Raw genomic sequence first — 576,716 nt, 5'->3', positions numbered from 1 at the left:
AATCCATAGCAGTGTTAATTCGCGACGCGTATAATTAGTGTGGGCATCTTGAAGCTTAATCTGTGCATTTGTTGGTTAGAATATCGTATTTGTTTAAATTTGTCGGCAGAGTTTAAAGAGAGCATTTTGAGAAGCCAGTCAACTGGAATAAACCAGGTGTTTCATGTAACTGCCAAGCGAACTTGGGGACGAGAGGCCTCAGCTGTGATAACGGGACAGGCGTGGAATTGAGATTGTACTCTATTCTCGGCCGGGGAAAAACGTTAAAATGCTGGATTTAGTTGAAATTCATAGCCGGTAATGATCTGAGTATTGCGAAATACTGTAAAATTTGTTTAATTGGGGACGTAATGAACATTTGAAACCATGAACTTCGAGTATAAGGAACAGAGTAACCAAATTCAGGGTTGTCCAAAATATAGAGCGATGGTCGTGATGATTGGTTTGTCTGTGAGGGGTGTGCAAAATTCATAAATGGTATGACGAGAGATATGACATCGTAATTATATGGCGAGTTATTTGGTTTGTACGTAGATTCTTAGGATATCCAAGTGTTGATAACGGTTAGGACTAGATTAGATTTTAAAGTGTGAAATCATGAGACAAGATATATAACTGGACATGAATTATGTAACAATTCTTTTCCAGCCAGATAAATATCACTAGATTGAATTCACATCACAGCTGCGTAGAAATTTGTGAAGAAACCAGAGTCCGCGGAGATAAAATTTGTTGTTCGTTAACATTTCGTCAAATCATTTAAATTTATTTAATTATTAAATTCAGTGAAACCGCATTTTGAAATAACTTTAATCAAGCGAATAACTTGGAGATGCATTCTGGAAATTTTAGTTTGTTTTCTGGGGAATATTAAAAAAATAAAGTAACGATTAAGGGGACATATCCGAAGGAAATGGATTTTACAGCCACAAAGTTTGTGAGCATTGCTATTGTTGTAACTATTGAACTTTGATTGATTGAGCAGTGAATGTGCTGGGGATAGTAAAGTGGAAACTTTGGTCATCAACCGATGTAACTTAATTGTGTTTAGCCTTCAGCCTAGAAACTTGGATGGTCAGGGGGTCATCAACCTCAGTGACTTAGATTAGGGCCATATGCCATTGTAGCATCATTTTCCTTGCGGTCATCATCCACAATGACTTTAAAGTAACTTAGAAGTTTAGATGTCGGTCCATGACATAGACGCAGGTCACATCGATTCAATTAAGGGTCCATGCCGTAGAACCACTGTGTGGCACACACCAATTGGACTGCCTTAATTATACCCAGAGTCCAGAGTGCGTGTTACGAGGGCTGGACCATAACGAATCACTATGATGGTACATGTGGTCTCACATGGAAGCCGAATTTAAGGATTTCCAGACTTTCCTTTCTTAAATGATTAATAATTGAGACAATGGTTTCTAGTAAGAATGCCCATCAGGCAGTTACGTCAAAGTCTCACACCAGTGTTCTGACCTTTATGTTAAAATGATTGTGGTGTCCAGTGGACACAGTTGACTTCTATGATACCGTTGACATATCAGATTGCTTCAGAATTTTCCTGAATAAATAGGAATCTTTTAAATAGACCTTTCATTCCAGTAGATAGATTAGAATTACTGAACCCTACCTTTACCTCAGCAAGTGACGAAGAACCCGATACGACCCAAGAGACAGATCTCATGAACTTTGCTGATAGGTAAGAAAGGTAGGTATCCCTCAAAATGGACCAAAGGGTTCGATATGTATAAGAAATCGTGGAAGTCTCAGCAGACTAAATTCACATTGTCAATTTCTTTTTCAATTAGCTTTACGTCGCACCGACACAGATAGGTCTTATGGCGACGATGGGATAGGAAAGGGCTAGGAGTAGGCAGGAAGCGGCCGTGGACTTAATTAGGTACAGCCCCAGCATTTGTCTGGTGTAAAAACTGGAAACTACAGAAATCCATCTTCAGGGATGCCGACAGTAGCTTTCGAACCAACTATCTCCCGAATGCAAGGTTACAACTGCGCGCCCCTAAGCGCACGGTCAATTCGCTCGGTATAATAATAATATTAATAATCATATGCAAGCCCGAAGGCTAGTTGAATCCCAAAAATCTCCAGTCAGTTTCCATCAATAGCCTTGGCTTTAGTGAAGATGCGTACTAAGGAAATTAGGACTGGTATAGTACCCACATTGCTTTCCTTATCCAGATAGGGGGTGCTATAACACATCAGTTTACCAAGCCCACTGACACTAGCCGACCTATGAGCAACAATTTCACACTGTTCATAACAGGGACTGGCTGCGTACCATTACTCATACCTCAGTCATTTTCATGTCCGACTCGTTGGCTGAACGGTCAGCGTACTGGCCTTCGGTTCAGAGGGTCCCGGGTTCGATTCCCGGCCGGGTCGGGGTTTTTAACCTTAATTGGTTTATTCCAATGGCACGGGGGCTGGGTGTGTGTGTTGTCTTCATCATCATTTCATCCTCAACACGACGCGCAGGTCGCCTACGGGTGTCAAGTAGAAAGACCTGCACCTGGCGAGCCGAACCCGTCCTGGGATATCCCGGCACTAAAAGCCATACGACATTTCATTTCAGTCATTTTCATATTGTGAAAGCCAAGGGTGAGACTCAGACAAGTCAGTGAAAGTTCTTTTTCTTTAGCCCATACCAGAAAACGCAGTATATTGTAAACACTCTTTCAAAAATTGAATCTGGGCGTACTACTACTACTACTACTACTACTAACTCTTCTACTACTATTACTATTACCATTACCACTAACTGGGCTGAAGAGCAGCGTAGAGCGTGGAAGCCAAGTTGGAATATTCGAGCTCAGCCAAGTCCGGTAGTATTTGAAGGCGCTCAAATACGTCAACATCGTATCGGTAAATCTAAGACACGAAGGAAATCTTCTACGGTACAAAAATCCGGTATCATGGCGCCTCGGAAAATCGTGAAAGTTGTTAGCGGAACGTAAAGCCAATAACAGTATTCGCTTACAAAAATTTCGGAAAGCCTACGGTAGGGTTCACAACATATACAATAAAAAGTGCTTCTCCCGCCATGTAAATATCAGACACTATAATACAGTAATCAAGCCCGAAGTCTTATATGCCAGCGAGATCCTTACACTAAATGGGAAATGTGACCTAGAAAACATTTTAAAAGAAGAAAGAAGAATTCTGAGGAAAATTCTCGGCCCCCGAAAAACAGAAGATGGATATAGACTGAGGTCATGCAAAGTGACAGAAGAGCTTTCCAACATTGCAGCAGACATCCGCAAAAGACGTCTGAAATTTTATGGGCACGTTCGCAGCCTGCCGGCAAGTAGACTAACACACAAGATTCTCACCTACATAGAACATCTAAAAAATATTCCATGGGTACCGGAAGTGAAGAAGGATCTGGAAAAAGCCCAAATGAACTCAACTCACACCGCGGAAAGAAACCTCTACAGGAAAATATTAATGGATGGAAAGTGCAACCAGAGAACGAAGTGAAAAAGAAGACTGGAGCAAAGTGGACAGAAGAACGAAAAAGGATCCACGGAGAATGGATGAGAGCTGTTTGGCAACTCAGAAAACAGAATCGTTAGTGCTTTGCGTGATCCATTGGGTCCGTACGCACATAATAATAATAATAATAATAATAATAATAATAATAATAATAATAATAATAATAATAATAATAATAATAATAATAATAATAATTGTACCGGGTGGTACACCCCCACGCCGCTAATTCGAACTTTGCGCCAGTTGAAACTCCTCTTCTGGAGGAAGTCTGAACTTTATCTACTGGGTTAATTTTCTAGTTTCTCAGAAGATGTCACTACTTGTAAATTTTGAAGTTTCTGAACTGGGTCGTTTTCGATGTATTTTTGTTTTGCCTGTAGTAAGAAGTGTGGACATTCTCTTCCAGATGGCACTACTGAAGAAATACAATTATGCACCCTAGTGCGAAGTGAAAGAACTATGTTTTGAAGAAATTTTGTGTTCATAAGTTTGTTCTTGGTTAAATTTCTTTCAGTTATTGTTTATGTTGGCAATATTAACCCCTTCCTTCCGCCTGGTTTGAATTTAGCCAATCCCGAATTTCTTTAATTAATTTATGACCAATCTGGTGTATCTTCTTCAACTTGGATATGTTGCTTAAGCCTAGCCAATAAAATTCTTGTGGGAGGGTGTTCTCATTCCTGAAACGCCTCGAACTTTCCGCGAGAGTATATAAACTGCTGATTTTCGGGTCTCCGCGCCACTTCAGTAACATCTTTCAGTGTGTAAAGTACGTAGCAGGGGGCGGGAAGCGCCTCTTTCTTCGGGCAGAAATTCATCCACAAGGTAATGGCCGTTTAATAACTTCTTTTCTTGCTAGCTCAGCAGTTTAACTCTCGGGGCAGGTCCGAAGCCTTTTACCATGTAACTTTCCCTTAAAATGTAAAGACACTTGGTATCAATTCTATCTGTTTAAACTATAAATTGGGATAGAGAGTGCTTAACCCTCTCGAGCTCCCACTCATATTGCTTTGAGGTGAACTTATTTTCTCAACCGTTTCTTCCATTCTAGCGTAATGTAAATTGTCTTCTCATATAAGTCACCTCTTTAGTATGGGATTCCTTGCGTGTCGCGAAAGAACCCCCTCCTTCTTTTAGTAATCCTCGGCCTCCACCTCGCCGACCAGTCACACCCCGTAAATGTTACGCTTGCGGGTCGCCTGACCATCTTCGCAATAAATGTCCATTGGTCAAATCTAGTAGGGCAAATAATGGAGCTGGTTCATCACAAGGTTGTTTTAAATGTGGGGCTTTCTCACATATCGCCAAGAATTGCCCAAATTCTAATAGCACCCCCTCCGGCTCAACTTCTGGTGCAACTTCCACCAATGCCAATAATAATAAGTGACTAGTGGCGTCGGCTGAGTCGACTAACCCATCTTCCCGAGGCTCAGCCCCTGGTAAACAGGTCGAAAATTCAGGGAAGACTCAGTCTTCAAATTTATATTTTGAATGCCCCAGAGAATATCTTAGGATTGCGGCGGATCTCCCCGCACCTGTGCCCTTTCTCAAAATTGAGTTAAATAATGAACCTGTAACAGCTCTTTTAGATTCAGGCAGTGTTTGTTCAATTATTTCGGCTCAATGGTATTCGAAATTGAAATCTATTTGTAAACTTCCTGACTATTGCTCATCTCCTGTTCAATATGTTTCGGCTAATTCTTCTCCATTAGAAATTTTAGGTTCCTTAAAAGCCAAAATTCGTATTTTTAAATTTACTTGGAAAGTTAAATTCTTTGTGGCCAAGCACTTGTCTTGCCCCATTATATTGGGAGCTGACTTCATTTCTCACACTGGTCTTGTGCTCGATCTTCAGAGTAGGTCGTGCACTTTCAAATTTGCGTCTAATTGTAAAATCCCCTTATTGAAATGTAATTCTGCATCATGTTCATCTATTTCGCCTACCCAGGATGAGATGTTGTTAGACCTTAGACATCTACCTGAGGAGCAGGCTGATAGTATTCGTAAGTTGTGTCAGTCGTTTCCAGAGGTGTTCTCTGATACTCTTGGTGTTACTGACCTTATTGAATACAAGATTGAGGTCACGGATTCGGTTCCTGTCCGTTTTCCACCCTATAGGCTATCTCCGCCCAAAATGAAGGCATTGAAGGAAATCATCGACCAAATGTTAAAGGATGGTATTATTAGGCCCTCTAAGTCGGCGTATTCTTCGCCTATTTTTCTAGTCCCGAAACCACAAGGTGGCTTCAGGCCTGTCATTGATTATAGGGCTCTCAGTCGGAAGGTGGTGTTACAATCTGTGCCCCTTCCTGACCTTCATTCTTGTTTTTCATGGTTTCGTAAAGCTAAATTTTTTATCATCTCTGACCTGAATCAGGCTTATAATCAAATTCCCCTAGCCGAAGAGTCTAAACACCTTACAGCGTTTGCCACGGATTGGAATTTGTATGAATACAACCGCGTGCCTTTCGGGCTCCCCACGGGAGCAGCTGTACTCACTAGACTGCTAGATAGGGTCTTCTCCGACATCAAATTCGAGTACTTGTATCACTATCTTGATGATGACGTCGTGTTTTCGGAAACTTTTGAAGAACACCTAGATCATCTGCGAGAAGTTCTCAATCGCCTTCGTAAGGCTGGGTTAACTGTTAAGTTGTCCAAGGTTGCCTTTGCTAAGCCCTCCATGTCATTCCTAGGGCATATTGTGTCACCTGATGGTGTTGCAGTCGATCATTCTAGAACACAGGCCATCCGTGATTTTAAACCTCCTAAGGACATCAAAGGTATCGCCAGGTTCATTGGTATGGTGAATTTCTTCAGGAAGTTTATTCCTAACTTCGCTAATAGAGCGGCGCCCTTGAACCTTCTTCGTAGGAAAGGCATCAAATTTGAGTGTGGACCTTCTCAACAAGCCGCTTTTGAAGATCTTAAATTAGCTCTCTGTAATGCCCCTGTCCTTGCTATGCCCGATTTCTCGAAGAAATTCATCGTCCAAACCGACGCGTCGTCGTCGGCGGTAGCTGCAGTCCTTCTTCAAGAGACTGAACTAGGGAGGCGACCCATCGCCTATGCATCTAGGACTCTGTCGGCTCAAGAAGCCAAGTATTCTATCTATGAGCTCGAAGGTTTGGCAGTCTTATTTGCCTTAGAAAAGTTCCGTCTCTATCTGTAACACGTCAAATTCGACCTGGAGACAGATAATCAAGCCTTAAGCTGGGTCTTAGGTAGGCCGCGTCGTACTGGTCGTATAGCCCGTTGGGCCATCCGAATTTCTGCCTTCCAATTCGATGTCAGGCATATCAGAGGTACCGAAAATGTTGTCGCAGACGGACTCAGCCGTATGTTTTCCAACGACGTCGAGATCCATGAACCGGTCGATAGTTCATCACCTCCCGAGTCCATACTATCTGAGGTTAATGCCATCTTAACAGATGCTCCCATGCTCTTTAGGGACATTGAGAAATACCAACGTGAAGATCCGACGCTGGCTCCGATAATGGAAACCCTTTCTTCTGGGGAACACGTCGTCCCTTATGTACTGAGGAATGGTGTTTTATGTTGCCCTTCGAGGCATGATAAGATGATGAAAGTTGTCGTTCCAGCTGTTCTTGTACCTATGATCTTTAAGTACTATCATGAGACCCCATTAGGGGGGCATCTAGGCATCTTTAAAACTCGTGAAAAGATTCGTGAAAGGTTCATCTGGAAGGGTATGGACGGTGAAATCCGTGAACTAGTAAAGGCTTGTAAATCCTGCTTGTTAGTAAACCAACCATGTCCACCAAGGTAGGCCTGTTGTCGTCTCACCAAGCGTCGCGCCCTATGGAACGCCTGTATATTGATTATGTAGGACCCTTCCCCCAGTCGAAGGGAAATGCCAACAAGTTCATCTTTGTATGTGTAGATGGTTTTACAAGATTTTCCTGGTTATTTCCGACTAAGCTGGCTACCGCTCAGTCCACCATTACTTGTCTAAATTCAATCTTTGCTTCTTTTGGTCCGTGTCAATATATTGTGTCTGATAATGCTAAGGATTTTACATCTAATTTATTTCGTAAATTTTGCTTTGACCTGTCCATCTCTCATGTGACAACATCTGCTTTTTACCCTCAACCATCTCTGGCTGAACGGGTTAATCGTAATCTCAGGACCGCGCTTATTGCCTATCATTACGAAGATCATTCTAGGTGGGACACGTCCCTGCATTCGTTAGCCTTTGCTTTGAACTCGGCGGTTCATGAATCACATAAATTTACTCCAGCTTCGTTGATGTTCAAGTTTGTTCCCAACACGCCGCTCTCTAACCTCTGGTCTCTGAGTGACATTCTACCTGAGACAATAGATCCCGATAACATTAAAGATCTTTGAAAGAAGGCTAAAGCCAATCTTAAAGTGTCTCATGAAAAGGTTAGGGAAAGATATGATCGTGACGGAGACCCACCAATTTGAAGGTAGGCGACCAGGTGATGGTCAAGAATTTTGTTCCCGCGGGCAAGCTTGCCCCCAGATTTCATGGGCCATGTACTATTCTCGATTTCCTTACACCCGTTACTTTATTGCTAAGCAATCCAGCCACCGAGAGGATATTTAGGGTTCACCTGTCACAGGTGAAACCGGTGTAATTTCTGTGTTAACTTGCTTCATATAATTTTGAAAGAAATATGAAGGTTATATTTTGTTTGAGGGGTTTCACTTTTAAGGCCTTCTGCCCTTGGAATCTGTTTCCTTTGTGTGTAATTATTTATTGTAAACCTCCCCCGATCAGTTAAACTGCCATCCTGTCCTTACCATGGCCATTACCACACTCCCGTCCCCTGCTAACATAACACACAGTGGCTTGTATATGAAATTAATATCTTCACGCCGCTGGCCCCTCAACCTCTCCACAAAGCCTGTGCCCTCATAAAATGATGATGGTCCAACAAATTCTGCCGCCGAGCTTTAATGTTTCAGTGCCCCCGCAGCAGCGCGGCGCCGTACCGTTACTGAGGCAGGGTACGGGCCCGCCCTTCACCAGTGAGGCCAACCAGTGTACGGTGAGCCGGAGTCCTCATCCCGGCCAAGGCTGATGTGCGGCGCACAACCTGTAACTGGCCCGCGACCTGCATGTTCGCAGCGGGCGCGGCGTGCTTCAACTCCACTACTACTACTACTACTACTACTACTACTACTACTACTACTACTACTACTACTACTCCTCCTCTCATAGTGCGGGCGAGCGGTATCTCAGGGTACTTGAGGGGTCCGAGCGGCCTCCTCTGGATACAAGCAGCAGCGGCCAGTCTGGCCGTCTAACTTAATCAACCTTGGATATATGTAATCAGCTACATGGACATTTAACATCAACAATTACTACAGTTTTGAATCCAACTGCAATATCTGGTGGACTTAGAAAATTTTTCCTCAACTTTAAAAACTAAAGGTTTCCTTCTGAATTCAACTTCTACTAGCATAAAGACATTACATCAATAGTAATCAAAGAATTTTAAAACTGGATCCAATCATTTTAAGAAAATTTGTTGGTAAATACTTCTGCAATTAACTTCAATATCAACATCATAACTTGAACCTTGTTTTCAAACAAATTTGATGTGTCACCCCTTGGAGGAACTTTTTTTTGGGGGGGGGGAGGTCTGTACCGGGTGGTACACCCCCACGCCGCTAATTCGAACTTTGCGCCAGCTGAAACTCCTCTTCTGGAGGAAGTCTGAACTTTATCTACTGGGTTAATTTTCTAGTTTCTCAGAAGATGTCACTACTTGTATATTTTGAAGTTTCTGAACTGGGTCGTTTTCGATGTATTTTTGTTTTGCCTGTAGTAAGAAGTGTGGACATTCTCTTCCAGATGGCACTACTGAAGAAATACAATTATGCACCCTAGTGCGAAGTGAAAGAATTAAGTTTTGAAGAAATTTTGTGTTCATAAGTTTGTTCTTGGTTAAATTTCTTTCAGTTATTGTTTATGTTGGCAATATTAACCCCTTCCTTCCGCCTGGTTTGAATTTAGCCAATCCCGAATTTCTTTAATTAATTTATGACCAATCTGGTGTATCTTCTTCAACTTGGATATGTTGCTTAAGCCTAGCCAATAAAATTCTTGTGGGAGGGTGTTCTCATTCCTGAAACGCCTCGAACTTTCCGCGAGAGTATATAAACTGCTGATTTTCGGGTCTCCGCGCCACTTCAGTAACATCTTTCAGTGTGTAAAGTACGTAGCAGGGGGCGGGAAGCGCCTCTTTCTTCGGGCAGCAATTCATCTACAAGGTAATGGCCGTTTAATAACTTCTTTTCTTGCTAGCTCAGCAGTTTAACTCTCGGGGCAGGTCCGAAGCCTTTTACCATGTAACTTTCCCTTAAAACGTAAAGACACTTGGTATCAATTCTATCTGTTTAAACTATAAATTGGGATAGAGAGTGCTTAACCCTCTCGAGCTCCCACTCATATTGCTTTGAGGTGAACTTATTTTCTCAACCGTTTCTTCCATTCTAGCGTAATGTAAATTGTCTTCTCATATAAGTCACGTCTTTAGTATGGGATTAGCCCTTGCATTAACGGCCTAGTGCCAAGTAGGTTAAACAAAATGTATTAGGAGTGCAGCTTCGCCTCCTCTCAAGTTGGTGTTTTAGAGGCCAGGTAATTATCCTGTTTCCTTACTTAGTAGGCCTCAGTAGGTTGGGTATTTTACCCCTGTTTTCATGTCCTGGGAGGACAACTTGAAAGTGGAGTTTGGTGTGGCCTTTGATAGGCTGGAACTTAAGAGCGGGTTGCTCTTTCTAAAATTGTGTTTTCTGCGCGCCTCGAGGAGGCTTTACGGTGTAATTGGGAGCAAGTGCTCCTGGGCATGATTGGGGTCTTCTGCCCCTTTGTTGAACTGTGTGTATTGTAAAGTTGGGCTTATAGCTCAAGAACTGTGTGTCTGGCTCCCGGAGCCCAAATCCTGTAATCATTGTAATTGTACATTTTCGAATTGTGATTCGGCTACTGAGTACCTGTTCCATTTGTTATTTCTTAACCTTTAAAAGAAAATATAACCTTGTTAAATTTTATCTTAACTTTAATTTCGTATTTTGGGACCTGTTCACCCCCGCACCTTCTTTCACCTCTGCACATCCACGAAACTCCGTAACAATAATAATAATAATAATAATAATAATAATAATAATAATAATAATAATAATAATAATAATAATAATAATAATAATAATAATAATAATAATAATAATAATAATAATAATAATGTGTAAGTCTGTGTATGCGTTATACCACTGTTCATTCAATTACTATGGATTTAAAAGTCGTTGGAACGTAAGATTTTTGCCCTGAAGAGGGGTTCCATATTGTGCCAGTAAATCTCACACATTGAAGCACTACCAAGCGAATTGGCTACGCAGTTTTTGTCACGAAGCTGTAGGCTTGCATTATGAAATATTGGGTTCGAACTCCACTGTCGGCAGCCCTGAAGATGGTTTCCCGTGGATTCCCATTTTCACCCAGACAAATGCGTACGTTAACTAAGGCCACGGTCACTTCTTTCCCATTCGTAGCCCTGTCCTATCCCATCGCCGCCATAAGACCTGTCTGCGTCGGTGCGATGAAAATCAAACAGCTAAAATAAAAATACATTTATGCACTCTTAAATGTCAACCAAGTGTGATGTCGATGTCGCCACCTGCACGTAAAGGCAAGCGTCTCACCAACTGCACTATGCAGGAACATTAAATGTATGCTATTCCTTTCAATAATAATGATGCACTGAAAATACAGAGCGAGTGGCTCCGAGGTTTGGATCGTCCCGTAGCTGTCAGCTTATATCGGGATACAGTGGGTTGGAACCCCAATGTCGGCAGACCTGATTATGGTTTTCAGTGGTTTCCAAGTTTTACACCAGCTGGGGGCTGTACCTCAATCGAGGCCACGACCGCTTCCTTCCCACTCCTAGGCCTTTCCTATCCCATCGCCGCCATAAGAACTATCTGTGTCGGTGCGATGTAAAGGAACTGAAAACAGTTGGTGCTATATTTATATCAGCAGTGCCGTGTTACTTCTGTGGTTTCCAATTACATACTGGAGTAAATAAAATAACTGAACTTCCTCTCACCAGAATTCCCACTAGCCACCAGATACAAACATTTCCTGCCATACAGGTATCGAAAACTATCTAATTTAGTGTGAAAACCACTAAATTGGCAGCACTGTCGAGAGTCGCAGTTGAGGTATGACGGCACCAGTTTCTTACCTTTTGGTCATTCTCCAGTTGGAGACGGTGAGGTTAGTACTAAGACCAGGCCCAAGGAGGAGTCCAAAAGTTAACACATTACTGGACAAAAATGTTCTCTCCATTTCATATTGGGCTTCTGGTGGATTTCGTATGTATTTTGGTGGTAAACTGGTGGTTTTATATTTTCTATTGTAATCATTTAAAATATCATGGAATGTTTGGTTTCATAACATCTAATAACGCACTTTTAATTATAAGGACTTAACATTTAATACATATGATGTGTCCTTTATTTCCATATTCCCATATGTATATAAATTAAGACTTAGAAAAGCATTTAGATTCCAAACCGTATCTCGGAGATGAATTCGAGTAAAAAGTTGAACATTTGAGAAAATCTCAGTTACAGCGAGAATAAGGTAATGTTCTGTGCCAGAGATGTATCCAATTTGAATAAAGCGGTTTGCAGCAAAGGCTTGCTTCCGAACCATAGGAATTTTTATGAGAGAATCAATTCTTTCAGTGTCAGATTCACTAAAGAATCACTGATTCTCCATCTTGAATCATGTATCCTAAGTCGGCCGCTACTTGTGGTGAGAGGAAGGTAACGTGTTTGCTCTCCGTGTGTGTGTAGAGTTCTCGGCGTGTGTTGTGTTGAACAATATAACAGCACTGTAAACAATTCTAATAATTTTGATAGTTAACATTAATTCAAGCGATTTCATTGTGTGACTACTCAGAAGACAAACATGGCAACAAAATTCACACGTAAAAATACCTTGAAATGTACCTTTGAAGGAGACTACAGATCTTTGGCATGGGAAACTTATGAATGGATCCAACACTTATCGAAACTGAATGTGGAACAGATAGAAATGAATCAGCTGGACAACCGAGAAAAATGCCGCTTTCATCAAAGTAATATCAACTACTCTCTTTGAAAGACTGATTTATAACTATATGACAAGACAGGATGGTCGGATAGGGAAGGTTAAATCAGTGATGCGGAAACAGTAAAGAAAACGGTTCGAGTGTTAAATGTACAATTGCGATCACAAGAATTCCGGGTGGAAAATGAAACCAGTAACGTTTGGGCAAAGATTTTGGCCAACCCTGAGGATGAAAGAGAAGTAACCAAGGCTACGTCACATTTGTTCGTCTTCCAGGAAGTGTGGCTTGCCACGTTGCGCACTCAGAGGCTACTCCCAACCCCATTTTTTGGGGAACTGTTTAAGATGTTTCTATGGTTAAACAATCTGGCTACACTACCTTTTCCTAATCAAGGAAAACAATTAATTAACTGTAATTTAATTGCGATGAAGTGTGCATGATGTAATCCCACCCCAATATATGGCATTTAATTGTTTGATCAGCGCTGACAATAACTTCATAGGAACGGTTTTCCAAACTCACTTGCGTCTCTGATAATCATAATTCTTTAATGCCAGGTTACTTTTACTTTGTTCTTTGTGGATAAAAGTTATTATTATTATTATTATTATTATTATTATTATTATTATTAGTAGTAGTAGTAGTAGTAGTAGTAGTAGTAGTAGTAGTAGTAGTATTTAACAGGGCCTATATTGACGAAAATAAGGTTCATTCTTTCTTACAGTGGTTGAGCGCGATGCCATTTGAAAATGAAGTCATAGTCGAGACCGCTAACATTTCAGCCAGACTTCGCACACAAGAATTACGAAGAAACTGGGAAATTTGACCGTCAATGAGTTGACATACACATTACGTCTGTTGCCTTGAAGGAACCGTGTGGTTCAGCCCTTCATTCCCCTCTCCCTTCATTGGAAAGTCAGTGGGACGTGTGGGCAGGCGGGGAAGCAAGTACCATCAACCTCCACGCGCGTTTCGTTCATGCTAGATATCCTCGTTTTCTCCACCTTCCCTCACTCTTCAGATGCGTGCATGTGTTAACGCTCAAATGGTTGTGACTAATAAGGGAGAGTGTGTAAGCAGGTACTGGGTGGTTCTGAGAGCTGTACTGATTTCTTGCCTGAAATGAATATTTTTGGCCACGTGATACTAAAGATTTCGAGTGTACTACCAGAAGTCCCGATGGAATCTTTTAACTCGGTGCTTAGTAAATACGGCAAAATTATCGATCTCAGGAGAGAAGAATGGTCTCAGCAATATCCCTTCAGAGTGCATATTGGTATACGTGCTTTAAGAATGGAAATGAAAAGATCTATCACATCCTTCATTTATATTGAATGATACCGTGCCCAAATTATTTATAATGGACAAGTGCGTACATGCCTAGCCTGTAATTCCACAACTCATTTGCAACCAGAATGTCAGACTAGGTTAGTCGAGAGGAGGTTTGTAAACACTGCAGCTGACATTGGTGAATCAGGAAGGTTAGCATCTATACTGAAAGTCAACTCAAGAGCTGAAGGAAAGTATCCTTCCGCGTGTGAGCAATTGCCCTGTTTGCCCTTCCATCTCAGTTCTCCTTCTACGCCAAAACTGACTTATTATTAACGTCGAGCATCTAACTGACAAACACTTCATTCTCAAATAGTGTAGCTTCCTTTCACATCGTTGTACTTTGATTACGTACCGTAGCTATTTATTCCTTTATTGATCAAGGTACAACCTACGTATTACTGACGAATACCGAGACGAGAGAAGCAAGGTTTATTTTTATTTCATAATGCAATTGGCGTGAGGCACATGGGGACTTGTAACGAAAAGTATGACGACATAAGTATACGATTCCGCTCTCATGCAACGACTGTCAGTGGCATTTTCTCACAGTTCAACAAGCTGAAAACACACGTGCGAGTGAGAATGCAAAAGACAGTGTTTCCAGCAGGAATGTTGTAAATATTGTCTCGCCATTCGGAAGGTAGAAACGAACTCATGATCTCCTCATGACAACATTCCTGGAGGTAGAGGACAGTTACGAATATAAAGTAGGGTACAATTTTTTTATTATTATAATTATTATTTCGAGTACACTAATGATCCTATACCTATACCTATACCGTGTTAAGTACGTTCCTGTTTTACTTACAGTGAGTGCAAAGCTCGAACTGAGCTGACACATAGGCCTATTGACGAAACGCCTGGCGAACAAACGTTTTCTGTCACATAAATCTGGCATGCAGCTTAGTTGAGTTACTTTTTGTTTCACTTTTCTTATCGCCTTGATTTCTTGTTTACATGATTCGGACACTTTCTTATAACTAAAACTAAATTTTCAGCGACTTTAGGGAGACGTGTCATCAGAAACACTCACGAAATATGTAAACAACTACAGGGCAACATATACGATATAGTACCACAAGAAAACATACGAATTCATTTAATTTTAGCGGAGGCCGAGTAGACATTGTACGTAGAAACACCGGTCAGCTGGGCGGTTTCTTCACCACATCTTCCACAGTCTACAGCGGATCCTCATCTCGTAGACTACTGTAAACGTTCAGAACAATTTGTTTAGACTTCTTACTTAATTCCACCCCTCCCCCTATCCCACTTTTATTATCTTTAAAGTATTTCGGTGGTGACTCAAGCGTCACAGCACCAACCACGTGCTGCTCACAGCTGGCAGCCATTTTGAATACTGAGCATGCTATTACAGCCAGTATTCCCAACAGTTTTCTTGCATAAATCTCCACGTCGTAAATATTATGCGAACAAAACAGCATTGCTATGAACTCGAACAAAGCTTAGTAAGTACACAATGCAATAAGATATCAAGCTCATGTTAAATAATTATATATTTTGCTACAAACACCATCAAGAACAATGGCTATTCACAGCCATTTGCGTATGAAAGATAAGAGTTGGTAACGAACCCGAGTAACAGACAACTTGTGAAATATTTTCCATTTTTTACAAGGCAAAAATTTGTAATTGATCAACTCAGTTCACCAGAATATCTAACCAAACTCAGGGAATCTCCTGGAGTCAGAAGAACACAACAAACCTTGGAACTTTTTACCGCTGCGGAAGCCTCTTCACTGACCAGAAGTCTGGCTAACATCAAAGGGACCGCTTAGTTCTTGAGTTGACTCTCAGTATAGGTAACCGCACCCTACGCCAGTGACCTTGCCTGACAACACAGCGAAACCAACTCAGCGCGTCGAAGAGCGGAACGTAAACAACGCACAAGTTCGTACGGATGACCCCGCAGAGTTTCCTACACTTCAAGAAACAACAACTAAAGAGATGATAATAAACAGTAGTCTATCCTACTCACAAAATTCCTTTTTGTCATCGACAAATGAACTCACCGGTGACCCTGCACCTTCTTCTCTGAATAGTTCCATCCCATCCTCTAAGCAAGATATGGGAATGTCTCAATTGCTTGTTTATACGGAATCAACTTCTGGTCCTCTTCACTCTAGTGATGATGTCAATTAAAGCAACAATCTTCCTGTGTGAACTCCCACCACACCTATATCCAAAGGGAATAATACACATATTTATGACCTGATGGACACTTAACAAGTAGTAGAACAGCAAGACATAACTTGAATTCAGAACAGGTGCAAGGTGAGGTGGTCTCCTGCGAGGAGCGACCATATTTGACAGTGAAAAGTAGTAGAGATCCTCGCTTGCGTTCGCCTCGCAAAAGTGTTGAGCGGAAGGAAGACCACCCCAAGTCACATAAATAATAGTTCGGGAGAAGGTCATTTTCGAAGTCGAACAAAATGTTTATACATTTCTTGTTCCTATCGTTACTCTGTCTTCTCTTTATGCCTTCAGTTCTAGCGACCTCTGTCATTCTTAACATAAATGGTGTGAGAAGTGACACAACGTTAGGTCTGTTGGGACGTTTCTTAAAGGAGTATGATATTGATGTTCTTTTGTTACAAGAAGTGAACAACAGTCATGTAGGCTATTTATTTCATTATGATTATGTAGTGAACATGGGCGATAGTGCTCGAGGAACTGCTATTACGTATTGGAAAGGGATTAACCTAACGGGCATTACAATGGACCTCACAGGAATATTACCAGCCTCCTTTAATAATATCAAGATGATTAACGTGTACAGTCCATCTGGTTCTCTGTTTAAATAGGAAAGGAATTCATTTTTCACTCAGGACATTCTACCAAATATAACGACACCGGATGCTGTTCTTCTGATGGGCGACTTCAATTGCATTTTACACCCACGTGACTCAACAGGTTTTTTAAACTTTGCCCACGCCTGCAAATGCTAGTACAAAGAATGCAGTTGGCTGATGTATGGGAGACACCTTTTGCTCCTCGTGTTGAAAATACATTTTGCTGCCGTGATACAAAATCGAGGATAGACAGAGCGTATATCTCTGCAACAAAGGCAAATATTCTAGAATACTGCAGAGTCGTACCAGTCGCTTTCAGCGATCATCATAGCGTAATCTTCGCGTTAAACTTTGCCAGATTACCCATTTCTCAGCCAGGAAGGGGATTTGGAAAACGAATAAACATGTTTTAGGAAAGAGGAAGATTAGCGATTTAGTGTTACGTATCATTAGTGCAAAAGCAGTCTTTCGCGTTATAGAAATGTTATGGACTGGTGGATGGATAAATTGAAACCGGTTATGATCTCAGTTGCAAGGAATATAAATTACGAACACCGGTTGGAACTTAATTGTAGTTTAGAATTATTTGAGCGGGTAATGTACGCTTTACATTTCAAAGAAAAACGTGGAGAAAATGTGTCCAGTGAAATGAAAACGATTAAACAGACCATCTTACGACTAAAAGAACAAAATTTACAACGTCTTCAGCAGCACGTTAAAAGATCTTTCCTCTTGGACAAGGATAGGATGTCGTTACACCACATAACAAGGATGCGTATATCTGCTAACCGACAATTTGTACACCAGTGGATAGACTCTCAAGGGAACGTTCTTAACTCCAAAGATGAGTTGTTACGCGAGGGTGAACGATATGTCCACGAAATGTTTGCAGAAGATGACGTGTCTAACGTAGGTGAGGAAAACATGCTTTTCCTTGTAGAAACATGCGTCGATGAAGGAGATTATTACTTCCTCACGAGACCTATCACCAAGGAGTAATTAGAAGAGGTTCTCAAGAAACGTGCTCCTAATAAGACGCCAGGAATGGATGGCTTCCCTTATGAATGGTACAAATGTTTCTGGTCTGTGATTGGAGATGACCTTACCCAAGTCCTTAACTACGCATTCCGTGAAGGATTTACGCCCGCATTTACGGAAGGCATTATTATAATGATTCCGAAGAAAGTAACCTGCCATGTGTCGGATTATAGACCAATAACGATACTAAATACTTATTATAAATTATTTGCTAAAGTGATAGTTAATAGAATAAACAGGTTATCCCTACACTGATTGGAACTGGGCAAACGTTGGGGTTCCAGGTAGGACAATTATGCATAATTTGTTGGCAGTCCGTGACTTAATTCTTTATTATTCTGTTTTTCCTGAAGAGCCTGCTGCAATTGCAAACATTGATTTCAGCAAAGCCTTTGACAGAATTTCGCATAATTACCTTTGGAGAATCCTACGTCATCTCCGGTTTCGTGAACAACTTGTAACGGCCTTGAAGCGCATGTTCCTTTCGGCTACATCACGGTTGCTGATTAACGGCCATTTGTCACGTCGAATCCCAATTAATAGGTCTGAACGTCAAGGATGTCCACTGTCAGTGTTTCTTTTTATCTTAACAATGGAACCACTTATCCGGAGACTGGAAAGCACTCTGAATGGCCTTCTTTTAAACGCTGAACTCTTTATGTAGTGTGCTTATGCAGATGATTTGACGTTACTCCTTACCAATAGCGATGACTTATCAGGCGTGCGCCGTGTGTTGATGCAATTTTCAACTGCGTCAGGGGCAAATGTAAACTTTGAAGAGTCACCCATGCTCCTACTAGTATCTGAGCGACTCACTATTTGTGCAGAAGAGATCGGTATTCCCCCAACTGACAAGTGAAAAATCTTGCGAATCACATTCTGCAAGAACATACACGAGACAATAGAACTAAACTGGAATGCTCTATTGAATGGGACTCGCTTCCAGTTTGCAGAAAATCTCGCACGAAGGCTAAATTTATTACAAAAACTTGGTTTAATGACACTTACGCCTTATCTAAAATGCGACACATCGCACAAAACTACCTGATCCGCGTGTTATCCGTCAACGCATAGAAATGTCAGTTGGCTACTTATCCTCGGAAAGGCCTTTGGTACAGAGTGCGAAGACAACAGTTAAATTTAAATGGCCATCTTGGCGGATTGAGACTGTATCCAGTTGATCTGAAATGTAGTTCCCACTTCGTCAAACACGCCATCAAGGCAATGCATATGAGGGGAGAATCCTTTGATAGTAAATTCAGTCGACTAAGAGAAGATCCCAATTTCCGAAGAGCACGTGAATTCAAATATGGTTACAAGAAAGCACTATCAATTATTGAACATCTTCCGCGTAGCCAAGTTTTAGACGGCTCTTTTGATCAAGTTAAAAAGCTCTAAAAATTCATGCTTCAAAATAGAAACCTCGAGCCGAACGTTAAACTAAAACACCCCACCAGGAACTGGCAACTAATCTGGAAAAATTCATGCAATCAGTGGTTACCCATAGAATGGCGTGTGTCGGTATACAGCTGTCTAAATGAGATCATCCCTACTGGTGAAAAACTTAAAGGACATGAGCAGCTAGTGGATGACAGATGATATCTATGCGATTCTACAGACATTTTGGTTCACCGGATTACTACCCGCCTAAACGATGCTGTAATATGGAAATTGACGTTGAATGTTATAAAAATATACAAGGTACAGAGTCTGATAAATTTACAACAAGAGATTCTGCAATTTTACGTTCCACAATGATCGAACAAGAAAAGGAACGCAGTCGTTTGGTTTGTAGCCTCTGCCATTCATTATAACCTTTATGGCTATACGCAACCAATGTTCCTCACCCTCACTGGCTTCGTGGATCATCTGAGGAAGTAACGATGGAGACTTTCCCGACATCCACAGCTTGATGCAACCTTTGGTGGCCATCTTTTTCACTTTTGATCTTCATCAACATAAGGGATGTCCTGCAGTCGTGGTATATTTGGTACATATGTGTCAGTGGCTAACTAGGATGCTAGAGACTTAGAAAGTCACTTCAGTGAGGGAACATCACAGATATATAGAGACCACATTCCTGAGAACAAGTGTCTCTTCTTTTTGCCACTGAACTGATGAGTACTAATGAGTGTTTTAGATATGTTTAGATATGTTTGTAAGTTCTTGTTTCCAAAGTATTTGGTTGAAATTATGTTTATCAATATCTAATCCAATTATGTAAAAGTAAAGTTCTTAAAACGAAAATAGAAATATATTTGCTACTTTTTTATTATTACTATTTTTATTTTCATTTAATATGAATATTACCATTTTGTACATTATACTCATAGTGGTTTATTATTATTATTATTATTACTATCTCTATTTTTTCTTTTAATTTGTATTATTCTCATTTCCTCATCGGATACATTATTGTATTTGTAGCAGTTTGTTGTTAGTTATTCGTATTATCATGTTAATTTCTTATTTGTATGTTGTACATTGTAAATAAAGTAGTTTTTTTAAAAATAGTAATTTTTCAGGAGAGTGTCAATACTTTCAATGTCGGATTCTGTAAAGAATCACTGATTCCCCATCTTGAATCATGTAATCATAACACCAGCTTAGTCACAAAATGATCTGCCAATGGAAAAATTTGGCCCTTGTAAAATGGTCCCAAACCATGGTCACCTTTAATTTGTGGTATGAAGTGATGAAATATTGAACCCTTGAACTTACCATTCCATCGTTGGTTGGCAACAGCTGCTGCAGTAGAGCAAAATCGAACTCTTAAATCTTGGGGTCGTAGCGGGAATATTTCGGTCATGATCTTAACCGTACGATGGGGTTCAGAAGAGAGCCTAACTACTTGAAATGAGGAGCAAATATGTGCTTACAAACTTTCTTTGAATTAATTAAACGCAAAAATTTATTTTTTGAAAATCATTCATCAAGAAAATTAATTATTTAATGTTTCAACGCAGTTACATTGCATTGCGTGTTTTATCAGTTACATTTATCGAAGAACTTTCTTCGGAGAAAAGTAGAAATATCACAGATTAGTGGACAGCGAAAACTAGAAAAATGAAAAGAAAACCTTAAAATCGGGCATCTATTGATCCAAACGATAACTGAGAATTAATCCACACGATCCGTGGAAAATCTGACCTTCAACAAGTAGAATTCCAGATTTACATTTAATTAAGGTTATCCACCAGTCAAATACCCTGCCGGATATGGGAACATCCACCGAATGGACCCTTAATCGAATCAAATTGACTATCAGGTGCTTTGGATAGGTTGCGAAATACTACTGGAAAGCATGGTGATCACTACAAGTTAACAGCAGCAGTCATAATTAAAAAATAAAAAGTTCCACCATGTATTGTCACCTCGTGACACCCTTAACTTATGGAATAATACCGATGCTGAAACATGCATCACCCAAACAGCTGATCAGAAGGAACCAACAAGAACTCAATCAGAAAGGATCTTACGTTACGTCGTTCTGAAGGAACAAAACTGCGAAATCCAGGAAAAACTTATTCATCATGCATTTAGAAGAAATACTAAAACACTGAATTTAAAGAAAAAGTGGTAAATCACTTGAAAAAGTAATCTTATAAAACCAACTTTCAGGTTATAAACGGTTACGTTAAGTTTAATAAACTTACAAGTCCAAATGGTAAAAGAAAATCCAAAATACCAAAACAATCTAGGGAATTCTTTCCTTTACAACTATGACTACCATTACAGATCCATCTACTCATTGTTTGTCCCAACAAACTAACTACAAGTTATTGATAGACCACAGTCAACTATTATAAAAATGAAAGAACGAAAAGTGAAAATAAAATATATTCCCAGCTGACGAATCGAACCCGCATTCGTAACTCAAGTCTCATATAAATAAGCTAAGTGTCAACACGCACACTAACAAAGCAATCGGACGTCTGAACGACAAAATAATTAAGTCCGTAAATAAATTAAAATATTAAAGTTCAATGAACTCAAACGCGCGTGGCGAACAGCAGTAAATATCAATCACCGTTATCTCAGTATCCAATGTTGGACAACCCTCACGTTCATGCCGCTAGTGGTTCCATAATCTTATGTAAACACCTTCCAGCTGGTAAGGGCTGTGCCAAAACATGGCCTCAATATTACTTTGATAACGCTCTTCGCATTGCATACACTACTGCAGACACTACCATCGTTCAAGTCACTTCGCAAAGAAACACCTAACCTAAGACTTGAATATATATAGACGACACCCTAAATTTATCGTCGAGTCTACATAATGTCTACACACCCTAACAATAACATCTATATATACACACACACACCTTCCTAAACCTATCGTTACCGGGCGAGTTGGCCGTGCGCGTAGAGGCGTGCTGCTGTGAGCTTGCATCCGGGAGATAGTAGGTTCGAATCCCACTATCGGCAGCCCTGAAAATGGTTTTCCGTGGTTTCCCATTTTCACACCAGGCAAATGCTGGGGCTGTACTTTAATTAAGGCCACGGCCGCTTCCTTCCAACTCCTTGGCCTTTCCCATCCCATCGTCACCATAAGACCTATCTGTGTCGGTGCGACGTAAAGCCCCTAGCAAAAAAAAAAAACTATCGTTGAACGTAAATGGGGATGTCCACTCTTCGCTACACTCCTATGATACGCGTAACGTCCTAAATCTATCGTCGAGCGGAAACTGGGATGTCTACGCATCCTCTAAAATGACAGGCGAAATCGTAACTTCAAACAGACTCTTTGATATTTAGCTGGAAACACGAATATATAGCAAGTTATTTTGAGAAATAAAGCCCGCACTTTCTTGTAGACGAGCGACGTGGATTCCACCGTCAAGACTTTCAGATAGAGTGTGTTAAGATAGGTGGAGGGGATTTCTTTTATACCTTCTGAGAGGACGCCACCCTCACCATGAAGCTTGGAGGTGCAATCTGCTAACTCCACATCCACTGGACCAACCTTCTTGAAATTTATTCCACAAATTCAGACAAAATTATAATTCATTATGGTGTTAATTTTATATTTTTCCTATACTTGCAACGGGTATAATAAATTTATTTCAGACATGTAATTTCGCGGTCTTTCTTCAGAGATGACCTCGACACGTGTCGCAAATCCGCGAGCATGACGCAAACTTTCCTCCAGGCTTAACTGCATTTAAATTCACTCTAGGGATTCTATCTTCATGTAAGGTTTATTAATAATTTAGATTCTTTATTCCTGGATTAACCAGGTCGCCAAAATCTCTCGTTATGAAGGATTTTCCAAAATTGATAAATTATTCAGTACTCGATGTCAACCGAAGTATCCCGGCATTTCACCAGATGGTAGCTCGCTTGACACGGTGAGTTCTGTTCCTACGAGAGAGCGAGACTCTTGAAATAAAGCATGGCTACTCTCAAAAAAGTTATTTGTAGCTGAAATAAATATCTGGAATTTTTTTCATCGTAGAATTATGGGTTCAATATTGCATCATCCCATATCAGAACTTGACAAAATTTGCATTGTCACGCCTGGCATTGTCAAAGTGAAGATACATTTTAGTCAGTTGAACATTATTAAAACTATAGCCGAAAATAAAATGAGCCCGAAATTATAAATTCGCCTTAATCGGCTCGAGAGTTCTCGGAACAAATAAACAACGCTGCCGCAATTATGGACTACCAAAGGGAGTATTATAAGAAATGGGGCTTGCAAAATGAAACAAGGCATCTGTTTCTTCTCCTACCCCGTCCTCTGTGGTCTCTTTGGAAGTGTTTGAAGTAAACATTGTTGATCCTGTGCTATTAAATATTTCACTGGATTGTTAGATAAGCTCACTGGTCCGACTCTTTGGCTGAATGGTTGGCGTCGAGGCCTTCAGTTCAGAGGGTCCGGGTTCGATTCCCAGCCCAGTCGGGAAATTTAATCGCGTCTGATTAATTCTTCTGGCTCGGGGACTGAGTATTTGTGTTTGGCCCAACACTCTCCTCTTCATATTCAGACAACATCCCACTACCAATGACCACGGAAACACACCATTTGAGTGATTACATCCCTACACATGGCGATGGCGTCAGGAAGGTCATCCGGCAGTAAAACAGAACCAGATCCATATTGTAACACCTTTCGCAGCCGCGACCTCAAACGTGTGGAGAACGCGTTAGAGAAAGAAGTTAAATAAGCTCACTCTGAAACATTTCTTCGAATAGTTTGAACATTAGAACGACAGGGCTAAACTTACTGTTCGCGGTGATATTCTTTACTAAACACTGCGGAAGTGGGGGAGGGATCCTAGTTGTTTTCAAAAAGCTATTTAGTGGGTAATCAGTTTTCAGTGCTGGTAACACTGCTCACGAAGTCTCGTCATTGCAAAGTGCTGTAAACATGATACAACCGGCGCTGATGCAAAGGCGGCGTTAATCACTCCAGCTTACCAGCTAATTCAAAGAAGGGATGACAAAAATAATTATCGAGCTCTTTTGTTCTATGCACCACACAAAGTGGAGCGAGAGGAAATATCGTACGATAACCAGCGAGGTTTAGTGTGAACAGTAAAACGCGAAGGGATGTATGGGCCTATGACAAGACGACATGTGATCATATGATTTAATACTTTGGTAAGAGATGGTCTTGTTGATGAGAGGGGAACTAACAACGTCACATGACGAGGATATCCAGCTCTATGGCTGACTGGTCAGTGTCTTGGCTCCGAACATCGGGGTCCTGCGTTCGATTCTTGGCGGTGACATGGGACTCAGTCAGGAAAGGTTAATTCCTTCGGTTAGGGGAGTGGGTGTTTGTGCTCTCCCACACCACACGCAACACTCGTCGGATGATCTACGCTACATGGATTGCATCACGCTAATAATTGTCATACGGAATTAGAATTATTACAAGTATGTAAGTCTGTCTTCGAAATAGCTATGCCAAACGGAACTGAAACTTTGAATTGTACGTGTTAATGTATCTTGTAGATAAGTATTTTGCAGTGTTGACAGGAATTATTACTATGTAATGAGCATAGGAAAGGCCTAGGAGTTGGAAGGAAGCGGCTGTAGTCTTAATTAAGGTAAAGCCCCAGCATTTTCCTGGTGTGAAAATGGGAAACCACGGAAAACCATCTTCAGGGCTGCTGACAATGGGATTCGAACCCACCATCTCCTGAATGCAAGCTCACAGCTACGCAACCCTAACCGCACGGCCAAGTCGCTGGGTTCTTTACATATTTTGGCCACATTCCTCTAATACTATTACACAGTTCTGTTGTTCTCCTCATAACTCAGAATCCCATATGCCAGACTGAGTTGCTCATCCAGAGCCCAAATTGGTGGTTTCGATTCTGACTCAGTTGAGTGGTATTTGAAGGTGCTAAAATACACCAGCCTCATGTCGGTAAGTTTACCGCTACATAAAAGAACTCTTGCGGGACACAGTTCCGGCACCTTGGAATCTCCAAAAATGTTAAAAAGTAGCTAGTGGATCATTAAGTAACATTATTATTATTGCTATTATTATTATTATTATTATTATCATCCCGCATTCCTCACATATAGCCTACATTGTATTTTAAAGAACAGAACTGTAATACGAAGAATAATTGAATTGAAGTTCGCACACGTTCAAACAGCTTGCATTGCGTTTACAAATATTTTCGCTATATTTCCTAGCCTTCTATCAAGTATGATGAGAGTAGCAAAGGAAATCTGTCACATTTGTACGGGATATGTAGGGGTATACCCGGCCATCTTTACCCCGAAGAATGAACGCGATACTCAACTCTGTTGTAGGCTAAGTGATCATGTGAGTCATATGTCTCTTGAGAGATGATAGTCCCTTTTCTAAATTTCTCTGCTTGTTGACGGGGACCCGAGTCCTACCAGATTAACCAAACACACTATCTTAATATGGCACTTTCTTTTCGACAACAAGTAAATCTAATTATTCGAAACTATAACCTCCATCAAAAGGGCCTTAACAGTGTCCCCTTCAAAAGTGGTAATAATTTAGCAAAGGAGAATGATTTATTTCATCAGCGAGTTGGAACATTATTTAATCGCCAGGAGGGTGAGATTTTGTATTTCCGTGCTAGTGCGAGCCAGCCACTTGCGAACCGGTTTTCCCGACCTACCAAGAGAACGAGGAAGCAGGGTGGAATTCCTGTTAGGTGGCCTTCAAACACATGTGTGTGTACCACGTGACCCGGCGAGCAGCGTGATCTCAATCGATCAATAAATGCAAAGTCAAGTGACGTAAAACTGGAGCAGCCAATAAAAATGACAACCTTCACAGGAATGCAACAGATCCACCAATTAGATGTAATTAAGAGGCACACCTACGTCTTAAGACAGGGAATTAATGGTAATTCCAGAGGAAATTTTATAGAGGGTTCTTACTTCTGAACACTTGATTTGAGCGTTACTCTAATTGCAGCTACGGTAGAGACTGGACGTCGTTTGCTTCACTGGGAGACTTTACATTAGAGAAGGCATTGAGGACTGAATAAACTGCAATTCAGACACTTGGAAAAATTATCTACGATTTGTTTAGGGTTGTCATAAGATAAGTGTCCATCTACAAATTATAAAACATCGCGTGTGTATCCTGGACTATTGCTAAGACTTTTGTTAGTTTCAGCTTTCTACAAGAACTCGGAAGAAGGAAGGTCGTTGGTTCGAGCTCACTTCAAGATGGCTATCCAGTTCCGTGATGAATACTACAGTTTCCTGTGTACCTTCAGCTCCTCCATGAGTCACTAATCATGTAAGGCGTCGGACATGGGCAAGACTTTGTTCGATGGAAGGTGATGTGACCACGTACTAGGTCATCAGCCAGAATCCAGTTCACACCAGCCACATGAGTATTCTTTAAGAATTCACTTTCTTTCTATTTCTGTAAAATGTTTGTAAAACGTAGCCTTACCTTATTCATTTAGATTTCTATTAGTTTTGCAGTAGTTTGACTTTTCATTCTTCTTTCTTTGGTGGGAGGTAGTTTGTGCTCTGGAATGAATGCGTATTTGTTCTATTAATTAGAGATGAGTGTATGTCATCGAGAGAGACCTCAACTGTCCTAAGAATTTAGAAGGCAGGAGAGATAAATTTAAATGAACCCCGCGTTAATTTTGAATGATTTTGAAATAATTTGAAAATTAATTGAGATAAATTAGGACAGTGTTCTAGTGTTTTCCTAAGTGTAAAATTTCATTCTACGATTGTACGACATGTTTGTGGGCTTGAGTTCGTTTAGAGTCATCCGAATAACTTCGTACGATAGCTTTGTAAGTGAGATTATGCACGGTTATAAATATAATAATAATGATGAGTAAAAATAATTAAACCTAATTACGGGCTAAAATTTGAATAAGGTCATGGGTTTAATGTTAGTTTATTCTTGGAAAGAATTATCGTGTGCTCACTTTAGGTAAAGTAAGCCTGGAACATGGCAATCCTCCGGACGGAGTAATGACGAATTATATGTATATTTTCTGCGCTATTAATTTGAGTATGACTTGCAGATGGACATTATATTTGAGTGATAATTTATGCGTCCATTAGAGTCATTTTTGGGAAGAGATGTGTCACTGGACATGATTTCTTTGAGCTTCAGTGCAGATTAATCGACAGCCACGACATTATAGGTGAATAAAATAAATGCCGCAACTCATGTACCGTAAGCGCGTATTCTAATATTTTGACCTGTGTTGTAGTTATTTTACTTGCTTAATTTGGATGATTTCTGTTTAAAATATTCCTTGAACATCGTTGTACAATTAATTTCTACACTCAAGTGATAACCTCAATTCTATCACATTCTAAATCGATACTTGGGATATACGTGATATTGTCATCTAGAGAATGATTTCCCTAATTTGCAATAAATCCTAAATTTAATAATAATGGGTTAGTGTTCGTGTAAATAATATTATAAAAGTGTCGTGTACCTATGTGTGAATGTGTGATGTGTGATTTGATCATATTCTGTGTTTTATGAATATTTCTTGAATGATTTTGTGATGATATTCTCCACTGTGCGCGTCAAATTTTTGACCGATTTATATTATTTCGCGTGTCCGTGATTGGATAAATTATGAGTCTTTAGAAGATTTTATTGTAATTTAAGGTAGATTAGGGCCTAATTCACTAAGTTAAAGTGAATAAGAGAAGGCAACGTCCGTGGACTGATGTCACGAAACTGAATTATTAGATATTGTACAGTCACTTTCAGCATAAAAAACGAGTAAAATTTAGGTTGATATGAGTTCAAGTAAAAATTTATTATAAGAAGTTTAGTCACTTAATAATTATAAAAATGAAGTAATTGTAAAAGGGAAAGTCTAAGGAAGACTTATTAACCATATTTTTTGAATTAAATAATTTTCAATAATTTAAATAAGGAAGAGAAAATGATCATTTTCTTGTGAAATAAAAGCGAAATCCGGATGGAATATTTTAATTTAAACAATTTGATTATCATTATAGGAGAGTGATATCAGATATTAATTTTGATTTTCGATTCATTTTACAGTAAATTAATGATCCCTATATTTGTTATTACAGACACGAACAGTCGTTGAACTTTAATTTGATCAAGATCCCTCATAAATGATAGCACGAGGAGAAGATATTTCCAAGAATCAAACCCAGATTTTGTGAATTTAATTGTTTTATTTGAAAGAGTGTCAGTTTTTAATAAATGTATAAACCTATTTTAGTCTCCTTTCATTTGTCGCTAGTCCTTCATCTATCCCTGCCTTTAAAAATTTCTGCACAGCCGATAGCGAACGGTCCACCTCTGAGACCCTCGCTCTCCGGCGAGCTGAGCCCGGCATGATGGGGGCAACAGGTAAGACAAAGATAGGAACATTTGCAGTATGCAACATATATACAGAGATTGCTAGATTTCTTAAACTCTAGGGGATTCAGTTACTCAACATACCATAAATATTTTGTAACGATATTGTTAATGGCATATTTTTCGATATTTCTTTGAAATTTAGAGACAATCCGTTTTCATACAAAATATTACACATATACAATTTTTAATACAAGTAAAAATCAAACATTTTCAATTGATCCTTTCTGTTTTCTGTCATATTGTTGAAGAAATCATTATTACATTACAGAAAAACAGTACACTTATTTTTTAAAATTTTTTTATTACATTATGTGGGTAATAAATGTAAGAGCCAAAGGGAAAATTTCGACATGCACATAACGAGATCAAAATTATGCCATAGGCCTAACTGCTTGAATATTTGGCCTATATGCATGTCCGTCACGTTTTCAGAAATCCCCTTCTGATCTTTCGTTAGCACCACTGATAGCCTACACACAATAATTGTCGTTACAGAAAGACAATATTTACTTTGGATGTAACTCAGGTTATCTTGTATTGTCTTATGGTTTATTGGAACCATTCCAGAATATGCTTCCTTTACTGATAATACAGTCAATTTTAGGGAGCACTTTAATTCAAAGCAAATGTTAATTTGGATGATCCTCCAATAAATGTAGCGTGTTAGCTTCACCAGGGATGAGCTTTTGTAAGTACAGGAGTTAATACATGACGCTTGAAAGTGGTATTTCTCATTTCTTTTTTTTCCATACGGCCACTTTAATAGTACCGCTATCTAGTAAAGCTGTGGCCATCAGTTTTCCCGGTTTAGTTGGAAAACAAGTCAACTTCCGGACATGTCATGACTTCGAACCAAAGGGAGATTTTATGGCTCAGTGTTCTCTATACTAGTGGAGGGAGATGACTTGTTTTGAGTCCAAGTGATCAGTAGCGGCGAATGGATATTGGAAGTAGGGGGGCAAAAAATGTACATACAACAAGAAGTAGACCTACCCGAATATGTGGGATATAGGGGAAGGGGTATATACTACAAAACAAAAAAAATCTACAAAATGGTAAGTTTTCTGATGCTCTCCGAGCGAATTTAGTCACAGATATAAAGGTTGACCGATTACTAACTCAAGTGCGGCAATAGTAGTTTATTTTGAGATTTTGATTCAATACTATATAATAAAACTTTCTCCGAAGTAACAATATTTTATGTGCATTACGGTTAAATAGAAATACGGTGTGATTATAGAATTAAAAACCATTTAGTATTTGACTACACACTAGAAACTATGTATGTATGTATGTATGTATGTATGTATGTATGTATGTATGTATGTATATATGTATCTATGTATGTATGTATGTATGTATGTATCTATGTATGTATGTATGTATGCATGTATGTATGTATGTATGTATGTATGTATGTATGTATGTATGTATTGTGCCCTTTTAAGGCACCAACTGCGGTGATCTCTTCTTTCTTCTTTGCGCCGGCTGCTCCTGTAATAAATGACATATAAATCATACTCACCGCTGCATGTAGACTCTTCTTCTCAGTCGTGCCCGTTCGATATCCCCGGAGAGGCCACCCGCTGATTGAGGAGTGTGGGAGTGAAAAGAAGGGGGGTAAACTAACTAAAATGACGGTACCCAAGACTGAATTAAAATTTAAATAAAAGACTAATTTATTCAAGTAAAATGCAAAATTCTGAAATGAACGTAAATTGAACTAGTGAAATGTAAACAAATAAAATAGATGAGACTAATAAAATATTAAAAATTGAAGGTCTGCCTTCCAAAACAAACATAAAACTGCTTAAATAAACTGACTGAAGGTCAAACACCTAAATTAAAATATGCCAGACTATCTTGACATTGTCTACAAGTTAAGTAAAATGACTCTGTATAAAAACTCTGGTCAGAAAAACCACCTTCTTGAAAAACAGAAATATATAACAGAGAAACTGTCTCTCAAATATTCAAATTAATAAATTTAAAATAGTTGACTCACAATAAAGTAAATTAAATTCTGTTACGTTGATCAATCCACTGACTTATCAGAGTTATTAAATGTTTATAACAGGTTGCTCATTTGGGAAAAAATACCCAAAATTTAAATCTTGGACTGCACTAAGCAAGTGTATCACTTAAGGAAATAATTCTTAGAAAACAGAACGAAACAACCATGAACATCTCTTTCATTTCCTACATAACCGTTGTCTTATACAACACCTCATGATTAAACAAATCAATTATCGAAACATCACTCTGAGTGTATCCAACCACTCATCTACGTTAGACTCCACTTGCTTGCCTGTGATAGACTGGACTCTTAAAATAAAACAAAATTAGGCCCAGTGCCTGATGTTAACATTATCGAATGACAGCGATCTTTGTACATTAAAATTTCTATTGACTTTGCCGCCAACTGCATTTCATTATAAATTCATATTTGTGGTATCACCACTAGATGGAGGCAGATACCATCTTATTTACCATTTCTTGCGGCAGTTTTTTACAATTGGTTTATTTAAAGATCGCTTCATTTCAAAATAAAAATGTAGTGGAGTTTAAAAGAAAGTTTGGTAATTACTTGGATGCCTGGTATGAGCATACCACTACTATTTCGACTGTGACAGAATCGATGACCCAATAAACCTAACATCTAGCATCTAATTTACATCATTACGTTAACTAACGGAGAAACACTGCTCCGATCAAAACATACAGACATCAAAACAAAACTAGCCTAGCTACACTTATCTATTTACAACAAATCAAATATAAATAATTCACATACGCTTGCGTCCCACAAATACGGTAACAGTGCACTCAGAAAGAAAACAAAATAAACAAACTGGATCCCACCATCGCGGCCTACTGGAAATTAATAAGGATAGAAAAGCGCAAAACAAACTCGGAGTTACCAGAAACATATACCCCGCTGCGAGTAGCAAAATATTGCGAATTTGACGGCAATCTCAAGTTTCAGACGACAAATGTCTGGACATAATATTATCTAACCTTGATGGAAAAATTTACTGTTCTTTCACGTTATCCGTGACTCTACATAAATATTCAAAACACATTGACTCGTCGCTCTGTCCACATTGTACACTGGCTAGCATTATTTGTCGAGCATCTATTCTCCCTGGAATTATTTAACAAATACAGGCTCCTGCCTGTAGTATCATACCCAATGTCGTAACACATTTAACGCACGTGGTTAAATTCTTCATTTCACACTTCTATTTCCTCATTAATTCGCGACGTCATTACTATTCATTATTCCCACAATACAGCCTCGCTCGTATCCGGCGGGCAAAATATCTGTCGTGCACATTACGACTTCTTATATCAATTCAAGACATGGTTCAAATATCATATTTCCATCATCAACGTAGATCATCAGGGATATTAATCATCTAGCTCGATCTCTCGATCATTCACTGTTAACACATCACAAAAATCACAGAGCTGACTCATCAATGGCGCTCATTGTTACTATATAAACAAAACAAGTGACGAGATTGCCTCTCAAAACACAAATGTTGAAACGTGCGCAACCGCAACTACAGAAATGAAATATACGCGTCTACCCAAAAATCGTCGCAAAAATACGCGGGATAAATACCAACAAAACCGGTCATCTGAAGGATGATTCCGCAACATAAGACAAACTGAAATGCGCAAAATAGTGAAAATAAACCTTGAAAACATCGCGGTAGTGTCCATAACGTCAAAACTCCAACAAAAGAAAATATAACTCAAAAAACCATCGATCTAAAATCCAGATGAAATAATAATAATAAACTGACATTACACTCGTAGATCAAAAATCAAAAGCTGCCTAACTGTCAAAATGACATACTACCAAAATCAACCATAAAAACACGCAAACAAACATCTACCTAAACAAAGTGCACAAAATAAGCCTATCTGAAAGTGCAACATAAACATTATTATTATTATTATTATTATTATTATTATTATTATTATTATTATTATTGTTATTATTATTATATTTACTGTGAATTATTTACAACCCTACCTAGTACTCTAAACTACACTGATCATCGATTTTGCCACGGTCCTACATATTATTTACATGATTTTATGATGCTCATACCTGTATGGTGGAAGCAGGTCAGTTCACCCACCGGTCCCGGTCATGGTGGAAATTAGAATTCCATCTTCAAGTTGATGTGGTATTCCAGATTTTTATTACACACGCAAATTTGACACATTCTTGCCATGCCGTGACACACGATTATATTAGCACAAAAACACTCGCATTTCTCTCACTCCAGTGAAAGTTTAGAAGATGCCACTGCAGCCTCCTGCCTGTTGCGTAGATGAAGGTCGCCTCGCTCTTTACCTGCAAACACCTGCTGGCCTTCCGACGATCCCTCAGCTCTGTTTACACTACAGCTTATAGTACATTAACCCTACTGGGGCATAACTGTTCCCTCAAGGTCTGCTGTTGCGGCCTCCATTGAATAAAGTCAATCACCTTCCCGTTTGTCTTACTAGTTTCTGCCTGTAAACATCTAGCTTGCCAAACAGTTTGTAGAATGGTAGAAACAAGCTAAATACCGTTTATGTTTGTGGAGAAAATTTATATACTGATCTCACATGTAACACTCCCCACTGGTTAGAAATGTTTTTATGTAAATCTGCTGGAACATGAATTTGTTTCCCTCGACTAGTAATGTGAGTTCATTTAAATTGAAAGTGTAATTCTTGCCTACACTCCCTGCATTTACAGTAAAAGTCTGTGAAAGTGTTCATATTCTGAAATGCATATTCTCCCAAGTAAATAATACAAGGCTTTCTAAGATGCCTACAAGTGTCTAATCGCTTTCGTACCAGCCAAAATAAAGTTGACTAAAATGCATTTTGCTGACACACTCTGTCACTCTGTCAAAACGTAGATTCACTGTGAATACTGAAATAACACTAAAGTACTCAAGACAATAACTGAGAGTATTCAAAACAACTGTGAACTGAGAACTTTAGACACACTGAGAGTTGATTCACACTGAGAACTCCAAACACTGATAACTGATAACTGAGTAAGACTCAAAACACTGAGTGCGAAGAACTGACTGAGAACTTGATTCACACTGAGAATTGACTGAGAATAACTGAGAGTTCGACCCTGTGGTCGCTGGGTTTTATAAAATTTCCTCCCACCACCTGGAAAATAGTTCCGTGGAAGGGATGTGGCGTAATAATCCAGTCCTCAGGAGCGCTTTCTCGTACATCCGTAGGTTATGGTTTTCAAAATTTATACTCAAAACTTCCTAAATTCTGTCCGACTCACATGTGATATTACGCCGCGGGAAATTATCATAGGATAATCCACACGATGATGCGCGTCACTGGTGTTATTTTCTTCCGGTGGATGGCCTCGTTCAGCCATGATGGCTCCTTATTCTGGGTTCTATTACTCCTCCGTTCGAAGTTGAATTTTATTAATTAGGCACTGATTAACCACAGATTGGCACTGATAATTCACCAAATATTATAAAGAAGTTAGGACACTGTTTTTCACTACCACATCGGGCTTCAGATCGCGAGATACTGATTATAGATCTCCCGGTATGACAGCTCATTCAAATTTAGAATATTCTGATTGGTTGAGACTTTCGCGCTCTTCCAAAACATAGTGCATCCGCTTCCTCCCACGAATTGGCGGTTACTGTCGTTGGTCCTCTATTGTCCTAGCTAAATAGGTCAGGCTTCACCGCGTGCTTTTCTCATGAGAACGAACAGCAAGTGACCACTCCCCGGCGGTGTCATAAAATTTATTGGATGGGTGGTTTACAATCTGGTCGTGTCTAGAGAAGAGTTTCATGGATTCTCTCGCCGTCAGACTGGCGCCAGAAAGTTCCTTTGTGACTGCTAGTTTCACAGCCTCACTGTGGTATCTCATATGTGAAATATACAATTTTATTATGAATTAAATTAGGCAAATTCGCTTATGGGTGCAGTGTGTATGTATGTATGTATGTTGGGTATTCAGGCCGAAGGCTGGTTGGATCATCAATAGGTCCACCATTAGCTGTCATAGATGGCCTAGGTGTCGCTGAAGAGGCGTACTAGGGAAATGAGGAGTGAGGTAGTTTCCCGTTGCTTTCCTCACTGAGCCAGAAGTTGCCATTGCATATCAGTCTGCCAAGCCCATTGAAATGCGTGCATCAACCGACCCTATGAGCGACATTTTCACACCATTCATAACAGAGACTGGCTATATAAGGAATGGTATTACTAGCATCACTCATACCTCAGCCACTTTCATATTGTCAAAGCCAAGGATAAGACTGAGACAGGTCAATGAAAGTAACACATTTATTCTAGCCCATACCAGAAGACATAGTGCACTGTAAACACTACATCTTGCCTGCAAAGGCAAGCACTAGAAACTAAGAGACACTAAAGAGGCTGCCAGAATGATGAATGCGCGGCAAGCGGGTGAATCGGCAAGCGGGTGAATCATTCCTCAGTGTCCATGAACTTGGAAAAAAAAACCTTGTTACCCTTCCTCACGGCGAGCGGAAAGTCTCGACTACTTGCCATGGCGCTATACAAATCGGTTAGCAGGGACAAACGACATTTTGTGCGTCTTTCCGCTAATGATTTAAGAATTAAAGAAAATAAAAGAATTAGCTGATAATACGGCAGGGCTTGTACAAATTGCTTCTTTTTGTACTAATTCCTAGTTTCAGCCGAGTAAAATGGAATAAAAACGTAATGTTCTCTCCACAGAAACCAAGACAAAGTATTGTTAGTTACCGGCATAAAGTTGCAGGATTTGGACGGGTTATCTTTTCGCCGAGAATTGTCCCGTGGAATTTTCACGAGCTTCCGCCGTTTTGAAGAGAAGTACTTCGTCTCTAACCGCAGCTACTGCAAGTGATGTATCTAACTTGGAAGACTAGGAAACCAAAGGAAAGTAGACATTGGAGAAAGTGGGGATGACTGGCTTTCGAACTCGTCGATTCACTTCCAAAAGAGAGCAATTTTTTAACTGTTGTTGAGATTGACATATTCTGAGAATGACGTAGGTGTAGACCGATGCTGTGGGAGGATGCTTGCCGAGGAATGTGGTGTATAGGGCTGTGAACTCTCCGCTACGTCATTCTGAAGGCCACATAAGAGCTTGCATGGAATGAGGCGTGTTCTTGACGCAACGCCGCACTTCCGCTACTGCCACACCTCCACATGAATCCATTCTGGTCACGTAGCACGAATGTCTAGAAACCTTTCATCTCACTAGTCTGTCACATACCAGTTTACAGAAAATACCAGTCTGTCAGATGCCAGTTTACAGAAATACCAGTTTACAGAAAATCTAATAATAATATTCCAAGCGAGTGGCTGGGCAGTTTGAGTCACGTAGCTGTCAGCTTACAATCGAGAGGTAGTGGGTTCGAATCTCGCTGTCGGCAGCCCTGGAAACTGTTTTCTGTGGTTTCCCATTTTCACACCAGGCACCTTATTAAAGACCACGGTCGCTTCCTTCCCACTCCTAACCCTTTCTTATCCCATCGTCGCCATAAGACCTAACTGTGCCGGTGCGACGTAAATCAAATTGTAAAAATAATAATATTAATATTTTATAAGGAAAAGCAAGCTTGTAGTTTTACGTGGCTGTTGATGTGATCTTACCCTCCGGACCTCATGTTTTTCGTGGAATTCGGACGACAAGGGTATAGTTTTTCAATTCAAATATCCCACATACTTTGGGTGGGATTCGAACCATGGCCAACATTGTGAGAAGCCAGAATACTATTTGGCTGTCACGTCCCTCAATAATAATAATGAGCCGAACTGAGTGACTGAGACAGTTGATCTCAAGTTGGCTCAGTCCGCTGGTATTTGGAGGTGCTTAAATACTCCAGCCTCCTCTCGGTAGATTTACAGGCACGTAAAAGGACTCCTTTTTAAAAACATACACGGAAGATGCCACCCACCCTCGGCGAAGGGTCTGCCTTACAAGAGCTGAACCAGACTAGCAATAGCCACACGAAAGTATTACACTGCTAATAACAACCTTAGACATCCATTACATGTTGTAACTTTCAAACATATCGTATGACAAAATGGTCTCTATGGGGTCTTGATGTTATATACAGTAAAAGCATAGGTACCCCCTCGAAGTGCCTAGTTATTAGTTTTTAGTGGCATGTGGTCTCCGGAGGGGCCTGGAGCAGGTCTTTCGAGTTGACCCCTGACAGGAGACCTGCGCGTCTGTGAGAATGGGGCCCTACCTATGACGAATTCTAATGATGGAGACGGCACACGCACACACCCAGCCCTGAACCATCGGAATCAAACAATGTAGGTTAAAATCCCGATCCAGCCGGAAATTGAACCCGAGGCACTTGGACCAAAGGCCATCACGCTAACCATTTAGACATGGAACCGGATGGTTATTATTGTGAGAATTAGCCTCGAAACCCTAAATGTACAGCCTCTGTGAATAGGAAAATGTGTACGGTGTGCTTCGGATACACACTCCGCACCTGCAGGACCATACTCCACAGTATGCTGGGTTGCCGTACCAGGTGGGCACATTTACATGGGAAGGAAATTGAAAACAAAATCACAATATGTATGATTATTGTTGCAATTTTCATAACAACAATTGTTCAAAATTTCCCTCCTCCTGTACCGCACACAATGCTACTCTTCTCATTATGTTCTCCCTCACTGTTTTTAACATTGCCGGTGTGACAGTTATGGCTACAAAAACATTATGTACAAGGTCAGCCTTGTTTTCAGGCAATGCTGCAAGAATCTGATCGCGCGAACAGCCCAAAATAATTCAATTGGGGGTTGAAATCGGACAGTCTTGGAGGCAATTCGTACGCCGTGGTACGCATACTATACCCGTATATTTTGGAGCTGAGTTGAATGAAGTCCACATCATCGTAGGATAACATTTTAACTATGTGAGTGGCTGAGTGGGATAGCGCATTAGACGTTACGAAGGTCAGGTATGTGTAACCTTGGGCGAGCAGGCTAATAGATAGACATTTATCGATCAGCGCTTGGACACTTCTCTTTTTCTTATTGGCTGAGAGCCAAACATTTGACCACAGTGAGGAGAAAACATTTCTAGGCCTGCGGGACTCTGCGAGTGTTCTCGACGTCTCTAGTGCGCGAGGACATGGACATAGAGAAATACAGATTTCAAAAAATTAGGGGAACATGTTTGTAACGTCTGGTATGTGAACGTTAATTTGGAAGATAGTGTTCCAATGGCAGTACAGCGTACCTTGAGATTTTAGCTACTCATGGTATGTCAAATCAAAGTTATACACCATCTCTAGGCTTAGTCATGCATTTAACTGTCAGGTGACCCCTCAAAACTAAGCGAATAGCTGTGCGTCCGTCTGTCGTCGTTGTGAGGTACACAGACTACTGCGGTCATTTGAGCACGTTGTACGTCAACCAGTATATCTCATGAGCCATCTTAACGAGGGTCAAGTCGCAATGGCCGTCACTTTAATCCAGGAAGGATGGACTTTGCGCCATGTTGCTGTGGATCTCAATGTCTCTCCGTCAGTTATTCAACGCTTGTGGAATCGCTACAGTGAGACAGGCCAGTTCACAAGGAGGGTTAGACAAGATCGTGGACGCATGACAACCGCACAGTATGACCGATATCTGACCACCTGTGCGTTGCGTCGTCGTTCAGCAACTGCCAGAGAACAGCAACAAGACCTCAGGAGGGTCACTGGAGTCACGGTGTCTGACCAGACAGTAATGAACAGCTTAAGAGAAGTGTCCTTACGACCCAGACGTCCTGTTCGAGTGCCGCGCTTAACGCAGCAACATCGCGCAGCTCGCATTCTGTTTGCCCGTACCCACGTCAACTGGCAACTTCTCCAATGGAGATCTGTGTTCCTTACAGATGAGTCCAGATTTCCCCTGACACAGAATGATGGACGTCAACGTATATGGAGACGCTGTGGTGAGCAGGAAGCCGACTGATTCGGACAAGGTTCTGTGATGGTGTGAGGTGGCATCAGTATCGATGGCCGTACAGATCTTGTCGTCGTCCGTGGTAATCTTACCGTTGCGGGTTACATCGGAGCAGATACTGCTACAGCATGTGTTGGTTGCTGCATACGGTGTTGGCCCTGAATTCGCACTCATGCACTACAATGCCAGGGCTCATGTAGCGCGCATCACCAGAGCTGTCTTGCGAGAACTGATCATTCAAGATATGGAATTGCCAGCAGTGAGTTCCGACCTCAATTCCACCGAGCATGCGTGGGATAGGCTTGACAGAAGTGTTCGTTGGCGTCCTGTTCCACCACATACTCTCCAGGAAACCGAGGAGGCTCTCATTGAAGAATGGGACCTGATATCGCAACGTGACCTCCATCGACTTATACGGAACATACCACGTAGGTGCCAAGCTGTGATAAATGCTCGTGGAGGACACACACCATACTGAAGCTCTCCAACTGAGATAAAAATCCATCCTGGAGGACTGTTATCTCTTTGTTTTCGCCCCTATTTGGACATTTCCGTTTGTGTTCTGAAAATGAACGCGAATCCATCGATGTTCTTTTGTATACTTCAATGGTAAAGAATAAAAGTTTAGTTGGTAATATACCTTGGTGTGAGGTATTGTTTTTGGAGCATGGTATACGCTCAAAAATATGTTCCCCTAATATTTTTTAACTGTGTAGTACGATTGGTTTCTTAGCGGATCGCATCTCCCGGACAATGAACTGATAAATCGTGTGTGACCGACACTCGTTATGATTTACTCTGCTGTACTGCTTTACTCGTATACGGTCTCAGCTACTTAACAATCTGCACACACTGCAGTTAACTGTACGCAACTCGGCAACGACTCGACGCGAGCTATATGACAGCTAATCATCACAACGCTGCTTTGGAGATGCCTATCTGTAACCACATTGAGGACACTTCAAGTTATTCCTTCTACACAAAATGCAGATATTTCCAGTACTAGTCTCATTATTGGTGTGTTGTGCATAAAACGATCTACACGTGCAAGTTAAGTATTTTTCGTGCTGCCTAACAATCAGTCACAGGCCTGGTTGGAGCACATGATAATGTGTTATTATAGTTTCAGCTCGAGAAGAGGACCTACACCAACGAGGAGACCACACTTACAGGAATTACGGGAACCCATCCTGTCACATTCAAGAGGAACTGATTTGTTGACAAAGGGGCTTCCGACGTTGGAGACCCCAGCAGCAATATGCTGTGATATATCTAAATAACAATTAATAGCAATTGCTCTACTGTTGGTTGGGAGTTGTGATTTTAAATACATACATGACTGAAATAAAATAAAATATAATACTCCCCTCGCGTTTGGGTGTCATTTGTAACATATATAAGATATCTGAATAAATGAAATAAGTAAAAAACTTAATAAAATTATTAACCGTGTTGTCCGTAATATGGGTGCCAGAGTTAACCTTAATGGTTCCCTCGAATTTTAATAGAGCATGATAATTTTCTCTTCCAGGGCGTGTACATAAAGCTGCGTACTGGTACATCTGCTTTAGGCCTCACCTAACCTTCTAAAACGACTAAACATGTAGGAACTGCACCTAGGTTCATCAATAACTCCACTTATTCTAAAATAACTAACTGTATTCTGAATAATATCCGTGCATGAGCACCTCATCAACACACCAAAATATACATAAAATGCACTCACAAAATACTGACGGAAGACTCCACATTTACACAACTATCCAACAACGGCAAAAACAGTGGGAAACCAAAAGCGAGGTCCAAGCTACCAACTGTAGTCAGCCGGATGAACATTAATTACAAAGCATATATATGTAGATAAATCAACATAAATCAACATAACTTGTAGATTCTCGATATCGGAACTTGTTATAACACACTGACACTGTACCTTTTGTAAATATATCTTTCCTTTCTATTTCTATTTTCTATTATTTTTTTGTAGTTCGAGATTTTTCACTTCAAACTTCTTATAGGTAATGGTAGATTTTGTGGTTGACGGTAGTGATTTTGATTCTTGGATTACTAAGAATTCATGTACAACGTTGTGTGTTCATAATCATGTTTAAGAAATCAGAGAAAACACAAACGCCATGGCGCAAAAGCCCCAAAGTGCCATGGCCTACCAAGCGACCGCTGCTCAGCCCGAAGGCCTGCAGAATATAAGGTGTCGTATGATGAGCACGACGAATCCTCTCGGCCGTTATTCTTGGCTTCCTAGACCTGAAAAAAACCACAGTCATCGCCGATAATTACAGAACCTAATAATTTAAATCGGGAATAAGATGATATTTTATCTGCGACGTTTATGTGGAATATGATTCGATTATTTGGCTAAATTTCATCAAGATTTAGATTTGTCATCCTTTACTGTTCATAATAATTAGGGATTAAACTAGAAACATAATCATTATTTATGTTAAACTAATGTCGGCACCGGGTTAAATGATAGTAACGTGAACGAGAATTTAAATGCTTTGATAATTGTGGATATTGTATTTAAGAAAGGCGAATAGTGCTCAATTGCGATGACATAGGCGATAAAATAGAGAGGATGGGAAGAAGAGATGAGACGAGGATTTCGAAAATGCTTGGTTTATTTACATAGGATTGATGAATGGAATAACAGCCTATAATCAATATGTATGTACTGTATTTATTTATTTATTTATTTATTTATTTATTTATTTATTTATTTATTTATTTATTTATTGAAAATAATACTTTATATTCAACACTGAACTTAGCTGATTACGAACTAGTCCACCATTCTATTGAATACATTTCGAACAACGTTAATACGCCGTTTTATGGGAACTGCATTGTCATTTGTCTAGAAGGGAACACAACATAAAAAAATTTCACGGGCTCAAAGATATTGAAGGTTAACGACTTTACAGTCCGGCCCCGTGGTGTAGGGGACAACGCGTCCGCTTGTCACCCGGCGGCCCCGGGTTCCATTCGCGGCCGGGTCAGGGGTTTTTAATTGAAAATGATTAATATCCCTGGCCTGGGGACTGGGTGTTTGTGTCGTCCTTAACGTTCCTTTCCTCACATTCAACACTTTACACTTTGCAATTACAATTACGTGCAGTTTCAAATCATAAGGTGCAAGTAGTGGCAAAATATCTACAGAGGTCGACACCACGAACAAGTATCATTAAAAAAAATAACGACTTTACAACTTTTGGTGAATAACTGTATGTTATCCCTATATACCCGCGAGTATGTTCTTGCACATCCTTAATGTATTTGTTTACATACATACATACATACATACATACACACATCTGTCAGTTTCCGTTCGGGAGGGGATTCGCATCCCATTGTCGGTAGCCCTGATGATGCTTTTTCCGTTCTTTCCCATTTTCACACCGGTCATATGCTGAGGCTGTACCTTAAATATAGCCCCGGCCGATTCCTAGCCCTTTCCTGCTCCATCGTCGCCATAAGACCTATGTGTGTCGGAGGGACGTAAAGTGAATTGTAAACTTACATGCATACATACATACATACATACATACATACATACATACATACATACATACATACATACATACATACATACATACATACATACATACATACATACATACATACATACATACATACATACATACATACATACTGAACCCTTGGTGGTCCATAAAGATACCTACCTTCCTTACCTATAAGCAAACAGCATGATATCTGTCTCTTGGGTCGTTTCGGGCTCTTCGTCACTTGCTGAGGTAAAGTGGGGTTTTATATTATTGAATCTATCTACTCGAATGAAAGGTCCATTCAAGAAATATTTGTTTTTATTAAAAGAAATAACCAGGAAGAATTTTAAAACTCGATATAATTTGGACTTATCTTGTCCAATCGACGCCACAATAATTACAACACAGAGGAGCAGAATACCGGTTTGAGCCTTTGACTTAACTGCCTGATGGGCATTTATACTAGGAACCATTGGGACAATTTATCAATGAAGAAAAGAATGTCTGGAAATCTTTACATTCGGCTTCCATGTGAGACTGCATGTACCATCATAATGATTCGTGACGGTCCAGTCCTCGTAACACTAACTCTGGACTCTGGGTATAATTAAGGCAGTCCAATCGGTGTGTGCCACACAGTGGTTGTACGGCATGGACCCTTAATTGAATCGATGTGACCTGCGACTATGTCATGGACCGACATCTAAACTTCTAATTTACTTTAAAGTCATTGTAGATGATGACCGCAAGAAAAATGATGCTACAGTGGCATATGGCCTTAATCTAAGTCACTGAGGTTGATGACCCCATGACCATCCCAGTTTCTAAGCAGAAGGCTAAACACAATTAAGTTACATCGGTTGATGACTAAAGTTTCCACTTTCCTAATCCCAGCACATTTAATGCTCAATTAATCAAAGTCAAATAATACAACAACAACAACGCTCACAATACCTTGTGGCAGTAAAATCCCTTACCTTCGGATATGTCCCCGTAAGCGTTACGTTAATATTTGAACTTTCCCAGAAAAATAAACTAAGATTTCCAGAATGCACCTTCAAGTTGTTCACTTGGGTTTAAGTTATTTCACAAATACGGTTTCCACTGAGTTTAGTAATTTAATAAATTTAAATGATTTTATGAATCTTAATTAACAACAAATTCCATCTCCGCGGACGAATGGTTTCTTTCACAAGTCCCTACCGAAATTCTGACCTAATTAATTTTAATTAAAGTATCATGTTTACCGTCATTTGTTATCGTGCAGCTGGAAGAAAATTTACATCATTTATTTCCAGTATGATATCTTGTTTCATGACATCACATTTTAAGTTTAATCTAATACTAGCAATTATTAATACTTGGATAACCCTAATTGCAACACCCTCAAACAATGATGATGAATGACGTTCGGAAGAGAACGTCATAGGGAAGTGTGCACACAAGACAAATTTAAAAAAAGAGCAAATAAATTAGAATAAATCAGATAATAACACATCAAATACACAAGGAAGCAAGGAAGAGAACTGGAACCTACCCATAAAAAAGGGTAGAGGTGGGGATTCCTAGGAATTGCGAAGGAATTCGCCAAAAACGACACCAAGATTTTCAAAAAAATAGAAATAAAAATATTATTATTAGGTAAATAATAAATACATTAAAATTAGATTTCAAAAATCAATGTTTGGTAAATACTGAATACTGAAGAAAAATTTGCAACGAACAGAAAAATAAGTAGCATAATTAATTTTTAGTAAATAAACAATTTAACTTGTAAATAATATATTCTTATAGTAAATGGCACCATTTTAACGAATAGTAAATGTTCTGGTGCACCAACCTTTTCATAACATAACAAATAATTAGACTACAGATACGTTAAATAGAATATAAAATTTTAAAAGAAAGCAAAAATGGGTTGGATGGCAAATCGAGGGCATTTTGACTGGTCCAGTGGAGGATAGATCCCAACGAAACCCACATAATCGAAGGCCCTACAACATTGCAAACTAACACAGAACACAATAAATACCGACCATAATGTCATCACACCAGGCCCACCCAGAACAAGAAATATAGCCCAAATTAAAATTAATTTTAAATCGCCAAAACCATGGTAAGCAAGGGCAACAAATTAAACACCGGAACATATTTAAAAGGAACGAGCCAGTTCACATCACATCACCGAGACCGAAAAACGAACACGGTTTTAGAAGAAAACCATTCATTGCAGTATTCACGGAGCAATACACAAGATGCAGTTATAGCGGCCGAGACAATCTACAATAATAATCAGGTTACGTAACTGCCAAGCACAAGAGATAACCATCAATTGGCAGAAGAGATAACAACAGAACCCCATATCTTATGCACTAGGGCTGTCCAAGAGCTCGATTTAACCAACGTTACCAGTACATTGTTTAAAAGTTAAATCAATATTAATTTAGGGTTACACGAATAATATATAAAATATTACATTAAACGCCCGCAATGGAAATGAAAATAACGCATTCCAACCCCAAAAATATACCCTAAGAGATATAACAATTTAAAGATTTACGATATTAATAATAATAATAATAATAATAATAATAATAATAATAATAATAATAATAATAATAATGAAATTAAAAAATTAGAGACTAGGTCAATTACGGGCATGCGCAAGCCACAACACACGACAAGAAGCACGAATTACACACAAGAGAGGACCACAAATATGAACATGAATATGTGCCCACAACACATCAACGATAGATGTGATATATAATAAATTTCCAAGGGTAACGCCACACGCATAAAGACATATCACTGAAAATTACCCCCAGATAAGCAGAAAAATAAAGCCAGACGAAGAGAACAACAAATTAAAAAAAACAAGGCAACAGAGATTTTCGAAGATTATCTAAACACAATAATGGCCATCGGTTACATGCGACACACACACTCGAAGCCAGAACTCCATACCACCAAACTGAGATACCTATCACATTCATATAAAACACTAAATATATAAATCATACCCCAATAAAATAATTTTAACAGAAATAATTCATTAGACGTATTTACAAGGAAGCCATATGCCTAGATAATTTACCTCGTATTTGACCCAACTCTACCACTTCACAAGTAAAAAAATAAAACCAAACTACATATCTACATTATATTAAGATGATAAAAAGGTTAAACACAACACTATCCCCTTTCAGGGATACATATATATCCTCTAACCCACACCAGACGGGATGTCCATTATTCTAGGAGCCGCTAAGCACTCCATTTTCTGCAGCAGCGCCCGCTTCCAACCAGATACAAGCGCAGACAGACACACTTCACTATCCACCGCTAGAAGCGACACAGTCTAGTCTCGGTACTCGCCCTGACGGGCAATGTCCAAACACACACCGCAGTAGCAATGTACTCTCATAGATGGCGTAGGAGACCGTGTAGCTGTCCACAATACGATTATACCCTGTAGAGGTGCTAACATACATAATAACTATGTGACGAAAAGTCACAATTGACACATACAGACTGAGTAGACGACCAGTAGTATAACTGTTCTGAGCGCCCATGCATTAAAATTAGCCAACTCCACCAGATACAAAGTTTAGTCATCCAATTCTTCAAACAGTGTTGGGTTCCAGTCTCAGCTCAGTATACAAGCACTAGGCCGCGAATACAAGGTCCACTAGTAGAATGCAATAATTTACCAAAGATTACTAGTGCCGATAAGAGACAATTTAATTATATGTCGCGTAGACAGTTGATTGTCCAAATTATAACACCTTATTAATGTATTTTGCATTAAAACGCCTCATAATAATTAACTACAAATCAAAACTCTGCATAAGTAACTCGTCGTAAAATGTATGCCAATTACTATGTCATATCCCACCATGACGTTTCCATAAAGCTTTGTCCACCCCTCATTTATAAATCAATCACCACAACCATCACTCTACTTTGGGCACCATGGAATTGGCTAACTTCGCTCATTATAGTCTAACTTCGTGGTTTCAAATATACATTCAGATCTCGGTAAAACAAATTAATATTATCTAATAACCTACACGTTACTCCCGGATGAAAATTTCAACTAGTATTCGTAAATTACGATCTCCATTCTAAAGAATACTATCTCATTTCAACATGTAACAGACAGGACAAATACGGCTATCTTCGAGCTGTAACCCTCGATCAGCTGGCGGCATCGGAAACAAGCAACCCTCCTTGTCAGCTCTTTGAAACACAACACCTGTCCTATGTTCACGCTTAACTGGTCTCACAAAAATGAAATCTTCGACTTCGCAAATAGAATATTAATGCAACATTCCTGACCCAAACAGATATGCATATAGATTTACTTTTAAGATGTCATTCAATAATTATACACCTCGCAAATTAACACGGGAATTTTCTCACACTTTCCATCCCAAGCATTATACAAATATCCTCCTCGGGTTCACGCAGAAGTCCCGGTGTCATTTACAGGCTTCCAATCACTTAATTCACAAATCCTACCTCAATTCATACGACAAATCTAACCCCTTGTCTCAAACTCGACGATTCTCACTGACAAAAGAATGGAATAATAATCCCTAGAATCCACGACGCATAATTACGCTCAAGTACTTTAATAACGAACAAATTCGCATAACAAGATCTCGTAATTTTAAAAAAAACTGGATTTTCATAAAAATGACTGTCAAACTTATTTATTGTCAATCAGACACAGTTTAAACGGACACAGAATAGCATTACCCTTCGTGAAAAACATTCACCGGTCTGTATCTCTCAACACGACAGAGCTTACACCTGATTGAAACTGAGTAACCACGGATATCTGGTACCACCTCCATCAATTCAAACAGAAAAATTTTACGTCAGATGAAACATCTTAACTTGATACCACAAAAATACAGGCAATAACTTCACGGAAATGACGATCTACTTTGGACGTTATATCACTTCGTAACTCTCATTAATGACTATTTACAACACGTTATACTGCACTCGTAACAATTTATACAATTTATCCAAGAAGGAAAAGAAAACAAATGACCTTTCGTCATATTTCTGACATTCACGAAACAAATGGGTGACCAAACTGCGTCATAAATACCCATTACAAATCCATATAAGTTTGATATAAAACAAGTTATAATAGTCGTTGAGATTGCATTCCACCTACCCTAACTGCACGTCAGCTTCCATTTTTGGCTCACCAGCAACCCCCTGGCATTTTATTTAGCCATTTTAATATTTCTGGCTTCACATTTGGTTTTATTCATGTTTCTTTCCTGAAAAACAAAGCATAAAAAGGAAATGCTCTTCACTCGGTGTCCTGGCAGATCGAACCCGAATTATTGGATTTGTTGCCCGCACACGAAATACTTTTCTTGACAACACAATAATTATATTTTCACCAATATTACTCCGGTATCTTGACCGTCTTTACATCAGATTAATTTTGTGATAAACAACTATCTCCACTTGGAGTCAAGACCCCGGCCACATCGGCCAAAAATTTGTATTTGTTGGACTTAGTCTCTTTCTCGACGATCGATTTACTCAATACTATAACCCTCTCTCGCGAGCTTCAGTGATACAGTGTAGGGGATTTCAAGAAGGCGTCACCTTATATTTATAGATTCTGCCCCCCCCCCTTCTGGCATTTTTCTTGCTGCCAAGAAAATCTGCGTACTTTTTCCGACTTTGTGGAAATGTATTTATAACATTTTTTTCTGTAACCGAGTACTTGCTAGCTAGTGACATTGTTCATGATCATTTAAATTCATGTCGTACCAAATTAACTGGTTAATTAACCTCATTTGATAGGCACTATATTCTGACGACTCAGCGTGAGTAAAATAGACACGCGGGTCCTTCATGAATAAACCACAGAAATGGCTTAGCAATCTCAAATTTGTCTTAGTAAAGACCGATTGTCTTACAGATAATTACAGGACACTCATTATACTACCTTCATTGCTGATTCCTTGATTTAAATATACTTACTTAACCAAAACTATCTTCTGTATCAATCCACCTTCGACACGTGCGGATGACGTCATATCTCATAGCGTGGGAAAGAAAGCAGCCATTTTCCTGCCTCGTGTCGCCTCTGCGATATAAATATATATTCAAGCTTCTCATAACGACTGACATGGGGCCTCATGGTGGTATCTTTAAGACTCAAAATTCTTGGGACACAAAGGTCATGGGTTCAATACATACATACATACATACATACATACATACATACATACATACATACATACATACATACAGCTTCATTATAGACTGTTATGCCTTTCAGCGTTCAGTCTGAATTTCCCTGTGAATTAACTAAGCCCGGCTACAATTTTCTATTTGCAACCAGCTCCGTGGCAATGTTAAGTTCTATATCCCTTATTTTGAAATATACAAGACTGAGTGTAACCATGGCCGCCTTGGTCTCCTTCTATTTCTCATAACCTCCATGGTCCCTCCGTCCTTCTCACATGACCCCACCCCCTAATTCATACAGCTTCTGCTCAGCTACTACTACTCAGAGGGCAGAAATAAGTGTGGGTCTATATAAAAAAGAAGTTGATCTCATTATACCGGTGACTGGAAACGTAGTAGAAAAATAAATATCGATGTGTCAAACGGATTTGAAGTAACGTAAGGTGAAAACTGAGTAAATATTGATATAACGTGTGTATTTTTTATTGTGTGGCTGAAAGTCGGTAATGCACCTATAGATACAACTATCACATTCATCTTCCAGGTTGCAACTCATAATGAAGACCACGTCATGCAGGAAGAGATAAATTCGTACTTGATGTGTCCCAGACGTAGCCTATTAGTTATTGGTAATGACCACCTTCAGTTCAATTTAACACTCCATGGACAGGTAGTAGAGTGGTGGCCATAGGATCCCACCATCGGAGGTTCAAATCCACTTCGTACGATGTCGGTCTCATGAAAGATCTCTTGCGACACATTTGGAGTTTACCTGACAAAATTAATTAAAACACAGCCACAGATGGGCTAAGAGAGTATCAGTTTCTCTCCCTCTGGTAAAGTAGAACAGAACTCAACAACTAAATAATTAAATATATTATACGAATAAAATGTAATTATTATTTACCTTAGGACCAGCAACGTTTGAATTCATACCGAAAGGGAAAGAAACGGAGGAAAATGATTAACCTAAAGTAATGCAATGATACTGCAGTCTCCTTAGCACAAGGGAAGTGAGTGCATATATTTAATATCTCACGTACAGAACAATGCAATCTCTTGTTCGTTAGAACAAGAAAGTGGGTTCAAGGAAAGAAAACAGAGGGCTGGGGAAGCAGGCAAATGAAAGGCTACAAAGTCGAAAAACAAAAGCATATTTTTAGGGAGAAGATAGCTTGTTTACCCATGGATAGAATTACTCAAAGGCAATTGGTGAATTAAAAATGGACGAATAAGAAGCAGTGATGTGACAACAGTTCACTACCTTATAACTTCATTTAAGATAATTGAAAACGGAAACGATTTCTCTTCCCACCATTTGGTTATTTTTAAACAATCTCTTTCTGCTTCGTTTTCTTAGCATGTATACTGCTTCAATCTGAAGTTGTGTATAGTCTTTGCTTGATCCAACTTTCCACCTGTAATTTCTGTTTCTGGACGTTGTTGTAGAATGTATAGGGCATTTCAAAAGCAGCATTGAAATGGATCTTTTTGTTTGGGGTTTGCTATTACACACCATTTTAGCGTTGCACTATCAAATAAATCTCCTCTTTAGTACAATGCTTTAATGATGTGAGACAGAAATAGTACTGTGCATTTCTTTTCGTCTGCAATTAGGCGCAAACCACCGTCCTGTTCAGTCAGGTGAAGGTGGTCTCTCTTTATTCTATATTTGTTGCCTTTCCGCAGTTAAAATCCAATTGCCATTTCAACACGTTGGCAAAAGACATGTGAGGCTGGAAGAATTTGAGCAAGGTACCAGAGCTTCGATAGCACAAAGGTATTAATATGCCATGTTTTTAGAAGAATTTTAATTGCAGTGACAGTTCCTCCTATAGCTGAAACCGTAGAGTGTTTAGGGCAGATGTCCAATTAGACTCCACCGACTCTGAAATATCCCTACTACATCTAATGCCTAATATCTTGCAGTGGTGTTCAATTGGAATCCTGGAGTTTTCATACATTTGTCGGTTATCATATGACCCCAATCGCAAAAAAGAGGTTTTATTATAATTATTCACCTTTGCCACTGACACCCGAAAGAAGGCTTCTCGTGTCCGTTGCACATTAGTAGCAAGCTCGTTACAGGTCAGCAGTAGCGTGACGCCGTTTGCGTATGCTCGAACAGTGAAGCAATCTTTGTTAATAGTTAGTCCGTACAAAAAATTGTTCAAACCTTGCATGAGGGATTTTATTACTAAGATAAAATGTGCCAGGGATAATGGGCATCCTTGTATAATTGATTTGTTCATTGACAATTTTCATGAGAGGAAGCCATTAATTCTAACTCGTGATGATGCCATGTGGTACATACGCTTTGTATTTGCTATGACGCTGTTTGGAATCCGAAGATATTTAAATACTTTCCAAAGATAAGAGTGTGCTCTCCTATGCAATGCTTTACTGAGATAAATCCTTGCCAATGTTCATGAAGCTTTGTCAAAAATTGAATGTTAATTAATGATTTCATCTCGAATCGCCAGTATGAAATATGACTTTCCCAGGTAGGCTAAAGAGCAAACCTGTCCACTATTAATTATGAAGGGAGGATGGTCATAATTGCTCACCAATTTCTTGGCCAGTAGGTTATGGTCCGTTTTAATATTATAATTGGTCTATAGTCACTGACATACGGGCAACTGGAGAGCTTGGAACTTATCTGTAGTCTTTACAGATGATGTTCCAGAATGTCTTGTACCATTCATACGGGATCTCACCATAGCCTGGCGTCTTGTTGGGCGCAGTTATGGTCTAAATCTTGCTTCACTTCTTCTAAAATATTACTTGTAAGATGTGGGATGTCATCTTCCTCTAGATGATTCTGGAGATGCTAAAGGTGCCTGGAAATATCCAACTCTGAGATGCTTTCTTCTGCAATCATTTCACGGAAATATCTCTCACTCTTCGCAAGGAGTTATTTCCTTGTATTGAAAATAATCCCTTTTCCATTATCCCATAGATTTATAAAATTTTGCTGATTACCTGATCCTCGCAATGTGATAGAGTGAGATTTTCTCTCTTTCCAAGAGGGAAGTGCCTTTCACGTGCCGATGGAGTTGTCCTAAGCTGCTTTCTTTAATCTCTAAAATAATTCTTCTTATAGAGTTTAATTCAGAAGAGACAATTTGGACTTGCTGTTCCTTGCGATGTCGATCATACATAACTCTGTCATAAAATTATATTTTCCTACTTGTATCCTTGTTGTGCTCGTACGCTATTGTTCTTGCTAGCGACATAATTGCTGGTTTAAGTTTACGCGTCCACCAGACCATACCGCTACTGTATCGATTTTGCTCTAATTTGCACTGGTGATAACACTCTCCGAAACGTTTGACATTCTTTTTGAAAGCAGACCTATTCATCTTCCTTATTCCTTTACCAAAGAACTATCTTTCACTCCTTGTTGTCTTTATGATTTCGAAGATATCACCTTGCAGATATCGAGGTTCTATACTTACGTACATCCTATCTTTCCTGGATTTAGACTTTCTACAGCAATAGGTAAATTCCACTTGTGAACCATGTAGCTGCTGCCAAACATCCTTGAGCTGCATGGACTGAGTGAGAATCTGAAGGCCTGGACAAAACTTTAAAGTACCTGTTTGGTCTCGTGGGTGAATAGTACAGTTGAAATAGCCTGTTAAAACTATTGGACAAGGTGTCACTAAATTGGCACTATTCCATTTGTAAATAAGACGTTTCGTCCCTGTTTGTATTGTGACCCGCATGGGCTATATATGTTTATCAGTACGTATTGTATTATTATAGGTGGTTGACAGAAACATTCTCGCAGTGTCAATGATGGCATTCGTAAGCGGAATTCCTTTCCTGCATACTATTGCAGTTCCTCGAAGATTATCGCCTGCGTTCGTTATATAGCCACAGTTATATAAGAAGTTGAAGTTTGTTTCATTCACTTCCTGGAGGAATGATATAACAATATCGTATTATTTTAAGAACCGACTAAGCAGGGCTTGAATTGTAACATTCGTAGCTCCGTTAATATGAAGTGCGGGGTAAGTTGTGAAAGACTCGCCATAAAAGGACAGAGTAGCACAGCCGAAAATCAAGATGCTGCATTTATCTTTCCGTATGCAATTATTTACAGGTACGGGACTTAGTGCTTGGTGCAGTGTCAGTTAGGTATAGATGATTTAGCGTAAGTCCCTTTCCGCTCGGCACTATTCTCCCTTGTGTGTGTATGTGGGTCCCTAAGGCTCAAGGAAGTGTGTGATAGTTGACTGTCCTTGAAGTTTTTGGCATCCGTGGATGACGTACTGTGTGTTTTATTTCTCTTTTTGATTCTAGGTGAAGGCACCATGCTCTGTTTTCCTGTTTCATAACAATCTTCGTTTTCCATACATTTCTCTGCCATTTCAGTATATATTACTTCCCGGACGGACGTATCTGCGCTGTCTAGACATTCATTTTCCGTCAGAGAGGGAAGGGATACCTTGGTCAGTGTCTGGATAAGATCAAGGATTAAGGGGATGCTTGGTGTATCTAGCACGGAAATCATGGTCTCCTGGGAGGGTGTGGAGCTTGCACTGTTTACGTGTATTGTAGGGACATCTTTGGTTTCACTGATATGTTTACAGTTTTCGTGAGGCAGGGATTTGGAAATGAGAGGTTCCAACTCAGTCTTCACACATTTATTCTAACCCTCCGTGGCCGAAGGAATTTCATTCCTATCAGGAGCTGGGATGTGTGGAGTGTTTTCCTCATTGTATATATCTGCCCATGAGCCCTGTTTACGTACTGTGTTGTACAACTCCCTTAGCGAGATTGAGACTGGTCTAGTGGAGCCTTTGCTTACTGATCGTAGGGTTCACAGGTGTGCCTCTAATAGCGTTTGCATTCCTCCTCTCTATAAGCGGTTCTGGCGTAGCGGACAGTCCGGCTTTATTTGACTGGACGAATTATTACCATGGCATGTTCTAGTCTGGACGTCATAAAATCCTGTACGCGAAATCCTTCAATATATACGAATGAATGTGTTGGAACTTTTAATTCCAAACTTATAGCACGTTTACCATTGCGTACTTTAAATGGGTACTGCTGTAACCATTCCTTTTCCCTTAGTTCTACCACTTTCCCGTATTTATCTAACGCTAACGAATAGGATTCAATAGGCACTCCCGATTAAACGTATACTATTCGGGCAGTTTTTGTATCCTGTCAGCAGGTATTATAGTAACTTTTCCTATTCGACCATTACTTAACGTAATTGTCTGTATCCCTCAATTGTTCGTAATTCACTGTTTAAATTGCCTTAATGTAGTCTGCGGATTCCAAATTGTCAAGATGGATCATGTCGATTTGGTCTGACGTAGGTTTCAGAAGTAACCGGATCCAGTTATGTACATCCCACGCCGATGGCTTGTTCTCACGATCAAAGACACATTATAGAGTATTTCTGTTTACAAATTTGTTGTCATGATAGTTACTTATTATTAAATGTTTCATTAAATATAATTCATACGAATTCACACACGGAGAACTCAGACAACTTCACTGTTTACTTTACAAATACACTCCGCGGAACAAGCGCGACGAGCAGGAGAATGCAGAGCGGAGAACATTTTGTCACCGCTAACAGCGGCCAACTTCCTCTGGGCTTATTGCTGTACTGTTTATAAACTGGCCGGGTGTAGAATTATTCAATATTAGCGAGGACTCTTGTGTGGTTAGAATCTGGTTTTGTAGCCGTAGCTGTTTTTCCTGTGTTGAGGTATGTGTTGTAGCAGACCGTTCATCCCTGCTTTATTGGTGTTCAGCTTCCAAGGTATGTATAGGCGACTCTGCTTTTTGATTGGAGTTCATACTGGAGTCTGGGGTCGCTAACTACTCAGCGAAGAAAGGTCTGCTTATGTTTCTGTCGCTCTTCTATTGTGTGACCCGGTTTCGGGTTGTGGGTTATCGGATTAGATGTTCGGACGTATTCCAAACGCATCATAGGTTGCACACGGCGCGGGAATGTGCTACGCAAGTGGCCATTTGCATTACGGATTTCACACGTTTTCTTGTCCATCATAAATTACCTGGCCTCAGTATCCTTCTATCACAACAAAGGACGCGATTTGTTGTCTTAGTTCGATAGAAATTTGCCTTGTTCCATTGGTTACGGGGAATTGGTACATCTGTGACCAATATTCACTCGTTACAGTTTTTATCTAGCCATATTTAGAAAAGTAATTTTGTACGTAGGCAAGTCAATAAGAACTTGCAATTTTGCTCTAATTTTCTTTAGGTTGGCTCAATGGCGTTGTGTACTCACCAGCCGCTAGATGGTACCGTTGTCTGCGCATGTGACGGATTTCAGCGTTATCAGATCAGTACAGCTTGAGCTGTTGCGACGTAAATACGGCCGCGTCACTCTCTGTTTTCACCAAGGAAGAACAGCGTTCCGTAATCCGTTTTTTGTGGTCAGATTTTTTTTGATTGAACAGTTCAAAAGGGGTCACAAGAGCGTGCAGGATGAGGAAAGATCCGGCAGCCGTAACTGATGCCAATATTGAACAAGTGCGTGATATGATCCTGAATAACGGACGAGTGACTGTTGATGACGTGGCAAACCATACGCATATTAGCCATGGTTCTGCATATGAAATGGTGCATAACGGGCTTAACTTTCACAAAGTCTGTTCAAGATGGGTTCCAAAACAACTCAATGAAGAGCAGAAGCGCAATCGTGTGAGAATCTCTCAGCACCTACTGGACCGTCACGCTAACGAAGGTGAAACGTTTCTGAAACTGGTGATGAAACATGGGTTCACCACTTCGAACCAGAGAGCAAACATCAGAGTATGGAAAAGAAGCATCCGCTCTGGAAAAATATTGTCCCCGTATTGTGCTCAAAGTATTCTATGGATTTCCGCTCCTGGTACACCCTCAGACCACAAAAACGGATTACGGAACGCAGTTCTTCCTTGGTGCAAACGGAGAGTGGCGTGGCCATATTTATGTCGCAACAGTGCAAGCTGTACTGATCTGGTAGTGCTGAAACCTACCACAGACGTAGACAATTGTGCCAAGTAGCGGCTGGTGAACACACAACGCCATAGAGCCAACCTAAAGACAATTAGATTAAAATTACAGATACTTAGTGATCTGCCCTCGTATATTACCGTTCCGTATTCTCCAGGGGGATATTAGGTAGTCGTACTCTTGTCACTTCGATTCCATCTGTTATTATTTATACTGGGACCGTTTCACTGAAACACAAGGTAACATTGTTTGCCCTTCAAAATTGTCCAATATTTTATCCAAAATTTTTAAGGTATGAATTTTATAAAAACGGTGTTGGCGGTCGAATCTAGTTTAAGTGCTTCCAGTTGGTCCATGTTGATCCTGAATGTTTCCGCCACCCATAAATGTATTTCGTCTGCAGAGGGACGAGTGAAATTTCGTTGAAAAGAGCAGTTCAGGTTATTCTCCTGATTTTCTGCTTTTTTGTTTGTAGCTCATCACTTATTTTCTAAAACACCATTCACACCACTTTCAATAATGCACTTAACTGTCATTATATTCACTTATATGTCTTTAAATACTTCACACTGGGCGTGATGGCCATGCGGTTAGGGGCGCGCAGTTGTAAGCTTCTATCCGGGAGATAGTGGGTTCGAACCCCACTGTCGGCAGCCCTGAAGATGGTTTTCCGTAGTTTCCCATTTTAACACCAGGCAAATGCTGGGGCTGTACCTTAATTAAGGCCACGGCCATTTCTTCCCAGTCCTAGCCCTTTCCTGACCCATCGTCGCCATAAGACTTACCTGTGTCGGTGCGACGTAAAGCAACTAGCAAAGAAAACTTCACAAAGCGGTATCAACACGACCTTCTCCGACTGTTCTCGGACAGAACTATTTGTAAGAGCGCAGAGTGTCACTCTCCGGCTGAAGCTGGCTAACGACACGCCACGCATAATTTTCGTAGGTTGTTTTAACTATCTCCAATATTTAATGATTCAGAAAGCAATTTCTAATACCCCAGTTTGCCCCCTCAGTATATTTAGGAATTTTATAATTTTTTCTAGGCATTGTGGGATTACAACGTTGTATGGTACCATGTTTAAGTTTCCAGGATGGATGGAAATTACTCATTGATTCATGTCTCCTGTTTTGTGATGTTTGTATCTACCATCATAGAACGCTAATCTTCGATTCCTTTCATTAGTGTACCGTAGGCATATGTGTGTAATGGATTCCTTTGATCGGGTTACTGGCACGTTAAGGACTCCATTTGATGAGGAAATAGAGGCTTCAAGATTATCATTTACAACATTAACCACTGAGAGTTGTTCCTGACCCCTTTACAAAATTTTAAAAATATATAAAATGTGAATTAAAATGAAAAATGTGAAAATAAATATTTATTAAATAAAATATTCAATCGTTGGACCTTGTACTCACACTTACTTCTTACCTGATTACTTTCACATATGTTATTTGATGGGCGCCAGCTACAACTCAGTGCAGCAATAATAGAATGAGAATCTTGAATATATCTAGGGTGTGGGGTAATAAGCTTACTTTTGACAGCATACCATATAGTTTCTGGGAAAAGGAGATTGTTGTTCTGTTTCCCCATTAAATTTGAGGTTATGTAATTCTACCCATGAAATAAAACGATAAATTAATTCGATAGAACAAAATATATTCTTTAAATTGTATAGAAAAAATAGTAACTCTTGCTGAGATAAAACAGATGAGAATAAGAAATTATGACATTGCAACTGAATTTCAATTCTTCTTGATCGGACATTTATCAATTATACTCGAAATTTATCCCTCAATAGTTCACTTGACTGTACCTTTAACACTTTGAGTGTAATTACGACGTATTCCTTTGAGTTGGTGTTTTGCTGTAGGTGTTTCAAACCTAATTTGGTGATGTATCCTTTTTGTTTCACTGACGACTAAGTATCCATGTGACTGCTTCTTCTCCATCCAGATGCCTTCTTGGTAAGTCTGTTCTTTATGACTTAATGGCAAGTGTATTCTTCTATACTTCATGGCAAGCCCTTCCTTCCATCAGCATTGACCGACCAACTGTGGACTCACTCTCTCAATGACCAATGACTAATGACTCACTGAGGCCTCTCCATCCTTTCGACTCACTCACTGTTCACTTTCCGTTTGACTGACGCTACAAGATACGATGAGCTTATATAGCCATTGGCTGACGCACCTACGCAATTTCCAGAAATAACTATGATCTACTCCCACCCAGCGACAAACGTTACATACAATGGTGAAACCACCGGCGGCACCCTAGGTATCTCCAAGAACATGAGCTCACTGCTAAATGCTCACGATGACGTAGCAATGACTCGGCAGTTACGCCAGCAGTATTGCAATATGTGCGTTGCAATGTCAAAACTTATTATAAAGCAGATCCATATATTATATACAGCAACTCCTACTGTACATGTTTTTAGTGTTAATCTTCACACACGTATATATACATACATTTAACTACAATCACGCAAGCGATCATCATTGCATAATTGAATTGAACAATAGTAATAATTACAATAATACTAATCTCACAGTCAAAATAATAATACGGATATAATAATAATATCAGAGATAAAATAATAATAATAATAATAATAATAATAACAATAATAATATCACAGATGAAGTAATAATAATAAAAATACATATATCTCCTTGTAACGAGATTTGAACCGATACATTTCGCCTCCCTCAAAAATAAATCGAAGAACAAAGAATCGATTGATTTAAGAACAAAATGATATATATAACACTGACACATATAAACACTTTAAGTGAGTATACAACAATAATTTTCTTCTTCAACAACCATACATTTTTTAAAATATCACAGATATGAGATTTTTTCCCTAGTTGTTTTACGTCGCACCGACACAGATAGGTCTTACGGCGACGATGGGACAGGAAAGGGCTAGGAGTGGGAAGGAAGCGGCCGTGGCCTTAATTAAGGTACAGCCCCAGCATTTGCCTGGTGTGAAAATGGGAAACCACGGAAAACCATTTTCAGGCCTGCCGACAGTGGGGTTCGAACCTACTATCTCCCGAATACTGGACACTGGGCGCACTTAAGCGACTGCAGCTATCGAGCTCGGTGATATGAGAATTTTTCTCGCACATTGTCATCATAGATAACTGTCCGTTGTCCCGTTCTCTGCTTCTCATACAATTCAGAAGAGTATAACACTTAATTTAAGACATACAAATAATTTTAAATTAACATACGTTTTTTAACATATCAAAACTTTTTATGAAATATCACTTACATGAGAACTTTTCTCGCATATTGTCATCACAGATATTTGTCCCATGTCTTGTTCTCTCTTTGTCATACAATACATGACAATGTAGCACTTATTCTTCCACTGCACCAATACGGCACTTGGTTCACACGCAAATTCACAAATGTTAGTTTTATTTTGCCGGTCTCTTACAAAAATTAATAATCTTAATCTCATCTCAAAAAATCTCACGTGAATTATTTCTTCAAATTTTAATACAATAAATACCGACAATCCTCCCTTCCTGATCTTTTAGAGAATTTGCACACTCCCCGATACGGCTTACAATAGTGAAATACCCCTGATACAAAAGAAAGAATTTAGACATATATCCGCATCTGCAGATGATGGGAATGGAACACTGAGTAGCACCTTGTCACTCAAACTGAATCAAATTTTGCCCTTTTTAACTTACATATCTCAATAAATCCATCCTCCTTGGCAACAATCATTAAAGGATTGATATTATGGCTACAAGATGGTTCAGTTATTCCGTAATCCAGCATAATATTTATCTGTTCTACGACGGCACTAGCATATATAAGTGGAATGTGGTACTTGCCTCCCACAAATGATGAATGGTCATGTACAACGAATTCATGTTCATATACGTGTTCTTCCTGGCTTATCACTAAATACCTCCCGTGCTCAACCAACACCGAACACAATTACTCCTCCTGTAATTCACTCAAATTACCTCTCGTCACTGCCTCATACAGACTATCCTTCGAATCCTGGTCGTATAGACTCGTGACACACATCAAAACATTTCCTCTCACTAAGAACACCTCCACTTACCTCTCATCTCTTTAATAGAACACCTCGTTACAAACACTTACCTCAGACCATCATAATTATCAGGTACATTTTTGCTAGTTTTCTCCCAGAACAGACACACAGTACCTAAATTAAAATCCATTCTACTTCCATGATTTGCAACCCAGTCAGCTCCTAGAATAACTGAATAAACAAGATTTTGTACAAGGCATAGCTGAAACATACAATTATCTTTAATCGTGATTGGTACCGCTATCATCTTATTTACTTATTGTGACTTATTACGAACGGCTGTTATAATATCCAATAGTATCTTCACTTTTATTCTCCATATCATAATTTCTATCGTCGGAGTTACTACCTCACTACTTACATTATATCCTCAGATTATAAGTACTTACATCACTTAACAAATCACTTCTTATGTCTAACTTTCTACTACTATTAATTACTTCATTGTCTACGACTACGTCATTACTTAAATATCTCACTTAACATTACTTAGGTCACAATCACACTATACTCTTAAATTTACTTTCACTATAAAACTACTTATACTACATACCTGTTCAACTACTACCTTCGGCCTGTCCACTTAACTTACCCGATTCCTTGTGAATCTGAAATACTCTGGCTCGATAACGACACCTTGATAACCTTCATATTCGGCCTGTCATAATCCCTCTGATAACTCAAATCCATACGCCTCCCATCTTCCTATTCTCTCTGGTTACTCCTCTGACCCCTATTACCATCGACATAACTATCAATCCTCTGCGGATCATGATCACTACATGTCCTCTGATACTCGGCTAACATTTTCCCCCTCACTCTACTATACTACTTTCACCAGACACCATGCGCTCTCTCTCGCGCCCTTGTACACATTCCTCCCAAAGCCTGTCAACGAACTTCTCTTTGAATTCTCCTAAATCTGACATATTATTCCAGTATCCTCGAAACCATACTTTATTTTCACCGATAAAACATTAGACAAAATTTCCAGCACGTATTCCCATTCAATAATATTTTTCCTCAACTTACTTGCAAATCTTTTCTCAACTAGTTTTACAAATTCCATAGGATTAAACTGCTTTTCAGAAAGCCTAGATAAATCACGATCACTACTGAACAAGCCACTCTCTACTATCACCTCTCCCACCGTCTCACCTCTAAATTCCTGCCGTATCACTCCCTGGCAGTTCAAAATCTCTTCTTCCGCTACTCTCTCAGCATTCCATTCCACTATTCTCACTTCTTCCTGCAATTCTTCCTCTCTCTCTCTCTCTCACCTGCTGTGATAGCGTGTCTTGTTCGTTCCGTAGTTCAGTGACCTCCACAAGTTTGCTTTCAATTTGTTCATTTCTACTAATCTGTTCCCTCGTATCTTCCCCAACTGTATTGCAAATCTTGTCCAAACTTCTCTCGACCAACTCATGAATTTCTTCCTGATTACTAGAATTTTTATTACTTAAAGGTCCGATATTGTTACTGTCCCCTGTACATATATCCTTGACTTGCTCGGTCTGAATAGGGAGATTGCTCCGATTCAACTTCATTTCACCTTCAATTTCAACATACTAATCTTTTGACTTACTTTCTAACTTAGATGTATGATCATTTACTTCTAATATCTTAGTATCTATTGTACTAATGGTCACATTAAAATTTTAGTTATTACTGCTAATTAATTCTTCCATCTGTTTCTTATTATTTTCATTACTTTTACCATTTGTTCCATTTTATTACTTATTTCTTTCTTACTGTTTTCTTTATTACTCATCATTTGTTCCATCCGTTTCTTACAGTCTTCACTGAGCTCGGTTATTTCGGCCAAAAGCAAGATAAGAAGTTGTCGTTCCCTCACTCCTGGGACTTCCTTTTGAGTTTCAACGTGCTTCTCAATTTCTGCACTTTCCTGAATTATCACAGAATCTTCCTTCGTATTCACCTGCTTCCTACTCTCAATTTCACCTTGGATGTCCACAGAAGCAAAAGTCCCCTCATCCCATGACTTACTATTGCCTTCCTTGTCCATCTTTGGTTCACTAGTAATAGTACGCGATCTCAAATTAATTTCTCTTTTCAAATCCCTTGACATACCCCCAAAATACAAATATATATCACAAAATTACACTCCTGAAATTTACCGGTAATAATTCCGTTGGCTTAGATGTGCATACTCTTCCCAAAATGAACCGATGATATGCTGCCATTCAGCACAAGTCCTGAATTTATTCGAGCCCCACGTTGAGCGCCACAATGAGAGTTGTTCATGACTCCTTTACTAACTTTAAAAACATACAAAATCTGAATTAAAAATGAAAAATATAAAAATTAATATTTATTAAATAAAATATTCAATCGTCGGACCTTGTACTCACACTTAGTTCTTACCAGATTACTTACACATACGTTATTTGATGGGCGTCATATACAACTCAGTGCAGCAATAATAGAATGAGAATCTTGAATATATCTAGGGTGTGGGGTAATAGGCTTACTTTTGACAGTATACCATATAGGTTCTGGGAAAAGGAGATTGTTGTTCTGTTTCCCCATTAAATTTGAGGTTATGTAATTCTACCCATGAAATAAAACGATAAATTAATTCGATAGAACAAAATATATTCTTTAAATTGTATAGAAAAAATAGTAACTCTTGCTGCGATAAAACAGATGAGAATATGAAATTATGACATTGCAACTGAATTTCAATTCTTCTTGAACGAACATTTAACAATTATACTCGAAATTTATCCCTCACTGGTTCACTTGACTGTACCTTAAACACTTTGAGTGTAATTACGACGTATTCCTTTGAGTTGGTGTTTTGCTGTAGGTGCCTCAAGCCTAATTTGGTGATGTATCCTTTTTGTTTCACTGACGACTAAGTATCCATGTGACTGCTTCTTCTCCATCCAGATGATTTCTTGGTAAGTCTGTTCTGTATGTCTTCATGGCAGGCCTTTCCTTCCAACAGCACTGACCGACCAACTTTGGCCTCACTCTCTCAATGACCAATGACTAATAACTCACTGAGGCCTCTCCATCCTTTCGACTCATTCACTGTTCACTTTCCGTTTGACTGACGCTACAAGATACGATGAGCTTATATAGCCATTGGCTGACACACCTACGCAATCTCCAGAAATAACTATGATCTACTCCCACCCAGCGACAAATGTTACATACAATGGTGAAACCACCGGCGGCACGCTAGGTATCTTCAAGAACATGAGCTCACTGCTAAATGCTCACGATGACGTAGCAATGACTCGGCAGTTACGCCAGCAGTATTGCAATATGTGCGTTGCAATGTCAAAACTTATTACATAGCAGATCCATATATGATATACAGCAACTCTTAGGCCCGGTTTCATCAACACATGTTAGTACTTAACAAGGTGTTAAATCATTTTAACATACGATTTAAGAAAATTTGCGTTTCATCAACAAATGTTAACATTAACAAATGTTAAACTGCGTATTAAAGTTAACATCAGCCATTTCCAATGTTAAATGGCTAACATTAGCATTTAGCAACCTGTTCCAAAATGGCTGCTGTGAATCTCGCTTTCGAGGCGGAATTGCTCTATTTAGATCTTTTACAGAACAGTCCTGATCGAAGAAGAGTTCAGCGACGTAATGACTTTGAAAATTTGACGGATCAGAAATTTCTTCATAGATACAGGTTATCGAAAACAGTCCTTGCTAAGGTTGTTGACGAAATTCAAGTGAGGTTAGAATATCCTACGAAGAGAAACCTACCTCTTTCTCCAATGTTGCAGGTACTGATAATATTACGAGTTTTTGCTACTGGTTATTTTCACATAATGGCCGGAGACAATGCTGGAATTTCTAAAGCCACTGTTAATAGAGTTGTTTGTCGTGTGTCTGCAGCCATAGCATCCATGAGAAGGAGGTATATAACATTCCCTTCAGTAGAAGAGCGTCAGTAAATTATCCGCGACTTCTATGAAATAAGAAGTTTTCCTGGTGTTTGTTCTACATGCAATAGATTGCACACATGTAAGAATCCAATCACCTGGTAGGCAATTGGGCCGAAATATATCGTAATCGAAAGGGATATTTCTCTGTTAATGTTAATGTTCAGGCGATTAGTGAGCCTAACCTCCAAATCAGGGATATACTTGCTAGGTTGTCTGGTTCTGCACACGACAATACAATATTTAATAACTCCCATATCGGAGCACAGTTTGAAGTGGGACAATTAACGAATTGATTTTGTTAGGTGACAGCGGATACCCGCTAAAAAAAAGTATCTGTTTACCCCATTGAAAACCTCGCGGACTTTTCCCGCGCCTCGTCCTTTTCTTTTATCGTCAAGCCATCTGTGCGCTTGCACTCAATAACTTATATATATATTTACTAACTAATTCAATTAACAACTCTTCTTCGAAGGAGGAAAAATTAGAACTACGATTCCGTTTCACTTCACGCGCCATATTTTACAGCTGTGCTCAAACAAAAGCGCATCGGAGCGCGCTGTAAAACAGCATGTTCGTACCACTGCCTCCTTGATTCGCATCATTCGCAATATTAGGAGAGTTAACAGTCGATTAGTTAACATTTCACAAGAAAAGTTTGATGAAACGCAAGAAACCTAACAAGATGTTAAATTTCTAACTCCGTATTAACTAACTACTTGTTAGTATATATTTAACATGTGTTGATGAAACCGGGCCTTACTGTACATGTTTTAATGTTAATCTTCACACAAGTATATATACATACATTTAACTAAAATCACGCAAGCGATCATCATTGCATAATTGAATTGAACAATAATAATTACAATAATATTAATCTCAAAACAACAATAATAATAATAATAATAATAATAATAATAATAATAATAATAATAATAATAATAATATCACAGATGAAATAATACTAAAAATACAGATATCACCTTGTAACGAGATTTGAACCGTTACACCACCTAGCATTGTTTTCTTCTCCTGTCTCGTGGCTGGTACAAAATAATGAAGGATTGAAGATGAGCACAACCATTCCTATTACATGCTAGTACTACCGAATCATCCAGTTATTGGTTATACCAACATGTGAATGTGATTAGACATCTATTGGGCAGTAACTTAGTGCGTCTATCCTCGTTCTTACTCTTGGACACCGTGATGATCACCTACATCTGAATAATTGTGCATCTCTAGGAAGGCTTCGTGTGCTTGGAGAAGTGAAGGAAGAGTTCCAAAAATGCTAAGAATAGGGATATATAGACGGATATTACCTTATGTGCAAGTGAACCTAAACTAGCCTAGTTGCGATAGATTTGGTCTAGCAAGTGTTCTAGACATAGTGCGTGACGTAAAGCAAATTCGAAAAACAAAAAGGCATAGTGCAAAGAATTGTAATAACGCATAGTGCTGTGTGTGCGCAAAGGCCAATGTTCCTTTAATTTTCTTGCTCGGAAGTAAGCTGAAAAATCTGAATTGAGAACACATGTCTTTGGATTTGTAATTTCCACTTGCTAGTAATAAAATCACCCCTGGCTATTTAAAAAGTACTGTTAAATAATACTCAATAATACTCAATAATACTCAATAATACTCAATACTCATATATTTATGGCCTATTCTATTAAAAGTCCCAATTTCAAACCGAAAATAATTTCATGTTGACATCTACGAAGAACTGATAAGAATAAACTTTCACAAGACGCAGTTGCAGTGCCATTGCATGACATATTTAAACCTAAAGTCATAAATGACAAAGTGGCGCGTTTCAATCAATATATGACTGAGCTCTACGATAGACATGCCCCTGAAAAGACGGCTCGAGTTTCGCAGAAGCCAGATCCCTGGCTCTCAGATGAGATTAGAGCACTTACGGCTGAACGCGATGCTGCTTATAGACGAGTTAGAAAACATTGCACGCGTGACAATCTACGTAATTACTGTATAAGAGACCGAGAAACGCTACGAACCAACAGTTTAGAATCGCGAAATTACGACAAGATCACAGTTTAATTCAACCAAATGTTTCAACAGCTGTGTTGTGGAAATCCATAAAGAGCTTTGGCATTACGAAAGGATGGGACGACGACCAAATAAATATATCCTTGGAAAAACTGAACAATTATTTTTTTCTAACTGCACATTAAATGCAACCCTGAAACAGGAAGTTCTTGACGGGAATTATGCAAAGACGCGAACAGATAGAGAAAACTTCTACTTCCGTCCAGATATCCACTCACAAGTCAGGTTTGCTATAAATCGGATAACATCAACAGCGAAAGGAAATTACAATATAGGAATAAAGATGATAAAAAATTATTCTGGATGTGATATTACCTGCACTATTTAACATATTTAACTCTTCCCTTGTAGACAGCACATTTCCCGAAACATGGGAAGCGGGCATTATACGACCTCTAAAAAAATTACCTTCCCCTTCTGAACCATCTAACTATAGAGCCATCTGCATACTTTCTGCTTTATCCAAAGCGCTCATGGAAAAATAACAGACTACATGACGACTTACAACTTACTTGACCCACTACAATCTGGATTTCGTCAAGCACACAGTACTACAACGGCACTACAGAAGATCACAGAAGACATTCGAGAATGAATGGACAAAAAAGAAGTGACAGTTTTAATACTTCTAGACTTAAGGAAAGCTTTTGACTCTGTTGACATTGACATTTTGCTCTCGAAATTGCATTCCCTCCATTTCTCGGACAGTGCCCTGCTTTGGTTGTATTCCTACCTGCAGTGTGTTACAGATAGGATAAACAAATCAACTTGGCGGTCCGTGCAGTGTGGTGTGCCCCAAAGGTCGGTGTTGGGACCCCTTCCCTTTTTTTACATTAACGGTGTCTCCCCAAACCTAACGCACTGCAAATAAAATATTTACGCTGATGATGTACAAATGTACATCCATACTTCTCCAGAACTAATATTTCGGGCCATAGAAAAATCAATCAGGATCTGACAGTTTTTCTTGGTCCTTGAGATGTGGTCTTACGTTAAACCCAGCAGATACGCAAGCCAACATCCTTGGATACCCGAAACTACTCGCGAAGTTCGATCGACCAGAGATTCCATCTATAAGGTTATTTATTACTAACATACCATTCACGTGATACGGCCTTGTAATAATACTCAACATGGCTTAGCTGTGTTGATACTGCTACACGGCTGAAAGCAACGAAAAACTACAGCCGCAACTAACTCTCGAGGACATGCAGCTCTCTCTGTATGAATGATGTACTGATGATGGCTTCCCCCGGGTAAAATAATCCGGAGGTAAGCTAGTCCCCCATTCGGATCTCCGGGTGGGGACTACACGAGAGGGGGCGATCATCAGGAATACTGACATTCTGCGAGTCGGAGCGTGGAATGTTAGAAGTTTGAATCGTTGTGGTAGGTTAGAGAATCTGAAAAAGGAGTTGGATAGGCTAAACTTAGATGTAGTTGGTATACGTGAAGTACGTTGGCAGGAAGAACAAGATTTTTGGTCAGGCGACTACCGAATTATCAACACAAAATCAAACAGGAAAAATGCACGAGTTGGTTTAATAATGAATAAGAAAATAGGGCAGCGGGTAAGCTACTACGACCAGCATAGTGAAAGAATTATTGTCGTTAAGATAGACACCAAACCAATGCCCACCACAATAGTGCAGGTCTATATGCCTCCTAGTTCAGCGGATGATGAAGAAATCGAAAGAACATATGAGGAGATAGAAGATTTAATACAATATGTAAAAGTTGACGAGAATCTAATTGTGATGGGAGACTGGAATGCAGTGGTAGGCCAAGGAAGAGAAGGTAGTACAGTAGGAGAATTTGGATTGGGACAAAGGAACGAAATAGGAAGTCGGCTGGTTGAATTCTGCACTGATCATAATTTAGTCCTTGCCAATACTTGGTTCAAACACCACAAACGACGGTTGTATACGTGGACGAGACCTGGAGACACAGGAAGGTATCAAATAGACTTCGTTATGATTAGGTGGAGATTCAGAAACCAGGTGTTGGATTGCAAAACTTCCCCAGGAGCAGACGTGGGCTCTGACCACAACTTGTTGGTCATGAAATGTCGTTCGAAGTTGAAGAAATTGGAGAAAGTAAAGAATGCAAAAAGATGGGATCTAGACAAGTTGAAAGAAAAGAGTGTGAGGAATTGTTTCAAGGAACATGTTGCACAAGGACTAAATCGAAAAGCTGAAGGAAACACTATAGAGGAAGAGTGGAGAGTCATGAAGAAATGTTAGGAAGAAAAGATCAACTAAGAATCAGTGGATAACTCAGGAGATACTAGACCTGATTGATGAACGACGAAAATACAAGAATGCTAGAAATGAAGAGTGCAGGAAAGAATAAATGCGATTAAAGAATCAAGTGGATAGAAAGTGAAAGGTAGCTAAGGAAGAATGGCTGAAGGAGATGTGCAAGGATGTCGAAGGTTGTATGGTCCTGGAAAAGGTAGATGCTGCATACAGGAAAATCAAGGAAACCTTTGGAGAAAGGAAATCTAGGTGTATGATTATTAAGAGCTCAGATGGAAAGCCACATCTAGGGAAAGAAGACAAAGCAGAAAGGTGGCAGGAGCGTATCCAACAGTTGTATCAAGGTAAAGATGGAGATAATTTGGTTCTGGAACATGAAGAGGCTGTTGATGCTGATGAAATGGGAGACCAAATTCTGAGGTCAGAGTTTGACAGAGCTGTGAGTGACCTCAATAGCAACAAGGCACCTGGAATTGATTACATTCCCTCTGAATTACTGACTGCCTTAGGAGAAACCGGCATGGCAAGGTTATTTCATTTAGTGTGTAAGATGTATGAGACAGGAGAAGTCCCATCCGATTTTCGGAAGAATGTTGTTATACCTATTCCCAAGAAAGCCGGTGCTGACAAGTGTGAAAACTACCGCACCATTAGTTTAGTATCTCATGCCTGCAAAATGTAAACACTTATTATTTACAGAAGAATGGAAAAACAAGTTGAAGCTGAGTTGGGAGGAGATCAATTTGGCTTCAGAAGAAATGTAGGAACACGTGAAGCAATCCTGACTTTACTTCTGATCTTAGAGGATCGAATCAAGAAGGACAAGCTCACGTACATGACATTCGTAGATCTAGAAAAGGCATTCGATAATGTTGATTGGACCAAGCTATTTATGATTCTGAAGATGATAGGGATCAGATACCGAGAACGAAGAATGGTCTACAATCTGTATAAAAATCAGTCTGCAGTGATAAGAATCGAGGGCTTTGAAAAAGAAGCAGCAATCCAGAAAGGAGTGAGGCAAGGCTGCAGTTTGTCCCCTCTCATTTTCAATGTTTACCTAGAACAGGCAGTAAAGGAAATCAAAGAGAAGTTTGGAAAGGGAATCACAGTCCAAGGAGAGGAATTAAAAACCTTGAGATTTGCCGATGATATTGTTATTTTATCTGAGACTGCAGAAGATCTCGAGAAGTTGCTGAATGGTATGGATGAAGTCTTGGGTAAGGAGTACAAGATGAAAATAAATAAGTCCAAAACAAAAGTAATGGAGTGCTGTCGAACGAAGGCAGGTGATGCAGGAAATATTAGATTAGGAAATGAAGTGTTAAAGGAAGTAGATTAATATTGTTACTTGGGTAGTAAAATAACTAACGATGGCAGAAGTAAGGAGGGCATAAAATGCAGACTAGCACAAGCAAGGAAGAGCTTTCAAAGAAAATAAATTTGCTCACTTCAAACATTGATATCGGAATTAGAATGATGTTTTTGAAGACTTTCGTGAGGAGCGTGGCATTGTATGGAAGTGAAACATGGACGATAACTAGCTCAGAAAGAAAGATAATAGAAGCTTTTGAAATGTGGTGTTACAGAAGAATGCTGAAGGTGAGATGGATAGATCGAATCACGAATGAAGAGATACTGAATCGAATTGGTGAGAGGAGTTCGATTTGGCTAAATTTGACGAGAAGAAGAGATAGAATGATAGGACACATCTTAAGACACCCAGGACTTGTTCAGTTGGTATTTGAAGGAAGTGTAGGTGGTAAGAACGGTAGGGGTAGACCGAGGTATGAATATGACAAGCAGATTAGTGCAGATATAGGATGCAATAGTTACGTAGAAATGAAAATGTCAGCACAGGATAGGGTGGCATGGAGAAGCTGCATCAAACCAGTCTATGGACTGATGACTCAAACAACAACCATTCACGTCATCAGTAAAAGTCGTAGGCGTTACTTTCGATGATGACATGTCATGGAAAACGCATATTACGAACATCACTCAGAAAGCATTCTTAGCATTGCACATGCTGCGCGGGTATAAATACTTATTTCCTGAAAAACTCAAAAATGCTGGTAGAAGCTCTGGTTTTCCCTCATTTCCACTATTGTGACGTGATTTATAGAGACGCTGGGTGCAAGTTATTGAGCAAATGCATGTGTGAGATACGTCTGTAACCTACGGTACTATGACGATGTAACTCCTTCATGTAACCACCTATCTTGGCCCCGACTAGAAATCCGTCGCACTGTTCCTACCCTATGCCATCTCCATAAAATCCTTCATTCTTCACAGCCATTTTACCTTACTTCATATTTCAAATACCTATCTTCTTATCACAGTCTTAACACCAGATCTACTAATAATTCCATCCTTGATTTATCTACCCATAGATCTGCCATCTACAACAAATCATTCGCGGTAATTACCTGCCGAGAGTGGAACCTTCTTCCCGAAAGTATCAGAGGGTTAAGCGCTAATCGCACTTTCAAGGAAGTACTGTGGAGACATTTTATGCACCAGTAAGGATCATCTGTAAACTTAATGCTACTACTCACAACCATTCTATTGTCATGGATGTTCTGGTAGAAGATTAGTCTAAAATTCTTACCCGATCTGTTTTTCAAATGTTACTAAATTTTATGTACTACCTCCTTTTATATGTAGGATATTAGTTTTAAGAATTTATCCTTTTAATATATCTAATTTATTTCATTTTAATTTAATCTTACCACTCATCATTCTTGTGAAAATGAAAACCTACAACATGTTTTCCAGTCATTGACCGGGTCATGGATGGAATGAATGAAGCAGACATAGGCTATTAGTACGATGGGGTCGCCACTCTCAAAGTGATTTATTAATGACTGATAGATGCTATGAAATGAGAATGGAGAGTGTTGCTGGAATGAATGATGGCAGGTAAAACCGGAGTACCCGGAGAAAAACCTGTCCCGACTCCGCTTTGTCCAGCACAAATCTCACGTGGAGTGACCGGGATTTGAACCACGGTATCCAGTGGTGAGAGGCCGACGCGCTGCCGTCTGAGCCACGGAGGCTCTCATCATTCTTGCATTACTATTAATTGAATTAGTATTAAATATATTATTGTAAAGTGATACAATGTAATATACGTATATTTCAGTGCCTGGTTAGATGGAAGAGAAGGCCTGAAGGCCTTAATCTTGCCAGGTAAAATAAAACATTACTAACTAACTAACTAATATTAAACAGAGTCCACAAATATCTCTATTTTGAATATTCCTCAACTCCCAATTCGCGTGTCCTGCCACTTATGGAGAGATTTTCACTAAGAAGAGCGTAACGGATAAGACTTAAAAACCTGGCCAAGTCTCAGATTGAGCCAGGGTACTTCGTCCATTCCACATTAACCTAGGACGGTGGCTTCTTAACATATCCTTGTTCTGCAACACTTAACGCCCGATAGTGGCTGCCACTGTTTATTCAATGTATTCATCCTTCGAAATCATTAGAAATTATTCTCGAATATTTCTGCACAGGCTTTATATATTTCAGAATTCGTTTAACCAAAATTAATAGGAAGTTTTAAAAGAGAGTGGGCACAAAGTGACTGGCTATCAAGGTAGGGTACTGATTTTGTGCTTCAGTATGGTCGTTCTTAATGACGTGCCTCTTGATTTCTACTCTTCAAGGAAAATTACCATCTTCCGACTGTCCAATGTTTCTTACCTGTTGAGCGTCACACTAACGTCTCTTTCCTTATAACCTGCTTTACGTTGCGCCGACACAGACAGGTCTTATTGCGTCGATGGAACAGGAAAGGGCAAGGAGAGGGAAGAAAGTGGCCGTGGCATTAATAATGGCTTTGTGTGAAAATGGAAAACCACGGAAAACCATCTTCAGGGCTACCGACAGTGAGGTTCTAACCCACTATATCCCGAATATTGGATAATGGCTGCACTTAAGTGACTGCAGCCATCGAGCTCAATACACATTAATGTCATATGGTCGGTGATGATGGAAAAGAAGACGGCCAGTATGAAAATCACGTAAACTCATCTCCTCGCCTGCCGACACTGGGGCTCGAACCAATCCTCTCCTGAACACAAACTTACAGCAACACGATCCGTAAGGCGTAGCCACGATTCTCCAAAGTGTACAGTATAAATCGTCAGTAGTAATCATGCATTCTTCGAAGAGATCTGCAAGTATCACAGAGGACTTTGGGATTATTAAAATAATCATTCTTACTACCTGTATACGTCATACATACTGCTATACACTCGTGTTCATAAAGCCAGAACACTTTGGAAGACTAGAGATAGGAAGTTCATATTCACAGTACATGTGCATTAGTATGTTTTGAAGAATTGATTAGCATTTGAACCATGTCGACCCTCAGGTTCAAGGGCCACATCGATAACCTGGTGCACCACCACCGACTGGTAAAATATGCCTGCGGCTCTCGATGTCGTTGTAATGGATCAGTGTGACATGAGCAGACGTACAGGATGCCTCGCAGACGTATGGGAGAACCGTACCGTCAAATGAGTGAGTTTGAAAGAGGGCACATTATTGGCACGAGACAACGTGATGCATCCATCCGGGAAATTGCTGCTCGTGTGGGACGAAGTGTGTCGGTAGGGCAACGGGTGTGTACAGAATGGTTCACAGAAGGTCGTAGAACATGACGAGATGGGTCTGGTCAAATCACCCAGACCACCCCCCGAGAAGATCGACATGTTATCCGAATGGCATTGCAGGACAGACATGCGTCCTCCTGGGCTCTGGCGCAACAGTGGAACAGTGTAACACATCGTACACTATCAGGAGTGACAGTCCGTCGCCGTCTATTACGGTCGCGGTTACCGGCGCGTCGTCCACTTCTCCGCCTACCTTTGACTGATGTCCGTAAACATGCTAGACTGCAATGGTGTATGGAATGACGTCACTGGGGTTAGGAGATGGCTGTAGATAGTGTTTTCGGACGAATCCAGGTTCTGTTTGATTGAAAATGATGGCCGCATTTTGGTTCGCCGCAGACAGGGGGGCAGGCATCACATTGACTGCGTTCGCATAAGACATTGCACCATGCTAATATAGCATGTTCGTTGAGATTTTGTTTCCCGTATTACAAAGAACTTGTATCGGCCTCGCCTCAATTCACTTAAGTGTTTCCATGTTTGTATCAGAGAGGGCAGTTCCCTCGGTCGTGAGCACGGGAAATCATTCTTTCGGCGAGAGAGTAGTTTTATCTCTTTGGAGCCCTTCCTTGCATTGTTGCGTGTGTGAAATGAAAAACATGGACCCCATGCAAATTGGAGTGGCGTTTTTGTGCCACAAATGGATCTTTAACAGATTTAAACTTCATCCGTACTACTTTTCTTCTTGATGTCTTGAGTATTGATATGGCAGGTACGGTAAATCTTGTATTTATATTACTACTATGCATAAATTATGCCCTTGGCCTATACTAATGATGGCCGATTGATATGCATCCTTGTGCTCTACTGCATGAATGGGTCGTGCGTCTGTGGTTGATGTGATTGCGATGTACTAATAACTGGGTCTCTGATTGATTATTTTCGTGCACTTCATGGTATTGTGTCTAGCCGTCAATAAATGCACACCCTGCGTGTCGACGCGGAGATCCATTCGAGTCGTACGCAGCGCGTGAGATGACGGTTTTATGTGTGACTACTGAGTCTGTATTATCCTGCTGGTAATTGTGCGCGCTATGGACGCTGCTCTGTCACACGCGAGACCCTAGTTTGTGACCGTGTGAGTCATACTACTTGTGACTGAGTTCGACTTATTTATGAGAGCTAATGCTCAGATTGTTTGCCGTTGCGGCGATGTCTGAATGTTTGGGAGTGTGCTTGCGAGTGAATGGGGAGAAGGGATGACATATCGATCTGCTTATTTTATATTTTAACCTTGTTTCTGTGCCTCATGTTTGTTTCCGGCACGATAATATTTGTTTTGCCTTGGTTTTTATCGCGGCCGTTGTTTGCCTAGGAGGCCGCCATTTTCTTTTCTTATTCAGGCCATGTGCTTGCCTGTGAAGCTCCTTGAGTTTAAATTTTACTTCCGTGGTCCAGAGATGTTTCTCTATTGCTATGTCGCGATCTCTCGCATCTTTTTCTCTGTGCTTTTGCCCTCCATGCTGCGTTGAAGCTTTGATCGGTGTTGTAAATGTTGTGGATTTGCAAGTTAAACAGACGGGTTCAATCTCGCGGAAAGAATGACCGAAATAACCCGTACGTATTGTATTTGCATTGCCAGATTATGCTGTGAGATTGGGAATATAACGGCGAGCCCGTGTTATGAATAATTTGAGGTTGGTATTTGATAAGTTGGTGTTCACGCATTAGTGTCATGACTTCAATTGGATGGGCTGTGTACATGTACGTATTATTTATTTACTTTATTTAATTGCTGGCTTCATTTCTTGTTTCCTCTTGATTTTATTATTATAATAAACCCTCATTTAAATTTTCTTGGCATTTTATTGCTTGTAGCTGTAGTGTTATTCCTGCTATTAATTTGATATAAGCACCGTTTCCAGTTCAGGGCTGTGTTTGGCTTTTCCTAGTCGAGGTCCACGCCTCGAATCTCCGACGTGTACGTTTTATGCGTAGGTGTGTTGTCGGTAAGGGTGGGGGTGTGGCTCAACATACATCGCAAAATCAAGGCCTAATAATGTGGGGTGCTATTGAGTACAACCACAAATCACAGTTGGTGTGTGTCCAAGGCACTGTGACCAGTTTGGCGTACGTGAATGACATCCTGCGACCCGTAGCCATACCCTTTCTGCACGACACGCTAGACGCCATATTTCAGCAGGACAATGCGCGACCACATGTTGCTGCACGGACACGTGCCTTCTTCTTGTCATAGGATGTCAGACTGTTGCCCTGGTCCGCCCGATCACGGGACTTGACACCAATCGAAAATGTGTCGGATATGGTGAAACGACGGGTGCGGCGCTGTGACCCAGTGCCAACCACCAAAGATGAACTGCGGAACCAGGTGAATGCAGCATGGATAGCTATACCTCAGGACGCCATTCGCGTCTTATACCCGTCGATGCCATCGCGCATGGAACAAGTTATCAGTGCCCACGGAGGACCTAGTGGTTACTAGGCAATATGACACGTGCTGAACCTAGGTGACTGAAATGCTAATCGTTTCTGAAGAACATACTAATGAACATGTCCTGTGAATATGAACTTCCTGTCTCTAGTCTTTCAAGTGTTCTGTTTTTTATGAACATGAGTGTAGTATGTTCTCAAATGTTAGTGTCCGGCTCCGTGGCTAAATGATTAGCTTGGTGGTCTTTGGTCACAAGGGTGCACGGTTCGATTCCAGGCAGGGTCGGGAATTTTAACTACGATTGGTTAATTTCACTGGCACGATGACTGGGTGTATGCGTCGTCTTCGTCATCATTTCATTCTCATCACGGCACGCAGGTCGCCTACGGGGGTCAAATCGAAAGACCTGCATCTGGCGAGCCGAACTTGTCCTCGGACACTCCCGGCACTAAAACCCATACGCCATTTCATTTTTTACTAATGTTAGTATCTCAGAATGCATAATGGCTGATGTTTTTACCACGAATATTAAAACTAACGAAGAGGAAGTAATTTGAGGCAAAGTGTGGGCGGGGGTTGCGTGTAGTAATGCTTCTCATTCTAGACTGCCATTTGAAGTAAGGAAAGCCGATGTTCGTTTCTCAAAGTGACACCATTCAAAATTTGGAAAAATGGACCTTGAGTTAATAAATTTGGTGTGGTGATGTGATTACGATTCAATTTTTCAAAATGCGACTTTTCCAGAAAGTCACTTATATATTCTCAGTTGATGATAAAACATACCAACCTGATTCTCTTTCCCATCGCAGTACGACCCGTTCCGTGGTTCACACCCTGGTCACGGTGGCTCTGTCGGTTTTTCCCGCGGATTTTCCACACTTATTTCAGGAAAATCCTGGAATATTAATTTTCATCATTTGTTGCTTGCGGTTTATTGTCGCACTAGCACATTCAGGTTATTGCGGCGCGGGGATGACAAAGAGCTGGGATTGGGAAGGAAGCGACCGTGGCCCTAATTAACATACAACCCCAGGATTTGCCTGGTGTGAAAATGGAGAACAACGAAAAACAATCTTCAGGGCTGTCTTAAGTGGGGTTCAAACCCACTATCTCCCGAATTCAAGTTCACAGCTACACGACCTTAAACACATAGACAAATAGCTCGGTAATTTATATTATACCTTGTGACATCTGCTCTAATTCTAGGACTAGAGAATTACTACTCCACATACGTAAGTATAACATAGATGGGTTCAAACATCCGTACCGGGGACTGCAGACAAAAGATGTCCGTAACCTAAGGCGAGAATTAAGGGTAATAAGAACACCGTTCCAGCAGTTAACGTGCTTCGTCACTGAGGCAGAGGTCTTTAAGGAGAGATCCGGCAGCACAGGGGCATTCCCCCTTTGTCCACAATGACTAGACCAATTTCTTGTTAGAGGAACAAGCAGCAGACTGTCAACTTATTACACTCACCGAGGTCACTTGTCATGGCAGGAGGAAGTTACGTGGAGTGCAGTTTTTGCAGGACCAGTGCCCAGGGAAGCTTCAGATAGTTTCGTGTCCTCGCCGGACAGCAATCCTCGTTCGCCCTAAGTGAATCAATTGTAATTTAAAGTGAGTGAAATAACAAGAAATCCTGAGGCTTGTCTCTCTGCACACCGGTCCTAATTACTGTCCATGTGTCTCGAAGAGTAAACATTAATACAAAATTCCGCGACAGATCAGTTTTTAATTAAAGTACACCCAGGAATAGAAGCGATCTCAGTAACTCTTGAACATAGGCTATACTTCAGCTACATGAAGCTTTGAAGATATGTGACAGGTTTCATTCACTACAACTTCACTACGAAAAAAGCCTATCCATGACCTCCGAAGTTCATTAAAGTTGGAAATATGAAAATAAATTTTTGACATGTTTATAATTTTATTCCACAAAATAATTTGAAGTTTCATAACTAGATTGACCGTCACATGCTCAGAAACTCGTTCTACGAATAATAATGTTGACAATTGCCAGGTTATGCTTTAATTATTATTATTATTATTCTTTCTTAATCTGTTTACCCTCCAGGGTTGGTCTTTTCCTTGGACTCAGCGAGTGATCCCAACTCTACCGCCTCAAGGACAGTGTCCTGGAGAGAGTGACTTTGGATCTTGGGGATATAACTGGATAGGAGTAGCAGTACCTCGCCCTGGCTGCCTCACATGTTATGATGAACAGAGGCCTTGTAGGGGATGGGAAGATTGGAAGGGATAGATAAGTAAGAGGGAAGGAAGTGGCCGTGGCCTTAAGTTAGGTACTATCCCGGCATTTGCCTGGAGGAGAAGTGAGAAACCACGGAAAACCACTTCGAGGATGGATGAGGGGGGAATCGAACCCCCGTCTACTAAGTTGACCTCCCGAGGCTGAGTGGACCCCATTCCAGCCCTCGGACAACTTTTCAAATTTCGTGGCAGAGCCGGAAATCGAGACCGGGCCTCTGGGGGTGGCAGCTAATCACGCTAACAACTACACCACAGAGGCGGATTATTATTATTATTATTATTATTATTATTATTATTATTATTATTATTATTATTATTATTTAATCCGTTTACCCTCCAATGTTGAACATTATCTCGGACTAAGTGGGGGACCCCACCTGTACCACCTCAATGGAAGTGTCCTGGAGTGTTAGACACATTTGGTCGGGTTACAACTGGGGAGGAGGACCAGTATCTCGCCCACGTGGCCTCACCAGCAATGTATAATGTTTGGAAGAGAGGACCTGAATGAAAATAAATTTGCCGGGATGAGTGGCCCAGACGGTTGAGGCGCTGGCCTTCGGACCCCAACTTGGCAGGTTCGATCCTGGCTAAGTCCGGTGGTACTTGAAGGTGCTCAAACACGTCAGCCTCGTCTCGGTAGATTTACTGGCACGTTAAAGAACTCCTGCGGGACTAAATTCCTGCACTTCGGCGTCTTCGAAAACAGTAAAAGTGGTTAGCGGGATGTAAAGCCCAAAACATTATTATTATTGTAATTATTATTATCAATATTGTCCGACTCGTTGGCTGAATGGTCAGCGTACTGGCCTTCGGTTCAGAGGGTCCCGAGTTCGATTCCCGGCCGGGGCGGGGATTTTGACCTTCATTGGTTCATTCCAATGGCCCGGGGATTGGGTGTTTGTGCTGTTCCCAACATCCCTGCAACTCACACAGCACACATAACACTATCCTCCACCACAATAAAACGCAGTTACCTACACATGGCAGATGCCGCCCACCCTCATCGGAGGGTCTGCCTTACAAGGACTGCACTCGGCTAGAAATAGCCACACGAAATTATTATTCTCATTATTAAATACATTTGCATGACAACGTCCGTCACGAACGTAGGTACCGATGGATAAAGACACATTCTTGTGATAATTCATGGGCTCATTGTACTCTTACTGAACTGCAGAGATAGATAAATATAACTAATTTTGATCATTCTTGGGTTCACCTCACTGAACTGCAGAGGTCCTCGGAACTAAAATACACCTTATTCTTACTTCACATAGGTTCTCTAGTCCTTCATTATCCTCGAGAGGACTAAGTAACCAAAATGTGCGGCCCCGCGATGTAGGGGGCAACACGTCCGCCTGTCAACTGGCGACCCCGGGTTCGATTCCCTGCCGGGTCAGAGGTTTTTAATTGTAAATGTTTAATATCCCTGGCCTGGGTACTGGGTGTTTGTGTCGCCCTTAACGTTCCTTTCCTCACATTCAACACTCTACACTTCATCAATTCTAATTCCACGCAGGTTCCTATCATATGGTGCAAGTAGGGGCAAAATTCAACCAAAACACATTTTATCTCTCCAAGTATTTACAGACTGACCTGACAGATTTATGAAACTATGATTTGTCGCGATTCGAGGCCTCAATGATTTTCGTCATTTTACCTAAGTGTGTCCCCTGCAGGTTAGTAACGGTGCCTGCACGGGTATACACTGGAACGGTATTCCTTGTCACACTTTAGGTGCAGTTTCGTCAGCCGGATCTTTTATACATTAATACATCAAAAGCACGTCCAAGTCCATGGATAAATATTTTGGTCCAAGGGGTTCGGGGTTCGATTCCCAGCCGGTCGGTGGTTTTTAACGTTAATAAATTAATTCCACTGTCTTTGGGGCTAGTTTCTTGTGTCGTCTTGAGCATTATGATTCATCTTCACAGACGAGTAAGTCTAACACCACCGGGCGAGTTGGCCGTGCGCGTAGAGGCGCGCGGCTGTGAGCTTGCATCCGAATCCCACTGTCGGCAGTCCTGAAGATGGTTTTCCGTGGTTTCCCATTTTCACACCAAGCAAATGCTGGGGCTGTACTTTAATTAAGGCCATGGCCGCTTCCTTCCAACTCCTAGGCCTTTCCTCTCCCATCGTCGCCATAAGACCTATCTGTGTCGGTGCGACGTAAAGCCAGTAGCTAAAAAAAGTCTAGCACCAGGCCTCTCCGGAGCCACGTACCATTATAACATCAATAGCACAGAGGATATAAGCACGAGAGCATGAAGATTGGCCATTGCTCCTAATGAAGGAAAGTAACGACCTTCTTAACCAAGCGGGTATCGTCTCTTTCATGAGCTCAGTGGTTTCACGTTTAAGTTGCGTGCGTAACACTATAGCGGTCACCGGATGAATTAAATGTGGGGTTGCCACTTCCTTTAGTTAAATGGAATCATGAATGTGGGGTGTAAGAAAATACAGAAAGAAAAGAGAAGGGGAAGTTGTGTACTGTGTTCCAATAGGTACAGAAATACTACTGATGTGATATTCTATTCTTTTTCTAAGGTGATCATTGAGGCAGAATGACAGCAAAAATTGATTCAAGCAGCGAATCGTAAAAAGAATTTTTGTTCTTTTCACTCATTGACAGTATAAATATTTTAAGACAGAAATTACATATCTATACAAAAATGTATTTTCTTCTTTCTTTTAGCCCAGATGGTTCGTGTTGGGAACGAACACCACATTCAAGAATTTCCAGTGTACATTTCAGTCTCGTCATCCTGAAAGTCCTGCATATGTCCCTATGAACTTTTCAAAAAGGAAAGGAATATTTCAAATGATCTGGCTGCTGAGCGCTTCAAAATGCTGTTAAATAGAACAGAAAGAGTAGGAAGAGAAGAGGATGAGATGTTTTTTTAATTACAAGTGGCTTTACGTCACACAACACACGGATACCGATAGGTTTTATGGTGAGGATGGGATAGAACAGAGCGAGGAGTGGGAAGGAAGCGGCTGTGACATTAATCAAGATACAGCCCCACCATTTTCCTGGTGTGAAAATGGAAAACCACGAAAAACAATCTTCAGAGCTGCTGACAGTGGAGTTCGAATCCACTATCTCCCGAATACAAGCTGACGGCTACGTGAACTAGTGTCATGCAAAACACTCTCTATGCTCGGTTTATTTTTTGTCGAGTGTGGTCAGAGGCGAGGCGAGCTACTCGTAGGTTCGTTCGACCTTGCCCCTTGATACTTTTTTTTTTTAATAATCATTTATTTTTCACAAATAACAAGATACAGTATCAACATACAAAAGTAACACATCAAGCAAAGCACTGAATCTCTTATTACAGTATAATGTGCACTAGTCACAAGTCCTTCTGTCCTGATTGTTCTAGAGAGTAGTCATTTCAACTGAGAGGGGAAAAAAAAAAACCCACTGCACTATCCACTACACGACCATTCGACTGTTATAATGAAACACTCTCGAGTTCCTTAACTTGATGTTTCTCTCTCGATGGCACACGTTTCAGTAATGTTCGTTTGGCATCTTTTAGAAGACGAATGAACGTGTTAAGGGAGCACTGTTCGTTTGTCTGGACAAAATAAAGATACCCCATGACAAGCCAGGTTTGCGCAAATTTCAAGTGCTGCGTACCGAAATCGAGCTCTAAGGCTGCTCTGTAAGCTGCATTAGGATTTGTCGATCCTGTCATCTGTCTTATCACAGAACAAAACCATTTCCAGATAACTTTGACATTTCCACAGGTAGTAAGTTTATGCCTCTGTGTGTCCACCTCCAGACATTTTTTACAAAGTGGGGATTGGGTGATGTTGTGACGGAATTTTTTATCTTCTGTGGGAATAATTTCGTTTATAGCTTTATATGCGGCTACTTTCCAGTCAGTTGGTATAAGAGGATCTTTGAAATTTCTCCAGATTTCATTCCATTTCCGATTTGGGTACTTCTCCATAATCTGGTGTTGTGCTTCGGTCTTCTCTAATAGATGGCCGTATATTTCTCTTGTAGAAGGTACGTTGTTTCCTGACACTCTTATCGTCTCTATCGCTTCCAGCGCTCTTCTAAAATCTCTTGTCGGCACTGAATAATTTGGGTTTTTCTTATTTGTATTCCAGAAATACGTATCATGATCAGCTCCTAATCCTGTCTTAGCACTCATTAACTGTCGCACTAAGAGCGCTTGGCATTTTTCGCCGACTGCTATGAGACCCAGTCCTCCTTGCGCTACGGATTTTCTCACTTGTGACCTTGCTACACGAAACATATATCCGCGCCATAAATAATAACTAATACAGAGTTCAACTCGCTGGCTTATTTTTACCGGCATGGGTAGAATTTGTGCCACATACCACAATTTAGACAAGGCATACAAGTTTATATGCCACACCTTTTGGATGATGTTCAGGTTTCGACTCAAACTGATTGACAATGTGGCGCGTACCCTCGAAACTATGGTTGACCAGTTTATGTCAATATTTTGGGACATATTAGGGGTAAACACTAATCCCAAAATCTTAATTCTATCTTTAATTGGTATGGACGCAATTGTCATCTCTTGTGACCAGCTACCAAGCGGTAGTATCTCGGATTTTTGATAACTGACTTGGGCATTAGAGGCTTTCTCGTAAGTTGTTATTATACTCTTCAACTGTGGGGCAACGGTTGGTGTCTGCAGTAATATGGTGACGTCGTCAGCATAGGCTGCAACCGTGAACAGGCTCTGGGGGTTGGGAATCGTGCACAGTACAAAGTGGACTGCCCGAATAAAGGGCTCAATACTTAAAGCAAAAAGAGTCATTGAGAGGGGACATCCTTGTCGTACCGATGTCTTAATTGGAATTGGTCTGGAAAAGAGTCCATTAAGAAGGATTCGAGAATGCGCCGAACTATACAGGTTTCGAATAAGATTGCATATTGCGGTTGGGAGACCCAAGCGTTTCAGCACTGCTAACAAGTACCCATGATGCACTCTGTCGAAAGCTTTTCGGAAGTCCAGGTTTAGAATCGCGCCCATTTCAGTTGGTTCTGCTTCAAAGTGTAACACTGCATTCCTTACTGCCTGTAGGATGTGGGTAATTTTCCTTTCGGGTATAGCACATGTTTGCCCTTCTTTGATGATGTTATTAAGGTAGGGACGTATTCTTTTCGCCAGTATTTTCATGAAGATTTTGTAATCGGTGTTGAGGAGTGTTATCGGGCGGAAATCCGATACAGTTCGTGGTGCGGCGACTTTGGGCATAAGGATTATAATGCCTTCATTAACGCCTGTGCAATCTTGTAGATTGGCGAACAATAGTTGCATTAGCGTTAAAAGGGGTGTTTTCAGGATGTTCCAGTACTTTTTGTAGAAAAGGTAAGTCAGACCATCAGGGCCGGGAGCTGATCTCTTACTGGCCGATCGTAGGGCCTCGAATAGTTCACTTTCTTCAATTGGACGGAGGAACTGTTGCCTATCATTATCATTGAGTTGTTGATCGACGAAAGACAGAATGTTCGTTTGATCTAGCGGGGAATTCTCACAGTCCCGGAACGTTTCGCGGAAGTATTTCTCAGTTTCATTGAGACAGTCTTTAGTAGATAAGAGCCGTCTGTTGTCGTCTGTATGAAGAGTAGATATTACTTTGCTCTTCCCGTTCCTTTTTTCATTGGCTACATGATAAAGCTGAGCTTTTTCTTCTACTAAGGGTGAATTAGAACAAGAACGAACTAAGGAACCCTGTAGAATGTTCTCCTGAATGGCTGTTATTCTTCGTTTAACTGCGGCTATGTGACTGTTTATACGTTGTAACCTGCTTGTTGACGCACAAGAAGGTCAGTTAGTATAGTGTAGTAAGAGTGCAGAGTGTTCCGTCTGTTACGTGCTTTTTCTGCTCCATGTTTCTTAAAGAAGGATTGAATCGCCGGTTTAACCTTATGCAACCACTTGTGTACAGTTAAAGGTCCCTGTTGGGTGAGACGACTGAGCATATTTGACCACATCTGTTGAAAGCTCTCTTTCACTTGCTCGTCATCAAGCAACGCATTATTTAGTTTCCAATATCCCTTCCCGATAACAGGTATTCTCCTAGTGGTACGAATCTTCAGTAGGACAGCGTGATGATCACTGAAGGGTAATATATTAACACTGATGTCATGTACATGCGGTGCTAGGTCTCTGTTAACGTAAAATCTATCAATTCTAGAAGCCGCTGTTCCTCGGAAAAATGTAAATTGTACGAAATTGCCATGTTTACTTTCCCATCCATCACGAAGCTCTAAGGCCTGACATATCCTTTCAAGTGCAGGAGAAGGGTTGAATTCTCCTCTCTGGTCTTTGGCGTGTAAAACACAATTAAAATCCCCACCGAAAATTAAGTCTTTGTAGTTATGTCGTAAATAGAATGGTAAGTGTGTGGTCAGAAATTCCTCTCGCTCGTGACGACGATGTATTCCAGAGTGCAGGTAGATGTTTATATACAGTGTGTTATCTTCTGTTAATATCGACGTGATCCTCCCACTAGGGTGTGTTTCACAAAGTTTAATGTGTAATCCAGATCGGTATATAATTGCAGTACCTCTCGAGTCTTCCCCAGGATTGGCAATATACTGGTAATTATTCCCCAGGTAAGGCAAAGTAAAGACGTTAACTTCTTGTAGGAAGAGGATATCGATGTCATAATCTCTAATAAATTCTTGTAAGAGGACCTGTTTGCTGCGACTTCTCAGGCAATTTACATTAAGTGATGCTACAGTATGAAGAAGTAGAATGCTAAAGGAAAAGAACACAGCGCCAATCATAATGATGTGTTTGAAGATGGGGACGAGTGCTTAAGTTATTTATTCGGAACATGTTTGATAATTTTAGTGACTTTCTTTTTGCCAGTGTCATCTACCGGCCGCTTTAACCTAGGATCCCGTTGGCTAACTGGAGGTAGTTTTGTTTCCGTAATTTCCATTTCTTCCACCGACGGGGGTCCCTCATGTTCGAAGGTCGGTGATATATTATGCTCTTCCCTACTTTGCATAGTACTGTCTTTGACGGATGTTGGCGGTGGCAATATATCTCCGCCCTCTGTTTCCATATCCGGAGTTATTGGAGGGGGTAACTGGTTATGATTTGTTTCTTGGGGTAGCTGTGCTGGCCGTACGGCATCTGACTCGAGCGTAGTTAGCCTTTCCGGTTGCGGTATTTGATGACTATTATCAGAATTGTCGTTCTCAGTTATCTGATCCCCCACCTGTTGACCTAATAACTCTGTCTCCCTGTGCGTCACAGAAGTGGCCGGCATAGTGTTCTGGTGATCATGTTGTGTTTCCTGTGTAGCTTCATGTAAGTCACTAGGTGATGAACTGTGTAAGTTGTCTTCAGGAGTCAACTGCGTAGCTTGCAGCGGACTGCGCTGTGTCGGCAGTTTCCCACTGGCCAAGGTCGCCCAGGTGGGACTAGCAGGCTGTTCGCTTAGCTGGACAGGTTGTTTACGTCGTGGGCATTGACCCCGTAAGTGTCCCACTGCATTACAAGACGAGCACGTAGTAGGCTGATTTTCGTAACTGATCAGGGCTTTATGCCCACCAATATCTAAGTAAGACGGTATATGTTGCTTTAACATTAGTCGAATTGCTCGTACACCATTATGAACCTTGTACCGGAAACCTGAGCTCCATGTTTCATCCTGAATCGAAAAAATTGTCCCATATTTACTAATTTGTTCCACAATTATTCTATGAGGTACCTCCATCGGAAGATTAAAGATTCTCACCAACTTTGTACCAAGACCCGCAGAATCAATAGTCACTTTGCTACGGAACCCATTACTGTGTAAGAAGGAGTGCTCACCTGCATAATCCTGTAGCAGTTTTTCAGTTGTTTCCTGCTTCTTGCATTTTATGTACACTTGCCGCGATATACCATTAAGCTGGATCATCTCGATGTCACTTTCTTCTAGGTGCAAGGTGTCAAAAATCCAGTCATGCACTTCGTATGGGGCTGGTCGTGGCGTGTCTCTGTCGGTGAAGTTGATCACAATCGTATTCTTCCTTTCCACTATCATGATGATCTTTTAACTATGAACACATAGATATCTTGAACAACCCTATCTGTCACCACTGTCAAGAGTTTATCAGATAGTCACTTATACACAAGTAAAAACAGACTCGTTAGACCGTACACTCAGTTCGAGAGCTCACTAGCTGCCCTGACTTGCACGCACGCTGGTCCAAGCAGAACTGATACTCGCTCCTTCACGTACTATCTCGGTCACAGGTATAGATGGGAGCTCAAGAGAAGAGTTTCGCTAGGAATGTGGCCGGGAATGCGTTAGCCCTCGCTTCTCCCCTCGCCCCTGGCTTCTCGTCACCAAGCTTGTGTACGTACTTGAGTTTCTGAAAACGTTCGCCCTCGCAGTCGCAGTGTCCTCATGTGGTCTCTTCCTGCAAGGCACTCGATGTATTTTTGTGTAACATTATTCATCTATTAACAGACTACATCTGACCAGCGAAATATTAAGACAAGGCAGTTTCCAACTAACAATAATCTAGGTTATTTTCCACTGACACTGGGAATTTATGCCATCTTCAACATTAGATTTTTATCACGGGCAGAGTCCATCCTCAAGGTGCAAATCGAAAGAGCTTCTGTTATTATTTTAATTTTAATATATATACTGTATTCATTATTATAATATTTTTTACATATTTTTACAAAATGATCGCCAACGTCCGATGACGGTTACAGTACTAGAAGAAGACGATATTTATTTCCTATATTTCAAATGTAGTAAGTTACACGAAGCGAGCTACAGGCAGGTCAGTTTCGTTCGTCAGTGTGCCGAGTTACGAATTCATTCTCTCTCACACACATGTCCCGATGTGTTCGTTACGTGAAGAAAATAATAATAATAATAATAATAATAATAATAATAATAATAATAATAATAATAATAATAATAATAATGAACCAGATTGAATATGTGCGCGTATAACAATTTAAGATTACGATCCAATCATGCAACTCATCCAGATATGCAGTCGTTCACTCATTCAGCCATTCTGTTAATTTATAATGTCTATTGTAAGCTAAGGAGAAATCTGGTCGGACTCTTAAAAAAACTTACACTAATTACTAATAGGAGTACCGGTAAGATACATGTTGTCCTAGACAATATAACACTGTAAATGTCTAGGACAAAAAGAAATAAAATTAAAAACTGTAATTTAGAGATTGGGTGTAAATAGTGATTAGGAGTAATTATAATGTTTAATGTAGTAATAGATACAAGAAAACATTCATATCAAAAATAGCAATAAATGATTACTCTGTCCACAGTTCCAGGCGATCCGGAACTCGGGGATGGGAGTATTCTATTCTACTATTTTGTATAACAATGTTCTCGCTTGTACGTCACGAATTCTGTGCCGCAAGGGTTATTTTCCGTGTCGATAAATCTGTCGACACGACGCTGACGTAGTTCAGCACCATCAAATACTATTGCACTTAGCCGAGATTGAACCCACCAACTTAAGCTCAGAAAGCCAGTGCTGTACCGTCTGAAAAGGGTGAGAGAGGAGGGAATTTATTCATTATTTGACGAGTTAGTTTACTGAAGAACTCAATTTTATAGAATTTTATTTAATCACAAAATATTTAAAAATGCCGTAGGCATAAATTAGCTTCATCTATCCTTGTGTCTCTATGTCACTTTTCTTGATACACAAAACTATGAAATAAAATAACATTTAAAACAATAGACTGTAGGCCTAAATTAGCTTCCATAATCCTTGTCTCTATGTCACTTTTTATACACAAAACTATGAAATAAAATAAAATTTAAAACAATACACTGTAGGCCTAAATTAGCTTCAATAATCCTTGTCTCTATGTCACTTTTTATACACAAAACTATGAAATAAAGTAACATTTAAAACAATACACTTTGGGCCTAAATTAGCTTTATCAATCCTTGTGTCCCTATGTCACTTTTTATACACAAAACTATGAAATAAATTAACATTTAAAACAATAGGCTATAGGCCTAAATTAGCTTCATTAATTCTTGTCTCTCTATGTCACTTTTTATACACAAAACTATGAAATAAAATAACATTTAAAACAATAGACTGTAGGCCTAAATTAGCTTTATCAATCATTGTGTTCCCATAACACTTTTTATACACAAAACTATGAAATAAATTAACATTTAAAACAACAGACTGTAGGCCTAAATTAGCTTTATCAATCCTTGTGTTCCTATGTCACTTTTCTTGATACACAAACTATGAAACAATGTAACATCTAAAGCAATAGACTGTAGGCCGAAATTAGCTTCATTAATTCTTGTGTCCCTTTATCACTTTTCTTGATACACACAACTATGAAATAAAATAACATTTAAAACAATAGACTTTAGGCCCCACGGAAATTCGATTTTCTCCTTGATGGCACTCAAAAGCTTGGGGCATGTTGGCACTTTCTTCTGGACTACATCAAAGTCTTGAATTACTTCTCTTATTACCCCTCTGTTAAACCCATCACACCGCACTTTTCTTTCTTCGGGCTGTGGGCGATGCTTCCCTGGTGTTGATAGTGACGTATAGCCAGCTGTTGTACTTTCCTTGCGAATTCTACTCACTGTGCTGACCGAAATGCCTGTGTAATTAGATACACGCAAATTACTTTGCCTCAGTAAGTGTTTCAGTTGCACTTCTCGTGCCTCTTCATCACATTCTGGGATAGCATGTCTGATAACCTCCCTAGCTTCGCTTTGGATAGTCTTTCATTTCTTCCGGCAGGGTACAAAGTAGCACTATAATAACATAAATGTTTTATAACACAGTTATGTAAGCCTCAATATATAAATCGCTGTTCAACACTTACAACACTCAGATAAGATCAACACTACCGAACTGTTCGACTGGCCACTTGTATCATCAAAGGCAGACTGGCTGCTGGCTGGCTGACTGGTTGGCTGGCTGACGATACTTTTAGGAAGAGCCATAGCCGAGACGACAGAGAGAGAAAGCTGCTCCCCCGTGTCCCACCTCACGTCCCGCTAGTCTTCTCTTCAGCTCGCATCTATAGGAGTGCTCGCCTCCCTCCGTACTTGCTTAGCCGTACTCGACTAAGTTTGTCTCGCGCACCAGTAGTAGTAGTAGTTGTTGTTGAGTTAAGCATTACAAGTTCACCATACCACATGAATCGACTTACAGCATTATGACTAAAATTGAATGCAGTGAGTATAAACTAATCAATAGAGATGGGCTCAGTTCCTCCTCCTCCTCCTCCTCCTCCTACTACTACTACTACTACTACTACTAAATATCTTAATTCCTCGCTAGAGAGAGTAACGCCGTCTCTCAGGCCGGGAGATTTGTATCGCAGAAGGAGATGTGCGGAGAAGGTGAGAGGGTTGGCGGACGTGGCCTGAACTAGGAACTGTCCCGGCATTCACTTTAGTGCAGGAGAATGGAAAACCACGGAAAACCATTCTCAGGACAGCCGAGGGTGTGGACCAGCCCCTCTCCATCTCCCGAATACAGAGGCGTTCAGGCACGGTAGAGCACCCCTGCTCTAATCGGTTGGCCGATTGGAGTGAAGAGCTGTCGGATCACGAACAGCCGTGGCCACTTGTGGGACGAGATCCACTCTGCATCCGCTGAATCAACCATTCCGTCACCCTTCTGTACCTTCGAATTCCCGGCCTGTAAACAAGGGCTTGCTCATATCTGGATGAAACACATTGCTTGCAACGTCAATAAAGCAAGGAAGGTAATCAGCCACCTTCACTTCGAACATGCCATGTCGAACGAATTGGAGCTTACACATTCCACTCATGCGTGATAGCGGTTGCATATGCAGCAGGGCACACATTGCTTCGTCTTCGTTACCCGTCTCAAGTTCGAACAATGCACGCCACCAATGTGAACCAAATCGCGCAGCCATTCACTCGAAAATGATTACTCTAGAGAGTACTGAGGCCAGAAGTATCACACAATGAGATGATGGAAAAATTCAAAATAACAATGGGAAATTGAGTATCATCGTTTTACTATACGAGAAGTTCTAAGACGCAATACTACTACTACTACTACTAATAATAATAATAATAATAATAATAATAATAATAATTTACTCAGATATATCTCAGGTGAGAGGTAGTACAGTACCGGTCAACTGTTTAGGACCACATAAAGAAATCACGAAATGTCATCTAGAACCAAAAATTGTGCCACTAGACCTCTGTAATTTTCTTTCTGATATCTCACATATAATAGGATATATGTCGCCTGATTTCATTGAGTTAGTTCAAGTACTGTAGAAGTTATGAATTTTTAACTCTTGGAAGGTCACAACAAAAAAATCAAAAATTTTGGTTATATAATGTACTGAATACTCTAATTGGTTGCAAGGATCACCAACAACATTTTTTTGTAGACTTAGGGTGAGGGCCATTTTAGTATAAATATAAACATTCCGAAAATATGCGGCACCGGAATTTTTTGTGTTTTATTTTTTTTAAACCAGGGCCAAAATTGTTTATTTTTCTTTGCCTTTTTCATGTATGGCCCAAGGTCTCAGTGTGAGCTATCGGCGTCAAACTTATCTGCCCTGATAGTTTCATTTGCACTCTGTGGATGGCATTCAAGGATACGTTTCTGATGTCGATAGTTCACACTGAGACCTATGACAAGAACAAGGAAAATTGACTATTTTAGCACTGGTTTGAAAAAAATAAAATAAACCCACAAAAAGGGTGCCGCATTTTTTCGGGACTTTCATATTTATACTAAAATGTCCCCTAACTATTGCTAAGTCTCTACAAGAATCTTGGTGGTGATACTTGAAACCAATTAGAGGATACAGTACATAATATTTCCAAAAATGTTGACTTTCTGATGTGACCTTATAACATTTAAAAGTGTATAACTTATACAATACTTGGCGTAAATCACTGAAATCAGGCGATGTATATCATATAAGATGAAATAGCTCAGGAAAAATGATACAGAGGTCTAGTAGCAAAATTGTAGATTCTAGATGGAACTTCATGACTTTTCAACGTGGTCCTAAACTTTTGACCGGTACTGTATATACAATCGTCTATATCTTCCGCACGGGGTAGAAGGTTGTAACCTTAATTGATCTGTCTCAGGATTATCTTCTTTTGCTAGTGACTTTATGTCGCGCGGACACATAGGTCTTATGGCGACGATGGGATAGGAAAGGCTTAGGAGTCGGAAGGAAACGGCCGTGGCCATAATTGATGTACAGCCCCAGCATTTGCCTGGTGTGAAAATTAGAAACCACGGAAAACCATCTTCATGGCTGCCGACAGTGGGATTCGAACCCACTATCTCCCGGATGCAAGCTCACAGCCGCGCGCTCCTAACCGCACGGCCAACTCGCCCGGTAGGTTTATCTTCGTCTTCAGCAACAGCACCATTCAAACATTTAAAGCTTCATTCGAATACCGTGAAAAATCAACCAAGAGCTAAACTTCTTCTCTATAATCTCCGTGATTATTTATCTGAACGCTTACATCAAAATGCATACATTCACTGGATTTAATTCACTTTGGCCAGGTAATATTGGAGTTATGAATGTCTAAATATTAGAAACCACAGCAAATTATCGCCACCTTAAGAGGAATTATGCATTTTACTGTTGTAATTCGTTGTAAGTATTGCCATCAACATTTTCTTGTCAGCTGCAAAATTAGATGAGCCTCTCTATGAGATTAAAAAAATGGGGTATCGATTTTTTTGCGCCTTAAATATGTTTCCTAGTATACCTGAAATGGAGCACTTTGTCTCGTTATTATTACATTAATCATGTGGTCACTGAGTGAATTGCCGGGGTCATCTTCTTCTCCATGGGTAGTTATAATTTCACTATGAATATAGTAAAGAATTCATTTCTGTAGTGTTCGAAATTGGTTGTTACAAGGCATGACAACAAGAAAATCGTTTCGTTGTGTGTACTTAGGAGAAAAGTGTGTGTCAGTGTTGAATCCTCGCCGAGAACAAGAAGTGCAATAATAGAGCAATAACACAGCAGTGGGATGCGAATAAATTATTTGTAGTGACATAAAGAGAAAGTAAAGTGCTATTAATAACATATCCCCACAAGTCTCGTGGGGGCTGAATATCCACTCCAAGTTTGAATCATTTATTTATAGACATAAGTTGTTGAGAAATTACTGTCCCAAGTACTGTATAAATAGCATTTCTGCCATTTTAGACTCCTGACCGGTACTGTATAATCAGTCCTGAACGAAATTTTGGCCAAAAATGTGTTCTTTTACGTCCTAGTACTTTATTAATTTATTTATTAAGTGTCTTATTTTCCACGCCGGGACTCAGGCCATGAAGATTGCTGCTTAGTCCGACCATACATTCATCTGCATTAAATTTAATCCCTTGATTTACTTACAATCATGCGTACTTTCAACCGGAATCATACTAATTGATTTTATCTTAGTGCATAAAGTCGGTCTGTTTAGTTGTTTTACAAAATCTATTTCGCACTGAGCTCACGCACCAAAGATGAAATATGATGTTCCAATGTCCTTATGACCAGTTGAGAAAAGTAATTATTGCGGTAAGATGGCTGAGGTTGTTGGCGGTGAACTGAAAATTTATTTAGGGATTTTTTTTGCAAGTTGCTCTAGGTCGCACCGACACACATGGGTCTTATTGCGACAATGGGAGAGGAAATGGCTAGACGTGGAAAGGAAGCGGCCGGGGCCTTATTTAAGGCACAGCCCCAGCATTTGCCTGGTGTGAAAGTGGGAAACCACGGAAAACCATCTTCAGGGCTGCCGATAATGGGGCTCGAACCCACTATCTTCCGAATACTAAATACTGGCCGCACTTAAGCGACTGCAGCTATCGAGCTCGGTAATTTATTTAGGAGAATGTTCTCTTCTACCAGGCTTTATAGTCAGTAATGATATCAGACTGCAATTCTGAAGGAGTAGGATGTCTACTTAAACCAAACCAAACCCCACGGCACTTAACGTCCTTGAAAGGGCTCTGACCTGCCCAGCGACCGCTGCTCAGCCCGAAGGCCTGCAGATTACGAGGGGCCGTGTGGTCAGCACGACGCATCCTCTCAGCCGTTATTCTGGGCTTTCGAGGGATGTCTAGTAAGGCTTAAAATTTTCCGTCTTTATTTATAGCTTTAAAGTCTATTAATTTAATTATCATAAAGCCTTACAACATGGGGTAAACTGTGGATTTGAAAGGTAATCTCGGAATTGATACACCAGTTAGGGTGAGCACTACAGGAAAGAGAGATGTATTGGTGGAATTAAGGAGAGTTCATTTGAGCACGGCGTAGGAGAATATAAAGGCAAGATATGTTAGTCGGAGGAAATAGAATAGGATTACAACGGTCATGAATACTATAATAATTACAATGAATTGATCGTTTATTTAAGTTAGAAATTTAATGATCAGTCATTTAGGGAAGAAATCGAGGAAAGGAGTAGAAGGGCAAAGTATGTTCTAAACCAATGGGTGCTGAGTCAGCATTTTCCCACGAGGTTATTGAACCCTAGTTGAGTAGTAAGGCTATGTAGATTCTAGAACGATGTTATTTGACCCCTAGTTGAGTAGTAAGGCTATGTAGGTTGCAGACTGTTGAACGCGGAATAACGTCATAACCTTGCGTACGAGAGTAAGCCAAACCTCACAGACTCCATTGGAGAGGCCTAATTGGTCAGGGAATGATTTGGAATGCTCTTGACCTCTAGGTGAGGTTATGACATCATACGCATTCGCACGTGGGCAATGCTAAATTCAATGGCCAACCTGGAGTATTTTTGACCACTAGGTGAGGTTGGGATACTATACCCTTACATTCGAGGGCAATGCTAACCTCCCGGGCCACTTTGGAGGAATCGAATCGGACGGGCCCCTATTGGAGGACGAGTCGCAAGGGTCACGGACCCCTTTGGAGGAGCCGAATCGATCGGGTGCACATCGAGGGCCACAAATCTGTTAGGTGACCTGCAGATGAGGTTAAGACGTCATTATGAAAAGTTAACCTAACCTTGAGCACGAACACTAACCTAACCTCACACAGGCTCTTTATCGGCTCCCCTTGGAGGAGTCCAATCGGTTAGGTGACTGGTAGTTGAGGTTATGACGTGTTAACCTAACCTCGCTACCAGGAACACCAACCTAACCTCAGACAAGGTATTCACGGGCTCCCCTTGGAGGAGCTGAACTGGTGAGGTGGAGTTCCGAAACGAATAAATCTAGAAATATCTCTTAAGTCTCGACAAGGCCTGTATACCAGGCTCATTTTTGATGATACAGACTGGAAGTAACTATCAAATTCATTGTTTAAATGTCTCCTGTGATTTTCGTCATTCCTAGAAACTAGCAGATATTGAAGGGTTTGTAGCTTGGCGTCATCTTCACGTACTTGGAATCTGACTGAGTGCGGAGGTGTGGTCAGCGTAAGGTAATAATAATGGCGTTTAGCCTCCGGAGAGGCCTGGCGCAGGTCTTTTGCTAGTAGACGGCCTATTAGGCGACCTGCATGGCTGTGAAGATGAGGGCTAGGATGATTTCTAATGTTAAATACGCCTCACACACCCAGCCCCCGAGCCATTGGAATTAACCAATTAAGGTTAAAATCCCCGACCCGGCCGGGAATCGAACCCGGGACGCTCTGAACCGAAGGCCAGTAGGCTGACCATTCAACCAACGAGTCGGACAGCGTAAGGTGATTTGTTTCCTACGAGGTTGGGAAGCCAATATCTAACTGTTAAGTTCTTGGCAGAGTCAGAGAGATAAATCCCATCCCGTGTGACGTAGAAATAATTCATAATGCACGAAGACAGTGAATTCAGGGCGAGATTAACTCCAATGTTCTTGGAGTGTCCCCAGCTGATGTCTCATTAGTCGTAAGGAAACAGCAACTTCAAGTGGGCGGCCAAAGAAACGGGATGAACTGCTTTTCTAATGAAAAAGGATTTAATACAGTAGGCAGCAAGTCCACTCAGTGTGACGTCAATGATGGTTTTGTAACTGATTATGTTTTATTTTGTAAATATGATTGTTTTCTCTTCTGCTTGTAACAGTGGAACAGCTTCATTGATGACACTCCCGTCGAAGTCTTCTCTTCACTGGTCACGTTCAGTATCGATACTCGATTAATTATTTGTATGTGAACTCCTCAATCCACGTTCTTCACATTATATATCCATATCTGTCAGTGATCTAGAGGGAAGCCCGATTATCCTGAGCTCGATTCGCGCTTTTATGGCTAGTTTTGAGAGTCTGGAGCGGGTTGGTCTCGCCTTGGAAATGTATCTCCAAAGCCTTTGGCCATCTTACAGGGGGTTTCCACTTCAGCTCCAGGTGAACCACAGATAGTGGGGCACCTAACATTCAGACTACAACCCCACCTGCTGCTATTTCCTGATGCATGCCGTACGTTTGCATGTCTCTTGGCACAGGCCAGAACCAAGTGTAGCTTCCACCGAAGTCCCAGTCTCGTCCATGGCTGTGACCATATGGAAGCTGGTAGGGTATTGGTGGTGTTGAGTAATGATCTTCAGAGCGTGACTAGCGCTTTTGATTGTTAAAAAAGATATTGCCTCTAGGGTCAGTTGTGCTTCAACGGTACTTTCTGGCCCAGTGAGGAAGGCAATGGCAAAGTATGTCACTCCTCATCTTGCCTAGTACGCCTCATTTTGGTGCCGCCATCGGGCTCTACAGTTGCCCTACAACTGCATAACATTTGGTAGTGCTGTTTGAGAACACAGACGCTACAACCACAGATACTCAATTAGAGATTACTTCTAAAGCAAGCAACAACATCGAAATTTCATAAATGTAAATCATTTTACTGGGCTGGATAGAAAGACTGCCTGAACACGCACATTGTTTACACTTGGAAACTATTTCTTTCGACAACATTTTACACACAGACGTAGCTCACATGGTAAAAGAGCGGAAATGGGAGCTGAGAGATTCAAGGTTTGATTTCCGGCGCTAATAGTGACTGTTAGAGTAGCAATTTCTCCCCAGGCAATTGCATATAAACTGCAGTTGCGATTACACATATTATTACAGTTATCACAATAGCAGCAGCCAGAACTCAAACTTCACAATCACTAAATCCATGCAATTGATGACAATTTTACCCCTAGCACATGAAAGAAACAACTTTATTTGATTGTGTTCTAAATGTTCGACTACTTCAATACATGTCTGTAATAACGCTACCCATCGATATCTCGGGGGATCTTCTTAGTGGTGCAATCGGTTAGCCGTTGTCCCACAATAAAAAACGCGTGGCATTAAAATCTCGGGATTCTTTTTGCTAGTAGTTCAACGTCATTTTAGACGACGCAAGGATGGCACAGGACTACGATTGGAATGGTAGCAGCCATGGCTTTAAGTAAAGCATATCCTCATAACTTTCCTGGTGTGAAAATGAGTAACCAGGGAGAACCATCTTTAGTGATCGCCACGGTGGGATTCAAACCCTCCGTCTCCCGAATGCAAGCGCACTGCTACATGATCCGAACTGAGTTTTCAGCTCACTCGGTCCAGAGATCTACTTTAGACAATAATTATCGAACAATTTTTTCGTTCAGAATAACAGAAATTGCCGTGAAAATATTTGCGAAGACTTCTCATTGGACTGGATTATGTATTTCGTTTCGTTAAGAGTATTTTCGAGCGGAATCTGGATTTCTTTCGATCTAATGTCCAGATGTAAAATTTTAAAACCCCATTCTTCATTGAGAGCAGGTAGGTTGTAATTGAAGTGAAAATGTGCAAGGAAGGAAGAAAGACTCTCTATATAATTTTCTTACAAACTGTTTACGTCGCACGGACACGGATAGGTCTTATGGCGACGATGAGATAGGAAAGGCCTAGGAATGGGAAGAAACCGGCTGTGGCCTTAATTAAGGTACAGCCCCAGCATTTTCCTGGTGTGAAAATGGGAAACCACGGAAAACTATCTTCAGGGCTGCCGACTGTGGGGTTCGAACCCACTATCTCCCGGATACAAGCTCACAGCTGCGCGCCCCTAACCGCACGGCTAACTCGCCTGGTATATAATTTCTTAAACTTGACATTAATAATGTGATGTTATTGGTTGTACGTCCAACTAACTACTCTTACGGTTTCTGGACACGCCGAAATGCCGAACGTTTGTTGTGCAGGAGTCCATTTACGTGCCGGTGAACCTACAGATACAAGGCTGTCGTATACGAACAACTTCGAGTACTTCCGGATTGATTCGGGATTGAACCCGCCAACTTCGACTAAGAATGCCAGCGTCTTGCCATCGGAGCCACTCATCCCTGCTGAAAATGACACTGTCTTCACTGGAAGATAAATATATGTTGTGTATCAGGTTCTCTGGGCAGTGAAATGGAACCTAGCCGCAAAGATAATAGGAAAGTAGTGATTGCACTGAAGGTCGGGGAAGTAAGTGACAACAGTCCATTTCAACTCACAGAAACATCATAGGCTGCACACACCACTTCATTAAATAAGAATGACGTACACGGGACGGTCACTCCGCCCTTCGTCTCCGGAATTGCACGACCATTTACAAATTCACAGCACCGTTCATATTCATTCTAAACCCGGACTGAGTCTGTTTGGATGTCTACAAGTTCGGTGATCTCTTCCCTCAGAAACAGAATGCCTGTTGCAACTTGCCAAACCCACCGCACGTTTCCTACAGTTACTGCAGAAGCGTGACTGTTACACGAGCTTCTTTAGTTGTATGCCACCTACACTGTATTGCTTACGTACTAATGGCGTATCACCATGAGAATAACCCAGTAACATGGAGAAGTACCTGGAGATATCCCATTAGACTGTATGAGTTCATGGTGAATCTCTAAATCGCTGGTCAAGGAGAGTGCTCTAGCCGACTCACACTGGCCGCAGTAGAACCCATCAACTATAACGAATGAAGTAATAAACTTAATTTTTTTTTGCTAGGGGCTTTACGTCGCACCGACACAGATAGGTCTTATGGCGACGATGGGATAGGAAAGGCCTAGGAGTTGGAAGGAAGCGGCCGTGGCCTTAATTAAGGTACAGCCCCAGCATTTGCCTGGTGTGAAAATGGGAAACCACGGAAAACCATCTTCAGGGCTGCCGATAGTGGGATTCGAACCTACTATCTCCCGGATGCAAGCTCACAGCCGCGCGCCAATAAACTTAAAAGAAGGGCTGCAGAGAAGTTTTGTGGCACCAGATATATTCGGATTTACCCTCTGCAATGCCTCCTCTGATTGTTTTCCAAATGCCACTAGGAATGTCATTGCCGATTTCCTAAATTGTGTGATGGTTACTGTTGTACAATATGTTTTTCACTTAACCTACAATTTATAATAAAAAGATGATAGGAAGAGAATTCATGATGACTGATTATTTTTAATCGAGTTGAGGGATGAGTACTTTTTTTTTTTTGAGACGTCACGGAAGTTAACAACACTGAGTTTTACAAAGGATTCTCGCTGTGATACGGGCTTCTCTACCACGCCACATTCTAGTTTTGTCACTTTAAATACTGCATATCGCTCATAGGAAATATCTAATAATAATAATAATGTTATTTGTTTTACGTCCCACTAACTACTCTTTTACGGTTTTCGGAGACGCCGAGGTGCCGGAATTTAGTCCCGCAGGAGTTCTTTTACGTGCCAGTAAATCTACCGACACGAGGCTGACGTATTTGAGCACCTTCAAAATACCACCGGACTGAGCCAGAATCGAACCTGCCAAGTTGGGGTCAGAAGGCCAGCGCCTTAACTGTCTGAGCCACTCAGCCCGGCTGGAAAATATCTAATCTCGCAACATTCCACTCCACTCTCATCTGTAGCCACAAGAGTCCATACTTCACTTTATCCCCTGCCTTACGCAGTCATTCGCTACAAACTCTCCCTCAGCTTATCCTGTGCTCCAGACTGCAAGATACGCTCGCGTTTGGAGTCATGAGCTGGAGACTTTTCGTCTCAAATCTCGGGACAGACATATTATCATCCATTATAACTAACGTTTCCATGCTCAGACTATTTCATTCATTACATAATATCCTCTCCGCCTCTGTGGTGTAGTGGTTAGTGTGATTAGCTGCCACCCCCGGAGGCTCGGGTTCGATCCCGGCTCTGCCACGAATTTTGAAAAGTGGTGCGACGGCTGGAATGGGGTACACTCAGCCTCGGGAGGACAACTGAGTAGAGGTGGGTTTGATTCCCACCTCAGCCATCCTGGAAGTGGTTTTCTGTTGTTTCCCCACTTCCCCTCCAGCCAAATGCTGGGATGGTACCTAACTTATGGCCACGGCCGCTTCCTTCCCCCTTCCTTGTCTTTCCCTTCCGATCTTCCCATCTTCACCAAGGCCCCTGTTCAGCACAGCAGGTGAGGCCGCTTGGGCGAGGTACTGGTCATCCTCCCCAGTTTTATCCCCCGACCCAATATCTCACGCTCCAGGACACTGTCCATGAGGCGGTAGAGGTGCGATCCCTAGCTGACTCCGAGGGAAAAACCAACCCTGGAGGGTAAGCAGATTAAGAAAGAAAGAAAGAAAGACATCCGAAAATTTTACTTCAACACTACATTATTATTTCGAAACATTTAATTAATTGTTGTTTAATGAGAAACATCATGTTATTATTTCAATGTTTGATCCTTCTTTACGTCAACGGAGCACTGATTTTTATAATTATTGACATGCACAATTATTATTATTATTATTATTATTATTATTATTATTATTATTATTATTATTATTATTATTATTATTATTGTACCGGGCGGTACACCTCCGCTCCGCTAATCCAAATATTGCGCCGGTTGAAACTCCTCTACTGGAGGAAGCCTGAACTTTAACTACAGTGTTAATTCTCAAGTTTCTCAGAAGATGTCCCTACTTGTAAATTTTGAAGTTTTCTGAACTGTCGTTTTCGATGTAATTTTGTTTTGCCTGTAGTAAGAAGTGTGGACATTCTCTTCTAGATGGCACTACTGAAGGACTACAATTATGCACCCTAGTGCGAAGTGAATGAACTGTGTTTTTGGAGAAATTTTGGGTTCATAAGTTTGTTCTTTGTTAAATTTCTTTCAGTCATTGTTTAAGTTGGCAATATTAACCCTTTCTTTCCGCCAGTTTTGAATTTGACCAATAAGGAATTTCTGTAATTAATTTTCCACCAATAAGGGGTTTCTTCTTCGTCTAGTGTAGTAGTTTTTGCCATTATCCAATAAAAGGCTTGTGGGCGGGTGTTCTCATTCATGAAAGGTCTCGAATGTTCCTCGAGGGTATATAAACTGCTGATTTTCGGGTCTCTGCGCCACTTCAGTAACATCTATCAGTGTGTAAAGTACGTAGCAGGGGGCGGGAAGCACCTCTTTCTTCGGGCAGCAGTTCAACCAACAGGTAATGGCCGTTTTATAACTTATTTTCTTGCCAGCTCAGCAGTTTAACCCTCGGGGCGGGTTCGAAACCTTTTACCATGTAACTTTCCTCTAAAATGTAATAGACTCTTGGTATGAATTCTATCTCCTTAAACTACAAATTGGGATAGAGAGTGCCTAACCCTCTCGAGCTCCCTTTCATATTGTTTTTGAGGTGACTACGTTTTCTCAACCATTTTTCTTCGTTTCGTAATGTAATAAGTTTTCCTATCGTGTCACCTCTTAAGTATGGGATTAGCCCTTGCATAAGCGGCCTAGTGCCAAATAGGTTTTTAAAGAAATGTATTAGGAGTGCAGTTTCGCCTCCTCTCAAGTTGGTATTTTGGAGGCCATGTAATTGACCTGTTTCTTTACTTAATAGGCCTCAGTAGGTTGGGTATTTTTACCCCTGTTTTCATGTACTTGGAGGACAGCTTGAAAGTAGAGTTTGGTGTGGCCTTTGATAGGCTTGAACTTTAAGAGCGGGTTGCTCTTTCTTAAAATTTTGATTTCTGCGTGCCTCGAGGAGGCTTTACTGTGTAATTGGGAGCAAGAGCTCCTGGGCATGATTGGGGTCTTCTGCCCCTTTGTTGAATCTCGTATATGTGTCAAGTTGGGCTTATAGCTCAAGAAGTGTGTATCTGGCTCTCGGAGCCCAAATCCTGTAATCACTGTAATTGTACATTTTCGATTTGTTGCTAGGCTACTAAGTACCTGTTATATTTATTATTTCTTGATCTTAAAAAGAAAATATAACCTTGTCAAATTTTAAATTAACTTTAATTTCGTAGATTGAGACCTGTTCATCCCAGCACCTTCTTTCACCTCTGCTAATCCACCAAACCACGGTAACAATTATTATTATTATTATTATTATTATTATTATTATTATGCCGAAAATATCAATCAACTTTGTTCTACAAATGCAACGATTTGAAATCGTAAATTAAATACCGCACTGTACTCGTAAAACTCTCCACTTCCAATTAACTCACTTTTTTTTAAATTTCGTGTGGCTATTTCTAGCCGAGTGCAGCCCTTTGTAAGGCAGATCCCCCGAAGAGGGCGGGCGGCATCTGCCATGTTTAGGTAACTGCGTGTTATGTGTGAGTTGCAGGGATGTTGGGGACAGCACAAACACCCAGCCTCGGGCCACTGGAATTAACCAATGAAGGTTAAAATACCCGACCCGGTCGGGAATCGAATCCGGGACCCTCTGAACCGAAGGCTAGTACGCTGACCATTCAGCCAACGAGTCGAACAATTAATTAATTAACTAATCGATTAATAATCATAATTTTAATGTTTACTTCCCAATCGGCTATATCCTGAGCTGGTCAAAATATCACCAAATAAAAATATGACGACGAGAACTTCATCTTAGCCAAATCCTATACATTTTACAACAACAAACACTAATAATTATATACGATGGACAGCTGATGTGGGTCATAATTCCAAAATAACTTTTACATGTTGGGCAGGTTCACATATTCCACTCAGGTAGAGAGAAAGATCATAGTCTCTCGTAATTGCCGTGACACCTCCTGGAAAACTTTAAACAATGGTGATTACTTTTTTACTTAACGTTTTATACATCACACTTACAACAGTTTTCACACACCCACTGAAAACATAATGCATATTAATCACACACTTATAAATTACACAATGTTTGATTATTATGGGATTACTGCCAGAATCAAAGCGACGGCTGGGAAGGTAGCAGTGGTCTGATATAGGCAACCCGAGCGGTATTCTGCCCCCCCCCCCCTCCCCCCACCTACCCCCACGTCATAAATATTTTCTTTCATTAGTTCACTGGGTTACAGCTCGCCTAACAACCAGCTGTTTTACGGATGCTGCAATGTCTGCTAAGCATACTTCTGCCCCACTTGTGAAGCTATTTGAGAAGTCTCTACTTCTTGTATCACTCGGCAAATATTCGTCTTGAATATTCCCTCTTCATTCATGTATACGGCTAAATCTCGGTTCCATCAATTACTACAATTGGTTCTCTCCACCATTCGCTTTTGTGTAGCTAAGTTCACAAGTTGCTGTCCATCCACAATCTAACTATTGTTTCTGCTTCGTCATTGTCTAAGGTTTTGCAGTAAAACGAACGATATCTTGACCTCATTTATATTACCACTAGTAGTACTAATTCACTCTCGACTGAGCTCGATAGCTGCAGTCGCTTAAGTGCGGCCAGTATCCAGTATTCGGGAGATAGCATGTTCGAACCCCACTGTCGGCAGCCCTGAAAATGGTTTTCCGTGGTTTCCCATTTTCACACCAGGCAAATGCTGGGGCTGTACCTTAATTAAGGCCACGGCCGCTTCCTTCCCACTCCTAGCCCTTTCCTGTCCCATCGTCGCCATAAGACCTATCTGTGTCGGTGCGACGTAAAGCAAATAGCCAAAAAAAAAAAAAGTTCACTCTCGACTAATGCTGGTGACTAGCACTATACAGTGCAAGCTAATATACAACGCAATCACTATCTGGTACAAACTGGACACGACATGAAAACACGACCTAAACAGTTGATGACTTGGAGAAGATTGCCTGTGGAAGTGACGCTCTCATGGGTTTGGTTAAAATACGAAGGCACGCGTTCGAAGTCTAATAATTGCCACCACGCTACCCAGAATGCGGCATTTCAATATCCTGAAAGTGTCACTCCGCGAGGTTATTATCACAGTATTCTCAGTTCTCAGTTCTACACAGGTTTTACACCCCACAGATGTCTAAAATGTCACTCGGAGATATACACTAGTGTCCGAAAGTTAAGCATAAGTTACGAGTAAGCAGGGCAACAGGAAATAGACCGCAAATCGCACGACATATGCACCTAACCAACCTTACGTGTTCGCTCTGTATAGGAAAGGAGTGTTCCCTGCTTTGACTAGCGGCGTAACCGCAAGGTAAACACAACCAGTGCCTGCGCCCCATATTCCCTCAGTCGTGTTTGCCCTGTTATAGTGTACGGAGTGTAGCCTCGTGGTGAACGTGACAACATAGCCTAATGGCACAATGGCGCCATTTGGATCCCGTTTTGCAGGGTAGAACACTCGGCCGCCTGGAAGCAGGCCAGACACAGACCGAAGTCGCCGTATCCTTGAATGTGCCACAAAGTGTCATTTCCAGGCTTTGGAGACGATTTCGAGATAAAAGAGACGTTAGTCGTAGGCCAGTACCAGGTCGACCAAGGGTAACCACCCCACAGCAGAATCGATATCTGTCCTTAACCGCCCGACGAAATCGGAGTGTACCTGCAAGACAATTGTCGGCGGAGCTTGCAGTCGTCTCAGGGGTTGCTTTCCCGGCAAACTGTGTACCGGAGGCTCAGAACAGCAGGGCTGTTTGCCCGATGTCTAGCGGTGTGCGTCCCGCTAACTCCAGCACAGAGACGGGCCCGTTTACTGTGGAGCCGCCAACATCGAAATTGGACCATGAATGAATGGAGGCTTGTGCTCTTCACAGATGAATCCCGCTTTAGTTTTCAGAACGATTCCCGTCGCACATTAATCTGGAGAGAACCAGGTAGCCGATACAACCACAGGAACATCGTAGAACGGGACCAGTAATGTGGTGATGGCGTCATGATGTGGAGCGGCATCATGTTGAATGGCCGTACGGACCTGCACATCTTCATGGGTTGTCCGAGGACCACTGTTAACGCTCGGAGATACAGGGATGAGGTACTGAGACCACATGTTCGACTCTTCAGAGGTACTGTTGATCCATACTTGCTCTTAATGGACGATAATGCTCGACCGCACCGCGCTGCTCTTGTGGATGAATTTCTGGCTGGGGAAGAAATTCATCGCATGGGCTGACCAGCGAGGTCTGTGGATCAGAATCCTATAAAACATGCCTGGGATGCATTGGGGAGGCGAATTGCATCCCGTCAGCGTCCACCAAGGACCCTCCAAGACCTTCGCATTGCCCTTTCGGAGGAATGGGATCGACTGCCACAAGAGCTCTTGGACCATCTGATAGAGAGCATGCCACGTCGCTGCGAAGCATGTGTGGCCGTTATGGGTAACCATACACCCTATTAACAGCATATTTTGTTGTGGAAGACATTGCCAAGTTTTGTTAGTTGCTGTCAAAGGTGTACCTCAGCTATCAGAACCTTTCTGACACTGTTTTTTTTTTACAAGTTGTGTGACATATGGCGTGTGAGTCAGCTTCCGTTTGTTCAGCAATCCGCCTGATATTCCTATCAGGCAGTATGGCCTCGTTTAGTGATTATGCTTCACTTTTGGACACTAGTGTAATAGTCTGCAGATGCACTCGATGATTATTAATTAAATGCCAGGCGTGAACTAAGCTACACTTCCTTGCGTAGGAACATCATGCCGACCAGATAACCTTGACACGTGATTTTCATTGTCTCACGGAGGTGGTATTGCGTATTGGTGGATATTAATTAATCCGTACTACCAGTGATTATCTTTGGTAGCGAGCAAATTCCCTAAATTAGATGCACTTTGCACGCAATTGTAACAACTAACAACGTAAGCCGGCTGTCAAAAATATGTAAATGCCTTTCAACTAAATCGTAGGACATCGAAATTGGTGGAAACTTGACATTTTAGGACCAGTTCATTTTCTGTAGGGGAGGACATATTTGTGTCTCTCTTGCAAATTATCGTCTCTTCGTCTCATCTACTACGCATTAAAGTTTCCCCGTGTACATCTGGTTTCGTTCCTCCTAGCTAGAACGAATGTTCTAGTTACATACTCTCTTGCTATCTCCCCATGAATAGCAAAGAGATCGTGCTCAAAAATGTTATTGGTGGATTACTACTTCCTGTCGAGGAAACAAAGTCACCTATGCGGAATACTAAGGTTTTGCTCAAATGAAGGAATGTACAGTAGTAAGCAGTTTAGCCTATGCCGACGACTTGGTATTAATGGCAGATTTTGCTGAAAGCCTGCAGTCTAATATCTTGGTACCTGATAATTGGTACAATGAGTACCGTATGATATGAAAATTATCCTTTACAAGACTAAAGTGATGTCACTAGATAAGACATCTACGAGAATTGGATGTCGGGTTGGGAATACAAACCCGGAACAGGAAGATATTTTCAAGTGTTTAATACGTGGGGTGTGTGTTCATCCAGGACCGTAGTAAGATTGAATCAACGTGTTGTAAAGCTAATGTAATGAGCTCGTAGTTGCGATCAACAGTATTCTGTAGGAAGGTAGTCCGCTCCCGGACGAAACTATCAATACATTGGTCTGTTTTCAGACCAACTTTGCTTAACGGGAGTGAGTTAGGTGGACTCATGATATCTTATTCATAAGTTAGAAGTAACAGATATGAAAGTAGCGAAAATGGTTGCTGTTACAGACCCTAAAGATCCCCTTTTAGTCGCCCTCATATGACAGGCAGTGGATACAGTGGATGTTATTCTACCACCCCAACCCACAGGGGAACATAATGAGACAGAGTAGTATAAGTTATTATTATTATTATTATTATTATTATTATTATTATTATTATTATCATTATTATTATTATTATTATTAAAATTCTTTGTTGTGATCTTAGAGCTAATGTAATGCATTTTCTCCCTTTGACACAAAATTGTTGTTTGAGTCATCAGTTCATAGACTGATTTGATGCAGATCTCCACGTTACCCTATCCTGTGCTAACCTTTCATGTCTATGTAACTGCTACATCCTACATCTGCTCTAATCTGCTTGTCGTATTCATACCTTGGTCTACTTCCCTCAAAAACCAACTGCACAAGTCCTGGGTGACTTAAGATGTGCCCTATCAATCTATCTCCCCTTCTGGTCGGATTCTCCTACTGTATTACCTTCTCTTCCTTGGCCTAACACTGCATTCCAGTCTCCCATCACAATTAGATTCTCGCACCTTTTACATATTGTATTAAATCTTTGATATCTTCATATATTCCTTCGATTTCGTATTCATCTGCTGAACTAGTAGGCATAGAGTCCTGTACTATTGTGGTGGGCATTGGTTTAGTGTCTATCTTGTCAACGATAATGCTTTCACTATGCTGGTCGTAGTAGCTTACCCGCTGCCCTATTGTCCCATTCATTATTAAACCAACTCTTGCATTTCTCCTGTTTGATTTTGTGTTGATAATTCTGTAGTCACCTGACCAAAAATCCTGCTCTTCCTGCCAATGTACCTCACTTATTCTCTAATCTACCACAACGTTTCAAACTTATAACATTCCAGGCTCCGACTCGCAGAATGTCGGTATCCATCTATCTGACGACTGCCTTCTTCCGTATAGTCCCCACTCGCAGATCGGAATTGGGGACAATTTTCCTCCGGAATATTTTACCCGGGAGGAAGCCATAATCTGTACATCATTCATACAGAGTGAGCTGTATGTCCTCGGGAGTCAGATACGGCTGTAGTTTCCCGTTGCTTTCGGCCGTGTAGCAGTTTCAAAAGAGCTAAGCCATGCTGAGTATTATTACGAGGCCATATCAGTCAATCATCTAGACTGCCGCCCTTGCAACTTCCGAAAGGCTGCTACCGCCCCCTCCCAATTTCGATGAACCATTCCTTTGTCTGGTCTCTCGACAGATACCCATCCGATATTGTTGCACATGCGGCTCGGCTATCTGCTTCATTAGGACACGCAAGTCTCCCCACTGCGGGAAGGTCACATGGTTTGCACGGGCGGGACATAAAATTAAAGGAGGTATATTGCCTGCTGCTAGTTAAAATACATTTTTAGTTGGTAGTGCTGGGGCTTAGTTGCATTATGTGGTACGAAGACAGCATTTGCTTAAATAAGGAACTTAATTTTACATATATTCAAGATTAAGACAGCACATTCACTCATTTAGTTGCAATGTTTGAAGATTTATTTCTCGTAAGCGTTCATCTATTCGCTTATTTCAATGGATTATCCATCCGACACACTTAATTCGGAAACTTTATTCCCGACGTATCCGATCATTCTATACGATACAACCGAATGATACTGCAAACTAATCCCATTGCTTATTCGATTATTAAAAGTAATCGATTATACCACCTCTACGTGGTACGTTCCATATACGTGTAAAGGCACTTGAAAGAAGTCTGGTGAAGGTAAGTTAGGTACATCAGCGTTTAGGAAGTGATTTACGGAATATTCATGCTCTATGGCTTACTCCAACACAATGAGACGATCGATTCGGTTGTTTACTGCAGTTGATTGTCGAAGTTACGCAGAACTAACAAACAAGAAGTGTGGTGTGCTCTATCAAGAAAACGCGAAGTCTTCCTGGGAAGTTCCACTAGAGGACTGACTGACTGCTGTAGGGTCTCTTTCATTTTAATGATTGATTTAGTGATTTATTTATCCCGACAAAATTAAGACCAAGCGGCCTTCTGTAACATCTAACCAGATTGATATACTACTTACACTAGTTTGTTTACAATTAAATATGAGTGTTTATATATACCTCACTGTTTGATAATATATAAGTGAAATATTTTACACAGTTCAAAAAAATTAGGGGAACATATCTTAGAATGTATAAGTCGACGTTGCATATCAGGTTCCATTCTTCAATGAGAGCCTTGTCGAGGTCTTGGAGAGTCTGTGGTAGAACAGGACGCCCACGAACACTTCTGTCAAGCCTATCCCACACACGCTCGATGGGATCAACGTCGGGACTCACTGCTCTTGAATATCCTGCTCTTGCAACACAGCTCTGGTGGTGCGCGCTACATGAGCCCTGGCATTGTCGTGCACGAGTACGAATTCAGGGCCAATACCGTATGCAACAGCCAACACATGCTGTAGCAGTATCTGATCGATGTACCCCGCAGCGGTAAGATTACCATGGACGACGACAAGATCCGTACGGCCATCAGTAATCATGCCACCCTATATCACCACAGAACCTTGTCCGAATCGGTCGCCTTCTTGGACAACGTTTGGCATATACTGCTCACCACGGCGTCTCCATACACGTTGACGTCCATCACGCTGTGTCAGGGGAAATCTGAACTCGTCTGTGAACAACACAGGTCTCCATTGGCGAAGTTGCCAATTGACGTGGGTACGGGCAAACAGAAGGCGAACTGCGGGATGTTGCTGCGCTAAACTGGGCACTCGAACAGGACGTCTGGGTCGTAAGGACACTTCTCTTAACCTGTTCCTTATTGTCTGGTCTGACACCGTGACTACAGTGACTTTCATGCGGTCTAGTTGCAGTTCTCTGGCAACTGCTGAACGACGCCGCAACGCACAGATGGTCAAATATCGGTCATCCTGTGGGGTTGTCATGCGTCCACGACCTTGTCCAACTCTCCTTGTGAACTGGCCTGTGTCATTGTAGCGATTCCACAAGTGGTGAATAACTGACGGAGAGACATTGAGATCCAAAGCAACACGACGAAAAGTCGTGGATCAAAGTGACGGCCCTTGCGACTAACCTTGTTAAGATATCCCATGGGATGTGCTGGTTGACGTACAACGTGCTCAAATGACCGCAGTAGTCTGTGTACCTCACAACGACACACGGACGCACCGATATTCATTTAGTTTTGAGGGGTCACCTGACATTTTAATGCATGGCTACGCCTACAGATGGAGTATAACTTCAATTTGACATACCCTGAGTAGCTATGGTCTAAAGGTATGCTGTACGACCAATGGAACCCCATCTACCAATTTAACTTTCACATACCAGACGTTAAAAGAACATGTTCCCCTAATTTTTTGAGCTGTGATTATAGTATGAACAAGACACGAATACTGTGATTTTTATGCTAAACATGATAACTTGTTTAAAAGAATACAAACAGTATCAAAATAAGTAATTATTTATAACTAACTAAACGAAAATGACAACAAAGATAAAACTGTTCGAATCATGTTTATATGAATTTCACACGAGTCAGCGAGGTGCGTTGGAAGGGTATCAAGAGAACACAATTTAATTAGTAAAATGAAGGAACTCTCACACAGCTGCTTTGAACACGTTTTCGCTTTGTATATTCCTAATATTCTCAGGAATTTTGTTCCATTCACGAGATGCGAAATGAGCAAAGGAGTTAGTGAACGTGCTAGTTGTGTGAGTGGTGTTACGTGCACGGGTATTTCCGTCATGTTTGAGGAGAATTCATTGATGGAAAATAATTTGGTGATATCAACGCTGTTGAAAGGTACTTATACGTTATTTCCACACTCTTCTGCGGCGATGGACTTTAAAATGGCGGAAAAGAAGGCCTAAGGGCATCTAAAAGGATACTTTAATAAGTACCTATTTCTCACTCACATTCATTTCTTATTGACAGCTCACCATGTATGCGTATCTTAATAAAATGGGGAACACTAGCATTCACTTGTAGAATAAAATATACGGGATTATTGGAAAACAATAATGATGGGCAACCTCGGAACTCGAACCCATATACTTAAGATCCACTACGCCATCCCTCCAACACGACGGCCCGCCTTCCCTACTCTCGAGGGAGTTACTGTGTCTGGAGCACAGACCAGAACTAGATGAGAAGATAGTTAGAAATGGCTCAGAAGATGTATCTGTACCTGTAGTTCTGAGCGGATCACAGTGAGTAGATAAAGGTAAGAGAACTGTTGCCATGCACATTTTGTACTTATTAAAGTTCATTTAGATGTTAGTAAATTGAATTTATATGTTAGATTGTTTGCAGCTTTTGACTGATAGTGGAGAAGATTGTCAATGGCTCGGTGGGAAATTAAACATATGATTTCACCTGTCTGTTGAGTATTCAGCCGTGAGGCTGGCTGGATCCTCAAAATCCCCCACCAAAGGTTAAGCGGTTATACGGAAAGCACAAAAGCCGATGGCGATGCAGTCATAAGGCGTACAAGACATGATGAGGAGTGAGGAGGCTCGCCAGATAGTTCTGCCTTTCATTACATTCACACGAACACCGAGCGAGCTGGCCGTGCTGTGAGCTTGCATTCGGGAGATTATGGGTTCGAATGCCACCGTCGGCATTACCTCAAGATGGTTTTCCCTGGTTTCCCATTTTCACCCCCGGCAAATGCTCGTTCAATTTGCCCACGGCCGCTTCCTTCCCAATCCTATTCCTTTCTCATCTTTGCGCAGTCAAAAACCTTCAATGTCTTAGTGCGACGTTAAAAACACTAGCAGAAAAGCATGCTCCGAACATCATTATTGAGCATCACCCATATATCATCTGCTTTTATACAGTCACAATGTGACTCAGACTTAGGTAGAAGTTACATTTTGCTCTGGCCTATGCAAAAATATTGCTTCTTTCAATAAATAGCAGCAGGCTAAACTAGCATACATATACTATATTTCCTTTAAAATTACAGGCGACGTTGAATATACATGTCATTAAATAGTACAATTCAGTTCACGTCATATTAGTGACAGGGAATTTGTGGTAAAGGGAGAAATGTTTCTAGTATTGGCCTCAGAACTTATTGCCCAGGACAATAGGCAACCAACAGCGTAGAATAAGAATAACCTTCTGATTTTTCATTTCCAAGGTATTGGAGTCTCGTGTAAGCAAGTCAATTGTTAACAGTGCTCCTCCTGTACAACAGGTCTCTCACCCTTATCCTCCAGTTATTAAAACTCCCACGATGCGCGCATGGGTTCTGCAACGACACCCTTCCCCTTAAGACATAACCAAAAGAGTCTTATTAACCAATGATATACCGGCATCCCGCGTGACGTCACTCTAGAGGGTTGAATGGAAGTTCTGATCGCCCTCGTGTGGGAGTTGGGGGGGAGGTGGCGTCGCGCACCGAGCCGACTTGTGAGGTCCAGCCTGTAAGACGGGTAGTCGTGGTATCAGGGCACGGCGCGAGAACACTTCACCCCTGCGGAGCTCCGCCACAGATAGCAACAGGTAAGTGGCAGCTGACACAACAATCTGCTGATAGGACTTGAATATGTCACAAGGAGCTTACCCTATTAACGAAATATAGAAATAGTGAATTTTAAAGTAGGTTAAAATTCAAGAGATTAAATACTTTCGCCGCGAAGATGTTAAAGAGCTAATGTATTTGACACATTCACAAGCATTGCATACAAGTCGAAATTAATTCCATTATTTTTCTGTGTGGAAATGCAAGTGTGATAAATAATTTTCTTTAGTCATACGAAGCATTTATACATCGTAACATAACAATTGTGTTTGCAAAGGCTGATTTTACCTTTCTAAAGTATGAGCTATTTTAAATAACAATGAGATATTCGTTAAAGTTTGATGCTGTAGTTCAGTACACTGCGCTGATGGAAGAATATACTGGGTTAAACGCAGTGTGTTCCAGTGTGGTTCAATCAAAATAAAAGAAAGAGAATCTTCAATTACTTGGTGTGTGTTTTAAGACCACCAGACTTTACCACATGATTACCTATCCTTAAGTAATAGAAATTAAATAACTTTCCGTATTTATGAACACACATCAGAAAATACTTGATATATTGATAGAGAATACTTTTATTGTTATAATCAGACAATGTTAGGTTTCTAATTATCGGAGTTTCCTATAATTTCCATATATTTTTTTCAATATTCTTATAAATATTATGTACCTTTTCTTACAAAATTATTGATTCGAAGTGGTTGATGCATGTCATGCAGTTAGGGAAAGACCTCTCGATGTATTTTAATATCTAGATTAGTCATTTAAAACTAACAATAATATCGTAAGAATATCTGATATAAATGATTTTGCAATCCTTGATAATATAATTTTTCCCTTCCTAATCCAATCATAACGTCAATATAACCATTATTACATGATTTGTGTGTTATCGTCCCTTTTAAATTACTGTCAACACTTCATTAGAAACTGCAAACCAAGATCTTACATCATCTGATTACGGCATTACTGATATCATTTAATATTCTTTACAAGAACTAAGAACTAATAAGATGAACCATTTTTAGGCGGAGCATTGTCCCTGTACTAACCAACTGGGTTCTTTCTTGCTCTGGCACGCACATAATTTATTTGCCTTTGTTTTGAAACACAGGAAATATAATAGAGACTTCTACTCGTAAATAACTCTTCCTGCCTAAAAGACAAACTTCAGTGTTATTACAGAAGTATTACACCAACCATACGTAGTTTCTTTGGAAATACTGCTCAAGGTACGGCGAGTGATATTCTGAGACAGCTTTACACTGTGTTTCATGATGAAGTAACAGTTAAATATTTTATTTTCGTATACATATCATATACAGTAAGCACATATTCTGGAGATTCATGTTAGGCCCTTTTATACGTGGTACAATTGTAAAAGGCCTTGTTAGCTAAGTGACGATGTCACTGGTATCTTATCAAGATGACAGTAGTTCGAATTTCCGACAATGTGAGAAAGATTTTCAAAGCGTTCAAATTTTACATACATCTGTAGGACACATAGGTTATGACTTACGCTTAACAGCCACGTAAATCTTCATGGTTTTGATTCATAATAGACGTTACGGTGGCTATTCAGTGCATACCAATCTTAGTGTTCAGGAGGAATTAATTAATTAATTAATTTAATTATTTTCGTGTCTCTTGCTCATCACTGATCACTGTAAAAAGGAAGAGTTCTGGTGGATTAACTACAGCTGTATTGTCCTCACTATTCCTATCAACGTGGTAGTTCCTTAGCGACTTGCAGGAAATGAGGAACACACGAAGTTTTCCAGCGAAATACTGTGGTGGGCGTGGTGACTACCTCACGGGGCAACATAAATTATGTTATCAGGTTCTCTTCAAGGAAGCACAATCTAAAGTATCAATAAATTCTACATTTTGCAGAATCTGTCTCCTATTTACCACAGAAATGGAAACAGATAAGAGATGTATTTTTGAAACTGTATCGTGTAGGAGCATTTTCGACCGAGAGGAGCTGGAAACACAAGAAGTAGATCCTTAGGATTGTCAGCGCTACCCTATTTATGGCCATTTCACTCAGAATTCTTGTACACGGACGTGGAGGTTGTCGAAAACAATCGATGTCGGACAGATGTGCACTTGCGACGTCAGCAGGCAGGCAGCAGACTCCGAGGCTGCAAGTCATGTCATCTTCAAGACATGCGTACGAAGCTTGTTTTAGCACGAAGGCATCCTAACGAAACAAACGCCTCATTCTTATTCCCACACGAAAGAAATTTTTATGTGAATCTTAAAGTAATAAGCATTTCTAGACTTTGTTCGCCAACCTCTTTTTTAATTTCCTTCGTGTTTCGTTCATTTATCTTCAAAACTTGATCATACCAGAAGATCAGAATATTAAAAGAGAGTCCCTTTCATTATGGAAACACGTAACTCGTAATTGTGACGTCGATTAACACCATCAGCGGTTAAATGGACATTCTTCTCCTCCTCCTTCTTCTTCTTCTTCTTCTACTTCGTCCTCGTCTTATTATTATTATTATTATTATTATTATTATTATTATTATTATTATTATTATTATTCAACATATTTCCGTAAGTGTGATACTTAAATACGTCTGAGGTGTGGGTCTCCCCAGCCCAGGTTCCACTACACATGTTGTGGGATGGTACAATTTTTCAAGTTCGGGAGCATTTCTTTCACTTCTAACAGTGAATATATTTTTAGAGACTCTTGTAACTTTAAGCGTTCTGTTTTTAACTCCCTATAACAAACAAAACGACTTTTCTTACTAGTATTACAGCCCTCTCGGGAAGTCATTAATCACAAGGGCTATTCATCTACCCATGAAACTGCCAGTTAATGTTATCACCTCCGAAAAGAATGAATTATAAGTTGGCCTTCATTAATGAATTATTTCCATCCTTTACTCCTTTCCCCAAGGACTATATCAACAGATTCTTCTTCTATTTCATCCTACTCATGTAAGAGACCTACAAAATCCTTTGACAAAGTCAATCTGGAATACATCTGATCCTGAAAAGTACACTGATCTATTATTTGAAATGATCGACTAATTTAAATATATATTTTTTTCTAACTCCTTGGTCCTCATCGACGTAATTTGGAGGGCGTAATAGCCGATTGTCTTAGTCACTGTCTTCTCTCAAAGATAGCCACGATTGAAATACCAGCCAATGTATGTAGGATTCTTGATATGAAAAGGGCCAAATGCTTCCGATTCCACATAAAACTGAAGATTCCGTGGCTATCATCACTATATCAACAGTGACGTAAAACATAAGGTTTGGTTTTTTTTTTGTTGGCGTAAGTTTTGCCCTCATAACTCATTTATATATATTTCTGTAAAATTTCTGAAATTATGGCCAGTACCTAAACTCGTGTCGTCATCCCGAGGTGGTGCAGCTCTTTTAAGCCACACCCCCAATGGAGTTGATCTGCATGTACAATTTTAACCACATACCAGCCCTCCTGCCATTATTAAGTCTCTGGCAGCACTGAGAATCGAACCCGGCACACACAGGAGATAATAATGCTAACCGTTAGGCTACGGACGTAGACATGGCCAGTAAGATTACAAGTATATATCATCTATGATGTTCAACAGGAAAGACATTCAAATTGGAGCTTGAAAATAGGTGCAATGGGTATTGTACTGGGGGTACACATTCTCCGTTAAAATGCTGCGATGAGTGTTTTACCAAGGGGAATTCGTTCTTGAGTCATCTATAGTGTCAAAGATCATTGGCAGGATGTTGTTACGGCAGTTGGTAAAATGCTTTATCTCTGATCTTTTACTTGTTAAGGAAGGTAATGTCGAAAATTTCCCGCATGGTCTTCACTTAAATGAATATTACTGTTAGAGAACAAATAATGTTCTGCACCACACGTGTGTGTCATTTAAGTGCATTGCTACCATGTCCTTTTTCCATTCAGACCGGAATGATAACTCTTAGGGTGTTTTCACGTACTCACAACTGCACATATCCCACCCCACAGGCAGAAGGCCACGTTTATATGGGGGGCACTACTCCAGATGAAGTTGTAGCATTAGTGTGGAAGCATTTGAAGTGTGCTCAGTGTAGCAGGCGTCTAGGATGGCACAATGTGAACGTGTAAGCATTATCACATTATTTAAAGACGGATGGTCAACTAGGGCAGTTGCTCGACTTGTGGGCCGTAATCAAACTGATGTGGTTCGAACATGGAAGTGGTACAGAGAGATACAGGAACAGTTAGCAACTTCCATCATAAGGTCACCCGAGGAACACGACTGCAGTCGATGACCGTTACTTTCGAATTTCATCTCGGAGGAACCCTGATCGCAAAGCCACCATACCGAATAATGTTCCTCGTGCGCCGTGATTCAGCTCAAACTGTGAGAAACAGGTTGCACGAGGCACAACTTCACTCTGGACGCCCATGGTGAGGGACAGCTCAGAAACCTAGTTATGGAGCACGGTACAAATGAGCCCAACATTATGCTGAATGTCTCTTCAGAATTGGCGTAACAACATTTCCACCGATGAGTGTCGTATAAGCCTTGTTCTTGACGATCGTCGGCAGCGTGTTTTGAGCCAATCTGGTCAGGCTTCACGCCTCAGACACATTGTCCAGCACGTGCAGTAAGGTCAGGCTTCACGTCCCAGACACACTGTCCATTACGTGCAGTAAGGTCAGACTTCACGTCTCAGACACACTGTCAGCACGTGCAGTAAGATCAGACTTCACGTCTCAGACACACTGTCCAGCACGTGCAGTATGGTCAGGCTTCACGTCTCAGACACACTGTCCAGCACGTGCAGTATGGTCAGGCTTCACGTCTCAGACACACTGTCCATTACGTGCAGTAAGGTCAGGCTTCACGTCTCAGACACACTGTCCAGCACGTGCAGCAAGGTGGTGGCTCCCTGATGCTTTGAGATGGCATTGTGTGGAGCCAGAGTACGCCACTCGTAGTCATGCAGGGCAATGTCACGGCCGTACGATACATGGACGACATTCTCCGACATATAGTGACACTGTATTGCCAGAATTTTAGAGTACAATGTGCTTTAATGGATGATAATGCGTGCATCCATCTTGCGGTTCTCGTTAATTCTTTTCTGATCACAATATCACGCGACTAGAGTGGCCGCATTGTTACCCGGACATGAACCCTATCAAATATGCCTAGGAAAAAATTACGGAAGGCTGTTTTTGGGTGTCATGACCCACCAACCACTCTGTGAGATATACGCCAAATCATCATTGAGGAATGGAATATTTGGACCAGCATTACCTTGATGAACCAGTGGACAATATGCCAAGACGTATTCAGGCATGAATCAATGCAAGGGGTCTTATTGCCTGATGTTAAAGGTACTGGCGCGTGCTGTATTCACATTGGGGTACAAAAGCTGTATTGCTGAAGTGACTCTCGTTTGTGGTTTTCTGGGGCAATAAATAACTCTAATTTGGTACCTCTGTATGTCTCTCTCATTTTTTGTGAATGTAAGGAGCGTTTTGGCCCGATATGACGCATATCTCTTTTGATACGTGTAAGATGTTTTAAAGCCATGTAATAGCTGTCGCTTTGAGATAGTGGGACACTTTTAAGCGCATATTCTCTCAAGGAGGCAGTCATGTTAGAAATTCACAACGGTTATGGAGCAACAGCTGTGATATACTGTATTTTGAAAGAAGGAAGCTTCTTCAAAGATCAGGCCGATTGTCCTGTATAAATACGAAAGAATAGTGACCGAGGGTGTATTTTCACAAGCTGGAAGAAAAAGGACGGACGTGAAAGGAGGAAACATAAGTGTTGGTTTGAGAAGTGATGGGGATGATTAAAGAATGAATATATTGAATTAAGTTGTGGATGTGTATGGAATAAAGTGTTGAAGTTATGTGATGACGATGGTATGAGAATGAAAACATAGATGGCTTCTGAACTTAGTTGTTGAGAGGGAAAGAAGTTGAGGAGAAGTACCGTATACACTTATAACAATTTCGTGTGGCTATTGTTAGCTTGCTAATGCTACCCTTGTAAGACAGACCCTGCGACGAGGGTGAGCGGCGTCTGTCATGTATAATAATAATAATAATAATAATAATAATAATAATAATAATAATAATAATAATAATAATAATAATAATAATAATAATAATAATAATAATATTATTTGTTTTACGTTCCACTAACTACTTTCTAAGGTCTTCGGAGACGCCGAGGTGCCGGAATTTAGTCCCGCAGGAGTTCTTTTAAGTGCCAGTAAATCTACCGACACGGGGCTGTCGTATTTGAGCACCTTCAAATACCACCGGACTGAGCCAGGATCGAACCTGCCAAGTTGGGGTTAGAAGGCCAGCGCCTTAACCGTCTGAGCCACTCAGCCCGGCCCCTGTCACGTATAGGAAAGTAAGTGTGGTGTATGAATTGCAGGTATGTTGGGGACCGGCGTAAGGGACATGAGAAGCAACAAGTATCCCAGCCAAGGTGATTAAATATTCACGATTAAAATCCCTCGCCCTGGCTGGGAAACGAACACGAGGCCCCGAGTACCGATGGACAAGACGCTAACCACTCAACCATGGAGCCGGATAACTATTTAATGCGTTAGAATTTGCTATGAACAGAATCATCCTACTACGTCACAATTATGGGCAACCATTGGAGCAAGGGCAATAATCACGTCTTTTAGACGACAGCCACTTAAGAAACACTTCCACATGATTGATCTCAATTGTTACAGTACGTATTTCACAGGTGGAATGTTGAATTTGTCCGCAATAATAGGTAGCTTAACAGGCATGTCAGAGCTGGGCGACTCCAGGTCAGATGGAACGACAGGGTGTTTGAAATTGATTGAAATACCGTATTTATTTATCGTGGATACATTTTGTATGCTCTCCTGTTCAGGTTCCAACTTTTACTGTTCAGAAATGTGAAACTACATCAAATACTGAAAGAAGATGGTCATACCAAAGTGGGTTCCTGCGACGAGGGATTTGTCTCCTGATGAAGTGTAATGTCTGTCTGTCGGTCGGTGAGTATGAAATGCAGAAAGAAAACATACGCCACGAGACTTCGTAAAGACAACGTCGTGGTGTTAGTTTTCAACAAGCAGAACAGTACTGAAATCTACCACTACAGGGGTCGACATTATAGAAAACTATTCTCTAATCCAAGAAGCGTTATTGTTACTAATTCATATGAGAGCTTGGCACATATTCGGTCGTCAGTATCACCCAAAAGACGGCTGATAACCTAAATCACTTTGGGTTCTCTGGTGGTCTGTTGAGTGTAGATATAAGGTCTAAATTTCACATACTGCACGGGAAGTCGAAATAATGTGCTTTTCCAGTATTTTCTTAGAGTTACTACGGAAACACGCGGAGAAGAAGCGCGTTCAGGATAACAGCTGTACAAAGAGTGGGCCCTCAAATATTTCACCTTCTCAGTCCTAGTGTGGAGTGCAATAGCACTAGTTTTGATACATTTGAACCGAAGAAGAAACTATTTTAAGCGTGTGGTACATAAAATAATAATAATATTAATGTATTTACCACAAATCGTACAGACTTTATGGATAGTCTAGTGAAAATAGAGCGAGCCCCATGCACATTATGTGCTTCACAGACCCACTAAGCTAATATTTACAATAATTACATTATTCACATATTTACACTCATACAGTGATCCACTCACTCGAAAACACTAATATTTTCGCGCCCGTTCATGAACACACAGAGTTTGACAACATCTTTTTGACATGTACTGTAAACTGCGTTAGAAGCAAGGATTTTACTTCTTTCCACCCTTCTCCCCTTTAATTGGACTTTCCGAAAACAATAAATACGTGTTTATTTTTAAAGGAGATTCAAAATACGTCTGTAACATCTTCAGTTTCTGGGAATAAGTATCCTCATAAACAGAATTCAACTCCTTTCCTTATTTCCTCCCCCCTCCCCAGTCGATTTTTCTAAAACAAAGATGATACGTGTTTCTTTATCTTTAAAGGAGATTCTAAATAAAAGTTTTCACGTCTGTAACATCTTAATTTTTATGTAAGTATCCTCATACAAATAATTCAACCCATTTTTTAATTCTTTCATCCCATTCAGTAATTTTCCGGAAATAAAGGAATGCGTGTTTCTTTATTTTCAATGGAGATTCCAAATATCAATTTGCATGTCTGTAACATCTTTAGTTTTTGAGATATAAGTATCTTCATACAAATAATTCAACTAATGGTTCAATTCATTCAACACTTTAAGTGGATTATCCGGGAAAAGAAAGAATGCGTGTTTCATTTACATTGAAAAAATCCGAATACAAATTTCCATGTCTCAGTTTTTGAGATATAAGTATCCTCATAAAACGAATTCAGCTCCTCTTTCAGCTCCCAACCCCTGTTAAATTGATTTCTGTATTTTTAAAGTAGATTCTAAATACCAATCTTCACAGAAGCAGTTTTTGAGATATAAGTATCGCCATAAAAAGAATTCAATTTCTTTCACTTTCTTCAACCTCCCCTTAAGTGAATTTTCGGAAAACAAAAAATACGTGTTTCTTTAATTTTAAAAGAGATTCCAAATATCGACTTTTACGTCTTCAAAATCTTTAGTTTTTGAGATGTAAGTATCCGCATACAAAGAATTCAACTATTTTTTCAATTCCAAACCCCTCCCCCGTTAAGTGAATTTTTCGAAAACGAAGAAGTACGTATGTCTTTATTTTTAAAGGAGTCTCCAAATACCACTCTTAACCTCTGAAACATCTTGAGTTTTTGAGATATCACTACCATAATGAAAGGAATTCAAACCCCTTCTCAGGCCAATTTATCCCCCTTTAGTGGTGTTTTCGAAAACAAAATAAATACATGATTCTTTATTTTTAAAAGAGATTAAAAACACCAGTTTTCACGTCTGTAACATGTTAAGTTTTGAGATGTTCTGTAGATATTCTCACTTTAAAAATTCACCCCCTTTTCAGTTCCACTTAGTGAATTTTCCGAAAATAAATGATCTATGCTTCTTTACTTTTACAGGAGATTACAAATACCAATTTTCTCGTCTGTAACAATTTACGTTTCAGAGATATACTGTAGATACAGTGTGTAACAAGAATTTACTGCACAAATTGCAGCACACATTCCTCAACATAAACGAAGAAATTATGCTATATGAACATGGGTCCGGAAACGCTTTGTTTCCATGTTACACCTCATTGCCTCCAACTCATTAATCATCGGAAACACACAAGAACAGAACGTACCAGCATATCGCATGCAACTATTTCTCACGGGAGAAAATTAAAAATTCACACGCTTTGTCACTCCTTAAGTGGATTTTTGAAAAACAAAAATACGCGTTTCTTTATTTTTAAAGGAGATTCCAAACACCAATTTTCATGTCTGCAACACCTTCAGCTTCATAGACATAAATGTCCTCATAAAACGTATTCAACCCCTTTTTACCATTTTCACCCCTCTTCCCCAAGGGGATTTTCCGAAAACAAAAATGTACGTGTCACTATTTTTAAAGGAGATTCTAAATAGCAATTTTTACATCTGTAAACGTTTACGTTTTTGAGATATAGATATACTCATTTAAACAATTCACCCCTCTTTTCACATTTCATTTATTTAATTCAGTCAGTCAATCAGTCAGTCAGTCAGCAGTTAGTCAGGTCATGTTATTTTATATATACGGATTTATGTTTAGCTCATTCACGAACACCACACAGATAAAATTTGTAAGTATGATTGCAGTTTTCTACTATCTGCAATGTTCGTTATACTTGTATATATGACAGTGTAATCTGCATATTGTGCCATGTGTGCGGTTACAAACCCGGGAAGATCGAATACAAATACGAGGTACCGCAGGGGAACGATCACAGAACCTTGAACTACTCCTCATGTCACTTTGATGGGTTGTGAATAGCATAATATACAGTGGAAAACTTTCAGGAGTTATCAGGTATTTTTGAACGAAAGTATGAATTACCAATTACAAATTTTAACTGAAGAAATGTGTAGTTTAGGAAAGTCGAATCTTAAAATGTTAGCTTGGAATGAATGAGCAGATTAATTCATGATGGTTAGTAGTTGCAGCGTCGCAGTTGTAATGCTTTATCACTGAGTTGTTGCGTATAGAACTGTTTTAAAGAGGTAACTAGAGGAATGAATGTCCTGTCTTACGATTTTCGTTTTTTCGTTCCACGAACTGCGGGAATTATGAGAATTAAGTGCAGCCTGCCGCTCACGGAAAAAAAATACTCTCAAAGGAAAGTGTTATAGCGTGGTCAGTTCTATCAAATTAGATGTTATGTTTAACGTCTCCCTGTTTTGGCGAAGATCGTATAGTAATGTTTTCATCTACCTAAGATGATACAATCCTTGATACGGCTCCAATTAACGTCATATATTGGATCTTACCTCTTTGTGAAGCCAGTCTCATAACTTCGGGCTGATCATAAATGATTAGCGATCATTATTAGAGTGAAATAGCAGGGTAAATCATAAATATTTATAGAATGAGTCCCACATCTGCTTAGCGCGCTTGTCGCTTGCATCCTCTGGATTGAACTCAGGATTCAGCAATGGAAATCCGACCACAAAGACCAAGGACGAGATGGTCCTCGAATACAAGCCAGTATAAAGTTGTCCCTCAGGAATGCGGCGAGGCGACATTCTGCCTCCATGGCACGTCACGGTCAATACCAGCAAGAGAGGAAAACACTGGTAAAATGAATGAAAAGTTTTAGAATATTTCTCTCCATGGAGAGATGTTTCTTCAGGTCGTATATCAAAAGTTATTTTTTTTCGAAGTGTTCTCCAATTTACGGCAGTTTCTTAAGTGTGTAGGATAGATGCCACATGTATACTGATGATTTAATTATGTATTTACTCCAATGAACTTCCCTCTTCTTTAGATCGACTTGTGTCTTCGGATACAGTCTACCTAGTATGCCAAATCTCAGACTATCCTTCTCATATATCGCAAGTTTGTTGAGAACTCAAGCAGCCATACTATTCCCTTGCATTCGTCTTTAACATTTTCTTCTGTAACAAAATACCATGTCCGCCTCTGTGGTGTAGTGGTTAGTGTGATTAGCTGCCACCCCCGGGGGCTCGGGTTGATTCCCGGCTCTGCCACGAAATTTGAAATGTGGTACGAGGGCTTGAACGGGGTGCACTCAGCCTCGGGAGGTCAAATGAGTAGAGGTGGGTTCGATTCCCACCTCAGCCACCCTGGAAGTGGTTTTCCGTGGTTTCCCACGTCTCCTCCAGGCAAATGCAGGATGGTAGCTAAATTAAGGCGACGGCCACTTCCTTGTCTATCCTTTGAAATCTCAACCCCCCCCCCCCCACAAGGTCCCTGTTCAGCATAGCAGGTGAGGCCGCCTGGGCGAGGTACTGGTCATTCTCCCCAGTGGTATCCCCCGACTCAATGTCTCATGCTCCAGGACACTGCCCTTGAGGTGGTAGAGGTGGGATCCCTCGCTGAGTCCGAGGGAATAACCAACACTGGAGTGTAAACAGATTAAAAAGAAAAATAAAATACCATGTTGTCGTGGATTATCCGTGTTTCGAATATAAAACACCTGATTACTCTAATTGAATTATGTGTTATTGGTAACAGTAAGGGGCTACGATTTCAGGAGTACTGTAGTCAGTTCTCATTTCAGTCCACTTCCATCGTGTGAAGTAGTGTTTATGGACAAGTCTTCGTTCATATGTGTGTATATTTTCTACTAACTTCTGATCAACTGAGTATTTATTTATTAATTATTGTCTTCATTATTTTAAACATCATTGTTATCAACTACATATAATGAAAAGAACATGTGTTAAATATGGAGTAATAAATAATAAAACAATACCGAAATTAATGCCTAAAGAATGCCTAAGTTAATGCTACAGCATCTTGAAACTAAATTAAGTACATTAAAATTCATTAAACAATGAATATAAATCATACAGAAATTACTGAATGTTACTTTGTTACTGCGTTTATATATTAATTTAATATTTAACAACCATTTATAATATTTAATTTACATTTAATACACGAACGTTGGCGATCTCGTTCCGGTTCGTTACTCGAAGTAGCACAACTCAGGATTCCACCTGTCACTGTATCAATACAGAATTTAATTCACGGACTTCAGTGGCGTCAGTCTGAGAAGTTCCTCCTAACATGTTTCACATTATCCCGAATAATGTCGACAACTGTTCAATCAATTTTATTTAAGGTAGTAGCATAATACTCATATTTAAAAGAGAGAAAAACATTCTCAATTGGTTTCTCCATACGGACGCACCGAATTATCGGAGAGTAGACTCTATATACTTGACCTCCACAAATAGTACCCCTACAAGGCCAGAAACTTGTACCCAGGTCGGGGTTCCGATTGGTAACACAACCTGTTGCAATTCGTTCATACTTGAAACTATACGTTCCCTATTGGCTGTAATAAGATAGTTTAACGAGTAAATATACGTGAAAGGTGCCATAAACTGACCCAGTCGGTTATGTTATGCGGGTTATGTACGTGCTAAGCTTGCATTCGGTAGATGGAGGGACCTAATCCCACCGTCAGCTGTGCTGAGGATTGTTTCTCCGTGGGTTAAATAAAGTTGCAGTTGCCTCGTTCTTGGTCCTAATATCCTTCCTGCCCCAGCATATAGAAAACCATGCTAGTACGATGTTAAATAGATCTAGCCTCGTTTTACGGCCAGACTCTCTTACTGAAGCCAACCCTGTACGGAGGGTGTGTTTCTGTGTGGCTTATGTGGTGTGTTGTATGCAGACTAAGAGAACACCCAGTCCCCGTCTCACAGGAATTAATCATGCGCAGTTATAATTTTCAGTCCACCCGATACCTAGCACCCTCTGAACCAAAGGCAAGTCCCCTAACCATTAAGCCAAAGATCCGAATAATAATAATAATAATAATAATAATAATAATAATAATAATAATAATAATAATAATAATAATAATAATAATAATAATAATAACATGTTATTGGATTTATGTCTCACTTATTACTTTCCCAGATTCCGGAGAGGCATAGGTGCCGCAAATTCGTCCCTTAGGAGTTCTTTTACATGACAGTAAATTAATAATAATAATTTCGTGTGAATATTTCTAGCCGAGTGCAGCCCTTGTAAGGCAGACCCTCCGATGAAGGTGGACGGCATCTGCCATGTGTAGGTAACTGCGTGTTATTGTGGTGGAGGATAGTGTTATGTGCGGTGTGTGAGTTGCAAGGATGTTGGGGCAGCTCGAACACCCAGCACCGGGCCATTGGAATTAACCAATGAATGTTAAAATCCCCGACCCGGCCGGGAATCGAACCCAGGACCCTCTGAACCGAAGGCCAGTACTCTGACCATTCAGCAAACGAGTCGGACATGGTAAATTTACTGACACGAGGCTGGCGTATTTGAGCACCTTCAAATGTATGTATTGAACCCATATCCTACACGGTCGAAAGTCGAAGTGTTTATGTAAGCTGAAGAGCGACACACCAATGTTATTTTAGAGCGAGCAAGAAAATCGATATTTTAGATCCATGAATGTTGATTTTCTTGGCTGCGTGCCACGTGACTCGAATCATCGACGAAGGCGGGAGAGCTTCGAAACGTATACGGGTGTCACATAATAGTGAATCAATGGTAACTGATACCATTGACATATTTTGGCCTGCACTATAAAGGAAATTACTAGAAGAAATTCACTCAGAAGTTGCAAACATTGTTAGCTCAACGGGGCGTATATATGTTAAAATATTAATAAAGGAGCTTCATCGGTCAAGCGCCAGGAGGTGATCAGCGCGTGGCCTGATTGCATAATGAAGTGACGCTTTGGCAATTACGTCCCAGAGAGGAATAATAAAATTATGAGACTATCCCCTCTGTAAAGGTCACCTTTTAAGGAATCAAATGAGATAAAAATGCCTGCTAAAATCCCAGTGGCATAGAAAGTAATTAGATGGTGCAATCATTACATCTCAGTTAGCGTTACCTCTGAATTCATAATACCCCTCTCACATTGGCTGCTCACTCATTCTTGCTTTGTCGTCCGAAGACTGAATTTACGTTTGGCTATACAAAATAAACGCGTATTCGGGAACTTAAATATTTCTGTATGAAATGTGACGGGAACTTAAATATTTTCTGTATGAAATGTGAAAGACTTAGACGGAATCTCGGAGGTGAACTTTCGATATTGGTTCTTATAAATCTCAAGCAGAGGATCGGAACTTTAAATGAGAACTGAAGGAACTCACAAGAATTGTGTAAATTCTGTAATATAAAAGTGTTAAAACTGAATTTCAGTGTGACAATGCTTTAAATAATTTTCAAGTAACAGACTACGTTGTGTAAGCAGCTACTGTAGTGTTAGTACAGCTCATAAAATTTTGTAGGAAGCGGTGAATGTTAATTTTGGTTCGATTGGAGAGAAGTCTTGATCCAGGTTTTACTTGGCACTTCAATATCTGTCAGTTTCATTAGCTGCGAACCAAAAAGCGGTGTTATCCCAGGTCAGCTCGCTGAGACGACCATATGTGACTGATTAGGGTTATCTTGCAGGGAAGTCTTTTGTAAAGTTATTTCGAGTGTGGACGTGAATTGTTCGTGTGGAAAATTATTATTGATTGTTGTGTCGATACAACTTAGTGAATACATGTAAAATTGTGCAAGTATGTAATTTAAATAAGCTAATAAGAGAATCCGGAGGGGAACCATGGCAGAAAGATGTATTTTGGAAACTGTGGTAAACATTATGATGGCGTGAGCTATGACACCGCTGATTTTGTAATTTGGCGAGGGATAATTCAATGGCAATATACAAAGTCCGTAAAATGACTTCTATTATGTGAGATTAACATGCACAAATTTATCTTCTTACATGCTTAAAAAGGCCAGTGTCGCCATCGTCTACATGTGTTAGTTTGTAAGGAAGTATAATAGTAGATGTTTCATCCGCGTGTGGAAAGTTTTATCGTATTCTCATGTATAATTCACGTTAGATTGTCTATGTTCACGTTTCGTGATAAACACGTTTATTTAGAACTCATTTTTATGAACTTATGAGCAACGGTAAATTTTCTGCATATTATCTGCACTAACTCAATCCTTATAGTAAGTACAGTATAATCATAAATTTAACTAATATTAACAGTCAAAAAAGTATTATAACAATGCTAGTAATCATCACCAGAGATTATTTTTTGCTAGGGGATTTACGTCGCACCGACACAGACAGGTCTTATGGCGAGGATGGGATAGGAAAGGCCTAGGAGTTGGAAGGAATCGGCCGTGGCCTTAATTAAGGTACAGCCCCAGCATTTGCCTGGTGTGAAAATGGGAAACCACGGAAAACCATCTTCAGGGCTGCCGATAGTGGGATTCGAACCTACTATCTCCCGGATGCAAGTTCACAGCCGCACGCCTCTACGCGTACGGCCAACTCGCCCGGTACCAGAGAATTAATTCATTACGTAACGAAATATAACACTGAGGAAGTAAAACTGGATTTTTATAAACATTTCTGTTATGGAACAACGTGTGGTAGAAAGAAGTGTCTATGTCATCTTCTTGAGGTCAGAAATTATATGTTTTGTTATTGAAAGTGTTATATTGGAAAATTAGTTTTGGGACATGTTATGAAATCACTGAAATATCTGATAAGCCAGGTCATTTAGAAGCAAGTGATGTCATTGCCTAAATTATGTTAAGTGGGACTGTCGGTCTATGTAATGTTACGTCCATCCGACATCTTTTAGTAGAGGATATAAGAAGCAGTTTGTTAATCGACCTTAAGTAATTGAATAGTGTATCCATCGCAGTGATAGTGACATTGGTTGCAATTAGCAATAATTCTTTCGTTTCAACTTCACGTTAGTTCTAAAATTTTAAGATAGCAAATATGATATGCCATTGCGTAGGCTTGAGTGAGTTGAGTGAACGACTGGAGACGATGCTTCATACGTCTGCGAAATAACATGATTCAATCTGATGACTAGTTGAGTTGTCGCTTGGTTGTTGTGACATGAGAGGTATCTCAGATCCTCAATGTTTCGCTTTTTGGCTATTTGAACTTCGAGTGTGATAATTACGTTTTTCGTTTCTTATGTTGAGGCCACAAATAAATTTGATACTATTATTTCACTGTGTTGACATAGAATTATTGTAACACTGAATCGTCAGTTTAGGATAAATATTCATATTGTGTTTATTTTTTCAATGTTAGGTTACGGCACGCCTCAAGCTAGGACTAAGCCAGTATTATGTTGTATGGATTTAAGATCGGATTCAAGATATCTTATGTACTTCTATTGACGGTTATTTATTTCGCTATATAATTTCGAATGCAGTTTCGATTCGTCAACTATTAGTTGCTGAATATTTTATTTTCTCCGCACGCGAGTTTATTTTATATCGATTTGATTTTGATTTTAGTATATTAAAGAGACAAATTTATTTATACAGACCAGTAGTAGAATGGGAGGAAATAAAATACACATACTTTATTTGTTCTTCGATAATATCGTTTGGTTATTTTAAGTGATTTCATTGGTAGTCTAATAATTCTACATAATCTGAAAGTTGATCCAGAAATTGACTGACAGTCCCCCCTATCAAGAGCGAGAAATAAATAAACATGCCTAAGCTCAGATAACTCCTCCTTGACTATTAAGCATCTTAATGTAGCAGTCATCATCATAACGAACCAAAGTGAAAGAGCAATGAATTGCTAATTGATTAAGTAAAATAAATAGGCAGATAGCAGGTACAGTCGATCAATAGCGGACCAGGGATGTTTCGTTTCCCCCTTTTCACCGTCAAAGAGGGCTTACATGTTTAATTGTAGCTCTTAAGCGCGAGATAATTGGACGGAGAAGTTCAGAAGTTTTTCCTCTCAGCATTATCACCAAGGTTCTAGCGATGGCACAAGCCTTCCGTACAATAGGAAGTTACCAGCTAGTATTAATCAACTGTGTTTTGTATTTAAAACTTAACTCCACAGGCAGAATTTGATACGTATCAGGCAAGTCTAGATGTAAGGAAAACATTGTAAACAAGGAAAGAATGATGATGAAAAATAACGAAAGTATACAAACCTTATTTCATCACCAAAGTTTTACATGTGGTGTGATTCATTATTATATAAGTATAATCAATCTACGGGTGATATAGCCTACTTAATATTAGTATCCTAGAACCCATGTCTGTCATTTAAAACCGGTGCAAATACTCACTTGTTAGAAAAGGCAGGTAAAATATACTCTAAAAATAGCTTTGTGGTAATATGTTTTTCAAATTAAAGTTTGGATATTCGTTACACTATACAAAAGAGTGACTGATTTTTATTCTGTGATACTTTCTCATACTAATATTTTGATTGCTTTTATGGCCATTTCTAAAGATCTCTTAGTAAGCAATTATAATTCAATGTGTTAAACCTCCCTTCAATGTCTGTAGATTGTTGGAATTTTACTCGAAATATGATTTCCAAACGTATTAGTAAATCTACTCACATGGCACATGGACCCCGTCATGTGCACCTCATTGGACTCGGAAAAATGACAGGAAAACAATAACAACATCAATTTTAACAGAGGAAAGGCTGCATGACATTGGTGAGAATCTTGAACGGTCACCGAATAAAGCACTCAGAAAATTAGCACAACAAGTACGGGGTCTTGTTTCTTCTGCACACAGAGCTACAAAGCTGTTACACATCACATCGTACAGGTTTACACGGGCCCATTGAACCTGCTGATCCAGCCACAAGAGTGAGATATTGTGAGTTGAATGATCCTTTATTCGACCCACAGCTTGTTTTTTTTCGGATGAGGCCTGGCTTCATCTTAATGGTCGTGTGAGCAGTCAATTATTCCTCGATCATTTCCATTCCTTTAGCATATTTTTAAAACTACAGTATAATGTTGATCATGATTTTCGAACTTTTCACACGTAAGAAAAAAAGGACCGGATCTTGTACGGCAATTGGGTCCTTTAGAAGGAATACATTATCACCTTCTGTTTACAGTACATCATTTATGGGCAAAACATTTGATGATCAACAGTATTCCCTTATCCAAAAGTAAATAAATCCGCTTTAATAGAGTGTAGCAAGACAAGTTACTGTCCTTTATAATATTAACAAATATATCGCAATTGGGAAATATCCCGGGGCCAGCGGTCACTTACAGTAGTGTGATAATAAAGCAAAGTTAAAACATAATTACCCAATAACAACTACAACAACAAGAGCATAACAAGCAATTCCAAGGAAAGAAAATATTACAAGAAATACTACAAGTTTAACATTCTAAATCCAGCATCATTGTATACAAATTCACACACAACTTAAGTGTTTCCAGTGCTTAACACTACAGCTTACAATACTATAGGTTGAATTTACTACCAGTGGCGGTTCGTGCATGAAGGGCTTTTGGGCGCCGCCCGGCCGCCTTTTCAAACACATTTAACGTTATTTCACTCTGTAAATGATATGTGGTGTGATATTCAGTTGTACAATGTTATCTTCATTATTTCGGCTGTAAACATTTTGCTTTTGTATTTTCAAGAAAATGGCAAAGGTTTTCGGACCGTGGCTGCTGTCCAGCAAGCACGATAATTTCTCTTTAGTGGTGAGGCGCTCAGACTGTGACAGCAGAGCCCTGAGTAGGTCCCCAGACTTGGCTAGAGTGCGGGGTGCGAGAGGAGCCGGGAAGGACGATATGGACTTGTCAGAGGTAAGAAGGGTGCAGGCGTGTGTAAGCGCTGAACGGTGAAGCCATGAGCATCATTGCCAACCACTTCAAAATGTACCTAGGCTTTCTCCCATAAGTCTTATATTAATTGTTGTTAGAGATTAATTCCAAAACATTTTACAAAACAATGAACTCCATCAGGACGAATAGAAATGATGATGATGCTTGTTGTTTTAAGGGGCCTAACATCGAAGGTCATCGGCCCCAAATAGAAATGAATAGTGTGACGACTCCCTCTGAATCACATGTTAACAGACACGGTGTACTTGTTCTCCGTCACCTGCAGCGCAGCCGTCGATAAAAGTCCAAGTACGCGCGCTTTTTGTCGGTTTAATGTGGAATTGTGTAAACAGTCTGTGGTCTTTTTTCGGTAGTTTTATACGTTCTTCAGTTTTATACGTGCAAAATATCTGGTGTTAACTTTTCGTGAACTGAAAAGTGAAAAAAAGATTAAGCATTTGAGAAATAGGACGTATACTTTGGCATATGCATCAATTTACTAACGCACATGAATTTGCCTACAAATTTCTATATCCCGGATTGCAAGTCTAGTTACGATAAACATTCGAATGAAAAACGGCATCTTTTCCACACCCAAAAGATCCCACCCTATTCTTAAAGTTATCGAAGGCTATCCCACATCAAGATCTACTTTTAAGTGATGATACCCTTAACATAATTTTTCAGTCAGATTAGAGCCATGGCAAAAGCTGTTGTCAAAGAGAATGCCAACATGATAAGCACAGCTCAGGAAAAAATTACAGCAAACTTATATTTGATCAGCCACTATTACCAAGTTGGTAAGTTGAACAAATAGTTTCTTTCACCAGTTCAAAAATGAATGTTATTCATCACTTCCATTGTTAAACATGCAAGCAAAGAGACAGATTGCACAGGATGTATTGGTTCTCCGCAAAACAATACAGAGGAGTACGGCTCCATGGCTAAATGGTTAGCGTGCTGGCCTTTGGTCACAGGGGTCCCGGGTTCGATTCCTGGCAGGGAATTAACCAGAATTGGTTAATTTCGCTGGCACGGGAGCTGGGCGTATGCGTCGTCTTTTCATCCTCATCACGACGCGCAGGTCGCCTACGGAAGTCATATCAAATTACCTGCATCTCGCGAGTCAACTTGTCCTCGGACACTCCCGGCACTAAAAGCCATACGCCATTTTATTTAATATAGAGGAGGCAAAAGGCAGTCCGTTTTCAGTCCTAACAAGTCTACCAGAATATAGTAACTCACCCAACCATCCCATTTACCCATCTAATTAATTAGGTTTTCTTATGAAGAGGAAGTTGTGAGAAATGTTAGTGTACAAGAAGCATTATGGGGAGAAATATTTCAAGAATGCCTGGATAGTTTACCTCCAATTATTGTTTGTCATGGATTTGGGTGCTGTACTGAACATTGCTCAGGACTTGGTACCAAAATTTATTTTCCATTACATACGATGCCGATTTTATTTCCGAATAAAAGAAGTAAGGAAAGAAATGCAAACTCGTACGACCGCAAAATATACCTGCAAAATGTCAAAGGTGTCCAGTTAATTGACTGATGGGGTGAAGTGCTGGCAAGATTCATTAAATTTAGCATGTTGATATTTATTTTAGTAGTTATATAAGAACTAAATGTGTATGCCACACCGGTACGTAAAAATCATGTGGGTACCTGAAGAGTTATAATAACTTATGTTTGCATTACGTAGCATGTACACTAACAGTTCAACATGGGTTTTTTAAAGTTATAATTGATAATTGCAACTGAGTTTGATTTCGCGGTCAATTAATGAAAGATCACTTAGCTATATAGACACATACACGTTTGAGATATTCGTTAAGATGCTGACGAACCAATTTAAGAAGTAATGTCATTAAATCATTACTAAATGCAAAATAATTCCTATGCATATTCACTTATTACTTTCAAAACATGCCTTTGCTGGCAGAACGTAGTGTTTATAGTGCACTATGTCTTCTGGTATGGGCTAGAGCAATATTGTTACTTTCATTGATCTGTCTCAGCTTTATCCTTGGCTTTGACAATATGAAAGTGACTGAGGTATGAGTGATGCTAGTAATGCCATTCCGTATGCAGCCAGTCCCTGCTATGAATGGTGTGAAAATGTTGCTCATAGGGTCAGTTGGTGCATGCATTTCAGTGGGCTTGGCAGACTGATATGTAATAGCAACTTCTGGCTCGGTGGGGAAAGCAACGGGAAACTACCTCACTCCTCATTTCCCTAGTACGCCTCTTCAGTGATGCCTAGGCCATTTATGACAGCTGATGGCGGAGCTGTTGAGGATCTAACCAGCCTTCGGGCTGAGGACTAAACAAACAACTTTCAAAACAAGGAATACCGGTACTATATCTTAATTTGAACGAAACACAGATCGCACATAAGCACAGTCATCGGTCAGTAAACAGAATACACAGTCCTGAAACATCACAATAATTAACACACGGTTTCAAATCATTTATTTAAACGATAAATTCCGAATTAAGTCACATCAGATCTCATTTAGAATCACATGTTCGGAGACAGCTGATCATCTTCTATCTACATCAGCGCCGCGTAGTGTAGGAACATATCAACCAGCAGAAGTCGTCACACTATGCATTTCTATTCGTCCTGACTACATTATACTGACTATTTAAACAATTCAGTTCTATAAAGAAGCTAAAATAAAGATTCAGAATATAACCATAACATGACGGCACTATTTGTAGGGTGGTCAAATTGTTAAATACGTTGTCATGCTTTGGAATTTTAACAAGGACATAGACATTCGGGAGTGCACTATTTGTTTGTTTTCATCATCATCATCATCATCATCTGTTTACCCTCCAGGTTCGGATTTTTCCCTCGGACTCAGCGAGGGATCCCACCTCTACCGCCTCAAGGGCAGTGTCCTGGAGCCTCAGACTCTTGGTCGGGGGATACAACTGGGGAGAATGACCAGTACCTCGCCCAGGCGGCCTCACCTGCTATGCTGAACAGGGGCCTTGTGGACGGATGGGAAGATTGGAAGGGACAGACAAGGAAGAGGGAAGGAAGCGACCGTGGCCTTAAGTTAGGTACCATCCCGGCATTCGCCTGGAGGGGAAGTGGGAAACCACGGAAAACCACTTCGAGGATGGCTGAGGTGGGAATCGAACCCACCTCTACTCAGTTGACCTCCCGAGGCTGAGTGGACCCCGTTCCAGCCCTCGTACCACTTTTCAAAAAATTTCGTGGCAGAGCCGGGAATCGAACCCGGACCTCCGGGGGTGGCAGCTAATCACGCTAATTTGTTTTCATGAATATTGTTATTATCAATTGTGATTGTGATCAGTGAAACAGTGCAGTGCGATAGTAGTCGGGATTGCATTAGCTGTTATCCTGTTACTTAATGTGTGTGCATAAATGCCATTGTAGTGTAGTTAATTAATTAATATTGTAGTGCAAGCAAATTTATATTCAGCCAGAGTCATTGGATTATTATTATTATTACTATTATTATTATTATTATTATTATTATTATTATTATTATTATTATTATTATTATTATTCATCTAAAAGTATCGTGGTGCTGGTCAGTGAAAAGGGGACCGATTGAGGAGGGGAAAAAGATGGTAGCACAGCCATGCCAGAGTAAAATGTCACGAACCGCCACTGCTTACTGCTAGCTAAACATTACAAGTGATAATAAAGTAAAGTTAAAAACATAATTACCCAACAACAACTACAAGAACAAGAGTACAACAAGTAATTCCATGGAATTATTACAAGAAATAATACGAGTTTAGCATTCTAAATCCATCAGAAAATCACAAATTTCACAATTTTCACAATCACAAAAGTTCAGTTAAAACGTTTATTTGTCACTTTACATTAGCACTAGCCAACGGCCGTAGCCGTGTTGAAACACCGGATCCCGTGAGATCTCCGAAGTTAAGCAACATTGGGCGTGGTCAGGAGTTGGATGGGTTGCCACGCGCTGTTGGTGGGGGTAAGGGGATGGAGGAGCGGAAAGGAACTGGCCACCCTACCGTACGTAAACTCCGGCTCAGGAATACCTCTGCGGAGGTTCGGACGTGCCTTCGGGCAGAATAACCCTTACCTTACCCTTAGCACTAATGATCTCAAACGTTCTGAGCACACAGTCCCTCTCCAGCAAAGGCAGTGTTGTTCACTAAGTTACTGAAATGTTTTAGTCTGTCTGGGTACTCAGTTTTCAGCTTTAATTTCAATTTTTCTGTAAATCTTTTGAATTTTTCAGTCATCGCTAGATTCACATTCACGGAACACTGCAGAGGTCATTTCTATATTCGTAGATTTCCACTTACAGAGTATTCTCGAACAGGAATTGCATGAATAAGTTAAGGAAAACACTAAGTTACCTCCAAATTGTTGTCGCAGGGTCGAAGAAACTACAAAATTTGTACCACAACTTGAATACCGTTACTTTCATCAAGTCTTGTTGAAAGGCATTGAAATAATGGGAATAATTCCTGTAGTTATTCTCGCAATTCGTCGAACATTTCAGTTAATACAGGCGCCCCAAACATTTTTCTTAGATTAATTTTCGGATATTCGGGGTAGACGTTTTCTGGCGATTTTCTCATGCTTTCCTTAATAAAAGAGTCTTTACAGAAGGGTTTTGAGTGTCTCTCTATTAAGCAGCTGATTTCAAAACTGATTGACTCATTAAGTTTCATCACTTTTCAAAATTTGTAGCATTATGTCGTTCGGATTTATATATGATCTCCGATGACACGTTTAGGCTTATTGCTAATAATACACACGATCTTTCCGTCCATCTCTGTGCAAAAATATCTGAGCACCCATGTTCCTTTCAGGATGATTTGAGAAGCAGCATTACGCTAGATTTACTTATATATATTAACAACTTAACAGCGTTATTAAATAAAAACTGTGAAACAAATGTCACTTAAGTCGCGTTATAGTGTAATTATTCTATTACATGTGAAATATGCAGTGGTAATTAGTGGTGTGCTTGAAAAGAGTTCCACCACTTTGGGACGAGGATATGAATTTACGTATGTAAAGTACGGTAAAGTATTTCTGTGAGCTCTTGATATTGTGCAATGGAGGCCTATTTCTGTGATCATAATTAAATTTGTCTACTACATTTTCAAATCTATTTCATGAGGTTGTGACGGAATACTATAAAATTTCACACTTTGGTCTGTAGTACAGTACGGTATATTATAATTATATAAACACTGACACTAATTAAAACTACGCTAATAGAATACACTGTGTGTCTATTATGACGTGTGTGCTTTAAAGGAGATAGCTTACTGCAGCTTACTTTGAAAATAAAACATTGCTCTAATAGTTTTTTTTTTTTTTTGCAGTCGCTTAAGTGCGGCCAGTATCCAGTATTCGGGAGATAGTAGGTTCGAACCCCACTGTCGGCAGCCCTGAAGATGGTTTTCCGTGGTTTCCCATTTTGACACCAGGCAAATGCTGGGGCTGTACCTTAATTAAGGCCACGGCCGCTTCCTTCCCACTCCTAGCCCTTCCCTGTCCCATCGTCGCCATCAGACCTGTCTGTGTCGGTGCGACGTAAAGCAAGTAGCTAATAGATTTTTGTAACTGTTAACCCATTTGTAAACTGGTTACAATACATTTTGTAAAGAGTTATTTTGTATTAATTAAAACACATAAATCCCGAATTACTTCTTGCTATTTACTGCTAAGTAAAGTCCATTTCGTGAGATCGTGAAGGAAAACTCTGTATTACAGTATCTATTATCGCAGCCTACAGTAAGCACATAGTTCTGCCGGAACGTAATGACATTAAAAACTAATCAACTGAAGACAGCACTGTAAAATGATTAAATAAATGGATGTAAACATCACACATATTACAGCTTCTTATTGTCAGCTGTTGGTGAAGATGTCCCTAAGTAGTTCTCGTAATTTCCACCCGCAGCAGCACAGTGATATATACGTACGGAGCCTACAGCCCGTATCGTGTCTCTTTTACGACAATCGCGCACACCGTACTCTCTCCTGAACGCCCTTCGCATAGCTACGATGAACTTCGTAATCCAATAACTTTTCAGTAACAACACGCGCTGAGGCGATGTGTAGGCATCTTGAACAAATGTACGGTACAGCAACAAGCAAGTCAGCAACAAACAAAACTGAGGAAACAATTGACACCTAACAAAGAATATTGCTCTTTGGGTCATCAGTCCATAGACTAGTTTGATACAGCTCTCCATGTCAACCTAGCCTGTGCCAACCTTTTCATTCCTCCATAACTACTTCATCTGCTCTAATCTGCTTGCCATATTCATCCCTTCGTCTACCCCTGCCGTTTTCACTGGCTACACTTCCCTCAAAAACCAACTGCACAAGTCCTGGGTGTCTTACACTCTATCTCTTTTTCTGGTCAAATTTCGCCAAATCGATCTCATCTCACCAACTCGATTCAGTATCTCTTCATTCGTGTTTCGATCTACCCATTTCATCTTCAGCATTCTTCTGTAACACCACATTTCAAGCGCTCCTATTCACATTATTTCTGAGCTAGTTATCGCCCATGTTTCACTTCCATGCAAAGCTACGCTCTAGACGAAATTCTTCAGAAACGCCTTTCTATTTCCTATATCAGTGTTGGAAGTGTGCAAAATTCTTTTTGTTACGAAAGGCCTTCCCTGCTTGTGCTAGTCTGCACTGTATGTCCTCCTTACTTCTGCCATCACAGCTACCCAAGTAACAATATGCATCTACTTCCTGTAAGGTTTCATTTCCTAATCTAATATTTCATGCAACACGTGACTTCGTTCGAATGCAATTCTTCTTCTTCTTTTCTTCTTCTTCTTCTTCTCTTCTTCTTCTTCTTCTTCTTAATTCGTTTACCCTCCAGGGTTGGTTTTTCCCTCGGACTCAGCAAGAGATCCCACCTCTACCGCCTCAAGGGCAGTGTCCTGGAGCTTCAGACTCTGGGTCTGGGGATACAACTGGGGAGAATGTCCGACTCGTTGGCTGAACGGTCAGCGTACTGGCCTTCGGTTCAGAGGGTCTCGGGTTCGATTTCCGGCCGGGTCGGGGATTTTACCCTTAATTGGTTAATTCCTACGGCACGGGGGCTGGGTGTATGTGTTGTCTTCATCATCATTTCATCCTCATCACGACGCGCAGGTCGCCTACGGGAGACAAATAGAAAGACCTGTACCTGGCAGGCCGAACCCGACCTGGGATATCCCGGCACTAAAAGCCATACGACATTTCATTTTTACTGGGGACAATGACCAGTACCTCGCCCAGGCGGCCTCACCTACTATGCGGGGGGAGGGGAACATTAGAAGGGATAGACAAGGAAGATGGAAGGAAGCGGTCGTGGCCTTAAGTTAGGCACCGTCCCGGCATTTGCCTGGAGGAGAAGTGGGAAACCACGGAAAACCACTTTGAGGATGGCTGAGGTGGGAATCTAACCCACCTCTACTCATTTGACCTCCCGAGGCTGAGTGGACCCCGTTTATCTCCTCATTCCGAGTACCCTCCTGCCATTGTTCCCAGCTGTTTCTACCAGCAATCACTCTCGCTAATTTCATATCCGTTACTTCTAACTTATGAATAAGATATCCCCCGTCCACCCAGCTTTCGCTGCCGTAAAGCAAAGGCGGTCTGAAAACAGACCGATCTAAAGATAGTGTCTTCCGGGAGCTGACTTCCTCCGTACAGAATACTGTTGATCGCAACTGCGAGCTCACTGCATTAGCTTTACTACACCTTGATTCAATCTCACTTACTATATTAAAATCCTGGGAGAGCACACAATCTAAATACTTGAATTCATCTACCTGTTCCAGCTTTATATCACCAATCTGACATTCAATTCTGTTGAATTTCTTACCTACTCACATAAATTTAGTCTTCAAAAGGCTAATTTTCATACCATACTCATTGCACCTATTCTCAAGTTGCAACATATTAGACTGCAGTCTTTCGGTACAATCTGCCATTAAGAAAAAGTCGTCAGCATAGGCCAGACTGCTTTCTACATTTCCATCTAACCGAATCCCTCCTTGCCACTTTACACCTTTCAGCAGATGATCCATGTAAACTACGAACAGCGAAGGTGAAAGATTACAGCCTTGTCTAACCCCTGTAAGTAGCTTGAACCAAGAACTCATTCTACCTTCAGTTCTCACTGAAGCCCAATTATCAACATGAATGTCTTTGATTGATTTTAATAACACTATACCTTTAATTCCATAATCCCTCAATATGTTCAACATGTTTTCCCTCGGTACCCTGTCATACGCTTTTTCTAGATCTACGAAACATAATCCGGCTCCATCGCTAAATGGTTGGTGTGCTGGCGTTTGGCCACAGGGGTCCCGTGTTCGATTCCCGGCAGGGTCGGGAATTTTAACCATCATTGGTTAATTTTACTGGCACTGGGGCTGGGTGTATGTGTCGTCTTCATCATCATTTCATCCTCATCACGACGCGCAGGTCACCTACGGGAATCAAATCAAAAGACCTGCACCTGGTGAGCCGAACATATCTTCGGACACTCCCGGCACTAAAAGCCATACCGTACGCCATTTTATTTTACGAAACATAAGCACAGCTGTCTACTCCTGTCGTAGCATTTTTCTATTACCCGGCACATACTGAAAATCTGATCCTGACAGCCCCTCTGTGGTCTGAAACCACACTGTTTTCCATCCAACTTCTTTTCAACCACTGATCGCCCTCCCCCCTCCCACCTTCCAAGATGCCAGTGAATACTTTGCCTGGTACACTAATCAATGAGATACCTCGATAATTGTTGTAATCCTTCCTGTTCCCTTGCTTATATATAGGTGCAAATAATAATAATAATAATACTAATAATAATAATAATAATAATAATAATAATAATAATAATAATAATAATAATAATAATAGAATTGCTGCTGCGCTCTAGAGTTGAAACTGGTGATTTGTGCTCACGGTGCTTAACATGTCTTTCCTTTTTTAATTTTAATATTTATTCTAACCATGCTTACATCTTAGGGTAGTTAATTATTCCTGCTTTTGAAAATGAATTCTGTGGACGTTATTTTCAAGGGCGGACGTGTTTCCTTTGACAGTAGATTAGAACTGAAAAGGCTAGCACCTCCGAAACCTGATTTTATCACACAGGTTCAGAATCCTTGAAAAATTATAGCTGGCTGTACCAGAAAATTCAATCGTACATTTTTCAAGCATGCAGACTGGTTGCGTGGATGTGAGATAAGAAATATTTTGCTACACGGGTTTGGCTACGAATTCTCGTGATCTCGCGTGGTGTTGCGGACCTACAGTAAAGCTCTTGAGTGAGTAAAAACATAAATGTAAGGAAAAGCATATAAACAATAGTACTGAGTTCGCGATTGTTGGTAAGGTAGACATCAGATGCCAGTAAGACAATGCCCATAGGTTGAAAATAAAGCAGTTCAACGAGGATGTATCGAAAACCGTTACATACTCAGCAAACTTATTGACTGCATTAAGTTTTGTGGAAAATTTGAGTTCGCAGTGCAAGGACACAATGAAACCGATTCATCCGATAATATTAGAAATTTTCGTGGGTTGAGTAATTTAATGGTCGATTTAGACTCTACTTTAAAGAGGCACATTGTAGAAACTAATAGTCGTGTTTTTCGGACTATCCAAAACTATACAGAAAGAGCTTTTAGTTAGACTAACGAGAACAACCATTTCAGTCATCCAAAATCTTCAGCTCATTTTGTAGACGAAAACAGTTTTTACGCATCCTGCCCTAAAATTCCATCGAGTAGCGGATTTTTTCGGGACAAGTTTCTAAACGATCTCCTCTGGTACGGCTGTCCGCTTGGAAGATTTGGGGAGAAACGTGGAAAAACCTTCTAAATTACTATTTTAAACAATCCTTTCACTTCCTTGTTGTGGGCTGCACGGCGCGCGATAATCAAGTTCAACTGATCGGCGTTACAATGAACAAAATGCACATTTTTGTATACGACCTTCGTTCTTGTCTGTACACATGTGTGTTGCCCGCTTATCATTTCGAGCCAAAACAGTTCTGAACTATTACTTTTCCAGGGAACTTAAAGCTTGACTAATTCCGTATATACGTAATTTTCACATCAGATCCTCAGTGATGGTATCCTTCAAATATAATATTAATTGTACAGACGTGCACATTAATGGTGTAACGACATAAACAATCAACACTGCCCCACTCCAGTACTGAAAAGAAGGGGAGACAGTGAAGGGATAGTGCTGAAGGCCAATCCAGTACAAAACCTGGGGGAAGGGAGTGAAGAGGTAGTGTCGAAGGCACAATGACTCACCTTTTCGCTTAACGCATTGCTGCATGGACTGCATGCAGACAGCCCGCTACAAGACTTCGTTGTGATCGAATGGCGGATGTATTAAAGTAACTTACAGCATTAGGTTACCTACTCGTCCGACCCCGCGGTGTACGGGGCAACGCGTCCGGCCACCACGGGTTCGATTCCCGGCAGGGTCAGGGGGTTTTAATTGTAAATGATTATATCCCTGGCCTGGGGACTGCGTGTTTGTGTCGTCCTTAACGTTTCTCACATTCAACACTTCCGCAATTCCAATTACATGCAGGTTCATATATTGTGCAAGTAGGGGCATAAGAACTCTATAGGTCGACGCCCCGAACAAATAGCATTTTAACATTAAAAAAAATAAAAAGTAACCTACTCTGATAATTACAGTATTAAGAGGTAAAGGAGGTTTTTAACCGAAAAGTATTTTATACTAGTTAGGAATATTTTGTAGCTGCGTTATATCCGGTCTACCAATCCTTCTTCACCTCGTTCTTGCCATATTTCTATCCATCTCCAAACTGTCTTAAGACTGCATGGTATTGCGTGTGCTATTGATTGGGGGAACATGTGAGCCTCCCACATACCAATAATACGTCCTCGATTCACCTGTGATAGGATATGAGCCATCTTATTACAATGTTACAGTATAACGCCGGAATACACACACTGTGTATTCAGCACTACCTGTTCATTCCCTTCCCCTCCTTTTCAGTACTGGAGTGGCCTTCAACACTATCCCTTTACTCTCTCCCCTCCTTTTCAGTACTGGAGTGGGGCAGTGTTGATTGTTTATGTCGGGACACCATTAATGTGCATGCGTGTACATCCAAATGGCAAAAACAGGTGGAAAGGGCAGTCATAAAATCTCAATTTGCTCTTCTCTTTTCTGTCAAAGTTGTCAAGAAAGAGGCGTGGGGAAAAGAAATACGGTCACCCCGACCGGCTGCCTCTGATACCACATGTAACTCTTTCTCTCACAGAATGTTCAGCACTGAAGAGTCCCATGGCTCGGAGTAGTGGCGGTGCCCGGAAGCAGTGGAGGGACATGTGTCATCGCAACACTTACGCAATTCCCCCGCACTCGAGTAGATACTTAACAGTGAAGACCTTGGCTGAACAAATATTGACAACCAACAATGAAACGTTGTGTTTAATATTACGTTTTACGCAATCATTTTCACTTCAAAAGTACATCTCAGATGCTAACACACTGGTGGTTGAGGTCTCTATGCCATATTTAACCGTTTATCCAAGTAATACTAATCGAAAATGTACATAGTTATTTGAGATAGAGCCCTATTCACACTGTCAGATGTTTGTCATAATATGAAAATCATTGAATACCTCTCGTATGACTTCGTTATAAGTTTCCAATTCTGAACCGCGCACGTTTTAGAGTTCGCCAATACAGTAAATTATGATGAATTACGGGTGAAACCTAAATATACCGACCGAGTTGGCCGTGCGGTTACGGGCGCGCAGTTGTGAGCTTGCATTCGGGAGATAGTGGGTTCGAACCCCGGCAGCACCGAAGATGTTTTCCGTGGTTTCCCATTTCCACAGCAAGAAAATGCTGGGGCTGTACCTTAATTAAGGCACGGGCGCTTCTATCCCACTCCTAGTCTTTTCCTATCCCATCGTCGTCATGAGACCTATCTGTGTCGGTGCGACGTAAAGCAAATTCTAAAATAAAACCTAAGTGCACAGCAATGAAAGCACATATCTTATCTTGATACAGGTAAAGAGGATATCGTTCTTAATGCGAGTTTATTTTGGTGTAAATAAATATCACACGAGATACGTATATACGCCACGTCTCTTCCTTAACAACACACAGTAAAGCACAGTTATACACGTACACTGCGCTATTAACCCTCTACTGCCCAAATTATTTTGTTGTGTTTTAAAAAAATTTCTCTGCCATATACTAAGTAAATATGTTGTAAACTACACATAAATGCAGTTTTTATTGTATTTTCATTTTTGATTTTCAAAAATTAGGTTTGTGACTTCCAGGTCACACTGGGCAGTAATGTTCTGATATGTGAAAATTGACTAATTTATAAAATAACAGTCTCATAAAATATTCAAGATGCTTACCTTTGGTTTCTATATTTGTTATGCATATAATTTGTTAGTAATAGCACAAAACATAATTGTAAAACTAGCTATCCGCCATGTGCCTGGGAAATGCTCCCAACCATACATTTGGCGCTTCCTGGTGGCTTATGCATATAACTAGTAAACTATAAACAGTTGAAAATCACACAGCCATACTGTAACTTGAAAGTTACACTGGGAAGTAGTGGCTCAATTGCATTCTAACAGTAGAAAATGTGTACAGAATGATGTGTGACTTCAAAGTCACATTGGGCAGTAGAGGGTTAAGGGAAACACACAGGAGCAATTTATTATCGATTCTGTTAAGTACAGATATCAACAAGTTCTCACGCTGATTTTTCACGGCACCATCACAAAGCAAGACTGATTACCGTCTCACTCAAGTCGATTCTGACAAGTTCAGATATCAACCAACTCCTCAGCTCACTGTAACACTCATTCTAACCCACACTCTACGTTCTCTTACTGCACCATATCATACTCTGACTCTGTGCCCTCTCGACCTGTCAGCTCGATAACCAGACTAGAAATATCGACTTCTGGAAATGTTCTTGCAACACTCTAAATGGAACACATCCGAACATACAAGGAACTATCGATCGACCAGCCTCTCGGCTGGAGTAGGTCAAACTCGAATATTCGATTATATATACACAACCCATGGGGACAGAATCTACAAAATTCCTAATGTTTCTAAATGTATTCGGATAATAAATCATCACTTTAAGTTTCCAGAAACCTCCAAATGTATCAGAATTATAGTAGATTATAACCAATATACGAATATTACAGAGTTTTGCACAGTTTTCGACTACACAGATTTTGAGGTTAGACGTATTCACAATACGCATTTGAGGTTATACAAATGTACAATACATATTTAGAGGGTATAGTCGTACTTAGCATTTAATAACGGTTCATGGTGTGGGTTACTGTAGTCATGTCCTAGTTCGTGAACCATGGCCAACGGCTGAGTGGCCTAGTAAGTGGTCCTGAGAGTCGGGATACCAGTTGCTACGGAATGGGAGTGGGCATCTCGGACATATTCTGAGTCATGGCCCTCCTTGTGCTCAGGCGGCTAGGACTATACAATTCACCGGTGGTCCATAACCCGTTAGAGGAGAGATCCTCACTTGGACTATGTGTAAGTAGGGTAGCATCCGGCTTCATGAATTTATCGAGCTCAGAACATTTTAAGCAAGCCTCGGACCAATGGGAGTAAAGTAGTCCCACTCCCATTTGCCAGGCGAGGGACTCCTTGGAAACAACTTGGCGAACGAAATTGAATGAGATATATACATAATATAATTTCGTGTGGCTATTTCTAGCCGAGTGCAGCCCTTGTAAGGCAGACCCTCCGATGAGGGTGGGCAGCATCTGCCTTGTGTAGGTAACTGCGTGTTATTGTGGTGGAGGATAGTGTTATGTGTGGTGTGTGAGTTGCAGGGATGGTGGGGACAGCACAAACACCCAGTCCCCGGGCCATTGGAATTAACCAATGAAGGTTAAAATCCCCGACCCGGCCGGGAATCGAACCCGGGACCCTTTGAACCGAAGGCCAGTACGCTGACCATTCAGCCAACGAGCCGGACATTGAATTCGATGGGGAGTTATCAATATTAATGGGGCTTATGGAAGAAAGAAAGTAGAATTGCATCTCGATGTGCTAGGATTAAGTGATATTCGGGTAAGGGGAGATAACGAGGAAGAGATAGGAGATTATAAAGTGTACTTGACGGGTGTTAGAAAGGGAAGGACAGAGTCTGGGGCAGGGCTGTTTATCAGGAATACCATTGCACGCAACATAGTTTCTGTTAGGCACGTAAATGAGCGAATGGTGTGGGTAGATTTGTCAGTTGGAGGAATTAGGACGAGAATTGTCTCAGTGTATTTATCATGTGAGGGTGCAGATGAGGGTGAAGTCGACAAGTTTTATGAAGCATTGAGCGACATCGTGGTCAGGGTCAACAGTAAGGATAGAATAGTGCTAATGGGCGATTTTAATGCGAGAGTTGGAAATAGAACTGAAGGATACGAAAGGGGGATTGGTAAATGTGGGGAAGATATGGAAGCTAATGGGAATGGGAAGCGTTTGCTGGACTTCTGTGCTGGTATGGGTTTAGCAGTTACGAATACATTCTTCAAGCATAGGGCTATTCACCGCTACACATGGGAAGCTAGGGGTACCAGATCCATAATAGACTATATCTTAACCGACTTCGAATTCAGGAAATCTGTTAGGAATGTACGAGTTTTCCGGAGATTTTTCGTTGATACAGACCACTATCTGATCTGTAGTGAACTAAGTATCTCTGCGCCTAGGGCAGAGAAAGTGAAATCTGTCTGCAAACGAATAAGGGTAGAAAATCTCCAGGACGAGGAAATTAGACAGAAGTACATGGATATGATTAGTGAGAAGTTTCAAGCAGTAGACAGTAAGCAGGTTAGGAATATAGAAAGAGAATGAGTGGCATACAGGGATGCTGTAGTAGAAACAGCAAGGGAATGCCTAGGAACAACTGTGTGTAAAGCTGGGAAAAGGCGAACATATTGGTGGAATGATGAAGTGAGAGCAACTTGTAAACATAAAAAGAAGGCTTATCAGAAATGGCTCCAAACAAGGGCCGAGGCAGACAGGGATATTTAAGTAGACGAAAGAAACAGAGCGAAATAAATAGTTGTTGAATCCAAAAAGAAGTCTTGGGAAGACTTTGGTAATAACCTGGAAAGGCTAGGTCAAGCAGCAGGGAAACCTTTCTGGACAGTAATAAACAATCTTAGGAAGGGAGGGAAAAAGGAAATGAACAGTGTTTTGAGTAATTCAGGTGAACTCATAATAGATCCCAGGGAATACTGGAGAGGTGGAGGAAATATTTAGAACTTCTCAAACGTAAAAGGAAATCCTCATGGTGGTGTCGCGAACAAACGAGCTCATGGGGAGGAGGGGAATGATGTTGGTGAAATTACGCTTGAGGAAGTGGAAAAGGTGGTAAATAAACTCCATTGTCATAAAGCAGGAGGAATAGATGAAATTTGTCCTGAAATTGTGAAGTATAGTGGGAAGGCAGGGATGAAATCGCTTCACCGAGTAATAAGATTAGCATGGGGTATTGTTAAGGTACTTTCAGATTGGACACAAGCTGTAATTGTACCTATCTATAAGCAAGGGAACAGGAAGGACTGCAACAACTATCGAGGTATCTCACTGATTAGAACACCAGGCAACGTATTCACTGACACCTTGGGATAGTGCGGTCAGTGCTTGAGAGGTAGTTGCATGAAAACCAGTGTGGTTTCAGACCACAGAGGGGCTGTCAGGATCATTTTCAGTATGCGCCAGGTAATTGAAAAATGCTAGAGACGAATAGGCAGTTGTGTTTATGTTTCGTGGATCTAGAGAAGGCATATGACAGGGTACCTTGGTTAAAGATGTTCGCCATACTGGGGGACTATGGAATTAAATGTAGATTATTAAAATCAATCAAAGGTATTTATGTTGACAATTGGGCTTCAGTGATAATTGATGGCAGAATGAGTTCTTGGTTCAGGGTACTTACAGGGGTTAGGCAAGGCTGTAATCTTTCACCTTTGCTGTTCGTAGTTTACATGGATAATCTGCTGAATGGTATAAAATGGCAGGGAGGGATTCAGTTAGGTGGAAATGTAGTAAGCAGTCTGGCCTATGCTGACGATTTGGTCTTAATGGCAGATTGTGCCGAAAGCCTGCAGTCTAATATCTTGGAACTTGAAAATAGGTGCAATGAGTATTGTATGAAAAGTAGCCTTTTGAAGACTAAATTGATGTCAGTGGGTAAGAAATTCAACAGAATTGAATGACAGATTGGTGATAAGAAACTAGAACACGTTGATAATTTCAAGTATTTCGGTTGTGTGTTCTCACAGGATGGTAATTTAGTAGGTGAGATTGAATCAAGGTGTAGTAAAGCTAATGCAGTGAGCTCGCAGTTGCGATCAACAGTATTCTGTAAGAAGGAAGTCAGCTCCCAGACGAAACTATCTTTATATCGGTCTGTTTTCAGACCTACTTTGCTTTACGGGAGCGAAATCTGGGTGGACTCGGGATATCTTATTCATATGTTAGAAGTAACAGACATGAAGGTAGCGAGAATGATTGTTTGTACAAACATTTGGGAACAATGGCAGGAGGGTATTCGGAATGAGGAGATAAAGTGTAATTTAGGAATGAACTCGATGGATGAAGCTATAGGCATAAACCGTCTTCGGTGGTGGGGTCATGTGCGGCGAATGGAGGAGGATAGGTTACCTAGGAGAATAATGGACTCTTTTATGGAGGGTAAGAGAAGTGGGGATAGACCAAGACGACGATTGTTAGACTCAGTTTCTAACGATTTAAAGATACGAGGTAGGCTACAGAACTAAATGAGGCCACAGCACTAGTTGCAAGTAGAGGATTGTGGCGACGTTTGGTACATTCACAGAGGCTTGCAGACTGAACGCTGAAAGGCATAACAGTCTATAATGATAATATATGTATGTAATTAAAATATATTTAACATAATAACTGAAGGTTTTACAAGAGTTAGGTTATGTGGAGGATGGCGTATATACGACAAAGTTAGGGGCTTGATAGGTGAATGACTTCTTAGCAAGCGGTTTCAGTTTCTAGCCAGTGCGTTTGGGATTTCCGAAATGAAGAGTCACGTTCCTGTAGTCCGAATCGCATGTAAAACTGGCGATCTCGTGGCTATCATCACGATATCAACAGCCATGTAAAGCTGCTTGCTTGCTTGCCATTCGATAGACCAGGGCCTCCTCGGAAACAACTCGATGAATGAAATTGAATTCGATCGGGTGCTGCCAACAACAATGGAGCATATGGGAGAAAATTAAAAGAAAAACATACTGAGTCTGTAAATATGATGCATATGCACTTGTGAAAGTTAATTCGTGTCGTCGCACCGAGATGGAGCTCTGTTCAGGTACACGGAGGTGAGCTACATGTACCATTATAAGCCACATATCAGCCCTCCTGCCATTTTGCCATTCTTAATTTTCTTGCAGTACCCCATCCGCGTACCCGAGGATGGCAGCTATTGGTGCTAAACGTTACGCTACGAAGGCAGACATCTGTAAATCTAGAGCAGAGCCATCCAGTCATGGCGCTCCGAGAGCGCGCCCGCGCTCGGAGAGCACTCGGCAGCCAGATTAGCGCTCCTCCCCCTACCACCACTACACTGTGGCAGCGAGGAGACCTGAGACAGACGATGTTCGGACCGCGCTGACTAGATACGTACCTACAGTCGTGCGGCCGACGGCTTTTGTGGGTTTGTTGACATCATATTGTTAGGGCTGTTATGCCATAAAGAATATACCGCATGTACTGTACAAATCGAAAGGTATTCCGATGTATGGAATATGCAGGAAATGAAATCAAATGTCAAGTAAAGAATAATGTAATTTATTCAAAACTGAAATTTGAACCCAAATTGGGTCCTATATTCTTGGACACAGCTGTTCTTAAACTATTCCGCAAGTTTCTATCGCTCATCGTTGCACGATGTTTACTTTTGGTAAGCTTAAGAACCGAAAAGAAACGCTCACAAATGTACGTTAAGCCGAACATTGACAGAACTTTACATGCATAGGCCTGTTTATACAAAAGGGGGTGTTCTTCTTGCAGAAAGCCGCTGTAAAATTCTTCTTAAACTTCGTGATATTAGAAAGCGGTCTTTAAGACGAACATTGCACTGCAGTTCAATCAACTCTAATTGAAATGCCTGTGGGGCATTGTCTGCACTAGGAGAAAACGGTCGAGCAAATACATCTAGCACCGCTTGGAGTTCTGATAATTTTGAAAATCAATTTTCAAACTCTTCTTGTCAATGGAAGATTACCTGCAAGTACTCATCAAAGTCGACACCTTCTTTCACTGTTTCAAGCAATGGAAAATGTCCTGTGTTCCTTGCACGCAACTGGTTTTCCCATAAAATCAATTTTCTTTTGAACGCTTGAATTTTCCACCAAATTGCAGATATTGTGCTTTTCGCCCTGAAGCGAAGTGTTCAAAGTATTCAGATGGGCAGTAATGTCACTTAAAAATGCCACGTCCGCCACACACTTAGGATCACGCAAAACATTTCGGGCCGCCCATTCATGTCACAAAAGTTATCTATTGCGTTCCCCAGAAAAGAACACGATAAAGTACCTTCGCCTTGCTCAGCCATCTTACTTCTGCATGGTACGGGATATCCGGATCCTCCGCTTCGATGTCATCCAAAAACTCTTTGAATTGACCGTGCCTGAGTCCATGGGAGCGAAGAAAATTTACCATTCGCACAACTGTTCCCATTACGTCTTCAAGCTTGATGACTTTTGGACAGATTGCCCCCTGATGTATCGAGCGATGGATCGCCGCAAGTAGGGCACTACCGCTCTCAACCATTCTTAATTTTACATAGCTGAGGAACCCCGTGGGTAGATCACGTAAAACAGGAGTTCCATCCGTCGTTACACTCGTGAACCGCTCCCATTGACTCAAAATCACCCTACACAGCTTGGAAAATATCGAAACCGTTAGTGGTGTCTTTGAGAGCTATCCTTGGTGACCTGAAGATCGTCATCCACCCCTCGAATAAAAACAACGACCTGAGCTGTGTCCGTAATATCGGTTGATTCGTCGAGGTCGATGGAAAAGGCTACGAAATTTGTTGCCTTCTCCATCAATTGCTGTTCGATATCAACGGCCATATCGTCTATTCTGCGAGCCACAGTTAGAGGAGGAACAGAGATTTCTTCAAATTTCTCAACTAGCTCCATAGGACAAATACATGCCGCCGTGTCCATTAGGCATTCCTTTATTAAATTCTCTTCCGTGAAGGTTTTCCCAATTTTGGCAATTCGCAGCGATCATTTTTAGCTTGCTCGTAAAATGGGTCCACCAACCTCACTCTACTCAATCTCCTGTCAGGCAAAAATACGGCAAGTCACAATTTTAGTGTTCTTCAGATAATTCAATCATTTATTCATTCCCGTCTGTAAACGAGCATTTAAAAATTAAAACAATAATACTTACAGAATAGTGCAGCTTGCAATTTTATTTCGATTTTTTTCAACTTCGATTGGCGACTGGCGTCTGTCAAATCACCGTAAACATCCCTGTGGTTGGCACTGTAGTGCCGTTCCAAATTGTGATTTTTTAAACACATTAAATCTCGGTGGCACACTAAACATTTGGCATGACCTTTATAAGCTGTACAGAAAAAATGAAATTTCCCATTCTTCTTTAAAGGCTGGTGCTTCACCACTCCTTCATTTTTTTTGTATGATGTTCGGTCATGATAAGCCACTGCCCTGATCTCTGCCACTGCCAATACTCCTCGCCTGATCAGTTGAAATGGTAGCCTAGAGTTTACATATTAAAGCTTTGCTTTGTAGCTAAATGGGTAGAAAGCTTGCCTTTGCTCCGATGGCCCCGGTGCAATTCCTGGATTCAAACTCCTCGTACTCTTGATTTGCCTGGCACCGAGCGAGTTGGCCGTGCGTTTACGGGCGCGGAAATGTGAGTTTGCATGCGGGAGATAGTGGTTTCGAGCCCCACTGTCGGCAGCCCTGAAGACGGTTTTTCGTGTTTTCTCATTTTCACGCCAGGCGAATGCTGGGGCTGTACCTTAATTAACGCCACGGTCACTTCCTTCCCACTCCTAACCCTTTCTCCTATCATATCGTCGCAATAAGACCCATCTGTGCAACGTAGTCCGACTCGTTGGCTGAACGGTCAGCGTACTGGCCTTCGGTTCAGAGGGTCCCGGGTTCGATTCCCGGCCGGGTCGGGGATTTTCACCTTAATTGGTTAATTCCAATGGCACGGGGGCTGGGTGTATGTGTTGTCTTCATCATCATTTCATCCTCATCATGACGCGCAGGTCACCTCCGGATGTCAAATATAAAGACCTGCACCTGGCGAGCCGAACCCGTCCTGGGATATCCCGGCACTAAAAGCCATACGACATTTCATTTGTGCAACGTAAATCAACTTGAAAAAAAAAAAGAACAAAATAGGTCAGCATCAAGCCTTTCCAGATTCTATGCAGTATTATAATAATTATCAAATTAAAATGTAGAATATAATTTTTCAAAATTACCAGTGGTCATACCGGTCGTTCCCTGGTTTATTAGCTCCCTCAGTACTGTAGATCGGTGGTGGTGTCCGACTAATGATCACAGGGGTATTATGCTATTTGGTGAAGCCCAACACACCTATCACCTTGGCCACCGCACCTGTCGGACATTCAGCAGCAAGCCGCACGAGGTGAGTCGAAGGGAGATTGACTCAGCGCCTGTGCTGCAATGTGAGTCCCCGATGCCTTGCACTCAGATATACGAGTACCGAGCTCGATAGCTGCAGCCGCTTAAGTGCGGCCAGTATCCAGTATTCGGGAGATAGTAGGTTCGAGCCCCACTGTCGGCAGCCCTGAAAATGGTTTTGCGTGGTTTCCCATTTTCACGCCAGGCAAATGCTGGGGCTGTACTTTAATTAAGGCCACGGCCGCTTCCTTCCCACTCCTAGCCCTTTCCTGTCCTATCGTCGCAATAAGACCTATCTGTGTCGGTGCTACGTAAAGCAACTAGCAAAAAAAGAAATGCGAGCGACGTTTTCTCTCATTGCTGTCACGTTTTGTAAATGGAACGATGTGTCAGATGCGTAAGTTACATTATAATGTGCTGTCAGACTCGTTGGCTGAACGGTCAGCGTACTTGCCCATTGGTTCTGAGGGTCCCGGGTTCGATTCCCGGCCGGTCGGGGATTTTAACCTTAATTGGTTAATTCTAATGGTTCGGGGGCTGGGTGTATGTGTTATCTTCATCATGATTTCATCCTCATCACGACGCGCAGGTCGCCTACAGGTGTCAAATAGAAAGACCTGCACCTGGCGAGCCGAACCCGTCCTGGGATATCTCGGCACTAAAAAAGCCATACGACATTGCATTATAATGTGCGTTAGATTCCCATCGTTCTAATTTGAGGTTTGGGCTTCACCGATATCCTTGGTACCCCTCACTGTACGCCACTGCAAAAAATACATAGACCTATTGGAGGATGTATACTCAACTGCACAAAACTTGACCGGCAAAGAAATACACTGACTGACAGAGCAAATGCAACACCAAGAAGGAGTGGTTCGAAAGGGATGAAAGTTGGGGAAAAATCAGAGACGGCACGGACGAATAATTGATGTTTATTTCAAACCGATATGCAGGTTACACAATGCGCACGGCATCGACTCAGTAGGATGTAGGACCACCGCGAGCGGCGATGCACGCAGAAACACGTCGAGGTACAGAGTCAATAAGAGTGCGGATGGTGTCCTGAGGGATGGTTCTCCATTCTCTGTCAACCATTTGCCACAGTTGGTCGTCCGTACGAGGCTGGGGCAGAGTTTGCAAACGGCGTCCAATGAGATCCCACACGTGTTCGATTGGTGAGAGATCCGGAGAGTACGCTGGCCACGGAAGCATCTGTACACCTCGTAGAGCCTGTTGGGAGATGCGAGCAGTGTGTGGGCGGGCATTATCCTGCTGAAACAGAGCATTGGGCAGCCCCTGAAGGTACGGGAGTGCCACCGGCCGCAGCACATGCTGCACGTAGCGGTGGGCATTTAACGTGCCTTGAATACGCACTAGAGGTGACGTGGAATCATACGCAATAGCGCCCCAAACCATGATGCCGCGTAGTCTAGCGGTAGGGCGCTCCACAGTTACTGCCGGATTTGACCTTTCTCCACGCCGACGCCACACTCGTCTGCGGTGACTATCACTGACAGAACAGAAGCGTGACTCATCGGAGAACACGACGTTCCGCCATTCCCTCATCCAAGTCGCTCTAGCCCGGCACCATGCCAGGCGTGCACGTCTCGTCTATGCTGTGGAGTCAATGGTAGTCTTCTGAGCGGACGCCGGGAGTGCAGGCCTCCTTCAACCAATCGACGGGAAATTGTTCTGGTCGATATTGGAACAGGGTGTCTTGCACATGCTGAAGAATGGCGGTTGACGTGGCGTGCGGGGCTGCCACCGCTTGGCGGCGGATGCGCCGATCCTCGCGTGCTGACGTCACTCGGGCTGCGCCTGGACCCCTCGCACGTGCCACATGTCCCTGCGCCAACCATCTTCGCCACAGGCGCTGCACCGTGGACACATCCCTATGGGTATCGGCTGCGATTTGACGAAGCGACCAACCTGCCCTTCTCAGCCCGATCACCATACCCCTCGTATAGTCGTCTGTCTGCTGGAAATGCCTCCGTTGACGGCGGCCTGGCATTCTTAGCTATACACGTGTCCTGTGGCACACGACAACACGTTCTACAATGACTGTCGGCTGATAAATCACGGTACGAAGTGGGCCATTCGCCAACGCCGTGTCCCATTTATCGTTCGCTACGTGCGCAGCACAGCGGCGCATTTCACATCATGAGCATACCTCAGTGACGTCAGTCTACCCTGCAATTGGCATAAAGTTCTGACCACTCCTTCTTGGTGTTGCATTTGCTCTGTCAGTCAGTGTATTTAATTGTATACATTATCGAAACGCAGGGATATTCGTAAACTGTGGATAGTCGCTGGCCGTAGGGACGATACTTGGAATCCTACCTCCAGCACAATATGTTCGTCCTATTTCAAAGAAGAGGTTTCTGAAAGAAGGTCATCTTCTGCGATGGCCATTTTTTTTGGAGGGGGTTGAGTGTAAAGGGAGGTGAAAGGGGGTTTACATATTTCGACCGTCAAGCAATCATCTTCATTCCCAGAAAAATTTAATTATATTTTTTAGCTGTGTAGGGGCAATGAACCTGCCTTTTACAAAGAAGCCCTGGGTGTGACTCCCAGTCAGCTTATGGGTTTTAATTCTGGACTGACGGCTGGATGGGGATTCACTCAAGCTCGTGAGACCAACTGTCAAGCTGGCTGTTGTGAGAGGCAGTGCATCCGATCACAGAAGTAAGCAAAACGGCTGTGGCTCTCATCAGGTTGACCACGTCGCACTCAAATATCTGCAGGCATCAGTTATCTTGGCGAGCTAAGGTCCTTAATGGGATGAATGTACTTTGGGTCTTATTAGGTAAAAGCAACACCTTAAATAAGAAAAACATAACTGTAGCATTGTTTGAGAAATAACTCGTTAAACAAGGAAAATTAGTTCTAGTTTTGCTTATGAAATAACTCTTTAAACAAGGAAAATACATAGTGGCATCGTTTCTGAAGTAACTCGTTAAACAATAACACATCATTTTGGTATCGTTTGTGAAATGACTCCTTAAACAAGGAAAAATAATTTTAGTATTGCTTATGAAATAACTCATTACATAAGGAAAATTAACAGCAGCATTGTTTGTGAAATAACTCGTTAAACGAGGAAAAGTAACTGGTATTTTTTGTGATAAAGCTCTTTAAAGGAAAACTAATTCAAGTATTAGAAATGACATAACTAGTTAAGCAATGAAAAATCATTTTAATGTTTGCGAAAACTCGCTATATATGGGCAATTAACGTTAGTATTTGTTATGAAATAACTCATTAAGTTATTATTTGGAGTTTCCTATGTAATTTGACGTATGTTACATTGATTTTGTCCGAGCTTGATAGCTGTAGTCGCATAAGTGCGGCTAGTGTCCAGTATTCGGGAGATAGTGGGTTCGAACCCCACTGTCGACAGCCCTGAAGATAGTTTCCCGTCGTTTCCTATTTTCACACCAGGAAAATGCTGGAGCTCTACCTTAATTAAGACCACGGCCGCTTCCTTCCCACATTTAGCCCTTTCCTGCTCTATGGTCGCCATAAGACCTATCTGTGTCGGCGCGACGTAAAGCAACTTGTAAAAAATGTTGTACACTGACTTTGGATTTTAGTTTTTTTTAATATGTTACTGCACAAGCTAATTCCCCAGCTTTCGTGAGCACCTTTTTAGTTAAGACAAGACCGTAATTTATGTTGATTTTATCCTGCTTCATAAGTGGGTTATATTGGTTACTGTGATGTCACTTCATTTTTGGTATTTGGGTTGAACGAAGCATGGTAGCATCCACGTTTCTGAAAAATATCAGGCAGGAATTTTCTATGACATTTGACTGACAAAACTATCTCTCAACTAAGTGGGCCAAGTCATTATAAACAATGAAACAACATGGAAGAAATGAGAAAAGCAGTGTGAGTGTGGGCAATATTCTTCCACAAAAGGTCAAGCGATGAGAAGCCACTACACACCTTGTGTTCAATTGACTGGTTTAAATACCGCAAAGCTGAAGAAGCAGTATACCCACAAGAACACTATCTGTGAAACTTAATCAAGCCAATATACAGAAATCTAGCACATCCAGATCTTCTGAGGAAATGCCAGGAAAAGTTTAAAATGTAAGTGAATCTGTGAACAATGTTGTCTGTACCAAGGCACCTAAAAACGTATTTATTGGCTTGAAAACACTGAAGTTTGGGGGGGGGGGTCAATGATGCTGTTATCACCTTCAATGAAAGAAATTAATGCAGAATCAGGGTTTGAAGCACCTTGGAATGAAGTCTGGCCGTAATACAGAAGCAATCCTGCGAGAAATAGATAACAATAGAGTCTCCAAGGCAGAAATTGTGATAAAAAATGCGACAGAGACAGCAAGATCCCTGAGACGGAGAAAGAGACTGTATCTGGCTGATCCTCAAAAAGATAAAGGTTACAGAGCTAGAGAGTTTTAGGCAGTCTCATCATTCATTGGTGGGCTTTCCTTTACTTCAACTTTCAAGTGTGATTTCTGAAAAACTACATTTTTGTAAAAGTTTCCCATTTTTCATAAACTACTTAAGCTAGAGCTCTGAAGTTTTCACCTCACATTAACAGCATTATTGCTTTTATTTGGATCTGCAATGGTAGAGATACCACACATAGTTTGGTCATAAAATAAATGTAAAATCATACTTATAAGAACTTAATTTAAGAAATTCTTATCTTGGTTTCTAATAAAGGCAGATCCAGTGAAGTAGCAAAATGATGGTGTCCTGTCAGCAGTTCGTTTTGTTACCTTGCACAGTTCCATAGGAAATGGAATGCAAATCTGTTAAACCTAACATTATCAGGATAGCCCTTTGATACTCCCCTTAGTTGTAGAATGATTTGCGAAATAACTCATTAAACAAGGTAGAGTACTTCTACTGTAGTATCAGACATGGCCTAACTAGTTACTGTAATGAAGAAAGATTCATCACGAGTAATTGCTCAGAGATACTGTACCGCAATTGGTAAATGAATGTCCGGGAACAACAGTGTGAATTACTGGGTGAGAATTGTGTATCTTGGTGGAATGATGCAGTCACGACGGCTTGTGAATATAAAAACCGAAGGCGTAATGGCTCCACAGTACATAGATGAAGACAATATGACCAAACGGTAGCGTCTAAGAATAAATAACCTGGAAAAGCTACGTCAGTGGCCAGGGAAAACCTCTCTGGTGTGTAAAGAAGAATCGTAGAATGTGAAAATGAAGGGGAAAGGTTGTGGATTATTAAGTCAAATTCACTGAAGATCTTGCGAAATCATTTAAACGGGAATTCATTGACGATCCTACGAAATCACTTAAGAGACGCAAGGAATATCTTAGAAATCTGCTCAATCTAGGAGGAAATCTCGCCAAGTGTGTTTTGAATGGTAGGATTCATTGTAATGAGAACGATGTAATAATAATAATAATAATAATAATAATAATAATAATAATAATAATAATAATAATATTAATAACCCCATGTCTCGCAAACTACGTTTTTATGGTCTTTAGAGGAGTCACCTGAGTGCCAGAGTGTTGTCCCGCGGGAGTTCTTGTACATGCCAGTAAATCTATTGAACTCACCAATTTGGGATCAGAAGCCCAGCACTACTCCACCTGAGCCACTCGTGACAATCAATACGTGGATCATAACCTTCACTAGAACTGACAACTGTTTAAGGTAGGTTCAGTGTGACTGCTTTATAACGATACATTTTCATACCGTACAATAATTTATTTTCGTTTTATTTAGCCTCAGGTTGCGGTCGATCTCCTTGGACTTAGCGCGTTATCTCACCACAATATCCGATGTTACGGAACTGGATGTACTTAACAGAGGCTAACTGCTTCAGACGGTGATGTGTTGGCTTTCTCAGCCGGTTTTGACGGGTCCAACCTCGTGTAGGTAGATTTACCGGTACGTAAAAGAGCTTGTGCGGGACAAAATGTCGACACTTCGACGTTTCCGAAAAAAATTAAAACATAATGGGACGTGAAACGATTATTATTATTATTATTATTATTATTATTATTATTATTATTATTATTATTATTATTATTATTATGATACATATATACATTATCATTATAGACTGTTATGCCTTTCAGCGTTCAGTCTGAAAGCCTCTGTGGATTTGCTAAACGTCGCCACAATCTTCGATTTGCAACTAGTGTTGTTGCCACATTTAGTTCTATACGTCCTATCTCTAAATCATTAGAAACTGAGTCTAACCATCGTCGCTTTGGTCTCCCTCCATAACAGAGTCCATTATTCTCCTAGGTAACCTATCCTCCTCCATTCGCCTCACATGACCCCACCACCGAAGCCGGCTTATGCGTACAGCTTCATCCATCGAGGTCATTCCTAAATGAGCCTTTATCTCCTCATTCTGAGTTCCCTCCTGCCATTGTTCCCACCTGTTTGTACCAGCAATCATTCTTGCTACTTTCATGTCTGTTACTTCTAACTTATGAATAAGATATCCTGAGTCCACCCAGATTTCGCTCCCGTAAAGCAAAGTTGGTCTGAAAACAGACCGATGTAAAGATAGTTTCGTCTGGGAGCTGACTTCCTTCTTACAGAATACAGAATACTCGCTTTACGTTCATCGTATCTCCCAAATATGATAACCTGAATACGCCCTTGACTGTAATGAATGCGTGAAACGATCACAGGTGCGAATAACCACTTAGACTGCGAACTTCCGGCTGTCTGTTAGGCCTCACCCCAGTGATGGCGGCAATAGAAACGAGGCCATCCAGAAGCTAGTTCAAATCCCGGTCGGTATGTTTTATTACTGTATTTTGCTATGGACATGGTCTGGGCACAAACCGAATCATTTAGTAAGAATGGATTTTTATGAAAATATCCGTTTGTAGCTGGATGTTATGTAGAGTGATTCATACGAAAAGAGGACTATTGATTTAAAAATAATAAAAAGCTGCATCATTGTGCTCCATCCTTTGACGGAATATTCCCCAAGCATTGAAGCCAGATTGTGATTTTTGTAATGTATTTACATAGGGTACGTATGAAATATTTTGTTAGATAATACTCTTATAAAGAACCTCCGTGGCTCAGGCAGCAGCACGCCGGCCTCTCACTGCTGGGTTCCGTGCTTCAAAACTGGGTCACTTCATATGAAATTTGTGCTGGACAAAGCGGAGGTGGAACAGGTTTTTCTCCGGGTACTCCGGTTTTCCCTGTCATGTCTCATTCCAGCAACACTCTTCAATATCATTTAATTTCATGTGTCAGTCATTAATCATTGTACCAGAGGAGTGCGACAGGCTTCGACAGCCGGAACATTCCCTATCCTCGCCGCTAGATGGTGGCTTCATTCATTCCAGTCGAATGACTGCAAACAGGCTGTGTATTTCCATGTTTTCCGTACTCGTATAGCAGATGACCGGTGATCCTGGTCTGTTTTACAAATGCCTATGAACCAGTAAGAATGGGGGACAATCCGGATGTTATGGGAGCACTTCTAATAGGAGGTTACCCTCCAAGTACTCAGTTAAATACAAACGTCGGTTAAGCGTATTTGCTGTTGGTTTCCTTCTATCCAAAAATCGCTTGCAATAACAAGCGTTGTAATTGTAATGACTACTGCCATGTATCTCCAAAGCTGAAAAGCATATTCGTCAATGGAATACGCCGTGAGTGTAGATCAGGAAAATAATTATTTACTCCCACAACACGAGTGAATGAATAAGTTTTGTGCTGTGAATTTCTTTAATAGTAGTGGAGTCCATGCAGCACGCATGCATATCATAACACTGTTTTACTGTCCCAAAGGTGATGTTGTGCTGCACATAGATATAAAAAGATGTGAATACCTTCAAAACTGTCTTCATGGATCAGAATTCGAACCGTGGACCCATGTTGAGATCTCAAAGACCTTGCTGATAGTTTACTGATTAATTCACATTGACGACACACTCTTGCTCGCAGGAAGTGCGCTACTGTACTTAGGCACATCCCTTCCCTCTCGACATTTAATTTTCGTGTCATACGCCTGCATTTTGTTTCACAGCGTTCATTGAGGTTCTGCCAGCTCGGCTGCTTGCATAAATTGGCAGCGTAGTGTCCTTCTGTTCTGAAGGCCCCGGATTCGATTTCCGGCTGAGTCGGGGATTTTAACTTTGGTTTATTCCTCTAGCTTGCGGGCTGAGTGTTTGTGCTCGTTTTAATACACTGGCGGATAATGAAATCCCAACACGAAGCAAACATTAGTTTAGAGGAATGCAACTTTAGGCTAAGCAATTGTCTAGGTAAGATATTTATTTCTTTACGGTTTCCAGGTCACTGGTTCAAATATGCACGAGAAATTATGTGACATGGTAGTAAATTAATTACCGCTGTACTCGCCACGATTCTGAATGCAAGCATTCAAACGTGCATTCTACAGGGTGTTTCTATATTCCCATTACAGACTTCAAGGGCTTACAGTAGGGACCAAGACGGTTAAGTTATCATAGGAACTTGTGTCCGGAAACGTACCGTCTTCCCGCTACCCGTAAAAACCCACCATAGCACATGTTCAAATCTCTTGCATTGTACGTGTCACTAACTAGAGTATCGTACGTGCACCTTTTAGTGATAGATGGACACCCTAGTGCTGAATCGGTCATCCTCGGTTATCTTCGAGATTCGTATTGGCATCTTGGAAACACAAACTAAGAATCGCTTATGATCGCTGTGCAACATCTGGCGTACACTTTACGTATTCGTACTGTTGTTATTTACACAGCAAAGCCAAACTATAGAAGTCATGCTAGGAACAAGATTTGCATCGAGAAATGTTATATAATGTGTGTGTAACACAGTTGTTGGCTTAAGATAATAAAGGTTTAGAAAATTCATATCGATCGATCATATTATCGATTCAATTCAGATTTCACTTCAATTCAGTAGGCAGTAATACCGGAACCAGCATTGCTCTCTCCTTACTCCTCAACACAGTACAAAAATCTATCACTAAAATGTGTGCGCATAATACGTACGTCATTGAACGATCACGTGATCTCTCTTTCCTCTACAGGTTTGTTGACATTCCATGCCATTCAGTTGAGTGTGTGACCCACACGGGGACGTGTTGTACCTGCTATTGTGTTTGTAATCTTCGTTCATACTACAGTGCAGCAGTAATTCTTTACTACGTACACAGCAGTAAACAGTACTTACAGCACTGCACCAGAGATTTGTGCAATAGTGGATAGGTTGTAGTGGCCCAATTGCTTGGCCTGCACGTTCACCCGACTTGACACCGCTAGACTAATACCTGTGGGTTCACATGAAAACTTGATTTACGAAATCCCTGTGGAATCCGCGGAAGACACACTGGCGCGGGTTATCGCTACGGCGGATGTTGGAGGATCAGGGATTGGTGACCGTATGTACGAGAACATGATACGTCTGTGCTGACTTCGGTGGTCGTCACATTGAGCCCCACCTGTAATTGGACCCAGACGACAAGCTGTAGGAATCGGACAGAGCGCCGAAAATGCGGGAGCTGTAAACGTGTGTTATGGTGTTTTTTTTGCGGATAGCGGGAAGACGATACGTTTCCGGACACAAGTTCCTATGATCAATTTAACCGTTTTGGTCCCCGCTGCAAGCTTTCTAAGTCTGTAATGGGAATTTAGAAACACTCTGTATTGTATCGAACAGGTGCCGTATGCAATTTTATGGGATGGAGTTCCACACCTGTTGCAATTGGTCGGTCAAATCAGCAATGGTTAATGCTTGTATTGGACGACTCTGGATTTGTCATCCCATATTGTACTTTACATGCTCAGTGGGCGAAAGGTCCGGTGATCGCACAGGCCAACGCAACTGGTCAACACTCTGTAGAGCAGGTTGCGTGACAGCAGCCGTATGGAGATGAGCGTTATTCTGTTGGAAAACACCCCTTTGAATACTTCGAATGAATGGCAGCACAACCGGTCAGTCGCCAGTCTGACGTACAAATCCGCTATCAAGGTTTTTTGGGCAACGACGAGAATGATCCTACTGTGAATGTAACTCGCTCCCCAGATCATAACTCGTGGTGCAGGTCCAGTGTGTCGACGCCGCAAACAGCTTGGTTCCAAGCGCTCGACTGGCCTCCTCCTTACAATACTACGGCCTTCATTCACACCAAGACAGAAACGGCTCTCACCTGTGAACACCAACAGGTCTCCAATAAGCATACGCTTAACGCCACTGAAGTGGTAGATGGCAGTGATTCGGAGTTAGTGGCATGAATGGTACAGGACGTCTGGCTCGGAGCTGTTCCTCAAGTAATCGATTTGTTACAGTTCGCTGCACAACACTGGTGTCAACAGAAGCACTAATGGCTGCTGCAGATGCAGTACGATCCACCACAGCCATGCGGTGAATACGGCGATCTTCCCTCTCCTTAGCGGCCCGTGTGCGGCCGGACCAATGTCTTCTTGAGGCAGTGCCTTCCGTGACAATTGCTGCTAACACCGATGCACTGTGCGTACATCCCTGCAAGTCTTTCTACAATTTCACGGAAAGAACACCCACCTTCTCGTAGCGTAGCCCTTTCACACGGCGCCGTTCAAACTCTGTAAGATGCTGATACTGCCTTCTTCGTCTTCTTAAAGATATGTCTGACTCACACCTACCTCACAACGTCAACACAGTGCGGTGACTAAAGTTCACGAAGCGTACAGCGCGTTTTTAAAGCAAAGTTGCTTTGTAAGGTTATAGTGGCGCTACTAGTACCACTCTTCGTCCACTAGCGAGCGAATTTGAATAGGCGTCGTCTTCCAGATGTACAAACACGCCTCCCGAACTTCGCTTATCAAGCAAAACTCCTTCTTGATGGTGGGATTTGAATTTCCACCAGTGTATATATCTTCAATTAAATACAACTCATCACACTACAAACCCCCACGGAAGCGCGCAATAGTGAATACATCCCTTCACATAGGGTTGACGTCAGCAAGGGTATCCGATCCTAACATTGTCCTAAATCCAACGGAGCAAGTGGCCGTGCGATTAGGGTCACGCCACTGTAAGCTTGCAATCGGAAGATTGTGGGATCGAACCCCACTGTCTGCAGCCCTGAAGATGATTTTCCATGGTTTCCATTTTTCACACCAGACGAATGCTGGGGCTTACCTTAATTAAGGCTACGGCCGCTTTCTTCCCACTCCTAGACCTTTCCTATCTCATCGTCGCCGTAACACCTATCTGTATCGTTGCGACGTAAAGCAAATTGAAAAAAAAAAGCTTAATCCATACAAAGTGACGACCCCAGATAACTGGAAAAAGGCCGGGAAGAAGATGTTTTAGGGTCTGTCACAACAGATCACTTCGAACAAAATACTAACTTGATCGCATTAGCAATACTTGTACAGGGTGTTCATAAACTCACCCGACTCAATATTTATGATTTTTGTTCTGAAATTTTGTTACACAAACAAATCTAGTGATTACACACAACAGTTTTACATACCTTCAAGCAAAGAAAAATTTTTTAACTTCCGGTGGAAGTACTCTGGAAGTGTTGAGAGTGATAAGTGTTCAGACATAACACTAACTCTTTCCCGCATATTGCGTTCCCACCATTCCAGTTCACAGGAGATATTCAAAGTTACCACCATTTTCTTGCAGGCCAGGCTGAGTGGTTCAGACGGTTGAGGTGCTGGCTTTCTGACCCCAGCTTGGCAGGCTCGATCTTGGCTCAGTCCGGTGGTATTTGATGGTGCTCAAACACGTCAGCCTCATGTCGGTAGATTTACTGGCACGTAAAAGAACTCCTGCGGGCTAAATTCCGGCACTTCGGCGCCCTCGAAAACCGTAAATTTAGTTACTGGGTCGTAAAAACAATAAAATTATTATCATTTTCTTACAGGCAGAAATTTACACACGCATACGTGTTTTGCGACGTTTTTCTCAATATTGCTGATGTTATTTCTCCAATATACGTTGTTTTTAGAAATTGCTTCTTTGAGTTCATGTAAGGAATGAGAATTATCCGTGTATACTCTTTCTTTTAAATACTCCCACAAGAAGTCTGGAGAGGTTAAATCTGGCGAATGAGGAGGCCAAACATTTCTTGAGATTTACTCGATCACGGAAAAAATCTTGTAACATCGCCAAGTTCGCGTTAGCAGTGTGACACGTGGCGCCATCTTGCTGGAACCAGCAGTAGCACTTATCCTCTTCCAATAAAGTCATGAATTGTTGTACCATGTCACTGTATATGGCACCGTCAACTGTTGGGTCAAAAAATAGGGGTCCGACGAGCCTTTTGTTGCGTGATATTGCGCACCGCACGCCGATTTTTTCAAAATGAAGCGGTAATTCATGCAGGCCATGCAGGTTTTCGGTTGCCCAAATTCTGGTGTTCTGGGAGTTAATGTAGCCACTGAAGTGGAACCATCTCAACTGTGAAAAAAGTATTGTTCAGAATGGCTAGCTTGGCTAACTTTCCTGTGACAGTACGGGACCATTGACAGTGACGGAGACGTTTATCTAAATCAGGCGGCTTGAGCTCCTGGACGGCCTTGACTCGATACGAGCACAGCTTTGACACTTTCAGCACTTTATGTGTGGACCCAATTAATGCTCTGAGTTCTTGCGTCAAACGTCTTACTGATTTCCGCGGAGCTCTCTCAATGCGCTGCCGAACATCGCGAAGGAAACTGTCAGTAATTAATTTAGGTCTCCCACATCGTCCTCTATTATCAACGGAGCCCGTGTCAGGAAACCTGCGAACAAGATCATAGACGGAATATTTATCTGGTAAGGAATCATCAGAAAATCGATGTCTCCATTTTTCCACACATATCTCATAACTTTTGCACTCGGAATGAGCCTCCAATAAAGCGACCAGTTGTGCGCGCGTAAAATGCGTTGTCACTCGCTTGACCTTGTACGTCTCACTCTGCGCAAGGCAACAGCTGCTTTTTTTTTGTTTTTTTTTGCTAGTTGCTTTACGTCGCACCGACACATGCGACGATGGGACAGGGAAGACCTAGGAGTGCGTAGGAAGCGGCCGTGGCCTTAATTAAGGTACAGCCCCAGCATTTGCCTGGTGTGAAAATGGGAAACCACGGAAAACCATCTTCAAGGCTGCCGACAGTGGGGTTCGAACCCACTATCTCCCGGATGCGAGCTCACAGCTGCGCGCTCCTAATCGCACGGCCAACTCGCCCGGTCTGCATTGTTCTGACAACACTACAACGGATTCTACAATGTCTGATAACATCTCATAACCAAGCTTGCCAACTTATTCCGTCAGATACGTGAGCTACGAATTTTCAAATTTAGAGTCCGGTGACGTTACGAACGCCCGGTATTATAATAACACTTAATGAACAGTATATTTGTGGAATGTTTCTTTCATCCTGATGTGAACATTGTATATGGTCCTTTTTCCTGTGTGAGGCTGGCTCGATTTACGATGGGTTACGTATCTTGGGCTGGAGAACGACTCTGTATGTATCCATTTTAGTAGGTATTGTAAAATCATGAATGTACTGCTAATCAATATTCGTTATTTGCTGAAGAATCACCAGTGGATCGGGTTCGATACACGATCTCGGGTTTTATATGTTCAATACAGGCCGAGGTAGCAGACCTCCTGATACTCCACGTTATTTGTTGAAACTTTTGTAGACTTTTGGTGGTGCACTTAAAGTTTACCCGATAAAATTAAATGCCTTACGTACCGTCCAGTAGAGTACCGGGGACAGCTTTCAGAATCCTAGTTCAGTACAGGTGATACATCTGAAACAGTGTCCATATAGCTTTTATTCGTGAGGCTAGTAGTGATGTTCTCAACCTTAAGCGGCAACTTACATGTCCAAATTTCACAGTTTGGTTTGAATTTGAGTTGCTTTATCTAGTCACTGTACACAGAATAATTATAATTTCGACACTTTTATGCTTTTTTTTGTTGGTGTCAACAATGAGACCCAAGGCTCATACACCCCAATGAAGCATTTAAGATTCAAAACAATCATTATTATGTGGTTTCCTTCCTCTTCATTCGAAAGTGGTTCAGAAAAATGGCGAGGATATTACCCGTGCCGGGATTCCACCCGTACACTTGAGAAAGGAAGAAACCAGACAAATGGTATAGTTTGGAGCAGAATACAAGATAACTATGGGTGCCGTCGAGAGGTGCACTGCTCGACTTCGATTTAGATATTCGCTGTTGAAGATGAGTCTCGATATGCAGACCCGTGGTAATCAAACGGGTGAACGACAAGGAAGAAGCTGTCACCACCACTGCTCGCTCCTAATGAGCTACCATTGTGAGCAGAGATTGCGCGCGCCACTCCACTGCGGTAAATTAATATTGTTATTGCCGAGAAAGGCTCATCACAGCACACTCGTTCCCACGAAGTAAAGAGCACCACAGTTCACTTCCCTCGACCCTTCCTCTCCCAGGGCGCGGATGAGCTTCGGAATGTCGAGACTTGTGCTTCATGCTTCGTAAATTAATTTAGCAGTAACTGCGTTATAATTTCCCTCACCTGTTTAGGAAGTTGATTTCTTGTCTGTTTGTTAGGGATAGGCTCTTTGCATCTTACGTGTTGGCCCGGGGTTCGATTCTTGACTCGTCCAATGCTCCTGGTCTAAGGGTAGATACTGGTTTTATTTAGACTAGTGAGGTAAAATGAGGAGCTGCAGATATGAGAGGGAGCGAACTCGATCACGAAAGTTGATGTTTGTCTCTCGTCTCTTCGAACAGTTTAGCTTCCAAGACTTTTTGTGGAGGGGAATATACCGATTAGCTACGAAGGTTGATTACTGAATTTAATGTGAATGACACTGATTTATTGTATTTCATTTCACTCTCTTTATTAGATGATAGGCAGAGGCCAAGTTTCCAGTACGTTTGTACTCTACGTATCTTAAATTATTAGCCGGGATGAGTAACTCAAACGGTAGAGCTCTCAGAGCTTAAGGTAACGGGTTCAATCCCGGCTCAATCCGATGGTATTTGCAGGTGCTCAAATAATCCAATAAAACAAGTTGCTTTACATCGTACCGATAAAAATACTGTAGTTGTTATGGCGACGATGGAATAGAAAAGGACTAGGAATGGGAAGCAAGCGGCCGTGGCCATAATTAAGATACAGCCTCAGCTCTGCCTGGTGTCAAAAAGGGAAACCACGAGAAACCATCTTCAGGTCTGCCGACAGTGGGGTTAGAATCCACTATCTTCCGAATGCGCGCTCACAGCTGCGTACCCCTATCCGTACGGCCAACTCGCTCGGTAATAATCTACTTAACATGATATCAGACAAAGTATCGGGTCAGATGATGAAGTCCCTTATTTGGCGGGGTGATGGAACGTGCCGTCCGCCGAGACCTGTCACCTGCTTCTGGGGCGACGACTATGAAGTGGACCTTGGGTGGTGACCAGAGATCCACGAGAAAATTTGTTCTACAGTTTACTTCTACTTATTTTTTTCACGGAGTCACATTTGAAAGATATTCTTTTAACTGCTTGAAACTCGGAGGAGTCACGGGCATAGGAAATTCGAAGTCAAGAGCAGTTTTGTTTTGTTCAAAATCTCAATGAAAATTATTTTTATAGGAATTTTACCTGCTATTGTCATACCTGAAATACTTTTGGTGAAAAGTACAATCGTAAGATGAATATTCGACTGATCAACTTCAGTCTGTGTTTCTTCATTAGCTCTGAACGTTTATTTTCGTCTGATATCCGATCGTCTCTAAAGTCAGTGTTCTATTTCTGAGATAATCTTATACAATACAGCATATTCATCATGAAACCAGAAGAGAAAAGCTATACGGAGGCTAGTAGCTGTTTTTCTCCATTGTGTACAGTACTGATAGACAATAATACCCACTGCATCTTGTTCTTTTTCCTCATTCACAAAACGTCACGTGAAAATAAAAGGTTTTTTTTTTTTGCTAGTTGCTTTACGTCGCACCGACACAGATAGCTCTTATGGCGACGATGGGACAGGGAAGGGCTAGGAGTGGGAAGGAAGCGGCCGTGGCCTTACTTAAGGTACAGCCCCAGCATTTGCCTGGGGTGAAAATGGGAAACCACGGAAAACCATCTTCAGGGCTGCCGACAGTGGGGTTCGAACCTACTATCTCCCGAATACTGGATACTGGCCGCACTTAAGCGACTGCAGCTATCGAGCTCGGTAATAAAAGTTTTGGAAAGAACATTAATCTTACGACCTTAGCAAATGATAAGCTATAAATTAAATGGAATGTTGCTAGTGTTGTGGTTGCTTGCACTTTGGTCTAAGCTTCCGGGCCCGGTGAATTTCCACAAAACCGTTAAGGTATAGATATTCCCGAAAATAGATATACGGGAACTGCCACAAAAATGCATGCGTGCCGGACTGAGCAGCATAGGTAGCAGAGCGCTGGTTCTGAGCTCAAGTTGTCGGGTTCGATCCCAGATCAGTCTGGTTGTATTTGGGAGATGCTCAAATACAGAACGTCATCCTATTCTCGGTAGATTTACTAGCGCGTTAAAGAACTCACGAAGGACAAAATACCGGCACCTCAGCGTCCCTGAAAACATTAAATGTAGTTTGTGGGACGTAAAAGTAATAACATTATTATTTAAGTGCCGACGGAGGGAGATGTGGATTGCCACAAATCTACACTCTTGTGAGTGCCGAGGTGGCGCGATACAGGCGAAGTGAGCTGTGAATTACCACAAATCTACACTCCTGTGAGTGCCGAGGTGGCGCGATGCCGGTAGAAGGAGCTGTGGATTACCACAAATCTACACTCTTGTGAGTGCCGAGGTGGCGCGATACAGGCGAAGTGAGCTGTGAATTACCACAAATCTACACTCCTGTGAGTGCCGAGGTGGCGCGATGCCGGTAGAAGGAGCTGTGGATTACCACAAATCTACACTCTTGTGAGTGCCGAGGTGGCGCGATACCGGGAGAGGGAGCTATGAATTACCACAAATCTACACTCTTGTGAGTGCCGAGGTGGCACGATGCCGGTAGAAGGAGCTGTGGATTACCACAAATCTACACTCTTGTGAGTGCTGAGGTGGCGCGATACCGGCGAAGTGAGCTGTGAATTACCACAAATCTACACTCTTGTGAGTGCCGAGGTGGCGCGATACAGGCGAAGTGAGCTGTGAATTACCACAAATCTACACTCCTGTGAGTGCCGAGGTGGCGCGATGCCGGTAGAAGGAGCTGTGGATTACCACAAATCTACACTCTTGTGAGTGCCGAGGTGGCGCGATACCGGGAGAGGGAGCTATGAATTACCACAAATCTACACTCTTGTGAGTGCCGAGGTGGCACGATGCCGGTAGAAGGAGCTGTGGATTACCACAAATCTACACTCTTGTGAGTGCTGAGGTGGCGCGATACCGGCGAAGTGAGCTGTGAATTACCACAAATCTACACTCTTGTGAGTGCCGAGGTGGCACGATGCCGGTAGAAGGAGCTGTGGATTACCACAAATCTACACTCTTGTAAGTGCCGAGGTGGCGCGATACCGGCGAAGTGAGCTGTGAATTACCACAAATCTACACTCCTGTGAGTGCCGAGGTGGCGCGATACTGGCGATGTGAGCTGTGAATTACCACAAATCTACACTCCTGTGAGTGCCGAGGTGGCACGATACCGGTAGAGGGAGCTATGAATTACCACAAATCTACACTCTTGTGAGTGCCGAGGTGGCGCGATACCGGTAGAGGGAGCTATGAATTACCACAAATCTACACTCCTGTGAGTGCCGAGGTGGCTTGATACCGGCGGAAGGGTACCTACCAGAAACGGCGTTCTTGTATTTCGCTAAAGACCTCGTTGTCTGCCCTGTTCTGCTTCGTGATGCAGGTACACCTGACGTACAACGAAGAAAGTAAACACCTCTCATTTTAAATTTCATGTTCCTTGTGTATTTTATAGTAACAAGTGTGCATGGTGATGTGTTCGAAGTAAATGCAGAGGAAATGCTTACAAAACAGGAATACCGAGCTCGATAGCTGTAGTCGATTAAGTGCGGCCAGTATCCAGTATTCTGGAGATTGTGGGTTCGAGCCCCACTGTCGGCAGCCCTGAAGATATTTTTCCGTGGTTTCCCATTTTCATACCAGGCAAATGCTGGGGCTGTACCTTAATTAAGGCCACGGCTGCTTCCTTCCCATTCCTAGACACTTCCTGTCCCATCGGCGTCATAAGACCTATCCATGTCGGTGCGACGTAAAGCAACTTGTGAAAAAAAAACAGGAATAAGTAAAGAACTATGCAGATGTTCAACTTTCAAAGCGCTGAAAGCATTAACAAAGTGAAACGTAGAAACAAGGTATTAAAAAGAAAAGAACACTTGATATAAGTACACTTGGCAGGACTGCGTTCGGCTTCCGCCTCGCTGCTACAGTGCATTTTAAACATATAAGGCACACATTTTTAACACCCCCTCCCCTATCAGGTTGCACAGTTACGAGTCTACGTGAAGTGAGAGGAAAACATTTTGTCTCAACAATTTTGTTTGTGGCCATTCACGTACGCCTTTGTAGCAACTCATATACGCATTTAAATGAATTCCTATATCTCGAACCGACTCAACCGCACTTTTGTGGCAATTCACCTAAGCTCAGTTCGGCTATAGGTTATGGGTTAGGGAGGATTTTCCTGTTCATCAGGTGCTTAATATGGAGTGTAAACTCAGCCGGCGTCATAAATATAAAGCCCCTAGGAAAGCCATTCAGCCGCTAACTTGTCATAAGTAAATCCAAATAATAAGCTGTTTGTCCTTGACACTTCTTCCAAACACTGCCCAGTCTGGAGCTCGCAACAGCTTGCTTGCTATGTTGGTCATGCGTGCTACCGTAGTAAATTTAGGTATTACAGGAATAAATATCACTCACGTTAGGTCGAATAACTATCCCAGATTACTGTTACGAAACAAACCCTATACGTTCAAAATAGCATCGTGTGGCATTAATAGCTTTCATTGTATAGCTTTTACAGTACAGTATATATCTCCATATATTGCCGTACATCATCCGGCTAACATTGCTGGTTTTGTTTGCCACACAATTGCAGAATGTTAAAAAGAAACTTACAACTCCTGTATTCTTCTTTTTCATTGGGTTTTACGGCCTGATTTCAGCCTTGATCTTCCATGTCTATCCAGTGGAATGTCTTCCAGCCTTTGACTGCTGCTTCTCTGATTTCTTCCCCAATTCGTCCAGATATCTTAGTGGAGGTTACCCAATCTTCTGGTACAATACGATTCTGGGAGCGTTCTTTTTGAATAATTCTACTTGCTTTATTTTCCTAATCAATGTCTCCTTCATTGTACAGTTAATAAGGTGAGGTAAGGGTGTACTCTGCCCGAAGGCAGGTCCGAATCTCCGCAGAGGTCTGACTGAGCCGGAGTTTACGTACGGTAGGGTGGCCAGTTCCTTTCTGCTCCCCCATTCCCTTACCCCCACCAACAGCGCGTGGCAACCCATCCAAATCTTGACCACGCCCAATGTTGCTTAACTTTGGAGATCTCACGGGATCCCGTGTTTCAACACGGCTACGGCCGTTGGCGTACAGTTAATAAAGTTCATAATTATATCGTCATTTTTTTCAGGTATACTTTTCTCGCATACTGATGTTGAAGTTATCCCATATTATTTGTGTAAAGGAGCGTGGTAATTGACAGGCAACGTCACTGGCTTCTCATCAAGGTAGCCAAGGCAATGGGAAATTTAAAATAGTCACATCCCCGTCGTTTGCATTGTGTACACGAGTGCACCGAATTGGTGTCCGGATATAAACAATCAACACTACCCCACTCCAGTACTGAAAAGGAGGGCAGTGAGTAAAGGGGTAGTGTTGAAGGTCACTCCAGTACAGAAAAGGAGGGGGAGGGAGTGAACTGTAGTGCTGAAGACACAGTGTGTAATGCTATACATCCACCACTGTGTCCATTTCAATCATAACTGTCTTGTAGCAGGCTGTCTATCAGCAGCAATTCGTTAAACGAGGAGGTGGGGAGAACGCCATGCTTTGTTTATATAGGGACACCATTTCTGTGCACGCGTGTACAATTCGAGTTTCCGCGGTTATGATCACAATCAGCATACATACATGCATGCATACATACATACATACTGTGCCCTTACACACCATTTTCCTTAATGCCACAGACACTTCCCTCCAACTCCTAACCCTTTCCTATCCCATCGTCAGCTTAAGACCTATCTGTGTCGGTGCGACGTAAGGCAGAAACTTACCATTTTTCATTGCATTAACATTATAGACTAGTTCGCCCGGCGTCTTTTGAATACTTACCTAGTGCAACATCCGCGACTTATCGTTTGGGTACATAAATATTGCTAACTACGGGCTACTCTCCGAAATGAAAATGACTGGCTTTGCTAAACTGAACTTATTTTGACCGTGGGACAAATAAAATGAAAGAAAAGAGAAAAAACGAAAACTGAATAATTACGTAAATTTGTAGAATAGATAGTATCACGAAATTAAACTAATGAAATTACATTAACTATGAAAACTGCATTGAATGAAATAATATTGAACATGAGACTGAATTAAATTACATTATCGTGAATTGAAGCGAAATTAATGACAACTGAATGATATAAATCTAGAACTATAAAATTAGTGAATTTGTGAAATTATAATTTGAAAATCCGTAAGTTTGCGAAGTTATGAATATAAAATTATATACTCATAGAATTTTGACTATAAAAATTTCAAACTCATCAAACACACATAAATTTTACATGAACATTGCATAAACCTAATACTGAAATATGTTCGTAGTATGCTCATCTTACATTCATCACATCACCTCTTAATCTGAACACAGTACCATTTGATTAATTAATTGCCTTCGATTGACATGGCTTGAATTCCTTCAGGAATTATTACTCGAACATTTCTCCTTACTATACTGAACATAATAACACCATTCTGTGGAATACATTTCATAATTATAGCTATGCCTAGCTGATGTACCCGTGCTTCGCTACGGAATTCTGCATTGCATACGAAATTCTGGTGTACACGTGAGCAAGATTGTATTAAATTGCATAGCTCTTAACATTACCCTAGAAACGCGACCGGGAAGTCACTAAACATCTTTTCTCATATGAAGACTGAGTTAGGGAATTTTCACTGTAATGGTAGACCCACTTGCATACCATCAGTCACAATCAGGTTGGGGAGCTTTCATTATAATTGTAGACACTCACTCTCCACCTGCCTTTTTATATCCTCAGAAAGACTGTCTTAGTGGTTTTCCGAACTGATATGAATGTACATTACAATGACGTCAGTAGGAATGGCTACACTGCCGATCTAACAGTCCAAAGTTCCAGAGCTGGAATGACCAAGCCGCAGACAGCCGTGATTAGTGAACACTCTTCGTCTTTTCTCGGCGGGGAGAGAGTCGAATAGTGCGGACTCCCAGGACAAACACTATGCCCTTTTACTAATCTGATTCCTAGGAGTACCCGATGAGTAGGAAAATATCAATTCACTACACTGGCGGCGGAAAAATCTATCTGGCTTGGAGGCAAATTTTTCCTCCAAGCCAGAGAAGAAACCCCCTCTTCACTGATAATTTGGAATAAAATAAATGTAGAATTTAATAAAAAGTGAAGAGGAAGAAGCTTTTCTTAAGAAACGGCTCTTTTCAGGTTGAATTTTGAGTTCTTTAGGGAATTGTGGTGCTATAATTTGGAATGGGCCTAAATCGTCATTCTACACCAGGCCATAATACCACTACCACTACTAAGTCAGCCTCTGCCTTAAAAATGTACACTGCTCATTCAAAACAGCGCATCAGAATAGGGATCGAACTGGAATACTATGAAGAACCAGTGTGTTACGTACCAGCTGTATAAGAAAATGTATGAACCAGAGGAATTGCATGCTAAATAATAAAGTTTTCTAATTCCCCGGCTATTTCCCGCCAGTATTCTGTCAGGCTATTATACTCCGTACGCATCAATAATCCCATCTGTCGGTGTTGAGAGGCAGCATAAGAGAGAAATAACATCACAACAAACAATGGCCAATGTAATGTTATTGTTGATTAATGTTATGCGCTTCCGATATTGTAGGCCTTCTTATTTAGTTTTCTTTCCACTCTGAAATACCACTCTTATCATAGCCGGTACGGTAAAAGTGAATAAGACACAAAATTTCGGAAATTGTATTCTCTGTAACTTTTCCTATGTAGTGCTTTTCGATAGGACCAAATACATAAGTAATTAAAAATTAAATTTTAAGCGCCTTCCCCTAAACTACAATTTCATCCAGGGTGAATAGGATTGTTTATATCTTAGACCGTAGTTTCTTATTCCCAGACTCCATATACCGATTTTCATTAAAACCTGTTAACTCATTTTCTCGTGGCTCGGCGTCGATATGGACTTATTGTAGCAACCAAAATACAAATTCATGAATATCTGTGTTATCATAGCCGGTAAGGTAAAAATGTATAAGACATAAATGGTCGGAAATTTAATTCTATATAACTTTGGTTATGTAGTATTTATTGATACGACCACTAATAATATAAATATTTGAGAATTAAATTTTAGGCCTTCCCCTAAACTACCATTTCATTTAGCGTGAATAAAATTATTTGCAGCCGATATTGTAGCGACTCATTTTTCGACTTCGTATACCAGTTTTTAATGAGATAGGACCATTAATAACGTAAATATTTAAGAATTAAATTTTAGGCCTTTCCCTAAACTACCATCTTACTCAGCGTGAATAAAATTATTTATAGCCTGGATTGTAGCGACTTATTTGCCGACTTCGCATACCAATTTTTATTAAGATAGGGCCACTAATAACATAAATATTTGAAAATTAAGTTTTAGGCCTTCCTCTAAACTATCATTTCTTATCAGCGTGAATAAAATTATTTATGGCTTAGATTGTAGCGACCTTTTCCCCGACTTCGCATACCGATTTTCATTAAATTCTCTTTGGCCGTTTTCTAGTAATGCGTGTATATACATACATACAGACAGACAGACAGACAGACAGACAGACAGACAGACAGACAGACAGACAGACAGACAGACAGACAGACAGACAGACAGACAGACAGACAGACAGACAGACAGACAGACATTACGGAAAAGAAAAATGTGCATTTCCTTATTACTGTGGACATGACCGATACAGAAATAACAATATTTTCAAATTCTAGCAATGTACAGACAAAACTCTTATTTTATATATATATATATAGTTTAACACCTTCTTGAATCCTGAATCAAAAATTATTCAATTAACTTTGACAAGTCTTTGTACCATAATAAAATGCCAAAGTCATTAGCCTTATACTAAATTTTCTAAAATATTTTCGGTCTGCTGAACAGATAGTAGCAATGCTTACAGTTTATGAATTAATTATTATCGTTAATCACACATCGTCCGGCTCCATGGCTAAATGGTTAGCGTGCTGGAATTTGGTCACAGGGGTCCTGGGTTCGATTCCCGGCAGGGTCGGGAATTTTAACCATCATTGGTCAATTTCGCTGGCACGGGGCTGAGTGTATGTGTTGTCTTCATCATCATTCCATTCTCATCACGACGCGCAGGTCGCCTACGGGGTCAAATCTAAAGACCTGCACCTGGCAAGCCGAACTTGTCCTCGGACACCCCCATCATTAAAAGCCATACGCCATTTCATTTCATCACACTTTGATCTTTAACACCATTTATTAATTAAGGTTTCAACAGCGGGCACATATTAGAACAAAAATAAACTAAGTGTTCAGTGACATTCTACCGTGGTAACGCTGTTGTTTAGCTGTTGCCAATATTTATTGAACTATGCTAGCTCCCAACTAGTCCCTGATTTATGCCTGAACAGTAAAGTATACTGTCCAGCTATAATGGGGTTTATTCCGCTTCATGTTTCAAGCCGGCCTACAAGGCAGAAATTTACATTCCACTTGCCCAAATGTAGGACGGTTGCACACGAAAATTCTTGTTCATGCAAGCCCTTAGGACCAGAAATCGGCTGGAAGGGTCACTAGACATTTTTCACCACCATTCTACTGCATTTTGGAAAGCTCTTCTCAGGGGTGGAACGTGATCATTTCGTAAATTATGTTAATTATTATCTGAATTTTCTGTAGAAAACATAAAGATGTATATTTTTGTTTATATATATTGTGATCGTATCGTCACAGTGAATATTGATTTCGATATATAATTGGGAAAGAAGTAGGCTTGAAGCTTCCTTTGTGAGGATGCTGGTGGTTGCATCATATTGCGCAATCCGTCTCGCCATAGCGGGGCCTAGAGCACGCAGTTGATGGCTCAGAAAAACCCCGAACTGAGCGCGCGTCAAGAAAGAAGGCGAAGAAGAACACAGTTTCTGACGACTTCGCCTTGAAAACAAATGCCAGCTCACAGTAGAACCAACGTGAGGGGGTGATTTCAGAGGTGTTTTCGGCCTAATAACGTTTAGTTTAGCCAGGAAGAACATGTCAGAGCAATTAGAAGAATATTGGATGAATGGCAAAATTATAAACCGAGGTAGAAGAATGTCGTCTATAAAAGTGCGTCTAAATGAGATTACGTAAGTGGCTTGGCGTTATAACGCTAACTGGGAAACCAGATGCCAATGGGGGTTTCACTCTCCCACTCCGATCTTATGCAGATAAATTACAACAAAACCACTGATCGTTTCGGGTTCCGCGTAACATTGAGTACTTACGATCACCGGGCCACACAATTCGGCGCGTAGCTGATCTTCACAAACCTTATGATTCAGGAGGTTTTCAAAATTAGGGTGGGGACGAGGTCCTTGGAAACACCCCTATTCCGAGTCTGTCCATATATGCACGCACTTCCGAGGATGAGAACTAGTCCAGAAGCAGTCTCCGGTGTGAGATGACGGCCGGTCAGTGAACGGAATTGTCATTCCTTTGTATCGTAAAAAGTGAACAAAAACGGGAGTGTAGCTCATATATATCTCTTGTGCAGTGTCGAAAGAGAAAGTAATTGGACGATAGTGCTTTTCGCCTGATATATCGGCCGCGAAGCAGCCAGTGATTACGCGAAATTACATGGTACATTATGACCGTGTAATTAGTACACTATATAGTATCAAACTCCGGACGGAGAACGCTAATTTCGAACTAATTTCCCGTAGCAGTGAGAGACCAAGTTCAGGGCATCAGATTTTAACATTTGAATCCTTTGTTTTTAAAAGTAGACGTGTGAAAAGGTACTATAAAAGCCACGTTAGAGTATGAACAGACGTCAGGACAAAATTATAGCACTGAATGACGGGGAAGTGATAGAAATGCAGAATGAGACGAACTAGACGGGATATCATGATAAATACATTTAGCTAATGTCACAGCAATCTGAGGTGATGAACTATTGCAGTGAGGGTACCGTGAATGTCCGTCTTAGCTTATCAAAGTGAAGAAGACTAGCTGATTCATCCGTTGGAATTACCCACACGTGACTTTCGTGTGTCAGAGAAAGGAGAAGGGAAGTTTTGTCCGTAACGTGTGAGGAAGGAGTTGTGTAAAATCTGTGTGAAATATATTTTCCAGTGATTCCAATACCAATTTTATGGATTACTCAAGAGCCGTCGAGGTACATCTAGAACCCAGAACTGTACGAGCCAGCGCCATGGAGTAAGAGCCATCGGCGGGTCCCTGGAGGCCCGGACATGCGGGACGCACCAAACTGTTGAGTACTAAGCTATGATTTTTCCAATGCTAGTATTTTCCCTCCCGTGTAAATATGAAACAATTTAAAGATAGGGTTAAGATAGTTATACACTGACTGACAGAGCAAATGCAACACCAAGAAGGAGTGGTTCGAAAGGGATGAAAGTTGGAGAAAAAACAGAGACGGCACGGACGAATAATTAATGTTTATTTCAAACCGATATGCAGGTTACACAATGCGCACGGCATCGACTCAGTAGGATGTAGGACCACCGCGAGCGGCGATGCACGCAGAAACACGTCGAGGTACAGAGTCAATAAGAGTGCGGATGGTGTCCTGAGGGATGGTTCTCCATTCTCTGTCAACCATTTGCCACAGTTGGTCGTCCGTACGAGGCTGGGGCAGAGTTTGCAAACGGCGTCCAATGAGATCCCACACGTGTTCGATTGGTGAGAGATCCGGAGAGTACGCTGGCCACGGAAGCATCTGTACACCTCGTAGAGCCTGTTGGGAGATGCGAGCAGTGTGTGGGCGGGCATTATCCTGCTGAAACAGAGCATTGGGCAGCCCCTGAAGGTACGGGAGTGCCACCGGCCGAAGCACATGCTGCACGTAGCGGTGGGCATTTAACGTGCCTTGAATACGCACTAGAGGTGACGTGGAATCATACGCAATAGCGCCCCAAACCATGATGCCGCGTTGTCTAGCGGTAGGGCGCTCCACAGTTACTGCCGGATTTGACCTTTCTCCACTCCGACGCCACACTCGTCTGCGGTGACTATCACTGACAGAACAGAAGCGTGACTCATCGGAGAACACGACGTTCCGCCATTCCCTCATCCAAGTCGCTCTAGCCCGGCACCATGCCAGGCGTGCACGTCTATGCTGTGGAGTCAATGGTAGTCTTCTGAGCGGACGCCGGGAGTGCAGGCCTCCTTCAACCAATCGACGGGAAATTGTTCTGGTCGATATTGGAACAGCCAGGGTGTCTTGCACATGCTGAAGAATGGCGGTTGACGTGGCGTGCGGGGCTGCCACCGCTTGGCGGCGGATGCGCCGATCCTCGCGTGCTGACGTCACTCGGGCTGCGCCTGGACCCCTCGCACGTGCCACATGTCCCTGCGCCAACCATCTTCGCCACAGGCGCTGCACCGTGGACACATCCCTATGGGTATCGGCTGCGATTTGACGAAGCGACCAACCTGCCCTTCTAAGCCCGATGACCATACCCCTCGTAAAGTCGTCTGTCTGCTGGAAATGCCTCCGTTGACGGCGGCCTGGCATTCTTAGCTATACACGTGTCCTGTGGCACACGACAACACGTTCTACAATGACTGTCGGCTGAGAAATCACGGTACGAAGTGGGCCATTCGCCAACGCCGTGTCCCATTTATCGTTCGCTACGTGCGCAGCACAGCGGCGCATTTCATATCATGAGCATACCTTAGTGACGTCAGTCTACCCTGCCATTGGCATAAAGTTCTGACCACTCCTTCTTGGTGTTGCATTTGCTCTGTCAGTCAGTGTAATATTAAATTGAGAGGCTAGTTCGCTTAGAGTGGTCAGATGAGTCCTTTACAGTCTATTCAACTTGAGAGTATTGGGGAAGGAAATGATCTAGGAGAAGTTGTATGTAATTTGGGAACCCCTTTTAGTTACTGCAAGAACATGTTATTTTATTTGTGTTTGCGAGTGCTGTCAAGTAAGGGGGAAGATAAATATGAATTTCGGCAGGTTAATGATGCAGATTCCATCTGTGTGAGTGAATAAAGGAGTCAGAAATGTCGGATGATAGGATCCTCGCCAAGTGCCTGAAAATATATAAGTGGATTAGTTGCAGCAATCAATCAGTAGATTGATTTGCATGTTAGAATAAGTTCTTAGGCTCTATATGGATGTTGTGTGAAAAGTTCTGTGCTGAGGTTCGAATATCCGCCCTCCCATACACTAGTTAGGCTACATATGGTAAGGTCAATTTATTGTTTGGTAATTCCTTTTAATATTTGATTTTATATTATTATTATTATTTTTATGAATTTGATGAGATATTATATGCCGATATATTTGATCTTAATGTTAATTGATGTCAGGTACACACTCTCGCCTCATTGGTCAGGGAATTAGAGAACATCGTTATTCGGTTGTGTGCTGGGGGAGGTGTGGTGAATTTTACGGTGATGAGAAAGTTTACTGAACTCCAGACCCTTGCAAAGTTGAGGGGATTAGACATGATATAACGGCTTAATTTGAGAGATAATCCTTGGACATAAAGAATATACGAGCTGATTTGAGCATGTATGCAATGCATCAGTTCAGTTGTATGAATTTATTGACCCATTGACTTCCGATTGAGTGTGTCGAATGGCCTACTGCCCCAGTGTGGTAGGGGAGCGGTCACAGACCGAGATTTATAACCCCAGGGTGGGAAGTATCCTTGTGAAGAAAGCGAGCTGAGGGAGCCGCCGGGCCAAGGAATTGAGTTCTTTCTAACGTTGCGTTCTTCTGTGAGACTAAAGACAGGATATTTTACGTAATTACCACACCCGCCACAAGCCGTGACCAAAGCAATGTAGAAATATTTGACTGCTACATCATTTGATATGATAGCTAGGGCTTGCTTTCAGCGTCCCTGGTGGAGACGGCCACACGTCTCTGGTTCGAACCTAGAGCACTACGAGAACGGCAAGTCACACAAGCAGCGGATCTTATGGAACAAAATACAGGCATTGTTTTCTTTTGTATGTGTATAATATGTGTTTCATTTTCAGGGTGTGAACATGTGTTTAGTTAATTAGTGTTCCATTTGAAGCTAGACTTCGTGAAAGTCCATTGATAGTTGCTGCAAATGATGAGTATCGAGCATGGTTATGTGTATAGTTTAATTCAGTAAATGAGGGATTCGTAACCACCTTAATCAGATCCATGTGTAATATTTGTGGGATTGTATTGAATTACTGGAGCATTTGCTCATTATTTTCCCAATTGATTTATTGTTATTTAAGTTAGGCGGCCACTCTGAGACGAAACTTTTCAGTGTTAATTATATTTTAAATGTGTAATTTGGGACTTAATCCCATGGAATACTATCCATCTGGAAAGTCATAGCTTATAACTGTAAATATATGAGGGTTATTAATTTTGTTGTTTGTCTTACTCAACAGTTCAATTTAGCGCGATGATAGATCGAAAAACCCAATGTAGTAAAATTTTATTGTTTGTAAGAAAAGTCAACCTTTTCGACGTATTCAAATGGAAAGGATATAACACTCAAGTTGTTGATTTATAAAGGAATGATTACTTGTATACTCAAATTTCTACAGCTTACATTTGTAATCCACATAGAGACTTGTTTTGGAATGTGGGTCAAAAAGATGATTTGAATGGCAGCACGGATTTTCCGATGCTTAACGAGTGTTTAGTATTTGTAAAATTTTAATCTAACAAGGTTGTAGAAAATAGTGTATACGTTTCAACGAGTGCCAAGTAAATGTTTATAGAAAGTTATCTGTGCCTATCTTAATCGAAAATTAGTATCCATAACCTCTTCAGTTCATTTTATGCCTTTAAGTTAGTTGTAAGATATTCTATTTTATTTTTATTGCCGCGAACGCTCTGCGCCCTCAAGAGGCCTGGGTTCAAATCTTAGGAACAGGAGAGTAGCGGTGACCTCGCTGTACCGTAAGGGCATTTGTCGTCTCACGTGAGTGGATTAATTATATGAAATCCCGGTGCGGCGACATTGTCACTAGGCCGCAAAGGTCCCTTGACTGTCGCCTTCTATGGAACATGGTCTCATGTGTTCATGACCCGACAGGGTTAAATTTAGGTCGTTCATTTTTTTGCTGTTTATTTTACGTCGCACCGATACAGATAGGTCTTATGGCGACGATGGGATAGGAGAGGTCTAGGAAGTGGAAGGAAGCAGCCGTGGCCTTAATTAAAGTACAGCCCCAGCATTTGCCTGGTGTGAAAATGGGAAACCACGGAAAACCATCTTCAGGGCTGCCGACAGTGGGGCTCGAACACACTATCTCCCGATTACTGGATACTGGCCGCACTTAAGCGACTGCAGCTATCGAGCCCGGTTTTATGTCGTTCACATGGTCCCATGAGCTATGGGGATGATGGGAAAGGTCCCAATTTGTATATTAAAAACCACCAACCTGTTTTTCCAGTCATTGACCGGGTCAGGAATGAAATGAATGAATCATAAATAGGCTATTAGTACGATGGGGTCGCCACTCTCAAAGTGATTTTATTAATGACTGATAGATGCTATGAAATGAGAATGGAGAGTGTTGCTGGAATGAAAGATGACAGGGAAAACCGGAGTACCCGGAGAAAATCATGTCCCGCCTCTGCTTTGTCCAGCACAAATCTCACATGGAGCGACCGGGATTTGAACCACGGTATCCAGCGGTGAGAGGCCGACGCGCTGCCGTCTGAGCCACGGAGGCTCATATATGTATATAAATGTTATTTAATTTTCTATTACATCATCTGTAATTGGTATACCCTGTTGATCAGTGGTATTCAAACATCTCGCTAGCGTACCCCCGAAGTACGACTACATTGCAATTATACCAGAAATAACAAATTATTGTTGCTGGATGAAAATAATATTAACAATCATCATCATCATCATCATCATTATCATCATCTTCATCATCTTCCTCAGCTTATCCCGCATGCTCAGCGTCCATGCACACACTGAGACAAGGAAGAGTTGTGATATTTTCAGTGCTAATTTGTCGACCATTGGCGAATTCTGTTCCCTGCCCTACATCACCGTGAGGAATATAGGTGTTACGTGGATACTCCATGATTAGTTTCTTACAGCTTATAACGTGGTATTTATTCAGTCCCATGAACAGCGCCTTATCGAGGTTTTTACTTTATTTGTTTAGCAACAACTCTGTTCCAACTACATGATACGTCAGTATGTAGTAAACTTCAACATGAGGAATACATATATTACGTGTACAGTATATTCCATGATTCAGTTCTTCCCGCTTTTTAAGCGATATTTTTTAGTCCCATGAACAGTGTCTTGTCGATGTATTTAAGATACTTTATTTTGTATCTACTATGTTACAATTACTTGATACGTCAGCATAAAGTCTACTTCATCATGAGGAATACAGATACTATGTAGATATTCCATGGTTAGCTTTTTCCGGCTTTTAAAGGCATATCGATTCAGTCCCATGAGCAGCGTCTTATCCAGGTTTTATTTAATCTTATCGACGTTCCACTTTATTTATTTTGTAAATCCCTGTTTCAATCTCCACTCCAATTCACTATGAGGAATTTAGATATTACGTATATATTCCATTCTTAGTATCTTCCCGCTTATAACGCGTTATTGATACAGGTTCATGAGATCATCCTGCACCGGCGAGCTGGCCGTGCGGTTAAGGGCGCGCAGCCGTGAGCTCTCATCCGAGAGATAGTGGGTTCGAACCCCACTGCCGGCAGCCCTGAAGATGGTTTTCCGTGGTTTCCCATTTTCACAACAGGCAAATGCTGGTAGTGTACCTTACTTAATACTACGGCCGCTTCCTTCCCATTCCTAGGTTTTTCATGTCCCATCGTGGCAACAAGACCTATCTGTGTCGGTGCGACGTAAAGCAAATAGCAAGAAAAGTGCGTCTTACCGAGGTTTACTTTGTTTAGTTTAAATCTACTCTGTTTCAGTTACACGATACGTCAGTAAATAGTCTACTACACCATGAGGAATATACATTATACATATATATTATAAGTTTGTTCCCGCTTATATTCTTTCAGTCCATGAACAGCGCCTTTTCGAAGTTATATTTTCTTAGTAACTACGCTATTCCAATTACACGAAACGTCACTACATAGTCTACTAAACCACAGATATTACGTATATATTCCATGATTTTTTCCCACTTATAAAGCGGTATATATTCAGTTCATTGAACAACGACTTATCAAGGTTTTACTTTCTTTATTTAGTGACTACCCTATACCAATAAGGAATACGCATATTTGCGTATATATTTCATTATTAGTTTCTTCCTGGTTATAACCGGAATATATGTATAAATACATTCCATGATTAGCTTCCTTCCGCTTACAATGCGGTATTTAATCAGTCTTTTGAACAGAGTCTTTTCGAGATCTTACTTTATTTATATAGTAACGACTATGTTTCAATAACATGATACATCCGTATATAGACTACTTCACGATGAGAAATGTAGATATTACGTATATATACCTTGACGCATTCTTCCCGCTTATAACTTGGTATTGACTCAGTCCCATGAACAGAACCTTATCGAGGTATTTATTTATTTAGTTACTACTCTGTTCCAATAACATGATGCAACGGTATATAGTCTACTTCGCCAGAGATATTACATATGCATTCCAAGATTACTTTCTTCCCTCTTATAACGCTGTATTTATTCAATTCAATGAACAGCGTCTTATTGAGGATTTACTTTATTTGTTTAGTAACTACTCTGTTTCAATAACATGATTCGTCAATATATGGTCTACTTGACAGCGAGGTATAGATATTACGTATATTTTGCAATATTAGTTACTTCCTGTTTTTAAGGACGTAATTACTCAGTCTCAGAATCAGCGCCTTATCGACGTTTAACTTTATTTACTTAGTGTAATAAAACCTGTCCCGTCTGTTAGGCACACAACAATTTCAAATGCAAATTAAAACAATATAAGCATACCTAGAACAATCACATATTATATACAACGAATGACATGTTTCGTTCTACAAGAACATCCTCAGATTCTATCAAATCACTTAAATTATGTGCACGTACGTAAAGTATAGTTGACGTAGTGTAAACTTGTCAATGAAGTGGAGTTTGGTGATAACATGAAACATATGCGAGTAAAAAATTGTATGGGAAACGACCAAAACTATATAAGGAAATATTTTGTACTTATCTACACTGCCTCCCACTATAACATATCTATGATCCTCGAAGAGGAGCGGTTTTGAGCTTAGCTGACAGTTCCTCGGGGAGGGGCAGAGGTAGGGGAGGGGCGCGTGTAATGATGTGGATCTTCCCTATGGGTCGGAGGAGAGCAGGTTGATACCTTCATCCAAAAGCTAGCAACTGTAACCTGGAGAGAGGGGGGTTGGGGTATTAGGGGCGGAGCGTTGTGAAACTTTCTTCAACTATCTTCTTCCAGCAATAATGTATTATGTATTATGAATAAATTACAGTTTATGATGTGGGTTTTATAAATCAGGTATTGAAATAGAGTGTATCTCTTAAAACCAAAACCCCATAGCACTACAGCCCTTGAAGGGCTACCTCTTAGACTGTATTTTTATGTCAACTCATGTTCTGACTATATGAAACATGTATTTTATTACTTTTTACATTTACAGTGTAATAATCATAATCATCATATTAATAGTAAATGTAAAAAGTAATAAAATACATGTTTCATATAGTCAGAACATGAGTTAACTTTGAAAACAACGTCTAAGAGGTACACTCTATTCCAATAACTATTCTTAAAAAACCAACATCAAAAACTTTCAGTTATTCAAAATACATAATACATTATTCCTAGAAGAAGATAGTTGAAGAAAGTTTAACAACGCTCCACCCCTAATACCTCATCCCCCCTCTCTCCAGGTTACAGTTGCTAGCTTTTGGATGAAGGTATCAACCTGCTCTCCTCCAACCAATAGGAAAGATCCATATCATTACACGCGCCCCTCCCCTAACTCTGCCCCTCCCCGAAGAACTGTTTGCTAAGCTCAAAACCGCTCTTCTCCGAGGATCATAGATATGTTATAGTGAGAGGTGACAACAGACGTTTCTTCGGCAGTGTAGATAAGTATAAAATATTTCCTTATATGGTGTTGGTCGTTTCCCATACAATTTTTTACTCGCATATGTTTCATGTTATCACCAAACTCCATTTCATTGACAAGTTTACACTACGTCAACTATACTTTACGTACGTGCACATAATTTAAGTGATTTGATAGAATCTGAGGATGTTCTTGCAGAACGAAACATGTCATTCGCTGTATAAAATATGTGATTGTTGCAGGCATGCTTATAGTGTTTTAATTTGCATTTAAAATTGTTGTGTGTCTCAAAAACTGGAAATATTTTATTACATTTAATAATTTGACACTGGAAAATATGGTTTCTTTATTAACAATTTTATTTATTTAGTAACTACTCTGTTTCAATTACATAATACGCCAGTATATAGTCTACTTCAACATGAAGCATATAGATATTATATATTTATTCTATGACTAATTCCTTCCCGCCGATAACGCTATATTGATTCAGTCCGATGATTAGCGTCTTATAGAGTCTTTACCTTATTGTGTAACTACTCTACTCTTTTTCAGTTACATGATACATCAGTACAGAGTCAACTTCACCATGATGAATGTACCGGGCTGTACACCTCCACGCCGCTAATTCAAACTTTGCGCTAGTTGAAACTCCCCTACTGGAGGAAGTCTGAACTTTATCTAAGGTGTTAATTTTCAAGTTTCTCAGAAGATGTCACTACTTGGAAATTTTGGAGTTTCTGAACTGGGTCGTTTTCGATGTATTTTTGTTTTACCTGTAGTAAGAAGTGTGAACTTTCTCTTCTAGATGACACTACTGAAGAACTACAATGGTGCACCCTAGTGCGAAGTGAAAGAACTGTTTTTTTTTTTTTGGAGAAATTTCTATTTCAAAAGTTTGTTCCTTGTTAAATTTCATTCTGTTATTGTTTAAGTTGGCTGTATAACCCTTTCTTTCCCCTGGTTTTGAATTTAGCCAATCCCGAATTTCTTTAATTAATTTCTGACCAATCAGGTGTATCTTCTCCAACTTGAATATCTTGCTTAACCGTAGCCAATAAAGTTTTTGTGGGCGGGTGTTCTCATTTCTGAAACGCCTCGAACTTTCCACGAGAGTATATAAACTGCTGATTTTCGGGTCTCTGCGCCACTTCTGTACCAGCTTTCAAAGTGTAAAGTACGTAACAGGGGGCGGGAAGCGCCTCTTTCTTCGGCCAGCAGTTCAACAACAAGGTAATGGCCGTTTAATAACTTCTTTTCTTGCTTGCTCAGCAGTTTAACTCTCGGGGCGGGTCCGAAGCGTTTCCACCATGTAACTTTCCCTAAAATGTAAAGACTCTTAGCATCAATTCTCTTTTAAAGCTACATATTGGGATAGAGAGTGCTTAACCCTCTCGAGCTCCCACTCATATTGTATTGAGGTGAACTTATTTTTCACAACCGATTCTTCCTTAACGTAATGTACATTGTTTCTTTCTAATGTCACCTCTTTAGTATGGGATTAGCCTTTGCATTAGCGGCCTAGCGCCAGATTAGGTTTTAAACAAAATGTATTAGGAGTGCAGATCGCCTCCTCTCAAATTGGTATTTTAGAGGCCATGTAATTAACCTTTTCTCACTTAATAGGCCTCAGCAGGTTGGGTATTTTACCCCTGTGTTTATGTCCTTAGAGGACAACTTGAAGGTGGAGTTTGGTGTGGCCTTTGATAGGCTTAAAGTTTGAGAGCGAGTGGCTCTTTCTTGAAAATTGAGCGTTGTATGCCTCGAGGAGGCTTTTCTGTGTAATTTGGAGCAAGTGCTCCTGGGCATGAATGGGGTTTTCTGCCCCTCTGTTAAAACTTATTTTGGAGTAAAGTTGGGCTAATTGCCCAAGAATTGTGAGTTCGGGGCTCGAAGCCCAAATCCGGTAAATACTGTAATTGTACTTTTGTTGCCTTGCTACTCTGTACCTGCCATGCTTGTTATTTCTTGATTTTGCAAAGAAAATATAACCTTGTTGAATTTTAAATTAACTTTAATTTCGTAGCCTGAGACCTGTTCACCCCCGCACCTTCTTTCACCTCTGCTGTTCCACAGATACCTCGGAACAAGTGGTAGCAGAGCGTGGTTGAATGGGTCTCAATTTAGCCCCTTTTGACGGCTAAACATTGCTTTGATCCGAACTCTAACAATTTTCTCAGTTGCTGGAATTTTTTGATTTTTCCTTTTTCAAAATTGTTCTGTCATCATGCCCGGCCCTCGCGATGTTCTCCATCTTAACTATTTGCGCAAGGAGGAGTTGATCTATGAGTTAACTATTAGAAATGTGCAATCTGGAGGCACGGTTGCGGTAGACACAAATAAGCTTAGAGAGTCCCTTGATTTGCCCATTTCCATCCCCACTTTGGGAGAGAAAGAAATTGACGACTCTCTTTCCACGATCACTGACAATACTACTGAGCTAGCATCTGTAGTTAGTTTTTTGAAGAAAATGATCCTTCTCCTAATCAAATTAAGCGTGTGCAAGCCAGGCTATTTCATTTTTCAAATAGAGTTGACGATCTGTTGTCTCTGAAGTTGAATGACGTTCAGAGGAAGGAAGCTAGTATGGTTCTCGAAAATCTTTCTGAATTGTCCAGTAAAGTTACCCTATTGTTAACTGGGGAAGTTCCTCCCAAAACTGATCAACCCGTCACGGTGAATGTAGGTAGCGAGGAAGAGCCTCCTAAGGGAGACGTCAATAGGAAAACCGTTGCCGCTCAAACAACCTCTGCGCCATTGGACAACGAGTCTGAACGCCGAACCTCGTTGAATAATGTCCGTTCTGAATTGACATCCTTGCCACTTAAACCTTTACCTACTATGTCACCTGGGTTCAGCAGCTTGCCTCACCCATTAGCAATGTTGCTTAGAGGTATCTCTAAATTTTCTGTTAACACTACCAGTGAAGTTATTTCATTCTTAAGGTTTTTAGTTGAGTTCCAGGATCATGCCCTTGTTTTTTCTCTTTCTCCATGTCAGATTTTGCAAGTCATCTATCCCTATGCAATTGGTATTCTCTCAGACAAAATAGTAAGAGCCATTGCCGAGCAATCATCTATTGAGGACTTCCACGCCCACTTGTTAGCTAACTTCATCCCGGCTAGGGGAAGGTCCTCCCTTATTCAGAAGTACTATTATCGTGTACAACGGTTGGATGAAAACTTGGCAGATTTCATCCAAGATATTAAGTTCTATACTAGGGTGTTTGCTCTTCACATTCCGGAGGATCAGATCATACAAGCTATTGTGGAAGGTATCTCACCATCCTATAGGTCATATTTGTGTATCGCGGCGTGCCCGCAAACTTTCTCTGAACTTGAAGCATTGGCTGTCTCAGCGGAAGGAGTTAGATACGCCGATTCCTTGCGTGTCGCGAAAGAACCTCCTCCTTCTTTTGGTAATCCTCGGCCTCCACCTCGCCGAACTGTCACACCTCGTAAATGCTATGCTTGCGGTCACCTGACCATCTTCGCAATAAGTGTCCTTTGATCAAATCTAGTAGGGCAAATAATGGAGCTGGCTCATCACCAGGCTGTTTTAAATGTGGGGCTTTCTCACATATCGCCAAGAATTGCCCAAATTCGAATAGCACCCCCTCCTGCTCAACTTCTGGTGCAAATTCCACCAATGCCAATAATAAAAAATGACTAGTGGCTTTGGCTGAGTCGATTAGTTCCTCTTCCCGAGGCTCAGCCCCTGGTAAACAGGTCGTACATTCAGGGAAAATTCAGTCCTCAAATTCATCTGTTGAATGCCCCAAAGAATGTCTGAGGATTGCGGCGGATACCCCAGCACCGGTGCCTTTTCTCAACATTGAGTTAAATAATGAACCTGTAACTGCTCTATTAGATTCAGGCAGCGTTTGTTCTATTATTTCGGCTGAATGGTATTCAAAATTGAAATCTGTTTGTAAACTATCTGACTATGGCTCATCTCCTGTTCAATATGTTTCGGCTAATTCATCTCCATTAGAAATTCTAGGTTCTGTAAATGTCAAAATACGCATTTTTAAATTTACATGGAAAATTAAATTGTTTGTGGCCAAGCACTTGTCTTGCCCCATTATATTGGGAGCTGACTTCATTTCTCACACTGGTCTTGTGCTCGATCTTCAGAGTAGGTCGTGCACATTCAAATTTGCGTCTAATTGTAAAATTCCATTATTGAAATGTAATTCTGCATCATGTTCATCTATTTCGCCTACCCAGGATGAGATGTTGTTAGACCTTAGACATATACCTGAGGAGCAGGCTGATAGTATTCGTAAGCTGTGTCAGTCGTTTCCAGAGGTGTTCTCTGATACTCTTGGTGTTACTGACCTTATTGAATACAAAATTGAGGTCACGGATTCGATTCCTGTCCGTTTTCCACCATATAGGCTATCTCCACCTAAAATGAAGGCTCTGAAAGAAATAATCGATCAGATGTTGAAGGATGGTATTATTAGGCCCTCTAAGTCGGCGTATTCTTCGCCTATTTTTCTAGTCCCGAAACCCCAAAGTGGCTTCAGGCCTGTCATTGATTATAGAGCTCTCAATCGGAAGGTGGTGTTGCAATCTGTGCCAATTCCTGACCTTCATTCTTGTTTTTCATGGTTTAATAAGGCCAAGTTCTTTACTATCTTGGACCTGAATCAGGCCTATAATCAAATTCCCCTAGCGGAAGAGTCTAAACACCTTACAGCGTTTGCCACGGATTGGAATTTGTACGAATACAACCGCGTGCCTTTAGGGCTCCCCACGGGAGCAGCTGTACTCACTAGACTGCTAGATAGGGTCTTCTCCGACATCAAATTTGAGTACTTGTATCACTACCTGGATGATGTCGTCGTATTTTCGGAGACCTTTGAAGAACATCTAGATCATCTGCGAGAAGTTCTCAATCGCCTTCGTAAGGCTGGGTTAACTATTAAGTTGTCCAAGGTTGCCTTTGCTAAGCCCTCGATGTCATTCCTAGGGCATATTGTCTCACCTGATGGTGTTGCAGTCGATCATTCTAGAACACAGGCCATCCGGGATTTTAAACCTCCCAAGGACATCAAAGGTATCGCCAGGTTCATTGGTATGGTGAATTTCTTCAGGAAGTTTATTCCTAACTTCGCTAATAGAGCGGCGCCCTTGAACCTTCTTCGTAGGAAAGGCATCAAATTTGAGTGGGGACCTTCTCAACAAGCCGCTTTTGAAGATCTTAAATTAGCTCTCTGTAATGCCCCTGTCCTTGCTATGCCTGATTTCTCAAAGAAATTCATCGTCCAAACCGACGCGTCGTCGTCGGCGGTAGCTGCAGTCCGTCTTCAAGAGACTGAACTAGGGAGGCGACCCATCGCCTATGCATCTAGGACTCTATCGGCTCAAGAAGCCAAGTATTCCATCTATGAGCTCGAAGGTTTGGCAGTCTTATTTGCCTTAGAAAAGTTCCGTCTCTATCTGGAACATGTCAAATTCGACCTGGAGATAGATAATCAAGCCTTAAGCTGGGTCTTAGGTAGGCCGCGTCGTACTGGTCGTATAGCCCGTTGGGCCATCCGTATTTCTGCCTTCCAATTCGATGTCAGGCATTTCAGAGGTACCGAAAATGTTGTTGCTGATGGACTCAGCCGTATGTTTTCCAACGACGTTAAGACCCATGAACCGGTCGACAGTTCATCACCTCCCGAGTCCATACTATTTGGTGTTAATGCCATCTTAACAGATGCTCCCATGCTCTTTAGGGATATCGAGAAATACCAACGTGAAGATCCGACGCTGGCTCCGATAATGGAAACCCTTTCTTCTGGGGAACATGTCGTCCCTTATGTACTGAGGAATGGTGTTTTATGTTGCCCATCGAGGCATGATAAGATGATGAAAGTTGTCGTTCCAGCTGTTCTTGTACCTATGATCTTCAAGTACTATCATGAGACCCCATTAGGGGGGCATCTTGGAATCTTTAAAACTCGTGCAAAGATTCGTGAAAGGTTCATCTGGAAGGGTATGGACGGTGAAATCCGTGAACTAGTTAAGGCTTGTAAACCCTGTTTGCTTAGTAAACCAACCATGTCCACCAAGGTAGGCCTGTTGTCTTCTCATCAAGCGTCGCGCCCCATGGAACGCCTGTATATTGATTATGTAGGACCCTTCCCCCAGTCAAAGGGAAATGCCAACAAGTTCATCTTTGTATGTGTAGATGGTTTTACAAGATTTTCCTGGTTATTTCCGACTAAGCTGGCTACCGCTCAGTCCACCATTACTTGTCTAAATTCTATCTTTGCTTCTTTTGGTCCGTGTCAATATATTGTATCTGATAATGCTAAGGCTTTTATATCTACTCTATTTCGTAAATTCTGCTTTGACCTGTCCATCTCTCATGTGACTACTTCTGCTTATTACCCTCAACCATCTCTGGCTGAACGGGTTAATCGTAATCTCAGGTCCGCGCTTATTGCCTGTCATCATGAAGATCATGCTAGGTGGGACACGTCCCTGCATTGGTTAGCTTTTGCTTTGAATTCGGCGGTTCATGAATCTCACAAGTTTTCTCCAGCTTCGCTGATGTTCAAGTTCGTTCCCAACACGCCGCTCTCTAACCTCTGGTCTCTGAGTGACATTCTACCTGAGACAATAGATCCGGATAACATTAAAGATCTTTGGAAGAAGGCTAAAGCCAATCTTAAGGTGTCTCATGAAAAGGTTAGGGAAAGATATGATCGTGGACGGAGACCCACCAATTTGAAGGTAGGCGACCAAGTGATGGTCAAGAATTTTGTTCCCACGGGCAAGCTTGCCCCCAGATTTCATGGGCCGTGTATCATTCTCGATTTCCTTACTCCCGTTACCTTATTGTTAAGCAATCCAGCCACCGAGAGGATATTTAGGGTTCACCTGTCACAGGTGAAACCGGTGTAATTTCTGTGTTAACTTGCTTCATATTATCTTGAAAGAAATATGTAGGTTATATTTTTTTGAGGGGTTTCACTTTTAAGGCCTTCTGCTCTTGGAATCTGTTTCCTTTGTGTGTAATTATTTATTGTAAACCTTCCCCGCACTGTTAAACTGCCACCCTGTCCTTGCCACGGCCATTACCACGCTCCCGTCTCCTGCTCCACAACACCCAGTGGCTTATAAATGCCATGAATAACTGCACGCCGCTGGCCCCTCAACCTCTCCACAAAGCCTGTGCCCTCAAAAAGATGATGGTCCAACAAAATTCTGCCTCCGAGCTTTAATGTTTCAGTGCCCCCGCAGCAGCGCGGCGCCGTACCGCTCCTGAAGCAGGGTACGGGCCCGCCCTTCCCCAGTGAGGCCAACCTGTGTACGGCGAGCTGGAGTACTCCTCCCGGCCAAGGCTGATGTGCGGCGCACAACCTGTAACTGGCCCGCGACCTGCATGTTCGCCGCGGGCGCGGCGTGCTTCAACTCCACTACTCCTCTCATAGTGCGGGCGAGCGGTATCTCAGGGTACTTAAGGGGTCCGAGCGGCCTCCTCTGAACTCAAGCAGCGGCGGCTGGTCTGGCCGTCAAACTAATCAACGTTTAAAGTACATATTCAGCTATATGGACATTCCTGTTCAACAATTATTACCCTTTTGGATTTTAATGCAATATCTGGTGGACTTAGAAAATTTTCTTCTCTTTCAAGAATTTAAAGTTTTTCCTCCTGAATTCAACTTCTACAAACATAAAGACATTACATCAACAGTTACTACAAGAATTTTGAACCTGGATCAAACCAAATTTAGACAATTTTTATAAATGCTTCTGCAATTAATCTCCATAGCAACATCATAACTTGGACCTTGTTTTCAAACAATTTCATGTGTCACACCTGGAGGGACTTTTGGGGGGGGGGGAGGTCTGTACCGGGCGGTACACCTCCACGTCGCTAATTCAAACTTTGCGCCAGTTGAAACTCCCCTACTGGAGGAAGTCTGAACTTTATCTAAGGTGTTAATTTTCAAGTTTCTCAGAAGATGTCACTACTTGGAAATTTTGGAGTTTCTGAACTGGGTCGTTTTCGATGTATTTTTGTTTTACCTGTAGTAAGAAGTGTGAACTTTCTCTTCTAGATGACACTACTGAAGAACTACAATGGTGCACCCTAGTGCGAAGTGAAAGAACTGGTTTTTTTGGAGAAATTTTTATTTTAAAAGTTTGTTCCTTGTTAAATTTCTTTCTGTTATTGTTCAAGTTGGCTGTATAACCCTTTCTTTCCCCTGGTTTTGAATTTAGCCAATCCCGAATTTCTTTAATTAATTTCTGACCAATCAGGTGTATCTTCTCCAACTTGAATATCTTGCTTAACCGTAGCCAATAAAGTTTTTGTGGGCGGGTGTTCTCATTTCTGAAACGCCTCGAACTTTCCACGAGAGTATATAAACTGCTGATTTTCGGGTCTCTGCGCCACTTCTGTACCAGCTTTCAAAGTGTAAAGTACGTAGCAGGGGGCGGGAAGCGCCTCTTTCTTCGGGCAGCAGTTCAACAACAAGGTAATGGCCGTTTAATAACTTCTTTCCTTGCTAGCTCAGCAGTTTAACTCTCGGGGCGGGTCCGAAGCGTTTCCACCATGTAACTTTCCCTAAAATGTAAAGACTCTTAGCATCTATTCTCTTTTAAAGCTACATATTGGGATAGAGAGTGCTTAACCCTCTCGAGCTCCCACTCATATTGTTTTGAGGTGAACTTATTTTTCACAACCGATTCTTCCTTAACGTAATGTAAATTGTTTCTTTCTAAAGTCACCTCTTTAGTATGGGATTAGCCCTTGCATTAGCGGCCTAGCGCCAGATTAGGTTTTAAACAAAATGTATTAGGAGTGCAGATCGCCTCCTCTCAAATTGGTATTTTAGAGGCCATGTAATTAACCTTTTCTCACTTAATAGGCCTCAGTAGGTTGGGTATTTTACCCCTGTGTTTATGTCCTTAGAGGACAACTTGAAGGTGGAGTTTGGTGTGGCCTTTGATAGGCTTAAAGTTTGAGAGCGAGTGGCTCTTTCTTGAAAATTGAGCGTTGTATGCCTCGAGGAGGCTTTTCTGTGTAATTTGGAGCAAGTGCTCCTGGGCATGAATGGGGTTTTCTGCCCCTCTGTTAAAACTTATTTTGGAGTAAAGTTGGGCTAATTGCCCAAGAATTGTGAGTTCGGGGCTCGAAGCCCAAATCCGGTAAATACTGTAATTGTACTTTTGTTGCCTTGCTACTCTGTACCTGCCATGCTTGTTATTTCTTGATTTTGCAAAGAAAATATAACCTTGTTAAATTTTAAATTAACTTTAATTTCGTAGCCTGAGACCTGTTCATCCCCGCACCTTCTTTCACCTCTGCTGTTCCACAGATACCTCGGAACAATGAATATAGATATTACATATATATTTCTTGATTATTATCTTCTTGCTTTTTACGTGATATTTACTCACTCCCACGAACAGCGTCTACTATTTAAATTACATCATACATCAGTATGCAACGTACTAAACCTGAGGGGGATAGATATTGCGTAGATATTCCATGATTAGTTTCTTCCTGCTTATAACGCGTTATATAATCAATCCTACGAGCAGCGTCTTATCGAGGTTTTACTTTATTCATTAAATTCTATGTTTCAATTACATGATACGCCATTATGTGGTCTAATTCATCGTGAAGAATATAGATATTACACATATATATTATCATTCGCTTCTTACCGCTTATAACCCGATATTTATTCAGTCCCATGTATAGCTTTTTATCGAGCGTTTACTTTATTTATCCAGTAACTACTCTGTTTCAATTATATGATATGTCAGTATACCGTGATACCCTGTAAATAGAATATGCCATTTTCCGCGCGATTCTAGGACAAGTAGTGTCCAAACTAGCACATTCTACCTGTTCCGGGACACGAGTGGCTTTCTGATGGCTAGCTATACTGAGGTCTCAGTGCGCGTTATTAGAGAAGGGAGGGCTTGCGCTCTCCTGTACGTGAAAACGCTCCCTTTCTCTGGGAGAGAGAACACGCTTGGCACGCGGCACAAGATTTAGGTCGCCAGAAGGAACTTAAGAAGTCGTCTCAACACATGAAACAGTATATCCCCGTAAGTTTCCCTGCAGATCCACTGATACCAACATACAGTCTTCAGTTGTTTTTAATAATAATAATAATAATAATAATAATAATAATAATAATAATAATAACCGAAGTTCTGAAATAGGTGATGGATATTTATGAATCAGTATTCATATGAATCAGGTAATTTTGTTCTGAATTATAATGCCAAGATGTATCCTACATAATTAGTATAACACTAACTACTAAGCGTATGTGGGTGTAGCCAAATTGGAAACAGATGTTGAGTACTGACAGCGAGAGGGAAGTCTAGGATCCCCCACGGCTTAGCACCACCCACTGAAAAATATCCGATGACTCTTCGGAGATTGTCGACAAACCTACGACGGGATAAGAATGAAAATCGATCAGTAAGAAGAATATTTAGGCTTTAATTTGATACCTCAACCAATATCGAGAACCCCTTATTAGCGGACCTATGTTTGGCAAATAGGCGTGGCTCACCCCTTCTCCGTGGGCCAGGCTGGTCCATCTATAAAAACACAGAGCTTTGAGACCGATTATGGCATTCTATCTTATTCTTCCGCAGTCGTTGACAGTCCCTTATAGTTGTGATTCAGTCTTTATAGAGTGTGTAGTTGTGACTCAGTAATTACTTGTGATTTGTTGTGAAAGTAATCATATTCTCAGTGAATTGATCATAATGTGCGGTGTGCATATAATTTGCCGCTAGTGAATTTATAAATACGGTAGTAATATTGATCTGTGTAGACTACGTGTCGAGACGTCACGAAGCTATGAACTGAGTTACTCTTGTGAAGTGTAATGCTATGTACGAAACGACGTAAATGATTGATGTGAGTGCGGTTAGGTTATATTATATACGACCGTAATATAACTGTGCGCAGAGGTCAGATAAATTGAGGAACGTGATGTAGGAGAATTATAACTTTGTGACAGCATATTCAGAGAGTAAACCTGATGAAAGAACGAGTGGTTTATTTACGGTATCATTAGAACGGGCAGCGTCTGCTAGGTACCCTAAAATGCAGTGAGTATCCTGTCTTACCATTAGCCAGTGCTGTGAATTAGGCGGATCTAAAACAACTAACACGTAAAGTGCTGAGATAATTAAACATTGTGTATTCAGTGACTGTGATCAGATGAACGTGTGTAGCTTCAGGGACTAGATAGCTGTGAATACTTGAGACAAGCAAATGAGAGGGGTCGGTAACGGGCTACAGGACAATACCGTTACTGGACTAGTGTACTCGAGTCCATGAGTAGCTCTAGTCGCAACGAGTTATAATGAGTGACATAAACTAACGCATTTACAACAAGCCAGTTTCCTAATTTGCATATTTGAATCAGCAAGATCGTCGGACCCGGAAGGAGCCTTCGAGTAGTTTGCCTTGTGTTGATCTCTATGCAGCGGAGAACTTCGAGATTTTTCGTCGCGGGCCGAGGATCCAATCAACATGCAGGTGATCCACCAAAAGGCGAACCTAGGACTCCACAACATTGAAGCCACAACGAAGTCAGCCTAAGCCCATAGTTGTACCTGCCTGATGACAGCTGGTCGCAATGCTGAAGTGATGAGTAAATTTCAAATTTTTTGCATGAAAGTTGTGACCACAGATATAACTGTAAATAATTAACTTTGCATGTAAATACTCCAGAATACAGATAATTGTTACGCTGTTTCAAAGGGATGGTAGTATTTTTGCTTATTATATTTTATAGGGAAATTTTCTTCATGGATTGGATAACCATTTATTTCGTTCATGATTAGGGAAATGTAGTGCATGACGTATTCATAAGACACTAGAATTAATTATGTGTGAAGTGCCGTAACGTAAAGGGGTTAATATTCATTAGAATGTTTCCAGCCATCATCAAGTTATAAGTCAATATGAGTAGTCAAAAAGTTCTTATGTTATTTCTTTTGTACTTCACACGTAATGTAGGAACGTCTTCCAACCTGTAATTTTAAGACTGCTGGACCAAATGATGGAGATATGACGGCGGGGTATGAAACATGTGGTATTTAGATCGCGAGGATCTTCTCTAAGCACGCATGTGTTCCAGATACCCAGACGGAGAGCAGAGTTTACATTGCACGTTATTGTCTTGAATGTTGCGATTGTAAATTAAAATGTGAATTTCCCCAAGTGAATGTTTGGTAAGTGCGATGTGGAATGCCGCAGCAGGAAAATGAAATTCAGGCCAGATAGGGCCAGAATATGATATTGATGGTGATAGCATCCTGTGAATTGAAGAAGTGAAATAATATTCTGGGAGAATAATAATAATAATAATAATAATAATAATAATAATAATAATAATAATAATAAAAAGAGCGGGGACTGCTCCGCTGTGCTTGGGAACGAAAGTGAAAGGCGGCCATCAGTTGGCCTGCCTGATAGACTTATGGCTTGCTGACGAGGCAAATGACCTGAGCGAAGTTTTGCTTTACCACTTCTTGGGACTGTAATGCAGGCTATTCACTCTGCCTTTCTACTATATAACGACAACATGCAACAATTCAGAGATTACCACCGTCGTGTAGACTAAAGATTTTATTAGATGAGAGAATTCCACCCATTTTCTGTTTGTATTTTATTAAATCGCCATAGGGAATCGCAGGTAATACACTCCGCATGCCAGAGGAGCTTGAGTTCATTCCCAGGCCACAGTGGAGGCTACGCTCACTGTCGGTGACCGTAGATGGACTATGTCATCTAATATTCGACTTGTAAATATAAAGAATATTATTCCATGTCCTTTCTTTCAGTGAGTGTTAACATTTATGTCATATATTGTGTTGGCTGTTGTTTCGCTATAAGTGTTTTTCTACAGGAAGCAACGTTGTTTTGAAATAATGTCTTGTAAAATATTGCTTAGTGATATCCCGATGAAACAAGCGTCATATATGATTTAATACTTAATGAAATAGTCAGATAGATTTGCTAAGGTAGTGCTGTGATACAACTTTCATATGGCTTGAAATGCGCTCAAGAAAGCTTTGTTATACACCTCGATCACGAATATATTAGGGTATCATAACTTCCGAAGGTCTCATCTACAATAATCCATTCAGCCATCGCATTTGAGAATTAAAATAAATCATTATGCACTGGAGCCCTAGGCAGGTGCAGTATATTATCCATGATTACTGTTCCCGCTTATAATGTTGTATTTTGTAAGTCCCATTAACATGGTGCCGGCCCCGTGGTGTAGGGGTATCGTGCCTGCCTCTTACCCGAAGGCCCCGGGTTCGATTTCCGGCCATGTCAGGGATTTTTACCTGGACCTGAGGGCTGGTTCGAGGTCCACTCAGCCTACGTGATTAGAAATGAGGAGCTATCTGACGGTGAGATAGCAGCCCCGGTCTAGAAAGCCAAGAATAACGGCCGAGGGGACCCGTAATGCTGACCACACGGCACCTCGCAATCTGAAGGCCTTCGGGCTGAGCAGCGGTCGTTTGGTAGGCCGACGCCCTTCAAGGGCTGTAGTGCCATGCGGTTTTGGGGGTCATTAACATGGTCTTATAGAGCTTTTACATTATTTATTCAATAACAGCCATGTTTCACTTACATGACATGCCAGTATATGGTCTACCCGTGTGGCATCCGGAAAGGCCTGGTGCAGGTCCTTTGATTTGATAGCCATAGGTGACCTGCGCGCCGTGATGAAAGTGAAATGATTATGAGGATGGCACATACACACAGTCCCCGTGCCAGGGTAATTAACAAATTATGGTAAAATTCCCGACCTTGCCGTGAATCGAACCCGGGACCCCTGTGACCAAAGGCCAGCACGCTAACAATTTAGCCATGGAGATGGACTACTTCACTACGAATACAGATATTACATATAAATTCCATTCGTTTCTTCCCGCTTATAACGCGGTATTTATTCAGTCCTATGAACAGCGTCTTGTGAGGTTTTACTTTATTTATGTAGTAACTGCTCTGTTTCAATGACATGATATATCTGCATATAGTCTACGTCTCCATAGGGGATATAGATATTTCACCACAAGGAATATCGTTATTACATATCTATTCCTTGATACGTTTTCCCCGCTTAAAACGCGCTATTATTTCAGTCCTCACCGAGATCGATAGCTGCAGTCGCTTAAGTGCGGCCAGTATCCAGTAATCGGGAGATAGTGGGTTCGAGCCCCACTGTCGGCAGCCCTGAAGATGGTTTCCGTGGTTTCCCATTTTCACACCAGGCAAATGCCGGGGCTGTACCTTAATTAAGGCCACGGCCGCTTCCTTCCAATTCCTAGGCCTTTCCTATCCCATCGTCGCCATAAGACCTATCTGTGTCGGTGCGACGTAAAGCAAACAGCAAAAATTTCAGTCCTCCTAATAGCGTCTTATCGACGTTTCACTTTATTGATTTAGTAACACTTTGTTTCAATTAGATGATACATCAATTTACAGTATTCACCATGAGGAATTTAGTTATTACGTATATATTCCATGATTCGTTTCTCTACGTTCATAACGCGTTATTTACTCGGTCCAATGAACACCGTCTTACAGAGGTTTTACCTTAGTTATTCAGTAAATACTCTGTTTCAATTACATGACACGTCGTATATACACTACTTCACAATGAGGAATATAGATATTACGTATATAAATTCCATGATCAGTTACTTGCCGCTTATAACGGCGGTATTGTTTCAGTCTCATGAGCAGAGTTTTATCCATTTTTTATTTTATTAAATTTGTATCTACTCTGTTTCAATTACATGATACTTCAGTACGTATCCGACTTCACCGCGAGTCATATAGATATTATGTATATATTCCATGATTAGTTTCTTCCCGCTCATAACGTGGTATTTAGTCAGTCCCATGAAAAGCAACTTATCGAGGTTTTACTTTATTTATTTATTTAGTAACTAATCTGTTAAATTAAATTATACGTCAGTATACAGTCTACTTCACCAAGAGGAATACAGATATTAGGCATATATTCCATGATTCATTTTCCCGCTTATAACGCTGTATTTAACCATGTCCATGGACAGTGTGTTATCGATGTTTAACTTTATTTATTTACTAATTACTCTGTTCCAGTTACATCACACGTCAGTAGATAGTCTACTTCACACGAGGAATATGGATATAACTTATATGTTCCATCATTCGTTTGTTACCGCCGGTAACGCGTTATGCATTCAGTCCTATGAACAGCGTCTCACAGAGGTTTTACTTTTCTTATTTTGTATCTACTCTGTTACAGTTACACGATACGTCAGTATACAATCTACTTCAGCATGAGTATTATACATATTACTTATGAATTCCATTATTAGTTTCTTCCCGCTTATAACGTGTTATTTATACAGTCCCATGAACAGTGACTAACAGAGGTTTTACATTGATTATTCTGTATCTATTCTGTTTCAATTACCTGACACGTCAGTATGTACTCTACTTCTCTAAGAGGAATATATATATATATATATTACGTATATATTCCATGAATAATTCTCTCGTTAATAACGTCATATGTAATCAGTCCCATGAACAGCGTTTAATCCATGTTTTACTTTATTTACTAAGTAATTACTGTGTTTCAGTTGCATGATATGTCAGTATATATTCTACTTCATCATGTTGAATATTGATATTACGTATATATTTCATTATTAGTTTCTTCTCGCTTATAACGCGGTATTTATTCAGTCCCGGGAACACCGTGTTATCGAAGTTTTACTTTATTTAGTGAATATAGGTAATCATTTTTACATATCTAGTCAATGGGCGGTATAAACTGACACATATTTTAGAATGAACAGTTTGGAAAGGGGACAATGTAGTAGTAGACAAAAAAAAACTAAATTAAGACAAGATTTTATTTAAAATGAGTAGGCTCAACTCTTTTCTGAACTTCTGTCTGAAAACAGAAGCTACGATAAATTTTCTTATCCCTTGAGATGACCCAGCGTACCCCTAGTGGTACGCGTACCACACTTTGAATAACGCTGCTTTAGATGATAAATATATTTTATTATATATTAACTGTATTTAATCACATAAATAGAATATCTAAACCATCAAATAATCCGTTTCTACAAAATCTTCCACTCCCTCGGTGACATCACATCATCCCCCTTTATTTCCAGCAAATTTGTGTAAAGCTGGAGACTGTCAAACGTTTTCCACTGATTGCCATAATGTTTAGTCAACAATTTGACGACGTATCAGAATTAAATCTCATTCAATTACAGTGGGATTAGTAATTCTTATATTTTTGCCAGTTTTACAAACACTTTTTGCCACCTTTAGCTCATTGGATTTGTTTTAGTTCTTTTTAGAACAAACTGCTTGGTAACATTAACCGGTACTTTTCAACAAATCAAACGCCTCTATTTTCCAGTCAGCAATTTCAAAATCCTTCTCCATTTCAATGACAGTCCCAAATTGTTTGAAAATATGTTTGTATTTTTTCGGACTTGTGATTGCTGCCTTTTTGTTCAAAACTTGCTCGATTCTAAAAAAAAAAACAAGATCATTCGGCAAAAAGGAATGCTCTGTTACCGGGTATATCAACTCAGTTGACGTCATTGTGCTGGGAGCATTTAGAAACCATCTAGCTCAGGTCTCGATGATAATGCAATTCTTATTTTGCAACCCCCCGCCCCCGCACCCGTCACACATCAGTTGCAGTGTTTTTATTCCTGTGACGTCAGTTTGGCTGAGTCTGATAGAGAGCAGAGGCAATTTCAATGGAGACCTAATGATACTCGTTCTCTGTCATGTATACATGAAAGCCCTATCATCAGTCTTCTTCTCTCCTGATGACCCTTATACAAGGCACAGGTTATAGATATACAGCTGACGGATGAAGTACGCCAAGCAGGCTGATCGGGTAACTTTGGTAGTACTTGATTCCTCTGACAGTCAAAACTCGAAGTAAGTGTAGTATTTTTCTTCTCTCGAAGGGTTCTCAACTTATGAACTCTTTTCTCAATTAGAATGTTACTTTTCTTCACCGGATCTACTACATTTGATATTTTTTTCACCCAGAGACAAGCAGGTTGAATATATATCAGTGCGAGGGGATTCGAAACGCAAATTGAAATTTGTATTGATGATAGACCGAAAATAAAATTCTTTGAATTTTATATACTTTTCTTTAGTTTTCTGATTGCACATTCTTCCATCTTACGAATGGTCAAGTCAGAGGGTAAATATCAAATGATGCTTATTGCGGACCTTGTGTAATGAGCTTCAACGCATTTAAATCTGGTTAGAAAATTCATCACCGATTCCTCCCTAGAGAGTTACTTGTGGCTGGTGCGGATCCCCTCCCCTTCTTCCTTTGCGCGAATGCCCTGTAGGCATATTATATTTTTATTACAAATTGCAATCTGTGTTTAGTTATGTGTAGTATGTTCAGGAATGCTCTTTGCAGATAGCGTAGGCTATTGCTAACATGACACTTCACAGTGAACATGTTAAGAGTATGTGTTTCCATTTTGGACCCCTCATTTTGCAAACAACATAATTATGTGCAACATCTTGTCAGGAATGCGTCTTGCATCTGTTTCTCCGGTGTGGTATAAAACTGTCTGCGATCTCTCCCATTTTTCGTGTTGTGCAGCGATAGGATTTGGTAAAATGGCCACACTTTGTAAAAGATAGCAGGAGTGAAGGAGAGTACTTATGAACACAAAGAAGCCAAGGGTTCTCACAGAATGTACAGTTTTGTACAGGCCTAATAATTTAAAGCCTTTCCACACCAAATATAAAATAAACCACACACACAGTAAAATATTGCATTCTCAATGGACGAAACCAACCTCAATTTCTTTTCGCTATTTCCTTTCCATGTGTTGGAGTCTCGTTCTCCCTTTCTTGCTTTTCTCGATGAAACGGACTCTACAATGCCATCCATTTTATTTCTAACGTATGTATGGTCCAAAACTTGTGTAAAGCTATTAAATTATACTAACTTCAAATGATAAACACCACAAAATATTCCACGAGCATCCATGGTACCATAGTCCATCAGTCACGTGACATTTAACTCACTTGTGATTGGCAAACATGGAGATTGACATTCCTGCAATTCAAAGCTACACGAGGATTGCAAACTTTGCAACTAACCGCAATACCGTTATATTTGAGAGAAATTTTGTTGGTTACGCAACTCAACAATTTCGTCATAGATGGCATATACCTCGCAAAATGCTATCCATACCTTAACTAATTTCCGCTGGAAAAAGAAGACGAACAGTTTTGTTTCTAGGCCCGCCATTTGCCTTTGATTGCTTTTAACAATCTACTTTCATTCCCGTAGCCCCTAGTACGGCGAACCATCTTTTTTCACGGTACTCGGTCATATGACTTATCCAGATCTACGAAATATAAGTGTCTATGCCTCTCGTAGCATTTTACAATTACCTGGCGCATATTGAAAATCTGATCCTGACTGCTCTGTGGTCTGAATCCACAATGGTTTTCATCCAACTTACTTCCAAACGTCGGCAGCCCTGAAGATGGTTTTCCGTGATTTCCCATTTTCACACCAGGCAAATGCTAGGGCTATACCTTAATTAAGGCCACGGCCGCTTCCTTCCCGCTCCTAGCTCTTTTCTCTCCCATCGTCGCCATAAGACCTATCTGTGTCAGTGCGACGTAAAACAACTTGCAAAAAAATCTTCCAAACGTTGATCACTCTCTCCATTCCAAAATGCCAGTGAACACCTTGCGTGGTATACTGATCAATGAAGTATCTCGGTAGTTTCTGCAATCATTTCTGTTTCCTTGCTTATAGATGGGCGCAACTACTGCTTTCATCCAATCAGTAGGTACCTTACTAACATTTCATGCTAATCTTGTTACTCTGTGAAACCACTTCATCCCTGCCTTCCCATGTTTCACCATTTCATGTCTAATGTCACCTATTCCTGCTTTTTATGACAATATATTGTAGTTTATTTATCGTCCTTTCCACGTTTTCGAGCATAATTTCACTGTTATCACTCCCCATGAACTCGGATCTTCGCGACGTCACCAGAAATATTTCCTTTTACGTTGAGAAGAATTTCAAAACATTCCTTCTACCTGTCCATTGATTCCCTGGGACCTATTATGAGTTCACCTGATTTACCCAAAACACGATTCATTTCCTTTTTCTCCCTCCTTTCCAAGATTCTTTATTACTATCCAGAAAGTTTTCCCTGACTCTTGACCTCGAATTTCCAGGTTGTTACCGATATCTTCCCACGAATTATTCTTGGATTCAAGAACTGTTTGTTTCGCTCTGTTTCTTTCATCAACGTACAATTCCCTGTTTGCATCAGTCCATGTTTGGAGCCATTTCTGATAAATCTCCTTTTCACGTTTACAAGCTGCCCTCTTTGCATCATTCTACCAACTGTTCCCCTTTCTTCATACTTACACACATTCGTTTCTAGGCAGTCCCTTGCGGTTTCTACTACAGCATCCCTATATGCCACCCGCTTTCTTTCTATATCCTGAACCTAATCATTATCTACTGCTTGGAATTTTTCACTAATCATATCCATGTACTTCTGTCTGATTTCCTCATCCTGGGCATTTTCCATCTGATTCGTGTGTAGACGGATTTCTCCTTCTCTGCCCTAGTCCTAGAGATACTTAGTTCACTACAGATCAGATAGTGGTCTACATCATCAAAAATTCGCCAGATTACCCGCACGTTCCTAACAGATTTCCTGAATTCAAAGTCGTTTATGATATAGTCGGTTATGGATCTGGTGCCCCAACCCTCGAATGTCACATGTGTACCGGTGAATAGTCTTTTGCTTGAGGAACGTATTCATAACTGCTAATCCCATACTAGCACAGAAGTCCGGCAAATGCTTCCCATTCCCATTAGCTTCCACATCTTCCCTATATTTATTTATAACCTTTTCGTATCCTTCAGTTCTATTTCCACCTCTCTTATTGAAATCGCCCAGTACCGAGCTCGATAGCTGCAGTCGCTTAAGTGCGGCTAGTATCCAGTATTCGGGAGATAGTAGGTTCGAACCCTACTATCGGCAGCCCTGAAGATGATTTAATTAAGGCCACGGCCGCTTCCTTCCCACTCTTAGCCCTTCCTTGTCCCTTCGTCGCCATAAGACCTATCTGTGTCAGTGTGACTTAAGGCAACTATCAAAAAAGAAATCGCCCGTTAGCACTATCCTATTTTGCAGTTAATCCTGGCTACGATGTTACTCAGTGCTTCATGAACGTTATCAACTTCATTCCATCTGCATTCTCACATGGCGAGTAGAGTGGGACAGTTCTAGTCCTAATTCCTCCAACAGCTAAATCTGCCTACATCATTCGCTTATTTACGTGCCTAACACAAATTATGTTTCGTGCAATAACATTCCTGGTGAACAGCCTTACCCCACACTCTGCCCTTTCCTTTTTTTAACACCTGTTAATAATTTATTATAATCTCCTATCTCTTCCTCGTTATCCCCCCCCCCCTATCCGAATACCATTAACACATTCAGACGCAACCTATTTACTGACTCAGCCAGTTCTGCTTTCTTTCTTCCATAAGCCCCACTAATATTGATAGATCTCCTCGAATTCCATTTCGTTCGGCAAGTTGTTTCCGAGGAGTCTCTCGCCTGTCAAATGGCAGTGGGACTCAGTTACTCCCACAGGTCCTAGGCTTGCTTAAAATGTTCTGATCTCGGTGAATTATATCAAGCAGGTTACTACCCTACTTACACAGAGGATCTCTCTTCTAACGAGTTAGGGACCACCGGTGAATTGTATAATATTAGCCGCCTGAGTACAAGGAGGGCCATGACTCAGAATATGCCCGAGTTGCACACTCCCATTTCGTAGCAACTGGTATCCGGATACTCAGGACGACTTACTATGCCACGCAGTCATTGCCCTTGGTTCACGAACTAGAACGTGACTACAGTAACCCACATCACGAACGACAATATCAACAGTCCCGTAAAACTGCAAGGTAACTTGCCTTTGTTTCTTGTAGGAGCGAATGAGCGTAGCAAGCCGACAATCTTGCATTGCAGTTCACGAGTAATTGGCTGTGACCGAACCAGCTTACCATTTGTAGACTACTGCAGCTGTCCGAGCTAGCCAGGGTTCTTCCATAATTCTGTTGTCTTGATGTACCCTGCAGATATGTCCGGGTTTTCCTGTTACGCTGGTTTCCCCAGTTGTCTGAAACTCTAGATCTAAAATGAGAATAATCTTAGTTAAAGTCGCTTGAATCTTTTTAATTCGTAATATGTGAGTCGTGACCAACAAGTTTTGCTTGGAGCATGATTTCAGTGTTACGTTGTTACAGTCGAAATTGAAAGGAGGGTTTTTCAGCTGGTCAACCCGTGATAATGTGGGCGAGGGTGGGCAGGCTAATATTGTGTGTGGTGTATGAATTCCAGGGACAGCACAAATAGTTTCGTGTGTAATGTGTGATTTCAGGAATGTTGGGAACATAACAAAGATCCCAATCTCCGAGCGAAGAGAATTAACTTTTTATTATTAAAATGTCTTGACTCTGCTGAGAACCAGAACCGGAGAATCGAGGCCCGAAGGGAAAGACACTGGCCGCTCAGCACTGGAGATGTACGTAACTGACTATTTTTGTTTTATTAAACGTCCCTTCAATTGTTATAGATCTCATGAAATGCCGTTCGTTGGAATTATATACCAAAAGTCCTCTCCCCTTTCAACTTCACAGTCGAGCGGATAAGTTCGCTCACATTACGAGTAAACGGGGGCCCAAGTTTCGAACTCTAGGGCTGAGAAATGGTTACAACTACGCCTGTACAGTAGATACCAAATTGATACAGGATACACTAACACAGCAGGACAATGAGCTGAATCAACAACGAAAAACATCTTCACGTGGGATGGAACGACTGGTAGCTTGTTGTCAACTTCACTTCATAATTCACTTACAATCACTTGGAAGTTGTGCATCAAACCTCGTCAGCTGGCACATTGCAATTCCTCGGTTATAGCCAGGGTTTTAAAAGACAAGCAAACTTGTAGTTTTACCTGACCTCCAGTTTCATGTGAAGTCAGAACCACAGGGGATGTGAATTTTCATTTCAAAACTACCACGTGCATTCGCCATGATTCGAACTGCGGCCGCCTTGGCGACAAGCCAGTGACGCTGTCACTCGGCTATCACACACTCACACCCTGTTCCTGTCTCAAAAGTATCCTGCAGTCTTGCTAAGTGACCTGTTATAATTTAGGGATTAGTTATTTAACGATTACACCCAGTCAAAAGCCGTAGATAGGTCACGTACACTATTCTCAAAGAAGATAACATGAAAGAGACGATACATGAGATTTTAAGGTGGCAGTCTTGGGTTCACTAAACGTTACTGTTTCTTAACCGTCTGGAAACGCACAATTAGGGCTTATCAGTTTCTACATGAAGAGAAATCTCCCTCGTTGTTACGACCATAAAGTGAACAGGAGTGAGAACATAAGTTCTCCGACACATTGAGCGGATTTCAAGGCGGGCGTCAAGGACGTCACTGGCTTTGTTCTCACCAGCTCGTACCGGTTTACAGCACGAGCGATGAGTTTGTGTTCAAGAGGACCTGTTTTCTCTCCTCATCTTTCCAGTTATTCTCTGAACAAAGATATTCTGAGAACTAGCCGATGATAATAATAATAATAATAATACATCCGATGGTTCATTTGACCTCGGTAGATGAACTACAAGGCTTTCGAGCTTGCCCTATCTGGGCAACATGTGTATCAATAATTCGACGTTTCAGTCTCCTTAACAGGTGTCACTATCGTAGTTAAGAATAATCGGCGAAACTAGGAACTCTACGCAGACAGATTAGAATGTCCATAGAATTTTTCCCAATGAGCAACAGTGTTGTTTTAAATGACAACATTAATGATATGGGTGCCGTAGTGCGTTCTATGTCGAAAAAATCTATGAAATGCGATCGGAATCAAATCTGCGGTCTTTTACTGGACGAAATTCGGACACCTTGGCATTTCTTAAATCTGTAGTACCGGTACTGAAGGGACGTCAATGTATTATCATTATTATTATTATTATTATTATTATTATTATTATTATTATTATTATTATTATTACCGAGCGGTGTGGTCACGCGTGTTAACGTGCTATGGCTATAGACCCGAGCTCTGCATTCGGCAGACGAGTGGGTTGCTGTCTTGAGAAGGATTTCTGTGGTTTCTCATTTTCACATCCACACACAGTTCCTATTCATAGCCCACAGCCGATACCTTCAACTCAATTTCATTCACCATTAATCATTTCATCTTCATTAGTTCAACTGAGGTTGGCGACAGGAAGAGCATCCGGCCTTAAAACATGCCATATAATTTCATCTCACCTCACCCCGGACTCTGCATCAGGAAACGGAATTAAGGGGAAAACTTGCATTCTTCTTTTCCTTCTTCTTTTTCTTCTTCAAACGATTTTCCCACACCTGCGAACTGTGTCACACATATGTGGATTTGTCCCTTTTTACGGCCGGATGCCCTTCCTGACGCCAAACCTACGTGGAGGGAGGTAAACACTATTGCGTGTTTGTGTGATGGTTGTGTGAATATGAAGGAGAGAATGTTGGGAAAAACACAAAACCAAGTCCTCGAGCCAGAAGAATTAATCAGACGCGATTAAAACTCCCGATCCGGCCTGGAATCGAACCTGGGACTCTCTGAATAGAAAGACTCAATGCCGACCATTCAGCCAATGAGTCGGACAAACATACAGCAGTAGTAGTAGTATTTCTGGCCTTTTCCCAAATACCTAGGTTCGGCACAAAGCATGTATTTAGCCCAAATTTATGGCCTTCCTTGACACAACTAATTTTTGTAGTGTAATGTGTTGTAAGTGAAAATATACATTAAGACGAACAAAATCATCCTGGTCCACCTCTGTAGTGTAGTGGTTAGTGTGATTAGCTGCCACCCCCGGAGGCCAGCGTTCGATTTGCGGCTCTGCCACCAAAATTGAAAAGTGGTACTAGGGCTGCAACGGGGTCTACTCAGCCTCGGGAGGTCAACTGAGGAGAGGTGGGTTCGATTCCCACCTCAGCCATCCTGGAAGTGGTTTTCCGTGTTTTCCCATTTAAGGCCACGGCCGCTTCCTTCCCTCTTCCTTGTCTACCCCATCCAATATTCCCCAACCCCCAAAAAGGCCCCTGTTCAGCATAGCAGGTGAGGCCACCTGGGTGAGATTCTGGTCAACCTCCCCAGTTGTATCCGCCGACCCAATGTCTCGCTCCAGGACACTGCCTTGAGGTGGTAGAGGTGGGATCCCTCGCAGAGTCTGAGGGAAAAACCAACTCTGGAGGGTAAACATAATAATAATAATAATAATAATAATAATAATAATAATAATAATAATAATAATCCAGCTCTTTGGCTGAATGGTCAGCGTACTGTCCTTCGGTCGAGAGTAGGAGATTTTAACTTTATCTGGTTAATTTCTCTAGCTCACGTGTAGGATGATTTTGTTTTCTTCTTAATCTGCTTCCACGAACTTACTAAGCTGGCGTAGCAGGGGAAGAGGTGATACTCCCACGTGGCGCGTCTCAGGTGGTGGATAGTGGGTTCCTAACCGGCTTGCCGGCGGACTTGAGGGAAAAAAAAAAAACTCTCGCGGACCAAACACACAACCCCCTGTGGGTGGCGGACGCAGACGAAGAATACATCCACGCTATCCCCTGCCTTGTCGCCAGAGGCGACTAAAAGGGCCGACCAAGGGATGATCAAATTAGAACCATGAGACTTCTTGTAATTAGTACCATCACGCAGGGAACATCATGGGTCGCTTTTACTTGCGCGTAGTACCACTATGTTGGGTACCAAATAGGTTTGTGATTAGTAGCACTATATGAGCGACACCATGTCCGACTCGTTGGCCTAATGGTCAGCGTACTGGCCTTCGGTTCAGAGGGTCCCGGGTTCGATCCCCGGTTGGGTCAGGGATTTTAACCTCCACCACAATAACACGCAGTTACCTACACGTGGCAGATGCCGCCCACCCTCTTCGGAGGGTCTGCCTTACAAGGGCTGCACTCGGCTAGAAATAGCCACACGAAATTATAAATCATTATAGCGACACCATGGGATGAGGGAACCCATGGTTCTGGCTGGCCTATGATTAGTACCCACAATGTGAGGAACACCACGGGTTAATACGAGTCCCTGTGGTTAGTACCCTTATGTGATGAACACCATGGGTTTGCGTCGCCTGTAAATGGCACCGCAATGTGCGAAACAGCGTAGGTTCTTAATACATGTGCGAATTTCCGTACCTGTGAGTAGTACCATAATGTGTGAAATACGGCGAGTCTACGCTACTCTTGATTAGTACCGCAACATGACAAATACCATGGTTCTACTTTCCTAGCGATAAGTACCATTGTGAGGGGCCGCTGACTTGGATTTTGGACCCCTTTCGACTACAAGTATCATCGATTCAGTATTGTGCTATAGAAGCAGCCAGTCCCTTGGTCAGTAATTATATTGTTCCACGTCAGCTTCTGTGCATGTGAGGCACTGTGGGTCGGTTCCACTGATCGTTTTAAATTCACATCCATCCATCCATCCATCCATCCATCCATCCATCCATCCATCCATCCATCCATCCATCCATCCATCCATCCATCCATCCATCCATTCTTCCTCATGTTTTGAATTGTGGTCAGTGCATGTGTTTGGGCTTTTAATTTGTCATTTCATTTCGTCTCATTTCGTACCATTAGGGGCCGATTACCTAGATGTTAGGGCCCTTTAAACAACAAGCATCATCATCATCATCATCATCATCTTATTCTGCTTACCCTCCAGGGTTGGTTTTTCCCTTGGACTCAGCGAGGGATCCCACCTCTATCGCCTCAAGGCAGGGCCCTGGAGCGTCATCGGGTCGGGGATACAACTATGGAGGATGACCAGTACCTCGCCCAGGCGGCCTCACCTGCTATGCTGAACAGGAGCCTTGTGGAGGGATGGGAAGATTGGAGGGGGTAGATAAGGAAGAGGGAAGGAAGCGGCCGTGGCCTTAAATTTGGTATCATCCCGGCATTTGCCTGAAGGAAAAGTGGGAAACCACGGAAAACCACTTCGAGGATGGCTGAGTAGGGAATGGAACCCCCTCTACTCATTTGACCCTCCGAGGTTGAGTGGACCCCGTTCCAGCCCTCATACCACTTTTCAAATTTCGTGGCAGAGCCGGGAATCGAACCCGGTCTTCCGGGGATGGCAGCTAATCATACTAACCACTACACCACAGAGGCGGCCATATTGTTATTATTATTATTATTATTATTATTATTATTATTATTATTATTATTATTATTATTAAATAATAACGCAATACTTTTCTTTCTTTCTTAATCTGCTTACCACCGATTGAGTTGGCCGTGCGGTTAGGGGCGCGCAGCTGTGAGCTCGCATCCGGGAGATAGTGGTTTCGAACCGAACTGTCGGCAGCCCTGAAAATGGTTTTCCGTGGTTTTCCATTTTCACACCAGTCAAATGCTGGGGCTGTACCTTAATTAAAGCCACGGCTGCTTCCTTCTCATTCCTAGGCCTTTCTTGTCCCATCGTCGCCATAAGACCTATCAGTGTCGGTGCGACGTAACGCAAATAGCAAAAAGAAAGTCTGCTTACCCTCCAGGGTTGGTTTTTCCCTCGGCCTCAGCGAGGGACCTCACCACTACCACCTCAAGGGCAGTGTTCTGGAGCTTCAGACTCTGGATCGGGGGATACAACTGGGGAGGATGACCAGTACCTCGCCCAGGCGGCCTCACCTGCTATGGTGAACAGTGACCTTGAGAGGATGGGAAATTTGGAAAGGATAGACAAGGAAGAGGGTAGGAAGCGGCCGTAGCCTTAAGTTAGGTACCACCCCGGCATTTGCCTGCAGGAGAACTGCGAAACCACGGAAAACCACTTCCAGGATGGCTGAGGTTGGAATCAAACCCACAGGTGGGAATCGAACCCACCTCTACTCAGTTGATCCCTCGAGGCTGAGTTGGCCCCGTTCCAGCCCTCGTACCACGTTTCAAATTTTGTGGCAGAGCCGGGAATCGAACCCGGGCCTCCAGGATGGCAGCGAATCACACTAACCACTACACCACAGAGGCGGACACGCAATACTTTTACCTTACATTAGTTCTTTGAAAGAATAAGAGTGAGTTGAACGTCGTCCGTGAGTACGATATTTTTTCTTTACTAATTCCTATACATTTTCTCTGTGCCGTGATTATATTTTGTCATTTGAAGTCAATGGTGCCCACGTCAGTGAGGAAAGCAAGGACGTTATCAAAAAACAGGGATGGACAACATCGCCACACTCACTTTTCATCCCCAATTAACATCTATTTGGCAAACCAAAGGACTCACTTCGTGGGAAGAGGTTCCAAGACGACGATTTCTTCATAACAGCTGCCTCACAGCGGCTTAGACGTACCTGACCAGGCGCAGGCGCAGGTGGGCTCATTCTGAAGTGGCAAAAGGCAGTTCAAAGGGACAGAGATTATGCACAGATGTGACATTGTGTGCCTAAAGGATACAGAAATATAAAACCCAAAACCGAACCCCATGGCGCAATAGTCCCGAAATACCGTGGCCTTCCAAGCAAATTGCGCTGCGCGATGGTCTGCAAAATACGAGTTGCTGTGTGGTCGGCACGACGAATCCTTTTGGCTCTTATTCTTGGCTTTCTAGACCAAAGCCGCTGTCTCACCATCAGATGGCTCCACAATTGTAATCACATAGGCTAGGATGAGTGGAGTTCGAACCGGCCCTCATATCTAAGTAAAAAATCCCTGACCTGGCATGTAATCGAACCCGGGAATTTTGGGTACGTGGCATACACGCTAACCCTACACTAGCGGTGGTCATGAACTTCGCACCTGTGAAGCACACGGATATGCTGTGCGATGAGGTGGTCTCATGCTTGCACATTAAGGTTACTACCTCTACGGAACTGCTCCTCCAAGCGTGACCGACTTGACTAGCCATTCGCGAGGGGAATACTGCTCTCCCTCTCCACCGACTAACAACAGTACGACACCCCAGCCATCCTGCCGTAGCATGAATCTTTCTGAGACCGAAAATTTCACATCGCACTTTATAATATTATTGTTTTTTTTATTTCATATACAATAAACAAATACAAATCCAGTCGTCTCTGTGGTGTAGTGGTTAGCGTGATTAGCTACCATCCTCGGAGGCCCTGGTTCGATTCCCGGCTCTGCCACAAAATTTGAAAAGTGGTACGAGGGCTGGAAAGAGCTACACTCAGCCTCGAGAGGTCAACTGAGTAGAGGTGAGTTAGATTCCCACCTCAGCCATCCTCGAAGTGGTTTTCCGTGGTTTCCTACATCTCCAGAGTCCATTGTCCACTTCTCCTCCAGGCAAATGCCGGGATGGTAGTGAACTTAAGGCCACGACCGCTTCCTTCCCTCTTCCTTGCTTGTCCCTTCCAATCTTCCCATCCCTCCACAGGCCCCTGTTCGTCATAGCACGTAAGGCAGCCTGGGCGAGGTACTGATCCTCCTCTCTAGTTGTAACACCCGACCCAAAGTCTCACGCTACAGGACACTGCCCTTGAGGGGGTAGAAGCGGGATCCCTCGCTGAGTCCGAGGGAAAAACCGACCCTGGAAGGTAAACATATTAAGAAAGAAATACAAATCTATACAATATATCCTTGTTGGAGTAAACCTGTGACAATACATTCTATTCAACGAGATATCACATACGAAATGCTATTGTACCTTATCAGCGTTTTGTCAAAGTAGTGATGGAACCAATGTCCGGCACACAGAGAAGAACAATCTGTTTCGCAACCTTTCGTCAGATAATCTGGCACGCAACCGTGGCTCGTGAAGTTTCATTAGAGAGGAAACCCTCACAAACATATGTTGAACCAAATATTGAGAGAGTTTTAGCAACCTCGTAATGGAGGCGTGAAAATTCTACTCGCGGGAAATGTTCGTAAAATTCTTTCGTATTTTAGATGAGGAAGAACTATCTCGAAGGCATGCGGTATACTGGAGGTCGATAAGTTCCCTCTGCAAGTGAACAGGAGAATCATCGACTGAAAGAGTGAATGGCATCGCAAATATTTGCAGAAGGGGAGAAAGAATATTAATATCTTGGAATCGTTCTGCAAATTATTTCTTGATGTCTACGATTGCTGAAACATATTCTTCATATGCAGAACATTCACGGACAGAGTCTGACGTCGGAAAATGCGTTGCGTTCCCGTACTTGAGCTGGATTTTCCACAGTATAAATTTTCCTTTGAACGCTTCTACTTTCTCGAGCGTATCAGATATTCATCGTTTTCACCTTGCATAGCAACGCTGAGAGAGAGATTGGAGCACTGAGGATCTTCTAATTTCGACTCATGTTTGTTTCCTCATTTAAGGAGTTAGCTATCGCGAGTCTCAACTCCAAAAACCTGTTTAAAACCTTACCGTGGCTAAGCCAATGAACGCCACTTTGGTACATAATGCCATTATGCTCTTCGTCTCCTTCTCTCACAAATATCCTAAACTGCCGGTGCGTCAAGCAGTGGGACCTCAGGTCGTTGACATTGCGTGCTACAACTTCGATGACCTTGGGTGACTTTGCACAAAGAGCTTGTTGATGCAAAAATGCAATGAACGTCGGCCAACGTAGCCTCATTATGGCTAAGTTTATTTCGTAACAAGGCAACGAATCCTTTTCTGTTGTCGGTGCACCATCCGTCGTAACCGATACCAATTTATTCCAATCCAAACCGACTGCATCGATGACGTCTTCTGCAGCTCTAAGGATGTCTGTACCTGTGGTGGTGTTGTTAATGGACACCATTTTTAACAGGTCCTCTGTTACGCGGAGGTTACTGTCCACTCCTCGAAAAAGAGTAACTAACTGTGCAGTATTCGATGTATCTGTGTACTCATTCAAGGCGACTGAAAAGGTGCATTAATTAATTGACGACGTACATCACTAGATATGGCACAGATGCGACGTGTCTGTTTGGCGGGAAAGAAGGATTTTTTCAAACTTGATGGCTTCTGTAGGGCAGAGAAGATTTTCTGTCTCAACCAAGCACTCTTTCACCATTTCGCCATCCGCAATTGACTTTCCCTATCTCGCTATTTTCCGCGCTATGTTGTAACCAGCTCTTAATGCCGAAAGTGGAAGAAAAGGACACTATTGAACATATTGCGGTTGTGAGCCACAGAAGAATGGATCTTAAAATATGTTTTCAAACGTTTAACTTACGTCGGAATCTGCCTGCAGACTGCGATCACGTGTTTTCAGATCCCTAAGCATTGCTTCGCGTTCTTCGCTTACTAATGTGCCATATTCTTCTTTGTGGACAGCATTGTAGTAACACCCGACAGTAAATTTTCCGTGTCTGCCGATAGTCCGATAGCATAATAAGCATGTAGAATGTTTCCATCGGGCGTGAAAAAGAGCTGTAATTCCCAGTTGCAAATTTTCGCCGCTTTTTACCTTTTTTGATGTACTTTCCATAATGCAATGCGTTTGCAACAGCATTTCCAACGAACCGTTATCCTGAGCGGTGTATGCTATGTTCCCTAGCCGTCAAACTCATACGATCAGTGCTCTCCACCACATTACGTCTCTCCCTCCCCGAGAGCAGACACGGTTACCAAGCTCTTCACGCGTGCGAAGTCCGTATGCCGTAACTGTACACACTGTGAACTGTGCAGCGTTTGGGGACCGCTGACCTACACCATGGGGACGGCAAAGGATGTAGCAATACACTATAAAGGTAACAACAATTTTGAAGGAAATTTGGTTCTGTAAGAAATGTGTGGTACATTAGTTTTAGAGCGATCCTCGGTTTTTGACTCAGTGAGGTATCCCAACTCTACCGCCTCAAGGGCAGTGTCCTGGAGCTTCAGACACTGGGTCAGGGGATACAACAGGGGAGAATGACCAGTACCTCACCCAGGCGGCCTCACCTGCTATGCTGAACAGGGGCCTTGAGGGGAGGGGATGGGAAGATCGGAAGGGATAGGCAAGAAAGAGGGAAGGAAGCGGCCGTGGCCTTAAGTTAAGTGCCATCCCGGCATTTACCTGGAGGAGAAGTGGGAAACCACGGAAAACTACTTCCAGGATGGCTGAGGTGGGAATCGAACCCACCTCTACTCAGTTGACCTCCAGAAGCTGAGTTGACCCCGTTCCAGCCCTCCTGCCACTTTTCAAATATCGTGGCAGAGCTCGAAATCGAACCCGGCCCTCCGGAGGTGGCAGCTAATAACGCTAACCACTACACCACAGAGGCGGAACTAGGATATTCATGAAAGATAATACTCATTCAAGTATAACTTAAATGGCAGAAAATCATTTTTGCAGAAAAATTACGTTTATGAACAAGACTTCACACATTTTAAGTTTAAATATATTTTCCCAAAGTCTTAGATAAGTACATTTGACTACACGTACACCTTGAATAGTATATTTGAAATGTCCATGGCTTGGAGGAGTTTCCTAAATCTCCTTTGAACTGAAGTTTAAGTGTTAGGAGTGACGAACATAAAATATATATCGCTACATTCAAAAGTTGTACTTCCTTTGTTTCATTTGTTAACGACTTTTATTAAGCTTTGAAATATGAAGGATGCAGAAGTATTTTTTGAAAATAAAGAAAATTTAAAAAAACAGCTTTTCTGCATAAAAACAATTCTTATGTTTTTCTTATGTACTTAAGCATAGTAGTCATTAAGCTGACAAAAATAAGTTAAAATAATTTGCATTTGTTGCCTAGTGTAACCTCTGTAGGTCATGTACAGGTATCTACTATTGCCTGCACCTGAGATACATAGCTCGGGACTTGAAATAGACATGATCCAACATTATGGCTGAAATGAACGTAGAGGTAGCAAATGAGGATAATTCCAGAACCAGGATTTCCAATATCAGTGCAGAGATTCGAACTTTTGATCTGAAAAAGATACTGATTCCAAAAGAACTTAACTTCTCAACTACGAAATTAAGTTGTTAAATGCAGTTGAATTACATTCGTGTAATTATTCTAGTTAAGTAAGCTAGCAGCACATGAGGGAACATGTTTTACTGGTCTTTGGAGTGTAACCAAGGGTATATAAGATAAATATGAAAATGTAGAGCCAGTAAAAATGGGGAATATATACTCCAGCAGCAAGGATCCTCTTATCAGTCCGAAAGGTTATTGAACGTAATCTAACCTAAACGAATGAAAACAAATTCTGATCCACTTATAGTTTTATATATTGAACCCTTTAAGGTCCTTCGTAGGATACCTACCTTCCTTACATATTAGCAAATCGGCATGATATCTTTCTCTTGGATCGTCTACGGGTTCTTCATCACTTGCTTAGGTAAGTGACGGGTTTCAGTAATTTAAACTATCTACCAAATGAGAGAAGTCGAGTCAAAAGAAATTGATATTTATTTATGATTACGATGAGGTCGAAGAAACTCATGACATTATATCATGCCTAAACAATGACCTCAAGTCTTGCCCATTTTAAAAAATAACAATAATAACAATGATGAGAGATACTGGCTTTGGAGATCTTAACTGCCTGAGGGGCATCCTTACTGGAAACCACTGTCTTAAGTTAAGGGTGAAATAAAGAACGTCTGGAGATCCCTAAGATCGGCTTCCATATGAGACTGCATGTACCATCATAATGATGCGTGATGATCCAGGCCCCGTAGCACGAGCTCTGGACTCTCGGTATAATTAAGGCAGTCCAATCGGGATGTGACACACAGTGGTTGTACGGCATGGTTGTCATCCGGTTTCACGTGGAATCGTAAGAATTGACTAATCGATGTGACCTGCGACTATGTCATGGACCGACATCTAATATTTTGCTTAACGTTAAAGTCATTGTGGATGTTGACCGCAAGGAGAATGATGCTATAATGGCAGATGGTCTTAATCTAAGTCAGTGAGTTTGATGACCCCATGACCATCCACAATTCTAATCGGAGGGATGAACAAAATTAAGTTACTGTAGTTGATGACCAAGGTTTCCACATTAATAAATCCCCAGCACAACTGATGCTCAACAAACCATAAATAAAAAAGTGATGATAACAACAACAACAATCGCTCACAACACTTGTGGCAGTAAAGTACCTTTGCCATCGGACATGTCCCCATAATCGTTACGTTAACAAGTTGAGATTTCCCTGCAAAATAAACTAAGATTTCCAGAATACATTTTCAAGTTAATCACTTGGTTTTATGCTAATTCTCAAAATACGATTTCACTGAATTAAATACATTAATAAATTAAGTAATCTCATAATCCTAATTAACAACAAATTTTGCTTACCCCGAACGAATGGTTTCTTTACAATCCCTAATTATTTAATCAAAATCTTGTTTTATGCTCATAATTTTCTTCCTCGCCACTGAAAATGGATACATTTTAGTAATTACAAGTACTATTTATTTATTTCATGACGTCACTCAGCAAGCTTACATTATAACACTAAAATTATTAAGCAAATAGCTTGGATAATCCTAACATTAAATCCTACTATCTGCATAAATTAACACAGTGCAAAATAAACAATCCATATCACATCGCTTTGTGAAATTCAAATGAAACTTTGTACAACCCTTAAATAATATCAAACAACATCACTACCGATTCTCAAATGTTGACATCCCTGAAAGTGGTTATTTCCAATCTATCATACCATCGTCTCATGTCCGTCCCTTCAAAAAATGAATTCAAGTCTCTAATAAAACGAGTCTCTCTAAATAATGAAATCTAATTCCAAACATTTTACTATAAATGACAAATCTCATTTACAGTTAGTTTCTTTCCAGTAGCGAGCTGGCTTGACCATCTAACAGCTGGCTGGAGTAACGGAAACACGAGCTCTCCCCTGATATCTCTAGAAAAAGTACATGTTATTTAACTTGCGTTAAAAGAAGAGGAAAGTCTCCTCGCTGGTAATTCACATGAAACATAATTCTTGACAAATATGGATGATGCGAAGAGATTTCAATTAAAACCTCGCTCAAATATTCTTATACATCACGGTCTTCCGGTTTCACGTGGAATCGTAACTATGGGCTGACCCTACTCCTATCTCAATAAATTACACAAAATAACTCCTCGGGTTTCCTACACTGAACATCCCGGCATCAACACTACAGGATTTCAACAACCTGATCCACAATTCTTCCTTTCCTTCCCTTTTTGCAAAACCTGAAACACTCGTTATCACAAATTCTCTACAGGATAATAATATGGAATATCCCTCTTGGGTGACCCAGAATGCTGTTACATAAAACACTCTGTGACAACTAACCATCTCTCCTCGCATAACTGAGCTAATATTTCCAAACCGAAACTAACAACTTGACTTACATAAATTTTAGCATTATTTTCCTCTCATCAATTCTACACAGATTTCAACAAACTTTGGAATACCAATCCCCTGTAACAAATTTTATCGGTCTCGCCTCGTAATTCCCTTTGACAAAATTTACGTCACCGAACATTCCGGTGTGCCATCATGGCAGCTCTAAACGAATAACCACGGATTACGCTTACATGAACTTCATCTTTCCACCGAACAGAATTTTATGATAAATTAATGTCTTAACTTTGGCAAACCACAAATATAGAAAATAAACGTACGGAAATGATACTTTGCTTTAGACATTATATTCGTTTCTCAACCATCAAATCTACTACTATACAATACTTCACACGCTAGTTTCCCGACTTTCCCGATTATCCACGAAACATAAAGACAAATGACTGTTTTGTCATATTCCTCTGACATTTTGACGAAATAACAGGATAACCAAAATGCGTCACAGATACACACACAAAAATGGTGACATGAAATAAACGAAAGCTCTTTATTAATGTGGTGATTCAATAACTGTAGTCATACGTCGTCTACCAACATTACAGGCTCACCAGCCTCTCATTCTTTATTTAGCCATCTCGACAGATAGTGGCTTTACAAAACATATTTTTCATTCCTATTTTTATTCTCATTCACCTGATAATAATGACATAAAATAATATAAATGCACTTCACACGCTTCTTCCTTGCGCGGACCGAACACATTTGCGAACCACCGACCCGCATATGCAATACTTTAGAATACAACAACTATATTTACAGCTTCAATTGCAGGAATTTCAGGATCGCGGAATTAGAATGACCATGTTTTGCCTGTCCCTGAATTTACATGATGATTCCACATTTGGAATACCGTCGATTACCTTTATCGGAAGAATACTTTGACTGACTGATTTACGTTACGCATCTTTCGGCAACTGCCGACCTCAACCATACAACACAACAGTTTAAATCTTAGTTCATAGAATGTTTGCGAGTTCGTACCTTTTAAACCTATCTCCACTTGGAGATGACGTTATAGCTGGGAATACAGTTGCGCTGCGTGCTTGTCACGCTCTATTTCCATCTTTATTTTTCGTCTTCGCAGCAAGACATTCTGTGAACAAAGGGCTCATGTTACTCGCCTCTTCCTTTTCTTCCAAGTTTCTTCATTCCCCACCCTGAAGGGTTTCGCCCTCTCCCTGACCAGGGAATCGGAGGATTGGAGGGATTGGAGGAAGAGGGAGATGGGGAGAAAAGAATTGTTGGTTTTCAGGATGTATTGGATTAACAATGCAGAGAAGGATATATACATATTTACATAGTCGGAACAGAAGAAGCTAATATTTTAATTGAAAAATAATCAAAAAGGTCATAGATATTTATCTTTTCGTATCCGAGCCTGTGAACACAAACAGACTGTTAGGAGATGTTGACAAATAATTACCTTGATATTTAATATATAATAATACAGAGTATAAGTGAAGTATAAATCATCTATCACGCGCACCCCAGGTTAAAATACATAAACGTTACATTAGAAAACAGGATTTAGCTGAAGCATTTACGGATGACCTATATGGGATATACATAAATTAAGAGACTGTATTATTACTACACTGAGTATAAATTGATACCAAAAATAAGTGAAGATATGTACGCAAATTGACTACTGTGTGGTAGAAAAAAAGGGGTGCGTGGTAACAACGAAAATGAGAAATTGCCCCTACACAGTCTCCACATGCAGTGCGGTTGGAGGGGCCGGGTGAAGGGATTTGAGAAAATGGAGTGTGATGCGGAGAAGAAGAGGGGTCTAGAGGGGAGATTTCAGAAGAAGGGAGAGGGTGGAATTGTTACGGTCAAGGGAGCTTTTAAAATAGCGGGTAGCGAGAATGGAGAGGAAAGTATCTAGTTTCGGAATTGGGAAGATGTACAGGTCAGAGGTGTGATAGAGTGGTGGAAGGGGGAGGGCGATGCGGTATAGGCGACGTTCCATGGAAAGGAAGGGTTATGGAGGGTGGGGTGGGAATCGGCAACTGCCAGCCAGACGGTGATACCATAGACGATGGCAGAGCGGATGAAGGCGTTGTAGGTGAGTAGGAGAACTTTGGAGTTGAGACGCCAGGTGGTCCCAGCAAGCCGTCGAACCAACTGGGCTCTACGGGAGGATTTAGTTTGAAGGGTCCGGAAATGCGGACGGAAAGTGAGGAATTCGTTTATGGTCATACCAAAATACTTGAGAGAGGGTTGAGTGGTAAGTGGGGTGTCATGGATAGTGAGGTTGGGATCACGGGTCACTGAGGAGCGAAGGCGGCTTCAACGGATTAAGATAGATTGGGTTTTGGAGGGGTTTATAAGGAGATGCCACTTGTCACACCAGGATAGGAAGGAGTTAAGGTAAGGTTGTAGGAGGATGTTCATACTAGTGAGGAAGGGAAGGGGTGCTAGGATTGCAGTATCGTCCACGAACTGAAGTAAGTACATTGGGGGCGGGTGTTGAGGAACATTTGCTACGAATTAGATGAAGAGTATGGGGGATAGTGGGGAGTCTTGAGGAACACCGTATGGCATGTGAAATGAAGAGGAGAGTTCAGTATTAATGGATATCCCGGCAGATCGGTGGGAGAGGTAAGAGGCGATGAGGCGTATGTATGTAGTGGATAGGGCAAAGAAGTGAAGTTTAAAGATGAGGGCTACGCGCCAAACAGAGTAGAAAGCCTTATTAAAATCGAAAGTAATGAGAAGGGAGGGTTTTCCATGGTTGAGGTGGTTGAAGGCTATTTGGATGAGCTTGAGGAGTTGGTCGTGGAAGGATAAGCCTGGACGGAAACCTGCTTGGGAAAGCGGGAGAAGGTGATGGGACGATAGGTGGGAGTGCAGGCGGATGACAAGGATTTTATCTAGAAGTTTGGCTAGGACGAAAATGAGACATATTGGTCGGTACGAGTCTAGGTCGGACAGGGATTTTTCCGGATTTGGGAACAGGAGCATGAAGGAAGCCGATATGGAGGATGAAAGTGAAAAGTGTGGCTAGAAGGGTGAAGGGGATGGGAGGGGCTTCACAGATGTGGCCGTAACGGATACTGTCGGGGCCGGGTGTTGTGTTGCGAGTTTTGGAAAAGGCGATATGAATATCGGCGAGGGTGATGGGAGAATTGGGAGGGTGATGGGAGGGGGTGTGTTCAGCAGAGGGTACGAGTTCAGGAGAGGATTTAACGGTATGACAGAGTGGTGCATTAGCATGGCAGGAATGGTGGGAGATTTGGTTGTTGAAGTGCAAGGAAAAATGTTCAGAGAATGGTGAATGATAGAACAGGTAGGGGTGCTATGGCGGTTGAGGAGGCTGGAAAGACGATGGCAATATTGGGAGGGATGAGCATGTAGGAAGTTGAGGGTTGTACAGGTTTGGGACCATGAGCGACGTTTGTGAGCGATAAGGTAGTTGCGTTCTGCGCGGAGGAGTTGGCGGTGCAGGTGGATAAAATTGGTGTCACGGGTGCGAGTGTAATCCTGGAGATAAAATTGGGAAAGTTTCTGGAGACGGAGAAATTTGGGCGGCAGGCGCGGTTTGGAGGGGGAATGTAAAGTGGTGGGGATGTTCGCTTGGGAAGCAAAGGTGATAGAAGATTGAAGGAGAACCTGGAGGGTATCAACTGAGGCCTGGTCATGAGGAGTGCGGGTGAGTTTCGGATCGTGTAGGAGAGAGCAGAGCGATATGAATTCCAGTTGGCTCGAGTGAAATTTGGTACCGGTTGGGGGAATTGTGGGGTTATGGGTTTGAGGATGGGTGGTGAGTGGGGATTTGTACAAGATCAGGGATATGGTTACGGCCAATCCTGGGAAGGAGTGTAATATTGATGCGATGTGCAGGAGAGTTATGGATGATTGCATCCGGTTTGGTCTGGGAGGAAGGGCATGTTGCGCCAGGGAGTGTTATAAGGGAGGAATCGATGTCACTGAGGAGGAAGTAGAGGCTGTGCATTTCTCGAACGGATCTGTCTATGAGATTCAGGTCGGCAAGAAGAATGTAGTGCGGAAAGATTCTGCTGAGGTGGGTGAGGTAATCTACTGGGAGGGTTTGGCTGGAACGTGTGTAAATTGTAGCGAGATGTAGGATGCGGGAGCGAAAGTAGATTGCGGCTGCTATGGATTCTGGAAAGTTAAGGGGGTGGGGGGAACGTGGAGGCGAGTGGGAAGGGAACCTTTTATAGCAATTGCTGATCCCCCTCTTCCGCGGTCATCAGGTTGATCTGCTCGATGGTGGGTGTATCTTGGAAGATAGGCCTTGGCCTACCAAGCGACCGCTGCTCAGCCCGAAGGCCTGCCGTGTGGTCAGAACGAGGAATCCTCTCGGCCGTTATTCTTGACTTTCTAGACCGGGGCCGCTATCTCACCGTCAGATAGCTCCTCAATTCTAATCACGTAGGGTGAGTGGACCTCGAACCAGCCCTCAGGTCCAGGTAGAAATCCCTAACCTGGCCGGGAATCGAACCCGGGGCCTCCGAGTAAGTGGCACGCACGCTACCCCTACTCCACGGGGCCGGCATTTCGTTTACATTTACAGGAGCTTTTGGTTGCTTTTATTGTGTTTTTCCTTTTTGTTTTTCTGCTCTGGTGAATGCTCGTTGTTACCAAAAAATAAAGTAAAAAAATTATAAGAATGGATATAAAATAATTAAATAATACAAAGTAAAAATCAATAGATGATCCTTCTGGAACTGAAAGAGCAATGGGAGTTTGTCGACGATGTGATGCTGGAGATTTCATCCCCCATCATTGTACATTTTGCTGACTGTATGTTGCAGTGTTCAATGAAGATAAGAGTTAGAGGTGGGGCCGGAATGAGGGACAGGGTTCAGCAAGTGTTTCCAATGGGGTGAAATGGAAGTGAGTATTTAGGCCGGATTATGAAGTTCAAAAGTGGACATTGAGCTTGTAGGTGTGTTAGGACGAGAGGAAGGTGGTATGGGATAGTATTGTTGAGAGCTATGGTGACGAATCGAATTAAACACTCGACGGAACGAGATGGAAAAAGAGAGCGGCTGGGACTGCTAGGTGAATCGACTATGCGGATAGGGGCGATGAGTTCGGGGTTATCAGGAGGAGGGGTGGGACGAGCTTTACAGTACATCTGCGGGCGTAGGTCGGGTCTGTTTCTCCACAGGAGTTGCAGACAGGAGATTGCGCAGTGTAAGGGCACTGATAGGTTGGATGTTCCTGTGAACAATGCCCGCACTTAGGGTTCGTAGCTCGACACTTGTTGGTCGTGTGTGAGTTATATATCAGGCATATTCGCGGCGAGTAGGTTGCGGTGGCGGTGCACTTGAAGATTCAAATTTGTAGTGGAGTCGGTAGATGGACAAACCTGTCGAGATCTGCGATGGTAGGCTGTAGAATTCTCACCATGTAAGTTGGGCCTGTTGCATTCCTGATTCGGTAGGCTTTACGAGCTGGAATACCTTCGGAGTTTAATTCGGTGATTATTTCCTCCTCGGTGATAATTGGATCTATACCACTAACCACACAGCTGAAGTGGCTGTCTGGGTGGCGGAGGTGGTGTCTTGAGCACAGGTTGTGACAGAAGCTTGAAGGGAGCGGTGGAACCAAGTTGACCTGCTCCAATTGACAGAGTGAGTTTTTGGGCGGCGAGGTCTCCATTCAATTTAATGATAACGCCATTGGTGGTTGGTCGTATGTCTGCAAATTTTTCACGGTGCATATTAAACTTAAAGAGGGTGAAAAATATGTTGCGTGGCGAGCGGAAATGCTGAGTTGGGTTTGCAAGGAGATGGACGTAGGTAGCAATAGGTGGGGTCTGAAGAGAGCGTGAATTGTTGAGAGGGCGTCGGGCTCCTGAGACTGGAAATGAGTCGCTGGTGGGAGGAAGAGGAGGTTCAGATGTAGTTTCCGAAAGGATACTTGGAGATTGATCCAGCTTGACCTGACGAGTATCTGTATGTCCGACCGCCAAGCATCGGGTTGGTTGTGCTTCTTCTGGAGGGTTGGTTGGAGCGGACCTTTTATACTGAGGGCTGTTGGTGTCCAACTTTGGAGTTAGAACTTGTGGTAGAAATCTCGCCTGGTAGTTGGGATCAGCGAAGGAGGACATGATGGCAGCATGGTAGAATACGGTGGCGGAGTCGAGGGCGGCTGACGCAACGGAATTCGTCGATGTAGTGGTGGTTCAGGTCTCGCTGGTGGTGGTGACGACGTAATGATACAGGACGATCCACTTCGCTGCTCTGTAATATTCGGTGGAGAAGGCAGAAACGAAAACTGTCCTCTCGGTGAGCTTGAAGCAGGAAATACTGCTACCTGAAGTAGTAATACCAGTCCTGAGGTGAAACCTCAATTCGGGCACCACTGAGTCCACCTGTCTATACACTTTTTAAGCGACTATAAGTCGTCGTGTTAGAACACGGTGTGCGGATGTGGACGGATGTGAAGACTTATGCAGTGGTATAAACTGTCGTTAGAGTCACTGCTGTCGACGAAGCGTGGTGCAATCGCTTTTTAAAATTTTTCATTCCCCGCCCAAAGGACGGTGCGGGTCCCTCAAAGCGTGACGCGCTCTCTCTGGCTGCGAGATGTGTAGGGAGAGTGAGGTGTGATGAAGGAGAAAGATGGGAAAACGATGTGACAAAGTCATGGAGGCGGAATGGTGGGGTCTCTTGGCTAGGGAGATGCGAGATACAGTGGATGTGTAGAAGTAGTGAAGTGTTAAACGGGAGTGCCAGGGTGGAAGAATGGGTAGAGGAGTTGTAGGGCTACAGCGATGTAACTTAGGGAAGTTATGAGGAGTCGATAGAGATCTGTATGTGGAGGAGGGTAGAAGAAAGGAAGGGTTGCGGGAAATGCTGGGCGTACGTAGTGACGAGGTATATAGGGAAGATGAGCTAGCTGGATGCGATGACGTGTAGTGATGGAAGAACATCTGGGGAATGGTCGAGGAGGAGAGCGAGAGAGTTCCGCTGGATGATGACCTCGGTAGATGTGAGCTCCACTGGCGATGAGGCGATGGACTGCTTCTTCTGTCGGTAGATGGATACTTACTAAGATGGTCGGTCCAGAAGAGTTCAGTATGCGGAACACCCGCCGTGCTGGGACTCCTGTTGCATGAAGTTTCTGGAGGACTTCTTGTTAGATGATGGTTGTAGCTACGCCGCGAAGGACGCATCTAAACATGGTGGGTTGAGGCGGTGGTGGTGGTGACGGAGTTGATGGTGCGACGGTTGCGGTAGTAGATGCAGGCGTTTCGGTGATTCGCTAGAAGTAGCGAGATGGGATTTGTAGAAGGCTAGGGCGTTCTAAAGCGAATTGCATAGGAACAGATGAAGACATTAATGGGGAGGGATGGGAGTAAGTTAAAGTTGTGAGAGAGCGACATTGAAGGGTGAAGGCGGAGGTCGTGATAGTCGTTGTAGTGGTTGTAGTTGACATGGCACACATCCAGTGCGGGCTTCGGCCACTTGCTTTTTAAGGTCGGCGGGGAGCTGATTACAGTAGACGAGCAACCCAGCCGAGCATAAATAGTAGAAGCTGCAATTGGATATGACCAATACGAGATCCCTGCACTCGCTTTTACTCATGGTATCACATATTGCCCTCTCACTCTGTAATGGCCGCGAGTGCTGTGATTGAAAATGTTTATAGTAAACTTTGGAACTTGAAACATCGTGATGACTTACTGTTCGAATTTTCTAAGAATTATTTTCCCTCAGTACTTCATACTTCGCCAAGTTGTGGTAGTTCTGTTTTTTATTTCGTGATTGTGCTTTGCCGGATGAATTACTCGCTTCCCATTCCCGTCTCTGTTCTTCCTTTCCTTTCTTTTCTTTTTACTGTGTTCTTTTCTTTTTCAGGAGTTATGACTTGTTCAATTTTGTTAAATTGAGTTTTTTGTGTTTATTTCTGGTTTGTTATCTAACTTCTTGTGGTTCTTTATGGTCAGTGTTCCTTTGCCTTTTTAGGCATTAAAGTTAGCGCGTTGTTGTTCACTTTTTGCAAATTGTCTGTTCTCCTTTGCTAGTTTAAAATACACTTGTTATCAAACTTGATTTAAGTTTCTCATTTTTATGTACCTGCCTCGGAACATTTGGATATCCATGTGTTTCCTTGATCTGTTTGCTTGACATGTCCAGTGTCAGCTCGTGACAAAATTTTCAGGGGGTTCAAAACAAAATGTGTGTTCACGTCTGAAATATACCTAAGTAGAATGCAAATCAGTCCAAAATAACTTACTTAAATCATTTCACTAAAAGTTCCTTGTACGGTTACTTCTCCACTCATGATTTGGTAGAGCCCCTATCACCGAGGATGCATTTTTCCGAGACTAATCAGTGAGTGTACAACAAAACTAAAATTACACTGCCGGGCTGAGTGTCTCAGACGGATTTCTGACCCCAAGTTGGCAGGTTCAATACTTAGCTCGGTAAAAATAAAATTCACAGCAACTTTGCTAGAATGCTGTATCGTAGCGAATATTAAAAGATGCGAACACTATTCTTGGATTTGCATAGCACGAATTTTACCTAAGTATGACAACAAGCATAACAATATTGCGTGCAATTGCCACATTTACCACTACTCAAATTGAAGCGATTCTCCACCCACAATGTAAAGCAAAATTCTGCCGGTGTGTTCAGAATTACCTACTAGCGAAATCTTCCGGCGATGTAATGTAATAGTAATTATGGGAGCTATGGCCAACAATAACAGGGGAGGTGGCGGACCCTTGTGGTCAACTGTAATACTATCACTTGTTTGACGGTAGTTGTAGACTGAAAGGCACATACCTTCCGTGCTCCTCGCTTATGGAGATATCTGTGCATAAACCATGACGTCATCTCCATGCGCATGCGTATCGTCTTCAGGATCGTAGCGAAATCTCCAGTGTGCTCCCTGCATTGTCAGTCGAAACGAACAGCTGTCAGTGTAACGGAGCTTCGATATAAGTCGAATACTTTCTATCCATTGCTGAAATCAGACAGAAACAAAGGAAACCATTTTGAATTATCCATGGATGCTTGAATATGCATTAGAACTGGGTGTTCACGTGCTCATGTGCTCCTGAGAGCCCACCGCCACTCGATATCTCCTTATTATTATTATTATTATTATTATTATTATTATTATTATTATTATTATTATTATTATGATTATTATCAAACATTAAAAATATTTCCTCGTTATGGAGTCGGCAGAAAATGTTCACGAAGTGGATGCTTTGAGTGGTGCGCTGCTTGTCACTTGTAGTTGAAAGCTACGAACATAGATTAATCAGTACCTGATATGAATGATCGCTTGGAGATACATATTCAGTATCACATACTCGTATTCGTGGTCATCTTGAGTGGCAGTTGAGAGTCGTTCACTCCACGGTGAGCATGGAAAAGCAGCCATTAGTGGGATTCTCGTCATATAGCTAGGAAGTGTTTCGTGCCTGGGCTTATGTTTAATAAACCTGCCCGCCCGGCTGAGGGTGGGATAGGTGACTCATGTCTTCCCCACTCTAATGAGGGAGGGCGGTAGGTACCCATTGCCGAACGATTGCATAGTAGGAGACACGGCCACGCGGACCGCGATATTCCCGCTGTTGTCTTGAGTAGCAGTTGGGAGTAGTTCTTGTGAACACGTCTAATTTTCATTTGTTGGTAATCAATGCACTTGAATGATTTGTCTTGTGTTATGAACGCGGCAAGTGATGTTCCACGTCATGTTCCCAATCTATCTATATATATAAAATAACTTGTCCTGACTGACTGACTGACTGATTCATCATCGCCGAGCCAAAACTACTGGACATAAAGAAATGAAATTTTGGGGATATATTCATATTAAGATGTAGGTGCTCGCTAAGAGAGGATTATTTGATATTCCGTCGCTAAGGGGTGAAAAGGGGGGTGAAATTTTAAAAAGAGTGTATCTATATCTCAAAACTTTAAAAGTTTACAGATGTGAAAATTGGTATTTAGAATCTTCTTTTAAAATAAGGATACACGTATTTTTTTGTTTTCTGAAAACCCCAATAGGAGGGGTGAAAAAGGGTGAAAATGGGGAAAAATGGGTTGAATGCCTTCAATCAGGATACCGGTACTTATATCTCAGAAACTGAAGATATTACAGACCTGAAAATTGGTACTTTTGATCTCTTTTAAAAATAAAGAAACACGTATTTTTTGTTTTTGGAAAATCCAATTAATGGGAGGGTGAAAAGGGGGTGAATTTTTAAAATGAGTGAATCTATACCTCCAAACTTTTAAAATTTGCAGATGTAAAAATTGGTATTTAGAATCTTCATTAAAAATAAAGAAACACGTATTTTTTTGTTTTCGGAAAATCGCAATAGGAGGAGTGAAAAGGGGTGGAAAAAGGGTTGAATGCCTTTAATGAGGCTACTTATATCTCAGAAACTGAAGATATTACAGACCTGAAAATCGGTATTTGGGATCTACTTTAAAAATAAAGAAACACGCATTTTTTGTTTCTGGAAAATCCAAATATTGGGGGTGAAAAGGGGGGTGAATTTTTAAAAATGAGTGTGTCTACATCTTAAAACTTTAAAATTTACAGATGTAAAAATTGGTAGTTAGAATCACCTCTAAAAATAAAGGAACACATATTTTTTTTTTTGTTTCCTGTAAATCCCAATAAGAGAGGTGTAAAAGGGGGGAAAAATGGGTTGAATGCCTTTAATGAGGATACATATATCTCAGAAACGAAAGATATTGCAGAACTGAAAATTTGTATATGGGATCTCCTTTAAAAATAAAGAAACACGTATTTTTTAGTTTTTGGAAAATCCAATTAATGGCGGTTAAACAGGAGTGACAAATTGGGGTGAATTTTTTTGAAAGACTATATCTACAGAATATCTTGGAATCGTAAAATGTTACAGACGTAAAAAGTGGGTGTTTGGAATCTCCTGTAAATGTAAAGAAACATAGGTGATTTGTTTTTGGAAACTCCACTTAAGGGGAACTCAAAAGTGGTGAAATTTTGAAATGAGAATTTTTACAGTATATCTAAAAAACCTAACATGTTACAGAAGTGAAAAATGGTATTTTTTTATCTCTATTAAACATAAAGAAACGTGTATTTTTAGTTTTCGGAAATATCACCTGGATGGAGGGGGGGGGGGGTAAAAGTGACTGAAAATGGTGTTGAATTCTTTTAATTAGGCTACTGATATATCAAAAATGCAGATTTTACAGACGTGAAATTTGATATTTTCAATCTGCTTTAAAAGTAAAAATACACGTATTCTCTAAAAATCCAATGAAGCGGGGGGGGGGGGGTGAAAGAATTGAAAAATTATTTGACTTAATTGTATGAGAATACATACATCTAATAAAAACTAAAGTTATTACAGATGTGAAAATTCGTATTTGGATCTCCTTTAAAAACAAAGAAAAACGCGTTTTGGGCGGGAACCCATCTTGGAGGGCGGGAGTGTAAAGGAGTTGAATTCCTTTCATGAGGACACATAAATCAAAAACTGAAGAAGTTAGAGTCGTGATAATTGGTATTTAGAAGATCCTTTACTATTAAAGAAACAAGTATTTTTTTCGGGAAAGTTCACTTAGGGGGGGGGGGAGTAGTGTGAAATGAAGTGAAAAAAGTAAATTACTTTTATGGGGATACTTATATCTCAAAACTGAAGGTAATAGACGTGAACATTGGTGTTTGGAATCTCCCTTAAACATAAAGAAACAAGCCATCTTTTAATTTTTTTGTGGGGGGGGGGGTTTGGCGGTAAATAAACTTAATGGCGGTGGAGTGTAGAAGGAGGTGAGACCAATTGATTTTACTGTTATTAATGTACTTATAAGGATCCTCCGTTGCTCAGGCGGCACCGCTCTGGCCTCTCAAAGCTGGGTTCCGTGGTTCAAATCCCGGTCACTCCATGTGACATTCGTGCTGGACAAAACGGAGGCGGGATAGGTTTTTCTCCGGATACTCCGGTTTTCCCTGTCATCAGCCATTCCAGCAACACATAATAATAATAATAATAATAATAATAATAATGATAATAATAATGTTCCGGACCGTCGTCAAATGTGCGGACCGCGCTGGCAACGGCTCCTGGACGGGTAATGACTAAGAATGCAGTCCGGCCGCGGGTTCAGTGCCGCCAAATCACCCAATATGACACCACGCCGGATCTCCTGAAGGATTTTATCCATATTAAAAATGATTAACGGAAAAGATGGCAAAGATTTACGGACCCAACTGACCAGGAGGAATACCTGAGCCTAGCCCGGGAAGTACGAAATCGATTGTTGGAAAGGAATATTGAAAAATGGGAGGAAACGTGCTGTAAAATAATAGAAAACGAGTCAGATCGGGAATTTTGGAGGATTCTCGCAGAAAACGAGTCAGATCGCGAATTTCGGCGGATTATATATCTAAAACAATAAGAATTCAATTATAAATTTCAGTATAATACCGTAGCGAAGCACGGGTACCTTGCTAGTATATATATAAAGTAACTTGTCCTGACTGACTGACTGATTCATCATCGCCGAGCCAAAACTACTTGACATAAAGAAATGAAATTTTGGGGATATATTCATATTATGATGTAGGTGCTCGCTAAGAGAGGATTTTTGGATATTCCTTTGCTAAGGGGGTGAAAAGGGGGGTGAAATTTTAAAATGAGTGTATCTATATCTCAAAACTTTAAAAGTTTACAGATGTAAAAATTGGTATTTAGAATCTTCTTTAAAAATAAGGAAACACGTATTTTTTTTGTTTTCAGAAAATACCAATAGGAGGGGTGAAAAAGGGTGAAAAATGGGGGGAAATGGGTTGAATGCCTTTAATCAGGACACCAGTACTTATATCTCAGAAAATGAAGATATTACAGACCTGAAAATTGGTGCTTTTGATCTCTTTTAAAAATAAAGAAACACGTATTTTTTTGTTTTTGGAAAATCTAATTAATACGAGGGTGAAAAGGGGGTGAATTTTTAAAATGAGTGAATCTATATCACCAAAATTTTTAAGTTTGCAGATGTAAAAATTGGTATTTAGAATCTTCATTAAAAATAAAGAAAAACGTATTTTTTGTTTTCGGAAAATCGCAATAGGAGGAGTGAAAAGGGGTTAAAAATGGGTTGAATGCCTTTAATGAGGCTACTTATATCTCAGAAACTGAAGATATTACAGACCTGAAAATTGGTGTTTGGGATCTCTTTTAAAAATAAAGAAACACGTATTTTTTGTTTTTCTGGAAAACCCAATTAAGGGGGGTGAAAAGGGGGTAATATTTTAAAATGACTGTATCTATATCTCAAAACTTTTAAAGGTTATAGATGTAAAAATTGGTATTTAGAATCTCCATTAAAAATAAAGAAACACGTATATTTTGAATCGGAAAATCATAATAGGAAGGGTGGTAAAGGTTGAAAAAGGGGTCGAATGCATTTCATGAGTCTACGTATATTTCAGAACCTGAAGATATTACAGACCTGAAAATTGGTGTTTGGGATCTCCTTTAAAAATAAAGAAACACGTATTTTTCTTTTTGTGGAAAATCCAATTAATGGGGGGGGGGGTGAAAAGGGGGTGATTTTTTAAAATGAGTGTATCTATATCTCAAAACTTTTAAAGTTTATAGATGTAAAAATTGGTATTTAGAATCTCCTTTAAAAATAAAGAAACACGTATTCTTTTGTTTTCGGAAAATCCCAATAGGAAGGGTGTAAAAGGGTGAATAATGGGTTGAATGCCTTTCATGAGGCTACCTATATTTCAGAACCTGAAGATATTACAGACCTGAAAATTGGTATTTTGGATCTACTTTAAAAATAAAGAAACACGTATTTTTTCGTTTTTGGAAAATCCAAATATTGGGGGGTGAAAAGGGGGGGTGAATTTTTTAAAATGAGTGTGTCTACATCTTAAAACTTTAAAATTTACAGATGTAAAAATTGGTAGTTAGAATCTCCTCTAAAAATAAAGGAACACGTATTTTTTGGTTTTCTGTAATTCCTAATAGGAGAGGTGTAAAAGGGTGAAAAATGGGTTGAATGCCTTAATTGAGGATACACATATCTCAGGAACGAAAGATAATACCGAACTGATAATTTGCATATGGGATCTCCTTTAAAAATAAAGAAACACGTATTTTTTAGTTTTTGGAAAAGCCAATTAATGGCGGTTAAACAGGAGTGACAAATTGGGGTGAATTTTTTGAAAGACTATATCTACAGAATATCTTGGAAACGTAAAATGTTACAGACGTAAAGAGTGGGTGTAAATCTCCTGTAAATGTAAAGAAATATAGGTGATTTGTTTTTGGAAACTCCACTTAAGGGGAACTCAAAAGGGGTGAAATTTTAAAATGAGAATGTTTACAGTATATCTAAAAAAACTTAATATGTTACAGAAGTGAAAAATGGTATTTTTTATCTCTATTAAACATAAAGAAACGTGTATTTTTAGTTTTCGGAAATACCACTCGGGTGGAAGGGGGGGGGGTAAAGTGACTGAAAATGGTGTTGAATTATTTTAATTAGGCTACTGATATCTCAAAAATGAGGATGTTACAGACGTGAAATTTGATATTTGGAATCTGCTTTAAAAGTAAAGAAACACGTATTCTCGGAAAATCCCTTGAAGGCGGGGGGGGGGGTGAAAGAATTGAAAAATTGACTTAATTCTATGAGAATACATACATCTAATAATTATAGTTACAGACGTGAAAATTCGTATTTGGATCTCCTTTAAAAACAAAGAAAAACGCATTTGGTAGGGAAACCATCTTGGAGGGCGGGAGTGTAAAGGAGTTGAATTCCTTTCATGAGGACACATAAGTCAAAAACTCTGAAGAAGTTAGAGTCGTGATAATTGGTATTTAGAAGATCCTTTACTATTAAAGAAACACGTATTTTTTGAGGGGAAAATTCAGTTCGGGGGGGGGGGGGGGCGATATTGTGAAATGAAGTGAAAAAAGTAAATTATTTTTATGGGGATACTTATATCTCAAAACTGAAGGTAATAGACGTGAACATTGGTGTTTGGAATCTCCCTTAAACATAAAGAAACAAGCATTATTTTAATATTTTTTTTGGGTGGGGGGTGGCGGTAAATAAACTTAACGGCGGTGGGGTGTAGAAGGAGGTGTATCCAATTGATTTTACTGTTATTATTGTACTTATAAGTATCCTCCGTTGCTCAGGCGGCAGCGCGCCGGCCTCTCACAGCTGGGTGCCGTGGTTCAAATCCCGGTCACTCCATGTGACATTGGTGCTGGACAGAACGGAGGCGGGACAGTTTTTTCTCCGGATACTCCGGTTTTCCCTGTCATCAGCCATTCCAGCAACACATAATAGTAATAATAATAATAATAATAATAATAATAATAATATTCCGGACCGTCGTCAAATGTGCGGACCGCGCTGGCAACGGCTCCTGGACGGGTAATGACTAAGAATGCAGTCCGGCCGCGTGTTCAGTTCCGCCAAGGCACCCAATATGACACCACGCCAGATCTCCTGAAGGATTTTATCCATATTAAAAAAGTTATAGGAAAAGATGGCAAAGATTTACGGACCCAACTGACCGGGAGGAATTCCTGAGCCTAGCCCGGGAAGTACAAAATTGATTGCTGGAAAGGAAGATTGAAAAATGGGAGGAAACGTGCCGTAATCTAATAGAAAACGAGTCAGATCGGGAATTTTGGTGGATTCTCGCAGAAAAAGAGTCAGATAAGGAATTTCGGCGGATTATATATCTAAGACAATAAGCATTCAATTATAAATTTCAGTATAATACCGTAGCGAAGCACGGGTATCTTGCTAGTCACTAATATGTAGCTAAATTCAGCAGCATGCGATGCTGAACCAGTAGATAACACTCCTATATCCTCTACACTACACCACTCCACGTCTGGGAACGGTATCACAATAAATAAGGTACATAAAATGTAGCTACTACATCTCTAAATAGTGGTGCTACTGATCAATGATATAAAATTTAGGTAAAACTATGCTTTCCAAGTGGATTTAACGGACAAATGAATAAAACCAAAGAACATTCATTAAACTTCAGTAGCCACTGCACGGTTACAGGCTCATTTTACTACGTTTGTTGAAATATTATGAATATGTGAAATGTAAATCATTTGACACTCTAAATGGAATGGGTTGGAGCCTAGGATGTCAATGTGTGTAATTGTAATTGGTAAATTCTGTGAATGTTAAGAATATAACGTGCCCTTACGAGAATGAATACAGAGATTCGAAGTATTATCTCGCCAATTATAATTGCCTGGGGAAGAAAATGTTAAATACTGCAAGGAGATGGCAGTTATCTCCTCGCCTTAAACTGCCAGCTTTATTGATTTTGACTTTTCAATATAGACCAGCTGACTCAAGCTGACAATGCGTTTCTATGGATACCATTCTACAATACAGCGTTTGTTTTCTTACTCAGCCTATTCATGTGTGAGTAGAGTATTATTGTCTGATGTGCTTGGAATATGATTTTCAGGAGTGAGTTATTCAGATGGAGGACAGCAGGATGGTATATAAGAGTATAAAGCCATACAGTAAGAAACCCACGCATATTGGATCATGAAGTGGAATGTAAGAATCACGGACTGTTAGCCAAGTGAATTTCACTCCGGCAGCAATTAGAACGTCTATTGCCCAGCAGCACTAGACCACTCCAAAGAACAAAACAACGAATTAACTCTCTGCAAGGATATGTGAGAGAACTTGAAATATTCTCTGTAATGAATAGAGCAGTAAGTCTTGTCACCTCTCACACGGAGCCAGCGCTGTTCCTATACATTGTACCGTACCACCCTTAGTGCATGATTAGAATCCGGGCAAGTACTGTTCCAGTTATTACATCTGAAAGGGATACACCTTCTATTTAGCACTTTTCACAACTATTCAAAACGGATCACATGACTGTCCCTAAATGTTCACGTTGATTAGCGTTGTACAACATTCAGTTTGCTTTCTTTCTCTCCTTTTGATACATAATAACATTAATGGCGTATGGCCGCCGGAGAGCCCTGGTTCTGGTCTTTTGAACTGACGCCCATGTCTGTGAGAATGGGGCCCTACCTGGAATGAAGTCTAATTTAAAGACGGCACAAGCACCCAGTGCCCGAGAAATAGAAAATAACGAATTAATGTTAAAATCCTCGATCCGGCTGGGAATCGACTCAGGGCCCTCTAAACTGAAGGCCAGTATGCTGACTATTCAGCTATCGAGCCGGACCTTTTCATACGAGGTTTGACGTGCGAGAGATCTGATTTTGTAATTCGGTGGTTATGGAACGGGTATTTATGGCTAAGTTGTAGGAGCGTGAAACGTATTCAGCGGCTGGGAATTCGAGCAAATAGCCTCAACAGTTTGAATAGTGACTATTGAAGAAAATACGTCCAGATCAAATTATGCAACGATTGGAGTAGCAGCTTCTAAGGAATAAATTCAACGATTTGGATAACAATTACCAAGGGACAGAAGTTCCAATCAATGAAATTGTCATTTACAGCAGTGAGTCGCACTGATATGACCACATGGCACTCGAACTGCTATGTGGTCCACAAGGACATACAAGGTCTACATGCCATCAAGTTTGGTATGGTTTACAACGAATAGGCGTGGACTCTTCGGATCTGTCATGACTTACTCCTTCTTGTAGCTACGACTATCATATAAGTGAGTCTTTCCTGAGAAATAAGAGATAATTTTCTTGTGGCTAACAACATGCTTCACCGCCACCTCTTAAACTCGCTAACAAAGTTATGAAAACAGCTTTCGGATTTTAAGAGTTTCGTAAACTGCACTCATTTTACAGGGCAAGGATGCTTTGAAACCGATTCTGCGGATAAGCTGGGACCCACAGGACACAGTCAACATCCGTGCAGTTTATAGCAGGAAGAAGTAAAATGTAACTAGGTCAGTATGAGCTTTATTTATTTATTTACTAGCGAATGTACCCGTGCTTCGCTACGGTATTCTACATTGTATTCGAATATCGAAGTAAATAGTGTGCATGCAGTAAATAAGATTGTTTTAAAATTGCATGTCTCTTAGCGTTATCCGAGGAAGAGCATGGGGAGGTCCCCGTACGTTGTTTCCAATGTAAAGTGTTTGTTACGGATTTGTGATATAACGGCAGGCTCACTTGCCAACTGCCATTCACAATCGAGTTGGGAAGTTAACATTATAATTGCAAGCCCCATTGCCTACTATGCGTACAGAATCGATTTGGGGAGTTTTCGTTAAAATGGCAGCCCCCTTTCCTACTTCCAGACAGATTACAGTTTTTATTATAATGGCAGGCAATTACCCTACTATCACTCGAAATTGAGTTGTGCAGTTATCATTAAAATGCCAGGCCCATTTTCCTACTTCCAGCCAGCTTACTGCCAGTCACACCAAGTTGGTGAGTTTCCATCAAAATAGCAGGTCACTATGCCTAATGCCAGTCAAATTTTAGATGAGGACATTTCTTTATAATGGCGGTCAACCTTGCCTACTGCCAAACACAATCGGGTAGGGGAGTTTTAAACAAAACTGTATGCTCACTTGCCTTCTGCAAGTCAAATCGAGAAGTGAACTATTCATTAAAATTGTAGACCTTCCTTACTAATGACAGTTACACAGGAGTTGGAGAAAGAACCCTTTCATACTGCCAGTCAAAGTCGGTGTGGGGAGTACTGATTACAATAGCAGACCCACCCTTGCTCGATCACAACAAATCGACATCAGTGAATATATATAGATCGACATACGAAAGTATATGCGTGTTTACAATATTGAAGACCTTCATTTACAGATTAACTGCTACTAAACGTACGTCATATCGACAAAGGATTATACCATAAGACACGCCGGATTTAGTGGCCTAAATGGCTGGTCCTATGATATGTCATCTATTCTTTGGTCAGACTGAGTTAGAAACGTGGAACAGGGTAACGTTCTTGTAAGATTATCTCACATTACATTACTTTTCGGATAATTATGTGACAGCTACATACATAGCATTTGGCTCATATATGGCTACTGGGTGGGCCAATTTTCGTGAAGAGTTTGATGATTCTGTATTTCATATAAGTAATCGAAGGTATGAATTATGCATGTGAAAATTCAAAATTGACTTAACATCCATTAATAGAGAAAAATCAAACGTAAAAGGGATACAGATACGGCAAAAAGTCATAAGACCCAGGTTGTAGATCATTCCAAATTGAACGGAGATTGTGCAATCTCTTATGTGATAGGAATTTCAGAAGGTCTGCACCATCATTAAAATTGCCTGCATATTTCGATATTCTTCGGGGATAAAAAGTGAAAAATTTAATGATCTTGGATGTTTTCCGTTCGTTACAGGCTAAAACGTATAATTTTGTCAAATTTCAATTATGTTCTTTTTCTTCTGGCAGATTATGCCGAAATCTGGATTTTGAGCGAGGCGGGTAAAAATTAGGACTTTCAGGAAACTAAACCAATAATTATGCAGATGGTCATTATTACCCCTTAAACGGAAGGCTGTACGAAAATTTCGCCAAAATAGTCAGTGTAGAGGCACACAGTCGTTACGATTTGATTTATATAGATAAGGAATCTGCTCCATGTAAAACACCTTTTTGGCTATGTCCGCTGGACTTAACCTGCAAAACTGACCATTCATGATATCTCCCTTATTAATCCTCCTGACGAAAAAATGCACATGAAAAAAGGTTTAGAGGTGGAATTCCATCACGTTTGGTCGATTTCCAGTCAGGTTGGTCTTGTTCTCTATATATTGTGGAAGAGTAAAATCACCATTTCGGTTCCCTATAAACCGCCAGTCCATTCCGGAACATGAAATGTTATTTACGTTTAAAACCTACGTTTGGACAGGTGGATGCTAAATATGAATTTTGGTTCGAATGTCTTCAGTAGTTTTCAAGTTGTAAGGAATACGCTTTACACGCACCCGCTCGTGAGTTTGTCCGATGGGACTTGTACAAAAAACGGTCCGTTAATGATATCTCCCTTATTAATCCTCGTATCGAAATGATGCACATGAGAAAAAAGGTTTAGAAATTAATTTCTACCAAGGCAGGTAGATTTAAATTAACGTTGGTTGTGTATATTTTGTGGAAGTGCACAAATCACTGTTTCGGTTTCGTATAAACCCCCAGTCAGTTCAGGGATTTAGAAACAATATTTGCCCTAAAACCTATCAAGGACAGGTGTATTCTAAATATGAGTATTGGTGGAAATACATCCAGTAGTTTGTAGCACTCGCGTACATACGGCGTAATTAAGGAAGAAAATAATACAGTTAAGAGAGTTGAAAGTAATAGAAAATGGATTATAACTGAGGACAGCCGGATAACGACAAATACGTAAATGCCAATTTAATGTATTGGAAAATCAAATGCCCCTCAATAAATTAAGCTAGTGTGAGTTATGGATATAATAAATTGGTAACAGAGGAGAAATTTAGGTCCATTGATTCCTAGGTAAACAAATAATAAGAAGATGACTAATGGTGTTATTACTTAATCTATTCGAAGGCGGTTATAACATCCAACGATATTCCGCCAATATCCCGCAGATAGGCCGATTGACGCCTCTCTTGCCTTCTACCTAAGGAACAACCACGAATTTAAAAGCATGATGAGGAAAATGGCAATACGTTACCTCCCTGCTGGCATGCAGTCAGAGACGTTGCCATGGTAACCTGTAGGTTCGTTGTCGGTCTGTCGGTCACTCAATGCAGAGCATGGTACCAGCAGAAAATTGTAAATTTATCCGTCATGTAAAGAGAAAGGTAAATTATGAACATAACGAAAGTTGTTTATAATGAAGAGACGTTTCACATACGGTAAACGAAGCTTACAGAAAGTCAATAGTATAAGAGAAAATGGAGGAAAACCATTCTGGTTTTCCTATAAACCCCCCGTCTATTCAAAGAGTTTAAAATGATATGCATATCGAAACCTTCCACGGGATGAGTATACTCTAAGTATGAAATTTGGTTGAGATCTTTCCAGCCGTTTCGACGTGATGGTGGAAAAACCATTCTGGTTTTCCTATAAACCCCCCGTGTATTCAAGGATTTTAAAATGATATGCATATCGAAACCTTCCCCTGGAGGAGTATACTCTAAATATGAAGTTTAGTTGAGATCTATCCAGCCGTTTCGACGTGATGGTGGAATAACCATTCTGGTTTTCCTATAAACCCCCCGTGTATTCAAAGATTTTAAAATGATATGCATATCGAAACCTTCCACGGGATGAGTATACTCTAAATATGAAATTTGGTTTAGATCTATCTAGCCGTTTCGACGTGATGGTGGAAGAACCATTCTGGTTTTCCTTTAAACCCCCCGTGTATTCAAAGATTTTAAAATGATATGCATATCGAAGTCTTCCCCGGAAGGAGTATACTCTAAATATGAAGTTTAGTTGAGATCTATCGAGGCGTTTCGACGTGATGATGGAAAAACCATTCTGGTTTTCCCATAAACCCCCGTCAATTCAAAGATTTTAAAATGATATGCATATCGAAACCTTCCACGGGATGAGTATACTCTAAGTATGAAATTTGGTTGAGATCTTTCCAGCCGTTTCGACGTGATGGTGGAAAAACCATTCTGGTTTTCCTATAAACCCCCCGTGTATTCAAGGATTTTAAAATGATATGCATATCGAAACCTTCCCCGGCAGGAGTATACTCTAAATATGAAGTTTAGTTGAGATCTATCGAGCCGTTTCGACGTGATGGTGGAAAAACCATTCTGGTTTTCCTTTAAACCCCCCGTGTATTCAAAGATTTTAAAATGATATGCTTATCGAAACCTTTCCCGGGATGAGTATACTCTAAATATGAAATTTGGTTGAGATCTTTCCAGCCGTTTCGACGTTATGGTGGAAAAACCATTCTGGTTTTCCTATAAACCCCCCGTGTATTCAAGGATTTTAAAATGATATGCATATCGAAACCTTCCCCGGCAGGAGTATACTCTAAATATGAAGTTTAGTTGAGATCTATCCAGCCGTTTCGACGTGATGGTGGAAAAACCATTCTGGTTTTCCTTTAAACCCCCCGTGTATTCAAAGATTTTAAAATGATATGCTTATCGAAACCTTCCCCGGGATGAGTATACTCTAAATATGAAATTTGGTTTAGATCTATCCAGCCGTTTCGACGTGATGGTGGAAAAACTATTCTAGTTTTCTTATAAACCCCCCGTGTATTCAAAGATTTTAAAATGATATGCATATCGAAACCATCCCCGGGAGGAGTATACTCTAAATATGAAGTTTGGTTTAGATCTATCCAGCCGTTTCGACGTGATGGTGGAAGAACCATTCTGGTTTTCCTTTAAACCCCCCGTGTATTCAAAGATTTTAAAATGTTATGCATATCGAAGTCTTCCCCGGAAGGAGTATACTCTAAATATGAAGTTTAGTTGAGATCTATCGAGGCGTTTCGACGTGATGATGGAAAAACCATTCTGGTTTTCCCATAAACCCCCGTCTATTCAAAGATTTTAAAATGATATGCATATCGAAACCTTCCACGGGATGAGTATACTCTAAGTATGAAATTTGGTTGAGATCTTTCCAGCCGTTTCGACGTGATGGTGGAAAAACCATTCTGGTTTTCCTATAAACCCCCCGTGTATTCAAGGATTTTAAAATGATATGCATATCGAAACCTTCCCCTGGAGGAGTATACTCTAAATATGAAGTTTAGTTGAGATCTATCCAGCCGTTTCGACGTGATGGTGGAATAACCATTCTGGTTTTCCTATAAACCCCCCGTGTATTCAAAGATTTTAAAATGATATGCTTATCGAAACCTTCCCCGGGATGAGTATACTCTAAATATGAAATTTGGTTGAGATCTATCCAGCCGTTTCGACGTGATTGTGGAAAAACTATTCTAGTTTTCTTATAAACCCCCGTGTATTCAAAGATTTTAAAATGATATGCATATCGAAACCATCCCCGGGAGGAGTATACTCTGAATATGAAGTTTGGTTGAGATCTATCCAGCCGTTTCGACGTGATGGTGGAAAAACCATTCTGGTTTTCCTATAAACCCCCTGTGTATTCAAAGATTTTAAAATGACATGCATATCGAAACCTTCTCCGGGAGGAGTATACTCTAAATATGAAGTTTGGTTGAGATGTATCCAGCCGTTTCGACGTGATGGTGGAAAAACCTTTCTGGTTTTCCTATAAACCCCCCGTGTATTCAAAGATTTTAAAATGATATGCATATCGAAACCTTCCCCGGTATGGGTATACTCTAAAGATGAAGTTTGGTTGAGATCTATCCAGCCGTTTCGACGTGATGGTGGAACAGACAAACAGACAAACAGACAGACAAACAGAAACAATTTTATTTATATAGATTTATTTATTTACAAGTGGTTTAACGTTGCACTAACTTATTGAAGGCTTTCGGCGAACAAGGATGGGAAGGCCCTAGGATTGGGATGGAAGCAGTCGTGGCCTTAACCAAGTTACAGTCCCAGCACTTGCCTGGTGTGTTAACGGAAAACCACTTCGAGAATGACTGACGTGGGAATCCAAAATTTGCAATAATGGCACAACTCTAAAAATACGAAATCAGAGGTATTGAACACCCCACTCCCAAGATAGTTCAGCATAATCTATAAAATACATTGTAGCAGTAGTGAAACATGTAGGTCATGGCTTCGGCAAGGAGAATGAAGGAGCAGTTTTAAGCAACATTTTTATTAACTGAACACCTATGGAGCCATTTAGTACCTCTTGCTCCTTAGTCCATAAATTCATCGTATGATTTATGCAATTCACTACTAAGGGAAACTTTGTACTCTTTTATCTTAGAACTTGACCTTTTGAGTTGTGCCACTCTTGAAGCCCAGTTCAGCAGATTTCTTCAGTGCAAGCGGGAGTAATTTGCTAATGTCTGAAGTATTTATATTTGGTGGAAGAGAACGGAACATGTGGGGAAATCAGGATATTCATCCTTTTGTGGAAGTGAAGTATGAGTTTCGTTCGTTGAGAGATATTTCAACTTCCACGCAAGAAATTCTCGGCATTTCCGTTGTTATGTCCCATGAAACTGACCATCCAAGTTATCCCCTCCTCTTTTACACTAAGAGAGAAGTACAAAATGTTCCGACAACTTAAGATAAAACATTTCAGATGTACCTAATGCTGAAAGAAATGTTCTACCACTCATCTCATTTCTACGCCTATTGAGGAGATTGGTAACGTTACTACCGATCCTTTTTCTGATAGTCTAATGCGGCAGCAATGATATTTTTAGGCTCAGAGAGTGTTAGTTCACTTAAGTTTTCTAAAGCTTCTAACAAGGAAGGGGACCCACGCGCTGTCGCATAATTTCGATATCTACGTAGTATACTGGGTAGGCTGTTGTCGATATATGTATACTACATACGGTAAATTATAGCTGCTATGGTCAGTAAACATAAGCCTCCGTGGCTCAGGCGGCGCGCCGGCCCCTCACCGCTGGATACCGTGGTTCAAATCTCGGTCGCTCCATGTGGAATTTGTGCTGGACAAAGCGGAGGCGGGACAGGTTTTTCTCCGGGTACTCCCGGTTTCCCTGTCATCTTTCATTCCAGCAACACTCTCCATTAACATCTCATTTCATCTATCAGTCATTTATCATTGCCCCAGAGGAGTGCGACAGACTTCGGCAGCCAGCACATTTCCTATCCTCGCCGTTAGATGGGGCTTCATTCACTCCATCCCTGACCAGGTCAAATGACTGGAAACAGGCTGTGGATTTTCATGGTCAGTAAACATAGCAGTTGTGAGCCTCGATTTACACACACACACACACACACACACACACACGCACGCACGCACGCACGCACACACACTGGTACAGTGTAAAGGAATGAATATGCCTATATAATTATGAGATAAATGGCTGAATAGTTAATAAAATGGCTTCGCTGTTGTTTAGGAAATGAATATGAACCATATTACTTAGCCACAGTCGTTCAATTTGAACAGTGAAGATCCACAATTTCAGCATGGTCAACACAGAAAGATCTTTAACAGTGAACACATCGGATAAAAACAAGCTGTCCACAGTTCTCTCTGGAACACACTTCTGCAAGTCCACCGTCGAAACAATACTCGGAAGACGTTTGAAATGGCCCTGGATGTTCCGTTTAATATCCACTTTGGAAAAAAAGAAATTGGATCATTGGTTTGAATCTGCTGGCCGAAAACTGAAAATGCACCAATGATTGAAGGCGGAGAAAAGACACTGCCAATTCCTCTGTGATGAACTTTACCCCTTCTGACAAAAAACAAAACCTTGCTGGTTGTGTTGCGTAAGTCTTGTACATTTCGCCGGGATCAACATTTTCAACTTCTAATGGGATACCACACCTTCAAGTACTGTACCATTGTGAAGATTGTTGTGCTTGTTTGATGCCCAGGATTCAACCAGTAGAAAAATGCATTCCTGGCCTTGCAAATCTGGCCGCAATACCTCCCGCGGGAATACTTTCAAGTCTTCTTTGGTCATGTTTGCCGATTTGCTTGCATACGCTTTTACATTAAGTAATCCAATGTCGTGGTAGCTGGAACTTGTTGACTAGGCTCCGAAACAAGAAAGTAATATGTGGAAATGTGTCATCCATTCCTATAACTGGTATTATCATACACAAATGTGTAGTTGCTGCCACGAAACCCACAGCACCACAGATCATCTTACTTCCTTTAACGACACGATTTCTTCCAGAATGTAGCTCTTTATCAAATCGGGATTGATCTGAATTAATTATCCGCTCTGGAGTAAAGTTGTGCTCTACAATAAAATGTATTTTATTTACAAATTCTTTGGCTTTTTATGTAGGCCTATGACAGAATCTTTAACAGAACATATTTGCTGAATTTATGTGCAATTTTTCGAGAAACGATTTTGTCTCTTGAATTTTCTAACCCACGTTTTGGACGCTTTAAATAATGAAGTGTTGTTTGGGTCAACGTATTTGTTAGTATTCATCGCTAGATACGTAACATTCGATCGTGGATAATTGCATGTTCTTGTCTTCTTGCAGTGAAGAGATCACGTACCTCTTTGTTGATTCCTTCTACTAATAGAACTGTGCTGTGCCTGCGATGGGTTTGGAGCGTATTATCAAATTTCAGCAAGACTGTCTTACTTTTATCCTCCTTTTCTGTGCCATTACAGACGTAAATTTCACACGAGGTGACATGTCAGTTGCCAATCCTGGAAGACATTGCTGGGTGGGTCATTTCCTCTTGGCTGCTTTGACCAAATTTTGTACCCATCAGCCAAGTAATTTTCAGGAATTTTTTTTCTCTCTCTTCTTGATGGTCATGGGACATATGAAGTATCACTGCTTTCCTGATAATCACTAGACGATGGATTTTGTTCTGACACTGCTCTTTTCCAACTTGTAATGATGGATTATCGTCAATACCACGTTCGTCAAAATCAGTGCCTTCTTTCTCTATCATAAGTGTATTCAGCTCACCAACAATAACACCATTCTCAAACAGCTGCTGTTTAATTTGTTCAAAATGTATTAATTCAGTCCCTCGTCGGAATTTCCTCCGAAATGCCGAAGAAATTGGCCAATAACTTGACAATCATGGCTTGTTTCATTCTGTACAGTGCATACTACGGACCACGGTCGCATCGACTGTTAACAACGAGACCCAGGTATGGACTGGAGAGAGCCTTTCCTTCGCCCATATGCCTGCGCTCCGTACGTAAACTTCCCTCCCTTCTCCTTCTGCCACTGACCATCCATAGCACGTACAACTGGGTTAAAACCTATTCGTACGTTATATAACATTATTAGATAGATTTTACTCAAATATCAGGGGCAACTACAAGTCCCCTCCCTAGTTAGACAGCTCATCACCGAGGCATGCCGATTCGTTACACCGGAGATGTTGCAACGTGCCGGATGGTCATTACAACAACGCGTGCAGCTCTGTATCGAACACGGAAGTCTTCAGTTTGAGCAGATGCTGCGTTAAACGACGCAGATAACTGTAATCATGTTACATGTTTCCTAGCCTCTTGCAACCAAGCTCCATACCATTTGTCCCCATATGAACGGCCCTTTTCAGGGCCGCATAAACGAACCAGTCTGTGGAAACTGTTAAGTATTCAAGCTTGCCACATCCCAGGCAACTGGCTGTAAAGAAGAACACAACTTGCGTGGGCTTCAAACCTCCGTGCTCTTGAGCACTCTCCGCTATCATATCTCTCACCGTGCTCCTGCCGCAGGAGCTATTGCGAGGCTTGACATGCAGAGGGCAGTTCCCAGCCTATACAAACCGGTTCCCGGTTTGTGTGTGCATCTCTAGTTGTAAGGTACATGTTCCTCGTATCTGTGCTCCTTTTACCGGTTCATTCGGGTTACCCATTATGAAATAATAGTGGCGCTCGCAATTCCTGCTGTTTTCTAGCCCATAACCACACATCTCATTATAATACACCGGTTTGTGGAGAGGGTCCGATGTACTCGAAATCGGGAGGTTGTGTGTTCGGATCGCACTGGTCTCCAGTTGGTCATTTTTGTTCTGTACTTAACATCTCCTGAATACGTACCATAGATATACTGAACGTGACCTAAAAAGTTGAAAGTTTATTTCGAGTACAATGCGGTCGTGAAAATTCAATATTGAGGGACCGATGTATTTCAGAATTGAATAAAACACAGTGTTCACCTCTAACCTCAGCACAGATACTGCCTGCAGAGTCAAAACAGGGTGTGCACGGACAGACCTCCTAAGCGCCATCTCATCACCGATGTCCGTGAGAAACGAATCACTAACACAACAACTCTTCAAAGTGCACATATTATACCCTGGTGCCACTGAGTACAGTCCTTGAGGATGTTGCATGGTTTTCTTTTTTCGGCAGTATATATACCCGCTATGTTGTTTGAGAGTGAAGCGATATTACTAGCCCTGCAGTGACCGGCGTACTCTGCAAGTTATATTAGTAGAACATAACCTGATTCGAGTCAAGTGCCGTGTCATAGCCTATGTTTTAGAGCGCTGGCCTTCTGAGCCCAGATTGATGGGTTCGATTCATTCGGCTCATTTCATTCCATTCCAACTCTTTTCGGTGGTATATGAAGACACTCAAATATGCCAACCTCGTGTGGTAGTAGTTTGGAGCACTTGAGCTGTTGGCGCGTAAAATTCCTTGATTTTAGAAGAAATGGAGTGAAACAGTAAGTTTTCTCTTATTAGAATATGAATCAGATTTTTAGTCGAAGTATTGATTCCTTGAGTCTCGCAAGAGGGGAGCAATACGCACTGTATGTCACTAGGTGTGGCTGGAATGTGCTGTATCACATACAAGTTTATTGTTCAACTCCCTTTTGTTAAGTTTGTCGTCACATGATATGGTCTCAGTAGAGAGCCACCCACTGGGCTGGCCAGTTGCAGCTCAATCCACAGTTAGCGGTTCACATCTCTGTCCCTGTAGATGGATAGACCAGAGCTGAGTTGCTCAGACAGTAGAACGCTGGCCTCCTGAGCTCAACTTGGTAGGTTAGATCTTGGCTCAGTCCGGTGGTATTTGAAGGTGCTCAAATACGTCAGCCTCGTGTCGGTAGATTTACTGGAACATAAGAGAACTCCCGAGGGACAAAATTACGGCACCTCGGCGTCTCTGAAAACCGTAAAATTAGTTGATGGGACGTAAAAAGCCAATAGCCTAATTATTATTTAGAATTTCCCTCATATTCACTTAGAGCGGACCGGCCACCGGGGACGTATTGGGATGAAGGGCCGCCGACTGGGAATCCGTTGGCTGTCTCAACGTTAAACAAGTGTAGGTTTTTCATAACGAGAGGCAAGCTGATTAACAATGAACATCCTGTACTACACTTTTAACAAAAGTAATTGATGAATGGCAGCATTCGTTGGACCAAACTAATAAGTTATCTCCTAACTGACTGAGTAGCTCTCGACTGGACCTTTGACCAAATACCTCATCAACCACTATTGTTAAACCTTAGCAAGTACGGCATTCAAGGCAAGCTGCTGGCATGGTTGAGATAATTCCTCGTAGGGTACTAGAAAGAAAGCGATTCGGACGGCCTATTTGACGCTAGTACGGCCATTATTATTATTATACGTGCTTCCTTCATAGCAGCCCACTATAGTGGAGAACAAAACGAAACTAGACAGAGTTAAACGCTGAACAGAATGATTAATTGCCCTATATAGTCATTTAAATACAGCCCCCTGCCATAGATGCTCTCTGTAAACATACATTGAGTCACAATGGTACCCATACACGATCGTAATTTATTTGTTTCGTTAGGAACAGACAGTTGGATGATTATTTTTGTCATATTGCTGTGCGTAATGTAATGTGTATATCTTGTGGTATTATGTCACTACTTGTTAGTTATCTCGTCCATAAATTAACACAAGTATGTCTGATTATTTGGTATTATGCTGCTGGTCGAGCTCACAAGAATACTCATACAGACCTCGATGGACATGTATAAAGAGCGTACGTTTGACATTTTCATAAATGTTTTCATTCCCCACCCTGAGGGGATAGGGCAGGCCACCTAGAGGGTTACGCCCTGTCTCTGGCCAAGAAATGCGAGTGGGCTGAAGAGGAAGTGAACGATTGAGGAGAGGGGTAAAGGATGTGAAGTGAAATGAAATGGCGTATGGCTTTTAGTGCCGGGAGTGTCCGAGGACAAGTTTGGCTCGCCAGACGCAGGTCTTTTGATTTGACACCCATAGGCGACCTAAGCGTCGTGATGAGGATGGAATGATGATGAAAACGACACATACACCCAGCCCCCGTGCCAGCGAAATTAACCAGTTATGGTTAAAATTCCCGACACTGTCGGCAATCGAACCTGGGACCAAAGGCCAGCACGTTAACCATTTAGCCATGGAGCCGGACAAAGGCTGTGACGTAAGAAGGAGATGGCAGTGGGGGGAGGGCTTTGGTCTATGGGCGAATTGCTTTATTGCATCGATTGGTGTACAATAGAAAAGATTACAACAGTGGAAACTATTTCCCACATTACCTTTTTTGACATTTCGTAAAACTTAAAAGAGATGTTTTGTGTTTCTTGATACCTTCTTCTATCATAGTGACACTAAAAGATATATACAATTTACAGGGGTGACATGATTATGTACAATGCTAGTTGCTTTACGTCGCGCCGACACAGATAGGTCTTTTGGTGACGATGGGACAGGAAAGGCCTAGGAATGGGAAGGAAGCAGGCATGGCCTTAATTAAGTTACAGCCCCAGTATTTGTCTGGTGTGGAAATGGGACACCACGGAAAACCATCTTCAGGGCTGCTGACAGTGGGGTTCGAACCCACTATCTTCTGGATGCGAGCTCACAGCTGCGCGCTCCTAACCGCACGGCCAACTCGCCCGGTTATGTACAATGAAAACAGAGGTTTTGATACATACATCATTAATTTAGCATTTGTTTTTTTCTGAAGTTGCTAGTTTCTATATCAGTGTAGTCACATTGTTATAGTATTGCAGATTTCTTAGAATAAAACAGGGAGATCCTTCTTGTAGGTAGACACCAGTACGTAATTAAGTATCTAAGGGAGGAGTGTGAAGGTGGATTGAATGTATTGCTATATAAGTGGACCGGGTACTATAAGGAACTAAAGAAATCTCTCGTGTGGGATGAAGGTGAAGTGTGTGTTCAGACCTGAGTGGGAGGTTTGGTAATGCAAGTTTAAAGTTTGATTGGCAGTTGCTTGGAGTTGTTCGAGGACGAAGGAATGTTAAAGGGGTCGATATTGAGTAGGGATATGGTAATGAAGCGGGTTAGGTCCTCTAAGGCAGGTGGTGGAAATAGAGAGCAGTTGGAGCCAGTGGGGGAATCAATCGTACGGATGGGGGCTACGAGATCCGGTCTGTTGGCGAAAGGGGATGGGCGGGTCTTACATTTGCGGGAATATATGGGGTGAGTGTCCCCGCAGGTATGACATTTGGGGGAAGTTGAAGATGAGAGCATTTGCAGATGTGATGAGAATGGGAACAGTGAGCGTAGGCTGGTTGTTCAGTGGTGCATCGCGCCGTGGGGTGTAGATTGTAAACGAGACATCTGTCACAACGGATGGGCTGAGGTGGGAGGGCTTTAGAGAATTCCACCCTATGATGACGCCGAAAAATAGAAACTCCACTGGCGATGACGCTATCTATGTCCTCGACAGTGGGTAGGAGGATGCGGCCCATGAACGTGGGCCCGGAGGAATTAAAGATGCGAAAGGCTGTCCGAATTGGAATGCCTTCCGCATGAAGCTCATTGAGAATATCGTCATCGGAGATGGCTGTTTCCACCCTACGAATTACGCAACTGACTAAACTGATAGGGTGTTGGGACGGTGCTTTAAATGTTGGAGCTGAGAGCGGTTTAATAGGTACTGATGACCCTAATTGAGCTGCGCCTATCGTTTGAGTGAGTCTCTGAGCGGCAGCTTCTCCATTGAGTTTGATGAGCATCCCTGTAGAAGTAAGTCGAATGTCGGCGATCTCCTCACGTCTCATACGAGGATTGGGGCAAAAGTCATGGCAACTACTTTTTTCTTGTAGATATGTGAACGAATCACAAACGTATATGTGTCGTGTGGAAGTTCTGCAGGCATAGTGTGTATGTGGAACAACAGATGGCTCTCTGATAGCTGGCAGTAGTGCAGGGAGGGCTGTGAAATCAGTCAATTGGTGTATGTTGTGCGAGATGGACGTAACCCGTGTTGAGCAGCGCGCTTACATCAAAATAGCCGTTCTCCTACGAAGAAATGCGACGAAATGTCACAGTTAATTAGTGGAAGCCCTTGGAAATAATTCCCTACCGTGCCGTACAGTAGCACGGTGGGTAGGAAAGTTTCAGCAAGCACGTGTGTCAACCAGTGATGAGCAACGTTCGGGACGACCTGTCAGTGTGCGGACCGACGTGGCACGTGCCGTCATCGAGCAGCTCCTGGATGAAGACAGACGATGGACGCTACTGGAGTTAGAGTGGGCAAGTGGCATCGAGAAAAGCACCGTCCACAGGATATTGCGTAATGAGCTGCAACTGCGCAAAATCGCATCGCGGTGGGTAATGCATGCACTGAGGGAAGTTCAAAGGTGGGTGCGCTACGCAATACGCTCCGACCACCTTACACGCTAGCAACAGGACGGCGATCAATTCTTTTCACGAATAATCGCCATCGATGAATTTTGGGCCATGGCATACGAACCAGAACTGAAACATCAGTCCGCGGAGTGGCGACATGCTGGATCACCAAGCAGGCAGAAGGTCCCTCAGAATCCTGCCCCAGTCAAATTGATGGTGATCGTCGCGTATGACGTCAGGGGTGTCATTGTTTGCTACTTTGTTCCACATGGCAGAACAGTGACCGCACAGTACTACAGGGACTTCCTGGTGCGACAGGTACGAGGTGGTGTTCGAGAGAAACGTCCGGATCTTGTGGACAGTGCAATAATCCTGCACGACAATGCAAAACCACATAAACCACATAAGGGCAGCTACTGCGACGTTGGGGACGGGAAGAATTGGAGCACCCACCGTACTCTCCCGACATTTCGCCCTGTGACTTTGATCTCATTCGAAAGATTAAGGAACCACTGCGTGGTAGGTGGTTTGCAACACGAGAGAACATTGCTAATGCTGTGCGCCAACAGGTGATCCGATTCACACACGGTGCGGCAAATGCTGAGGCAGATGGTATTCAGCGCCTCCCACATCGTTGACAGCATGGAGTGTCAGTAGCAGGGGACTATTTTGAGGGTCTTTAGGCCCAGGTTTGTGATGTCAAATTTATGTGTACTGTGCTGTCATTCTTTTTCACCGGGAAGGCCATATTGCCCTGTATTCTACCGTAATAAATTAGTGTGTTACGATATTTCAGTGCTATTCATTGTCCACACATGTAGTTAACACCTTGTTCTTTCGTCTGTATATGTCACATTTTCTAACCGGACTGGTATCTTTAAGAAAAAAATAGTTGCCATGACTTTTGCCCCAATCCTCGTATTGACGCGGAGTAAGGTTTTGAATATGTGGGTTGGGGATCGGAAAGCTGGGGTGGGTCTGAGAAGGAGAAACATATGAGTGCCAGTATGGAGTGGCTGAAGTGAGCGGAGATTGGTGATGGGACGGCGAGTTCTGGAGGTGGGGAGGTCGGAGGGGCAGATGGGTCCAGGAGAGGAAGTCTATTTTCACTGTTCATAGAAGTTGGTTGCGCCCCGGTGATGGCGTCAGGAGGCAGTGATGGTGGAGCCACAGCACGACGGCGGAGCAGCGTGTGAAGACAGGATAGCCGTATGGTATGCAATGGTAGCTAGCTCTGCAGCTGATTGGACGGCGCCTGAAGTGGTGGTAGTCAGTGCGGTGGTTACGGTGGGGTACATTATGTTGCTAAACGTTCACTGCACTGTACCGCTGAAATTGCCCCGTAGATAAAAATGATATTCATTTGGAGAGAATGTGCACTGGTCTGTCTGTATGAAAGTCCGGAGAAACACTGTAATCGCCGAACTACTACTCGGTATCACTGTAGAAGATCAAAAGTCCTCATGTCACAAACACATTTTCAAGCATCTATTAAATGCCGTGTCGGATTTTGGTGTATGGGTTTCATTGGACTGTATGACGAAGGATGTGTACGTTTGACTGTCAAGTGCAATACGAAACGCAGTCTATCGTCAAGCATTGAGAAGTAAAGACACCTTCTAGTGTAATAACGAGCCATCAGAGAGGTCAGTCTTCGACAGAAGGGAGAGTGTTGATGTTTTTTTATTATAAAACAGGAAAATCATTAAGAGAAATTGGCAAAATTGTGAACAGAAGTCGTTCAACTCTCCAACGTGTTATGGGTAGGTATAGCCTAAAAGTACCAACCGGATTGAAAATAATGACAAATAAGTCAGAAAAGAATCTTTAATTCCAGAGATGAACGTTGGATACTACGAGAGGTAAAGAAAAATCCAATGATTAGTGCTCTAAAACTTGCTGTGATGGTTGAGGACTGAGAATGCGGCTCCTGTGTGGCTGTCCAAAGGTGCTAGAAACACCTCCTCAGTCACCAGATGTAAATGTTAAAGAAAACTTGTGGCATCCCTTGGAAGTGGCAATAAGAAACATAAGATTTCCAACAACGATGACCTGAAAGCTGTCTTTCGTGAAGAATGGGAATAAATACGTCCATCACACTGCGAAAAGTTGGTACGACCCATGTCTGTCCGTTTGAGAGAGATTGAGACGAGCCAACAAAATGTTGAGTTTGTAGGTTATTGTATCTTATTTCCAGCTTCAAGGAACTACCACAGGGTGAATGAACTTCACTGTGATCTCTTTTTTTGTATATTTGAGAAAAGTTTTTAAGTTTCCTTTGTAGATGAATTATATTTATGTTAATTTTGAATACAGTAGTAGTAAATTATGCACTGGTTACAACAGAGTTAAAACCACCTTGTTGGGTAAGGTTCAAAGAAATATTTTGCTGGTGTATGAGTTCTATTGTGACTCGCTGTATACAGTGGATAACGCTTTCCTTTCGACAATCCCTCGGAGGTAACACACACATCAGCCCCTTCAACCGCTTACAGCTGAACCATAGAGGACGCGACAGAAACTGAAGTGTGCTGATCACTTCCCTCCCAACATGCTTATGCTTCGCACGGCTTTACTTCTAAATTAACAGTTCACATTAAACTTACTACTACAACTACTACTCATTCCTACCCTGAAGGCGGAGGCGGGCCTCTTAGACGGCGACGTCGTCTCTCAGGCCGGGAGATTTGTTACGGTGAAGGAGATGCTAGGAGAAGGTGAGGGGGTTGGCGGCCGTGGCTTATACTAGGAACTGTCCCGACATTCGCCTTAGTGCAGGAGAGTGGAAAACCGTGGTAAACCTTTCTGAGGACAGCCGACAGTTGGGGCCAGTCGTGAGGTCCAGCCGTTTCGCGTCTTCCGAACTGCAGCGGCGTAGAGCCACGGCAGAGCCGTGGCCACCCCTCCTCTGCTCGGTTGGCAGGGCAGAGTGCAGAGCGGTTTGACCACGGACCACCCGTGACCACTTAGGTGCCGAGACCCACTCTGCTTCTACCGACCGCAAAACACGTGAGAATCATCGCTCTACCTATGTTGCCAGCGCTCTGCTACTGTGAGAACAGCACGGCACACAGCTCTCATAAAGTGTAATTTGTATGCACTTACTAACAACATCCTACACTAAAACGAGAATGCATTTTTAAGAATAAAGGAAATAATATATTAGCATATTAACATAGGTACCTATTAACAAATGAATGGCTGACACAGCAGAGAGGTTATGGCCTACTAAAGGAACACTCCGTTGATCTCAGAGTCACATTCTAGCCGCTTGTCTTTCCGGAACTACTGAGACATGGTATACACAGACGAACTATAGGCCTACACTAACTAACACACGGATGTAAATAAAACTACAGCTACACTGAACTATTAAACTTTAAAAACTACAGGCTATTTTACTAATCTATGCTATGCTAAACTGTATACTACGGTATCCTGTACTACGCTAGAGAAATAAAGACTAGATATAACAACATGAAAAACACAAATTTCTGAAGAAACTGTAAAAGATCGCGAACCATACCGAATACCATACACGCCGAGTGAGGTAACTCAACCACGTGGTGAATGTACTTAATACAGTTGGCAACTATGTTTCGAGATCGCCCTCAACCGATATAAATCGATATGATAGCAGATTCAGATTGGATGGATGTCTGCGTTTCTGAGCACAACCACCAAATAAAGCCAAAATCGGCCAAAACGTCAATTTAGAAGCACTAATGTTCAGAGTTAGTGTGGGAAACTCCCGCAACACTTGAGCTTGCGATTCAGCTTCGTCGATTGTCTTACGGCAGTAAGTTGTTGCTTGTTGTTTGAAGTGGCGAATGTCATGTTTTCTTTCCAAATTAAGTTTGCCTTCGTGTGCGTGAATTTCTTAATGCTGTTTTGAATATTGTACTGCTATAGCAAACACAGAACAATTATGAGCATGGGCTCGTCCAGTAGCGAGCTTCCCTCTGAGCGCTGTTGCAGCAGTGACAGACAGATTGGTGAGAGAAGAGAGATTCGACACGGTTCTACGCTCGCAGTGTACACATGATGTTCCTTAAACACAATACATTCAAGTGCATGTATGTTACAGAAGCCCTAATCCAAAGATTATACATGTTACGACGAAGTTCACACATGCTTACAATAGAGGAGTGTCCGCTCAAAAGGTGTTACTTCCACTTCCAAAAATTAAACCAGTATTTCAGTCAATCAGTAGATCACTATTTATCTGCATTTAGGGCAGTCGCCCAGGTGGCAGATTTCCTATCTATTGCTTTCCTAGCCTTTTTTGCTATTTGCCTTTTCTTAAATGATTGCAAAGGAATTGGAAATTTATTGAACATCTCCCTTGGTAAATTATTCCAATTTCTAACTCCCCTTCCTATAAACGCATATTTGTTCCAATTTGTCCTCTTCAATTCCAACTTTATCTTCATATTGTAATCCTTCCTACTTTTAAAGGCACCACTCGAAATTACTCATCTACTAATGTCATTCCACGCCATCTCTCCATTGACAGCTCGGAACATACCACTTAGTCGAGTAGTTCGTCGAGCAAGTCTTCCCAGCCCAAACTTTGCAACATTTTTGTAACGCTTCTCTTTTGTCAGAAAACACCTAGAACAAATCGAGCTGCTTTTCTTTGGATTTTTATTCCCAGTTCTTGAAACGAGTGAAACTGGTCAGAGCCCATACACTTGAGCCATACTCTAGTTGGGGTCTTACAAGAGACTTATATGCCCTCTCTCTTACATCTTTACTACAACCCCTAAATAGCCTCATAACCATGTGCAGAGATCTGTACCCTTTATTTACAATCCCATTTATGTGATTACACAAATGAAGATCTTTCCATATATTAACACCTAGGTTTTACAACGATCCCCAAAAGACACTTTCACCCCATGAACGCAGTAATTAAAATTGAGAGGTCTTTTTTCTATTTGTGAAATTCACAACCTGACTTTTAACCCCGTTTATCATCATACTATAGCCTACTGTCCATCTCACAACATTATCGAGGTAATTTTGCAGTTTCTCACAAACTTGTAACTTATTTATTACTCTATACAGAATTACATCATTCGCAAAAAGCCTTACCTCTGATTCCACTTCTTTACTCATATCGCCGGGCTGAGTGGCTCAGACGGTTGAGGCGCTGGCCTTCTGAACCCAACTCGGCAGGTTCGATCCTGGCTCAGTCCGGTGGTATTTGAAGGTGCTCAACTACGTCAGCCTCGTGTCGGTAGATTTACTGGCACATAAAAGAACTTCTGCGGGACAAAATTCCGGCACCTCGGCGTCTCCGAAAACCGTAAAAGTAGTTAGTGAGACGTAAAGCAAATAGCATTATTATTATTATTTACTCATATCATTTATATATACAAGAAAACATCAAGGTCCAAAATCGATTGTCACGAGAAATGCAGACCAGGAGGATGTAATTCCTTAAAAATTGTACCAAACGCGATCAACGGTACGTTCCACGTGCCATTTAGTATATATTTCTCGCACTTTTTCCACAACTTTCTCAAGGCGGAAGTAGCACCTCTTCAACAGACTCTCCTCAATTATCACATGAGGCAGGTATAGAGCAATGTCTCCGGTATGATGTCATACAAAAGTTACTCGAGAATGCACTACTCAACACATGCGAGGCTGTGGTATGATTTGATACGATGTAATCTATACCGCATGTTCTTAGTAGCGTTTCCACTAACGCGTTTTCAGGGTAAAATATATGAATTCAGTGGTTCCTGGTATATGACACTGAACGACTTCAGTAGTATATACAGGCTGTTTCTAAATTCCCATTACAGACTTTGAGGGCTTGCAGCGGGGATCAAGACGGTTAAGTTTATCATAGGAACTTGTGTCCGGAAACGTACCGTCTTCCTGCTACCCGAAAAAACCACCACAGCACACTTTCACAGCTCCCGCATTTTCGGCACTCTGTCCGACTTCTGCTGCTTGTCGTCTGGGTCCAATTACAGGCGGGGATCGATGTGACGACCACCGACGTCAACACAGACACGGACGGAACCTACGTATCATGCTCTCGTACACACGATCATCAACACCTGGTCCTCCAACATCCGCCGCAGCCATAACCCGCGCCAGTAGATCTTCCTCAGATTCCACAACGGTCTCGTAAATCAAGTTTTCATGTGACCCCACAGTCAGTAAGTAGTCTAGCGGTGTCAAGTCGGGTGAACGTGCAGCCCAAGCAATCGGGCCCCCACGACCTCTCCGCTGTTGCCCAAATCTTTGGTGCAGATGAACTACTGTACGTACAGTTTACTGCTGTGTACGCAGTGAAGAATTACTGCTGTACTGTAGTATGAACGAAAAACACATGTACAACAGCAGGTACAACACGTCTCCGTGCGGACCACACACTCAACTGAATGGCATGGAATGTCAACAAAGCTGTAGGGGTATGGGGCATCATGTGATCGTTCACTGACGTACGTACTCTAGTCAGTGGCGCCGAAAATGAGGGAGATTTGAACTTGTGCTATGGTGGTTTTAACGAGTACCGGAGGACGGTACGTTTCGGGACACAAGTTCCTGTGATAAACTTAACCGTCTTGGTCCCCACTGCAAGCCGTCGAAGTCTGTAATGGGAGTATAGAACCACCCTGTATATGGAGGATACGGAAACCTTATAATTAATTTTCTCCTTCATTAAGTAAACCAATTACTTAGCCGTTGGAAATTCTCCATTATCGTATAGATCAAATAATGTTCGGCATAGAACATACTTTTCAAAGTCGTCCGAAATTTTGAACACGTTTCTGAACTGTGCAATGCCCTATGCTCTCACACTGCAGGATTGAGCTGTCAGCTCCCGGCTTTGAGAACAAATTGTGTTCTCACTCACTTCTGTATTTGAAAGCTTCCTTAGAAAGCTACACACACTGTAAATTATGTGTCTCTCCCGACTGTAAAACTTTACAAATAATAATATTATCAAGTGATCGACTTCTGCTCGACTTGATAAAAGGCTATGAATATAAAACTCCTGCTCACAGCACATCTTAGGCGTCCAACAAACTAACTCATTACCGCTATACCAACGCAATACTGTCACCCTAGCTTGTAATTCGGCGAGCGACAATCCCCAGCGAGCCAAAATATTTCACACCTTCTTATCTTTCTCACTCACACGAGAAAAGCAGATGTTGAAATTATCCCTTCGGTTCAGAGGCAGATGGTATTTCGATCGGTAGATGCAGAGTGGGTCTCGGCCAATAAGTGGCCACGGCTGCTACGTGATCCAACAGCTCTGCACTATGACCGGATAACCGAGCAGAAGAGGGGTGGCCACGGCTCTACCGTAGCTCTACGCTTCTGCATTCGGGAGACGGGATTGGGCTGGACCTCACGGCTGGCCCCAACCATCGGCTGTCCTCAGAATGGTTTTCGGTGGTTTCCCATTCTCCTGCACTAAGGCGAATGCCGGGACAGTTCCTAGTATAGGCCACGGCCGCCAACCCCCTCACCTTCTCCGAGCATCTCCTTCATGGTAACAAACCTCCCGGCCTGAGAGACGGCGTCACCGTCTAAGGGACCCGCCTCCCCCGTCAGGGGAGGAATGAAAACATTTTAGTAGTAGTAGATGCCTAGTAGATGGTATTTCGGGAACGCCTGGACATAGAATCACCGGGTTTAGGCGGGGAGCTTTAGAATTTTGAGCGCTGTCACAAAGCATCACCAAAACAATTGAGTGTTTAATGATTTTCTTGTGAGGAGAGAAAGAAAGGTACCGATGACTGCGAGCCTGACAACACCGCCCTATTCCACTGGCTTCTCCCGCATATTTAGTTTTTTATAGTGTCAGTACTCTCGTATTCTTAAAACAAAAGAAATGCTTTCGTGTTTCGTTCCAGGATATAGGTCAGGTTACAGCGAAACGGAAGGAAAATACTTTTTAGACCCCTGAAGAGAGAGAAGGACTTGTGAAGTGGATGAGGGCGATTCCTAGAAACTTCCATGTAGCTGTCGTAAAAGTAGGACTATTAGGCAGTACCATACGGTTGATAAGAGAGGTGATTGACTGTGGTGGTGATTATTGGTTTAAGAGGAAGTATGATAAGAGATGCTTGGGGAAATTTAAAAAAAGCAGTGATCAATGGAAAGTGGGAAATTAAAATGTAAACTGCATGTGGGATGGATTTAAAGCAGTTGTTGAGCAGTGTGAAAACAGGTATGTACCTCTAAAGCTGGAAAGGAATATTAAGGACCAATTATACTGTAACGGAGAAATAAAGAGACAAAGGAGGTGGAGATTAGAAAGAAATAGAGTTAGGAGTGAGGAGAGATTGAAGGAGCTTACTAGGAAATTGAATTTAGCGGAAAAGTCAGCTAAAGATAACATTATGGCAACCGTAATTGACAGCCATATACATTTTAGGGAGCAATGGAAGGATATGTATAGATACTTTAAGACATAAACAGGTTCCAGGAAGAACATTTCAGGAAGGATCATTAATGAACAAGGGGAGTGAATATGTGGGGACCTACAGAAGGCAGAAGTATTCAATCAGCGGTATGTAAAGATAGTTGGATATAAGGATAATATCCTGATAGAGGAGGCAACTAATACTGGTGAATGACTGAAATTAACCTATGCTAATAAAGACATTTACAAATAGATACAAAAGTTGCAACTAAATAACAGCTGGGATTGATAAGATTTCTGGGGATATATTAAAGGCTATGGCTTGGGATATAGTGCCATATATGAAATACTTATTTGATTTCTGTTTTCATGAAGGAGTGATACCAAATGAATGGAGAGTAGCTATAGTAGCCCCAGTGTACAAGGGAAAGGGTGATAAACATAAAGCGGGTAATAACAGGCCAGTCAACTGGACATGTGTTGTTTGTAATCTCTGAGAAGTCATTCTTTCTGATTATATTAGACACGTTTGCGAGATTACTAACTTGTTTTGATAGAAGGCGGTTCGAGTTTAGGAAAGGTTATTCTAGCGCGGCTCAATTGTAGGATTCCGGCAAGATATGGCAGTTATTTTAGATTTAGGTGGTCAAAGGGACTGTATCGCTATTGACCTATGGGAGATGAGTGACCAAAATGAGAAGTATTGGACTAGATAAAAGAGTGGTTGAATGGGTGGCTACATTTCTAGAAAATAGGACTCAGATAATTAGAGTAGGTGAAGTGATATGTGATCCTGTAATGATTACGTGGGAAGTCCCACAGGGCTGTGTTATTAGACTTTTATGTTTTCTTATAATTATAAATTAATGATATTAGTAAAGAACTAGAATCACGAATAAGTCTAGTTGCGGATGGTATTATACTGTATAGAGTAGTAATTAGTTGTAGGTTACTGAGTGATTGCAGGGGGACCTAGTGAATGTTGTGAGATGGACAGCGGACAATGATTTGATGGTAAACGTGATAAAATGTCAGGCTGAAAGTTTCACCAAGAGGAAAAGTCCTCGTATTTTTAATTACTGTGTTGATAGGGTGAAAGTATCCCACACGGATCACTGTCAGTACGTAGCTGTTAATATAAATAATGATCATCATTGGGGTAATCACTTTAACGAAGTTGTTAAGAACGGTTACAGATCTCTTCACACGGTTAAGGTATATTTAGAGGTTGTAGTAAGGATGTAAAGGAGAGGGCATAAATGTCTCTGGTAAGACCCCAATTACAGTGTGGTTCCCTTGTATGGGACCCATACCAATAATACTTGATACGAGAACTGGGAAAGGTCCTAAGGAAAGCAGTACGATTGCTTCCAGTTGATTTCCGACAAAGGAGTAGTGTTACGAAAATGTTGTAAACTTTGGGCTGGGAAGACTTGGGAGTAAGGAGACGAGATACTCGACTAAGCGATATTTTCAGAACTCTCAGTGGAGAGATGGCGTAGAATGACATTAGTTGATGAATGAGCTTGAAGGGAGTTTTTGAAAGAAGAAAAGATCATAATATGAAGATAAAGTTGTAATTCGAGGGGACAAATTGGGGTAAATATTCATTTATAGGACGGGTAGTAAGTGATTGTAACAACTTGTCAAGAGAAATGTTCTATAAATATCCAAGTACTTTGAAAACGTTTAAGAAAAGGGTAGATACAAAATTGATAGCGAATCTGGCACCAGGGTGATAGCCCTAAATGCAGATTCTGATGATTGTTTGATTGATTGAGCTGCTTTGTTTGTAATTCCCATTTTTCCGCTGAAGGTATAATAAAAAAATTCGTTTGCTATTGGAGGGGGAAACAGGTTGAACTTTGCAGACGAAGGTGGAAACTAAAACCTGGAGTGGTTAGGCTACCCATTTACAAGGTGGGCAAAATAAAAATGGCCTCGAAAATATTTATAAGACTGATGCGGAATTAACCGTTGCTAATGAACTGTCCATCACAGGAAATGCTAAAAACCGTAATTTTGATGGATCCTATCACATGTCTGCGCGTGCGAATCTCCCGCATCTGCCGCATCTCGTGTGTATGTCTCTGTGTCGTTACATGTGAGTGAGTGAGAGGAGCAGGCGTATTTAGTGACTAGTGAATGCAACACACAATGGTAATCACGATAAAATAGCTTGTGTGTATTGTCGAGGTTATGCGAAGCACGATTCGGAAAAATCTGTGCGGAAATGTTTGCGCAAGATTTTAAGACTAGAAGTGGTTTGGTAAAACCTCCAGCAAAGTCTGCAATGCAAAACTTAGTGGCAAAATGGTGTGAAACAGACTCTGTATCAAAGAAAAACCGTAACAATCCGAAAATAGTTCAAACATCAGAAAACATTGTTCGAGTGAAGGAAAGCCTTGAACGAAGTTCGACGATATTTCAGCACCGTCTATCTGTGTAAGTAGAAATTAAGGAGATCGCGTTGTGTAAACATTATCAAAAAGTATCTGAAGAGGCATCCTTACAAATTTACTGTTGTGCATGCGTGAAAACGTCCAGACGAACCTTCGCGTGTTGAGTTCTGCCCGTGGTTTCTGAGTGAAGTGGATTCAGGACTTTCGGATCTTCACTTTCTTTTCTTCACATGAGATCATTTCGAACGTCTTCTGCGAAGTTCATTTACAAGGGTCAATCCCGTGTCAGTCCTATCGTAAATATTTTCCGGCTCAGTTGTATTTTTCCCCACCCCGTACGAGTCTGAAGGGAAGGAAATTGGCTACCAAAAGACAAAACCACACCAAAAGTTTTGGATCCTACGCCCTTTTTAACTATGAATGTTAGATTTGCTATACAGTTATTTAGTAATTCAGTAGTCAACGGTCTCAAATTCTTTAGAGAAATAAATAGTGCTGGATTCGACGGCAACGACCCAACTGTTGTGTTCACTAGGGACGGTAGACTCATTGAACTCCCCCAGTCCTAAAGATGCACTGTATAAACACTCGGTAGGACATGCATCTTTAATAAAATAGAAATACCAAGCTCGATAGCTGCAGTCGCTTAATTGCGGCCAGTGTCCAGTAATCGGGAGATCGTGGGTTCGAGCCCCACTGTCGGCAGCCCTGAAGATGGTTTTCTGTAGTTTCCCATTTTCACACCAGGCAAATGCCGGGGCTGTACCTTAATTAAGGCCACGGCCGCATCCTTCCACTTCCTAGGCATTTCCCATCCCATCGTCGCCATAAGACCTATCTGTGTCGGTGCGACGTAAAACAAATAGCATATACAGTGGCGGTCACAATAATAGAGCCACCTGGCAAAGGTTTGGAATAAAGTGTAAATTTATTACTAGACATGTTTGTACTATGATGGAAACAAAATTTTACGTTGTACAGGAACCATTACAACAGAGTCACATTGTACCACAGTCAGTTATATAGATAACACAACTCAAACTAATCAATAATATTCAAAAGAATACCAGACCACAGGGTCAAAAAAATAGAGCCAATTGACACAAATATTTTGTACTTTATCTCAGTCTTATGAAATTTACAGGAACAGTCGTTTTTGCATAGGAGTGCATTAGTACTTCGTGGGGTAACCCTTATTTTTGAGGATTTCCCTACACCTCTTACCCATATAGTCGACTAAACGCCTGCATTCGTCGCTGCTGATCGCATACCAGGCTCTCTGGATTTCTTCACAAAGTTTATCTAAAAATGTAGCTTTTGAGCGGTCAATTCTCTTGTCTACGATCTCCCATAAGTTCTCAATGGGTGATGCGTCAAGGGATTGAGGTAGCCACTCTAATACTTCGATATGGCGATCTTGAAAAAACTGCCTTAAGATCCTTGCAGTATGCTTTGGATCGTTATCGTGCTGAAATTTCCATTTCAGCGGCATTTTCTCTTCAGCATAAGGCAGCATCACATTTGTCAAGATGTCTTTGCACATTTCTGCGTTCATTATGCTGTTGATACGGTGTATTGGACCAATGCCGTAACATAAAAAACAACCCCATACCGTAACACTTCCGCCACCGTATTTCACAGTTTTTAAAGTGTACTTGGGATTAAATTCCTGGTTTGGTAGGCGGCGCACATAGACTTTTCCGTCTGAGGCAAACCTATTATACTTGGATTCATCGGACCAAAGGATGTTCCTCCACCAAATATTAGCTTTTTTGTTCATTTCTCCGGGCGAAGGCCAACCTTTTCCGAACATTAGCTTTTGAAACATGTGGCTTCTGTCTCGCAATGCGCCCATTCAATTTTGCGGATCTCAGTCGTCTTTGAATCGTTGAAGTTGATGGTTGAACATCATTTTTATCGCTAAACAAAATGGCTTTCATTCGTGGTGTTGACAAAAATGGGTCTTTCTTTACTTCCCTATTGATGAGTCTGTCTACGCGACGAGTAGTTACACGAGGTCACCCCCTGTTCTCCACCTGCGGCTTTGTTTGTTTTGCCAGTCTAATGGCGTTCTGGACTCGTTTTCCCTAAACGTGTAAATCTTTGAGTAGTATAATACAGGGATTCGGCGGCCACCTCCACCTCAGGCTCCCAGAGGCCACCTCCACCTCCACCTCAGCCAGAGGCCTCCCAGATGCCTCCTCCACCTCCACCTCAGCCAGAGGCCTCCCAGAGGTCTCCTCCACCTCCCGCGGGAAATTTGAATTTGTAAACAAAGCCACGTGCTTTTTGACAGCTGTCATCGACAACAACGCATCGCTAACCTCAGTACTGCCATCTTGACGGGCCTAAACCTCAGTAGTGCCAACTTAACCTAACTAGCGCGTGGTAAACAAAGCCACGTGCTTTTTGACAGCCACGTGCTTTTTGACAGATTTGTAAACAAAGCCACGTGCTTTTTGACAGCTGTCATCGACAACAACGCATCGCAAACCTCAGTACTACCATCTTGACAGGCCTAAACCTCAGTAGTGCCAACTTAACCTAACTAGCATGAGGTAAACAAAGCCACGTGTTTGTTGACAGCCACGTGCTTTTTGACAGATTTGTAAACAAAGCCACGTGCTTTTTGACAGACAACAACGCATCGCTAACCTCAGTACTGCCATCTTGACGGGCCTAAACCTCAGTAGTACCAACTTAACCTAACTAGCTCGAGATAAACAAAGCCACGTGCTTTTTGACAGCCACGTGCTTTTTTGACAGCTGTCATCCGCCATCTTTAAACTACAGAGCGCTGTGCTGCCCTCTTTCGTCACCTGTCATCGGCAGTGCTGCCATCTTGGCGGGCCTAAACCTTAGTGCTACCAACTTAACCTCACTAGCTCGAGATAAACAAATCCACGTGCTTTTTGACAGCCACGTGCTTTTTTGACAGCTGTCATCCGCCATCTTTAATCCATAGAGCACAGTGCTGCCCTCTTTAGCTACTTGCCTTTGAAATGTGGTGGCGGATAATTTGAAAAAATGCTTTTTTGACAGCAGCCATCTTTGAGCGCCGTGCTACACTCTTTAGCTAGTTACCTTTGAAATGTGGTGGCAGGCAATTCCACATGACAGCAGTCATCTTTAATTAAGAGAGCACCGTGCTGCCCTCTATGTGGTGGCGGCAAATTGAAAAATTCTACATGCTCTTGTTTGGAAACAAACTCACGCGCTTTTTTGACAGCCGTCATCCGCCATCTTTAATCAACAGAGCACAGTGCTGTACTCTTTAGCTAGATACCTTTGAAATGTGGTGGCGGCAATTTGAAAAATTCTATGTGCTCTTGTTGGGAAACAAAGCCACGTGCTTTTTTGACAGCTGTCATCCGCCATCTTTAATCAATAGAGCACTGTGCTGCTATCATGCGGGCAATTTCGTTAGCTGTCATCCGCCATCTTTAATCCAGAGAGAACAGTGCTGCACTCTATGTGGTGGCGGTAAATTCCATGTGCTTTACAAACCCATGTGCTTTTCTGACAGCTGTCATCCGCCATCTTTAATCTAGAGAGAACAGTGCTGCACTCTATGTGGTGGCGGCAAATTCCACGTGCTTTACAAACCTATGCGCTTTTCTGTCATCCACCATCTTTAATCTAGAGAGAACAGTGCTGCACTCTATGCGGTGGCGGCAAATTCTACGTGCTTTACAAACCTATGCGCTTTTCTGTCATCCACCATCTTTAATCTAGAGAGAACAGTGCTGCACTCTATGTGGTGGCGGCAAATTCTACGTGCTCTTATTTGGAAACAAATTCTACTCGCTCTTCAGCTGTCATCCACCATCTTTAATCAAGAGAACACCGTGCTGCCCTCTTTGTGGTGGCGGATAATTTGAAAAAATTATTTTCGACAAGCAGCCATCTTTAATCCAGAGAGAACAGTGCTGCCCTCTTTAGCTACTTACCTTTGAGGCGGTTAATTTAAAAAATTCTTTTCGACAAGCTGCCATCTTTAATCCAGAGAGAACAGTGCTGCCCTCTTTAGCTACTTACCTTTGAGGCGGTTAATTTGAAAAATTCTAGCTGCCATCTTTAATGAAAAGGGCATCGTGGTGCTATCTTGCGGGTAATATTTTACGTCACAGCTGTCATCCACCATCTTGCATTGCTAACCTTAGTGCTGCCCTCTTTAGCTACTTACCTTTGACAAGCTGTCACCCGCCATATTGCATCGCAAACCTCAGTGCTGCACTCTATGTGGTGGCGGATAACTTGAAAAAATCTTTTTGACAAGCAGCCATCTTTAATCAACAGAGCACCGTGCTGACATCTTTAGCTACCGCCATCTTACATCGCTTACCTCGCTGCTGCACTCTATGTGGTGGCGGTAAATTCGAACAAGTTTAATCACGCATCGGGTAAGCTAGAGTAAGCACGTGCTGTTGTGATGACATCATCATACATGTTTAGACTTGTCCGTTTTCTTAAGAGTAAGTCGATGTAAAGGAATGTGGTAGCGGTAAATTCGAACGAGTTTAAACATGCATCGGGAAAGCTAGAGTAAGCACGTGCTGTTGTGATGACGTCATTGTGCATGTTTAGACCTGATCGTTTTTCTTAAGAGTAAGTCGGAGTAAAGCAATGCAATAAGTACAACATTTTTGAATGCGATCAAATATTTATTTACAAATGTACTACAACAGTGTTCGTTTTTTTTTTTGCTGCTGACAAGGTTGGTGTGCTTCTTAAGAACGTATGCTTCCGAAATGCCTCCTGCAACATTCAAATTAAACAAAGCATTTAGAAATATATTATACTAAGTATGTTATGCTTTACAGAGAAGATCATGTACTTCTTACCTTGCTGTTATTCCTTTTCGGAATCATGATCATCATCATGAAGTACTAGAGAAAGTTCATTCATACACTGTGTACAGTGTTCAATCCTCGGATTTGGTCCATCCCAATCATCATCACCATTTTCTCCTCGGTGCTTGTAATGTCGCTCACAAGTTCTGCATAAAGCTACTTCGATTGACATCTTACTGTGTAGAGGAAGGATGTCCCAAAAATGATGTACGTAAGAGGCAGCGTACGTATATAAAAATCCTGGTGGTAAGTATTGAATAAGATGTTTCGGCATCGACGATCTACGTTTATAGAACATCTTAATAGCCTCACTCACTCGTGAAACATAAATAAGATGTTGCGTATGAGCATGCAAACAGCATGCACATTTACAGTTTTGTTCCATAGCGTACGATGTCGAAGCACACACTAATGAAAATGATAAAGATCTATTCTTATTTATAGTCTCGTAACAATATTCGTTAGCGGATGGTAAGTAACATCACTCATATGAATAATAAGACAATAGGCTGCTGTGTTAGCAGGAATGTTTTCAGATGTTTCAAATTCTAAACGAATATCAACTGGAGATTCTTTTATAGATTCTTCATGATAAGAGCAGTCTATAACTACAATCGGTGCTTTATTTTTAAATTCTTGAGGTGTAAATAGCGGACGATCTTCCTTCTGATAATACGATGATTGAAATTTACAAAACATGTCATAGAGCATCCCAAACTTATTTTTCTCAAAGTTAATGTCGATGTTTTCGTAGGGATACGTAATTCCATTGAGATATAGTCTAACGTGTCTTAATTTGCAGTGATCAAACAGTGAGCTATCTTTTTCGTGATTGAATTTACGATTAGTTTGAAATCCAAAAATAATGTACAAGGGCTTCTCAGTAAAACGTGATGTTTTAACTGCCCAGCTATGCTTGTTTGTAGGTGGTAACACAGGATATTCATGCAGCTCCCAACTTCTAAAACGTATAGGTAATGGTGTATCATTTTCTACAATCTTGAGCAATCGAAGTTTTTCACGATCAGATAAGGTTACATGTGGGATCCGCCACAGTATACGATGCAGTGTTATTTTCGATTCTACAGGTGTTTCTACTGCTTTAAGAGAATTGTAATCACTTCGATCACGGATTAGAATAAGCTCTTGTTTTACGTTGATTATAATACGTGTAAAGTCTTCTGCGAATCCAAAAATATGTTTCAGTGATAACATACCCGTAAAAGTTCCATCCTCATTAATCATCCAGTTGTTAGTAGCTTTTGGACACCATCCAGCCATCCGCAAAAGATTACTTTCTTCATCACAGAAAGAAGGGTAGAGTTTCATTGCGCTTGTAATACCAACATTCTTCGTTCGATCTATTTCAACATTATTTACTTCATATCGCGCTTCAGAAAAGAGAAAAGCTAGAGCATGGTTGTTTAGTTGTGAAGTGCTTGGTCCACTTCCATCAGACTTTTCTAATCGTCCTTCAATATAGAGGTAGCTTTCGTGTGGTAAGGTGTAAACATCTTGTTGATTAATAATAAAATGAATTTCATCATTGTTATTTAATCCAAACGTAAAAGGTTGATAGGAATGAAGCTCACTTCGTACTACACCTTCACGACTTTCTACTGTATTCGTAATGTCTAGCATTTCTTCCATTCTGTTGTAGTAGTGTATATCCTAAATCTTGGAGTATCTGCTTATGGGTATCTGTTAACTCGATGAGTCTCTGCACACATGTAGTATGCCTTCGGAATGTACACCGTGTTTTATAGATGGTTTTCATACTGGTTTAAGATGTAGTTTGTAAGCTACGTACGCGTGCTGATCTAAATGAATAAGCTGATTATGTTTATTTACAAGTCTAAGAGTAATGTTGCTAATGTGTTTTACAGACACAGGATGATAAAGAACTACTGCTGGTTTCTCACAAATAGTATATCCACGTTCCTCTGTAACAATAAAGTCGTGCAGGACGTGCGAAGGTTGTAGATTACTATTCAAGTCTGTAATAATATTACAAGTAATGTTCACATTATAATCATCGAAGAGTTTTGTAGGTTGATCAGACTCGTAACGTACGTTCGGTAGGAGCTCCCTCGATGAAAATCCAAGCAGTGGACCAATCGAATCAGGTTGTGCTTTGAAGTCAATCTTAAATGATGATTCAATAACACATTTGTGCGTAATGTTGCTTATAGTGATTGAGAACTTGTAATTATGATTACTAAAACTATCTTCCCCAAACTGATCAATTAACGTACTTTCAATATAGTCGTGAATATCATCTACTGTATAACTACCTGAGGGTAGTGTTAGCACATACTCATCGTAATAGAACTTGTTTAAACCATCACGCACATTATAGATTTTATTGTAGCTTTCAAACGATACTAGTCCAAGACTATGCGGCTGATAACTAAGTTCGATTGGCGGATTAAAATAGATGGTTGTTTCAGGTCCTTCTCCACGTACAGCAAACGTTCTTTCACTGTTCGTCATCACGTAGACACTAATACACTTTCTCTACTGTCTGGGTTTGATATAAGAACATAAGACATAATCGTCCGCACATGCGTGTATTAAAGTTTTGCACACGGTTTTTATTGTAAACAATGTCTGCACTGCTTCCGAAATAACGTATGAGCTCAAAAGGAGGAGGTAAATCTCCATAGCTATCAAAATACCATACTTTAGATTTACGTTTTACATAAGCAACGTAATGAGTTCCAGGTCCACGACTGTCGTCCAAGTTAATTACGGCACTTTCACGTTCACGTGGACGTGCTGGTAGTTGATCACGCATATACACTCCTCGAAAATAATGAATTCCTAGTTGTTTAGCAAACGTAAAAACTTCATCATGCGTTAGAGCTCGATATGGCAGTGCATTCAGTAGACGTTTTTTGGAGAAATGTAGATACCAAGCCCTTTCTTGTATGGCGCTAGCTTCATGTTCACACCTTTGCCTCGTAACGCAATTGCCTCCATCGTCTTGTTATGACGTTCACTCTCTTTCAACTGTTGTTTCGCTTCTTCTACAGCTTTGACAGTTCTCGCTACAGCACTAGCACCACCTAGCAATGACCCTAAAGCTGCTAAGCCAGCAAACAGCGCAGGAAGAAATCCTCCTCGTTTTGGTACAGGAATAATTCGCGCACGTTTACTAAATATTGCTCTGCACTTTGGAGAAATTCTCGCTCTTGCTGCGCGTAACGCCTTAGTAATAGCTACACGAGGATTGTATTCCCCTCGAATAGCTTTTTGCGCAGCCTTTATAACATCTTTCCATCCAACAGTTTTTACTTTCTTCTTCTTCTTCATGTCGTTTGGATATCGTTGTTTCACCATGCTAGACACGACTTTACTAGTCAAGAGCAAATCATAAACTAACCGTTGCCTCTTGTTTCGTTTAATATATATATTACTATTACGTACTTTATGATTCAGTTATCATGAAGATTATAAAGCAGCAAGACACGCTACCTGTTACCGACATTGTACCACATCTCTTACCTAGTTCTAGTACAACTACAAGAAAACGTCATGGAACGTTGTTTCCTTTTACTGTTCGATGTATTATATCAGGTCCGTCGGGATGCGGTAAAACAAATCTTTTACTCACACTTATTACTTCTGTAAATGGTATACGCTTCGAGAATATTTACGTTTTCGCAAAGTCACTCTATCAGCCGCTATATACTATTCTACAAACTGTAATGCACGATCTAGTTAAAGATGGAATAAGATATTTTAAATTTAATTCACATGAGCAAGTACCATCACCAGACGATGTGCTTCCTAATTCTCTAATGATCTTTGATGATGTCGCAACAGAACAGCAAAACGTTATTCGTGCATTCTTTAGTATGGGTCGACATAAATATGTTGATTGCATCTATTTGTGCCAAACCTATTCTCGTGTGCCCAAGCAGTTGATACGCGACAACGCAAATGTTATTGTGCTTTTTCGGCAAGATGAGCGCAACATGCGACATGTGTATAACGATCATGTTAACACTGATATGACATTCGATGACTTTAAACGTATGTGTGCTAAATGTTGGTCATTACACCGTTACAGCTTTTTAGTTATTGATAAAGAAAGTGATGTACAGCATGAACGATATCGCATGGGTTTCGATCATTTTATATGCATTAACACAGAATTACAGTAACTACTTGATTAAAAACCATCATCATGTTAACATCTAGCAAGGAGATCACAAAACATATCATCCAAGCTCGAAACAATATTCGACGGAAATTTAAAGAGCTTAAACGTATTCAAGCAGACACGGATTTATTTTTAAAAACACAACTAAGTACACCACTCAAAGAAATTTTTAATTCTACTTCGTTACCGCAGTCTACTTCAAGTTTTGCTTCTATGCAAACATCATATCATAAAGAGAAGCATGAAGAAGAAAAGCATGAAGAAGATACTGAAGAGAAGAAGCAGGATGTAGATCAAGAAGAGGAAGATAAGGAAGAAGAAGAAGAAGAACTTAATGATACATCACCATCTAAGCGTGTTGAGTTTTTAACTACAGATGTTATTGCAGAAACACCTACTACATCGACGCAAAATCTACCATCTTTGTCTGAGGTTATGATTACACCAGAGTATCGCAATCAGTTTAGAACTTTTATTCAAGATACCTATGGATCTCTCTTTGCACCTTATATAGAAAAACTTTTTACAGGACAAACTGACACTACCTATGGTATTCGCTACGAAGATGACTGTTTCCGGATAGGAAATTCAAATGTTAAGATTAATAGCAACAAACTCATTGTAAAAGGTGTTACCTATAAACCTACGAAAGGACTCTTAGAACTTCTTTTCTCACGAATACCTGACAAGGATATAATTTTACAAGATGATCTTAAAAAGTATAAAGCAATACTTTTTGCGACTGATGCAACACGACGTAATTACAAGAGAACAGAAGCTGTAAATGCGAATAAGAGTTACAAGTATCGTGAGTTTATTTCTAAGCTGTTTCCGACTGCACGTAGTCTAGACGTTATCTACAAGCCTTTGTTGCCGTATGTGGATGTAAGATACTGGAATGACCCAAACTTACTCGTTGAACGATTACAACTTTTAAGAGCATCGCAAGAGGCTGGTCACACGGGTCACGGATCAGAAATTCTAGAAATAGAAAGAGAACTACGTTATGCCGGTATTATTTTGTAATGGCTCGTCAAGAGAAGATCTCACCTGTAAAGGTAAACATCGCACATGAGTTACATAAACCAGCACGTCGCACCTACTGTCGCAGACGCGTTATTACACGAGGAAAAGATGATCTCTGGCAAGCAGACTTAGTAGAAATGATTCCATATGCTTCTAGTAATAAGGGCTATAAGTATCTACTTACTGTTATCGATGTGTACTCAAAGTTTGCTTTTGCACAGCCCGTGCGTTCTAAAACAGCAGCTCAAGTTAAAGAAGCATTTAAACATATTGTTGAAGAATCGAAACGCTGCCCAAGGCTTCTTCAAACTGATCAAGGTAAAGAGTTTTACAACAAGGATTTTTCTTCTTACCTCAAGTTACTTGGCATTCAACACTACTCTACGTTCAGTAATCTCAAGGCAAGTGTTGTAGAACGCTTTAATCGTACACTCAAAACAATGATGTGGCGAGAATTTACAGCGCAAGGTTCATATCGTTGGATTGATCTGCTACCTAGACTTTTATCTACCTACAACGATACACCTCATCGCACTATCGGAACAAAGCCACGTCTTGTTACAAAGAATACACCTCGTCTAGATGCTATTCATCTTGTAATCAAAACAGCTGATCCACGTCGCTATCGCTTTAAAGAAGGTGATTTCGTTCGCATCAGCAAACAAGTCTATCTTTGCAAAAGGATACACACCTAACTGGAGCACTGAAATTTTTCAAATCAGAAGTGTTAAGCTTACTAATCCAGTTACGTATTTACTTCGCGATCTCAGAGGACAGCCTATTGAAGGAGGATTCTACATCGAAGAACTGCAGAAAACAAAATATCCTGATCACTATTTAGTTGAACGTGTTATTCGACGTCGTGGTAATAAACTGTATGTTAAATGGCTTGGTTTTAATAACAGCTTTAATTCATGGATTAATAAAGAGGATGTACTTTAAATCTTATGTGTGTTTTCTTTTAATCCTCTACGTTTCCTTTCTTCTAAGTCACTAGGACATGCTGTAGGATTAAACAACACCTGTAATATGTTTTGACAATTCATATTTATTTTAGACTATATACATACATTTTTATCCTTTGTTCATGTTACGGTCTTTGACACTGAGTTTTCGTTTTATTACACCAACAACGATAAGTGCTGCTATATTCTTCTGAGCAGCTAAAGCACTAGGTAATAACACATACACACACAACATAACTTTACGAAGCAGATTTTAACAGCTACACGACATACAGGCAGCATGTAACTACATGTCAGGCGAACGTGTTCTAGGGCCGCAGGGGAGATGAAGCACGAAGAAAAGAAGATCAATCACTCTATTGATGAGTCCACGCCCAACATGCTTCCTCATCTTTCTCCCAGCACGTTTCTTCACCTTTTCCTTGTTTACTCTCTCTACAGCCATGATAAGTGTTTATAAGCGAAGACAACTCGTTAGTTTTAGGTCCGTGATACAGTTTAATTAGTTGACATGTACGGCACTGTCTCACAGAAGGTCTTCTAGCTAAACTCACGTGTTCATGATGTAAACTACACGTTTGAAGCTCTGACAAAACAGGATCTTGAGTCCACTCACGAGGCACCTTATCCCAAATCTTCTTTACAGCATTCGCAGCTACATTGACCAAAAATGCCTTTGGTAATGCATTTAACTCTTTTTCAGTAAAAGTGTTTAGTTTCTTTTTGCATGCATAAAACTTTACGATCGCCTTTTCAACTGCGTTACACTTAGTATCTGTTAGAAATGACATGATGTCTTTACTCTACAAATGTTTCTTTTACACTAAGGTTATTTCGACACTGCAGTTTACATATGTTGTTCACTTCCCGGCATGCACTGCGACACAACCAATCAAAGAGCATGCATACATGTTGTAAAGACTGTTTAGTTGTTTCTCTACTATGCTCTTTCGGAAGAGTTTTAAATGATGGGCACCCCAATGCATGCATGTCGATAACTTCACATGATGATGGTAGAAAATCACGCAACCATTCTTTCTTTTCACAACCCTTTAAAAGAACAAGATCTGCTCTTGACAAATGTGCATTCATCATTAAAGGTAGAAAACGATAAGGTATTCCTTTTTCTTCCCACTTCAAACCTAAATTGTTTTCAATCCACTGAGTCTGCTTTTTATCTTCATCTGTTTGCAAACAGTAAGGGAACGGTGGACTAAATACTAAACTAACAAGTTTTGGTGCCCACAACACACAGCAATCTAACACAGCCACCTCTTTAAACACAAACTTGTTTCCGTTTACTTTAAAGCCTTGCACATCAACTATTAATGTTTTCGTCATGTTTGCACTCCACACTCTATCACTGTTTCCCGAAGACTAAAGCTTTTAGTCAACGAACGGGTTTAAACATGCATGATAACGTCATCACTGCAGCACGTGCTTACTCTAGCTTTCCCGATGCGTGATTAAACTTGTTCGAATTTACCGCCACCACATAGAGTGCAGCAGCGAGGTAAGCGATGTAAGATGGCGGTAGCTAAAGATGTCAGCACGGTGCTCTGTTGATTAAAGATGGCTGCTTGTCAAAAAGATTTTTTCAAGTTATCCGCCACCACATAGAGTGCAGCACTGAGGTTTGCGATGCAATATGGCGGGTGACAGCTTGTCAAAGGTAAGTAGCTAAAGAGGGCAGCACTAAGGTTAGCAATGCAAGATGGTGGATGACAGCTGTGACGTAAAATATTACCCGCAAGATAGCACCACGATGCCCTTTTCATTAAAGATGGCAGCTAGAATTTTTCAAATTAACCGCCTCAAAGGTAAGTAGCTAAAGAGGGCAGCACTGTTCTCTCTGGATTAAAGATGGCAGCTTGTCGAAAAGAATTTTTCAAATTAACCGCCTCAAAGGTAAGTAGCTAAAGAGGGCAGCACTGTTCTCTCTGGATTAAAGATGGCTGCTTGTCGAAAATAATTTTTTCAAATTATCCGCCACCACAAAGAGGGCAGCACGGTGCTCTCTTGATTAAAGATGGTGGATGACAGCTGAAGAGCGAGTAGAATTTGTTTCCAAATAAGAGCACGTAGAATTTGCCGCCACCACATAGAGTGCAGCACTGTTCTCTCTAGATTAAAGATGGTGGATGACATAAAAGCGCATAGGTTTGTAAAGCACGTAGAATTTGCCGCCACCGCATAGAGTGCAGCACTGTCCTCTCTAGATTAAAGATGGTGGATGACAGAAAAGCGCATAGGTTTGTAAAGCACGTGGAATTTGCCGCCACCACATAGAGTGCAGCACTGTTCTCTCTAGATTAAAGATGGCGGATGACAGCTGTCAGAAAAGCACATGGGTTTGTAAAGCACATGGAATTTACCGCCACCACATAGAGTGCAGCACTGTTCTCTCTGGATTAAAGATGGCGGATGACAGCTAACGAAATTGCCCGCATGATAGCAGCACAGTGCTCTATTGATTAAAGATGGCGGATGACAGCTGTCAAAAAAGCACGTGGCTTTGTTTCCCAACAAGAGCACATAGAATTTTTCAAATTGCCGCCACCACATTTCAAAGGTATCTAGCTAAAGAGTACAGCACTGTGCTCTGTTGATTAAAGATGGCGGATGACGGCTGTCAAAAAAGCGCGTGAGTTTGTTTCCAAACAAGAGCATGTAGAATTTTTCAATTTGCCGCCACCACATAGAGGGCAGCACGGTGCTCTCTTGATTAAAGATGACTGCTGTCATGTGGAATTGCCTGCCACCACATTTCAAAGGTAACTAGCTAAAGAGTGTAGCACGGCGCTCAAAGATGGCTGCTGTCAAAAAAGCATTTTTCAAATTATCCGCCACCACATTTCAAAGGTAAGTAGCTAAAGAGGGCAGCACTGTGCTCTATGGATTAAAGATGGCGGATGACAGCTGTCAAAAAAGCACGTGGCTGTCAAAAAGCACGTGGATTTGTTTATCTCGAGCTAGTGAGGTTAAGTTGGTAGCACTAAGGTTTAGGCCCGCCAAGATGGCAGCACTGCCGATGACAGGTGACGATAGAGGGCAGCACAGCGCTCTGTAGTTTAAAGATGGCGGATGACAGCTGTCAAAAAAGCACGTGGCTGTCAAAAAACACGTGGCTTTGTTTACCTCACGCTAGTGAGGTTAAGTTGGCACTAGTGAGGTTTAGGCCCGTCAAGATGGCAGTACTGAGGTTAGCGTTGCGTTGTTGTCGATGACAGCTGTCAAAAAGCACGTGGCTTTGTTTACAAATCTGTCAAAAAGCACGTGGCTGTCAAAAAGCACGTGGCTTTGTTTACCTCATACTAGTGAGGTTAAGTTGGCACTACTGAGGTTTAGGCCCGTCAAGATGGCAGTACTGAGGTTTGCGATGCGTTGTTGTCTGTCAAAAAGCATGTGGCTGTCAAAAAACACGTGGGTTTGTTTACCTCTCGCTAGTTAGGTTAAGTTGGCACTAGTGAGGTTTAGGCCCGTCAAGATGGCAGCAGTGAGGTTAGCGATGCGTTGTTGTCGATGACAGCTGTCAAAAAGCACGTGGCTTTGTTTACAAATTCAAATCTCGCGCCAAAATTCAAATTTCCCGCCAAAATTCAAATTTCCCGCGGGCGGCGGCGGCGGAGGAGGCGGCGGCGGAGGAGGCGGCGGAGGAGGATGTGGAGGTGGCCTCTGGGAGCCTGAGGTGGAGGTGGCCGCAGAACCATCCAATTATACTACTTCTTTGGCTTTTTGATTCATGGACATCCCACTTTTGAACATCCGTAACATTACTATACGCTCATCATCACTCGTATGCTTTGCTCTGCCCATATAAAAGAATGTAAACAAAACCAAACGTCAATTTGCATACAAAATAATATTGAGTGGAGGTTTGTTGACAAATAATATCGCTAGCCCCAAAAACAACTGCAAAACATCAATTTGAACGGGACTTCTGTAAAACGGCTCTATTATTTTGACCCATAAGATTCTTACCTTTATGCCTCTTTTCGCACATCTAGCTCAAACGCTTCCTTTCACACGACTACAAATAGCAGCGATGTCTTCCCTGATGTTGTCTAAAACGGACTGACAACACGGCACTCGTGGAGATTTTGCGAACTAATAGATATTCTAGTTCTTAATCCCGTCAATAGAGGTGGCTCTATTATTGTGACCGCCACTGTATATATATTTCAGTTCTGACAATTGGCCATCAATCAATGATAAGAAAATTAGAAACCGATTTATACTCCATCCGAAAGAGCACACTGAAATATGTAAAACCCTCGAATATTACATCCTATCGTGCATGTATCTACGAGTTACAGGGCGGTATAGATGTGCGGGTAGTGGTTGTCAGTGTCAAATCGGAGTGAAGTTATTTTGAACTGCTGGCGCGATGTAAGGAGAAGGAGGCGAGAGAGAGAGAGAGAGCGCACTGTGAGTGCAGTGAGGTATCGTGAGTTGTGTACGGGTCGTTCTGAATTAAGCTTCTGCCTATACAAATGAACCGTCTTAACGTAGTGAATGCGTTTTATAATCACTTTACAGAAAATAATTTCCAGCTCTCCGTTTTAATCAATGAATACGTGTCAGTATTTAGTAGATATACTGTATTACAGTCTGATGCATTGGCTGAATGGTCAGCGTTACGGCCTTTGGTTCAGAGGATTCCGGGTTCGATTCCCGGCCGGGTTGGGGATTTTAATCGCCTCTGATTAATTCTTCTGTGTGTTTGTCCCAACATTTTCCTCTTCATATTCACACACTACACTACCAACCACCACATAAACACGCTATACAGTAGTGATTACATCCCTCCAGATAGGATAGGCGTCAGGAAGGGTATCCGGCCTTAAAACAGGGCCCAATCCATATGTGCGACGCAGTTCACACCCGCGACCCCACGGGTGTGGGAAAGCGGTAGGAAAAGAACAAGAAGACTGTATTGCACATGTGGATTTGGCCCTGTTTTACGGCCGGACGCTCTTCCTGACGCCAACCTTATATGAAAGGATGTAATCACTATTGTATGTTTCTTTGGTGGTCGGTAGTGTGGTGTGTTGGCTGAATATAAAGAGGAAAGTGTTGGAACAAACACAAACACCCAGTCCCCGAGACAGAAGAATTAATCAAACATGTTTCAAATCCCTGACCCGGCCGGGAATCGAACCCAGGGCCCTCTGAACCGAAGGCCTCAACGCTGAACATTCAGCCAATGAGTCGGACAAGACTGCACTAGAGTCTGATACAGAAATAATAAAATACGCAGCCTTTAAGTATCTACAATCTCTGAAAGTAACAGCTGAGCAGTGTCTGTTCAAAACGGGCTATATTCACCTTAAGAACGGTGTGGGAAAAGCGCAAGAAACGAAAAATGAAAGGCACATGGAACGAACCCATGATCGGGCTTGTTAAGGAGTTACATCTTTCTCGTCTGGATTGCTCGTGGTAACCGATAATGTTCAACTACTGTAATGCATGTGGGCGAAGTAGTGATTTATGTTTTGAAACTGGAAATAGCAACTTTTGAACAGACACTCCTCACTGAAAGTACTCTTGAGGTATGTGAATAATTATGGAACCGTGGATTTGGTTATATTCTTACTTTCTGAATTTTCATATGCTACATTCGATTTATGTTCCTCCAACAAAGTTCGCATTATGATCGGGTTCCAACTGTGAATATAAAACAGAAAGTCCGTCGACTTCTTACGGAATGAGAATAGTAGCTAGAAACTTAGAGCGAAGAAAGAAATATGAAATAACGAGGGAAAATGTCATAAAACAAACATTAGATGTTCAAAATACTCAGTCGGATTTGCTATTGGACTGGCAAGACAGAGTTCCAGAGCTCGGTGGGGACAGCATTGCTAAATAATGCTTAAATCACCATTTTGGATGGTCCATTGTTCGTCAAGCAACAAGAATTACAATGTGTAATAAGTGTCTTTCTATTTTACGTACATTCCCACAGAAAATAGTTCAGCTGCATTGCTCACTGTCAGTCTACAGAAATACTGTCGGAAAGATATTTCTCACGCATCCTTCGAAAGGTACTTTAGCGTTTTTTGTGAGATGAAAATGTGTTACTTCAAACACTTTCGTGTAAAAAAAAGTATGTGGGATGCCATATTTTTTGATTTCTTGACGGATTAGAACGACTAAGTGTTCAGATTGGTGAACTAGGCTGTTCTGAGGACCATGTTAAGGATACAATCCCTGAGTTGATTATCCACTACATGAAATGCTGATTCTTCACGTGTATCAGACAACTGAGGAAGGAGCTAAAATCTTGTACGACGTCGTAAAAAGCACGAAAATTATCTAAAGTAGAAGACAAGTAAAGTAATAACGAGGTGAGTAAAAATTAATGCATGCATATATGTGTGAACCGAGCGGGTTGGCCGTGCGGTTAGGGGCGCGGAGCTGTGAACTTGCATTCGGGAGATAGTAGGTTTGAAACCCATTGTTGGCAGCCCAGAAGATGGTTCTTCTGTGGTTTCCCATTTTCTCACCAGGCAAATGCTGGGACTGTACCTTAATTAAGTCCACGGCAGCTTTCTTCCCACTCCTAGCTCTTGCCAATCCCACCGTCGCCATAAGACCTGTCTCTGTCGGTGCGACGCAAAACAACTTGTAAAATGAAAAAAATGTATAAGTGCTTGCTATTAAATCCTGCTTAATCTCTGTGGTAGAACATGTGCCTTCTCTTCGTTCAAGTGTTTAGTTTCTTTCAGCTACTGATGTGCAATAAATGATATTTTGAAGCGTGATGAAGTATTGCGTTGTAAAAGCACAGCGCAAACCTCGGACCACTAAGGAGGCAAGAACCATCTCGCGTGAGAACTAATGAACTAAGTCAGACGGCGCACTTACTCTTCTATTCGCTATACCGTTAATACACAACGATATCGCCAACAAATGATTAATTTAAATCACGCATTGATCGAAAGACGACCGGAATGGGCCAAAAGACATGGCAAAGTGAATTTGTTAACACGACCATGCGCCGTCTCACACAACAAAACCAGTGAAAGACACCTTGAAATCGCTTGGATGGGACAGCGTTCCGCACCCGCCGTACTGTCATGGTATTCATAACTTACCAGAAGGATGGGCGAAGTGTGTGGAAGCCGATGGCCAATATTTTTAATAAACAACAAATGAATTTCCCTCGAAAATTACGTGTTTTCTTTACCATAAAAACCGGCAAAAACTTACGCATACATCTGGCAGCTGAACTATCGTTCCTTCCAAAGAGGTTGAGTGGTGTCTCCCTCCACTTCTAAGAACATTTTCTATATGTAAATGCATTAGAGTTTTTAAAAAAGAGCATCGATATCTGTGTTTCATTTAACATAAATAATAGTTCCTTGTAATTATTGCATTAGCTTGGTCTTAACTATTCACCAACCTGTGAGAAACAGGGCTAATAATGGTCCACCTCTCAATACAATCGATTATACAATTAGCATATAATGCTTTCTTTCTTTCTTTCTTTCTTTCCTAATCTGCTTACCCTTCAGGTTTGGTTTTTTCCCCGGACTCAGCGAGGGATCTGTCCTCTACCACCTCAAGGGCAATGTCCTGGAGCGTGAGACAATTGGTTGGGGATACAACTGGGAAGGGGACCAGTACCTCGCCCAGGCAGCCTCACGTGCTATGATCCGGAAGTGTCAGCTAATCACAATATCCACTACATCACAGAGGCGGTCTATACTGGTTACTACTTATTTATTGTCTATTCCAATGGGCAGATTGGAAGGAATAGACAAGAAAGAAGGAAGGAAGTGGCCATGGCCTTAAGTTAGGTACCATCCCGGCATTTGCTTGGAGGAGAATCAGGAAACCACAGAAAACCACTTCGAGGATGGCTGAGGTGGGAATCGAATCGAATCGAATCCCCCTCTACTCAGTTAACCTCCCGAGGCTGAGTGGACCCCGCTCCAATCCTCCGACCACTTTTAAAATTTCGTGGCAGTGCCGGGAAAAGAACCTTCGGGAGTGGCAGCTAATCACAATAACTACTACATCACAGAGGCGGTCTATACTGCTCACTACTTATTTAATTCATACTACCATCGAACATGTTTCGAGAAAAAAGATATATTTTCTTCTTCACCGATAATGACATGTCAAAATCTCTAAGGAGATACTTAAATGTGTAACACATCGAACCTAAAAATAAATTTGACTCATTAAAATAAAATATCTACGTTGAAAACACATTAAAATCTCAACGGTTCTATTTCTTGTCGTTGCCTAAAAGAGAACATTGGTTTTTTTCCTCGAGAAAAATTGTTCAATATTAAAACCCTACCACTTGTTCAAATAGAGTACAAAGCTCGAAAACTGGAATGCTCTACTTAGTGAAAGGTACTCTATTTGAACAAGTGGTAGGGTTGTAATATTGAACATTTTTTCTCCTTGGCTAAATGGTCAGTGCAGTTGCCTTCGGTTCAGAGGGCCCTGGGTTCGATTCCCGGCCAGACCAGAGATTTTAACCTTAAATGGTTATTCCCCTCGATCGGAGTCCGATTGTCTGTACTGTCCTCAACATTCCTGCAGCTACAACACCAGACACAACACTAGCCTCCACTACAACACCACGCAGTTTCCCATGCACGGCAGACGTTGGCCACCCTCGCCGGAGGGTCAGCCTTACAAGGGCTACACAAGACTAGCAATAGCCACATGAAATTATAAATTATAACACTGAACAACCTTTCTCAAGAAAGAGAATGAAGATTTTAATATGTTATCATCGCTGAAGAAGGAAATAGATCTATTTTCACGAAACATGTACAATGGTAGTATGAATTAAATAAGTAGTAATGTCTGGGCGAGTTGGCCGAGCGGTTAGGGCCACGCAGCTGTGATCTTGCATCTGGATGATAATGGGTTTGAATCCCACTGTCAACTGCCCTGAAAATGGTTTTCCGTGGTTTCCCATTTTCACACCAAGAAAATGCTGGGGCTATACCTTAATTAAGGCCACGGCCTCTTCCTTCCCACTCCTAGGTCTTACCTATCCCGTCGTTGCCATAAGACCTATGTGTTGTAGTTGTTCCTAACTCCTTTACTAAATTAAAAATATAAAACTGCACATAAATTGAAAGATATGAAAATTAATATTCATTAAATAAAACATTCAATCATTGGACCTTGTACTCACACATTGTTCTTACCTCATTACTTACACATACGTTATTTGAAGGGCACCAGCTACAACTCAGTGCAGCAATAAGAGAATGAGATTCTTGAATATCTCTAGGGTGTGGGGTAATAAGCTTACTTTTGACAACATACCATATAAGTTCAGGGAAAAGGAGATTGGCGTTCGGTTTCCCCATTAAATTTGACGTTAAGTAATTCTACTCTAGAAATAAAACGATAAATTAATTTGATAGAACAAAATATATTCTTTAAATTGTATAGAAAAATTAGTAAGTCTTGCTGCGATAAAACAGATGAGAATATGAAATTATGACATTGCAACAGAAAGAAACTAGGCATGAATTTGAATTCTTCTTGACCGGACATTTAACAATTATACACGAAATTTATCTCTCACTGGTTCACTTGACTGTACCTTCAACACTTTGAGTGTAATTACGACGTATTCCTTTGAATTGGTATTTGCTGTAGATGTATCAAACCTAATTTGGTGATATATCTTTTTTGTTTCACCGACTACTAAGTATCCATGTGACTGCTTCTTCTCTATCCAGATGACTTCTTAGTAAGTCTATCCTTCCAACTGCATAGACCAACCAACTGTGTCCTCTCCTTCCAATTGGCTCCCTCCCTGTTCACTTATCTATTTGACTTCTTCACTGTTCACCTATCCATTTGACTTCTTCACTGTTCACCTTCCGTTTGACTAATGACTAATGACCGACTGAGGCCTCTCCATCCCGTTGACTGAAGTTATAAGACGCTGTTCCTAGTATTTATAACCATTGGTTGACACACCTACGCAATCTCCAGAAATAACTATGATCTACTCCCACACTGCTCAAACTGTTTCACAGTATGGTGAAACCGCCTGCGGCATCCTGGGTTTCTCAAACAAAGTGAGCTCACCGCTAAATACTCACGTTGACAGAGCGATGACTCGGCAGTTACTCCAGCAGTATTTCGCAATGTTACAATGTCACAAGTTATTGCACACACTACATCCACATCTGATATACAGCAACTCTTACTGTACATGTTTTTAGTGTTAATCTACACACACACACACACACACACACACACACACACATATATATATATACATACATTCAACTAAAATCACGCAAGCGATCATCATTGCATAAGTGAATTGAACAATAATAATAGTTACAATAATAGTGATGATAATAATACTGTAGAATGGACATAATAACAATATCACAAATAAAATAATAAGAATATCCCAGAAGAAATAATAATAATAATAATAATAATAATAATAATAATAATACAAATACAGATATCATCTTGTAACGGGATTTGAACCGTTAGAGTGTGTCGGTGCGACGTAAAGCAAATTGTAAAAAAGTAGTAAGCAGTATATACTAATTGTAATAAAAATGATGACGTTGTAGGTTTTACGTCCCACTAACTACTTTTACGGTATTCGGAGGCGCCGATATGCCAAAATTTTGTCCCGCGGGAGTTCTTTTATAGTTTCAGTTACAGCTACAGTTAACATCTTTATTTCCCCACCATAGTTACAAACCATCGGTATAAGGGAATAAAGGATATATTACATGGCTAGACAAATTGTTTAACTACAACTAAATCTATAACTAATTTAATCAAAATCTTCTATGCCTAATTAATCTACTCTGTAGCATCCCACACATGCGCGGATCCCCAGCACCACATGTAAGACGCTACGTTCACTACAACTAACTTGGTGGCGCCCCACACGGGTGGGATACCAGACACCATGCACGTCACCACCCCTAAATAAATCTACTGAGCTGCATCCAACATGGGCGGATAACCGGACCGCTTGTTAGGGTAACCCCTGCATTTACTCTAACATCCTAACTAGTTATTCTGAGTTCTTTTACGTGCTGGTAAATCTACCGACACGGGGCTGACGTATTTTAGCACCTTAAAATACCACCGGACTGAGCTAGGATCGAACCTGGCAACTTGTGCTCAGAAAGCCAGCGCCTTAACCGTCTGAGCCGCTCCGCTCGGCAATACTAATTGTACCAGGTGGTTCTCGAACGCCGTACTTTCTACTTATAACTGCCCCGCATGCACAAATGATGAATGGGATGTCTACCAACTGATTTCCACAGGGGAACTACTGTCAGCGGGCAGGTTACGTCAGAATATGAAGAAATAAGAAACGGAGTGTCGCTCGCAGCATGTTACTCAGCGCTACCGGTCTAATGCACCCCTTGCATTAGTAGACATCGTTTTCGATCGTATAGTTCTAGGGTGGTGTATGGTACAGCCGCACTATATTTGCTATCTGCATATCTGCAATTTCTAGTGTGATCAGCAGCGGTGTGTAGAAGACATACGTCTGCTTGGAGCTTCTGTTGCATTCCGACCAGATTGTCCAGATTAAAATAATGTCTGTGTATTCGTCGCTGCTGATCCCACTAGCCATTGCTGATATGCAGATAGCAAATATAGTGCGGCTGTACCATACACCAGCCTAGAACTGTGCGGTCGAAAACGATGTTTACTAATGCAAGGGGTGCATTAGACCGGCAGCGCTGAGTTACGTGCTGCGAGCGACACTTCGTTCCTTATCTCTTCATATTCCGACGTAACCTGCCCGCTGGCAGTAGTTCCCCTGTGAAAATCAGTTGGTAGACATCCCATTCGTCATTTGTGCATGCGGGGCATTTATAAGTAGAAAGTACGGTGTTCGAGAGCTACCTGGTATAATCAATTGCATTGGCAGGCGGACCTTTGTTAGGCCTGTTTCTCACATGTTGACCAATTATAATAGTCAATACGGATCTAAGAGGAACCGGAAATGGTCACGTTTATTAGTAATGGTCTTAACGTTCAGATATGTATTAGACAGCACAGTACTGTAGTTTTTGAAACGACAATCGAATGCCAGATCTCGTCCGTATAGGGGGTGGTCCCTTGCAAGCATGACTAAGTAGAGCCGTTATGTACCCTGTGGTCACGGGGACAAAAATAACCAAGTCCCGAACTTGAACAGTATGATTTAAAATTCCACCATAGAAAGTTTACCGTACTTCCTTTTATAACCCCAAGTAGACGTGCACAGCAATGGATGACAGGCGACAGGATGTCATCTGAAGTGTGCAAACATTGCACTTTAGTATACTGTATAATAATGTAACAGAGCTCTACAGAAGATGGATGGGGAACGATGCCTACGCTGTTGGAGTTATTAATTTCTCCAGCACGCCTCTTCAGTGTTGCCTAGGCCATCTATAACAGTTAATGGTGGAGCTGTTGAGAGTCCAGCCAGCTTTCGACATATTATATTATTATTATTATTATTATTATTATTATTATTATTATTATTATTATTATTATTATTATTATTATTATTATTATTGTTATTTCTTCGATACGCCCATTCAAAGAACGCGTTTGAACTTGCTCGTTGGCCTGGTGGTTTTCGCCTTCTTATCCTCCCAAAATCTCTTCATGAATGCACTGTGTTGCATCTTGCGTTCAGTGGACCACTTCCTACCAGTCTTCTTTTTAGATTTATCCACAAATTTGTGCTTGGCTACTATTGTGCTAAAACCTGCACGATCTTCTATAATGTCGCCCGTGATGTTCATTTCTTGGAGGTCGGCCTTAGTCTCTTCTAGCCAGTTTATTTTGGCCTTCTTTGAGTTGATTACTCTAAATAATATTTTGGTGAGTCTGTCACTGCCCATTCTATAGATATGGCCATAGAATTTCAGGCGTCTCTTGCGTCCGGCATCATTGAACCTGTCAGTTAATGAATAGAGGTCCGCTGTTCTCCTCTTAATCCACATTCCACTTTCTCTCGTGTGGCCATACATTTTCCGGAGAGTTTTATTTTCCTGTTTTACAATTTCTATAATTTTAGAGTAACCTCCGAGGGATATGGTTCCTGAGGCGTATAAACCTTCCGGCAAAACAACTTTCTTGTAATGTCGTAATTTTGCATTACGCGGTGTTATTATTATTATTATTATTATTATTATTATTATTATTATTATTATTATTATTATTATTATTATTATTATTATTATTATTTCAATTAAGCTTGCAAGGAAACGAATGCTTTAGAAGAAATACAGAGTCCTTGTAGAACAGTTCCCGCACGTTACAGGAAAAGTGACCGCAGGTATCCGTTACGTCATAACTGCAGCAGATGCTCCCTCCATATGTCCGACATTACTCGATATAGCGTGAGACACTATATAGTTTGGAATGATCGCCCAAAACGATACCGTAGCTACTGGGAACATGTTGGTCTTTCACATAGCCTATCTTCCAAGGAAGATATCACATGAGATGAAATCAGGGAACCTCCTAGGCTAAGGCATGGGTTCTCCCTTTCCTCTCTGATGTCCGGTTTCATTCGGATGTTCGCAAACGGCGAGCGCCCCGTTCAATGGCGCACAGTCAAACATTTCCCACATTTGTTGCCTTTGGAGTAGTGGGATATTTTTCAGTAAATTGTTCGTTTCGGAGGAAACCCAGGTAGCGAGTTCCATTCAGTTTCCTATCGTAGAAAGAGAGACCGATTAAAATCACGTCAAGGATGACGCCCCATTTATCGACATCCCAGAGCACAGTAAAGGTCACGTGGATTGTCGACACTCCAATAGTGGAGATTTCTCCACTAAAATGTTGTGTCCTCAGAAAAGAGCACGAATTGCGGGAAACTAGTAGGCTATTTTCAAGTATTTTTCCAGTAGCTATTGACAGAAAGTGTCACGGCTCTTCACTCCTGGTGCAACTCAGCCTGACACCGGTGGCAATTACAGTGACGGAGGATTCGCCACTACTGAGCAAGTTGGCTACGCGGTTTCCATCCTTTCGCTGTGACCTGACATTTGGGAAATGGTGGTGGGTTCGAACCCCGATGTCGGCATCCTGAAGATGGTTTTCCGTGGTTTCTCATTTTCACACCAGGCGAATGAAAGGGTTGTACCTTAATTAAAGCCTTGGTAGCTTCCTTCTCACTCTTGGCCCATTACTCTCCCAATCGTCGCCATAAGACCTGTCTGTGTCGAAACAGATTGACATAGATTCAGCAGTAAGTTATCTAACTTGGTCGAAATCGCCTTACTTTGTGCCTTATGCTCATGTACGTTCTCCAAAATGTGGTGCATGACATTTTTCACCATGCTCTCGTCTCGTAAAATGGATTCTTATTATGGGTGTGTGGTTGTTTAAAACGTAGTTGTATGTAGGAGTCGTAAAATCACATGTCTAAACGTGTTGTTTGAACATAATGCTCACGACCAGAAGTTTCTGCTGTAGACTCTCTTTGCGTTCTGTTTCGTCTTTCCAAACGTCAAAATAATTTCTACAATATGTCCCCTTGTGTACTGATAATATTATTATTATTTTTGATTTCACTTCAATTACTATGGTTCTTATACGTCGGGGTGTAGGAATGTTGTTCCACATGAGTGAATCTGAATCTACCGACACGAGGCTGCGTTTTTAATTACTTTCATAAACTACCGGATTGGGTCGTGATCGAATCCATCGCCTTCAACTCACGTCAGAAACCAGTCTGAGCCAATCAGTCTGGCGAATACTGTCGACCTACTCTTTATATTCTGAGCACACACACTCCGCAACACCTGTCCTTTATTATACAAAGGAAACATCTGCACATCGCACGTTTTATTAGAAATTTATAAGTAGAAAGTACAAGCACAAAACTGTATCTCCTCATCGACTACAATTAACCGACTAAGGAGCCTGACGACCTCCTGGTTACCAGACACTTTTCTTATACACTACTGTGGACTGCTGAACGAGCAATCATAATTATGTATGATCTTGCTTGTGATACCCATGCTCTCTCGAGCACAGAACCGTAGTTTTTCATTGTCGCTGAACGGGCGGGGCTATTGCAACACCATAGTGCTAAGGGAAAAGAACCACATCGCGCGTGTGTGTGTGTGTTTCCGTGCGTTTGTACATATACATTTCTAGTTGTTTCATGTTTGCATATCGTGATGTGTATGTGAACTGTGAAGTACCACTCCCCGAGACAGGGATTACAACCTTCTCCTGTAGCCTATTGTCTTCCTGAGGCTCAATACATTCAACTTCAGACGCACAAGCTATTCCTAATTCAACCAAAGTCTACGCTACATTAGTTTGAATTTTACCTTGTTAAACCTCACTGTTAGACGCTAATCCTGAATATCATGCAGTAGGATGATGAACGAACCCATGCCAGTTTTAATTGCTCTTTGCAAACCTCACTGCAATACACATTGCACAAATCATGAATATTGTGCAAGGGGATGATCCACCAGTCCATATCAGTTTGAACTACTTCCTAGTAAAACTCACTGTTAGACACTAATATAGTGCAAAAGAGTGACCTACCAATCCACTTGTTCCCTCGTTGCTCCTTCGTAAAACTCGCTGAAATTATGAATACTGCGCAGCAAGACGACCCACCAATCTACCTGTTCCTTTGTAAACAACACAGGAATTAGGGACTGGTATAATTCATCAAGGGAAATGTCCGATACATTTCCAAATTCTTTGAAATCAGTTAAGAAAGGACGAGGTAAACATTCGATAGGGAATCTGACACCTGGGAGAAGAAAGATTCATCAGGCCTTCGTTTTCTTGGTGAAAAATAGTTTTCATTAGTTTTAGCCTTTTCTGTTGAACGTTTGGAGGAAATTTCTTCGACTGGCTGCTGTACATAATAGCATTACAATCACATGTACAGAACTTAACACAGGTTACCAGATACTGTACACAGGAATTATGATCATGGCGCCCTTCGCACATACGACAAAGAAATACACCAGAAGTATTCCTTATTGAACTGAACGGAAAATGGTGGACTCCCCTAGGACACAGACCCTAAAGTACATCAATCTACTGAGAAACATACTGTATGCTTTAGGATAATATTGTCATTGTAAAGCTTCATAATCACATTTCCACTTTTCCCATGAACGTCAATGGTGCGTGGTTAGACTCTCGGGTCCCAATTCCAGTATCCCGGGTTTGAATTACTTCGATACCGGGTGAGGTTTTCAATAGCACCACCATATGGTGACAGGGAAAGCATGTGGCCTTAAACCCAGAGGCATTTCCTACACTGACCCTGGGTGATTCGCCCATCTCACATTAAACTCGGAAGACAGCTTTGAAAAATATTAACAGTTGGTTTATTAAATATAGCAATTCAATTTTAAATAACTGATTGTGTTGACCTCATTCTGCAGCGGTTTACCAGCGCAGTAACACATACCGGTATAGCGTTTTGATGACGCTAGGACCGGGAAGATAGTAGGCCTAAGCGTGGTCTTAATTAAGTCACAGCTCCGGCATAGGCTAGGAGTTGAAATGGGAATCTATAGCAAACCATTCTCAGAGCCGCTGACAGCTACATGTCCCGAGCCGCTCAGCCAACCTCATTTCGTAGAAACAAGAAACATCACCGGCCGGATGCCCTTCATGACGCGTGTCTCTGTGTTGGTAGCTAGCGAGTCTTCTTCTTCTTCCACTTTCCCCACACCCTGTGCCGAACTGTAAAGGGAAGTATTCTCTATTAAGTACTTCCATGGTGGTTAATAGTGTGAATATGAAGAGACAAACACAAACACCCAGTCCCCGAGTCAGAGGAAGTAATCAGAAGCGATTAAATTTCTCAAACTTGGCCGGAATTCGAACCCGGGACCCACTGAACTGAGCCCCTCTACACTAACCGTTCAGCCAAGGAACCGGAAATTGTTTATTGTTGACTGTCATAACTCCTATCTTCATTATGCACCGCCGATAGACGATATAACATTAAGAGCCACAGCTCATAATGACGTTAAGTTTTTTTTCAGGTAATATATGGCCAAATCTTTATTATCAGTTTAAGGAGGGTGGCTATATACTCCCGTTATTAGAGTCCAAAACGGATGCATCTCAGTTTTCCTGAATCTTGAATGTAATATACAGTCGCTATTCAGGGCCGGAGAGAAGACATAAGCCTTAATCGATCTCTTGCTTTATTTCTCATTACATGCCAATCTAAAAGCTCGTGTAATCGTATGAAGTGCAAGTACGCTATCGTTATCAAGTTTGGAAAATAAGAGCTCGCGAGTGGTCGAACAGAGGAAAGGGATGTGGTACCGGGCTGCCGAGAGGAAGTGGTTTAGGAGAAGGGGGCCTTATGTCGGGAGATAATAATAATTTTAAGAAAGATTCTCCCGTATATGGAGTGTCAAGCAGTAGGTTAACTTGAAATTAGGATCAAATCTTTACACCTCTTTACGCTGTTCTGAATTTCAGCACTTAACCAGGTCAATCACACAGCGCTGTTCTATGATTCTATTTTCTATGTTAACTGAGAGTACGCTTCACTGGCAAATAGGTGCAATGTTAATATTAATGCTATTAGTTTTACGTCCCACTAACTATTTTTATTGTTTTCGGAGACGCCGAGGAGCCGGAATTTAGTCCAGCGGGAGTACTTTTATGGTTTTCGGAGACGCCGAGGATCCGGAATTTAGTCCAGCGGGAGTACTTTTATGGTTTTCGGAGACGCCGAGGAGCCGGAATTTAGTCCAGCAGGAGTACTTTCACGTGCCAGTAAATCTATGGCCACGAGGCTGGTGTATTTGAGCGCCTTCATATACCACCGGATTGAGCAAGGATCGAACCTGCCAAGTTGGTGTCAAACGGCCAGCGCCTCAACCGTCTGAAGCACTCAGCCCGACAGATACAGTATTATTGGCCTCCTGTCTAATACTCATCAACGGTAGAGGATTTATTCAACATAGATTCTGTATGTGTTTTCAAGTTCCAGAATGTTACATTGCAGGCTCTCAACACAGTCTGCCATTAAGATCGCTGTCTGGCCGAGGCGGTAAAGGCATGCTCGGTTCTCCCGGAAGAATGTGGGTTCGATTGCCCGCCATGAAGTCGAAAAACCTAAGAAACGACATTTCCATTTCTGGAAATGCATATGGCCTTGAGGTTCACTCAGCCTACACCAGAAATGTTAATTCCTGGGGCAAAGGCGGCCGTGCACCACTCTACCTCATCAAGTGTCGAGCTAACGTACAGTGGAAGACTTTACCTTCGACCCTTCCAAGGGCCTTCATGGCCTGTACGGTGATGGCGTTGCCTTTTGCAAATCAGTTCTCACTGCAGCCCAATTATCAACACAAATAACTTTGATTGCTTGTAATAATCTTCCCATTATTCCATAATCCCCTAGTACGGCCAACATCATTCCCTTCGGTACTCCGTCATATGCCATCTCTAGATCTACGAAACATAAACATAACAGTCTGTTCTCTCGTTGCAATTTTCAGTTACCAGGCGCATACTGAAAATCAGATCCTGTCAGCCCCTCTGTGGCTTAAAACCACACTGGTTTTCATCGAATTTACTCTCACCCTCCCTTTCAAAATGCAAGTGAACACCTTACCTGGTATATCAATGAAATACCCCAATAGTTGTCGAAATCCTTCCTGTTCCTTTGCTTATAGATAGCTGCAAGTAGGCCCTACTGTTCTAGTTCAATATGAAGGTATCATACTAGCATTCCATGCTGATTATATTACTCTATGAAGTCATTTCATCCCTGCCTTCCTACTGTTTTTCAACACTTCACGTCTAATTTCATATCCTGCTGCTTTATCGCAATGAAATTTATTTACCATACTTTCCACCTCCTTAAGCGTAATTTCACTAACATAATTACCGTATTCCCCATCGGCTCGGTTGTTCACCACATCAACAAAAACATTCCCTTTAACCCTGAGAAAATTTTCAAAATATTCCTTCCACCAGGCGATTGAGTCCCTGGCATATAATTCGAGTGCACCTGATGTACTCACAACACTATTAATTTCTTTTTTCCCTTCCTATCTCTTCGGTTCAGAGGGCCTCGGGTTCGATTCCCGGCCGTATTGGAGAATTTAACATTAAATAGTTAATTATCTTGGCTAGAGGACTGGGGTTTGTGCTGTCTCCAGCATCCCTGCAACTCATACACCACACATAACACTATCCTCCACGACAATAACTCTCAGTTTACGTATACATGGCAGATGCCGTCCACCCTCATCGGAGGGTCTGCCTTACAAGGGATGCACTCGGCTAGAAGTAACCACACGAAATTGTTATTATATATTGACCAGAAACGTTTCCCTGCCGCTTGATCTAGCCTTTCCAGTTTTTTACCGAAATCTTCCCATGACTTCTTCTTGAATTCAACAATTTTATTTGTTTCTCTCTGTTCCTTTCATCTGTCTGCATCAATCGTTGTTTGGAGCCATATCTTATAAGCCTTGTTTTTACGTTTACAAGCTGCCTTCACTTCATCATTCCACCAAGATGTTCACTTTTACCGATGTTTACAAGCAGTTGTTCGTTAATATTCCCTTGCTGTTTCTACTACAGCATCCGTATATGCCACTCACTCTCTTTCCACATCCAGAACATGCTTACTATTACTTGGAACTCTTCACTAATCACATCCATGTATTTCTATCTACACAGCTGTGAAGTTGCATTCGGGAGAAATTGGGTTCCAACCCCACTGTCAGCCTTGAAGATGGTTTACCGTGGTTTCCCATTTTCACACCAGACTTCCTTCAAACCCTTAGGCCTTTCCTATCCCACCGTCGTCATAAGACCTATCTGTGTCGGTGCGATGAAAAGCAAATTCGAAAAAAGAAAGTAGCAATAGCTAAACTAAACTTATGTAAACTAGTGTCCTCCTTCCGGAGTAACTCGTTGGCCGAATGGTCAGCGTACTGGCCTTCGGTTCAGAGGGTCCCGGGTTCGATTCCCGGTCGGGTCGGGGATTTTAACCTTAATTGGTTAATTCCAATGGTCCGGGGGCTGGGTGTTTGTGCTGTACCCAACACCCCTGCAACTCACACACCACACACAACACTATCCTCCACCACAATAACACGCAGTTACCTACAAAAGGCAGATGCCGCCCACCCTCATAGTAGGGTCTGCCTTACAAGGGCTGCACTCGGCTAGAAATAGCCACACGAAATTATTATTATTCCGGAGTAGTGGAGTTTACTTTTAACAACAACAACAACAACAACAACAACAACAAGTTACAACAAGTTACAAGTTGACAGGCTGCAGTGAGAATTGATGGTAGAATGAGCTCTTGGTTCAGGGTACTCACAGGGGTTAGACCTTTGCTGTTCGTAGTTTACATGGATCGTCTGCTGAAAGGTATAAAGTAGCAGGGAGGGATTCAGTTAGGTGGAATGTAGTAAGCAGTCTGGCCTGCTGACGACTTGGTCTTAATGCCAGATTGTGCCGAAAGCCTGCAGTCTAATATCTTGGAACTTGAAAATAGGTGCAATGAGTACAGTATGAAAATTAGCCTTTCGAAGACTAAATTGATGTCAGTAGGTAAGAAATTCCACAGAACTGAATGTCAGATTGGTGATACAAAGCTGGAACAGGTAGATAATTTTTGTATTTGGGTTATATATTCTCCCAGGATTGTAATATAGTAAGTGAGATTGAATGAAGGTGTAGTAAAGCTCGCAGTTGCGATCAACAGTGTTCTGTAAGATGGAAGTCAGATCCCGGACGAAACTATCTTTACATCGGTCTGTGTTCAAACCAATTTTGCTTTACGGGAGCGAAAGCCGGGTGATCTCAGGATATCTTATTCATAAGTTAAAAGTAACAGACATGAAAGTAGCGAGAATGACTGCTGGTACAATCAGGTGAGAACAATGGCAGGAGGGTACCCGGAATGAGGATATAGAGGCTAAGTTAGGAATAAACTTGATGGATGTAGGGACTAATGATTTAAAAAGGCAACGGGCTGAATATTGCGCCGTTCCCGGCTCCCTGAGGGGACGCATAAGATCCAGGCTAGCATAATTACGATCTTTCCGACTAACATAATTATATCATTTGGGCTATGAGTTCCGGATAAGGGAAAGACATACCATACGGAGCCAAAGAAAACTTAAATTACACATAGAAACAACTTTCATACGTTGCTTATTATATTTCTTCGCTACCAAGTTGTTGCAGCATTCATTCACTTAAATCTCTCTACGCTACGAAACACATTGAAAGAACTGTCTAAATTTTTACATATCTTGTTTATTATATAATTGTTTCAATCCAAAGGTCTAATGTTAATCTATCCTCCCTAAAAAAAATCTGATAGAGGAAACTGCATGTTCATCTGACTATTTCGTCCATTTCTAGCAAACATGGCCTTAATTTCTTAGGTCTACCTATTTCTTTTACTCGAGTACCTAATTAATCATTTTCTTTCCTTTTCTAGTTTCTCCATGTCACCCTTTCACTCAATACTTCCACACTTCTGGCGTAAGAAGAAATCGAAGAAATGTCAGTATCGGGTAAAATATATGCAAGCGATGTTTATCTAGAATCTGCCGGTGATTGACCCGTCCGGCACCCACTGTGCATTATAAAAGAAATGTTGCTCGATTTAGTCATCCTTTAAACTAAATCTACTGAAATCTAATGCACTAAGTGCTTAAATCTTGATTGCCCAAAAAAAATCAAAGACAGAATGTAATATACGGCAAATTATTGAAGTCCGTAAAACCAATTATTCAGCTGAACATTATTATCATCCACCCTTTACTTAACAACTTAAAAATCATGAGTCCAAAATGTCAAATTCACCATCTTATACCTTTAAAGAAATGATCAAATCGAAAACAAATGTAAAATTAATAGATTGAAACTATTAAGTTAAATACGTTTGGATAATTAAAACTTATGAAATAGTTTAGAACATATTTGAGTAGTTAAAACTTGTATGAGTAATTAAAATATATTGAGTAACTAAAACTTATCTGGGTAATTAAAACTTAGCTGGGTGCACCCTAGCAAAGAAAAATATTTACAACATGAGTCCTTATAAGCTAGAGTGTAGACTGAGGGTGGTTTCAAGATATACAGTACGCATTTTTGGCCTAAAACCATATCTCATGAATTGGAATTCTCCTCTATTGCCTATGAAGTTTTGAGTTAATTATTAGCTCTCCCTCGGAGCTCATATTAATCTGCTGACATATAGTTATTCCTATCTCTCGCAACATATCAATAGATACCAATAAATATCAACCTGGGAGGATAGTTCCCTAATATTTCTACAAGTAACTGGTTTGGTTTACAATTCTGAATATTCATACTCCTTATTGTCTCTTCTTCTTCTGCGTGAATATTGATAAGTCCTCTTTTAAATTAATGTAATTTTTATAAATGGTTCAATAAGTACCAGTAAGATCCACAGACCATTCTAAGATCTGAATCTTCTCATCATTTAAGTTGAACATACGTGCGACATTATATATTCTAACGATTACTCTACTAGTTTCATCTGAAATATACTAGCTAATGTGGTCTGCATTGTGTGAAGACTTCACCATCAAATATAATTTCTACATTTTCAGTCAGTCATCAGTGATAGGATGTTGCCTAAGAAGTTATTACATTTCCTTTCGCCTGAGAATAGATCAAAATTAGAAAAAAACTGTGACACAGTGCATGTGTTTAATTCATCCTCCTAACTGAGATTTCGTTGACACTACCAAGTGTGCACGCTAACCAACAGGTGTCACTCCGATCTTACTTGAATTTTTATGCTTGTTCGTAAGAGAAATATTACATGAATCTGCTACATATTCATTTCCCTTTTAGTAAAACTCAACATGAAAACCACTAAGTCCACTACTACGTCACCGTGCTCACATTCGCGAAGAATCAATAACTATCACCATTCTAAATTATCAATCTCATATTAACTTCTCTTAAAATAATCATTATTATACTTTCAAACATATATTCCGTCTCCTTTACTAAATACATGTCCACTTCCTTCAATCGTGGCCCTTATTATTTAAATCACGGTTCATGGACATATTTCACGATATTATGACCTTCATTCCATCATAACCTTCAATTATCGTAAACACATTTGTCTATTTAGCAAGCATATCCTACTGCTGGTTCCTAACTTGACATTCATTGGTCATAACCAATGTACACACGTACCTAAATCTCTCTTTGACATAGCATAGAATTCACTGTCACCTTAACGAACTCAGTATTTCACACTACATGGATCACATCTCGAACGTAGGCTTTCATCACTGATTGACTACCTGTCTATGGATTTGACATTCATATATGAAAATTACCTTTCCACCTTTGCTCTAATTCAATACACCACTTTCGTCGCTTCATTATTTCGCACGGAACCAATTAACAAATCATATAACACTTACATATGAATATATAAACATTACTACACTAATTTAAAAGTAAGACTTATCTGAATTCAGCAGCTCCAGACGTCGGCATATGTGCAGCTGACGGGACACACGGATACACCTCCTTTTATTTCCCTAGGTGAATGGGAAATATTGGCATAATTCTCCTCTGGGCGTATTCATCTCTCGGCAGGCAACGTCATCCGACGGCACCCATTTGGGCAGTCTGGCCTTTCATCTTCTTAGAACATCTTGCTCACCTCTGGACTAGTTGGAATAGAATAGCAAACAAGATCGATTAGCATTTCCATCATGAACAGCTGTGATAATCTATCTAATGCGAAAGATTGTTTCTTTTGAAAGAGCTGATCTACTTGCCAAATATTCTTCTTGGGGTAGTATATTTCTATGATTTAAAATAAACAGATTTTCTTTCTTCTATCTATCCCGGAGTTATTACAGGATTCCCACTTCTGTAACTCTTTAACTTTGGTGATATCGAGTAATACGTCAGCAGAGACTGCCGTGACGTAAGCTTGTCGTAGTTTATTCTCAACTTTCCACGTATCTTGAAGTTCGCGGAACGAAATTACTAATCTTCTGCTTGATTTGCGACGTGGCTTCTAAAAGGTCTGTTCTTTGTTCCCGCTGAGCTGATCTCTCGTCGATACCCTCTTTAAACTCTGACATAGTTGCTTTCGACTTCAACTCGGATTTTGAAAGTAGCAATTCAATCTCGTTTTCTAATTTTTCTCAGTAATTGTTAGTAACAATCTTCACATTCGTTCTTTTTCACTGCCTTCTGGATCTAAATTCCTTTCTCTAGCGCCTGAGGTGAATACTTTTACTTTCGCTTGCGGTGGGGTCAGACATTTTGACGTTAATTATTCTAAGATACCTGGGCTCCATCTTTGTCCTTCTTACAGACGGAACTTCTTATAACAGTGAAATGGCACATTATTTCCCCTACACTTATTTAAATATATTACTCGTAATATTATTATATATTTGATTCTTAACATATCAATGTGGTTTTTCACTGTTCATTTCTGCGCTCTTCCGTCTATATTTCCTTTTAATATTCAAATGCTAAAGATCAATCTATCTCTAGATTGAGGCATTCTTTTCGAATCTCGTTGCTTCAGTTGGAACATCCGTCTGTATTCATCGGTCTTATTCCTTAATATACAGTTTCATATTGGACGCGTTATGGATACCCCTGTACTTTCCGTCCATATCACTTATCTCATAAGCATTATTATTGAAAGATCTTCTTATTTTGAATGGTCCATCGAATAAAGGTATAAATTTAGCAAAACTTTTTGCTGACACGTTGGAAATTAAGGACTTTTTGACTAATACGAGGTCTCCTTCCCTCAATTCAGGCCGAAATTTCTTGTGGCGTACTCTCCTTAATCTTCTTTGGGACTGTCTAAGCATTCTTTCCCTAACTCGCTGGTTGATTTCGTCTTGGTTTAAATTTGGTCGGACAGGAAGATCAATTACCATATCCCAAGGTCTCGAAGGCTGCATCTTATGATGTACAAGGTTTGGTATTTCTCCACTAGACTCGTGGACCGTGTTGTTGATGCTTTCTTCAATTATTTTAATCACATCTATCCACTTCCAATGCTGTTCTGGACAGTAGATACGGCAAAATTTAGATATCTCCCTCATGTATCTTTCGACTGGGTTTGATTCAGGATGTCTCACTGAGCAGAACGTATGTTTAATTCCTAATTCTTTCATTGCCTCTTTAAATTGTACGGATGTGAATTGTGTTCCCCGGTCAGATAATATTCTCTCGGGTTTTCCCATAACAGGTATAACATATCTGATCAAACGCTGTAATACTTGTTTGGAATTTGCTCTTTGAATTGGTTGTAATGACACATATTTCGAAAACACATCCATTACAACCACTATAAATTTGTGTCCTTTCCGTGCAGTCGGGAGCTTTCCAAAAATGTCAATGGCGTATATTTCTCTAGCTTTCTGAGGTAATATAGCCTTTGGTTCATGTCTAATTAAACGATTACCGTGCTTTAACCTTTGGCATATATCGCAAGTTCTTATTATCCTCGCTACCGTCCTTCTTAAACCTCGCCACGTAAATCTTTCTAGTATAACTTGGGTGACCTTCTCTATTCCACCATGCCCTGTAATTCTGTGCACATGCCAGATTACTTCCTTATGTAATATCGATGGTAATAGAATTCGGGATTTATCTTCTTCTCCACCCATCTTAGCCAATAATATGCCTTGTTCGATACTATATTTCTGTATCATTCTCGACCTCGGCTCATTTCCATGATTCTCATTTTCCAATGTATCCAAGATTTGTCTCAGCTCCTCGTCTTGGTGTTGTAAATCTCTTAAGTCACGCAATTTCTCCAGTATTTCTTCGTCTTGGGGAATCAATTCTATCCTGTGAATTTCCTCATCTTTATCCACGGGATTACGGCTTAAAGCGTCTGCTAGAACATTATCCTTTCCTTTACAATATTCAATCTTTACTTGAAATTGTTGGACAAATAACATCCACCTAGTTACCCTTTCACTCGTCATTGCAGCTTTTAACCCAAACACCAGAGCCTTATGATCTGATCTAACAATTACTGGATATCCATAGATTGTTTTTCGCCATTGCTGTAATGCATATACTATGGCCAACAGCTCTTGCTCAGTAGTAGTATAATTGATTTCATGCTTCTTCAACCTCCGGCTGGTGAAAGCCAAATACATTCTCTGTGATGATTGACCCTTTTCTTCCTGGTAAAGGCAAGCTCCTATGCCTATGTTTGAGGCATCCGATTGGATTATGAATTCTTTTTCATAATCTGGATAGCTTAGCTTTATGCTTTTCACCATCAATGTCTTCATTTGTTGGAACGCTCTCTCGGCTTTCTCGTCCCACTTCCATCGGTTGTTTATCTTTAGTAAATTTTGTAATGGTGCTGCTGTTTGAGTATAATTCTCACAATGGCTAGAAAAGAATTGCGTCATCCCCAGAAATTGCCTCACTTGCTTGATTCTTTTTGGACGAGGAAAATCACATATAGCTTTGATCTTCACTGGATTTGGACGTACCCCCGTGCCATCAATCATATGACCCAAGAACAGTACTTCTTCCTGACAGAATTTAGATTTTTCAATATTAATTTTGAAACCTGTTGCTCTTAAGTTTTTAAATAATTTCCATAACTTGTTGCAATGATCCGAAAATGTCTGGGTAGCCAAGATCAAATCGTCCACATAATAGATCAAAGATTCCTTCACTTCGGCTGTCAAATTCCTGTCTAGCGCCCTCACGAGTACTGCGCAACTATTCCGGAGGCCGAATGGAAGCCTACAGTAGACATAGGTTTGATTATCGAGCATGAATCCCGTTAAAAGCCTGGATTTTTCCTCCAAGACTATGTGATGGTAAGAACTGGTAAAATCCATGGTGGAAAAATACTTCATGTCCTTGAATCTTTTTATAATGTCTCTAATTTTAGGAACCTTATTATATTCCGGTATTAACTTCCCGTTTAATACACGAGCATCGAGGCAAATTCTCAGTTTTCACTTGCTTTTCACTACCACGACTAAGGGATTCAAGAATGGACTGGATGTCTTAGCTATTATACCGTCCTTTTCCATTTCTTGTATAATTTTCTTGACCTCAGGGAAATATTTCTCCGGAATACCATATAATTTGCCCTTATATGGTGTCCAATCATTTACTAGAAGTTTATATTTAAAGTTCGGTACCTGCCCTGGTTTGTTTTTGAATAAGTCTGAATACTCTTGCAAGATTTCATGAAGTTCTGACTTCTCGACAGGTGATACCTTGGCATTAGCCACCGCTCCTGTGATGTTAGGTTTGTCTCCTTCATCCTCCATCGTCATCACCTTCTCTATGCTATCCATTATTTCTTCATGAATCATCTCTATCTCTTTCTCTTCCATCCGACATACTGGATGTTTTCCTGATAGATGTTTCCCTTCTTCTTCCTCTATTTCCATGCCAATCATCATATTAGCTCCTTCATTGAGTTTAATTTTCTCCTGGACATTCCCTATCTGTTCATTATATATAGGAAATCTGATTTCCTGCCGCTCCATATCTATCGTCATGCCGCTTATCGTCATAAAATCTATGCCTAATATAATGTTATGCCTGATCTTGTTCATGACGATAAATGGGTGTTCGAAATACCTACTTCCGATATTAATTTCAAGGTATGTCTGCAGGTTACACTCTACTGTTTTGTCCGGTATTACACCGCGAATCTTAATTTTTGATACAGGTATCGTTGGCAGTTTTGTTTTCCTATTTATTTCCAAGAATAGTTCCTTAGATAGCACGCTGATGCTGGCACCTGAATCAATGAGACAGTGCACTCGTAGTCCGTTTACTCTTGCTACTATAATAGGCAAATTGTATGCTCTCTTCATGGGGTCAGCTGATACATCTCTCGTTAATTCTTCCGGATCTATCTCCCAAGAATCTATTTGCGTTATGAAGTAACTATGAATTTTGATATTTCCAGCGTCCTGTATACCTTTTACCTCACCCTCTAATCTGAAATTGGCGTTTTTTTTTGTTTACAGATTGATTATTCTCTCTCCTACACTCGAATTCTTTAGTGTCAGGATTGAGTTTCGACGTCTCTTGCTTATTCCTTTTAAATCTCTGTAGTTCCAAGCTTTCTGCTCCTTCTACGTCCGCATTAATATCTTGGTCCCTTATGGCTCTTTCCCATTTGCTCTTCTCGCTCTGACCTTCGTTCGACTCTCTCATATATCTTCTATTGTAATACTCTCTGCCTCCGTCATTTCTATTATCCTTTCTGTCATATCTAAATCTGCCCTTAAAATCATACCGTCTTCTTCCGTCTCTGGATGAATTTCTACCATGCATATAAGGCCTGTATCTTCTATTACCCGAATATGCTCCTTGTTCGTAAGAACTTCTCCTACAGACGCATCTCTCATCTTCTCTTCCTCTACCTTCTAGATTATTCCATTCCCTTTTCCTGTTTATTCTTTTCCGTTCTTCTGAGGTACTTTCTTTCGCCTGCTCTGGCATTAATATATTAATCGTTTCTTCTCCATGAGCGCCTCTGCCTATCCTGTGCGAATATGGCATTGTAGTCATGTCTATCTGTCTCAAAGTGCTTTCCATCTGTACTGCAGTGACCATGTTATTGGCAGCTAACAAACGTTAGACTTCCAAAGGAAATTGTCTCTGTATGGTCTTGATTGCTTCCAATTCGCTAGGCGGCGAATCAAGGTCCTGAAAACGATGAAACTGATAAGAAAAATAGTCACTGTATCCCGTTTGCCCGTTATTTGCATATTTCCTCGAGTATAGTTCCAAGCGAAGATTTTGCTGAATTTCCGGACTCCAAAAGCGCTGCAGAAAAGCCGTTTTAAAGTCATTATAGTCGTGAAAAGTATACTTGAAGGCTTGAAACCAAAGACTAGGATTTGCGTCCAGGTATTTCTCCACAACCTTCAGTCTCTTTTCCTCAGGAATATTATGGTCTTTAAAGTAATCGTCCATTTCCCTACGGAAACGATTGGGCGATATATTAGCAGTGTTATTGAAATGTTTCGGTCTATCCTCATAAGTTTTAATCACATTAATGATGGTTGGATTTCCACCATTTCCACCTTCAGTGCTCGTTTCACCATTGCCATGACTAGATTGAGCGATCAACGTGGGTGTAGTCTCCCTCTCATTTATCTGTAACTCTATCGTCTTTCGTCCATCACTACACGTTGACATCGGTCTCTTCCCTTGAATTTCTTCTCTGATTTCTCTCATCTGTACTTGTATCTGTTTTAGCCCTTCTTCAGACTTGGACATTCTTTGATCTATTTCCCCATTATGTTTAATTTCCTCCCTTATCGTAGTAATTCTATTTCCAATCTGCTCACCAGCTTGCTTATATCTGTCTTCTATACCTGCATTCGTCGTTTGGATTTCATTGCCTAACTTGTCGATCTTTTCTTCACACTGTTTCCATTTCCCTTGTGAGTCAATATTCAACTGCTCCATATTATCAGTCAACTTCTTCATTTCGTTCTCTTTCAGACACTGGAGGCAATTGTTGTTCTCTATCATCTCTCTTTTAATCTCATTTATCTCTTCCTGAATTTCTTTATTCCTTTCCTCGATCCTATCACTCATTTCAACCCTCAATTCGTCCATGTTATTCCTGATTCTATCCATGTCCGATCCTATTTTCCTGATTTCCTCCTTCATTTCCTCCATCATTACTTTCTGTTTCTCCTCCTGTTCCTTAGTCATTTCCTCTATCTTTCTGATATTTATTCATTTCCTCCATCTGTTTTCGTTGACCTCCCTTTATTTCTTCTTTCATCTCTTCTTGATGTTTATTCATTCTCTCCACCATTTCTTGTTGTTTCTCGTCCCGCTTTCTAGCTTCTTCTTGCCTCTCTTTCCTTGCTTCTTCCTCACGCTTCCGGGCTTCTTCATCACGCTTCCGGGCTTCTTCCATCATGTGTTCCATCATCTGCTGGAACTTCTCTACCATTCCTCCTTGCTCTGCTTTCACTTCCTTTACTGTTCCTTCAACTCTTTTCAATCGCTCTTCCTGTTCTTTCCGGCATTTCTCCTGCATTTCTTGATCTCTTTGACATTTCTCCTGCTTATCTCTCTGTTCCCTTTGAAACTCCTCCTGTTTCTCTTCCTGTTCTCTCTGGTATTGCTCGAACTGCACCTTCATTTGGCTTAATGTCGTCATGTTGGCTTAATGTTGCTTTCGAAATCTCTAATTGCCTAACAGTGCTCTAATACTCTCCCCAATTCTTTACAAATCAACTCTTTCAACACTCCAATCTCACAGTTACTCTATACACAATATTAGTATATGTATTCAACAAATAAATAGGCCTAACTACCCAAATTAAGTGCCTAAAGATGACCTTGCCTCCCATTCTAGCCAAGAAGCATGAATATTCATTCCATTAACTTCAATTCCAATTCCTGAGAACCCTCACTCCAAATCAATACTTGCAAGAAACTAAAAAAAAACTTAAAATCTACTTCTTACAAACTACAACATTCCTTAACATACTACTAATATTAACACACTATTATTATTATTATTATTAATCAAGAAATAATTCTCAGTCCTCCAAATCCTGAGTTCACGAACTCGTCTCCTACTATCACATCTTGCTGATTTCCTTCTCTTACTGTATCATCTTCTCCTCCCATTTACCACGGTTAGGTCGGATGATAACTCTTTTATTCGATCCAAACCAAATTCTGAAATATTTCTATGTTTTCTCTCCAACTACCCGATCATTTTCCTCTTATTTCTGGTATCCATTCCTCTGTCAAGTTACTCCGGTATTTCCTTTCACTCTAATTTACCTTATAGTAGCGTATTCCTCATGCGTAGTGACCTTTCTCCACTTGCAATCTTATTGTGTCAGTTTCTATGTGATTAATGACTCTTATTCTTGACGTCCCACGACGTTTTTCTCTTGAATTACAACCTCGTTGTGGTGTCAATTTCTTCTAATTGGCGACCATTTCCAGTACCTTTCTCCATTCGCAACACGTTGAGGCGCCAATTTCATATGATTGGCGACCATTCGTGTGTACCTTTTTCCTCATTTCGCACAGCGCCTTTCTCCTTATTTTGCTCCACTGTTGGGGGCAAATTTCTTATGCGCCGTTCCCGGCTCCCTGAGGGGACGCATAAGATCCAGGCTAGCATAATTACGATCCTTCCGACTAACATAATTCAATCATTTGGGCTATGAGTTCCGGATAAGAGAAAGACATACCATACAGAGCCAAAGAAAACTTAAATTACACATAGAAACAACTTTCATACGTTGCTTATTATATTTCTTCGCTACCAAGTTGTTGCAGCATTCATTCACTTAAATCTCTCTACGCTACGAAACACATTGAAAGAACTGTCTAAATTTTTACATATCTTGTTTATTATATAATTGTTTCAATCCAAAGGTCTAATGTTAATCTATCCTCCCTAAAAAAATCTGATAGAGGAAACTGCATGTTCATCTGACTATTTCGTCCATTTCTAGCAAACATGGCCTTAATTTCTTAGGTCTACCTATTTCTTTTACTCGAGTACCTAATTAATCATTTTCTTTCCTTTTCTAGTTTCTCCATGCCACCCTTTCACTCAATACTTCCACACTTCTGGCGTAAGAAGAAATCGACGAAATGTCAGTATCGGGTAAAATATATGCAAGCGATGTTTATCTAGAATCTGCCGGTGATTGACCCGTCCGGCACCCACTGTGCATTATAAAAGAAATGTTGCTCGATTTAGTCATCCTTTAAACTAAATCTACTGAAATCTAATGCACTAAGTGCTTAAATCTTGATTGCCCAAAGAAAATCAAAGACAGAATGTAATATACGGCAAATTATTGAATTCCTTAAAACCAATTATTCAGCTGAACATTATTATCATCCACCCTTTACTTAACAACTTAAAAATCATGAGTCCAAAATGTCAAATTCACCATCTTATACCATTAAAGAAATGATCAAATCGAAAACAAATGTAAAATTAATAGATTGAAACTATTAAGTTAAATACGTTTGGATAATTAAAACTTATGAAATAGTTTAGAACATATTTGAGTAGTTAAAACTTGTATGAGTAATTAAAATATATTGAGTAACTAAAACTTATCTGGGTAATTAAAACTTAACTGGGTGCACCCTAGCAAAGAAAAATATTTACAACATGAGTCCTTATAAGCTAGAGTGTAGACTGAGGGTGGTTTCAAGATATACAGTACGCATTTTTGGCCTAAAACCATATCTCATGAATTGGAATTCTCCTCTATTGCCTATGAAGTTTTGAGTTAATTATTAGCTCTCCCTCGGAGCTCATATTAATCTGCTGACATATAGTTATTCCTATCTCTCGCAACATATCAATAGATACCAATAAATATCAACCTGGGAGGATAGTTCCCTAATATTTCTACAAGTAACTGGTTTGGTTTACAATTCTGAATATTCATACTCCTTATTGTCTCTTCTTCTTCTGCGTGAATATTGATAAGTCCTCTTTTAAATTAATGTAATTTTTATAAATGGTTCAATAAGTACCAGTAAGATCCACAGACCATTCTAAGATCTGAATCTTCTCATCATTTAAGTTGAACATACGTGCGACATTATATATTCTAACGATTACTCTACTAGTTTCATCTGAAATATACTAGCTAATGTGGTCTGCATTGTGTGAAGACTTCACCATCAAATATAATTTCTACATTTTCAGTCAGTCATCAGTGATAGGATGTTGCCTAAGAAGTTATTACATTTCCTTTCGCCTGAGAATAGATCAAAATTAGAAAAAACTGTGACACAGTGCATGTGTTTAATTCATCCTCCTAACTGAGATTTCGTTGACACTACCAAGTGTGCACGCTAACCAACAGGTGTCACTCCGATCTTACTTGAATTTTTATGCTTGTTCGTAAGAGAAATATTACATGAATCTGCTACATGTTCATTTCCCTTTTAGTAAAACTCAACATGAAAACCACTAAGTCCACTACTACGTCACCGTGCTCACATTCGCGAAGAATCAATAACTATCACCATTCTAAATTATCAATCTCATATTAACTTCTCTTAAAATAATCATTATTATACTTTCAAACATATATTCCGTCTCCTTTACTAAATACATGTCCACTTCCTTCAATCGTGGCCCTTATTATTTAAATCACGGTTCATGGACATATTTCACGATATTATGACCTTCATTCCATCATAACCTTCAATTATCGTAAACACATTTGTCTATTTAGCAAGCATATCCTACTGCTGGTTCCTAACTTGACATTCATTGGTCATAACCAATGTACACACGTACCTAAATCTCTCTTTGACATAGCATAGAATTCACTGTCACCTTAACGAACTCAGTATTTCACACTACATGGATCACATCTCGAACGTAGGCTTTCATCACTGATTGACTACCTGTCTATGGATTTGACATTCATATATGAAAATTACCTTTCCACCTTTGCTCTAATTCAATACACCACTTTCGTCGCTTCCTTATTTCGCACGGAACCAATTAACAAATCATATAACACTTACATATGAATATATAAACATTACTACACTAATTTAAAAGTAAGACTTATCTGAATTCAGCAGCTCCAGACGTCGGCATATGTGCAGCTGACGGGACACACGGATACACCTCCTTTTATTTCCCTAGGTGAGTGGGAAATATTGGCATAATTCTCCTCTGGGCGTATTCATCTCTCGGCAGGCAACGTCATCCGACGGCACCCATTTGGGCAGTCTGGCCTTTCATCTTCTTAGAACATCTTGCTCACCTCTGGACTAGTTGGAATAGAATAGCAAACAAGATCGATTAGCATTTCCATCATGAACAGCTGTGATAATCTATCTAATGCGAAAGATTGTTTCTTTTGAAAGAGCTGATCTACTTGTCAAATATTCTTCTTGGGGTAGTATATTTCTATGATTTAAAATAAACAGATTTTCTTTCTTCTATCTATCCCGGAGTTATTACAGGATTCCCACTTTTGTAACTCTTTAACTTTGGTGATATCGAGTAATACGTCAGCAGAGACTGCCGTGACGTAAGCTTGTCGTAGTTTATTCTCAACTTTCCACGTATCTTGAAGTTCGCGGAACGAAATTACTAATCTTCTGCTTGATTTGCGACGTGGCTTCTAAAAGGTCTGTTCTTTGTTCCCGCTGAGCTGATCTCTCGTCGATACCCTCTTTAAACTCTGACATAGTTGCTTTCGTCTTCAACTCGGATTTTGAAAGTAGCAATTCAATCTCGTTTTCTAATTTTTCTCAGTAATTGTTAGTAACAATCTTCACATTCGTTCTTTTTCACTGCCTTCTGGATCTAAATTCCTTTCTCTAGCGCCTGAGGTGAATACTTTTACTTTCGCTTGCGGTGGGGTCAGACATTTTGACGTTAATTGTTCTAAGATACCTGGGCTCCATCTTTGTCCTTCTTACAGACGGTACTTCTTATAACAGTGAAATGGCACAATATATAATAGGGGACATTTATGATCTAGTGAACTCGTCTAAGAAAAGTTCCCGAAGGCAACTGTAATTAGTGGAATACTAAGGAAACCAGATGTATCATGGAAGAAGATTCGCCGATTGAACGAAGAGCTTCAGTGGGTGGCCGAATGTTCCGAATCACTCTTTGTAGACGGCAACTGTTGAATCGGCAACAGGGACTTCATGTGAACCAGCGAGGAGTGGAGAGACTAGGTGAACTCTTTTCGACGGTTACCGAGTCCTTTTCCACCCAAACGGATGACGGCGCAGTACGAGCAGCCGAATGACGATCCACGACGGGAGCAGATTCGATGCAGCTGCAACGACAACAGGATATTGTGAGAGGCAGTGATACCGGACCGGACAAGTTTCTCAGATTGTTGCAGGTAAACTGCGGAAGTATTGGTAACACAATCGCAAAATTCGAAAACTTCGTTGATGCGAGGGACCTTGATATCATTGTGGGAACGGAAAGATGGTTATCAGAAAATATATATAATTCAGAAATATTCAGGTCAAAATTTCTAACGTTTAGACGGAATGGAGGGTCGAAAGGGGGAGGGATTTTCATTTGTGTTAGGGCAGAGCTAAGCAGTACGTTAAAATGTATTCTCGATGACTGCGAAATAATTGAGGTGGAGGTAATTTTTTTTTTGCTAGTTGTTTTACGTCGTACTGACACATACAGGTCTTATGGCGAGGATGGGACAGGGAAGGGCCAGGAGTGGGAAGGAAGCGGCCGTGGCCTTAATTAAGGCACAGTCCCAGCATTTGCCTTGTGTGAAAATGGGAAACCACGGAAAACCATTTCCCGTAGCTTATATTTGCACATGTCAATACTCAACGACGAGTGATCGTGTTTAAACCTGACTTCGGCGGGCGATAAGCTCCAATAATGACTATGTTTTATTTATTGGGTGCATTATTTACCTCCACAACCGAGCTCGATAGCTGCAGTCGCTTAAGTGCGGCCAGTATCCAGTAATCGGGAGATAGTGGGTTCGAACCCCACGCCAGTCCTGAAGATGGTTTTCCGTGGTTTCCCATTTTCACACCAGGCAAATGATGAGGCTCTATCTTAATTAAGGCCACGGCCGCTTCCTTCCCATTCCTAGGTCTTTCCTATCCCATAGTCGCCATAAGACCTATCTGTGTCGGTGCGACGTAAAGCAAATAGCAAACAAAAAGTATTGTAAACCGTAGTGTTAAGTACTGGAAATACTTAAGTTGTGTATGAAACTTTATACAATGATGCTGGATTTATAATGTTAAACTAGTAGTATTTCTTGTAATATTCTTTCCGTGGAGTTGCTTGTTGTACTCCAGTTGTTGTTGTTGGGTAGTTATCTTTTAAGTTTAGTTTATAATCATTGTGATGTCAAGCTAGTAGTAAGCTCAACCTATAGTATTGTAAGCCGTAGTGTTAAGTACTGGAAATACTTAAGTTATGTGTGAATTTGTATATAATGATGCTGGATTTAGAAAGTTAAACTTGTAGTATTTCTTGTAACATTTTCTTTCCATGGAATTTCTTGTTGTACTCCTGTAGTAGTAGTAGTAGTTGTTGTTGTTGGGTAATTATGTTTTAACCTTAGTTTATTAAACATTTTTTTCTATTTGTTTTACGTCGCACCGACACAGATATGTCTTATGGCGACGATGGGGTGGGAAAGACCTAGGAATGGTAAAGAAGCAGCCGAGGCCTTAATTAAGGTACAGCCCCAGCATTTTCCTGGTGTGAAAATGGGAAACCACGGAAAATAATCTTCAGGGCTGCCGACAGTGGAGTTCGAACCCACTATCTCCCGATTACTGAATACTGGTCGCACTTACCTAGTAGTAAGCACAACCTATAGTTTTGTAAGCGATAGTGTTAATTACTGGAAATACTTAAGTTGTGTGTAAATTTGTATATGATTATGCTGGATTTGGAATGTTAAACTAGTAGTATTTCTTGTCATATTTTCGTTCCATGGAATTGCTTGTTATACTATTCTTGTTTGTTTGTTTGTTGTTGGGTAGTTATGTTTACTTTATTATTACACTACCTATTGTAAGTGACCATTGCCACCGGGATATTTCCCATTTGCGATGTATTTGTTAATAATAATAATAATAATAATAATAATAATAATAATAATAATAATAATAATAATAATAATAATAATAATAATAATAATAATAATAATAATAATAATAATAAACGTCAGTCGCTCATTTGAGTGCCTAACAGAAACTATGTTGCGTGCAATAGTATTCCTGATAAACAGCCCTACCCCATATTCTGCCCTTCCCTTTCTAATACCCGTCAAGTTCTCTTTATAATCTCCTATCTCTTTCTCGTTATCCCCCTTGCCCGAATATCACTTACTCCTAGCACATCTAGATGCATCCTCTTTGCTGACTCAGCCAGTTCTACTTTCTTTCTTCCATAAACCCCATTAATATTGATAGCTCCCCATCGAATTCCATTTCGTTCACCAAGTTCTTCCCAACGAGTCCCTCGCCTGTCAAATCGGAGTAGGACTGTGTTACTGCCATAGGTCCGAGGCTTGCTTAAAATGCTCTGAGCTCGGTAAATTCATGAAGCAGGATGCTACCCTACTTGCACATGGTTCAAGTGAGGATCTCTCCTCTAACGGGTTAGGAAGCACCGGTGGATTGTATAGTCCTAGCCGTCTGAGCACAAGAAGGACTATGACTCAGAATATATCTTAGATGCCCACTCCCATTACATAGCAACTGGTATCCCGACTTTCAGGACCACTTACTTACTAGGCCACTCAGCCGTTGCCCATGGTTCACGAACTAGGACGTGACTACAGTAACCCACACCATGGACCATTAATAATAATAATAATAATAATAATAATAATAATAATAATAATAATTTAATAAATCTTCAGTTAATTCCGATATATGTTCAGAGATTCCAGCCTATCTGAATTTGGATCCACAGGAGGCAATATTCAGCTCCGTGGCTGACTGGTGAGAATACTGGTATTTCTCCCAAGGTATTCTGTGTTCGATTCTCGGTCGGGGAATTTAACGTTCATTGGTTATTTTATCTGACTCGGGGCTAGGTGTATGTGTTGTCTTCTGATCTGATTTCATCCTAGGTGTGCTCCCATTCTCACAAACGCGTAGGTCACTCATGGACGTCCGTTCGGAAGACTTACACCAGATCTCTCCGTAAGCCATACGCTATACTTTGTGTAACATAACTCACAAAGAATATCACGCGACTCTTTAATCTCTAGCCTCAAAAAAAAGTAAAGAAAGTTAATCCTTCACTCTACCGGAGAGGAGGTCCACTGCCATATCGATCCCACCCACTGGTTCGTGAAATGATGTCAAAAGCCATTCCTCCGGAGAATCCATTTGATTGCGCCATTGATAAGCTCAAAACAAACTTCGAAAATTAATCTGGGGCATAGAAGTCTGCTGAAGGAGATATAGAGTCACGAACACTGGTGAAATTGACTTCCCCTGTGCAGTAGATAGAGACGACTTCATTTACTCTAATACTGCGGCTCACAGAATGTCATTAAACGAATTTCGGCGTAGTTTATGTGTGTTCATCTCTACTTCACAGCAGCCACACATGTAAGTACACAGAGAAATTCACTTTTGTCTAGTATAATGATAACGAAGCTCATCAATTTACGTACGTCTCCCAACGCTACCACTGTTAATTTCAATGTTTTAAGGTTTATTTGGAAATACATAACACTCATATTTACTCTTTTAACAATCACGTAGTTAAAATCGCTTTTGTATTAAATTCTAACGAGTGCTAAAATTCTTCAAAATGTAAGTTTTTCTTCTGCTTTGATCGTCGAAGACATTGGACACAAGGTTGTAAAAAATACTTGGCCGAATTAGTGGCGCAGTCCACTCGTCTTAGGATTTCTATTACCGGACAGCAGGTCGATCTGAATTGAGCTTGATGGCTTTTGAGAGCTTTGCATTGCGACAACTCCCTGTCGTTAGCCTCCACATTCAACTCCCGTTGGACCAAGTTCCGACAGTCTAGACGACGGTCAGCAGTTAGAGCAGACATTAAACAAATGTTGCTATTATTATTATTATTATTATTATTATTAGAGGCACAAGGGTAGTAGAGGAGAAAATGAGGCACAGTCTAGGTAACTGGACGAATGACCACACAAAAACGTTAAATTTGAATGTACTTTCTAAATCATTTTTGTTCTTTTCTCAAAAAAGGAAACAATAGCGATTAACAATAAATAACAACCAGAATAAGTATTTGTAGGTAGATATACAAAAAATTACTTGAGGTATAGAGCTTTATTATATGATCGGAGGGGATAAACTCCAAATTTCCAAGACTCAATATCCTCTGAAAAATCTTTGGTAAGAAAATCTTTTACATAAATGAGAAAAGATAGAGCGAGATCCATTAAATCCGATTTTCAGAATAATGTGCCCGAGATAGTTACAGTTCATTGAGATGGAAAATTGTTACCTGCTCTGGACGTAAGAAGTTCTAAAGAAGAACGCCTACCAATTATTATTTCATATTTCATGACTGGAACCTGGATGATAAGGTACAAATAATGTGCTGTGATACAACAGCATCTAATATAGGACGCTTGAACAGAGCTTGTGTGCTTTTAGAGCAAAAACTAGAAAGAGAGTTGTCACTCTTTCCTTGCCGCCATCATATTTACGAACTGGTGCTCAAAAGTGTGTTTGAATCAAAGATCCAACAAATCACTAGCAGTCCTGATATTCCGCTGTTCAAAATGTTTAGAGACAACTGGAAGAATATTAATCCTAGTGCCATCGAACCGTGCACTGATTTTGTCGAACAACATCTCTGTGAGGCAAATATTATTGAATTGGTGACGTTTTTTAACAATGAGCTGGCAAAATCGACTGTATGAGATGATTATCGCGAGCTCATTCAGCTCACTATTGTTTTTCTTGGTGGAGATATTAAAAATAAAATAAAAATCAGACCTCCTGGTGCAATGCATCAAGCACGATGGATGGCAAGAGCTATTAACTTTTAAAACTGTGTTTACTGAAGTTCCAGTTTAAAATGATCGCTAAGGACAAACAAGCTTTACAAGATGTTTGTTTATTCATTGTGGCAGTTTACGTGAAGCCCTGGCTTGGATGTAGTTTGGCGATAAAAGCGCCGAATCAAGATTTTTGTTTTTTAAAGACCTTAAAAGATTACGAGAAAGTTGACAAGTTGATTTCCAATGCAGTTTTAAACAAGTTCAGTCAATACTTGTGGTACTTGTCAGAGGAAATAGCCATCCTTTCAATTTTTGATAATGAAGTTGATGAGCAGACCAAAGGAAACATTGTAGAAAACTTACAAAAAGAAAGCTTTGGTGATTCCGGAAAGAGATATGTTCCATCGAAAGAAGAGATGTCTGGCTCTCTACATGGTACGTAGTAGACTAGTAGTGTTTAATCTGGTATTTAATTTAGAACTTATTTGTTTTATTTATAGGCACTACAATATTTTTTATCTTGTTTCAGGGAAATCTTTGAGTGATTTTGTTTTTGTCAAGAGTAAAGATTTATTTTCACGAATGAAACTTGACAGTGGTTTCCTTCAAGAAATTGTATCTTCATGAAAAGACAACGTGGCGTTTGTGGAAGCTAAAAAGAAGGTTTCTACCTTAAAAGCAGTTAATGACACAGCTGAAAGAGCTGTTAAACTAATGACAGACTTTCATGGTTTGATTACCGCAGATGAAGAACAGAAGCAGTACTTATTACATTGTGTGCAAGAACAGAAAAATTTACCCAGACTGTAAAAAAGAGACATTGAAGAGGAAATATCCAAATGAATAATGCATCTTTTTTGTTACTTACAAGAAGAGCATTATATAAATTTCTGTTTTCATTTATATTTCTCTAAAATAATTGTTTTGAGTGATCATCTACAACTATTTTTAAGAGACCGTTTAAGTAGCTATTTTCTAAAAGTTTTAGGCCCCGTCGGCATGGGTTAAAATTAATGTAGGAAGTTGAAATTCTGTACTTGGGTAACTAATAGACTAATAAACACAATAACGGGGTATGCGTTTCAATAAATGAAAAACAAATTGCTCTTTTAAGGGACACCCTACTGTACATAGTCTATCTATCTATCTATCTATCTCTCTATGCGCACGAGTTTTCATTCCATCCCTGAAGGGCATGGGAGGTTCCGAGATGGTAACGCCATCTCTAAGGCCAGGAGATTTAATACGGTGAGGGAGATTTTCGTAGAAGGTTAGGGAGTTGGAGGTAGTGGGCTATGCTAGGAACTGTCTCGGCATTCGACTTAGTGCACGAGAATGGATAATAACGGAGAACCATTCTCAGGGGAGCCGACGGGGAGGACCAGCTCCTCTTCATCACCCGAATGCAGAGTTGTAAGCCACGGAAGAGCTGTGTCCACCCGCCTTCTGCTCGGTTGGTCATTCGGAGCGGAGAGCTGCCGGACAGCTGACCAGCCGTAATCAACCGCCGACCACATTCATAAAATATGACTGGGTTGAAATTGAACCAAAAGTATGTAGGTTCATAGTTTAAGATATTGTGCGGACAGCAGCTCGAGGAGATCTTGAGAATATATTATTTCTGCTTGAATTTAGAAGGCAGAATTCCGTAGGAAAATAATTCGCCCAACAGTTCTGGGTTATGCATGTCTGTTGTGACTTTTTTATTAATTTGTTTTCAGTATTTATTAACGAACAAAACAGGCTTCCAGCCTAGATACGTGTTCACAAAGCAATAATCCTATTAAATATAATAATAATAATAATAATAATAATAATAATAATAAGAAGAAGAAGAAGAAGAAGAAGAAGAAGAAGAAGAATAAGAATGATGATGATAATAATAATAACAATAATAATAATGTTAAAAGAGAATCTGCCTACAAAACAACTAATCTAGTCCTACCCTGACCTTGCCTTCACCACATGACCGTCACAAGAGATAGTTCTGAAAAAAACTTCTGACATTACGTTACAACAGATTCCGCTCCAGTCCTTGTATGCACAGTTGCTTACTTCGCAAGCCTTGTTCCTTAACCTACTTATCCGGAATTTAAAGTATACCAAATGACAACAATCGCATACTGACTTGCAATCTCGCAATCGGTAAGGCCTCTACATTTCGGTCATACCATATAATTTACTTACTCAATTACTTCGCAATCTGAAGGCGCACCGCTGTCACACGGTCCCACTTCACCTCCAGGCTCGAAATTCTACATCCTTCACTATGTACACATCACCAGCACTTCACTTACTGCTGAAATTATCTAACAAACTCAAACCGCAGGATACTGTTATAGAAGACCCCCATAAACATCATAAACACCCGTTCCCATTCCAAACACATACCCCCTTATCCCTGCAAACTATACTCACCACCATCTCCCTATGAATCTCCTTCTTCCATTTTTCACACACATGCATTTTAACCGCACGTAAGTACCTGTTCAATTCTCCTGCGTCTTCCCATTCTTTAATAATCCACCTTATAATACTCCGCTCGTACCCTATTCCTAACATTTTCCGATGTTTGGCACCCAATAGACTATTTCTGATTTTACTTGTTTCTTCACAATTACTTAATAAGTGAAAATCGTTGTTCTCTGCCTCACAAAGTACACATACTGACTTATCTCTGCCTTTCAACCAACCCTTATTTTTGTGAATCCCCATTATCCACTATATCAACCCTCTCCTGTTTAACCTCTCAGCGTATCTAATATTTAACCTGTTACCTCTACTTTATTAAAAACACTAAGAGAACTTCTTACTCTACTTTCAGCCAATAATTTCTGCCTATACATATCTTTAATTCTCCTTGACAGCACCGTCATCCCTCTTGCTTCTGTCTTCGTCCACACCTCTTCCCGCATGTACCCCAAACCTATCATCTCCAAATATCCCTTAATTTTTTCTAGCCAGCCTCCCTTATACATACTCATCCGTTGTTGTTCATACGCGGACTGTAATACCCTCCCCACTTCCTGTCTTTTTAAATTCATCCAATATCTAACTATTCTTTTCACACACTCAAATTCCAAATCCTCCCCACACATTAATTCCGCCCCTGCATTAGCTGTGCACAGCGGCAGCCCCATCACTATCTTACCAAAATTACTAATAATTCATCCAACCCCCATACTTCCGCGCCATGCAATACCCTACCGAAAATCACCGATCTTAACACTAACCTCAAAGTTATATAAGTGATACCCGGATATTTAGCCAGCAAGTTATTGACTGAGGCTAGGGCTGCCAAACCTCTGCTTTTCGCCCTACTAATCTGATCGTTCCAAGTTCCTTTACTGTTAATAATGACTCCTAAATATTCTAACTTCCTTACTTGTTCCAACCTTTCTCCCTGCAGGACCCATTTCTCGTCCTCCCCTCTTCCTTTGTTTACCTGGGCTACTAGCATTTTAGATTTATTCCCATTAATTCTCAAGTCCAATTTCTTCGCGAAAAGCGACACTGCATTTAAAGCTCTCTCCATCCTCCCTGAAGTTAGAGTCATCAATATCACATCATCAGCAAAAATCAATCCTGGTACCTCCAATCCATTAATTACCGGTACAGCCCAATTGCTATCCCCATGCCCATCCAAGATATCGTTAATAAATAAAATAAACAATATTGGCGATAATTTGCACCCTTGTTTTAAACCCACCGTAAACTCTAAGGGTCTGCTCAATCTATCGTCTCCCAATTTTACACAAAACCTGAGCACCCTATATATTCCCTCCACTGCCCTCATCATCTTTTCCGAAACCCCAACCTACCCAATTTCTCCAATAGAGCCTCTCTGTTCACCTTATCAAACGCTTTTTCAAAATCTATTGCTGCCACATACACCTTACTTCTAGACAGGCTCCTATACTTCTCTAAAACTGTCCTTACTATCATTATATTATCCACTGTTCTTTTCTTTTTTCTAAATCCCCCTTGATAATCTGTCAATATTTCATTTCTTTCGGCCCATTCACTTAACCTGTTCGCCAACACCCCCGTGTAAATTTTACTTAAGGAGTCTAACAGAGATATTCCTCTATAATTGTTCAAACTGTTCTTACTACCCTTTCCCTTATATATTGGACATACAATTCCTATTTTCCCATTCCTTCGGGTACTTCCCCCCCCCCCTCATAGATCTTATTGAATAGATTAACTATACCCTCTATCATTGACATATTTTTGCTAATTTCTTTCCAAAAATTATTTATCCCATTACATCCCCCGCCGACTTACCCCTGATTCTCCTTATCACTCTCAAGGTTTCTTCCCTTGTAATTTCCTTGTCCAGTTCATAATTTGCCACTCTCCTATTCCTCCAAATTACTTCTTCCCCCGTCCATCTCCACCGTTCTTTCCCCTTACCACCGAGTAATTCACCTAAATATCTCACCCTCTGAACTTCCTCAATGCATATTCTCTCTATAATCCTTCCACCCTTAATTATTCTATTAATCCTTTCCCATACTTTTCCAATGCTGTTAGTCTTACAATATTTATTTATGGCTTCAGTTTGTTCCTCTAACCACGCCTTTTTCACCTAACAAAATTTCTTTTTATACTCCTTCCTCAACTTACAGAAACCTCCTTTTCTGCACCTCCACCTTTGTATACTCTCCTATTGCACCCAATACCCTCCTCCGCATTTCTTCACACTCTCTATTAAACCATTCTTCACCCTCTTTCTTTTTCCTCCTTCTACATTCTACCTTCTGTGCTATCGTCTTTATTGGATGTAGTAGCAATTCCAAGGATTTGTCAGTATTATTCTCCTCTAACGCACCTTCCCAACCATATTTCAGAAATTGTAATTCCTCTTTTGCTACCCTATCCCAATCTCGTCCCACTTTCCATGACCATTTTTACTTGTTATATCCACTCCCTTGTTGATCCTTCGTCTCAGCTTTCTTCATTTTATGCTTCTCTTCCCCCCTTTTCAACATAACCCACACTGGGAAATGGTGTGATTGAATCCAGTCTCCTACTTCCATCCTTAAAATATCCTCCAACACTCCTTCCGAGCTTAAAACCATATCTATCACACTACCTCCCTTCTCGGTAACATAGGTCAATTTCCCCGTACTGTCACCCTCCATCCATCCATTCAGAATATACAAATTTCCCGCAGCGCACATCTCTAGGAGCTTCTCCCCATAACTATTTTTAATTTTATCCACACTACTTCTACTTTTCAACATACACCTTCTATCCTCCCTTCTATATACTGGGCTCTGTTCCCCTATTCTCGCGTTCCAATCTCCGAATAACAACATATCCTCTTATCCTGCAAACTTCTCTCTTATCATACTAATATCCACCAATAGCTCTTCAAAAAGATACTTATTTGCATATGTTGAACTACTAGGATGGCAATATACGAACGCTAGATTTATTTTCTTCACCCTTCCCTCTACCCCTCCCATATTATATCTCAACCATATGGTTTCTTTCATATCTGCCTCTATATCCTCCACCAGTTCACTAATTTCTTCCCTAATTAGCACTATAATCCCTCCTGGTGCGCGTCCCTCAGTCCTCTCCTTTCTTCGATATTTATATTTAATCACAAACCCATTCCAGGAGATCTCCCTCCCTGCTTCCAGCCACGTCTCCAAGAGTGCCACAACATCGAAACTTTCTATTACTTCCCGAACTTTCTTATTTCCTAATTTGCTTATTAGTCCCTCAATATTCACACATCCTATTTTCCAATATAGTTATAACCTTCCCTCCCTACCTTCTAAGTTTCCTCCTTTAATCTTACTCCTTGTAGTTCTCGCCCCCTCATCCTCTATCTCCATTCCTCCTTTTTTACCAACCTATTCCGTTCCATGCCCTCCTTATCCTCCATCTCTTTACATACTTTACCCCAAAGGTCTTTCAAACTCCTTCTTCTTCCTTTGCTCATAACTGCTTTACCTTCCTGTCGATCAGTCTTCTCATGTCCTTTCTTGCTCACTAAACCACTGCACTCTGCTCTCGCCATCTCTTGCTGCTCACCCTCACTCACCCCTTCACTGTTCTGATCTTCTGTATCCACACTGCACTGTCCATTCTCACCTGAGTTGATCTCCTCTCCTTCCTCGGCTCCACTTCTCGTTGTTACTTCTTTCTTTCTTCCTTCCATCTTGCCTTGTCATCTCTCCTCCCTCGGAACTAACGCTTTCTTCCATCTCCTTCAGCTTCGCCACTGAGTGTTCCCCAACCCATCTTCTGTTTGTCACCACCAACCTCTGACCTCTTATTCGGGCCTTTAGTCCCTGATGTCTCGCTTTCCACAGGTGTTTGTTCAGAATCTTCATAGTTTCACTTCCTTCCTTTCCCATGTCTCTTTCCACCCCTACTTTCTGGCCCTGTAAATTGTTACTGTTTCTTATCACAATTTCTGCCATTAGGGTTGAGAAAATGTTTACCCTAACTGAATTCCGTCCTTTAGTTTTTCCCACTCTCTGCACATCGTCTATGTCCACTTCACTGAAGTTTATCTTCATCCTATCCCGTATAACTTCTACCACCTTGGATATCAAATCAATCTTGCCTTCCCTCTCACCTTCTTCCACGCCATATATAAATATGGCTTTCTTCATTCTCTCCCGCCTGTAACCCTCCGCTTCTCTCTTTATCATCATCATCGCCTCCTCTTCCAGATGTTTCACTTTCCCTCTTAATAACTCTATTTCCTTCTCGTTGTTGCCCACTCTCCTGTTCGATTCCTCAGTCTCCGTTTCTAGCCATTTCTTCATGTTCCCTATCTTCTTTCTATGCTCCTCCATCATGTCCTTTATTTCCTGTACCTTATCCCATTGACACTTTTCCTGTATTATTTCACTCACTACCATCTGAAGTGCTGCCAAGTCCTCCATGCTGAATTTTCCGCTGGTATTTGGCCTGGGTTTAATTCCACCCCCCAATAACCAGCAGCATCGCTATCACTGTCACTACCAGCACCGCTCCACCCATTTTTACTCCTTCTTTTCTTAACACCTATCCATTCTTGGTCTCCTTCCTCTGCTTCACCTGCCATTTCCCAATCGGGGCCCGGTACTGCTCAATACCGACCATGTTGACGGCACGCACTGCACCACGCGACTTCACTCCTCGGTTGCTCAAGCTAGACTGTTTTTTATTAATTGTGAGTAAGATTGAGACGGAGTTGACGTCCTACTCCTGCCTGTATAGCGTTCGGCAGGCTTCAAACGCGCCTCAGTACATGAGTACTCATCACAAGAAAAGACCCTCGCATCGTTTCCCTGGAATGAGTGCGAAAGACCAGTGTGAAATGACAGTTTAAATAATAGCCGAAAGAACAGTGCTCTACGATGAACCATTCACTGTGGACCTCTTTCTACCTCCTTGTGCATTTCTATGGAGACAGTGTTGAAAAGTTTACTCTGGATGATCCAGGTTAAAAGACTCCGGGGAAACATTTACAGATTTATTTCTACCGAGAGGATGACCTAATTATTAAAGTGTATATGGAACTAACTGCCCGATGTTTCTTACTGTGTAGGAAATTTCAAGAAAATGGACAGCAACGAATTCCGTGTACGAGGCAAGGAGATGGTGGAATACATCTGCCAGTATCTGGAGGGTTTGGGTTCACGCAGAGTCACACCCAACATCGAGCCGGGGTACCTCCGAGATCTGCTTCCTGCCGAAGCTCCACAAGAACCTGAAAGCTGGGAAGATATCATGCTGGACGTAGAGACCAAGATAATGCCAGGGGTAAGCCAAGAATTAAGTATGATACGAAAGACCAAGTCATTGTTCGTTCATTTATATGGTTACACAATAGCCTAAGTTACTTTTCACGAATAAACAAGAAGATATCATGACACGGATGACTTTGTCCGACCGTTGGAAAAGGGCAACAGAAAATAGCATAACTGTATGTGTATTACGTGTAACTCGTGTACAAGACATGATTCACTTTACTCACGGAAAACAGTGCTATGTATTATACGTGCATATGACGTGTTTCAGGTCACTCACTGGCAACATCCCCGGTTTCATGCCTACTTCCCATCAGGGAACTCGTTCCCCTCTATTCTGGGTGATATGCTCTCAGATGCCATTGGCTGCATCGGTTTCTCATGGGTAAGTTGTGAATTCAAGTACTAGATACATTTTTCCGAGTAATATCCAAACCTAAATACAGAGTTTTGTACAGAACTTTACTTTCATTTACTTCAAAACGATCCTATTGTCTGAATTACTGAGAAGTTTACACAGTCGTACCTTTATGATGAACAAACACGTGATCGTTCATTTTTAGAATAGAGAACATAATTAATTCAAATACTAAGAAAGTTAGAGATGAGAGAGATTTTAACTTTCCATTCATAACCTCCATTTAATAATTGAGACAAATCAGTTGTCACAATTTCCAGGTCCTAAAAATGTGATGTTTACATATGCTACGTTTTCAAATTATCAGGATATTGGATCTTATGTTGCAAACGAGGTTGTAATTTCCATATAAAGTTATCCACACTTTCCATAATTCAACGTAAATTCCATTCGAATTTAAAACATATAAATTATAATATCGGTGTATCGTGGTTTCGTTTAAGCTTCAGAAAGTATTTGTAATACAAACTGTGATAAATAACGCAACAAGATATTAACAAAAAACAAAGATAAATATTTTAAAACAATTTTGTAATCTGCCTCCCCAATTAAAAACTGTTCACTTCAAGGCAGGCCATAGGACAAAAAAGAATGTTCAAAATGACCAGGGCTCTCTGTTACAAATACCGGCGAACCAAGTACATGCAGCTATCATAAGAAAACTGTGTTACGTGATTGTTGTTCACCAAGTAAGTGATGCAATTAGTCTCCCGTTTTATACAAGGAATATCATTTTACCAGAGCCTCCGTGGCTCAGGCAGCAGCCCGTCGGCCTCTCACCGCTGGGTTCCGTGGTTCGAATTCCGGTCACTCCAAGTGAGATTTGTACTGGGCAAAGCGGAAGGGGGATAGGTTCTTCTCCGGGTACCCCGGTTTTCCCTGTCATCTTTCATTCCAGCAACAATCTCCACTATCATTTCATCTATCAGTCATTAATCATTGCCCCAGAGAGGGTGACAGGCTTCGGCAGCCGGTACAATTCCTATCCTCGCCGCAAGATGGGGGCTTCATTCAATCCATCTCTGACCAGGTCAATGACTGGAAAACAGGTTGTAGGTTTTCATAATCATTTCACCAGATAATCGCTCAGTCTCAAAACATTTCTCCCAGTAGCGTGACACAGAAATAATACCATTTTAAATATACCAGCTCTCCAAATTCTAGCAATAAATTTGCAAATATCGTAGTTAATTTCACCAATTTACAGTGTGTGTATTGTTATTTGAAACGAGCCATTATATTGATTTCAAGCAGAAATCTTAAAAGGAGTGTTGTTAGTGAAATATTATTGTTGTATTCAGGAAGAATCCGTAACTCAATAAGACTTTTCAAAAACACTAAATGTTGCAGGCAACTCCCTTCAATCACTATACCTTGTTCTCCTATAAAAATGTTTCTTTCTAAAGATCCTAGCTAGAACATCGATAACAGCATTCACTATCAAGGATAACTTTATTTCTTATCAACAATCTTGTTAATTGAGCGACGTCTACTTATTCCCTTACTAACATTCTTCCTCGTCACGAGAATAATCTATTCAGGAATGTCTGTATTTTACTTCATGCCTTAAATTATAATTTAAGATAGGTTGGTTGTTCCTCGTAGGAAAGGAATAACTCTATGTCGATATTTATATTGAGAATTATTGAAGAAATAATGTTGTCATTTTCTCTAAGCTAATAAACAATGTAGATGAACTTAACTTAGTTTCTGATAGTACGTCATATAAATAAAGACATTAACTTTGTAAAATTACTCGTATTTGTTGTTCAGGGTTTAAAGTTACTATACGTATAAATGTAAATAGTAACGGTATTATCAAACCTACAACTTGACAGCTAAAAGAAACAGATGTTATTAATTACATCCTGCCATGAAGTGTCCCGAATAAATTGAGTGAATATCTGACTTTTCAAAAGTACAAAAATTGATCTTTTAAACTGTAAGTGCTGATAGCTTTGAGGCGCCGGCTATAGCAAACACAATCTCGCTATTCAATAGGGACAAATTTATATCTATCTGGTGAATTATTCACACAAATCATGAAATTATAGTTGAAATTCAGCAATTATAGGACGAAAATAAATATTTCCAAGAATAACAGAAAATGGCTAAGAAAATTCGATGTCAGTCGTTGGAGGGGAGGGGGAGAATGAAATAATTAGAGTAGGTGGAACATCACAACCATGTTCTTTTCATATTTTGACAGTATGCTGAACCGAATCCTATCAAGATATAGGAAAGCTAATGCAGTTTGTCTGCAGGTGCGTCTAGAGTAGTGTAACCGTCCAGGCTTCTCCAGCCCTACTAATTTAATATAATATCATTTTACGCGATATCATTTGATACAAAGTTTATCCGCCATCGGCAATTATTCGTAATAACATGTTTATTCAACGTCAATCATTTGTAATCAAGGCCTTTTGGAATCATATTGTATATATGATAACATCGTTTTATTATTTAAATTATTATATTATGTAGGATAGGAATTCATTATGTTGTAAATACGGTCAATATGTTGAGACATAGTTTTCATTTCATCTCATATTTGTGTATACGGAGGGTTATTCTTGAAGCTGGGGATTTTGCGTGACTCATGGGTTTGGGGAAGGCAGTAAACAGCGACCCACGCGCGAGGCTTGCAAGCTGGTCAGAGTACATCATCGCCTCGCCTACTGCACTCAACAAGAGAGAAGAGAAGGGGAGATGATAATGCGATCCACGAATCAGATGTTTCGTTATATAGAGATCCGAGATTTAGCTGTTACCTAGAGTGGGGGACCCTGGTGATATTATCAAGTGCGGAGCGAGATACTGACGGATACTCCATCACTTCTACTTCTACTGTGAACATCTACTTTGAACGACGTGATTTGATTTTTGAAACAGTGTGTGGTCGCTCCGCGACATAGTTATTTTTGTACAATGTGTTGTCGCTTCGATACAGTACTTAGGTGCGGTAATGTTATCGGATCTGCGTGAGACGAAACAAGCTTACGGCTTGTGTTATTTTCAGTAAATATTCTGGACGAAGAACTATGTTTAGTTCAAGTCTACGGAATTTGGTACAAGTCTGTAGCGTATAAATAGTATAGCTCAGTTGGATTGAGATTTCTACTAATATGGAAAAATTCATATCTCTGAATTTTCTCCTCATACGATCAAAGCTGATCAGTTTTTACAAGTATAGGGCCAATGTCTAGTTTAAAGACTAAGCAAATAGGGAGTGCTAGTCCAGATAGCCCGTACCATATCAGAGAAGGAAGGAAGGATGCCCATGGAGCAAATTCTACATCGAGAAGAAGAGAACGAGTAACCACGGAAACCAGATGACTTCAACGGAAGCTGCAATTGGTGAGCTTCAATTAGATAAAGCAAGCAATTAGTAAATTCAGTAAAGTAAACTCTAAATTCCTCCGCGCTTTAAGGAAACTTTTCCGATTCATACCTTTTTTTTTGTATAATAAATTCATTTGTATTTTATATTGCGTTAATTTTCTTTCTTAAGCGATACTTAATGGTTAATTATTTAAAATCCTACCCCTGCGATTTAAGTATAAGTCTCTATGCTAGTAAATATAAATTTTGGTTTACAGTTTTGTTTCAAACTGTAACCCTGGCGCCCAAACATCACATAGAGAAATGGGAAACCATGGAATGTTAATTGTTTCTATTTGCGTGGCAATTTGCGGGCAAGCCACAAATAGTTTATTTGATATTCATGTGTCCCAAGATAATAACTTTCATTTCCCCAAGTGTTTTGATGAGGTGTTGAACAGTTACAGTAGTTTGCAACCAATAAGTGAGTTTGTAGAACAGATTATCCTTACAGCGCTCGCACCAGAGTGAACGTAGTTTGCATATTGGATTACTTATTCACAAGCTCGAAATAACATACCGCACACGAAATAAATTATTGCTGACAAAAACCGGTAGGAACAATGACAATCGTTCTTCCTGAATGAATGAATTAATACAGGTTAAATCGGTGCGCGTGAATCGTCCCTGATCATGAGAAGATGTGATGCGAATAGATGCCTGTAGATTGTCTGTAAGGTTCAAAGAATCGAGTAAAATTGGTAGGGAAGCTGAATGCGATTTAGATGGTGATATACGTGATGATATGAAGATACAAGGCGTAGAAGAATAGATAGCCACACAGTTAGCTGTACACAGAGAATGGTGGAAATGTTACAGGCTGAGCGTCAAAATTTCAGGATAGAAATTTAGTGCGCAACATTGTCTTCTGTGAATGGTTGAAGAAAATTTGAAAGTAACAGTAAATATTTCCAATTATTTGAGTGAGTAAATTAAAAAGAATAATGTTACTACGTATTCAAGATCGGTTTATCCTTCTCTGCTGCAGGCGAAAGGCTAACTTATGACGTTCCTGCTCGTTTGGTTGCTGCTTATTAGGAAAGCATTCCCAGTGATGATTCACATCAAGTACTGTAGTTTCAGCGCAGCTGTACTACAAAATACGCTTCTCAGCATCTTCACCATTAGAGAACAAGAGCATTAAATGTGCGTGCAGAGTGTGAGATCTAAGAAACGAACATTGTATTTACACTTTGTGGTTACTCAGTAGGCAGGTGTCTTGTTACACGTCAGACTTGTGGTAAGTAAGTTACTGCATAATAAACAGCTCTCAGCAGTGACACAAGTACCGAGTGTCGTACTCTATGGTAATGGTAGTTCATATGTATTCATAACTGACATAGGCTATGTGAACCTTGAACAGAGATATTATTATTATTATTATTATTATTATTATTATTATTATTATTATTATTATTATTATTATTATTATTATTATTATTATTATTATTATTATTATTATTATTATTATTATTATTATTATTATGTTATTTCACGGTCGGATACCTTTGCTGATGTCAACCCTATGTGGAGAGATGTATGCACTATTGCGTGTATCAGTGGAGTTTGGTAGTGCGATGAATTGTATGGAAAAGAAGCTATGTATTAAGACGAGCGCAATCACCCAGCCACCGAACTAGAGGAATTAACTCCTCTGAATCGAAGGCCACTACGTTAACCATCCAGCCAAGTAGCCAGACATCTTGAGTACAGAACATTTGGCTATAAGTCGAAAACCAGGCCGATATATTTTTTGGAGATATCTTCACATTAAATTGCACGTAGATTATGACTGTCAAACACCTATTCCCTTTCTTAACTCGTATTCTTCAAACAACTCTTCGAAATTCCTTTAGTAACAGTGACTTTGTATTCAAACTTTTGGTCATCCTCGCACAGTTGTATATCGTCCTGGGTATAAAATTTATAGTTTTTTTGTCAAACGTGTAAGAATTAAAGCGGTGTTCTTGACTACACCACATAAACCCTTATAATGATCATGACTATATTTTAAAAGTTTATAGTTTATCAAATTCTGATTATTATATAGCAGCATTTTCTTGACCCATACTTGATGGAGCCACTATCTGGGGCTTATAGTCATTAGAGAGCGACACTGCGGATCAAGGATGCATTATGGCGCTGGCTCCGGGAATATTATTTCATAACGGGGAGAGTCAGAACTTCATTCAAAAGGCATCAGAGTGAAGCTTCATCTCCAGTAATATGACGGCTAATCCGTTTTCCAGCTGATAGGTCATACAAGACTTGAATAATTCGTCACCATTTATTAAATTCTTCCCTCTTAGAAATTCCATATAACTGTACATCCGATTAAGATTTCGTCGTCAAATTAGAACTGAATATTGGACGTGAAGTAAATACTGAATGTGCTCCAAGTGGGAAGGAAAACATTCTCCTCTTGTGACCTCCCCCAATTGTCAGACAGCTGCGAAGTCGAGTGACTGTTTCGAGTTCTTATGAACACGTAAAGGTTCATGTGATCGAACTTCATCTGGGTTATCTGACGGATTGCTAGGGCATGCACTTCTTGTGTATTCATGGAAAATTCTGAAACAAGAAATAATTAATGGACGAAATAGTAGAAGACGGTTCCAGTAATGTTTCAACCTGAAATGAGTGCGCCCATTTCTGAAGATATTTTTTCATCAGCAAATAGCAAGGCAGTGCTTTGAAGAGATCCATATAGATCTTACCAAACTATCTGTATGGTCTATGAGTTAAGGAGACGCCTGTAATCTGCATAGAAATACATTTGTAGAGATAACCATATTCCAGTATTTAGTGTTGTTCTTTTCACGTTCATCATTACTGATGTTCACTGCAACTATTTGATTTTCCTCGCCTCTTATAGAAATTTCTTGGCTATAATTTAATACGCATACATAAATCTTCATTATAGACAATTAGCCTTTCAGTGTTCAGTCTGCAAGCTTCTGTGGATTTTTAAACGCCTCCAAAACCGTCTAATTGTAACTAGCTCTGTGAGCTCGTTTAGTTACGTACATCTTATCTTTAAATCATGAGAAGCCGAGTCTAATCATCGTCGTCTTGGTGTTCCTCCACTTCTCTTACCCTCCATGATCGAGCCCATTATTCTCCTACGTAATCTACCCTCCTTCATTTGCCTCACATGACCCCAGCACCGAAACCAGTTTATGCCCACAGCATCATTAATCAAGTTCATTCCTAAACTAGTCTTTACCTCCTCATACCGAGAACCCTCTGCCATTTTTCCCACCTGTTTGTGCAGCGATCATTCTCGCTACATTCTTGTCTGTTAACGTCTAACTTATGAATAACATATCCTGACTCCACAAAGCTTTTACTCCCGTAAAGCAAAGTTGGTCTGAAAACAGACAGGTATAAATATATTTTCGTCTGAAAGCTGAGTTTTTTACAGAATACTGTTGCTCACTGAATTAGCTTTGCTGCACCTTGATTCAATCGCACTTCTATACTATCATCCTGGGAGAACACACATCCTAAGTCCTTAAAATTCTCTATCTGTTCCAGCTTAGTATCCCCAATCTGACATGCTATTCTTTTCTATTTCTTATCTACTGACATCAACTTAGTCATGGAAAGGCAAATTTTCATACCATTCTCATTGCACCTACTTTCAAGTTCCAAGATATTACTCTGCAGGCTTTCGGCACAATCTGCCATTAAGACCAAGTCGTCAGCAGGCCAGACTGCTTACTTCATTTCCAACTAATTGAATTCCTCCCTGCCACTTTATACATTTCATCAGGTGATCCATATAAATTATGAACAACAAAGGGGAAAGATTAGTCTTGTCTAACCCCTGTAAGTACCTTGAACCATGAACTCATTCTACCATCAAATCACACTGAAGCTCAATTGTCAACATAAATTATTTTAATAATGCACCATGTAATCCGATAGTCCCCTAGTACGGCAAACATGCATTTCCTCGGTACCCTGTCAACCACTGATCGCACCCTCCCTTCCAAGATACCAGTGAACACTTTGCCTGGTATGCTGATGCAATCCTCGCTTATAGATATGTGCAATTATTGCTTTTGCCCAAGCAGTAGGTATCTCACAAACACTCCATGCTAATCGTATTACTCTATGAAGCCACTTCGTCCCTGCCTTCCTACCATATTTCACCATTTCAGGTCTAATTTCATCTATTCCTGCTGCTTTATGACAATGGACTTTACTTACCATCCTTTCCACTTCATCACGCGCAATTTCACCAACGTCAATGTCCTCCATCTCATGAGCTCGGTTGTTCGCGACGTCACCAGGAAGATTAACTTTTACGATAATATTTTCAAAATATTTCTTCCACCTGTCCAGTGATTCCCTGGGATCTATTATTAGTTCACCTAAATTACCCACAAAACTGTTCATTTCCTTTTTCCTACATTTCCTAAGGTACATTATTATTGGCCACGAAGGTTCCGCTGCTGCCTTTCCAGGTTATTAACAAAACCTTCCCAAGACTTTCTTTTGGATTAAACAATTATTTGTTTCACTCTGTCTCTTTCATCTACGTACAATTCCTTGTCTGCATCAGTTCCTGTTTGAAGCCATTTCTAAACACCTTCTTTTTACGTTTACAAGCTGCTCTTACTTCATCATTCCAGCAACGTGTTCGCTTCTTCTCCATCTTTACACACAGTGGTTCCTAGGAATTACCTTGCTGCTTCTACTACAGCATCCCTGTAAGCCACCCATTCTCTTTCCATATCCTGAACCTGCTAACTGTCGAATGTTTGGAATATTTCACTATCATATCCATTTACTTCTGTCTAATGCCCGGCCCCATGGCTAAATGGTTAGCGTACTGGCCTTTGGTCACAGGGGTCCCGGGTTCGATTCCCGACAAGCTAGGGAATTTTAGCAATCATTGGTTTATTTCGCTGGCATGGGAGCTGGGTGTAAGTGTCGTCTTGATCACTATTTTATCCTCATCACGACGCACAGGTCGCTTACGGGCATCAAATTAAAAGACCTGCACCTGACTAGCCGAACTTGTCCTCGGACACTCCCGGCACTAAAAGCCACACGCCATTTCATTCCTGTCTAATGTCCTCGTCCTGGAGATTATCTACCGCTATTCGTGTGCAGACAGATTTAACTTTCTCTATCCTATGCCTAGAGATATTTAGTTCATTACAGTCCCCAGAAAACCCACATATTCCTAACAGAAGTCCTTAACTCAAGGTCGGTTAAGGTATAGTCTATTACTATAGCGGTGAATAGCCTTATGCTTGAAGAAAGTATTCGTAACTGCTAAACCCGTATTAGGGACCGATGACCTTTGATGTTAGGCCCCTATAAACAACAAACATCATCAATTATCATCATCAAACCCATATTAGCACAGACGTCCAGCAAATGCTTTCCATTCGTATTAGCTTCCATATCTTCTACACATTTACCAATCACCCTTTCGTATCCTTCAGTTCTATTTCCAAATTTTGCATTGAAATCGCCCAATAACACTGTCCTACCCTTGCTGTCGACCCTGACTACGATGTCACTCAATGCTTCATAAATCCTGTCAACTTCCTTCTCATCTGCTTCCTCATATGGCGAATGCACTGAGACAATTCTTGTCCTAATTCCTCCAACTGTCAAGTCTACCCATATCATTCGCTCATTTACGTGCCTAACAAAAACAATGTGCGTGCAATACAATTCCTGATGAACATCCCTACCCCACACTCTATCCTTCCCTTTTTAACACCCGTCAAGTGCACTTTATAGTCTCCTATTTATTCTTAGTTATCTCCCCGTACCCGATTATCATTTACTCGTAGCACATCTAGATGCATCGTCTTTGCTGACTCAGCCAGTTCTGCTTTCCTTCTTCCATCAGCCCCATTAATATTGATAGCTCTCCATCAAATTCCATTTCGTTCGCCAAGTTGTTTCCAAGGAGCTCCTCGCCTGTCAAACGGGAATGGGACTCCGTAACTGCCAAAGGTCCGAGGCTTACTTAAAACGTTCTGAACATGCTCGGTAAAATTCTGTGAAGCAGAATGCTACACTTACTCATAATCCAAGTAAGGATCTCTCCTCTAACGGGTTAGGGACCACCGGTAGTTTGTATATTCCTAGCCGCCTGAACACAAGGAGGGCCATAACTGAGAATATGTCCGAGATACCCACTCCCATTCCATACCAACTGATATCCCGATTCACAGGATTGTCTTTGCTGGCAAAGAAGTTGTCCTTGTACTGAACTTTACTAAACACCACTGCTTCCTTCTCATCACTACACAAACAAAAAGCAAAGCAAAGCCAAGTCATCTCCGTACAGGCCATGAAGGCCCTTGGAGGGGTGGAAGAGAAAGGCTTTCACTATCCGTAACCTCGGCAATTGATAGACCGCGTTTGCCCCCTCAGGAATTTACCTGGTACTCATTTTTGGTGTAGGCTGAGTGAACCTCAGGGTCATGTGCACCTCCAGAAGTGGAAATCTTGTTTCTTAAATTTCACGACTTCCTGACGGGGATTCGAACCCACGTCCCTCCAAGCGACCGAGCACGTCTTTACCGCCTCGGTCAGGCAGCCCCTCACTACAAACGTTCACCTGTAATAAGAATGTATAAGTAAAAGTAATATAAGACAAGGGACTATAATAAATTTGCGGTAACTTTCCACAAATACATTTTTAAATATAATGCAGTCATCTTTCTTCAGTTTTTACTTTGTTAACTTATCACTGCGAGGTTCTTCAGTGTGTCGAAATTAATTTGGTATAACTTAAATTTAAAGAGCTATTTCTGTTACACTGAATTATATTCGACAGGCTGTACAACCTCACCGTTACCAAAATAATTAAATAAGAAACAGGGCACGAGGAGAGATACTGAGCTCGACCACACAAAATAATAATAATAATAATAATAATAATAATAATAATAATAATAATAATAATAATAACAATGGCGTGTGGCCTCCACAGAGGCCCTGTGCAGATCTTTCCAGTTTACACCCTACAGGCGACCTGCGCGTCCATCGGGAATGGGCCCTACCTAAGATGAATGCTAATGTCGAAGATTTCATGTACACCCAGCCCCCGAGCCAGATGAATTAAACAATTAAAGTTAAATTCTTCGACCGGGCCGGGAATCGAACTCAGGTCCCCTTGGATCAAAGGGGCCAGCGCGCTAACCACATAGCCATAGAGTCGAGCAGAATATTAGTGAAATTCTTCTTGTTCTTCTTCTTATTATTAATATACCGGGTGACTTGGGCACGTGGTTAAGATCGCGTAGCTGTGAGCGGAGGAACTCGCAAGCATCTGTATTTGGTATACACCAGCTCACGCGCAGTCGGTACCCGTCCGCTGTGAGCTTGCACTCGTGAAAGGATGGTTTCGAATTTCACCGTCGGCAGCCCTGAAGATGGATTTTTGTGGCTTCCCCTTTTTCCACGAGACAGATAATGAGGCTGTTCTTTAATTAAGGCCACCGTTACTACCTTCCCAATTCTAACCCTTCCCCGTCCTTGCGTCACCGAAAACCTTCGATGTATTAGTGCGACGTTAAACCAATAATAATAATAATAATAATAATAATAATAATAATAATAATAATACCCTGGTCTACCCCTACCATTCTACCAACTGAACAATTCCTGGGTGCCTTAAGATGTGTCCTATCATTCTAAAGATCTCCTCTCACCAATTTATTCTGTATCGCTTCATCCGTGATTCGATGTATCCATCTCACCTTCAACATTCTATTGTAACACCACATTTCGAAAGCTTCTATTCTCTTTCTTCCTGAACTAGTTCTGGTCCATGTTTCACTTCCGTACAATGCCAGGCTCCAGACTTTCTAATTCCTATATCAATCTTCGAACTGAGCGAATTTCTTATCTTAAGAAAGGCCTTCCTTCCTTGTGCTAGTCTGTATTTCATGTCCTCCTTAATTCTACCAACGTTAGCTATTTTACTATCCAACTCACATTATTCATCTACTTCCTTTAAGACATAACTTTCTAATCTAATATTACCTGCATCTTCTGACTTCGTTCGACTGCATTCCTTTACTTTTGTATTGGACTAATTTATTTTCATCTTGTACTCCTTACCGAAAACTGTCCATACCATTCAGCAATATTTCCAGACCTTTTGCACTCTCAGATAAAATAACGACTTCATCAGCAAATCTCAGGGTTTTGATTTCCTCTCTTTGGATTGTGATTCTCTTCCCAAATTCCTCTCCGATTTCCTCTACCACCTGTTCTATATAAACATTGAAAAGGAAGGGGGACAAACTGCAACCTCGCCTCACTCCTTTCTGGATTGCTGCTTCTTTCTCAAAACCCCCGATTCTTATCACTGCAGACTGATTTGTGTACAGATTGTAGATAATTCTTCGTTCTCGGTAACTCATCCCGATCACCTTCAGAATGTCAAATAGCTTGGTCCAATCAACATTATCAAATGCCTTTTCAAAATCTACGAACGCCGTGTATGTCGGCTTGCCCGCTTAATTCGATCCTCTAAGATCAGATGTAATGTCAGGATTGCTTCACGTGTTCCACATTTCTTCTGAAGCCAAATTGATCTTCTCCCAACTCAGTGTTAACGTGTCTTTCTATTCTTGTAAAACTATTACGTATTATGAGAATAATTAGGGAGTTGTTAACGGCAGAGTAAGCCTGTATTTTATGAGTGATGTAGAATAACCAGGAATCCGAGAGTAAGAGGCCCTGCAGTTCGATGGAGAGGAATTTTTGTGACATGGTGTATAGGTTGAGGTGTAATATTTCTGAGACAGGAGGGCTGTATAAGATGGGCAATGTCTTGTAGCAATCCAGAACGATTGAAGAATGTATGGGTTGTCAAATCCAAGCGAGTGCGTTGTAACGCCTATTTTAAGTACAAGTTGATGTTCCCCATGATTACTATTTTATGTAAGACCGTAGGTAAGGGCAGTTAAGTCTAGGTGACGGTTCTATTTGATACCAGCGAAGTGCTTTTCGTGATAGCTGACCTCACGAACAAAATTAATTCTGACACACGGCCAAGGTAATACGTCATTATTGTAAATTGAATTCTATTCTGTATCTCTACGAGACGAAAAGATCGCTGACTCCAAACATTGCGGGTGTGAAAAAGGAGTTGTATTAGAATGAGAGTTTAGTTTGCTTAGGTTGATGAGAAGTTACTTCACTGGACAGTTCACGACGATTAACTAGAAATTCACACTCGAGTTATGCCATGAATATCATTTTCGTTGATATTACGTAATATCAAACGAGATTTGATTTTTTTTTATTTAGCGAACTTCACCACACGTGTTTAAATTGCGATGAGGAATAGATTAAATTATTCAAATACGTTGTTTAACATAGATTTCACGCTTTATTTTAGGAAATAGACACAGAACTATTTCTAGATTCGAGTTCATTTTTGTAGCGAAATTCACTTCATGTGTTACAGTTTCAACAAGGATCAGATTTAATTATCCGGACATTGTGTTAAAGTTTCGATTTCGCCTGGCAGTATGAATTATGTGTTGGTACCATAACGTTGGGTCAACGATAGATTTAGGATGCCGCGTGTATTACATAACTTAAGGATGAGTAGACACTGTAACGTTGACTCAACGACAGGATTAGGACGTCGTCTGTACATAGCCCAGTCATAGGTTAGACATTATTGCGAATCGATTGAGTTAGTTAGTTAGTTAGTGCTTGCAGTAGTGGAAACGAGTGTGAAAGATATTAGCAGGTGCTATTTAGGAAATGTTCCGGCATAATTCTTACTAGCCGGAAGGTGCTCCCATAATTGCGTGCCATCAGTTTCGGCATGAATGTAAGGGTTGTTCCACGTGGAATCCTAGGCTAATGGAGACTGATCACTACTGCTTAGCCGCATGTGTTCAATTTCGATGAACTTTCGTTTTCTGTTTTCTTTTCTTTACTTTAAGGTTTATTGTTCGGATGTCCGATATATTATGATGGTTCCGTGTGTTGACACTTAGTTGATTTATGCAGGATTTACACTACGAATGCGGTTTCGATTCGTTAGCTGTTAATATATTATATTTTCATTTTTCGTTATTTACATTATTTATGTGAGACGCTGACCTACCGATCACTTGTAGTTTGGTTTAATGCGACAAGTGTAGATAGACAGATTGTTATTGCAGTCGTAGTTATAGAGAATTGGAAAGATTCCCTCTTGTTTGTTTTATTATGTGGACTTTTATTTTAACGACGTAACTGTTTCTTAACCTGAAAGTTGGTTTAGTAAGAACATTTTCAAGTGATTTATCGCTTTTTATACTCTAGTGTTTGGCGTTTCTTCTAAATGCATATTGAATTAATGTTTTCCTGCATTTCGCAGTTTTGTTCCTTCAAAACGATGTGAAATAAGATCCCATCGGATCAAGTGATGATGGTTCCTTCTGAACATCTGTTTGGGATGTTGCACGTTTCAGCATCGGGATTCTTCTGTAACTTAAGGGTGTCATGAGATTACAATACATGTTGGAGTTTTGTTTTTGATTGTGACAATGTCTGTTAATTTTTAATGAACACAACAATTTCATTAATATTTCGCAACCTATCCAAAGCAACTGATAGTCGACTTTGGTTCGATTAAGAGCCCATTCGGGGGATGTTCCAATATCCGATAGGATAGTCGACTGGTGGATAACCTTAATTAAATGTAAATCTGGAATTCTACTTGTTGAAGGTCAGATTTTCTACGGCTCGTGTGGATTAACTCTCAGTTATCGTTTGGATCAATGTTGCGCGATTTTCATGTTTCCTATTCTTTTTCTGGTTTTTTCTGTCCACGAATTTTGTATTGCATTTTCATTCTTTGGAAGACAATAATAAACAATTTAAAGATAACTTTACCACTCACGTTCTGCATTGTAACTGCGTAGAAAATGTGAACATTTTAATTGACTTTCCTTGCCTGTTTAATAAATAAATACATTTATCCTGATTTACATTGAATAAATATTTTAGTAAGCACATTTTTGCTCCTCATTTGAATTAGTTATGCTCTGCTCTGAACCCTATCGTTTGGTCGATGAATTGACAAAAAACTCGCAACGACCCCAAGATCCAAGAGTACGATATTGCTCTGCCGAAGCATCCGAGGCAGACGACCAACGATGGAACGGTAAGTTCAAGGGTGCAGTAAGGTATTTGTCTCCCAAATACTGACGGACTTTCTATGTTGGATTTTCACAGGGACTACCCAAGTGATTATCAAGTGTATGTTCGTTGGGGAAAGGAATATATGTGAAAGAATGTTTCTGTTACTGTTGCATAACTCCATCATATTCCCACAGAAAACAATCCTGTAATAAAAATATATTTCCTCAGGTATTTATTAAATTACTTGTGGTTACTGTCCTTCAAAATGTTTCTAATAGTTCAAAATCCTGAGACTAATACCAATGGAATCTGCAATTTTCCTGAGAGAGCAGACGCGGCTCCATAATACGATCTGCAGAGCTGCAGAACCACCACAATGAAAGATATACAGTAATATATAGCGATTAGCGATCCCGTCCTTCATGTTGAGTGTTTATATCGAGCCAGAGATCGATTCCCATACAGCTGCTGGTGATCTGGCAACCCTGTTTAGATCTGTGAACGACAGAACATTAGGAGAGCACACTTAACTACAAGCTTTCTTCCGATAGGTGGCTAAGGGTCGCCCATAAGGGTCTGTATGAACTGCACGCCTTGCAGTACGTATCACCTATTCCCGTGACCATAGAGTTAGTAAATAATACACTAGATAGCGCCACTGTCCGTGAGAGAGTCGCTGAAGCGAGCGAGCATGTTGAAATCACAGCTGTTTGGGGAAAGCTCCCTTCATTGTACTCATCAGTGTAAATAGAGAACTTATAAAACTGTGTGGATATTAATATGGTTTAAAATTCTTACATGTTAACATTCTCAGATACTACAGTATAGTTGTGATGCTTCTGTTCAATAGAAAGAAAGCCCAAATAGCTTAAATACAGGACAAATGCGTGATAAAAGAGGATGGTTGTGATTAAGTAACACAAAATCAATTTGCTGTCCATGTTAAGTCTTCAAACAACGTGCCTTATGATTGGGGTATGTATATTTTTCTATCTTCGGTGTAAATGATCAGGACTTCAGCAAAATTCTATCCAACGACCGAAAACATTCTCTCTCGTACGAAGCAAATGAGCGAGTTCTTAGGCCTACAAGTAATCATGACTATGTTTCTCCGTAATGGCAGTGAATTCTTCTGAGTTAGGTAGTCATGAAAATGAAAACAGAAACGCTAGTACCATCAGATGATGTTTCCCCTCCATTAAGAAAGCCGGCTGCAGGTCTCGGAATGAATGTGTCGATAGGTCAACAATTTTTTTCGATAAGCGGAAGAGGGGCTTTATTTTTGTAACTTTTTAATTGTTGTCTTTTGTACGAGTCAGTTATTTATATTGTCGATGTCCCTCGAAATCGGGGTCTTACAAATTGAGATGAACGTCTACCTGTATTATTTCGGTACATTTTCGAGAACTTCACACTGATAGGACATGGAATAAAGCGTTTCCGCGGGGTTGGAGGACGGATTCACACGAGATCATTATTATTATTTTGTAAGGGGCTTTACATCGCACGGACACAGATAGGTCTTATGGCGACGATGGGAGAGGAAAGGCCTAGGAGTGGGAAGGAAGCGGCCGTGGCCTTAATTAAGGTACAGCCCCAGCATTTGCCTGGCGTGAAAATGGGAAACCACGGAAAACCATCTTCAGGGCTGCCGACAGTGGGATTCGAACCCACTATCTCCCGGATGCAAGCTCACAGCCGCGCGCCTCTGCTCCACACGAGCTCAGCTGACACTTCCCGTATACAATACGAATTTAGATGTGTGGACTGGGCGTCACAGAGCAGAACCACCAACATTATTGAGCACGAGCCGCCACTCCACCACTTTAAGGATTATATTCTCCACAATTTCGTTGTCGCTGTTAGGGGCTAGATTATTACATCTCCATATTTTATTAACGATTCCACTTTCTTCAAACGTTTTCTTTATGTTCCAAATATTGTGCTTTCATGGCACATAACATTCAGAAAACTTAAGTGAAAACACTTCTCTTACCTGCTACATGGAATCTCCCCCACCCCCCATAATATCAAGCATTACTTTTTCTTCAACACTGTAGTATAATAATAATAATTCCGTGTGGCTATTTCTAGTCGAGTGCAGCCCTTGTAAGGCAGACCCTCCGACGAGGGTGGGCAGCATCTGCCATGTGTAGGTAACTGCGTCTTAATGTGGTGGAGAATAGTGTTATGTGTGGTGTGTGAGTTGCAGGGATGTTGGGGACAGAACAAACACCCAGCCCCCGGGCCACTGAAATTAACCAATGAAGGTTAAAATCCCCGACCCGGCCGGGAATCGAACCCGGGACCCTCTGAACAGAAGGCCAGTACGCTGACCATTCAGCCAACGAGTCGGACAACACTGTAGTAATTCGTTTCAATTTTGTTATTAACCAAAATTATTAATAAAAGAAGTCTTTAATTTTTCGACTTCATTTGTTTTGTAAAATTGTAATGATTAGTTGCTGATTAAAGAATCAGGCCTACTAAAAGTTAAGACATTTGTTTCTTTCTCTAATAATAAAAAATCAAGGGTACATTTGTTGTTGTTGTTGTTGTTGTTATATTATGATTCCTCTTTAACTCTTAAAAATAAATGACTTGCAACGTTTTCTTTAAAATGATCAGGTTGAGGGCATTTGAGAAAAATAGATTTCCTTCAGTATGTTAAATTCCTTAGTCCATTATTTTAATTTACAGACAATACAACGACAAATATAGCAAATATAATTCTATTTAACATTTCTGTATCTTTTAATGTTCTTTTTAAAATGTCCTAATAATCTGATAAGACTAGCCCCTCCCATTTGAGCTCTGTCAAACGTTAATTGATTGAGCCCCAACCTGCAATACTTTAAGTGAGCACCGGATTAACAACACAACATATCCAACTAATTAATGTCAAAGAGAAAAATAGATGTATTTATCATAAGTTACTGTAGTAAAGTGCCATCGATTAATGTGGTCTGTCTCACACACTTGTTTTATTGTTTCAGGCCGCTAGTCCTGCCTGTACCGAGCTGGAGACCATTGTGTTAGATTGGCTGGGTGAGTTTCTCCACGACCGATATTCCACCTCATCTATTTTATCAATTTTCAATAGTTGTAGGGTGGCTTCTGAACAGCAATAGAAGAAGAGATAACGAAGGTAGAAATTTGACATTTAAGGTAACATTAAGTGTCTCTTGTACCCAACCCGTGGGCATGGTCTAGTGGTTAACATACTATCTTCCTGCCCAGTTGGCCCTACGGCAATGGAGGATTGAAGGTGCGCTCACCTTAAAAAGGGAATGGTTTCTTATACCATTTTTGACCACTCAACTCGAGAGAAACGATGGCCCGCTCTGCTCTGGTCCTAGCTCAGTTTAGCTATAAATACCAACCCGAAAGTTATACAGGTTATTAGATAGACTTCACATTCAGTAAATATAACAGCCCCTTCACGACGATGGTTTTTTTCTTGCTATTTGCTTTACGTCGCACCGACACATAGGCCTATAGTTCCTATGGCGACGATGGGATAGGAAATGCCTAGGAATGGGAAGAAAGCGTCCGTGGCCTTAATTAAGGTACAGCCCCAGCATTTGACTGGTGTGAAAATAGGAAACCACGGAAAACCATCTTCAGGGTTGCTGACAGTGGAGTTTGAACCCACTATCTCCTGGATGCAAGCTCACAGCTGCGCGCCCCTAACCGCACGGCTAACTCGCCCGGTCGACGATGTTTTATGTTGCTAAAATGAAGCAACATATTCCGATGTTTGTAAGGAAAATAAATACAAAATTATAATAATGTCACACAATTTGCCCCCGTAATAACGAGTGACCTCCGTAAGTTTAAACAAAGAAGATTCCGAAATAGAAAAAAGAAAGCCTCTTCTACCGTATGAATGCATCGAACAGAGCTAGTGAGATGCGGTTCAGCCGTGCTTTCGACATTACAATAGGGGTATGGAAGCTCTGTAGAAACATCCAGATTAAAGTATTGATTTGACTGCTGACCTCAGAGGAACTGAGAGTGGTCAATATGGCTAAGTTAAAGTAATATAATGACGTATAGCCTCCGGAGAGGCCTGGTGCAGGTCTTTTTCTAGTAGAAAGCCTATTAGGCGACCTGCATACCTGTGAAGATGAGGGCAATACCTAGGATGATTTCTAATGTTGAATACGCCACACACACCCAGCCACCGAGCCATTGGAATTAACCAATTAAGGTTACAATCCCCGACCCGGCCGGGAATCGAACCCGGGACCCTCTGAACCGAAGGCCGGTACGCTGACCATTCAGCCAACGAGTCGGACTAAGTTAAAGTGCTACACTGTTTATGTCGAAGTCGTAATACTGCTTTTACTGGTGACATGATCTACCTTTCAACACTAACTTTTTACATTCTACTCCTTCTTCCGACAATGTTCAGTAATGTATTTATTTATTTATTTATTTATTTATTTATTTATTTATTTATTTATTTATTTATTTATTTATTTATTTATTTATTTATTTATTTATTCGTTTCAGAATACTATAAATACATATACAAATATACTCAGCCAAGGCTAAGTAATTATTCATACATTTTGTCAAGAGATGGTGTAATATGCACATTACATGAAGGAAGATGCGAATGAGAGATCAAACATAACAAATAAAGACTTTCGAGTATACTTTAACCATTTCAGTCCTCCAATTTCGATCATCCTTCTTTACCAGCGTTGCTTATAAGAAATATGATTCATTTTTTAAATTTATATCTCTCTTCTGTTGGATTTCAACCGCTCTTCACGCGAATGCCTTTTAAACAACTTGTCAGTAGTTATTATTGTCATCACCAGAACGTAGCAGGGCGCACACACAGGACTCACTCACAACCTCGCTGTAACGGGACATATCTTCGCAGCAGCACCTCCAGTGGTTTTTGATCGGCCGGGTGGCTTCTTCACATCTATAATAACAGCTCCCGCCGACCTGAATCAGCATATCGGCCGACTCCTAGTTGGATGTCAGCCTCCCTATTACGCTCAACAATGACGACGACGACGACGACCACCACCACCACCACCACAACGACTTCCGCCCTCACCTTTTCCTCCCACCCTATGACAACTATTACGTCATCCCATCCTACACCACTTATGTCCACATCTTTCTCCGTGCCACAAACTTTTCCTCAGGTCAGTGTACCACCTCCTCGTTTTCTGCGCCACCGTTCACTACCTGTCTCTTCGTCTGCACATACACTATCTACGACACCGTCAACTCCAGCCGCATCAGCATTGGCCGCCCGTCAAACAACATCACCGCCATCAACATCAGATACCAACACAGTCTTCAGTTACGTCGTTCGCGGCGTCGACCCACTCATCTCCGTAATAGAAGTCCAACGCTAGCTACGTCTTCACGCCATACCAGTTCCGAGGGCGTTTCGGATCTTCAACTCCACCGGCCTAACATACTTAGTGCGCCTACAGCTACCCACTGCAATAGCCGTCGACCATCTCTTCGCCACAGGTGCCCCCATCTACGGTCGTCTCCATAACGTCGAACCCTCTCGTTCCCCTCCACAATCTAGACATCCCCTCACCACACCACGTCGCCGCACCCGGCCTGATCATCCTCCTTTTCAATCACCCCACAACGTCCGTCCACCTTCTCCCCTAATTAATATCTCCTTCCCACCGCCGCCAACACTCGAACATCTCCGACACCTCGCAACTATACTGTATCACATCGCCTTCACACTTCACCACCTCACCCTTCCACGCAACTTCCATTTAAGCACTCCCGTGTAAACGTCCATTTCTTCCCATCTTCATAACCAAGTAACCCGATCTCCTCTTCTCAATAAATATTCACATCGCTTTACCCATCCTCTTCATTCAGCCACACCGCACTGCTCGCTTTACTCATCTCCCGGCCCGAGTGAGAGCGTCACTCTCTAGGGGGCCCACCCCGCCCAAGAAAACCAAAAAAACAACGTAGCAGCTCATAAGCAGAGTACGGGAAGATACTGTTGTGCGCTAGAATTGTCACGCAGTAGGTTGGCGCGCAAATATGCTGAAATAAATTATCTAAAATATTGTGTTCTTTGTGCTTGATTTGAGAAAAAAAACTCGTGCGTGTTCTTGTAGGGATTATTTTATGCCTGGATTGTTAATTTACCGTTTAAATGATTTTTTACGCAAGGAAAGTCCAAAGTACCACGTGTTGCTTATAAGGAACTGTAGTACGAAGTGAAAGTTCTGTTATGCAATATTTCTCCATGTGAATACAAAGTTCAAGGTTATGCAACTTCGCTTTGCAGGTTAAAAAATGACGGAGCGGCAATTTTTTATCCTTACATGCCATTTTTCATTATGGCGGGTTGTCGGTCACATGTAACTGAGCCGTGCGGTTAGAGGCGCGGCTGTGAGCTTGCACCCGGGATATAGTGGGTTCGAATCCCACTGTCGGCAGCCCTGAAGATGTACCTGAATTATGGCCACGGCCGATTCCTTGCAACTCCTAGGCCTTTCCTATCCCATAGTCGCCATAAGACCTATCTGTGTCGGTGCGACGTAAAGCCACTAGCAAAAAAAATATGTACCTGATACTGAGCTACAATTTCTGCTGAACTTGCTGACAATAAATTCAGAACATACATTGATATTCCTAATGATGATGTATCGGATATTGGGGATGAAAACAAAAATACTGCATGTAGAGAAGTAAACCAGAATAATCAGACTGAGGCTGAAGGAACAGGAACGATTTCAATTACCTTGGTAGGAAAGGATGCGTGGCAAGAACATTTGGAAGTTAGAGAGCGGCAAATGGAGTGACAAGACAAAAAAAAGGAAACTTACTACAATTCAGAATGTTGACAAAATAAATATTGATGAGCTTTTTTTCTAACATTCCTGTGTCTGTTTGGATTTCGGGTGGAGGTATATAGAAATACTGATGTAGATTATCTGCCAGAGTCTGATGTTAGCGGCAGTATCTCTAATGGAGCGACCCATAATACCATTTCAATGTCAATAAAAATAAAAACTACTACGACATATGCCATAGGAGCCATGGTACTACTATTGTGTCCGAAGAAGGAGAACTGAACCTGCAGCAAGGCGGTCTAAATACACTATCCACAATATTATTTCCATGATTTCTAATATGAAATTATCTCAGTCTATCTTAGTAAGCTTGAAATCTTTATTCATTTTCAACTGGAAGAAAGTTGAAATGAAATAGGTAGTTTATTTCACTTGTTCTGTAGGGAACTCCGACACTTATATGACTCCATTCTGGTAGTAGATATTTCGCTAAGTATTTGCACATCATTAGAAATAGGTCTGCAGAAAGTATACCATGTAAGTGCCACATCATAAATTTCTTCCAGTATTTATGGCGTTAAAATCATTATTCCCTCTCTTGAGTATGGCTGAGTGATGTAACTTATCAATTGAGAAGGGATAACCAGGCTGGATTCATGACTTGGGAACTACGACGCGAAGCGACCATCATGTAGCTTGTGGAGTACCGGACCGGATTTCTAATGTCAACAAAACACACATTTCGTGTTTTTACGTTTTGTCACAAAACGTCAGCTTGACTGTGCCATGATGCAAGTTGACCAGTACGTTCCGACGCTGAGTCTTGATGAAATCAGAATACACAATGAAATATAGGCACGTACTCTGCGCGCTACGTGACGGTTGCTTCAAGGTGGTAAGTCCTACATTGCCATCTCTGCAGCTACGTACAGGTAGTTGAGTTCTGAGAATGGTGTTATTTTCCAAAGGCAGTAGATATGTGCAGAGTGGCTGATATTATCTCTACAATGCTGACATTATGTCTAGTATCTTCTCCTCGCAGTTCATTTAACACAGTTGTCCACATGAAATGACATATAGAATAATATCATCTTCTCCATCCCCATTACAACATTCATCTCATTTCACCTGTACATAGTGACTGTGAGACTGGATTTCACTAACTTATTTCATTACCCTCACTCCTGAAATGTATTGTCATGGTCCCAATTTTACCTGACCTTTCATAGCATTCTGCTGAGCTTAGATAGGCAGAAACGGACTCACGAGTCAATCAAGTCCCCATTGTGACATTCAACATATCTCCCGTATATTCAGAGACTATCAGGCTGAACTTTATCTTATGCCTTTCATTGCTCCCACTCCTGAAATGCACAGGTTTGCGGAGCACGCAGCAGACATCCACCACCCTTCCCAAACACACATTACTACCGCGGAATTGCCACTGATGAAGTTGATGCTCATAGAGAGTGCAGATCCCAAACAATTATCAGAATAATGCTTTTCACGTTCAGTGGGAGAATATATCAAATGTTATTAAGGTCCAAAATTATTGTCTGGTTCGAGAAGCTGAAGGAGACTTTGAAACAGCAGCCATGAAATGGAAGTCACAAGGCAGCCGAAGACCTCATGACCAGGAAGCAGTTCTACGTTGAAAAGGACTGTCGTTAAAGAAGCCGAGTCTATGAGGAAATCTTGGAGAAAGATGAAATATCCGACCAAAAACCGGATCCGCACTTTGCTCTAGTGGGAGATGTCTTCTTCTCCCCTTTTCTCTTTTTCTTTCCACACTCTGATGGGGTTCTGCTGTGAACTATGACTCAAATGTTGATTTGGCCCTGTTTTAAGATCGCATACCCTTCCTGAAGCCAACCCAAAGTCGAGGGATGTATGCACTTTTCCGTGTTTCTGTGGTAGTTGACGGTGTGGTGTGTACACGAAGACGTGTGTATTCATACATTCACAAACACTCAATTTCCAAATCACAGGAATTAACCATACGCGGCTACAATCCCCGACTCGTCCGGGAATCGAACCCGAATCCCCTGAACCGAATGCCACGACACTGACCATTCAGCCAAGTAACCGGACAGGAACTAAATGAAGTAATATAAACAGAAATTATGAACTGAAGTTAAATAATGTTCCGCAGTACAATTTCAAGAATATGTAGCAAGAATGGCCAGTATTGCTCAATGGAGCTGTTGGAAGTATTAGGCCTATGATTACAGAGTTCTTCGCGATTTCTAGTCCCCAACTGTGTGCAGCGGGCAGCATCCTGTCATGGTGCACATCATCCAACCACTGAAATCGGCCGACTCTTGCTGTAAGGTATTAATAGATACTGTTGATAAATTGGCCTCATTTCTAAGATCACTTAATTCAAATATATAGCTTCTTCAGATGTTAGTATAAAATGCTTTCCTTTCCATCCAGCATGTCTCATTATATACCTACAGTATAGGCCGTAGACTAACTAGCTGAGTAACTGAAAACGTCTTCAGTTTTAGGAAAATTGAATCAATTGGGCTGCTCCAAGAAACGCCATAATTCTATCCTTATGACATCGTTTAATCTTGTCAGTACGCAATCGTCATCGTTATTGCATTGCTAAATCTGTCAATTTAATGCATAGTACTAATTATGATTGCTCTGTGTTACTGTAATATGTGATTGAAAGATACCATCAGTAGAAGTGGCTAGTTAATGATATATTTTGGTGTCAACAGGTAAAGCTATTGGTCTACCACAAGAATTCCTCACCTTCGCCACCAACAGCAGGGGAGGTGGCGTCATACAGGTAAGTTCTCAGTCCACTGTGCCATTGTCACTGCTAAGTACATTAAGATACAGATGATATTGTTAAATTGTTTCATTTCAAACTTTTGAATAGTTTGTAAATCTAGGGAAAATGACTAAGTAGGCCTACAGTCCATGGTCGAGTTATATGAACATATCTATGATATAACTAAATCATAAATAGGTCGTTTGCAATCCTGTCCTTTGGTCTAATACGAAACATTGTAAAATATAATTGCTGGGTGTAAACCACCCGATGTATACAACAACAAACTTTGTATTGAACGAGCACTCGCTTCGTTGTATTCGTAGAGCTATTATCAAAACTTCACACAGAGAAAAAGTATTTGTTAAAACACATATTTCTGAGAGAAAAAGTAAGTACAGTATGAATATATTGGAAGAAGGGTGAAATGTGAGGTTACCCTATTAACAGTTGAAAGAAGACGAAGACCGAGCTCGATAGTTGCAGTCGCTTAAATGCGGCCAGTATCCAGTATTCGGAAGATAGTAGGTTCGAACCCCACTGTCGGCAGCCCTGAAAATGGTTTTCCGTGGTTTCCCATTTTCACACCAGGCAAATGCTGGGGCTGTAGCTTAATTAAGGCCACGGCCGCTTCCTTCCCACTCCTGGCCCCTCCCTGTCTCATCGTCGCCATTAGACCTATCTGTGTCGGTGCGACGTAAAGCAACTAGCAAAAAAAAAAGACGAAGAAAAATTCGGATAATTGCGTTCATGAAACTGAGAAAATGAATATGTTGTAAGTGCGGAAATCCGTCACACTACCGGTACTTGTATTCTAGGCCAGTTGAATTGCAAATATAATCTTCAAATATTTAGTCATCTTTATCGTTGCCAAGTTACAAGTAATAGGTCTATCAACATTAGGATATGCGTAGAAATAAACTTGCTTTCCAATAAATGTGAAAAGTAAAATTTAGGAAAATATTTCATCTTAGCTTTCGGGCCCTATAGTGGATAAAATTCACTTATATAATTTCAAATTAATCTAGTCCACGTATGCAGAATTGAGCACTGTTGAATCAATCATTGTCAAAAGAAGATATGTCACAAAACTTATTTTTTTACAATTTGCTTTACGTCGCACCGACACAGATAGGTCTTATGGCGACAATGGGGTAGGAAAGGCCTAGGAGTAGAAAGGAAGCGGCCGTGCCTTAATTAAGGTACAGCCCCAGAATTTGCCTGGTGTGAAAATGGGAAACAACGGAAAATCATCTTTAGGGCTGCCGGCAGTGGGGTTCGAACCATCTACCTCTCAGATGCAAGTTCACAGCTGCGCGCTCCCAACCGCACGGCCAACTCGTCCGGTAACAAATATTTTGAGACACACACAAAAACAATCTCAGTTGAATTAATCACTTCATTTTAATATTTTAGTCATTTGAACATGTGAAGGAAAATGTTTAGAAATAACTGTAACTTCAGCAAATGCGCATGGTACCAATGCGGCAGCCATTTAAACTATAGTTTTAACAATGACTTTTACAACTTAGTCTTTTTCTGCTATTACTTGTTTAACCTTACTAGGAATATGAACGTATGAGTATACAAGGCAAGATTGCTACGCACAAATAATATTGATAAATGCAGAAAAATTCTAACGAATGCAATTAAATCACTCAGTGTAGTACCCATTTTGATTAGTATACCTTTTCCTCACATTAATAAAACTAAATTTCGGGAGTATATTTTACAAACATCTAACGTTCTCAGCGTTCTTAACCATATTCTTTAACATTTCCATGATCACTATCCCCACTTTATACCTGGACTTATTTCGTATGTGATCTTGCCCAACATAGGAACTTGAAGTTGAAATCGTAACCGACACCGTGAGGGGAAAGGGTTGCTAGACCATCTAACTTCTTTCCATTTATTAGAACTCATCGTGTTAAGATTTCATGGTTGTACACTTGTTAACTGCCAAAGTGAATATATACGAGATTAAACCATTCGCAAATGATTTAATAGTAACAGTAAATGCTGACTGAGCCAGCTTGCCACAGTGAACGACAGAGAACAGCAATGCTCAACATAACGGACGTGTTCCGTGCTTTCAGTGTTAGGAAGCATGTGGACCACATATCGTCACAGCTGCGCCGAAACCGCGAATGAGACAATGCTCTTTCTATCCACTATTTCCCTTTATAATGGTCACGCTTCCAAGCCACATATTGATATGCAGTCCATCAGAACAATTTTTGTTGAGTTCATTTTCCTATGCACTTCTGTAAAGGAAAATGAATCTTAAATACATCATACTCTAGGAGTGGGTACATATGTCATGTAAACATACATTCCTAGAGTACGGTTCAGTCTTTACACACGCGGATAGGAAAAGAAACTCAACGAAAATTGTACTGATGGACTGCATACCAATGTGTGGCTGGGAGGCGTGACCAGTCTTATGGGAAATAATGGATAGGAAGAGCATTGTCTCATTCGCAGTTTCGGTGCATCAGCGACGATGTCCCTTTTTATCAATGGTTTGGAATACCGGAACATACAGGATGTAAAGAGTGATATATCTTCCTAAATATAGTCACCTTGTTGGTTCAATCAAGTGTTGCAGCGGTCCATTTGACAATGGATACCTCGAGTGAACAACGTCCGTGGTTGGACGTGAAAAGATTCTTCAGTGGCGTTTCGGACTCGCCATTGCTTGCGAATCGGTATCCCATGATAGTTTTTTTCTCACCTGGCCGCGCACTGTGCCTGACCTGATTTTCGCACGTCCTTTCTCGTCCATGATTAATTTCCCAACACCATCTGAACATTGCATACCGTAACGTATAATCATTCTCATACACATCCTTCATATGATGATAGGTCTAAATGCCAGCTCCGCTAACACAATCTGCTACCATAATGTGAATAACCGACGCTGGGCACTTCTGGACAAATTCATAGCAAAATCGTACCTAGTTGCGTTACTTACAAACAGTACACTAACGCTTCCGGACGATATCAGATTTCTACCTTACCATCCATGAAGCCACGCGCAATGTTCTCTTTCTTCGAATAACGACGCTCGTACCAACGTCTCGGTTTCATTTGGGTGACCTTTATACAGTATATGATGTGTTTTACTCTTGCATTATTCTGTCTTTTCCAGACGTCAGCAAGCGAGTGTGTTCTTGTCACCATGCTGGCTGCTAGGGCTCAAGCTATCAAGAGACTGAAGCAGCAGCAACCACAATTGGAAGAAGGAGTTCTGTTGACCAAGCTCATGGCCTATTGCTCGAAGGAAGCTCATTCGTGCGTTGAGAAAGCTGCGATGATATGCTTCGTGAAACTTCGCATTCTTGAACCAGACGATAAATGTTCCTTAAGGGGTGAAACTCTCAGACAGGTGAGTATCTATTTTGTATACCTGCTATGATATACACTAACTGTCTCCAAAGTCGTGTTCGATACGAGTTTATTTTAGTTCGAGGCAGAAATACTGTTTCCCATGCCTTGTATTTTTGCTACCTAGCTTTTGGTATTTGGTGCACCATTTTTGGGGTTAGTTTCTCCCCTGGGCCGCATTGTGTGTGAGTTAGTTGTGGGTGTCCGATTGTGTGTTATATGTGGAGTCTTTATTTTCTGTCTTGGTTTTGATCTGACTTCTTCCTCCCCTTCGGAATTTTGTGCGAGGCGGCATTTTACGTCTCTCACATCTGAGAAATGTTTCTGTTGTCTGTCCCCTGATTGAGACAGTATTGGCTGACTTTTCGGGGTTATATTCAGGAGATTGGTTCCTCTATGCCTGAGAAAGTGATGAAAACATTATAGCTGTTTATGTTTACCACTGCACACTATGTCAGGACTTCATGTACGAGGAGTGTCGAGCTTTGGGGCTCCTGATATGATCATTTCTCCGTGCCTGCGAGAAAGTGTTCCGACTCCTTGAATGATAAGGGTCATTGTTTCCCATATGCACCGTTATGTTTTGGGCTCTCTACCGGTAATGGCCTTGTACAAATGTGATTCCGTGTAAATGTCTGTGTTCCTGGGAGAAGTGTGTGGATTAAGTAGCCCTTTATTCCCTTTCCTTTTTATGTCTGCAATTTTCCATTAACTCTTGGTTTAAATTTTTCTAGGGGGTTCACTGGTGAACGCCATGAAAATTTTTGATATTGATTGCTTGTTTATTTCCTACGGGTCCACTATTTTATAATTTAACGACCGTATGACTGTTTTACTCTCCTATTTTCTCTTGGTATATTCAGGTCATCTTGGGGTTCCTTCTTGGGCGTGTGTTTCCTTTTCCTTAGGAATTCGGTGAAGGTCGAAGACGATTGTGGGTGCTGTTACCCTGGGGATTGGATTGTTAAGCTCCGAACTGACTTTGGGGGTAAATAAGATAACTGTTTATATGTGACGAAATGTGGAATCGCAAGCCGTGATTTCTCTTATTGGCTTGGAGTGTTACTGCCTCCATTGATATTGGTTGGAGATCAAATGTATATAACTCTATTGCGTGGGTGCACCAAATTTCCACTCGAGGCAAGTAACCATGTTTTTACCCGTAAGCACATCTATATTGGTGCTTTATATTTGTCTGACTCTGTCAGTAAATTATTTTTAAACTTCAGCTCTTAAATCGTATACTTTATCTTGTGTGCAAATAAATCATGTTATGTTATTTATTCTTCTGTTCAGTAGCTTGAAATACCTTAGATAGACGAGTTTGTTGGTAGGTCCAGTGGATTCAAGTTCGGGCGGTTAAACGTCTGGCCTGGTTACGATCAACAGCGTGTAGTGTATTTACTTTGTTTCTACTGCGTCTGAGAGTTATTTATATCTGCCTTGAAACTTGTTTTGGGATGTTATTCTTTATTGGTCTCTTGGTACCTGTGTTCGATTCTCAGCCTGTTCAGGGATTTTAATCGCGTCTGTTTAATTGAAGACCTCCACGGAAGAAGAATGTAAAACAAAATGAGTAATTTTTCAGGAGAGAGAAAAATTATTTACGGGACTTACTTCAAGATATACACTTCATTTTTTATTTTCTTATTTTTGCTACTTGCTTTACGTCGCACCGACACAGATAAGTCTTATGGCGACGATGGGACAGGGAAGGGTTAGGAGTGGGAAGGAAGCGGCCGTGGCCTTAATTAAGGTTCAGCCCCAGCATTTGCCTGGTGTGAAAATGGGAAACCACGGGAAACCATCTTCAGGGCTGCCGACAGTGGGGTTCGAACCCACTGTCTCCCGAATACTGGATACTGGCCGCACTTAAGCGACTGCAGCTATCGAGCTCGGTAAGATGTACACTACTTGAACCCTTGTCATATACAAGGGTACAAATGGTTTCAGCTATTAAAAACAATATTTTATTGTTATAACATAAGATTTTTAAAAAAATTGCTTATGAATTGACAGTGATACAATGGAAAAGGTACGTATCATCATCCATTTGTCCACAAAATAATATGCAAGACTGGAGTATTCCTTACATTGTTATATAGCTCTGCCACGAAATTTAAAAAGTGGTATGAGGGCTGGAAGGGGGTCCACTCAGTCTCGGGATGTCGACTGAGCAGATACGGGCGGGGGTTCGATTCCAATCTCAGCCATCCTCGAAGTGGTTTTCCGTGGTTTACCAATTCTCCTCCATGTAAATGCCGGGATGTTACCTAACGTAAGACCACGGCCGCTTCCGTCCCCCTTCCTTGTATATCCCTTCCGATCTTCCCATCTCTATACAAGGCTTCCGTTCAGCATTGCAGGTGAGACCGCCTGGGTGAGGTAGTGGTCCTCCTTCCCAGACACGTCCTCCCGACCCAACGTCTCACGCTCCAGGACACTGCGCTTGAGGCGGTAGAAGTGGGATTGCTTGCTGAGTCCAAGGGAAAAACCGAACCTGGAGGGTAAACGCATTAAGAAAGAAAGTAGAGAAATCCTGTACATGCACTTCGAACACACAAATCACAGCAAGTAATATTTCGATAATAATAATAATAATAATAATAATAATAATAATAATAATAATAATAATAATAATAATAATAACAATAATAATAATAATAATAATAATAATAATAATAATAATAATAATAATGATGAATGAATGAATGAATGAATGAATGAATGAATGAATGAATGAAAAACTACAACCTGTTTTCCAGTAAGTGACCAGGTTAGGGATGGTATGAAGCCCCATCTTGCGGCGAGGATAGGAACTGTGCCGGCTGCCGAAGCCTGTCGCACTCCTCTGGGGCAATGATTAATGACTGACAGATGAAATGAAATGATAGTGGAGAGAGTTTCTGGAATGAAAGATGACAGGGGAAACCGTAGTACCCGGAGAAAAACCTGTCCCGTCTCCGCTTCGTCCAGCACAAATCTCAAATGGAGTGACCGGGATTTGAACCACAGAACCCAGCGGTGAGAGGCCGGTGCGCTGCCGCCGGAGCCACGGAGGCAATAATAATAATAATAATAATAATAATAATAATAATAATAATAATAATAATAATAATAATAATAATAATAATAATAATAATAATAAAGATCTAAAGAAAACGTTTCAAAATGTAAATGTGTTCAACTCTTCTGTGGTGTAATTCAGTTTCTATCTCTAGTTTCTGCTGTGGTTCTATGAGGCCGATTCAAGTGTTTCCCTCTATGTTCAACTGATTAACCATTCTTAATTTTCGACTACAGTGTTTCAATGCTTGTTAGAGTTAGAGAATAAACACTACGCCATGTCTTCAAACAAACTTGGTGTTTCTAACCGTTGCCCATTAAAATAAGTATTTGAAGCTATAATGATTACGATAGATGCTTTCATCAGTGTAACATCCTTGAACATCACAAATCTCCATGTGCTGTCGAACCAAGAATGATGATTGTCCATTGCGTGTCATAGAATAATACTCGGCGAACAGAAATTCCTTTGTAATAGCATCGAGTACTGGGCATCATTCATAATTTATATTTGTATGTGGTTTCCTGCAAACAGAAAATAATATTTTATTATCCTTACAAGAAAAATGACTTTTCACTATGATAGATATTCAGTTTCATTCACGATACTGCTGTACATATAGTACGATATTATATGTCAATATTTACGCCTATGTTGTTTGAGTCATCAGTCCATAGACTTCTTTGATACAGCCCTCCATGCCACCCTATCCTGTGCTAAGCTTTCATTTCTACATAACTACTACATCCTGTATCTGCTCTAATCTGCTTGTCATATTCGTACCTTGGTCTACCCCAACCGTTCTTACCACCTACACTTCCCTCAAAACCCAACTGTACAAGACCTGGGTGTCTTAAGATGTGTCCTATCATTCTATCTCTTCTTCTTGTCATATTTAGCCAAATCGATCTCCTCTCACCAGTTCGATTCAGTATCTCTTCATTCATGATTCCATCTACCCATATCACCTTCAGCATTCTTCTGTAACACCACACTTCAAAAGCTTCTATTTTCTTTCTTTCTGAGCTAGTTATCGTCCAAGTTTCACTTCCATACAATGCCATGCTCCAGACGGTCTTCAAAATCTAATCGAATCTAATTGCAATGGGAATGCAGTGGCAGGCCAAAGAGGAGAATGTTATACTGTAGGAGAATTCGAATTGGGACGAAGGAATGAAAGAGGAAGTCGGCTGGTTGAATTCTGCACCGATCATATTTTAGTCCTTGCTGATACTTGGTTAAAGCACCACAAACGATGGCTGTATACGTGGATGGCACATGCGGACCCTGGAAAGTATCAACAATACTTCATTATGATTAGGCAGATATTCAGACACCAGGTGTTGGATTGCAAAACTTTCCCAGCATCAAATGTGGACTCTGACCACAACTTGTTGGTCATAAAATGCCATCTGAAGTTGAATAAATTGAAGATAGGAAGGAATGCAAGGAGATGGGATATAGACAAGTTGAAAGAAAAGAGTGTGAGGGAATGTTTCAAGAAACATGTTGCACAAGGACTAAATGCGAAGGCTGAAGGAAACACAATATAGGAATGATAGACAGTCGTGAAGAATGAGGTCAGTAGGGATGCTGAAGAAATACTAGGAAGAAAGGAAAAATCAACTAAGAATCAATGGATAACTCAGGAGATACTTGACCTGATTGATGAACGACGAAAAAACAAGATTGCAAAACATGAGGAGTGCAGAAAAAATATGGGCGATTAAAGAAGGATGGGGATAAAAAGTGCAGAACGAGCTAAGGAAGAATGGCTGAGGGAGAAGTGCAAGTATGTTGAGGGTTATATGGTCCTAGGAAGGGTAGATGCCTCTATACAGGAAAATCAAGGAAATCTTTGGAGAAAGGAAAACTAGGTGTATGAATATTGAGTGCTCAGACGGAAAGCCACTTCCGGGGAAGGAAGAAAAGCCAGAAAGATGGCAGGATTATATCCAACAGTTTGCATCAAGGCAAAGACGTAGATGATATGGTTCTGGAACAAGAAGAGGCTGTCGATGCCGATGAATTGGGAGACCCAATTTGGAGGCCACAATTAAAGAGAGCTTTGTGAGTCCCAAATAGGAACAGAGTACTTGGAATTGAAGACATTCCCTCTGAATTACTGACTACCTTATAACAAATCAGCATGGCGTGGTTATTCCATTTAATGTGCAAATGTGCGAAACAGAAGAACTGCCAGCCGATTTTCGACAGATTGTCGTTATACCTATTCCCATGGAAGTCGGTGCTGACAAGTGTGAAAACTGCCGCGGCGTTAGTTTAGTATCTCACGCCTGCAAAATATTGGCACGTATTATTTATACAAGAATGGAAAGGCAAGTTAAAACTGAGTTGGGAGGAGATCAATTTGGCTTCAGAAGAAATGTAGGAACACCTGAAGCAATCCTGACTTTACGTCTGCTCTTATAGGGAAGAATTAAGAAGGACAGGCCCACGTGGATGGCGTTCGTAGATCTAGAAAATGCATTCGACAATGTTGATTGGACCAAGTTATTTGAGATTATGAAGGTGATCGGGATCACATACCGAGACCGACTCTGTATAAAAATCAGTCTGCAGTGATAAGAGTCGAGGGCTTTTAAGAATAAGCAGCAATTCAGAAAGGAGTGAGGCAAGGCTGCAGTTTGTCCCCTCCTTTTCAATGTTTATATAGACCAAGCGGTAAAGGAACTCAAGGAGGAACTTGGAATGGGAATCACAATCCAAGGAGAGGAAATCAAGACCCTGAGATTTTCCGATTTTATTGTTATTTTATCTGACACTGCAGATGATCTGGAGAAACTGCTGAATGGTATGGACAGAGTCTTGGGTAAGGAGTATGAGATGTAAAGGAAAAAAATTAACGGAGTGCAGTCGAACGAAGCCAGGTAATGCAGGAAATATTAGATTAGGAAATGATATCTTAAAGGAAGTAGATGAATACTGTTACTTGGGTAGTAAAGTAATTAACGATGGTGGAATTAAGGAGGACATAGAAGGCAGACTAGCAAAAGCAAGAAAATCTTTTCTTAAGAAAAGAAATTTTCTCACTTCGAACATTGGTATAGGGATTATAAAGATGTTATTGAAGACTTTCGTTTGGAGTGTGGCATTGTTTGGAAGTGAAGCATGGACGATAACTCGATCAGAAAGAAAGAGAATAAAAGCTTTTGTAATGTGGTGTTACAGAAGAATGCTGAGGGTTAGATGGTTAATCGAATCACGTATGAAGAGATACTGAATCGAATTGGCGAGAGGAGGTCGATTTGGCTAAATTTCACTAGAAGAAGAGGTAGAATGATAGGACACATCTGAAGACACAAAGGACTTGTTCGGTTGGTTTTTAAGGGAAGTGTAAATGGTAAGAATGGTAGAGGTAGAACAAGGTATGAATATGACAAGCAAATTACAGCAGATGTAGGATGCAGTTGTTATTTAGAAACGAAACGTTAGCACAGGATAGGGTGGCATGCAGGCTGCATCAAACCAGTCTATGGACTGATGGCTCAAACCCAACAACATCAGTTCATGAGGAAATCTCTTTAAAAAAGGTTCTAGAAACCGATTTTATATCAAAAGAGGAGAGAGGCCTATATTTTGAAGGGAAATTCTATATACAGTAAGTATGTAAGTGGAGTGGTCAACAGCTCAGCACTAAGAAAAAATAAACGAAAATGTTAAAGTCAAATACAAATTTGATCAGGGAGGCCAGCAAATATGATAGTATTCTAGTAACCAGCGTGTAAATTTTCGCAGAGAATGTGTCACTACAAATTTACTACTAGTTAAGGGCAGCAAGCGACATCACCGCAAGGGTTTGTTCTGAGAGTTAGGAAGCACGTGCGCATACAAGTTGCCCTGTCACTCCTCCCACCTTCACGTCTGCTTCAACCTCAGCCTCCACATCCACTCTTACTTCCACGCCCGCGTCCGCATCCACGTTCACCTCCACCTCCACCTCTGCCTTCACCTCCAGCTCCGCGTCCTTCTCCACCTGAAGCTCTACGTCTACCTCCACCTCCATTTCCACCTCCGCCTGTACCTCCATCTCAGCTACCTCCTCTACCTCCACTTTGTTCCCCACCCCTACCAAGGTTCAATACTCGGTCGGGTAGGAAAGTTAAGTGTTTGAATTGAAGCTAAAGCTCCCAAACGAAGCCCCATATCTCTCATAAGAGCCCCGTAGTTACCGAAAGAATCACCCCAGAGAGTCTCATCCATATGAGCCCGTAGCCGCCGCGACTGCCAGCATGATCTTAATAGCAAAAATTAAAATCTGCAACTCACACCACTTACCTCCACCCTACCATAAGAGCTCTCAAGAGAAGCACCTTAGCGCCTATAAGATGTCTTACAGCACCCAAAAAGGTCCGGTAATGCTTAAAAGATGTCCTATAAATCCCAAAAGCGGTCCTATAATGTACTAAAGAAGCCCCGTAGCACACAAGAAGGATCTTATAATGCCGAAAAGAAGCTGTATAACACACAAAACAGGTCCTACAATGCCCATAAGATGCCCCGTGGCACAGAAACAAGGTCATGTATTACCTGCGCATCTGCGAGGTGAACCCGGGTTTTCGAACTCGAAGTAAAACTGTGTAAGCCGCTAAGGTAGCTGTCCAGAGTTAGCCACCCGTAAGGGTCATAATATCCCTTGCTCCAGCTCCCTAAATTTATTCCTATAAAAACAAGTCACCATCTTATTCAAAATTCCAAGCTCAGATCCGAGTCCCTGATGTCACATTCAAGAGTTTGGCCTATATAAGTAATGTATACGTATTAGCCCTTAACCAACTCCCTAGTCCCATAAGGACAATGAGTAGCCGCCATCTTCTTCAAAAGTAGTAACTCAGGTCCGAGGCCCTGAGTTAGCCCAGAAGCATGTCTCATAGTTAGGTTAAGCCTGTAAGTTTAAGCTTGTACTTTAATGCGACTAGCCTCTTTGGACATCGACTTTGAGTATGTAAAGTTAAAGCTCCTGTGAGGTGAAGCCCGGAGTCGAATCTGAGCCTATAAGGTTAAGCTTGCTCTCTTCTGTGCTTCGAACTTGGGTCGGTGAGTGAGGCATCCCTGTGAGCAGTAGCGGTGATTAGAGGGGGCGAGGGGAGCAGTGCCCCCCCACTTTGTGGAGAAAACATTACATTTTATTCCATTTTAGCCGGCTGAAACTAGGAATTATAGGAATTTTTTTGCTAGTTGCTTTACGTCGCACCGACTCAGATAGGTCTTATGGCGACGATGGGACAGGGAAGGGCTGGTAATGGGAAGGAAGCGGCCGTGGCCTTAATTAAGGTACAGCCCCAGCATTTGCTGGTGTGAAAATGGGAAACCACGGAAAACCATTTTCAGGACTGCCGACAGTGGGGTTCGAACCTACTATCTCCCGAATACTGGATACTGGCCACACTCAAGCGACTGCAGCTATCAAGCTCGGTGAACTATATTTTTTTGAAATTTAAAAAAAAGCAATTTGTACAAGCCCTGTTGTCTTATCAGCGAATGTTTTACTTTACTGTCTTTAATTATTAATGGAAATATGCAAAAAATGTCTTTCGTCGCGAATAACCGATTTGTATAGCACCACAGCAAGTAGTGGAGACTTTGTATGGGCTGTGAGAAAGGGTAACAGAGGTATATTTTTGGCCAAGGTCATAGACACTTAGGTATAATTCACCCACTTGCCGCGCGCGGTTCGTCATTCTGGCAGTCTCTTGAGTGTCTGTTAGTTTCTTAATGTGTAGTCAGATACTAAATTATGTTTAATTGTATAATCATGCCGTACTTCTATTTAATTGTGATACATGTGTAATATTGTTCCTTTCGAGAAAGTTTTATTCTATATTCTAGTATTGAATCAATATCTCGAAAACTATTATTACCACACTTATGTTGGTAAAACCGTTACCTGCCTGTGGAAATTCGCTTAGAGAGCATCAAAATATTTACCACTTTGTAGATTTTTTCCAGTTTTCATTCATATAGCCGCCAGGTCCCACCCCACTCCCTCCGCCCACTATATACCGCTAACCCGGGTAATTTTTGTTGTCTGTACATTTGTTTTTTCCCACTCACTTTTAATTCCTAATCGCCGCTACTGCCTGTGAGGTTAAGACTGCAGTCGATTCTAAGCCTGTTAGGTTAAGCTAGCACACGTAACCAGCCGCCCGACATTTTAATCGCCCACCACGTAGCGACAAACCCAACTCGCACGCCAAAATTTGAAATTTTGCACGCTGTGACCTCACACGTTCAATCGACGCTTGATCTGGTTTTTCCTCAAGCTACCTCCTCCCAGTTTTTCTCTTTAATAAATCACTTTGACTTCGAAATGCGTGAAACCCCTAACAGATGTATAAGCCATGACCATTCAAAGAGAGTTAAAAGAATGTATATGTACTGTATGTTGGATTATCTCCATAACGAGTAAGGAACGATAAAGTTGACCTTCGCGTCCCATAGGGCAATATTTTTCGTTGCAAAAGTAATCGCATGTTCACTAAAAGCTTCAGTGTGGTGGAGAGGAGAAGGGGAATATCTTGCCGTAATTCATGGTTTTAATTCCAACGACTATATTTTCCATTCAGAGTGACAAGGATAGTTCTTTAAATGGCCACAGTTGAAGGGTCAGGGGGAAAAAGCGGGAGAGTCAGTACTTGTACAACTTGAGAAAGAGCAACTTTTGTTCTTGACTTCCCTATTTCTATCCCCTAACAGGGAAACTTTGAGTGCTAATTTCTCCTGCCTCGCCTGCTTTTCTTCCATTTCCGAACACTCAATAGATGCGCATGATCACTCTGAAGCGAACTGTAACAATATCTCAATTTTGATTAAAAAGTGACTTACCTGTTTTTCCCCCGACCCTTCAGTTTACGTAATGTGGAATTTTCATAAGTTTGCAGATGTAAAATAGAGGTGTACCACTGAGGTTCTATATTGCTGACTACACTTTGTACTCGTGAATTCCCTTCATATATTTTTGTTTCTTCTTTCTTTCGCAGGCTATGGAAGAGGACGTAAAATTAGGCCATGTTCCATTCTTCGTCTCCACTACGCTGGGGACTACATCTTGCTGCTCGTTCGACAATTTGAATGAGATTGGTCCAGTGTGTCAAAGGTTTCCATCTGTGTGGCTTCATGTTGATGGCGCTTATGCTGGAAATGCCTTCATCTGCCCCGAACTGAAGCCCCTTATGTCTGGAATTCAGTATGCAGATTCCTTCAACACGAACCCCAACAAGTGGCTGTTGGTGAATTTCGACTGCTCCGCATTGTGGGTACGAGATCGCATTCGTCTGACCTCGGCACTGGTAGTGGATCCACTTTATCTCCAACACGGCTACTCAGATGCGTCCATAGACTACCGTCATTGGGGTGTTCCACTCAGCAGACGTTTTCGCTCGCTCAAGATATGGTTCGTGCTCCGTAGTTACGGCATCAGTGGTCTGCAAGCCTACATCAGACACCACATCATGCTTGCCAAGAAATTTGAGGGCCTTGTGAGGAAGGATTCTAGATTCGAGGTGTGCAACGACGTCAAGGTGAGATTCGTAGTACAACTGAGAATTATTTTATTATTATTATTATTACTATTATTATTATTATTATTATCATCATCATCATCATCATCATCTGTTTACCCTCCAGGTTCGGTTTTTCCCTCGGACTTAGCGAGGGATCCCACCTCTACCGCCTCAAGGGCATTGTCCTGGAGCTTCAGACTCTTGGTCGGGGGATACAACTGGGGAGTATGACCAGTACCTCGCCCAGGCGGCCTCACCTGCTATGCTGAACAGGGGCCTTGTGGAGGGATGGGAAGATTGGAAGGGATAGGCAAGGAAGAGGGAAGGAAGCGGCCGTGGCCTTAAGTTAGGTACCATCCCGGCATTCGCCTGGAGGAGAAGTGGGAAACCACGGAAAACCACTTCCAGGATGGCTGAGGTGGGAATCGAACCCACCTCTACTCAGTTGACCTCCCGAGGCTGAGTGGACCCCGTTCCAGCCCTCGTACCACTTTTCAAATTTCGTGGCAGAGCCGGGAATCGAACCCGGGCCTCCGGGGGTGGCAGCTAATCACGCTAACCACTACACCACAGAGGCGGACATTATTATTATTATTATTATTATTATTATTATTATTATTATTATTATTATTATTATTATTATTATTATTATTATTATATAATTCTGTTGCTTGCGCGAAATTATGGAAATGACGATTCGAAATGTCTCAATCGATTCATTATTAACTCAAGAAATTTGCAAAAATTTTAAAAACTCGAAAGGTTTGTTTATGAATTTAAAAATGTATTGATTTAATAGGGGTTTTGAGACGCGTGCAGTGGAAAAATATTATCTTTTAACATCGTTTTCAGTGTACCTTTAAATACCGAGTGGAGTGGCTTCACGTGTTAACGCGCTATAGTGATGATGCCGATCTCCACATTCGTGAGACGAGTGGGTTCGAACCCCACCATCAGCTGTCCTGAGAGTGGCTTCCCACTTTCACTTCCCCGAAAATTCCGGGACGGTTCCTATTCAAAGGTTACAGCCGATTCCTTCCACCTCCTTACCCAGTTTCATTCACTATCATTCATTTCATGTTCATTAGCTCCCCAACTGAGGTTGGCGGCAGGAAGGGAGTCCGGCCGTAGAAAGCATGCCATAAAAATAACATCTCACCTCATCCCCGACCCTCATCAGCAAACGGTAGACATATTTTTCGCACACTTTTTAGTGATAGATTTTTGTACTGGGTTGAGGAGTTAGGAGGGAGCACTGTCGGTTCGGGTAGTACTGCCAACTGAATGGAAATGAAATCTGAATTGAATCGATAATATGATCGATCGATATGAATTTTCTAAACCTTTATTATCATAAGCCAACAACTGTGTCACACACACATTATATAACATTTCTCGATGCGAATCTTGTTCCTAGCATGAATTCTATAGTTTGGCTTTGCTGTGTAAATAACAATAGTACGAGTGCGTAAAGTGTACGCCAGATGTCGCACAGCGATCATAAGCGATTCTTAGTTTGTGTTTCAAAGGTTGCCAGTACGAATCTCGAAGATAACCGAGGTCAACCGATTCAGCACTAGGGTGTAAATCTATCACTAAAAAGTGCGCGTACAATACATCAGTTTACATATGAATTTAGTAGATTCGGCACTAATATATAGATTTTGTTCATAAATGGCGTTGGCATTACTGTACCACGTGGATGCGAAGTGTTTTGTTCGTCTTTTCGTAATGATTGTGATTTGTTATTCAACTTGCAGACTATTCAAACAGTGAACACAACAACCTAGTTTGCAGGTTGATGACATAGTCAAAGGAAGTAAAATATGTTGATTGTTCATGTGATTCTCACTGTTGGCAGTGAATTCATATTAGAACAATAGCGTAATGCATAACGAGTGTTATTAGACAAAGACGCCTCGTGTTTCCAGACAACATTATGTGTTGCAAATTATGATAATGGTCGAGCAGGTAATTTAAAGTTCAGAAAAACAATTATTAGAGTAAATGTCGTAATTCAACGTAGTATCGGAACAACGAATATCCCGAATGTGCACTACAATGCTTACCATTATGCAAATGAGGAAACTGCTAACTATATTATGTCTTTCGAGCAGTTGTGTGTTTGAATCTAATAATCATAAGAATAATATGGTGAACCATATAAATGGTTCATGGTGTGGGCTACTGAAGTCACCTCCTAGTTCGTGAACCATGGGCAACGGCTGAGTGGCCTAGTAAGTGGTCCTGAGATTCGGGATATCAGTTGCTATGGAATGGGAGTGGGCATCTTGGACATATTCTCAATCATGGCTCTCCTTTTGCTCAGGCGGCTAGGGCTATAAAGTCCATCGTGGTCCCTAACCCGTTAGAGGAGAGATCATCACTTGGACTATGTGTAAGTAGAGTAGCATCCTGCTTCATGAATTTACCAATCTGAGAACATTTTAAGCAGGTCTCGGGCCTATGGGAGTAACGGAGTCCCACTCCAGTTTGACAGGCGAGGGACTCCTTGGAAACAACTTGGCGAACGAAATGGAATTCGATGGGGAGCTATCAATATTAATGGGGCTTATGGAAGAAAGAAAGTAGAACTGGCTGAGTCAGCAAAGAGGATGCATCTGGATGTGCTAGGAGTAAATGATATTCGGGTAAGAGGAGATAACGAGGAAGAGATAGGCGATTATAAAGTGTACTTGACGGGTGTTAGAAAGGGAAGGGCAGAGTGTGGGGTAGGGCTGTTCATCAGGAATACCATTGCACGCAACATTGTTTCCGTTAGACACGTAAATAAACGAATGATGTGGATAGATTTGGATGTTGGAGGAATTAAGACGAGACTTACCTCAGTGTATTCACCATGTGAGGGTGCAGATGAGGATGAAGTTGACAAGTTTTATGAAGCATTGAGTGACATCGTGGTCAGGGTCAACAGCAAGGATAGATAGTGCTAATGGGCGATTTCAATGGAAGAGTTGGAAATAGAACTGAAGGATACGAAAGGGTGATTGGTAAATGTGGGGAAGATATGGAAACTAACAGGAATGGGAAGCGTCTGCTGGACTTCTGTCTTAGGATGGGTTTAGCAGTTACGAATATATTCTGCAAGCATAAGGCTATTCACCGCTACACGTGGAAGGCTAGGGGTACCAGATCCATAATAGACTATATCTCAACCGACTTCGAATTCAGGTAGTCTCTTAGGAATGTACGGGTTTTCTGGGATTTTTCAACGATACAGTCCACTACCTGATCTGTAGTGAACTAAGTATCTCTAGGCCTAGGACAGAGAAAGTGAAATCCGTCTGCAAACGAATAAAGGTAGAAAAACTCCAGAACGAGGAAATTAGACAGAAGTACATGGATATGATTAGTGAGAAGTTTCGATCAGTAGACAGTAAGCAGATTCAGGTTATAGAAATAGAATGGGTGGTATACGGAGATGCTGTGGTAGTAACAGCAAGTGCATGCCTAGGAACGACTGTGTGTAAAGGAAAAGTGAACATCTTGGTGGAATGATGAGGTGAGAGCAGCTTGTAAACGTAAAAAGAAGGCTTATCAGAAATGGCTCCAAACAAGGGCCGATGCAGACGGGGAATTGTACTTAGATGAAAGAAACAGAGCGAAACAAATAGTTGTGGAATCCAAAAGAAGTCGTGGGAATCTTTTGTCAATAACCTGGGAAGGCTAGGTCAAGCAGCAGGGAAACTTTTCTGGACAGTAATAAACAATCTTAGGAAGGGAGGAAGAAAGGAAATAAACAGTGTTTTGGCTAATTCAGGTGAACTCATAATAGATCCCAGAGAATCACTGGACAGGTGGAGGGAATGTTTTAAAAATCTTCTCAAAGCAAAAGGAAATCTTCCTGGTGGTGTCGTGAACAACGGAGCTCATGGGGAGGAGGAAAATGATGTTGGTGAATTTACGCTCGAGGAGGTGGAAAGGATGATAAGCAAGAGAACAGGAAGGATGGCAACAACTATCGAGGTATCTCATTGATTAGTATACCAAGCAAAGTATTCACTGGAATCTTGGAAGGGAGGGTGCGATCAGTGGTTGCGAGGAAGCTGGATGAAAACCAGTGTGGTTTCAGACCAAACTGGGGCTGTCAGGATCAGATTTTCAGTATGCGCCAGGTAATTGAAAAATATTATAAGAGAAATGGACAGTTTTGTTTAAGTTTCGTAGATCTATAGAAAGCATATGACAGGGTACCGAGGGAAAAGATGTTCGCCATACTGGGGAACTATGGAATTAAGTGTAGATTATTAAAATAAATAAAGGCATTTATGTTGACAATTGGCTTCATTGAGAGTTGATGGTAGAATGAGTTTTTGGTTCAGGGTACTTACGGGGGTTAGACAAGGCTGCAATCTTTCACCTCTGCTGTTCGTAGTATACATGGAGCATCTGCTGAATGGTATGAAGTGGCAGGGAGGGATTCAATTAGGTGTAAATGTAGTAAGCATGTAAGTATGCTGACGACTTGGTCTTAATGGCAGATTGTGCCGAAATCCTGCAATCTAATTACTTGGAACTTTAAAATAGGTGCAATGAGTATGGTATGAAAATTATCCTTTCGAAGACTAAATTGATGTCAGTAGGTAAGAAATTCAACAAAATTGAATGTCAGATTGGTGATACAAAGCCGGAACAGGTAGATAATTTTAAGTATTTAGGTTGTGTGTTCTCTCAGGATGGTAATATAGTAAGTGAGATTGAATCAAGGTGTAGTAAAGCTAATGCAGTGAGCTCGCAGTTGCGATCAACAGTATTCTGTAAGAAGGAAGTCAGCCGCCGGACGAAACTGTCTTTACATCGGTCTGTTTTCAGACCAACTTTGCTTTACGGGGTCGAAGACTGGGTGGACTCAGAATATCTTATTGATAAGTTAGAAGTAACAGACATGAGAGCAGCGAGAATTATTGCTGGTACAAACATATGAGAACATGGCAGGAGGGTACTCGGAATGAGGAAATGCAGGCTAAGTTAGGAATGAACTCGAAGGATGAAGCTGTACGCATAAACCGGCTTCGGTGTTGGGGTCATATGAGGCGAATGGAGGAGGATAGGTTACCTAGGAGAATAATGGACTTTGTTATGGAGGGTAAGAGAAGTAGAGGGAGACCAAGACGACGATGGTTAGACTCTGTTTCTAACGATTTAAAGATAAGAGATATAGTAATAAATGAGTCCACAGCACTAGTTGCAAACAGAGGATTCTGGCGACGTATAGTAAATTCACAGAGGCTTGGAGACTGAACGCTGAAAGGCATACGGTCCATAATGATAATGTAAGTAGAATAATAATAATAATGGTGATAATAAAAATAATGGTATTGATTTGCCGGGATGAGCGGCTCAGACGGTTAAGGCTCTGGCTTTCTGGGCCCAAGTCAGCAGGTTCGATCCTGGCTCAGTCGGGTGGTATTTGAATGTGCTCAAACATGTCAGCCCCGTGTCGGTAGACTTACCGGCACGTAAAAGAACTCCCGCTGTACAAATATCCGGCATATCGGCATAAATTCAAAAGTAGGGACATCTGCTAATAAATTTTGTCTTGCAGGAGATATTTTACCTGCCAGTAAATCTACCGACACGGGGCTGACATATTTGAGCACCTTCAAATGCCACCGGACTGAGCCAGGATCAAATCTGTCAACTTGGGCTCAGAAAGCCAGCGCCTGAGCCACTCTGCCCGGCATGTTTGAATCTGTCACTGGCGTAAGATGTATGCAGTTTATTTCAATACAAAGACAAGCTACTAGACTTTATTCTAATAGCTGCCTTCTGTGATGTAGCGGAAAGGTACTCTGTTCCTCACGAAAATATATCTTAATTTTTCTTTGGTCTAATTTAATGTATTACATTTTTCAAACAGTCATTCAATAGGCAAACATCTGTTGTCACTTCAGACTCCTAATTATTATTATTACTATTGTTGTTGTTATTATTATCATTATTATTATTATTATTATTTTATGGGCACTGTAATGTACAGGTAGCGTCTTTACTTCTCACTCGGTGGCTCCAAATTCGATTTTTGGCTGGTCTGAAGATATTAATGCTTGTCTCAGGTGTGAAGTGGAGTTCACTCAAGCTCATGAATACAATTCTGTACCTCGGAGGCTTAGACACTATGTTACATTTACTAAATTTTACAGGAGATCAGTTTGAAGATGTTTGATCTTGTTCTCCCTTTATTTTCTTGCCTGTTTATAGCCTTTTATTAATAAAATTTTACCACTACATTAAGTATTATGGTGTTTTACATTTAATGTTTTTTTGTTTCTTTACTCACTGATATTTTATGGACATGGCGTTGTATACTTCTCATGAGCGTGTTGTATTGTATGACATAGTGTTCTTGGTATTTAAGAAGTAACCAGATACACAGTACTCAACCACAATTAATTTCACTTAAAAATAGATTACATAAACAGATAATTTCACACTTTGTGGAATGATCTGCTGTAAGAATATAAATGCCCTATACCTCATTCTATGTCTTTTTCTGGATACCCTCTTTTGATTATATTACTTGCATGTTCTAAACATTTTTAAACATGGTGAGCTGAAGGGGCGTGGGGCAACAGTGCCATTAAATCATTACATTTCTCCTGGGAAATAGGTGGTGGTACATTTGAAAATTGTTTCACACCTACCCGAAATGTAAAGGTGGAATCTAACGAAGTCAATTTCTTGGTTCTCGCCATCAAAATGTTTTTAAATATAGAATCTCCATGTTTTCCTGTTTCAGTTTTACACATTTTGATATGACGATATTGCCTTTGTCAATATCCCTCTCCCTATGAACAAGAGTCGTATTTCACGCACAGAAAGGTGAAACATTTGAAATCTTGAACTTCCCCATTATGAATAGTGTATTTGCTGACGGTTTATTTTGCCAGTTGCTGTCAATCCCAGGATGTTAAAATGTTCTCTCTATCATGGCATGGACACTTACAGCCTCAGTATGGGTATGGTCTTCTCATAAAAACTTGCGAATTATGGTCTGTTGAAATATCAATGTCTAATAATTAGGTAATGTTTGCAACCGTAGTAAATGTTCACTAATGTAAGGAATTCAGAAAGCAATAGATTACCTACTGAGGCAGCACGATGTTACTGCCTTGAAGTAACTTCTTAATTTTGTACTCATAAAGTTTGGAATCATTCTTATGAAATCTTACCATATACACATTGGAGATAAAGACGTCAAATCATATGTAAGACTGCCTGAACTGCAAATGTGTTGCCATCGTTCACGCAAAATCCATTAGATTGTGCAGAAGTAAGCAACAATGGGTCTACATGGGTGTATTCCTTCAAGTAAAAGTGGAACTGGTGTTCCTTTAAAAGCATGCGACTCCCCCAATACTTGATGTATGACATAGTGTAGCATACCTCTGGGCAGAGGACAAGAAACCCATATGGGTGCCAATAATCCCTTTTTGTTTGAAAATGGACATAGTGTCCTATACTTCCGAAGTACAGAATTGAATAGCTGTCTGCTGGGGTAAGCAGTAAACGCCAATCGATGCAGCCGAGGGCATCATGGCGGTAACCAGTAAGCCACCTTGTTAGACGCAAGACTGCATAGTGACTGTAAGACTCATCGGTTATGAAAATAAATTGCAGCCTAAATTATACATGTCCTGTTAAATGTTTGGAGGGTTGACAATTTCTACGAAATCAAAGACTCTCTCGTAGAAACTAACCTTTATGCACCGTACTTTTCTTTCCTAGGCGTAAAGAGTCGCATTAACACAGTTAGTCTTTTGTCGACGCTGGGTTAGGGAAAGGCTAGGATGGAAAGGAAGGGGTCGTGTTCTTATTCAAATACGGCCCCTGCATTTGCCTGTTCCGTCTTCATGGCTGCCAGTGATTAGGCTCTACTTACTATCTCCTGAATACAAGCTCACATCTTCATAGCCTGTACAGCAACGCCAGTTTGTTTGATGTACATCATTTCGTGTTTCCCTTAATATTTTCAGTCGCTTCTTCTGAGCACAACATATTATTACTTTCCTAAAAACCCTGCATTTGTGATGAGACAGTATTATGTAGTTTGTGACCCCCCCCCCCCCATAACCTTTTCGAACTGGCATGTGTGTTGCCATTTGGAAATTCTATGTCAATCGGCTTTCGCCAATATCTACCTTGTTATGATATGCCGCGCGCTGTTGAACGGAGTTTTGGTCTGCGCCTACTGCGCGTGAGCGAGTGGTGAGGCGAGTCTAGTCTTGACCCCTAGCAACTACTTCCGAGGGAGTCGGCGTGCTGTAGCCGCCATGGATAGACGTGTATGTGAGTGTTCCGCTATGCGGCGAGTGGTAGTGCTGAAACCCCCATGAAACAAACTTAAGAGGGATTATCCCATATTCTATTTGTTGCTGGCCTCCTACTGTTTCATTGGATTATGTTTTTGCTACGATAATCCTCCAGGATCCTTGGTGAACAACTTTAGTTCACGGCCTCGTGGTTGCCGGCCTTCAATAACAATGGCCAAGGTTTGAACTTCTCAATTTTTCTGGACTCAAAGGTATGTAACTGTTTTGGATTAAAGTATTTCTGGGGAAGCAAGAAGATTTATGTGTTTCGGCGTACTTCAAGATAACTGTAATAATAATAATAATAATATTTGGATTAAGACTTCCTCTTCGAAAATTGTGCTGGATATCGTGTGCGTCTGTGAGCCTTAGGAAACGGTTTCGGCAATTAATCATTTTAGAATGCAGTTCGCACGGTGGAAAAAAAATTGTATGTTTATCGTAAAATTCTGTAAAAGTTTTTTTTGCACTTGATTGTACAATAAGGTGTGAACCAAGGCGCAGTTTCCAAGGTAGCGGGGTTAGCTTTCCTTCGGGTTCCTTGCCTTTTGGGTTTTATTCCTCCTTTTGTTCTTTTTGCATTGTTTCTGGGATCTCTGTTTTATTTTTGATTTTAAACCGTTGGTTTTACTTCTCTTTTGTAGTCCGTGCTTTGTTTTGTCCGTTACTATGGCAACGTGTGTTTGGGTAATTGTTGTGGGTTTTGTTTTCCGCGATTGTTGTTGGTTGATGTGTTCTTGTGGGATGAATATATTTTTGTTGCCTGGTATCGTTGGCATTTATTTCATATAAGGTGATTTATTTCGGCCTACCTTTGGTCGTTTCGTCTCGTTTTTTGGCTGGGCGAAATGTGTAACTTCTTCCTTTATTTTCGTGTGCCCTTGGAAATTACCCTTGGTAGAAATTGGAACGAATTGTGGTAAAGTTAAAAGGCAACCGGCCTAAAGGTCATGGGACTAGGGTTTGTTTACTAAACATGGTATTTGTTTTTTTTTTTCTTAAACGCGTGATCGATCACATTTAAATCAATATTTAATTATCTTGTTTGACGGTATGGAGGTCACTGTTGTTTTTTTTCTTTTCCCTGTTGATTTTTACGATTTAGTTCCTTCATTTTGTTAAATGAAGTCTACATTTTCTTATTTAAAGCTGCCTCATTGGGTATTTATTTATTAATCACATTAATTTCTTGCAGGTTAATCCAATTATTGTTAATCGAGTATTTACTTTCTTTTAAACAATATGGTTCAAGGTGTTATCTGAATTAATAATGAACCTAGCTCCACTCCTGCTATTATCTTGAAATGTTACCTCTCATTTAAGTGTCTATTAAAGTTTTCTTTCATATCACTGGAAAGTTGGTTTTCATTTACCACATTTGGTGCAGCGCTGCAACTATTTTCTTTGTTTGGTTGTCCACGGACCTTAAGTCGCTTTTCCTCCACGGTTTGGGTAAGTGTCTCTTTTTCTTCCTTTGGGTAATTTTAGTATCATGTTGTTGGCTGGTGCCGGTTTTATCCTTGGAATTTTTTTGATGTACTGTGACTTGTTGCTTCTTTTTTCGCCCTTGTTTTCTCTTGTGTTCGCTTAAACTACCCTCTTGGGGCGGACACAATAGCAACCTTCACACCAGTGTCTCTGTCTCTCTCTCTCTCTCTCTCTCTCTCTCTCTCTCTTTTTCTCTCTCTCTCTCTCTCTCTCTTTTCCTATCTCCTTCTTTTCCCTCAACTGGTGGGTAAGGTTATTAACCTCATCACCGCTGGGATATTCCCGGGGTCCTAGAGGGTGGTGACCGGTTAGAGTGGTATCAGAGCGGTGGTTGTTTGTTGTTCCACTGTTGTTGCTCTGCTGCCTAATCTCTGTTGTTTCTGCCTTGTGCAGCCTATCTTTCCTCCCCTCCTACCCTTGCTCGGTGCAGTGCTGTGGCGAATGTTGGCGGATGGAAATCAAAAATTAAAAAACTAAAAGTGTTGTTGTCAATAACTATTGTAAAAGGGAGTGCAAGGATCTTGTGTAATTTTTTGATTATTTTGTTCCATGTTTGCTACCATGGCGCGTGCCGTTACGAACCCCTCCTTCCTGCGTCGTGCCGAATTGGAGTACGAGTTATCCATTCGTGGCCTTGAACCTGCCCGTACTGTTGCTGAGTGCGCTGCCTTGCTATCAGCCAACTCCCAGGTCCCCATTAATGTATTTTCTATTGACAGGAGTCGAGTGGGTGAGTACCTTAACCTGATCTGTGACAATCTTAACGAAATTAATATTATTCGTGAAGAGTTTATTGAATTGCCTCCGTCCAAAGCCCAAGTAAACCGGCTGAGGGCCAGAGCTGACCACTACTCGGGCCGAATTCAGGATATATTATCTATTAAGCCTGATTCTGTTTTTGTGTCAGAATGTGCTAGATTGTTAACGGTGGTTTCTGGCATCACCTCTGATTTAGATTTGCTGTTGATTAACAGAGATATGGAGAATTGTTCTATTGCGACTGCACTTAACCCTTCTGTACCTACCCAGAGTGTCTCTTCCCACCAAATTGCGTCCTCGACCCATGCCCAAGGTCCGTGTTGTGTGACTGCTCCTTTACTGGAAACCTTAGTCTCTAAGCTAAATTCGGCGTCATCGCCTAACTGTTTAAAGGAAGTTTTTCGGGGAGTGAAGTCCTTTTCTGTAAATTCTATAGATGAGCGTATTCGGTTCCTACGGTTTTTGGTGGAGTTGACCGAGACTGGTAATGTGTACTCAGTCGATGATTTGGGGATCTTCCGCGCCCTCTTCCCTCATTGTGAAGGGATTCTAAAGAGAGAAATTTCTGAAGCTATCTCTAAAAATTTATCGATTGGTACCTTTCATGAACTTGTCCTTTCCAAATTTATTCCCTCTCTTGCTCTCCAAAGTCTTGTGCCCCAACACTGTTTCCGTACCCAGTTCCTGCATGAGAACTTGCTAACTTATGTGCTGGATCTGCGATTCTTTTGCAAGGTTTTTAGAATTTCTGTGCCAGAATGTGAAATGGTCTCTAGAATTTTAAAAGGAATATCTCCTGCGTACCGCTCCTATCTTTCCTTAACCCGTTGCCCTACCTCCTTTCAAGAATTGGAAGAGGCCTGTTCCTTTGCTGAAGATGTCAAACATGGGGATGCCTCCAGACCTGTGAATTTCCCTCCCCCTACTACTACCAATTGTCCCGTCCTTCCGTCAACACCTAAAGTAGTGAAAGCCCGTAAGTGTTACAACTGTGGGTCCCGAAGTCATCTAAGAAATTCCTGCCCTGACGTTAGACGTGGTCCAGGCGCTTGCTATTCCTGTGGCTCTAGACAGCATGTTAAAAGAAATTGCCCCTTGGTAGACAGAAATGGTACTCAATGACTAGAAAGGGAAAGGGCAAAGTTTGCCAATTCTAAGTTTGTAAACCCTGAATCTCGTAAGAAACCGGTGTGTCCCCCAAGGTGCAATAGTATTTCTGTTCATGCCCCCTCCTCTGGCACGTGCACATTTGTCGAGGTCAACAATGAACCAGTAGATGCTCTTCTTGATACTGGAAGCGCAGTATGCTTGATGAATTATGCCTGGTATTGTCAAAAGAAACCCTCGTGTAAACTTCCGGAAATAAAACCCACTAATCTAAGATGCGTTTCGGCTAATTGTCAGTTTTTAAATATTTTGGGGACTGTGAAGGTCAAGTTAAGGATTGGGAATTTCACTTGGAAGATCAAGTGCTTGGTGACATCCAATTTATCATGTAACATTATTCTGGGTACCAATTTTCTATCTTGGGCTGGTGTCGTTTTGGATCTTCAGTGTCGAAATTTCTTTTTTAAATTTTCTCCTGACCTGAAATTTGAATTGATTAACGTTCCCTTGACAATGCCTAAAGTTTTGTGTGTGGGTTACCCTGTGTCAGATGAGTCTAGTGACATCGATCGGCTTGATCTGAATCATTTAGGAGATGCCGAAGCACGGCAAGTTCGTGATCTTTGCAGGGAATTTCCCGATGTGTTCACTAGCAAGTTAGGCTTGACCAACGTACTCGAGTATGACATTGAGTTGTCTGACCTGCAGCCTGTTCGATCCCCTCCTTATCGCCTTTCCCCACCCCGTATGTTGGAATTAAAGAAAATCATTGAGCAAATGGAAAGAGACGGAGTGATCAGACCTTCGACTTCCCCGTATGCGTCCCCTGTGTTCTTGGTACCCAAACCTTCTGGTGGTTATCGTGCTGTGATTGACTATAGGTCTCTAAATAGTAAGATTGTACTCCAATCTATTCCCCTACCCGACCTTCATACTTGTTTTGGATGGTTCTCAGGTGCAAAATTTTTCACTGTCCTGGATTTGAACCAGGCTTATTACCAAGTGCCCTTATCGAAGAGATCAATTCCCCTCACTGCCTTCATCACCGACTGGAACTTGTATGAGTTCCTCAGACTCCCGTTCGGGCTCAGCTGTGGAGCAGCTGTGTTGTCAAGGTTGTTAAATTCCATTCTCTCTGACATTAAGTTCAGCTATGTCTTTAATTACCTGGACGATTTATTAATTTATTCGAAGACCTTCGAGGAACATATGGTGCACGTTAGGGAAGTATTGCTACGGTTAAGGAAAGCCGGCCTTACAGTGAAGTTATCAAAGGTAGCTTTCGCCAGACCCAGCATGTCTTTCTTGGGACATGTAGTTTCTTCTGAAGGCGTTTCCATAGATCATTCCAGAACTCAAGCCATTAGGGATTTTCCACCTCCCAAAGATGTCAAGGGCGTTGCTCGATTCATTGGTATGGTCAATTTCTTTAGAAAATTCATCCCTAACTTTGCTGAAGTGGCTGCCCCGTTGAACGACCTTAGGAAAAAGAATGTAAAATTTACTTGGGGTAAAGCCCAGGAGGAAGCTTTCAATTCATTGAAGGTCGCACTGATTAATGCACCTTTGTTAGCTATTCCTGATTTCGAGAAACGTTTCATTGTCCAAACTGATGCCTCCGGGCGTGCTATTGCTGGCGTTCTGTTACAAGAACATGAAGATGGGCGTAGGCCCGTGGCCTACGTATCCAGGGTCCTCAATGATCTGGAGTCTAAGTACTCCATTTATGAACTAGAGTGTCTAGCTGTGCTATTTGCTCTGGAGAAATTTCGATCTTTCATTGAACACGTCAACTTTGATCTGGAAACCGATAATCAGGCTCTTTCTTGGGTGTTGAACCGACCCAAAAGGACCGGTAGAATAACTAGATGGGCATTACGGATCTCATCCTTTAATTTCAATGTTCGCCACATTCGTGGGTCTGAGAACGTCATTGCCGATGGCTTGAGCAGGATGTTTGAAGGTCATCCTTGTGCGGAAGCCAACCCATGTGTCGATGAGCTTGCTGTCAATACGGTTGGAGTTAGTGCCATCCTCACCGACTCCCCATTGCTGTATCAAGAAATTGGAGATCATCAAAAAACTGATCCGGATCTGAAAAGGATCATTGATACAATCAGTAGCGGGATCGAAGTGAAACCTTACTCCTTATCTAAGGGTGTTCTCTGTTGTAAGGGTCGCAAGGACCATAATTCCAAAATTGTCGTTCCTAAAGTTCTGGTACCTGTCATTTTCAAGTATTACCACTGTTCACCCCTTGGCGGTCATCTAGGAAATTTCAAAACTCGTTTGAAAATCAGGCAATTCTTTGTTTGGAAGAAAATGGATAGTGATATCAGGAACATGGTCAAATCTTGTAAATCTTGCGCCATCAGCAAACCTAATTTGAATAACCGAGTGGGATTATTGTCTTCATCACAAGCGTCGCGCCCCATGGAACGACTGTTCATAGATTTCGTAGGACCCCTCCCCCGATCTTCCTTGGGAAACACCCACATTTTTGTCTGTATAGATGCCTTCTCCCGGTTCTGTTGGATCTTTCCCACCAGGTCCACTAATTCACGTACCTCTATCTCCTGTCTAAATTCCATCTTTGCATCCTTTGGCCCACCTAAGTTCTTAGTATCTGACAACGCTAGTTCTTTCACCAGTAACTCCTTCAAAAGGTATCTGTTTGAGTTGGGCATTTCACATGTCACCACTATTCCATACTATCCAAATCCTTCTTATGCAGAGAGGTTGAATCGGAACTTAAAATCTGCGTTGATAGCGTATCATCATGGCAACCAGTCCAAGTGGGACTCCTGTCTGCATTGGTTGGCCCATGCTTTCAATTCCGCTACTCATGAGTCCCATGGTAAGACGCCTATGTCTTTAATGTTTGGCTATACTCCGTACTCCCCTATGTCTAACCTGCTATGTATTGAGGATCTTCTCCCAGACCTATCTAGACCTAATGATGTTCAAAAGATCTGGAACGAAGCAAAAAGGAATCTAGCTGTGTCATACGAAAAGGTCAAAAGGCAGTACAATAAAGGTAGGAAACCGTCAAAATTCAATGTTGGTGATCTCGTGTATGTTAAGTGCTACCCAATGAGTAAGGCCGTGAATAAGTTTTCGGCAAAACTTGCCCCTAGGTACCAAGGCCCGTGCACTGTGTTGGAGTTCTTGTCTCCCGTTTCTATTTTAGTAAGCGACCCTGTAGCAAGGCGTATTAGGCGCGTTCATGTTTCTCAAATTAAACCCGGTTAATCTGGCAAATTGTACCGCATCTTCCGCTGGATGGATGCACCTTTGGTAACTGACCTGTATTGTTAGTGAATTTAGCACACATACTGTGGGATGGCGAGCGAGTCAATCTGGTCCTTCTATGCCTCGTGTTGGTGACTCTAATTTAGTACTTCTTGTATGTTACTGTTTCTAGGTGTGGATCCTTGTAGTTAGAAATTGTCTTTCCTTTATTGTCTTGTGATGGGGGTATTAATACCTTGGAATTGATATCCTCGTTATCTAACCTTATGCTTATGTAGTGCGCTAACGAAGTTCCATTGGGGAAATCTGATGACATCTAACTTAAATTGTGCTTTGTTGTCCCTCTGTTTTCTCTAGGCTTTTAGTATGTAATTTCAAAGTTTTGTTTCTTCTGTGACTCCGCATCGGATTCCTTCCGCTGAACCCTTTGATCATCTTGTGACTTAATCATTGCTGAGCTATGGTGTGCCTGAGATGGAATGTAAGGGAGTGTGTCTGGTGCCTGAGTGTTTACCATTTTGTCATCCTTTCATGGTGTGCGTGTGTCTGAAGATGTGTGGTGCTTAGTCATGATTGGGTTGCTATTTGTGCCATTTTAGCATTGTACGATTTCTGATTGTGGTGTGTTTCGATCATTTGGTGTCGGATAAGTTCCCTGTTTGCCTTCTGCATGGACTCCGTGTCTTAAAGGTGTTTCTGTTCCGGATACTGATGTTTGTATTCATTCATGATTGAGAGATCTGACTCTCCTACTTTTGGGCACTCTTCGCGGCTGTTCTAAAGGTGGTTTTCTATGCGTGAACCCTCTATATTATTTTTCCTGTAATGGATTTTTGGGCTGAATTTATCTTCCTAACCTTTTGGTTTTGGGGTTATGTAGAATATCTGTCTCCGATTTTTTCCTGTGGGCGTTCGGTTGGTGCACTCCTGCCAGCATTATGGTTGTATCTCCTGTGTTGTAACTTGGTAATGTTGTTGTGAGTTGTTCGGATCCTTTTGAAATGTGGACCGTTAGTAACGTTGTGTAATTTTCCTTATCTACCGGTTGGCGTGTGGAGTTTTCGGTGGTACTGTCGGACTTCCTTCCTGAGGATATTTCTCCTTTTGTGCTTCTGTGGGATGGACCTAGTCCGTAATCTGTACCTGGTTTGCTGTTGTAATTTCTGCTTTGTATTGTGCTGTTTTGTGTGGTCTGTGAGCACGCGTTGAGGATAGCTATCCTTTATCTCTCTATGAATAACCCGTGCTGCTAGCTTGTCATTATTTAGGTAATCGTGTTCGGATTACGTTGTTTGGTTGTCAAGACACCTTGGTTGGGATGTGATTTGTCCTTTAATTTACCTCTGTGTCACGGTAGATTTGGCTGTTGGTTTGGTATCCCTTACTCGGTGGAAGTACACCTTCGGGTGGGCAATTCTTAGTTATCTGTTGGCTCTGGGATTTTCGACTTGTTCTTCCTCACGCAGAATTAGGTTTGTGGTTACTATTCTGTACCACGTTGCCCCGGGCATTTATTTTTGGTAGTTGTACCTTGATGTGGCTGTTATGGATGACTGACTGATCGCGATTTTTCCATCTGGTAACCTATAGGAGTCTCCTGATTGCCCATCGATGCTACTGTTGCCTGTCTTTCCTCTCTGTAACTCTAGGGTTTCTGCGTCCCTTCTCTCTGATGGTTTCCCGTTGGTCTGTTCAAAAATTAGTTTTCTCTGCTTGAGTCCTTACCTGTGTTTTGTTGGTGATCTAGGATAAGTTGCCGATCCCAGTGTGGTTTGTATTTTGCTCAGCCCCTCGTTCTTGACCCTTGGACCGATTGACGAGTTCGCCACTCTGTGGTTGTGTGTGTGCCACTCCAATATCTAAAAGTGTAATTTGAATAGGTCTTTCATGTGTCCTCTTAGTTTAACTCCTGCTATTCTAAACCATATGTTCCAAGGACGTCTATTCTTTGGTGTGGTCCTGTACCTTTACTTATATATTTTTCTTGTGGGTGATTTGTGCTTGAGTAATATTACTGATTTCCCTTCCGTTATGTTCTTGATCCTTAGGGATATCTGTCTTAGTCCTAGTTGGTATTATGTGTTGGATCGTACCCTATGTGTCTATGTGTTCTTGTTCATTGTTTCTCTACGTGTCATGGCTAAGTGTCCTTCGTGGCAGTGTAACATGGTGTGTTTTACGTAGTTTCCCTTTGATTTCTTAATTGTCGTTGTATGGACCCTTCTTTTCCTTCGGTACTATATTGGACCAAGTGGAAAGCTCTGGGCTTCAGCTAGTTTGTTGGTAACTAGCCTATGTAAAGTTAATTGGCGGATCTATGGATCCTGTAACTGAAAACTCACCTACTTAAGTTCCTGGTTTGTCTTTTTTTTTCTCCCTCTTCTTGTGGTTTTGCCCCCTTTCGGGTTTTCCGGTGCGTTTCATTTCCCCTGTTGTCTCCCTTTGCAACACGAGATCATGCATTTCCTTAATATCAAAGGAGACTTGTAAAGGTATTCATGCATTAAAAATTAATTTACCACCGTGCTTGAGGAAATAACCTGGATGCGTGGACTTATAATCATGTGGTTTTTGTTTAATTTTGGTCAGTACATCTGTGATTAGTGTGAGAGTTGCCGAACCTCAAGGTGAACTGCGTCATGTGTCATAAACTATATCATTGTCTGATGCATTGAAACAATGTGTATTGGGTGAAACTGAATATTTGGCGAACTCTGGTCATTGTGCTCTCTATTTGATGACAAACTTTACTCTGCTGGCTTTCCGTGTGCTCGGTTAACGTTTCTGGACACTGATGTTGATCGCACCCCGCCAATTATTTCTAAAAACTATGTGATATGGAACTGTGTATTGGACTATTAACCTGGTCATGTGAACTCCTAACTAAAATTAGTTAATCTTGGTGGTCGTTTCCTGTTGGACTACTTCGCCCAAATTTAGTATATATGTGACCACCACATCGTCATCGTGTTATGCTTCAGATTTGTCGTCTTTCGGGGCGGGAGGACTGAGACAGTATTATGTAGTTTGTGACCCCCCCCCCATAACCTTTTCGAACTGGCATGTGTGTTGCCATTTGGAAATTCTATGTCAATCGGCTTTCGCCAATATCTACCTTGTTATGATATGCCGCGCGCTGTTGAACGGAGTTTTGGTCTGCGCCTACTGCGCGTGAGCGAGTGGTGAGGCGAGTCTAGTCTTGACCCCTAGCAACTACTTCCGAGGGAGTCGGCGTGCTGTAGCCGCCATGGATAGACGTGTATGTGAGTGTTCCGCTATGCGGCGAGTGGTAGTGCTGAAACCCCCATGAAACAAACTTAAGAGGGATTATCCCATATTCTATTTGTTGCTGGCCTCCTACTGTTTCATTGGATTATGTTTTTGCTACGATAATCCTCCAGGATCCTTGGTGAACAACTTTAGTTCACGGCCTCGTGGTTGCCGGCCTTCAATAACAATGGCCAAGGTTTGAACTTCTCAATTTTTCTGGACTCAAAGGTATGTAACTGTTTTGGATTAAAGTATTTCTGGGGAAGCAAGAAGATTTATGTGTTTCGGCGTACTTCAAGATAACTGTAATAATAATAATAATAATAATATTTGGATTAAGACTTCCTCTTCGAAAATTGTGCTGGATATCGTGTGCGTCTGTGAGCCTTAGGAAACGGTTTCGGCAATTAATCATTTTAGAATGCAGTTCGCACGGTGGAAAAAAAATTGTATGTTTATCGTAAAATTCTGTAAAAGTTTTTTTTGCACTTGATTGTACAATAAGGTGTGAACCAAGGCGCAGTTTCCAAGGTAGCGGGGTTAGCTTTCCTTCGGGTTCCTTGCCTTTTGGGTTTTATTCCTCCTTTTGTTCTTTTTGCATTGTTTCTGGGATCTCTGTTTTATTTTTGATTTTAAACCGTTGGTTTTACTTCTCTTTTGTAGTCCGTGCTTTGTTTTGTCCGTTACTATGGCAACGTGTGTTTGGGTAATTGTTGTGGGTTTTGTTTTCCGCGATTGTTGTTGGTTGATGTGTTCTTGTGGGATGAATATATTTTTGTTGCCTGGTATCGTTGGCATTTATTTCATATAAGGTGATTTATTTCGGCCTACCTTTGGTCGTTTCGTCTCGTTTTTTGGCTGGGCGAAATGTGTAACTTCTTCCTTTATTTTCGTGTGCCCTTGGAAATTGCCCTTGGTAGAAATTGGAACGAATTGTGGTAAAGTTAAAAGGCAACCGGCCTAAAGGTCATGGGACTAGGGTTTGTTTACTAAACATGGTATTTGTTTTTTTTTCTTAAACGCGTGATCGATCACATTTAAATCAATATTTAATTATCTTGTTTGACGGTATGGAGGTCACTGTTGTTTTTTTTCTTTTCCCTGTTGATTTTTACGATTTAGTTCCTTCATTTTGTTAAATGAAGTCTACATTTTCTTATTTAAAGCTGCCTCATTGGGTATTTATTTATTAATCACATTAATTTCTTGCAGGTTAATCCAATTATTGTTAATCGAGTATTTACTTTCTTTTAAACAATATGGTTCAAGGTGTTATCTGAATTAATAATGAACCTAGCTCCACTCCTGCTATTATCTTGAAATGTTACCTCTCATTTAAGTGTCTATTAAAGTTTTCTTTCATATCACTGGAAAGTTGGTTTTCATTTACCACATTTGGTGCAGCGCTGCAACTATTTTCTTTGTTTGGTTGTCCACGGACCTTAAGTCGCTTTTCCTCCACGGTTTGGGTAAGTGTCTCTTTTTCTTCCTTTGGGTAATTTTAGTATCATGTTGTTGGCTGGTGCCGGTTTTATCCTTGGAATTTTTTTGATGTACTGTGACTTGTTGCTTCTTTTTTCGCCCTTGTTTTCTCTTGTGTTCGCTTAAACTACCCTCTTGGGGCGGACACAATAGCAACCTTCACACCAGTGTCTCTGTCTCTCTCTCTCTCTCTCTCTCTCTCTCTCTCTCTCTCTTTTTCTCTCTCTCTCTCTCTCTCTCTTTTCCTATCTCCTTCTTTTCCCTCAACTGGTGGGTAAGGTTATTAACCTCATCACCGCTGGGATATTCCCGGGGTCCTAGAGGGTGGTGACCGGTTAGAGTGAAACTCGAGCCAAAGGAAATCGAACCACCTGGCACTTCTGGCTTACTGACGGCAGAGCTGTGTGCCAGGCAATCTCACTCTGACCCTTATGGAACAGATCACTCACCAAGTATCCTCGCGTGGCTTTGTGAACCCCACTTCCAAACTTTAGAACTTTAAATTAATTCCAGATTTGAGAACTGTACCCCAAAACCTCCCGGAAGGCAACTGGAAACATTAACCGGTAGACCTGACAAGAGGTACTCGAAATAAACTTTGAACGTATCAGATCGTGTTCAGTAAATATAGTACGCACCGGAGAGATGTTAAGTACAGGTAGTACTTATAAAGTTAGGGATTCTAATAAAAATTGATACAAAGGGAAGTAAAGCAATATGCAATATGTCCCTTCACAACATCGCCCCTACATTCGGCTATTTAATTTGCCGATATAATTAGACTCCAACGGACACTAAGACCTGTTTTGAAATATGGTACCGACCGGGTCGGCTGCTATTAGTTTTTTCTAACAATTACAGATTTTTTGATGAGTAGTGCTGCTATTTGTGTGAAAATGGTACAAAATACCTGCAAAATATTAGCTTATTTGTTCAACAGCTTTAAGTGCACAATTATTAACATTTTATATCTCCATAATACTCGCAGCTATTTCGCGACTTATTTTATGATATTAAATTTAATGCATACAGCAGTTTTAACCAAAGTTGTTTACCCTCAAAAGTGCTCGTGAAGTGAAGCTGTTTGTCTTGAAAAGTGTTAGTGAAGTGTATATTTAAACTGGTGCACTGGTGAAATAGTGAAATATTGTAGTTAACATAGTTTTATCGCCTACTTAATATAATGTCTCGTTAAATGCAAAAAAATCATCCGAACAGTTTCTGCTATGTTCGTGGTTCATTCACACCAAAGTCTCAGCGGCGAACATTCATACCAGCTTTAAACCAGTTACATAAATTATATTTTCACATACCAATAGGAGACCAGGACAAGACTGGACACCACATGTAATATGTACTTTATCTTCAAATGGATTGCGAGACTGGATGAACAGGAAAAAAAATACATTTAGTCTGGATCATCACCTGGCTTCACACAGTTTTGCTGTTTCGTATGCGTCTGGGGTAGCCGCAACACAAATCAGCGCTACATTAAGAATGGCTGGAATCTAAGGAGATCATTCTGTTAAATACCAATCCCTTGTGAATACCACGAATATACCAAGTGGCCCGCGAGCGCCGTACTTTCTACTTACAAATGCCCCGCATGCACTAATGATGCATGGGATGCCTAACAACCTGTTTCCGAAGGAGCACTACGACGTGCTGTATTTCGAATGTTGTGAAACAAATAGCAGTCATTTTACTGCATACGTTCCATAACAGGGTGCATGTCTAAAAACGCCAAAGATGCAGAAAAGAAAATGTAATAACTTATTATACACGTGCAGACATTGCACTGTATAAAAGAGTTGTTTGTATGAAACAAAAACTAATATTGTTAGGCGAAACAATGTGTAGAAGGCAGACGCCTGTTTGGAAACTGCGTCTGCGAGCTTCGATTGTATTCCGACCAGATTTTCTGTGTATTCGTCGTTGCTGAGCCGATATGTAGTGCTGCTGCACCATACCCCGGTCTAGTACTATGTGGTCGTTACTAACGCAAGGGATTGCATTAGACGGGTAACATTGAGGAACATGTTGCGAGCGACCGTCCGGTTGTTATGTCTTCAAATTTTCATGTAACTTGTCTGCTGGTAGTAGTGTCCCTGTGAAAAACAGTTATTAGATATCCCGTCTATCATTTGTGCATGCGGGACATTTAAAAGTAGAAAGTACGGCGATCGCGGGCCGCCTGGTATATATTTCTTCCGTCTCTACATATAAAATTGGGATTGGTTAAGTGCGTAGTAAAGACAGTGGTCAAGACAAAGTCAGAAGGGTTTCAACATGTTAGATACAAACTTCCTTGACTTAGCGAAGAAGTATTAAAGGAAAATGTCTTTGTTGGACCTCAAATCCAAGCAATCCTTCAAGATGAAGATTTGTTTTGAAACTCTGACAGACAAAGAAGCAGCAGTTAGGAACATCTCAAATAGATTTGCAGCAACTATTTAGATATGAAGAAAGATCCTGATTCCAAAAATTGTATCCGCAAACTTCTACACTCATACAAGAATCTTGGTTGTCGCATGTCATTTTCTGCGTTCCTATCTGGACTTCTCTGGGAATCTTGGTGAAGTAACGATTAGCAAGGGGAACTTTTGCACCAGGACATAAAGTCAATGGAGCAGCGTTACCAAGATTTTTGGAATGATTCCATGATGGCAGATGACTACTGGATATTGTAATGGTAGTTTCCAGAAACCAGATACCATAGGAAGGGGAAGTCATCTACACTTTAATCACAGAACTTATGTTTATCATCATGCCTTGTATTCTACACTCACGTATATCAATAAAACCTGCCGAAACAACGTATTTTATACTGTACAGTAAAAATTGTACATGCTAGAAAAAATTGAAAAGTATCACCGTTATCAGCATGGGAAGCTGATCTGTAGACGCAAAGGCCTAATTTTGTTTCTGATGATTAAAAAGTTTCATTTTGTTGAGCAGTGTTTTTAGGGTACGTTGCCTGTCTGTTAATAATTAATTTAATTCAGTTACTATTAGACTTAATTTCCCTCACATAGTTAGCAAGCTTTAAGGAAATAAATCATCAGAAGGATTCCTATCATTCGCGCCACAATGAAAACATGACCGATTAAAATACGTTGAGTGACACTGTAATTACCTTGCATCAATATCACTGCTGAAAATGCACCTATGGTGTTACTTTAAATTCAGTTTACATCACGGAAATGTAATAATTCATTTTCATTACTTTTAAATCTGCGAACGTACTAAATAAATTATGTTGAAGATTCCTTCCCACGCCTAGCCATTACGCTGGAATCGAATCCTAAACAACCACAGTCGAGAATAAGTGTGAATAACACTACATTGTATCATATCACATAGTGATGCCCTCTGCTGCCTCCATTTCCAATGAAGCTTGCCGGTCTGATATCAACACAAATCAAAGGCATCTCTGGTTCCTATCTGCGAATTTCTTTGGCTTCCCTGGACGAATTTAGGGTTTTGTAACTCCCTGGCGTTTCCATTTCACCATTACAGCACTTACTGTTGACATTTTATCTCAAAATTGTAAGAAATCTCATGGATGGAATGACTGAATCGATAATTATGCCACTTCCAGCCTCACGAAGCTGAGGTCGTAAGTCAATTTCGACCTCTTAGCTAGTACACATTTCTACTTTATCTTCTATGGGAGGGCGGGGTAGGTTCAACCCCGCGTGGCAAGCACTACATGCTGTAAAGCCACCAACATGCTCTTAATTCTAAGGTCCGTCTTCACCAACGCGAGTAAAAGCTTTTTATCATGGTTTAAAGCTGAGAGAACCGAGATAACAGTTACATTTGTATTCACTAACATTATCTCGGATAACGAATATTACCTCTGTTTAACATTTTACCGGAGAAAGGTTGGCCAGTAAAATGGGAAATCTAAGATAATAGCCTTTCAGGATGGCAGCTGGATTATTTAAATGAAACAGAAAATTACAGCGACGAGCGTCCTTGGTGGATAATAAGAACGCACTACGATGACACTGATTTTGAAACACATTTTAGGATATCTAACGCTTCAATGCTGTCAGTGATCGAACATAACCTGGAATTCGCAACACATGAGTAGAGCTAAGATGAATTCTCGATTATAGTTCGTATCTTGTACGGTACACGACTGGATGACTTTTAACAAAAAATTAAGGAATACTGACTTTTTTTTTGAGTGAAATATGCAATGTGTAGCCTATAATGTATTTTCTTATTCTCCATGACTTTCTGCCACCAAACTGAATACTAGCCTTCTTTCTTCATTTCTGGTCAATAATGCACATAATTTATGATAAATTATTTGCAAACCCGGAATGGAATTTTTTTAATGTTTACATTTGGATAGTGGCGGCCACACGTATTCATTTGTTTTCCATGCGTCAGTATGAAAATTTAGGATTTAACTTCAAATTGAAACGAAAACTTAGTTTTGGTAAACAGAGATAATAAATTCTATGGTGAGCGTTATCCGAGTTTTAGAAATCTAAGATAGCAGTAAATGACGTTCGTGAATACGGGCCTAAGAAGAGGAAGATACAGCGGAGTGATAGCACATGCAAGAATGTGGACTGGAAAAGTCCAGGTAATGTTAGTTAGGAACAAATATCATGCACAATTCATTAACGCATTCCAGGCCGGTCCAGTTATTTAGGGAATCAGTCTTTCCAGACACTGCTGTGGCTAGCGCGGGCCTTGCTGACAACCACGCCATGTCGTGAAAATTCCTAGCATCTGTGACGCAACCTGGTCTTCATGAGGTCCCTGGTACCTGTTTTCCGATCCCGGAGATCGTGGCCACGCCCGCTTAGGCGAGGATCTTTTGGAGAAGCTGGCATATGGCGGTAGCCTCTTTCCTTTCCATCCGAGCCATGGCCCTGTAGCCCGGACAACTGCGATGATAGGTCTGCCACGTTGGTCGTCTGCGTCCACATAGAGAAGCAGGGCAGGGCGACCTGGGTCGTGACATTTCTTCTAAGCGCTCATGACCGTATGTATGCTCGCGACACACTTGAGGGACGTATAGGATCAGTCTACTTTCCTTTCAGAAATGTCCGGTCATTCTTGGCAATGCAATTAAATAATGTTAATTTTGGAAAGGAAACATACCCAGGACGTTTCGATAAATTGTAGTGTACCATTACAGTTGTGAAAATACAAAATAAAGTTATTTTGGTTTATACAAAAGGGGATGAAGGAAATTATTTATAGGATTAAAATGTGTGAAAATTACATTCCATACACTTACGACGATTTTTGCAGGGGTTTCTTGCTTCAGATAGGAGATCAGATCGACATGACACACTTGGGCGATCACTGAAATGACTGTTTCACAGAAGATAAATATTTTTTCCTAAATGGTTTGCTTTGCGTTCCAAGATGTATATTACCAATTATGTTTCCGAAACAAAACAAAAACTATTTTAACACGAGTTTATAATCATTGATACTGATCATAACAAAATTCATCGATTTCACAAAATCGATTTTGGGTTATGGAATCTTTCTCCCTCTGGCCTTTTCCTAGTTACCTGGGTTCACCACTTTGAATGGAATTCGCTCAGTTTTACGGCCGGATTCCCTTCTTGACACCGCCCCTGCTGTGGAAGGATGTATTCACTATTGCGTGTTTCTGTGATGGTTTGCAGTGTACTGTGTCGTGTGTAAATGAAGGTGTGTATTAAGGTGAGCACAAAAACCAAGCCCCGAACTAGAGGAATTAACGAGACAAAGTTAAAACCTAGATCCGGCCAGGAATCGAACTCAGATGCCTCCAAACAGAAGGCCGGCACGCTGATCCTTCAGCCAATGAGCTGGGCATTTTGTGTTATAGAATTGTTGTGTTTTAGCAAATAGGTTATAATGTAATGATTTTCAGCCGAGAAATATTGTACGTGATCATCAGTGTGTAAATAAAACCATGTACGACAGAAGTTCTGTTACACGGGATTTATGCGCTATTTGGTCATGAACATGAAAGGTACAGGAAGGGAACATGTCTAAAACCTTCTGCTGCATATGTTCACTACATGAAGTCAGATGTTTCAAAATCCAGTTAGAAAAGTTCCAAACCCATGCTTTTAAATAATTAATGTCCGGCTCCATGGCTAAATGATTAGCGTGCTGGCCTTTGGTCCAGAGGGTCCTGGGTTCGATTCCCGGCCGGATCGTGGATTTTAACCTTCATTGGTTAATTCCAATGGATCGAGGTCTAGGTATGTGTGCCGTCTTCATCATTATAATTCATGATAGGTAGGGCCCCATTCTCATGGACTCGCAGGTCCCCTGCTCCAAGCCTTTTCGGGCGCCACATGCCATTATTATAGAGTTAATAACCATAAAGTATAACGGATTAATGTAATATAGTTTATTGTAGTATCCCTAAAGTTTTTCAAACTGAACATGTTCTTTCCGTGCATTATTTTAGCGATTCATACAACATACAGTAGCCTATATTCATAATCTTGTCCTTAAATTCTTCACACTAAGTATCCTTCTGTAAACTGCACCAGTGATCCTACAGAAAATGGAATAAATAACCAATATCGTTACAATATCAGTGTAATATATTAAAGTAAGTCTGAGATGTGAAGTGTAACTAGTTTGGTCAGGTATGAGTATCCTTGCAGAGATCGCATACCAACATATTCCCTGCACCATGATTGATTTGTTTAATTATTCATTCACAGTATTGACAATGCGGCAATAAAATATCATCACTTGAAGGAACACACTATTCGTCGGTATAACGACAAACTATTTCTCTATCCAACACAATAAATTGGTTATTGTGGAAGAGACAACTCTTTAGGTCGAGGATATCTGCTGTTGATATTCATTCACACTGCCTTACCGAAGAACTTCTCATCTTTCTGCTGTTGTTGACAATGTACTGTAAACTCAACTGTGTACCGAATGAAGTCACTCATCGAAAACAAAATTTATCAAAATATGTTCCAGCTGGGCCTGGTGTGTTTTCGTCTGAAGGGCACGGACCAGATGAACCAGAAGCTCCTAGCCAACATAAACGGATCTGGAAAGATCCATATGGTGCCAGCCTCTGTTAACGACAAGTACGTCATCAGATTCTGCGCTGTTGCCCAAAATGCTACTGTGGAGGACGTGGGTAAGGAAACAGTTCTTATGCCCCCTTATATATATATAATTATGTCGTATGTCACCTGTCTTCTTTAGGATTTTCAGCTCTTAACAACATTACTTTAAAAGTGTAAAATTTCACACAATAGCCTACATTCATTCTCGTGAGGATGTAGGAATTCAGGATGTTCGAATGAAAACTGTAAATAAATAATAAATAAATAAATGCTTCGCGTCTCCTCTATTTGGTGTACAGTAGTTTTAAGGGATACGGGAATTTTGATTGGTAATATGGAACAGAAATAGGATATGGTCCTTCTAAACAAGTGTTTGCTTTTTAAGTTCAGTTTAAACAATTTTGCGATGCAATTAACAGGGTCTGGAAAATTCTTCTGGAGCCAATTTTATATTTCTTAACACTGCGATCAGCACTCAAACACACCTCGGACGCCATTTTCTGGCTGCAATGATTAATCTCACATGGAAAGGAATGAATTCAAGAGGACAAATTGGGGCAATTATTCGTTTACAGAAAGAGGAGTTAGGGATTGAAATAATTTACCAAGGGAAATGTTCGATACATATCCAACTTCTTTGAAATTATTTAAGAAAATACCAGAAAATGATACGATATATGCCACGTGAGCGACATCCCTAAATGCAGATCAGTGGTGATTGATTGACTGACTGATTGGAATTCTGTCCCTCAGGAACCAACGACTGGAAGTTGCTCGCATTTAAGCACCCTAACATTCTAGCTGCCTTGGTAGACCACAGAAACTGACACCAAGTTCGCAGGTTCGATCCCGGATAAGGTAGTCGAATTTTGAAAGACCGTCAAAAATCTTGGCACTTCATGTCATTGGTGTTAGCATGGTAAAGTTATCTGGTGGCGCACTCGGTGTTTTCCGACAACATAGGAACCATCCAGTAGAATTCTGATTTCGTTGCTAGATAGCAGCACAATTGGAATGTGGAAATTGGTACGCAGGCCATCTAATTGGCACCACATAAGAAAGTCTGTAACTCGACAACTGAGACCATGCGATTATTATTATTATTATTATTATTATTATTATTATTATTATTATTATTATTATTATTATTATTATTATTATTATTATTACAGCCTCAACTTGCAAGTCTATTTGAATGGGCATAGTTCGCGGCGTGGGCTCCTATTGTCCTATTGTCACGTCCTAGTTCGTGACCATGTGCGACGGAAGGAAGTGGTTCTGAGAATCGGGATACTAGTTTGCTATAGAATAGGAATGGGTATCTCAGAAAACTTCTGTGTGGTGGCGCTCTTTGTGCTCGGTGACTAAGTCTAACAAATCCACCGGTGATCCCCAAACCGTCAGAGAAGAAATTCTCAATGGGGCCGTGTGTAAGTAAGGAAATGACCCTACATCACAGAAATTTACCAAGTACGCTCAGAATGTCTTAAGCAAGTCTCGGATCTGTGAAAGTGACTGAGTCTCACTTCCATTTGACAGCCCAAACTCCTTGTAAACATCTTTGCTGGGGGTGCTGTGTTAGAAAAAGGCAGGAGATGCAGAAGTTAAACCAGGCTGGAAGCTTTCATCTTTATTTTTCATAATTTACATGGAGTATGCTGCGATCAATGGTGAAGAGCAAATTGGATGAAAACCAATTCATTTTCATACCAGAGGGTGGCTGTCAGGGCCAGATTTTCAGTATACGTCAAGTAACTGAAGAATTATATAAAAGAAATGGAGCAACAGTGTCTAATGAAAGGAGAAGGTGAACGTCTTTATGTCATGATAAAGCAAAGGCAGTTTGAAGACGCGAAAAAGAAGGCATATAAACAAGGCTCCAAAGAAGAGCTGGTGTGGATAAAGAACTGTACGCAATGAAATAAATAGAGCAAAACAAATAACTGCAAAGTCCTGAAAGAAATCATGGAAAGTTGTTAGAAATGATCTGGAAGAGTTATATCATGTGACAGGGGAACTCGCCTGGACTACAATAAGAATATTAGAAGGGGGAGGAGGAAGGAAATGAATAGGATTTTGGGTAAATCAGGTAAACTCATATTAGATTCTAGCGTATCATTGAACAGATGGAATAAATATTTTGAATACTAACAATAATAATAATGTTAGTGGTGTAACAACAAACTTACTACTTTTGCAGTTTTGGGAGACGCCGGGGTATCGAAATTTTGTCATGCTGGAGTCCTGTTTTCGTGTCGGTAATTCTACCGATACAAGCCTGGCGCATTTGAACACCTTCAAATAACACCGGACTGAGCCGGGATCGAACCCGCCAACCTGAGCGGAGGCCACAGCACTACTGCCTGAGCTATTCAGTCCGGCTGAATATTTTGAAAATCTTCTCACTGCAAAAGGAAATCTTTCTGGTTAAGTACCGAAGAAAGGAGTTCAAGGGGAAGAGAAGAATGGTGGCATAAAATTACACTCCAGAAAATGGAGAGGATGGTAGATAAAACAGTCTCAGTTTACAAAAGGAGTATATCATTTACCCCAGATAAACCAGTGTCATAATGCAGCAGAAATAGATGAAATGAGATCTGAAATGGTGAAATATAATGTGAAGGCTGGGATGAAAATATAGTGTGAAGGCTGGGGTGAAATGACTTCATAGAGTCCTCATAGAGCATCAGCAAGGAATTTCAGGAATACTGCACGAGAATACTAATGCCACCTGTGTATAAGCAATAGAACAGAAAGGATTGCAACAACGGGCAAGGTGTTCAAAGGCATTTAAGGAAAGAATCTGCGATCAATGGTGGAGAGCAAATTGGATGAAAACCAATGCTGATCCGGACCACAAAGGGGCATTCAGAACCAAATTTTCAGTATGCGTCCAGTAATTGACGAATGCTATGAGAGAAGTGAATAGTTATGCTTTTATTTCGTAGATCAAGAGAAGATATTTAGGAGTCATAATGAGTTGTTGGTTCAAAGTAGTTAAATAATAATAATAATAATAATAATAATAATAATAATAATAATAATAATAATAATAATGGTTTTACGTCCCTCTAACTACTTTTTACAGTTTTTGGAGACGCCGAGATGCCGGAATTTTGTCCCACGGGAGTACTTTTACGTGCCGGTAAATCTACCGAGACGGGCCTGACGTATTTGAGCATCTTTAAATACCACAGGACTGAGACATGACCGAAATTGCCAACTTGGGATCGGAAGGCCAGCATCTTAACCGCCTGAGCCACTCAGCCCGGCTCAAAGTAGTTAGAAGTGTTAGACAAGACTGTAATACTTTACCTTTATTTACATGGATACTTTACTGAAAGGTGTACAACGGCAAGGAATGATTCAGCTGGGTGTAAATGTAGCATGCCGACGACTTGGTCTCATCGGGAGACAGTGTTGAAAGCCTGCACTCTAATATACTGAAGCTTGAAAAGTGGTGGTTCAGTGAATATGACATGAAAATTAACATTTCCAAGACTACAGAGTTACGAGTTGGGAAGAAACCAAGGATAACTAAATGTCACGTGGCAAATCCGAAACCGGAACAGGGGCAACATTTCAAATACTTAGGACATGTATTCTCACAGAATGGCGGTATATTAAGTGAAAGGCTAACGCAGTGAGTTCGCGGTTGCGATCAACGGCATTGTGTAAGAAAGAAGCGTACTCGGACGAAGTCATCTTAACAGATCGACTTTTCTGTATGAGACTGGAAGCTGGGTACTGGATATTCATGAAAAGGTGGAGATAACAGGTAACGAAATAGGGAAAATGATTGTTGCTACAAACAGGGGGGAACAATGGCAGGAGAATACTCGGAATGAGGACATAATGACTACGTTAGACAGGAATTCGATGGATGAAGCTGTGCGTATAAGCCGGGTTCGGTCGTGGGGTCATGCGAGGCCAATGAAGGAGGACAAATTACCTTAGAAATTAAAGAAGTCCACCATGGAGGATAAGAGAAGCCGAGTGAGACAGAAACGACGATTGTTATAAAGATTTAGAGGTAAATTCCATAGAACTTAACGTGGTTACTGAGCTTCAGCAAATCGAGGACAGTTGAGGGGTATAATCAATTCACACACGCCTGTAGATTGAACACTGAAAGGTAGAACAGTCTACAATGAAGATGTATGTATGTATGTATGTATGTATGTATGTATGTATGTATGTATGTATGTATGTATGTATGTATGTATGTATGTATGTATGTATGTATGTATGTATGTATGTATGTATTGCGCCCGTAACTAGGTCTAGCCGGTGAACAAGAGACACCCCAGGGGTGCTCAGTTCGGCAACGTTACTGACTGGATAAATATAAATGGCAGGATTTAAAATAAGGTTCGGAAATAAGAATATTTGATATTTCATGAATATTGTAACATAATCTATTCAAAATTAAATAAAACCTTTGCCATCCTGAATATCTATGATTATGGGAATGATCGCTACGTTAAATTAAATTACTGATGATTCTTGACGTGACATAAAAATAATTCGAACAAATGGGGTGGTACACGTGACTCTTTTGCCCTACAATTCTAACAGAGTTATTTTCAGTATTTTACAAATTTCGTTTCATAATATTAATTTAATTATTTGAAATTTTTGAATCTTGAAAATGAGGATGACGTATCAAATTCCTCGAACAATCTGAAAAACACATTAAATTTTAATACAGTGTATGAGATAAAAAACTATTCAAATTTACAAAGTCGATTACTTCTCATATCATAATATTAGTGAAGTTAACTTCATTAAATATTTATTATCATTAAATTTATCTTGAAAGTGTTTTTAAATTGAGTAAAAATTAACTCGAGGCGTCGAGTATATCTGCTCAGTCTTTCTCACTTATCTCCTCGTGAGAACTAAAATCTAACGCTATTATTACGTGGTCATCTAAGGAATCGAAATTATTATTCCTCAAATAAATCATTAAATCAAAATAATTAAACGACGTGGGAATACTGTCCAAAATACTGTAACGAAAATGTCACAGATTTCCCTCTGTTAACACATCACATCTGAAATACACAAGATATAACTTATAACTAGAAAATTTGACTAATTCTACCAACTATCTACAGTAAAAATTTCTAAAGAAGAACTATTTATAATATCTACATCACGTCCATGTACTAATTAACATTATCACTACCGAGCTCGATAGCTGCAGTCGCTTAAGTGCGGCCAGTATCCAGTATTCGGGAGATAGTAGGTTCGAACCCAACTGTCGGCAGCCCTGAAGATGGTTTTCCGTGGTTTCCCATTTTCACACCAGGCAAATGCTGAGGCTGTACCTTAATTAAGGCCACGGCCGCTTCCTTCCCACTCCTAGCCCTTTCCTGTCCCATCGTCGCCATAAGACCTATCTGTGTCAGTGCGACGTAAAACAACTAGCAAAAAAAAAAAACATTATCACTCTCCAATAGGTCCATTTAGAAGTGTCATTGAAAATGCCAAGTTTCCCCGTGAGCACGAATTATGGCGATAAAAGTGAGCTCGCCTGATATCGAACTACAATTAATAATCTGGATATTACACTGACAGAGCAAATGCAACACCAAGAAGGAGTGGTCAGAACTTTATGCCAATTGCAGGGTAGACTGACGTCACTGAGGTATGCTCATGATGTGAAATGCGCCGCTGTGCTGCGCACGTAGCGAACGATAAATGGGACACGGCGTTGGCGAATGGCCCACTTCGTACCGTGATTTCTCAGCCGACAGTCATTGTAGAACGTGTTGTCGTGTGCCACAGGACACGTGTATAGCTAAGAATGCCAGGCCGCCGTCAACGGAGGCATTTCCAGCAGACAGACGACTTTACGAGGGGTATGGTGATCGGGCTGAGAAGGGCAGGTTGGTCGCTTCGTCAAATCGCAGCCGATACCCATAGGGATGTGTCCACGGTGCAGCGCCTGTGGCGAAGATGGTTGGCGCAGGGACATGTGGCACGTGCGAGGGGTCCAGGCGCAGCCCGAGTGACGTCAGCACGCGAGGATCGGCGCATCCGCCGCCAAGCGGTGGCAGCCCCGCACGCCACGTCAACCGCCATTCTTCAGCATGTGCAAGACACCCTGGCTGTTCCAATATCGACCAGAACAATTTCCTGTCGAATGGTTGAAGGAGGCCTGCACTCCCGGCGTCCGCTCAGAAGACTACCATTGACTCCACAGCATAGACGTGCACGCCTGGCATGGTGCCGGGCTAGAGCGACTTGGATGAGGGAATGGCGGAACGTCGTGTTCTCCCATGAGTCACGCTTCTGTTCTGTCAGTGATAGTCACCGCAGACGAGTGTGTCGTCGGCGTGGAGAAAGGTCAAATCCGGCAGTAACTGTGGAGCGCCCTACCGCTAGACAACGCGGCATCATGGTTTGGGGCGCTATTGCGTATGATTCCACGTCACCTCTAGTGCGTATTCAAGGCACGTTAAATGCCCACCGCTACGTGCAGCATGTGCTGCGGCCGGTGGCACTCCCGTACCTTCAGGGGCTGCCCAATGCTCTGTTTCAGCAGGATAATGCCCGCCCACACACTGCTCGCATCTCCCAACAGGCTCTACGAGGTGTACAGATGCTTCCGTGGCCAGCGTACTCTCCGGATCTCTCACCAATCGAACACGTGTGGGATCTCATTGGACGCCGTTTGCAAACTCTGCCCCAGCCTCGTACGGACGACCAACTGTGGCAAATGGTTGACAGAGAATGGAAAACCATCCCTCAGGACACCATCCGCACTCTTATTGACTCTGTACCTCGACGTGTTTCTGCGTGCATCGCCGCTCGCTGTGGTCCTACATCCTACTGAGTCGATGCCGTGCGCATTGTGTAACCTGCATATCGGTTTGAAATAAACATCAATTATTCGTCCGTGCCGTCTCTGTTTTTTCCCCAACTTCCATCCCTTTCGAACCACTCCTCCTTGGTGTTGCATTTGCTCTGTCAGTCAGTGTATTTGAGAATCTACTTTCCAAATTTAACTCATTTCCAGTAAGATTCACACAAACATTCGAAGCTTTAAATTAATGACTTCCAGAATTTACAAAAGGATAAGCTTATTCCAAAATATTAAGACAGAATTCTGGAGTACATCTATCGACATATATTAATTATTACCATCATCAGAAGACTTTATCACAGTCTTTAGATAATCTCGAAGAACCATTATCTATATCCTACCATGATCAACATCATGTATTAAAAATATCGTCGCACAAGCACCTGACAATTCACTCTCAAAAGACTCATATCACATGTACAAATTCCACATAAATTCATAGTACAATAACAACATTATAACGACGACTAAAATTCATCACAAACGTATATCACAAATGTGTAGTCAGAAAATTACTTAAGAACATGTTATCATACAAGGATAAGTCTTACTCCCATTAAATTCGTCTCGATAATTAAATAAACCATCAGGAATTATATATCACTGCTCACGTACTCCATAATCTCATTCTGGAATTAATATCTTGATGACATACTACAATTACCACGAGGTACGAAGGTAAGTCCAAATATCACGAAAAATCGAAAAATACTGAGAAAATATTATCTCAATAAATTCCTACGGCACAGATTAACTCACTAATGCGATGAAATTCTTTAAATAAGAAAGGATGGTTACGATAAAACATGGATAACTTCATCTGATCTATCATTTCAGAACTCAATGACACGTGGTCAGGAATCTGAATCAAGTACATGAATTAAACTCCAAGTCCTATCTCGAATATTCGGAAACAATTAATGAAACATCATGAAAAGAAATAAATCATCTACAAGACCACACCAAAAATGAATAGAACAAAATTTGCTACAAAGAACAGATATAAATAAGACGTAGTCGACTTAAATTATACTGCAGTCTTCATGTTGAGCTCCTGGCGTCCTCAATCGAACATTCTAGGGTTGAAATCCTTGCATCTCTCCGCTGTTGGCGACGGTCCGTTGATTTAGTAGCTCATGATGGAAAATGTGTAGAATCCGGCACGAAGTCCCATCTTCTTGCGATAAATGCTGTTGAGGTCCTCTTCCACTTTACACTTCCCGATGATTTTTCTGAAACTTGTACCGAATAAATTACAAAAAGTCTTAAGCACAATCCTGCAAGTTGTTATAGAAAACACGTACTTTAATTATTTATCTGTATCTTTTCGACGTCGGTTGGTTGAACACTAATTGTAGTCGTAGGCTGGCACAATTTAAGTATGGACTTAACACTGGGTATGCGTCCACTTTCCCTGGCGATGTGTGTATCTCCACTGACGTTCACGTAGATCAATGTCCCAACTGTAGCTGAAGAATAACTGCAATGAAGTGAGAATGAGCGTGTGTATGACTCGCTTTAAGTAAGGCAATGCTCCACTGACCGTAGGAAGTACGAGTCAGTTCAGGTACTGAATTCTGTCAGTTCCCTTAATTAAATTCACGTTACTTTCTGCCAGTATACCATTCAAATTAAATATAAATTCCAGTATTAATTATTTTAGTTCACACGTGATATCATTAAAACTGTCCAGTATATTTTCACTTTTATACATCTTCATAAATACACATATCACGCCGTCGAAGTTATTAATAATCTTTTCATTACTTTTAATCACGTAAAATTGCACGCGAACATATTCCATCTATTCTCTTCTCTCTTCCTTTTTTATTTCTATTTTTATTTTCTGAACCAGCTAGATCTCCCCTTCAGGTTGGAAACTGCTCGCTGCCTTGCCCAAGGACAAGCACGTGCGATGCCGACAAAGAATCAGACTCATGACACACTGGCCTATATTCAACCAGCTGACGCAAAGCATACGCTCACAGTATGTATGTATGTATGTATGTATGTATGTATGTATGCATGTATGTATGTATGTATGTATGTATTGAACCCTTTAGGTCCATATCGATGGATACCTACCTTTCTTACCTATCAGCAAAGTTCATGAGATCTGTCTCTTGGGTCGTATCGGGTTCTTCGTCACTTGCTGAGGTAAAGGTAGGGTTCAGTAATTCTAATCTATCTACTCAAATGAAAGGATTGTTTAAAAAATGTTCCTATTTATTCAATAATATCATGTAGCATTTCAGCAATATCCACGGTATCATTTAACTCAATTGTGTCCACTGGACACCACAATTACTTTACATAGAGGGTCGGAACACTGGTGTGAGCCTTTGACGTAACTGCCTGATGGGCATTCTTACTAGAAACCATTGTCTCTATTATTAATTAAGGAAAGGAAAGTCTGGAAATCCTTTAATTCGGCTTCCATGTGAGACTACATGTACCATCATAGTGATTCGTTATGGTCCAGCCCTCGTAACACGAACTCGGGACTCTGGGTATAATTAAGGCAGTCCAATCGGTGTGTGCCACACAGTGGTTATACGGCATGGACCCTTAATTGAATCGATGTGACCTGCGACTATGTCATGGACCGACATCTAAACTTCTAAGTTACTTTAAAGTCATTGTGGATGATGACCGCAAGGAAAATGATGCTACGGTGGCATATGGCCACAATCTAAGTCACTGAGGTTGATGACCCCCTGACTATCCAAGTTTCTAAGCTGAAGGCTAAACACAATTAAGTTACATCGGTTGATGACCAAAGTTTCCACTTTACTATCCCCAGCACATTCACTGCTCAATCAATCAAAGTAAAATAATACAACAATACCAATGCTCACAATACTTTGTGGGAGTAAAATCCATTACCTTCGGATATGTCCCCTTAATCGTTACGTTAACATTTACACATTCCCCAGAAAACAAACTAAGATTTCCAGAATGCATCTCCAAGTTATTCGCTTGATTTAAAGTTATTTCAAAATGCGCTTTCACTGAATTTATTAATTAAATAAATTTAAATGATTTAATGAAATCTTAAAGAACAACAAATTCTATCTCCGCGGACTAAACGTTTCTTTACAAATTCCTACGCAGTTGTGACGTAAAAATTTTAATCCTGTGATGTTTATCTGTTGATTTCGATAGCTGGAAAAGAACTATTACATCATTCATGTCCAGTTTATATCTTGTTTCATGACCTCACACTTTAAATCTAATCTAACCCTAGCCATTATTAACACTTGGATAACCCTAATAATCTACGTACAAACCAAAAGCAACTCGCCATATAATTACGATGTCATATCTCGTCATAACATTTTATAAAGTTGCGCACCCCTCACAGACAAACAATCATCACTACCATCGCTCTATATTTTGGACAACCCTGAATTTGGCTAATCTTGTTCATTATACTCTAAGTCCATGGCATCAAATGCACATTACATTCCCAATTAAACAAATTTACAGTGTCTAATAACACACACGTTATTACCGGATAAAAATTTCAACTAAATCCAACATTTAACGTTATCCCCTGCCGAGAAATGCAATCTCAATTCAATGTGTAACACACTCTGCCTGTCCCGTTATCCCGGCGGTGAACCCCTGTCAGCTGACGGCATTTCGCCCCAAGCCCGCTTGGCAGTGATATGAGACATCTGTCGTTCTATCTAACTGGCCTCTCACTTTGCAACCTTTAAACTCTGCCGACATAATTAAACAAATACGATATTTCTAACCAACAAAATGCACATAGATTATACTTCAAAATGCCCACACTAATTATACACGTCGTAAATTAATACCGGCGCGGATTCCCTACTTTTACTTTCCATCCCCCAACATTATACAAAACCTTCATCGGGCTTCCATAAGTCCCGGCTTCATTGACAGGTCTTCAACCTGATTCGCAAATCTCATCTCGACTCACACAACAAAACTAGCCTCTGTTTTCCAACTCGCGACTATCACTGACAAAAGAACTGGAATAAAATCCTTACTAGAATCCACGACGTCTAATACCGCACAGTGCTTTAATATGAATAACTTCGCATAAAATGATATCGTATTTAATAACTGGATTTTCACGAAAATGAAAAATTCTACTAAATCTTTTTATATTGTCAGTCAGACACAGTTCAAATGGGCCTAGAAAACGTTTCACTCCGTGACCAAACTCATCACTCTATACTCTCACCCGACAGCGCGCTTCCACTCGATTGAAAATGAGTAACCATGGATTTCTTATATTATTTACATCAACATTTCAGACAGAAAAATTTTACGTCGAATGAACATCTTAATTTGACATCACAAAATATAGGTAATAACACGCGGAAATGACGATCTACACTGGACGTGATATCACTTCGAAACCCTATTTAATAACTTTTTACAACATCATACGGCACTCGCAAGACTTCAAGATTTTATCCAAGTGGAAAATAAAACAAATGACCCTTATTTAGTCGAATTCTGACATTTACAAAAACCACATAGGGGCGACCAACTGCGTCGTATATACCCCTTTCAAATACACATTTTAGACATCATGAAACAAGATATAATAGGTGGTAAGGTGGTAAGTCACATACCTTATGTTACGCCATCGTTCATCATTGGGCTCACCAGCGACCCTGGCATTTTTATTTAGCCATTTTTACATTTGTGGCTGTACAGATCATTTTTTAATTCTTCCGGTTTCCTGGAAATAAAGCATAAAAAAAAAGAAAATGCCCTTCACTAGTTTTTGTTGAGCGCACACGGTAGACTGTAATTATTTCCGCACACGAATTACTTTCTTCATCCACTCCAAATTTTATTCGGTCCCTTGACCGTCCTATTTGGTACAATTATTTCCACTCAAGAAACTATCTCCACATGGAGTCAAGACCCCAGCCACATCGGCTGAAATATGTTGGTTGGACTTAGTCTACTTTTGTCGTTCGATTTTACAGAGCAGCTCAACCCTCTGTCTACAAAATGCAGGAGGCTTCGTCATAGCGTCACTTATTTATAGCAGCTACCCCTTCTCTCCGGGCATCTCCCCTTGCCGCCAAGAAAATTTCTGTAACTTTTCTGACTTAACTAAACTGTAATTACAAGAGTTTTAAAGGTAACTACATACTTGCTACATTTCCGGCAGTAGTGTTCATGGACATTTAAAATTTATACATGTTCAATTTGTGGGCTAAATGACCTCGTTTGATAGGCACTATATTTTCGACTTGGCTTGGGCACGCCATATACACGCGCTCTTCTGAAATAGTTCAAAAAATGACTCAAGATTCTTCCCCCGTTGACACGTGCGACTGACGTCACGTATCCCAGAGCGTGGGACAGAAGGCAGCCACCCCCTTTCCACGTGTCAATTCCATGCTATCAAGAATCGAACTTCTTATCCAATTGACAATTTAATACATAATATTCTTAGGGCACAAAGGTCATGGGTTCATATTTCCCCCAAGACACGAATTCATTTCTCACAGTGACAAGGAATTTCCTTTAAAACATTCCAGATGGTGAAATTTCTAATTTCGACGTCTGATGAAACATGACCTTTGAGCATAAATTCCTTTCTTCTCTCTTCGGCAGTTGCTCATCTCTTGGTGTACGGATGTTGGTTGATACATCTTGAAGTTGGCGACGATATCCGGTGGATTGTAGTCTTCTTCACGTGCAAGGTTGAAATTAGCTGTAACTGACACAATACGAGTTAGAAGGTGCACGAACCAGGCGAAACTCTACTGAATCATTGAATATCACACTTAACTTAGATTCTATGCTTGTAGACCTATCCACACGGCAATATTCCGTTAGAGTAAATTTATAACCAAAACAGCAGAGCCAGCTGATGTCCATAAAATCAGGGTAGAATGAGCGTCGCAGAATAAGACGTAGTCCAAGGAGAAAATCAAATAGCAGAAAGAAAATGGTTTGATGTGAGCTTAATGTTTTATAACCTCCGGCTCGGAGGTGTGTCTTTTATTGTAGCATGTTATTGGTTTGCACTGGGCTACATTTATTGGCTTGGACTATTGCAGAACCTCGTGGAGAGCGATCGAGGGTGCACAGGCGCAGAGCTTACTCATGAGAAATCCAGTTTGTCACGTTATTCTCATGCTGCCTCGATCGAAAGGTGGGCGAGCCGATCAGTACTTTTGCTTCGCTGAAACTTGTCAAGCCACTTATTGCACGGTGGCACAGTTCGCCGATAATAAAACCTAGCCCTTGACTTACAATAAAATAACTGATACTGGCTCATAAATATACAGTGTACTAATTAATCACCAAATTTGACGGGTTCAGGCTGTGGTCCACCATGGGGAAGGCCGGTCGCTGATTGGCTGTTCTTTGGCTAAAGATAGTGCAGGCTACGATGCGCTCCTCGCCTTTTGGTTCGCTATTGTGGTGGTGAGGTGGGGGTCGCTGTTTAGCAGTCCTTTGGCCAATGATCAAAGCAGTGTGGAACCCCGTGCTGCTCGACCTGCCTTGCGGGAGACAGGCAACTGACCACCCGTTTCTGGCCTACCGCGGCCATCGTGTCCTCCAGGATTTAAGGTTTTCAGGACTGGAAGCCAGGCTTTGTTGATCCGTTCAGATTCCTATTTACGGTTGAAGCTGTTGGTGTGCTTCAGAATTTCAGTGGCTTCCCTTTATAGCCGGACGTGGTGACTGATGACCTTTCTGCTTGTTCCAGCCGTATGTGCCATTTGTGCTCCTTCATTGGGGTGGCGGTGCTGCGTTTCGTAGTTCCCATGTACACCTGGCCGCAGCTGTACGGGATCTCGCAGACACCTGCTGTGGAGAGAGGATTGGGCTTGTCTTTAGTAGACCTTAGCAATTCCTGCTCTTTACCCCATGGGTCTCTGTAGCCTCAATATTGCATCAGCTATCTTCCCAATATATGGCAGAAAGGCTTCAGCTGCCGGCCGTTCGTCTTCTTTCTCCCTGGTTGTCGGAAGTGTGGGGTGGAGTGCTCGCTATAGATCTTAAGGGCCATATTGAGGTGGCTGAGCTCCTCGTTTAAGTGCTGAGGTTGACAAATATTCTTCTTGCACGGTCAGTTAGCGTTTATATCACTCTTTTTTTGTCGTGAGTGTTGGTTAGACGTCATCTGCAGATAGCGGTCTACATGGGTCGGCTTGTGGTAAACTGTGTGTCCCCAAGTTTAAATCAGCCGTCTTCATTACCAGAACATCGAGTAAAACGAGTTTTTCTTCGCTTTCTGTCTCCATCGTCTGTCTGGTCATCAGCCTAGAGGCTGCTTGGATCCTGAAATAATACCACCAAAGTTTATGTGGTTATAGGGAACTTAGAAACAAATGGCGGTGCCAAAATGATGCCTAATAGGCAAGATGATGAATGAGGTAGTTTGCAACTGCTTTCCTCGCTGGACCAGAAACTGCTATTGCAGCACAAATAACCCCATGAGCAAACCTTTTCATAACACTCAAACGCAATAGTCTTACTCCTAATGTCATTACTCAGCACAATCCATACCTCAGGAGCTTCCATATTGGCACAGTCTTAGACGAGACTGCGACTTCGGTAGTAGCTATATTTTACTCTGACCTGTGCCAAGAGACAGATCCAAAAGTACTACATCCAGAAAAATTGGCAGCAGACGGTTCTGTCCCCATAGTGAATTGAATATTGGTGTTAACGTTATTCAGATGCTGTAGAAACCGCTGTAGTTGTTCTTCCCCATGGCTCCAGACTACGTAGCGAAGCCACACCTTAAGTTTCAGTGGTGCGGTCTCGAGTGCTGTTTGCTCGAAGTTTTCCATTAAGAAATATGCAATCAGCGGACTCAGAGGATTACCCATAGCAACACCGTCGATTTGTTCATAGAAACTGTTAATCCACAGGAGATAACTTGTGGTGATGCAATGGTTGAACAAGTTGGTGATGTCCTCGGGAAAATCTGAGCGATGTGGTCCAGGACCTCTTTTACTGGTACTTTAGTGGAGAGTGAGGCCACATCAAAGCTGACAAGCAGGTCTTCGGGTTCCAACTGGATGTTCTTCAGCTTTTCTTTGAAGTGGCGTACGTACGACTGTGTGTCACCGATGTAATGATATAGTAAGGCAGCCAGATGTTTCACGATACTGTAGTTCGATGATCCAATAGCACTTATGATCGGCCGTAGAGGTACGTTGTCCTCATAAATTGGGTAATCCATATAGCCTCCGTGGTAGAGCGTCACATTTGGAGGTTTCTCTCTTCACATTGTCTAGCACTGACGAAGCCTTAATAAGGCTATTGGTGTTTCGAAGAATCCAGTTGGTCAGATCTCTTTGTAGTCTGCAGTAGGTCTCTGGGTTTAATAGCTCCCACATATTCCTAGTGTAATCATTAGTAGCCTTGAAGACGGTGGCGTTCCCTTTATCCGCGGGAAGAATGAATAAACTCTCGTTCATATTCAGAGTTTTCATGACCTTCCTCTCTTGAACCGTGAGGTTGCTCTCCCTTGCTGATGCCTTCTTTTATTATGCATGAGGCTTCATGGCGGATTTCTTCTGCCTGATCTAATGGTAGCTTGTGCATAGCTGCTTCAATATTAGCGACGATCTCCTCCACGGGAATCGAGGGAGGGGTGACAGCAAAGTTTCCTCCATTAGCCAGTAGAGATGTTTTCTGACAAAGAGCGATTGGTCAGGTTAACAATTGTCCGTGAAGTTTCCAGAGCAGGCTTAGGCGTGGATCGATTCTCCTGATATCACTTGAACTTTTTCTTCTGCCGGTTGATCGAATGATCGAATGTCGAAATCATAGAAGAGTGATTGACCCGATTTGCTTTTTCCCAGCCCTGTGGTGAAAGTGTGTCGCTGAGAAGATATTGTGGATGCAAAAGCACCTGGTTGACGGTCGCGAGCTCCCTGCGTGTGGAGCTTATGCGTTCCCGCAGCAGTGAGCACTCCGTTCTGTCGCAGATCCGGTGTTACTGGGCAGAGCTGAGCCATCTCTTCATTCTCAAGAAATTGGGAATTATCCCTGACTTTCTGCATCGGAGAAGAAACGTGAGAGACGACAAGAGCTGCACCTTTTTCTTACATGGTTTCTCGAAGCGATGAAATGAGTTTGAAATGTTCTCCCCGTAGAGTCAGTTCATATAGCAGTTGAGGCTTTCACGGCCGGCGTTATAAACAATGTATCTTCCGGGCTCGTAGGCCGTGATCTAGGAGCATACGATGGTCTCCACGTTTCACCGAAAACTGCGTTCGGCATCTTCAAGGGTTCCAAATGACTTCGATGGCTACGAAGCTCTCATTGGAATGGAGTGGTGTCCCAATTCCACATCAATTCCACCTCAGTATATAGTGCAGGCTGTGCTCTGCCATGGTAGGGACCGGTCGCTGATTGGCTGTTCTTTGGCCAGTGACTGAAGCTGTGTGGAACCTGGGGCTGGTCGGCCTGCGTTGGTGGAGACAGACAACTGATCGCCCGTTGCTTCTTCTGACCTGCCGCGGCCACCATGTCCTCCAGGATTTAAAGTTCAGCACTGGAAGCCAGGAATCTCAACAGGTCAACAAGGCAAATTTATATATTCATAACATACATAGCAAAATATTAAATATTTGTAAGACTCATTGTTCGCTGATAATTCTTATTGAAGAATCCTCTTCTTATTTACCAAATATTTAGTCTATAATCCTGCCCCGAGGTGTAGCGGTTGTGTGCCTGCCTCTTACCCGCAGGCCCCGGGTTCGATTCGCGGTCAGGTCAGGGATTCTTACCTGGATCTGAGGGCTGGTTCGAGGTCCACTCAGCCTACGTGATTAGAATTGAAGAGCTATCTGACGTTGAGATAGCGGCCCCGGTGTAGAAAGCCAAGAATAACAGCCGAGAGGATTCGTCGTGTTGACCACACGACACCTCGTAATCTGCAGGCCTTCGGGCTGAGCAGCGGTCGCTTGGTAGGCCAAGGCCCTTCATGGGCTTTAGTGCCATGGGGGTTTGGTTTTAGTCTTATTAATTTTAGTCCAGTTACTGATTGTTTCCTGTCTGAGGTAATTATTTTTCTCCAACCAGCTGAATAGCGAAATGATCCCATTGGTTGAGCTGGACAAGGAGAACCGCACTTTGGAGTAACTTTATCCATGCCAAAAGGACCGATCATGCTCTCTCTCTCTCTCTCTCTCTCTCTCTCACACACACACACACACACACACACACACTTTGCGCGGTAGGAATTAAAGGTGTTGCAGCTCGCAACTTACCTTCGATACTGATCAATAAACAATGGGCACAATACGCTGGACGATATTATTAAAAACTGGTGAGGTTTCGTTGTGGCAAGATAACTTTCGATAAAAAAAGGGATACATTTTTTACCAATTGATCTGACAAAACTAATTCAAAACTTCTTTACTCCCCTTTATTTTTATTTACTAGCTGACGTCGTAGTCTGGGGAACGTATTGGCTCGAGTTTGATTTCCATTTCCACCACCTGCTTTTATGGATTGAGACAGGGTCACTCAGTCTGAGAAGAAAAGTAAGTAAAATCTCCACCCTCGACTAGTCATACTTTTACTGAGGATTGACCACTTCATCTCTAGTCTAAAGATGGGATGGTAAAATGAAATGGCGTATGGCGTTTAGTGCCGGGAGTGTCCGAGGACATGTTCGGCTCGCCAGGTGCAGGTCATTTGATTTGACACCCGTAGGTGACCTGCGCGTCGTGATGAGGATGAAATGATGATGAAGACGACACATACACTCAGCCCCCGTGCCAGCGAAATTAACCAATTAAGGTTAAAATTCCCGACCCTGCCGGGAATCGAACCCGGGACCCCTGTGACCAAAGGCCAGCACGCTAACCATTTAGCCATGGAGCCGGACAGATGGGATGGTACCATAAATATAGGCCATACCGCTTACTTCCCGGTCAAATCCCCCAAAATAAGTGTAAAATATATTGGCAATGACACCACAGCTACACAGGGTTATCGAAATGACATAATAACGGGGATGTTGTCCAGAATGCCCCGAACCTCTTATATGAAACAAGAACAACAAATGTTAATTTATTCATCATCATCATCATCATCATCATCTGTTTACCCTCCAGGTTCGGTTTTTCCCTCGGACTTAGCGAGGGATCCCACCTCTACCGCCTCAAGGGCAGTGTCCTGGAGCTTCAGACTCTTGGTCGGGGGATACAACTGGGAAGTATGACCAGTACCTCGCCCAGGCGGCCTCACCTGCTATGCTGAACAGGGGCCTTGTGGAGGGATGGGAAGATTGGAAGGGATAGGCAAGGAAGAGGGAAGGAAGCGGCCGTGGCCTTAAGTTAGGTACCATCCCGGCATTCGCCTGGAGGAGAAATGGGAAACCACGGAAAACCACTTCCAGGATGGCTGAGGTGGGAATCGAACCCACCTCTACTCAGTTGACCTCCCGAGGATGAGTGGACCCCGTTCCAGCCCTCGTACCACTTTTCAAATTTCGTGGCAGAGCCGGGAATCGAACCCGGGCCTCCGGGGGTGGCAGCTAATCACGCTAACCACTACACCACAGAGGCGGACTAATTTATTCATTATGAGTTAAATTATCACCGATCTACTGAGGTGACGTACTGTATGAAAAAAGAATTGTGCTATACCTATGTTTCAGAGGTTCTTCTAGGTTCCACGTCAGGTGAAGAGAATAATGAAAATCCCGGGGTTGTTGTCTGTTTCAGTGTACGCATGGGGTGTGATCACTGAGTTCGCCAACGAGTTACTGGAGACTTACAACGTGGAGAAGGAGCAGCAGGTAAGTACTCGTCGTTATTCCATCGGACCAGCTGCGGCTCAATATACGTTTATGGAAAATATATTGCCTGTATACAAAGACTTCATCAGTTATTACAACAAAAATTTCAGCACAGCAGAAGTGTTCCTACTTTAGTCAACACATCAGTTAATGTTAGCTCGTTGATCATCGGACAATATGTATAATTTGATTTCACTCAGGTTCAGTATTTGTAGTGAATGAAAAGCTTTAAGACAATCAATAAAGGCATGGTGACTCGATGTAATATTCAGTTGTTTTCTCAAGAAGAAGGTTAATCGTTTTAATGTGGCCAAATCGAACTCCTCTCAACAATTCGATGCAGTATCTCTTCCCTCGTGATTCGATCTATCCATCTCACCTTCAGAATTATCCTATAACTCCACATTTCTAAATCTCCTATTCTCTTCCTCAGCTAGTTATCGTTCATGTTTCACTTCCGTACAATGCCACGCTCCGGACGAAAGTCTTCAAAAACATCTTTCTACTTCCTATATCAATATTCGAAGTGAGCAAATTTCCTTTCTTAGAAAAGAATTTCCTTGCTTGTTCTAGTCTGCATTGTATCTCCTCCTTACTTCGCCATCGTTAGTTCTTTTACTACCCAAGTAACAATATTCATCTACTTCCTTTAAGACTTCACTTCCTAATCTAATATTACCTGCATCTTTTGACTTCGTTCGACTGCAAACAATTACTTTTGTATTGGACTTTTTTAATTTCATCTTGTACTTCTTAACCAAGACTCCGTCCATACCATTCAGGAATTTCTCTGTATCTTCTTCAGTCTCAGATAAAATAACAATATCGTCGGGAAATGTCAGGGTTTTGATTTCCTCTCCTTTCATTGGGATTCCCTTCTTAAATTCCTCTTTGACTTCCTTTACGGCCTGTTCTTATAAACATTGAAAAGGAGGGCGGACAAACAGCAGCCTTGCCTCACTCCTTTCTGGATTGCTGCTTATTCTCCTAAGCCCTCGATTCTTATCACTGCAGACAGGTTTTTTTATACAGATTGTAGATAATTCTTTGTTCTCGCTATCTGATCCCGATCATCTGCATAACCAAAATAACTTGGTCCAATCAACGTTATCGAATGCCTTTCCTAGATCTACGAACGCTATGTACGTGGGTTTGTCCTTCTTAATTCGATCCTCTAGGATCAGACGTGAAGTCAGGATTGCTTCACGTGTTCCTACATTTCTTCTGAAGACAAATTGATCATCTCCCATATCAGTTTCAATTTGTCTTTCCATTCTCCTGTAAATAATACGTGTTAAAATTTTGCAGGCGTGCGATACTAAACAAATGGTGCGGTAGTTTCCACACTTGTTAGCACCGGATTTCTTAGGAATAAGTATAACAACGTTATGCCGAAAATAGGATGGTGCTTATCCTGTCTAATACATCTTACACATTAAATGGAATGACTTTGCCATGACGGTTTCTCCTGAGGCACTCAGAAATTCTGAGCGAATGTGATCAATTTCAGGTGACTTGTACCTACTTAGGTCTCTCAAAGCTGTGTCAAATTCTGTCCTCAAAATTGTGTCCCCCCATTTCATCAGCATCAACAGTTTCTTCTAGTTCCAGAACCATATCATCTACGTCTTTGCTTTGATGCGACTGTTGGATATATTCCTGCCATCTTTCTGGTTTTTCTTCCTTCCCCGGAAGTGGCTTTCCGTCTGAGCACTCAATATTAATACACCTAGTTTTCCTTTCTCCAAAGGTTTCCTTGATTTTCCTGTATGCAGCATCCACATTTCCTAGGACCATACAACCTTCAACATCCTTGCACTTCTCCTTGAGCCATTCTTCCTTAGCTGCCCTGCACTTTCTTTCCACTTCATTTTTAATCGCCTGTATTCTTTTCTGCCCTCTTAATTTTTGCATTCTTGTATTTCCGTCGTTCATCAATCAGGCCTAGTATCTCCTGAGTTATCCATTGATCCTTAGGTGATTTTTCCTTTCTCCCTTACTGACCTCATTCTTCACGACTGTCCATTCTTCCTCTATTGTGTTTCCTTCATCCTTCTTATCTAGTCCTTGTGCAACGTGTTCCTTGAAATATTCCCTTACACTCTTTTCTTTCCACTTGTCTATATTCCATCTCATTGCATTTTTCCTTTCTTCAATTTACTCAACTTCAGATGGCACCTTTGGCAGCAAGTTGTGATCGTAGTCCACGACTGCTCCTGGGAAGCTTTTTTAATCCAACACCTGGTTTCTGAATCTATGACTAATCATAATGTAGTCTATTTGATACCTTCCAGTGTCCAGGTCTCGTCCACGTATACAGTCGTCGTTTGTATTGTTTGAACCAAGTATTAGCAAGGACTAAATTATGATCAGTGCAGAATTCAACCAGCCGAGTTCCTCTTTCACTCATTTGTCCCAATCCATATTCTCATTCTGTATTACCTTCTCTTCCATGGCTTATCACTGCATTCCTGTCTCCCATCACAATTAGATCCTCGTCACCTTTTACATTTGTATTAAATCTTCTATCTCGTCATACATTCCTTCGATTTCTTCATCATGTGCTGAACTAGTAGGCATATTGCACTATTGCGGTTGGCAATGGTTTGGTGTCTATCTTGATAACAACAATCTTTTCACTATGCCGGTCGTTGTAGCTTACGTGCTGCCCTACTTTCTTATGCATTATTAAACTAACTCCTCCATATCCCCTGTTTAATTTTGTGTTGTAAATTCTATACCCGCCTGACCATAAATCCGTCTCTTCCTGCCAATGTACTTCTCTTAAACCAACTACATCTAACTTTAGTCTATCCATCTTCCTTTTCAGATTTTCTAACCTACCACAACAATTCAAACGTCTAATATTCCACGCTCCGACTTGCAGAATGTCAGTACCCATCTTGCTGATGACAGCCCCCTCTCTTGTAGTCCCCACCCGGAGATCCGAATGTGGAACTATTTTACCTCCGGAGTATTTTATCCGGGAACAAGCCATGATCAGTACATCATTCATACAGAAAGAGCTGCATGTCATCGGGGGTTAGTTACGGCTGTACTTTACCATTGCTTTCAGCCGTGTACCAGTATCAACACAGCTAAGGCCATATCAATGAATCATCTAATCTGCCTCCCTTGCAACTTTGGAAAGGCTGCTACCCCCTTTTCGATGAGCCATTCGTTAGTCAGGTCTCTCGACATATACCCATCCGATATGGTTTCACCCACGGCTTTGCTATCTGCTTCATTGAGACACGCAAGCCTCCTCACCGTGGCAAGGTCACATGGTTCGCAGGGGAGGAAAATATATGTAATAAAATTGATTAAGGCATTACCTTTAAAGTGAAATAGTATATTTCAATAAAACCAAAGGTTAAAATAGAGAACATATTAAAAATACACAAGGATAAATACTAACATCGTCAATAGAATAAAATTACTTAATAATAACATACAAATTAAAACAAATAGATGCTTCGCTTTTAAACACGATAAAACAAGCCATTTTTACTCGTAAAACGAAGGAAGGGGTCTACTTACTGCACGTCATCTCGCAACATGAGGGAGATGGTACTACGGTGCAGATCGGCCACGTCCGCGCACTCCGTTAAGGATGTGTACTACGGTCAGATGACAGCCGCAAGTACACATCAGTAAGTAAGAGTGTGGTGGTATACCATCGCCCATCCCAAGACGATTGCTTCTCTCCGAAAAACTTCAATACCTCAGTAGTTCCTTAAATCGTTCTCAGCTTACTTGAAAGAGGGGTGGCCTGCCACTCCAGCTCCCAATGGTACATTACCAAATGTCTCAGTTGAGAACGAATTCTATTAAATCATTCATTCATCCATTCATATACATTTAAGAGTTGACCGCAATTCGAATTTCGGTTAATATAACCGAGATTTCCAAAATCGTAACTCAAGTTCAAGTGATTCGGATTTCACATAAGATTGTACATCGTATGACTTAAGACAATAGATTTATAGTCACGTAGAACTCCAAACTTGCCATTTCAGTAGGACGTTAAAGAACTCCTCTTCAGGGCAGAATTTCGTTTTCTGGATGTCTCCTAATATTCCCTTGTTCATGAGTGAGCGTGGCGGTCACCTTTTATTTGTATTCGGTGTAAAATGTTAAATTGTTGAACCTTGGTACAGCTGCTTGTTGAGGTTTCAGGAGTGGTGTAAGGTTGTGTAGCAGAGAGGTGTGGCATTCAGTTACAGTTAAAACCTCTTTACAGCTTGAATTCTGGAGAGGAGGATTTGAACCCCACCGTCGGCAGTCTTGAAGATGGTTTTCCGTGGTTTCCCATTTTCGCGCCATGCAAATGCTGAATCTGTACCTTAATTAAAACCACGGTCGCTTTCTTCCCACTTCTAGCCCTTTCTATCCCATCGTCGCCGTAAGACCTACTTATATCGGTGTGATATAAAGCCAATTGTTGTGAACCGTGAAGTCAAAGGCAGATGTGCTCACCCTTGACAGTGGCGTTACGAAACAGGGCTCGATCAACGGAGACTTAAAATCGACAGCAACTGAAGGAATACCCTTGTTATTTACACGTTTCGTCATCATTGAGTGCGGAACCTGACGGCCCCGCGATGTAGGGTTAGCGTGGCTGCCTGTTACCCGGAGGACCCCGGTTCGATTCCCGGCAAAGTAAGGAATTTTTACCTGGATTTGAGGGCAGGTTCGAGGTTCACTCAGCCTACGTCATTACAATTAAGGAGCTAACTGACGGTGAGATAGCGGTCCCGGTCTAGAAAGCGAAGAATAACGGCCGAGAGGATTCGTCGTACCGACCACACGACACCTCGTAAACTGCACCACTTCAGGCTGAGCAACGGTTGCTTGGTAGACCATAGCATATCTGGACTGTTGCGCCATGGGGCTTGGTTTGGTTCTTCTTATGTGCGCGTAACCTACCCAATGGCTTTGTGAAACAGAACAGAGGTAAATGTCATATTAGATTCTTAGATGGGCTGAATGAAACAGTTTCAAGTAACATAAAATTACCGAACAGCTTTATGCTTTTTTAACTATTTTGCTTTACGTCGCACCGACACAGATAGGTCTTACGGCGACGAGGGAATAGGAAAGGCCTAGGAGTGGGAAGGAAGCGGCTGTGGTCTTAATAAAGGTACAGCCCCAGCATTTGTCTGGTATGAAAATGGGAAATCACGGAAAAGCACCTTCAGGGCTGCCGACAGTAGGGTTCTTTTTTTTTCTTTTTTCTTTTTTTTTTTTTTTTTTTGCTAGTTGCTTTACGTCGCACCGACACAGATAGGTCTTATGGCGACGATGGGACAGGGAAGGGCTAGGAGTGGGAAGGAAGCGGCCGTGGCCTTAATTAAGGTACAGCCCCAGCATTTGCCTGGTGTGAAAATGGGAAACCACGGAAAACCATTTTCAGGGCTGCCGACAGTGGGGTTCGAACCTACTATCTCCCGAATACTGGATACTGGCCGCACTTAAGCGACTAAAGCTATCGAGCTCGGTACAGTGGGGTTCGAAGCCACTATCACCCGGATGCAAGCTCACAGCTGCCCGCCCCTAACCGCACGGCCAACTCGCCCGGTACCGAACAGATTAGCTCAGTGCTTTGCGGTATGATCAGTTATGGTTACCAGTCTGTGCTCAGGAGACAGGTGAGTTCGAATCTTCCGTCGGCCATCCTCGAGATGGCTTTCCCTGATTTCCCATTTTCAACTGCAGGCAAATGGCCAGGATGGGAGATAGCCCGTAGTATCACATGGCCGCGTAACTGTGAGCTTGCTTGGGTTCAATGACACCGTCAACAGCCCTGAGGGTGTTTTCCCATTATCACGCCAGGCAAATGCTGATGGTGCTGTACCTTAAAGGTCACGGCTGCTATCTTTCCCATCCTTCCATCGCTGAAAACCTTGGATATGTCAGTGCGACGTTAAGCCACACACAAATAAAAACCCAGCTCATCTCCAGAGAATGTACAAGGAAAAACGGCTACCGAACATGTCCTTGGACACTCGCAGCACTAAAAGCTATACGCTAAAACAACTAATAAAAGTACCGAGCAAGTGGCTGTGTGGCTTGAGTTGGTGGAGGTGGTCTATACTAGCAGCTTACAAGAAGAAATATGAACTACAGTGACTCCAAGAAATATTTGTCGCACCAACACAACACAATATATGATTACTTACCTACAGGAAAAAACAGGTTCAGACATGGTGGTACGGATTTCTAATTTTAATAAATCGTAATTTTTCACAAGGGAAACAAACAAACTGAATGCTTTTCCGTGTTTATTGACAAAACAAAACATAACAGTTTTGAATGCGGCCGTTTGTGTTTTCTTCTAACTATTTCAACACTGATTTTCGAGTTCAATATTTCTTAGCACAGCCTTTCCATTTAATCACCTCTGACAGTCTTCTTAACATCGATTTCATCAAATTTTCTGTCGTGATTTTTTAAAATTTAACGCCACTTTTACAATAAAGTTGCCTTTTATCATTGTTGTTGTAAATGGATCTTGTTGTTTTGATTTTATGAGACTGGTGTGGGATCTATATATAATGTGGAGTATTATACAGTAGTCACATCCTGGTATTAGAAGCCCTGTGCCTAGAGTCGCTATACCGGGTAAAAATATGTTCCCCAGTCAGGCACTTCTTCCGCACTTTTGACAAAAAGATCCTTTAGACCCCAGCTAAAATTTGTCAATAGCAGTCAAGTTCCTTTCTCCTATCTCACTGGTTCTGTTCCCCACACTGCCACACAAATAAATTTACTGTCATCCATGAAGGCCACTCACAGTTCATATTTCTCTTGTCTTTTGCGTGTACGTCTCTTCCTTCTATTTGCTTTGTTTATATATGGCATTCTAAAGGATGTTTGCCTATGAAAGTCAGCATCGTAAAGGCATTTCTTACTCCATTCTCTGAAACCATATATCCTAATTCATTCGCGACCTCTGCTTGAATAGCCGGTGCACTTTGCTTTTTATAATTGGTTTAAAACTTTCTGACAAGTAGCTTCTTTTCTTCCAAAGTCAAGATGGGTGGAGTCCTATTTCTTGGAGCGTGGTGGTACTTATTTTTGTTTTATTACATCTATATTCCATAATTCTGTTATTATGGGCCTTCAGACAATTTCACTTATTTGTTTATACTTTAAACTGACCCACTTATAATCCAATTCTTCTTTGTTATTTGCTTGCTATTTCATCCCATTCTTCCCTACGCTTTGTGCTACCCTCAGTAAATTGCCCTTGCAGTAATAAATCTGTATCTGCAACGTCTGAATTATTGGCTAGTCTATAGTATTTGTGTTACTGCATCAGACAAAGGATGAAAGTTCTCTGTTTGTTACTATTTTTAACTAACCTGAGAACAGTGACGTAAAATGTAGTTTATCGTAAACACTATTCCGTTTTTGAGATTATTTATTTATTTATTTATTTATTTATTTATTTATTTATTTATTTATTTATTTATTTATTTATTTATTTATTTATTTATTTATTTGTTTATTGTGGTTTAACGTCGCACTAACACATTGACGGTTTCCGGCGGCGTGGCGGCCATGACCTTAGTTAAGATACATTTTTCTGGTGTGAAAATGGGAAACGACGGAAAACCATCTTCAGGGCGGCCGACGGTGGGATTCGAACCTACCAATTATGAAATTATATTTCCATCGTTATATTATTACATGTTATGACGTAATATTTAAGCTGAAAACTTGATTGGTTCACAGACGAATACTTCTTGAAACTACTGTACATAAACTCCAAAAGCAAGCGAAACTTCATGGTAGCCCTGGGAGAAGTGCAAGAATTATTATTTCACTAACTGTGAGTGGTTATCCTATGTCTATCCCACATTACACCCAGGAATTAAACAGTTTCTCGCTTTTACAATAGGCTAAAGCCATGAACCTCTCTAAAAACAATACATTTCTCGACTTCCTAGCAATGAACTAAACCCATATCCTTCCAGGCTTTTGCCACCATGACTTGGCATCTCACACAGCTCTCCTTGGTTCAGCGGAAAAATGAAGGAACTCTTGCAAAATATAGCGAGGAGTGGTTGCGGTAGCTGCGTGACCTCAATGAAGAAGACTGCCACGTCTTCTGAACTCGTGATTAGCCTGTAAAGTAAAGCCTTTCATAGCCGCACTCCACACTCTTGGGAACCAGCTGTAAGACGTGCCGCCTCATTCTGCTCTCTGGGGAAAGAAAGCGTTCATATCACTCTGCCCACAGGCGAACACGTGTTCCAGCACCGCAATGTCTTCTATACCTTAAATCAGTTCTGCTTGACGATGATGACCGATCACATTCCGGTTAGACTATTCATATCATCAATCCTTATCTATATATTTAAAAAAATATGAAAACTAAAATCAGTCATTCCGGCCATTCTATCGGTCGATTTCCTTCATTTTTAAAATTAAAGGTATTCATGCACAGATTTGCCATCAGGTACTATCAGTCACTTAACTTCCGCCTTCCTCAAATTATTTCATTTTTTTAATGTTTTGTATCTTTGAAGCAATCATATCTTTGGTTCTAATTGCGGTACGGAGTTCATTTCGACGTGAGAACACTCAGTGGATCAAGCTATTTCATTTCAGCTCTTAACTATTCAAATTGGTTTATTCTGTGGAAAGTTATGAGTGCACATTCAATTTGACGTCTCATTTCTTCAACATTTTTTTCTCACTGAAACAATCATATCTTTCGTTCTAATTGAGGTACACCGTTCGTTTTGGTCTAAAAACACTCAGTGAATCAAGTGCTTTCTTTTGAGGTAATAACTACTTAAATCTGTAGATTCTGAGAAAATTTATGAGTACATTTGTCTCCATAACGAATATCTTTGAAGGACTATTTAAAAGTTCGGCGCGTAGTGTTGTTCCAAAGAACATTTAATTCAATTTCTTTGTGTGATGTATTTTCAAGTGTTTTGTTGACATAATGTTACATTCTATTACCACAGCAGATCATATGCTTTATATCATTAACTTGAAACTTTGCAAATACATCCGTAAGGATAGTAACGAACACCACCTTATACCTACTTTGTACATTGCGGGCGGAGCCAGCGGGAAACTGCTAGTCGATTTCTAAATCAATCTGATTAAAATAATAACAAAGGGCATTATGTGCATACCTTAATGCAAGTGATTTATAGTAATGTCGTTACCAACATTTTGAAGGTTAAAAACATTTAAGCTCTTTAATTCTTTAGGCTTTCTCAATCGTGAAATTTCCAGCGTTTCGCCCCAGTGTAGCACTGACTCATCAGTTGGAATGCTACACCTTTCCAAGACGCTGGCGCTAGTGCGCCGTCGATTTCAAGGTTGTGCACGTGTGAGAAATGCGGAGTAAATAAGACTTCTGAATGTGTGCTACTCGTTACTTACATCCTGCCATTGGACTCTAGTCGTGTACAAGATATTGCCGCAGTCCTCCAAAATAAGCATCAACTCCGAAAAAATAACTGTTTGGTATTTCTTTTATGACTTCTTCCACTTTGTGGTGTTCGTTCTCCGAGAACTGCTGTTTATTAAATAATTTCTTTCCATTCGTAAGTTAATACTTTCCCGTTTCGTAATTAATTTTTGGTGTTCGCTGTATGTCACTATGTCAGCAGATTACTTTCAATGTACTGAATGATAGACCTACTCAACTTTTTGGCTGCAATCTTGCCATGTTTCTATATCTCTTCCACGAACAATTCAATAAGTTGTTGAATGAGTCAGGTGTCAAACGTAGACAGTTTTCGTTTCTTGCAATGACTCTGTCTAAATATAGTGCTTTTCCTTCACATTGTGGCATTTCAGTCTCCTGATGGATCAATTTCTGCAGTCCAATAATTATGAACCTATCTATAGGATACAATAATCATACCAAACATTCTCGTATTAAGACGAACTTACTGGTGGGCAATACACCTCTATAATCAACTTGGTTGGCTTTTCTTCTTTGCCCAACATGATATATGAAGGCATTCTGTTTAAAAACTCCGCCTATTTTAGCAATATCCCCACCTTCTACCCATGGGCCTTCGCGGAAATAGATGTATATTTATTATTATTATTATTATTATTATTATTATTATTATTATTATTATTATTATTATTATTATTATTATTATTATTAGTTAACACTTTACTTCCTTGTAAATAGAGTACATCAATAGAATAAACGTTATCGTGTAACTGAAGTAATCGCAATAATTTTCCAGGTCACCACAGGCCAATAAGGCCCTTTGAACGAGGTAAAGAAATAATGAAAGTAGCCACTTTACTTTCTTTTTGACCTTCAGCGTCGCTTCCTGCGCTAATGTGGGCTCGGTAGTGCATCCAGACTCAATTTAGGACTTGCCCGGAGATTTGACACTGCCATCATTTTCTGGTTCTGTGATAATCCCAGCCGAAACCACAAGGATTCGAACCCGGGAGAGTCGGATTAGGAATCGAGTAGCTAGACCACCACGCCGCGTCATGCCAACACAGGTTACGAATGTCCCTGATGAAGTGGAATGTAAAGTTTTTCCTATTGGTTTAACGTCACACAAACAAGTCAAAGGTTTCCAGCGACGGAGGGATGGGATGGGCCTAGAATTGGGAAGGTAGCTACGGTCACCTTAATTAACGTACAATACCAGCATTTTCCTGGTGTGGAAATTGGAAACCACGGGAAACCATCTTCAGGGCTGACGATGGTAGGATTCGAACCCACCATCTCCCCCATGCAAGCTCACCACTACGCAACCCTAACCGCGCTAGCAACTAGCTCGGTGGGAGGTAAAGTGACCTTGCTATAGACAGGCTCTATGCTCAGCCGCCTTTCCTTCCAGGAGTTATAGTAATTTGGTACTGGTTTTTAGTGCAGGTTGATGAGCTCCAAAATCATGTGCCGGAAGTTGAAGACTGGTTTCCCATTATTTCGACTTCCTGGCGGAGTATCAAATCCACATCCTTCTGGTTTGGCCTCCCATTATAAATAGTTCCACATTTACCAAGTCAATCTCACTCGAGTGTCATGTACGTGTCTGTACTAGGATTCGAATGGATATAGCTATGGCCTATATGTTAGGAACCATCCCGTTATTTGTCAGAAGATTAAATGGATACGACGGAGCTGAGTACACCTCGTTCCAGTCCTCTCAACCAATCCTAATGCGTGATGGAACATAGTTCAGTCGAGTGAGAGGCTACACCACAGTAGCGGAGAAGTAAACTCAAGCAAAGATTAATTCTAAACTTACACTGACACAGGTGAGTTCCTCCGACACGCTAGTAGGGGGCCGCCCACCTGTGATATGATTTCCTGTTACGTGCCGTCTGCCTTGCCCTGCCGAAATAAACAGGAAATGCCAAACAGATGAAATCAGATAGCAGTATTGATCATACCATCCTAACCGTAATATTACAAACCTGATGTGAATTCACAAAGGTTGCAAACATGCGAGAAGACACTTAAAACATTCCTTAAAAATGTAGTCTATTTTGGAATTTGGCCCCAGTAGTATCCGAACGAAGTTCGCCTCTGTGGTGTAGTGGTTAGTATGATTAGCTGCCGTCCTCGGAGGACCGGGTTCGATTCCCGGCTCTGCCACGAAATTTGAAAAGTGGTACGATGCCTAGAACTAACTTAAGGCCACGGCCGCTTCCTTCCCTTTTCCTTGCCTATCCCTTCCAAACTTCCTATCCCCCCACAAGGCCCCTATTCAGCGTATCAGGTGAGGCAACCTGGGCGAGGTATTGGACCTCCCTCCCAGTTGTATCCCCCGACTCAATGTCCCACTCTCCAGGACACTGCCCTTGAGGCGGTAAAGGTGGGATCCCCCTCTGAGCCCTGGAGAGTAAACGGACTAAGAAAGAAAGAAGTACCCGAACCAGAGTCCCTCAAGATAGATATATAATAAAATTTGATGTCATCTTCTCAATAAATATTGATAAATACATACAGAATGATACCAGTCTGGTGGGTGTTCGTAGGAACATTCTTATTTTTAGTATAAAAATAGCAAATAACCACACAACTTCATGTGGAATCCGAACCAAATCGACGTATCTTGTCATTTCAAAATACTAGTGTATCTGCATTGGCCCTTATTTGAACCTCGCCCGCCTTGGAGCGAAGCCAACGACAAGATCACTCTCAGTCAGCTGAAGCGTAAGACCAAACAAAGTTTAACTACATGATCACACTGTTGTTACTCCCTTATCAGAACAAGTGATTAAAAATTGTACAAATTTATTTATTTATTTATTTATTTATTTATTTATTTATTTATTTATTTATTGTCCGCCTCTGTGGTGTAGTGGTTAGCGTGATTAGCTGCCACCCCCGGAGGTCCGGGTTCGATTCCCGGCTCTGCCACGAAAATTTGAAAAGTGGTACGAGGGCTGGAACGGGGTCCACTCAGCCTCGGGAGGTCAACTGAGTAGAGGTGGGTTCGATTCCCACCTCAGACATCCTCGAAGTGGTTTTCCGTGGTTTCCCACTTCTCCTCCAGGCGAATGCCGGGATGGTACCTAACTTAAGGCCACGGCCGCTTCCTTCCCTCTTCCTTGTCTATCCCTTCCAATCTTCCCATCCCTCCACAAGGCCCCTGTTCAGCATAGCAGGTGAGGCCGCCTGGGCGAGGTACTGGTCATTCTCCCCAGTTGTATCCCCCGACCAAGAGTCTGAAGCTCCAGGACACTGCCCTTGAGGCGTTAGAGGTGGGATCCCTCGCTGAGTCCGAAGGAAAAGCCGAACCTGGAGGGTAAACTGATGATGATGATGATGATGATGATTTATTTATTTATTTATTTATTTATTTATTTATTTATTTATTTATTTATTTATTTATTTATTTATTTATTTATTTATTTATTTAGCCTCTGTGGGGTAGTGTTTAGTGTGATTAGCTGCCACCCCCGGTGGCCTGGCTTCAATTCCCTTCCCTGCCACGAAACTTGAAAAGTGGTACGAGGAATGGAAGGGGGTCCACTGACACTCGGGAGGTCAAACGAGGAGAGGAGGGTTCGATTCCCACGTCAGCCATCCTCGAAATGTTTTTCCGTAGTTCCCCTCCTTCTCCTTCCGTTATATCTCCGACTCAAAGTCTCACGCTGTAGGACACTGCCCTTGAGGCGGTAGAGGTGGGATCTCTCGCTGAGTCCGAGAGAAAAACTACCCTGGAGGGTAAACGGATTAAGAAAGAAAGAACATACATATATCTTCATTATATTATGCATTTCAGCATTCAGTCTGCTAGTCTCTGTTTTAAGTAGGAGTCCGTCCCACCCGTCTTGTTATAATGATGAGAGCGTGTGCGTTATATCTCTGCGAAGCAGCTTGCTGTCCTTGTTCATTTATAGTATCGGTGATATTTTCACTCTTTTTTTTATAGTTGTTTTACGTCGCACCGACACAGATAGGTCTTATGGCGACGATGGGACAGGGAAGGGCTAGGAGTGGGAAGGAAGCGGTCGTGGCCTTAATTAAGGTACAGCCCCAGCATTTGCCTAGTGTGAAAATGGGAAACCACGGAAAACCATTTTCAGGGCTGCCGATAGTGGGATTCGAACCTACTATCTCCCGGATGCAAGCTCACAGCCACGCGCCTCTACACGCACGGCCAACTCGCCCGGTTATTTTCACTCTAGCGGTTTAGAAGCCTTCAGTGGATTGGGTAATTACACCCAACTGAGCACTAGGAAAACCACAACTTTGAACTCCGCACTACTTGTGAATTTGGCCCAGTTTCACGACCTGGTGCTTTTTCCTGACGTCAACTGACGGTGGAGGTATGTGTTCACCGTTACGTGTATCAGTGATTGTTGGTGGTATGATGTACGTATGTGTATAAAAAAGGTGTGTATTAAGACGAGCAAAAGCACCCAGTTCCCGAGTCAGAGGAAGCATTCCAGGTGTAATTGTTCGGCAGGCGTCCATGATATGTTGCCGGAGCTGGTCGGAGTTTTCCGGCGCTTGAGTGTAGACGACGTTCTTCAAATTCCCCCACAAGAAGAAGTCTAATGGCGCTAAATATGGTGATCCGTCCGGCCAAGGAACAGGGCCTCCTCGTCCTATTAATTTCCCTCGCAGTTCCTAGTTCAGATAGTTACGAACGGGCAAAGTCAAATGTGGCGGAGCTCCATCCTGTAGCAACCACATCGTCGAACGATCGTGCAAGGGCATATCCTCCAGCAGCAGTGGGAGTTCCTGACGCAGAACGTGGCGGTAGCGTGGGCCCATCCAATGGCCCTCAAAGAAATAAGGTCCAATCAGGCGACCCCCAACGTTCCACACCACACATACACTCCCCCATCGTACTTGATGGGCTGCCTGTCGCACGCAGCGAGGATTGTCCGGATTCCAATAGTGCATGTCGTGGCGATTGACGTTCTCAATATTGTGGAAGAGTGATTCGTCCGAGAACAAGTAATGCAATACGATTGCTGCATCTTTGTCCAGCCTGTCTAATAGTCACCGGCAGAACTCCACGCGAGCTTCGAAATCCCGCCTATGGAGCTCTTGGTGTAGCCCATGATTGTTTGGGTATGCTCATGCAGTATTCGCCAGACGGACGGCTGGCTTATGTTCACCTGTTGTGCAATCGCCCTTTTACTGATCTGTGGATTGTTACGAGCTGCCTCCAGAACGGCCTCTTCTGTTTCACCCGATGTAACGGGCCTATCGCGGACTGGTGGCTGCTTAGAAATCTCGCCTGTTGTCCTTAGGCGTCTTTCAACACGGCGGAATGTCGTAGCAGCCAGGTGTTGCCTGTCGGGATACCGTTCCTGGTACAGACGTAGTGCCTCGCACGCGTTTTGTCTTGCTTCTCCATAAATGAGGAGCATGTCTACGTATTCCTCTGTGGAAAACATGCCGAATGGCACCAGAGAGTACATTCAGGCCCTAACCAGCGCAGTATGCGCTGGGCACAAGATTAATAACAGCGTCGTTCTACTGTTTGAATGTGGCAAACGCGGGCCTGTTTTTACGTATTCAAACATAATACCGATGCAAAAATACTTGCACCATACCGGATTGGAATCGCCGAAGGGCCATTCCGACGATTGCTAGGCGAATGCCTAAGCACATCCGCTACGCTACACTGCTCGGAACTTGCTGGTGGTACAACGTGAGCAGCGTACATACGTCATCCGGTTCGGTGTTTACGACATTATACACTGTTACCTAGTTTTATGCATTGATTCCCCTCATCGTTACACCCTGTCACGAGGCACGAGACATTAACACAGTTATATGGTCCAAGGATGTCGCTACATGATTTCAAGCGCCATGTTTTGCATAAAACTATATTGGAGGGGTGGGTGAACCATTCGGTATATTGTTCTCCAACGTCACTCTTGAGAGGTTTAGGCAGTTTATCCCTTTCCCACCTAGAAACCTTACCGTTTTTGCCAAGAAATTTGAAAAGTGGTACGAGGGCTGGAAAGGGGTCCACTCATCCTCGGGAGGTCAAGTGAGTAGAGGGTGGGGGATCGATTCCCCCTTCAGCCATCCTCGAAGTGGTTTTCAGTGGTTTTCCACTTCTCCTCCAGGCAAATGCCGGGATGTTACCTAACTTAAGGCCACGGCCGCTTCCTTTCTTTTTCCTTGTCTATCCCTTCCAAACTTCCCATCCCCCACTAGTCCCCTGTTCAGCATAGCAGGTGAGGCCGTCTGCGCGAGGTACTGGTCCTTCTCCCAAATTGTATCCCCGACTCCAAATCTCACGCTCCAGGACACTGCCCTTGAGGTGGCAGAGGTGGAATCTCTCGCAGAGTCCGAGGGAAAAACCAACCCTGGGGTAAATATATTCAGAAAGATAATTACATATTTGGTATGTAAGATATAAGGCCTAAAGGAGAGAAAAAACACTTAATATTTCCATCTGCCATAGTTTTGCCGGAATGGTACCAGCACAATCATGCTGGTTAGGAATTTATTGAGCAATTTCCCCATTATATGACACAAAATTGTTAAAATTCTTCTTTCTTTCTTTCTTTCTTTCTTTCTTTCTTTACTTCTTAATCTGCTTACCCTCCAGGGTTGGCTTTTCCCTCGGACTCAGCGAGGGATCCCACCTCTACCGCCTCAAGGGCAGTGTCCTGGAGCGTGAGACATTGGATCGGTGGATACAACTGGGGAGGATGACCAGTACCTCACCCAGGCGGCCACACCTGCAATGCTTAACAGGGGCCTCGGTGGGGGATGTGATGATTGAAGGAGATAGACAAGGAAGAGGGATGGAAGTGGCCGTGGCCTTAAGTTAGGTACCATCCCGGCATTTGCCTGGAGAAGAAGAGGGAAACCTCGGAAAGCCACTTCCAGGATGGCTGAGGTGGAAATCGAACCCCCCTCTACTCAGTTGTCCTCCTGAGGCTGAGTGGACCCAGTTCCAGCCCTCGTACCACTTTTCAAATTTCGTGGCAGAGCCGGGAATCGAACCCGTGCCTCCGGGGGTGGCAGCTAATGACACTAACCACTACACCACACAGGCGGAATAAAATTCTTCTAATGGCTCTAATAACTAATTCTTTGCGAATGGAATACCAAATTATGACATGAAAATTTTATATACTACTAATATTTTTAAGAGCATTGAAACAGTTCGTATAAAAAAAAAGTCCTGTCAGATGTTATATTTTCTTTCTTTCAATTCCTTTCTGAACATTACCCACGTGCATGCAACATTTTTTTTTTTTAAACAGTTCTTTTCCTTGGAGAGGCACAGGTAAATACCACACTTTTCACCGCGAGTTTCCGTTCTACTTTTGCTTCCTTCAGGTCGACAAAATCTTAGAGAAGTGAGGTTACCTATTGTTGACCAGTGGTCTAATCCATCAAATCTTTTGTCCAACCCAGTTATTGGTGAAGGAGTATAGATCCTGCACTTCTTTGGAAGAGCAGTGGATTTCTGCGTATCACCATCATTTTCGTTTTCATTCAGACTAGCTAGACGAGGTTCACCTACTGCCATGCGCAACTGTATATGATCTTTGATTTCTCTTCTTTTCTTCCTATTTTTCAAGCAATCTTCTCTATATGCCATCCAGCTGTTAACAGTGACTAGATCAAGAAAGTGTATAATGATCTTTAATGTCCACTTTCTGGTCCTGAAGCAAGATCAGACTCGGTTTGTTGGTTGCAGACGTTAAGTCCGCCCATGCATTGGTCGTACCTGCAGATACCAGATGGGCAGCCATCTTCAATGTACTTGCTATCAGTCTTGGGCCACCGCTTTATTTTCTTCTCACCGAGCTTGATAGCTGCAGTCGATTAAGTGCGGCCAGTATCCAGTATTCGGGAGATAGTAGGTTCGAACCCCACTGTAGGCAGCACTGAAAATGGTTTTCCGTGGTTTCCCATTTTCACACCAGGCAAATGCTGGGGCTGTACCTTAATTAAGCCACGGCCGCTTCCTTCCCACTCCTAGCCCTTTCCTGTCCCATCGTCGCCATAAGACCTGTCTGTGTCGGTGCGACGTAAAGCAACTAGAAAAAAAATTATTTTCTTCTCAGGTCTTATACCGGAACTTGTAGAAACCATAAGTACTTCCTGAGTGTTTTTCCACTCCACTACTACGGTTTCACCTTGTCGTCACTCCTCACGTACTCTTGGTTGTCACCCCTGTTCATTTTTTCCCCACTGAGCTTTCAGATCTCTGACCCTGTTTACTAATATTGCCCCTATTGCTCCAATACCTTTCTTACACAAATACTGCAGCAGGGGAATGGTGGTAAGGTAGCAATCAAAGTAGATAAAACTACCGGCTGGCAAGGACTGTACTAAGCACACCACAACTGACGGCTCCAGGCCTAGTTCTCTCTGAGGGAGTGGTGTTCATTTCCCCTGATACACCTCAAAATCAGAAGCATGCCACAAGATGACGTTAACGTGAAGTTCTTCAAGCCTACAGGCCGTGGATTGTTTTCAAAAAAACTGTTTAACTTGCATCTCCCAGTGAACGGTTTCATCTTCTCGACGACTGAGCACTTTCCATAGTTCCTTTTCGTCATCAAGCACGCAGTCAATCATAAGCTATATTTTCTACAAAGCATTTGTTTCTGAATCAGGTGGTTTTCTTACAGTATCCACTAAGTGTGTATTCTTATTAAGGGCGAAAAATTTGTCTCTCGACATTTGGGGGCTGACGAGTTTTAACTCCATACCCTTCTGCCAATACATCGACAGTCCGGGATGTACAGGGGTATCGGAAATATACCGAAAAAAAATCAGGGATGCTCTTCGTGTTATGTTATGAACGACGATGCAATCGGATTGGTGGAGAAAATAATTCTTTTCGGGAAAATGAGGTTACATTTTTTACTTCTGGGCGCGAGATTCAAATTGACGAACTTGTCGTATTTGCTATGCCAGAGCACAAGCCGCTGCCTGTTGTTGTGCGTGATAGGAGGAAAGGGAACGTAGCGGAAGTGGGAGACAGAGCTAATGCTCGGTGCGAATGTACAAGTTCTCGTTCGCTTCCCAGCCCCAGTAGGCAGTGTGCAGTTCGTTCTGCACAAACCGACTACTATGCGAACAGCGTAGAAAGAAAAGATGTACCGAGAATACAGGCAGCTTTCCAGGTCGTTCGCGACACACCACACATCCTGAACAGAGTCCAAAGGTCACTATTACACCGTTGTGAACTGTGCATCGAAGTAGGAGGGGGCATATTGAACATTACTCTAATCAGACCATTCGGCATAATGTTTCCTTTGTTCAGTATTTCATTCCATTTACAATGTTGTGAGTGAGGAATACACGATCATAGGGCGGTAGCGTTGCATCTTCGAGCATGTTAAATAATAAATAACATTACTGCGACAAACAAACGAGAGGGGAAACGATCAGTTGCATTCCTTGACTGACAAGTTTGTCTTAATTACCGTGTGTTCTTGTACTGTGTGTGCAGTTACTGGGGATGTTGGCTTTAAGAGACAAGAACAATCCTGTGCGAGTCGAACGAAGAAACTTGTGCCTACGCGCGGAGCGTTATCTCCACTTCCCCTCCCGCCCTGAAGCACGACAGTGGCTGGCTCTCTGGCATGGCAAATACGGCGAGTTTGTCAATAACTTCATTTTCTCGAAAAGAATAATTTTCTCCGCCAATCCGATTGCATCATCGTTCTAAACACAACACGAATAGCATTCCTGATTATTTTTTTTGTCGATATGGTTCTGATACATCTGTATAATATACCCTATATATAAATTAATCCCAACCGGGCAAGTTGGCTGTGTGGCTAGGGGCGCACAGCTGTGAGCTTACATCCGGAAGATTGTGGGTTCGAACCCCATTGTCGGCAGCCCTGAAGATGGTTTTCCGTGGTTTCCCATTTTCACACCAGGCAAATGCTGGGGTTGTACCTTAAATAAGGCCACGGCTGCTTCGTTCCCACTCTTAGGCCTTTCTTATCCCATTGTCGCCATAAGACCTATCTGTGTCGGTGCGACGTAAAGCCATTTGTAAAAAATTCCAAAAAAGATTTGATTTCTACTGCATTTGTTTGAAGTGATTTCCCTGTTGTAACCACTGAATACATACTGGTTTTCTCAGCAGCATTTTCTAAGAAACCATCATCAAAGTAATCTACGTTATACTGAAGCGGGGACTTAATAAGTGGAGCATTCTAGAAACATAAAAAACGGATCAGGATTTTACGATTTTAAAAATAATAGTGTAAACAGAGTAAGATTTTTATTTTATTTTTACAAGTTGCTTTTTTGTCGCACCGACACACATATGTCTTATGGTTACGATGGGGTAGGAAAGGGCTAGGAATGGGAAAGAAGTGGCTGTGGCCTTAAGTAAGGGGTCTGGTGTGAAAACGGTGAACCACGGAAAACCATATTCATGATGCTGATGGCGGGAATCGAAGCCCCAATCTGCCAAATGTAAGCTCATGTCCGCACGCCCCATACTGCGTAGCTATTTCATTCGGCATAATAATAATAATAATAATAATAATAATAATAATAATAATAATAATAATAATAATAATAATATTATAATATGTAATAATAATAATATGAAGAAGGAGAAGAAGAAGAACAATAATAACTGTCAGCACATCACCTGTATTACGTTATTGTTGTTTTGTATCAGGAGCTAGGATCATCGTGGTCAACATTCTCGTGGACTAGACGTATGTGAATTCAATCCGAATATCTTTTGTAGCATACGTTTTGATGGTGACTTTGTATTTAATTATAGTTAAAATTTGGAATGAATTCTCCGTGGCTTTGAGAAATTCCTCTTCCTATCAATGAACTGCGTAGAGAGATCGAGGTGGCAGTGAATGTGTACAAACGTGTTATTGATGTGTGCCAGTTTTTACGTAAATAAACATACTTCAAGTTCTTTCTCAATGCAAATACTGGACTAAATGTGAGTATTACGACTCAGTGTAAACTTCGAGGACTGGACTCGACATAACTTTATTTAATTAGAGTGAAATTGATTCTTTTCTGACCGAGCTCGATAGCTGCAGTCGCTTAAGTGCGGCCAGTATCCAGTATTCGGGAGATAGTAGGTTCGAACCCCACTGTCGGCAGCCCTGAAAATGGTTTTCCGTGGTTTCCCATTTTCACGCCAGGCAAATGCTGGGGCTGTACCTTAATTAAGGCCACGGCCGCTTCCTTCCCACTCCTAGCCCTTTCCTGTCCCATCGTCGCCGTAAGACCTATCTGTGTCGGTGCGACGTAAAACAACTAGCAAGATTCTTTTCTGTTCTACGTGTAGAAAACCGTTAGGATATCAATAACCAACAGTTGAACATCGTAATTCAGGGCGGCTTCAAAGCCTTCCACCCTCAAAGAAATAGCTTCTTACCAAGGAAATCAGACCGTACATAACCTTACCGACAGCTCTACCCATAATGTTCCTAAACAATCTCAAAAAAGTTATGCTTCTGTAATGCAGTTAACACCAAAAAAAGAACAGGCTATTATTATAGATGCTCACGACGGAATCCCAATAAGAGACTACGTCCTTGCTGTAGGAAAAATAACAGATCCAGCTAACATACGTTATATATCTCGTATTCCAAACTCAAGAATCTGCATATTCCTATCGAACACAAAAATTGTTCAGGAATTATCACTCAGTCACCCCGTAATTTAAATCAATAATATTGATCTCACTCTCAGACCGTTAATTGTCGCAAACAAGAGAGTGATATTATCCAATGTATGTCCTATTTTACCAAACACAGTCATTGAAGAACATTTACAACAACTGGGTATCAAACGAATGTCATCTATATCCAACTTAAAGGCTGGAATTAATATTCCGGGATTCACACACATTCTTAGCTTCCGCCGACAACTATATGTTAAACCCGACGATTTCAATAAACTACCGAACGCACTACAAATATGTTTTGAAGGAACCAGTTATTGGATCTACACTTCGTCAGACGTTCCCACCTGTTTTATTTGCAAAGAAGAAGGCCACCTGGCCCGAGACTCTAGAAGAAAACAACCAGCCACCTGATCAACATTCAATTTCTTCCAAGGAGGACACCTCCAACCCAGCAAATGCCACTATGAATCCTCAGCCAACTACTGACCCTCAGCAAATTATTGAATATTCTAATGACACATCATCTTCCTCTAGAAACCTCCCTGAACAGGACATCTCCTTGAACTTGAACACTTCAGTCCCATTATATGAAGCAAATAAAGAATCACTCATAACTAAACCTCAAGGAATAAAACGACCCTTCCTTTCAAGTGACTCTTCTAATAACACTTCCAAGGCCGATAATAATTCCTTCTTAGATAATTCTTCTATCTCGGGAGATGATAAAACAGATGATGAATTTCCTGTTTTAGGATCACATAAAACCCAAGACATTAAACAGCCTAAGAAGAAACTAATGGTATTAAATCCCCTCAGTCTTGAAGAACAACTACTTCCTGTTAAGGAAGTAATAGAAGCTAATCCCTCAAATTTTATTCTTAATTTCATACAACTCAAAAGTTTATTTGAAAATACTAAAGGAACATCAGCAACAAATATCTTACCTATTGCATTATCTTACACTTCCCATGTTGAAGATCTCATAGAGACCCTGAATAAACTATACCCCTACTATCAGGACAAAAAAAATTAAAAACCAGAGTACCAGACTTGTTATGAAACTACTTACTGCCATAAACGGAGAAAGCAATAGGCCTGCCCCAGACCAAACAATCCCAATAACCGATAAGGATCAAATCTAGTAAATACATCTTTAAAAAGCAATCATGAATTCTTGGATACTGCAGTGGAATATGAACGGATTTTACTCTCAATACGAATATCTACAACAACTTATTAATGAACACCAGCCCGAAATCATTTGTTTACAAGAAACCAAGAAACCAAGAAACCAACTACGTAGCTAATATGAGACAATTCACAGCATATCACAAAAACCGCAACAATCCCATTCATGCAAGTGGAGGGGTTGCCACTTACATACGTGACAATGTTCCTCAAAAAGAAATACCTCTAAAAACCCATTTGGAAGCAGTAGCAGTTACAGTCTTTCTAACATTTTCCCTATGTATCTGTAATATTTATTTGCCCAGCAGCCAGAAAATGGATTTAAATGAATTAGTAGATCTGACAAATCAACTTCCTAAACCATTCCTCCACTTAGGAGACTTCAACTCCCATAACACCCTATGGAACTGCCTCTACACTAACACAAGAGGAAGAACAATTGAATCGTTGCTAGATTCTGAAAATTTGATCCTAATAGACTCGAATGGTCCTACTCATTATGATATCCAGCACGGTACTTTTAGTACTATAGATCTGTGTCTGAGCACTCCAGATGCAGCAACGATATATACATCATCATCTAGCAAAACCCTTTTTGGAAGTGATCACTTTCCTATCATAATAAATGGAAACAACAAGCCCCACCCAAGTGCATGCCCAAATAAATGGAATACTAAACATGCTAATTGGCAAGAATATAAAGAAAATATTAAGGCAGAGTTATATAGATTACCACCACCTACCCATTTCAAAAATTACAACAATGACTATATTGTAAGAGAATTCACCAATATCATACTTAAAGCCGCAGAAAATTCTATTCCAAGGACCAACAATACAACTTACAGAAAATCAGTTCCTTGGTGGAATGATTCCTGTAAAGTTGCAATTAAAAAGAAAAACCAAGCATTCTACAAGTATAAACGCCATCCCACTTTACAAAACAAATTACGGTTCCAAGAAAGTCGCGCTGCAGCCCGAAAAGTCATAAAAGAGAGTAAACGAGCATCTTGGCTGAAGTATGTGTCATCTCTTTCTCATCAGACCCCACAAAACACAATTTGGGAACACCTACGAAAAATAAGAGGGCTTAAAAACCCTCACGTATCATAGCCCTCAATAAAACGACTGGATCAGTTACAACTACACATCACGATATTGCAAATGCATTAGCAGAGAACTTTGGAAAAATTTCAAGTGATTCCAACTATGAACAAGAATTTTTATCCTCTCGTGAAGATTGTCCTGATTTACAGTCACACATCCACCTAAGTGCTGACCAATGCTACAACGATAATATCAGTATTACTGAAGTACTATTTGAACTTGGTAGCTGTCGAAGTACAAGCCCAGGTCCTGACGATATTATATATGACTTCTTGAAAGAACTTCCTCCTGAAGGTCTAGCATTCCTCACTGAAATATTTAATTTCATTTGGTCACAGAAAGTCTTTCCTGTAGCTTGGAGGAAAGCTATAGTAATTCCAATACCTAAACCTGGCTGCGACCACATGTTACCCGATAACTATCGACCAATAGCTCTAACCTGCACTATGTGCAAATTAATGGAAAAAATAATAAATAAAAGACTAAAATGGGTTCTAGAACAACAGAATTTCTTCACTGCAGAACAGTGTGGCTTCCGACAGTTTCACTCAACAGCTGACACCTTAGTAGTATTAGAGTCAGAAATCCTGGATGCCTTTCATTATGGACAACATCTCCTTGCTGTCTGTCTGGATATTCATAAAGCATATGATATGGTGTGGAAAACTCACGTTATTAAAACTCTACTGTAACATAATATTAAGGGAAACATGATCAGCTTTATCTATAACTTTTTGCAAGACCGACGCATTCAAGTTCGAGCTAATGGTGTCCTGTCCCAAGAAGTCAGTTTAGAAAATGGTGTACCACAAGGCTCAGTTCTGAGTGTAACACTATTCTTAGTAGCTATAAATGGCATCACATCATGCGTTAACCTTCCTGTAAAAACTTGCCTCTTTGCTGATGACATGACTATTTTTTGCAGAGGTCGCAACCTGTCAACCACCCAAACAATTATACATAATTCTCTTGAAGATATTGCCAAATGGGGAAAACACACAGGCTTTACCTTTTCTTCAACCAAAGCAAATGCATCTTATTTTCCAAACAAAAGAGTGATAGTAACTGCCCAGAATTGTACCTCAAGGGAAATAAAATTGAGATAGTAAATGAAATAAAAATACTAGGAATGACCTTTGACAGAAAATTAACATGGAACTCCCATCTAAAAACTATAAAAAAAGATTGCCTACATCGAATTAATGTACTCAAATCATTGGCAGCTAAAAACTGGGGAGCAGATCTTCATGTATTAATGTGCACTTACAAATCTATAATTCGCACCAAACTGGATTATGGTTCTATTATATATAATTCAGCTACAGCATCCTCATTGAAAATGCTTGACCCGATTCAAAACACGTCTCTCAGGATTGTCCTGGGAGCATTCAAAACTAGCCCGATCTCAAGTTTGTTAATAGAAGCTAATGAACCCCCGCTTCGGACTCGTAGAAAACAACTGACTATCAACTACGCAGTGAAGATAGCGGCCTCCCCTCACTCCAGAGCACACGAGTATGTTTTCCCACGCTATCAGCCTCAACGCTATTCCTCGCAACAAAGGAGACATACACCCTTCCACGTTAGGTTTACGCAATACTTACAGGAAATTAATTCTTCAGTTCCCCCGATTGCTTCAAGAACTAAAAAAGACATCGCATTCCCTCCATGGAAAGCTGAACCACCACCAACAATATTAGATTTAAGTGAATTCAATAAAGAAACAATAGACAGTACCGTATTTAAACAAATGTTATCTGAAAAGTGTGAAAGTCTGCCCAGACACACCCGTATATACATTGATGGCTCAAAAACCGAATATGGTAGCGGCTGTGCTGTTGTCCACCCCGATCATACAATGAAGTATGCACTACCAGCTACATGCTCCATATTCACATGTGAATTGTATGCTATCATAAAAGCTATGGAATCCATAAAGAGTTCCCCCAAAAAAGAACCTTTTCTAATCCTTAGTGATTCTTTATCAACAGTAAAACTCATTCAAAATGCATCATCCTCAAATACATTAGCACAAGACATACTGCAAACTTACAATACCGTGAAAAATAAAGGACAGCAAGTTACCATAATATGGATTCCCTCAAACAAGGGAATAAAAGGCAATGAACAAACTGACATATCAGCTAAAGAAGCAACTCGTCTTCCTGTACATGATCCTAACTTTCTAATCCCCTACACCGACGTTGCTCCTTTTCTTACTACAAAGATCCGAAAACAGTGGTTAACTGAGTGGACAAGGGAACAACCCACATGACTCCATGATATCAGGCGTGGATCTACAGATAAATTTGATGTTTCATTCCTTCAGCGTCGAGAACAAGTGCTCATTACTAGAATACGTATAGGCCATAGCAAACTGACTCATGCTCATATCTTCTCTAAGAAACCTCCACCAATATGTGACACCTGTCAAAAAAGAAAGACTGTTGACCACATTTTACTAGAATGTCATCTATACGATCAACAAAGACAGTTGTGTAATTTAAACCAGAATAATAGAGTATGTGACATATTCAACAAAGATACTCAGTGTAAAAACATAATTAACTTTTTTAGACAAACAAATCTATTCAATGACATATAATTACTATCTGATCAATACATAGGCCTACTGTTGTTATTTTTACAATTGTAACTCTATGTAATCAATGTAATAATCCTGTATGTATAATTATGAATGTCGTGATATGACTTTCTAAGTTAAAGCGACAATAAATAAACTTAATTTTAAAAAACTGCGTAGAATTGGAATAGGATGACAGGAAGAGCTTTCCATGGATGGCCGACGATGTGTTCCAAACGCACCAGTCTTCGGATACTCGTCACATTTCCTGTTCTCTAACACACTAACCTAATCTCGTCACTTTATATAACTTACTTGAGCGTTTTGTCATTGAAGTAATTTGCAGCTTAGTACGTGAGCTCGAACGTCACGTGAAGTACCGCTCTCCATCGTGCATGACGTCAGGTGCGAGCAGCCTGTAAGAGTCAGCTGACATGGCCGCACTGAGTTCAGCCGGGATTCCCAGCCAAATGAACGGCGAGTGTGTAGTGCTCTGCAGTGTGTGTCAGAGAACAATACCTGATCAAGACCGATAATGGCAGGCTGAGAAAGTGCTATGCTTTTAAGGAGGGCCATTAAACCGTGAAGGGCCTCTTATCGAAATCAGCTCGGAAAATGCTCCAGTTACGTCACTAACGAGGATATTCACAGATAAACGGCCACTTTTGTCTAACGAGTTAATGACGGAAACCATTGTTGAATGAAAGAAGCTTACAGCAATCGAAATGTCTTAACTCTTCGATGTACTAAAACCCATCTCCAGGTTGGATGAGAATCATGGTCAGCTAATAGTAAGTGTATGCTGCTGATTCTGAAAACCTTCCTCCATGTGTGGCAGAGAATTATATGCACATGATTTTTTTTTGCTAGGGGCTTTACGTCGCACCGACACAGATAGGTCTTATGGCGACGATGGGATAGGAAAGGCCTAGGAGTTGGAAGGAAGCGGCCGTGGCCTTAGTTAAGGTACAGCCCCAGCATTTGCCTGGTGTGAAAATGGGAAACCACGGAAAACCATTTTCAGGGCTGCCGATAGTGGGATTCGAACCTACTATCTCCCGGATGCAAGCTCACAGCCGCGCGCCTCTACGCGCACGGCCAACTCGCCCGGTATGCACATGATTAATGTGATGGGTTTGACGTCTCACTAACTAATTTTAGGGTGTTCGGAAACGTGTATGTGGTGCAACGTTGTTCCACGAGAGTCCTGTTACGGACACGGCACCTTCAAATACCACCGTCTCAGTCCCAAACGAACCCACAAACGTGACTCAGAAGGGCACGGCTCTATCACCTGAGCTACTCAGTGTGTTCGGTCTACTGGGCCAATCACAAGCACTCAGTCTCCGACTCTGAGGAATTAACCAGACATAGTTAAAATCCCTGATCCGAGACCTTCTGAACCGAAAGTCTCGACGTCGATTTTTGAGCCGAGGAAAGAGAATCTGCATGTCCGTTATAGTTGTGATGGACTTGCTTTCGGTTAAACTTAACCATATATTTAATATTGGTACCACCGAGCAAGTTTGCCGTGCGGTTAGGGTTGCGCAGGTGTGAGCTTGCACTCGGGAGATAGTAGCTTCGAATCCCACTGTCGGCAGCCCTGAAGATGGTTTTCCGTGGTTCCCATTTTCGCACCAGAGAAATGCTGTGGATGTACCTTAATTAAGACCACGATCGCTTCTTCCCACTGCTAGCCCTTTCCTATCCCATTGCGCCATAAGACGTATCTGTGTCGGTGTGACGTTAAGCAAATAGCCTGTTACTATTTCTCGACAAATACAGTATTTGTTTATGTCTCCTGGTACAATGTACAGAGCAAAATGCACCGGTACTTTCTACTGAAGTCCGAGTCTCAGTATGGAAGCTGCTGTGGTAGGTGGAAAAACAAAAGCAAAGTCAAATCCGTACACGCCTCAAAGGCCGTTGCATGGGGTGGAAGGTAAAGGCTTCCACCACCCGTAACCACGGTGCTTGGTGGGGCAGAGTGGTCAGCTCTACTCGTGGCCACCTTTGCCACTAGGAATTAAACTGGTACTCATTTATGGGTGAACCTCAGGGCAATGTGCATCTCCGAAAGTGGAAATTAATTTCTTAAATTTTGGACTTCACGACGGGGAAATATGCCTTGCCCACTTCGACCAGGCAGCCGTGAGTGTTTTGAAAGTTATTACTCGTAGTTCCAGCTGATGTCTACCTCAGTGAAGAAAGCAATGGCAAACTACTTCACTCCTCATCTTGCCTTGTAGGAATAATTTTGGCGCCGCCATTGCTCTGTGCTGTTTCCCTATAACCGCAAAATATTTGGTGATGCTATTTGAGAATCCAACTTTCAGGATGACGATCTACCTAACAAATGGACAGACCACCTGACCTTGCACATATCAACATCGAATTTTCATTAAATTTCGCAAAGCTAGCCTATATATTTAAGGAGATTTTAGTAACTTTCATACCCAAGATGCGGAGTGACCGCGAGTGTTAATGCGCTACGGCTATAGAACCAAGCCCTGCATTCGTGAGACGCGTAGGTTCCAACTCCGCCGTCGGCTGTCCTGACAATGGTTTTCTCTGCTTTCCCACTTTCACTTCCAGATAAATGCCGCGAGTGTTCCTATTCATAGGTGATTCCTTCCACCTCCTTAGTCAATTTCATTCATCATTCATTTCATCTTCGACGGACTCGTTGGCTGAATGGTCAGCGTACTGACCTTCAGTTCAGAGGGTCCCGGGTTCGATTCCCAGCCGGGTCGGGAATTTTAATCGCTTCTGATTAATTCCTCTGGCTCGGGGACTGGCTGTTTGTGTCTGTCCCAACACTCCCCTCTTCATATCAAACAACACACCACACTACTAACCACCACAGGAACACGCAATAAAGATTACATCCCTCCATATAGAGTTGAAGTCAGTAAGGGCATCCGGTCGTAAAACAGGGCCAAATCAAATTGTGCGACGCAGTTCGCACCCGCGACCTCACTCGTGTGGGAAAAGTGGTAGAAGAAGAAGATTCATCTTCATTAGCTCCACTACTACTACATAGTGAAAGAATTATTGTCACCAAGATAGACACCAAACCAATGCCCACCACAATAGTGCAGGTCTATATGCCTACTAGTTCAGCGGATGATGAAGAAATTGAAAGAATATATGAGGAGATAGAAGATTTAATATAATATGTCAAAGGTGACGAGAATCTAATTGTGATGGGAGACTGGAACGCAGTGGTAGGCCAAGGAAGAGAAGGTAGCACAGTAGGAGAATTTGGATTGGGACAAAGGAACGAAAGAGGAAGTCGGCTGGTTGAATTCTGCACTGACCATAATTTAGTCCTCGCCAATACTTGGTTCAAACACCACAAACGACGGCTGTATACGTGGACGAGACCTGGAGACACTGGAAGGTATCAAATAGACTTCATTATGATTAAGCAGAGATTCAGAAACCAGGTGTTGGATTGCAAAACTTTCCCAGGAGCAGACGTGGACTCTGACCACAACTTGTTGGTCATGAAATGCCGTCTGAAGTTGAAGAAATTGAAGAAAGGAAAGAATGCAAAAAGATGGGATCTAGACAAGTTGAAAGAAAAGAGTGTGATGGATTGTTTCAAGGAACATGTTGCACAAGGACTAAATGAAAAGGCCGAAGGAAACACAGTAGAGGAAGAGTGGAGAGTCATGAAAAATGAAGTCAGTAGGGCTGCTGAAGAAATGTTAGGAAGGAAGAAAAGATCAACTAAGAATCAGTGGATAACTCAGGAGATACTAGACCTGATTGATGAACGACGAAAATACAAGAATGCTAGAAATGAAGAGGGCAGAAAAGAATACAGGCGATTAAAGAATGAAGTGGATAGAAAGTGCAAGGTAGCTAAGGAAGAATGGCTGAAGGAGAAGTGCAAGGATGTCGAAGGCTGTATGGTCCTGGGAAAGGTAGATGCTGCATACAGGAAAATCAAGGAAACCTTTGGAGAAAGGAAATCTAGGTGCATGAATATTAAGAGCTCAGATGGAAAGCCACTTCTAGGGAAAGAAGACAAAGCAGAAAGATGGCAGGAGCATATCCAACAGTTGTATCAAGGTAACGATGTAGATAATTTCGTTCTGGAACATGAAGAGGCTGTTGATGCTGATGAAATGGGAGACCCAATTTTGAGGTCAGAGTTTGACAGAGCTGTGAGTGACCTAAATAGGAACAAGGCACCTGGAATTGATGATATTCCCTCTGAATTACTGACTGCCTTAGGAGAAACCAGCATGGCAAGGTTATTTCATTTAGTGTGCAAGATGTATGAGACAGGAGAAGTCCCATCCGATTTTCGGCAGAATGTTGTTATACCTATTCCCAAGAAAGCCGGTGCTGACAGGTGTGAAAACTACCGCACTATTAGTTTAGTATCTCATGCCTGCAAAATTTTAACACGTATTATTTACAGAAGAATGGAAAAACAAGTTGAAGCTGAGTTGGGGGAAGATCAATTTGGCTTCAGAAGAAATGTAGGAACACGTGAAGCAATCCTGACTTTACGTCTGATCTTAGAGGATCGAATCAAGAAGGACAAGCCCACGTACATGGCATTCGTAGATCTAGAAAAGGCATTCGATAATGTTGATTGGACCAGGCTATTTATGATTCTGAAGATGATAGGGATCAGATACCGTGAACGAAGAATTATCTACAACCTGTATAAAAATCAGTCTGCAGTGATAAGAATCGAGGGCTTTGAAAAAGAAGCAGCAATCCAGAAAGGAGTGAGGCAAGGCTGCAGTTTGTCTCCTCTCCTTTTCAATGTTTACATAGAACAGACAGTAAAGGAAATCAAAGAGAAATTTGGAAAGGGAATCACAGTCCAAGGAGAGGAAATCAAAACCTTGAGATTTGCCGATGATATTGTTATTTTATCTGAGACTGCAGAAGATCTCGAGAAGTTGCTGAATGGTATGGATGAAGTCTTAGGTAAGGAGTACAAGATGAAAATAAATAAGTCCAAAACAAAAGTAATGGAGTGCAGTCGAACGAAGGCAGGTGATGTAGGAAATATTAGATTAGGAAACGAAGTCTTAAAGGAAGTAGATGAATACTGTTACTTGGGTAGAAAAATAACCAACGATGGCAGAAGTAAGGAGGACATAAAATGCAGACTAGCACAAGCAAGGAAGAGCTTTCTTAAGAAAAGAAATTTGCTCATTTCAAACATTGATATCGGAATTAGAAAGATGTTTTTGAAGACTTTTGTGTGGAGCGTGGCATTGTATGGAAGTGAAACATGGACGATAACTAGCTCAGAAAGAAAGAGAATAGAAGCTTTTGAAATGTGGTGTTACAGAAGAATGCTGAAGGTGAGATGGATAGATCGAATCACGAATGAAGAGATACTGAATCGAATTGGTGAGAGGAGATCGATTTGGCTAAATTTGACGAGAAGAAGAGATAGAATGATAGGACACATCTTAAGACACCCAGGACTTGTTCAGTTGGTTTTTGAAGGAAGTGTAGGTGGCAAGAACGGTAGGGGTAGACCAAGGTATGAATATGACAAACAGATTAGAGCAGATGTAGGATGCAATAGTTACGTAGAAATGAAAAGGTTAGCACAGGATAGGGTGGCATGGAGAGCTGCATCAAACCAATCTATGGACTGATGACTCAAACAACAACACTGAGGTTGACGTCTGAAAGGGCATCCGGCCGTAAAAACATGGCATATCAATAATCTCACCTTACCCGCGACCCCATACCAAGAAGCGGGAATTAGGGGTAGACATACATACAAACATATTAGGCCTATTCAAGGTGACTGTAGCACGCACCTCAATAATGTCCGGCTCCATGGCTACATGATAGGCGTGCTGGCCTTTGGTACAGAGGGTCCCGGGTTCGATTCCCGACCGGGTCAGGAATTTTAACCTTCATTGGTTAATTCCAATGGCTCGGGGGCTGGGTATTTGTGCTGTCCCCAGCATCCCTGCAACTCACACATAACACTATCCTCCACCACAATAACACGCAGTTACCTACAAATAGCAGATGCCGCCCACCCTCATCGGAGGGTCTGCCTTACAAGGGCCGAAACCGGCTAGAAATAGCCACACGAAATTATTAACGCTATTTGCTTTACGTCGCACCGATACAGATACGTCTTATGGCGACGATAGGAGAGAAAAGGCATAGGAAGTGGAAGGAAGCGGCCGTGGCCTTAATTAAGATACAGCCCCAGCATTTGCGTGGTGTGAAAATGGGAAACCATGGAAAACCATCTTCAGGGCTGACGACAGTGGGGCTCGAACCCACTATCTCCGGATTACTGGATACTGGCCGCACATATGCGACTGCAGCTATCGAGCACGGTACGAAATTATTATTATTATTATTATTATTATTATTACCTCAATAACAGTATCAGTCAGGGGATACAAAGGTAAACCTAGCTTCCAATAGGGAACGTATCCAGTTTTGTCTCAAAATCGTGACTGTGACCGCATCACGATCATGAAAAAATATGACAAGGGGCAATGCAAGGTTCGAATCCCGGTGAGTCAGTTGGCATTTAAGAGTGCTCAAATGTGAAACACCTTCGTGGAGGGGTTTCTTGGCTCGTTAAATAACCTCTTTTGAGACCAAAATTCCGGTATCCCTATGTCTTACAAAATCAATAGCAACTGAAGCACATGAGTTCATGGCCATACAGCGCCATGCGTTGGGCACCAGCCGACAGAATTCCATGAGAATGAAATGAATAATCATGTAGTCGTGAATAAAATTAGCACGGTAATGTGAAGAGAAGTTCAGTGATTCAGCAATTCAAATTCAAAATGCAGATCTTACTCACCGCCACCTCAAGACGTGTTAATGAGAACAGAGATATTTTACAGTCCACAAAGGGGAGGTTGGGACCAAAACAAAATATGTTGGCCATACTGAAGGATTATGGTATCAAAGGGTCAATGCTATTTAGTTGGGAATTGGGCTGTAGTGAGTACTGGAAGCAGATGAATCTTTTGTTATTATTGTTGTTGCCTCGTGACAAATGTGTGCGGGCATTCATCTCCAATATACCAGTACAATTTCCATAGAACTTATGAAATTATGGTCCGCCTCTGTGGTGTAGTGATTAGTGTGATTAGCTGACATCTCGGGAGTCCCGGGTTCGATTCTCGGCCATGCCACGAAATTTGAAAAATGGTACGAGGGCTGGAACTGCGTCCACTCAGCCTCGGGAGGTCAACTGAGTAGAGGAGTAGAGGGGGGTTCGATTCCCACCTCAGCCATCCTGGAAGTGGTTTTCCATGGTTTCCCACTTTCCTTCCGGGAAAATGCCTGGATGGTACCTAACCTAAAGCCACGGCCGCTTCCTTCCCTCTTCCTTATCTATCCCTTCCAATCTTCCCATCCCCCGCAAGGCCTCTGTTCAGCCTAGCAGGTGAGGCCGCCTGGGCGAGGTACTGGTGATCCTCCCCAGTTGTATGCCCCGACCCAATGTCTCAAGCTCCAGGAAACTGCCCTTGAGGTGGTAGAGGTGGGATCCCTCCCTGAGTCCGAGGGAAAACCAACCCTGGAGGGTAAACAGATTACGAAACGAAACTTATGAAATTATACTTTATATGCTGCATATTTGTCAAGCGTGATAAAGATTTAAGGACAGTATCGACTTCCTTTTTTCTACAATTGGCTTTACGTCGCACCGTCACAGATAGGTCTTATGACGACGATGGGATAGGAAAGGCCTAGGAGTGGGAAGGGAGCTGCCGTGGCCTGAATTAATGTACAGCCCCAGCATTTGCCAGGTGTAAAAATGGGAAACCACAGAAAACTAACTTCGCTCAATGTATCGAGTTCTAGTCAGTGTGCTGTAACGTCCATGCACTGCACTGGATCCCGAGCTGAGGTTCACAAGCTCCAGATTTATAAGGTCAGCCAAAATATTTCGGTAATGGCAAAATATTATATTATTATTATTATTATTATTATTATTATTATTATTATTATTATTATTATTATTCCGAGGGCTCTGTGGAACAGCAGAGGTTAAAGAAGGTGCCGGGGTGAACGGGTCTAACTACAAAGCCGAGATATGTATTAAAATTTCATCAAAGGTTATATTTTCGAAAATAGCAAAACTTAACAATTTTCACATAGAATTTCAAAATTTAACAAATAACAACAAGTCAACAAATAACCGACACTCAGGTACAAGACCTGGAAAAGCCAAGATTTAGAGACAATCTAACAATCTGGGCTTCAAGCCCCAAGTTTTACAATTTCTGAGCTCTCAGCTCACAAACACATATTTACCAAAGGGCAGAAATCCCCTAATAACATGGAGCACTTGCTCCCACCTAGCAATGTCAAGCCTTCTCGAGGCACATTTCTGATACTTAAAAGAGCTGACGCGCTCTCAGTTTTCCAAGCCTATTAAAAGCAATACCAGGCTTTACACTAAATTGCCATCAAGGCACAACTTATACAAAATGAAACGGGGGTATCTTGTACCCAACCTACTGGGCCTTAGTAGAAAAAGAATGGTTAAGTAAATGGCCCAAAATGCAAAACTGAATGGAGGCGTGAATTTACACTCCTACATGAAACTTCTTAAAACCTAAGAGGCACTAGGCCGATGAAACAGGGGCTATTCCCAAACTATGGAGGTGACTCGTATACAGAATAAATTTAACACATTAAGGAAGAGTAGAAAATCGTTTACGAAAACGTAGTCACCTCAAATCAAAATGAAGGGGAGCTCGAGAGGGTAAAGCACACTCTATCCCCGATTTACAGTTAAAGATATATGACGTTTTTACATAAACTGGAAGAAATTTACACGTTTAAGAGATAGGTTACATGGTAAAGGTTTCGGACCTTCCCCGCGAGTTAAACTGCTGAGCTAGCAAGAAATAAAGATGTTAAGCGGCCATTACCTTATTGAAGAACTGCTGCCTGAAGAAAGAGGCGCTTCCCGCCTCCTGCTACACGATCCTACACTAAGTTAGATGTTGATGAAGTGGCCCAGAGACAGGAAAATCAGCAGTTTTTATACCCTCGGGGAAGATTCGAGACCTTTCATGAATCATTACGACACATCCACAGGCGTTTATTGGGTAACTTACAGTTACACATCAAAATCGAAGAAGAAAGATACGATTGGTCAAACATTAATTACAGAAATTCTGGATTGGCTAAGTTCAAAACTGGCGGAAAGAAAAGATTAATATTGCCAACCCATAAATGAAAGAACGAAATTTAGTAATAAGAAAACTTATGAGTACAGAATATCTTCAAGGAAGTTCCCTCACTTCGCACCAGGGTGCATGATCATAGTTTTTTTGGTAGTGACATCTATGAGAGAATGTCCAAACTTCTTGATAATTTGTAAACAAAAACACGTCGAAATTCACACAGTGACATCTTCAGAGGAAAGGTTTAAGTAGATCCAGATTTAAGTTCACAGTTACTCCTGTAGAGGAGTACTTTAAGGCGGAAAATTCAAATGTGCGGCGTAGAGGTGTACCAGCCGGTACAATTATTATTATTATTATTATTATTATTATTATTATTATTATTATTATTATTATTATTATTATTATTATTATTATTATTATTATTATTATTATTATTATTATAGCCAGACTAAGTGTCTTAGATAGTAGGAAACTGGCCTTCTAAGCCTAAGTTAGTGGATTCAATCCTGGCTCAGTCCAGTAGTATTTGAAGTTTCTCAAATACGCCAAACTCGTTTCGGTGGATTTACCAGCGCGTACAAATCAAATACTTCTCCGTCCCAGAAAACCGTAGTTATTGTTCGAGTGAGTTGATTGCGGGACTGTAGATTAATTAGAGGCCACGGTCACTACCTTCTCTATCCCAGCCCTTTACATCCTTACGTCGCAGAAAAATGTCGATAAGTTGGTGCGACGTAAAGCCACAAGCAGATATATATTATCGAGCACTATTTTGCTAATTTTATGTATTTCATTTGTAAATCTTAATAAATATAAAATCAATGTCATTTTATATTGCTCATGATTTCGTTCTGATAGTCTATTCCACAGTAGCTATTCTAACTTACGATAATTTGAAGATATAATATTTCGACTGCAATTAAAAACTCCGATATAACTATTTACCAGAAATTAAGCGTAACATTTTTCATGTGGTTAATTTTTTGTGTAAGCGAGAAGTTCATTATTATTATTATTATTATTATTATTATTATTATTATTATTATTATTATTTGTAGTAGTATTGTTGCTATTTGTTTTACGTCGCACCGACACAGATATGTCTTACGGCGACGATGGAATAGGAAAGGCCTAGGAATTGGAAGGAAGCGGCCATGGCCTTAATTAAGCTATAGCACCGGTATTTGCCTGGTGTGAAAATGGGAAACCACGGAAAACCATCTTCAGGGCTGCCGACAGTGGGGCTCGAACCCACTATCTCCAGATTACTGGATACTAGTAGTAGTATTATTATCATTATTATTATCATCCTCATCTTACATTCACTGCACAAAAAATCAGTGATTCCTGCAACGGATTGTTTTAACGTACTTAACCCTCTAATGGTTGACGCACGTCGTGAAAAAAAAAACTAAGAGAATAATAATAGTGTTTGAGTTACCAAGGAAGCACTTTTGAGCTAATTTAAGTGTTAAAATAACCAATGAATTTGTTATTTCACTAGGCCAAGGATTTTTTAATCTCTTTCGTTTATTCTCTTGGTCACACTTCTCCTTCTTAATCTGTTTACCCTCCAGGATTGGCTTTTCCCTCGGACTCTGCGAAGGATCCCACCTCTACCGCCTCGAGGGTAGTGTTCTGGAACAGGACACATTGGATCGGGAGGATACAACTGTGGAGGAGGATCAGTACCTCGCCCAGGTGGCCTCACCCGCTATGCTGAACAGGGGCCTTGTGGAGGGATGGGGAAATTGGAAGGGATAGACAAGGAATAGGGAAGGAATTGACTGTGGCCTTAAGTTAGGTACCATCCAGGTATTTTCCTGGAGAAGAAGTGGGAAACCACGGAAAATCACTTCGAGGATGGATGAGGAGAAAATCGACCCCCTCCCCTACTCAGTTGACCTCCCGAGGCTGAGCGGACCCCGTTCCAGCCCTCGTACCACTTTTCAAATTTCGTGACAGAGCCGGGGATCGAACCCAGGACTCCGGGGATGGCAGCTAATCACACTAACCACTACACCACAGAGGCGGACTTGGTCACACTATGATATGATTTATTCAATTTTCATTGCACGCACCTCCCTTCCCACCAGTATAAAGGTAGTCAGCAGTGATCGATTGTTCACGGATCGTGTTCTTATTCAACTGGGAATTGTAAGTTCTTCTTCTTACTCTTCTTCTTCCCTGAACTGATTTCCTCGTTGAGTTTCCAGGACTGATGATGTATGGCATAGCACACAAAGCGATGTTATTTATAGTGCATACAAATTTAAAGTATGATAATCTAAGGCTGTGAGCTCGTATTCGGGAGGTAGTGGGTTCGAAGCCCACTGTTGACGGCCCTGAAGATGGATTTCCTTAGTTTTCCATTTTCACACCACGCAAATACTGAGGTTGTACCTTAATTATTATCACGGTCGCTTCGTTCTCTATCCCATTGTTGTCATAAAACATTTCTGTGTCGGTGCGACGTAAAATAAATAAATAAATAAATAAATAAATAAATAAATAAATAAATAAATAAATAAATAAATAAATAAATATTGTATATGACTTTCGTTCCCAGCAGTCCAGCCAACTCTCTACTCCACAGTACTCACTACGGGGGCACTGCCTCAGTTTATTTCCGGGTTCTACGCTCCCACAATGTTCTTCTTCCTGGCCTTTTCGCAATTTATTGGGGCTGGTGACTGACACGGATATGGTACATTTTTACTGTCGGATGCCCTTCCTGACACCAACGCTATGTGCAGATGGTTCAAGGCAATGTTATTTCTCGTAAAAAAACTTCATACAAGTGCGTCCGCTCGAGAAACAAAACAGAGTAAGGACATTTTGACAGGATCAGAACAACATATTCGCTCGAATGCGTATTAAAACATTACACCCACTAAATACAACAGAAATTATTGGTATTCAATTTGGAAGGCATCTAATGGATGAGCATGAGGAAAGTCCTACTCAGGAAGTGCGGTAGAGTAATGAAATATTGAAGTAATGTCAACGAAGAGGTTCTTATTCTCTGACGAACGAAACAGTTCTTTACTTGAAGATCACTAGTCAAACAACATTTAAGTCGATCCACGCTTTCTGGAACACATTAAATCCGTGAAAACTTGATTGAATGTAGAATCTTCGAGAATAAAATAATAACAATTATAATTTGTCATCAGAAGTTTGAGCGTCTGAAATTAAATCAGTGACTACGAGTTTCTAGGGCAAATCAATGTTTATGATCGAAAGTGGATCAGTACTGTGTTACCGCCAACAGTTTATACCACCATAACAATAGATTCTCTTCTTCCAGTCATTGATAAGAAGAAGCAGTTTGTCACAGGAAATAGCCAAGGTCCAGTTCAAATGATCTCATACGGAAATTGCTTAAAATAAGACAGGGAATTTACTGGAAGCCTCCGGATGAAAATCATCCTCTGCACATCCGAGTGATCCAAGCTGTCTGACACAGCAGTACTCCAAGGCCACGGCCACAGCTTTCCCAGGAATTCAACTTACGGCAGCGAGGAACTAGTGTTCTTGTCGTATTTTCTTCAGCCTTCATTGAATACTGCGGAGAGGTATTTTATGGATGTCGAGGTGGTGTAATTTCTCAATATGTGGTTAAATGAGAAGAATGAACGGAAAGAGGGACTGGATAAACATGAGATTCTAGACTAACAATAATGCTGGCAGACCGTCCAATAAATTTAGTGATATCACAGAGTAGGCTAATATTACATATACAGTATAGAGTAATTAGTACTATGGTCCACAGATAATCGAGCATATGAAGGATTATACGTGATAACGAGTAGGTTTTTTTTTTGCTAGTGGCTTTACGTCGTACCGACACAGATAGGTCTTATGGCGGCGATGGGATAGGAAAGGCCTAGGAGTTGGAAGGTGTGAAAATGGGGAAACCACGGAAAACCATCTTCAGGGCTACCGACAGTGGGATTCGAACCCACTATCTTACGGACGGGTTGTTTACTCAGGTGTATATTATTATAAGTGTTTCTAAGTGAGATAACATTCGTAGCATTTCTACTAGAAGCAATATCACTCCTTCGTTGTATTCAAACTAATCATAAATTGAAAGTAATTTGTCGTTTTGTTTTTAAGTTAAAAACTCCACCGTTTGTGTGAACACAGCAGCAAATAGCACGTTGCTCGAGTTATAAATGGTTAAAACAGAGTTTGATGGCGAAAATGCGACTAATGTAACGAGAAGGTTGGTGTGAAACCTTATCCTTCCCGGAAGTTTTCAATGTCAATCTTTAGAATTTCTCTAATGCCCAAGAAAGGGTGACAGTACATTTCTTGTCCAGGTACCAATATTTTGAGCTATGAGTAACAACCTAAGGAATGTTCGTGATGTCACAGAAGCAAACACCTTTCAGCTAATGGCCAAGAGCAAACAGCCCGCGAGGACAAGCACTCGTTCTGGAGTTCCAGGTCACGACTGCCAGTCATCCCAACCACTGACACCTGTACGCGGTCCACGAGTTGCCGACAGAGCTAGGTTTTCTAATGAAGCCTGAGAAAATATCATCAAAAGATTCACGATACTAAGAAAACTACAAGTCGTCCAATATTTGTCATTAGATCATCAGAGTTCGAATGTTTGAATAGGCTGCTAAGTGGTCGTTACTGAGAAGGACAAACTGTGGGTCACGGAATCGATTCTTTTAGCATAAGGTTATTTAATGATGCGCTGGTACATATTTCCTTGTTGTCTTTCTAGATATCTCACAATCTCTCCTCTTCCTTGTACGTGTATCAAATAGTCAATAACTGCTTTGTATCTGAGGACATTAGGACTAAAGAAGTGGGCTTGAGTGACTGATTATGTGTGGCAATCCTGAGTGTGAATTTTCATTCAATTGGGGATGTGGTACACCGAGGGACTTATCACAAACCTAGTCCACAGAACTGCAATTATTACACTCATTTCCATAATTAATCAAGTGCAGGAGGCTGTTATTTAAATAACATTCAAAGACAGAACATTATTGCCTACTGGCCATGGGCACGTAAATGCAATGCGCAAGTATACTTGCACGATCGTAGGACGGTAATGTCTTTGAGGTCGAGCCAGAGTTACTCCTAAAGCCTGTGGTGATGTGGTGGGGAGGGCCCAGGTAAAATAAACGGCGGTTGGTTCGCGTGGATGTTGACGGGGTGGAAGGAGTACCTTCTGTTGTAGGGCTGTTTTGTCATCTGTTATGTAAAAAAAAAGGACAAGGCATCACTGGTGTACCGTATGTGTTTGATTGACTGTACAGTTGAAGGTGTGCAGTACAACTACCTCTGTCCACAATCTCTATCCATTTATAGGGAATTTTAAATTATTGCATAGCATTGAACTTCAAATAGTCTAGACCAGAGCGGTAGAATATATTTTAAAGCCTATCACCTAAATACTGAAGCCGTTCACAAACAAGAAAAACAGTGAGAAAATGAGCGCCGCCACGAGAAGTACAGTATTTTGCAGAGAAGTAATGGACAGGGCTCTCTCTCTTTTATATTTGTGGGGAGTGAAATGTCTTTTTACTCTCACCTTGAAACTAGAAATGGTGAGAAACCATTCCTCGCCATTCAGATTATAGAAGCTTCTAGTGACAATATCAGTTTTGTATGGCAATTGTAGTAAAAGCGGAGGGATGTATAAAATTAGATCGCAAGGAGTTGGTGAACGACCCGGTATAACATAAACATATAAATAATAATTAAAATCCTCAGCCTGTTTCCAGTCATTCAACCGGGTCAGGAATTAAATGTCTCTTTTTTACAATTTGCTTTACGTCACCCGGTGACGATGGGACAGGAAAGGGCTAGGAGTGAGAAGGAAGCGGTCGTGTCCCTAACTAAGGCACAGCCCCACGGAAAACCATCTTCAGGGCTGCCGACAGTGAGGTTCGAGTCCACCATCTCCCGAATACTGGATACTGGCCGCACTTACGCGACTGCAGCTATCGAGCTCGGTAGGAACGAAATGAATGAAGCTCCCATATAGCGGCGAGAATAGGAATTGTACCGGCTACGGAAGCCTGTCGCAGTCATCTGGGGCAATGATAAACACTGACAGATGAAATGAAATGGTATCGGAGAGTGTTGCTGGAATGAAAGATCTTTCTTTCCTTCTTTTTTTCTTTCTTAATCCGTTTATCCACCAAGGTTGGTTTTTCCCTCGGACTTAGCGAGGCATCCCACCTCTACCAACTCAAGGGCAGTGTCCTGGAGAGTGAGACTATGAGTCGGGGGAATACAAATGGTCAGGAGGACCAGCGGCCTCACCTGCTATGCTGAAGAGGGGCCGTGTGGGGGGTAGGAAGATTAGAAGATATACACAAGGTACAGGGAAGGAAGCGGCCGTGGTCTTAAGTTAGGTACCATCCCGGCATTTTCCTGGAGGAGAAGTGGGAAACCACGGAAAACCACTTCGCGGATGACTGTGGTGGGAATAGAAGCCCCTCTACTCAGCTGACCTTCCCAGGCTGAGTGGACCCAGTTCAGCCCTCGTAACCACTTTTCAAATTTCGTTGTAGAGCCCGGAATCGAACCCGGGCCTCCGAGGGTGGCAGCTAATCACACTAACCACTACACCACAGAGGCGGACTGGAATGAAAGATGACAGGGAACACCGGAGTACTCAGAGAAAAACCTGTTCCACCTCCGATTTGTCCAGCACAAATCTCACATGGAATAACCAGGATTTGAACCACGGGACCCAGTGGCGAGAGGCCGGCGCGCTGCCAACTGAGCCACGGAGGCTCTAACATAAATATATAATAAAACATAAAATAATATTTTTAAAATAGTAACAAATATATATACATATAGACATAAACAACCCAGTTCGTTGGTTCGCAATCTGTTTACCCTCCAGGGTCAGTTTTTCCCTCGGACTCAGTGAGGGATCCCACCTCTACCGCCTCAATGGCAGTGTCCTGGAGATTCAGACTTTGGGTCAGGGATAAAACTGGGGAGAATGACCAGTACCTCGCCCAGAACAATCCAGTTCATCATCACCATCATCATCTGTTTACCCTCCAGGTTCGGTTTTTCCCTCGGACTTAGCGAGGGATCCCACCTCTACCGCCTCAAAGGCAGTGTCCTGGAGTTTCAGACTCTTGGTCGGGGGATACAACTGGGGAGTATGACCACTACCTCGCCCAGGCGGCCTCACCTGCTAGGCTGAACAGGGGCCTTCTGGAGGGATGGGAAGATTGGAAGGGATAGGCAAGGAAGAGGGAAGGAAGCGGCCGTGGCCTTAAGTTAGGTACCATCCCGGCATTCGACTGGAGGAGAAGTGGGAAACCACGGAAAACCACTTCGAAGATGGCTGAGGTGGGAATCGAACCCACCTCTACTCAGTTGACCTCCCGAGGCTGAGTGGACCCCGTTCCAGCCCTCGTACCACTTTTCAAATTTTCGTGGCAGAGCCGGGAATCGAACCCGGACCTCCGGGGGTGGCAGCTAATCACGCTAACCACTACACCACAGAGGCGGCAACAATCCAGTTACCATTCATAATAGACTGTGGTGAGGTGCACGATCTGAGACATTTGGGCATATCACTGACAATTTTTGTGAATCACAAGTAGCTAATAAATATCCTGTAATTCTGCACATTTCCACTCTCTGGCTCTAGCGTACCATTCTGAGGCATTTACACAGCTCCTGCATGTTCCCCAACACAGTAGACACCTTCTCCAAAGTTTTTCTTTTTTGACACCTGTTCACCGACAGTCCATGACCTCGTTATCCTCATTAGACAGCTGTTTCTTAACACACTGCATGTCTTCTGCATATATTCAATCAGTTATCATTGATCTGCATTTAGGGTGGCAGATTGCCTATCAATTGGTCATCCAGGCTTTTACTAAATTATTTCAAAGTCATTGGAAATTTATCGAACATTTACCGTGTTAAATTATTCCAACCCCTAATTCATCTTCCCGATTGTCTTCATCATATCATTTATATAAATAAGAAAATATAAAGGTTCAATAATACTGCTTCGGGGGTGAGCCTTCGTAATGATTACAGAATCAGATAACACTTCACCTGTTCTAATTCTCTAAGTTCTATTTTCTAGAAATTTAGGCACCCATTCAACCACTTTTTAGTCCAGTAACCCTCATTTTCATCAGCAGTCTTCAATAATCTACCCTATCAAATGCCTTAGATATGTCAATAACGATACAGTCCATTCGACTTCCAGAATCTAAAATATCTGCTATGTCTTGATGGAAGACTACAAATTGAGCCTCCTCACGGGAACAATATTTCCTAAACCAGGACTGCCTTCAGTTAGTCACCTCACGAACGTACCTAATATATTCTGAAAGAATGCTTTCCCAGAGCTTCCCTGCCTTTAGTATATACCCAGAAATCATATCAATCCCTGCTGCTTTTCTAGCTTTCAACCTTTGTGGTTTTGTTGTTGTTGATGATGTTGTTGTCAATACATTGATTATTATTGTTATTATTATTATTATAGGTAAATTTCAGTACTTCACCAGCATTAGTCACCTCCCCAACCTGGATATTATCCTTATACCCAACTATACTTAATATACTGTAGGCTGAATACTTCCGCCTTTTGTAAATCCTCAGGTATATTTTTTTGCTATTGGCTTTACGTCGCACCGACACAGATAAGTCTTATGGCGACGATGGGACAGGAAAAGGCTAGGACTGGGAAGGAAGCGGCCGTGGCCTTAATTAAGGTACCGCCCCAGCATTTGCCTGGTGTGAAACTGGGAAACCACGGAAAACAATCTTCAGGGCTGCCGACAGTGGGGTTCGAACCCACTATCTCCCGAATACTGGATACTGGCCGCACTTAAGCGACTGCAGCTATCGAGCTCGGTAATCCTCAGGTATACACTCACCTATGATCACTGGGATGTCATTGACCTATATACAGTGTGAAGCGTAATTCGCGCACTCGGGCGTCGCAGCGCGACTCCTCACATGCCAGCAATTAAAAAATGTCTCTTACAAAATTTCATCTTGGGAATACATCAGGCAGAAAAACGACGTTGAAGATTAGCAATCTGGCAACACTGTAACCACATGTAGGGTAACTACCTCTGTCAGCAGGCATAACTTGTATTGTACAGTTGGTGCAATGGATAGAGTTTTGGATTAGCATGCAGGAGGTCGAGTGGTCGATCCTGGGTTGAGGCGTATGTTTTTTATTTCGTAAATGTAGTCCAGGTGGTATGGTATCTGGCATCTTAATCGTCAACAGCGATTGCAGTGGGTTCTCTAGAAACCATTTGCACTTACATACTACGATCCTAGAAATGGACGAACAATCGTTTTCATTGGTCAGCTTTGAAAGGCGCCCTTTCCACGTCGTGGGCGTGAATTTATTCGCACCACTTCATCTACTAGATGTGAAATCTGTTTTCTTTGTACCCTCCTCCAATGGTCCCATGGATTAGTCATCATCATCATCATCATCTGTTTACCCTCCAGGTTCGGTTTTTCCCTCGGACTTAGCGAGGGATCCCACCTCTACCGCCTCAAAGGCAGTGTCCTGGAGCTTCAGACTCTTGGTCGGGGGATACAACTGGGGAGTATGACCAGTACCTCGCCCAGGCGGCCTCACCTGCTATGCTGAACAGGGGCCTTGTGGAGGGATGGGAAGATTGGAAGGGAGAGGCAAGGAAGAGGGAAGGAAGCGGCCGTGGCCTTAAGTTAGGTACCATCCCGGCATTCGCCTGGAGGAGAAGTGGGAAACCACGGAAAACCACTTCCAGGATGGCTGAGGTGGGAATCGAACCCACCTCTACTCAGTTGACCTCCCGAGGCTGAGTGGACCCCGTTCCAGCCCTCGTACCACTTTTCAAATTTCGTGGCAGAGCCGGGAATCGAACCCGGACCTCCGGGGGTGGCAGCTAATCACGCTAACCACTACACCACAGAGGCGGCTATTGGGTCTTTACCATTCCTTACCACCTTTCTGCCCGACTCCATGGCTAAATAGTTAGCTTGCTGGCCTTTGGTCCCAGGGGTCCCGGGTTCGATTCCCAGCCGGGACATGGATTTTAACCTTCATTGGTTAATTCCGATGCCTCGGGATTCTGAGTGTGTGTGATGGCATCATCATTAGAATTCATCATAGTTAGGGCCCCATCTCCAAAGACGGCGTCAATTCAAAAGACCTGCAGCAGGGCTTTTCGGAGGCCACACGCCTTTATATTATATCGCATTTACTTTTAACTACGACAGACACAGTTTCTTGATCATATATATATATAACTTCAGTTTCTCTATCTGGTTTTATCAGTACTAAGTCTAGAATATTTTCCCCTATAGTTGGTTCCAATATTTTCTGATCCAGCTGTACTTCCCTGATTAACTTATTCACCATTTGTTAGTCATGCTTTCTGTCATTAGCATTACCCTCGCAGTTAAATTGAGATCTCAGGTAAATTGAGATCACCCGCTACAATAACGATTATTTTGTGTTGTTCCCCACATTGCTGATTATCTTACCAAATAATCCCGCATCAGCCTCAGCCCCAGCCTTACCAGGTCGGTACACCCCAGAAATAAGTTTGCAATTATCTATAGATAATTTTCATAGCTTACAAATTCTTCTTTTACCAGTATAAATACTCCCCCACCAACCGATCATATCCTGTGTCTACGATAAACACTCAATTCCGAGAGAGAAATTCCTCACCATTAATATCCTTTCTCAGCCATGATTCGATAACTTTTACAATAGCTGGTAAATACCAAAATACCGTACATAGTTTAATTTATATACACACCGAGCTCGATAGCTGCAGTCGCTTAAGTGCGGTCAGTATCCAGTATTCGGGAGATAGTAGGTTCGAACCCCACTGTCGGCAGCCCTGAAGATGGTTTTCCGTGGTTTCCCATTTTCACACCAGGCAAATGCTGGGGCTGTACCTTAATTAAGGCCACGGCCGCTTCCTTCCCGCACTTAGCCCTTTCCTGTCACACCGTCGCCATAAGACCTATCTGTGTCGCTGCGACGTAAAGCAACTAGCAAAAAATGCAAAAAAATTATATACAATCATTTCTTACAGTACTTCTACAGTTTCACATTTTTATGTCATTCTTACATGACTCCCAGCTCCCTATACTCTCATCATCCCTCCCTAGTCCAACGCATTTCCCTAAATATACCTCTCTCTTTTACCCTTCTAAACAGAATCGCTAGCTTTTTTGCACTATTGTATTTCAAGTGAATATCACCTGAGTGCAGATCTCTATCTGCTATCCATTCAGTGGGATCTACATATCTCACACCCAGTTTCCCCACACACCCACTCCATAGTCTCATTTAAATCTCCGAACACCCTCCAGTCAGTATCCCTCCTACACAGTACTCCAGTGTTAATCTCTGCTCCCTTAAACTTCCCCGCGTGTCATAATCAGGTCCCTCAAATACCCAAATACTAGTAGTTATTCCTGCTTGCCTTACGTTGTTAGTTCGAACGCGGACAATTCACCTTTTCCTTATCCTCCTCCTTCCCTTCTAGTTTTCTCAACACCTGCCCTATCCTAATTCCTGGATAATACTCTACCCCTTATGCCTTTGCTGGCAGGATGTAGTGTTTACAGTGCACTATGTCTTCTGGTATGGGCTAGAATAAATTTGTTACTTTCATTGACCTGTCTCAGTCTCATCCTTGGCTTTGACAATATGAAAGTGACCGAGGTATGAGCGATTCTAGTAATACCGTTTCTTATGCAGCCAGTCCCTGTTATGAATGGTGTGAAAATATCGCTCATAGGGTCGTTTGGTGCATGCATTTCAGTGGGCTTGGCAGACTGATATGTAATAGCAACTTCTGGCTCAGTGAGGAAAGCAACGGGAAACTACCTCACTCCTCATTTCCCTAGTATGCCTTTTCAGTGACACCTAGGCTATCTATGACAGCTGTTGGTGGAGCTGTAGAGGATCAAACCAGCCTTTGGGCTGAATACACAACATACAACATACACACTACCCTTGTTTCCTTTCTTCCACATATTTTCACCACATGACTAACAATAGTGTAACCCACGACCAAATTCTCAACCCCACCCATCTCATTAATTCCACTCCTGTCCTGGTCTCGTTTAACTTCCCTGACGGCTGCAGAACCTACTTCCTCCTCCCTTCTCTCCCTCTCATGACCCTATTCTACTTCTTTCTGTCTCTACTCTACGTTTTACTTTCCTGCCGATCCCTTTCCTCTTACCCCGCCCCTCCTCTGTGACACTTCACTTTTCCCCATCTTCCCTCTATTGTTCCACCTCCAGTGACACATACAGACTCCTCACCGATACTTCTCCTGAACTCACTTCCTGCTGAGTATCCTTAGACCAAATTTTCTTTCCCTTAAAACATTAGCCCACCTGCCTTCCACAACTTTTCCCATTCCTTCCCTTTCCATCTTGCCTACCAACTGCTGCACCTTGTACATTGGTTAAGGGAGATCTGCCTTCGTTGCTGCCCTCCGTTAAAAGCCTTATAACCTCTCTCAAACTCGCCCTCTCTTTCCTCGTTCTCCTTAATTCCCACTCACATCCACAGTCTCTACACCTGTCTTCCTCAGCCATCCTTTTATCTTCTTCACAGACATATGAAATGACATGAAAACATCAACAGAAATAAAACAGCGTATTCTGTGAAGATACCTAGATATATCAGTGGGAATAAATACTAGAAACTACTCAAAGGTTTCACGACAGTGAATCCAGCAAGATATTAGGTGACAAAATAACTACGATACAATTCTGCTTACGTGTATCCTAATTATAAAGCATTAGAATTTTTTTAACAATTTGATTTACGTCGCACCGACACAGAAAGAACTTATAGCAACGAAGGGATAGGAAAGGGCTAGGAGTGCGAAGGAGGTGACCGTGGCTTTAATTAAGGTACAGCCCCGGTATTTACCTTGTGTGAAAATGGAAACAACGGAAAACCATCTTCAGGGCTGCCGCGAGTGGGGTTCGAAATCCCTATCTCGCGAATGCAAGTTGATGGCTACGTAACTCAAACCACGTAGCCACTTCCTCAATTTAATGGGAATAACAGCCAAATAACTATAGAAATGTGTAGTTACATTAAATACGCCAATGCATAGACAGATTATTATTATTATTATTATTATTATTATTATTATTATTATTATTATTATTAGAAGCCTCCGTGGCTCAGGTACCAGCACGCCGACCTCTCACCTCTGGGTTCCGTGGTTCAAATACCGGTCACTCCATGTGAGATTTGTGCTGGACAAAGCAGAGGCGGAACAGGTTTTTCTCCGGGTACTCCGGTTTTCCCTGTCGTAATTCATTCCAGCAACACTCTCCAATATAATTTCATTTCATCTGTCATTCATTAATCATTGCCCCAGAGGAGTGCGACAGGCTTCGGCAGCCGGCACAATTCCTACCCTCGCCGCTAGATGGGGCTTCATTTATTCCATTCCTGACCCGGTAGAATGACTGGAAACAGGCTGTGGATTTTATTATTATTATTATTATTATTATTATTATTATTATTATTATTATTATTATTATTATTATTATTATTATTATTATTATTATTATTATTATTATTATTACACACAAACAAATGAAAACTGCCGTTAAATGTTGAAATCTTCCAAGGACTACACGAGGATGGTGCAACAATAAAGCAGGATAATATCTAATTAAACAGCTAAACTATAATTCTAAACTGTATTTAAGCCTATCCTAGTTACAGCAGGTCAATTGAAAGAATAGAAATGTAGATAGAACTAAATTCCCAGAGAGATTTTTCCCCTACGACACAAGGATTAGACAATAATAATGAGCTAAATAGTAATGCAAGTAAGATACTTTTTAATAATATAACTACACTACAGTTCTAAACTGCTCTTAGATGTATTCTAATTACAATAGCGTAAATTAAACAACTGGTATGTAGTTAAAACTAAATACTTCTTATAAATAAATTTCTTACAAGCTAACAGAAAGTAAAACTACCCTTTAATGCTGAATTATCAAAGGTACAAACTACAAAGTACGCTGGAGATTTAAAACTACAAATAATCGGAATACAGTAATCAGCTGATTATTATTTTCGTTTTCTCTACTACCCTATACTCTCTGTTCTCGTCCGTACGGCAACAGTGAAATATTTCAATACGAAGAGTAGCAAACAATCACCAACAAGCCAATTTCGCCAGTGAAATACCGTATATTCTCTTAAACAAAATTTGCAAGCGTATCCTGTTATTTAATTAATAGTTTCAACGGATCCTGAATATCTATACGAAATACCGTTCCTATTGCCTGCACGAATGTAAAAGCTGGGGAAGTTACAACTCCTTATCACAGCCTCTCTTTATAAGTATTCTACAACAAACCTGCACATATTTAAACAAAAAAGTTAATATTATTTCCTATTTGCCCCAAACCAAAATGGAAACAAAGTAAACCTAATGTACGTAACCTAAAAGAAATAAACTAACGAACATCAGAGGAACGACTTTATATAAAATTTAAATAAATATCATTAATATTAATTTCAACCAACAAACACTAAACACTAATATGGATCTCTCTCTCTCTCTCACACACACACACACACACACACACACACACACACACACACACACACAACATCAACCAAGTTTAAATGGGTATTAACTACTTTATCACTACGATAAGACAAAAGCACTTTCAACAGCTGACAATTCATTAGCGCGTCCAGTGTTTTAGAAATATATTCCCCAATAGAGTACAGACTTCTTCGTACCTTTTAGACATCCATTTCCTAACACAGTACATGTCTTCTTCACTCATTTCAGATACCACTTCACCAATATAGTACATGCCTTCTTCACAACTATTAGACACTTGTTCGCCAATACGGTACCTACCTCCTTCAAGCGCTTGTGACATCTGTTTCCTCACGCAATACACGCATTCTTCATACTCTTCACACACCTGTTCCCCGGTACCATATATGATTTCTTCACACCTTTTAACACCTGTTCACCAATAGAGTACATGACTTCTTCATTCCTTTTAGATACCTGTTCACCAGTACAGTACATGACTTCTTCATACTTTTTACGTAGATACCTGTTCACCAGTACAGTACATGACTTCTTCATTCCTTTTAGATACCTGTTCACCAGTACATTACATGACTTCTTCATACCTTTTACGTAGATACCTGTTCACCAGTACAGTACATAACTTCTTCATTCCTTTTAGATACCTGTTCACCAGTACATTACATGACTTCTTCATGCCTTTTAGATACCTGTTCACCAGTACATTACATGACTTCTTCATGCCTTTTAGATACCTGTTCACCAGTACATTACATGACTTCTTCATGCCTTTTAGATACCTGTTCACCAGTATATTACATGACTTCTTCATGCCTTTAGATACCTGTTCACTAAAACAGAAAGCTCTCTATCTGTGGATCAATGATAGAATGTCGGCCTCCAGATCCCGAGATAGCGGGTTCAAACCTGGCAGAGGTTGTCGGATTTCTGAAGAGCGGAAAAAGGTCCATTCGACACTTCATGTCATACGATGTCGGCATGTAAAATTTCTCTCGCAACACATTTGGTGTTTACCCGACAAAAATACTCAGCCATAGATGCCCAAGAGGGATTCGGTTTACTTTGTCATCCAGTAGGCCTAGAGTAAAACGGAACGTCGAGCAAGCAGCCAGATGACGTCAAATTAAAATAATTCCACATGGTATTTGCTAGGGGCTTTACGTCGCACCGACACAGATAGGTCTTATGGCGACGATGGGATAGGAAAGGCCTAGGAGTTGAAAGGAAGCGGCCGTGGCCTTAATTAAGGTACAGCCCCAGCATTTGCCTGGTGTGAAAATGGGAAACCACGGAAAACCATTTTCAGGGCTGCCGAGAGTGGGATTCGAACCTACTATCTCCCGGATGCAAGCTCACAGCCGCGCGCCTCTACGCGCACGGCCAACTCGCCCGGTACATGGTATTTGAAGCCTTATTATTATTATTATTATTATTATTATTATTATTATTATTATTATTATTATTATTATTATTATTATTATTATTATTATTATTATTATTATGTCCGGCTCCATGGCTAAATGGTTAACGTGCTGGCCTTTGGTCACAGGGGTCCCAGGTTCGAATCCCAGTAGGGTCGGGAATTTTAACCATCATTGGTTAATTTCGCTGGCACGGGGGCTGGGTTTATGTGTTGTCTTCATCATCATTTCATCCTCATCACTACACGCAGGTTGCCTACGGGGGTCAAATCGAAAGATCTGCACCTGGCGAGCCGAACATGTCCTCGGACACTCCCGGCACTAAAAGCCATACGCTATTTCATTATTATTATTATTATTATTATTATTATTATTATTATTATTATTATTATTATTATTATTTCTGGCTCCATGGCTAAAGGGGTAGCCTGCTGGCCCTTTGGTCCAGGGATGCCCGAGTTCGATTACCTGTCAGGTTGGAGATTTTAACCTTCATTGGTTAATTCTAATGGCTCGAGGGCTGGGTGTGTGTGTCGTTTTCATCATTAGAATTCATAATAGGTAGGGCCCCATCCTCACAGACGTGCAGGTCACTTATGCAGCGCCAACTCGAAAGACATGCAGCAAGCCACTTCGGAGGCCACACGCCATTATTATCGCTATTATTATTATTAGGGAGTTTTCCTTAGAGCAGACAGGGAGAGAAGCGTAAGGGGTGAATGGCTGGACAAAGCATGAATCAAAGTTTCATTACTGGTAACAAAATCTATGTAAAAAGTTATCTTTTTTTTTTCCTATGACTGGATTTTTAAACAACAACAACAGTTCAACAATGTAACGCTTCACCAAAAGAGCTTAGAAGCTAACAATTTTACAACAAGGATGCTCGTAAACTCACAAAACTTTACAACAGAGCAGCTCGTAAACTCCGGACATTTACAATAGAGGAGCTCGTCAGATCAGAAAATTTACAATATTGGGGAGGAAAACTCCCATATAGAAACAGTCATACATTCCGACCGTATGTCTCAAATCTTTACACTTTGCAGAAAAGAAATAGGCTAGCCTGTATATAATTTGGAAAGGTAGTCTCAATACAGATCTGAGGAAGAAGCCTTAGCTTCTATAAAATCATTACATCAGACGGGTCTCCAACCCTGGAGTCCAGTTTACATTTACTTTTACAAAATGGTCTTTATCGGGCCAGTAGACATCCAACACTACATACGCTTGAAGCAGGAAAGGATATGACTTTCAAATGAATTAATACCTTCGCCACCCTTATCTGATTGGGAGCAACACTCGAAAACAGATCGAAAGATCCAGAAATTAACAGAGGCCAGAATTAGGAAAGAAAAAAATGAATTACAAACGGTTAAGTAGAAAGGCCGAGTAAAAGTGAGAATTGAGGCCGAAACTCTTAAGCACTCCAAAAAATATAAATTCAGAAAAATCACCTAACTGGGCACAACGCACAGTGACACAGAGGCTAAACCATGCCACAAGGTGACTAAGGGAAGAGAATTTTAAAGTACGAAAACAGAAGATGAATTTAGAAAAATTGAAATATTTAGTTGCCCAAAACCAAAAATATAAAAAGTGAAGCATGGGTAAACACTCGTATTTTCTTACATTTTACAAAATCCCCATTAGGGGAGTATTTTAAAGTCCGGAGACTGCCTAGATAAACCTACATTAAAGTTGAAAGAGAAAGCCTTACATAAAATTTAAAGAAGCGCTGGACGCCCGAGCAGTTTCATGCTGTGTGGTAACGCCGGAATCTTCCCTATCTTCAAACGCAACAAGATTCACATAGTTAACATAGTTAAATGCTGCCATACCTTTGCTTTTTGCCACTTTTTCATGCCAGCCTCGCCCCAGCAATCTCCCGAAGGAGACGTCCTCGGTCCTTAATCACGTAGCAGACTCATATATGCACAGTAGTAAGACACTTGGTTAACAAACTACACCGCTTTTATAGGAGGCTGCCAGATAGTTCCAGAACAAATTAAGTGATATACATTTTGATTGATTGATTGATTGATTGATTGATTGATTGATTGATTGATTGATTGATTGATTGATTGATTGATTGATTGATTGATTGATTGATTGATTGATTGATTGATTGATTGATTGATTGATTGATTGATTGATTGATTGATTGATTGATTGATAAGATGTTGATATCAACCCTTATTATTGGTGGATTAATTTAATTACAGGGATAACTCCAAAATTATAAATAAACAATTGAACATTGATTAAGTTGCCCAACCTTCAAATACAAACATTCTCGAGGGTAGGGCATTTCAACACAAGGTAGCACTAGAAAACAGATGCTAGGGACATCTGGTCCCGAAAAGAAGAAACTTCTACAACATAACAAAGTTCAGTCAGTTATGAATAGATAACAGCACAGTCGGAGATTAGGCGGTAGTGTAAATTTATGGAGAGACCTGCCTAGCAAAACACTATAGACCTGAGGCTCTTCAGTTCCAGATACGTCAAACCCCTGTTCTGCACTCTCCTCACGTCCGGCTCCATGGCTAAATGATTAGTACACTGGTATTTACTCCAAGGGGTGTCGAGTTTGATTCCTGACGGGGTCGGGGATTTTAACTTTCATTGGTTAATTCCTCTGGCTCTGGGGCTGGGTGTTTGTGTCATCATCATAGGAATTCATCTTAGGTAAGGCCCCGTCCTCAAAGGCCCGCACGGTGCCTATAGGTCGCCAACTCGAGAACCTGCACCGGTCCTCTCCGCAGGCCACACGCCAGTATTATTATTATTATTGTTACCGAGTTTTTGTGGTAGTTATGCGTGAAAGAAGGTGCGGGGTGGTGAACGGGTCTCAAGCTACTGAAGTAAAGTTAATTTAAAATTTAACAAGGTTATATTTTCTTTTCAAAACAAAGAAATAACAAGCATGGCAGGTACAAAGTAGCAAGTCCAAAGGGTAGTTACAATATTTACAGGATTTGGGCTTCGCGCCCTGATTTCACAATGCTAGGGCAATCAGCTCAGTTTTACCCCCAAACACAAGTTTCAACAGAGGGGCAGAAAACCCCATTCATGCCTAGGAGCCCTTGCTCCAAATTACACTGAAAAGCCTCCACGAGGCGTGCAACACTCAATTTTCAAAAGAGCCACTCGCTCTCAAATTTAAGCCTCTCCCAGGCCACACCAAACTCCACCTTCAAGTTGTCCTCAACGGACATAAACACAGGGGTAAAATACCCAATCTACTGAGGTCTATAAAATGAAAAGAAGGTTAATTAAATGACCTCTAAGGTAACAATTTGAGAGGAGGCGAACTTGCACTCCTAATACACTTTGATTAAGACCTACTTGGCACTAGGCCGTTAATACAAGGGCTAATCCCAGGAAGAGGTGACTTAAGAAGAGAACAATTTGTTTTACGTTAACGAAGAATAGGTTGAGAAAAATAAGTTCACCTCAAAACAATATGAGTGGGAGCTCGAGAGGGTTAGCACTCTCTATCCCAGTATGTAGCTTTAAAAGAGAATGTATGAAAAGAGTAGTTACATTTAGGAAAAGGTTACATGGTGGAACGCTTAGAACCCGCCCCGAGAGTTAAATTGGTGAGCTAGCCAAGAAAGAAGTTATTAATTGGCCATTACCTTGTTGTTGACCGCTGCCGAGGAAAGAGGCGCTTCCCGCCTCCTGCTATGTACTTAATACACTGAAAGATGGAACAGAAGTGGCCCGGAGACCCTAAAATCAGCAGTTTAAATACTCTCGCGGAAGGTTCTAGGCGTTAGGGGAATGAGAACACCCTCCCACGAGGATTTTATTGGTTCATCAATAAACCCCCTACACAATACTAAGAAGAAACACATAATTGGTGGAAAATTAATTTAAGAAATTCGGGATAGGCTAGATTAAAAACAAGGGGAAAGAAGGGGTTAATATTGCCAACTTAACCAATGACTGAAAAAAATTTAGCAAAGAACAAACATTTGAGATAAAAATTTCTCCAACAAAATAGTTCTTTGACTTCGCACTAGGGTGCACTATTGTTGATCTTCAGTAGTGTCCTCTAGAAGAGAAAGTTCACACTTCTTACTTCAAGCGAAACAAAAACACATCAAAAATGACACAGTTCAAAAACTCAAAATTTTCCACGTGGTGACATCTTCTGAGAAAGTAGAGAATTAATAGCGTAGATAAAGTTCAGACTTCCTCCAGCAGAGGAGTTTCAACTGGCGCAAATTTTAAATTAGCGGCGTGGAGGTGTACCGCCCGGTACAATTATTATTATTATTATTATTATTATTAATATTATTATTATTATTATTATTATTATTATTATTATTATTATTATTATTATTATTATTATTATTATTATTATTATTACATTCCTCTTTGTGTTGCAGGTTTCTAAGACCAATCCACTAACTTGTGAAGCACAATGTAAACGTTCATCCTGAGATTAAGCTGGTGAAGTGTATCGTACAGATGGGCTGGAATTTGTCCTAGTGCACCCACCAGTATCGGAACAACTCTTTTCTGATGCCAGATCTCTGCTATTTCATTTACTATAGGCAATTACTTGTGAATATTTTCCTGATCTTTTTTGGGTGTTCTCAGGAACCAGGATTGCAATATCGGTCAGATATGTAACCCTTGTCTCCATGTCTATTATTATTATTATTATTATTATTATTATTATTATTATTATTATTATTATTACTATTATTATTATTATTATATCCTTTAAAGGTAAGCTCCGCATTTAAATTACAGTGCGTAACTTCCAGTTAGACAAACTTCTTCCAACAGTCTGGAGGAAGTCGTGGCTTTCACTGAACGAAACACAAATTCTGGTAAAAAATAAAAGGTCAAACGAACTGGCGAAGAGGGAAATTGTATCACATTCTTCTAACCAACATGTGCCGACTGTAAGAAAACAGCTGCATGAGTAGTAGGAATGAGTTAGCTGGAAAATTTGTAATGTCCAATAACGGACCATTTTTATTGGTATTATAGTGTTACATCTCTAAAAGGTTTTCTGAAGAAAGACACGTCATGAGAGGGTCGTGCAGCTGAGAGTTTTCATTGGGCAGATAGTGGGTTCGAACCCCACTGTCGGCAGCCCTTAAGATGGTTTTCCGTTGTTTCCCATTACATTTACTGGCATGCAAAAGATCTCCCGCGGGACTAAATTCCGGCACCTCGGCGTCTCAGAAAACCGTAAAAGTAGTTAGTGGATCGTAAAGCAAATAACATTATTTCTTTGCTAGTGTCTTTAAAATCGCACCGACACTGATAGGTCTTATGGCGACGATGTGATAGGACAGGTCTAGGTACAGCCCCAGCATTTGCCTGGTGTGAACATGGGAAACCACGGAAAATCATCTTCAGGGCTGCCGACGCTGGGATTTGAACCCACTATCTCCCGGATGCAAGTTCATAGCTGGGCGCCCCTAACCGCACGGCCAACTCGCCCGGTAATAGTATTATTATTATTATTACAATATCGAAAGTCCACAAAATTGATCAAGAATAACATTATATTGGCTATTGTTTGTTGTGATGTGCTTCGTCTCCTCTGCTGCTACTCATCTCCGATAGATGGCATTATTGCTGCGTGCCCTGTAGAATAGTCTGCTTGAATATTGGCAGAAAGTAGCTTATGGGATATGTAATCCCCCTTTAAACAGAAAGAAGCACATAATACAAGATACATTTAAAACACGTAATTATTTGATAATGCAAAATAACAAACCTTACAGAGCGACATCAGCCGATGATCAAACAGGAAAACATTTTACCTTTTACAAACACGTGGCTTCGCAGGATAACCAACATGACAACTAGAGAAAGGAAGTATGGGAAGCAGGCCGGGAAACCCTAGAGGACGAGACCTTACGCGACGTTGTAGGGAAAGAAACGTGAGAACATCAACCCTTTGTCTAATTTATTTAACATGTAGAATTGAATCAAGGTATGAAGTGCACAAGGTTAGATAACATTATTAATTTAAAAAAATCAAATCGAACCACGAGGTTCCTATCAATGTTTCCCTCAGGAAAGTGAATATTTACACAAAGTTACGATGACATTTAAATAAGTGAGCATAATTTCGATGTTGAAATTTACAATGAAAATTTAAAGGGAACAATGACCTAATTACAAACATCATATAAGGCAAGTTGAAAAATGTTACAAGGGAAGGGAACAACAGAAATTAAATTTAGCGCAGAGGCCTATAGAGAAAAGTTCCTCTCCTAATACACATCAGTGAGGGACGCAAAGCTCAACAGGTGTGCACTAAATTGATACGGAATTACTGGAGGCAACTCGGAAGAAAAAAAAATTAAAGTTTACATATTCACAAAAGATTAATAAAATGAATTGCCTCCAAAATAAAGGGTATGCCTAGTTGACGAACTACGGCATTACAAATCAAAAGCGGTGAAAACCAGGGTCTAAGGCAAACTCCGAACGAATGAATTTACAGTTTAAGTTAACACTTGAAAATAGAAAACATGCTTACCCCAGGATGGCTGGAGCCGGTGAGCGGACCACCTTACAAGGTGCGTCCGATCGTTACGACGTACGAAAACCAAAGACGTTGCTCTTGCTAAGGAGCCAAAAAGCCGGAAATTGGGAAATACTCGAACAGCCAATCAGGGAAGCTACCTATGTTTCGATCCGAAGTTTGACCAATACCAATTAGTGTTATTTTCACCAAGCACCAAATATGGTAATGTGAGAAATTCATTCTAGAGATTTCGATTGCGAAACTCAGCGATTTCGTGATCGAAGCCTCCACGTGGCACTACAGGGTGATACAAAAAATGGGTTACAAAAAAACATATTACTGGAGATCTCCAATATCAATGTCAATGATTAAGAAAATAATTGTCTCTTCAGTGAGTCCTGAAAATACTTTAAAATACAACTTCATCAAAAATAAAATACACAAATGTTTACATAATTTTTACAACAAAAATTTAGTCGAATTCTTCAAAAAATGTTAGTTCCTTAGTTTCTTTTGTCAAGTCAAAAATGATTCCGCCGACTATCAACTCACCATCGGTGACAGGATATATCTCTTTTAGCTTGACATTACACCACACATGTTATGATAACTACTGGTGCGTGACACACTGGTTCATCATAGTATTCGATTTACTCGATTCCTGCTATGAGGTGCTGATAGCAATGGGCAGGTTGCACACTTAACAGTAAACGACAGAGCAGTGTTCATCGCTGCCTGTGGCGGGGTCATTCCAGCTCAGCAACTTTTTGCGCTGTTAGAACTTCAGAAAAGGGAGAATCTGCGCCATTTTTCATTTGATCGAGCAGTTCATATGATAACATTGTTTATAAACGTGACGCTTCAGTCGGTTAATATTGTACTCTGGCAAGAATACTGACATGATTGTAAGGGCCTATGTCGAATTCATTCTAATATGTATCTGTACCTGTTACAGCATCACGGGAAAAACGGATGTGTGGATTTAAATGAAACTTGGTCTTCAATTTAGAATAAGGCTGAGTATGATGTATGTTGTTCAAAAATGTCAGCAGGAGGAGTGCTTGGGAAGGGACCTGAATATAAAACTCGATGCATCTCTCCTGCGGTCGGTTTTACATTAAAATACACTGCCTGACAAAACAAATTGAATCACCCAGAAGAAATGGTCGAATGTACACACCATCAGTGGGTATGTAAATGATAAGAGTTGCAATTCTCTGTGACACGTAGAACAACTTCCAGAATGCATTCGTGTTGTTCGTGTTTAGTGTTGTTATGAGGCCTGGTAGGGTATAGAAGGGGTGTGAGCAGCGTCAGATGTTTTGTTATCACTGTGAAGGACACGGAGATACCACGTACTCGTGTGGGACAGCGTTATCAGCAACTGACAGAGTTTGGAAGGGGCCTCATTGTGGGTCTCCAATTGACCGGTTGGTCGAATCATGCAATATCCAGATGTGAAAGTGGCCCGGTGTTGGACAGCATGGGAATGTGAGGGATGGCATACACGTCGTCAAGGTTCCGGTCAACCATGTCTGACCACCACAAGGGAAGATCACCGTATTGTGCACCAAGCACATCGTAACCCCTTCACATCTGCGCCTGCCATCCGAGAACAAGTAATGGACTCCCTGCAACATTTTGTGTCATTCCACACCATTGGTCGGAGACTAGCAGCAGCCGGACTAGGGAATTAGCGTCCCATGCGTAGGCTGTCATTAACACCACAACACAAACGGCTGCATTTGGAGTGGTGCCATGACCGGGAAGCATGGACTGCTGATGAATGACGTCGCATTGTGTTCAGCGATGAATCGCGGTTCTGCACTGCCCCAGATGACAATCGTCTGCGAATATGGCGGCGGCCTGGGAAGAGGTCGCATTCTACCAAAGATTTGGTGAGGCACAGCGGTGCTACTCTTGGCGTCATGGTGTGAGGGGCCATCGGATATAACTTCAGATCACGGCTGATAGAGATTGAGGGAACTCTGACGGCACAACGGTACGTCAAGGACATCCTGCGTCCTCATGCGTTGCTTCTCACGCGACAGTATACTGGTGCCATTTTTCAACGGGACAATGCTCGTCCACACACGGCACGTGTCTCTATGAACTGTCTGCGTGATGTTGAGGTACTCCTGTGGCCACCAAGATCCCCAGATCTGTCCCCGACAGAACATGTGCGCGAGCAGCTCCGTCCCAGTGCCAGTATCGAGTTGTGGCTCAGCTTGCCTCAGGAGAGAATGCAACGGCTTTATGACATCCTTCCCATCCAAATCAGTGCACCATCCAGGACAGAGGGGGTGCAAATGCAACGTCATACTGATAAGTGGTGCTCGTACTGCCAAGTTCTTTGTAAATTTGACTCTATTTTGCAATCACAGAAATAACGTCAAATACCCTCTCAACACGCGAAGATATACTTCCTTTCCTTCTCCCCTTCAGGGTGATTCAATTTGTTGTCATGCATTGTAGCTCACAGCGATTTTTCATTCTCTACCTTTTTTCAATACAGCCAAAAATAAGTGAAATATCACTGCCAGCCGTGTGAAAGCTTAAGTCCAAAAGCAGGTAACTAACTCTATAGACTGCGAATATGGCGGCAACGTTTAAAAGGCTGTGTACATCTGTCAGCAGCTTTTGAATATTAACCCGGTTCTTGGTTTACTATTATACGGGAAGAAAGAGTTGAAATCAAGATCATCAGTAATACAAAAGAATATGAAGGGGCAAATGGCCACAGAGATTAAGGAAGCGAGTACGTCACAAAGCCGCTGACAGGTAATGGCATGCCCACTGATGTGTCTCAAAATGTGGGGGAACAATATGAGGAACAATCATGTAATCATGCACATGCTAAGAGCCTGTCCCGTCAAGGATGGGTACTACAGGTAGTACGAGATGATTATGGAGTGGTGAGGAGAGTTACATTGAACCTGCCAAGAAACATCAGAAAATAAAACACTAAGGCACAATGCAAACTTGCAAACTTCCACGGCAATAAGATTCATTTGTCATATAGATCTAAATAAAGACAAAACATCAAATATGCGGCATGTTGGTATTCAAATCAAAGGAAGTAATTTTGGTATATCTTTCTTTCTTAATCTGCTTACCCTCCAGGGTTGGATTTTCCCTCGGACTCAACGAGGGATCCCACCTCTACCACCTCAAGGGCAGTGTCCTGAAGCGTGAGACATTGGGTCGGGGGATAAAACTGGGGAGTAGGACCAGTACCTCACCCAGGCGGCCTCACCTGCTTTGCTGAACAAGGGCCTTGGTGGGGGATGGGGAGATTGGAAGCGATAGAAAAGGAAGAGGGAAGGAAGCGGCCGTGGCCTTAAATTAGGTACCATCCCGGAATTTGCCTGGAGGAGAAGAGGGAAACCACGGAAAACCACTTCCAGGATGGCTGAGGTGGGAATGGACCCCATCTCTACTCAGTTGATCTCCCAAGGCTGAGTGGACCCCGTTCCAGCCCTCATACCACTTTTTAAATTTCGTGGCAGAGCCGGGAATCGAACCCGGGCCTCCGGGGGTGGCAACTAATCACACTAACCACTACACCACAGAGACGGACATTTTGGTATATGCTGAACAAAATTTCTACCGTGTTTTGAGGATGTAAATTACGAATATATTTTTCATAGAGACTTGTCTCTCGGCCAATAAGCCATGAAGAGTGAAACGTAACTCATAAAGTGGTAGGCCTCTCCATGTCTCAGGCGGCGTGAACTTTAGAATCTCAAGTTCAAATCTTCGTGATCCCATGTGATTTTTTTTGTAGATAATGCAGAAGAGGGACAGATTTTCTCCGGTTCTCCAGTTTTCCTTGCTAATTTCTTTCCAGTAACACTCCGCAGCCATTCATTTTCTATCATCCCGATCCTGTGTTACAGGGCTCGGCAGCCAACTCGGGGCGTTGCCTGGACCGGCACTCGACTGGGATCATGTCATGTGAACTTTCTTAATATTGAAATACAATACAAATATATAATATACATTTTACTCTAAAAATATTCCTCCAGTCAAACCATAGCACTGCAATTTTCTGTTCAGGTGAAACATACAAGCAGCCTGTAGATTTACGCAACGGTTACGTAACAGATGTTTAACCATGGAATCAATAGTTTTACGAGGAGAAATACGACTTGATTTCTTTTTTAAATACTCACATGTATTGTATTAGCCTTTATAAAAGTCTTCTTTAGATTTTACGATAACATTTAATATCAAGAATATCCTGATACAATACATTCACCATGAGACACCATCGTCGTCTGTGTCGGTGCGACGTAAAGCAAATTATAAAATAATAAGAACATCGTCGTGTGTGGTGTTTGCAGTACTTATGACGAAACAAAACTACAAATACTTGACTGTGACGGCATTCATCCATGCTTGTCTAGGTTTGTATGTCCGGGTAGATTACTAGGAAAGCTCCTCACAAAGCACAATGTGGGCGCGAGCGATGTGTTTCAGTTAACGCGTCTTTCATGTGCTGCCGTATATACGCTAATAACACGACGTCGCATAGGATTATCTAACGTCCACTAATCATAGCAGCATGATGTTGCACTTTTAACTTCAACCAAAGAATGGGAATACTTTGTCTTCATTTAAGCACTTAGCGCTTTGTCTTACCTGTTTCAACGTGCTGAGTCCTTGGACCGCTGACTCATGTCGCATGGGGGAGGGCAACACAGCCCACATTGAATGCAGGCAAATTTGATGAAGTATTTTAAGCTTGGAGTAAGGATGTCAATATTCCTTAGATTGTTTCCCGCATACAGTTCAAAGTTCACACGCAAACCTACAAGGAAACAACCAACGAAGTACACACACTAATCATCACCTGTGATATTTTGTAGACATTATTTCATTTGTTTTATGACGCACCGACTCAGACAGATCTTATGACGATAATAATTTCGTGTGGCTACTTCTAGCCGAGTGCAGCCCTTGTAAGGCAGACCCTCCGATGAGGGTGGGCGGCATCTGTCATGTGTAGGTAACTGCGTGTTATTGTGGTGGAGGATAGTGTTATGTGTGATGTGTGAGTTGCAGGGATTGGAATTAACCAATGAAAGTTAAAATCCCCGACCCTGTCAGGAATCGAACCCGGAGCCCTCTGAACCGAAGGCCAGTACGCTGACCATTCAGCCAACGAGTCGGACCTCATGAAGATGATAGTGTAGGACAGAACTAGGGCTGAAAGGAAGCGACCGTGGCCTTAAGTATGGAACAGCCCTAGCATTCGAACCCGCTAACAGCTAACAGCTACACGCCTCGAATCGCACAGCCAACATTTTCGGCAAGACTGGAGTGATCATCACAACACAAGGCAATAGAAATTTGAGATACTGAATAGTCGACACAAACATTTTTATGACAATTTACCATTAATCCTCCCTAAAGATTTTCACATTTTTACTGCACAAAGTATACAATACTATAATTCTCTTTAAGGGGCCGATGACCTAGATATTCGGCACCTTTAAACAACAATCATCATCATCATCATCATCATCATCACCATGATCATCATCATCAATTCTCTTTAAAATAGTAGACAACTTTATAACATGGTACTCGAAAGCTCTGCCTTGATCAGAATTTCAGACAGTTTATGTCATCTTGTCGAGTAAACTTAATGAAATACTCTCTATATCAGAAATGATTTGACAATAAGAGCATGTTGAGAATTTCTGAAAGCAATGGACTCTGCGTTGCTTCATTCATGTGTCGCCAGTCTGTTTCCTGCTAGCAATCGTAGCTGCCTTTACACTTCGTCTAAACCAAACAACCACACGAAATCGTAATTCCTCGCCATTTTACTGTCCAATGTGGGATTAAAATTTTACCTTGACGAAAAGTTATTCTCGTGAATTATCTAGATGATTCCTAGATGGATTAGGTCCCTCGCTACGATATATGTTTCTCATAACAATACGACTCTTCAGTCCAAAACAAACATCCATGCAACTACTTCAGGTTTATATCCCATCGTAGACAGTAGCCATGCTGCTTTGCGGTTTATGTCTGATTTCTAACACTCACACCAGAAGGGGTTATAAGAATGTCACCATATTTCTACTCTCAAAGGTGATTTACACTTTACTTACGTAAGACATATGATGCATATAACCATTATCCACATTTGTTCACAGACATCATTCTGGTCAAGGTGTGAGTTCAATTTCCAGTATGCAGCAACCTTAAATGGTTGTTCAAAATTTCAGTTTTTAACTTTGTTCTCAGACTTGGATGATACCTTTCTCCTGTTTGTAATCGCTCACCATAATTTGAGAGAAAAATATATAGGCGGTACATAGGTAATAATAATAATAATAATAATAATAATAATAATAATAATAATAATAATAATAATAATAATAATAATAGTAATAGTAATAATAATAATAATAATAATAATAATAATAATAATAATAATAATAATCGTTTTACGTCCCACTAACTACTTTTACGCAGGAATTCTTTTAGGTGCCAGTAAATTTACAACACGGTTCTGGCACATTTGAGCAACTTTAAATACCACCGGACTGAGCCAATTGAAATTGAACTTGAAATTTATGCTATTGAAAATTTACAAGCAGACAATGGAAGAAACCAGGGAGAACAGCAAAATATCATAGTAAAGTGGGAAAGGAAATCTTGAAATAATAAACCAAACCCCATGGCACTACAGCCTTGAAGGTCCTTGGCCTACCGAGCGACCGCTGATCAGCCCGAAGGCCTGCAGATCACGAGGTGTCGTGTGGTCAGTACGACGAAGCCCCTCGGCCATTATTATTGGCTTTCTAGACCGCGGCCACTATCTCACTGTCAGATAGCACCTCAATTCTAATCACGTAGGCTGAGTGGACCTCGAATCAGCTCTCAGGTCCAGGTAAAAATCCCTGACCTGGCCAGGAATCGAACCCTGGACCTCCGGGTGAGAGGCAAGCACGCTATTCCTACACCACGGGGCCGGCTAAAAAAAATCTAAAGGAGGTGAAAATGGAGTATATGCATGTAGCTAGTAGTAAGGATAAGCATGAAGTATAGAATCCACAATTAAATTAAAGTCCAGGAAATGCATCAAAAGTCTAAGTTTGAAAAATTATTACAGATACTTCCAAGAAGAATTTGCCCCACTCCGTGGCTGAATGGTCAGCATGTGTGTGTCAGTTTGTACCTTCGATTCAGAGGGTCCCAGGTTCCATTCCACCGGGCGAGTTGGCCATGCGCGTAGAGGCGCGGCTGTGAGCTTGCATCCGGGAGATAGTAGGTTCGAATCCCACTATCGGCAGCCCTGAAGATGGTTTTCCGTGATTTCCCATTTTCACACCAGGCAAATGCTGGGGCTGTACCTCAATTAAGGCCACGGCCGCTTCCTTCCATCTCCTAGGCCTTTCCTATCCCATCGTCGCCATAAGACCTATCTGTGTCGGTGCAACGTAAAGCCCCTAGCAAAAAAAAACAGGTTCCATTCCCGGCAGGATCGGGGTTTTAATCGCGTCTGGTTAATTCGTATGATTCGGGAACTGGGTATTTGTGTTTTTCCCAACACAGCCCTCTTCATACATACATGCATACGTACATGAACACCACACCATCTGCCACCACAGAAACACGTAACAGTAATCACATATCTACACATAGGGTTGGCATCAGAAAGGTCATCCAGCCGTTAAACAGATCCAAATCCATGTATGCGATACACTTCGAGCCCACGACCCCACCAGACTATGGGATAAGAGGTAGAAGAAGAAGACATCCAAGAGGGATTTATGGAATATACCTGTACATGAGGAAATTACATGCGCATTACCTTTTTAGCAGTTTGTTAGTGTAGTATTAGTATTTTGTGTTATAAACAACAAATTGTGTCGACCAGCAATGATTACAATAAAGGAATATTATCTCCCCCAGCGTGCTGGTCAAAAACTCTCCGTACAGTCGCACAATAATGACGAACATTTCGTAGACCTTGAACAAGACTTCAGAAAGCACGATAATGCAAGAAACACAACCCGTAACACACTCCTCGCCTATGCTGAAGGTTTAAGGATGGAATTCACGTCATTAAACAGTGGTTCAATATGGGAAACCCTTGATAGAAGATTTGGTTGTCCGAGCAAGTTGGCCGTGCGGTTAAAGTCACATAGCTGTGAGCTTGCAATCGGGAGATGGTGGTTCGAATCCCACCGTCAGCAGTCCTGAAGATGATTTTCCGTGGAATTCCATTTTCACATCACGCTAATGCTAGGGCTGTACGTTAACGTTATTTCCCCATTTCTAGCCCTTTCCCATCCTTCCGTCGCTGAAAACATTATGTCTTAATGCGATGTTAAACCACTACCAAAAGTATGTTAAAGGTTTCCATTTCACAGCAAAATACCAGCACTATGGCGTCACTATACGTGATGCTAGTTTAAAGGACGCTTAACATGAGACTTTATTTATTTATTTATTTATTTATTTATTTATTTATTTATTTATTTATTTATTTATTTATTTATTAACGACAAAGGAAAGAGCAAACACTTGAGAGAATAGAGCACAGTTTTGACAGTAAACTTGATTGATCGTAAACTTCAAGTAATTATTTCTCTGTCGTTTTCTTGAGGCAAATGGACTCCTAAACGGAGAAAGGAAGTGTTACAGCCATATAATTCTATGTGTTTCTAGAATTATTTATCAAGAAGTGGGACGCTGCTTTGTCCGGACTGGCGACATTTTTAAAGCCAATTTGTTGAATGAAACACCTATAAGCTAACCACGTCAACTCCACGAGTCTACTTTTTAAGCATCATATTTAATGGCAATGCATTTCGCATTGTAGGAGAACTACTGGTGTGATATAATATCCTACTTTAGTACAAAAGTGTTAAGCCGTAAGTCAAACTTAACGTGAACTTCCAGAAGCCTCATGGAAACAAGGTACTGTACTTGTATTTCTCCAGACAGAAAGTTTCTCTCCTGCGGAAGGGATAAATAATGACAGTTGTCCAGTGACATGAAGACAAACAGATGTTAAGCCCAGTGAACTTCGCTCGTCCTCACGTACACACAAGCAGATTTACAGCTCGAATTAGACTTGACTCAGCTATACAAAGCAGTGTGTCTCCGCAAACGGTGTGCGGCATCTTCTTTGCCATTTTGTTAGCCATTATATTTCAGCATTCATTACGGGAGACACTTCAGCGGTTGTTAACTCTTACTAATGCTTCTTAGATTCACGGGGACATTCATCTTTACTCTTAGCGACAGCACAGTCATTAACCATGCCACAGGTTTATTCTGACTTGGAAAGCTCTGGCTTAACCATTAGAACCGAGCTATGAAATTACATGACGGTTAAACGTAGATTAAGAAGATATACTTCAAGCAAAAAGAAACAAAATAGTGTATCAGCCATCAATTTTCAGGAGGGATAGTGTATCAGTTGCCTGGCATTAACAAGGTATTCTTTAAGTGATAAGAAACTTTTCTTTGCTAGTTGTTTTACGTCGCACCGCCACAGATAGGTCTTACGGCGACGATGGGACAGGAAAGAGCTAGGAGTGGGAAGGAAGCGGCCGTGGCCTTAATTAAGGTACAGCCCCAGCATTTGCCTGGTGTGAAAATGGGAAACCACGGAAAACCATTTTCAGGGCTGCCGACAGTGGGGTTCGAACCTACTATCACCCGAATACTGGATACTGGCCGCACTTAAGCGACTGCAGCTATCGAGCTCGGTGTGATAAGAAACAAAATATGGTATCAGCCATCAGTTTGGCTAGTGTATCAATTGCCTAATCAACAATCTTAGGTCACAGAAACGTATTTCAAAGGCAAGTGTGCTCTCTTCATTTATAGCAAATTTCTCTTTGTTAGATTTTTAACGTCACGCTGACTTAATTAGGCCCTCTGACAACGATGGAACGGGAAAGGGCTAGGATTGGGGAATAAGCATTTGTGGCCCTAACTAAATTAGGCTACACCCCCAGCATTTGCCTGGTGTGAAAACGGGGAACAACGGAAAAGCATCTTCAGGGCTGCCAACGGTGGGTTTCGAACCCACATCTCCCGAATGCAAGTACACAACTGTGTGTAATATGCCATCAAATGATATGTTTGAAAACTGCCTTTGGAAATCAATTAAATTAGAATTGATTCATAGGAAACTGTGAGAATGCCACACTCGTGTAGACCCCGACTATCCATCGGTCAAAGCGTACTCAGTTCACCCGGAAGGACGTGGGTTCCATCCTGGCCAGGAAGTCGAAAATTTAAGAAACGAGATTTCCACTTCCGGAGGTGCATATGGTCCTGAGGTTCACTCAGCCTATAACAAAAATTAGCACCAGGTTAATTCCTAGACCTAACCACTCTACCCCACCAAGTGCCGAAGTTACGGATAGTGGAAGCCTCCAAGGGCCTTCATGGCCTGTAAGGAGATAACTTTGCTTTTACCTACTATCCCTATTTATAAAGTAGGCTACACATATCATTCCGTTTCAATACAAAAGCAATAAAAACAGTTCTCGTTGTGCTTGAAAATAATTTAAAAGTTATATAAATAATTGTCTTAAAAATGTATACAGTTTGCCTGTCAAGCAAGTGACAGAAGTAGTCATTCTAAGAACAGCATGTTATTAACATTTCATCTATTGTTAAGGTTAAATGTGAACTAAAGGAAGTCGGTGTTTTCTGGTGAGTAGTACGCCTTCATCAGTCTTGTAAAGCTAGGTCTGCCTGCTGTTTTCTCGCGTGTACGAACAAAACACCATGCCATAAATGTGTCATGTCTCAGGGTTGACAATGTAGCCGGTTTTTTTTTTTTTTTTTTTTTTTTTTTTTTTTTTTTTTTTTTTTTTTTTTTTTTTGGCGTTTAAAACGTAGCAAGTATTTGGCTTCTCGTAACTCCAGTGTAGAGAGAAATATATCGGAATGTGTGAGTCATGTTCTTAGGTTCATAATCAGAGTAAGTTCTAGCGATCTAAAGGAAGTAAGTGTTTTTTCATCTCTTTATTGTCATGTACGGACGTAAACAACGATCCATAACAAGAACACGCTTTTGTGTCCGAGGCTGGTTTATTATTGTCACGTTATGGTTGAAACTCTTGATAATATTATTTGCTTTACGTCCCACTAACTACTTTTACGGTCTTCGGAGGCGCCAAGGTGCTAGAATATCGTCACATGGGAGTTCCTTTACGAGCCAGTAAATCTACCAACACGAGGCTGGCATATTTGAGCACCTTCAAATACCACCGGACTGAGCCAGGATCGAACCTGCCAAGTTGGAGTCAGAATGCCAGCGCCTAAACCGCCTGAGCCACTCAGTCCTCCTAGAAAGTCTTAATGCGTGCTATCTCCTTTCCCCTGTTTAGATTTGTAATTTATGTTGGATAAATTTCATCCATCAAACTGAATGTTGTTTGTCATTTCAATTAAACCCTCTTTATGATCTTGCAGAAAACGTCTGTAAATCTGCCGAACAAGGCTTCATACATTGGCCAAGCACTGCGACGAACGTTGGATCACTTGGATGTCTTCGATTAGTAAAACGTTTTTGGTACAGCCACCCTGCTTTTGCACTGCCACGCCTTGCTCGCCGTACATGAATAACATGTCACACATCTCTTTCTTTTAATTTCCTTTACGTCACCCCGTCACAGATAGGTGTCGTGGCCTTAATTTTGGTACATCCCCATCATTTGTCTGATGTGAAAATGGTAAACCACGGAAACCTACCTTCAGGACTGACGACAGCTGGGTTCGAACACACAATCCCCCGATGTCACATATCTGATGGTTTGAGAAGTCTACCGTCCTGTTCACTGACTGCGTTCTGATCATGTTGTCGCATGCCTCTGAAGGCATTACCGTCCATTCAAAAACATCCGGTAAAATTTGATGGTTCCTTATCTACTATAATTGTAAATCTAGGAGGCTAATGGTTTAATATACTCGCTTTGAGTGGCGTCTTCCATCACCAGTTTAACGGAATGTAAGTATTTAAAGTACACCCTGAACATTCATTTAAACAGCAGTGATTTACTGTTAAGAATTGTGTCCGTTAAACACTACTATTGTGCTAATCAGAATATCACTTCTTATAATACGAGACACTGAGGTTTGCTGTGAAGGGAATACTATTTCTAGCGCTGTAGGTACTATTATCTTTATTGTACGCAGTAAATGAGAACGTGACTGACTGAAGAACCGTTTTTGTTTTTATCAAGATGTGATTTTTTAATAAGGGTCGGCTAGGTAGGAAGGCATGTTCAAATTCTGGGTGTGGATAAGACGTTGTAGATGAGAGGATTGTATCTTCGTTTGCTAGGATGTCCGAGGGTGAGGTTGATAATTGTATAGAGTCTTGTAGTTATCTATTCTGCGTTTATGTCACGTTAGTAAGATATTCAGTTCATAGATGTTACCGATGTGTGAGGGAAGCATAGAATTGATTGACTGTGGTAGTCATGCAGTCGGGCGTAAAGCGTGTCGGTCACGTTCTTTCCTACTTGAAAGAGATAAAGTAGTTAGACAACCAGGTGATGCATATGTGAAAAAAGGGGCAGATAAACACTTAGTAGGTGTTAAGAGTTTCAGCACGACGGTGAATGTGACTTTTTGACCTACCAATGCATCCCAGTCTCCCATCACAAGTAGGTTCCTATCCCCTTTTATACATTGTCCAAAGGAATGAGCGGAACATGTTTTTGAACGTCTGGTATGCTACAGTACCTCTGACACAAATGGCACCAGTGACCTTATTGCATAGACTGAGATATTGTGTATTCAAAGCAGGAAACACCTGAGTCATACTGTCTCTATCAACTTAACCCTGCAGTGGAGAGCAGGAGAGCCCTCAAAACAACGTTATCGAGCTCGATAGCTGCAGTCGCTTAAGTGCGGCCAGTATCCAGTATTCGGGAGATAGTAGGTTCGAACCCCACTGTCGGCAGCCCTGAAAATGGTTTTCCGTGGTTTCCCACTTTCACACCAGGCAAATGCTGGGGCTGTACCTTAATTAAGGCCACGGCCGCTTCCTTCTCACTCCTAGCCTTTTCCCGTCCCGTCGTCGCCATAAGACCTATCTGTGTCGGTGCGACGTAAAGCAACTAGCAAAAAAGCAACGTGAATACCTGTGTATCGGTGTGTCGTAGAAAGGTAAACAGACTGAAGCTGTCATTCGCGGAGTTCGAACTGTATATCTTCGAGCACGCACAATGAGACACCTTAACGACTTGTAAGTCGCAAGAACAGTTACTTTGATCCAAGAATAGTGGACTTTTCGTCCTCTTGCCAAGGACTTTAGTGTCTCTCCGTTCAAAATTTATCGGTTATTGAATCGATACAACGAGACAAGTCAATTTACCCGGCGGGTTGAACGATGCCGTCGACGCATCACAACCCATAATGACGACCGATATATGGACATTTCTGCTTTGCGACGTCATACCGCCAGTGCCAGAAATCTGCAACAAAACCTCAAAAGGGCAACACGAGACACGGTATCCGATTAGACTGCAAGGAACAGATTACGTGAAAAGGAACTTACGACCCAGATGACCTATTCAAGTGCCTCGCTTAACGCGGCAGCAACAGCCAGCTCGCATTCTGTTCGCCCGTAACTACATCAGTTGGCAACTTAGCCACTGGAGAGCTGTGTTGTTCACAGATGTGTCACGATTACCCCGACTCAGAGTGATCGTTATGTACGTATATAGAGAGGACCTGGGGAACGTTTCTTGCCAGACGTTTTACAGCAAGTGGACAAGGTTTTTGGTGGTTTGGTGTGGCAATAGTGCAGACAGGCGTACAGATCGTGTTGTTGTCCGGGACCACCTTACCGCCAGGTAGTACATCACTCAGATCTCGTGGCCTTGAATCCCTCCCTTCTCATGCACGACAATGCCAGGTCGCATGTAGCAGGTGACACCAGGGACGTGTTGAGAAAGCTTCACATTTAAGTGATGGAATGGCCAGCGGTGAGTCCTGACCTGTATACCTTTAAGCACGTATGGGATACGGTTATTTGGGCCCATGACCTAGATTTTAGGCCCCTTTAAACAACAATCATCATCAGACTCGTATTGAAGAATGGAACGTATACTGCAGACTGACCTCCGTAAACTTATCATCATCATCATCATCATCATCATCATCATCATCATCTGTTTACCCTCCAGGTTCGGTTTTTCCCTCGGACTTAGCGAGGGATCCCACCTCTACCACCTCAAGGGCAGTGTCCTGGAGCTTCAGACTCTTGGTCGGGGGATACAACTGGGGAGTATGACCAGTACCTCGCCCAGGCGGCCTCACCTGCTATACTGAACAGGGGCCTTGTGGAGGGATGGGAAGATTGGAAGGGATAGGCAAGGAAGAGGGAAGGAAGCGGCCGTGGCCTTAAGTTAGGTACCATCCCGGCATTCGCCTGGAGGAGAAGTGGGAAACCACGGAAAACCACTTCCAGGATGGCTGAGGTGGGAATCGAACCCACCTCTACTCAGTTGACCTCCCGAGGCTGAGTGGACCCCGTTCCAGCCCTCGTACCACTTTTCAAATTTCGTGGCAGAGCCGGGAATCGAACCCGGACCTCCGGGGGTGGCAGCTAATCACGCTAACCACTACACCACAGAGGCGGCTCCGTAAACTTATACGGAGTATAAATGCTTACCGAGGGCATCTCTCAAATAAGAAAGAAAATCAAACTGGATGATTTGATGAGGAGCTATTCCTATTCTGTGTTTGCCACTGTTCGGACATTTAAGTTTGTGTTGTAAAAATGAATGCGAATCAAATGATGTTTTGTTGTGTAATTTATCTGTAAATAATACGGTTATATCTGGTAGCATCCACAATTGTTCTATGCAGTACGGCAAACGTTCAAATACGTGTTCCGCTAATTCTTTTGGAGAGTGCATTGTACATTAAATCTCTTATGTCTTCATGTATACCTTGAATTTCTTCATCATTTCGAAAATATTTGGCTTGTAGAGTTTCAGTTATCATGTATCAACATGATAATTGGCTTGATGTCATGGTAGCTTGATCGTTGTCCTATTCCGTTCTTCAGTATTAAACCAACTCCTAGATTGTATCAATGTGATTTTATGTTGATAAGTCTGTAGTCACCTGACAAGAAATACAGTGCCCTCTACCTACACATTTCGCTTGTACTAACTTCATCTAACTTTAATATATCCATATAATTTTCAGATTATCTAACCTACCATAGCGATTCGGGCTTCTAATATCCTACTTTTCGACTCGCAGAATGTCATAGATTTTCCTGATGATCGCCTCATCTGGCGTAGACCCTACCTGAAAATACGAATGAGGAACTATTTTACCTCCAGAATATTTTACTCGGAAGGAAGCTATTATCAGTACCTCACACAATCATGCAAAGAGAGCTTCATGACCTCGAGAGAGACATGGCTATAATTTCTTGTTACTTTCAGGCATGCAGCCGAATCAACAGAGCTAAGCCATGTTGGGTAATTAAAGCGGCTTTCCAGTGAATCATTCAGTCTGATACCTTTGCAACTTTTGAAAAGCCGTTAAATTCTTTTGGTAAATCATTGGTTAGTCTAGCCTCTAGTCAGATAAATATCCGATATGCTTGCACCACCAGAGTCTGGACTATCTGTTTCACTAGGGCACACAAGCCTCCCCACAGTAGCAAGGTCTAATGGTTTACAAGTAAGGAGATAAACAACCAGTATATAAGAGCACCTGAACGTGAAACCTGCATGTTTTAAGACATATTTCTCGAGAATAAATATAAATTAGCAAATCCTGAGAGCCGTGTCCATATAATTAGCTTCATCCAAAATCTTCCCTACCGATCCATTTCATATATGTAGGCTGATGTCTCCTTGACTTGTTCTAGCTGTATAAAGACAAATATTATGACGATCTTCCGACAGGAACCAGCAGACGAAGTGTTTGATATGGTGGACCGTAAGAAGAAGGAGACTCTAGCTTACAAACGTTCTTTCTTCGTGCGGATGGTGAGTGATCCCAAGATATACAATCCCAAGATCGCCAAAAGCCTGCCCAGCGCCCGAAACCGTCCAGCAAGCGAGCGCGCCGCCTCTACCATCGACAATGGGGTGACCATCAACACAATCCCGTAAGTAACCCACCTCTAGCACCAAGTAATAAAATTGAATGTCTTACTACATCTCTTAGCTATGTCTCTATTGTTCAAATATTTTTATGTTTGTGCTTCATTGAACTCGACCTACACACTTCATTTATGATCAATAAGAAAGCAATATCAGTCAAACGAACACAAATTATACGTTAATTTAAACATATTAATTCTTCAGGAGTTAGTATGTTTTTCAGGCACGTGGGCAGGATGGCCATGTACACTTCCTGATACAAAAAGTCATCGGCTGAAAATTGTAAGTTCCTGAGTACAAGCATGACCAAAAGGAAGCAGCTGATTGGTTAATACACGGGCCGATAGGAGGGCGTATTTCCATCCTTTGGAACGCGTTAAAATTACGCCAGTAAATTACTCTTGACGCTGCTTCACATTTTCCTTTCACAGTAGAACTATGCAAATTTACTGGCGAATTAAAACGAAAACAAACACTCTTTACTTACTAAGAACGGGATGAAGTATGCAAAGTCTGACTCGTACGAGAGTCCGCTCAGTTTTCATGTTAAAAACTGTGCAAATAAGGAACTTGACATTTTCTGGTCCCGTGACTTTCCAATTCTGACAGACAAAAAACTTGCTGCGTTTTATTTCAGAAAGAATAATAATATTTTTATTAATATATTAGAGAGGTGCTATATTCATGCTACTAATTTGTGGTTTCATTTTTAGGAATTGTTGACTTTCCTGGATTTTGTCGTCGTATAATTTCTCTAGAAATATGGATTGCACAGTGAATGTTCGAGCATTCACTTGCTTAAGAAAAGATAATTTCATTGTCACTGCCAGATTATCTTGATAAGCCTTGCTTTAGAGTAAGTGAAACTTTGACACTCGTCAAAATAGTCACAAAGTTAACACTTCACTCTGAAGGTCATGAAAACGTACATCGTGGGTTTATTATTATTATTATTATTATTATTATTATTATTATTATTATTATTATTATTATTATTATTGCTAGTTCTTTGCGTCGCACTGACACAGATAGGTCTTATTTCGACGATGGGATAGGAAAGGGCTAAGAGTGGGAAGGGAGTGGCCGTGGCCTTAATTAAGGTACATCCCCAGCATTTGCCTGGTGTGAAAATGGGAAACCACGGAAAACCATCTTCAGTGCTGCCGACAATGGGGTTCGAACCCACTATCTCTCGGATGCAAGCCCACAGCTGCGCGCCCCTAACCGCACGGCCAGCTCGCCCGGTATTATTATTATTATTATTATTATTATTATTGTGTTTTTGTTGATTTTGTTGTTGTTGTTGTTGTTGTTGTTGTTGTTACTATTACGGTATTGCTTCTGCTCGTAATCGACCGAGGAAGAAAAATGAATTGATTAACCTTCTACACGGAAGCCTTGAAAGCGATCTCGCTTTTTCGCTGAGCATGAACTGTAGTCCTGGATGGTAAAATAGAATACAAAGAAGTAGATTTATAAGTAGTACAGTAACTGATTACTTTAATTTTTTGTTTCAGTGCGTCTTGGATAAGCTGGCCGTTGGCTTTCCTCTTCCAAGGAGTATTTGACGACGTCTCTTCTAACGAGGTACCCATCAGGTGAGAAAATCATCCTATAATACTAGAGAAATATTTTCTTCCGTTCATGTTCAACATTGTTGACTGTAAATAGTAAAGGCACAAATAGTCTCACCAGCAGTTCCCACGGCACTTCGTTTACATATTTTATCTTTCACACGGTCAGAAAAGTTCACTGAATCTGTCACCCACAGTACTACGACCAGGGCCCGGACTTTAATGACGTGTCAACTCGTACACATTGCTAACCTGATCATAGCCCCCTGATTAAAGAAATGTATATTTATTAAGTAATTGTTTCGTCATTTTTTGTCTTCTTTGTACTTTGCGTCACTTTTTCCAATTTTGCCTCATTGTTTTGTCATTTTCAGCCATTCGTTAGATTATTTCTTTGTTTTTAAGTGTTCTGCGTTTTAAGGAATAGTTGACACCACAAGATTCGACACGTGATGACCGGCACCTTCCAATAACGAGGTTGTACTGTCTACGCGGAAGTGTCTGGATGGCGGCAAATGAAAGCACCAGACGAACAGATATCATAGCTTTAAAGCCGGAAAGCAAGTACTGAATGTTCATTGACCCAACTGTGCGATTTGAATTGCATTCTGCTCAACTGGAAGAAGCGGACTTATGAACCTACAGTCTCGCATTATAAAGGAACATATGGACTGCAAAACATATCAGTCACAGGGTTAATGGTGGGAGCCCGCCGAACAATGCCTAAATTCGTATCCCAGTTTTGGACTTCATTAGCCATAAAAAAACATCTGTTGACAAACATGACGGTAGTTGCCATCCGCAGTTCAATATTAATTTTTAGAAACCATCCATACAGTCAATAGTGCCGTGTATTGCCTACTCTTAGCTTCTTAATGCCTTTCTCTACTCTACGTGAAAGATAATTTTCATATTTCATGCTAATGTGATTTATTAGATAGTATTTTTATTACTTGTTAAAAAATGGTGGTAAGTTGTATATTGACAAATGAAGTATAATTTGTCGTAGTGGCAACATTAGAATTAGGGATGTTATAAAACTAATAATTATGCATTTACGTTGAGTAATCGCCATACCTGAATAATCATCCAAGCTTTCGATACAAAAATGCTCGAACATCAGAAGTTTCAGTACTTAGTTCGAAAGCTATGAAATTTGGTAATCCACATCGCTAGAGTACGATGAGACATTGCTTCTAATCTGGACTTGCAATGAGATGGGGAGAAATTTTCACTTTAGTAGGTACAAATTCACATTTCTGTTGAAGTACACGAGTACTAACAAACGTATGCGTGCTTGTTTGTTTCATTTTACACAGTGCGATTGTCAATTATTCTTGTGTGATTTACATCTCAAGTGTTTAGAATACCAAAGATGTTTTATTGCTATTTGCTTTACGTCGCCCCAACACAGATAGGTCTTATGGCGACAATGGAGTAGGAAAGGGCTAGGACTGAAAAGGAAGTGGCCGTGGCCTTAATTAAGATACAGCCCCAGCATTTACCTGGTGTGAAAAGGGAAAACGACAGAAAACCATCTTCAGGGCTGCCGATAGTTGGATTCGAACCCACTGTCTCCCGGATGCAAGCTCTCAGCTCAGTGCCCCTAACCGCACTGCCAACCCGCTCGATAATACCAAAGATAAAAGTCATCTAAAGCTGCCCACTGAAGGAAAATTATTCCACAATTCGGTGAGGATATTTGTTCTATGGATGGCCAGAAGCTTTTCTGAGAAATGTGGAAATGAGAGGGGCAGCAGATAAAAGATTGACCATTCAGCAATATGTATGTCGTAACAAATAAGTGGTATTATGAATATCAGTAGATTGCGTAATATCCTAATAATGCAGTAGCTACGTATAGATCCTAAGTTATTTTCCTTGTAAAACAGCATTTTAAAAATTACTGAGGTTTTCCCATACCGGTATCTATTATTATTATTATTATTATTATTATTATTATTATTATTATTATTATTATTATTATTATTACGGGGTTTCCCGTGGAACGCAGAGGTGAAAGAAGGTGCCGGGGTGAATGGGTTTAACTACAATGTCAGGAATATAATTTAAAACTTAAACTGCAGGTTATATTTTCAGAATTTTAAACTTAACAATTTTCTTCATGCCAATATTACAGATACAAGTAGCAATCATTAAACCAGATTGGGAAAAATCCAAGATTCAGAACCTTAACTCTTTGGGTTTAAGCCCCTAGCTTTACATTTCCTGAGCTACAAGCTCAAATTTACAAAGAGCACAAATTTATTCAAGGGCAGAAATCCCCTAATTCATGGAGCAGTTGCTCCCAAAATACAATATCTAGCCTTCCAGAGGCACTCGTTACAATCACAAAATTAGAAAAAGAGCTAACAGGCTCTCAGTTTCTTACTGCCTACACAAGGCAACATTACATCACTCTCTGGTCTCTCAAACCACTATTTACAAAACTGAACTTACTTTTACAGGGGTATTAAATACCCAACCTACTGCGCCTTCGTGGAATAAGAATAACAGGTTAAATCAATGGCCCGAACACAAAATGAATGGAGGCGTATACTTGCACTCCTAGATATGAACACAAAAAACTAAGGGGCTCTAGGCCGATGAAACAGCGGCTATTCCTAAACTACTGAGGTGACCCGTATAGAAATTACATTAACACATTACAGTAGGAAAAACAGTTAGAGAAAAACGTAGTCACCTCAAACCAAGATGAAGGGGAGCTCGAGAGGGTAATTCACTCTCTACCCCCGATTTACAGTTAAAGATTTCATGAAGTTTTTACATTAGCCGGCAGAAAGTTACATTTACAGGAAAGTGGGTTACATAGTTGACGATTCGGACCTTTCCCTCGGGTTAAACTGCGGAATTAGCAAGAAAGAAAGAAAGATGTTATGTGACCATTACCTTGTAAATGTACTGTTGACCGATGAAAGAGGCCGTCCACCTCCTGATTTGACACACACACTTAGTAAGATGACGATCAATTGGCCAAGAGACGAGAAAAGCCGCAGTTAATAAACCCTCAGGGAAGGTTCAAGATCATTCAAGATGAATCAGGACAAGCCCTCTTGATTTTATTGGTTAAACAAAAGGTGAAGAAGAAATACGGGATTGGTTGGAAATTAATTACAAAAATTAGGGATTGTCTAGATTCAAAACTGGCGGAAATAAAAGGAAGAATTGCCAACCCAAAAATAAATGAACATCATTCAGTTACAAAAACCTAATAATACAAAACTTCTTTAAATCATAAGTTCTTTCACTTCGCACCAGGGTGCATGATCATAGATTTTAGTGGTGTCATCTGTGGAAGAATGTCCAAACTTCTTGATGAATGTCAAACAAAACAAGTAGAAATTCACTCAGGTTAGGAAACTGGACAATGACAAAATTACATCATATTTCTGTGGTGACATAGGGCCTATTCTGATAAAGTTCCAAGTTGGTGTAGTTTCAGTTTCACTGTTTTACCAATAGAGGAGTTCCTTTGGGCGCTGAATTTGAAGTTGCGGCTTTCGGTGTACCTCCCGGTACAATTATTATTATTATTATTATTATTATTATTATTATTATTATTATTATTATTATTATTGTTGTTGTTGTTGTTGTTGTTGTTGTTGTTACGGGGTTACGCGTGGAACGCAGAGCTGAAAGAAGGTGCCGGGATGAATGGGTCTAACTACAAGGTCGAAGTTAATTTAAAAATTTTAACAAAGTTTATATTTTCAGAAGAAACAACAAAATTATAACAACATTTCACTGAGTGAAATAACAATTTGGAAACAAGACTTAGAAAGATCCAAGATTCCAGAACTTTAACATTCTTGGGCTACAAGCCCCTAGTATTACAATCTTTGAGTACCCAGCTCAAATTTTACATACGAGCACAAATTGTTCAAAGGGCAGAAAGCCCCTAATCCCTGGAGCACTTGCTCCCAACTTCAAATATCAAGCCTCCCAGAAGCACAGTTACCACACTAGAAAAGAGCTGGCACGCTCTTAGTTCTTCAAGCCTATTCAAGACAATACCAGAAACTTACAATTACTTGCCCTCAAGGCATAACTTACGTAAATGAAACAGGGGTATTTTGTACCCAACCTACTGGGCCTTAGCAGAAAAAGAACAGGTGAAGTAAATGGTCCGAAACACCAAATAGAATGGAGGCGTGTACTCGCACTCCTAAATGCTCATTCTTAAAACCTAAAAGGAACTAGGCCGATGAAACAGGGGCTATTCCCAAACTATGGAGGTGACCCGTATAACAAAGAAATTAAAAACATTAAGGAAGAGAAAATAAATCAGTTACTAAAACGTAGTCACCTCAAACCAAAATGAAGGGGAGCTCGAGAGGGTGCATCACTCTCTATCCCCGAATTACGGTTACAGATTTTATGAAGTTTTTACATAAGCCGGCAGAAAATTACATTTTTAGAAAAGTAGTTTACATGGTAAACGTTTCGGACCTTTCCCGCGGGTTAAATTTCTGAGCTAGCAAGAAAATATGTTAAACGGCCATTACCTTGCTGAAGAACTGCTGCCTGATGAAAGAAGCACCTCGCGCCTCCTGCTTCACATACACACACTTAGTTAGATGTTAATCAAATGGCCAAGAGACGTGAAAATCCGCAGTTTATAAACCCTCGGGGAAAGTTCGAGACCTTTCATGAATAATCAAGCGACACCCTCTCACTTTTATTGGCTAGCTTAAAGTTACACACCAAAAGGAAGAAGAAGCCTGTGATAGGCCGAAAATTAATTACAGAAATTGGGATTAGCTGAATTCAAAACTGGCGGAAAGAAAAGATCAATATTGCCAACCCAAAAATGAATGAACATAATTTAGCAAAGAACAAACTTATGAATACAAAATTTCTTCAAATAAAGTTCCTTCACTTCGCACCAGGGTGCATGATCATAGTTTTTGTAGTGACATCTGTTGCAGAAAGTCCAAACTTCTTGATAAACGGTAAACAAAACGCGTAGAATTTCATTCAGTACTGGAAACTTCACAAACACAAAATTAAGGAGGTGACATCTGCTGAGGAAAAGTTTAAGTAGATCTAGTTCGAAGTTCAGTGTTTCTCCTGTAGAGGAGTTCTAATTGGCACAAGATTCAAATGTGCGGCGTAGAGGTGTACCGCCCGGTACAATTATTATTATTATTATTATTATTATTATTATTATTATTATTATTATTATTATTATTTGATGACGTTTATTAATTGTATTTATTCTATTACGAATGGACAATGCACATATTTATTATGCCTTCAAATTTTTGGGTTATTTTCTCGATCATTTTAAGTCATAATTAAAAAAATTAGGTATTTTTCGGTATTTATTAGTTATCAAATTCTGGGCCCTGGTTATGATCCTCCTAGGAACGATCATATGGTCTTCTGTAAGCACTCGATTCAGATTTTCCCATAAATATATGAAGAAGCTTCACACTCTGTTTTCAGGTGTTCTATTCGTGAAAAGTACAGTAGCTGAACTGAACGTCTAAGTTGTCTGAAAGGATTATATAAGATGAAATGTCCCGTACTGAACTCAGTGTCCAGCATGAAGACTAGTCAGTAATACAGCAAAGACATTCAAAACAATAGGAATCCCTATATTTTCCTTACTCCATATTTCCTTCACTGGGTATGAGACAAATTTAATTCATTTGTAACCCAAGTACCCTACAGAACTTGTAGTCCGATGTTAACCCTGTAAGAACGAGAATATCCGTATTTGAGCCTGCTTGGCGACTCCGATTTGATACTAGTCGAATCCAGTTTAATACGGGAAGGAAGCTTGACAAACCTTAATATTCAGAACTTCCAAGACCAGGTGGATTTTGAAAAGGAGCAGGGAAGAGGGACACTATAGCATAATAAATGAGTGTCACCGCGACTGACATTCATAGCCCAGTGGGTAAGTTTGCTCCACAAGGGGAATTTGAACGTACTCCGTTCGGGGATGAGATATTCGAATCCTTACACTGCTAGCAGATTTTCTTAATTTTGGGGTAAAGTCGTTCGAACACCATCGTTACACTCATTGTTTGTAGGAAAATTAAAACATGGATGAACACTTATTTCCTTTCACTGGAAACAAAATCATACACAATTTATTGAATGTATTCATCGTGTACAACAGAAATCTGTATACTCTGAGCAATGATAACAAGCTATTCGAGATTGATGTTACTGATGAGGAATTACTGATATGCAGCAAGATTCAAGGGTTGTAAACCATACATCACCATAGAAACCCTTATTTATTGTTATAAATTACGTTCATGTATTTCTTAGAATTCAAAATCATACCTTACAATGATTACATATCTAGGAATATAAAGGCGAAAGATCAGAAAACTCGTACAGCTTTCAATTAAAGGCTCTAAAGTTCGATTAACTTAAAATTATACGAGGGCAGATCAGAAAATAAGTTGCACTTCCCAGTTATGGCCATTTATTACACCACCTATACAACAGAAACACGACTATAACGACATACACTGTAACGTCACTTTTCCACATAGTTTCCAAGAGACTCCAAACATTCCTGCGAACGCACAACCAACTTGTCGATGCTGGATGCATAGAAATTTCCTCCAGCGTTCTGCAACCACTCGGAGACAGCGGCCTCCACCTCCTCATCAGTCTGGAAACGTCGACCACCGAGCTCCGTTTTGAAATTACCGAACAGATGAAAGTCACATGGCGCTAGGTCGGGACTGTAGGGTGGATGTTGCCAGACCTCCCACTTGAAACGCTGCAGCAGTTCTCTCGTTTGGCGGGCCTTGCGAGGTGTTGCGTTATCGTGCAACAAAATCACACCGGCGCTCAATTTCCCCCGGCGCTCCTCTTTAATCGCTTTACGCAACCGGTGCAACGTTTGACAATACGACGCCGCGTTGATCGTCGGTCCTTTCGGCATGAATTCCACGTGCAGCAAACCCTCCATGTCAAAGAACACTGTCGCCATAACCTTACCGGCTGAAGGTTGAACCTTGGCCTTCTTTCGTTGTGGTGATGAGGGGTGCACCCATTCCATTGATGTTCGCTTCGTTTCGGGGGTGAAGTGGTGGACCCACGTTTCGTCGCCTGTGACGATTCGCCGCAGAAATCCGTTGCCGTCTGTGGCATATCGTTGCAAAAATGCCAGGGAGGATTGGAAACGTTGTCCCTTGTGCTTATCGGTGAGAAGACGTGGGACCCATCTTTGACACAGCTTACGATATCCAAGGTCCTCGTGAACAATGGCGAACACACTGCCATACGACATGTTCAGCTGCGTCGCGATTTCTCCGGTTTAATGCGCCGGTTCTATCTAATGATCGCATTCACACTGTTGAACTTTGCACGGGTCGTGGACGTTGCGGGCCTGCCTTCGCGATGGTTGTCCGTGAGATCCGTACGTCCGACTTCGAATTGCTGACACCACTTTACGATACCATGCCGGGAAATGGCCCGCTCCCCATACACAGCACTAATTTCACGATGAATGTCCATGCAATTCCTCCTTTTGGCCCATAGGAATCGGATTGTCGCACGCACCTCATATTTGGAGTGAACGTCCAGTTGACGCCCCATTGCATTTGGCCGCTATTCACACAATACTAGACTAGACACCACAACGACCTGCCTAACAGACGTGTGGGCGGTGTCTGTCCCTTTCTCAGCTGTGCCCACGTTTGCGACACACAGCGCGCTGCTGTGGCGCGTTAGTGCAACTAACCTTTGATCCACCTGCGTATATTAGAGCGTTGTGTGCTAAACTCCTCAGGTCTAGGAATAATTCACTACAGAATATGATTGCTGTTTATGAGATTATATTCCAGATTTTATAACGGTGGAGTATGTGGTGAACGTTGAGGTCCAAGAGGAAAAGAATTATCATCCACTTCAACGAGAGTTTGTTCCTTTTTCAATGTAGATGGCAAGTATTGAAGAGTGCCAACAGCCGAAAATGTTTGAATTACTGCACATATTATCACTCTCTAAGTCCATCGTATTTGTAAACTCTTCACTATCATAGAACGCGAGATTTCACAGCACCTGCAATTGCTCTAGGGGTGTTAATTCCACTCGATTTTTGAGATCTAACCACGCTACAAAAATAATAGAAATGAAAAACAATCAAATACGTGTTACACACAGTCCAATAAGGGTCGTGACCTTCCAAGACGACTACTGCCCAAGCAAAATCAGCGTGGTGGCATCCTCAGCAGTATTCTCCTTCACCTCACCTTCACCAAGTCATGGTCTCTCAGAGCGTTCTCCACCAAGAGAATTCAGAACGCTGGGCAGAGCAGTACAGCTAGTAGCCCCACCCCAAGCTGGCTCATAGTCAGTCCGGTGGTATTTGAAGGTGTGCTCAAATACGCCAGTTTCGTGTCGATAGATTTACTGGCACGTAAGAGAACGCCTGCAGAACAACATTCCGACACCACGGTTCTGAAAAAATCGTAAAACCAATAACATGTTTATTATTACAATTCAGAAACGAATATCTCACATTTATAGCAAAATTCAAATGTGATAAAGTATATTTTAAATAACCTCCCTTTCTTCATTATCATTGACTTCAACGAGGGGTTTGTTCCTTTCTCAATGTAGATGGCATGTATTGAAGTGTGTCATCAGCCGAAAATGTTTGAATTACTGCACATGTTATCACTGTTCTTCATTATCATGCGTATAAAAAATTACAGATCACTTTTTCTAATATTGTTATTATATCTTCTTCTATTGGACTAACATTAACGGTACTTGGTGAGATAGCTATACGGTTCAGGTCGTCTAGTCACAGATAGATAATGGAGCAGAGGCTCACAGTCCACAGCCTTGTGGTACATCAAGCAAACGCTGACTGTACCTTTGTTAATGTCACGGCTGCTACCTTCGTAGTTCTAGTCACTTCTTATCCCATCGGTTAGTGTTAATTTACATATAAAGTAAAAATAAATACCCTAACGAATATCACTTCTTGTAAACTACACTCCATTCTCTGCTAATCAAATCCAAGTTTCAGTCCGTCTTCCAGTCGAAATGTATATATATACAATAACATGCCCTGGCTGACTGACTGACTGACTGACTCATCACCGCCGAGCTAAAACTACTGGACATAAAGAAATGAAATTTTGAGGATACATTTTTATCAGAGTGTAGGTGCTCACTGTGGGAGGACTTTTGGATAATCGTCACTAAGGGGGTGAAAAGTGAGGAGGGGGGTTATGAATTGTTTAAATGAGTATATCTATATTTCAAAAACACCAAAAATTTTCGGACGTAAAAGTTGGGATTTGGAATCTCCCTAAAAAATAAACAACACGATTTTTGTTTTCAGAAAATACCATTAAAATAAAGACATGCGTATTTTTTGTCTTTGGAAAATCCAATTAAGCGGGGTGAACAGGAGTGACAAAGGGGGTGAAGTTTAAAAAAAAACATTTCTACAGTACATCTCAGAAAAGTAACATGTTATACGTGAAATTTGGTATTTGGAATCTCCTGTAAAAGCAAAGAGCCTTTTACCCGGAGGCCCCGGGTTCGATTCCGGGCCAGATCAGGGATGATTACCTGGACCTGAGGGCTGGTTCAAGATCCTCTCAGCCTACGTGATTACAATTGAGGAGCTGTATGACGGTGAGATAACGGCTCCGGTCTAGAAAGCCAAGAATAACGGCCGAGAGGATTCGTCGTGCTGACCACACGACACCTCATAATCTGCAGGCCTTCGGGCTGAGCAGCGGTCGCTTGGTAGGCCACGACTCTTCAAGGGCTTTAGTGCCATTGGATTTGGTTTGGTTTGGCTTAGTTTAGTTTGTAAAAGTAAAGAAACATCGAGTTTTTCGGAAAATCCACTTAAAGGGAACTGAAAAGGTGGGCATGAATGTTTAAAATGAGCATATCTAAAGAGTGTCACGAAAACGTAACATGTCACAGACGTGAAAATTGGTATTTTTAATATCTTTTAAACATAAAGAAACATGTATTTTTTGTTTTCAAAAAACCACTTAAGGGGAGTAGAAAAGGACTGAAAAATGGGTTGAATTCTATTTATTAGGTTACTGATATCTCAAAAATTGAAGATGTTACAAACATGAAAATTGGTATTTGGAGTCTCCTTTAAAAATAAATAAATACGTAGTTATTTGTTTTCAGAAAGTCCACTTAAGGGGGGAATGAAAGAATTGAAAATTGAACTGAATTCTTTGTACGAGGATACTTATATCTAAATAAACTGAAGATGTTACAGGCGTGAAAATTGGTATTTGGAATCTCCTTTAAAGAAACACTTATTCTTTTGTTTTCGAAAAATCCACTTAATGGGTTGAAAGAATTGAAAAATCAGTTGAATTATTTGTATGAGTATGCTCTTATCTAAGAAATGCTAAATATGTTACAGACGTGAAAAGTTGTATTTGGAATCTCCTTTAAAAATAAAGAAACACGTAATTTGTCGTTTCCGGATAATCGACTTAAGGGGGAGGGGTGTTAAATCAAGTAAAGAAGGAGTTGAGTTCTGTTTATGAGGATACTTGTATCTCAAAAACTGAAGATGTTACAGACGTGAAAGTTGGTATTTTGAATCTCCTTTAAAAGAGAAGCACGTATTTTTTGTTTCCGGAAAGTCCATTTAAGGGGGAGGGGGGAAGGACTGGAAAGAAGTGAAGAGAAGTTGAGTTCTTTTTATGAGGATACTTACTATATAACTCAAAAAATGAAGATGTTACAGACGTGAACACTGATATTTGGAATCTCCTTCAAATGTAAAGAAACACGGTTTTCTTTGTTTTCGAAAAGTCCACTTCAGGGTCTGAAAATAATTGAAAAAGCGGGTGAATTTTTAAATTGAGTTCCGATATATCTACAGTATGTGTCAAAAGCTTAATATGTTACAGACTAGAAACTTGGTATTTTGGAAGTCCTTTAAAAATACAGGGACTTTTTTTCTTTTTGTTTTCGGAAACGGAAGTTAACGTGGGTGAAAAGAAGTTACAAGAGAGTTGAATTATTTTTATGAGGATACTTATATCTCAAATACTGACGATTTTACAGACATGAAAATTTGTATTTGGAATCTCCTCTAAAAATAAAGAAATATGTATTTTTGTTTTGGGAAAATTCACTTAGGTGGGGGAAGGACTGATAAAGGCGTTGAATTGTTTTTATGGGGATACTTATATCTCAAAAACAGAAGATGTTACAGACATGGAAATAGCTATTTGGAATCTCCTTTAGAAATAAAGAAACATGATTTTTTCGACTTGAGTGGACTGATTTTTCACATGTACAGTTCTATGTCGCATGGTCACCTTAGTCCCAAAAGGCAATACGGTACCACAAAAGTGGTTTACGAAGAGTTTCTGAGAGAAATGAAACTCAATTTTTAGGTGAGTTTTTATATTTGAGAGATTTTCAGATATTGTAAGGAAGAAAGATCACTTTTATCCAATTACAAAATCCACGCGAGTGAATCCGCGCGTAACTACTAGTAATCTTATATAGTTACACCATGACGAATGGTATTTTATTTGTCATGGTTACACTTAGCCGATGTCGTGTATGCATGCTGAGTATTCAGACCGAGGGCTGGTTGCATCATCAACAACTCCACCATCAGTTGTCACAGGTGGCCTAGTCGTCCCTCAATAATCATGCTTGGGAAATGATGAATGACGTGGTTTCTCGTTGCTTTCCTCCTGAGCCAGGAGGAGGAGTAGCAGTAGTTGTTGTGTAGGTGTTGTTACATATCACTCTGCCAAACCCACTGAAATGCCCACACCAACCGTCCCTATGATCGACATTTTCACATCATTCATAACTCATAACTCAGACTGAGACAGGCTCAAACAAATTTGTTCCAGCCCATTGTAGGAGACATAATATAACTGACCTACGGTATGTTTTAATTGTTTTTGACAGATGAGTGAATTTTAGTGTGAACGGCAACTTTCTGTACATATATAGATTTTAAAGATACAGAGGCAATCAGACCCAAGGTAAATGGTATGTTCACATTATTAAGCAGGAGAGCTGTCCATGTAATAGAGTATCTTAGGCAAGGTTTCCTTTAACATTCTAGAGGGCTTAAATGTGGGGATCCATGACATATATTTAAAATATACTGTAATTATTGTAACGATTGTAACAATGTGAAGAAAGATGATAACGTAGGCCCACATAATGTAATTTACCACTAACTATATTATTATTATTATTATTATTATTATTATTATTATTATTATTATTATTATTATTATTATTATTATTATTATTATCATTATTATTATTATTATTATTATTGAACTTCCCTGAAGCGTGGAGGCTGGACCCTCTGGTCCGTGGTACAGGCCGCTTTCCTTTTTTCTTTTTAAAGATATCGAATACATCTGGCGGTAGGAATTCAAAGAATTAGCAAGTGTTCCACTTAGTTCGCTTTTTGCCTTCATTCAGTTACCAGTTGGTCTGCGACGTGGATTACATGGCATATCAGCTGTTCCTTAACGTCTACGGAGAAACTGTGTGCTTGTAGGAAAACTGTGTGCTGTCCCTGCACGCCTCCAAACAATCCATCTAAAGTGTTTGACAAGTGAATAAGAAAAGCAAGCATAGACATTGTGGCTGCTAAAGCACACTGACGTCATATCCGGGATATCATGCGCTTCGGCTTTGTAGGATACTGCGGGAATTCCCTCTCGGACTATTGTATTTTATCCTAAAGCAGATGAGAACTGGAGCCGGGAATCCTCGGCCAAGTAGAGCATGAGCAGCGCGTGCAACAATCTATGGAATTTCCCGTGCCCGCAAACAAAAACGAACCAGTTCATTCTCCTCCAGTCACCAATAACATTCTTACATTGTACTCTTTAAATTAGCTGCACGGCTGAGTACCAACGTCCAGACAGAATACATCTTCATTATAGACTGTTAAGCCTTTCAATGATCAGTCTGTAAGCCTCTGTGTATTAACTAAGAGCCTTCACAGTCCCTTATTTAACCAATGGCTTCGCTTAGTCCCACCCTTCTTATCATTAAAACATCGTTGCCTTTGTTTCTCTTACACTGACTTCTTACTCCTCGGTGATCTATCCTCCCCCATTCGCTTCATACGACCTTGCCACCGAAGATGGTATATGTATACAGCTCCCTCCATTGAGTTTATTCCCATGTATCCCCTCATTCCAAATACCATCCTGCCATTGCTCCCACCAGTTCGTTTTTGATCTTTTTTTTTTTTTTTTTTTTTTGCTATTTGCTTTACGTCGCTCCAACACAGATAGGTCTTATGGCGACGATGGGACAGGAAAGGCCTAGGAATGGGAAGGAAGCGGCCGTGGCCTTAATTAAGGTACAACCCCAGCATTTTCCTGGTGTTAAAATGGGAAACCACGGAAAACCATATTCAGGGCTGCCGACAGTGGGATTCGAACCTACTATCTCCCGGATGCGAGCTCATAGCTGCGCGCTCCTAACCGCACGGCCAACTCGCCAGGTCCACCTGTTTGTACCAACAATCATTCTCACTAATTTCATGTTCGTTGCTTCTAATTTATGAATAAGGCATCATGAGTTCACACAGCTTCCACTCATGTACAACAAATTCGGTCTGAGAACAGGCCGATGTAAATATGGTTTCGTCCGTGAACTCATTTCTTTCTTATAGAATACCGTTGTTCGCAATAATAATAATAATAATAATAATAATAAGAATAAGATTAAACAGGTGTAAAGTTCTGTTATCTTTGTAAATATACCACCGGAACACCAGGCACATTATTTGTGGGATAAGCTGTACATCTTTAAACTAACAAAAGGTGTGACAGACGAGTGCTATCGTCAGTGGATTTTTACTAAGGTGACCGCAGTTTGGATTCCGGATATTGTACATGGGAATTTTGGAAAATAAAGTCACGACCCTATGATTCAGATTCCGAGTAAAACTGGAGATCACGTGGTTCTGATAACGATATCAATCGCCACATCAATGTACAAGCTTACCTGCTTCCTTAAATTAACTTACCATCCATAGAGTCTAGAAGGATAATAACGTATTTCCAAAGAGAATGTAGATTAATGTAACCTTAGAAAGGACATAAAACATGCAAATACTAGAATTTGCGACGTGGATTACATGGCATATCAGCTGTTCCTTAACGTCTACGGAGAAACTGTGTGCTTGTAGGAAAACTGTGTAGTAGGACTAGACAAAAAGAGTGACTGAATGTGTGGCTATATTTCTAGAAAATAGATCTCAGAGAATTAGAGTAGGTGAAGCTTTATCTGACCCTGTAATAATTAAGAGGGGAATTCCTCAAGGGAGTATTATTGGACCTTTACATTTTCTTTTATATAGAGCAGATTACGGATGGATGTTTGAGTTATGAATCGGTTAGTTAAGAATCTGTCAATAGTGGTAATTAGTATAGTGAGTATTAGTATTACTGTATTGTCGTTGTTAGTACATATATATATGATATTAGTTTTTTTTTGCTAGTTGCTTTACGTCGCACCGACACAGATAGGCCTTATGGCGACGATGGGACAAGGAAGGGCTAGGAGTGGAAAGGAAGCGGCCGTGGCCTTAATTAAGGTACAGCCCCAGCATTTGCCTGGTGTGAAAATGGGAAACCACGGAAAACCATTTTCAAGGCTGCCGACAGTGGGGTTCGAACCTACTATCTCCCGAATACTGGATACTGGCCGCACTTAAGCGACTGCAGCTATCGAGCTCGGTATGATATTAGTAAAGAAGTGTAATCAAAGATAAGGCTTTCGGATGATGTGATTCTGTATAGAGTAATAAATAAGTTACAAAATTGTGAGCTACTGCAAAATGACCTCGATAATGTTGTGAGATGGACAGTACGCAATGGTATGAAGATAAACGGGGTTAAAAGTCAGGTTGTGAGTTTCACAAATAGGAAAAGTCCTCTCAGTTTTAATTACTGCATTGATGGGGTGGAAGTTCCTTATGAGAACATTGTATGTACCTGGGTGTTAATATGAGGAAAGATCTTCAACTGGTGTTGCATTTGCTCTGTCAGTCAGTGTATATAAAATAAAATTTTGGGAAATTGCCTGCTGCGATAACAAAGTTGGAAGGTACAGGTCTACCCCTTGTCGAATATTCAGCTGTTGTTGAAGACATCCAAACGCGTCTTCAATCATCGCACGGAGAAGTAGCTGCGGCAGCTAGAGATAAGCAGAACGAAGCGACCCGTCAAATCCTGATTTTGATTTCGTCAAGCTTATAAAATACATTTTGTTTGGTAAAAATGCAAAGGATTTACAATTTGACCTCAAATTGTCCCAAATGTCTTCATTTAAGTATGCACCTGTCACTTCTGACGTAGAAAGCTTATTCTTTCTGTGTTAAGAATGTACTGACAGATGAACGGATGAGCTTAAGTCAAGACAAGTTGCAAAAATTAGTTGTTGTACAATGTTTCAAGAGGAACTAAAAAATATAACCATCTGGAACTGAATTTTGATAGTGCATATTTTACGCGTTATTGTGCATGTTTTGGCGTATAGTAGCGTATGAATGCATGCATAATTCGAGATTTGATAGTGCATGGAAATCTGGGCTCTAGTGATAAGAAATGATGGGTTAATGGGGTAACAAATACAGTATATGATACTTAACTGTCTACTCTAGACGATCAATGTTGGAAGAGAGAATCTCTCTCTGTATTAGACGATGAATATCGGAATGAAGTGGCACCTCACAGGTGAAAGAGGTGAACAGAAATGTAGAGGTGAATGTAAGATGTACAGGAGGCAACCCGTCACGCTTTTGTCTATGGCGACCGGTCAGTGAATTGAGCGGCGATTGCAAGAATTGAGGAGGTGGGGAGGATATATAATAATTTCATTAATTCACTATGAATAATACCGAAATACCTTCCTAATAATGCGGAAGCGTGATAATTTAACGTCTGCCAATCAAAAGCCGTAATCAGATCCTAGTGTATGGGGATAAAATGTGTAGAAGAGCGTATTGCGGTCGAGAATACGCCCAATCCTGTGGATCACCTCATCTACTACCTTCAACTAACCCTTGATTCTTCGGAAGTTAACTACTGACCACTACCTCACATGTACATCAATAGATTTTAGCCGAACCGTTAAGGATAATAACTCATTGACGTGTTCGTACCTCACCACATCCGGAAAACGCTATAAATGATACAGGCTTCCATGATGCTTACATGATGCTATCGTTTGGGATAAGATGTCAAACCTCCGAAATCATTGCGAGCACTTATTGAATACTTTATCACACACACACATGAGCATGAAATAGCGATTCTTATCCTCTTAACGTGATTTATTTCTGCGTTCACAAACGAATACTTTAATTACAGTACGATAAGAACAATTAATGTATGGACATATGATTATAGAAGAAGTGAAATCTCTATATATAGAAAATAACATGTGCTGATTGACCGACTCATCATCGCCGAGCCAAAAACCCTGGACATAACGAAATGAAATTTTGAGGATACATTTATATATAGGTGCTCGTTATGGGAGTATTTTTTATATTCCATTGCTAAGGGGGTGAAAACTGGAGTGAATTTTAAAATAAGTGTATCTATACCTCAAAAACTTAACAGTTTAAGTATGTGAAAACTATTATTTGGAATCTACTTTAAAAATAAGGAAACACGTTCTTTGTTTACGTAAATTCCTCTTAAAGGGGTGGAAAAAGGTGAAAAGGGGCTTGAATACCTTTTATGAAGATACTTATATCTCAAAAACTGAAGATGTGACAGTCATGAAAATTGGTATTTGGAATCTCCTTTTAAAATAAAGAAATACATATTTTTGTCTTGGGAAAATCTACTTAGGAGGGGGTAAACAGGAGTGACAAAGGGGGCCAGTTTTTGAAATGAAAATTTCTACAATGTATCTCAAAAACGTAACATGTTAAAGATGTGAAAATTGTTATTTGAAATCTCCTGTAAAAGTAAAGGAACGCGCATAATTGTTTTTCTGAAAATCCACTTAAAGGGAAATGTTAAAGGAAAATATCTACAGTGCATCTCAAAAACTTAACATGTTACAGACATGAAAACTGGTATATTTAATCCTTGAAAACTAAAGTAACACGTATTTTTTATTTCCGAAAAAATCGAGAAGTGGGGGTTGTAAGAAAGGACTGATTAAAGGCTGAATTATTTTTATGAGGATACTTATATCACAAAAACTGAAGATGTTACAGACATGAAAATTTGTATTTGGTATTTCCTTTAAAAATAAAGAAAAACATGTTTTGTTGCGCGGTGGGGGGTTGGAATCGACTTAACGTGGGGGGGGGGGGGGTGTAAGAGGAGTTGAATTCCTTTTATGAGGATACAAATAAGAAGTGGACAAAAATATGCAATATGCAATTTCAAATGATATCCTAGGTGTTGAATAGCAGAGGGTTTGAAACAAATTTAACCGCTTAGAGAGTTGAATGAGGGTTAAGAAACGAAAAAGAATATTCATTCCTTCTTCCGAAACGAATAAACGTACGAAGCCAAATTCCAAATAGCGGTATATATTTTAAATCCTAGGTGTGAAATAGGAAGTATGTTTTAACGTTCCACCCCAAAAGTGTTAAATGAGGTTAGCTCCGTAAACGATATTATTCATCCCTCCAAAACCGTCTGGCGTACAAAGTTGTAATTTTGCGAGAAGGGCCTTCTTTTATGTCCTAGATGTAAAATATCGCATACTTTAAAATATTTCTCTCCAAAGGGGCTTATATGGTGGCTGACTCTCAAAAACACAATGTCCATTCTTCCGAAATCGTTTCAGGTACGAACTTAATTTTGTTTATGAAGGGTGGTCTTCTATATTCACCCCTTAAAAAGTATTCTTTCCCCCATTACTGTTCGACGTACAAGATCAAAATTTCACAGGTTGGTCGCTTTTATATCCTAGATGTTAAATAAGATAGGGTTTAAAACATTCTAATTCTTCAGTATGTGATTCAAATGAGTGTTAGGTCAGAACGTAAATCATCATTCCTCCAAATCCATTTGATGTACGAAGTGAGGGCGTATTTCATAGGCTCAGATGACAGTGGACTCTCCAAACTGTAAAACTTTGAATAATAACTTTCACTTTAAAACCGTAGCGAAGCAGGGATACCTTGCTAGTAAAATAATAAAATCTACAATCTACAAAATCTACAAAATTGCGGGATGGAAAACAAAAATCATACAGGAACTCAAACAAGAAATATAATTATGTCTACGAGCGAAAAAAATGCATATGTGTTGGTATAAGTAAAATGGAAATGACTGTGATGGTTCTAAAGAACAACATTAAGTCCCAATATACTCTAGTGTGCATGCGTTGTAACGTTCCAGACGTTACAGTGTAATTATGTTAATTTTATTATGTGTAATTAATTCAGGAATTTAACGTCATGATATTTATTTTAGTATGTAATTGTATTATAATTCATGTTTAATCATTTGCTCACTATCATTTCATTACTTTGTAACTACGACTTATAAACGAGGGCTGAATATTCTAATATTCACTTAGATTCTTGCGACATTTGTTTAAAATTAACTTGCAGTAGATTTCCGCTATCTTGCCACATCACCGAGGAGGGAGGAAGGACAAATTTAGACACCAAGTTCTGGGAAAGCGAGCACGTGTTCACGCGTCCCAACGAAAGCTACCGTATTTCGACCAGAATTATTCAAACTGTTCAACGCCTATATTTTGAAAGGAGCGTCATGTTGCCATGGATAATGAGTGAATGGACCAATAGAAGAACAGTTAATATCAGAGTTAAGACCCGTCAACTCTAATATCTGGAGTGGGGAGAGACATGTCATCTGATTGGACCACGTGTAGCGACCTGTAATTAGCGCCAGTGAAGGTTATAAAAGGGCGTGTTGGAGCTCGTGGCTTCATCTTCTTATGATCTTCTGATCTTCTACGTATTCATTCGCTACTTGATCTTCTACGTGATAATCTACTTGATTCTGCGTTTCGATACTTAGAAATTCTGAATGAGGGATGTATAGCCACTCTCATCAGGAAGTAAGTACAGCTCGGCGACAAGACCGGTTTGAACCAGTCTAAGTCAATAGGTAGTATTAATCTAGATAGAAATGAAACTTCAGAGAACATTTTCAGTAAAGTTGGAAGGATTCTTAATTGAGTATCCTCTCCATATAACCCAAGGTGGTTCTTCTAACTATGACTTAGGGCTTATCTCCAATATATGGGATAGAGCATAATAGGGAGTGTTAGTTTTGAAGTCATCTTCCAATTAGTGGTGGGTGCAATTGGCAAGGCAGGAATGGTACTTAGCTGCAGATGAGGAGATCTCAAAGACGACCGGTGATGTTCCAGCTACCAGGAGGGAAGCTTTCCAAGGACCAGCAGAACAAGACTACATGGTGAGCAAGCGAGTTAAAGATATTGCAAGTTTTCGCGAAGTAGAGTCATTCAATTTTTTGTTAAATTCATTTTCCATTTTACATTCAGTTCTCGTTAAACCGTCGTCATTTATATTAAATATAATAAATAGTATTTTTCAAGTTCACTTTAATCAATCTGCCTTAATTAGCCTTTTGATTTTTAATTCTCCTACTTAATGATTAGTGTACTATCACCCCACCCTTGTGATAAGAGTCTGTCCAAGCTTGATTATAAATTTTATCTTTAAGTCCTCAACTTAAAGATTGGCGCCCTTAGCTTGCTTGGTTGCATTTCTCGCTCGATGATTGTTCTCCGAGAGGGGAAGTCACATAAATGCCGCTCCAACGTGTGGCGAGAAAATCATTAAGTACGGAGCAGTTAATGACAGTAACGATATCAGAATTCGTATTATGGGCAAAATTTGGATATCCACGTTTCATTAGGAGTGTTTGATTGTGGGAAGGGTCATGGCTGATCAGACGAAAGAGGAGAGGATGTTGCGCAGTGGACGGGCGATAAAAGGCAATAACGTATTGAGTTCAGAGGAAGAGTTGTGTAGTCTTGTAGAGGAAATTGAAGATAGAAGTGTAAGTAGTATGGAGAGTGAAGGCAAACAGAAAGAAGTCAGTATGGAGTCAGATGATAGTAGGATGGGGGGCGAAGCGGAAGTAAATACTAACAATGAAAGTAATAATAATGATCAGTTAATGGGAATGATGCAGTTAATGTTAAGTAAGATAGAGGACAGTAAAACTGAAATTAAAAATGAATTGGAACAAACTAAATCTGAGCTTAAAAGTGAATTAGAACAAACTAACACTAAAATTGAGAATATTAAATATGAACTTAAAGAACAGTTAGAGCAAACTAAAGCTGAATTAAGTAGGGAGATGAGGGAAAATAAGGAGGAAGCGAATCGGAGAATGGACGAACACAGTAGGCAATTACGAGATCTGGTGGTAAAAAATGAACATTTTAATAAGCGATTAGAGGACCAGAAGAGTTAATATGAACGGCGAGGGAAAGAGGTAGAAGAAAAGTTTGCGGGGCAGAGAAGTGAATTCCTGGAATTAATGGGGAAGGAAAACAACTCTACTAGGGAGGAAGTAATGAGGCAGGTCACTAGTATTGATAAGAGAGTTGAGACTCAAGGAGGGGAAATACGGATATTTAAAGACCACGTCCAACAAGAGATTGACACGGTAAAGCTTAGAATAGAAGATGAGACCCGGGCAAGTGAAGAAAGGTTTGCGATAGCTGAAGAGAATAAGATTGAAATTAGGACATTGAAAGAGAAGCAGGTTAATTTGGAGAGAGAAATTGATAGGAGAGACAGAGATGTAGAATGCCGGATAGAGAAAGCAGAAAATCAGTTAAAACAGGTGGCAAAGGATAAACAGGTTTTCACGGGAAGGCAATATCTAGGAAATAGCTACATTAGGGAAATTGAACTACCTAAATTTAATGGGAAACAAACGAACCCGCTAGATTTCCTTAAGATGATAGAAAAACGATTTGAAAAGCGTCTAGAGGAAGGGTCTATGGACTGGGAAGACGTTATGGAAAATATTGACCATGCTTTTGTAGGAGAAACTCGGTCTTGGTTCATGGTATATAGGCAGACGATGACGAACCTGAAAGAATTCAGAAATAAGTTTAGAGAGAAATTCTGGAATGAAGCGATACAAGCTCGAGAGAGAGAAAGGGTGGTATTTGGGAGGTACAAACAGCATGAGGGAGTTACTATGACCGAGTACTTCCTGGCACATGTCATGATTTGTCAGAACTTAGATGGTATAACCGAGGGGTCGGATGTAGTAAGACTACTTTTAAGACATTTTCCGGACAGGGTGAGAGAAGCGGCCTGCATGCAAAAAGTTGGAACTATTCAGGAGATGGAGAACCTACTAGGCAGTTTTGATGCTTTAGGTAACCTTAGGAGTAGAACGGAGAATATTCAGAACTTTAGTCATCACAACGGAATGAGACATAACGGTAGAACACAGAATCACGAAGCTCGCAATCAGTTCAGACCTCAGCAGAACAGCAGGAGCGGAGTACCTGAATATAGGACAGGAAATCCCCAACGGAGGCCAGAGCAATGTACTAATGAGTCCAACGTCAATACACAAAGGGAACCTTTAAACTAACTAGAGGCTGTAATGTTAGGTCAGAATTCCAGCCTAGTACGAAGGTAGCGAAGTGTCTTGCCATGAAAGTGTTACCATATGACCTAGATGTTAGAAACGATTTGTTGTATGAACCCGAGCAGAATAATGGAGATTCAAGTAATAAAGTAGTCAATCCCGTTGTTAAATTGAAAGTCTGGGGGGCGTGGGTTAAAGTTTTGATTGATTCTGGTAGCCAAATATCATGTATTAGTTCTGAGTGGTATGAGTCATTAGTGAAACAGGGTATTCAGTTGGAGGAAATGCCTGTTAAGTCTACTTTCATCATTACGGCTGTTGGAAAGAAGTCTAAGCAAATTTGTAAACAAGTAGCTGTCCCGATCTGCATTAATAATTCTATTAGCGTTCAGATATGTTTGGTAATTCCGCATTTGATATTTGATCTTATCTTGGGATCTGACTGGTTAATGTTAAAATTGGCTCAGTTAAATTACAATGATCTAGTGCTAAATTTGAGGTGGAATAATGAGGATATCAAGGTCAAGTTTGAGGAGGAAAGTCAGAGGAAAACGGAAGTTAGTACAGTGTGGAGAATGAGAGAGGTTTCTAAAGTAAATGAAGAGGCTAGTGAGGGCCTGAAGTTGTGTCAGTTGTGGATTAATGAGGATAAAATATGTGGCTTGAAAGAAGCCGTAAGTAGTAATGAGTTAAATGAAATCCAGAAGGACAAGTTATTTGAAGTGTTATGTGAACACGTGGAGATTTTCTCCGAGAAACCTGGTGTTACCCATCTGTATGAACATTCTTTTTCTGTGCTGGATAAGACTCCATTCAGCGGACCGCGGTATCCGATACCACACAAATATGCAAAAGCCGTAGAGGATCAAATTCAAGCTATGTTAGCAGACGATGTGATTGAATTATCAAACAGTCAATACGTTAATCCCTTAATTGTCGTGCCTAAGTCTGATGGATCAATACGTCTGTGTATTGAATACGAGAGCGTAGTGAGATTGTTAGGTTTGCCTGAGGAACCGCCTTGTAATGCTGAATTTTACGTCCGACTGGCACGGGAGAACCTGATTAAATCTGGAGATAAACGTAAAAGGCAACAGAAACGTAAGGTACTGGATAACTTTGAGGTAGGTGATATGGTTTTGGTGAGAGTTCCCATGTTGTCAAACAGTGAGGATAAGGTGACTAAGAAATTTTTTCTGTTATATCAAGGCCCTTATAAAGTACATCGTAAACTAGGACCCTGTGCTTACAAGTTAGCGGATGGCGAGAGCGTAATGAATGGTTCATATAACATTAGTAGTTTACGGAGATACCTGTCGTGTGAGGTGGCTGAACCGGATTGTGAGATATAGGTCAGTAACTCGGGGAAGTTGCTACCTGTTATGTCAGACTACGAGCGGTATGTGTTTACGTCTCAATTGTGGCGGTTTTTCCTAGTGGTGTTTGTAAACAAGGGAGGTGTTTGTGTGGCGGTAGATTTACGCTTGTTCAAAGACGATCGATCATCTGTTTTCCGTATGTGAGGCCATGAAATTTTATATATTTGTTTTCTGAGATGTTACAGAAGGCTAATTAAAGCTGACGACGGCAAATAATTAATTTTCCCGTATGTGCATTTCTAACTTGCAATAATTTTACCGTGAGCTTAAATCACGTGTGTATTTGTGTGGAGTGTATTGCATCCTGCTTCAAGATAAGGTTGAAACATTCGAAAGAGTGATAAAAGTGTAAATTGTTTGTATTATTTGTTTTCTATGTTTCTAATGTAAAAGATTGGAAGAGAACGTGTTATTGCTATCTAGCAAAGAATGTCGGAGAGATGTGGGGAGTAAAAGGACAGATAGACACTCGGCAGAGTCTGTAATCTGAATTGTATATATATTATGTTATATTTTCTAGGATAATCTTGTTTTTTTTTACAAAAGTGAAAAGTTGCTCATGTTGGGCATAATTTAGCTATACCTCAAGATGAACTGAAATAACAGACAGTCGCAATGGTAAGCAGTCTAAGAGAGATATGATGGAAAGAGTGAGATATAATTAATTGTATGAAAATAATGTCGCTCGTTATGGGCAGGTAATAGAGGTATTTCAAGTCAATGTGGGAGTAAGTGTGTGAGTTCTCAACTCATGTGATATTTGTTAAGAACTCATGGGGGCGTATGTAACGTTCCAGACGTTACAGTGTAATTATGTTAATTTTATTATGTGTAATTAATTCAGGAATTTAACGTCATGATATTTATTTTAGTATGTAATTGTATTATAATTCATGTTTAATCATTTGCTCACTATCATTTCATTACTTTGTAACTACGACTTATAAACGAGGGCTGAATATTCTAATATTCACTTAGATTCTTGCGACATTTGTTTAAAATTAACTTGCAGTAGATTTCCGCTATCTTGCCACATCACCGAGGAGGGAGGAAGGACAAATTTAGACACCAAGTTCTGGGAAAGCGAGCACGTGTTCACGCGTCCCAACGAAAGCTACCGTATTTCGACCAGAATTATTCAAACTGTTCAACGCCTATATTTTGAAAGGAGCGTCATGTTGCCATGGATAATGAGTGAATGGACCAATAGAAGAACAGTTAATATCAGAGTTAAGACCCGTCAACTCTAATATCTGGAGTGGGGAGAGACATGTCATCTGATTGGACCACGTGTAGCGACCTGTAATTAGCGCCAGTGAAGGTTATAAAAGGGCGTGTTGGAGCTCGTGGCTTCATCTTCTTATGATCTTCTGATCTTCTACGTATTCATTCGCTACTTGATCTTCTACGTGATAATCTACTTGATTCTGCGTTTCGATACTTAGAAATTCTGAATGAGGGATGTATAGCCACTCTCATCAGGAAGTAAGTACAGCTCGGCGACAAGACCGGTTTGAACCAGTCTAAGTCAATAGGTAGTATTAATCTAGATAGAAATGAAACTTCAGAGAACATTTTCAGTAAAGTTGGAAGGATTCTTAATTGAGTATCCTCTCCATATAACCCAAGGTGGTTCTTCTAACTATGACTTAGGGCTTATCTCCAATATATGGGATAGAGCATAATAGGGAGTGTTAGTTTTGAAGTCATCTTCCAATTAGTGGTGGGTGCAATTGGCAAGGCAGGAATGGTACTTAGCTGCAGATGAGGAGATCTCAAAGACGACCGGTGATGTTCCAGCTACCAGGAGGGAAGCTTTCCAAGGACCAGCAGAACAAGACTACATGGTGAGCAAGCGAGTTAAAGATATTGCAAGTTTTCGCGAAGTAGAGTCATTCAATTTTTTGTTAAATTCATTTTCCATTTTACATTCAGTTCTCGTTAAACCGTCGTCATTTATATTAAATATAATAAATAGTATTTTTCAAGTTCACTTTAATCAATCTGCCTTAATTAGCCTTTTGATTTTTAATTCTCCTACTTAATGATTAGTGTACTATCACCCCACCCTTGTGATAAGAGTCTATCCAAGCTTGATTATAAATTTTATCTTTAAGTCCTCAACTTAAAGATTGGCGCCCTTAGCTTGCTTGGTTGCATTTCTCGCTCGATGATTGTTCTCCGAGAGGGGAAGTCACAGCGTGAGCATGTGATCGCTAACAACCAATTAGCAACCAGAACCAAATCTTGGATTTTTGGCCTGTTGAAAAATGTAGGGCCAAGGGCGGGCTACTGGTTGAGAACACGTCGAAGGCAGCGGTCGGTGGACCGCTGAGAGGAAACCGGAGCCATTATTCAAGCTGTCTAAAGTACAGGGAGAACTCTATGTCAGTTTGTTTAAAAGTAGGTCGTTGGCCGCTGCTGTGCGGGTTGCCTACCTCACGGTCGCTACCCCCATTTTCAATTTAACCCTTGAACAACTTCCGTTACTCATATCGTATTTCTTCTGAACCATTTCCTGGACATTATCGTTTTTCAGAATTCCTTACTTCATATTTTCTCATCCGCCATATTTCAGATATTTACTTCTAAGTTTCTGAAGCCATCCATGTCTCCGCCATGACACCTTCTACTCAGCTGTTGCTATTGGCTGCTCTGCACCTCTCACTTCCTTGGTACTATTATTCAAAGTTATATTCATTTACTATTCAGTAAAATTATCAGCGCTACCGCGAATCGAACTCCAACTGCTCTGCATTCGCACTCCAATCCCTTAACCCGCGACCAGACTTCATTGTCGAGCGTTGTCCTGAAATCATGGATAATGAAGTGCAATAAATAAAAGGATTAATAAAATCCATTTCTAAAATTTAAGTTATCGTGAAGTTTATACTGTAAGTGACCCAAATAAGATAGAACTGTAATCGGTAGTAGGCCTAATTTCATTCTTTCCTTTCTCAATCCGCTCACCGCCCAGAGTCGGTTTTTCCCTCAGACTCAGCGAGGGATCCCACCTCTACCATCTCAAGGGCAGTGTCCTAGAGCGTGAGACTTCGGGTCGGAGAGATACAACTGTGCAACAGGACCAGTACCTCTTCCAGGCGGCCTCATCTGTTAAGCTGAACAGACAAGGAAGAGGGAAGAGGGAAGAGGGAAGTAAGCGGCCGTGGCCTTAAGTTAGAAGAAGTGGGAAATCACGGAAAACCACTTCGAGGATGGCTGAGGAGGAAATAGAACCCCCCTCTACTCAGTTGACCTCCCAAGGCTTAAAGGATCCCACTCCAGACTTCGTACCACTTTTCATAAAAACCTGGCAGAGCTGAGAATCAAACCCGGGCCTCCAGGGCTGGCAGCCTTTAACACTGACCACTACACCACAGAGGTCGACCGATACATTAATTACGGTATCTTTTTCTTTAGATTGTGCCTGCTAAATCAAATTCATGGTATTCACACTTAAGTGAATGGATCTCTTCAGCTCCCTTCTCTTTAGAACTTCATTACCCAGTATTCCAACAGCAACGTACGACAATGATGTATGATCTTGGAGTAACTCATTGGAGTTTTGATGCTGAGCACTGGAGTTCGTACCCCAGTACAGCGGAGAATTTTTACTGAATAGTAAATCAATATAACATTCCGTGAAAGAGTACCAAGCAAGTGAGAGTTGCAGAGCAGCCTATAGGAACAGCTGAGTAGAAGCTGTCATTGCGGCGACGTGGATGGCTTCAGAAACTTAGAAGCAAATATCTGAAATGTAGAGGGTGAGAATATATGAAGTAATGAACTTTGAAGAACGACAATGTCCAGGAAATGGTTGAGAAGAAGTGCGATATGAGTACGGGAATTTGTTCAAAGGTGGAATTGAAAATGTGGGGGGTAGCGCCTGTGAGGTAGGCAACCCTCTTAGCAGGGATCAACGAACTACTTTTAAACAAACTGACATGGAGTCCTCCCTGTATTTTAGACAGCTGGGGTAATGGCTCCTGTTTACCCTCTGGGGTCGGCGCACGGCTGCCTTCGACGTGTTCCCAACCACCAGCCCGCTTTTGGTTCCACATTTATTAACAGACCAGAAATCCAAGATTTGGTTCTAGTTTCTGATTGGTTGTAAGCGATCACATGCTCACGCATGCGCACTACCGAACATTTGAACTTTGCGTTATCTATTGCGAAGTCATTTAAATCTGTAGCTCATGTGATCTCTATTATTCAAATAGTTATTTAAATAATAATAATAATAATAATAATAATAATAATAATAATAATAATAATAATAATAATAATAATAATAATAATGTTATTTGCTTTACGTCCCACTAACTACTTTTTATGGTTTTCGGAGACGCCGAGGTGCCGGAATTTTATCCCGCAGGAGTTCTTTAACGTGCCAGTAAAAATACCGACACGAGGCTGACGTACTTTATTTGAGCACCTTCAAATACCACCGGAATGAGCCAGGATCGAACCTGCCAAGTTGTGGTCTGAAGGCCAGCGCCTCAACCGCCTGAGTCACTCATCCCGGCAGTTATTTACATAATTACTGTATTTGAGTTTTATCCTAGTTACTCCAGCATGATGCTATAGAAGTCAGTAGCGTAGCCAGGATCGACCGATTGCGGGGGAGATTGTAGTTTCAAAATGATTATAGAACATAATGAATGAGCTAGTGAGTGGGTGGTGTGCGAATGCATGATATTCTTTATAATGACACTGGTACAAGTGAGTTATATTGATATTCAGACTGCACTACACTACAAAATCTTACATTAAAATACAGAACAAGAACAATATGATCAAGGTCAACAGCTTTACAGCGAATGGTATGTTCAGATTGCAATATAAAATCCAACTTTCAAGGCTTCTTAGATAATAGATAATAATAATAAATATGTTGGTTTTACCATAATGTCTCTGCGAATGTTCAAAAGAGCCAACATATTAAGTCGATTTCACTTCTTTATTGTCAGTTTTCATTTATTTTCTTTTGTAAAACTTCCATGCCCTGGGGGTGTCTAACCCCTAGTAACCCCCTCCCCTTGGCTACGCCCCTGGTTTAATTCCAGAAAATGCCTGAAGGTCTACTTAAGAGAAAACCACCTTGACGTTTGAATAAGAAAAACTACAACCTGGAAGTCCATCTATTCGGTTCCATAAACAACCCTGTTTTAAGCTTCTTATTTTTGGAACGTCTAAATATCATGAACTGATCTCCAGACCTGCTCCTTAATTCAGGCTGTCCACTAACTGACAGTCAGCGCGGGATGAGTCACCTGGACTCTTAATTGAATCTGCCAATTCACATTATGAACCGATCACTACCATTCACTAAAGTCTAAGTCAAGTGAGCGTGGCTGATGGCTAGACGTAAACATTCACTGAAGTTAGGATTAAGTAAACGTGGCTGATGGCCAACATAACTCTCCAAAGCAAAAGCACGATAATGTAAGTTTACCGAATTTACACGCACCTCATGGCCAATGAATTGGCATCATAAATTCAATAATTTAAAGATAAGTTTAACATGCTTTTACAACACGAAATACTCAAAAATAAAGTGATATTATGTAAGTTAAATGAATTAAGTTATTTAACAAACCAAAACAACAACTATAACTTCCAGGTTAACTTCAAGTTTAATACTTGGTTTTAATTGAAGTCACGCAAGTCGATTCTAATTTAATGAACGAATGGCGAAACATTATTCAGACTAACACCTGATGGACAAAGAAACACCATCCTGGATCGAATAAGTGTTCTGGTTAACTCCCTACGGCAGTTAACTGAGCATAATTATAGTATTTCATCGTACATTTTTGTTTGCTTGGAGTGAGTTATTGGAATAAATCCATTGAAGACCTGTAAGAGAAATCCTGTGTGTGACTACATTTTAACCATGCTAACATTCGGCTATATTATTAATAGGGCTCGGATGTTTAGGAAAATACATTTTTTTCTTTGTCTCTATTTTCCTGCCTGACTGGGTTTTGGTGCAAATCAGCTGATTATTGTCACGACTAGGTGATTTTTATTTGTCATATAAATGCATATTTTTGTCATAATGTCATATTTTGAGCTATTTTCGTAGAAACGTCATATTTTTGTGATATTTCGGCGGTTTGACGACAGCTGTAGCTGTAAAAAATCATCTTCAACTTACTGAATGCGAACAAGTGTTCACAAAATATGAATCTTGTCATACACTTCAATTCCAGCCGCGGAGAAGAATGAAAAACGTATGTGAATTTGCACTATAGGCCCTGCCGTCCTACCGTAATGTACTGAAAGACATCGACTTAATTCGTTTCGTGGTACTCAATTTAAACTTCCAAGCATTTGAATAATATTAATGAAATCTGGGCTTAAACATTCAAAAATATTTTTAAAAATATATTAATTTCTAGCTTTCTCGTATTGCAAACCATCAATGCAAGGTGCAAACATATTCCGACTTTGTGTGGTCTGATAATCTTAGCGAAATTAGTACTTTATAGGTATGTATTCACAAATTTTTCAAAAGTGAAACAAGGAAAATTGACTTTGAATAACTGCTAAACACGTCTATTCAGAAAATCAATATGAAAGTAAGAATAAATACAAATGTGTATCAAAGGAATTGCCGTTTCGCTTTATAATTTATTTTAAAATGGCCATACTTAGATTAATCATTTTCGGGTTATATTTCGTAATTTTTGCGTCATATTTCGTCACTTTTGAGGCCATATTTCGTCATATTTGAGGTCATATTTTCTTGCTTATTTGGGTTATTTTTAGGTCTTAAACATCCGAGCCCTAATTATTAAATAGAACACTGCAATGAAATCTTACAGTAAACTTGACTCATGTGTAGCCCTTAAATACAATCAAGCCACGGAGTCCAACTACATACGCTTGATTAAGCCTACACTAATTGCAACCACGAAACCTTACAAACACTTTATGTACAACTGGGACAGGAATCATTGGTAACCTGTGGACTAATGGTGAAATGCTCCTTCGTTCAACTGAATCTCATGTGGTACCGAATCCCTGTGCAAGACCAAGAAACTCCACTTCATTTCATCTGCCCTAACATGACCGCACTATCCCTAGCAACACATTTCAAACACTAACCTATGGTTTCCACATAATGAAGAACCATCTTATACCTAACCGCTAACTAGATCTCACACAACACGAATATGGCAAAGAAATGTAATTTTTAAATATATAAAAATTCTCCTGACTTCCACTAACATAAATTAAGAAGCTCAATTGCATTTCGAACTCTCGCTGTGTTATAAGAACATGGAAAATGGAATACTAAGTGTCAAGTGATGGTGACTGTAACTGAAAATACTATCTATAATTTACCTGTGGGATAGAAATGAAGATTCAAATAACCTCCACTGACTTTAAGAAATCAATAACGTTATAAAACGCAGTGGGCATTTATCATCTCTAGTTCCGAAGAGTGTCTGCCTTGTAAAAATGCGAACATCTGTTGCCTCAGGCAAAAAGGTTCACTACCTGCGATTCCCTGGCTTAGAAGTGACCAAACATCTCCTCTCAGACGGCTTTAACTACATCACAATCTATGTCCAAATAAGTATGAAATCCCTAACAATTTCTTGATCAAGATTATTTCCACCATGTGCGACTCGTTGGCCGAATGGTCAGCGTACTGGCCTTCGGTTCAGATGGCCCGGATTCGATTCCCGGTCGGGTCAGCGATTGGAACCTTCATTGGTTAATTCCAGTGCCTCGGGGAACGGGTGTTTGTGCTGTCCCCAACATCTCTGCAACTCACACACCACACATAACACTATCCTCCACCACAATAACACGCAGTTACCTACACATGGCAGATGCCGCCCACCCTCATCGGAGGATCTGCCTTACAGGAGCTGCACCCGGCTAGAAATAGCCACACGAAATTATTTATTGCCACCATGAATAAACTTAAGTCTAATGGGATCTGTGGAATATGATACACGTTTATTTATATTAATTGGAGTTATCAGATGACAAACTATCCCTCTGGACATACGTCCTACTTAGAAATCCGAGTCATGGACGTAACACCACATTTCAAATCATACACTCCTAACAACTTTACCACGGGCCTTTTCAAACAAATATCCCAGCGTTACTCACTACATTACATCAAGAATATCGACCTCGAATATACCTCACTATTCGAGTCGCAGGGGTTCACAAATGCCTGGATCAAATACAACATCACTACCACCACAAAATACAACATCGGTTTCTAAGAAAATCCCTCCACTCAGAAATCCATCACTTGGACATGTAATACTCCAGAAACGCATGACACACTCTTCAGAGTTGATCTCAGACCTTGTACTGTAGACCGGAGATGCTCAGCTCAGTTAATTCGGGTACAGTATAAAAAAATTAATAAAATATATAAACCGCTATACTTGCAAGAAAACCGACCTTTTCAACATATTCCGGTTTGATTTTTACTGATGGGCCGATAACCTAGTTGTTAGGCTCCTTTAAACAACAAGCAAGCTTTAACACTGCGTTCGATATATACAGACAGGTTTATTTTCTTATATTTATACACTCAAAGAAAACTGGCATGTTATAATTTTTGTGTTAAAATTTACAGGGATACAGAGTTTAAGCGTACAAGCTACGATTTACAATTCCTTGGGTCGGAATGACAGTATTTCCATTGCAAAAGTAAAAATCCCGTTATTCATTCATCAAAACGTAATATACCTACATAATTCAACAAGTTTACTGCTTGATTCTGCACGGTGTTGTAGTGTTGTGTGACTTGCTCTGTTCACCGAATTTCTGAAAAAGCATTCAAAACTTATCTATCAAGCGCCCGATGATAACAGCTAGCCTCTGAATGGTGAGAGAGTTATATCACGAGTGAGGACATGGATATTTACTATCCAAGATTAAAGTACAACAACAATGTAAATGCATCTACCAAATAGATACACAGTATGCCTTCAAGTAAATAACGTAGCTGATGTTATTCCCGGTATGCATGATTGGATCGTTGGTGAGCTTAACAGATAATTTAAACCCAAGCAACCACAAGCCAGAGCTTATCTACCTTGACTCCGTATTATATTAGAAATGTTTCTAAAGCACCTCTTAAAGTATGATATTAAAAATTGTAATTCATTACTCGTTATTGTATCCGTTCAAAATACATAAACCGCAATGAACATAGGTCACTTACTTTTTACAACGTAAATTAAATATGGCGTGGACTGCTGCCCTCTTTCTTTCATTATTTTCTACCTCCGTTTCAAACTCGTGTATCGCCTCAGTGATCCAGAGTGACTGGGCGAACTTCGCCCAACCTTCACGGCCTGCGACGTAACAACGTCACTGTGGCTGAGTAGCCCGCCCGCCCGCCCGCTTACAGTGCTGTGTGCCCGCGGGACGAAACGCCCAGCCTGAGCACCTCTGTTCTACACTGAACTCGGGCACAAAATGATATTTTACAAAAAAAAAAAAAAAAAAAAAATTACCATACGGGTATTACGTATTAGGCCTACGCGTTTCATTACATATTATTAATAATACTACCGGGCGAGTTGGCCGTGCGGTTAGGGGCGCGCGGCTGTGAGCTTGCATCCGGGAGATAGTGGGTTCGAATCCCATTGTTGGCTGCCCTGAAGATGGTTTTCCGTGGTAGGCCATTTTCATGCCAGGCAAATGCTGAGGCTGTACCTTAATTAAGGCCACGGCCGTTTCCTTCCAACTCCTAGGCCTTTCCTATCCCATTGTCGCCATAAGACCTATCTGTGCTGGTGCGATGTAAAGCCACTAGAAGAAAATTAATAATACTGCAATTATTATTAATAACACTTTCATAATTACAGATGAACCAAAGCTCAAAATTCGCGTACACAACTGGTTTTACGATTATGGACATGAGATATCGAAAAATGACGTACTTAGAAAAAGCCTCTTCGTTACAAGACACGGGAAACACTAAATTTCACTGTTCTACTGCAAACGCGGTCCCAGTACATCTGAACGGATCCCTTGAGAAATATAATGAATTTAACATCTCCACATGGAAGAAAAACATGACAAAAATTCTATTTTAACACAGTGACATTTCTAACATACGCAAACATCGTAAATTACCAATGAATCTTATCAGCACTCAAATAAATATAGTCGAAACTGTGGTAAACTTCCCCTAAATGAAACAAGACTAAATCAACTCCACACATAACAAAATATTATCATGGAAAATTTTATAGGACTACATGATAATAGTGTTAAAGGCACAGACCTTTTAACTCTTTCCAGCTCCCATCCTTCAGTTCACCAGAGGCCTCTGACTTATTTAGACATCTTGCACATGGTTGATGCCATTACATAAATTTCCACCGCGACATTCCATCTTTCTCTTGATTTGTATTTCTAATAATGTTATTGGCTTTACGTCCCACTAACTACTTTTACGGTTTTCGTAGAAGTTGAGGTGCCGGAATTTAGTCCCGCAGGAGTCCTTTTACGTGCCGGTAAATCTACCGACACGAGGCTGACGTATTTGAGCACTTTCAAATACCGCCGTACTGAGCCAGGATCGAACATGCCAAGTTGGGTCAGAAGGCGCCTCAACCGTCTGAGCCTCTCAGCCTTGATTTGTATTCCTTGACTTAACCCAAGAATCTGAAATATAAAACACATAGGGAAATATGTCCTCAAAAATCTTCTTCACACAAAACTAAACGTACTGGGGAACCGAATGTTAATTTATCGCCCGCACTCGTGGTATGAGATTCACTGCGGCCTCTTAATCTTTAGCTCTGTCTACGTGAGTTAAAGAACAGACAGAAACAGACACAGTACCTCGCTTGCTGCGATGTAACAGTTAACTGTTGAATCTCGTAATATTTGTAGACGGTCTCTTCTTCTCTTTAACAGACACGATGCGTTCTCACATTCTAACTTGCGATATAATCTACATGAAATGCCCCTGCCAAAGCAGTGCTAATGCTCTCTCCCAAATTCTGATTCCTGGCAGTTGAAGTTTTACAAAACAACTTGTAATATATTGCATGTCCATCTGGGACAACTCGTTCAAATTCTAAGTTCAAATATAGACTGGAAACTGGTAATACAAATCTCGGCCCCACGGAGCTGCTTCAGACTGACGTGCTCACACCTCGAAAATTTTCCCGTGATTGACGCTGAGGAACATGGCCGATGAATGCTTCGCACCGAAAATCTGTTAAGCAATAATTCCAAAAAAGTTATATTTTCTTGATCTTCGAGTCTCGTTGTCGTGATGATACTCGAATTACTCGGTAGAATCCGACCATCACAGGTTCAGTCTCCAAATCTCCAAATTGACATGTTTAAGAGTATTAAAGTCTTGAGAGTTATCAACACTACATTGTTAATTCTGGCGATAACAATCCGTTCAGCTTTCCACGTGTGTAGAATAGGATCCTACCAGTGAGAACAGGGTAAAAGCGATAGCACTTGTCGAGGTCAAATCCAGCCTGAAGAAGACGATTGTTCTACATTGCTGCAATATACAAAAATCTCTTATCATTTCTTTCAGATGCTCCGTCATTTTTTCACCTCACTATCCAGAATACGGACACAACAGCAAAGTATTTAAGGGTATGCGATGAAAAATTGAGGACGTAAGTGAATCTAACCGTGTATTTTACAGAGCAGATAATAAAATACAGTAGGCCAATTTCATAATTATTCACTGTATTTCTTCAAAGCCGAAAAGGAGGAGATTGCAGGAGATTCAAAACGAAAACTAACATTCACCTACCATGTGCGCAAGAGAACTTGTGGTTCACTCATTCCTGTGCTTCGTGCGCATCTCTTAACTTTTGGGGGGTATATTAGGATCATGTGCAAGGTGTTATTAGAAGATCACATAGTAGTGGAGGTCAGGTAGTACCGAAAACAGGGGAGGGAACAGAAGACGTGTTAAGAAGACAAGTCATAGAGAAGCTGTAGGTAAATTCATACAGTCCTTAAGGTGTGCAGAGCCTAATTTCTGTCTGAGCAGGACAAGTGATCGTAGACTATACTTGGCACGGGAATTAATATTAAAAATTTGGCGACTTTACAACACTGTTCGAAGTGAACTTAAGGTTAAGGAGTGTTTTCTTCGTAAAGTGTTCTGTACAAATTACAATATTGGTTTTGGAAGTCCCAAAACGGATGTTTCTTTTGCCTGCTCGGAATTGGGAGAAAAACTTAAGGTAGAAATAAACACTACTGAAAAGCAAAAACTTATGACAGAAAGAGATTTCATAAATTGAAAGTAAGTGCAATCTACGATATGTTACGAGAGGAAAAAACAGGGACTTTTGATTTTCTTTTATGACTGTAAAAGTAATATGTTACTGCCTAAAGTTTTTAATGAGGCGGCTTATTTTATTAGGCAGTATAATTTTTACAATTTTACTATTGTAAGCAGCAATTCCAAGAGTCATTTGTCAAAACAGAATGTCCATTGCTACTTTTGAAATGTGTCTGATCGTCGGAAAGCTTCGAATGAAATAGCTAGTTGTGTTTATCATATATATATATTTTGCTACTTGCCTTACGTCGCACCGACACAGATATGTCTTATGGCGACGATGGGATAGGAAAGGCCTAGGAAGTGGAAGGAAGCGGCTGTGGCCTTAATTAAGGTACAGCCCCTGCATTTGCCTGGTGTGAAAATTGGAAACCACGGAAAAACATCTTCAGGGCTACCGACAGTGGGGTTCGAACCCACTATCTCCCGAATACTGGATACTGGCCGCACTTAAGCGACTGCAGCTATTGAGCTCGGTCGGCAGAGGTTGGAATACTGCTCAATGCGTATGAAATTTTCGAAATAATAATAATAATAATAATAATAATAATAATAATAATAATAATAATGTCATTTGCTTTACGTCCCACTAACTATCTATACGGTTTTCGGAGACGCCGAGGTGCCGGAAATTATCCCGCAGGATTTCTCTTACGTGACAGTAGATCTACTGACACGAGGCTGACGTATTTGAGCACCTTCAAATACCGCCGAATTGGGCCAGGATCGAATCTGCCAAGTTGGGATCAGAAGGCCGCGCCTCAGCCGTCTGAGCCACTCTGCCCGCCAAATAAAATATCACATCACTGTGTTTGTCATTTCACGTAAATCTGGATCCCGTGGCCATGATCGCGACATCGACTGTCACGTAAAAAAACTCGAAGTCCTATGATCATGATCACGCGAAGTGTCTATGGTCGCCACATCAACAGTCACATGAAACAGGAAGTCATATAATCACGATATCAACAGTCACTTGAAGTTGGAGGTCCCATGGCTATGGTCGCCATATCAACAGTCACGTGAAACAAGAGGTCATATAATCACGACATCAACGGTCACGTGAAACAGAAAGTCATATAATCACGATATCAACAGTCACTTGAAGTTGGAGATCCCATGGCTATGGTCGCCATATGAACAGTCACGTGAAACAAGAGGTCATATAATCACGATATCAACAATCACTTGAAGTTGGAGGTCCCATGGCTATGGTCGCCATATCAACAGTCACGTGAAACAAGAGGTCATATAATCACGATATCAACAGTCACGCGAAGTTGGAGGTCCCATGGCTATGGTCGCCATATCAACAGTCACGTGAAACAAGAGGTCATATAATCACGATATCAACGGCCACGTGAAACAGAAAGTCATATAATCACGATATCAACAGTCACTTGAAGTTGGAGATCCCATGGCTATGGTCGCCATATGAACAGTCACGTGAAACAAGAGGTCATATAATCACGATATCAACAGTCACTTGAAGTTGGAGGTCCCATGGCTATGGTCGCCATATCAACAGTCACGTGAAACAAGAGGTCATATAATCACGATATCAACGGCCACGTGAAACAGAAAGTCATATAATCACGATATCAACAGTCACTTGAAGTTGGAGATCCCATGGCTATGGTCGCCATATGAACAGTCACGTGAAACAAGAGGTCATATAATCACGATATCAACAGTCACTTGAAGTTGGAGGTCCCATGGCTATGGTCGCCATATCAACAGTCACGTGAAACAAGAGGTCATATAATCACGATATCAACAGTCACGCGAAGTTGGAGGTCCCATGGCCATGGTCACCACATCAACAATCACGTGAAACTCGAGATCCCACGTGTGTGTTCAGGATATCATCAGCGACATTTTCACATCATTCATAACAGGGACTTTTTTTTTTTTTGCTAGGGGCTTTACGTCGCACCGACACAGGAAGGTCTTATGGCGACGATGGGATAGGAAAGGTCTAGGAGTTGGAAGGAAGCGGCCGTGGCCTTAATTAAGGTACAGCCCCAGCATTTGCCTGGTGTGAAAATGGGAAACCACGGAAAACCATTTTCAGGGCTGCCGATTTTGGGATTCGAACCTACTATCTCCCGGATGCAAGCTCACAGCCGCGCGCCTCTACGCGCACGGCCAACTCGCCCGGTCATAACAGGGACTGGCTGCGTAAGGAATCACTTTCATATCGTCAACGCCAAGGGTGAGAGTGGGACAGGCCAATCAAAGTAACAAATTTGAACCGGCTCATACCGGAAGTGGAAGTGCACTGTAAACAGTAGGCACTCACTCATGCAGTATAATCGGGTTGACATTGGAACGATAAGCAGGGAAGTTTATACTTTTACAGGACTGTTGATATCGTAATTACAGCCACGGCACCTCCACCTTTACGTGGAATCCGAAACACAGAGACGTGATTTTCCATTTCAAAATTTCCACATGCATCAGACGGAATGCGAACCACGGCCACCATGGTCAGAAGCGAATAATCTGAATCAGGACAACCGGGCTGAGAGTCTCGGAAGGACTCCAAGTTGGTGGGTTCGATCGCGACTCAGTACGGAGGTATTTGAAGATGTTCAAATACGCCTGCGTCCTATTGATGAAATGGAATGGCGTATGGCTTTTAGTGCCGGGAGTGTCCGAGGACATGTTCGGCTCACCAGGTGCAGGTCTTTTCATTTGACTCCCGTAGGCGACCTGCGCGTCGTCATGAGGATGAAATGATGATGAAGACGACACATACACCCAGCCCCTGTGCCTGCGGAATTCCCTGTCGGGAATCGAACCCGGTACCCCTGTGGGCAAAGGCCAGCACGCTAACCATTTAGCCATGGAGCCGGACGTCGTATCGATAGATTTTGCTGACACTTAAGTAAACTCCTGTGGGAAAAAGTTACGGCTCCTCGTTGTCTAGGGGCTGCCTGGCCGAGGCGGTAAAGGCGTGCTTGGTTCGCCCGGAAGGACGTGGGTTCGAATCCCCGTCAGGAAGTCGTAAAATTTAAGAAACGAGATTTCCACTTCCGTAGGTGCACATGGCCTTGAGGTTCACTCAGCCTACACAAAAAATGAGTATCAGGTTAATTCCTGGGGGCAAAGGTGGCCGGGCGTAGAGCTAACCACTCTACCCCATCACGTGCCGAGGTTCACAATGGTGGAAACCTTTACCTTCCACTCCTCCAAGGGTCTTCGAGGCCTGTGAGGAGGTGACTTTGCTTTTTTTACCTCGTCTCCCAAAACCGTAAAAGCAGTAAGCGGGACGTAACAACGATAACATCATTATTATTACGAATTAGAACACTTTATTGTCACGAAATCCGGTAGTTCGGAACTGGGACCTGACTTTCTTAGCTCAGCTGCAGCTCGTGCCAATTTCTCTCTCTCTCGCTATCTTGAAGCTTAAATATTGACATACCTACATTAAGTACTGCACTACACATTCCAGCTGAAGCGACACACACCGCCTGGCACGAAAGTCGTTTAATTTCCCTTGCTCAGTTATATTTTAAGTAATATTATTGCCCTTTGAGGACTTCATTTGTGTGGAGTTCCCACAGCAATGCCCTTGTCCTCGCAGCGAGCCACGCGACTCGGCAGTGTTTATGTAATAAATTTCAAGGGCACGCAGGTGTCTGTGAAGTTGCGTCACTGTGGTTGCAAGTCCTGCAGCGGTCGAATGTCACATTGCAGCGCGAAGCCAACTTTTCATTTTCCACCGGGGCCATTACCGAAGTAATCCGATAGGTGGTCGGGTTCTAACACGTCAATACTTCTTCAGTATAGGACGGCGAACTAGATATGGTATTGCTGCGTCCTATCCCTGGTAAAAGACGGGGACGAACACGCCCACACTGTATTCTGCCTCACATAAGAAGTAACTAAAAGGGCAGAGTGGCGATGACATCAGTACACTGTAGGGGCTTACAGGGAACGAGATTTGGGAGACAGAACCGGTTGAATTGCCGAACTGACGAGGGAAGTATTTGTGTTCGAATACTCCGAATTGCATGACATTTGGAAGGAAAACTCAAATGTGGACACCAAAAACTACTGTAGGTTTACATTTCCGTGTAAGATCACTCATCTGATCGAACGAATAACGAGCCGGCCCTGCGGTGTAGGGGTAGGGGTAGCCAGTATCCAGTAATCGGGAGATAGTAGGTTCGAACCCCACTGTCGGCAGCCCTGAAAATGGTTTTCCGTGGTTTCCCATTTTCACACCAGGCAAATGCTAGGGCTGTACCTTAATTAAGGCCACGGCCGCTTCCTTCCCACTCCTAGCCCTTTCCTGTCCCATCGTCGCCATAAGACCTATCTGTGTCGGTGCGACGTAAAGCAACTAGCAAAAAAAAACAGCAACCTCTGCCGCCATGGTGACGAGGTCGCCTTTGTATAGATATTGTGATACTTGTAATATGGCAGAATTAACGGATCTGCAGGCTCTATAGAGTACGTCGATTGTTGCGGGACCCACCGAGGCTTCTGTATAGATTATTTGTTTTAAATGGTCCCGTAGGAACAATCCAGTGGTACTAGATTGGATAAATAGGAAGCCTATGAGACAGTTCACTTCACTGTGCTCACGGCTGTCTCTAGATCGTCATTCTCTAGCGGTCTAACCTCTCACGAGGTATGATAGTTTTAGTGCAAGTAACTCTGCATTACATCATCACCATCCTTTCAAGGACATTGGTATGAGTTCAAGACTATAAGGCAATCTGCACTGGGACTATTTCTTTCTGGTTTGCAACAAGCATTGGTTAGACGTACTAAACATTCAGACATATAAATTTCCACATACAATGGCGGAAGTAAATATCCAAACACCAAGAAGCGGTTGTGCTAGATTAACGAAAGTTGGTAGGCGTGTTTATACATCTGAAAGATGACGTTGATTCAAATTTCCCGAAAATCGCATTAGCGTGGCGCTAGTAGCGGCCGCATGAGGATACACATCGTGTTTGCTTAAACACGGGCTGTACTGTGCGACAGCGTTAGTTACATGTGAGATTGGACGGAGTGACTGTGAGTGGGTCAACAATGCCTTTACGGCGACGAATAGGCCAGTATCAACAGCTCACCTTTTTTGTTGCTAGTGACTTTACGTCGCACTGACACAGACAGGTCTTATGGCGTCGATGGGATAGGAAAGGGCTAGGAGTGGTAAGAAAGAGGCTGTGGCCTTAATTAAGGTACAGCCCCAGCATTTGCCTGGTGTGAAAATGGGAAACCACGGAAAACCACCTTTAGGGCTGCCGACAGGGGGATTCGAACCCACTATCTCCCGGATGCAAGGTCACAGCTGCGCGCCCCTAACCGCATGGCCAACTCGCCCGGTCACCAGCTAACTGCGGTTGAACGACGCCGTATAACAGGGCTACGTGAAGGTGGACTTTCCTTCCGCACTATTGCAGAACGACTTGGGAGTAATGTCTCCCCTGTGCATGCGTGCTGGCAGCAGTGGTCATGACTCATGAGAAGGTTCGCTCGCAAGAAGACCGGGCTCCGGACGTCCCCGTGGCACCACCGAGATGGAGAATCACCGTATTCGGCGTATGGCTGTGGCGCAGTGGACTGTGTCTGTAGGAGCAATTCGAGCGGTTGTTGGCACCACAGTGACGCAACGAACTGTTCGAAATCGGTTACACGAAGGACAGCTCCGAGCCAAACGCCCTGCGGCGTGCATTCCACTTACCCCAAACCACCGCCGTCTGTGACTTCAGTGGTGTCAAGCGAGAGCCCATTGGTGGATGAAGTGGAGATCCGTTGTGTTTTCCGATGAAAGCCGGTCCTGGTTTTGTGCCAGTGATGGCCGTGTTTTGGTTAGAAGGCGGCCAGTTGAGCACCTACATTCCACCTGTCTGCGGCGTCGACACACTGGACCTACACCGGGAGTTCTGGTCTGGGGAGCAATTTCCCATGACAGCAGGAGCACTCTCGTGGTTATCCCGCGCACCTTAACTGCAGATGTGTACGTCCGTCTGGTGATTTGACCTGTTGTGCTGCCATCTATGGACAGCATTACCGCGGGTGTTTTCCAACAGGATAATGCGCGCCCCCTACCGCTGTTGTAACCCAACGTGCTCTACAGAGTGTCGACATGTTGCCTTGGCCCGCTCGATCCCCTGATTTGTCCCCAGTCGAGCACGTATGGGACATAATTGGACGATAACTGCAGCGTCATCCACAACTGGCATTAACCGTCCCTGTATTGACGGACCAAGTGCAACAGGCATGGAATTCCATCCCACAAGCTGGCATCCGGCACCTTTACGACACGTTTGCATGCCTGAATTCAACAGTCACGCGATTTCACCGGTTATTAATGGACCAGCCTGGCACATTTGCGATGGCTTTACTCACGCAGGTATTAACCTGTAGTCTTATCCATTTAATCAATTAAATATGTTACCTCGACAAATATATTGCCAAATTTTCCGTATTCTACATTCCTTATTTCACGGTGTTTGGTTCTTCTGCCAGTGTATTTCTTTTTTTTTCTTTTTTTTGCTAGTGGCTTTACGTCGCACCGACACAGATAGGTCTTATGGCGACGATGGGATAGGAAAGGCCTTGGAGTTGGAAGGAAGCGGCCGTGAGAATATTCCACAACATATTTTTTCGATTATTTTAGGAAGGCCTCATTTGCACTCTGGTATTACGTCATTTCGACTATTGTGTCGCTGTGTACAATGACCTGACTGCTACTGTTAATGATAAACTACAACATACGCAAAACGCCTCTGTTCGCTATATATGTGACCTACGTTACTATGACCACATTACATCTGCCTACGATGAACTTGGTTGACTAAAACTCAAACAGCGCCGTAATCTTCATGCTTTATTCATCAAATATTATCCCCACCTTCACCTCCCTACTTGTGCTGTCAATTTCACCACCTGTCATTCAATTACAATTTTGGAACACGATCGTTTGTTATTTCTTCAGCACGGCAGTGGAATACACTACCTGTCTCTGTCAGATGGGTCTCGTCTGCTAGTTTTAGGCAACGTTGTCGCCAATATCTAGATGAAGTTGTTGTTGTTGTTGTTCGTGTATTATGTTAATATTGTAAATTAGCCTTTATTCAAGATGTACACTGTATTTGAGCAATCTGTTGTTGTTATTATTAAGGATATTTAGAAAGAAATTAGCTAAGGTAACGTTTTGTGAATACTATATTCATACAATAATTGCGTATATCACCATCATCATATTTTCTTCTCATTTTTTATTTTCGTTTTGATGTCATAATACTGTATTTTAGTAGCTGTAAGATGTCTCATTCTTTTAATACTGTAATGTAAATACTGTATTTTCAGGTTAGATGGAAGAATGGCATAATGGTCTTTATCCTGCCAGACAAATACATCCATTCTATTCTATTTTAAAACAACCAGTGGCATAGAGGGAACTAGGACATGTTAGCTCATCTTCACTTACTACCTTAACAAATATCATCTGTGAACCCTTGAAGTTGAGGGATTTACTGGTCTGAACGAGAGACTCGATTACCGGTACGACTTTCTTTGCAAACTTCTGCAACAGACTCAAAACCAGCAAGGTATAATCCATGCCGTGACCTTCACAGTGTAGAAGGGATCAGTCAGACATCATTTACATTCATCCTCTTGTTGATGCACTCAATGCAGCACAAATTACAAACCTCTCCCTTTTGATATTTATATGTCATTTCCTTTGTTGTCCGACTCGTAGGCTGAATGGTCAGCGTACTGGCCTTCGTTTCAGAGGGTCCCGGGTTCGATTCCCGGCCGGGTCGGGGATTTTAACCTTCATTGGTTAATTCTAATGACCCGGGGGCTGGGTGTTTGTGCTGTCCCCAACATCCCTGCAACTCACACACCACACATAACACTACCCTCCACCACAATAACACGCAGTTACCTACACATGGCAGATGCCGCCCACCCTCATGGGAGGGTCTGCCTTACAAGGGCTGCACTCTGCTAGAAATAGCCACACGAAATTATTATTTCCTTTGTTCATGTTGTAGAATATTAATTTGTAAATTTTATATTTTGTATTATAATTTATGCATTCCTTGAAATGTTCTGGGCCCGTAGTCACCTGTAAGTTCAGACGGGTTTTCTAAAAAGAAAACTGTGTAAATAGGACCTGTCCACAATGTTCTCAGAATCTTCCATATATGAGGATATTCAGTATAGTGTACTTGGACTGACTTAACGTTAGCGTATTAAGCACTACTTTGTTTCTCGTCCTGATGTAGGTTCCGCCACCTGGACACTATGGTGCGCTTGACGACTCAAAAGGGCGGTTCCGGTCGGAACTCCACTTCTCCGTCTCCAGAGAGGGACAACAAGTCTCCCATCATGCCACGCAGGCAGATCTCCCCATCCAAGGATCAGAAGGAGTAGTAGTAACCAGCTGGACTGCTTTGTGGTTTACATCTGAATAGGTGCAAATAATGGGATCGTTACTCCATGTTTTGCTCAAAATATTGAGGAAGCTCAAGAAGATCTTGGTTGTAACTTTGAAGTCTCTGTGTTATCTTCGTGTGTTAGATTATTTCTCATTATTAAATATATGCAAATATTACTTAGAGAATAAAGTCCCCAGTGTTGTTTTGTCATCATTTGTTGTGATGTAATACGATCATGATTAAATGTCCTTTATTTTCACACAAGTACTACACATTCTTGGAAGTTTGTCAAATCGGATACAGAAACTCATCATACCTATGTAACTTTATTTCTGCTTTTCTGTCATTCGTTGATTTAAATTTGCTTTGTCTGTGATATTTTACTCAAATCCCTAGCACCTATGTCACACATTATTGTATTTCAAAAATAAACTTATGCAATTCAGAACGTGGTATGTAAAAATGCTTTTACCAGTTTGACAATCCTAGCGTTAGATAACACTATTCTTGCCTATAAGCTGACGGATTCACGACAGATATTGTAAGAAAGTAGTAAACATTTCTATGGCACTCAGTAATGAACTGTACAAAAAAAAAAACTCGTCAACACGGGAAAGGAAATACTGAAACAGCGAATCTGTGTTCATGCAATATGTACAGTACATGATCGAGCAATATAAACTTGACTACAATTCTGCAACATTCGTAATATCCAGATTGTACGAAGAATTCTTCTAAAAATAACAGGCCGAGTTTAAGGGGACCAGTCCAGCCTCGCGGTGTAGGGGGCAACGCGTCCGCTTGTCATCCGGCGGCCCAGGGTTCGATTCCCGGCCGGGACAGGGGTTTTTAATTGTAAATGATTAATATCCCTGGCCTGCGGATTGGGTGTTTGTGTCTTCCTTAACGTTCCTTTCCTCACATTAAACACTTCACACTTCCGCAGTTACACTTACACGCAGGTTCCTCTCATATGGTGAAAGTAGTGGCGAAAGATCTGCAGAGGTCGACGCCACGAACAAATATCTTTAAAAAAGGGGGATCAGGACCATTACAATAAAATGAGGATAGGAACTAACCCTCTAACTCACAACTTTCATAACGGAGCAAGTAATGCAATAACGTTTTAGTTGAGGTTTGGGAAACCCTACGACGTCTCAAATAACAGTCATGCTGAGAAAGCGATCTTATTCGGTGTCTTTTTATATGTGGATTATAGGCCTATATTTGTTGTATATCGCACCCACATATGGTAACCATGCGGTAGGAAAGGGCTAGGACTAGGAAGAAAGGGACTGTGGCCTAAATTAATGCGTGAACATGGGAACTCCGGAAAACCACCTTAAGGGCTGTCGACAATGAGGTTGGAACCCTCCATCTCCCGAATGCAAGCTGTCAGTTATGTGACCCAAACCGTTTAACCAATATTCCCTTCATTTACAACATCGATGGAAAGTAGAAACTGATCCGAGAGGAAGCAAGGTGACCTCAGAGATCAATTACGGCTGCAAATCAACATTTCCTTACATTCCTCCATCTGATGAAAGTGGTGAATTAAGCGTTGGTTCCTATCGTCATTTTAATCGTCGTGTTCCACTTTATCACCGCTCTGAATACTGTTATTGTATTTACGTCCCACTAACTGCCTTTACGGTTTTCGGAACCACTCAATAACCTGAAGAGAGATTTTCTTTTTTTTTAAGTCATAACCTAACCTAATCTACGGCCGCTAGCTAGGCTCCACTGTCAGGTTAGCGACCGAGTTTGAAGGATAGGGGTTTCTCCCACCCTGGACTATCTGCCGGTCCACCCAAAATATGACTGACCTCCGTAGCTGTCTTCCTCCTACCCCGCAGGCTTGCTGCCCGAGGAGGGTGGTAGACTAGCTGACGGAGGCCCGGGCGAGGAGTGATAAGTTGTAGCTTTTTATTCGTTTGGGGGTGGGGGGCGAAGCCGCCCACCCCGCGTGGCGAAGAGCTCAAACCTGCATCGCCCCCGACATGCCGCTAATTCTAAGAAGAAAGAGACAGCAGGAAGGATTGGGAGATATTGATACTATGGAAGTGTCTGCCTGCCCCCTGTCAAACATGCTACCAGGCGGATTAGGTATTAGGTTGTATTGTACTAGAGGCCGGTAGTAACGACCAGGAATAAACCCCATAGGTGGAAATATAAAGGTGTCTACAGGTTAAACCTGGTATGTTGCACATAGCACATGTAAGGATATGGGCTGGAAGTTTCCAGAGGTTGTGTTAGTTAGGAATATGTATCATGCACATCATAACCATTTTCCTAGCATTTGTCAGTTATTACGGAGATCAGTCCATATTCCCACTACAATAATTAATAATGCGTATTTATTCCCTGTTTAATAATGTGTTTTTACACGCATGTTATAGTGTAATATTTATATTGAAATTGTGTGTTCGGCAGACTAGAAAGCTTTTACGTTTACATTTAAAGTTAGGATATAAAAGCTAAATTAGGAATAAAGACGATGGATGAAGCTGCAGGCATAAACCGACTTCGGTCGTGGATTCATGTGAGGCGAATAGAGGAGGATAGGTTGCCTAGGTGAATGATGGATTTGGCCACGGCGGGAAAGAACAAAAGAGAGAGACCAAGGTGATGATGATTAGACTCAGTTTTTTATTACTTTAAGATAAGTGACCTGGAATTACTCTAAATGAAGCCACAGTGCTGGCTGCAAACAGAGGAATGTGGAGGCGCTTAGTTAATTCATAGAGGCTTGAAGACTTAACCCTGGAAGTTTTAACAGTCTATAATGAAGGCCTGTGTATGAATTATAATAATCATCATAATAATGATATTCGTTTCACGTTCCGCGAACTACTTTTATGATTTTCAGAGAAGCCGAGGTACTGGAATTTTGACCTGCCTAAATTCCTTTAATTGTCGATAAATCTTTCAAACAATAGAGGTTCAGAAACAAATAGCAAGCCATCACTAGAAATAATATTCAGAAATTTCTCTCCTTAAGCATTAGTGGCTCACGAACCTCTGGTTGGGATTCACGGCCATACAGTTTCATAATAATAAATTACTTCGTTATTTTATCCAGATGACATTCGCGTGATATTTTTCTTCGAGCTGTTTACTGCAGAGAACATCTTACACCACGGTTAAAGCAACATTATGCTTTGTATATTTGGAGAACTTTTACGCCATTTACGACGCTTGCCTCACATGCAGCTTCCCAGTGTTGACGGTGTTATAGTGCAAGGCATTCTCCTTGTCTTTACAGATATGCGTTTAGCACGTAGTATGTGGTTATCCATTTCTGAAGCAGGTATGAAAACTGGATGATTCCTAGAGCTGAATCCACTGAGTAAACTTCTTTTTACTAGTTTCTTTACGTCACACCGACACAGATAGGTCTTATGGCGATTATAGGAAAGGGCTAGGACTGCGAAGGAAGCGACCATGGTCTTAAATAAGGTACAGCCCAAACATTTTCCTGGTGTGAAAATGGGAAACCATGGAAAACCATCTTCAGGGATGCCGACAGTGGTGGTCGATCCCACTGCCTCCCAAATGCAAGCTCACAGCTTCGCGCCTCTAACCGCACGGCCAACTTGCTCGGTGCACTGACAAGTGTGTAACAGAGTTGAATCAAATCCCGGTTAACCTTTAAGAATGCTTATACATGGGTGACCTGTCACGTTAATGAACATCGTTTTCAGGCCAAATTCAAGTGCTCTAAGGTATATTAAGACCAATGACAATTCCTAACTGCTGAAGTATTGGTAGGTTATACTGCAAGCTTTCAAGAAGTCATCATTTCAATCAGGTCATCACTGTAAGCCATACATAATATATATGATTCACGCATTAAATGCACCTTTGTGATTGCTCACTAATTAGAATTTAACAGAATTAAAATATTCATGAAATAAAATATTCAATCGTCAGACTATGTAGTCTCACTTAGTACTTACCTGATTACTTACACATACAATTCTTGATGAGTGTCAGCTACAAATAAATGTAACGATAATAGAATGAGAAACTTGAATATTTCTAGGGTGTAGGGTAATAAGCTTACTTTGACAACATAACATACAGGTTCTGGGAAAAGGACATTGTCGTTTGGTTCTCCAACTAAAATTTGAGGTTATCTGATCTACTGTACCATTGAATAAAAAAATTAATTGTATTTTATACTAAATAAAATATATTCTTTAAATTTAGAATTTAAATGGCGAAATTTGCTGTGATAATTTACATGATAATATAAAACTCTGAAATTACAACTGAAAGAAACTCTAGGCATTAAATTTGAAATCCTCTTGACCGGACATATAACATTTGTACAAGACATTTATCCCTCACTGCATCACTTAACAGTACCTTGAGCACTTTGAGTGTTATTATGACGTATTCCTTTGAGTTGGTATCAGGTGTAGGTGTCTCAAACCTAATTTGGTGTCTCAAACCTAATTTGGTGTAGTATCCTTTTAGTTTCACAAACGAGATATAGCATGGCTTGAAAATATAACCACAGTTCATAATCAATTTTACAAGTAATTCACTGATAACTGTTAGTCTGCATTACGGCGACTCAATATTCGACTGTCACCGAACTGACACAAGACAGACACTTCGAACATATAATCCATCTGGTCACTGACGACTACGTATCCATGTCACTGACTGTGGTAAGGCTCTACCTCTCACTGACTGACTGACCAACTGTGGCCTCACTCTCCATATGACTATCTCACTGTTCACCATCCATTTGACTGACCGCTATAGGATCCTCCTCCTTATATAGACACTAGTTGTCACATGGTATTACACCCACGTGATAGTTAAAACAGTCCATGATATCACTCCAACCCAGCTCCCAAGTGTTACAGATTGCGTTGAAATATCCTGAGGCAAATTAGGAGCTCCCTAAATTATCTCATACTTCTAAATGCATACAATGGCAGAGCGATGACTCGACAGTTACTGTAACAGTATTACCCCACATGCTGTAACGTCTTAAAGTTGTTTCACAAAATATATCCATATCTGATATTAGGCAGCAAATCTCACTGTACATTATCTTAATGTTAACTTTCTAGGTATTTTCTGACAGGAAACTGAATGTGAAACGCAGGCCTAATGAAAAATATAATGAAGACTGTATTGTACAAACTGTGGAACATCCTCAGTCTGTAATGATTTGATTAGTGATAAGTGCTAAGGGACTTGGACGCCTTTACGTGGTGAAAGGGATGATGAATCAAGTGCAATGTAAAAAGGTGATTGAAACACAACTCCTCCCTCAGCTGCACGATTGGTATCCAAATGATGAACAATTAATATTTATGCAAGATTTCGCCCCATGTCATACTGCAAAATCTGTGAAAAATTTTCTGGCTGACAATAAAATACCGTTACTGGACTGGCCTGGCAACTCACCTGATCTGAACCCCATTAAGAACGTCCGGAAGCTGCTAAAGCGTCAAATTGGCAAAGAAAGAATCACAAACAAAGTGACATTGGTTGAGGGAATCACTTGGCATTGGAATTCAAATGAACATTTTGTAAAAATGGCTGTGAACAATATAGACAGCATGCCTCGACGAATTCAAGAAGTAATTAAAGCAAGAGGCTGCTTGACAAAATATTGAGCTGTTAGTCTCAACATGGTGTAATCACTTTAAAACTGTAATGTGTCATGTTCATAAATGTTTACAAATGTTGTTTGTACACTTAACACAAGAAAATTAAAATATAAAACAAGATATATTTCTTTTTCTAAATAATCTCAGAGTGGCCTAATAATTTGGCCAGGGATTGTACACACACACACACACACACACACACACACACACACACACACACACACACATCTATCAATCTATATATATAAAGTAGCTTGTCCTGACTGACTGACTGACTGACTGACTGATTCATCATCGCCGAGCCAAAACTACTGGACATAAAGGAATGAAATTTTGGGGATATATTCATATTAAGATGTAGGTGCTCGCTAAGAGAGGATTTCTGGATATTCCGTTGCTAAGGGGGTGAAAAGGGGGGTGAAATTTTAAAATGAGTGTGTCTATATCTCAAAACTTTAAAAGTTTACAGATGTGAAAATTGGTATTTAGAATCTTCTTTAAAAATAAGGAAACACGTATTTTTTTGTTTTCAGACAATCCCAATATGAGGGGTGAAAAAGGGTGAAAAAGGGGTTGAATGCCTTTAATCAAGATACCGCTACTTATATCTCAGAAACTGAAGATATTACAGACCTCAAAATTGGTACTTTTGATCGCTGTCAAAAATAAAGAAACACATTTTTTTTTTTTTTGGAAAATCCAATTAATGCGAGGGTGAAACGGGGGGTGAATTTTTAAAATGAGTGCATCTATATCTCAAAAGTTTTAAAGTTTAGAGATGTAAAAATTGGAATTTAGAATCTTCTTTAAAAATAAAGGAATACATATTTTTTTGTTTTCGGAAAATCCCAATAGGAGGGGTGAAAAGGGGTGAAAAATGGTTTGAATGCCTTTAAAGAGAATACATATATCTCAGAAACTGAAGATATTACAGACCTCAAAATTGGTACTTTTGATCGCATTCAAAAATAAAGAAACACATATTTTTTTGTTTTTGGAAAATCCAATTAATGTGAGGGTGAAAAGGGGGGTGAATTTTTAAAATGAGTGTATCTATATCTCAAAAGTTTTAAAGTTTATAGATGTAAAATTTGGTATTTAGAATCTTCTTTAAAAATAAAGAAACACGTATTTTTTTGTTTTCGAAAAATCCTAATAGGAAGGGTGGAAAAGGGTGAAAAAGAGGTTGAATGCCTTTAATGAGGCTACTTATATTTCAGAACCTGAAGATATTACAGAACTGAACATTGGTATTTGGGATCTACTTTAAAAATAAAGAAACAGTTTTTTTTCGTTTTTGGAAAATCCAAATAATGGGGGGTGAAAAGGGGGGGGTGAATTTTAAAAATGAGTGTGTCTACATCTTAAAACTTTAAATGTTTACAGATGTAAAAATTGGTGTTTAGAATCTCCCTTAAAAATAAAGGAACACGTATTTCTTTGTTTTCTCTAAATCCCAATAGGAGTGGTGTAAAAGGGTGAATAATGGGTTGAATACCTTTAATGAGGATACATATATCTCAGAAACTGAAGATATTACAGAACTGAAAATTTGTAAATGGGATCTCCTTTAAAAATAAAGAAACACGTATATTTTTGCTTTTGGAAAATTCAATTAATGGCGGTTAAACAAGAGTGGCAAATTGGGGTGAATGTTTTGAAAGACTATATCTACAGAATATCTGAGAAGCGTAAAATGTTACAGACGTAAAAAGTGGGTATTTGGTATCTCCTGTAAGTGTAAAGAAACATAGGTGATTTGTCTTTGGAAACTCCACTTAAGGGGAACCAAAAAGGGGTGAAGTTTTAAAATGAGAATTTCTACAGTATATCTCAAAAAACTTAACATGTTACAGAAGTGGAAAATGGTAATTTTTTTATTGTATTAAAAGTAAAGAAACGTGTATTTTTAGTTTTCTGAAATACCACTTGGGTACTGGGAGGGGGGTGTAAAAGTGACTGAAAATGGTGTTGAATTCTTTTAATTAGGCAACTGATATCTCAAAAATGAAGATGTTAAAGACGTGAAGTTTGATTTTTGGAATCTGCTTTAAAAGTAAACAAACACGTATTCTCGGAAAATCCAATGAAGGGGGTTTGGGGGGTGTAAGGATTAAAAAAATTAATTGATTTAATTGTATGAGAATACATACATCTAATAAAAACTAAAGTTGTTACAGACGTGAAAATTGGTATTTTGATCTTCTTTAAAAACAAAGAAAAGCGCGTTTTAGGGGGGGGAAACAATCTTGGGGGTGGGGGCGGGAGTGAAAAGGAGTTGAATTCCTTTCATGAGGACACATAAATCAAAAACTGAAGAGGTTAGAGTGGTGATAATTGGTATTTAGAAGATCCTTTACTATTAAAGGAACAAGTATTTTTTGCCTTAATATCACTTTGTTTGGGGGGCGGGAGTGTGAAAGGAAGTTAAAAAAGTGAATTATTTTTAAGGGGATACTTATATCTCAAAACTGAAGGTAATAAACGTGAACATTGGTATTTGGAATCTCCTTTAAACATAAAGAAACACGCCTTCTTTTAATTTTTTGGGGGGTGGTGTAAATAAACTTAACGGCAGTGGGGTGTAAAAGGAGGTGAGACCAATTGATTTTACTGTTCGTAATATACTTATAAGGAGCCTCCGTTGCTCAGTCGGCAGCGCGCCGGCCTCTCACAGCTGGGTTCCGTGTTTCAAATCCCGGTCACTCCATGTGACATTCGTGCTGGACAAAATGGAGTCGGGACAGATTTTTCTCCGGATACTCCGGCTTTCCCTGTCATCATTCAATCCAGCAACACTGTCCAATATTTCATTTCATTTGTCACTCATCGATCATTGCCCCAGAGGGGAGCTTCGGCAGCCGGCACAATTCCTATTGTCGCCGCTAGATGGGGGCTTTATTCATTCCATCCCTGATCCTGTCGAATGATAGGAAACAGGCTGTAGACTTTCGATGTACTTATTCTGATCATAAACCGATCATTTTTAATCTTTCCTGGGTTCTTTTTCAACAGCCATCTTTTCCTTCGGAGAACGTTCTTAGATTACAGTAGATTTTCGTGGCATATAAATAAAAATTTAAACACATTTGAAATAAACGATAGGAATGAGATTGGCCGTCAAATTGTTCACCTCTATAATAAGGTCAATAATACACGGAGGTATGTCATTCGTACCGCCAGAAATCCCGCACACTTGCCTACGCGCGACAATGGTGCTGGTCACATTGTCAAGAATGACAATGGCAGCAGATGTAATTTACCGCCAAGTAGCGGTCTTGCATATTGCTGTGGAGTCCAGAACATATAATAATAATAATAATAATAATAATAATAATAATAATAATAATAATAATAATAATAATAATAATAATAATAATGTTCTGGACCGTCGTCACATGTGCGAACCACGCTGGAAACGGGTCCTGGACGGCTAATGACTAAGAATGCAGTCCGGCCGCGGGTTCAGTAGGCTACCGCCAAGGCACCCAAGACGACGCCACGACAGACTCCTGAAGGATTTGACCCATATTAAAAATGCTTATAGGAAAAGATGGCAAAGATTTAGGGACCCAACTAACTGGGTGGAATACCTGGACCTAGCCCGGGAAGTACGAAATCGATTGCTGGAAAGAAAGATTGAAAAATGGGAGGAAACTTGCCGTAATCTATTAGAAAACGATTCAGATCGCGAATTTTGGCGGATTCGCGCAGAAAACGAGTCAGATCGCGAATTTCGGCGGATTATATATCTAAAACCAAAAGCATTCAATTATAAATTTCAGTATAATACCGTAGCGAAGCACGGGTATCTTGCTAGTCTATATATAAAGTAACTTGTCCTGACTGACTGACTGACTGATTCATCATCGCCGAGCCAAAACTACTTGACATAAAGAAATGAAATTTTGAGGATACATTCATAATAAGATGTAGGTGCTCGCTAAGAGAGGATTTTTGGATATTCCGTCTCTAAGGGGGTGAAAAAGGGGGTGAAATTTTAAAATGAGTGTATCTATATCTCAACACTTTAAAGGTTTACAGATGTAAGAATTGGTATTTAGAATCTTCTTTAAAAATAAGGAAACACGTATTTTTTTGTTTTCGGAAAATTCCAATGGGAGGGGTGAAAAAGGGTGAAATATTGGTTGAATGCCTTTAATGAGGATACCGGTACTTATATCTCAGAAACTGAACATATTACAGACCTGAAAATTGGTACTTTTGATCTCTTTTAAAAATAAAGAAACACGTATTTTTTTATTTTTGGAAAATCCAATTAATGGGAGGGTGAAATGGGGGGTGAATTTTAAAATTAGTGTATCTAAATCTCAAAACTTTGAAAGTTTACAGATGTAAAAATTGGTATTTAGAATCTTCATTGAAAATAAAGAAACACGTATTTTTTTTTTTGTTTTCCGAAAATCGCAATAGGCAGGGTGAAAAGGGCTGCAAAACTGTTTGAGTGAATTTAATGAGGATACTTATATCTCAGAAAATGAAGATATTACAGACCTAAAAATTGGTGTCTGGGAGCTCCTTTAAAAATAAAGAAACGTGTATATTTTTGTTTTCGGAAAATCCAATTAATGGGGGTGAAAAGGGGGGTGAATTTTTAAAATGAGTGTATCTATATCTCAAAACTTTTAAAGTTTATAGATGTAAAAATTGGTCTTTAGCATATCCTTTAAAAATAAGGAAACACGTATTATTTTGTTTTCGGAAAATCCCAATAGGAAGGGTGGAAAAGGGTGAAAAAGGGGTTGAATGCCTTAAATGAGGCTACTTATATTTCAGAACATGAAGATATTACAGACCTGAAAATTGGCGTTTGAGATCTCCTTTAAAAATAAAGATACACGTATTTTTTGGTTTTTGGAATATCCAATTAATAGGGGGTGAAAAGGGGGTGAATTTTTAAAATGAGTATATCTATATATCAAAAACTTCTAAAGTTTATAGATGTAATAATTTGTACTTAGAATCTCCTTTAAAAATAAAGAAACATGTATTTTTTGTTTTCGGAAGTGCCACTTGGGTGGAGGGGGTAGTTAATAATGACTGAAAATGGTGTTGAATTCTTTTAATTAGGCTACTGATATCTCAAAAATGAAGATGTTACAGACGTGAAATGTGATATTTGGAATCTGCTTTAAAAGTAAAGAAACACGTATTCTCGGAAAATCCAATGAGGGGGGTGGGTTAAAGAATAGAAAAATTAATTGACTTATTTGTATGAGAATACATAAGCTAATAAAAACTAAAATTGTTACAGACGTGAAAATTGGTATTTGGATCACCTTTTAAAACAAAGGAAAACGCGTTTTTGGGGGGAAACCATCTTGGGGTGTGTGGGGAGGGGGGAGTGAAGAGGAATTGAATTCCTTTCGTGAGGACACATAAATCTAAAACTGAAGAAGTTAGAGTCGTGATATTTGGTATTTAGAAAACCCTTTACTATTAAAGAAACAAGTATTTTTTGCCGGAAAATTCACTTAGGGGGGAGGGGGAGGAGTTTGAAAGGAAGTGAAAAAAGTGAATTATTTGTATGGGTATACTTATATCTCAAAACTGAAGGTAATAGACGTGACCACATTGGTGTTTGGAATCTCCTTTAAACATAAAGAAGCACGCCATCTTTTCATTCTTTTTTTTGGGGGGGGGGGGGTAAATAAACTTAACGGCGGTGGGGTGTAAAAGGAGGGGAGACCAATTGATTTTACTGTTTGCAATGTACTTACAAGGAGCCTCCGTTGCTCAGGCAGCAGCGCGCCGGCCTCTCACAGCTGGGTTCCGTGGTTTAAATCCCGGTCACTCCATGTGACATTCGTGCTGGACAAAAAGGAGGCGGGACAGGTTTTTCTCCGAATACTCCGGTTTTCCCTGTCATCATTCACTCCAGCAACACTGTCCAATATCAGTTCATTTCATTTGTCATTTATTAATCATTGCCCCACAGAAGTGCGACAGGCTTCGGCAGCCGGAACAATTCCTATTGTCGCCGCTAGACGGGGGCTTTATTCATTCCATTCCTGACCCTGTCGAATGACTGGAAACAGGCTATAGATTTTCGATGAACTTATTCTGATCATAAACCGATCATTTCTAACCTTTCCTGGGTTCATTTTCAAGAACCATCTTTTCCTTCGGAGAACGTTCTTAGATTACAGTAGATTCTGCTGGCATATAAATAAAAATTTAAACTAATTTGAAATAAACGATAGGAAAGAGATTGACCGTCCGTTCACCTCTATAATAAGGTCAATAATGCACGGAAGTATGTCATTCGTATCGCCAGAAATCCCGCACATTTGCCTACGCGCGACGATGGTGCTGGTCACATTGTCAACAATGACAATGGCAGCGGGTGTAAGTTACCGCCAAGTAGCGGTCTTGCATCTTGCTGTGGGGTCCAGAACATCTATAATAATAATAATAATAATAATAATAATAATAATAATAATAATAATAATAATAATAATAATAATAATAATAATAATAATAATAATAATAATAATAATAATCATAATCATAATAATAATAATAATAATAATAATAATAATAATAATAATAATAATAATAATGTTGTGGACCGTCGTCAAATGTGCGGACAGCGCTGGAAACGGGTCCTGGACTGCTAATGACTAAGAATGCAGTCCGGCCGCGGGTTCAGTACCGCCAAGGCATCCAGGACGACACCACGCCGGATCTCCTGAACGATTTGATCCATATTTAAAATGCTTATAGGAAAAGATGGCAAAGATTTAGGGACCCAACTGACCGGGTAGAATATCTGGACCTAGCCCGGGGAAGTACGAAACCGATTGCTGGAAAGAAGGATTGAAAAATGGGAGGAAACTTGCCGTAATCTATTAGAAAACGAGTCAGATCTCGAATTTTGGTGGATTCTCGCAGAAAACGAGTCAGATCGCGAATTTCGGCATTCAACAATAAGCATTCAATTACAAATTTCGGTATAACACCGTAGCGAAGCACGGGTATATTGCTAGTATATATATATATATACGTAATAAATTAAATACAATGAAGCAAGCGATAATTAATTTATTACTTAATTCATAGCGAAATCATTTTAAGGAACTGAATTAATTAATAATAGTTACAACAATAGTAGTAATAATAATACAGATATAATAATAATGATAATAATAATAATAATACAGAGGAATGTTTGTAACGGAATTTGAACCGTTACACAGTAACGATGAAATGCTGCTTTTTGCAACCGCTTTTCACCAAGAATTCTTTATATCGCTATCTCCAACTGTTGCGTAATAAATGCTTATACGTAAGAATGAGTATAGGGCGTATGTTCTGTAACTTCGCCAAGCCGGAAGTTCAAGGCCCACTCCATACAATTTTCTTAGCGGGTGAATCACTAGCAATGGCGAATAAATTCAAATATCTGGGCTCAATTAATACCACCGATACGAAGATTGATGATGACATGAAGCATCGCATAAACCAGGGCCTCTCAGGGTGCATGCGCGTGGTGCATGCACTGTGCACGGTGCAAAAGACGACTTCGCTTGGTTGACCAGAGTGCAGACCCCCCGCTCCTCTCTCCCTACACCTGTCTCCCCGTTCGGCCTGTCTCCGCGTTCCTCACCTTCACTGCTGTTTCTCCCCCACTGCGAAATGTTTACGTGTGGTGAGCGGAGACGCACAGTTGTATGGGACAAGGTTACCAGTGTTATTAAAAAAATTAAAAAAGTGAATTAGAAATACACATACATGTTTGAGAGGAATGTAAACATAATTTTTAAGAAATGCAGAACCCGTAACCAAAATGAAAATGCTACAGTACTGGAACAAACCTCATTTGTGGATATAGAATGCTCTTCTTCAAGCTGTTTCAGCTTCCTTAATTCTTTCTCTCTGACGTCTCCTATGATTTGACAATAATTTTCCGAATGTAGTCTGTTGTAGTGTCTTTCAATAGACGATTTTCTTACGCACGTAATTATCGTCCCATAGATTAAGCATTTGGCGTTATCGTCACGACAAACAAACAAAAAAAAATACGGAAGTTCCCAGTTCGATTGAAATGGACTTTCGGAAGTCTTTGCTTTCTTCGAAACAGGTTGCTCCATTATTATGTTGTTGTCGAGCGTTTATCTATTTCACTGATAAACACGTCGTCTACCACCAAACGCTTCGTCGCTCTCAGCACACTACACCATCCGAGTCAAGCCGAGTTGAGGCGAAGCGTACCGATGCACAGTGCACAGAGCCTATGCACCGTGCTCTGCACGCGTGAGAGTTTGGGCATTTGAGAGGCCCTGGCATAAACGTTGGATGGAGCAAATGGCGTTTTCTGTCTTATGTGACAAGACGATATCTACAAAGCTCAAAGGCAAGATATACAAGACTGTTGTGAGACCTGCCCTCACTTAACGGCTCCGAGTGTTGGACGAGGCAACAGAAGCATGATCAGCAAATGCATGAAATGAAAATGCGGACGATGCGATGGTTAGCGGGTGTCACTCTCTTGGACCGAGCGAGGAATGAGCAAATACGAGGATCATTTAGTACGGCCCCCATGAGTGAGAACTTGGAGGAGCGGTAGTTGCGCTGGTACGGACACGTACAACGTCGAGATGAACATCATCCCGTTAAGCGAACTCTTGCAGTCGAGGAACGAATGGGAGGACGCGGGCGTCCGAGAGCAAAATGTGGCGTACAGCCGAAAAGGCCTTGTAGAGGAACGACATTCAGTGGCGGAGACGTCCAACCGCAGGGAGTATTCTCTGAAGAGCCGACCCTGGAGTGTCCTTTGTGGACACACATATGGCATTGAAAGAAGAAGAAGAAGAAGAAGAACGTCCGTGACAGTTTTTTTTTCAATAAAGTAGTAATATACAGTATTCCATTAAAGATAATCTTTCTGCTATTCGAATTCGATCCCATTCTGTTCATTTCAGAGCACTTCTATGTTATTAGGCGTGAACAGCCTGCTTGAACTAGGAACAAAACAATTTCGTTTCCAGTGTTCACATTCCTCTTTATATTTTGCCTGGTATAGGCCTATCAGTCAAAGATATTTCCGACATATCTCGCCCTTTCTACTGCTCCTTTCAAAAAGTGAAAGGTTGTCTCCTCATAGCACTACGCCTACTTTATTACGCCGAGCTCGTAGCTAACACCTGCCTCTCATACAGTGTTATTCTTACTTAATTCTTGTCTTTTACTCTGTAGTGTGCTTTTCTGCATTTAACCAGCTTGGAGTAGCCTCCCATTCCAAGCGCCTTCAAACGAATTTGTATCACTGAGATATTATAATGTTGTTTTTCATTTGAATTGAGAAATTTCCGTGAACTGTCTTAACTGTCCAATTGTATTTCCTCTCCATTTCCAAGATTCATCATGACACTCCAAAGATAACAATCGCCGGGATGAGTGGCTCAGACGGTTGAGGCGCTGGCCTTCTGATCCCACCTTGGCAGGTTCGATTCTGACTCAGTCCGGTGGCGTTTGAAGGTGCTCAAATACGTCAGCCTCTTGCCGGTACGTTCACTGGCACGTAAAAGAACTCCTGCGGGACAAAATTCCGGCACCTCGACGTCTCCGAAAACCATAAAAGATTAGTTAGTGGGACGTAAAGCCAATAACATTATTGTTATTAAAATAATAATCATTTTCAAGTCTGACCAAACATTTTATTCGTTCCCGGAGTCTTTCCAAGAATCCTTTAATACTGGATTTCTCAAATGTTCCTTTCACTAGATTTCTTCCCTCCATGTAGTGCTCCGTATTTGCCAGATTCCCTGTTTCAGCTATTTCTGTACGCATTCGTTTTCAGTTTTGCAGGCTGCCTTGACTTCGTATTCCACCATGTTGTTTTCTCTCTCATCTTCCATAACTAAAATTTTGACAAAAGTTTTTGCTGCCTCTAGTTCTTACTGTTTCGCCATTATTATTACAGTTGTTAAGTAACGCTACCATAAGGAAATAGCACCTACCTGTGAATCGGGATACGCATATTTCTATGATTGATAAAACAGCAAAGATGCTGTTACTTGTGGTCAAGGGGCCCAAATATTTAGTATGATGTCTGTGTCTCTGGTGACCGTAATATGTAAGTATTCTCTTCCTCTTGTACTCCTACGATGTAATTTCCAAATCTAACGATTCATGCAATGTTATTTCCAAATTTCCTATTTCTTTAATATTAAGCCCCTTTTTTCTAAGACCTTGAGGCTACGATCTCTCATGACGTTAGGAAACGACTGCGTTGGCCATATGGTTAGGGTAGTGCAGCTGTGATCTTTCATTCAGGAGATAGTGAGTTCCAACCCCACTGTCGGTAGCCCTGAAGATGGTTTTCTGTGGTTTCCCAACTTCACACCAGGCAACTGGGGTTGTACCTTAATTAACGCCACGGCCGCTACCTTCCCACTCCTAAGCCTTTCCTAGCCCATATCCAATCCCAATGGGAAACCACGGAAAACCATTTTCAGGACTGCCGACAGCGGTCTTTGAACCCACTGTCTCTCGATTGCAAGCGGTCAGCTGCGCACGCCTAACCGCACGGCCAGCTCGCTCGGTATATGAAGGTGCTCAAATACGCCAGCCCACGTAGATTTATTGGTACGTAAAGGAACTCCTAGTCCGCCTCTGTGGAGTAGTGGTTAGTGTGATTTGCTACCACCTCTGGAGGCCCAGGTATGATTCCCGGCTCTGCCACGAAATTGTAAACGTGGTACAAGGACGGAAATGGGTCTGCTCAGCCTCGGGAAGTCAACCGAGTAGAGAGGGGTCGATTTCCACCTCACCCATCCTAGAAGTGGTTTTCCGTGGTTTACCACTTCTCCTCCAGGCAAATGCCGGGATAGTACATAACTTAAGGCCACGGCCGCTTCCCTCCCTCTTCCTTGTCTATCCCTTACAATGTTCCCATCACCTCGCAAGGCCCCTGTTCAGCGTAGCAGGTGAGGTTGCCTGGGAGAGGTACTGGTCCTCCTCCCCGACCCAAAGTCTCATCCACCAGGACACTGCCCTTGAGGTGGTAGAAGTGGGATCCCTCGCCGAGTCCGCGGGATTAGGCAACCCTAGACGGTAAACGCATTAACAAAGAAAAAAAGAAAAAAGATAGATAGATAGAAAGAAAGAAAGAAAGAAAGAAAGAAAGAAAGAAAGAAAGAAAGAAAGAAAGAAAAGCACTCGTGCGGGACAAAATTCCGGCATTTCGATCTCTCCGAAAACTGTGAAAGTGGGACGTAGAAACAATAACATTATTATTAGTTGAATGAGTTGACCTCCCGAGGCTGAATGGACACCGTTCCATTCCTAGTACCACTTTTCAAATTTCGTGACAGAGCCGGGAATCAAACCCGGGCCTCCGGTGATAGTAGCTAATCACACTAACCACTACACCACCGAAGCGGACCAGTATAATATTTGTATTATAATAGTTACATTTGGTCTACATAGGAGAGAGGAATACTATTAAATAAGCAGTGAGGTCTTCCTATTTCCACCCATTGTTGTTGGATTGTACCACACCGCAGTGTTTTACTGTTTACATCTGCCGCTCATACCCAATAAGACAAAAAGGAAGTCTGTGTGTTCCTAACTTGACTTCATCATACTTACTATTCTTCCCAAAGTTATTTATATCGCTACATACAATACATTCAATGGATCTAAATAAGTACATCTCAGTCACATAAGGAAATGACCACCGGTACTTAAAAAATCAAATCTCCATTATGTTGCATTTTTCAGCGCAGAGGCTGCAAGCCTCCACACTGCTCGTTTAGCTCTACACCCCTTAAATTTCCATCAATAGCAACAGAATCTAACCATCGTCGACCGGGCGAGTTGGCCGTGCGGTTAGGGGCGCGCAGCTGTGAGCCTGCATCCGGGAGATAGTGGGTTCGAAACCCACTGTCGGCAGCCCTGAAAATGGTTTTCCGTGGTTTCCGGTTTCCCGCCGGCAAATGCTGAGGCTGTACCATAATTAAGGCCACGGCCGCTTCCTTTCCACTCCTAGCGCTATCCTATCCCATCGTAGCCATAAGACTTATCTGTGTCGGTGCGACGTAAAGCAAACTGCAAAAAAAAAAAAAAAAAAAAAAACATCGTCGGATTTTCTTACCTTCCATAGCTAAGTCCATTATTTTCCAAGGTAGCCTATCCTCCTTTATTCGCTTCACATGGCCCGATGCTCGAAACCGGTTTATAGGCCTAGTTTCACCCACCGAGTTCATTCCTAGCTCAGCCTTTATCTCATCATAATACAGCAGTGAAAGCACATATCTTATGTTTGATGCAGGTAAGGAGGATATCGTTCTCAAAGCGATTTTATTTTGGTGTAAATAAATATAATACGAGATACGTTTATTTCCTTGCATAAAACCAATTTTTTCTCCTCTACGTCTATTCCTTAACAACACAGAGTTATACACAATTATATACGTACACAAAACAACACAACACCATTAAGGGAACACACTGAAGCAATTTATTATCGATTCTGTCGAGTACAGATATCAACATGTCCTTACACTGATCATTCAGTTCACCATCACACAGCTGATTCTGAAAAGTACAGATACCAACAAACCCACACGCTGATTATTCCATCACAAGGCAAGACTGATTACCCTCTCACTCAAGTGGATTCTGACAAGTTCAGATATCAACCAACTCCTCAGCTCACTGTAACACTAACTCGAACCCACACTCTACACTCTCTCCCCCACTGGCCTCTCGGCCTATCAGCTCGATGTATATACCATTCGACAAACAGTCCAGAACTATCGACTTCTGGAAATATTCTTGCAACACTGTAAATGGAAAACATCCGAACATACAAGGAACAATCGACCTACCGGCCAGCCGATTGTAGTAGGTCAAACTCGAATGTTCGATTACAGTTTACAAACACACATTGACATGTCTATAACAATCCAAATGTTTCTACATGTATCTGGGTAATAAATCATTACTGTAAGTTTCCAGAAACTTCCATACGTATCAGGACGATAGTTGATTATAACCAATATAGGAATATTACAGAGTTTTCTACAGTTTTCGACTGTACAGATCTTGAGGTTAGACATATTCACAATACGTTTGAGGTTATACTAATTTACAATACATATTTACAGAGTATAGTTGTACCTAATATTTAATAAAAGATAATTACAATATGTTGTTGTTTGAGTCATCAGTCCATAGACTGGTTTGATGCAGCACTCCATGCCACCCTATCATGTTCTAAACTTTTCATTTCTACGTAACTATTGCATCCTGCATCTGCTCTAATCTGCTTGTCATATTCATACCTTGGTCTACCCCTACCGTTCTTACCACCTACACTTCCTTCAAAAACCAACTGCACAAGACCTGGGTGTCTTAAAATGTGTCCTATGATTCTATCTCTTCTTCTTGTCAAATTTAACCAAATCGATCTCCTCTCACCCATTTGATTTAGTATCTCTTCATTCGTGATTCGATCTATCCATCTCAACTTCAGCATTCTTCTGTAACACCACATTTCAAAAGCTTCTATTCTCTTTCTTTCTGGGCTAGTTATCGTCCATGTTTCACTTCCATACAATGCCACGCTCCACACGAAAGTCTTCAAAAACATCTTTCTAATTCCTATATCAATGTTTGAAGTGAGCAAATTTCTTTTCTTAAGAAAGCTCCTCCTTGCTTGTGCTAGTCTGCATTTTATGTCCTCCTTACTTCTCCCATCGTTAGTTATTTTACTACCCAAGTAACAATATTCATCTACTTCCTTTAAGACTTCATTTCCTAATCTAATATTTCCTGCATCACCTGCCTTCGTTCGACTGCACTCCATTACTTTTGTTTTGGACTTATTTATTTTCATCTTGTACTCCTTACCCAAGACTTCGTCCATACCATTCAACAGCTTCTCGAGATCTTCTGCAGTCTCAGATAAAAATAATAACAATAACATCGGCAAATCTCAAGGATTTGATTTCCTCTCCTTGGATTGTGATTCCCTTTCCAAATTCCTCTTTGATTTCCTTTACTGCCTGTTATATGTAAACATTGAAAAGCAGGGGGGACAAACCGCAGCCTTGCCTCACTCCTTTCTGGATTGCTGCCTCTTTTCCAAAGCACTCGATTCTTATCACTGCAGACTGATTTTTATACAGATTGTAGATAATTCTTCGTTCTCGGTATCTGATCCCAATCACCTTCAGAAACGTAAATAGCCTGGTCCAATCAACATTATCGAATGACTTTTGTAGATCTACGAATGCCATGTACATGGGCATGTCCTTCTTGATTCGATCCTCTAAGATCAGACGTAAAGTCAGGATTGCTTCACGTGTTTCTACATTTCTTCTGAAGCCAAATTGATGTTCTCCCAACTCAGCTTCAATTTGTTTTTTCACTCTTCTGTAAATAATACGTGTTAAAATTTTGCAGGCATGAGATACTAAACTAATGGTGCGGTAGTTTTCACACCTGTCAGCACCGGCTTTCTTGGGAATAGCTATAACAACATTCTGCTGAAAATCGGATGGGATTTCTCCTGTCTCATACATCTTACACACCGGGCGAGTTGGCCGTGCGCGTAGAGGCGTGCGGCTGTGAAGCTTGCATCCGGGAGATAGTAGGTTCGAATCCCACTATCGGCAGCCCTGAAAATGGTTTTCCGTGGTTTCCCATTTTCACACCAGGCAAATGCTGGGGCTGTACCTTAATTAAGGCCACGGCCGCTTCCTTCCAATTCCTAGGCCTTTCCTATCCCATCGTCGCCATAAGACCTATCTGTGTCGGTGCGACGTAAAGCCCATAGCAAAAAAAAATACATCTTACACACTAAATGGAATAAGTTTGCCATGCTGGTTTCTCCTAAGGCAGTCAGTAATTCAGAAGGAATGTCATCAATTCCAGGTGCCTTGTTCCTATTTAGGTCGCTCACAGCTCTGTCAAACTCTGACCTCAAAATTTTGTCTCCCATTTCATCAGCATCAACAGACTCTTCTGGTTCTAGAACCAAATTATCTAAATCTTTACCTTGATACAACTGTTGGATATGTTCTTGCCATCTTTCTGCTTTGTCTTTTTTCCCTAGAAGTGGCTTTCCATCTGAGCTCTTAATACTCACACACCTAGATTTCCTTTCTCCAAAGGTTTCCTTGATTTTCCTGTGTGCAGCATCTACCTTTCCCAGGACCATACAACCTTCCACATACTTGCACTCCTCCTTCAGCCGTTCTTCCTTAGCAACCTTGCAATTTCTATCAACCTCATTCTTTAATCGCCTGTATTCTTTTCTGCCCTCTTCATTTCTAGCATTCTTGTATTTTCGTCGTTCATCAATCAGGTCTAGTATCTCCTGAGTTATCCACTGATTCTTAGTTGATCTTTTCTCCCTTCCTAACATCTCTTCAGCAGCCCTACTGACATCATATTTCATGACTATCCACTCTTCCTCTATTGTGTTTCCTTCAGCCTTTTCATTTAGCCCTTGTGCAACATGTTCCTTGAAACAATCCCTCACACTCTTTTCTTTCAACTCGTCTAGATCCCATCTTTTTGCATTCTTTCCTTTCTTCCATTTCTTCAACTTCAAATGGCATTTCATGACCAACAAGTTGTGGTCAGAGTCCACGTCTGCTCCTGGGAAAGTTTTGCAATCCAACACCTGGTTTCTGAATCTCTGCCTAATCATAATGAAGTCTATTTGATACCTTCTCTTCCTTGGCCTACCACTACATTCCAGTCTCCCATCACAACTAGATTCTCGTCACCTTTTACATATTGTATTAAATCTTCTATCTCTTCATATATTCTTTCGATTTCCTCATTATCCGCTGAACTAGTAGGCATATAGACCTGCACTATTGTGGTGGGCATTGGTTTGGTGTCTATCTTGACGACAATAATTCTTTCACTATGCTGGTCGTAGTAGTTTACCCGCTGCCCTATTTTCTTATTCATTATTAAACCAACTCCTGCATTTCCTATGTTTGATTTTGTGTTGATAATTCTGTAGTCGCCTGACCAAAAATCCTATTCTTCTTGCCAATGTACTTCACTTATACCAACTACATCTAACTTTATTCTAGCCATCTCCCTTTTCAGATTCTCTAATCTACCACAACGATTCAAACTTCTAACATTCCACGCTCCGACTCGCAGAATGTCAGTATCCATCTTCCTGATGATCGCCCCCTCTCGTGTAGTCCCCACCCGGAGAACCGAACGGGGGATCAGTTTACCTTCGGAATATTTTACCCGGGAGGAAGCCATCATCAGTACATTATTCATACAGGGAGATCTACATGTCCTCGGGAGTTAGTTACGGCTGTAGTTTCCAGTTGCTTTCAGCCGTGTAGCAGTATCGACACAGCTAAGACATGTTGAGTATTATTACAAGGCCATATCAGTCAATCATCCAGACTGCCGCCCTTGCAACTTCCGAAAGGCTGCTGCCCCCTTTCGATGAACCATTCCTTAGTCTGGTCTCTCAACAGATACCCATCCGATATGGTTGCACCTGCGGCTCGGCTATCTGCTTCATTGGGACAATCAAGACTCCACACCGCGGCAAGTTTACATGGTTCGCAGGGGAGGAATTACAATATATTAAACATAATAACTGACAGTTTGCGAGAGTTAGGTTATGTGTAGAATGGCGTACATAAGTCAGACACTTGCATTTTTGACCTGAAATTCCTTTGTATATTTGTCGCCGTATGAAAGAGAGACGTGCAAGGAAGCTTGTTGTAGAAAATGTTCCACTTCCTTAGACATGAATCACGACTGAACACGACTCTTCTAATAATGCTGAAATGTTTGAATTTTATTGAATGTTGCTCTGTTGATGAAATGGGACCCTTGTTGGTCACCAGGTGAGTAACTATTAACTGTTATATTCAAAGAAGCAGTTCGAGTCATCATATTTGCAACCAAGACTGATGTTATCTCAGCAACTAGTTCTGAAGTAGAAAAATAACAAGGTGCTCAGACTAATAAAGGTAATTTCGCTCTCAAATACAGCCATGACTGTTCTTCCAAAGAGCAAATGGTTCAGAAAGCGCGAAACTTCAGGCTGAACTCTACCTCTGCCTTCACTTCTCCAAAATTTTCAGATGTCTAGCAGCACGGATAAACTGGGTACTGATGGATATATATCCGTGGCAGTCGGAGTCGTCCAGTTGCAAAACCCGTTATGTGCAGACAAACAAATTTTTCAGGAAAGGCAAAAGACTGTCATTTGTTACGCAAAAAAGATAGGAGGTTGACATTTTTAAATTAAATAGTAAGCGTTCGTCTTCGTCATACCGCAAAATCTCTACAAAATATAACATAAACTCCATGTTATTTGCAAGAAACATTTGGACATAACGAGTTTTGCAGCAGTTTTGTTGAGATAAAAGGTATGTGCTGCAGTATATGGATTTATGGTGAACATGTTTTATTAGCTACGTTTGAAAGTATTACACTATGAAAATAGCATGAATAGGAATAATTTTAAGGTTAGGATATAATGTTTTGATATCTAATCCCCGCTCTTTGATTTTATGATTACATAAAGAAATCATCATTCATTCAAAACGTTTTAGAAGTTCTTTAACATTTTGCACACTTATATCAACCATCCGTTATTGTCCTCAACAAAATCTCCCACATCAGTGTCATAATCTGGCATTTCACTGTTTAAAGTTTGCCGCTGGTCATACAGTGTCTTGTAGAACGTGAGGTCATCGTTCCTTATCCGCTCTTTCCCGTAATGTTTGGTCAGCAATGTGTTCAGGTCGTTGAGCTTTTCTTTCATAAGAGGAACCCCTTCCTCCACTGGTATTGGCACAATAGCAGAAAATGGTTTCCCATGCTTCAATATGCTTTTCGCTTCACCATAATCGCTGTTATAGTTTACTTCATCTCTTATCACACTGTTGCCTGATTTTGTTCAAAAGTATGATCCTCTCGCAGGGTTCTGCGACATAACGAGACCTCTGCAACAGTTCCAGTTATTTGTTACCTTTACACGTATGGATTAAATGGACTTTGCTCACGTATTACATTACTGGATTGTGTATTTTGATGAGCTGCATACAATGGCGGTGATAACTCAATTTGAGAAAAATGGACATAACGGGATTTGCAACTGGACAGCTATTTTCATTGAATTGTGCTCACGAATTATGCATCCTCGTTGTTTGTTCATGACATTCCAAAAAATAACATCGTTGTACACCGAGACTGACACAATTACGTGACGGCACAGTTGACACTCAGAAACTGTCGCCTCAGTTCCTCCTGAGCTTCGGTCGGAGAAGGTTGTGCTGTGATCGCTGCCTTGGTGTGTCACTATTCTCGCTACGCTTTCTAGAGCTCACTGTCGTCTCGTGCCCGTTGAGATGTGTTTACAGGACTGTTCTTTCAGTGTGACTGTATTCAATAGTATTATATAGAAAAGTTCACATCAGGGATTAGTGTTACTTGTGAGTGGGGACGAGGGTCCCCGGGACTTAGTGAGGATGGAGGAATCGTCAGACTGTGACTCAGGTACTCTATCTAACCATAATTTAGTTAGCTCAGCCATAGGAACCGCATTAAATGTGTGCTATTCAGACGGACTGATAAGTGATGTACAGTAAATATATTCTCATGTGTCTACACAGCGTAAACGTGTTCTCCCGGACGAGCGTCCTGATTACTGGAGTGAAGAGGGACTAATTGTGAAGAAGCTAGCTGTGACAGTAAGTGCCAGTCAAAATTCTCGAGAACATCGTACTAGCTGCCAAATTCTGCCAGCCCCATCTGTGCAGCGTGTGCAGTTGAATACGTCCCAGCATACAAAGTCAACAGGTACGAAGTAATCAGCAGCCTGAGTCACACTTCTATAAGTTAGATGATGAAGGTCCGTTCACTGTGTATGCAGAACATAAACCCGATGAGGTAGGTGTGGCAACTAAACATATCAGCCGGTTACATACAATGTCCGTGGAAAAGAGTATTAGGGCCTTAATACCAGACGTGCGTACTGCTACAATGAACATTACTACAAAGGGACATAATAAGGTTCAAATAGAACTTTCTTCCGCTATCTGTGCTAACAGGCTTGCCCAGTTACAATCCCCCTCACTCAGTCTTTACATACCAAGGCGCATGAAGAAAGGTCTCATTCGTGCAGTAAATACGTCCTTCTCGGAGGAAGAATTACTTTCAGAAATTCAGTCAGGTAAGAAAATATTGGAAGTATATCGCTTTTACCGTAAACTTGTGCGAGATGGACAGACTGTACTAGTACCTCGGAAACTGTTGCGTGTTTTACTTGAAGGTCGCAGTTTACCTCCTTATGTGTGTATATTTAACACTCGATGTGGCGTAGAGCAGTATGTCCAGAATGTAACCCTTTGCTACCAATGTCTTAAATACGGCCATGTAAATAAGCAGTGTCGTAGCAAACCACGCTGTACATGCTGCAGCAACTGTCACGTCACTCCAGACTGCCTTACTCCAGATCCGCCTAGATGTCTTTACTGCTCTGGCCCTCATCGTTTAGTCACAGATCCTGTCCAGAATACGAACGACAGCGTAGGATTAAATATAATATGGCCCACTTAAATATCACTCTCAACCAAGCACTCGAAATGGAATCCACAAGCGCATATGCTAATACTGTGAAGCAAAATAACACTCCTCCAGCAAGTACATCTTACCACAAGGAATTTCCATCCCTTTGTTCCCCTGCACTAGCGCCACTTCCCACCCATATCCTATCTAACTCTTCATTCGCTAGAAACTCCAAGGTGTCCTTTCGTTTTACACCTAAACGTCGTTCCACCCCCAAGTCTAGAGTTCCAGTTCTCAACCAGTGGAAAACATACTACAACGGACAACGCTCTCCTGTCAACTCCATTGGACCTAAATACCCTTCACAACAATTTCAAACAAGACAACAGCCTCAAACGACACCACAGGTTCTAACTACAACTCCATTGCTTGAAAATATTGTCCAGTTTATCTTGACGCTTCAAAACACGGTCTCCTCAGAAATTGATCCCTATCAATATACTGTAACCGTTCATCACCATGCCATAGGCATGTTAGGAGGTTTAGTTAATTATATATGCCGTTTTCCGGAACATTCTGTGACATATAATGTAGTAATTAGCAGTCTACTTACCAAACCGGGGTGTGATTTGCGATATCCCAGCCCAAAGGGAGCAGTTTTCTGCGCTGTAACGAGAGAGGGATAGCGTAGGACCGCTGAACCTTGAAATCGCGCTCTCTTTTCGTGTGAGCGAGATGGAAGGAAATGTAGGTTGTCGGAGAGTGGGCTGAGTTAAAGTGTGTTAACCCCTGAGAAATAAATGTCCTTTACTAATTCAACACCGCATTCATTGGTGCCACTTAACTATAATTTACTAAAAATAGGAAGAAGAAGAAGAACACCTTCATCTGAAATAATTTTTGGAAATTTATGAGTCAGGTCTCATTCGAATCGATGTGTTTAATGCTAATTGTTGATGCATATAAATGCAATACTGGTGGAGCGGTAATGACGCTTGTCATACAGTGGTACGCAGAGTAAAGATGACTGCTGAAATCTGACAACGTGTGGAAAAAAGTGGGAGATCTGGCGTGATGAACCATGACGCGTGATTTTCTAAAAGGACGCTTTTAAGATTACGAATGACCCCCTGATCATTTTAGTTTTACACGCGATCAGTGGAAAGTAGAGGTCACAAGCTATAATTTGAGTGTTTTCACGTCGCTGATAAACTCCGATTACCGGACCTTCATATTCAGCAGGGGCATAATTTACCTCCCCCCTGATCATTTTGTCCGGAGGCTATAAGTAGAGCCAGGACGTAGATACAGTATCTAATTGTCATTTGTGTAGCTGCAGTACTAACACGTTAGGAGTGAACTTGGATATCAGTTTATGAAGTGTTGTGTCATAGAAGAAAAATACATTAGTGCGATGTACAATATCGCGAAATAAGCCGTGTGGTACAAGAAAAAAGTACAGTATTTATGAATAGAAGCCTTATCTCAACATTCAATATTTCACATGTCAACGACAGTCAGTTGCGGCTCATGGTGCAATAATCAGTGAAAGGGCAAACGCGTCAGATTGTTTAGAAGTAGTGAGACAGCTACTAATAACCGATCCAAAGCATTTTACGAGTGAGTGACGTTCAGTAAAATTTAAGAATTGTTCCTGACAAATTCAGCGTTTGCAAACTCCATGGACACTCGTGGTGATAGACTGTGTGATTAAGGGGAAAATGAAGAGTGATTTCTAAAAACTTGCCACTATTTGCATTGATCTATTTAAAGTTATCAGTGTATCGTGTCAGCAGTAGATCCCTTTTGAAAGTACATAAACAGTGTTTAATAACTGCTTTCCCATTTTGCCTGAATATTCGTGAGTGATCGTCGAACCCGAGATCTGGAGCCTACAAGAATCGCGCCTAAGTGCCTGCAGTCATTTCTACAGGGAGCGTCCAGAGACTCAACTGAGAAGACCACAGTTCGAGACATGGATCGTGGTAGTATGGAGAGGAACCAAGGACTATCAAAGAGAAGACCGCTCATCATGAAGGAGTAAAAACCTAAGATGTACCTCGAGATGACGGCAAACCATACCCAGCATATGATAAGTACATATTTGAATATATTAAACCACGAGATTTGCATGCCAGTAGCAATTTTTATTTTGTAAATATTAAAATGTATAATTAATCATTTAAGATCTAGGGAACACTATATGCGTGTGACTGGGAAAGATTTATTATTTTGGTTAGGATTTTTAAGTGATTTAAGAATAATCATTGATATTTAGCAGGTTTATTTGCATGAATTATTATATAGATCCCCTTAAATTCTTAGTGTTTATGAAGCACATATTTGGGAAGAATAGCGATTTAGCTAAACTTATAATTTCTTCGTAATGTTATTATCTGGTAAAGATTTTTATAGTAGTTTGAATATAAACTATATGTTTGCTTCAAGGTGATTCAGGTATTATAAATCCCGTATGATAATAGTTGATCATTGAAGATGTCCCAAACCGAGGTATTTTGCGAATTATATAGATATGCGAGAAGAATTAAATAACCTGTAAGAATGGAGTCTTCTCTGTAAATAGAACGGATCTGAGATGCGGTGGTATGATATGGAAGGGTAAAGCTGTAACATGTTTTGTTGAAATGATAAAAGATAATAATAATTGTGGCTGTTGTGACATATTGAATTGGGCTGAATATATAGCCAAATAATGAATAATAAGAAGTAATGGCTCTCAAATGAATGCGTACTTGAGAACAAGCCGAGATGATATATAAAAGAAAGAAAGAAATAACGACGATTTCAATGTGTTTGTAGCCACAGAGCTGGTCACACAGCTGTTGTCATGATTGACAGTTTTATTGCGGGCGGACTTGGGGTCGGAGGAATGCTTGTCGTTTCCAGCAGGTTAATGTTTACTGGCGAGATCCTTTTCATTCACCAGAGCAGTCTCAATTCCATTCTAATGATACGTTATGAGTTGTGCGGATAATTTGTTTTGATTTTGCGAAGGATATATCCCTTCCCATGTTATGCATTGAATTAGCTCGTGATTGGAGTTTTAAGTTTTTTACCTTGGAAGCTGAAGTACCCAGCGTTGGCTGATTTTTCTTTGAATTTAATTTGTTAGGTAAACCCAGGATACACGTATGTGTTCAGTGTAAATATATAATTGTTGTGGTCAAATGGACCATGTGTTTGATATACGGCGATGCAATCTCGTGTTTTAAATAAAACGTACTTATACTTTCTACAACCATGATAATGTAGCTAAATAATTTGAGGTATGCCGAGGACCAACTACAACTATGAATAAACTACAAGGACACGAAAGCATACTATATATATAATTTTTGCATTATTCTTGACTGTTTCTTGTTCATGTGTTGTAGTATGGCAGCGTCTCGTGTGATTTATCAGTATAACAAAATGTTTAGCAAATAATATTTCACCGAAGATTCTTCTCATTTAATAATATTAGTGTATTCCTCTTACATTATAGAATCCTACTTTCGTTACATTTTATCTAGTGCCTATTTTTCTTTTTCGAACATTCCATTGCCCATATGCTATGAGTTCAGCCGGTGACGAAATTAAAGTAGGGAGGACGAGACTTCAAACCTGGTAAGTGACTTCTGGAGGTTCTCATCCAACTATTCCATCTATATATCTGTTTGGAAAACCAAATTATGTAATAGTTACCCTAAATGACGCAGTATGGGCACACTAAGTGACGTTATTTCACTGCTTTTGAATCAGAATAGCCATTGATACCGCACCTCAAGTGAAAAAATAATACAGTGGAACTGTTACAAAATGCGAGCGCATGAATTTAGCCTCCATACTATAATGCATAATTACTCCTTTTCCATGTTTGTAGTTAGTGAGACCTGGCTGAAGGATACTACTCCCTTTCAGCTTCCAGGCTACAATTTTAGAAGAAATGATCGTGATGATTGGTATGGAGTGGTCGGATTTCTCCTTAAGGAGAACATCATTTATGATCAAGTAACTCTTAATCTTCGAGGGACTAGATTGGAAAAATGTGCCATTAAGGTTAATTACAGAAGTTCACCGTTAACTATTGTTTCCATATACCGACCACCTAACCAACTGGTAACAGTACACGAACTGCGTCCACTTTTTCCCAACTTTCACAGCCTGTACTAATCTTCGACGATTTCAATTCACACCACTTGAATTGGGGAAGTTCTTCTACTGACTCACATAGAATACAGCTAATTGGTGTAGCTGAAGAAAAAATTTAGTGCTACTGAATGATGGGTCCCCTACCCGAGTTTCCCGACCTAATCAAGCTACTTCAGCAGGAGATGTTACTTTTGCATCTCCTTCAATATCACTCGACTCCTCCTGGCAGGTTCTACAGGACACTCTAAGATCTGACCACTTTCCAATATGATTAATGTCGAACAATTCATGTACAATCTTCCCAACATATCGTTCGAAAATTCGACAAGCTGACTGGGCAAGTTACAAGGAGAAAATATATCTCATTCTGGAAGAATACCACGAATTAAGTGACATTGTCAGAGACTACGAAACATCCTGTGACTCCATTAATCGAGCAGCCTGCCTTACAATTCCACAAAACAGACCATATGCATACAGCAAACGAACTCCAACTCTCTGGTGTGGGTAACGAATGTCAAGCTGCGTTGCATGACAGGCGTGCAGCACTCCGTCAGTATAAACAGGACGCTTCAGGAGTTAACTTCCCCATCGTACAACAAACTCAAGTGAAAGCAAAACGCTTATTCAAGCTTAAAAATTGACATGGTTGGCGCCAATATTGTAATTCACTCATTTGCTCTATCTCTCATGCTACGATGTGGTAGAATATTTGTCGTTTCTGAAACTCGCAGAACTGCCCTCACTTTACATCTTCACGTACGATACCAATAAGAGAAGACATACTGAGACAAATGGCACCTGCTTCACCTCATATAGGCTATTCACCACGCAATGACCATGAAGATAACTTACATCCACTTCTTCGTCCCTTTGAACTTCAAGAACTTATTAAAGCCTTAAAGACAAGCAATAATACTGCCCCAGGCCCAGATAACATCCACTACCCAATGTTATTTAACATGTCCAATGCTGGGCATAAGAAACTACTTAAGCTGATGAACAGGATGTGGTTCCAAAGAGTTCAGCTTCCATCATTTAAACTTATTCGTCTAGTACCATTATTGAAGACTGGGAAAATCCACGACTATCTTCATCATATCGCTCACTGTCCTTCATATCCTGCTTGTGCAAGAATATGGAAAGTGTGATTAAGCATGGCTTAGAATGGTGGGTAGAACATCACAAGCTACCACCACCTCAACAAATGGGTTTTCGACCTGGGAAAGGTAAAATAGATACACTTGTACATCTAATTACCGACATCCAACTTTGTCTGATCAACAACAATTACGTTGTCGCATTGTACACTGATCTGTCTTCTACATGGGATAGTGTGCTTATCCGGTCTTAGAAGACAAATTACACTACCTACATCTCCCAGAGTACTTTATTGGGAACCTCAATTGTCTTCTACAAGACAGACATCTCATCATGTTCCACAATGGCATGAAAGTTGCCCCTCGAATGACATCCCAAGGTCTTCCACAAGGCTCTATCTTGGCTCCGTTGTTTTTTAGCATTTACACAGCAGACCTCACATCTATCCCTTCTCCTGAGATAAAAATTCTTATGTATGTCGATGATATTTTCATTTATACAGAAGCTAAATCCTTGGATATGTGTCAAGAGCAGATGACGGTTGCCATAAGGACATTCACTCATTGGATTCATAACCATTGTTTAACGATATAAGCAGAAAAATCAGCAGTACCTATCTCCACTCCTCATTCTAAACCCCCACTGGATACGCTTCATTTGTGCACCTACTTATTTCCCTATAAGGTGGTGCTGCCTTATCTAGGACTTCTCATCGATTATAAATTGACATGGTCTCCTCATATTCATCACATCCTCCGTAAATGTGATATTGCAGTCAATATCTTACGAGCCATTAGCGGCTCTTGGTCGGGTTGTGACCGGAAAATTGCACTGCTTTTGTACAGATCATTGATTCCGCCTCTCCTGGATTATGGAAGTGGATGTTTTGCTACAGCCTCCAAAACATTGTTACCTAAACTATACAAATGTCAGTATAATGCCCTTAGACTCTGCATAGGAGCAATACGGTCAACGCCTACAAATGCTCTGCTAATTGAAACACTTGAACCTGCTCTCCATCTACGAAGGCAGTATCTAGCGGGGAAATATATTTTCAAGCTGTTTCAGTACAAGAACTCTCCAATACTCCACAAGATATCCAAGCTGACTACCCTAGTACTGACTTCACTCAGCACGCTATTGGACAAAGAAACGTCAACCGATCCTAGTGGATGAATTTACCAATCTCAAAGGTTGCAGACGTGTTATAAGCACTACAGATACCCATCCCAGTTTTAACTGTTCTCTTGAAACCACGATTAAGAACCTGGATATACGACTAGAAACATCATTTGAGATCACTGTGAACTGCAGCGATGTCAGCTTGAAACGTTACCTGGCAGAATGGCCACACGCCAAACATATCTACACAGATGGATCAAAGGACTGTAATACAGTTGGTAGTGCCTGTATCGATGTTCAATCAGGCAGCTGTGGCAAATTCAAGCTACCTCCGACAGAATCCAGATTTACGGCTGAGCTTACAGTCATTTTGGGGGCCCTCAAATACGCTACAAATCTTCCTGAGCGGTTGATTGTGGTTTTGTCCAATTCCAGATCAGCACTGCAGAGTCTACAAACCATTAACTTACGGACAACATCCTTGATTCTCGTACACGAGATTATTGCATTGGTACAACGACATGAGGCACAGGGGAATACATTTTCATTTGGGTGTGTAAAAGCCCATGTAGGAATCCTAGGCAATAAGCTAGCAGACAAAGAGTACCATCTGCTGCCATTGAAGGCCTACAGACATACACTTCAGTTCCAGCATCGGATTACATCTCCTTGCTTCGTCGACGGCAACTGACGGCGTGGAACAGCGAGTGGCATGATACCTCCCAACAACGTGGAAAACACTATGCCACTATCCATCCAGATATTTCGAACGTACTTTGGCACCATAAGCGTCCCTCCTCGCTCCCATTCATCAGAGCAATCCATGGCTAAATGGTTAGCGTGCTGGCCTTTGGTCACAGGGGTCGATTCCCGGTAGGGTCGGGAATTTTAACCAGAATTGGTTAATTTCGCTGGCGCGGGGGCTGGTATGTGTCGTCTTCATCATCATTTCATCCTCATCACGACGTGCAGGTCGCCAACCGGAGTCAAATCAAAAGACCTGCATTTGGCGGGCCGAACTTGTCCTCGGACACTCCCGGCACTAAATGCCATACGCCATTTCATTATCAGAGCAATAGCCAGGATGAAATTTCATCATGGTTGTTTCCATCAGCATCTGCACAAAATACAAGTACTACGATCTTCCTTCTGTTCATGTTCAGCTGATACAGTTGCAGATCTTAATCACATATTCTTAGGATGTCCACATCACTTTGTTCGTACTACTTGCCTACCTCAAAATTTATTGACGTTGGGATACCAATTACCACCTATTCTTTCGACAATTCTCCACAAAAGTGACCAATCTGCTTACTTTAAGTTATATGCATTTCTTTCTGACGTTGGACTGCGAATCTATGGCCTTCACCTACCATCGACCTTACCCTACCAGAACTACAACACTCCTTCTGATCCATGGCCATCTCACGTGTACCACTGGATGTCATCATGGGCCTTATGATGAGAAGATGAATCCATCTCGCCTGTATCCGAGCAACAAATTACATAAATAAATACATACATAGGTTCCTATAAATCCCTTCCTTACATTATTCACTGGCTGAGTGGGCTTCGACCCGAATGCCAAAAAAGAAAGAAAAGAAAAATTGTTGCCACTCTGTGGGTGGACAGTCTCGTCATTGCCGTGAACAAGAGCAATAGACAATTACAAGAAATTACTATGCACGTGGATGTATCTGTCATTCCTAGTAATACTCAATCTATTGTTGAGCGGTGTTCCCAAGTGAGAATCATTGATGTCATAGAGCGTGCCATACCAAGCGAACACCCCGGACACTTTGGACTGAGAGCAGGACCCGAAGGAGAGAAAGTGAGAGAGTGGGTGAGTGTGAAGGAGACGGGATGTAGCGAGGTGTATGGACGACATTATGAGACATAGGAAGAATTCAAGAATTACAAAAATATGCCTTTAAAGAAATAATTCAATAACGGATCCTTTTTCAGCATTTAGAACGTCATCTGACATTTCTTTGATTTCACCAACTGACTGCCATCAGCAAAAATCGTTTGAGCAGAATGAATGCGTAACTCTGCTTCTAACGTAACATCTTAAAAACCTAGTTTTACTGTTATTCAGGTTCATGACTGAGGTATGTAGACCCAAGTATAGTAACTAAGTGGATAAGCTCAAAGTTCTTATAAAATACAAGGAGGCCGCCAGGAATATTGTAATACCTAACTCTCAAAAATCGTGTTAAATTAAAACCTGATCAGTTTTCTTTTAAATTGAGCCTGCTGAAAATTTGCAGAAAAATCCCCATAAAATGTTTAATGTAGGCGACATTCTTTTCGATATTTCCAAGAAACTGCCGCATTGTTTAAGGGCTTTACATTAACAATCAGTGTTACAATAGGAGAAATCACACTGTTTTAAAGATGGGAATTCTTCAATCTTATTCTCTATTAATTGCTTTTCGAATATGGAATTTCCATCTTAAAGACATACATTCCGCCCCATACAGCACCAACCCACACAGTTTTGTCTTGTAAAGCAATATTCAGATCATTCAAATAGGTTTTAATATCCGCTAGAGAGGTAAGATCAGTAACCCAGCATGCGTAGTGACAATCAATCAATCAATCAATCAATCAATCAATCAATCAATCAATCAATCAATCAATCAATCAATCAATCAATCAATCAATCAATCAATCAATCAATCAATCAATCAATACTGATCTGCATTTAGGGCAGTCGCCCAGGTGGCAGATTCCCTGTTGGAGTTTTCCTAGCTTATCTTAAATGATTTCAAAAAAATTGGCAATTTATTGAACATCTTCCTCGGTAAGTTATTCCAATCCCTAACTACCCTTCCTATAAATGAATATTAACCCAAATTTGTCCTCTTGAATTCCAACTTTACCTTCATATTGTGACCTTTCCTACTTCTAAAGACGCCACTCAAACTTATTCGTCTACTAATGTCATTCCACGCCATCTCTCCAATGACAGCTCGGAACATGCCACTTAGTCGAGCAGCTCGTCACCTTTTTCCCAGCAAAAAATTTTGCAACATTTTTGTAATGCTACTCCTTTGTCGGAAATCACCCAGAACAAATAGAGCTGCTTTTACACTGACTGACAGAGCAAATGCAACACCGAGGAGGAGTGGTTCGAAAGGGATGAAAGTTGGGGAAAAAACAGAGTCGGCACGGAAGAATAATTGATGTTTATTTCAAACCGATATGCAGGTTACACAATGCGCACGGCATCGACTCAGTAGGATGTAGGACCACCGCGAGCGGCGATGCACGCAGAAACACGTCGAGGTACAGAGTCAATAAGAGTGCGGATGGTGTCCTGGGGGATGGTTCTCCATTCTCTGTCAACCATTTGCCACAGTTGGTCGTCCGTACGAGGCTGGGGCAGAGTTTGCAAACGGCGTCCAATGAGATCCCACACGTGTTCGATTGGTGAGAGATCCGGAGAGTACGCTGGCCACGGAAGCATCTGTACACCTCGTAGAGCCTGTTGGGAGATGCGAGCAGTGTGTGGGCGGGCATTATCCTGCTGAAACAGAGCATTGGGCAGCCCCTGAAGGTACGGGAGTGCCACCGGCCGCAGCACATGCTGCACGTAGCGGTGGGCATTTAACGTGCCTTGAATACGCACTAGAGGTGACGTGGAATCATACGCAATAGCGCCCCAAACCATGATGCCGCGTTGTCTAGTGGTAGGGCGCTCCACAATTACTGCCGGATTTGACCTTTCACCACGCCGACGCCACACTCGTCTGCGGTGACTATCACTGACAGAACAGAAGCGTGACTCATCGGAGAACACGACGTTCCGCCATTCCCTCATCCAAGTCGCTCTAGCCCGGCACCATGCCAGGCGTGCACGTCTATGCTGTGGAGTCAATGGTAGTCTTCTGAGCGGACGCCGGGAGTGCAGGCCTCCTTCAACCAATCGACGGGAAATTGTTCTGGTCGACATTGGAACAGCCAGGGTGTCTTGCACATGCTGAAGAAGGCGGTTGACGTGGCGTGCGGGGCTGCCACCGCTTGGCGGCGGATGCGCCGATCCTCGCTTGCTGACGTCACTCGGGCTGCGCCTGGACCCCTCGCACGTGCCACATGTCCCTGCGCCAACCATCTTCGCCACAGGCGCTGCACCGTGGACACATCCCTATGGGTATCGGCTGCGATTTGACGAAGCGACCAACCTGCCCTTCTCACCCCGATCACCATACCCCTCGTAAAGTCGTCTGTCTGCTGGAAATGCCTCCGTTGAGGGCGGCCTGGCATTCTTAGCTATACACGTGTCCTGTGGCACACGACAACACGTTCTACAATGACTGTCGGCTGAGAAATCACGGTACGAAGTGGGCCATTCGCCAACGCCGTGTCCCATTTATCGTTCGCTATGTGCGCAGCACAGCGGCGCATTTCACATCATGAGTATACCTCAGTGACGTCAGTCTACCCTGCAATTGGCATAAAGTTCTGACCACTCCTTCTTGGTGTTGCATTTGCTCTGTCAGTCAGTGTATTTGGATTTTGTACAGTTCTTGAATCAAGCAATCCTGGCGAGGGTCCCATACACTGGAACCATACTCTAGTTGGGGTCTTACCAGAGACTTATATGCCTTCTCCTTTACATCCTTACTACAGCCCCTAAACACCCTCATAACCATGTGAGAGATCTGTACCCTTTATTTACAATCCCACTTATGTGATTTCCCCAATGAAGATCTTTTCTTATATTAACACCTAGATACTTACAATGAACCCGAAAAGGAACTTTCACCCCCATCAACACAGTAATTAAAACTGAGAGGACTTTTCCTATTTTTGAAACTCACAACCTGACTTTTAACCCCGTTTATCATCATACCATTGCCTGCTGTCCATCTCACAACATTATCGAGGTCAGGTTGCAGTTGCTCACAAACTTATGACTTATTTATTACTCTACACAGAATAACATCATCCGCAAAAGCCTTACCTCTGATTCCACTTCTTTACTCATATCATTTATATACAGTATATAAGAAAACATAAAGGTCCAATAATACTGCCTTGAGGAATTCCCCTCTTAATTATTACAGGGTCAGATAAAGCTTTGCCTACTCTAATTCTCTGAGATCTATTTTCTAGAAATAGAGCAATCCATTCAGTCACTCTTTTGTCTATTCCAATTGCACTCATTTTTGCCAGTAGTCTTCAATGACCTACCCTATCAAATGCTTTAGATAGGTCAATCGCGATACAGTCCATTTGACTTCCTGAATCCAAGATATCTGCTATATCTTGCTGGATTCCTTCAAGTTGAGCTTCGGTGGAATGACCTTTCCTAAAACCGAACTGCCTTCTATCGAACCAGTTATTAATTTCTAATATAATCAGAAAGAATGCCTTCCCAATGCTTACATGCAACGCATGTCAAACTGACCAGCCTGTAATTTTCAGCTTTATGTCTATCACCCTTTACTTTATACACAGGGGCTACAATAGCAACTCTCCATTCATTTGGAATAGCTCCTTCAACCAAAGAATAATCAAATAATTACTTCAGATATGGTACTATAAACCAACCCATTGTCTTTAGTATATCCCCAGAAATCTTATAAATTCCAGCCGCTTTTCTAGTTTTCAACTTTTGTATCTTATTGTAAATGCCATTGTTATCATATGTAAATTTGAATACTTCCTTAGCATTAGTCCCCACCTTTATCTGGACATTATCCTTGTAACCAACAATCTTTACATACTGCTGACTGAATACTTCTGCCTTTTGAAGATCCTCACATATACACTCCCCTTGTTCATTTATTATTCCTGGAATGTCCTTCTTTGACCCTGTTTCTGCCTTGAAGTACCTATACATACCATCCATTTTTCATTAAAATTTGTATGACTGCCAATTATCCTTGACATCATGTTATCCTTAGCTGCCTTCTTTGCTAGATTCAATTTCCTAGTAAGTTCCTTCAATTTCTCCTTACTTCCACAGCCATTTCTAACTATTTCTTTCCAATCTGCACCTCCTTCCTATTATCTTTATTTCTCTATTATAATAAGGTGGGTCTTTACCATTCCTTATCACCTTTATAGATACAAACCCGCTTTCCCATTCCTCAACAATTGCTTTAAACCCATCCCAGGGTCTGTTTAAATTTTTATTTACCGTTTTTCATCGATCATAGTTACTTTTTTTAAAACTGCCTCATGCGTGCTTTATCAGCCATATGGTACTGCCTGTTAGTCCTACTTTTAAGACCTTCCTTTCTATCACATTTATTTTTGACTACGACAAAAACAGCTTCATGATCACTAATGCCATCTATTACTTCGGTTTCTATATATAGCTCAACTGGTTTTACCAGCAACACATCCAGGATATTTTTCCCTCTAGTTAGTTCCAACACTTTCTGAATCAGCAGTCCTTCCCATATTAGCTTGTTTGCTATTTGTTGGTCATGCTTCCTGTCGTTCGCATTTTCTTCCCATTTGACATTTGGTAAATTCAGATCTCCCGCTACAATCACATTCCTTTCCATGTCGTTTCCCACATAGCTGATTATCTTATCAAATAATTCCGAATCGGTGTCAGCGCTACCCTTTCCCGGTCTGTGCACTCCAAAGATATCAAGTTGCCTTTGGAGTGACAGAGGGCAGTGGGGAGTGATCTTACCAAGCCTATGGATGTTTATACAAGATACCAGACACTCCCCCTTATGGTACATCACTTCTGCTACAGGAACTTCAAGGTAGGTTTGGCATGAACGGTGCGATACTTCCCCTGTTAGTAAATGACCTTCGCATTAGGTATTATTTTTACAATTTTCGGTTGTAAGGCTTTAAAACATGACTGGTCTTACAGAATAACTAACAAATTAACTTATCATAACAAATGCCGTTGTGCAAGAGTCCATTATGGGCCCTGGCTTGCCATGCCCGCCCTTGCCCACCAGATGGCTTGCAGAATTTGAAGTGCCACGTGGTCAGCATGGTAAAGTATTGGTTGGATTCCATGTCCGTACCGCTGCTTCTCATATCAGACAGCTCGTCTCTCGGTCTCACGAGAATGAGTAAGCCCCGATCCGGCCCTAAGAATTAAAATCCCTGGATTGACCTAGAATCGAACCCGGTGCTTCAACTTAAGAGGAAAGCACGCTACTCCTACACCACGGGGCTGTGCCTTTAAGTTTACATCATGTGTCATTTAATCGTAAGAACTCAGAAGGCATATTCCTTAGCAGTCGCCCCAAGTAGGAAGCACATGAATGAGTGACTCCGCGCCACAATACCTATTGTTAGCAGTTATATCAACACGGTTTGAATACAGACCCTATTGTTAGCAGTTATATCAACACGGTTTGACTACAGACCCTATTGTTAGCAGTTATATCAACACGGTTTGAATACAGCCCCTATTGTTAGCAGTTATATCAACACGGTTTGAATACAGCCCCTATTGTTAGCAGTTATATCAACACGGTTTGACTACAGTCCCTATTGTTAGCAGTTATATCAACACGGTTTGAATACAGCCCCTATTGTTAGCAGTTATATCAACACGGTTTGACTACAGACCCTATTGTTAGCAGTTATATCAACACGGTTTGAATACAGCCCCTATTGTTAGCAGTTATATCAACACGGTTTGACTACAGACCCTATTGTTAGCAGTTATACCAACACGGTTTGACTACAGCCCCTATTGTTAGCAGTTATACCAACACGGTTTGACTACAGTCCCTATTGTTAGCAGTTATACCAACACGGTTTGACTACAGCCCCTATTGTTAGCAGTTATACCAACACGGTTTGACCACAGTCCCTATTGTTAGCAGTTATACCAACACGGTTTGACCACAGTCCCTATTGTTAGCCGTTATACCAACACGGTTTGACTACAGTCCCTATTGTTAGCAGTTATCCCAACACGGTTTGACTACAGTCCCTATTGTTAGCAGTTATATCAACACGGTTTGACTACAGTCCCTATTGTTAGCAGTTATATCAACACGGTTTGACTACAGACCCTATGTTAGCAGTTATACCAACACGGTTTGACTACAGCCCCTATTGTTAGCAGTTATACCAACACGGTTTGACTACAGTCCCTATTGTTAGCAGTTATCCCAACACGGTTTGACTACAGTCCCTATTGTTAGCAGTTATACCAACACGGTTTGACCACAGTTCCTGTTGTTTACACTTATACCAACACGGTTTGACTACAGTCCCTATTGTTAGCAGTTATACCAACACAGTTTGACCACAGTCCCTATTGTTAACAGTTATACCAACACGTTTTGACTACAGTCCCTATTGTTAACAGTTATACAAACACGGTTTGACTACAGTCCCTATTATTAACCGTTATGCCAACATGGTTTGACTAAAGTCCCTATTGTTAACAATTATACCAACATGGTTTGACAATAGTCCCTATTGTTAACAGTTATACCAACACGGTTTGACTACAGTACCTATTGTCAACAGTTAAACCAGCATGGTTTGACCACAGTCCCTACTGTTAACAGTTATACCAACGTACTAACATGGTTTGACTACAGTCCCTACTGTTAACAGTTATACCAACATGGTTTGATTACAGTCCCTATTGTTAACAGTTATACCAACACGATTTGACTACAGTCCCTATTGTTAATAGTTATACAAGCATGGTTTGACCACAGTCCTTATTATTAACAGTTATATCAACGTGGTTTGACAGTCTCAAGTATTTAAATAAATAAGCCCATATATGACTTTCAAATAACATGTATAAAGCAGTGTTCCGTTTCACGTACCTGTTAAAATATGCATGAAGAGAAAGTTAAACGAAACGAACGCGGAAGGTGGACGAAAATAGCTAAGCATACTTGAGGCAGTCATTTCTACTCATTAGATAGGAAGCCACTGAACCAAACATTTATTTAACAGCAACAAGCCTGTTTCGCAATGGGATCTAAATTGAATTGTCAGGTTCAAGGTTAATCATTTTAAACATTTCCAGTTAAATTTGCTTGCTTTGATATATTATTAACATGCGCACGATGTTTAGTTAGTGATGACAAAACAAAAGAAGTGATTACAGTACCGTTGCGTCAAGAAGGTATTGTGCTCGCCGGAGGCAGAGAATACTGTTAAGTTCACCTTTAATTCCTCGTCGCAGTGTTTTACTCACGGATTCTGCCCTCGGTCGTCAAATAAAACAGACGTAGTATATTATCCTGAGAAATATTTCTCCATATTTGTAGCATCATTAAGACTTCCATAGAGGAATCTAGCGTCGTATCTGATTCTGATCCTGTAAATATTCGGAGGACGACAAAATGACTGAAATGTTGGGACTCTCTTGGGAAACCTTATTTGTGCTACGTTCTTGGAAGATAGCTCTCGAGCAATCGCTCAGGAAAGGTGGCAAACTCTCTTTCACTACCAGTGACGAACGAATATAATTTGCGACAGTTCCCTAGATCAATGAGTCAGAAGAAGGGGACGTGTGCCTCTGTTAAGTGAGTCAGGAATTATAATGTTCACTTGTGGTCCTCCAAACCCTGGTAAATGAAAGTGTGATTTGTCGCTAAAGATAATTCGTCATCAGTCCGTAGCGTTCCACGCTGAAACCACTAGGAGCGGAGGCAGGAGTTGCCTACCTGTGACAGACATGGTAGACAAGTTAGCCGTTGGATCTGTCGGTGTTTGTCTGACAGTCAAACGGTTCTTCCTCCAACGATTTCTGGAGGTCGTCAGAAACAGTCCTTCGTGTATGAGTAAACTTATGTGTCAGTTTCCCCCTATAGGATCTGACTGGGAAGTTCAAAGGGCCGAAATGATTGGAAATTCATGATGTCGTTCACCCTGCCTCTCACAACCCGTTAATACGGCTTTTCTTGAACTCCGTAGTGATGACTGGCGTCAGTCGCTTGTCACGTTACATGCACACGTTCATGAGAACTTTTCATAACAGCTACATGAAGAGTGACTGAAGCGTCCTTGTATGGCGCATGCGTCTGCAACATAGCAAGAACTTTTATTCCTTTTCATATCTTCCATCGAAGTAGCTATTTACCAACTTTCGGCGTTACCAAGTATATTTTTACAAGGTGCGTAAATATTAGGGCAATCAGATGACAGAGAGCCGAGTCCATTGCCACCTCCAGTAACCGAATGGTGAACGGGAGAAACCTTGATTCGATTCCTGGTTATGCCAAATTCTAGACATACTCGGGATTCCAATTTCTCAGCCTCGTGAGGGCAAGTTAGAATATGTCTCATGGTTCTACAGATGGCGGAGTGGAAGGCAATAGCCATACAACCTGACTGGGTCTTTGTAAACATCTCTCATTTTAGAACACGAAGGATTCACATAAGCCTATTCTACCGTAGTAATGACAACTAAACGTTCTTTTATTATTATTATTATTATTATTATTATTATTATTATTATTATTATTATTTCCAGCTCCGTGGCTAAATGGTTAGAGGTCCCAGGTCCGATTACCGGCTGGGTCGGGGATTTTATCCTTCATTGGTTAATTCCAGTGGCTCGAGGGCTGAGTGTTTCATCACTAGACTTCATCGTAGGTAGGGCCCCATCCTCACGCGCAGGTCGCCTTTAAGTCATCGATTAGAATGACCTACACCAGGCCTCTTCGAAGGCCACATTCCTGTATTATTATTATTATTATTATTATTATTATTATTATTATTATTATTATTATTATTATTATTATTATTATTCATGCCCAGCGTCCCTAGACTGCTATCTGTCCTAAGACAGACGGGTTGCCGGAATTTCGGCACCAAAAGGGTGTCAATGACATGCCAGAAATGTACTGATTCAAGTCTCACGCACCGGTGTCCTCTTAAATACCAACCAATGTTTGTGCACCTTAAGGGGGGGAGACGAGCGGCTCTCAAGCCGGTCCCATCACTACAAGACATCTCACTCAGCGCTCACAGGCAATAGCCATAGTTTGCTGTTTAAAATTCCAGCTCTAGGAGCATGCAAGGATGAAATATCTACACAACAGAACAATCACCTACTTATCGAAACCGACTTTCAACCTATTAGGTCGTGTTACGTACATTTAGTACGTGTTGAATTGATGTTAAGTACAGAACAAAAATGGCCAACCAGACACCAGAGGGATCCAAACCCACAACCTCCCGATTTCGCGTCGGTTGCTACTACTTTAGCATTGCAGCAATTTTATTTTATTAAATTCTGTTTCCATTTCCAACCAACTCTAAAGTTTAATGTATATTTAATCAGGTAATCAAAACCCACAGAATGTTCTGTTTTAAGTACAATGGAAACCGCAGGAACGTGACGTTGTTTATAGGAAATCTCGCAGACATTGACAGGAATTCAAACCACAGACGGCTTGGTGAGAAGAAGCTGTTAACACATTGGATGTGGTCGACCAGTTCACTTCCTATATCTCCAGGTTTTTTCTAGGCAGTAACAAGTTTCCTCTCCACTAACTTCCTGTTCAGGTTTGGTCTGTCAGAGGGGATATCAGTTCTGTTAGGAGGATTGGGATAAGATGTGGACAGCCACGTAGGGCCCTCAAATATCACTCCCCAGTTTCCTTTTCCGCCACGCCACTCCCTCCTCACGCCAGCACAACAGAGAGAATTTGCAAGCATTCCTAAATGAATTTGAATTATTCCAGCAATTTAACCAATATACGAGGACGGATCAAATACAAACAGGAATTATTGTTTTAAAATTTACTGCATCAACCAAAAAAAATACACATATAGAGATCACTTTTCTATATAGTGTCCTGCCTTCGACACCCATTTTCTCCATCGGATGGTAAGTTTTGGATGCCGTCGTGGTGTGCAGTGTGAACACTCCTACACTTGCATCATCATTGAATCGCAGTCCTCCTAGGTCTTGTTCGAGTGGACCAAGCAAATGGTAGTCGCGGGGCGATATATCTGGACTGTACGCAGGGTATTCCAGAGGTGTCCAGTGGACTTCCTCCGGCTTTTTCCCCCGTTAAAGCGGCAGTATGCGGCCTTGCACTGTCAAGAAGAATAATGACGTTTAGGATCGGTTGCTGACGTCGCTTGTTGCGATACGCAGCTTTTGTTTCACCCGAAAGGCGACAGTAATAGGCTGCATTAATTGTCCTTTATTCGTGAAGAAAATCCACCAGCCAAACGTCCGCGGATTCCCAGAAAACGGTTGCAAGCACCTTTCCAGCAGATGGGCCTGTTTTGGCCTTGACCGGACCTGCTTCGTCTCTTCGCCGCCACTCCATGCTTGCTTGCCTTGACTCTGGGGTGTAATGATGCACCGAAGTTTTTTTTTTTTTTTTGCTACGGGCTTTACGTCGCACCGACACAGATAGGTCTTATTGCGACGATGGGATAGGAAAGGCCTAGGAGTTGGAAGGAAGCGGCCGTGGCCTTAATTAAGGTACAGCCCCAGCATTTGCCTGGTGTGAAAATGGGAAACCACGGAAAACCATCTTCAGGACTGCCGATAGTGGGATTCGAACCTACTATCTCCCGGATGCAAGCTCACAGCCGCGCGCCTCTACACGCACGGCCAACTCGCCCGGTCACCGAAGTTTCATCACAAGTCACAATACGACGCAAGAAATCCTCTCCTTTCTCCTCGTAGCGACGCTTGAATCTCTGACAAACTTCCTGACATAAAGATTTTTGTTCCTGGTTGGGGAGACGAGGAACCCACCTCGCAGACAATTTCCTGAAATGGAGTTCATCTCGGATAATGAACGGAACACTTCCGTAACTTATTCCTACGGCTAAAACAATTTGCGAAATTTTTATTCCCCAATCTTCACCAGTAATGTTACGAATGGCCGCCTCCTTTCATTAGGTTCATATTCCACAGCTTCTCTTCCTGACACAAATTTTTAGCCCACCCATACACTCGAGTGCGAAAGTGTTTCTTCCCCAAGCTGTGCGCGGAATCAAAATTTCGGAAGTTTTAGTGCCCTCTTTTGCGAGAAATTTGATAATGATGTGTTGCGCAACAGACGTGTACACCTCTTGCTCACTCATGGCTTAGTGAAACACTCCAACTCTCCACCGTCGTTCGCGCGTTCAAACCCCTTCTCCAGGCACCCCCCACCAGAACCCTTCCTCAGATTTATTACTAACAGCAGCGGTACATTCAAATTCTAGTTTATATTTGATCCGCCTTCGCTAAAGAACTAATTAAACAAAAATGGAATATAAAATTAATGGTCAATTAATTAAATAACTGATTGAAACCAGAATTAAAGACTTAAAATGTTGTTATAGACATTAAATAAATAACAAACAGAATAAAAATACCGTACATAGACCTACTTGTTAGTTTATTTTAGAATGTCTTTACGTCACACCGACACAGATAGGTCTTATGGCGATGATGGAACAAGAAAGGGCTAGGAGAGGGAAGGAATCAGCCGTGGCCTTAGTTAAGGTACAGCCCCAGCATTTGCCTGGTGTGAAAATGGTAAACCACGGAAAACGATCTTCAGGGCTTTCGACAGTGTGGTTCGAACTCTCTATCCCCCGGATGCAAGCTCACAGCTGCGCGCTCTTAACTGCACGACCTACTCGCCGTTACTTGTTAGCTTAACGGTGAGAAAAAATGTACAGCAAGCTTAGCTTAACGTTGAGAAAAAAATATATAGCAATATTAGGTTAACGTTAGAAAAGTTAGGTTGACTTTGATAGGATACATACTAAAAACCTTTGTTTAACGTTCAGAGAATATGCTCTAATACTGTATCATGTTTATCTTTGGGGAATAGTTCTGGATAATATCCATTACAATCCTTAATTTAATTTTAAGAATATTTCTGGTTAACGTTAACGTAAGTATGCAGTATGTCTTTCTCTACCATTTCCATGTCATTTATTTTTCCTGTCACACTCTTTCCTGTCTTTAATTTTAGTTTCTTGTTAGTTATTTAAACTATTATTTTATTACCTGTGTGTTTTATTTCTATCCAAGGAGCGCTTATACTGCACGTTGTCCAAACTCCTAGTTGACAACATTGAAAGACTCGGTTTCTAATCAAAACGCCCTTCACATGCAATAGGTCCACGGACTAAAGAAGTAATAACAACAACCACAACATTACATGTGATTTTGGGAAGTATCCCTACAGGCGCTGTCTTAAGGGCATGAGACCCAAAGTTACAAACAGACAGTCCATTGCCAAGACAGTAACCTGAATGAAGGGGATCATTACCCACAAGACAGTGCACTGTTACTTCACACTTCAACAGCAGACGAATATCAGAGTGCACTGTTACTTCAACAGCAGACGAATATCAGGAGAATCTGGGGTCTCAAAAGATTTTTTAACAATTGGCTTTACGTCGCACCGACACAGATAGGTCTTATGGTGACAATGGGATAGGAAAGGCCTAGGAGTGGGAAGGAAGCGGCCGTGGCCTTAATTAAGGCACAGCCCTAGCCTTTGCCTGGTGTGAAAATGGGAAACCACGGGAAACCATCTTCAGGGGTGCCGACGGTGCGGTTCGAACCCTCTATCTCCCGGATGCAAGATCACAGCTGCGCGCCCTTAACCGCACGGCCAACTCGCCCGGTACTCAAAACGTTAACACAGGCTATCACACCTCACACAGTTACATTTTCCAATCATTATTTTGTCACCATTTTTAAGCCAGATCCCATCCTTTCATCTTGAGGTTCAGCGTTCGTAGTCCGAATTATCTAATGATTGTTATGGTGATCTATAAAATGGAATGAGAAGTTTATTTCCAAAAGGTACCAAATCCAAGAAATATAAAAACTGACCTGATTGTGGAAACCAAACATTAGTAGGAAGATCCATAATTTGAACGAAACAGAAATTGTAAAAATGGCACAAATCCATGTCGAACAGAGCGTTGATAGTCACGTTTGTTGCTAATACCAAATTCCAAGGGGTGAATTGACCAAAACTTAAAGCATCCATGCAGCCAATGAGGATCCACTTCCAGGATACGTGACCAGCAGCAACAGAACACCTTAATTTACATTGTTATGTCCAATTATTTCGTTCAACTAATCTGAACCTTAACCGTGAACAGATAATTGTATATTTAAATGCAGTATTTTTTTTTTTTTTTTTTTTTGCTGACTGTAGTGAAATATGTACTTTTCAGATTGAAGTATTTAGAGTTTCAGTGCCAAAAAGCACCAAATCCATCCTGTTTTTCTCGAATATTTCTGAAAATGCAAATGTTTTAACAACAATGCTTTGTACAATAATACACTTATTCTATCTGAATATATTAAAAACCGAGCTCGATAGCTGCTGTCGCTTTAAGTGCGGCCAGTATCAGTAATCGGGGGATAGTGGGTTCGAGCCCCTCTGTCGGCAGCCCTGAAGATGGTTTTCCACGGTTTCCCATTTTCACTCCAGGCAAATGCCGGGGCTGTACCTTAATTAGGGTCACGGACGCTTCCTTCCACTTCCTAGGCCTTTCCTATCCCATCGTCAAATAAGACATATCTGTGTCGGTGCGACGTAAAGCAAATAGCAATATATTAAAAATACTAAAATGAATTTTCAGTTGAAATTTTACACGCTGAGCCTTTTTCTTCTCTGCTGTACAATTTAACTTTTAGATTTGGTAAATTTTGGAAATACGTTTCTCACTCAGTCTCACAAGATCAACTCAGAACTGGCTGATATGATAGCCCGGCCATGAGACACAACCATGTCCGCGGTCTACTTGGCAGGCTTCAGCTTTTTTGTTTTATTTCTTTCCGGTAATTTAGAATCATATACCGATTACTTATGAGTCCAGCTCCTTCACTGAATGGCTAGCGTCGAGGCCTTTGGTTCAGAGGGCCTCGGGTTCGATTCCCGACGAGTCGGGGATTTTTAACCACATCTGGTTAATTCCTCTGACTAGCGGATTGGACACTTTTGTTTTACCCAACACATGGCTCTTCACACACACACTCGCACACACACACACACACACACACACACACACACACACACACACACACACAGCACACTACACTACCAGCGAACTCAGAGACACACAACAGTGAATACATCCCTCCACAAGGCGTTGGCGTCAGGAAGAGCATCCGGCCACAGAATAGGGCCGGATCCACATGTGCGACTCCATCAGAGTGCGGGAGAAGCCACTAAAGAATAAAATACTGATTAATTATGAATCATTACCATTGTGTAAGTAGACGTAAAAGTATTTTCCATAAGCGACTTCAGCAAAATCGTCGAAAAATGCATTGCTAGCTTAGAGCAAGGATTATCTTCACCTGAACACATGCATCCACTGGCAGCATTTAGCTCTTGTTGAGAAAGATACTAGCGGGCGAGTTGGCCGTGCGCGTAGAGGCGCTCGGCTGTGAGCTTGCATCCGGGAGATAGTAGGTTCGAAAAAATGAAAGATACTGTGAATTTTGAAAAGTTCTGAATATGCAGTATTGTGCTACGCGTAACTCCCTCTCTGCATATAAAACTACGTGTATTTTCATTCGCGAACTAATTTCCTGAAGAGTTAACTGGACAATAGGGACAAAAGTCTAATTTCACACACCCAGTAGAAAAGTGTCGTATGTACAAAATGTCGAATCTTGAGTTACATGCATCATTTGATGTGCTCTTCAACGCTCATTCGTTCTAGAATACTGTCGTAATTTATTTGGTCAATTTTACGATTTTACAGACGATGCTTCAATGTTCTATTTTAAACATTTTCATTTATATCAAGAAGTAAAGGAAGCCACCGTGGCTCAGACGGCAGCGCGTCGGCCTCTCACCGCTGGATACCGTGGTTCAAATCCCGGTCACTCCATGTGAGATTTGTGCTGGAAAAAGCGGGGGCGGGACAGGTTTTTCTACGGGTACTCCGGTTTTCCCTTTCATCTTTCATTCCAGCAAAACTCTCCATTCTCATTTCATAGCATCTCTCAGTCATTCATAAATCACTTTGGGAGTGGCGACCCCATCGTACTAATAGCCTATATCTGCTTCATTCATTACACCCCTGACCAGGTCATTGACTGGAAAACAGGTTTCATCTAGAAGAAAACTGTAGTATCTGAGTTACGACACAGCGATTTTCTTCTTATTGATATCAAGTAGAACATCTTTGTATTTAAAGTTTTTTTTTTTTGCTTTACGTCGCACCGACACAGATAGGTCTTATGGCGACTATGGGATAGGAAAGGGCTAGGAGTGGGAAGGAAGCGGCCGTGGCCTTGATTAAGGTACAACCCCAGCATTTCCCTGGTGTGAAAATGGGAAACCACGGAAAACCATTTTCAGGGCTGCCGACAGTGGGGTTCGAACCTACTATCTCCCGAATACTGACCGCACTTAAGCGACTGCAGCTATCGAGCTCGGTTATTTTTAAGTTACCGGCCTTGTTTAATGTGCAATATGAGTAATATGAGTACTGTTATTCACATTCTCATTATGTTCCCATGCACTGAGCAGCTATGAATACGCTTGGGCAATTTTCTCGTAGAAAATTTTTAGCTCATTTAGCTAAGGAAAAGTTTCTATCTGAATGCCAGCAGCCGCAAAGTAATCAGACGGAATATTTTGAAGGCGAATATTATGACAGCATTCTATGCTCTTCACAGGATCCAATGGTCATCAATGTAATGAAAGGTATTTTAACACAGGATGTTGAAAATGAGAATGTTTATGATACACAGGTTAGTGGCAAAATAACAAAAAATCAACTTTAATGTTTGTATTATTAGCGTAATTTTCGTGTAAAAATAATCTTCCTGTAACACAGAAAAATGCATGAAACCAATCTTAAGGACATTGATCAGCTGATTAACATGAAGATGTACAGTGTAAGTCACCCACTTACCAATAACGAAGAAAACTTAAGCTGCTTATCATACCACCTTGCCAGATAGTTCATCTCTAAATTTAATAAGTAAAAAACCAGTACTCACACCTTTAACAAACGTCCTGTCTCTACCAGGATATAATGTAATTGCAAATGAAGTTGGAAGGCAACTTGAGAACAGGGAAGATCTCAGTGTGAACGTCCCTAATGTAAGTGTTGAAACAATTTTCATCTTGTCGACATTATAATTCAGGTCAATTTTCTTTTTGTTTCTTCTCCAATATTCAAATTTCACGATGTCTAACTCTAATTCCCCGTGTCAGGATTTTCTGTACTCATTCATCGTTGCTTTTGTTACTACCGGTCGTAATACTGTCATATTACAGTAAAACCCCGATTATCCGAGGTAATGTGGACCGATGGCGCCTCGGATAATTGAAAACTCGGATAATACGGATGGCCACGGCCATTTCGGATACAAATTACGTACGAAGATTGCAACTTTAATAGTGGCAACACTGCTGTAGAGACGCCATGCAACGGAACCTAACAATGTCCCTGATAGCAGACGTTAGTTACATACCTACCTTACCTCAGAGCACATGGACTCTCCCTTCCCACATCACGCGCATGCGAATTGGCGAGGGGAAGAGAGCCTCGTGTTAGCTGGCGGTCTAAGGTAGTGTTCTCACGATGTTTTCGAATCAGGAACAACGGAGTTGGATAAAGATTGAATGTGCCAGAAGTCGTACAGCACGATAGTGTCATCAGAGTCTTCAAGAGGCTTTCGGAGAATGGGCATTGCCCTACAGAACAGTGGCACGTTGGGTAAGAGCCCTCAACGAGGGATCCCAAAATGTAGGAGACATGCGTCGGCCAGGTCAGCCTAGTGTCAGTGAAGAAGAAGTACATGCATGCTCTTGCCTCGTCACTGGACACTGATCGACGCCATAAGATTCGTGAGCTGGCCCGAGACACCGGATTAGCGCATATGACTGTGCTTCACAATTTGAAGGAACGCCTGGGCATGGGAACAATGTTCCGCGTGATTTGATATAAATGCAGAAATTGTCAAGATATGACGCTGCTCGTAACCACCAGGAGTGCTCTGAGCTCGAAGGAGAGGCTTTCTTACTCCGTATAATTACGCGGATGAGACATGGGCCAAATCACATGACAACAATTGAAACGCCAATCGAACGAATGGCGTCATTACGGGTCACCACGAAGGTCGAAAGTTAGCCAGGACCCCAACAACGTGAGAGTTATGGTTATTCTCGTGTACGACTTTGACGGTGTTATCCCAGGGCATTACATTTCTCCACAGCAGACCGTCATTGCGAAGTATTACTGCCCATTTTTAGAACACAACCTGCGACCAGCTTTGAGAAACAACCGGCGATACTTTCTGCAGAACCCACCCATCATTTGCCACGGCAACGCTCGGTCGCATACAGCACAAGCTGTGGCTGATTTGCTCGCTGGATGGGGTTGGGAATTGCTGCATCATCCACTACACTCCCCGAGCACAAGCCGTTGTGACTTTGGCTTGATTCCTAGGATCAAGGAACCACTTCGTGGCATTCGTTTCAGAACTGTTCCAGAGATTCGTCAGGCAGCAGACCGCCCCATTCGAACTATCAACACAACAGACGCTACTAAAGGTATCCTACGACTTCCACATCGCTGGCAACGGGTTGTGCGCGCAATGCTGGTGACTATTCTGAAGGACAGTAAAACTTGGTAACATGTATCTCTTTTGTGTCGGTTGCAATTCAACAGTTCCCACTAATAAAGTTCTAAAGCCTAGTTTACTATTTAGGATGTTTCTCTTCCTTTATCTGAGGCTTGAGACTGACTCTGCACGTAGAGGCAGAATTAACACTCTAAAGGAAGGAGTCTGCAACATTATAGTTCACTATGTATGTTCAGTTTTCCAAAGTTGTAGAAAATAAAATGTTATCTTAATATACTTTTCTGTGTAACAGAGATAATCATGAACTTAACGACTTTTGCCGAGGTGTGAGAAAATGGTTAAAAAATGTAATAAAACTTGCATTGTACTCGTCATTATCCTATGCTCATTAGCGATTGCTCATTAGACATTGCTCATTAGAGGCTGCTCATTAGCCCCTGCTCATCAGCCCTTGCTCATTAGCCCTTTTGCCCCTGCTCATTAGCCCTTTAGCCCTCTTGGCCTTGGTCGTTAGTGACTGCCCATTAACGATTGCTCATTATGGACTGCTCATTATCCCCTGATCATTAGCCGCTGCTCATTAGCCCTCCTGATCATTAGCGACTGCTAGCCTCTGCTCATTAGTCCTTGTTCAATTAGCTACTGTTCATTAGACTTTCAGCCCCTGTGCATTACCCCTTTAATTAGATTAGCGTGAGGTTAACCCTGCACTCTTTGCTAGCGTTAGGTTAGGTTAGGTAGGGTGTAAAGTTAATCCCCCGCTGTTAGCCGGGCTGTGAGGTTAAGCCCCACTCTTAGCCAGGGTGTGACTTTAATGCCCCATTCTTAACCAGAGTGTGAGGTTAAGCCCCAGACTTAGCCAAGGTGTGAAGTTAAGGTCGCACTCTTAGCGAGTGTGTGAGGTTAAAATCCCAAACTTAGCCAACGTGTGAGGTTAAGGTCGCACACGTAGCCGAAGACCCTCAGCGGATGCCGCAAACGTAACCAAGCAATCCTCAGCGGATCTGGTTAGAAGCAGGTGATACTCGGTGGATTGTGTCTGAAGCAGTTGATCCATAGTGGATCAGGTCTCCAGGCGCAGGAGGAAGAGGATGCGACCGGACCATTCAAAATACTGTACTTATGCAAGTCCCACCTCAAGGGAACAGAAGTTTACATTGTATTCCATACAGACGTGTTTACGAATTGTAATTTCGTTAATGAACTGGAAATAGAGCGGGTTAAATGGTTGTAAGTACCACCAGCACAATCGTAACTTAAATGATTATAAGCACCACGGGCACATTTATAACTGAAATTATTGTAAGTACCACTACCGATAGCTTATTCATACCTTACTGCACTGTAAGCACCACTATCACATTATCACTCAAATGATTGTAAGGACACTAGCACATTCATAAACTAAATGGTTGTAAGGTGATGTACATGCGTGTCGTACTATGAACAGTCAGGAAATGCCTCGGACTTCCTGAATTCAAAGGCAGCAGTATGCAGGATGTTTGGGAGACAAGTGCAAATAACCTTACGAAAGGTAGGGATGAATGTCTGCAGTTCGTAAAATATGATACATATATTTTTAATTTAGTGAGTGTTTTGTCTGAGGGAGGATCTTGAAGTAGAGTGCGACGTGTGTGTAAGCTAGGAAATTGCTTCGTTTGCCCCTTGGCTTATATCACCCGCCGTACCATGTTTCACGCAGTATGCATGTGTAATGTGTAAGAAGCAATTCTAAGGATATCACTGCAATGAAAGTGCACACATCATTTCACCGCGGCTTCAGTATGTATGTATGTATGTATGTATGTGTAGTATGCAAGAACAAGTATATCACTGCACTGTAGCTTCAGGAAGTATATATGCATAATGTGTAAGGCGTAATTCTAAGTATATCACTGCAGTGCAACTGTACATATCACATATCTTCTTCATTCTTCTGTGACTTTACAGCTGACAGGATGAGAAGTGTGCCAGATCCATCCAGATCCCTGCAACTCACATACGACACACAACACTACCCTCCTATAAAAAACACACGCAGTTCCCATACACGACAGATGCTGCCCACCCTCGTTGGATGATCTGCATTACAAGGGCTGCATCAGGCTAGGAATAGCCATATGAAACTGAATAGTCACTTACTCCTACCATGTTAAGTCACTGTATAGTCACTGATGAATCTGTAAACCATCATCATCATAATCTGTTTACCCTCCAGGTTCGGCTTTTTCCCTCGGACACAGCGAGGGATCCCACCTCTACCGCCTCAAGGGTAGTGTCCTGGAGCTTCAGACTCTTGGTCGGGGGATACAACTGGGGAGAATGACCAGTACCTCGCCCAGGCAGCCTCACCTGCTATGCTGAACAGGGGCCTTGTGGAGGGATGGGAAGATTGGAAGGGATAGACAAGGAAGAGGGAAGGAAGCAGCCGTGGTCTTAAGTTAGGTACCATCCCGGCATTCGCCTGGAGGAGAAGTGGGAAACCACGGAAAACCACTTCGAGGATGGCTGAGGTGGGAATCGAACCCACCTCTACTCAGTTGACCTCCCGAGGCCGAGTGGACCCCGTTCCAGCCCTCGTACCACTTTTCAAATTTTCGTGGCAGAGCCGGGAATCGAACCCGGGCCTCTGGGGGTGGCAGCTAATCACACTAACCACTACACCACAGAGGCGGACATCTGTAAACCATTCTATCCTTAATCAACTCTATAGTCACTGTTCATTCTAGTATTCCTTCCATCTTGTCAGCGGAATTTTTGAGCTCAAGTTGGCTGGTTCTATCCCGGTTTAGACTTTATTTATTCCTCCGAGGAGCTGACCACGTGTACTCCGATATCTGCAGGCCATCTAACCGGGTAGCAGTCGTCTGGGAAGGCCAGGGCTCTTAATGACCACTGTGTATTACAGGTGGTTTCCAGCTCTATTGCTAACTGGTTAGCATGCTGGCCTTTGGTTTATGGTGCCCCGGGTTTGATTCCCAGCCGGGTTGGGATTTTGGTCTGTATTGGTTAATTTCTTTAGTTCGGTGACTGAGTATGTGTGACTTCAATATTAGAATTAATCTCATGCAGGGCCTTATCCTCACAGACTTGCAGGCCGCCCGTGGGTGAAAGACATGTACCAGGTCTCTCCGGAGGCTATCCACCATTATTATTATTATTATTATTATTATTATTATTACCACGGGTGGTTCTTTTTCTCATTAATATCGTTCGTTCGTTCGTTCGTTCGTTCGTTCGTAATCTGTTTACCCTCCAGGGTCGGTTTTCCCTCGGACTCAGGGAGGGATCCCACCTCTAACGCCTCAAGGGCAGTGTCCTGGAGCTTCAGACTCTGGGTCTGGGGATACAACTGGGGAGGATGACCAGTACCCCGCCCAGGCGGCCTCACCTGCTATGCTGAACAAGTGCCTTGTGGGGGATGGGAAGTTTGGAGGGATAGACAAGGAAGAGGGAAGGAAGCGGCCGTGGCCTTAAGTTAGGTACCATCCCAGCATTTC

General features: G+C 41.1%; 1 protein-coding gene across 1 annotated transcript; it reads left to right on the top strand.

Annotated features, from left to right (window-relative positions):
• Positions 1-110,362: 110,362 nt before the first annotated feature.
• On the top strand, positions 110,363-522,552 carry Tdc2 (Tyrosine decarboxylase 2). Its single transcript, XM_067141851.2, has 12 exons — positions 110,363-110,404; positions 318,902-319,116; positions 319,375-319,488; positions 337,035-337,086; positions 343,577-343,647; positions 346,787-347,023; positions 357,091-357,630; positions 384,282-384,447; positions 402,959-403,032; positions 476,656-476,861; positions 478,374-478,454; positions 521,998-522,552. The coding sequence occupies exons 2-12, from the start codon at positions 318,916-318,918 to the stop codon at positions 522,143-522,145; spliced, it is 1,890 nt and encodes a 629-aa protein (XP_066997952.2). The 5' UTR covers positions 110,363-110,404; positions 318,902-318,915; the 3' UTR covers positions 522,146-522,552.
• The last annotated feature ends 54,164 nt before the right edge of the window (positions 522,553-576,716 follow it).

The sequence above is a fragment of the Anabrus simplex genome, chromosome 2, assembly GCF_040414725.1.
Source record: "Anabrus simplex isolate iqAnaSimp1 chromosome 2, ASM4041472v1, whole genome shotgun sequence".
NCBI lineage: Eukaryota > Metazoa > Arthropoda > Insecta > Orthoptera > Tettigoniidae > Anabrus > Anabrus simplex.
The sequence above is the reverse complement of the archived record's forward strand: the minus strand, read 5'-3'. Positions and strand labels throughout refer to the sequence as shown.

Bases quoted from the DNA above. Each gene is read 5' to 3' on its own strand.
- Tdc2 (XM_067141851.2), top strand. From the start codon at position 318,916: ATGGACAGCAACGAATTCCGTGTACGAGGCAAGGAGATGGTGGAATAC. The intron at 337,087-343,576 runs GTGAGTTTCTCC...TGGTGTCAACAG, and splicing joins CATTGTGTTAGATTGGCTGG to GTAAAGCTATTGGTCTACCA. The intron at 478,455-521,997 runs GTGAGAAAATCA...GTCCTGATGTAG, and splicing joins TCTAACGAGGTACCCATCAG to GTTCCGCCACCTGGACACTA.